Consider the following 576,716-nt stretch of genomic DNA (forward strand, 5'->3'; position numbering starts at 1 on the left):
CAGGTGTGGTGGTTCACACTTGTGATCCCAACACTTTGGGAGACTGGGGTGGGAGGATTGCTTGAGTCAAGGAGTTTAAGACCAGCCTGGACAACATAGGGAGACTCTGCCTCTACAAAAAAATTAAAAAATTAGCCTTGCATGATAGTGTGCACCTGTAGTCCCACCTACTCAGGAGGTCGAGGTGGGAGGATACTTGAGCCCGGGATGTTGAGGCTACAGTGAGCCTTGATCACGCCACTACACTCCAGCCTGGGTGACAGAGCGAGAACTGTCTAAAAAAAAAAAAAATTATTTCCTTTTCCTGTGACTTCATAGTTTTATTTGTACCTGTCTCTGCCACTCTCACCTGTGACATGGTCAGGTCCGATTAGGTGATTGTTTTACGGAGCCCGCGGGAGGGGAGGGAAGGCTAGGCTGGTAGGATCCAGAATGCCTACCCTCACTTCAAGCAGAACAGCTCCACTTCTTTCTGCTCTAAATTTGGGGGCGTGGCCTCAGTTTTTCTTTAAATCTGAGTTTTGGGAACTCTGTGGTCTCCCAAGTTCCTTCCACTGGAGGATTCTGGGATCAGAGCTCCCAGAGGCAGTGGGATTCGGGGTAACCAAGGACTGACCAGCCTCCCCGGTTATCCCCTGGTATACAGAGGGGATTTGGAAATGCTTGCTGAGTTGAACTGACTAGGTTCTGTTGTGTCAGAAATTATGCAGTCCCCAGGAATGGCAGAACCAACCTGGAGGGGCTGACAGCTGAAGCTTTCCAAAATATGAAAGCGCCGGTCCTCTCCCGCCTCCTCCGGGGTGGGGCTGGGGCTGTGCCCGCAGACAGAGCAGCAGGAAGCCACACACGGGAGGACAGGGCAGCAAGAGGCTTGTGGACCTCGGCGTCTGGCAAACTAGGGTTTGAATCCTGGCTCTTCCACCTACAAATGCAGAGAATGTAGGCAAGTTCTTGTTGCCCCGTGCCTCGGCTTCCTGATCTGTAAAAAGCAAATTGTAACGGCGTGAGCAGTCAGGGAGATGAGACATATAGAGAACTTAGCACGGGGCGTGGCTCCTGGTAAGGACTCAGTACACGTCAGCTGTTGTTGGGCTTGTTCTTGCCACCGTGTGGTTGGAGTCCCAGTGACTGAAGTTGCAGGAAGGAGCAGTGAGCCCTCCCCAATCACTGCCACTGCTTTAGTTCTCACATACACACTTCCTGAAGGGTTTGTCCCTGGAATGTGGGCCTCGGGGATTTCTGTGGGCAGAGGAGGTTTCCGAGGTCGGATGGGTCTGGGAAAGGCTGGGCTCGGCAGAGCTAAGCAGGTTTCTTTACTACACGGTTTCTCAGAAACCTGATGCGACTTCCAGAAGAGACACAACTATGCAGTTCTTCCCAGACACCCCTAGCCACAGAACCTGCTTGTTCCAGAAGCATCTTGTCAAACCAGATGCTGCTTTGAGGAAGGCTGGTGCTGTGGGTTAGGGGCAGGTCTCAGGTTGGCGGTGAAGGCCCCTTGTGATGTGGTTCCTGCCCACCTTCTCACCACAGTGGCCACGTCCTTCACGAAGTGCCCCCAAACTCCAGCCACCGCAGGCTGTATGGCTGCCCTGGAACGTGCTAGCTGCTGCCTCAGCTGTGGACTTTCTCTGTGCTGCTCTACCGTCTCCTTCCCCTCTTGCCTAGTGAAGCCCTATTCATCCTTTACATCTCATCTCAAACCTGGCCTCCTCTGCAAAGCCTGTTTCAACCTCTGTGGGCAGAGTTACATACTGCCTATGTTCCCATCCCACCTTGTTCACCTATTCAAACCCTTACCACTACAATATCTCATGTATGCACCTCCTTCATCATTAAATAATGAATTTCTCAATGGCAGGGGCCTTATCTCATCTCTAGTCTGGCCTGTAGGCCTGGGGGTTGCCCAGAATAAGTGCCTGATAAACAGGAGTTGTTACTTGGACATGTGTAGTAGTATTCAGGGACATTGTCTAGCTTAGTAGTTAAAGGCATAGTCATTGGCATCAGAAAAACCTGGGTTTGAATCCCAGCCTTATTCCTTATTGATTGCATGAAGGAAATGACACAGAGCAAGGGCTCAGCAAATGGGGGTTTGTTGAATAAATAGTCCCTCAGGCTCTGGGTAGACAAAAGAACACTTTCGCCTGTGTCTTCAGCCAGTTCCCATCTGTAAAATGGAGTGATAATAGTGTCATAAGGTTGTTGTGACCTATTTTTTTTTTTTCTTTTGAGATGGAGTTTGGTTCTTGTTGCCCAGGCTGGAGTGCAATGGCACAATTTCGGCTCACCATAACCTCCCCGTCCCAGGTTCAAGCGATTCTCCTGCCTCAGCCTCCCGAGTAGCTGGGATTACAGGCATGTGCCACCACACCCGGTTAATTTTTGTATTTTTAGTAGAGACAGAGTTTCTCCATGTTGGTCAGGCTGGCCTTGAACTCCCGACCTCAGGTGATCCACCTGCCTCGGCCTCCCAAAGTGCTGGGATTACAGGTATGAGCCACTGCGCCTGGCCAGTTGTTGTGACAATTAAACAATTAATTTGTGTAGAGTGCTTAGCCCAGGGCAGTGAGCTCTCAGTAAATGCTGGATAGTATTATTATCATTGTTGTTACTGAAGATCCAGGTGAGAGCTTTGGCACCCAACTGCCCCCTCACTCCGACAACAACCCTGGCGGTATAGAGTGTCCTGCCCTTGACCTGATGGGCCCGTGCTTTCCCCCGGACATTACCTCCATGCCCCCAGCACCTCCTCCCTTTACCTGCCTTCTCCTTTTCCCAGGTCAGAGTCTGCTGCTCCCAGCGTGGTGCTCCTCTCCGTCAGCTCAGTTCAGCAGCCCTGACACAGCTGATTGGGAATTTGTTTTATTTCTGAGCCTGCCTCCCCTCTCTCCCCTACAAAAAAGCAATTAAACTTGTGTTTACCAGAGTGGGTGGCTGTAATCTGCTGTTTGCCCATCTTATCCTGTCGAGCTGCCCCACGTCCTGCCTGCTTTGCTTAGGCTGGGGTGGGAGATTTGCATAATCAGTAATAATAGAACTCAGAAAAGTGGTGGGGTTGGGGGGAGTTGGTTTTATGCCAGCAAATTGTGAAAACGGCTCTGGGGACCCAGACTGACCTAGGAGGGCTGATGGGCTGTTTGTAGGGGGTGGGGGGCGACTTCCTTAACTTAGAGGTGCTCCTACAGAGTCTTAGCTTCCTGTTACTATTGGACGTGGCAGGTCTCCAACTCTGACCCAGCCGAATCCATCCCTGGAGGCCTGGCCAGTCTCAGAGAGGCTGGAGGTACCTGCTGATCATGCTCCTCTCTGCATGCAGCCTTCAGTGGCTCCCCAGAGCCCCAGCTGCCACGTTTCCCGTCTTATCCTGTCCTCTCTCCTCTGTTCCTATACGGGGCCAGTATGGCAGAATTGAACACATGCTTGGGATTTCAACTCCTAGCTATGCTATGGCCCCTGTTTAGGTTTCCCCAAAGTGGATCTTGAGAAAGGACTTGGGTACAGGTAGTTAATCTGGGAGGGGATTCCAGGAAGCACAGTGAGGGAGTAGGGAGAGTGAACCAGGGAAGAGAGAAAAGTTTTTAAAATGTGCTAGTGAGTGGATCACAGCTGTGGGCAACTGGGCTCAAGCCCTTTGTTGTCTCTCTGAGACCCTGAGTGGAACACAACTTAGAGTTGTCCCCCTGAGGGCTGAGGAAGCTGGTGGACTTATGCGCTGGATAGATGGCTCATTAATGGCCTCCCTGTGGTCCATACCCTTGTGGAGGCTTCTCCCACATTTACTCTGGGTGGGGCCATGTAACTTGCTTTAGCCATTGGAACGTCAGCAAACATGACACCAGCAGAAGATTGATGAACACTTAGAATTAGGGCTGGCCCTCTGGGACTGCTGCTGCTACCACATAAGAAGCCTGGGCTGTTCTGCCAGAGACACCATACAGAGGGGACTGAGGCACCCCAGCTCACAGCTGCCCCTGCACAATAGAAATGGGAATGAAGTCATATGGGACCATCCAGTCCAGGAAAGGCACCAGATTACACCTGCATTAGTGGCTCCAGGTAAGATAAGCAGGAAAACCTCCCAGCTGAGCACAGTCCAGTTGCAGAGTCATCAGCAAATATATGATTGCTATGCTGAGCCGTGAAGTTTGGTGTTTATTATGCAGCAATAGATAACTGATACACTCACCAATTCCTATCCTTTACTGTTGTGGGTTGTTCTGGGGGTGTTAACTTCCAGGTGCTTCTGGCTGGTCCTGCTGCACTTGGATTTGTATGTCCAGAGAAACCCTTCAATCAGAGAGATATCCTATTTTGAGGCAGGACGTCATCTCAGGGTATGAGAACTGTTTATCAGAGCCTTAGGCGACTTCCGGGTGGGCTGAGTTTTTGGGACAGAGCACCAATAGCACCTGCTACAGTTACCTGGCTCTGAGAATAATCAGAGAAGGCTTCACCATGGAAGATACTCCTTCTAACAACTAAGCTTCAGGAAGACAGACACCTGGATTGCCACCATTTAAACAGTGCCTAGGTGTGCCGTAAATAGTCATTGGATATAAGAATGGATGAAGTATAAATTGACTTGAAGCTAAAGGATTTGTAGGAATTAACCAGGTGGACAGGGGCAGCCAGAGATCCCTGGGCAGAAAGATCAGCACCAGACCCCTGTGCCCATGCCCATGTGACTGGAGTCCAGAGGGGAAGGAGAGTGCAGTGGAAGGCGAGACTTGGGACAGGTAGGACCTTAGAGACCCCCAATACGGCTCCCCAGAGCAAATGGAGAGCCAAGGAAGGGTTGAGTTAGAGGAGGAGGCTTTGTCTGGTTTGCTTTAGGAAAGACCGCTCTGGCTGCTTTGTAGAGAAAGGTCTGGAGGAGCAGAGGCAGAAGGCAGAAGGCAGGGGAGAAAGGCATCTCACAGACCAACAACTTGGATTGGTATGGAGATGGACAAGCATAGGTGGATCCAAGAGATACTGAGGAGGTGAAGCCAGCAGGCCTTGATCAAGGAGCCCAATAAGGGCTCACTCTGACCTTCCAACCCCATCTTTGCTCCTGTCTCCTTCCTGATTCATCCACCGGTAGCATCTTCACTGGGAAGCCTTCCCCCCAGGCCACACTGGGGGCTCCTCCTCTGCGTCTCCAGGATGCCTTTTTCTTCAATTATGGCACATCACACAAGGAGGTCAGCTTTTAATAGTGCTGGGCTCATGGCAGCCACACCATAAGTATCGTCCTCCCTTCCTTCCTTCCTCCCTTCCCCCCACTTCCTGTCTTCCCTCTCCATTTCCTTCTTTCCTTTTGCATTCCCTAAACCTGGTATCAGGTCCCCTGCAATATGAAACCACCCTACATAGCAAAGAGGTGGTGTGGGGAAGGAGCAAAGAACGTGGCATTTGGGTTCAAAGGGATCTCAGTTCAAACCCAGCTCAGCCACTTAGCAATTATTAGTGTGACTTGCTGTCTTGCTGAACTCCACTTTACTTACCTGTGAAATGGTGCTCATGCCTTACAGGATTGGCATAAGGAAAGGCAGGATTGTAAGTATGCAGCACATGTGTCCTCAGCAAAGGAGGCTGTCTTTGTGCTTAACCCCAGATCCGAGGGCTGAGACCCACTTGATGGGACAGGGAGGAAGGGCTGCTTCTGTCTCTCTTTTCTCCTCGTAAAATGCACAGCCTGGCTTTCTGAGGTTATTAAATGAGGAGCTGGAGTGATTAGACTGTTCTCCGAGGCCTGGCTTACGTCCCATTTTCATTTGTGAAGCCAGTTAGGAGGAGGCAATCTTTTTATTTTTTTCTTTTAAATTAAATTGGCAAAGTTCTGCAGGAATCTTTGAAATGTTCAGAGTGGTGGCTTTTTAAAATAAAAGGAAAGATAAAGGAAGCCATCCCAGTCCTTGGGTCACACAGGGATTGTGTGGCCCCAAACATTGTTTGAAATGACAACCGTCAGCAGATATCCAGGGACACGCTTTGTTGTAGAGAGAGAATCCTAGGGTTTGTTATAAGGGGTTTTGCCCCACTGAGCCCTCTCAGGAGAGCACTTCCAAGGAGCTCAGTGCATTTTATAGCCATTAGAGTTTCACTTGTCAAATCAGAGATGTAATAAAACCGGTCTCCGATAGTTCACAGAGAACGCGTGTGAGGACGTTTTGATAAAGTTAAAAGTGTTCTACAAATGTAAGGTATTATTAGCAGTGGCCGCCATGCCCTGAGAGGGGAGGTGATTTTCCCAAGGTCACAGAGAAAGTGAGTAGAGGAGCCAGAAAAATAAGTGGAACCTCTTCTTTATCCCAAGGGTCGAGACCTTGTCTCGTTTTACTCAAGTTGTCTCCATAGCACCGATAACAGGACCCAGCAAATAGCAAGTACACCATGAATACGGTTCTTCGAACAAATGAATGAATGAGTGAATGATGCTCTAAAAGTCCTGGGAGGCTGAAGGACCCTCATAACTCATCTGTACAGGGTCTTCTCATCCCATAACGGGCCTGGACTGGCCTTTGTCTTGCTTTTTCAGCTCTCCGGGTATCTGTGCCCTTGGCCGTGTGATTTTGCATTGCCTCCCACTAGTAGGCAGAGAACATTTCTCACCCTCTGACTGTGAACCTGGCCATGTGACTGGCTTTGGCCAATAAAACAAAGTGAGGCAGTGAGCCTAATTCTGAGCATAGGACTGGAGACGCCTTGCATGGTTCTGCTGGCCCTCTGCCGTAGTTGCTGGAGAATGTGCCCGAGCTAGCCAGCTGGAAGCAGAATGAGAAACAATGGAGCACAGCTGCCCTGGTCCAGCTGCCCAAGAGGAGTCCAGCCTCGGAGCAGAGCTCCCCAGCCAACCTGCAGATGAGGGAGCTCAATAAATGCTTTCCGAAGGCTGGGCGCGGTAGCTCACACCTGTAATACCAGCAGTTTGGGAGGTCAAAGCGGGCAGATTGCTTGAGCCCAGGAATTTGAGATCAATTTTGGCAACATGATGAAACCCTGTCTTTACAAAAAATACAAAAATTAGTAGGGCACGGTGGTGCACGCCTGTAGTCCCACTACTTGGGATGCTGAGGTGAGAGGATTGCTTGAGCCCAGGACGTCAAGGCTGTAGTAAGCCACGTTAGTGCCGTTGCACTGCAGCCCAAGTAACAAAGCAAGACCCTGTCTCAAAAAACAAAACAAGGCCGGGCGCGGTGGCTCAAGCCTGTAATCCCAGCACTTTGGGAGGCCGAGGCGGGTGGATCACAAGGTCAGGAGATCGAGACCATCCTGGCTAACATGGTGAAACCCCGTCTCTACTAAAAATACAAAAAAAACTAGCCGGGCGTGGTGGCGGGCGCCTGTAGTCCCAGCTACTCGGCAGCTGAGGCGGGAGAATGGCGTGAACCCGGGAGGTAGAGCTTGCAGTGAGCCGAGATCGCGCCACTGCACTCCAGCCTGGGCGACAGAGCGAGACTCCGTCTCAAAAAAAAAAAACAAAAACAAAAACAAAACAAAACAAAACAAAACAAAAACGCTTTTTGTTGTATATCACTGAGGTTTGGGGTAATAGAGGCCATAGTTCACTGTACATCACCCAATCCTCCAAGGCTTCCCTAGCCTGGTTCAGTCTTTACCTCTACTTGGAAGCTTTCCCTGACTTCTTTAACCTGCTTACATGCATTAATGCATTAGTTCATTCATCCATTCACTAAATGCCTGCTCAATATTGAGCCCAATGTTAGAAGTTACAGAAAATACTGTACTTACAGAGCACATCCCTCTCTGTCACTTTGTTAAGCACATTGCTTCCATGACATCATTAGGCTTACTGCAGTCCCCTGAGGATCTCCAGCTGAGCGAGGGACGTGCATGCCAACCAATGCCGTGGCTGCCATTGTGCTTGTTAATGTTTCTAATCTATTAGCCACCATTTACAGGATATTTACTGCAACAAGCACTTTGTATACATCGCTTCCTGCAAACTTCACAGTCATTCTCGGGGAATATTTTATACTCATGTTACAGCTGAAGACCCTGAAACTCAGAGAAGTTAATTTATGTGGCCAAGGCCAGACAGTAAGACAGTGGAGGAGCAGGGATCCACCCTCAAGTCTGCCAGGTGCCTGAACCTGTGCTTTTGCTTCCAAGAAGGATGTGGTAGTGTGGTATGCCCAGGGGTGGGGTTGTGGGTGTCAGTGTGGGTGTGATGGGCTCTGTCTCACTGGTCCTGAAAGGTGCTTGGTTCAGAGCCTGGCAGGGAAGGGAGGGCCCTGAGGTGGGAACTCTGCAAATGTGAAGTCCTGGAAGTGTGAGATGAAGTGCCCGGCAGGGGCTGGGGACTGGAGCAGGGGGTAGTCCCAGGCACCAATGGGAAGAGCCACCTGCGTCAAAGTTACCTGAGGAGCTTCTTATACAGGTGGGTTTCTGGGCCCTCCGCTAGGGCCATAGAGTCAGGATCACTTGGGGCAGACACTAGGTACCTTTGTTTATTTATTTTATTTTTGAGACAAGTTCTTGCTCTGTCGTCCAGGGTGGAGTGCAGTGGTACGATCATGACTCACTGCAGACTCCACCTCCCGGGCTCAAGTGATCCTCCCACTTCAGCCTCCCAAGTAGCTAGAACTACAAGTACAACACCACACCTGGCTATGTTGTTTTTTCTTTTTTTTGGTAGAGACAGGGTCTTGCTGTGTTTCCCAGCTGGTCTCAAACTCCTGAGCTCAAGCGATCCTCCCACCTCAGCCTCCTGATGTGCTAGGATTACAGGCGTGAGCTACCATGCCTGGCCTCTAGTGCTTACTAAGACTTCTGGGTAAATCTCATGCTCCTTAAAAGCAAATCCTCTCATGAGGCTGGAAGCCTTCCCACCCTTCTGTGTAAGCCCTGCAGCCCCTCCCTCTCCCTCACATCTGCCCTCTCATGGCTCCTGGTCAGTGTTCCCAGTGCGGCCCAGTTGCTCACTGATTGTGTCCTTTGAGTATCTTTTCTGTAGTCAGACTGTGGGTCCTTGAGAGCAGCTTGGGAGAGTCGTGCTTTTTCTTTCTTTCTTTCTTTTTTTTTTTTTTTTTTGCAGTCCCATGGTACTTGTACCCAGGGTGAGTGGCCAGCCAGATTTGTCAATTGATTGCAGTACTCATGGAGTTAGAAAAGTCCTGGAAGATCCTGCTGAGAGGCTCAAGAGTCTGCATAAGCACCATCATCATCATAAGATAATATTGTAATGGAGCACATCACTCTCTGTCACTTCGTTAAGCACATTGCATCCATGACATCATCTCATCCTGCCAGCAACACTACGAGGTGAATTTCCCTGTCTATAAAATGGGGATGATGAATGAGGCTCCACGAAGGTGAGTCACCTGTCAAGTCTCAGACAGAGCCAGGAAACCCAAGACCTAGGAGGTGAGATGTTCCGAGAAGCCTTCGAGGCCAGGTGCAAGCAACCCCGAAATAGCCCTGGCAGGGTCAGTGGATGGCAGAGGGGACCCTTAGGGCCAGAGGCCTGGGTTGAGATTCTACCCCTGCCATGAAGCAACCACGGGATCTTGAGAAGCCCTTCCCTAATCCCTGCTTTGGTTCTTGAACTTGGGGTAAGGAAATTGATGATCTTGTCTTCCATGTTAATGGAAACTGCAAGGTCATGCCCTTGCCAAGTGCAGGAGTGATGCTCGCTGTCCCCGGGAGCACCAGCAGCCAGAAAAGAGGGGATCTACATTCTCATTCCCTCTGCTGGGCTGAGATAGTACTCTCCCGGTCCTCCCATGTTCCTGGTTTGATCAGCTCCATGCTTGGGGTCACTCACTCTCCCTGGAACACCAACAGCCAGAAAAGAGGGGAGTCTATATTTTCAGTCCCTCTGATGGACTGGGGTGGTACTCCCCTGATCCTCCCATGTCCCTGGTTTAACCAGCTCTGTGCTTGGGAAGAAAGTCAGGTGGGACAGCTCCTGCTGTATCCCCTATGCCACGAGTACCCAGCCAGGGCGTCCATCTGGTGCACCTACTTGGCGGAGTGACTGGCTCAGCACTGGCGGCCACAGTACAGACCCTTATGGAATGTTTGATTGCATGGAGGTACCACAGTGAAAACCATTTGAAAAAGACTGGGAGCTAAGGCTTATGGGGGATGGGCACTCACCTTTGTGATGTCTGTAACCTCTGGGTCACACAGACCAGATAGGAGTCATCCTGGGCTTTCGTTTTAAAACCCGAGGCCAGGGCAGGTTGTATCATCGATTAGTTGACATTGTCAACTTCTCTTTTTGCTGAGCTCCTTTGCAAGCATTGACCCAGCTTATCTCTCAGAGTAATCACCTTTGCTTCTGGGCTGCTCCTGGGGAGCCAGGCTGCAGGTTCCCTGCCTTCCCCGGCTTGATTCCCAGGCCGAGGCTGGAATGCAAGATGCCCGGTTCTCCCTCCCGTCATAAGAGGTAGTGGGGGCTTATTACAATGACAGCCTCCCCAGACTCCATAGCCTCCCTTTTGGTTTTATCTTTCCCCTTAGAATGATGTGTTTGCTAATATGTAACATAACTTAGTTGTTTTGTTTATTGCCTACCTCTGTTACTAGAGTGTCAGTTTCATAGACTTGGGGACTTCCGTCTGTTTTGCTCCTGGCCGCATCTCAAGTCCAGAGCAGTGCCTGGCATGCAGCAGGTGCTCACGAAATGTTCACTGAATTAATCGATGAATCAATGTAGTCCTGAAAAAAAAAAGTGTGGGTGCTAGTGCCCGGCAGCCTAAAACACGCTGAGCCAATGACATGGGCTCGCAAAGCTGGAGAACTGGGAGGAAGTTGACTGTGTGTGAGGTCAAACTACTCTCCAGTGTGGATGCAAAGCTGGCGGTGATACAGCTGTCATTTCTAACAGGTGCCATCAGCACCTTGAGAATAATGTCCACTTTGCCGAGGACAACCTTTGTTCTTAAAGCCCATATGAAATCTCACCTTGTCCCCACCTCCAGCCTGTGCACTGCGCGGGGGTCTGCTGCTGCCTGCTGCATTGAGAGGCTTGGAGAGGAAGAACCAGCTCACACCCTGATTTCCTTCTCATCAGTCCCTGTTTCCTTGGCAGCCAATTAGCCCTCTTTTCCCCAGCTCTGTCTGAGCCTCTTCATCTGGCAGCTTCCAGGGTGATTAGGGACTGCCTGATGGAGTGGGACAAGGACACTGAGGCTGCTGCATTAATAGCTTCAGGGCTGGGCTCTGGGCTCTTATCCAAAGAGGAACCAAGTGGAAAGGTGGTGACACAGTGCCGCTGAGACCCTCCAAAGTGCCCATTCCCCTGCTCCACGGTCTCGCACAGATGACACAGGGAAGTTTTCAGAGAAGGAAGCTTCCCTGGAAACCCATTCCTCATTGAAATGTCCATCACAGAACCAGCTAGCCGTGTTTCTCAAAGAGAGGCCCACAGATGCCTGGTCTCAGGACCACCCAGAGTGTGTGCAAATATGCAGATTCCTGGACTTCCTCACTTGACCTACTGGATCAGAATTCAGAGGGTGGGTATCTTAGTCCATTCTGGCTGTGATAACAAAAATACCATAAACTGGGTGGCTTAAAAACAGCAGAGCTTTATTGCTCACAGTTCTGGAGGCTGGGAAGTCCAAGATCAAGATGCTGGTGTCTGGTGAGAGCTTGCTCTTTGGTTCATAGATCATGTCTTTTTGGAGCTTCTTCACATGGTGGGAAGAATGGGCTAACTAGCTCTCTGGGGTCTCTCTTATAAGAATATTAATCCCATTCATCCTGGTCACCTCCCAAAGGCTCTACCTTCTAATACTATCACATTGGGGATTAGGTTTTAATGTATTAATTTCTGGGAGACACAAACACTTTGGCAGTGGAAGCAGAGGACCCAGAATCGGCACTGTAATGTCTCCCTGGGTCAGGAGTCCCCCAAACCAACCCCAGGTTTGACAATTAATTAAGAGGACTCACAGGTCTCAGCATAGTTGTACTCACAGGTAATACTTATTACAGAGAAACGATAGAGAGCAAAATCAGCAAAAGGAAAAGGCAACAGGGTGAAGTCCAGAGGAAACCAGGTGCGAGCTTTCAGGGTCCTCTCCCCGTGGAGTCACACAGGACTCACTTAATTCCTCCAGCAATGAGCTATGACAACATGGGTGAGGTGCTGTCTACCAGGGTAATGCATTAGACTCAGTGCCCAGGATGTCTCCTGGGGGCTGGTTATACAGACACTTTCTGCCTGGCACGTACCCAGATTCCAGACTTTCAGAAGGAAAGAGGAGCTCAGCCTAAGCCACATTGTCTGTACACACCATTTACACATTGTGAGACACTCTTATCAGGGTGCTGAGAGCCCTCCTGAAACCCGAGTTCCCAGGTGCCAGACACGGGCCCACTTTGCAAGCAGGCCTTTGAAGGACAGCAGTCTCAGGCCAGCTCTGCTCACTCTCCTCTGCACCGCTCTGCTCACTCTCCTCTGCACCACCTGCTTCCTTTCAAGGTGATTCTTACGTACTTTATAGTTCGAGACTTACTCACTGGTCTGGTGGATGAAGCTGGCTCAGTCAACTCAACCTCTGGTTACTGTATGACTCATGATAAGTGACTAGATCACTCTGGACCTGACTTAACAATTTGCACCAGTGAAAGCATGCTCCCCTCCAAGGAGGTTAAGTCAAGTCTCAGGTAACCTCTTCCTTTACTAATGGAAAAGGAGGAGGAAGCCCCTCTTTGAAGGAGTCCTGCCATGCACAGGGCAGAAGTTGTCCTTGGCAGGGATGTAATGAAGGAAAAGAAGGGAAGTAGCCAGGAGAAACAGCTCCTCAGATTTATGAAAACTGGTGCTGTGGACCCCAAATTGCCCCGTTAGTGCTTGCTTCTAGGGGTCTCTGCATCAGGGCCCAGACTTCCCTCAGCACAGCTTGTTCACCAGGGGTGGAGTGTTGGGACACTGAGCTGAGCCAAGCCCAGACTCTGCCCTCAAGGGAACGCTGGCCAGAGATGAGGAATCCCACCAGGTAGGAAATCTCTGCTCTGCCATCCATGAAACATGAAACCTGTGACCTTGGGCAAATCATGTCTCCTGATTGAGGCTCAGTGGCCTCATTTTAAAAATGGGGCTCTATTGCCTAAGGTTTAGAGAAAGATTGTAAAGATGAAAAACGCTAATGAACAATTTTGAAAGAGCTTTGCAAATATTACAGACATGTTATAAAATGATGTATCTCTGTTGGTTCCTCCTTCCAAGAATGGTGCAGATTGTGGATATTGCCTCTTTCCCACTATGGAACCCCTGGAAGTCTTCTATGAGCAAATTCCCTCCCACCTGACCTGAGATCTGGGCAGATATCTTAGTCTTTTTGTGTTGCTATACAGGAATACTTGAGGCTGGGTATTTTAAAGAAAAGAGGCTTATTTGGCTCATGGTTCTGCAGGGTATACAGAAGCATCTGCTTCTGGTGAGTGTCTCAGGCTGCTTCCACTCCTGGCAGAAGGTGAAGGGGAGTGGTGTGTGCAGAGATCACCTGGCAGGACAGGAAGCAAGACAGAAGGGAGGGAGGAGCCAGGCTCTTTGTAACAAACAGCTCTCATGGGAAGTAACAGAGTGAGAACTTACACACCCCTGACCCGGAAGGAGATTCATGAGGGATCTGCCCCCATGACCCAAACACTGGCCATTAGGCCCCACCTCCAACACTGGAAATCACGTTTCACTACGAGGTTTGGAAGGGATAAATATCAAAACCATAGCAGCAGAAGAAAGAAGACATGATGGAGATTTAGGGCCGGCTCTGTCACTAATTCCCCTGCTGACCTGGCAAGTTCCTCTCTCCCTCTGGGTCTCAGTTTTCTCTGTTTATAAAATGGAAACAGCAATTACTCCTGCCTATCATTTTACCACCACTTCAGATTCTTTATTTTTCCATCTTGTTCCAGAACCACCACTAAGATACATCTGTGCTGAAGGCCTTGGATTGGCATTTCTCTGAAGAACATTCCAGAAAAGAGTGGAAAGCATTGCTTTAGGTGGGCCCCTCTTGGAGACTCAGGAGACATGCTAGTATAGTAAAGGCTCTGAGAAGTCCTGCCACAAGGAAATTTTCTCACATTTGTTTGCTCATGGATGTCCTTTGGGCAGAACACCCGTCAGCATCCTACAGTCTCTGCTCGGCCATCCATGATGAACGGTCTGCCTACAGGACGGTCTGTGGCTTTCTTTTGGTGGCTGTCGAGCTAGGAGGACCCAGATAAGATGAGTCCCAGTTATATTCACCAAATACAGATCCACGGACGTCCCCAGGTTGATGGCTGCGTCTTTGCCCCAGCCTCAGTCCATTAGAAAGTGATCTTTGCGGCTGGAACGACTGACATTAGCTGCAGTTCCTCCAGCTGTTCTTTCATTCCTGGATGCCTGAAAATCCCTGAAAGTGCTGCTTGAGCCAAAATTCAGAAGACATGATAAACCAGGTTAATTTTAGGGCCCATGACAATAAGCAGGCATCCTCTCAGTGGGTTGGTTGGAAAAATGAGTTAATTTTGTCCAAGCTGCAAACATCTGGGGGACTTTGGTGCTGAGGGTGAGCATATCTGTTGGGGGATGGGGGAAATAGGTCCTGCATAGAACTGCACCAGGGGGTTTGTGGAGACCCGAGGAAGGACAGCTGCGTACTCAGCACTGCAATTAATGGTGCTAAAATGGTCCGATGGTGGATCCCAGTAAGGGAGCTTGGCAGGTGGGCTTGGTATTCTTTAGAAAACCCCACGTCAGCAGCTTTGCTGGTGGGAGTCGGGGGTGACTGGGGACCTTGGTGCCTTATCCTGAGGCTGGGCAAGGCAGTCCAGGGCGGTGGAGGGTGGGACAGAGGGGAAAGTGTTTTTCAGAGTGATCCCAGCAAGGGCGAGGACAAGAATGGGGCTTTTAGGCAGACCATATAGGTCATTGGGGGGAACCTCGGCTGTGCTCTGAACAGGCTGTGTGATGTTGGGGAGTTCCTTTGGCCTCTCTGAGCCTCAGTTTCCTCAACTGCAAATGGAGGTAATAATCTCTCTCTCTCTCTTTGTAAATAATGAATGGGATAACTTGGGCTAAGTGCCTAGAAATATCTGGCACATAATATGTGCTCTGTGGATACCAATTCTCCCTCATTTCTTTGGATAAGTTCAGAGACTGGCAGAGAGGTGGTTTTTTGTTTTGTTTTGTTTTGTTTTAAACTTTTAATTGAAGTGTAACATACACGTAGAAAAGTGAATAAAGCTGTTTTGTTTGTTTTTTAATTTACAATTTATTTCAACTCTTCTGGGGCTGGGAATGTTACAAAACCTTAAACCAATAAAATGTCCTGTTTTTATTCTTTTTTGTGTGTGTCGCATTTTTTAAAAAGTTATTTTGAAATAATGTAAGACTCACAAGTTGCAAAAATCATAGAGAGTTCCCGTGAACACTTTACCCAGCTTTTCCCAATGGCATCTTAGCCTCAGAACATTGTCAAAACCAGGAAATTGATGCTGGTACTTTAGTATTCACTAAGCAAAAACGTCTGCGAGTCTTAAGTGAGCTCAGCGGATTTTCACAACCTGAACACAACCCCATAATCAGTCACCAGAATGAGAAGGAACATCGCCAGCACCCCAGAATGCTCTCGTAATCCCTCCAGGCTCCTCTGCTCCCAGGGTGACCATGGTGGGCTCTGTGTGCCTGGAACCATGGCAGCATGAGTTTCTTTCTGATTGGCTTCTTCTGCCTTCCCTCCAGCCGGAGCACTGCATCCACATTGTTGTGTGTAGTTGCAGCTTGTTCAGCTTGTTCATTGATGCTGCTGATGGGCAGAGAGTTTTATAGGGGCACAGGGCACAGCTGCCCTGGTCCCCAGCTGCCCTACTTTTGGGGAGTCAGAGGAACTGGCCTTAGAGTCTCTAAGTCTCAGGGGCACTACTATGGATGGAGTTGTGTCTCTCAAAATACATATGTTGATGTCCTAACTCTATTTTTTAAAAATATTTCTTTAAAATAAAGATGGGGTCTCACTATGTTGCCCAGGTTGGTCTCAAACTTATGGCCTCAAGCAATCCACCCGCTTCAGCCTCCCAAAGTGGAGGGATTGCGGGTGGGAGCCACTGCACCTTGCCTGACATCCTAACTTTCAGGACCTCAGAATGTGACCATATTTGTTTCAGGAAGGTGTGGAGGGGGCAGGGTCAGGAGGATCAAGGGTCATGTTGACTGGGGGCCACTGGCCACAGGGGACACAGGAGAGAAGAATGCAGGAGACAGTGGCTTCCTTTGGCCTGAATGCGTCAGGGCATGGAGAGAAATCCCAGCAAGAGTTCTGGGTGTGGGATTTAAAACTGGGAGTCATTTGCATTTGGAGGTAACTGGAGTCCTGTGGGTAGGTGAGATTGCTCAGGCTGCACCTCCTAACCCCAAATTTGTATGTTGGAATCCTAACACCCAGGACCTCAGAATGTGACTATTTGGAGAAAGGGTCTTTCAGAGGTAATTCAGTAAAATGAGGTCACCAGGGTGAGCCTTACACCAACGTGCCTGGTGTTCTCATGAGAGAGCGGATTAAGACTCAGGCACTTGCAGAGGGAAGGCCACGGGAGGACACTGGATGAAGACAGCAGCCATAAGCCAAGGACAGGGGCCTCTGAAGGAACACACCCTGCCAAATCCCTGGTCTTGGACTTCCAGCCTCCAGAACTCTGAGAAATTACACACTGTTTTCTACACCCCACAGTGTATGGTACTTTGTTATAGAAGCCCTAGCAAACTAGTATGTGTCTACTCCTTGGTTGCCATCTCTGTATTTGGTAACCCCTAAGTCACCAGGGTGGTACCCACAGATGATGGGGACACAGGGACTGCCTCTCCCGAGAACATCGCCTTCCTTCTGCCCTCAGGCTTTGTACAAACTGAGCGCAGTGAGGTTTTAAGTGGTTGTTTTAGTGGAAGTTTCAGCTCAGCACAGAGGCTGAAGGAGAGGGAGCTGCTCGACGTTCCCTGGTCCCCACCGGGCGGGGCAGAGGAGGGAGGGTCCCCTGGAGTGGGTCTCTGGTTTCCTCCCCTCCCTGTCATGCTCCATCCTTTGTCCTTTCTTTACACCTACTCCCTCCCGGACTGGGCCGTCACTATCAGGCCCCATCATTCTCCTCTGAGCCAAAGTTCTCCAGCACCCAGAAGAAAGATTCATTGCTGACTTTCCATGTGGCCCTGCTGGGTAGCCGCACCTCTCTGGGTTTCCCCTTCCTCCTGCAAGATTGGAGCTGGGAGTGGAAATCTGCTGAGCCATGGAAGAGAATATGGAGGGTCTCTGGGGCCACGGGAATGACCATCCGTGAGGTAGCTCTGTGAGTGTGGCATGTGCAGAATGGGACAGAAAAGCTCTGCAGAAGGACTCCCTTGTGTCTCTCACCCCCGGGCAGCAGCAAGCAGAAGGTGAAGGGGGCCTCAACGGTGGGGTTGAAGCCCAGAGGCTTCAAGGAGGAGGTAACGTGGTAGCACAGTGGGTCCCAGGTCTGCTGAGCTTGTGTGCATGCTTTGTGAGGTATGGAGGGGGTGGTAAGGGGAACCTGAATGGAGGTGGGAGGAAGCCTAGAAGAGACAGACAGCATAGGGGTGGGGAGAGAGGAAATGTGACTGAAATAGGTCATTTGCTGGGATGTTAATTAGAAATAAGGCTGGTGTTGATAGACGGGAAGGTGGCATGTGTGATCAGGGAGTGGGACTTTGTCCCCTCCTCTGCACATGATCACAATAGCTTGCTTTTCATCTCTTTCACATATGGCATCTCCTGATATACGAATCAGCTGCTGCTGTGTAACAAATCATCTGAAAACTCAGTGTCATTCAACAACAAGAGCTTATATCTCATGCATGGTGCCCTCGGCTTCAGCTGACCCTGGTTGGGCTTGGCTCCATGCTGAAGGTTGGGCCCTGGACTGCTGCCAGTGTCCCTCTTCCTCTTTGGGCTTGGCTCCTGAAAGCATGTTCCCATTGACAGCAGATACACAGGTGAGGAAGCCCAGGCTCCCACTGGGCCCACGCACATTGCATTGGCTACAGCAAGTCACATGTCCATGTCCGGCATCACTGGAGTGAGGAAAGGAGGTACACACAATGGTGGAGATAATTACCCTTGGCTTACAGGATGGCGAGGAGAAAGTGAATGTTTCCTGGCCAGTAAACTCATCTATTCACCCAGTGAGCTTTTTCACAAAAGGATTTATTTTCCCTGAAAAAACAAAAACCACCAGTTGGCATGATTGCATTCCACAGTCTCCTTGGAGCATCACCTCAGGACCCCAGCCTATACCTTGAATGTCCGCTAATGACCCTGTAGCTGCCATCCACCAACAGCCTCGCCATGGTCTCCCTAACTCTCTCACTGTGCCCCCTGCTGGCAGAGAAGAACATTGGCAAGACCTGGCCTCTGGACCTGGACCACAGACCTCGTCCACACCGGCAAATTATCAGAAGACAGAGCTTAAAAAAAAAAAAAAGAAAAAGCCACCTAAGTTCCAATGCTGATTCTGCCGCTTCATGACTGGGAGCAAGTTCCTTAACCTCTTTAAGCCTCAGGTTCAACGTGCATAAAATGGGCCCAATCCTAGTACTTTTTCCTTGGAATTTTTGTGAGGTTGAGAATATGAAAATAAAACCCTTAGCCCATTGTAAGAGCTAAGTAACTGTTTGCTGTTATTATGCCAGGCGCTTTTCCAGAGATGAGGATATAGCAGTTATACCCTTGCAGAAGCACCCCCATACCCGTAAGCCCGGGGAAGGATATATGCGGTGATGCTAGCATTCAACCAACAAGCTGACTGGCTCCCAGGGGCTGCCAAAACCACCCTCATCCTCTTAGGCCAGAGCACGGACCCCAGAGCACCTTGGCTGGCTTAGCCACATGTCAAAGAAACCTTTCCATGGATGATGGCCACTCATCCGAAGGCAGAACCTCGAACGTCCTGTCCACGCCTGGAGCTGCCCCTTTCTGTGAGCATGGGCCATCTGGTCTCAGCTTAGGAGGAGAAAAGCTGCCCATAGGCTGCCTGGCACCCACCTGGGCACTGTGGGCAACGTGGCCAGCATGCTGAAGTGGGCAGTGAGTCCACATGCCCGGCCCGTCGCAGCTCAAACCTGCTGGCGCACTGCAGTAAAACCGCCTTCAACTTAATATATGCTAATTAGATTTTAATGGGATTCAGATTTCCAACAGTAGTGCAGTGTTAGCCAGGGTAAGTTATAATCATATCTAATTGGTAATTCTAACATAACAAATTTCTTGGATAAATTATTCTTAGTTAATAGTCCCCCAGGAACAACCTCAACACGCGGGCGCCCACACGCATACACACACACACACACACACACACACACACAAAATCACACACATATATATTTTAGGGGAAAAGAACAAGGTGGAAGCAGGTTCATAGCAAGGCAAAGTTATTATTTAAAACCTGGGCACTTCGGAAGCTAAACCAGAGCCCCAGACTAAAGCCCTTAAAGCTGTTAGAACCCAGAGCAGGGTGCAGAACGCTGGAGCCTGGTCATGGCCGTGCGTGTGGCATGGTCAGGGCTGTGTCTTGGAGGGTGGGCTGCATTCTCTGGTAGAAGGTTCCCCTCTCCAGGAGGTGGCAGCAGGAGGGGCCACCAGGCTCGGAACTCAACCCCTACTTGGGACACGTCCCTCTCCCTGGGGGAGGCCTGCTGTGGTTACTGTAGCCCCTCCCTCCCTGCCTGGGTTGCCCTGGAATTCTTCCCTTTCATAAAGAGGGACCCACTGGCTACATTACTATTTTCTTTACTGGGCAGACAGCAGAGCGTAATTCCAGAAAAAGGGGTGGGGGTCAGCCAGCCTGGCATCCTGCCCTTGTTTTGCCACTAAGTCTGGGCAACCCGGGGTATAACCCAGGTACAATCCCAGGCAAGATTCTCAGGGCCTCTGTTTTCCCAGCTGTAATGTGGGTTGAGACTCACCAGGCCTTTCTGCTTTAGGTGGAAAGAAGAGGCCTCCTCTCTGGTGTTGGGGTGAAGGTGTGGACCCTACATAGTAGACAGATGGTTGGGGAATATACAAGCGGGCCTGCCCTGGGCATCCATGGAGAAGGTTCTCTCCTTTTTCTGTCGAGTCGCTCTCTGTCCTCCTAAAGCTGCCATTGGCCATAGGAGAGTATGGCTCTCTGCCTGCCCTCCTTCCCTGCTGGCAGGAGCTTAAGGCTTGACTCCCTTAAGGGGGTCAAGGTGGTGAGGTGGCTGTGTGCAGAGAGCATTATTAGTTGAAGGCAGGAAAGTGGGAGATGTGCTTAAAAAGGATGGGATTCTCACCTGTTCTCCCCACTTACCAGTTGTGTAATTCTAGGCATGTCCTTTATTCCCCTTGGGGTCACTTATTGTTTCATTTATTGCGTACAGTAACAGCTTCCTACATGGTTGTTGGGTGGACCCAGGGAAACAACCTTGCGAAGAATCTGAGTTAGTACATGTGAGTTTCTCTCTCCTTTGTTCTTTTCCTTTTCCTCCATTCCCTTCCCTTTATAATGGGATGATTTGGGGGCACAGAATGACTCTGGGGGAAGAGCAGCCAGCCCCACGAGGTCCTTTTTATCTAGTATTAAAGATGGAGATTACTGTTAACACCTGGTGCCAAGTGCGTAATAATGACGGGGAACAATTGTTGAGCACATAGTATATGCAGACACATTTCTAAGTATTTTATATGCACTCTCTCATCAGCTCTCGTAACAGCCTTAATGGGCATGGTGGGCATGATTGTGAGCCTCATTATTTACATAGATGGGTCACGTGAGCACAGAGAGTTTATGTAAGTGGCCTGAAGTCACACAGCCAGTCGACTGCTAACCAAGGATTTGAACCCAGGGGGGTTTGGCTCTAGAGTTCAGCTCTTTAAACACTGCATGGTGCTGCCTCTTGAACTGACCAGCTCAAGATCATCAGAATATTTAGAACCATCTGCCTTCTGGGAGTTTCTAGGGAGAAAGGAGGAAAGGGAACCAACATTTACTGAGTCCCTGGCCTACACCTGACCCTGTGCTGGACTTCTCACCTCTGGAGGCAAAATTACTTGGTGCATTAAGCCTAGGTGCAGATCCCAGCTCCAGGACTTACTTTCTGTGTGATCAGGGGCAGGTTACAAAACCTTTCTGAGCCTCTGTTTCTTTATTTGTAAAATAGAGATAATGCCTCCTCTATTGAAAGGTTATTATAAACATCAAACAAGACAATTCATGCAAAGTGCTTAGCACAGTGCCTGACACATAAAGAATATCTGGTAAATGATGAATTCCTAAATTTATAAACATTGTTACTTATATAAATTCTTACATGTGTGTAAATATCCCCATTTCATAGTGGGAAAACTGAGTTCCAAAAGGTTAAGCAACATGCCCAAGATCCCACAATGGGAATGTGGCAAAGTTGCAGTTTGACCCCCAAAATCTTTCAAAGTCCTGGGTCTCACTGTTTCTGGGTAGATTTGAGAGCTGTCCTCTGCGGCTCTGCAGCTGCACTGCCACGGAGCTCCAGCAGACGCCTCCTGCCCGCTCACCACCTTTCAGCCCTGACTGCCTCTTCATTAAATGAAGACCATTCCCGGATGGGTGAAGTCAGCTGCCCGCGCTGGGAGAGGAAGCTCAAAGAGCATCCCCAGGGCTTGGCTTGGGGTCACCTCCAGGGTCAGGAGTGGATCCGTTGGGGCTTTGAGCACTGGGCTCGCTGGATGGTCTCTGTCTTCATTTCTCTTCCTGCACAGCAGTTCTGTTCAGGCTGCTGTAACAAAATACCATACATTGAGTGACAGCAGAAATCTATTTCTCATGGTTTTGGAGGCTGGAAAGTCCAAAGTCAAGGCAATGGCAGATTGAATGTCTGGTGAGGGTCCACTTCCTAGAGGTCTTTTCAATGTAACCTCACATGGTAGAAGCAGCAAAGAACCTCTCTGGGACCTCTTTCATAAGAGCACTAATCCCATTCGTGAAAGCTCTGCCTCCATGATCTAACCATCTCCCAAGGGTCCCGCCTCCTAATCCCATCACCTCAAGGATTAGAATTTCAACAGGAATTTCAGACCATGGTGCCAGTCTTTGGGCAGTGTCAGCCGCATCCCTCTACCCCCAGATCTTTCTCTGTCTTACCTCGGGATTTCAAAGGGGGCAATGGGTGCCCTGGAAGACTAAAAGGCTCAGTCTAGCAGATTCTATCCCTGCCCCACCTCCATCCTCAAAGCCCACCAAGGGTCTCCTGCAATTTACCATGCCATGGCTTTCTACTAGGGACTTTCTCTGGTTGTTTGGTTGCAGGTAGTGGATTTAATGCTCCAGCAATTGGTGACAGTGATTCCAGCTTCTTTGCTCCTTAGTGGGGCCAATCTGAGATGCATGCAAATGCAGAATCTCAGGGTCCCTTGGGATAAAGCCCCAATTGCCCAGGTCAGGCACACCCTGTATGAGCTTTCTTCCTTTCCTTACCCCATTTGCCTGTGTCACTGTGCTTCCTGGATCCCCTCCCAAATGAACCATTTGCACTCAAGTCCCTATCTCAGGGTCTACCTTAGGAGGAACCCTAATTAAGACCCTCAGCCACTTCGAGCACCAGGTCATGTGTGTTTGGTGTGGCGGAAAAGAGTATGAGTTCTTTGTCCAGGCAGATGGGAGGCTCTGATCACAGCACTGTGCCTGTAAGCTGTGTGGTCTTAAGCAAATGACTCCCCTTTGGGAGCCCTCACTTGCTCACCTATAGGGTGGGGAGCATCTGTTCTTATAGGCAGTTAGGCGAAGTGCCTGGCCAATGGTTGGTCCTTAATGAATATGAATTCTTGTTGTTCTCAAGGCAGATGATCCTAAATTGTCATACCTCTTGAGCTCCTGGCCTGCTGGACAGTGACATAGAATGTACCTTCTTCCCCTCGAGCTTAGTTTGTCCACAATCCAACTAATCACCACCATCCCCTGTGTTCTCATTCCTGGTTCTTTTTTTTTTTTTTTTTTTTGAGACAGAGTCTGGCTCTGTCACCCAGGCTGGAGTGCAGTGGCACGATCTCGGCTCACTGCAACCTCCGCCTCTCTGGTTCAAGCGATTCTCCTGTCTCAGCCTCCTGAGTAGATGGGACTACAGGAGCCCACCACCATGCCTGCATGCCTGCTAATTTTTATATTTTTAGTAGAGACAGGGTTTTACCATGTTGGCCAGGCTGGTCTTGAAATCCTGACCTCAAGTGATCCACCCACCTTGGCCTCCCAAAGTGTTGGGATTACAGGCGTGGGCCACTGGCCTGGTTCTGTTCCTGGTTCTTTATCCCATCACTCCAACTATGCAGGCCCAGGGCCTCGGGCTTCTTATCACCCCCACTACCACACAACTTCCATTCGCAGAGGGCTGGGAGCTTCCCTCTGAAGCTGCCTTCCTCCAGCCCCATTATCTGGCAGCCCTGCTCTCTGGAATCCGTCCTGACACATATGGGCCATCTATGCCTGGGAGAGTCACTTAGCCTCTCTGAGCTTTACCCCCTCGTTTGAAGAGTGGGGAGCAGGGTGGTTCTGCAGGATAAAGCACCCAGCACAGCGTGTGGCAGACAGGTCAGGGCAGGTGCACCCTAGGGCCCTCCTTGTCTGGCCATGACTGACCTTGATAGCATCTCTCACCCTAACTACCCAAGTAAGCTTCTAACTGGGCTCCCTGGGCCAGGAGCAGACTTCTCCAACTTGACTGGGCACACAGATGGCCTGGGCCCTTTTGAAAAAGCAGATTGTGTTTCAGCAGGTCCAGGGTGGGGCCTAAGATCCTGCATTTCTATCAAGCTCCCAGGGGATGCGACCGCTGCTGGTCCTGTGACTGTGCACTGAGTAGGGAGGATCTGGAACTCTCTTGTTCCACTTTGCTTCCAAGCATCTTCTGTGACTCTGAGGCTTTCACCCGCTGCTCCCTATTGCATGATATCGATGACAATAGCTGACACCTACTAAACACTTACCATGTGCCAGGCACTGTTCTAAGGATGTTCCACATCTTCATGTATTTAATTCTCCGAAGTGAATGCCATGGACCTCGGCATCCCCGTTTTACAGAAGAGGAAGTAGAGGCATGGAGAAGTTAGTAAAGTGCCGAAGCCATGGAAATAGTGAGTGACTGAGCTGACAGTGATTTCAGACACAGGCTGGGTCCCCATGCTTGATGGCTCTGCCATGCGCCTCTTAAAGCAGAAGCCCAATCCCCTAAGCCTAGGCTTTAAAGGATTTAAGGAAGGGCTTTTCCTGTGGTTAGGAAAGGATGGTCCCTGGAGGAGGTCAAATTTGGGGAGTTGGAGGGGAGAAGCAGTTTAGAGAAAGATTCCTCGAAGACCTTTTGTCTGTAGCTCTGGGAACTCCAGGCCCAATGGAGTAAGAGGCAGGAAGGTATGGGGGCCTGGGTTAGGGACTACAAGGGCCCCTCATGAGCTGGCAGCTGCTGGGACAGGATGGGAGGAAAGAGGGGGAAGAGCAGGGGCGACGCAGAGGAAGCGGCTGTGGAAGCTCGCCCCCAAGGTCAGGTGCAGCTGGCGGCCAGGGTTCTACTGTGCCTGCTGACATTTAGGCCTGCCGCCCCATTTGAAAAAATGCATGCATTTTGCACATCTATTTCCTTCCACCCATCACTCAGGACTGTCATTCCCTGGAGGAGGCCAAGGGCGTAATCACTGACGCAACAGCTTAAATGCTTTTTGGAAAACTTCCTCGCTCTGGCCTGGTCCGCAGCTCCACCTCCCCGGCTGGGGTCCAGGGCCAGTCTCTCTTTACTGTCTCTCTGTGTCTCAGCTTCCAGGCTTGCTCTGCCAGTCCTCTCTCTCTCTCCTTTTCTCTCCTCTTCTCTCTGTTTCTCTCTGACTCTGTCTTTCTCTGCCTCTGTCTCTGTAGGTCTCTCTCTGTGTGTTTCTCTTTCTCTGTCCCTCTCTCTCTGCATGTCCTCTGTACGCTGTCCCCCTCTGTCTCTGTGTCTCTGTACTCTGTCTCTCTCTGTCTTTGTATGTCCTCTGTCTCTCTCTGTCACTCTGTCTCTAGGTGCCTGTCTCTGTGTGCCTCTCTGTGTGTGTCTCTGTCTCTGTGCCTATCTCTTTATGTCCTCTGTACTCTGTCCCCCTCTGTCTCTTTGTGCCTCTGCCTCTGTGTCTCTGTGTGTCCCTGTGTGTCTCTATGTGTCTCTGTGTGTGTGTGTGTCTCTGTCTCTGTCCCTCTCTCTTTATGTCCTCTGTCCCCCTCTGTCTCTGTCTATCTCTGCCTCATTTCTGTTCACTTCCTACTTCTCCAATTCTCTCTTTGCCTCATTCATTGCTGATCTTTTCTCTCTCATTGCCTCTTTCTGCTCTCTTTCAGCACCCCTCCCCCAAGTGACTCCCTTTCTCTGCCCCTTCCATCCTGTCTCCACATCCTTGGAGGAGCCTCCCATCTCGGTGGATCTCTGAGCCTCCCGCTGCTAGCTGCCCACTCTTCTCCTCTCTCCCTCTGCTCCCTGGCCTCTCCCCGCCTCCCCTTTCTCAGCTCCCCTCCCACTCCCTTTCCCTGTCTTTCCAGGCTCCTCCTTCCCCTCCTCTCCTCTGATTTTCCTTCTCCCTGCCTCTTGCTTTCATTTTCACAGGCACTGCAGTGCTTCTGGGGGGAGTCAGCCCCTGACCCTGGCCCACTCTGATCCCTGCCTCTGCCCCAGAAATGTGCAAGTCCACGTTTAGGGGTCTTTCTGGGGCTGCTGGCTCCCGTCAGCAGGAGTAGAGCCCAGGGAGCCTTGTTTTTGTTTTCTCAGCTCTGTGTACACTTGTGCATTTAATAAAACCTACAGCTTTTCTGAGGTCAGGACAGTACATCTAAAAACCCTGCGTCACTGTCTTGTGAGGGCAGCCAGTGCCTCTTGGATGGGATCCACAGTTCACTGCCCTGCGTCTCCCTGCAGGCAAGGTAACCATGGCCCAAGATGAAGCTGGCTGCTGGGTCATAGTCACCTGTCAGGGATGGGGCCTCCAGATCCTCTCCTGCTTGGCCAAGAGCCCTGGCCAGGGTATAAGCAAGAGGGATAAAGGTCTCCAGTCTGCGGAGGTGACAAGGCCAGTGGAGCATGTGACTTCCCTTGGGTTGGGGGCTGTTGGGCCCCAGAGGCACAGTTCCCCAGTGCTACGGAGAAGACGGCGACCTCAGACTCTGGTTCTCTCACAGGCTCCTGGCCAAACGGACCACCATAGAGTCAGCGCCAGCCCTCCTCCCTGGAAGTGGCAGCCTTCCTCCTGGAAGGGGCAGCAATAGGCTGAGGGGCATGGCTTCCCCGCCTTCCTGTGTCCAGAGTGATGGGGAGGACCCCAGATGTTCACATTTGAAGAGCCCAGGCCAGAGAAAGGATAGGCCTGTCTTAGAACCACCACACACAAGAATGCTAAGTAGCAGCTGCGGGCACTTCTTGCTGATGAGCCCAACTCTGAGGGCTGATTGCCCAGGAGGTGGGGGCTGATTCCTGGGATAATGTAGTAGGTGTTGGTGACAGTGGCCCCCTTGAGACCCAGCAGGTGTCTCTGCATCTACCTGGCCAGCTGGGCACACCTGCAGCCAGCAGGGATCAGTGGGCACCTTGGGCCATCCCAAGGGTGACCAGCCCAGGGGGCCTCTGCACAGTCAGAGTATCCCTGGGGGAATCTGCAGATGGTGGGTGGTGACCAGGACTCATGATTGGGAAAAGCCATGAGCTGAGGTGGAGTTTCCAAGGGATCGGGAACTTGGTGCTCTGGCCAGGCCCAGCAACCATGTGTTTGGCCAGTCTACCTTTTCAAAGATGAGGTCTGCTCAGGTGACAGTGCAAACCTAACCAGAACTTGGGGCCCTACTCTGTTGGTGGCAGAGTTGACTTTGATGCTCCTTCTTGTCCTTCAAGGCCTAGCTGCAATGTCAGCACTTCCTGGAAGCCTCCCCTGATGTCCTCGGGCAGAAGAGTCTTTCACCCTTTCTGTGCCCATATTGCATCCTCTTCATACTTTTATTCTGATATTTATCACATGGAATTGCAGTGCTTTCTCCCCCAGGTCGGTCATTCCTGGTGGATGGGAGCTCTTTAAGGGCAAGGCCTGGCCTGCTTGTCTTCGTGCTTCTCCTGCCTGGCATAGAGCCTAACTCGGGTGATGCTAAGGGTTTGTCCAATGACTGAATGAGCATGTGGATGAATAAATGAGCATCCATCTCCCCTTTCGGGCTGGGCTCTGTTTTGCCCATCGCCCTCCCCCTACTTCTCAATTTCAGGTTGAATAAGCCACCATCGCAGCCTGCTCAGGGCTCAAAGTCCTCAAATTCAAAGCCCAAAGCAGGCAGCCGCCCCACCCCTGTAGCCCTAAGCCTCCCAGCTGGCTCTCTTCGGGCGTGTCCCCTGCCACTTTGCGCGGTTCATCCACTTGCTGCTGAGATATTAATGCACCTCAGGGGTCAGTGGAGCCCAACGCCCATGCTGTGAATGGAGCAAGGCAATTCCAATTTCATGCCTACATGGGCTTCCTTCTGTTAAGACAAAGAGCAGGAACACATCTTTCTTTTTTTTAAAATTTCCTCCAGAAAACAGGCAAAGGTATTGTGCAGCAGAGGCTTATGTAGAATTGCTAGCAGTCAGTGAGGGGGAAGGTGGTTCCCATGAGACAAAGCAGGGCTTTGGGGAAGAAGGAAGTAGAAGGAGGAGGCAGGGGGTACTCTGTGGTTGTTGCCTGCTGATCAGGCCTGGGTGTTTATACACTGATGAGAGCTGAGAGCTTTCAGCAACTGAAATCATCTACTTCTGTCTTGCTATCAGCTTGCAAAATGTAGGCATACAAATATTTATTGAATAAAATCATTTGTTATATTTTTGTTATAATGTGTTTATATATGTGTGGGTATATGTGTCTGTATGTGTATTTTTTTTTCTTTTTTTCTTTTTTTTTTTTTTTGAGGCAGGGTCTCACTCTGTTACCCAGGCTGGAGTGCAGTAGTGTGGTCATGATTCACTGTAGCCTCAACTTCCTGGGCTCAAGGAATCCTCCTACCTCAGTCTCCCAAGTAGGTGGGACTACAAGCGCATGCCGCCATGCCTGGCTAATTTTTGTATTCTTTTTGTAGAAACAGGGTCCCACCATGTTGCCCAGGCTGGTCTTGAATTCCTGAGCTCAAGCAATCTGCCTGCCTTGGCCTCCCAAAGTGCTAGGATTACAAGCATGACCCACCGTGCCCTGTCATGTTATTTTTAAAAGAGAAATTGCTGCTAGGAGGCACTTGGGCTTCCTAGCTTAAATAAGAGTATACAATATGGTGCATGGGGAACCAAAATTCCTGAACATCTATTTTAGAATATAGGATCATTGCAGATTGCAAAAAATGGCTCTAATTTTGCCTCCTTCCTTGTATTTGCACACTACGAATGTATGAACTTTTCAGCTCCTCCCATTAAAATGTGAAATCTATTTCTCTACCCGTGGAATCTGAGCCTGCTTTATGATTGCATAAGCCAACAAAAATGTAGCAGAAGTGCCGGTGTGCAGGTTCCCTTAGACCACCAGAGGCCTGTGTGCTTTGGCTCTCTCTCTCTCGCTCCTCTGCTTCACTGGGTTATCTTGCTGGGGGATGAGAGACTCCATGGAGCAAAACTGAGTTGTCCCAGCCAAGGCCACTCTAGGCCGGCTGGCCACCAGCTGACCTCTAGTTGACTGAGGATGCAAGAATGAGCCTAGCTGGATCCGCCAAACCTGGCCCACATCAGCAGCCATCACCTAAAGAGACATAATAAACAGCTGTTATTTTAAGCCACTACATGTTGGGGATGTTTGTTACACAGCATTATTGTGGCAATAGATAACTGACCCAAGAGTCATAAGACAGTGTTCCTATTTCATCTGCAGCTTTCATCACATTACCTGACTCCCAGTGATGAGTAAATATATGTTGAGTGAATGAATGTGCTTTCGGAATCACTGACCTAACTACTTATCTTTTCCCAACATGTACACTAAATCGTCCTAATGCTAAGCCTTTGCTCATGCTGTTCTCCTGTCTAGAATATTCTCCTCTGTTTTCTGCCTGGTGAATTTCTATGTTTCCTTCAAAGTTCTGTTCTCTCTGGCCTCCTCTGACTCATCCATCTCACACTGATGCTTCAGCGTCCTGGGCAGGTCCTGGTGCCAAGCGTACATCACAGTTTGACTTCCATTGTTTAGCTGGGTAAATGCTTTCCCATCCCGGGACTGTGAGCTCCTTCCTTGTGTCTAGCACAGTGCTTGGCTCATAGTAGGTCCTTGGGAGGTACTGATTCATTCATTCATCATTCATTCACTCACTCAATAATTAGTTATTGAGCCACGTGCCAGGTTCTGGTCTAAGTGTGAGGATACAGCAGTGCACAATATAGACATGATCCCTGTGCTCATGGGACTGACGTTCTGGCTCAAGGTAGGGGAAGACGCCAATAAATAAACAAGTAAGTAGAAAAAGCATAGAGTAATAATGCATGCCTTGCAGAGAATTAAATCGAGGGTGGCACCATGGAGAGGGGTGTGGTGGTCAGGTAGGTCTCTCTGAGGCAGTGGGAGTCAAGCTGCCATCCAAATGGCATGGAGAAGCTAGCCCTACAAAGGAGAAGATAATTCCAGGTGGAATTAACAAGTAGAGGAAAGGTCCTCAAGCAGGAGTGGACTTGAAGGATTCAATGAATGAAAAGCTGAGTGTGAATGAAGCAACAGGAGAAAGGGAGTGGGGATGAGACATGTTAGAGGGTCAGGCAGAGCAGGGCACATCCTGGTCAACCTGTAAAGGGCTCAGATTTGTTTTCTGTGCAATGGGAAGCCAGGGTTCTGAGAAGGAGGGCGCTGTGGCATGACAGATTTAAAAGGATTCCGCTGGCTGCTATGGGGGGGACTGGACTGGGGGTGGGGGAGGAAATCTGAAGATGGATTTCTTCAGATTGGAGGCTGATGCAGTTTTCCCGACAAAAGGAAGCTTTGTCTAGGTTGGCAGTGGGGAAAGAGAAAAGGGGGTAAATTCCGGATGAGTTTTGAGAGGAAAGCCAACAATCTATTGGGTTGGATGTGGAAGAATGAGAGAAAGAGATGAATGAAAGATAACAGTAAAATGTTTGACCCAAGCAACTGGGTTGATGGTACTATTTCTAGAGAAGAGGAATGCTAGGGAAGGAGCATGTTTTGGTAGGGAAAAGCAAAAATTGGATTTTGGCCACATGAAGTTGGAAATGCATATTTAATGTCCAATGAGGTAGGGGAACCACATTATGAAGTTGGACATCTGAGTCTGGAATTCCTAGGAAAAGTTAGGGAGTCAGAAATTTGAAAGTCAACGTGAAAATTGATTGAAATGGTCATCCAGGACCTGACTTGACCAGGGCCAGATGGGCTGTGAAGACCACAGGGAGATAGAGCCAATGCTTAGTTCTCAGCTTGGTGTGTCTGGCACCTGGAGTTTTTGTAAGGATGGCCCTGATTCCTTATGACATCTGCACTGTCTGAGAGAGGCACAGATGACTCAGTGATGTCTCTGCTGGTTGGAAAGGGAGGAGAAGCACAGGGCTTCTCCTGTGCTTCATGTGGCAGAAGTGATGAGAGCTATTCCTGGTGATGGAGCCTCCTCCCAGTCCTCCCTCCTCTGGCCACTCTGCCCTAGGCAGAATTCATTCATTTCCATGGGATGAAATAAATGATGAATAATTTCCATTCATTTCATTTCATGGAAATGAATCATTAAATGGGTCCCAGCTTCTCTGTGGCAGATGCAATGCTCTGGGATCACCATTCTATTTCCTTCTCCAGGGTACACAGGAAAACTGCATTTCCCAGCTTCCTTTGCAATCAGATTGGGCCATGTGACTACTCCTGGCCAATGGAGTATGGACAGGGGTGATTTATGTTCTATTAGGCCTGGGCCTTAATCACATCCTGTGTGATCATACTAGTTGCCCAACTCCTGCTGTAACAAATTGCCACAAACCTAAGTTTAAAAGAATACGGCAAATTTATTCTCTTACAGTTTTGGAGTCAGAAATCTGACATGAGTCTCATGGGGCTAAATGTGTTGGCAGGGCCAGTTCGTTCTGGAAACTCAAAGGGTAGAATCTGTTTGCTTGCCCTGTTTGGCTTCTAGAGCCTGCCTGAATTCCTTGGCTTGTGGCCTCTTCCTTGCGTGACTCCTATATCTTGCTTCTGCCATCACATCTCCTTCTACTGCCTTTTACCTTCTTGCCTCTCTCTTATAAGGACGTTGTGATTACATTGAGCCCACCTGGATAATCCAGGCTGATATTTGCATCTCAAGATGCTTAACTTGATCACATCGGCAAAATCCCTTTTGCCATGGAAGGTAACATATTCACAGGTTCTAGGGATTAGGATATGGACATCTTTGGTGAGAGGGCATTATTCTGCCCACCACAGTGACACTCCAGCCTTCTCTTATCCTCCCCTGGGGATTTTGGAGGCTGTATGTTCCAGGTGATGTAGCTACAAGATGCAACAGGGCTGCTCAACCTGCTTGGGCTTCTCATGAGCCCAAAATAAATCTTTATTATTGTGTTAGGCTGTTCTTGCGTTGCTATAAAGAAATTCCTGATACTGGATAATTTATAAAGAAAAGAGGCTTAATTGTCTCATGGTTCTGCAGTCTGTATAGGAAGCATGGTGCCAGCATCTGCTCAGCTTCTGGGGAGGCCTCAGGGAGGTTTTGCTTGTGGCAAGAAGGAAAACAGGAGCAGTCATGTCACATGACAAAAGCAGGAACAAGAGGGGGAGTCAGTTGGGAGTGGGGAGGTGCTACACACTTTTAAACAACCGGATCTCACGAGAACTCACTCACTCATCACCAAGGGGATGGCACTAAGCCATTCATGAGGGATCTTCCCACATGATCCTAACACTGCCCACCAGACCACACTTCCAACACTGGGGATTGCATTTCACCATGAGATTTGATGGGGACACAGGTCCAAACCACATCAATTGTGTTAAGGCAGTAAGACTCTGGGCTCAATATGTTACTGCAGCAGGGCCTATCCTAAACAGACTGCTCACAATCTTCCATGGGCTCTTCTTGGTGAATGCCAAGTCTTGACCATGGCTCAGAGGGGCCAGCCCCACCCCTCTCCAAAGATTCTTGGCCCTTCTCTCTGAGTTAATAGCTGAATGTCCTGATGAGTTTGTAGTGGTTGAGTAGAAAGTTCTGAGAAACCTCTACCACTGACATACATGTGACCTTGACTGATGTCAGCCTTGGCCATGTGACTTGCTTTGGCTAAAGGAGTGTTCATGGGCATGACACAGGCAGAGACCTTAAACGTGCTTGAATGGTTTGAGTTTCTTCTTGAGCTTTGGTGATGTACCATAAGAGGATCAAATGTCAGGTAGTCACTTCCCCTTTAGTGTGGGCCCCAGACAAACACCCATGACACCAACCAACCCATGGAGGAGGCCCGAACCCAACCCACAGCTTGGAATCCAGCCCAGTTGACCTGCTGTCTGAAGCAGAACTGCCCAGCTGAGCCCAGATTAGATCAGCTGAACCACTTCAACCTGAACATGAACATAATTACAAATGCTTCTTGTTGCATGCCATTGAGGTTTGGGTTGGTTTGTTATGCAGCATTATTGTGGCAACAGCTGACTATTACACTTAGCCCGGAGGAATTTGGATTTCTCAAGTCTCTGGCCACATTCCATACCTGGATGCTAGGACTTGAGTGAGATAGTGAGCCCCATGTCCCCTGTTCATCTGGGAAGAGCATGCCTTCCATCTCCCTTGCCCTTCCCTTCTCAGTGCCTGTCCCAGTACTGAATGCCAGGAGGAGGGGCCCGGTTGCTGCTACTGAGCAGATAAAGAATGCAGAGCCACAAACCGAGGTGGGGAAAATTGTTCTGTTTGTTTTAATTAAACCGACTGAAGAAGCCAAGACACAGACGGAAAGAGAGACTAAGAACAAGACTGGAAATAGTTTAGAAAAGAAATGAAAACCGGTCGCGGAGATGTCAGTGCCCAATGGAGTGGCCTGGGTGGGTGCCTTCACGTCAGCTCCAGAATCACTGTCAGGGCGAGCACCAAGGTGAGCCGGGCGCCAGTGGGGCCAATGGAACCTGTGCCGGGAGGCAGGAAAAGGGTCAGAGCCTGCAGACCCAACCCTGTTCCAGAACAGTAGAACCTCCAGGTCCCCAGCAAAGATGCTGGATTTCAGCATCAGGACAAACTGGGTTTGAAGACCAGCTCTGCCACCTGGCTACCTAACTGTCCATGATCCCCTTCCCTACCCCTAGGCTTGCTGGGCTGTGGTCAGACTTCCTAGAAGCCATGAAGATGGTGCAGTGAGGACCAACAGTGGGAGCCTCCATTGTGAACTGTGAGATTGGCTCCATGTAGGGAGGGGGTGTGGCAGGCCTGGGAGCAGTGTCTGGGCCCCTTGGGGTGGTGCTCAGGCTAGAGCAGGTTGGGGGGTGGGGGCAGCCCAGGGAGGACAGTATAAAGGGCCTGCACTGAGACATCCGTCGATGCTCCCAACCACCCTATGGAGTGGTTCAGAGTCTCAGAACGCAGCCCCACGGTCGACGTTGGACACACCCTTCTGAGGTCAGAGCAGCCGGGCTCTGAGCTAAGAGAGCTAGAGATGCCATGGACAGTGAGACCGAGCTCTGAGCTAAGAGGGCCAGACATGCCATGGATGGTGAGATGGGGCACAGTTGGCCCCAGAAATCTCAGCTGGCTGCTTTGGCAGGCTGAGTCCCCCTTGATTGCCTCAATCCCTACCTCTGCCCACTTTGGACTCTGACTCTGCCCTACTAGAGGGCAATGATGTGCCTGAGGGGTCAGGGAGTGGCAAGGGTATGCACATGGGAAGTGTGGGGAACCAGAGCTTTCTGGTGCCTCAAAAGCCACTCTCTTTCAAGCAAAAAATCCTGAGGGTGGAGACTTACCATTGGAGTCCTCCGTTCCTCTTGGGATATTTGGATTTTCTGTTGGAAAGAAACAGAAAGAGAACCAAAGAGTGGATGGCATTCAGAGCTCAGGGAAGGAGTGGCCCTTTACCCAGCACCTGCTGTGAGGTATCACATGCAGTGTCTCAGTGCAGCCACACAACCTCCAGGGGAGCTGGATAGTATCAGCCCCCTTTTGCAGATGGAGGAAGTGAGAGAGGTTAAGCAGTTTGCCTAAGGTTCTTTCTGAGTCCGAAGCTTATTTATAGTTGTAACCACCGAACGACCCTGCCTCCCAGTGGGGCCCCCTCCCAGGGCAAATTTAGGGGATTTGGGCCCCTGTTGCTTCCTCCTCCTGGGGATACCTCCCAGCTAGGACTCGTCCCTGTGGTTGTTCTCCCAGTCCCCAGCTGAGTGCTCCATACCAAACACGATGAGCCGGGTGTGCGTGTCGGTGGAGCCCAGTGGGTTCTGGGCAGTGCAGCGATACATAGAGCCGTTGAGCTCAGCAGGAACCCGCTCCAGCACCAGCTCCTTCCCGTCGAACTCAGCGCTGCCATCCAGGAGGCGGCTCCCAACCCGCGTCCAGGTGAACATGGGCTCCGGGAAGACTTCGTTCTGTTGGCCAGAGCAGGGGAGAGTTGGGTCACAGGAGGGCCCATTCTGCCAGAGCAGCAAGGGGTCATGGGCATGCCCGGCCAGGGCTGGCACAGCATTCTCATCTGATGGGTTGGGAATGGCTGCCCTGAACTCCAGGAGGAGAGGGAGTCTGGGACTGAAGAGAATGTCTCGTTGAAGAGCTAGGTTCACTCTGAGTTCTAGATGGAGGAGTGAAACATGTATGTACCTCTTTGCCATTCCCCATGGGAACCGATTCTCCCAATTACACATTGGGAAACTGAAACCCACTGGATGTGGCTGGGGATCAAGGGAAGGGTGTTAGAGAGGACCGCCAGGAATGCTGGTGCTGGATCGATACATCTACCTCCCCCTCACCACCCTCCCAGATGCTCAGAGAGAGGCTGACCTGAAACCCATGGACCAGAATCCTCACTGTGTCCCCGACCCGGGCTCTGCTGGGCGTCATCACAATTTTGGGTCCTTTCGGGGCAACTGTAAAGAGAGAAAGGCCAGGTCAGAGAGAGTAAGGAAAGGAGGGACAGGGTACATGGAAGAGAAAGTTCTAGTCTAGTGATCAACATCCTTGGGATCAGCTGCTTCTGTTAGAAGCTCAGTGTGCTCATTCATTCATTCATTCACACCTGCATTCATTCAGACATATTCCCTAAGCCCATGCAATGAATCAGATGCTCTCTAGGACCTGGGGAGTCAAGGGTCTATAAAGGACACAATTCCTGCCCTTGGGTGGTTCACACACCAGTAGGGGAGAAAGACAAACAACCGAGAAGTACAAGCCAGTACCATGAGGGACAAGATCAGAAAGGCCCAGTGGACGGTGGGATCAGGGAGGGAAACTTACCTGGGGCAGGTGCTACTAGGCTGCTGATGGGGAGCAGCCTGTGCCAGCAGCCAGACTTGAGGTACTCCCAACTCCCACCCATGCTACCCCCTTGGGAGGTGCATTTCTGGTGTCATCAGCCCCATTGTCCAGTTGAGTTAACTGGGCCTCAGAGAGTCATGAAGTGATTTGAAAAAGGTCACACCTTGATGAGAGCCAAGATCAAGGTGCGGGTCTCCTCCTGATTCAGTGCTGTTTCTAACAGGTTAATCTTCCCAGTGGGATTTTTCTAGAACCTCTGGGTAGGGATGGACACAGTGTGGGAAGACGACCTCCTTCCTTGTGCCTAGCCTCACTGCCTCTCTTCCTCACTTCCTTGTATCAGCTCTTATTCAGTCCCTTTATATCACTGAACTTGAAAGCCAAGATGCCCAAGGGCAGGGCTATCCTCTGAACAATGCCTGAGAATATCAGGGATGGAGGAGACACTTGGGATCATTGGATCTGTTCCCTTCATTTCAGCTGAGAAACAGAGCTCAATGGATAATGTAGAGGCTTATCCAAGGTCACTCACAGAACCAGTTACCCATGTTTCCTGACCTTCTCGCCAGCACTCTTTTCCCCAGATTCATTCATTCACTCACTCACTCAACAATAATTAGGGAGCCAGCCATTTGGAGCAGAGCAGAGGATATGGTGGTGAACAAGACCCAGTGCCTGCTGACTCGGAGCTCCCACTTCAGTAGGGGTGAGAGTTCGTAAGCAAACAAGCACATATGCAAAACAGGATGAGAGTGACCGTGCTCCATGCAGATCACTAGACCCAGGGGAGGGGGCTCAGAGTTGGTGGGTGACATCCTCAGATAGTGGTCAGGGTGCCTCTTCCAAGGAGGTGACATTTAAGCTGAGCTGTGAACCCCGTGAGGCATATTCCAGGCACAGGGAACAGCCAGGGCATGGGACAGAGGCAGGTCAGGGAGGGAAGGGGGTTGGGAGACAGATCCCATAGAGCTTCCAGGGCCGGAGGAAGGGGTGAGGGTTTTGTTTGGTACTCTATGCTTTGTGCTACTCTGTGTAAACATCTTCTAAGGGTGGAAAAGGTTTGTCCTGAGGCCCTGGGGCTGCCCTGGGATCACCCCCACCTTTCCTTGCTGGTCCCCAAACCTCTCTTTCTGACTCAAAGCTCTCAGAACAGAAATCAGAGCAGTTGGCAGATGTGGGTGGTCTCCCAGGCACTGCCAACTTCATTCTCTGAGAATGAAATCAAAGGATTATTAATTAAACCATGAGCAAGACATCTGAAATGCCACATGGGTCTAGAGAAGGATCCATGGGAAGAGCAGGGCTTGCACCACGGGGTGGGGGAATCGCTGGGAAGGGAAGGGCTGGTTCTGCAGCTGCATCTGTCAATCAGTCAGGTGGAAGGGCCACTGGCCTGGGAGACCTGCGAGCTGAGTTCTAATCTGTTCTGTGTGCCCTTGGATGAGTGGCTCCCCCTCGCTTTCCCAAGTGCCCCATGGGAACAATGATACCCCTTGCCTAACACGTGGGGCCATTAGGAACATCAGGCGGTGGCAGGTTTGATGGCTAACATTTGTTTAGCGTGTCCTAAGAGCCAGGACCTATGAAGTGCCATATGCATAATCTCATTTAGCCTTCCAGCCTTTGAGATTGTCGCCGTAAGGAAATGAAGGCTCAGGGAGCCCAAGTAAGTTTCTGGGTTTTAAAATGAACTCTCAAGTGCTGTAGACGTCAATTTGCAGATGAGAAACCAGGTCTAGGGCAGTCTGACCCTGGGTAATCTTGGCGGCTCTAAGTGCTGCTAGGGTGGCATTGTTGGCTGCAGCCAGGAGAGGGCGCAGAAGGGCATCCCGGTCCTGGAGAAGGCTGGAGCCGTGGAGGACCCGGCAGACAGCTTTCCCTTCTAGGTTAGATTCCTCACTGCCCTGCTTTCTAAAGGGCCTGCCTTACTCCTTCAGGCCTGGGCCTGGGCCTGCTGGTTCTAAGGGAAGAGGGAACCAACCTTTCTCAGGTATCAAGCATGCGCTAGACTCCATTTTAGGATGGTCACACCATTCTGGTACTTATGAGGCAAGTTACCACAAAACCCATTGTGCAGGTCATAGAACTGGCCCTCCAGGGGGGCAGTGACTTATCCAAGGTCACACTATAGGAAGTATCAGTTACAAGACGTGATGGCACATACAGCTTCAGAGGGAGGCTCAGAGCCCAGGGGCAGAGGTGAGGCAGAGATGGGTGCCTTCTTGCACCCAGGGCACCCCGGCTCCTGGGCTCCTGTGTGCATCTGATCCTGAGGGGCACAGAGGGTGGGAAGAGGAGGGATCTGGTCCTCCCTCGCTGCTTTCAAGCTCTATCCTGGCAGCTGCCACCAGACAAGTGCCTTTGTAGCAGATGGTCCCTGACTCCCTCCTTCACTGCTGCGTTAAGATGTTGCTTCCGGAAGCCAAGCCAGCTGCTGTCAGCCTCCCCACTCCTTCCAACCTCAGGCTCCTGACACTCAGAGCCTGGCCCATTAGCAGCTCCAGACAGTCGAAACCTGGCCCCACTTGCCTGCTTCTGACCACAGTGGCTGAGAGTGCCCGAAAGTAATGCTCTTAGTCTCTGGACTTTTCTGCCTGTCAACCCCTGGACATAGAGAAAGAGTAGGATTCCAGAGACCCAGGATTGATGCCTAGCCCTCTACTTTCTGGCTGCATGACTTGGATGAGTCATTTCAACTTGTTGGGCCTCAGTTTTCTAACCCGCAAATGGGGAGAATAGGCTACCACCCTGCTTGAGGAAACACTCTGAAAATGACAATGGAGGAGGGAGATAAGACTGCAGTGTGAAATGTAAAGTGATATTTATCTGCTCAGGGAATGAAAAAGATCCTGGACATATAAGTTGCCTTCCTTACCTCTCCTGAGCATCCTGATGCAAGGATAGTACTATGGAATCTCAAGGAAAAGCTCCTCTAGCTTTCCCTCAGGAATTCTGGGTGTTTTCTAAGACAATCACTCACCCATTCACCCAATCATCCATCCATCCATCCATCCATCCATCCATCCATCCATCCATCCATCCAAATATCCATCCATCCAAACATCCATCTATTCATCCATCCCTCCAAACATCTATCCAAACATCCATTCATCCATCCATCCAAACATTCATCCATCTAAACACTCATCCATCCATCCATCCACCCATCAAACATCCATCCATCCATCCATCCAAACATCCATCCATTCATCCATCCCTCCAAACATCCATCCAAATATCCATCCATCCATCAAAACATCCATCCATCCATCCATCCTTCCATCCATCCAGGCATTCATTTTATTCATTCATCTACTCAAACATCCACCAATCCATCCACACACCTACCTATAAACCTACCAATTTGCTTACCCATCCATTTATTCATTTGCTCTATCCATCTAATTCTTTACCGTACACCTAATTTGTGGTGGTCACTATCCAGGATCACTGTTGGGGACACCATGATGAATAATAACAGTAGCTTATATTTCCTGAATATTTGCTCTGCCTGTCACTATAAGCACTTTGTATGCACTGCCTTACTTAATCTTCTCAACAACCTAGAAAAGCATTAATTAATTAATTGTTAAACAGTTGTTTATTAAGAACTATGTTAGGGGTTGTTCTGAGCCCTGTACTCTGTGAACTAGGCAGATAAAGACTCTGCCCATGTGCCATTTAAATTCTAGTGGGTGACGGGAATGCCCAGAGTTTGACTGGGATGGTGGTTACACCGGCATTCACATTTATTAAAATTTGTTAAATTGTGCACTGAAGGACCTGAATTTCCCAATAGGTAAATTTTATCAGAGTTAAGAAATATATGAAGAATGAATTATTTAAGCCAGTTCACCTGACTGCCATTACATCTAAAACCAAATCTCAATTCCTAGCTTGTGGGCGATTCAGACAATAAGCAAATATAGAATATACTTGCAGGTGGAAATGAGTTATGTAAGAAAACAAAGCAAGAGAAGGGGTTGAAGGAACCAGGAGGAAGAGGCTGCTTTAGATAGAGTGTTCAAGGAAGGATCCTTTAAGTAGAGGCCTCGAGCAGAGGCCTCCTTCCAGTCAATTTCCATTCTTCGTAGGTCAACACTGTTCCCGTTTCTATCAATGGAGATTTCTTTTTTGTTCTTGAATTTCATATAAATGGACTCACACAGTGAGTACTCTGTCATCTGACTTTTGATCAACAGTTTTTTTTTTTTTTTTTTTAGATAGAGTCTCACTCTATTGCCTAGGCTGGAGTGCAGTGGCATGATCTTGGCTCACTGCAACCTCTGCCTCCCAGGTTCAAGGCATTCTCCTGCCTTAGCCTCCAAGTAGTTGGGCCTACAGGCATGAGCTACCATATCCAGCTAATTTTTGTATTTTCAGTAGAGCCAAGGTTTCACCATGTTGGCCAGGCTCATCTCAAACTCCTGGCTTGAAGTGATCCACCTGCCTCAGCCTCCCAAAGTTCTGAGATTGCAGGTGTGAACCACCATGCCCAGGCTGATCAACATGTTTTTGAGCTCCATCCATGCTAATGCAGGTATCATGAGTTCATTCATTTGTATTTATAAAAAGTATTTTGTTATATGAAGATACTACAAGTTTGTGTATTCATTTTTCTAATTATGGACATTTAGATTATTTATAGTTCTGTCATTGTTGCTGTTGTCATGAATAAAGCTTCTGTGGACATATGTTTTCATTTCTCTCAGGTAAATACCTAGGAGTGAAATTGTTGGGTCATAAGAGCAGAAATATTTTTATCTTTGTAAGAAACTGCCAGGTTTTCAAAGTAGTAGTACCATTTTATACTCCAACCAGCAAAGCATGAGAATTCTGATTGTTCTGCATTCTTGTCAACATCTGGTATTGTCAGTTTTTTAAATTTTAGCCAGTCTAATGGATGTGAAATGGTATCTCATTGAGGTTAGAAACTTCATTTCTTTAGTAACTAATAATGTAGTATACGTTTTTACATGTTTATTAGCCATTTGTATATTTTCTTTTTTAAAAAATTGGGTTGTCTTACATTATAGATTTGTCATAGTTCTTTATATATTCTGGTTACAAATGCTCTGTCAGATATACGTATTGAGAGTATTTTCTCTTATTCTATAGTTTGCCTTTCATTTTTCTCAAGCATGTCTTTGTAAGAGCAGAAGATTTAATTTTTGATTAAATCTAATTTACCAATTTTCAATTTATCATTTAGTTTTTATTTAGTTTTTTTGTGACCACTTTAAGAAATCCTTGCTACACCAATATCACAAAGTCTATGTTTTGTTTTAGAGGCTTCATGATGCTGACTTTTATGGTTAAATCTATGATTCATTTCAAATTAATTTTTGTGTGTGTGCGAGGTAGGGGTCCAGGTTCAATTTTTCCTTATGCCTATTCATTTGTTTCAGGGTCATTTGTTAAGAGAACTTCTCTTTCCTGATTGAATGGCCTTGGGGGTCTTTGGCAAAAATCAATGAACTCTATGTATGTGGGTCTATTTCTGGACTCTATCCTGTTTTATCAAACTGTTTGTCTACCACAGGAAGGTTTTGGGTGGGTGTCATGATCTGATTTATATTTTAAGTAGATCAATCAGGGTGGGAAATAGGATAGTGCAAAAGTAGAAGCAGAGCGACTTGTAGTTTGAAGGCTACTCTAATAACTCAGGCTTGAACTGATGCTGCTTGGGTTGGGTATTCGGAGAGGACACCGTGAGGAGTGGCAGATTTGGGATATATTCTGAAGTCGAGCTGCCAGGACTTAATGACGGTTTGCATGTGGGATAGAGGAAAGACTGGAAAAGGTGGGTGGCTGCAAGGTTTCTGGTTTGATCAATGGGAAGAACATGGTTGCCATTTAGTGAGATGGGTGCCAGGACGCTCAGGCATCTCTGGTCTAGATCACAATAAAGGTACAAATCTGGTGAGACAAGAACTCAGAAGAGGCACAAACAGCTCGAAGGGTTGGGGGAGGGTCAGAGAAGTCTTCCTGGAGGGGTGGCATTTGAGCTGGGGAGGGCATCCCTGCGAGGGAAGAGCAGGAGTGAAGGTTCATTGCAGGGAGACACGCCCCACCCTTGTTGGCCTGATCTTCAAAATCCTTGTTGAATGATTGGATTTTGTGCTCTGAGGTCATCTCATCCATCCCACTGTCTCACCCAGAGTGCAGGGTGCCCTGATGGTGCAAGGTGCATACACTCATGACCCTTTGGCTCATGGCACTCTCTACTGGTCACACCCCCTGGCTCAGTGACACCTCACCACAACCCTGACAGGTGGGCTATAGAGCACAGTGGTTAAGAACGTGGGTTCTGGGGCCAGACAACCTTGACTGGCTGACCTAAGAAAGGTTACTCTAAGCCTGAGTCCCTCACCTGTCAGATGGGAATAATATTATAGCATTTCTCAGCGGCCTCACAGGTTCACTGCAGGCTTAAAGGAGACCTGATGAGGAAAGCATCTTGCAGAGAGCCTGGCTCTGAGCAGGTGCTCAAAATATTTGTGCAGTTACTATTCTCCCCCTTCATCAGGTCAGAAAACTGAGACTCAGAGACATTAAGAAGTCTGAGTTCTCACTCAGCAGTCAAGGGAGACTAGGAAGTCAGCCCAGGTGTCTCTTTACTCACCCACCCAATTAGGGCCCTTCATCTTGGTGGCCCTGCTGAGTCCCCCATGCCCCAAATCCCCCAGTGTGCACAGACCTGCCTGTCCAGGCCCACTGTTTATGAGTGAGCCCTTCTTTCCCGTGTTCTGATGATGGCGAGCGGGGGTGCCCACAGAGGCCACTCCACTTAAGGGAGGGCCTGGGATCCAGGACAGAGCAGGCAAGTGCTTTAATGTGGTTTGGGGTGCTGTTGGTAAGGGTCACACAGGCCAGCAGGGGCACACCCCCTCCCATCACTAGGAGATGTCAGCTACAAGCTCATTTTTCACCGGCTGACTTGAAGTCTGTATCTGGCCTTTCGTCTTTCTCGTCCTTATTCTTGGTGGGGTGGGGCAAGGATGCCACCCCGCTGGAAGCCAGAGCTTCCACAAGAGGGGCAGGAGGGGTCTTTCATAAAAGAAGCAACCAGGTGAAGAGTGGAGGCTGCTCTGTTGGGGGAGGAAGAGGCCATGGAAGGATGGAGCATCCAGAGAGGGGGGTGAAGGGCTGGCAAGGTGGGAGGACCAAGAGAGGGGTTGGAGCAGACCCTGGATTGAGAAGACCTCAGCACCTAGCACAGGACCTGGCCTTAAGTGATGCTTGTAATATCTTCGTTTTTTCTTTTCTTTTTTTTTTTTTTTTTTTTTGAGACGAAGTGATTCTCCTGTCTCAGCCTCCTGAGTAGCTGGGATTATAGGTAAGCACCACCATGCCTGGCTAATTTTTGTATTTTTTTTTTTTTTAGTAGAGATGGGGTTTCACCATGTTAGTCAGTCTAGTCTTGAACTCCTGACCTCGTGATCCATCCGCCTCAGTCTCCCAAAGTGTTAGGATTACAGGCGTGAGCCACTGTGCCTGGCCCAGTGCCTAGGTCAAAAATGGAACTGGCCCCAGTGATATCTTTATGGAATGATGAACAAAGAGTACCCAGGAGGTGGGCACCTGTGACAGAGGGATGCCGTGAGGAGGCAGGGTGAGAGGCTTAGAGCAGCCTCTGGAGCCTTTGAATTCTCCCCCACTCACCTTGGGTATCTTAAACTCCCTGAGCCTCAGCTTCCTCCTCTGTGATATGGGATAATAATGGTGCCTACCTCACTGGGTTAATATAAGAGAAGCCACAGTCTATGGCATATAGTAGCTGCTCAGTAGATGTTAGCCTTTATTGTTAGTTTCTGTATGGGCAGGTGGCCTGTGAAAATCAAAGGGCTGCTGGGTGCGGTGGCTCGCGCCTGTAATCCCAGCACTTCGGGAGGCCGAGGCAGGTGGATTACCTGAGGTTGGGAGTTTGAGACCAGCCTGGCAAATATGGCGAAACCCCATCTCTATTAAAAATACAAAAAAAAAAATTATCTGGATGTGGTGGTGGGCACCTGTAATCCCAGCTACTTGAGAGACCGAGGCGGGAGAATCACTTGAACCTGGGAGGCTGAGGTTGCAGTGAGCCAAGATCACCCACTGCACTCCAGCCTGGGTGCGACAGAGCTAGACTCTGTCGAAAAAATAAAAATAAATAAATAAATAAAAATAAAAAAGAGAGAGAGAGAAAAAAAATCAAAGGGCCATTGTAATGGGTCTTCAGGGAACCAGTCCCATAACCAGCCAAGACAACCAGTCCTGGAATTGTTGAGTTCAGTGGTTGGCATGGTAGTGAGTGAAGAAGGCACCAATAAACCTGGCTTGAAATTTCAACGCTGCTATATACAAAGTTAACGACTTGGCAAGGGACTCTACCAACTTGAGCCTCAGTTTTGCTCATCTGCAAAATGGGACTACATGGCCAACTTGTGCTTATGAGGATTGGATGAGAATCCTTGCAGATGTTCCTAGCACATAGTACATACTGTCTGTACAAGAAATCCTTTTCTTTGGTATTCGATACTGAGGAGATGTTGGGTTTTCTGGTGGTCCAGCTAAAACAGAAGCCCTCTGGAACACCTGACACAAGCTGCAGTCCCAGTGCTCGTCAGTCACCACTCTCAGTCCTTGGTCATGAGTGGCCTGGGTTAGTGGCTGTGGACTGCGCCAGGCAGCCTCTGAACACTACAGGAGTTTTGGAGTACAAGCCCAGGCATCTCGGGCTTAGGGAGGAGCTGCTGGGGGCTGCGGATCAAGGTTCAAAGGACATAGGTGAAAGGACAAGTACAGGTCATCATGCCCATCCCCTGCCCTCACCCACCCAGTCCATACAAACAACCAGAGTCTTGTCTATTTCCAGCAGTGAAGATTCCACATCTCCCCCTTCCCTGCCCTGAGTCAGCGGGGAGGAGAAGTATAAGGGGAAGGGAGTGAGTTCTTTGTGCTTTGGGGATCCCTGGGTTGGTGCTCTGTGGGGAGAGGAGCAGATCATGGACAGGGATTGGGCTCTTGGGCTGAGCTAGCTCTGGGCACCCAGTGTCCTCTTTGCCTGCCTCCCACATACCCACAGATGACAGGGTTTTCATTGTACTTAAAAGTGTAAGCCAGAGCGATACCTTCCATGTCCTATGTGTTCCTGACCCCAACCTGCCAAAGCTTCCTATGATTTTCAGAATTCCAAAACCTGATCCAGCAAGCCTGCAACCTCCCAGGTTCACAACCCTTATGCAGCAACTGTCCTCTGAGCTCACTGGGCTCATGTGCAACCCAGAAAATCTCCCTGTCACCTCCCTTGTTCCCACCTGTGATATAGAAAACTTCCCTGAGCAGGCCGTGACCTCGAGGTTCCTCTCCTTGACCCGACAAATGTCCCCTGATCTCTTGTGCTCCTGAGGCTGACTGGAAAAATCTTGGCCTCCCCTGGTCTTCACACTGACCTTCTATGCTTCTGACTTGACTCAGCAACCCTTCCTGAAGAAACCCGACTCTTGTGTATACTTTATCTACCCAGCAAACTTCCTGGTTCCATTTTTGACCTAGAAAACCTCCCCTGTTTTTAACACCAATCCAGCAGATTTTTCTGACTTTCCATCTTTTTTATCCGGGCTGTGCAAACTCCCTGACCTCTTATGTTGCTGACCCAGCCCAGCAACTCCCTTGCTCTTCCCCAACTTCTCGTGTTCCTGACGCAACCCAGCAAATCTCCTCAGTCTCTTGTTTCTGATCCTTCCAGAAGACCTCCCAGACCGCTCAAGTTCCTGACCTAATCCTAATTGAAAAGTGCTTTAAATGGTTTGTAATTTATATCAAATTAAACTGGCTTTGAAGCAATTCCTCTGACCTCCCCTGATCTCCTGTGTCCCCGACCCTGTCTAGCAAACTCCTCTGACCTCTCATGTTCTTGGCTCAACCCAGCAAACTACCTTGGCCTGTGGGTACCTCCCCACACATGACCAAGGATCTTCTCCAATCCAGCTCAGCAAACCCCGCTAAGAACCCTAACTCTACCCTTTGCGCTCCAGTTTGCTCCATTTCCAGTTTGCTCCATCTCCTCCCCCTCTCCATAGGTGTCCACAGCCCGGGAACCCTATTCTCAGGCTCTCACCACACCCAGGTCTGCAAGGGCTCTACAGAAGGGCCCCCACCAAGCCTTACCCAGCGTGACCTCTGCCTGCATGGGCATCGACAGTGCTGGGTGCTTGACCTCGCAGCTGAAGAGGGCCTCGTTGTCAATCTGTGGGTTGAGGGTCCAGGTGAGCAGGGCGCGTACTTCCACAGTGCCGTCGCTGCTCGGGGTGCGGCTGTGGCGCAAGAAGTAGGTGGGCTCGGCGCTGTGGACCCAGCGGGGGAACTCACGGCTCACGACCGTCTCTGGTATGTTCTCTGTGGTTGGCTGGAGGAGGATGTTGGGATCTGGGGTCAGGCCATGGGAGGGGCGCTCCGTGTAGGGTCGCCCACCCCGGTTCTCGGCATCCAGGAGGGACAGTGACTTCTGCATCTTGGTGTCATCCAGGTCACGGTGCAGAAGGCTGCGGAAGGGCCTGCTGTCCTGGAGGGGGCCGGAGCTCGCAGCTGGTGGCTCTGATAGGGGTACTGCGTCGATTGGTTCCCCATCTCGTTTGAAATAAACCTGCCATTGCAAGGAGGGTGTGGAAAAAGATTTGTGCTACTAACTTCAACCTCCCAGTGGGCTCTCCGATGAACTGGGCACAGGATGCCAGTTCTTCCAGAGCATAGCAGTCTAGACAGTCACCCACACCCCACTCCTTTCCCTCCAATACTACCAAGAACTATGAGCCAGTGTGGTATAATGGGAACACATGCAGGCCCTTGGGGCAGAGGCTTAGCCCAATCGCATCATTTACCACCTGGTGAGGTTTTTTGAGCCTCAGTTTCCTCACTTGTCAAGAGAAGAACAAGACACCTGCTTCATGGGGCTGTTGGATGTGTCAGTGGAACCACGTGGGAAATGGGGACCTTGGCCTACACCATGGCGGCCACCTGGGGTCCAAGGGCACCACTCGGGGAGGGCATGGGGATGAGGGAAAAATGGAAGGCACCAGAGATTGAGAAGTTGGGAGAGGACGAGGAAAGAAAGAGTCTGTGTGCGTGTGTATTTTGGAGATGGAAGGCAGAAAACAGGTGCATGTGTGGGAGGAAGCTAGGTGTGGGGAGGAGGTGAGAGCAAACATCTCCTCGCTTTCTCTGCTAATGGGAGCTCAAGTTTTGCGAGGCGGCATTTAATTTAATTTGCTGTCTTTTTATTTTGGTACATGTACCCAGAGGCCTGTGGGGATTAGGTGTATTTTTAATAAATCAGATAAATATATTGATAGGGGGCCAGGAGAGGGAAAAGTAGGATGCAGCTCTCTGGGACACAGGTAGGGGAGCGAAAGGAAAGTGTGCAGGGGGAGGGGCTGCAGGGGGGTGAAGGAGGTGGGAGGGGATGGGGGGTATGAAATGTGGGATTTTTGTCAGAGTTTGTAACGTCAATGAAGAGTCTCTTATGCACATGATAGCCTGCGTTGGGTTTTTTTTTTCCCCCATTTATTTTCTTCTTTTCCTTTTTCTTTTTGAAAAGTGCTTTAAATGCAGGTTTGTAATTTATATCAAAAGAATTTCTTTAAAGTTCTGATGTCTCAGGCAAACATAAGATGCCTGGGATTTGGGGAGATGAGGTTCTTTTGCATGTTTATATCTGAATATTTTATTGCCATGTCGCAAATGTCAGGGCAGGCAGACAGGATGGGTAGGAGGGGGGTCTTCCTACAGCCCCTGGACTGTGAAAAGCCTTTCTTTGTGCCTTTCAGGAAAGGACTTTCTGTTTGTGAGAAAAAAACAGCTTTCCTGATTTTAGGGAGACTGGACCTCTTTAGGGCCTCCAAAGGAGAAAATCTGGGGTCACGTCCTGCTTTCAGCAACTGGCTTTGAAGCTACCTTTTTTGTTCCACTTCCTAGGGACTGAGGCTTGTCTCTGTTCCCCTGCCCACCACCCCACCTGTGTCTCTATACCCCTGCCCACTGCCCCACCTGTATCTCTACTCCTCTGCCCACAATCCTACCTGTGTCCCTGTGCCCCTGCCCACTGCCCCACCTGTGTCCCTGTGCCCCTGCCCACTGCCCCACCTGTGCCTCTGTGCCCCTGCCCACCGCCCCACCTGTGTCTCTGCATCCCTGTGCCCCTGCCTGCTGCCTCACCTGTGTCTCTGTGCACCTGCTTACTGCCCTGTCCTGGGCCTCTACATACCCATTTACCACCCTGCCCCAGTTCCCAAGGCAGGGCTGGCCTAGATTCCCAAGGCCACACCATTGGACCACGCCTGGGAGACAGTTGGGTCTGGAATGAGGGGAACCATTTGGCTCCCGTCTTGAACTGTAACCCTACATACCCATTGCTCTAGCTCCACACCTTGCTAAATCCTAGTACTGTATGAAACTCATAGGATCAAGACACAAAGTATTACAAAATGTCAAAACCGAAAGGGTACGTAGCTTGAAGGTTCTCCAAACAGGCTTCATGGAACCCTACGGGTTCTAAAGTGGTGCTTCAGGTGTCAATGAGAGTGACTTGGCCTCTCTTCACTTTTAAATGTCATACATATGAGGTTTCCCTGTATACCATTTAGACCAAAAGGGTCCTTGTGCTTCTAAAAATGCTGAAAAACGAATATTGTCCAGCCCCCTCAACTTCGTTGCAGAAACAGAGGCAGAGGTGGGGAGGGGGGGATTTCCTGCTCACCGTTGTTCGGTGAGTACAGCATGGCCGGGACCCCAGCTCTCCAGACGCTGCACCTCCTACCCTAACCCCTTCAAGAGGTCATGAAAAATCTCATGAACTGCACTGACAAATATCTAAGAAACTACGCTGGGTCTAATAAGTTGGTCAAAAAGGAATTTCCTCTCTCTTCCCTCCCTTCCTTCTCTCCTTTCCTTCTCTCCCTTCCATCCTCTCCCTCCTTCTTTCAGATGGGATTCCTGATGATCACATGGGCTTCTGGGAAGGCCAGTGAACCTGGAGCTAGAGACACGGACCTGAGACCCAGCTCTGTCGGGAGTGCCATGGTGACTTGGGACAAGCCCCTTTCCCTCTCGGGGGGCCCCCTTTCATTTGTCTCCTTTGGACTCAATAACTGAGGTTGACATGCTGGATCCTGGGCTCCCCAGAAGGCCACTCCTGCTGTGAAGTTCTAGGACACTGCCTCCAGGAGGAGTGGGGGTTCTCAGCATGGGGAGATGGGGAGCAACAGGGGCACATGGATGCCTGGGCCGATCCGATGGGTAAACAGGATCGGACAAAGGCAGGTGGGGACAGAGTCAGCCCTGGCCAACCACTCCCTCTCCAGGCACAGTGGAGACACCTACAGCTGGACCAGCCCCGAAGTAGGGTGGTTCGGCAGATGGGAAGGAGCTGGGCGCTCCAGGGGTACTCACCATGGGTGCTGGTTTTCCTCCAGACACGATGCAGACTAGCGTGAAGTTCTGGGCTTGGTAGCGGCTGAAGGGGGCTGGTGTGTCAGCGGCCACCACTTCAATGGAGGTGGGAGGAGCTGCCCCAAAAGGAAGCACAGGAAGACAAAGACTCAACTGGGAGATTCAGGAAGAGTTCACTGACCACCTAAGATGGCCCAGGTCCACGTTGGATGCCAGGGGTGGGGGAGGGCAGGTGTTATCGAACTCCAGGGGGTGCCATTGGCATCCATTACAGTGAGGAAGATGTCCTTGCTGGGAATATAGACAAGAGCCCTGTCCTCCTGGAGCTTGCAGCTTAGTGCAGAAGACAGGAATCAAGAGATGGCACAGATCAAAGTGTGAAGTGCATCCGATCCCCAGAGGAATCATGGTGTGTTGAGGGGACTCTGCCTGAGCCTGGGAGTTCCAGGCAGACGCTGCTGAAGCAGCCACATTGCTGCTGTGATCTGAGGTCACAAGAGTGGGTGGGAGATAGCATGGCAGGTAGAAGGAGCTTTGAGTTTTAACACCTTGAGTTTTAACAAACCCTGAGATTCCCAGCCTCTAAAGTAGCTGGGACCACAGGTGTGTGCCACCATGCCTGGCTTATTTTTGTGCCAGGGCCTGGCAGTAGGTTGGCCAGGAGAGAGCGGGGCAGGCCAGGGGGAATGTGGTGCCCAGCGGGGCTGGGCATATGGGCAGGGCACAGAGCATGTGGCATGCTGTCAGGGGGATTATGACTTGAACTGGCATGCTGGAACAGGTTGTGACATTTTCGGGATTTCTGTGAACCAGCAGTTAACCGTTTGTAACTTGTCACAGTGAGTATTTTCACATCACAAAAAACAGCAACTGCTACACTTTGGGGCTTTTTCCCTCCTTCTTCTGCCCTAGCCCCCAGAGGGCTGATTTATCTTTAAAGCATGGGTTACAGGTTTTTCTTCTTTATTCTGAGAGCAATGGGGAGCCACTGAAAGTTTTCAGTGAGAGCAGTGACATCGTCTGGCTTGCATTTGGAAGAGACTGAAAACAGAGCGGGAATTTCAGCTGGGGAAGATGGTACCATACACTCGGATGGGGGCATCTGGACAGGTATTTGTGGCCAGGAGTCTTTCCTTCCTTCCTTTCTGGAAGTTGGCTTGTTTTTGTTGGCCACCCCTCCCACCCACTGAACCTCTCCTCTCTCCTCACCCACTGCCCCTGGCTGGTTTGTCAAAACCCTTGCTCCCAGACACTACGGGGCATCGCAAGGGGTAGGGGCTGGGCCATCAGGCACACTTGGGTCCGAATCCCAGCTCAGTCACTACCACTTCCACGTGCTTAGGCAGGTCACCAAAACTGTGAGCCTCAGTCCTCCAGTTTGCTAAATGGGAATAACATTAATACTTAGCAGACATTTTTGCAGGACAAAACCAGCTAATGCATATGAAAGGTTTAGCATATGGTAGGAATTTGCTATTATTGTGATTTCTGATATTATTTCCCTAACCACTTCATAATCAGCAGGACAGGAGCCAGAATCTTAGAGCCTCGCTTGGGAAAATCTGTCAATTCTGACTTACCCAGCCTTGGGCCATGCACAGGGAGGGAAGCAGAGAAAATAAAGAGGTGTGGGCCTTTCCTTCCTGCAGGGGGTTTTCACTCCAGTTAAGTTTAATTAAATTCGACAAACATTTCCTGACACCTACTAGGTGCCGGGAATGATGCCAGGTGCTGCCAGGAGGTGCCCAATGATGAAACAGGTAAAGCATTGAAAGTTCACAGTCAGGTGGGGGCGACAGACACACGGGCAACTCTATTTCAAGGCCTAGTGAAATGAAATCAGGTGTGAGTCATTCATTCATTCAGGGAGCCAACTCATGCTGTCGGCAAAAGAAGCAGAGCACACAGAAGACAATGGGAGAACAATAGATGGAGAATTGTAATTAAGCGTAAGATCGCATAAAACAGATGGTAAGCGGGATAGGAATTCCGAGAAGGGAAAAATACACCAGAACACGTCAATTACCTAGAAATTGCAGATTCTGCAGTCTAACTTTTCCAACACTTGACCGAAAACCTGGATCCCACACAAGAACCCACAATGGCTAACACTTAGGAATCGGGACCTGTTCTGAGTTCTTAACGTGTGTGCATTATTTCCGTCTTCACCATCAGTCTACGAGCTGGGTTTATTTATTCCCATTTTACAGATGGGGAAACTTAAGAGGTGAAGCAACTTGCTCAGGCTCATAGTGCCAGTATGAGGAAGAGCCAGGATTTGAACTCAGACCGTCTGACTCCAGAGCCCAGCCTCTGACATGAAGCTGAGCCACCTCAACCTTTGGGAAGAAAAAGCGAGCTTGTATCTATTGGTGCCTTTAGATGTAAGTACACATTTGAACCACCAGGAACATTCACCTACCTTCCATGGACGCCTTGTAATCCAATTCCATCAGGAACGGATGCTGTGGGTGGCTCCAGTTACTCAGTTACCCTAAAGATCAGTGACCTCTACAGTTAGAGCTTAGCATAAAACTCTGGCGTGGCTGGTGATGGCAGGTGAGTAGGTATCAGGATACCCTCCAAGAATCCTAGAGGCTCAGAACCAGGCAGGTGGCTCCTTTAAAATCACTCATTCATTCTTTCTTACCTTCACTGAGCAAACAGAGATCAGACACCTAGAACCTTCCTGAGAGGAGAGTATTGCTTTCCTTCCTTCCTTCCTTCCTTCCTTCCTTCCTTCCTTCCTTCCTTCCTTTCTTTCTTTCTCTTTCTTTCTTCTCTCTTTCTTTCCTTCTTTCTTCCCTCCTTCCCTCCCTCTCTTTTGTTTCTTTCTTTCTCTTTCTTTCTTTCTCTCTCTTCCTTTCTGTCTTTTCTTTCTTTCTCTTTCTTTTCTTTCCCCTTCCTTCTTTCCTTCCTTTCTTTCTCTTTCTTTCTTTCTTTCTTTCTTTCTTTCTTTCTTTCTTTCTTTTCTTTCTTTCTTTCTTTCTCTCTCTTTCCTTCTTTCTTTCTTTCTCTTTCTTCTTCCCTCCCTCCCTCTCTCTCTCTCTTCTTTTTCTCTCTCCTTCCTTCCTTCCTTCCTTCTTTCTTCTTGGCAGGGTCTCACTCTGTTATCCAGGCTGGAGTGAAGTGGCACAATCATGGCTCACAGCAGCCTTGACCTCCTGGGCTCAAGTGATCAATTGTTCTGCCTCAGCCTCTCAAGTAGCTGGGACCCCAGGTGTGTGCCACCACTCTTGTTTTTTTGTTTTGTTTGTTTGTTTTTAGCTTTTTTTTTTTTAATGTTTTGTAGAGCTAGGGTCTTGTTATGTTGTCCAAGCTGGTCTTGAATTCCTGGCCTCAAGTGATCCTCCCAATTTAGCCTCCCAAAGTGTTAGGATTACAGGTGTGAGCCACTGTGCCTGGCTTCTGAGAGGTTTGCTTTGAAGAGTAAATGTGATGGCACGTGTAAGTTACCTGCAATGCAGGGTAGCAATTTTAATTATTTGTAAGACTATAAATAAGGGAGGTAGTATAGGACAATGGCTAAGGAGGTGGGCTCTAGATCAGACTAGCCAAATTTCAAAGATCAGCTGTACCACTTACTGGCTGTGTGACCTTGGGCAAGTTACTTAACCTCTCTGAGCCTGGTTTCCTGATCTGAAAAACAGAATTATAATGTATTTGTGAAGATTCAGTAATGTAGTGCCTGCAAAGTGTTTTGAAAGTGCACCCAATTACATCTTAGTTGTGCTTATTGTCAATGTGATTTACTAGCATTATTATTTGAGCCTCCTTGCTAAGGACTGGGAGAATAAAACATGGTCGTACCTTTGGGGCATTCACGGTTTAGTGAGGAGATCAGAAAATGCCCTAGATTCGGGCTGTCCCATGGAGCAGCCACTCACACATGCAGCAGGGGAGCAACTGAAATGTGGTTTGTTCAAGTTCACATGTGCTGTAAGTGTAAAACTGAAGTCTTCGTTTTTTAAGAAGAGTGTAAGATATATTGTAAGTGTAACATGTTGACATGATAATATTTTGGATATATTGGGTTTAATAAATATATTACTAGAATTAATTTCACCTTTTCCTTTTTAAACTTATCTTAATGTGGTTATTAGAAAACTTACAGTGACATATGTAGTTTACATTTTGCTTCTCTTGAACAACTCTGGTCTAGACTTTCCATTTTATAAGTAAGCAAACTGAAATCAGAGAGAGACACAGGTTTGGCTACAATCATACCCTGTCAGTGGCAGAGCCTGGAATGACCCCTAGCCTTCCAAATCCTGGCTAGGGTTCTTTGCACAGCATGGTGCTTACATTCCCCACCCCCCCAAGCATTCACACACACACACAGGAGATCTGTACCTGAGTCACGCGCACCACCCACACAGACCCTGATTGGAGCTGTGTTCCCATCCCTCGTTATATTTCTGAGCAGGTGTTAGCAATATGTATAGTTAATCAAGCTCATAAGACAATAACAGATTTCAGTTGTATGGACGATGACATAGCAGAGCTGTTAATATCAGCGTGGACACCTCAGGCTTCCCACACCCTCCCCATCAATATACTCCCCAGCCAGTGAGTCCTAGGAAAATGTCACTCTGCATCTCGCCTCCTGTCTCCTGGTGGATGGTTCTAAGTGCCGGCAGTCAGGGAGCCATCTCCATCCAGGAGTCCCTGGCTCCTGACAGATGCTTCACCCTGCACGTCACTATTAGCATCTCCCTCTTCTTTTCTCTTTCCCTTCTCTTGACCAAGTACGGCATTCCTACCCACATAGCCCAATAAAAGCCAGTTTCAGAGCCTCAGCGTTTACAGCTTTCCTTCACTTAGGCTTCCCCTATTACATTCCTATTCCCACCCTACTCCCCCTCTCCGCCTCCTCCTCCATCTCATTCCCATCCCCATCCCCACCTCATCCCCCATCTGCATTCCCATCCCCATCCCCACCTCATTCCCCATCTCCCTTCCCATCCCCATCACCATTCCTACCCTCATCCTCATCCCCATCCCTTTCCCCATTTCATCTACATCCCCATCCCCATCTCCATCTTCATCTCCTTCCTTATCTTTATCCCCTTTCCACCCTCATCCTCACTCCATCTTCATCTCCAACTCCATCTCCTTCCTCATCTTTATCACCATTCCAAATCCATCTTCATCTCCATTCCCATATCTGCCCCCATCCCCAACCTCATTCCCATCTCCATCTCCTCCCCCATCTTTGTCCCTATCCCCATCTTAATCTCCTGCCCCATCTCAGTCTCAATCTCCTTCTCTATTCGTATCTTTACCCTATGCCCATCTCCATCTGTGTCTCTATCTCCATCCTATCCCCATCCACATCCCCTTCCCCATCCTCATCTCCATTCCCATTTCTATCCCCACCTCCGCTCCATCTCCATTCTCATCTCTGTCTCTATCCTCACATTCAGCTCCATTTCCATCCCTCCCCATCCTCAATCGCCATCCCCTATTCTCTCCTCATTTCTGTCTCCATCTCATGACCAACTTCAACTCCATCTTCTCCCCCATCTCTATCCCCACCTCCATTCCTATCACCACTTCTATTCCTGTCCCCACACTTATCTCTACCACATCTCTATCCCCATCTCCAACTCAATTCTCCTTTCTGTTTCCATCCCATCCCCAACCCCAATGCCGTCTCCATCCTCATCGCCATTCCCATCCCTGTTACAGTCTCTGGCCAACCAAGATCAAAAGCCAGCAGCTTTTAATGTGCCCTATGCCTGGGATAGATCCCATGCCCCAGGACGTGTTCAATCAAAGGTGGAAGATCAGCTGTGAACACAGATATCAACTCTACATGACTTCCTGGACAAGAATAATCCCAAGTAGAAAGTCAGGTAACAGAATGAGCAGTGTAAGGTGAGGCCACCTGCCTGTGTTTTACTGTATTCACACGAGATCCAGGCGGCAAAGACTCATCAATGAAGACCCCTGGCTCACCAATCTCCCTCTCACTCTTCTGTTATCACCTTTAGACAGCGATGTCCAGTGCTCCCACCATCAGTGCCTCATTTTTGTGGCCTTTGAGGCTGTGTTTTCTGAAATGCCTGTGACAGTGCAATGCTCTCTGGGGCGTGTGGGGGGGGGGTGGGAGAGTAAACACACCCATCACACTCATCAGCATCATTCATCTGAAATGACCCTTCTAAGGCGAAGAGACACCACGCAGGCATATTTTGCTTGGGGAAGAATAATCAGTAGTCGTAGTTGTAGTAGTAATAGTAAGAATCTAGGCCAGGTGTAGGGGCTCATGCCCATAATCCCAGGACTTTGGGAGGCCAAGGCAAGCGGATCACCTGTGGTCGGGAGTTCAAGACCAGCCTGGCCAATATGGATAAACCGTGTCTCTACTAAAAATACGCAATTAGCCGGGTGTGGTGGTGCATGCTTGTAATCCCAGCTACTCAGGGGGCTGAGGCAGGAGAATCACTTGAACCTGGAAGGCGGAGGTTGCGGTGAGCTGAGATTGCACCATTGCACTGCAGCCTAGGCAACAAGAGCGAAACTCCATCCACAAAAAAAAAAAAATCTTGACATGAGCAGAGCTTCATAATTTACAAACCACTTCCAGACACATTATTCCATTTGCGTAACACCAGACCTGGGTGGTAGGAAAGGCCGACCCTATTCTATAAGTCCACTATGATGATCAACCAAGGGCACCACCATAAAACTCCCTGGAATCCACTGATCCCTGCCCCCACCCCCAACCAAACCAGTTGACTTTCTAGTTTATTTTTTCACTTTGCCTTAAGAGGAGAGAATTGCTGCTAGAAGGTTCCATGAATAATTTTTTCTATCCTCGGGAAAGAGAAAGTGGCTTCCCATCTGACACAGCTGCATGTCACAGCCAACCTCCATCACTCCTGTTCCATGGCCACCAAGGGAGGCAGGAGTTGAAGTTATTTTAGACTCAACAGTTAACATCGACACAGGGAGGTAATGGTCGGATGATGGGTTTTATGAAATTAACTCTGAAATATTGCCTGTCTTTATCTTGAAAGCAGAACTTTATTTCGGTCATCATAACTCACTTTGGAGACAATGCGGCAGCTCCTCTTGGCTCTGTAAATCATCCTGTGGCCTTTGAAATTTGGGAACACAAACCTGATCTGATATAAATCCCAGAATTATTGGAGAGGGAAATCCGCCCCACGCCTGTGTCAAACTGTGAGTACTAGAGTTAAATTCTCTTCCATGAGGTTCACTCCCACTTCTCTCAGGGTGCTGACTCTAATGCAGTCAGACCAAGGTTCTAGCCCAGGCTCTGCTCCCAACATCCCGTAGAACTTTGGGCAAATCAGTTGATGCCTCTGGTCGTCAATCTTCCCATCCATCAAATGAGTTCAATAAGACATACCCTGCCAGCCTCTTAGCTTCCAGGGTTTTTGAGAGGAGAAGCAAATGGAAAAATAAACATAAACCTTCTGTAAGGATAGCAAAGTGCTGAGCAAACAGGAAAGCTTTAATTATATTACCTCTCCAATGGCCCAAGCCCCTCTCTTTGCTGAGAACAATGTATAGGGGAATTTCTTTCCCTCCCAGGAGTAACCATTGTCTTGAGGAAGGGAAAATCTCTCCAGCTCCTCGGGTACCACTCTGCGAAGGTGCTTAGCACACTCTGGCTCCCAGTGTCATTCATCACGGGGTGGTAATCAATTAGGTTTGGGGGAGGGATTGGGGAGGGGAGAGACAAGTTCAAAATTATATTGTTTGCAAAAAAATCCATTCTTTCCTCTCAGCATGCCTGCTCTATTGACTGCCTTCCTTTTCAATCAGCTCTTAGTCATTACACCATATTTCACAAAAGAAGAAAATCACCTTCTTAATATAAAAGTGTCCGTGAATATAAATGTCCCTCCATGTTCCCTATTTTAATTTCTTTCTTTTTTTTTCTTTTGGTTCCACACATCTTAGTTTCTTCCCCATCATCTCCACTAGTCTCTTTCTCTGCTCCTTCAAGAACCCGCTCAAAAGAGCACCTCCTCTGGGAAGCCCTCCCTGCTTCAGCAATGCTGAGTTGCCTGTGGTTCCCTCTTCACTTTACTCATCTCCTCTGTGCCCTGCACACACTGGTCCTTCTGCTGCTTAACTCCACCTCATCCTTTAAGGCTGGCCTCAGATGGTGCCTCCTCCAGGCAGCCTTCCTGGGTTTTTCCAGACAGGGTTAGAGCCTGTCCTCTGGGTGCCTGGAGCACCCTGTGCTTGTCATACTCCTTGCTGCTTGTTATTCTGTTCTGGGTCAATGTCTGTCTCCCCACTAGAGTGCGTGTTCCCTGGAAGTTGGAGCTTTGTCTTTCTTCCACCTAGCCTCAGAACTAGTGTCGCCCAGCCACGCAATAGGGGTTCAATTTCAATGTCTGTCTGTTTTCTTCATTTCTCCCGGCACAGGAAAGCACATAGACCGTCTGTGGAAGAAAATTCCAGAAGACCCTGCAGTGCTGTGGACCTTGCTCCCTTCTTCAACCTTACACCTTGACCAATACCCTCCCATCACCATGCTCCAAACACACCGAGATATTTTTCTCTTTGGATCTATGAACACGCTTAGCTCTTTCCAGCCACAGGGACTTTGCATCTGCAGCTTCCCCTGCCTGAAGTCCTTCACTCAGCTTTTTAGCCTGGCTGAGCCCTTTCAGGACTTTCAAGAAGCCTCAGCTCAAATGTCACCCCTCAATCTAAGCTAAGTTCTCTTTTGTTTTGGGCCCCAGCAGTTTGTATATTTTCTTCATAGAGCACCTCACAGTGTATAATTATTTCACATCTTGGTTCACACACTTCTCTTTTCCTCCAACACCCTCACTAGAATGTAAGCACCATGAGGGCAGGGAAGTCTTCTTACCTATTGCTGCACCCAAGAGCCTGGCACACCAGGATTTGCTCAATAAATATTTTCCAAGTGACTGAGTGAATAGATTGGGGGGAAGGGCCCAGGCATCCTCCCCTCCAATCCCTGCCCAAGTTGGAAAGGCTGAAATCTCCAGCCCCACCCTAAGCCCTTCTCTCCCAGCAGAGACCCAAAGAGACAGATCCCACTAGTGGGAGGGAGTCCCCAGCAAGAAAAAGAGAGGGAAAAAAAGTGCAACTCTGTGGTTTATGGGAAAATTAAATATTGAACTGAGGAGTAACAGCAGCCAAGGAACAACAACAACAACAAAAAGCCCCTGAATGGAACCGCCATCAGTGACAGGAGAGATAAACGTGGCGTCTGTGCTCATATGGGCTGCAATAGACCCTTTTATGTGGCAGCTGCAGAGCTGAATCTAACCTCACCCCCTAACTTGAAAGCAGCCATGGGAGCTCCTGTGCTTGGCGCAGTGGTGAGGGGTGGGGGGCCCAGGGTCTAGGTCACTGCCAGAATCTGAGATGGGAACCATTCTGGGTGGAGCGGGTTCATGAAGGATCCCAGTAGCTGCGGGCATCATCCACCCACACCGCCTCCCCTCTGCAGGGAGGTGCCTGGAAGCACCCGCTCACCTGTCTTGCCCCTCCCCTGCCAGCTGTTGTGCTTTCGCAGTGGTAGAAGATAAAATTAACAGCCTCAGCTGGAGGCTCTGGCTGGCTGCTCTGGGTGAACAAGGGGGGTGCTGCAGACGAGGAAGGCAGCCTTCTAGGCAGTGAATCAGTGAAGCTGGACAGAGCAGACCCAACTGAGGCTACTGCTGGTGGAGAAATAAAATGCCACACACCTGTAAAGAAAGGGGTGTTGGGCAGCCCAGGCCACAGGTTTTGTGTTGGATCTAGATTTGTATTCTAGCACTATTTTCAAGACTAGTCCTTTAACCTGGTGGTTCTCCAAGTGTGTTCCCTGGACCACCAGCATCCGAATCATCTGGGAACTTATTAGAAATGCAAATCCTTGATCCCCATTCCAGACCTGCTCAACCTGCGACGGGGTGGGGTCCAGCAGTCCCCACCCTGAGCTTTAACAAGTTCTGAGATTCTAATGCAAGTTCAAGTATGTGGACCACTGCTTTAATCTATGTAAGCTTCAGTTAGTGCATCTCTAAGTGAGGGTCACAAATGAGGGTCTAAATGAGGGTCACTGCACTTGATGATGCAATTATGTGAACTAAGGGCTTGGTTCATAGTAGGTGCTCAGTAAATAGGAGTGAAGATGGTTACTGATAGAAAAAGAAAGGCTTGGGGGAACTGGAGAACCTTAGCCAGGCTACCCCAGGCCTCAGCAGAGGGGCACAGGGGAGAGCCCTCTGGAGCCTCCCTGGCCCTATACACTGATTGGGTCAAAGGACTTCAAATCTCCAAAGCTCCACTCCCCACAACCGGTGCAACTGTCTACTCATGCCTTGATTGGCTACTTGTCAATGTCTCCAGTTTTCTGATTGGCTCTCTAGGCCTCTAGGCCCATGCAGACCCTCTCTGAACCTGGAGTTTTGCTGGCTGGAAGCAACCTGCCCCGCAGCCTGTGGGTGGCCACTGCCTGCGACTGCCCCCGCTCTGTAGTTTTTGTGGCAATAGAGAGAATGTGTTTAAGCCCCATGACAGGTGCCGTGTCTGCAGAGATGAAATCTATGGGGTGTAACATGAATCTGTTTTAAATAGCAGCAAAGCTAGCCAATTTGGGGAATGTTTTCAATATATCCGAGAGGTGAGTATTACACACATGGGCAATTTCACCAGGTACCATACTTGCAACTTTATGAGAGAAGCCTCTGGAAGCCCACGGAAGCTGGGGGAGGCAGGTAGGGAGGCACATTCAAGAACTGGCCAGTGGCAGAGCACCAGCTCCTTATGAGCTGTTGTTCGTCCTCCCAGCAGAGAGCAGTAGGCTGGGCTTGGAGGCTGTGGGTAGACCCCTCTTCATCTTCCCCCAGTGTCCAAAACCTCTGTCCCTTCCAGGAAAACTGTGTCCCTTCAAACACCAGCCTTGGCTTTCTGAGGCTTAGAACAGAGCTTAACCCTGGCCTTGAAGGCCTAGGGCCTGGGAAACCTGGCTCCGAGGTCACAGCCCTTCTGCTTAGAAGCGGTGTGTCCTCGAGTCCATTGATGGCTTCCTGCCCACCCTACCCACCACCCCCCGCCCCCATAGAATGAAGATGGCATGGGTGGCTGTCTCATGCGAGGGTGCTTGTGGGGAATGAAGTACTGTCACTTAGCGAGCAGAAAAGCAATTCTAGTTGTTACGGCTTTTTTAGTTTATTATTGTGTCTGGGGAAAAGGTGTCAACCAAGAGTCAGGGGGCTGAAGATTCTGTCTCAGCTTTGCTGTGGACTTTCTCCATGACTTGGCCATCATTTTCCCCTTCCTGGGTCTCGGTTTCCTCATCCAGACAGTTAGAGGTGTAGAACATGGTGTCAAAGGGCCCACCTGTCCTCTAAATTTCGTAGCAGTAAGTGCTCTGAGCCACTCCCAGCCTCTGGACCACCCGCAGTACCACTGGGCCACTCCTGCTGATCTCCCTGCCCCTACCTCCCACCGCACTCACGGCCTGGCTCCGAGCCTTCCTTCAAGCAGGAGATTTCCCGGGGGGCAGTGTGGCCGCCGTCTTTCCTGTCCTTTCAGCATTTTAGGATTGATTTTGTGAGTCAGAGAGCAAGTAAATCATTCTTGCCGCTTGCTCCTCATAAAGCAATTTCCAGGGGAGATGAGGAGTTGTAGAGAAGGGCGTTTTTTGGGAGGGGGATGCATTTTTTTCTCCGTGACATTGTACTCTGCAAATTTCCAAACCTACCAAAAAGTTCAAGTAATTGTACAATGAACATTCATGCACCCATCACTCAGGTTCTGCAATAAACATTGAACTCCATTTGCTTGATTGAATATCTCTTGGATTACATCTTTGTAAAGAGCAGGGTGAGGCAGATCGAGCCCTCATTCACAATGGAACTCAACTTCTGACCAGAGTGGCAGGACTTGAGAGTGAGGGTGTCTCAGAGACCCAGCGCCTGAGGCCTCTTCCTCTGGCCTTGCCATGACCCAGGTGTTGGGACCTGGAATGCACTTTTGTTCCCTAGGAAATACTCTCTCCACACTCACTCCTGCTCCCCACACACAGGCTGCTGCAGGGAGCGTCCCCTGGCCCATCTGGCTCTTCAGGCATCCTGGCTATGGGCTCCCCATATCTGATGGATGGATGGCACTGGATTCAGGGTCTCTCCTTCCCTCTCTGCCTGTAGCCAAGTCAAGTGGACAGTGGGTGAGCAGGGCCCCTGGCAGCCTGGAGGAGAGATGGCCCTTTCCTCACCAATTCCTGCTTCCTCAGGACTGGGCACAGCAGTAGACCTTCCATGGGCTCAGGGACAGGGCTGACGATTGTATCATGGTTCTGACACCTACCAGCTGGGTGACCTTGGCAAGCCACTTATTCCTGCTGCACCTCAGTTTCCTCATGTGATTTGTTATTTTTTAAATTTAGTTTAGGATTTTTAATTTTTTTTGGTAGAGATGGGGTCTCCCTATATTGTCCAAGCTGGTCTTGAACTTCTGGGCTCAAGAGATCATCCCATATCAGCCTTCCAAAGTGCTAGGATTATAGGAATGAGCCACAGTGCGCTTGGCTACAGTTTCCTCATCAGTGAAATGGGGTCATCATAAGATCTACTTTCTAGGGTTCTTGTGAGCACTATATAAATTATGTAGACCCACACCTGATACCTACCAAGTGATGAATAAAATGTCAGCTGTGGTTAGTGCTGTTGTGGTGAGGGCAGTTGTGGTGATTGCTGTTGTGGTGATTGTTGTGGTGAGTGCTGTTGTATTGAGTGCGGTTGTGATTGTTGTTGTGATTGCTGTTGTGAGTGCTGCTGTGGTGAATGCTGTTGTGATGATTGTTGTGATTGCTGTTGTGGTGAGTGCTGCTGTGGTGATTGTTGTTGTGGTGAGTGCTGTTGTGATGATTGTTGTGGTGATTGTTTTTGTGGTGATTGTTGTGGTGATTGCTGTTGTGATGATTGTTATGGTGATTGCTGTTGTGGTGATTGTTGTGGTGAGTGCTGTTGTATTGAGTGCTGTTGTGATTGTTGTTGTGGTGAGTGCTGTTGTGGTGAGTGTTGTGGTGAGTGTTGTTGTGGTGATTGCTGTTGTGGTGATCGCTGTTGTGGTGAGTGTTGTGGTGATTGTTGTTGTGGTGAGTGCTGTTGTGATTGCTGTTGTGGTGATTGCTGTGGTGATTGCTGTGGTGGTGATTGCTGTTGTGGTGATTGTTGTGGTGATTGTTGTTGTGGCAACTGCTGTTGTGGTGAGTGCTGTTGTGGTGATTGTTGTGGTGATTGCTGCTGTGGTGATTGTTGTTGTGGTGAGTGCTGTTGTGGTGATTGCTGTTGTGATTGTTGTTGTGAGTGCTGTTGTGGTGATTGTTGTGGTGAGTGCTATTGTGGTGATTGTTGTTGTGGTGAGTGTTGTGGTGAGTGCTATTGTGGTGATTGTTGTGGTGATTGTTTTTGTGGTGAGTGTTGTTGTGGTGATTGTTGTTGTGGTGAGTGCTGTTGTGATTGCTGTTGTGGTGATTGTTATGATTGTTGTGGTGAGTGCTGTTGTGGTGATTGTTGTGGTGAGTGCTGTTGTGGTGAGTGTTATTGTGGTGATTGTTGTGGTGATTGTTTTTGTGGTGAGTGTTGTTGTGGTGATTGTTGTTGTGGTGAGTGTTGTGGTGGTGATTGCTGTTGTGGTGATTGTTGTGAGTGTTGTTGTGGTGATTTTTGTGGTGATTGCTGCTGTGGTGATTGTTGTTGTGGTGAGTGCTATTGTGGTGACTATTGTGATTGTTTTTGTGGTGAGTGTTGTTGTGGTGATTGTTGTTGTAGTGAGTGCTGTTGTGGTGATTGTTGTGGTGAGTGCTGTTGTGGTGATTGTTGTGGTGAGTGCTGTTGTGGTGATTGCTGTTGTGGTGATTGCTGTTGTGATGCGTGCTGTTGTGATGATATGTTACTCCCTGCTCCTTCTCATGCCTTGGGTTACTGCCATGCAGGGATCCCCCCTCTTGCCATGCTTTTCTGCCCCTGATTGTTGCCTACAGAGCTCCTTCTGCCTGCAGCACCTCCTGTCCTATCTCTCCATCCGCCTGCTAGACCCAGCTCCATGCCACCTCCTCCATGAAGCCTTCCTGATGCCCTCCTCTGGAGGAGACTCCCTCCTGGGAACTTCCTCATCTCTTAGCTTGCACCTTAGTCCTCCCCCATCATCCCTGTTTTTCTTCTGCTGGAATTCTGGAAACCTGTGCCCTTTTCTCTCTCACCTATCATTCATGGACTCCTTGAGGGCCAACTGGACCTTATGTCCCAGAGCAGAGAGGTCAAGCTCTGGCTTCAGAGAGAGAGGCTTAGACGCTCCATTTGGTCACTCCCTAAGCCATGCGGTCTTGGGCAAGTTGCTTCTTCTCTCTGAGCCTCAGTTTCCTCTTCTGTAAAATGGGAATAACAAGAATGACCACCTCAGTAGCTGTTGTGAGAATTAAACCAAAGAAAGCTCTTAAAGAACTTAGTAGGATGCCTGGCACTCAGGGAGCACTCAATCAGCGCTAGTTTTTGTTATGAAAATTATTGTGATTATGGCTCCTAGGGAGTGAGTGAAGTCTTCCGCCTCAGAGTTGGTGGTTTTCAAGCCCAGATTGCCTGACTTGGGAGCTTCTCTACAGCACATGAGCTTCTCATATGCAGATGGAGAAACTGAGTCCAGGGATTCACTGCAAGTTGGCAGCAGAGTCAGGGCTGCTGAGTTTCAGGCCAAGCCAAATTGCAGTGTGATCTTGGCCTCAGTCTCCCCTTCTGTACCTGAGGCAGTGGGATCACCTCTCTCTCCCTAAGAGTGCCTGTGGGCAGCATTCCTACAGGGGCAGCTATGGCCTCCTCACGCTATGATCCCTGCTCTCCCAGCTCCTGATACAGCTCTGTTAACACCTGTAACTTCCACTTCCTGCCTGCCCCTTAAATCACTGGGCCCGAGGCACTGCAGTTTCAACAGCCACATATCACTAGTAATTAAGGGGCCTTTCCCAGGGAGGGGAAGTTTACCTTCTGCTGGAGCCACTAAATCCAGCTCCCAGGGGTGGAGAGGAGAAAGCATTGTACTGACCTCACACTTGTCAAGGTTTAATGATGCACCTGCAGGCCTGCTCTGGCGGGGCCTGGGAGGCTGATGCCGATCTGACTCTGGAACAAGAGGGGAGCCCTGGTATGTGAGACACAGAAGATCCAAGGAGTTGGTGAGGGCACCAGGGGGCTTCAGACACCTGCCTAGATAATTCCAGAAGCAGAAGAATCTCTTCAGTTGGCTCAGGAGGGCTCAATGAGCCATCTCATGAGAGGCTATAGAGAAGCTCCCAAGCCAGGCAATCCGGGTTTGAAAACAAATTCTGTCACTCACTGTGTGACCTTGGGCAAGTTACTTAACCTCTCTGGGTCTCAATTTCTTCATTTATTAAAATAAAAATAATAGAAGTATACATCTCCTAAGGATTGTGAGGATTAAATGAATTTATATATTTAAGTGCCTGGAGCAACTTTTGGTACCTTGTAACTGAGAACTTCATTGCTATTAGATTGTATCCTTGCTGCCCCATATCAAAATGAATTTATAATTTGTATAGCTACCTGAAGGGAGGTGGGACTCTCTCAGTGCTCCCCCCACAGCAGGTGCATAGTAGGTGCTCACAAATATTGCTTGAATCAAAGGATTTTTAAGTGTGAAAAATGAATGAGCAAGTGGTCTGTTTCTGCCCTAGGCTCCAAGTTCCCTTGGAGAGGGGCTGATGACAAGTGGCTAGCTCTATTCCCCAGGGACAAGATGCACCAAAAACTGCTTGACTAGGTTGTCTGCTTCATCCAGTCACAATAATGGGTCAGAGGTTTCAAAGGCCTCGCTTCCCTCCCCAGCTCAGGGCCTCAGGTCCCCATGGAAGGAGAGCGGCAATCAGAGAATATTCAGATTCAAACTCTAGCCTTCCTTTTATTAGCAGACTCAGTTTTCTTCTCTGTAAAATGGGGATACAGATCCCCACCCCACTGACTTCCAGGACTTTCGGGAGGCCCTTGATCCAGAGATCCATATGGCTACCACATTGTCCCACACTCAGAGATGTGGCTGTCCCTCTGTTTTCCTGGCAGCTTCATGGAGTGGGAAAGTCAAGGGCTCTGGTCCCAGAAGACCTGAGCTCCCATCTCAGTGCCACTCACTGCTGTGGGACAGTGGGCATGTCTCCTGACCTCTGTAGGCACTCATACTGAGGCACCACAGGCTCTGCCCTGCAGGCTGTAGGGGGATTAGAGGGACAGCTGATGGAACGAGTTGGGCCTGTTCCTCGGTGAGGGTGGGCTATGGTCAAGGGCATTTCTTTGCAGAACTGTGTTCAGAGAGGGAGGAAGGGAGGGTTCTAGAAGCCTGTCCAGGAAGCAGTCAGCAGGCTTGGACCTTTGGGGCTGAGGCTGGGAAGTGACCGTCCTTGCTAGATGACCCAGTTAGCTTCAAAATGCTCCTCCGAGCCCCAAACCCATCTGTCTGTCCCCTCTCTAAACTGGCACTCAGCCGGTGACCTCAGCTGGCTGGGAGGCCCGTGGCAGGCAGGCGAGCAGCATGGGTGTCCTTCCTCCAGCTCCCTGACCAGGTCCAGGCACTCAAGACGACAGTGGCCGGTCTCTGAACATGCTCACGTCCAGCTCAAGGGCCCCTGACCACTCCCACCTCAGTCCTGTGGGCCGCATCCCCCACTCCAGCCAGCTTGTGGTAGCTCAGCCCAGCCAGCTGTCTCAGGCCCCCTACTTCTCACTCTGCTGCCCCCCTCAGAAGCTCCGGCTGGCAGGGAGGAAGCCTGTAGAGGTCCGCACGCCCTAGCCTCTCCACCCCAGCGGCCCATTTTCTGCAGTTGCTGGCTGCTAAGTGAGATCACATGGTTGCATTGGAACCTTCTCAGAGGACCATCTCCATCCAGTGCCAGGTCCACCGTGTCTCCACATCTGTTCCCATCTTTCCAATTGGTCCCCATGTCCTGTGGCTTCTGCTTGGAAAGGCTACTCTTATGTCCGGCCACTACATTTATTGTCCTGAGTTGGCTCCTATTGTCTCTGTTCTAACTTCCTGCCCTGCCCTAACAATGATGCCAGCATCTGGGCCAAGCACTTTCTGTACGCCTGAAGGTGCCATTTTATTTATTCCTTGACACAGCCTGTGGGGTAAAAAGCATGATTACCCCCAGTTTCCAAAGGAGGAAACTGAGGCTTGGAAAGAAAAAGTCACAGCAAGATGGTGGAGGAGGTGTGATTGGACTCCGGGCTGCTGGCTGCATCCTCTTTCCTGACCACCTTTGCCAGCATCCAGGGTGGGAGGCCAGAGATGTCACTGCCTGGCTTTGAGAGCTCCCACAGGGCCATTGTCACTTCTCACAGTTCTGACCCTACCCTCAGCCCCACTGACACTTATAGGGTGAGGGCTGGAGCCACACGGATAGGAAATAAGAACAGCTTTCCTCCCCCAGAACACTCACTGTGAGCTAGTGACACAGCCCTTTACTTGTCTGTTACATTTCAAGTCCCAACAGGTGCTACTGTAACCCCTATTCAGCAAAAAGGGACACCGAGGTCTAGGGAGATAAAATAAACTTCCAAAGGCCACATTCCAGTGAGAGGTAGGGGAGCATAGTGGCTGGGTCCCTGGGTGCGGAAGGCAGCCTGCCTGGGTTTGAATTCTAGTTCTGTGTCCTTGGGCACATTTTATAACCCCTTAGTTTTCACGCTTGTAAAATGGATAAAGTAATAACAGAATTGACCTTAGAAAACTGTTATAAATGATATAGCAGGTGTTAAGCAGAACAGTGCTTGGTATATAGTAAATGTTCAATAAACATTAACCATAGCCTGGCATGGTGGCTCACGCCTGTAATCCCAGCATCTTGGGAGGCCGAAGTAGGTGGACCATCTGAGGTCAGGAGTTCAAGATCAGCCTGGCCAACATGGAGAAACACTGTCTCTACTAAAAATACAAAAATTAGCTGGGCGTGGTAGTGCGCGCCTATAATCCTGGCTGCTCCGATGAGGCACAAGGATGACTTGAACTCAGGAGGTGGAGGTTGCAGTAAGCTAAGACAACACCACTGCACTCCAGCCTGGGTGACGGAGTGAGACTGTCTCAAATAAATAAATAAACAAACAAGCAAACATTAACCACTTTTATTACTATCAGTTGCAGAACCTGGTAGAAAAGTCATGTCTGAATCCAAAGCACACACCCTTAGCCATTCCTCAACTCTCTAAGGAAGTAAACTACATTTATGGTCAAGCTGATTTACTAGAGAGATCATTCTCAAATGGGGGATTATCTGGCCTCCACCTTGTCTAGTTTGGAGGGGCTGGGCGTCTGCATGTCACTCACCCAGAGTGATAAGAAGGGGTGCAGGCAGGGGGAGAGGTCTTGGGGATGGGCTTGTCTAGCCTTTTGCCTGGGGGTAAGAGTAGCCCAGGCCTGGTCCTCAGACCCCGCGGGTTTCTGGGGTAAGAGGTGGAAGCTCGTGTTCATACCTTCTCCCTCTCAGTGCTCTGGGAATTCTCTGCAGCTCTGGCCTGGATCCCAGCCAGCCCATGCCTCCCTCCACAGCCTCCTTGCTTCCCCTGTGGAGCAGCAGCCTGCCTCCCTGGAGTCTGTGGCCACAGTAATCGCCTGGGGCCAGTTAATGTAATTAGCCCAAGTCTGGCAGGTGGTTCATCCACTCAGGCTCTAAGACAGAGGAAGGAGCTGATCATTTTCCACCCAGCACACATCCTGGGAAAGGAGGTAGCTGAGGCTCTGAATCTTGCCTTTCTGGGGATTTCCCAGGGATCTCAGACTGGCAGCCTCCCTCCATTGACCTACCCTGCCCCTTGGACCACCATACACACCATTGTGTGGTGGCTCTGCTTGGAAGAAGCCTCACTTCCTCTACAGCTGTCCTGTGCACAGACAGCCTTCTTGAAAGGGAATTCTGCAAACCGAACTCTGCTTTCCCATTGCTGTCCCCCAGAGAAGCACAGTGGTGTTACTTCTGTTTTGCTCAGGCCTACAGGAGATCAGCAGGCCTCTGAGAGGTGTGAGGTCTGCGCTCAGCCCTCAGATCTCCCTAGCTCACTTGGAGGTATAGAGGATTCTTCTTCCCAAGTCAAAAGAGGTTCTTCCAACCTGGCCAACAGAGTAAGACCCTGTGTCTACAAAAATTTTTAAAAATTAGCCAGGTATGGTGGCACACGCCTATAGTCCCAGCTACTAGGGAGGCTAAGGCAGGAGGATTGCTTGAGCCTAGGAAGTTGAGGCTGCAGTGAGTCATGGTTGCACCACTGCACTCCAGCCTGGGTGACAGAGTGAAAAAAAAAAAAAAAGAGAGAAGTTCTTGACACTCTGATTATTGGTCCTGGAAATTTGCTGCTTTTTCCAGAGGGGAGTGCCAGGCTGGGATTCCAGAGAATCACGTTCAAGAATCTGGTCTTAGAAAGCAAGAATCCAGCTCTCCAGAAATCCAAGGTTCTGGCCAGGCCTCCTGGAAGTAGACTCAGACTTCATCACCCCCAGGACCTTCTGTACTCTCTTTTCCTCTGGGAACCCTCAGCAGTCCCAGGGTAAGTTTCTTTTAAGGGGAAACTTCAAGAAACTAAACAGGAGAATTTCCTGTGAAACTCATTGCCTAAAGTCACATAGCTGGAGAGTAAGAGCCAGGCTGGAGGTGGCAGATGGTTAGAAAAGCACCAGACATACACAGAGATAGACATATAGAGCAGTGAAACAGAATGGAGTGTCTAGAAATAAACTTGCACTTTTACAGTCAATTGATTTTCGACAAGGATGCCAAGATAGTTCAATGGGGATAGAATAGTGTGTTCAACAAATGGGGCTGGGACAACCAGACATCCACATGCAAATGATGAAGTTGGACCCCTCCCTCACACCATACATAAAAATAAACTTGAAATGCATTATAAACCTAAATGTAAGAGCTAAAACTATACAAACTCCTAGAAGAAAAATACAGGAGTAAGTTGTGACATTGAGTAGGGCAAAGTCTCCTTAAATATGACACAGAAAGCACAAGTGACAAAAGGAAAAATAGATAAACTGGATTTCATTGACATTAAAACATTTTGTCCTTCACAGGACACCATGAAGAAAGTGAAAAGACAATCTACACAATGGGAGAAGAATGTGCAAATGATATACCTGATAAGGGACTTACATGTAGGTCAGATAGAGAACTCTTACAATTCAATCATAAAAAGACAAATAAGGCCATTGAAAATTGCCAAAGGCTCTGAATAGATATTTCTCCAAAGAAGATGTCCAAATGGCCAAGAAGCACAGGAAAGGATGTACAGTGTCATTGGCCCTGAGGGAAATGCCAATCGAAGCCACAAAGAGATATCACTCCACATCCACTAGGATGGCTATATTTAAAAAGACAGATAGTAACAAGTGTTGACAGAGATGTGGAGAAGATGGGACTCATATGCAGCTGGTGGGAATATAACACAGTGCAGCCACTGTGGAAAGCTGTCTGGAAAGTTCCTCAGAAGTTTAAATGCAGAGTCATCGTTTGACTCAGCAGTTCAACTCCGAGGATACACACCCAAGAGAACTGAAACTATATGTTCACACAAACACTTGTACATGAATGTTTATAGCAGCGTTGTTCATAATAGCCAAAACGGGGAAACAACCCAGATTTCCATCCACTGATGAATGTGTAAACAAAACATGATCTATCCGTACAATGGAACATTATTCAGCATTGAAAAGGAATGAAGTACTGGTACCTGCTACAATATGGATGAACCTCGAAGACATTATGTAAAGCAAAAGAAACTAGCCACAAAAGACCACATATTGTATAATCTCAGCATATTAAATACCCAGAACCAGCAAATCTATAGAGACAGAAAGGGTGTTTGTGGCTGAGGAGAGGATGGACAATGTTGGGTGGTGTGTAACTGCTGATGTGTACAGGGTTTCTTTAGAGAACAATTAAAATGTTTTAAAATTAATTGTGGTGGTAGAGGCACAACTCTGTGAATATGCTAAAACCACTGTCTTGTACACTTTAAATGAGTGAATTGTATGTTATATGAATTGTATCTCATATAAAGTGGTATGAATAAAACCACTTTTTTAGAAAAAACAAAGGGCCGGGCGTGGTGGCTTATGCCTGTAATCCCAGACTTTGGGAGGCTGAGGCGGGAGGATCACTTGAGGTCAGGAGTTCAAAACCAGCCTGGCCAACATGGAGAAACCTTGTCTCGACTAAAACTAGAAAAATTAGCCAGGCATGGTGGTGTATATCTGTAATCCCAGCTACTTGGGAGGCTAAGGCAGGAGAATCTCTTGAGCCCGGAAGTCAGAGGCTGCAATGAGCTGAGATCGTGCCACTGCACTCCAGCCTGGGGGACAGAGCAAGACTCTGTTTCAAAACAAAACAATACAAAACAAAACAAAACAGAACAGACAAAACACAAGGAAAAACGCACCAGGCACACTTAATAAAAATCAGTAGAACATACTGAAAAAAGACAAACCAACCAGAAACATCATGTAAAGTTCATTAACATCTGTTCTTTGGGGTGGAAGCTGTGTTTCCTGGCTCCAGACTTGCAAAGCATATAGTGTGGTTTGGTGCCACTCTGGCCTCAGGTTCCAAAAGTCTACTTCATCTGCCAACCTCACTTGGAAGCTTCCATAAGAGAGACAGGGATCCCGAAGTAGAGCATTTTATTAATGTGTATCCACACTTTATGAGTCTGGGCTTCCCATTCATTGGTAAACTTCTAGAGGAGCAGAGAAGTTAACATGCAGGATGGCTATATACCCCTGCCCTGCCACGCGCTGGCTGGGTGATGTAGGGAAGTGACATCACCTCTCAGTTTCTTCACCTGCTAAAGAGAAAGTGATAGTACTCACCTTGCAGAGCTTCTGTGAGTGTTCAGTGAGTTAACACAACAAGAGTTTAGCACAGCACCTGCATATTAGTCAGTGTCCAACGAAGGGTGACCCACGGGGTTGGGAGCAGAGAGTATCAGCTTCAGATTCAGACAGGGAATCCTGGTGTGCTACATCCCGACTCAGTTACTGCTGTGGGTTGAATTATGTCCCTGAAGATGATGTGTTGAAGTTCTGACCCGCAGAACTTATTTGGAAATAATGTAACCTTATTTGGAAATAGGGTCCTTGCAACTGTGCTAAAGGTAAGATGAAGTCACACTGGATTAGGGTGAGTCCTAATTCAATGACTGATGTCCTTATAAGGAGAAAATCTGTTGAGGTGGGCACAGTGGCTCATTGCCTGTAGCACTTTAGGAAGCCAAGCTGGGTGGATTGCTCGAACTCAGGCATTTGAGGCCACCCTGGGCAACAGAGCAAGACTCTGTCTCACACAAAAAAAGAGAGAGAGAAGAAGGAGAATGAGGGGGAGGAGAAGAAGGAGGAGGAGGAAGAGGAGGAGGAGGAGGAGAAGAAGAAGAAGGAGGAGGAGGAAGAGGAGAGGAGAAAAAGAAGAAGAAGAACAAGAAGAAGAAGAAGAGGAGGAGGAGGAGGAGAAGGGAGGGGAGGGGGAGAGGGAGGAGGAGGAAAGAAGAAAGAAGGATTAGGAGAAGGAGAAGAAGCAGAAGCAGGAGCAGGAGCAGAAGCAGGAGCAGAAGCAGAAGCAGAAGCAACAGCAGAAACAAATCTTAACACAGGAACAGGAACACAGAGCCAGAGAAAGAAGGCCATATGATGAGAGAGGCAGAGATCAGCATCTATAAGCCAGGGAACTCCAAGGATCACCAGCAACACCAGAGGCAAGGGGAGGGACAAGGACGGATTTTTCCCTTGCATGGGGAGCATGGCCCTACTGACACCTTGATTTTAGGCTTCTGGGACTAGCACTGTGAGACAACACATTGCTGTGGTTTTAAGCTAAGCAGTTTTCAGTCATTTGCTATGGGCAGCCCCAAAAACTAGTTTTCTCCTCTGTACCACAAAGGTATTTCCCTTAGAGAATATGAGTCCATGAGTCCCTTAGAGAATGTGAAGCAAGGACCTTGTCTTGTTGTCAGTGTATCCACATCACCTAGAATTGTGCTTGGCACCTGGGGGATGCTCAGTAAGTCATTGAATCACTGGCATGAATGAATGAAGCCCCTATAGTTCACCTCTTTTGAATGTTACCTTCTCAGAGGTGCCACACTGACCTAGAACAGCCCCATCCCTGATGGGTTGTTCCTGACATTGTTTTACCACCCACTGACATCCTATTTGTCTCCCCATCTCTTCACTTGCTCATCTTCTGCCTCCCCTACTGCACTGTCTGTGAGGGCCAGTTTTTTTTGTTTGTTTGTTTGTTTGTTTTTTTGCCCTTCTTGTTCATTGCAAACTCCAGTGCACACAACAATGCCTGCAATGTACTAGGTGCTCAATAAATATATGTTAAATGAATGAACACACAAATGAACAAATGAAAATTAGAATGTCCATGCATGTGAGCATCCAAGTCACCTTATAACATATTTGAACAAAAAAGACGTTCTGATATCCTCTGTTACCAGAAAGGAAATTCAATACTAGACTGTCCATGTCAAAAGTAGACACTAATTGGGATTTGGACCCAGGTCTGCTGGAATCCAACTTCAGTGCTCCTTTCAAAGGGTCTGAGAAGTAGGGGAGGTGCTGGAGAGTAGTGGATGAGAGAACCAAAAATGGGGATGGGGACAGGAATGCAGGCAAGGACACAGACATTCTGTCTTCCTCCTAGACTCCTACTATCCCGAAAGGCAAACAGCCCCACCCATCCATCGGAATTCGTTGTTGTTGTTTGGTTTTATTGGTTTGGTTTGGTTTCATTTTTTGAGACAAGGTCTCACTGTTGCCCAGGCTAGAGCGCAGTGGCATGATCTCAGCTCACTACAGCCTTTACCTCCCAGGCTCAAGAAATCCTCCCACCTCAGCCTCCTGAGTAGCCAGGACTACAGGTACGTGCCACCACAGCCCAGCTAATTTTTTGTAGAAATGGGATTTCCCCATGTTGCCCAGGCTGGGCTAGAACTCCTGGGCTCAAGAGATCCACCCACCTCAGCCTCCCCAAGGTGCTGGGATTACAGATGTGAGCCGCCATGCTAGGACCATCGGAGTTTTTGAGCAACCTAGTTAGGGCTCAGTCTTAAAGAAGTCCCCACCCTCTGCACTCTGTCCCCACTCCAGTGCTTGTTTGAGGTTTGTGTGACTCATGGTCAAAGGGAGGGAAATTTCCTTTGGGAGTTAAGGCTGCTGTGTAAGTACCTCCTTTGGGCTCAGGCAGACCTGGTGGGATGCCCCACTCCTGCCCATCCTGCTCTGTCACTCACGTAGACGTGCCCCTTAAACTCTCGGAGCCTCTGCTCCATCATCCCTAAAATAGAGATGACCAGGGTCACATCCAAGGGCTTTTGCGAGGGATTAACTCTAGGTTGAAGCCTGAGCTCAATGCTGGCATGCAGAGGGTGGTTTTGCTTTTTAGCTTTGGGTTGAAAGGGCCCCACTTGGTGGCAGAGAAACCCTGCCCCTTGGCATTCCAGAGGAGCCAGAAGTGCAGAGTCTTTTAACTTTGGTGAGGATGGGGGTGGGGTGCCTGGCTCTCACAACATTTAATTGATTGTAACAGCGCACCCTCAACACGCTCCCTCCTCCTAACCTGCACCCCCAGAAGAACCTTCAAAATCCTTCCATGACTGTGTATAATGCGTTCCTGGGGCCCAGCACGCAACTTTCAAATTGGCTTACAATTTATCTGCAGCTCGGATAAAAACATTTTAATGACTGTGTGCAGCATATACCCTTGGTGTCACCCACGGGGCTCCCAAATGTCTTTCCCCACCACATAGTGGGATGTTATAGGCGTGAAATTACAGCTGCACTCACGTTTTCATCTGCACCCGGAGGCCTCTGGAAATGGCCGCGTTAGAATGTGCTGAATGTGGACGTGTGGATGGCAGACTGGGGTGCTGGGCTGTCTGGCGGAACTGCTCTGTGCTTTGAGGCAGGTGGGCCCTGGGCCGTCCCCAGCTCCTCAGCTCTCCTTCTCCCCACTGTCCTGAGAGCTTCCCATCGACCTCCAAATCAGGGAGAGGCTGTCTTGCCTCAATTTGGCTGTAGCGGCCCTTGGGGTCCCATGTGGCACAAAAGAGACCCCAGCGTTCGATGACCTCCGTTCGCTTAAAGGAAGGTTCTTTGTGTGTGAACACAATCCCACAGATGAACCAAAGCAATGAGTTGGTTTTAAGTTTTGAAACCTGCCCTGAAACATATTTGAAGGAGACGTTCACAGAGATTGGTCTAATTGTGCCTGGTTTGTATCTGACCCAACTACTATTTGTCGTAAGAGATACTATTTCTTGATCATCCAGAATGTGCCAAGCCTCAGGCCCAGAACATTCTGTTCTATAGATTATCTCATTTAACCCTCCAACCTCGGCCAAGTCCCATGCCCCTCTGAGCCAGGTCTGTGCAATGGGCTCGCTGTGGTGCCTGCCTCCAAGGCCCACGTGGTCGATGGGTTACAGGAGATGTTGTATGAGAAACACTCAGCCATGCCCCCTCCCCCAGTCCTCCTCTCACCATTCAGGACCTTGGTGAGCTACAGAAGCCACGCTGCTCTGGCACAAAGATCACCCCCACCCTACAAGGCCTGGAGCAAATACCTTCTCTTCCCTGGGCCTCAGTCTCCTCATCTGTGAGTTAGGGATGATAGTAAACCCCATGCTCCGATCTGCAGTGAGGATTGGGTGATGTCCTCAATGTGAAAGCCCCTCTGAAAGTGCTCAAATCGGGCAAGTGTGAGGCATTGCTGTCATCATGACAGTTGGGAAATATCCTGACTCCTTCCATAGGTGAGTGGTGCCAGGACACGCAGACCTTTGGGGAAGAAGCCCAGAGAAGGTGAGTAAGCAGAGACCCCTGTCCCTGCCGCTCCCAGAGACACTCCCTGGCTTCCAGGCCACCGCGGTGCATGAAGCTGTGTTCCCAGAACAGTCATTCCTCAGACTAGTGCAGGGCTTTTCGGAGCTGTGAATGGGGGGCTTCTCTCTGCTGGGGCCAAAACCAGGGGCAAGAGGCAGGCAGCTACAGCTGTGCCCAGGAATGGGCAAACCAGAGACAGTGATAATAAAAACAACAGAGTCCAAGTAACTGAGCTCTTCAATGATATTCTTGATGGGCTAGGTGTTCTGCAAACTTCATCTACTTTAAGCCTCGCAGCCACCCTAGGAGGGAAGCATCCCCATTCCTATTTTACAGATGGGGAAATTGAGGCCCACAGAGGAAAATGGGCCTGAGTTCACAGAGCACAACTGAGATTGGGACCTAAACCAATATGTCCTTAACTTGTATGCTAAGAAATCGGGGCTGGGGGGGATCCTCCTGTGTTTGGGGTGAGGTGAGAAGTGGGAGGAGGGAGGAAAAATACATTTGCATATGGGTAAGAGTATAGGCATAGTTGTAGATATGTATAATATCGAATAACCATCAATATATAGATACACACAGAACTAGTATTTTGGGAAATACTTAGAGATTTAGATCAGTGGTCCTCAAAGTATAGCCCCTGGACTAACAGCAGCAGCATCCCCTGGGAACTTGTGAGAAATGCATATTCTTAGGCCCCACCCCAGCCCAGCTGAGTCAGAAGCTGTGGCGGTGGGAACCAGCCATCTGTATTTAACAAGCTCTCCAGCCAGTTCTGCTGCATGCTCAAGTTTGAGAAGTGCTGGTTTAGGTCATGAGACTTGGACTTAGAAAGCTGTTAGAACCCAACAAGTCACTTCTCTCCGCTAAGCCTCGGTCTCCTCATAGAATGGGGATCATAAAGTCCTTCAGTTCACAGGGCTGTCATGAGGATACTAAAAGGTAACACACGTGAAGCCAGAGGCTCACACGTTGTCAGGCACATGCACGTGTCCAGGGAGGGACGGGAGACGTGTCAGCTACCATATCAGTTCCCATGAGCATAGCGAGCCAAGGTGGATCTGCTCCACTGGGGCACAGCTGGGCTGGGAAGACCAACGGCAAGCACAGTGAACTCTGAGCAGTGGCCAGCAGAGGATGGGCTGTGATGGGCGGGTGCAATGCCAGGGAAAATCCTGCCAGGAAAGCCCTGAATTTCCAGGGGTCACCCTTACCCTGCATCTGAAAGTGCCAGGGTGGAAGGTAGGGGTTGCATCACTAGCTTTGCCCCTGCCCGGCCCCTCCTGGAAGACTCAGCTGCCTGCAGAGTCCATGGAGCCCCATCAGACCGCTCGGTAAGTGGAACTACAGCGGCTGCTCCCTCCTTCCCAACGCTCTGGTCTCTGGTGACTGCTGCCTCCCACAGGGAGTGTTCCTGATTCCCAGGCAGTGACACAGAAGGAGAGGAAAAGTCTCAGGCACTGAGCCTGCCAGGAGCACACTCCCTTGCTTAGCAGAGACCATCAGGCCAGTTGTGCAACCTGAGTCAGTACCACAAGATCGCTCTGTGCCTCAGTTTCCTCACCTAGTGGATGGAATAAGAGACTCACAAGTGTCAGAGCTGGGAGGGAGTGTAGGATTATCTGTCAACCCTCTGATGATACATGATATGCTTTGGCTGTGTCCCAACTCAAATCTCATCTTGTATTGTAGCTCCCACCACTCCCCTGTGTTGTAGGAGGGACCCAGTGGGAGATAACTGAATCATAGGGGTCGGTCTTTCCTGTGCTATTTCTCATGATAGTGAATAAGTCTCACAAGATCTCATGGTTACATAAATTTCCCTGCACAAGCTCTCTTCTCTTGTCTGCTGCCGTGTGAGACGTGCCTTTCACCTTCCACCATGATTGTGAGACCTCCCCAGCCATGTGGAACTGTGAGTTCATTAAACCTCTTTCTTTTGCAAATTGCCCAGTCTTGGATATGTCTTTATCAGCAACGTGAAAATGGACTAATACAGTACAGATGGGAGAAAGCAAGGCCACAGAGGGAGAATAACCTGCTCAGAGTTCTTTGGTGAAGTAATGGGAAGTGTGGGCCTCATGGAGGGATGGATTTTGAGGACTCTGGCCTTGCTTGAAGGCACCTTAGAGTGAGGCCTTAGCACAGCATCTTCACTGCCTCCAGCAGTGTGACAGAGCTGGCCCTGGAGTCAAGACGCCTGAGTCCCAGTGCAACACTGAGCTGCCTGATATCATAGGAGGATTTTGTGAACTTGGCTGTGTGACTTTAGGCAAGTTGCTTGCTTACTCTGTGATCCATTTCTGCATCTGCAAAATGGAGTTAATGTGAGCATGTACCCTCGGGTTGGTTGTGAGGACTAAATGATGTAATACATGTAAAGCCCTCAGCCCAATAGCTGCAGAGGGGCCTTCCCTGAGTCCCCTCCCTATGCTAGCAGCCACCCACCTGCAGTCACTCTTTATCCCTTTACTCTGCTTTATTTTCTTCCAGCATGTTGCACGCTCTTTTCAATTCATCTATGAGTGTGTTTTATGCTTGTCTCCTGCAAAATCTCTATAGATAAGTATTTGTCCTATAAAAAGTTTGGGTCCATTCCCTGCTATCTCATAGGTAGGTGCTGGATACATTGTGATGCATAAATGGTTGATTAAGTACATGTCTCCCATCAGACTGGGAGTTCCTTGGTGGTGCAAACTGAGTTATGTCCCTCCTAGGTTCCCTGGTGTGGCCAACCCAGAGCCAGGCACCCAAACGCTGCTAGTTCCTCTATCAGAGAAGCTGACTGGTGCATGAGTAACTGCGAGAGAGGGGCTTTTCCTGGCAACGCCACCTCCTGCATTGTGGCTCCATTGGGAAGCCAGAACCACCACTGGCACACTGCAGGAATCAATGTCCCTCTGGAGGTCTGGCCTTTGGGGGTTTTCAATTTCCCCAGAAGCAGCGGCTTTCAGCGGGGCCTTTATGCTTTCATTGATTGCCTGTGTACCACAGCTTTGTTTCCCTGATAAATATTATTTGATAAGAAAACTGGAGAACACAGAGTCTAGAGTCAAGGCCAAGTCCCCAGCATCCTTGCAATAGAGCCAGAATCCAAAGGTGTGTATCTGACAAGAACATTAGAGCCGGTGGGGGCTTCTGAGAATGCGCAGAGCAGCATTCTTGCTTTACACATGGGGAAACTGAGTCTGGGACTGGGATAGACTTACCCAAGGACCCAGCCAGCTGGAGATAGACACCAGTATTGTTACCTCCATTTTACAGGTGCATAAATGGAGACAAGAGGAGACGGTGAGAACCCTGGAGCTCTGAATCCCAGCCCTGAGCGCTTCCTAATTCGTCTCCAGATCCTATGCCATCTCCATTAAGGCCTCAGGAAGTGCAGGGGGATCTTTTGACTGAGGGGCAGAATGGTTCCCTCTGCAGCAGCTGTGCATCTTGGCTGAGGTGCTGTCCTTCACTCCCTGGGGAGGGTCCTGTTGGGGTACCTGTGCTGCAAGAAGGGGACCTCCTGAGGGGAGGCCCATGGGGGGCAAGACCTCACGGGTCACACCTTGGCTCAGCCTGCTCTGGTTGACCCTCCACGACAAGGGCAGGAGAGGGAAGACACCAGCACAACGGAACTTCTGGTAGATGGCCCCCAGGATGGCTGCTGTGTGCACGCACACACACACTCAAAGACACTCATCCTCCTCACTGAGACGCTGGGTCCAGTGGCCTTGCACTCACCCATGACGTTGAGGAAGATGTTGCCCGATGCCAGGACCACCTTCTCCCTGGTGGCGCGGTCATAGATGCCCACATGGCACTCATAGGGACCGTTGTCTGAGATCCGGACCTCGGGCAGCCTAGGGGAGGCAGAAGACAGGGTGAGGGCCCATCATTGCAGGGCAGGGTAAGGCAGCGCTCAAGGAAACTCATCCTGATGCCCACTGGTGCAGCCTCCACTAACAAACACATGCCTGTGTGCTGGGCTGGGAGGAGGGGAGCATTTATGGAACACCGACTGTATGCAGGCCCTGTACTCAGCCTTTCAGACAGTGAAGGTGTGGACTGTGTTCAGCCAAAGTCCAATCTGTGCTCAGTGGGTCCTGGAGCAGTTGTTTAGCCTGTCGGCTTCCATGGGCCTGGGATGCTGCCCACTTCCAGGGAGCCGTGAGGATGGCATAGGTGAATAGATGTGGGCATTTAGTGTATCACTGCATGAGTATGGGCTCAAAACTGTCACTGGAGGCATCAGCTCCCTCTTTCCTCATGAAGGCCTCCACACAGGGTCCATATTTCCATTTCATAAGCAAGGAAACTGAGGCTCGGGACGGAAGTCAATTGCCCCCAACCCTGTATACAGATAAGAACCAGTATGGAAATCTGAATTTCTCTCTCCACACTGCCATGCTGCCACTTCATGCCCAGTCCTGAGATCATGGAAGAGAAAGACAATAAAATTCAGGTCCACAAGGAGCCCCCATCCCAGCGGATAAGGAGGTAGGGAAGCTGATCTGGGTTCCACACTCACATGGAAAAGCATGAGCTTATCTGAGCTCAGATTGGGGAGCAGCCAATCCCACCCCTGAGGTGATGGGAGGGTGTCTCAGAGGAGGTGATCCCTGAGGATGGGAGAGACCACCTAAACCTGCTTTCAGACTTTTCTCCTAGAAGTCCAGAGGGTAGACATTCTAGGCTTTGCTGCCCTTTCCATTATCTGTTGCAATTACTCAACTCTGTCCTTGCAGCACAAAAGCAGCTACAGACGGTGCGTAAACAAATTGGTGCAACTGTGCTCCAATAAAACTTTACTTATGATCATTTTAATTTGGATTTCATATAATTTTCATTTGCCATACAATATCCTTCTTCTTTTTTTTTCTGCAACCATTTCAAAGTATGAAAAGCATTCTCAGTTCACAAGTTGTGAAAAAATAGGCAATGGGCTAGATTTGGCCCGCAGGCTGTAGTTGGACGGCTCCTGTTCTAGATCTTTCTATAGCATCTACAGGGTCAGACCATGTGAAAATGAGTTGGTATGTTCTCTCTCCCCATGGAAAACGCCAGCATGGAGGCTCTTTCCTCCCTTCTATATTGAAAAGAGCCTTGACATGGAGTCAAAGAGAACCAGGTTCCAATTCTGCTCCTACTGTTTGTAAATCATGGGACCTTGGATAAGTCAGTCCATCTCCCCTCTCCATTTTCTTTCCTAAACAGTGGAGGTGCTACTTCCTGTGACTGCAGTGAAGATTAAATGCAATGATGTCACTGCAGGACTTCTGTAAGCAGGAACGTTGCACCCAAATGGACAGAGGGACCATTCCGTATTGTTCCTCAGTCCTTCGAAGCTCTGTGAGGAGGGGGAATTCCTGGCAAGTGGAATCTGGACACTTGGATGGGAAGGAGCCTTGGCCTGAAGTTGCAGAGGCTATGTCATTGCTGCATTGGGGAAATATGTCTGTCTTCATGCGAGTTCCAGCCTATTCTGGCTACAACTTAGCGGGACTGGGGTATCTGTTTAAGTCTTAAAAGTTCCCAAGTCATAGCAGGAAACCACGGGAAGGGATCCATACCCACGGCCCTACCCCACTAACCTGCCTGACAAGGACCCCACTGTGGACAGGAAAGAGCAGTAGTTGGTTAGCGCTCAGGCTCTTGGGCGTGTGACCCTGCTCTGCCACCCCTGAGAAGGGAGGTTCTTTCAATCCAGTTCTTCATCCTCCCTTCTGCCTCCTGGACACACTTCCCATTTTGCTCTTCCACCTGTTTCTGCAGAGCAACGTAACCTCAGCCTCACTCTTTTCTTCTGTCCTTTTAGCTACCTGCTTCATCTTTGTCTTCTGGCTCCTTTTCCCCTGTGACTCACTGTCCCCCAACACCTGGGCTGCCAGCCTCTTTTTCCATCACTGTCGTCTTACTGAGCTGAGCCAGCCCATCCCTCCCACTACCCAGCACACATTAGCATAAACAAACACCTTCATTTACATAGAACACACAGAGGTTGACATCTGGTCTACCGACTGTCAAGGAAGGACTTAAAGAATGGGGACTTTGTTGAGAAGACGCTGTCTCCCTCCACTCCCTGATCTCAGAAGAAAGAGCACAGTGACATGGGAACAGCAGGGGACCAGTCTCCCCTCCGGGAATGATTTTCTTTGTTTGTAACTCAGCTAGACTGAAAAAATAGCCTCTTTACCGGGCACCATTACTGAGTGACAGTCACCTGGAGTGACATACTTTAGATAAAAAAAAAAAGGGGGGGGGACTCAGAGAAAGATGGCATGACTTACCCAAGGCCCCATGGCTTACAAACAGTAGGAGCAGAATTTGCACTTGGTGACACTCATAGCTGTTGGTTATAGAGACAACCTGCTTAAATGACTTTTGTAGGTGACAGAAGTGCAGGTGGCAGGTTCAGGTGACAGCTCTGCAAAGAAACAGGCTCGGGAGACATGTGTAGCTGGCAGCTCCCCAGATGAGGTAATAAGATAATAATAACATGGTTGACACCCAGGCAGATACGTGCAAGTAACCGCCACCTAGGTGATGGCTGCAGAAGATGTGTTTATAGTGTCATGTTTAGGCAACTGCCACCCTGATGACATGCTCAGGTGATAGTAACGTAAGCAATATGCTTGGGTGACACATGTAGGTGACACCTCACAGGTGGTATAGAAGACAGCTCAGGGTACACCTGGATTGCTGCTTTATGAAAAAGGCAGCTTCTCACTGAGGACTATGTGTACAGCACCAGATGCTCCTTCTCCCATCGACTGAAGGAGCAAGCCCAGGTTCCCTAGTTCCTCCAATGTCCAGACCTGTCCTCCACCATTAGCCCAAGGCACATTCTTGGGCACCCTCCTTGACATCTCCCATTTCCACACCCTCCAAATACAGACAGTGACCAAGTCCTGGGTGTTCTACTGTTAATAGGTCCTGAACCATTCACTTCCCTCCATCTCCACAGTCAGCATCTCTTCTCACCTGGAATATGGAGGCAGAGGGTTTACTGGGCTTTCTGTCCCTGGTAATCTCCCTCCTGATCCATTCTCCAGATAGAATCCAGATCTTTTCCAATGCAAATGAGATGAATGGTACTCCTCTACCTAAGTCCCATCAAAGGCTCTCTCTGCTTTTATGACAAAGACATTATACGAAAAAGATACTTGCACACGCATGCTTATAGCAGCACAATTTGCAATTGCAAAAATATGGAACCAGCTCAAATCCCCATTAATCAATGAGTGGATAAAAAACTGTGGTATATATCTATACTATGGAATACTATTCAGCCATAAAAAGGAACAAAATCATGGCATTCACAGCAACCTGGATGGAATTAGAGACCCCTATTCTAAGGGAAGTACCACAAGAATGGAAAACCAAACATTGTATGTTCTCACTCATAAATGGGAGCTAAGCTAGGAGGATGCAAAGGCCTAAGAATGATACAATAAACTTTGGGGATTTGGGGGAAAAGGTGGAAGGTGGGTGAGGGATACGAGACTACAAATTGGGTAAAGGGCGTACTGCTCGGGTGATGAGTGCACCCAGATCTCACAAACCACCAGTAAAGAACTTACTCATGTAAACAAACACCACTTGTTCCCCCAAAACCTATGGAAATAAAATAAAATAAAATGGAGAATATAAAAAATCTTCTAAATAGAAATAAAACTGTATATTTAAAAATACGAGACAGCAATATCAATTCAATAAAAACATTTTAAAAGGTAGTAACATTTGCCAAAACCTATCAAATGCACAACACCAAAAGTGAACCCTAACGTGAGCTATGGATTTGGGGTGATAATGGCATATCCATGTAGGTTTGTTGATGGTAACAAATGTGCCACTGAAATGGAGGAAGTCAGTGGTGGCAGAGGTTGTCCATGTGTGGGACAGGGGCAGGTGGGAACTTTCTGTACTTTCTGCTCAGTTTTGCTGTGAACATAAAGCTGCTCTAAAAAATAAAGCTATCAATAAAAATGGCAAAAAGAGAGATAAGAATCGTCATCTTTGCCAATAGGGCCCAGCACACTTTGTTCCTTCTACATCTCCAACCATGCCTCCCACCTTCCCTTATCCACACCCCTGCCCCTTCCTCCAGCCATGTCTCACACTTTCCCTTCTCCCACACCCCTGCTCCTTTCTCCAGCTACAGTGGTATTCTTTCCATTCCTCCCATGAGCCAAATTATTTTCTAAAAAGATAAAATTTGTATTTTGGATAAGTTTAGAATTACAGAAGATTTGCAAAGATAACAGAGATCGCTGTATACCCCTCATCTGGTTTCCCCTGTTACCACCTGACATGGCCAGGATCCCTCCCCCAACCCCCAACCTCCAACCAAGGCAGATTCTAGTTCTCATTGGCAGATCCAACAGCTGCCAGGTCACAGCTTTGATTTGGACCAATCCACCTCTTCTCAGCACCTCATCTAAAATTTTGCCTTTTCTGTTGTCTTTCTAAAGTGGATTAAGTGGCCCAGAGACTCCCTTTCCCCAGAATTGAGTGGCATTGATCTGCATGATGAATAGCAGGCTTTCCACAGATAGCAGGGACCCGAGGGGGGTGAGGGTGAGGAGGCCTGCCCTCATCAGCAATGGGCTGCAATCAATAAACTATTAATAACTGCAAAGGTTTCTGGAGAGATCAGTGTAATGCAGTTTAGTAGCTGGAGTTTACCAACACTGATGGCGTCTCTGAAGGGTGAGTAATTGTGTTTTTGAAAAGTCAGGCACAGAGAGAGAGCCGATGCTGCATGCCCCCTGGCCTGCATGCCTTCACTAGGTAAGGCCGTGCAAGGGCTGGGCACTGCAGCTTCTGCTGAATCTGGGGCCAGGGCTGTAGGCCATCCACATTCAACAGAAGTATGCCATGCCCTAAGCTAAGGCTTGGATTGGGAATGGGTACGGGGATGCTGGAGATTTTGGTCCCTGCCTCCATGCTTTTGCCTATAATGTTAAGCTCTATAGGATCTACATTCAGATGCCACCTCCACCAGGCAGGCTACCTTGACTGCCCAGCCCTCCGAAGACATAATTCATCTCCACCACTCCAGGGCTGCATCTGTCTCTGGGAGCACACACCTGTCCATGTCATGCTGTAGTATAACTTGTTTGTTTTCCCTCCCAAGCAAGGAGGGAAGGTCACTTGGTAGGTGCTCAAGGAGTATCGCCTATATGAATGACGTCAGTGGAAACAGGCTGCACCAGGAGTCAAGAGCCCTGGGCTCTAGTCTTGGTTCTGCACCTGACTAGCATGTGATGTTGGATGAGGTCCTTTGGTTTCTTTGAGCTTCGGTTTCTCCATCTGATACATGGGTGCTATGACACCTGCCTTGTGGGATTACAGCCACTGGGGAGGTGCCAATATGTGTAAAGAGTTACGGTAGGAGGCACTGCACTGAGCATTTTTACCCTCTCTAACTGAATTTTTGCTACATAGAGTGAGTAGGTGGCATGATTTGAATTCAAGCCAGATGGAGGCTGGAGCCCATGAGTGCTCTCCCCCACTGCCTCCAGATCTTCCTTTATCAGCAAATTGATTTGAGCTTACTGGTCTCCGAATTTGCCTCCATCGCTCTTGAGTGTTTTTCTATTCTGAGGCTTGCCACCTCTCTAGGTAATGAGAGCCATATGTTTCCTCCCTGCTGGGAGAAACAGGATGGCCTTTTATTTTCCTAAATTTCCTGCTCCAAGCTTCTGGCGGGGCCCTTAATGCTGATGACTGAGGTTTGCTGAGCAAGTCCTGTGCACATTCTCCACGCCCTACACGAGTTTACAGCCTCTGCTTAGCCTTCTTTTCCTGGCTTCGTCTTTCCACTGGGAAGAGTCCTAGATTTTCATAGAACGAAGACACTGGAGGGGAGGGTGGAGCTGTGAGGACACAGGAAATGAGTTTGATTTGCTTTTCCTGTGCTATTGAAGAACCAAGTGATCCAATATTTGACTTTTGCTGAGAACTGAAGCCTGAATGAATGAACACATACCAGTGCACTTACAACAGGGCCTGGCATGCTGGGGGTGCTTGTCATATTCTTCTCCTTACACTGTGAATTGATGAAAATTTTAAAACAAATTGTCAAGCACCCACCATGTACTACGCACTGCTTGTGGTGTTGAGTATATACCGGGGAACAAGACAGACAAAACGATACAGGCGGTCCCCGACTCACAATGGTTCAACTTATGATTTTTCGACTTTACGACAGCGTGAAAGCCATACGCACTCAGTAGAAACCAGCCGTACGACCGTTCCACTGTTCAATTTCAGTATGGTATTTAAAACGTTCCATGAGATACTCAAGTCTTCATTATAAAATGGGCTTTGTGTTGGATTACTTTGCCCAAGTGTAGGCCAATGAAAGTGTTTTCAGCACATTTAAGCTAGGTGAGGCACTAAGCCATGATGTTCTGTAGATCAGGTGTTTTAAGTGCATTTTTGACCTAAGATATTTTGAACTTATGATGGACTTATTGGGACGTAATCCCATCGTAAGTCCAGGAACGTCTGTACTTTTAAATGACAACACTGTAAAGATGCCTTTTCTCTGGAATCTGCCTCCTGTCTACATCTGTCTCCTTCTTAAAGGGAGGAGGCTGGATGTTAATTAACCTGTCCCAGGATCAAGGTCATTAAAACAAACATCAATCTCATCCTGTCGAGTCTCAGGGGTTTTGCCATGTGTTAGGTGAGTTTACCCTGATGCTAAAGGTCTCCTGGGATCCTTGCCTTTGTTTGTTTCAATTTTATTAATTGCTTTATTGAGGTGTAATTGACAAACCATAAATTGTACCTACTCAACATTTCCACAGTTGATAAGTTTTGACATATTGAAACCATTGCTACAATCAAGATAATGAACATACTCATCTCTCCTAAAAGGCTCCTTGTGCCCTTTTATAATCTATGCCCCTCATCCTCAGGCAGCCATTGATCCTCTTTCTGTCACTATAAATCATGATTCCTAGGATTTTATATAAATGAATCACAAAGTGTGTATGATGTTTTGCTTGTTTTCTTCCACTCCTCGTCATTATTTTGAGATTCATTCATGTTGTTGCCTTTACCAATTGTTGCTTCCTTTTCCCTACTGGTCAGCATCGCATTTCATGACTACACACAATTTGCTTACCCATCCTTCTGTTGATGGACACCTAGATGGCTCTCTCTTCATTAAAACGGAGCCTCGAAGGCCTGGCAGCTACCTGGATCATCTTTGTTAGCCCAGGGAGAGGTTCTGTGTGTGCAAGTGAGGACGTAGCACGGTTGGTCCTACAACTTTATAAGACACTGCCCAACTGTATTCTAAAGTGACTGCATGGCGGCTTCTTGGTTTTTCTTGGTTTTTGCCCACACTGCTCAGTGCCTTCTTCTAGAAGCAGCTCACTCCATGTTGTCCCTCGTGCCCCTCTGCCAACCTATTCCTACTTTCTAAGTGTTGCTGTCAATTTGCAGTGAGCTTCAAATAACAAGTCCTGTTGGAACTGTGTGTGGAACATGGATAAAAAGGATTGGAGAAGAAGAATGGGGAGCTACAGGATTTCTCTATGAGAAAAGGGTGCATGACATTTGCCTGGGTGCCCCGATCCTCTTTTCTTTTAGTCTTCCTCCAAATTAGAGGATGTCGTGGCACAGGTGGCTCATCGATGTTTCCTTGCCTCCACCCCACTGTCTCTGCTTGGCCCAGAACCTCTCCATTTTTGTCTTCATTCTTGCCACCATCTCCCTGCCTGAGGCCCCCACCCTGCTGTCAGAGTGACCTTATGACGGTGAAGATCTGGCCTGTCCTTTCCAAACATAAAACCTTCCTGCAGCTTCCATCGACTGGAGGAGCAAGCCCAAATTCAGTCTGACTGCAAACTCAGATATGGCCCAGACCCAGAAAGGAGGAAGGGAGGGACAGATGGAGGGAGGAACGTGGTGTGTGGCTTTGCATCTCTTGCCAAAATTCAGCAACCGAAGAAGAAGACTCTTCAGGACCAAACTTTCTTAATCTACCCAATTTAAAAAGCATTTTGTAATTCAGACGTCTTCATTTATATACCCAGTATCTCATTCTGGGCTAACAGAAAAGATTCAGGTAGTGATGGGTCCTTTGAGGCTGTGCTTTAATGAAGAGATGAGAGAAGCTTTTCATTTGTATAACCATTGTTTGCATGGAAACCAAGCTTCTAAAGGACTGGGGACAGAGTCATTCCTGCAAGTAGGTTAAACACACCCCCTGCAATCTTATGAGCCAAGTGGCTGCCTGGGCTCTGCCCTCCCTCATTCCTGCTGGAAAGATCCCAAGTGTGAAGTAATGAAGTTTTACTGTTTCTGTGCCTGCCACGCATCCCTGATGGGCTGCTTCTTTCCTGAGACCTGGGCCTTGTTTCTCACTCCTTCCAACACCTGCTCACTCTCCAAGTTCAGGGTCATGCCCTGTGATACGGGGGCAACATTTGCAGAATGCTTGCTCCACCTGGATAGAGCCGTGAGGCAGAGCTAATAAAACTGGCCATAAAGTGGCCACTTTGGGTACTAGAGGGATGTTTGCTAATAAGACACATGGAAAGGGTTTGCTGCTCCCTGGAAATAAAAGGGGGGTGCGGGCGGGGAAGAGGTCTCTGCCCTTCCCCCCACCTCCTCACACCTGTGTAATCTGCACAACTGGCTGGGAGCTGTGGGTGGCTCAGGTCAGTTAGCTTGGCCCGGTGGCCCAGGTGTGCACCTGCTCAGCCAGCCCTGGCTGCTGCCTATCCCCGGCTGCCCTCACAGCGTCTTGCTTTTCCATCACAGTCCCTGGGTGAGGAAACATACCTCCCAGGACTGGGGAATAGATTGGCTACTGGGGGTAGCATTTGTGGTAGCTGGCAGACCTGGGAAGACAGATGGAGACAGGCAGGAAAGGGCCTCCCTAGACCTTGTGGTGGGGTGGGATCCCCTACAGGAGACCCCAGGGGGATGCTGGGATGTACAAAAATCCCCTGAGGATCTAGCTCCAATGCAGATTCCGGTGAGCCTACAGTTGGAGTCTCAGTGAATCAAAAATAGCTGGTGCACTTTTCACCAAGCAATGCTGGGGAGTTGCGGTCTAATTTTTCCCCCAGCCACATAGGAAAGAGGCATGGTAGAATTGTTCCGGGGCCCTGAGAATTTCTAACCAGCCCCCAGGTGCTGCTGCTGCTGGTCAGAGAAGCCCGCTCGAAGACTCAGGGCCTCAGTCCTTCTCCCTCCCCATCAGTCCATCCATCTGTTTACCCTTGCCCTGCCCCGCCACAGACACACTGGGTGTTCTCCTTCCATTGGCTTCACCAAACCCCAAATACCAGAGCCCAGTGGTTGGATGTTTTTGACAGAGTGCAGCTGCCTAATGAATATCGTTGAATGGAAATTACTTGAGGACAGGGGTTCTTTCAAACACCAGGGACTGCCAGAAAGCTGGCCATACACAGACATGGCCCCTGCACTAACCAAATGCTGAGCCTCGCTCTGCTCTCCCAACCCCTGCTCTGTACCTGCTTCCCATCCTCCAGCTTCTGAAAGAGATGACGACGCACTTCTCTGTCTTTCCCTGCCTGGTGGAGGTGGGTCTACACTCGAGCTCAGCCCAGAAAGTGGGACCTAGACTCCAGACCTAGCTCAAGAGCACATTGTCTCATCCTCCCTGGTGTGAACTTGACTAAGGACACCTTAACAATGGCATCAATATATTCCTGGGGACCTGCCTGTGAAGGCGAAGTTTCAACTCCAAGGATACCGATGACAGAACAACTCGAAATCCAGAAATGACCCCCTCCCCTCCTTTTGGCCAAGCCCTGGGTTTTCTCCTCCATCAGACCCTTTCCAGGGACACAGTAGGGACACACTTCCTCCGGGAGGTGTGGGGCCACTGGACAGCACCAAGCAGAGAAGCAGGGGGACACAGGAGACCTTCACTTGAGCTAAGGGACCTGTCTTGTGAGCACAGAATGTACGTGAAGCTCTGTTCCTTTAATAGCTCTCCCAGAAAAGCCTGGTCTTAACCAGGGTGACCAGCTGGTCCTGGGTTGTCCAGTCAAGAAAACTAAAGACAGTGATTTACGCAAGGCCAGGCAGCAATCAGCAACAGATCTGGGAAGGAGAGGCCAGTCCACCGGGGCCAAAGGTTCTGGGAAATGGGGGCTCATGACCGCCCCCTGCAGGCGGTTGGAGGCTTGGCGATCCGGCGATCTTGTTACAAAGCTGATGCATCCAGAGGCTCAGTGATCCGCAGCCGTGGCTGCTGTGAGCCAAAAGTCTGAATGAGTCAAGGCATCTCAATGAAACAGAAATACCTGGTGCTCTTTTCACCACACAACGCGGGAGAACTTGGGTCCAACTTCTCCCTCAGCCAAATAGGGAAAAGACGTGGCAGAATCATTCCATGGGGCTGGGAGCCCACTGCCTGGGGTCTCCGGCCTCCTTCCAGCCATTCCTCTGGCTGGGGAGCCAGTCAGGAGCCCGGCCATTCTCAATGTGGTGGGCTTCCCTGAGAACACTCAGCACAGATGGGAGGCCTCCCAGGTTGTATAACCTGGGAGTGGGGAGTGGGGGAGTGGGACCCGGAGGGAGAGGAAGGGATGGGGCAGCACTGGGCAGGGGGACTGGAGCCTCCGGAAAAGCCCCACTATCTAAGAGCTGAGTCCCTCGACACTGAGAATTTTATGACCTTCCTCCTTGTGTGTTTTCGCCCTTTCCAAGGCTGCCTGAACTATTTTTCTTCAGGGCCTTTAAAAAGCCATTGGTATGATTTTCCCCGCCCCCCCAACCTGAAAACTGTTTCTGTCATACAATTGCTCAGTGGGTACAAAATATCTGTGGCATCTGTTGGAATGCAGGGCTGGCTAGGAGGGGTACCAGAGAAAGGAGGCACAGAGGGGAGAATTTCCAGAACACTCCAGCCAATGCCCTTTCCACCCTGCCCCCAGCTCCCTCCCTAAGCCCTCCCCTCACCCTCTCCAGGGAGCCTGGGGCCCGCCTCAGGCTCCTTGGCCATTTCCTCCTGCTGACCATGAAGGGTGAGGACGAGGGGACAACTCTCGACTCACACTGGGCCACGTTTGAGCCACATCTTTCTCGGTTCTATCTGCACACTGCAAGGGGACCTTTGGGGCTGGACGGGTGGGGCTCACCACACTCCACTCTGCCTCCCAGGACTGTGTGACCTCAAGCAGGTCATCAGCCCTCAGCTTCAGCTCCTGCACCTCAAGTCCTTTGTCCTGAGGCCCTGGGTGGTGAAGCTGGGACAGGACGAGGTCACCATGGAAAGCTCCTTTACTCCTGACCAGAGGAGTGCCCCAGACTTGCCAGTCATGATTTACCAGTGGGCAAACTGGCAGGGACCTATTTCCAATGTGAGAAAGCGCCTCTGAGAAATCAGGTTTTATTTTCCAATGATGAATTCCCCAAGAAAAACCAGAGAGAGCTTAGCTTGGCATCCCAGATCACCCAAGCCCAGGAAGTCAGTGACGGGCCCTTGGGTGGTGACAGATTTGGGGTCGCTGGCCCTGACCGCTCTTTCCCGCCCTGGCTAGCCACTGCTGTTCACCTTGGGCCCTGAACCTGCTTCCCTGTTCCCAACCTCCATCTTTCGCTGGCTGACCCCTTCCCCTGACTTCCTGGCCCATTGCTTCCTGCTCCCCTTCACCCATTCCGACACCTCCCGCTCTTCTCCACCGGCTTCCTCTCCAGGTCTCTTTTCCAGACGCTGGCTGCTGCCATGGAAACCACTTCCTCCTCCAGGTCCTGATTGATCCACTTAGCCCCTCACCAGTCAGCCTGTTGGACTCAGGCTCCGGGTTCAGGGGTGGGCAGGGGCGGGAGGGCCCAGGGTTCTGACTGCTTTTCCCAGCTTCACGTGATGCCATCTCAGGACCGACAGGCAGGGGGCATGGAGCACGTGCTCTTCAGAAGAAGACTCCGTGTGGTGGGGAACCAGGAGCCAGGTGGTCGGTCAAAGGGAAATGAGACCAAAGAAGCTGGGCAGTGAGCTAACTCGGAAGGCTGGGCTCGTGGCTGAGCTCACCGCCTCCTTCCTCTCCCTCGTGATTGCTTTATTTAACAGGAATCTCTATCTCTGCCTCTGCCTCTCTACTTGGCGGTGGGTGAGAGCTGGCATCAGGAAGGCCCCAAGCCTGTTGGAACCAAGCCTGCCTCCAGCAGAAGAGGGAAGACGGGCGTGGATGGTGGCTGCCTCTGGGTTTCCCGGTTTTCCTCAACCTGTTGTTGCTATGATCTTTTTCCGTAAACACAGCTGTGCCCCTACTGTGTGCAAGGTCAGGGTCAGGTCCCTGACCTGATGCAGGTCTCGTTCATCTGTGAACCGGTGAGAGGTTCACTGAGCACCTCCTGTGTGCGAGACCCTGTGCGAGGCACTGAAAACTGATCTCATTCAACTCTCAGGGAAAGCCCTTTGCAATAAGAACAATAATAGCTGATGCCTCTCTAGACTTTCCCATGGGCCAGAACCGCCCAGCTTTAACATGCTGTAGTTGAGTGATCTGGGACAAGTTATTTAATGCCTCAGTTTCCCCATCTGTAAAACTCAATTTTACAACAATCCCATGAAGTAGGTGTTATTATTGTCACCCCGACCTCACAGATGAGGAAACTGAGTCACAGGGATGTTGTTTATAACTTGTTGGCTGAGGTTACTCAAGCAGAGAATGTCAAAGCTGGGCCCTGAACCCTGCAGCCAGGCTCCAGAGCTGACACCTGCCAGGATCTAAATGTTTGTGTCCTCCTCAAATTCAGATATCGAAACCTAATTACCAATGGAATTGTATTAGAAGGAGGGGCCTTTGAGAGGTGATTAGGGTGGGATGAGCTCCCCCACAAAAGAGTTCCCAGAGAGCGGCCTGGTCTCTTCCACCATGGGAGGACACAGCCACTTTCTGGCTCATGGGGTGAGAAGGCTCCATGTGCCAAGTAGCAGGCCCCCCGCCAACCGGGAATCTGCCTTGACCTTGGGCTTCCTGGTCTCCAGAGCTGTGAGAAATGAATGTTTGTTGTTCATAAACCACCTGGTTTATGGTATTTTGTTATAGCTTTCCAAACGGATGAAGACAGTACCCTTAACTCACATGCTGGTTGCTGTTTGAGGTGCGTGTAGCACACAGAGAGCCCCAGGCTTCTGCAAGGTCACACCATCAGTCAGTGGCAGAACAGAAACACACTCTTTCAGGCTGTAGAGAGAGTCATAAAGGGCAGGCAGAGTGAGTGGGGACTCTGGGGTCATCGAGGCATTAGACTGTGGCTCTAGAGAAACATGGGGGCCTGGCTCTGCTTCTGGTGACCAAGGGCAGACCCTTTTGTCTGCAGGGACCATGTTTTCCCTGGAAGCAAACTCCAGCAAGGACGTATCACATGGGTCTCTCCAATATGGGGCCACAGCCCCCAACGCCAAACTCTTCCACCACAGTTTGACAAAATGATCAGAAAACAGGTTCAAAGAGATGGTCCTTGACCCCTAGAAAAGCAGGTAGCTTGCCAGAACACTGCAATTCAGACAGAAAGCTCTGAGCTGACTTGGCGTACCCGCGTGGATGTCAATCAGCCCAGTTTCCTGCAGGGAGAGAGGGTCCAGGTGAAATATCCTCAAAGCCTGAGATAGACACAGCAGTCAACCGGTATTGTATCATTTAGTACCTACAACCATCCATTGAGATCAGAATGATGAACCTCGTTGAACAGATTAGGAAACTGAGGCCCAGGGAGGCCAAGCAATTTGTCTGAGGTCACGCAGCTAATTCCTGGAGGAACTGGGCAGGAACTCAAGTCCAAGGGTCCATCAACAAGATAAAATATTTGAGAGTGGCTGGAGATCTCTCTCTCTCTCTGTGTCTTTTGGGATGGCCCAGGGGCAGCTTCAGAGCAGGACTGATGACTCCAGTTGGGCAAAGCAAACCTGAACATTCCCTGCGAAGCTGCAGTTAGGCCTGGGGCCCCCACAGGAGGCCTTTCCCAACCAGGTCAGCTGATGGATGACCCGAGGCCGAACCTGACTCCCGCCGCTTCATCAAAGTGGAGCTAAAAACAGCTTTGCTTTGGCAGTGGAAAATTGAAACTCCGAGCTTCCTCTTAAGGCTCTTAAACAGGTCAGCCCACCAAAAGCCCAATCCTTCAATCTGGGTTCTCTTAAAAAGTAGGGCAGGCCAATTATGTTTGACTGTCCTGCGCTACGTGGTGCTGAAGGCGGGGAAGGTCAGGCCAGGGTGCCCAGGGCTGCCAGCAGATGGGAGACAGAGGAGCCAGCCAGCTTCTCCCATCAGCCTCTTTGTTAAAACAAAATTAAAATGCCTGGACTCCTGCTGGCACCAAGATCCCATCCAAGGTAATAGGTATTTATCTTAGCGTGTTTGGCTCTGGGCTCGGTGCCATGGGGAGATGGAAACTAGAAGATACCTTGATTCCTGTTCTGTCTCTCACACTTAGCACAGTACCCAGCACTGAGAAGGCAATAGCTGTCCAGTCATTCATGCATCCAACATATTGTTACTGAGTACCTACTATGTACCGGGGTCTATCCTAGGTGCTAGGGGTACAGCTGTGAACAATAGAAATGAAAACCACTGTCCTCATAGAACTTGTATTTTAGTTGAGGGACACAGACGGTGAACAAAGTAACATTTGAAAAATATAGCAGGTCGGCGATTACAGGTGTATTTAGAAAAATAGAGATAGGACAGGGATAGGGAGTGCTGGGAGTGGAGGGGGCGCTTATATTTAAAATTTGAAATTGCTGGGAGCTCAGGGAGGCTTCACTGATGAGCAAAGTCCTGACACAGGGGAGCCACGTGACATCTGGGGTAGAATAGATGAAACAAACGCACAATCGCTGAGCTTATATTAAGTACCACAAACTCTCCTAGGCATATTTACGCTCGTCATCTCCTAGTGAATTCCTTGGAACAACTTAATGAGACGAACAACAGTACATAAATTTTTAATGAAGTAGCAGAAGCTCAGTGCCAAAGTCAAAGACAAAGTTTCGTCTTCACAGGGTTACAACCTGTGTAAAGACGTTGAACAATTCAGCAGCTATGCTTCTTTTCATAGTAATAGTTACTATGATAGTTTGCTGGACACATGGTTGCCCAAAATAGAAACTACACTTCCCAGCTACCATTGCAGCAAGTGGCCACGTGACTAAGTTCTGGCCAGTGGGATGTAAGTAGATGTGTTACATGCAAATTCCTAAAGGGTTCTTATGGGTGGGTGGGGAGTGTCCTTCTTCTCTTCCTGCTCCCTCCTGGCTGGAATGTGGATGTAATGGCTGGAGCTGGTGCAGCCTTCTTAAACTTTGAGTTGACCTTCAGAGTGGAAACCATGCACAGTGGAGCATCAAGAGGGAAGGAGCTTGAGTCCCTGACACCATGGAGCACCCTCTGTCCTTTAGACAGGCTACCTGGGACTCTTAGGAGAAAGAAAAATAAAGTCTTATCTAGTTTAAGACACACTCACTTTGGGTTTTTGTTGCATGGAGCCAAAACTAGTTCTCACTGATATCATTTCAGACAATAAAAAGTGGTGTGGACGGTCGGGGAAGGAAGGGGTCATTCCCTGGTTTAAATCCAGCCATTATTTAGGGTGGCTGTTTACTACAATTTGGGAATAACTGGTATAAAAACCACATTTTCAGCATTTTAAAGCAAAGCCAAACATATAGATTTGTATGTAAAATCTCCTGGTTTTCAATAATTTGTCATTGATTTAATTAAAAGCATAGTTTTAATTAAAAATTTTCAATGTTGGTCAAATAGAACATGTTTACAGGCTAGTTCTGGGGTGTGAGTCCCTGGTTTGTAAGCAAGGTCTGGTGAGGAAAGGGCCCCACAGGAGAGAGTGCGCAAGTCAGCGAGTGTTAGAGCTGGGGCTGTCGGGACCTCAGGGTTGATCCTGCCGTGGAAGACGTGGGGTGGCATCCACCTGAATGGGCGAGTGCCCAGTGGATTCAAATTCATGGAGTGAGCCCCTTGGATTCTCACCAAGGTCTAAGCAGAAACAGTCCCATTTTGCCAAACACACACACACACACACGCACATGCATGCACTCTATCAGTGGAGACAAGGCCTGCAGAAGTGAGCAGTGGCTTGGCAAGCTGGTACATTTTAATGGACACATCACAATCAACAAAAACCCTCACTATCTGTCTCTTCTGCCAATTGCCAACAACGTAAGGAGAGGTGGGTTTTGGTGGTAGTGAGGGCAAGGTGAGAATAAGAAAAGAAGTAACTGTCCACCCACCTGCGAGTTTGGGAGGGAGGGCCAGGGGTTCTTCCTCATTCCCACAGCTGCATCATTTAGCAGTTACACTGGTTCAGGAAATGCCAATGGTTGGCCCACAATCCTGGTTTGGGAAGAGCCATCTATAGTCAACATGACTACCTGCTGGCTTCTAGGAAGGTCTTTCATTTTGCAGGTAACCTTTCCCATGCATTCTTCAGCCCCCACTGCTAGGGCCTGCATGAATAGCGTAGATGACAAAGATGGTGGGGCAGGGACTCTAGAGCCTAGTTGCCCAGCTTTGAATCCTGACTCGCTGCCTGACCGGGAGTAAGTTTCTCTACCACTCTGTGTCTCCATCTTCTCACCTTACAATTTGGGGTAATGAAAGTACTTTTCTCATGGGTTGTTGAGAGGATTAAATGAGATAATACACAGAAGGCAATTAGGACGGTGCCTGCCCCGAATTTAGCATGTGTGTGTTTGCATTGTCATCATGCCATGCATTGGCGTTGGTATTCATGCTTTCTTCCAATCACTCAGTTCTCTTCTGCTGTACCCAGGGGTTTCCTGGGTACGAATGTGGGTTCATGCTCATAGAGTGAGTGGGAGAAAAGAACAGCACCAGGAGGTCCCAGGAACGTGGAGACATCAGGTGCACCAGAGAGAAGGTGCATAGATGCTCCTCTTGACAAACACTTAGGACCAAGCCTCAAGAATCCACATTTTCAAATGATTCCTGGAAGAGCAAAGTTTTGTCTTGGCTCTCAGGTGTGGCTCCCATGGAGAGGAGTGTGGCTTAGTAGCCAGGAGCACAGGTGGTGGCATCTGACGGACCTGGGGTCAAATCTCAGCTCTGCCACTTGAAAACACCATGACCTTGGGTGGGTTGCTTAACCTTTCTGTGCAATGTCTCCTAATCTGTAAAATTCAGTACTGTGATGCCTGTCTCACAGGACTGTGGTAAGGAGTGAGGTGATAGTATGGGAAAACATGGAATGTTCTTTTTTAGCCATAGATCTGGAGTAGAGGAACCACCACTGGTCCTGGAAAAATTAACATGAACAACACTAATTACCATTTACTGAGAAAGCTCTGGTTCTAAGCACTTGATCCATGCTATCTCTAGCCCTGCCCAAAGCCTAGAGGGGCAGGCACAGGTCAGTGAGAAACCTGGGGCACAGTCAAATTATGTGGGTCCCCCAAGGTCACACAAACAGGGAGTGTTAGAGAGAGATGTCGATCAATTCTGCAAAATAAAACAAAGGGTGGACTCTGTCCTTGAGGTTAGCTCCATGAGCCCCTCTGCCTGCTTGCAGCCCCAGCATTGAGAACGTTGCCAGACATGGATTGGTGTTCAATGTTTATTTGTTGAGTAATAATAGATAACACACAACACTTAGTGTGTACCAAGCACTTTACACATATTAGCTCATTAAGCCCCTTGAAACCCTATGCTGCCTATGAGGTAATGTGACTATATTATGTACTATATTCTCATCTTCATTTTACAGTTGAGGAAACTGAGGCACAGAGAGGTCTAGTAAGATGCCCGAAGTTACACAAAAAGAATGGAGATCTCACTATCAATCCAAGAGGCAAAATCAAATCAGGGTCTTATCCGGGAGGAATTGGCATCCCAGAGACAGACTACAGCTGGGACCTAGGGACACGGGTTGCATTAGGGACTTGCTATGAAATGGAGGGGCAGGGGCTTGCACATAAGACAGTAGGAGAATTGTTCACACCGGAGTTCAAGGTTGGAGAGAGGATGATACGAAGGAGAGTCCATGCAGAGCCCTGAGAAGGCATAGGACCCTCTGAGTCCACAAGCAAGGGTCAGGAAGGGGCAGGGTAGCTGTGGTTTCTGGAAGGCCCTGAGGACCGCTCCCTTAACAGCAGGGAGACTTCCATTCTCCAATAATCAGTTCAGAAACTCATTCCCTCTGGCCTGGGCAGTAGTCAGATTCATGCTGGGAAGGAGGGGACAGGATGACAGCTCTGCTCTGACAAGGCCCAAGGTCTCTGGGGCACCTGACCGCCACCGCTCTGCATCATCGTCTGGCAGAGCCCAGGCCCTGTGAATGGCATGGGCCAAGGACCTCAGTTGGCCTCTATGATGCCTCCGCTTGGGGTTGGCTCTGGGTCTCGGTTTCCCATCAGGGTCTTTGCCTTCCAGAAAGTGAGCTTGAGAGGCAAGCGGGAATACCTGCACTGGAGCATGGCTGGGGCATTGCGTTTCCAACCTAATGAACACCAAATGACTTTTCTATGTCAGGTATATGCTGGAGGCTTCTACACAGCGTCTCATTAAACCTTCAGCACATCTGTCCAACCATCCATCCATCCATCCACTCACTTCTCATCTCTCCAGCTATCCATCCACTCACCTACCATCTGCCTATCTAGCCATCTATCCGTCAACACCTATCCACCACCCATCCATCCATTCACTCACTTCTCATCTTTCCAGCTATTCGTTCACCCACTTACCATCCACCCATCTAGCTGTCTATCCATCCACACCTATCCACCATCCACCCATCCACTGTCTACCCATCCATCATCTATCCATCCTCCATCCCTCTACCCATCCACCCATCCATCCTACCATCTACCAATCCATCATCCACCTACCATCCGTCCATCCACCATCTACCCATACACCCATTCATCCATCCATCCATTCATCCACCCACCTATCCAACAATTCTACATTGAGTGTCTAGCATGTACCACTCAATGGCACATGGGGTAATGACTAGGAAGATAGCAGTGAACAAGATGAGCATGATTCCTGCCCTCATGGAGCTGACTTTCTAGTGTTACAAGCAGGGATGGAACTAACCACTTAAATATGTGTTTAATTAATAGTGTGAGGAGTTCCCAGAGGCATCTGGGGTGTTGATAGACCTGAGAACAGAAAGATCTGACTAAGCTGTACCAGAAAGTCAGGAAAAGTTGACCTAGGAAGGGACATGAAAGCAGAGGTCAGGAGGAGGAGCAAAACCATCAGCTTGCTATTGCATCATCTGCATGTGGCCAAATGAGTCCTGCCCTGGAGAGCATGGATGGGCCATGGAAATGCTCTCCGCTGCTGAGATCCTCTCCTATCCCCACCCCATGGCCACACTTTCCTCCCCTCACTTTAGCCACAGATCTCTGGACACACTGCCTGGCCCTTGCCCCTGCTCTCCCCTCTGCCTGGGATACTGTCCTCTTGTCATCCCCTACTCACGCACCAATCATGATCTCTGATGAACTTCCCAAACCCCTTTCCCTCCTACGCCTCCATCAGCTGGGCCAGGAAGATACCTGTGGCCTCCTGGGGCCCCCAGCAAGTGTCCCCATCATGGTACCTGCCACTGAGTATGGGCATCATCTGCCCATCCAGCTCTTCCCCTCCCCCTCCCCCCAACCTGGCTTGAGCCCCTCCCACCGCTCAAGAAATAAATGTGTCTCATGGCAGCTTGAACTCCCAGCTGGCCATTGGTGCAAGTTCTCTGAGAGCTCGGGTAGCACAGTGGTGAAGACGAAGGCTTTGGCACGAGACCTCCCTGGCTGTGTCCCAGCTCCACTGCAAGTCACTCTGTGTGGTCTCAGGCAAGTCACTTGCCTTCTCTGATCCCTGGCTCCCTCACCTGCAAAGCAAGGATCATGAGAGGGCACTCCTTGCAGGCTTATTATGAGGTTTAAATGAGTTCCTGTAGAGGCCGTAGCAAGGGGCCTGGCCCACAATACCAGTCAAACCCACTCAATTAATGTAGCACCATTATTATTATTAATTAGGCATGAATCATCTTTATCTATAAGAGACCCACTAACCTCAGGGGAGTGAGTCAAATCTCTTAAGCTGGAATCATGGTAAGAAAGGGGTAGCTAGGCTGGGTTGGAGAATGAGTTCTGAGACAGACTAGATATTTTCTTTGTTAAAAAAAAAATCAGTGGGCTGTGCTTATGAGGAAGGCAGATGCATGAGAATAGGTTTATCAAGGTGGTTTCAGTTCCACTGTAATTTAAAATAAATAAGTCAATTTAATGTTTATAGAGTGAGTTATGCCTTATTAGGGACACGGTGAGCTGAGAAACTTGGCCAAGGTGAAATTTGAGAAATTGGCCCCGGTCGTGAGAGTAATTACAGCAATGCTTCAGTGTGCAGTCTTGCCCAATGATATTTTCATTCTGTCTAATTTATTAGTTTATTAGCTTTATGGTGGATACACAAAGTTATATCACAACACGGGCCTAATTTGATCAGAGCCAAATTTTCATGTCTTCCCAAGACGGCCGTAATAAAGGAAAAGACCCCTGCTTCAAAACTGTTTCCAAGTTTTCCAGAAAGATTCAGGGCAGAGTTCCAGGGCTCCGGGTCCCAGCACCGCAAATCTGAAAGGTGAGAGAGCACACTGGCCCAGAGTGCAGGCCAGTTCTAAATACTGGCTCCTCTCCTTTCTAAGTAGGTGGCCTCAGGCAAGCACTTGGCATGTCTAGGCCTCGGTTTTCTCATCTGAAAAATGGGAGCAATATTAATCCTTATCTAGGTGGTGATGGAGAGCCCTGTGTAGCCAGAGGCAGAATTGCTCACTGCTGTCTCCCTGGAGCCCAGCACCATGTCTGGCTCAGAGCAGGTATTCAGAAAACGTTCACTGAATGAATGTGGCAGAGGCTAAAGTCCACATTGGGTGCTTAGCACATAGTCATCACCAGCCCCCATCCTGCATACCTGGTGCCAGTTCTAAGAGCTTTATTAACTCATATAAGCCTCACGAGCACTCTGCAAGGTAGCTACAATTATCATCATCTCCATTTTAGAGATGGGGAAACCATCTCTACAGGCACGGAGAGATGAGTGACTTGCCTAGGGTTCCACAGCCAGGAAGTGGCAGAACCGGGATTCAGAGGCTAGGAGCCTGGCTCCAGTTGGCTGACCCAACTCTGAAGTGTTCCTTATGTTTTAGCTTTATTATCCATAGCAGAGACCCAGTTCCATGAGTGGTTCCCTGGGAGGGACCCACCTGAGGCGGGGCAAGGGCAAGTTCTCTCATTTGAAGCCCGAGACTTCCCTGAGCTTCTTCCCCTCCCTCACCTTCCACCCAGAGGTCCTCCCTGTCCCTCTGCTGGGGCTCTGTCCTCACTGGTCCTGCATGGTACCTGCGGGTCTGCTCAGTCCAACAAATGTTCGGGGCCAGGATCAGCCCTGGACGGTGGGGGCACAGGGATGAGTAACACGGGGCTCTTGCCCTTCAGGAGCTCAGGCCACGTTCCTGAGTGCCAGACCCTGAAGAGGGAACTGGAGACACAGAAAGAAAGAAGAGGGTCCATGCTGCAACAAGGTCGCTGTCCAACAGAGGAGGCAAACTTGGACATGGTGAATGATTGTCACAGTGATAACCACAGCTGTAGTAAGTAATGCACCCTCCTGCCTCAAAGATGCCCACGTTCAAATCCCTGGAACCCGTCGATGTTTCCTTAGTGGCAGAAGGGGCTTTGTAGGTGTGATTAAGGATTTTGAGATGGGGAAGATTATCTTGGATTATCCACATGGATCTAATATAATTACACATGTCCTTATTGGAGGGAGACAGGAGGGTCGGAGTTGGAGGGGATGTGATGATGGCAGTGGAGGCCGGAGCGATGCCGTTGCTGCCACAAAGAGGCCACAAGCCAAGGTATGCGGGTGGGCTCCAGAAGCTGCAAAGGTAAGGAAGTAGACTGTCCCTGGAGCCTCTAGAAGGAGCTTAGCCCGATCAACACTTGGATTTTAGCCCAGTGAGACTCATTTCGAATTTGTGACATCCAGAACTGTAAGATACTAAATTTGTGTTATTTTAAACCACCAAGTTGGTGGCGATTTGCGACAGAAGCAATAAAAAGCTAACACAACAGTTAACACTGACCGAGTTCCTACTGGGATAAAACCTAACTGAGCACAACCTGTCTCAGTGAATCTCCTGACAATTACCGCTGCTCCAGCAAGTAGATGCTATTTTTGTTTTCATTTTGCAGATTCATTTAATTCATTCATTCAACAGATATGTATTGACTGCCTCAGGCAACCTTCCAGGTGCTCAAGATGTCAGGAGACAAGAGGAAACTTGATTTCTAGTGCGAGACGGAGACAAGAGATGGGCAAACAAATGGGGATGCCCTGCCCACCCCTAGGCAGAGAAACAAGCTACAGAGAAGCAGAAGGTGAACCTGGTGATGGGATGACATTTTGGAGAAGATGGTCAGGGAAGGCCTCTCTGGGGAGGTGACACCTGAGCAGAGACCCAGAGAGACCAGAGGAGGGAGCTGATATTGTTTGGCTGTGTCCTCACACAGATTTCATCTTGAATTGTGGTTCCCGTAATTCCCATGTGTTGTGGAAGGGGACTGGTGGGAGACAATTGAATCATGGAGGCAATTTTTCCCATACTGTTCTCATGGCAGAGAATAAGTCTCACAAGATCTGATGGTTTTACAAGGGGAAACCTCTTTCACTTGGTTCTCATTCTCTCTTGTCTGCCGCCATGTAAGGCATGCCTTTCATCTTCCACCATGATTGTGAGGCCTCCCTGATCATGTGGAACTGTGAGTCCATTAAATTTTTTTTTCTTTATAAATTACCCAGTCTCGGGGACATCTTTATTAGCAGCGTGAGAACAGACTAATACAGGAGCCAGGTGGTCCCTGGGCTTCCTCCTGGAACAATCCAGGTGAAGAAATGGATGACAGAGAGGTGAAGACACTTGTTCACGTGGATTCAAAGACCAGCTCCGCCACTCCAGAGGCTGCAGTCTTCCCTGACACAGAATGACAGTGGAGCTGTCCAGAATGACCAAAGTGCAGAGATGAAGCAGAGGGAGGGCCCGCTGAACTTGGCCAGGGCAGATGTGTTGGGGGAGGTTCCTGGGGACAGGGATTAGTCTTATGGATGGGGAGGGGTTTGCCAGGCAGAGGTGGTGGGTGCTGCTCCTGCAAAGTCTGGATGGGGAGAGGCATGGTGAACACTTTCAGAAATAGGGAGTCATCCTTGCAGCTGGGTCAAGAGGGGGGATACACAGGATGTGGGGCACCTGGAGTGCTCATATCCTGCTGGCGGGGATGGGAATGTGTACACGTGCTTTGAAACTGGTAGGTGGTGTTGTGGGATGCATTGCGCTCCCCCTTCCCGAAAGATCTGTTGAATCCTAACCCCTGAGACCTGTGGATGTAACCTGATTTGGAAATAGGGTCTTTGCAGATGTAATCAAGTTAAGATAAAGTCAGGCTGGGGTTGGGTGGGCCCTAATCCAGTGACTGTGTCTTTCTAAGAAGGAAATCTGGACAGAGAGACAGACACACAGCGGGAGAATGCCGTGTGATCATGGAGGTGGAGTCTGGGGTGATGTGTCTACAAGCCAACGAATGCCAAGGACTGCTGGCAACCACCAGAAGTGAGGAGAGGCAGGCATGACTTTTCCCTGGAGCGTTCAGAGGCAGTGTGGCCGTGCCAACACCTTGATTTCAGACTTCTAGCCTTGAGACCTGTGAGAGAATACAGTTCTGTTGTTTTAAGTCTCCCAGTCTGTGGCATTTTGTTACAGCAGCCTTGGCAAACAAGCACAGGCAGCATCTCTGAAAGACGAACATTTGCCTTCCCTGCACCCCACATGTCTTCTCCCAGGGATACATCCAAGAAAAAGGAATGCTTATGTTCAAAGCAGTTTTACTTGTCGTGGCTCAAAAACTGGAAGCAACAGCTCCAATGCCCCTCCACAGGAGAATAGTTAAATAAACTAATAAAGTCCATGCGGAGTGGAGTACTACACAGCAATGAAAAAGAACAAACCACTGCTACGAGCAACCACATAGAGAAATCTCCCCGACATTCTAATAGTCTAAGTTAGACTTAAGGAAAAACTAGTCTAAGTTCATACAAAAGTCAGAATAGCACCTCCCTCTTGGTGGATCAGGAAACTTCGTGAGGTGCTGAGAATGTTTATCTTGACCTGGGCAGCTGTGTGTGCATGGATACCAACTCCTTTATAAAGCCCTTAACTGTGTGTGTGTTATACTTTAACGTAAAATGAAAAGAAATTGGTAGGCATTCCACAGTGGAGAGCCTTGAAGGCCTCACCAAGGCATCTGTTGGTTCTGTCAGCCTTCATGAGGCTGGGGATGGTGGGCTGTTGAGCAGAGGAGGAGGCACATGCAGCCACAGGCAGGACTGGGGACCTTTAGTGGTGTGTAAAGGGAGCTTATGACAAGTCCAGAGCCCCCTTGGCCCATCAGCAGCTAGAGCAGCTGGCAGGGCCTCCATGCACACCCCAGGGCCTCGTCGGCTGGCATCACAGCCTGGGTAGGTGGTGGAGAAACAGAGCGGGAGAGCTAATGGTGTGGAGACTCAGTTCAGACTCTCTCCCTCCCCTGCCAGCCTCTCTTAATCAGTTCACTCTGCCGGCCCTGCTCCGTTTCCAGCAGCTCCAGCCCTCCCAGGGCACCCTGGTATTTCCTCCATCAGACCGCAGTTCCTCCCTGCTGACTGCTGCCTCCCGCACTGGCAGAGGGCAGAAGCAAAAGGAGGCCAGCCCTCAGCAGCGGCTAGAGGCGGTGGAGAGAAGGGTCACCCAGGGTGCGGAGGACTGAGCTCCCTGTCATGGAAAGTGCGATGCAGGGGCTCAGAGAGGCCAACTGATCTGCCTGAGGTCCCACACTGTGAAAGGGGCAGATGTGGGGATGCCCTGAAATGAACTTACAGGCCAACAGGGAAAGGAGGGGGTGTGGTCTACTGGGGAAGGCTTGGTACCCTAACCTGACTGCCTGGGTTCAAATCCTGGCTCGGCCCCTTGCCAGGTGTCTAACCTGGGGGAGGGCATTGAACCTTTTGGTGCCTCAGGTTTCCCATCTGTGAAATGGGGCTGACAGTGCCATCCCCTCCATGGCTGAGTTCTCACAGGTAAGTGCACTTGGATTGGCACACAGTTAGCCCTAGACCCGAGAGTGTATTATTATTAGCAAACGGTGGCATCATTGCCCCTAGGGTGGCTACAGAGATGAACTACGCCTTTATATTTCATTTCATTTCCCTAAGGGCAATGGCAGTGACATTTCCAATTGGAAGCCCTTTGAGGGCATCAGGCCCACAGACAAACTCCCTGTAGCTACCTCCTCCTCTTTCTCAGTGGCTCTGCTCGGGGGAAGCTGGGGGTGGAGAGTATGGGGGTATGCAGTGAGGGGCTCTCACCCAGCTGGTAGAGCTCTGAGGCAGAGCTGCAGTCCCTCCTTGGAGGTAGCAATATGAATATGGGGACCTGGTGCCACCAGGTGCCAAGTGGCCCCCACTTCCCAGCAGCTCCAGGCTGCACCTGTGAGTGCCCTGGCCTGGGCTTGCCAAGCCCTGCTGCCCTGATCTAGCCTGATGCCCACCTTAAAATCCAGGGTCTCTTCTGCAGGCTGCATGGGTCCTGGGCATGGACTCAGGCTCTGCCAGGTCCACAGGTCTCACAGGTCAGCAAGGCCATCTCCCTGCCTTCCCACCGCACTCAGGTCAAGCCAGAAAAGGGGGCTCCTTCTCCATATCTGAGTCTCCTGGGGGAGGTAGGAAGTGGAGGAAGCCCGGGCATGGAACACACATGCCCTTGGCTCCCACAGCCCATCCCGGGGCTCTGCACACTGTACTATAACTGCCTCCTTACATGTCTGTCTGGGCGTCAGTTTTTTAATTTTTAAAAATGGGACATGGGGCATGAGCTGCCTCAAGGGGTGTTGTGGAGCTGAAAGAGAGAATCCATGTAAAATATTTAAACTGTACATGTGCTCTGCAAGCAGAAATTCTTCTTGTGTGTGTGGAGGGGTCTGGTTTTTTTTTTATGACCCAATAATCCCACTGCACTTGGCCTCTGGTGCATCAGAGGTGCTCACCATGTGTTTGCTGAATGAAGAAATGAATAGGATGTCCAGTGATGTCTCCAGGCCAGAAGGTGGATAGGGCAGGGGCTGCACTTAGGAAGGCTGGCCAGGGAGAGGAGCCATGTCCCAAGAAGCAGAGGGAGAGGCCAGATCCCTCGTTAATTCTTCTGTTCCCTCCTCACCTGTTTGTGCTGAGCTCTGCGGGACCTTGGGTGAGCGTCTGGCAGTGAGGAGGGAGATGTGGACATGACCTCTCCCTCCAGGAGCCACAGACTAGTAGGAGGAAGGGAACCTTCGCCAAATCGTGGAAGAGAGAGGCTCATGAGGTCACCCAAGGGAGCAGGGTGTTCCTTTAGGGGCCGTTGAGAGGGTCATCTATGATGCGACAACCTTCTCTCCTTAAGATCACGATTGCATTCTATAATGTGACATTTGTTCCATTCAGGAGAATGAATGTGTAAGTTCTGAAGCACAGCACGAGCAAGGGCCTGGGGTCGAGCCCTCCTTTACTTCATGCACTGTGCTTGAGATGCTGGCTTAGGCACCCTGAAGATGAGAACCGCTACAGCCCTCACCGCAGCTTGGGGGTCAGAGTTGTGATTCCTTTTACCAATGAAGAAGCTGAAGCTCTGAGTCCTGCCCAGTGTCACCACTGATAGCTCCTGGCAGAGGCTGACCACAGCTGCCTGTCTGCCTGCACGTGGCCAAGGGTGATGGGGATTGTGCATCTCCTTTTCCCAAGCCTGCTGAAGCACTCATAGGGCAGTGGTGGACAGCCTGTGCCCTGTTGCTGAGTTTTCACCCAGAAGGCAGGTTTGAGTCCCGGCTCAGCTGCTTGCCTGCTGTGTGAGCTTGGGCAAGTCACTTAACCTCTCTGAGCTCCATCTTTTCATCTACAAATAGAGATCATAACAGGACCCGCTTTGTTGTAATATTGTGAGGATAGATGAGTCGATGCAAGTGAAGTGCTTAGAACAGGGCAGGGCACATGTTAAGAACTTGATAAACATTACTGTGAGCACTGTTATTATTAGTCCTCAGATCTCAGGGCTCTTGTTATATCATCACTCTCATGGGGGAAGGAGAGGTCCAGGGAAGTTAAATGAAAGTGTTCAAAAGCCCCTGGCAGGGTTGGGGAGGAGGAGGGAGAGTTATGACTGGACTTAGTCCCACGGTCCCCACAAAATACTCAACATGCCCAGGAACATTAACCAAGCAGGGGGAAAAAAACAAGACATGGCCAAACAAATGCCCTGTCAAGGAAGGAAATATGTCATCAATTAACTGAGCCTCCCCAAACCTCTCCAAATAATAACTGGGAGTGTCAGCATAGCTCACAAAGAAATGCCATTGAGAGGGCAGGCCACTCCCCTGAGAATCCAAATGCCAATACGCAGAACCAATCGGCTGATTGGGTTCCTGGCAGGTTGCAGGTTCCCAGCCCCAGTCCTGGCTGTGCCTGGAGCCCGGTCACCCTGGGGCCTGGCCTATTGCCTGTTTCCCTCAATCGTGCACCAAGGAAGGGGCTGATAAGTGAAGCTGAGGGGGCTTCCTGTCATCCAGCACCCCCTCACATTTGTGCATTGGACAAAAAGGAAACTGAGGCTCAGATACATTGTGTGACTGGCCAACTCACCCTATTGCTCTGTCACAGGATCAGGACTATAACTCAGGCCTCTCTGCCCAATGCCGGCTGATGGCCCAACAGCCAGGCCCTCTGACCAGGAATTCGCTTATCGTATAAGAAATCTGCACTGGCCCCTGGCTAGGGAGGGGCTGCCTGGTGCCATTCTGAGGAGGGGCAGGGGGACCAAGTTTTCATCCTCAGGGTGCTTGATATGAGAGGGAAAAAGGAAATTGTATATTCAGATAAATAAATGAATCTTACTGGGTAGCAATCAATGCAAAACAAGCAAACAAATCGGATCAATGGGTTAAGAATGATGGGGCATGGGGGTGGAAACTTCTGGGTGGAGGTGAGGCAGTCAGGGAAAGCATCTCTGCAGAGGTGACATTTTATCTGACACGGCAAAAAAAAGCATGAGTAAATGTCCTGAGGTAAGAACAAGCTTGGCGAGAAGGCCAAGGTGTCCGGAAGCTGATGTTTAGGAAGCTGGAGAGGGAGAGGGTAGGAGATGAGGCTGGCCAGGTGGATGGAGCCAAGCATACAGGGTCTCCTAGGTCTGATGGGAGACTGGGTTCTATCCCAAGTGAGTGGGAAGCCCATGGAGGGCTTCAAGCAGCAGGTGTCATGATCTGATTTCACTTTAGAAAGCTCACTCTGGCTGCTGGGTGGGTGTAGAAAAACCCAGGTGGCAAGAAGCCATGATGCACAGAGAAAGGACCTAAGTTGTGAGCTGGAAAGAAAACGATAGCTGTTAGGTGGACACGAGGAAGGCTGGCCCCTGGCTTAGCTCCATCGCTATTGGGATATGTGACCTCAAGCAAGTCACTCAATGTCTCTGATCCTCTCCTTCCTTTTTGTAAAATGAGGAAGGCTTCCCTGCCCTGCAGTTTTGTGCAATGCTGCTTCATTATCTCAGTTGAAGTCTGTTATTTGCAAACACAGGTGATGGTACCTATTTTGTACAAATGGCCCAATGGCCCACCAACTTTTATCTCTGTCATTTCTATCAATGGCAAGTTTTAGAAGACTTCTTTTCCTTAGTCAATCCCACCTAACCATCACTCCCTGAAACACGATGATCTTCCAAGGCAAAGATTCTCCCAGAACCGGGAATTTTATTAGACTGCAATAATATTAAAGAGGGTTTGAAGCACCCGGAGCAAATTCTAATGTGAAGAAATACCACAGCAACAAATACTTTATTGTGAACTGTTTACTAAATTAGGTCTTTCCCGGACATTTTTAGCCTTCAATTTTTTTAAATACCAGCAATAAAGCACTTGCATAATTAGTAATAAAGCTGACAGCCTGGTTACTGATTTTTTACTTAGAAGGAAAAGGATAATGTGTGTGTGTGTGTGTGTGTGTGTGTGTGTGTGTGTAGATAATTTCCAACAGCTCTGGTTTCCTGACTGCAGACATAGAAATGATTTGCCATATCAGCAATTCTGCCCAGCAGGCTGCAGGTCAGGAGAAAGCTGCATTGAGCACTATGGAATGGAAACAGTTCTCCTTTAGGAGTCAGAAGTTGACTTTTGATTCTGCGGCTGGCTTGCTGTGTGACCTTACGGAAGTCATCCACAGTCTCTGGGCCTTGGTTTCTCAGGTGGAGAATGAGAGGGTTGGCCTGGGTGATGTCTGAAGACTGCCAGCAGATCTGTCCTGAGTCTGGAGGGGATGGTGGCTTTAAGTGGCATCTGTGTGTTGGTGGCTCCCATATTTGTATCTGTGGTCACAACTTCTCCCCCGCCCTGTGTTTCCACCAACCTACTTGCAGTCTGTGCTCAGGCGTCTAACAGATATGTCTAACCTGATCCAAACAGAACTCGTGAGTTCTGTCCTACACCCTCAGCCTGAGCTAGTCTTCATCAGTCTCCTCTTCTCAGGAAGGAGCCCCTCTCCTCCCAAATGCAATGGCTATGGCCCTAGGGGCCACCTTTAACTTCTCTCTCACTTTCTGGTGTCCCCTTTCCAGCCCATCAGCGAGTGCTGCCAGGTCTGCTTCCTAATTCATCCCCATCCCTTCTCTCCGCCTCTGCCTGTCCAGCTCCGTCACACCCCACCCCGATCTCCCTGCTTCATTATTTAGCAGCTTAAAACTCAAACCGAGGTCAATTTCAGTGACTCTTCGTCACTCAGAATACAATTCAAATTCTCTCTAATGGCCAAGGATGTTCTATAACAGTGGTCCTCAAACTCACCTGCAGATTGGATGATCTGATACGTGGATGCCTGTGTCCCTCACCCTTGCTGAGGTTCTGATTTCAAGGGCTAGGGGTTTGGCCTGGGCACTGGGAGATTTCTGGCTCCCCTGAGTGGGCCATAGAGCAGGAGCATCAGCCTTATCTAGGAGGACATTGGAAATGCAGACTCTGGGGCCCTGTCCCAGCCCCACTGAGAATCTGCATTTTAATAGTCAAGTTCCACAAGACTGCTCCATGAGGCCTGGCCTCATCTTCTGCATTCTTTGCACGGCTCACCAACTCTGTCAGTCCCTCTGGACATTTTTATGTTCTTTGTTGACATATTGAGCTTGCTCCTGTCTCAGGTCCTTGCTTTCCTTCTGCCAGAATGCACATTCCTTGGCCTTTGAGTGGCTGCGTCATCTCGCTCGCCATCCAGGAAGTAGAGAAAGAGCCCCCCCGATATCTGACCTCTTCCTTGCAGAGCCCCACCGCCTCCTCACCTCTCTCTGTGTTGCTAGCATAGCACTGGGAATGTCACCTCCGTGGGGACAGGGAACTTACCTGTCCTGCTCATCTCTGTCACTCGATGTCTACAGTTAACAAACAAACACTTCTAAAATGACAAATGAATAACTAAGGCAAGCCCTTACTTGAGGTGCTTGAAACATGTCAAGGTGCATTCGACATCGGAACTAACTCCCCACCACTCCACCCGGGGTGCTTCCTGGCACTGGGCTGCAATTCCTGACGGTTGACTCTGGGTGAAGATGCTGTCTCTGGAAGGCCCCTGATCCAGGCAAGCCATTACCCAGAGGTAGGAGCAGGTGACCCCATTGCCCCCACCCCATTCCATCAGCATAGGACTCAGCCTCCTCAGCTGGGGAGGCTGCCGGGGGAGGATAATTCTGCCTTGAGGGGGAGCTCTCTCAGCTCTTGGGCAAGTTGCTTCTCTTCTCTGGGCTGCATCTGAGCCCCCTAAATAGGATCTGAGATCTGCACTGCACAGGATGGTTGCTAGGGTTTAATCAAACAATGGATGGGGAAGAGTTTTGCTGAAGCCATAATTCCATATTTGGATAACACGTCAGCACATTAATTTAACAAGTCTTTCCGGAGACCCTGTGCTCAGCACTGAGAACCTAGAGATGAAGAAGGGAGGGTCCCTAGCCCTGAGAGACAAGACCCATCCTTGGTGACTGGGGGCCCCAGGCAAGAGCCCCCCCACTCCAACCCCCGCGCCCCTGAAGTTGCAATACCCTAGTGCATCACCAGAGGGCAGCAGACAGCTTTGCAAGTGCTTCCCTCCCTGGGGAGCTAGGCTGGGGATAGAAGGGTGTGTTCTGGGAGTTCCAGTGGCCTCCTTGTGGGTCTGAGCTCAAACAGAGAGTGGGGGAAGGTGGGTAGAGGACTCAGTGGCAGCTGTGAATGCAACAGGAGTCATCTCAGTTCCCTGCCTCAAATCTCATTACTAACCCAAGACCCAACCAAGGAGAAATACCCCTGACCCTCCTTCTAAATTAGAAATGGGAGCCTCCTTGAAGCTCCAGGGGCCTCTGGGGCATGAAGATCTGGAGTCTGTGTGCAGGGGAGATTTGGGGACCACAGAGGGACTCCTAGCCAAGAGATGCAAGAATGCATGGGAAGAGAGGGAATGAAAGCACCGTGCATGCCTCTGTGCACAGGATGGCAGGAATAGGGCACCCCAATAGAAAGTGGGCTATTGGAAAGGGGAGAGAGAAAGGAAAGAAGAATATAACTCTAAAAATGAAAATCAAAGACTGAAAGTCAAGGAACGAGAGGAGAAGAGTGTCCACCTTCAGTGACAGGAGGTGGAGCAAGTTAGGGAGGTGGTGCCAGTCCTCTGTGGAGCTTGCACCTGTGCAGGAGGGAGGAGCCATGGAGAGGAATCAGCCCAGCCCTGCCCTGCCTGGGCTGCTCATGGCCTTTGTGGGGACAGCAGATGTGCGAGTGGACAGGTGGGAGCCAGCAGGAGAAGGCTAAAGTGGAAAGTATGGGGCACTCCCTGGGTGCAGCAGGCAGGATCGATTCTGCCGCTGGGGAGAGGGTCAGGGAGGGCTGCTGTGTCAAGCGGAGCATTGGAGCTGGGCCTGGAGCACCACTGGGCTTTGAAAAGGCAGAGGCGGCCAGGCAGCCCCTGGAGAAGGAGAGAAGAAGTGGGAACCTGAGGGGTCAATGCCGGGATGGGGGAGGCAGGGAGAAGGTGGCAGGGGCAGGGGAAGATGGGGAGCAGGGGAGTGTGCCCAGCTCAATGGGGACTGAGGCAGAGCATCTGAAGCACATTAGGTTAAACAGATTTCTTCACTAGTCAATGGAATTGATGCTACCAGCCAAGACAGCAGAGAAGATGCAGGGCACTGATTTCCCAGGTCCCTCTCCCAGAGCCAAGAGTGGGCATCACTTGCTCTCCCTGGCTGTGGCATCCAGGGTCCTGGGACTGCCAGGCTGTGGCTCTTTTTAAGGTGATGACTGATGCTGGCAACTTCCCACTTGGAGGGTCCAAGCATCCCGGGTAGATCCTCTGTACACATACATGTGTGTAGGGGTGGAGAGATAAGGTCATGTGCCAGTCTCCCTTACTAAGTGACCTGGCGCGGGGTGGGCATCAATTACTGTTTGTTGGGGCTGGGCACAGTGGCTCATGCCTGTAATCCCAGCGCTTTGGAGGCCAGGGCAGGTGCATCACTTGAGGTCAGGAGTTCAAGATCAGCTTGACCAACATGGTGAAACCCCGTCTCTGCTAAAAATACAAAAAATTAGCCAGGGGTGGTGGTGGGTGCCTATAATCCCAGCTATTTGGGAGGCTGAGGCAGGAGAATCTCTTAAACCTGGGAGGCAGAGATTGCAGTGAGCCAAGATCACGCCAGTGCACTCCAGCCTGGGCGACAGAGCAAGACTCTGATTAAAAAAAAAAAAAAAAATTACTGTTTGTTGGATGACCTGCTCTCCATGCTCCATGGCCCAGGGGCCCAATGAGTGGACTTGGCTCCAGTGGTCCATGGAGTGCCACAGCTTGGGCGTTACCCAGGCTTCCCCCTGCACAAGCTGTGTGACCCTGGACAAGTGACCATACCTCTCTGTTCTTCCATGTCAGCATCTGAATAACAGAATTCAACGAGTCTGAGATCTGCGCTCCACAGATTGAACCAGATGACAGGTTGGGAAAGAGTTTTGCTGACTGTTTGTTTGAAATGATAATTCCACATTGGAATACAACCCATCAGCCCATTGATTCGACAGATCTTTACGGTGGCCCTGGGCATCTATCCCAGGAGCTGGACTGAGCATGGAGGACCCAGAGATGAAGCAGGGAGGGTCCCAGTCAGAGAGATCAGAACCAAGGAGGAAGGCTGGGAGCAGATTCCTGCAGTCTGGGCAGAGCATTGCTCTGGGACCTGACAAAGGGGGGTGCCTTTCCTAATTAGAGCTCTGGAGGTGGAAGGCCTGGGATTGGGTCCAGTGGAACTTCTAGCTGGAAAGCATGGGCACGCTGTAACTCTGAGGAGAGTGCCATGGCCAAGGAGCTATAGAAAGCATCTTGCTCCTGGCCTTCCCTTTGGCCTGCAAGCGAGGCCTCACTTCCTGAGGAGTTTAGCCCAGGGCTTGGCCAATGAGTGCACCGCACATGCCAGCTGTTATTGCTCTGCTAATGACTGGCAGCCCAGGCATGGGGGCAGCCCAAGTTCCGGGGTTGGCTGGTGCCTGTGAGGTCACTCAGGCCTCAGGGAATAGACTCTGAGGTCACTGACTGGCCTGGCTATTTCATCATCTTCAATTAAAAGTGGTCTGGCTGTAGGGGCGTTAGAATAACCGCCTGTTGGCGGATGGGGACCACCAGCAATTAGAATTATCTATGCCTTGATGCCCGCCATTGAATTCTTTGACCCCAGTGTGCACATCGGAGCAGGAGGATGAGATTGTGTGAAGTGGGCTTTCCAAATTGCACTGCCCATATCTTAACCTGGAAGACTTTTTAGCAAATGAATTCCAGATTCCCCGGGTCTTGCTCTGGGCTTGAATCAAATTCTGTCTTGGTGGAGCCCAGGAATTGGTATTTTAAAGCAGCTTCCAAGGTGATCCTGATGCAGGTGGTCAGTGAGCTGGCCTGTGGTGTAGACACCACCAGTGGGTGACTTGTTGCTCCGTTGACATGTAATTTTATATGTATTTATTATTTTGGAGAAGAAGTCTCACTATGTTGCCCAGTCTGGTTTTGAACTCCTGAGCTCAAGTGATCCTCCCATCTCAGCCTCCCAAAGTGCTGAGATTACAGGCATGAGCCACTGGCCAGCTGATGTGTAATTTCAGGCTGCTGAAGGCTGCTGAGCACACCCCTAGTGGCTGGGAGGAGACCCGCAACCCTGTCTTCTAAAATCATCCCTGGTTTGGAGATGGGGACCAGGTTCCCACTTGGGGTTGAAAACCACGGGGTTTCAAGTCTAATACCAAGAGGCATAATCTGTTAAGAACAATAAAATAAACAATGCCAGTCTCTCTCATTCACACTCCTGGATGAACTCTGGGTGGGAGAGAGAGGAATGGGTTTCCAGCAGGCCACTCTTTCTCATTCACACTCCTGGATGAATTCTGGGTGGGAGTGAGAGGAATGGGTTTCCAGCAGGTCAGGAATTGAGGATATTCTTGGAGAGTTAGTTTCATAAGGGCAGGGCCTGTGTTTGTTGTTGCTCAGTGCCTGGCACAAGCCCAGCATGCAGTACGTAGGCAACATGTGTTTGCTGAGTGGTCAAATGAGTCAATAAATGGATGACCACTTCATGTGGCAAGCAGCACCTGTTAGGTATGTTTTAGAGAGAAAAGACGTTTGGTTCGTGAAAATATACAGAGGGAGAAGGGAGCTGGAGAACTCAGACTTTGAAACCGACGACGGTCAGATGGCACGTTTCTTTGTATCAACTGTAAAAAAAGAGTTTGGTCTCCACACGAATAGATTGTAGACGGATCATTTAACTTTTCAAAGGGAAACAAACCCCTCTGCTCTTTGAACCAGACAGTTAATGTGCCTATTTAAAAATCAATCCCTTATTTGTTTTCGTTTGAACGGATTCCAGGCGGCTTCTGCTCAGAAACTGTTGTCTGCCCGTGCAGTGGTCTTGCCACTCCTTGTGCCGTTTCCTCTTGCCGTATCTTTGCACACACGGGACCCTCCAACCAGATCATCAGCTCCCAGCTCCTCTTTGTCTAAAACCCACTGACGCCTCTAGAACCACTTCAAATGCCAGCATCACCCTGATTTCCCCAGTCTCTGCATCTCTGATTCATCATTGGGTTATATCTGAATCTTCTCTATGACAGCTATCACTTTATTACTTGAATTGTTCGCTATTTATCTCTGTGTTTTATCTCCCCTTTCTCTTTTTTCATTCCACAAATATTTATTGTTCCTTTCTAAATGCCAAGTAGGTCCTGGGGTTACTGAGATGAAGAAGATGTAGCCGAGCCTTGGAGGAGCTTATAGGCCAACAGGCATCAACGGAGGGGAACAGGCTTTAAGTTCCAAAGAGGCAGGGGCTGATTTTAGCCACTTTTGTGCACCGTAGCTCTGTGCCTCAAACCAGCGAACGCTCACTGTGCACTGTTGAGTGTGTGTGTGAACCGATGCACCTCAGAGTAATAAAGCAAGTGGCATTTCTTCCAGCGCCCTGCATTCTCAGCCTCTTTGTTCCATTTACTCCAGCTCTCCCGCGTCTCCCTCCTGATAAACATGCATCAAAAGGTGCAGCCCAGCACTGGCTTTCTCTACACGGCCTCCAGCCCCCTGCCCCCCACCCTGCCCGGCCGTTCCCCACCGCCTGTGGCTTTGGGGGATGACGCTTGTTCCTGAAGCCTCAGGATGCTTCCGGAAATGGAAGACACGGCATGTGTGTGGGCGGAGTGGTTGAAGCCTCATGATTCACCCGGACCTCCACGGAGGTCACAGCTTCACTCTGGGATGGCCATATTCCATGGGGAGGAGGTTCAGGACACACTACCTCAAATATGGCACCTTGGTATATTGAATATTTTATACCTGGAGGTCAGATTCCAGGCTCCACTGTGGACAGCTTTGTCTTCCTTCCCTGGCACCTCCAACCAAGCCTCTCTACCCAGGAACTAAGGTGAGCTTGACAAACCACATATCACAGCATGCCACAACCTTCAGTGGCTTCCAGTGCGTGGAGAATGAACGTGAGCTGACCTCCCCGTTCCCTGTGCTCTGGCAGCAATGGCCCTCTGGCAGCTTCCAGATCACACCAAGCTCTTTCTCACCCCAGGACCTTTGCACTTGCCATGTCATCTACCTGGAGTGCCCTCCCAAGCCCCAACCTTGCCTGGCTGGCTTCTTATACTACATATCTCTGCTCGGATGTCTCTAGATTCCTGGAGATACATTCCAGGTATCTCCTATGAGAAGCTGTGCAATGCCCTCACCCCATTATTGTCACTGCTCTCTATCACATTGCAGTCGGCCTTCCGTATCCATGGGTTCAGAATCTGCGGATCCAACCAACCGTGGACCAAAAACATTCAGAGAGAAAAATAATAATGCAACGATATAAATAATACAAATAAAAATATAGTATAACAGTGATTTACCTAGCATTTACATGATAGTAAGTATTATAAGTAATCTAGAGATGCTTTAAAGGATCTAGGCAGATGTGCGTAGGTGATGTGCAAATACTGTGCCATTTTATATGTGGGACTTGAGAATCCTAGGATTGTGCTATCTGCTTGGGCATGTCCTGGAACCAATCCCCCCACGGATCCCGGGGGACAGTTGTACTTTATTCCCTTCACCACACTCATCACACATTGTAACTATTTTTCCTTGTTATTTTAAAGGCATTTTTGTAGTGTGCCTCTCCTCACCCACTAGATCAGAAACCTTCCGAGAGCAGGTCTGATTATGTCTTGTTCACCACTCTATCTCCATCATCATCCCTAATATACAGCAACTACTCAATTCCTTTGTGATGAATGAATGATGTGAGTGTTAGGGGAAGGAATAGGGGACTGGATGTTCCTTTCCCAAGGTGGCTCGTTCATCTGCCAGCAGCAGCAAGTGTTGCAATGAAAGCACTCCACCACCATGTTCACCACGAACTCATTCACTACCCCGTGGTAGATATTTACAAATCATCTACCACGTGCCCAGGGTTAGGGTGCTGTACTGGGGGTTGGGGAGAGGATGGTGGTGAAAACATCAGACCTAGTCCCTGTCCTCACGGGGCTTCCAGTCTAGTGGGGGGCGGGAGTGGTACAGACTCTGAAGACACAGCACCAGGCTGTGAGCTTGAGCAGTCAGGGTTGACTTCCTAGAGGAAGCAACATTTAAGCTGAACTTGAAAGGACAAGTAGGACCTTGTTGGCAAAGAGAGTTGGCCAAGGTGTTGGAGGGACCTGCAATGGCAGATCAGGGGCAGGAGTACACTGAGCCCCTCGAGTCTAGATTTCCTGCACCAGTGAATTAAGGCCAGTGAAATCTGTCCGGTGCTCCTCATCGCTTCCTGAGCAGATCGAGTGGGACAAGGGCCTCAGGGTGCTTCCGGAAATGGAAGACACAGTATTTGTGTGGACAGAGTGGTTGAAGCCTCGCTATGATTCACCCGGACCTCCAAGGAGGTCACAGCTGGCCTCTTTGATGGCCGCATTCCATGGGGAGGGGGTTCAGGACACGCCACCTCAAATATGGCACCTTGGTATATTGAATATTTTAAGCAGATGGAATTTGAGAAATGGCAGGCGCAGGAAGGACTCTGACCTTTCCCTGAAGCAGGTCACAAGACCTTCACGTGAGAGGTTCCCTCTCTGTAGCTGGAGGAAGGAAGCATCTTCACTCCCGAGGGATCTGAACAAACCACCCTGCTGAGTGTCCCCAGCTTACTGCCCTTAGCTCAGACCCTTCTATCTGAGGTAGGACTCCCCATCCTTCATCCAACGCAGCAAAAAACACTCAGCTCAAACCACTTCTGTGGGTCTTCATTTCCTTATAAAATCTCCCGTGTCACCTAAAACGTATACGAACTAGACCTGTATCCTTTTGTCTTGTGAATTCGTCTTTTGCTACAGGGGCCCCAGCCAAGAACCTAGAAGGGTGGAATGAAGAGTAGACCTTGAAACAAGGATTTGGGAGCAAGGGGTTTATGTGAGAAGGGATCCCAGGAAGCTGGTAGAATGAGCTAGAAGGGAAGGAAGCCAACACGGGTGCATTCTCAAGGTTATTCTAGGGGGCACTGAGAAACTCCGGGAGAGATTAGACAGCATTCTTCTCAGAGTGTCTCAATGTCCCTCCTTCTTATCCCATTTTCTGATTTTACCCATTAGGAAACACCCCCAAGGGGCCAAGGAGCATACCCAGAACTGCCCACTCATTTTGCACATTTCATTATGCACCTGCTGTGTGCCAGGCCCTGGGCTGAGAGCTGGGCATGCGAGATGAAGGAGGAGCAGGTACTTTGTCCTCCTGAGCATGCATCTGAACCGTCCCCCTAGAGGGACGAGGAGGCTGGGTATGCATCCAATAAACAGTCATTGGTCAAGGCTGCTCCCGGGTGGTGTCAACTCCCCAGCACTTCTCACCTGCCTCACGTGCAGGCTGAGTAGGCTCCAGTGACCTGAGAAAGCCCTGGGTAAGCATCAAGGATGCTGGCACTGCCAGGAAGAGCGAGGGGTAAGAGGATGTGGGTATGGCGGAATAACCGTTGGCCGCATCTGCCTCCTCCCTTTCACAGAGGGCTCCTTCCTGCCCTCAGGTCTCCACCCAAGTGCCACCTTCCTCGGAGGCCCTGCCTGACCCCCATCTAAATGGCACCCAGCATCTCATTCCTTCTTGGCACTGCACCCCACCTGCCCCTTCATTGCATGCCCACAGTTTAGAATCACTTCTTTGCAGAATGTGGAATGATGTATTCATCTACATTTTGCCGTGTCTCCCCCACTAGATTGCAAAGCCGTGCTCTTCTCATTCCCCCTGTATCCCTGGGCACCTTCCACCAAGCCAGGGTCCTAGTAGGTGCTCAACTAAATAGCCTTGGAGGGAATACATTCTTGTCAATTCCAACCTGGGAGTTCTGGGCTCTGGGGCTAAGACCTAGAAAGGCATTTGATAGATGGGCCTCTGGGATGCTCAGAGAGGCAATGATCTGTCCAAGGTCATACAACTGGGGATACACACCTGCACCCCTGGGGGCAGAAGTCCTGATGATCCACCCGACTTCCATCCCTCCAGGGCCCCCTCAGTGGGACAAAAAGCACCAGGAGCCCCTGGGGCTCCTCTAGGCTACCCGGGAAACTGCTCTCAGCCAATTCTTGGTAATCTTCTCAGCTCATTCTCTCCCCACTTTCCCCAGCAGAAGAGGAACCGACTCAGACAGCTGCGGAGCTGGGACTCTCTCTTGTTGAGATGCATTAATTTGTAAATATCTTCATTTATATGTAAATGCGGAGTCCCGCACCCGCCCCCAGCCCTGACGGGGCTCTGCAGCCTAGAAAGGCAGTGGCCCCCAGCAAGGCTGGCTGGGAGGGTCCGACAATCCTCCGTGATCCTCTTAGGCTCCAGAGGGTCTGCTCCTTCCTTCCCTCGCCCTTGGTAATCAACAAACAGGACGGCTCAGCTCCCTGGGGTGCTCTCTGCTTGGGAGACCACCCCTGTCACCAAGGTTCAGGGAGAAGGTGGGGGAGACTGGTTCCCATGTAGGAAAGGAAAGAGCACTGGCTCCTAAGATCAGGCTTAAGTCAGTGCCACTGTGTGACCTCAGGCAAGTCTCATTCCCTCTCTGGGCCTCGGCTTCCACAACTGAAAAACAAGGGATCTGGTCAAGTGCATGTCATTCCAGAGGGAGACTGTTGGGCCTTGCTGAACTTTGACCTCTTCCGCAGTAAGAACAGGGCTAGAGAAAATGATTAATAATAGTAACACCTGTCTGCATTCATGGGGTTGTTTGTGCAGATCAGAACAGAAAGGGTGCATAAAAGGAGGCTTTATGAGATTTGTAAAAAGGTGAGTTTTTTTATTTGTCTGTTTGTTTTATGATGGGAGAAGGAGAGATTGTTCTAGGCAATGGCAGCAAACATGTACCACTTAGAGACCGGACACCAGCACTTCACCTGAATGCACCCGTTAGCTCCTCACAAGCTGCAGCTAGCCTCTTAGTGCTGTCATGTTCCTTTGGAGGTCAGGAAACTCAATTGTGGGGTTACCAGCCCCAGATTTAACTAATGCCAGGAGGTGGAAGAGGCAGGATTTGAACTCAGGCTGTAGGACGTAAATTTCACTGAAATTCCACAGCAATTGTACAAAGCCAGTCATGTCAAGCCTGCTTCACAGGCAAAGAACCGGAAGCAGAGAGAGAGAGGTTAAGGCTCTCGTCCCCAGTCATTCAGTAGGCAGAGACTGAGCTGGGATTTGCATCTGGGTCTTCTGGTAGCAGGGCTTGCCCTTGAGGCTCCAGGGAGAAGGAGAGGGTGGGGCTCAAGAATATTCTAGATGGTCCCTGGATTTCTTTCTTAGCTAGAAATCAGAACCAAGGAGTCCTAGAGGCCATGCTGGTGGCAGTAGGTGGCTTGGTGAGGAAGGAATTCTCAGAGACACAGTGACCGGCAGGGGTGGGCTGGGTGGCATTAGGTTTCTGGGAATCGTGGAGATTATTTGGGAGTTCACTTACTACAAAACCATCTGTGGTTTCCAGAATACCTATTTTCTCCAAAATGAGTTTTTATCTCCTTTTTCATCTTGATCATAACTGGTTTGTTTTAGGTGTGCTTTAGTATTTTAAGGAACCATAATTTCTTTTTGGAAGCAGGTTCAGGAGAAATCACAACTAGATGGATGAAGGAGTTTGTGTGACTGTTCACACACCTCTTCACACACCTTCACGTCCACATTGTCAGCATGGTCCTGGCACAGAGCTCGGAGAGGAGGAGGACCAGCCAGGCTGCCTGGGGAGCACACTCACCTTCCCATTTTCACAAAAGCAGGCAGAGGAGGATGCCTGGGCCAGGTTCTCGGTGCAGGGCTGGACTCACCCTTTACAATCTTCTCGTCCCATTTTCTAATTTTACCCAATAGAAAATAGGCCTGAAGGGCCGAGGAGCGTAACCTGAGCTGTCCACTCATTTTGCAAATTTCATTATGCACCCAATGTGTGCCGGGCCCTGGGCTGAGAGTTGGGGATGCAAAGTGAAGGAGGAGCATGTCCCTTGTCCTCCTGGAGCTCATGGTCACAGAGAGACCCACAGCCCATGCTGGAGAGTAGGGCCTCCCTTTCCTCCAGGCTCAGAGTCTAAAGACAGCACAGTACCAGACACTAGCTGGGAAATCCACATAGCACGGTGCCACAGTGCACGTCATGTTGGCTTGCTGGCTGCAGTCCCCCTCAGGGTGCCCAATGCAGCACTATCCCCCTCCAGCTTTGGAGCAGACCACTACTTTCAGGCTGGGCACCTGGCAAAGCATTTGGTGGTGTGGCGTGGAAGAGTGTGTATGTGCAAAGCTGTGCACTCTTCCTGAATGCAGTGAGATTCCCTCTGAAGAGGGGTGGGGACTGGGGCAGTTGCAGCCAACCAGCTTTGGGGGATCGGTTCAGCTGAGGTGAGGGGTCCCATGGGTGGAATTGCTTGAGTGGGGTTCTGAAGGCTGATGAGGAGTTTACCAGATGACCAAAGGGAGAAAGGCCCTTTGAGAAGAGGGACCAGCATGTGTTAAGTGTCAAAGGAATAAAACAGGACTAGGCTCTTGTGGGGAGTTTGTGGGAAGGAGGTGGAGCCACACACATAGAAAATAGCAGGCTGTAGGAGATGGAGTCGGCTTGATTCTGCCGCCCCACCTTCTGGAAAAGAGGGATGGAGTAGGAAAATCAAGCATCTCTGACTTGAGCACTGCTTCTCCCCACTCTGCTACTTTTGACCTGGGAGTCCACTTGCTTGGGGTCATTCTCTCTTAAGCTTTGGCCCTTATGGCCTTGGAACCCACAAGAAACAGTAGAACATGTTGTATGAGCTTCCAAGCCAGGCAGAACTGCCTCACCGCCCAGCGGTCTCATTGCTGCCTGTGTGACTTTAGGCCCATTGCTCACCCTCTTTGGGCCTCAGTATCTCAACTGGAAATAAATGGAGTTTGGAAAACCACCTTCCAGGACTGTTGGAGGAGCTGGCAGAGGAGCTGGCCTGGCCCTCTCCTGCCTCTTCCCTCCAGGGGATGTCCCTCCAGGGAATGAGTCCCACTTCCACAAGGGGAGCCCCCGGTTCTGCCTTCCAAGCCCAAGAGCACCAAGCGATTGATGTGAAAGGGCTGGAGAACTGCCCTCTGCTCCACTCTGCATCCCTCCTCCCTTCCCCCGCTGTCCCCCCGCCACCACAGGCCCTCACCTCACAGTGGACTGGTACACCAGGTCCTCTCGCTTGCGGTAGTTCTCCATGTGTGAGTAGTTGGTGGAGAACATGGCGTCAAAGGTGAAGATCTTCTGCTTGATGGTGCCGCCATCCGTCACCTGCCACAGAGCACAGAGATAGCCACCTGTGAGTGCTCAGCCAGCCCTGGTCACCCCTTTCTCCAGGACACTGAGAAGATGCAGGCAGGAAGCTCAGAAGAAGGACAGCCCCCATCCTGAGAATAAGGTAATCACCGAGGGCTTCCTGGAAGCAGTGATGTTTAAGTTGTCTCCTGAAGGAAGAGTAGGAGCCAGCCTGGCAACAGGTGGGAGTTTTCCAGGCAAAGGAAACAGCAAAGGCCCTGCGGCAGAAAAGAGCAGTGTGTGCTCAGGGGAAGCTTGCTGCCTTCGCAGCACCTGGAGCAGAAAGGAAGTGGGATGAGAAGAGGCTGTGAAGAAAAATGTGGGCCAGATCATGAAGAGTCTCCACCGCAAAGGAGCTCAGCTTCTCCTGAAGGCAGTGGTCCCCGGGGCCAGGCTTAGATTTGATTTACAAGCTCCACTGGCTACAGATTGAGGACGAATCGAAAGGGGCAAGACTAGAGGCAGGGAGCCCGGGAGGAGGCCAGGAATCCAACATCTTGGCATGGGTGATGCAGAAGGGGACAGCGTGGGGCAGTTGCCCTCCTCTTGGGCTGGGCCAGGAGGGAGGACATGAAGTCCCCATTTCACCTAAAAATGCGGAAGTGGGAGAAGGCAGAGAGGTGGTGATGAAGCCAGCGCTGGAAGCCCAAGGCTGCCGGGCTCTCCCGCTGTTCACGGCTGATGGAAAGCGAACCCAAGCATCCCGTGCCCTCAGCTGCCGCCCACCCGCCTCCCCACATCTGCGCTGCCTCCAGCTAATGAAAGTGTTACTCCACAAAGCAGCAAGGTATGTGTTGTCACTGTTTCAATTATTTATCTGTTTACTCGGCTGCAGTTTTCCGCTTGTCTCAGCAACTCTATTATAGACTGGGAGCTTGCAGCCTCTCGCAGCTCAGCTGGGCTCCACGCTAACAGCCTGCAATGAGGAGGCCTCATGCCTGGGCCTCGAGAAGTGGAATTAGCTCCCTGCGGCTCTGCGTGGTGGAGGCAGCGGGGAGGGGGGCTGGGAGAGGGGTGGCTAGGGACGGGTGTCTCCAAGGGGCTGGGCTGGGGGCATGCTGAAAGCAGCTTCCCAGGCAAAAAGATGAGGATTGGAGTGTGAATCTGTCCCCCTGTCCCCTGCCTGGGAGTACTGGCCCTGGACACAGCTGGGCTCCTCTCAGCACATAGGTACCCAAGCTGACTTGGACCACATCTCTCTGGCCTAGGTGGTGTTGCTACTGGTTTAGGAGAGACTCCATGCATCTGGCCAGCATTGGTTGAGCACCAGCTGTGTGCAGACACAGGCTACATCTGTACCGGTCACTTTCCGTAGACTGCAAGCTTTGCAAAGAGTAAGGTGGCCTCTGTGAGGACTGGGGATGGTTAGAACCATGAGAAGGCTTTCTCAGGCTCTGGAACCCTGAGAGGAAGTGGCAGTGAGATTTCCCAGGGCCACGGCTTCTCCTTACCCCTCCATAATCCCACACCCCTCCTGTCTCTGTCGGGACTTAGTGACATGCACAAGTGTCACTTTCTTCCCTTCTGAGGGCGTGGCGCTTTCTGACCATGTGCAGAGGGGAGACAGAGGACCACTTCCTCTCACCGGCCGCTTCTGCACCACAGGCCCAGCTTCTGAACTGGAACCATGAGAGTGGAGGAAGATGAGGAGGAAGGGGACAGGAGGATTCTCCTCTCCTCTTGGGATCCATGTTTGCACTCACCCCAAGAAAGATGCCCACCCCTAACCAACCACAGCTTGACTCTGCGTCCACTGTCATCACCTAGAAAAATGTCCCTGAGCTGACTGTGTCTGGCTCCGCATGGGGTGGAGAAGAGAGTTGGCTGCACTTGGGATTAGAGCTTCCATCTCCCCACCTCCCGATGTCCCAGCCTGGGGTGGGGGCCAAGACCCTCCAGGTGCTCCTCGTTCTCCATGCACCCCCTTCCCATCCCCGCCTCTCCCGTTTGACTTCTATAGAGCCACCAAAGTACCTTTAAAGCAGGGTCTTTTCACTTGGGGGGGGTGATTTTGCTCACCAGGGGACATATGGCAAGCTCAGGAGACATTTTTGGTTGTCACGACTGGGGAGGAGAGGTGCGGTTTGGTACTCTTGTGTAGCCGGTAGAGGCTAGGAAGCTGCTGATGATCTCACAATATCCAGGACCGCCCCCTGCCCACCTCCCGAGAATTATCTGGCCCCCAAATGTCAACAGTGCCCAGGTGGAGAAACCCAGCTTTAAGCCCATTGCATTGTGTGGCCGTACCAGGTCCCTGGGAACTGAGCTGAATAGACAAGAATGTTCCCATGTTGCAGGTAAAGAAACTGAGGCTTGGAGAGGCAAAATGAGTCAGCTGAGGCCCCACACTAGGTTCCTGACAAGTGTCTGGCTTCCAGACCAGAGTTCACATCCCATCGCACCAGGCTGGAAGAGGCTGAGAGTGAACTGAATGCCTCTCAACGTTCCTTTCCACCTCTGGTGGCCGGGCTCATTAGGAGAAAGGATGTCAGAATCTCAGTGGAGGTGTGAGGATTTTTCCTCCCAAAGTCATACAGCGGAAGGCATCCTGCCCGTTTAACTGGCAGCCCGTCTTCTGGCCTTGCCTCTCTTCAGGTACTGCTTTTTTATCTCCTCCTAAAATGCGGCAGCCCTTATCGTCCCAATCTCAAATTTCACTCCATTTTTTTTTATTACACAAAAGAGAAAAAAATCTGTCAGTAAAACTGTCTCCTCAAATTTATTCGCCGAGACTGAGGGTTTTATTACTAGGAAAATACACCCTCACCCCACATGTCCACACACACACCCCCCCCCCCCCCCCAGATAAAGCGCTGAAGAATTATCCGAGTCGTAAATCGCTGTTTCAGGCCAAGGGACAGGGGAGTTTCAAGGACGAGCCTAGTTTTCCTTTGGTTTTATTTACATCTGTTTCTCTGGGGCTGTGTCTGGCGCCTCACTGTCAGCCGGAGGAGTAAATAACTGCTTCTGTGAAACCTGCTTCAGGCAGCTGGAGACAAGTGCTTATCTCCGCTGCAGCATGAGGGATCTGGAGGGCAGGCCCCACTGTCCCAGCTCTCTGTGGTACACACTCCCTCCTCCCTCAGCCTCCCGGAAGGTAAAGGAAATGGGAGACTCAGATACGCTCAGGTCCCAGGCCAGCGGGCGAGCAGCTATTTGCAAGGATGTTATTCTGTGGTTCTTGGTGGTTAGAGGGCCCAAGAAAGAGGCCAGGTGGGAGTGGGGGATTAGTACATGCTGTGGACAGAAGGTGTGGTGGGTGTGCTGGAAGATACCTCGCCTTTAATTCTAGAAACATTTCTCCACACCTGAGACATACAAGGGCAGTTGCAGCCTCACGGCAGAGAAGGAAATACATTTCAGACACGGTCGCAGTCCATTATGACCTTATTCACAAGAGGTACACAGTCCACAATTAGCTGAGGTTCCAGAGTCAGTAAGATAATGGCTGCAGCAGCAACAGGTTAATTACCAAGTGTTATCCAGTGATGTTTTGATGCTTCTGAAGGAGCCAAGAATCCCCTTGGAGGGAGGGGTGATCATGGAAAGCTTCCTGGAGGAAGTAGGCTTTTTTCGGGGAGTGCTCGGTCCTAGGCTGACTCTTTCTGCCTATGGGAGGCTTTGGAGCATGAAGCAAGGCTGATTTCCTCCATCCCCAGTTGACTGTTTGATTTTGGTTCCTAATTTTGTGCTCTTGAAGAAGTCATTTCACCTCCCCTACTCTTAGTGTCCTCATCTGTGAAATGGGGATAAGGCAACACTCCTCCCTGTGAGGATTACATGAACCTAGTAGAGTTCCTGGTGGGTGGGAAGTGCTCACTCATGGGGTATTTTCACGAGCACTCACGCTTTTCTGGACCATCTCTTTTTCTGTGTCCCTCCCCACCCTCCAGACCTCTTTCTGTCCATGGGGCTGGAGAGCAAACTGTCTCTTGCTAAAATGCCAGAGGATGTGAAATTCAGTAAATGAAAGAAGGGAGCCCACACCCAGATAGGGAGGCAGGTGGGAGGTGCCAGAAGGCTGGCTTGTGTCTATAAGGAGTGGGGTGCAGAGAGCAGGGACCGAGAATTTGCTAGTAGTCATCATAGCAGCTTCAAAACAGAGTGCAGGGATGCCCTGAGTGAGTACCTGGAGGCAGGCAGGTCTCATGGGCTCTGAGAGGCTCCCATGGTGCCAGTGGGCAGGGACCACCAGGTCAGGGCAGACCAACAACCGCAGAGCTGACAGGGCAGGCAAGGTAGGCCAAGCCCTGAGGATGTGTGGGTTTGCCTGGCCCCAGAGCGAGAGGCACTTCTGAAATGAATCATTTCATTCACTCCATATTCAACAGACTTTTGTTGAACAAACAAACAGGTCCTTGAATATGAGCTACTCCTAGAACATAAACTCTATGAGGATGGGTGTTTTTGTTTCTGTTTTTGTTTTGGTTTGAGATGGAGTCTTGCTCTGTCACCCAGGCTGGAGTATAGTGGCACGATCTTGGCTCACTGCAAGCTCCGTCTCCCAGGTTCATGCCATTCTCCTGCCTTAGACTCCCAAGTAATTGGGACTACAGGCACCTGCCATCACACCCGGCTAATTTTTTTTGTATTTTTAGTAGAGACGGGGTTTCACCGTGTTAGCCAGGATAGTCATGATCTCCTGACCTCGTGATCCACCCACCTCGGCCTCCCAAAGTGCTGGTATTATAGGCGTGAGCCACTGTGCCTGGCCGAATATGGGGTCTTTATCTGTCCTGTTCATTGCTTTGTTTCCAGAGTTTAGCAAATGGCACTTGCTCAATAAATATCTGCTGAAGGAATCAATGAGTGAATGAATGAGTTGAGACCTTGCCATGTGCCAGGCACTGGGAATACCATGAAGAAAAGGGAAAAGGCCCTTGCTGCTCTGCGATAGACTGGCCCCAGGACAGCCTGCTGTGCCTGGACCCTGATCTGTCTGGGACTCCCTGGTAAGAGTAGTCTGGCCCAGGTGGGACAGTGGCCTCAGACCACCCCCGATGTGAGGCTCCAAAAGGAACCAGCAGGGTTTCTCTTTCTTAAAGCTCCCAGCATTAATTGTATTCTGTGCAGGAAAGCATCCTAACCCTGCAAAGGGTACACCTGGACCAGACAGAAGAAGCTGTGCATGTAGTTATGCAAAAGAATCTGCATCCTAATCAGTGCCTACACAGGCTGAGTGTCCCCCAGCCCTCCTTTCCATTGTTCCTTGGAATCTTAGGACTGTAAGCTCCAGGAGCCATGTGTCCCAGAACCTAGCACAGTGCCCGGCATATGAAGGGTTGCTGAATAAGTGAACTATACCAAGAGACGTGTGTCATCATCCGCATTTGCAGACAGAGGAACCACAGCCAAGAAAAAGGCAAGTGAACTGCCCAAGGTCACACAGGTGTTATACTTGTAATAGTAAACAGCAGAGCTGACCGGTCAGCATGGGTCAGTCCAAAAGAAGAGAGCAGAAGACCTACTGTGAGGCTGGGGATATGAAAAATGTGCAGAGGCTTTTGGGGTCACATGGCTCTGGATTCAGATCTCAGCTATGCCACTCAGTTGATTGCTGGGTGATGTCGGAGGGTTCTGTGTGCCTCTGTTTCCTCATCTGCAAAATGGGAAGGATTATGCCTCCCTGTAAGGCACGTGTGTGAGATTTCAGCGCATAAGAGTGAACACACAGAGAGCCCGGGGGATTGCTTGGCATGTGGTAGTAGTAACGTGATGGAAATAATAATAGCTGGCATGCATTTGCGCCTACGCTGTGCCAGATATTGCTTGCAAACATCAACTCATGTCATCATAACAGAAAGTATTCCATCATATTAGCTATTATGTATTTTTTCTTAAGTCCAAAGTAGGGAGGTTGGTCAGGGTAGGTGGACTGCAATGATGGCAGCAGACTGTAACATAGGTTCTTAAGAACAGGTGTCTCTGTTCTCACCCATCCTGAGAGCATCTCAGCCAGGAATTCCCCAAATGACCAGCTATACTGTGTAGAAGTTTCTGAGAGGCAGAGAGCTAGGTTCTAAGCCCCAAAGGTTGTCTCTGCACTGTTCCTCTCTCTGGGACTCAGTTTCCCTAAATGTTCCATGAGGAAACTGAGGACTCTTCGCTACCCTGAATGCCCACAGTGTTCTGATTCTAGAAGAGTCAGCCTACAGACCACAGTTTCTCATGCTCCAGAGCTGCCAGACCCCACCTCTGGGCCCCGGCTGCTCCCTGACCCCAACCAGCAAATCTGGCTGCAGCCAGGCTAGGTTGCTTTACAAGTAGAGTCATCAAAACGTTGCCGGTGGACTTAGTCCAACCAACAGTGTGAAAGTCTGCCGACCGGCCTGGCTCTTTAATTTGAAAAACAAATAAGTCTCCAACTTCGGCAGCCTCACTCATGTCCCTGGGTGCCGTCATCCGAAAAAGAAAAAAAAAGAGAGGGGGAAAATATCGCCTCCCCCCACCTTCCCAACCTCCTTCTCTATGTGTTCCACAAAACCAATTACAGGTTGGAAATAGCTGTAATAAACTTGATATCCCACTTATGGGCCAATCCCGCCATGGCTGGAAAGTGTAATAGTGGCAGAGAGTGAAAACTGCTGGTGTATTTTGCTGGAGCTGTTTAAATTGCCTGCCTACATTATCCCAACTCCTCTCCAGCCGGGAAGGAATTTGCTCTCCTGGAAATGGAGCAGCTGAGGTCTCCGTGTCCAGGCAGCGTGAGAGTGTTTGCAAGGAGGGTTTTAATGAACTGTTTAGATAGAGAGGAGCGGATGGCGCCTGGGATCTTGTGTCAGCCCAGCACAGCTTCCAATCCCAGCCTGGGCAAGAGGTGCTCCCTGGCTGTAAACAGCCTGAGGCGATACCTGCCTTTCATGGTAGTATGGGGAAAAGGGCCTTAAGTTAGATAATGCAAGAGATGAATGAGGGCTAGAAAGAGACTCAGTTCTACTGTGGGTGCTTCCCTCCCTGGCTCTGGGTTCTCAGAAAAGTCACTGATTTTGAGACACTGATTGTCTCAAAGCCTCAGTTTCCTCATCTGTAAAGTGAGGGATGTTAATCAAACTCACGCCCCAGAGTTGTAAGAAATACTAAAAGAAACAAACATATGTAAAAGCATCTTGTAAAATGCAAAGGCAAGTGGACATTGCTGTTAGTGTGAATTTATTGCTCAGCTTCTGGACTGTGGGAGGTGATGAGCAAATCTAGAAACTTCTGCCATGCAACTATCACGTGGGAGTCCCTTGCTCATCTCACTTGATCCCAGGAGCCTAGCACGGGAGCTGGCACGTAGCACATGCTCAATGTGCATTTGTGGAATGAACCAGAGTCAGTGAAGGAAGGAACGGACTCCCTGTTCACTTAAGCAGATCTGCCGCCATCCCAGCCACTCAGAAAGTATGCCTAGAAAACTCCCTGCAAGACTGGGCACGAAGATGGCACTAGACCAAGTCAACCTCAGGTTAGAGCTTGAGTCCACTGGTGCCTTTGTGAGTTTTTCTATTGCTTGAGGTCCTTTCAGGAGCTGTGCTTGGTGCTGGGAGTATGGCTGTAAACAAAGCAGATGAGGACAGTGAGAAAACTTACTCATCCCTCCTAAATTTCTGAAACATGTGCTTTCCAACTCCTCCAGGGAAGCCTGAAGCCTAGGATGGGACTTCATTTTGTTCAATGTTGCATCCCCGATTATAGAACAGGGTCTGGTACTTAGAAGACCCTTGTTCAACATTTTTTTAATAGAAATGAAATTCTTTTTTTTTTTTTTATGCAAAACTCATGGCCAGAGAAGGGATGCCCTTTGCGCTGATTCCCAGTTAGGAGGTGGTGAAGTGGAGAGCTTTGAACCTGGGTCTGATTCCGAAGTCCAGACAGGAATTGGCTCAGGTAGTAGAGTTGGATTTAGTTTTGGGCAGGGGGACAAGAAAGGGAGTAGGTATTCTAGGGAGAGGACGACCAGGGCAGGGGTGTTGAGGGAAGAGGTGAGGAGAATGAAGGCGGAGAGGAAGCCGGGGAGAATGATGCAGCCGCCTGGCCGCCTGCTGTGTAGGGGGAGGGGCACAGGGTTCTTGCCTTTCTTGTTGCCATAACGACCCTGGACCACTCTTCCCCTAAACCTCCCTGCCCACCTGTTCTCCACTCTGAAATGGCTCTTGCAGTTCCTAGGCCTGGGAGCTGGGCCAGAGAAGCAGCCTCGTAGAGGGTAGGGCAGGCTGTGTCCTCCCCAAGGGGGTCTGGGGGAAGAGGATGCCAGATTCCCAAGGACAAGAAGAGGCAGAAAATCCTCAAGTCAGGTGCCACCCACCTCTCTGGGCAGCCCCTGCTCTCCCTTGTGGGCCCCGGTTTCTGGCAGGGCTGGGCTCAAGGTAATTGGCTTCCCCTGGTGTGTGTGGGAGATCCGGTTTTGACAGAGACAGCTGGTGTCATAAATTGCCTGTCTCATCTGGTTACCGTGCGATGGCAGATAGCAGCTCAGAGATGGGCCTGGGGGCTGGGGGGAGAGTGGCAGGGAGGAGAGCGGCTGCAGCTTCTTTGTGGGCCCCACACCCCACATGTGGGCAGATGCTCCTGCAAGTGTGAGGAGGTGTGTGCCACTGCTGTGAGCTGGGGCTCCAGCCCCCGTGGGTGAGCCTGCTGTGAACGAGGAAGCGTGCGTTCAATGGGGTATGGGCGTGCAGAAGTGCGTCAGTAGAGATGACTGTACAAATAGGTGTGTTTCCAGGCTGCACACGAGGCTGCACGTATGTGTGCAAGGCAAAGTAATAATGAGAATGTTCATGTGTAGTTCTAGATGTCTGCACAGGGAAGACCAGGAGGTCTTACAGGGAGTGTAAGAGAGTGTGTGCAGGCATTTTCAGGGCTGTGTGTCTGTTTGTGGACTCAGGTGTCGTGCGTGCACAATGCCTGCACCCACGCTGTAAGTGCAGTTATATACCCTGCTCCTTACTCCGGGAAAGGGTGTGTGTTTGTGTGTATGTGTAAGGGGATGAGTTTCTGGCAAATGTCAGGTCGTATCTACCAGGGCGGGGGATGTCATGCCAACTCTGCTCCCTTGCCATGTCCCATGCCCAGACAGGCTCCCACCAGTCAAACACAAAGCCCATAGTCATGACCCAACCACCTGAGCCCCCCAAACTCTATCAGACACATGCATGGGAGCTCTGAGACCTCCTTCTCCACCTCTTGTGCAGCACCCTGCTCCCCCTTCATGCTTTAGGAACTAGCAGACAGGAAGCAGGGGAAATAGAAAGGGCCTCAGATAGATGCCAGACACTCAAACTTCAGTGCACAGTGGGATCACCTGGGCCAAAGTGGGAGTGGGATTTGAATATGTCAGTTTCCTCGGAGGCCCATCCTGGAGGTTCAAATTCAGTGAGTCCTGAGTGCAGTCTTATTCTGCATTTTCAGCAAGCTTCATCGGGTCATTTGGAGACAGGGGTCAGAAACCACAGCCAGAGACACTGTCCTGAGCCCCCAGGACCACTCCTCACCAGGGCCTCTTTACAGCATTCCCAGGGGGCCATCAACTGCTGGACCCTTGGTGCCCTAGGAGGTCATTCAGAGTAGAAGCGCCCTTGACTGTCCCATTTAGGGCTCTCACCTTACAGAAGGCAAAGCCAAAGCCCAAAGAGGGGAGGGGCATGCCCGGGCTCACAGAGGGAGGCGGCAGCAGGGCTGGGAGCCAGGTGCTGGGCTCTGAAGCACATCCTCTTCCCACCACACCCCCAAATCCAGATGCTTGGAATCCAGACCCTAAAAGCCCAGGTTCACCACTGAGTGCTGAACAGCTGCAGCACCTGAGACATTCAGGTTCCTCCTTCAGACCAGGTGATCACGTCCAGCTCCTTGCTGCCTCCTCCCTGCCTCCCGACAAGTATGCTCTTGGAAAATCCCAGCGTTAGAGATAGAGTTCAGGGTCACATGGCTCACCCCTAAAGAGAGGGGCTCGGGGGCTCTTTCCCAGCTTAACAAATACCCTCCCCTCTTGTATTCTGGAAGGAGTGGGCTGAGGAGGAAGGAGGAGGGACTTATTCAGCCACCTGTGTCTCCATGACAGCCACTCTTTTTTTTTTTTTTAGATGGAGTCTCACTCCATTGCCGAGGCTGGAGTGCAGTGGCACCGTGTCAGTTCACTGCAACCTCCATCTCCTGAGTTCAAGCAATTCTCCTGCCTCAGCCTCCCGAGTAGCTGGGATTACAGGTGCCCACCACCACGCCTGGCTAGTTTTAATTTTTTTTTTTAGTAGAGACGGGGGTTTCACTATGTTGGCCAGGCTGGCTTTGAACTCCTGACCTTAGGAGATCCACCCACCTTGGCCTCCCAAAATGTTGGGATTACAGGCGTGAGCCACTGCACCCAGCCAAAAGCCACTCTTCACTATGCACCCTCAGTGTGCATTCCTGTAACCCGAGTGACCTCAGCTTCTCATTCATTCACTCACCTGTTCATTCATTCATTCACTTACCAGTTCATTCATTCATTCATTCACTCACCTGTTTGTTCATTCATTCATTCACTCGGTCACCTGTTCATTCATTCATTCATTCATTCATTCGTTCGTTCATTCATTTGTTCATTCATAAACACCTCCTGCGGGCCAGGCCTGTGGACAGAGGGGTCATCAGGGAGTCCACAGAATGGGTGAGGTGGAGGTTGGGGTCGGGAGAGAAACATTAGCAGCAGGTGCTTGGGACATGGAGTGGAAACGGCGCTGGCGTGGGGGCCGGGGAGCTCTGCCAGGGAGGGTCCAGGGCAGGCCCTGCCCAGAAGGGGACCCTGAGCCCTGCTTTGGAGGATGAAGCAGAGTCTTTGGGGCAGACAGGAGGAGAGCATGGGGGCCCCCAGGCATCAACAAGAAGGCAAGGCTTGGCCAGAGAGTGAGGGGAATTCAGGACAAGTTCTGGGGGTGCTGTGTGGAAGGGCCCAGTGTGGGAGGGTCATGGCTCACACGTGTGGAGTCTGGGTTTGGTAGTGGTTAGGTTCCGGAGTCAGACCTCTGAGTTCAAGTCAATTTGAGGTCTCCTATCTCCCTGTCTCAGTCTCCTTACCTGTAAAACGAGGATAGCAGTAGCACCACCTTCTAGGGTGGAGGATGAATCAGGTTCTTCCCTATAAAGTGCTTAGGAGGTGTCTTTCACTTGGGAGGCCAAGGCAGGTGGATCACCTGAGGTCAGGAGTTCGAGACTAGCCTGGCCAACATGGCGAAACCCCATCTCTACTAAAAAAAAAAATACACAAAATTAGCTGGGCATGGTGGTGGGCACTTGTAATACCAGCTACTCAGGAGGCTGAGGCAGGAGAATTGCTTGAACGACCCTGGGAGGTGGAGGTTGCAGTGACCCGAGATTGTGCCACTGCACTCCAACCTGGGTGACAGAGGGAGACTCTGTCAAAAAAAAAAAAAAAAAAAGGAGGTGTCATTTGCATATTACACATGCTGTAACTGAGTGCTGTTAGCTGTAAAATGCTAATAATAATGCATATTATTATTGCTATTATTTTATTGGAGGGAAATGGGGAACAATTGAAGGCTTCAAACAGGAGAGTGACCAGCTCCACTGGTATCAGAGAAATCCCCCTGGCTGCAGTGTGAATAGTAGAACTGGTGGCAATTGGGAAGAGGCATTGGGTTAGAGAGAAGAGACCACTTTTCCAGCCCTTCTTTCAGGGCTGCAAACTTGATTTTTGGATCCCACCAGTCAACAGCGCAGGTGCTAAGGGCAGGAGCTTGGCAGAGTCCTATCTGATCCCAGTATCTGTATACCTGTGTGCGAGGCTCTGGCCCACATCCCCTGCCTGTGACACCCCTTACAATCTCTCCCCGGTCCCCCGCCTGTGACACCTCCTACAATCTCTCCCCCCGTCATGCTCAGCACTCAGTCCCCGTGTTACCTCCCTGCGCTGCTGGTCAGTGGGCACACCTGTGTAGACAGGTTGTGTTCAGCAAGGGCTCATCACGGGACAGATGCCCAGCTTATACCAGTCTGGCTGACCAATGCAGTCAGAAGGGGCTGCCAGTCCTCGGGGAGGGACCTGACTGTGCCAATCTGCCCGGCCCACCCCACTCAGCAGGCGCTGTGCACAATTGGGCCTGTGTCAGCATGATTGGCCGCCGGCAGACCCGTGGCAGATCAGCGGCCTGCGCCAGCCTGCCCACCTGCTAAACAAGGGGCGGGTGCACCGGCAAACATTGCTAGGTTGGCATATCCTGTCTGCTGTAATTAACACATGGCATCAGGGCAGCCCAGCCCAGTGAAGCCTGTCTGTCCATCTGCCGGCTGTTCCTGGGAATCAGCACTTTACCACGAGCCCCAGCAGCCAGTTGGAGAGAAAGAGCACTGAGCTAGGAGCCAGGAGACCTGGGTCCATCTCTGCTCAGCCACTCACTTGTAGTGGATGCTGGGAAGCTTGCATTTCCTCTCTGGGCCTTGGCTCCCCCATCCGTTAAATGGGATGGGGATGGTTGATCTCTATGTTCTCTTCCTGCTGTTCTATGGGGGTGGCATTGGCAATAGGCAAATTCTGGGTGGCAGAATTCTGCACTTGAGGGGTTACGCTAGAGCTTAGGTGGGCCCTACTCATTGCTTCCTTCATTCCACAAAGAGTTACTGTGTCCCTACTATGTGCCAGGGATATTGCCATGAATAAGACAATGTCCCTCTTCTCCTCGAATCCACATTCTACTGTCAGGAGACAGATACCTTAAATTAAGGAAGATGGAAGAGATGTATCAGTTAGAGAGAACTGCCATGCAGACATTAACATAGGGTGATGGCTAGAAGAGATGGATGACCAGGGAAGGGCAGCCTCAGAAGGTCACATGTAAGCTGACGTCCAAATGAGTAGGCGGGGCCCCGCTTGCTTAGAAGAATCAAGTTACTTCCTGCCAGTTCTCCATGGGCTCCTCTTTATTCACTGCTTCTTGTTTGATCCCAGGGACCCCCGTCTGGATAGTGCTGTCTGCATTTTATAGATGAGGCTCAGAGATAAGCCCTAGCTTAGTTCTACAGCCTCATGTTTTCTTCCCCCAACATTTGATTATGAACATTTCCCAACATGCAGGAAAGTGTGAAAAACTTTAAGGCAAACACCCATATACCTATTACCTGGCTTCCACAATTAAAATGTGAACACGGGTTGGGCGCGGTGGCTCGTGCCTGTAATCTCAGCACTTTCGGAGGCTGAGGCAGGCAGATTGCTTGAGTGAAGGAGTTTGAGATCAGCCTGACCAACATGGTGAAACCCTGTCTCTACTGAAAATACAAACATTAGTCAGGTGTGGTGGGGGCGCCCGTAATCCCAGCTATGCAGGAGGCTGAGGCACGAGAACTGCTTGCACCTGGGAGACAGAGGTTACAGTGAGCTGAGATCATGCCACTGCACTCCAGCCTGGGCGACAGAGCGAGACTCTGTCTCAAAATAAAATAAAATAAATAAATAAATAAATAAATGCAACCATGTTTGCTTTATCGTATCTTCCCCTACCCTCCATTCATCCCTCTCGATGCAGACACACAGCCTCATTTATTTGATGATTTCCAAAGTGAGCTGCAGACACCCGTACAGTTTACACCTAAACCCTCTATTTAGAGTTCAATATTTATTTACAATTCCTTTCCTTTTGAGGTCAAATTTACATATAATGAATTGCACACATCTCAAGAGTACCTCTCAGTGTTCTTTTTGAGTGTTGGCAAATGCATGCACCAGTGTAAGCTGAGCCCGTCTCAGGATGCAGAATACTACTGTCACTCCAGAAAATTCTCTCCGCTCCTTCCCAGCCAAACCTCACCCAAGAGATGATCATTATTCTGATCTGTTTCTCACATTTTATCCTGTTCTAGAATTTCGTATCAACGAATTATACGGTACGTAGTTTCCAATGAAGGCTCTTTTCTCCCAGCATCATGTTTTTGAGCTCCGACCCTGCTGTGTGTGTACCATGGTTTATTCCTTTTAATCACTGAGTAGTATGCCATATCAAGGAGACACCACGTTTGTTTAGCTGTTCTCTTGTTAAAAGGCACCTGGACAGTTTCCAGTTGGGCTCTGCTATGCTTCAAGCTGCTAAGAACATTCTTACACAAGTTTCCTTTTTTTAAAAAAAAAGATCACATGTTTTCATTTCTCTTGCTACTACTTTGTTTGACAAAGCGTCAGTTAATCCAACAAGGCTTCCCTGAGCACCTACTATGTGTCAGCCCCTGTGCTAGACATAGAGGTGAGTGAGTCTCAGCTAGGGCAGGGGAGTTTGGCCTCCAAAGGCCCCACGCAGGCACAGAGCATCAGAGTGGACAGGAGGGCCTGCCAGGACCAAGTGCTCTGTGCCTGGCACTGTATTTCATCCTTGCAACAGCCCCACGGGATTCATGTTGTGGCCCCAATCTTCAAAGGAGGCAACCGAGGCCAGTGTGATGGAGTGATCTGCCCAAGACAAGAGGCAGGAGCTGGGCCTCAAATTTGGGGTGACTCCAGCCTTTGTCCTGCACGATGCAGGGGTGACATCTTTTCTTGGTTCTGCACAATGCAGAAGCAACAGCCCAGGGAGGCCAGGCGATCTATTCAAGGCCACCGGGCAGTAGGGTGACAAGAACATGGGTCCCTGGGTCTCTCAGTCCCGGCTCTTTCCCCAACACCATCTTGGAGACTTCAAAAAAGGTCTACACATTTGTTGAACCAGCATTTATTTACAGAAATCGGACTGGGAGAGCTGAGTTATATAAAAGTCCTGATAATTTGTATGTATGAGTGTCGTTTTGTGTGACCCATCCAACTTGTCCCTTGCACCTGCTAATCCAGGACCTCCAAGTGATGGCCCCAGGAGCCAAGTTGTGAGCCCCTGGCAGGCTGTGGGAAGGCTGGGACCAGTGTTGAGACAGGAAGTCTATGCAGGTCCAAGTCATCTAATTAAAAACAGAAACCCCAGTGTAGATGAAATTAACACAATCTGCAGGATAGATTTGGCCCCAGACAATGGCTTGTGCCCCCAGCTCTCAGCAAATGAAGAAGGTGATGATAATGAGAGGAAGGAATGTGTTGGATGAAAGATGGCACATATTCTTTGAGATTCCTGCATTGAGAGATGGTGGGTTGGCGGGGGGCTGGGGTGGTCTATGATCTCTCCCTTTGAAACTAGATATGTTTGGAGACTGCTTTGACCAGTGAAATTGGTGGACATCACAGACGTGTGCCAATTTCCAAGCCCAAGCCTTAGGGGCTGGAAGCTTCCATTCAGGGCTCTGGGAACAAGCACATCTTGAGCTGCTGCTTAAGACATCTGATTGTGGCGTTAGAGAGATCACCTGGAGAAGGAGGGGGACCTTGCTAAGCCAGCCTTCCAGCCATGCCTACAGGTGGGTAAAGCTGCCTTGACCCCTGCAGACCAGATCAGCTACCCACTGAATACTACCAAGTAATCCCAGTGGACAACAGGGGAAGCATTAGAATTGCTCAGCCAGAGCAGTGGTCAACTTCTTGCCAAGGAGGAGCCCTGTTTAGCACCCACCTGTGCAACAGGAAGTGTGAATGGAACTTCCATCTGACTGTTACAAGGCTCTATTTGACTGAAGCCATTTGGGTTGGGGGAAGAATGTTGTGTCAGGTAGGGTCCAGCAGGAAACAGATGTTCCATGAAAAGATCATAAATAAGGAGACCTTAATTCCAAGATGATTTACAAAGATATGGGCAGAGTTGAGGAATTCCAATGAGGCATGAGGCAGCACTGGGGCAGGGACCAGTGGGGACTGAAGTACTCTTAGGAGAAAAGGGAAGGGGGCAAAGGAGTGGGGGGTCTCCCTGAATCCAAGAGAGCAGCAGCTGAAGAAGAATTCCACCCAAGAGCTTGAGTGGAGGGACCCAGGGTTCCCACCGGGAGGAGCTGGGGAATATTTGACCACATTTCCATCTGGCTTCCTGTCTCCTGCAGGTGTCTCCCATTGGCCAAACCCAACTGGAAGTTAGCAGACATGGAAACCACCCGCACAGGTCATCCTCGGGCACAGAGAAGGATGGGGAAGGTAGGAGCAGGTCTAGATGGAGGGTCTAGGGAAGATGTGCAATGGAAGGACAGATGACACAGACTTTAGTCCAAGAATCTAAGGGGTTGGGGTTGAGCAGACACCAAGCATGGGAGGTTTCCGTGAGCCCTTGTTCTCATTTTGCTGTCCCATAGTTGGGTGAAGTGAGATCCCTTTCCCCACTGCTCCCCCATCAGACAGTTCCAGGTGAGCATGGGAAGAACAGCATTGTCAGAGAGAAGATCCCATTAAACTGCCATGTGTCTTCTTATGGCTGCCACATGTCTGATCACCAAGACACTCCTGGTGGGAGAGGGAGCTGGGCCCACCTCTGCTTCTCATCACAGCCAGGCTCCATGAATGGGACGGGAGGTTGAGACGGGAAGGCCAGTTCTCCATCCCCTTGGCTTGGGGAGTAGATCCAAGCTGGTCTTTCTGGAGGTTTGGTTAGGGGAATGGAGACGCCAAGCCCCAGCTTAGATCCCTGGGTCAGGACTGCGTCTCAGATCTACTCCCAGTGTGGTTTCCCAGGGAAGAGCATGAGCGCAGCTTCTAACTCTGCCCAGAGCCTGCAAGAGCTGCACGAAGACCTGTGCCTACAAGGGCTCTGCAGTTGGTTTAAGACTCTATTGCTGAAATTTGAAATTTGTAATCAGTTTTTAAAAAGAGGTCCCTGTTTTCATTCTGCATTGGGCCATACAATTTGGGTAGGTAGCCACTATTTTTTTTTTTTAAAGACAGAATTTCACTCTATAACCCAGGCTGGAGTGCAGTGGTGCGATTTTGGCTTACTGCAACCTCTGACTCCCAGGCTTAAGTGATTCTCTTGCCTTAGCCTCCCCAGTAGCTGGGATTACAGGTGCATGCCACCACATCCAGCTAATTTTTATATTTTTAGTAGAGACGGGGTTTCACTGTGTTGGCCAGACTGGTCTTGAACTCCTGACCTCAAGTGATCCACCCACCTCGGCCTACCAAAGTGCTGGGATTACAAGTGTGAGTCACCATGCCCAGTCATTAGGTGGCCAATTCTAATTCTAAGCATGGAAGAGATCTCTAAGCCTTTCCTTGGCCTGACTCCTTTGTCTAGATCAGTGGACAGCAAACTTTTTCTTTAAGAGGCCAGATAGTGAATATTTTAGGATTTGCAGGTTACATAGCGTCTGTCACAATTAATCAACTCTGCTCTTATAGTATGAAAACAGCCCCAGACAATCCAGAAATGAATGGACATGACTGTATTCCAGTAAAACTTTATTTACAAAAACAGATGGTGGACCAGATTTGGCCAATGGGCCAGAGTCAGGCAACCCCTGGACTAGATTATAAGCCCCTCTTTTCCTCATCTACCTGTCTGATTCTGGCTCATTCTTTGTGACTCAGGTCAACAACTTTTCCTAATCTCTCCAGGAGGAATTCAGTTTCTCCTCTTCTGCCCAACCTGACCGAAACCTGCACACATTTACTTATTGAGCCCAAGCTAAGAGGCTAGCTTTGTGATAGGCACAAGGGCTGGAGTGTTGAGCAAGAAGGTGTGGTTATAACCTTCATAGGCCTTTGTCGTAGATGCCTGATAGTAGCTGGCTATAAACTGCGGAAGGATAGGGGCTGGAACCATTTTGCCCCACACTGTATCTCCAGTCCTAGTATAATGGGGTAAAAAAACAAGTTAGCCAGTACCCAAACACACTGCCATACATTACAATTCTTTCCTTCTAATTGGACCGTGTGAGCCCCTGACTCATCTTTGACTTGGTAGGTGTCTTTACCAGAGAGGCTGGGTGATTTTCCATGAAACATAGAGCAGCAGACTAGTGGCGAAGCTGGAATTCAAACTCCCAGGCCAGGTGCATTTCAGCCACACCCAGGAGTTAGACTTAGGCAGTGGGGTCCTAATAGAGTCTGAGAGGTAGCATGGGCAGCTCCTATCTCAGGTCCCAGTGAGAGCTGTGAGCATGTTTTCCCTCCCACCTCATCTGCAGGAGGCCTGGTTTATTTCCTTTGGGAGAGAGGAAGTTTAAGAGTCTAGTGTTGGTTTCCATTATAAGGAAACTGTCCAATAAAAAAATCACCCAGTATATTTAAAAAAAAAAAACTTTGCCTGGCTTTAAACAAATACTTGATGTTATTACAACAACAACAAAAAATCCCATTTGCTTTTCATTATAGATCTGGTTGTGTTGTGTTTCGTTATCCCCAAACAGCGAGGACTTTATGGGCAGAGTGGTTAAAAAAAAAGTAAAGAAAAACAAAAAGAAAGAAAGAAAAGGAAAGAACAAAAGGAAAGAAAAGAAAAAGGCTGGGTGTGGTGGCTAATGCCTGTAATCCCAGCACTTTGGGAGGCTGAGGTGGGTGGATCACTTGAGGTCAAGAGTTCAAGACCAGCCTGGCCAACATGGTGAAATCCTGTCTCTGCTAAAAATGCAAAAATTAGCCAGGCATGGTGGCATGTGCCTGTAATCCCAGCTACTGGGGAGGCTGAGGCATGAGAACTGCTTGAACCTGGGAGGTGGAGGTTGCAGTGAGGTGAGATCATGCCACTGCACTACAGCCTGGGCAACAGAGCAAGACTCCATCTCAAAAAAAAAAAAAAAAAAAAAAAAGAAGAAGAAGAAGAAGAAAGAAAAAGGCAGGATTTGGAGTCAGACAATCTTGCGTCTAAATTTCAGCTCTACCACTGATTCACTGAGCGACTTAACCCATTCATTTAACTTCTGGAGGCCTCAGCCTGCTTGTCAGTAAAATGGGAATATGATGCCTCCTTCCCAAGGTTGTGGCAAGAATGAAGTGATAATGTAGTCAGTAGTTATCACTCTGTGCCATGCCCCTTTATAAGAGACAGGGACCCTGCTCTCAGAGAGTATACATTGTACTAAGAGACCAAATTAAAAAATCTAAAGAGAAAGATGGTTTTGGGTGGTGATTATTGCTACGAAGCCAAAAATGCACAGGGGATGAGGGGCAAGAAAATGATCTAGGGATTATGTTAAGAGCCAGAGAAGGCTTCTCTAAAGCCTGAATGATAAGAATGGGCCAGCCTTGGCCAAGCAGAGGTCAGAGCAACTGCAAAGGCCCTGGGATGGAATAAAGCTTGTTTTGTTGAGGGAAGAGAAAGGTGGTTGGTATGGCAGAAGTGGAGTAAGCAAGGTAGAGAGCCCTGGGCTCTCAGTTAAGAGAGCTATCTGGGATCAGATCATATAAGGTCTTAAAGGCTGGTGCAAGGAGGGTAAATATTCATCTCACTGCAATGGGAAGATATTGCAAGGTCTTGAGCAGGGGAGTAAACTGACCTGATTCATGTGTTTAAAAGATCCATCTGACTTCTAGTGAAGAAGGGATTGGAGGGCCCAGTGGGGGCAAGGAGACCTGGTCAATAACGGAGAAAGACACCAGCTCCCACCTGAGTATAAAGTGAACAGAGGCTGGACCCCTTGTCCATTCCTTTTGTGGTTTTATTGTCTCCTCCCACATGTCTCTGTCATCTGAGGGGTCTGAATGCATGTTAAAGGCCAAATGGGGAAAATTCTGGGGGAGGGGCCTTTAAAGTTAAGTGCATCTTTGAATTAAAATGCCTCTTTTGTCCAGTGGGCGAGACTGTGTCCACTGCCCCAGGGCAGCCAGGCCCCTGGCAAGAGCTGAGGGGACACACTCAACCTACTAAGAGATCCAGTTTCTTCCAAGCCACTCATTCCAAAGCTGGAAAATGGAAGAAGGGGCTGTCACAGTCACATGGGTGATGGATCTGCAGCATCAACATAATGATGTGGAGAGCAGCGATGGCAACAGTGGAGGTGCGACCGTTTCCTCAGAACTCACCTAAGGCCATGTGGTAAGTGCCATGTGTGCACCTGCTCACTGGATCCTCGCAACTGCCTTAGGAAGTAGAGCTCTTATTCCCACCACACAGATGAGGAAACCAAAGCCTGGAGGGGTGAAGTGCCTGGCCCAAGGTCATGTAGCCAGGAGGTGGCAGAGTGGGTTATATGGCCTGGCTGTGTCCCCCCCACCCCCGCCCCAGCCCCAATCTCATCTTGAATTGTAGCTCTCATAATTCTCACGTGTTGTGGGAGGGACCTGGTGAGAGGTAATTGAATCATGGGGGCGGTTTCCCCCATACTGTTCTAGTGTTAGTGAGTAAGTCTCACGAGAGATGATGGTTTTATAAGGGGAAACCCCTTTCACTTGGTTCTCATTCTCTCTTGTCTGCTGCCGTGGAAGACGTGCCTTTCACCTTCTGCCATGATTGTGAGGCCATGATTATGAGGCTTCCCCAACCACGTGGAACTGTGAGTCCATTAAACCTCTTTTTCTTTATAAATTACCCAGTCTCAGGTATGTCTTTATTGGCAGCATGAAAATGATCTAATACAGTGGGCTTGGAACTCAGGCTATGACCATTGCCACACTGCCCTGACTCTCAATGACACCCTGTTTGTCCATCACTAACCACACCCCATCCCTAGCCTCTCAAGGTGCTGTCCTCTATGCCAGCTACTCATCCATGGTCTTAGGACTTCCTATACAGAATCTCCTTGACACCCTTCCACAGCCCTGAGGGGTTTGGCTTTGGCTGAGGCCGCACAGCTGAGAAGTGGCACAGGTGGGTTTGAGTCCAAGACTGAGTCTGGCCCATCCACCCTGTTGCCCCTTCTAGAGACAGGACCAGCCGCTGATGCTCCTGGTTGATCTTTCCTGCCCACCTGGGGTGCCTAGGGGAGGGAGAGCAAGAGGAATCATGGAAACAGCCCTTGTACCTTGGGTAGGCTATCAGATGGAGGAGGAAAGATTTTCAGATTTTCAGACATAGATTTTTCTGTGCAGGGTGATCACTAGGCCAAGTTTGCTTGCGATTGAGAGGGTTACCAGGATGCAGGACTTTCAGACTTAAAATCTGGATAGGTTTAGACAAACCACACTGAGTGGAGGCCTGGGATGTGGGGCTTCCTGTGTTAAAACTGGGAAACATCCAGGCAAGTCGAAATGAGCTGATCACCTTAATTCTACATCACCCACGAAGCAGAGACAGCATTAACGGGTTGAAGTTATGGGATGACAGATACCATCAGTGTCAATAGAGTACTTTGTAACTGTCAGAGGCACTCAGAGATGGAATGGTGTGTCTACGGTGGGTGGTGAGCTCCCCATCACCAGAGGCATGTAAGCAGCAGTGAGACAATGCTTCATAGAGAACCATGAACACCCATCCTCTGCCCATAGCCCTGTGAGCAGCTGTCTCTCTGTGCTTGCCTGAGCTATTAGGACACCTTCTCATAACATTTTAGCTTCTCTTGGGCCTGCTGTCCAAAGTCAATGCCATCCCTGCTTTCTTCCATGCCTCAGTGGCCCACTAAGTGAAGCCTGAAAATTACTTGCACGGTCAGGTAAATATTACAGCAGTCAAAGGTGCGGCATCAGTGGGGAGAATGATGTGTAATTTGCAGAAATGCTACCAGTGCATCAAATCACACATTCAGCTGGCTCGTAGGGAGGAGAGTGAGTGACAGCCTCAATGGCACCAGTTTGGGTAGTTTTCTTTTTTTTTTTTTTTTTTTGAATCTCTGATGGACACTGATGTGAAGGAGGCTGAAGAACCCCCCCTCCACTGGTGGGATCTGCACGAAGGGCAGGAAGCCCATTGTCACGGAGCCCGGTCGTTTTCAAGGCAGCTGACATGGTCACCTCCATGGCCTTGGTCAGAAATCTGGTCTCTAGTTAACGGTAGGCTCTGAGTACACAAGAAGAGTCCTGCTGCAGGTGCTCTGCACAGGGAAGGAAGCCGCATGTATTGGACACCTCTCACCCAGGTGCCAGCTTGGTGCTCATGTGCCCTCTCCCTGAGTTCTGACACCAAGGGCTCCCTCTTGCATGAGGCTGCCCTGGAGAGGCATGAAGCAGGACCAGATGCCGAGTGTTGGCAGAACCTTGCAGGGCATAAGTCACCCAGGGCCGCCCCCATCCGCTGCCCATTCTCCCTCCCCAGAATATCTGGGGCTTGGGAAGGAAACCATTATAAGGGACGGAGCCAAGAGAGTGGGAAGAAAATCTCAGAATTGTTCTCTTCCTTGTGTAAACTGAGGTCTTCAAAGGAGCTGTTTCCCTGCACTTTGGAGAGTGAGTGGACGGGAGGCAGGGTTGGGGTCTCTTCATTTTGCTTCCCTGCAAGACTGGTAGTTCAACCACAAGAAATGCTGTGAATGCAGAGTGGGGAGCAAAACAGCTAGTGTAAAGTCAGCCAGTGTAAGTGCAAAGATGTCACCTGGCTTTGCCTCGGGGCCTGGGGTCCTTGAGGAAGGGAGATAGCATGAGGGTGAAGGGCTGTGGTTGGTGCAGAGTCCTTAGCAGGTTATCTCCAGAAGACACATGGCAGGAACTGAGAGAAGTATAAGGATGCTTCTAACATGCTGGAAAAGCCTCTGGGTTTATGTCTGAGGGACACTGAGGCCCAGAGAGGGAAAGAGACTTGCCTAAAGTCACACAGTAAATTCCATTTCCTAACTCAGTGGCTGCCCTTGCCTTCCTGGAAGACTCTGCTCTTTCTCAATGGACTCTGCAGGGAAAGAAAGGTCCGAGATCACCATTAGAGAGCAAGGAGGGGCTCACCTTGCTGCTGGAGGGAGGAGGGAGATGCGCTTCAGACTGGGGGTATCTAGCACCCACCCGCCAGGAGCCACTGGTCTGGTGCACATGTATACTTATTGCTCTTGAGGAATCATCAGACTGATGGTGGAGACACAGCTCTGACTCTTATTTAGCTCCCAGACAGAGCTCTGCAGCAGGAGGTGCAGACTCTGGACTTTAGGGAATTTCTGGGCCAAGAAGAGACCTTCTGTTCAGTCCCACTTGTTGGCTGAGGGGAGCCCACAGTATGCTTTTCCTTGTAAACGTATCATTCATTCAAAGATGTTTGTCCTACTCCTCCTCCTCCTCCAAGAAGTCCTCCCCAAGCAGTTGCATCCATCACAATGACACAGGATCAAGGCTCTCTGAATCCTTCTGCATCCACTAAGAAAGAACAGTCACCCTAAAGCCTCAGGCAAGTGCCCAAATGGCCCCTCGGGGCATCACACTTGTCCCAGGCCTGCCCCAGTTGGATCACCCCAAGTCTCATAAGCATCAGCAGCCTCCCTCACTTGCAGATGCTGTGGGGTCCTATCAGAGGCTGCAGCCACCCCAATCCCCAGTGAGCCTCTGTCTGCAAAGCTGCTGCAGCCTCACTTCCTCCTTCAACAGCAGCTCCTCTCACGCCCCATGTGACATGGTTGTTTACAGCTCACTTGCTCCTGGACTAAAAGGTTTGGATGAGGAGCTAAGGACATCAAGAACCAGCTCAGGAACAACATTGCTCTGGATTGTTATAGGCACAGGATTTACTATACAACATACCTGGGAGCTGTCATGAGAGTGAGGTGGGCCTGTCCGATACGTGTTTCAACTTGTAGAATCTGCTGAGGACAGGATGAGGGGATTCCTGCTTTTGGTGTCACATGTGGGACGTAAGACTGCCTTCCATCCGGATAAGCCTGTGGGACAGCTCTCAGCCCTTGCCCCAAACCTGGAGCCCTTCAGGAGGGAGACCAACTACATGTGTGATTCCTTCCACCCTTCCATCTCTTTCTGGATCTGCAGAGGAATGAATTGGCTTTTTGTTTTGCAAGTTCTGACAAATAATTTCCCCCACTCCCAAGGCACATTGGTGATCACCTTAGGGCTGGAGGACAGACGAGACAAACCACGGCTGCAGGTTCCACCGCGCACCTGAGTTGGGGTTGGGTGTCTTTCCAGACATATCACAGGTAAGCTTGGTGACCTGTCTTTGGGACCCATCTTGGCTTCAGCTTCATTTCCTGGGACCCAGGAGTCCCTGACACCCCCAGCCACAGCCCAAAGGCACTTACAGCAACTGGGAATCTTTTACCAAACACCAAAGGAGAAAACCTCTGAACTGACAGCGCAGGCTACCTTGGGTAAGAAACTGTTGAGGGGCCGGGCGCGGTGGCTCACGCCTGTAATCCCAGCACTTTGGGAGGCCGAGACGGATGGATCACGAGGTCAGGAGATCAAGACCAGCCTGGCTAACCCGGTGAAACCCCGTCTCTACTAAAAAATACAAAAAACTAGCCGGGCGAGGTGGCGGGCACCTGTAGTCCCAGCTACTCGGGAGGCTGAGGCAGGCGAATGGCGTAAACCTGGGAGGCGGAGCTTGCAGTGAGCTAAGATCTGGCCACTGCACTCCAGGCTGGGCGACAGAGCAAGACTCCATCTCAAAAAAAAAAAAAAAAAAAAAAAAAAAAAAAAGATCAGTCGAAGTAGATTAAAACAAAGAGGTTGGGTAATATTGCTCCGTGTGGTTGAAAACAGGATTTGTAGAGAGGCCAAGTCATCCATTCCTGCATTCTGCATGCATTGATTAAGCATCTGTTATGTGCCAGGCACAGTTCTGGGCACTGGGGACACAGCAGCAGCAAATAAAACAGACAAAGATCCCTGCCTTAGTGGTGCTCTCATTCTAGACAGAGTAGGGATTGGCAAACATTTTCTGTAAAGAGCCGGACAGTAACTATTTTAAGCTTTACTGGCCAAATGTTCTAGGTTGCCACTCCTCAGCCTGTTATTGTAGACAATACCTGAGCGAATGAGCATGGCTGTGTTCAAACAGAATCTTATTTACGAAACAGGTGGTGGGCCAGAGTTGGCCTGCAGGCTGCAGTTCCATCTCTCCTAGAGGCCTGTTCTGGAAGACAGAGGCTGCAGAATGAGCTCCTCCAACTCTCATGGTGGACCCAGGCGTGGTCCAAGGAATGCAGCCTCCACCTGGGGCCCATGATCTGAGAGCTCAGTGTCTGGGAAAGTCCCAGGTCCAGCCGCAGGGCTACCCTCTCCTCCCCTTTCCTCCATCCTCCCCTTTTTCCAAGCTTCTCAAAGGGGCCTGAGACCTTTCTCTAAACCTCTTTCCACTCTCCCTCTGAGCCTAGAAATGTCCTTTTCCATAGTGGCTACTGTGGAGAATCTAGAATATTCCTAGAGAGTAGACCTAAGTGGGAGGCCAGGGCAGGGTAGAGAAGAGTCTCCACCAACGGCCAAGGAACTGGAAAATGAGCTCCCCACATCCTGTTTTCCCGAGCACCCTGATCCTCACCTTCTAATCCTCGTCCAGCTGAGAGCTGCTTCTGCTTCCTTATCTGTGGCCAAAACTCACCACCTCCAAAATGCCCACCCAGATTGACTCTCCTGAATAAGTTCTTCCTGTATCTCCCCAAATCAGCTGGTCCTCAGTGCACAATGACATTTATTTTCTGCTTATATCCGTGTCCTGCCTCACCCATTAGACAATCCATTCCCATTAGAGTGAGGTCAGTGCTTACCCTGTCCTACTGGGAGCACTCTGAGCCTGAGTTACATACATACAGCTTTCCACAGCCAGGGGCCATGGGCTCTCCAAGGGCAGAGACCTAGTCTCCTCCATCATGCTGGCCTCTCCTGGAGGTCAAGTGTCGTCTCCCTTATTAGTCCTGGAAGTTTGTGAAAGCAGAGAGTGTTGACCCCATTAGCTGGGTCTCCCTTTCAGTTTGATTGGGAGCTCACAGCGGTGGAATCCAGGGTCATGAGACTGACAGGTGGTCCCTCTTGTCTCCCAGGAGGACACAGGTGCACACTGTGGCTGTGAAGGCCCCTGTGTCACATAGTGAATTGCAAAATGGTTCCAATTTTCACCCCTTCTTGGGTCCACACTCAGGGTTTCTCACTAAAAAGGCAGCACCTGTTTCTCTGCTTCTTGGACCTGGGCTGGCCATGTGATATGCGCTGGCCAACAGGGAGGCCACAGTGCATGAGTGACAGTGCATGGCCTCTGGAGGCCCAGCAAATTTCCACTTATGTCCTTGGGCCACTCCCATGAGTACATGCTGGGCCAGCCCACTGGAGGATGGGAGACACATGGGACAGAGTTGGTCACTCCTGTTGTCCCAGCAGGGACAGCCTGGGTCAGCCAATGGTCAGGTACCCTCAGACATAGGAGTGTACACAGCTACCTGGCTCATCCACCCAAATGTGAGCAAAACAGTGCCTATCGTTGTACACCACTGAGGCTCTATGTCCATGTATTACACAGCATTTGCATGGTAATAGATCACAGATACACATATGGTCAAGAATGTGGGCTCTTGAATCCAACTGCCTGTGATCAGCTCCTGGCTCTGCCATATACTGGCTGTGTGGCCTGGAATAAGTTACCTAGCCTCTCTGACCCTCAGTCTCCTCTCCCATAAAGTGAGAATAATAACGGAAGCCACCTCCTAGGGTGTTGTGAAGATTAAACGAGATAGTTCATGTAAGGTACTCAACGCAGAGCCTGAAGTATAGAAAGTGATCCATCAGTATTATTCACAATAATATTGCTATTCCAGAGCCTGCAGGGTAAACTTCTGGGGCATTCCCACTTCATCTGCACAGTCTGATAGAAAAGAACCCCTTGCCCCTGTCTCCTGGCTTCATCATGCCTGCATTAAATCCCTAAAAGCCTCTCCCTCAGTGGGCACCTCCAAGCTCTTAATCTCTATGACTCAGGAGGCAAACCTGCTGGAGAAAATGCCAATGGAAGGCCCAGGTGCTGGGACAGAGCCCATTGGCTGCACTTCGCCCGCTCCTCAGGCTGCGAGCTTAAGGAAAGAGCAGGCTTGCCTAGGAAACGCATGCTTTCTGTTTTGAGATCCCGGCTGTGTGGCTCTGGTGCCAAAAATTGGCATGAAGAGCAGAGAATTCAGCCAGCAGCACCACATGGGGGAAGGCAAGCATGTGGACATCAGGCAGGGAGGACGTTGTCCCTTCTAGTGGCCTGATGGGCGCAGGCGTTGGCCTGGAAACCGAACTGGTGTAGGGGCAGGTGGGCAGTGCGATAGGATGGAGACTGAGCACTCCAAGAAAGGGGCTCCCCAAGGGTGCAGGGATGCTGGTGTGTGTGTGTGTGTGTGTGCACGCGCAGGTGTACCCAGGTGGATGGGTTTGAGATGGATTTATGCACAGGGGTGAATGAAGAGGCAGCTGCATGAACACAATTTTCCAAGAATGAAAGCTTGCAGGAGGAACGCCCAGAGGACACTCAGAGGTAAGAATCTTTGCCTGACATTAATACTAGTCCAACAACCACCATCCCGTATCCTTGAAGCCAGATGTGTCCCAGAGCTCAGGCTGAACCCTACTTCTGAAAGGTGATATGGGGCATGTACAATATATCACACAACACAACTGCGGTCCAAAGAATCACTATGTAATCACCCACATTAATATTTCTGCAGTGATGCATTTGGATGGTGATACTAAGGGAGAAGAACAAATACCATAAATATCCTCCCATCGAACTGGGCTGGGTTTTGCCACCAAGTCAGTTCAAGTCAGTTCAGATCAGGTTCAGTTTTCTCATCCAATGAATTGGAAAAAATAAAATAAAATAAATCTTTCATTTATCAGAGTTTTTTGGATTTCTGGGTTGCAGGGAAGGGGTTGCAGGCTTGTGAAAAGAGCCAGAATTGTGACATCATGCTCATAACCACTGTAATAGCTGCCATTTGTGGGGTGGTGCCATGTGGTGGCCCTGAGCCTAAGCTGGTTGGAATATTCACCATGGCCCTGCCAAGCAGGCCCTGTCTTCTTCACTTGGTAGAGAAGGGAAAGGTAGGGTTGTCAAGGTTACGGGAGCCATCTAAGTCACCACACTGATAAGAGGAGACAGAGCATAGAGGAGGTAAATTGTCCTCAGAGAATCATCTGGAACAAAGTGCCTAGAAGGACAGAGGCTTAGGTCAAACTCAATGATTCCTTCAGCTACGTTTGCACCAAGAGGTCTGGGGGCGGACATAGCTCCTGTATGTTCTGTAGGTATGTTAAGGAAATAACAAGGCCTTAACAACTCTAACCCCTTTGCTTAGGAGCTGTCTGCCCTCATGTCCTCCTGCAATGAGATCCTAGCATAATAATCCCTGCTCTGGGCTCCCTCTGTCCATGTGTTCTTTCCCCATTTCACCACTGGAAAAACTAAGGCTCAGTGTGCTATGACTTGTCTCAAGGCACAGGCTATCTTGGTGAGACCAGAATCATGGTGTTCAAATGTCATTAATAATGACAACAAACATGAGTTGGGGACTTACTCTATGCCAGGAGTTGTTCTATATGCCTCCGATGTATTATCTCATTTAATTTAAGGGGTGGGGGCTAGGCAGGAAGCAAGCATGCTAAAAGTGGTTCATAACTGTGTGGTTTCTTGCTGCTGGTCTTAACGGGATTCTTGTGAAATGACAAATGATGAGAGAGGGGAAAATAGGACCATCCCCTCCGACGGAAGGAGGGGACTGCAGGCTCCTGGGAATTTAAGATAATGAGCAAGGAAAACAATCACTTTATTTAAATGAGTTGAAGAACTATTTGGCTTCTCTCTGTAAGAGGAAGCAGTTAAGGGGTTTTATTTTATTTTTGGCCCTAATAATATTACAATCTCCAGGCTGGTTATTATCTGTCACTTTCCAGGGAAGATTGAAAAGAAAATAGTTTTATCCCAGGCAATTGTAAACTGTTCCTTTTGATGAGTTGTTGCTTCCACTTAGATATTAAATGCACCAGCATCAGGTGACCTGGCCCGGCTGGGTGGCTTTGTTTAACCGGTTACAGAAGAGAAGGAAGATGAGAAAATTTTCTTGTTTTTAGACAGGAGTTTTCAAAATGCAATATGTGTGAGAGTCACAGGGGATGAGCATGCAGTGAAAGATGAAAATTTCTGGGTTTTGCAGGAAGAGTGTCTGACTCTGCAGGGCCCCAGCGGGGCGGGGAATCTGCACTCTTCGCAAGCGCTCTGGGTGATGCTGCCATATCTTCTGAGAAGGTTGCTCTAGGTTCTCCCTAAACCTGCTTGGCTGGAGAAGTGTTTGGTTCTGAGAGACCTCTCCAAAATTAAGATCCGGAAGCTGCCAGCAAAAAGGACCCCAGAGATAATCGAATAGATTCACATAGCAAATAAAATCTGGAGTCCCAAGATCCGACAGCGAGTGAGAGGCAGACATGAACCTGAAACTCAGACGTGCATTTGCCCGGTCCAAAACCGGACCCATCACACTGCAATGGTGCTGGGCGGGTGCCTAGTAGAGGTGGGGGTGGGACTGGAAGACCCCCACACTCTTTCTTCTCTTTGCTCAGACTCACCTCACTGTCATTTCACAAACAGTGATGCAAGTAGGTTGAGAAAGCCAAACGGCTCCCAGGCAGAAAGAGTCCTTCCCGAAACTGGCTGTGAGTGACATGCTACATCCAAATCCCCAGTGCTATTACAAACTAGAAGAACTCAGTGTGATGTGGTTAACTCTCTGAGCTGTTGTTCTTTTATTTCCCCAAGCGGCCCTCCGTATTTTTCACCGTCGACCTCCTCTTCTCTGCATGACCTTCCACTTCCACCACCCGAAATTCTTGATTTTGTCTTGAAGGTGCCAATCGCCCCATCCTGCAGATGTCCTAGAATGCTTCCTTTTATGCCATCCTACAGATACACAAGGGAGGGAGGGAAAAGAAAGGGCTGGGAGCTACCCTGGGATGGGGAGGGGGAGGTGGTCGATGCATTCCATTCCCACAGCATTCAGTGTGCAGTTGCAGTTGCCAACCACCCCTGGAAATGCAGACTTTCCTCACCAGCCCCTTGGGAAACATGCCAGGTTGCAGGCAGCCCTGTGAGGCCGGGTCTTTAGTAAAGCTTGCCTCTGGATGGCTGCAGATGGAAAGGAATTAGTTCTTAGCACCCAGGAAGAATCTCTCTCAATTTATTATTTACTTATCAAGGCAACGAGGATCCAAGCAGACATGGACTCATGCAGGGCTTGTGCCAGCCTGCAACCTCCAGCTCTCTCCAGGAATCAGATCTCTCTCATCCCAATTCTGGAACAGCGCTGCTACAGATGCAATAAACAATTATGGTGCATCTACTATGTGCCGGGCACTCACACCAGATTAATCTCATTACATCTCCGTAATGACACCAATGTTAGAATTATTATCCCCATTTTTTCAGTGAGGAAACTGAGGCTTAGAGAGATTATAGACTTTACCTAAATCCCACAAATTATAGAAGACAGGGCCAGGATTCCGAGCCGGACCCTCTGAGCTTGCAGCAGATGCCACGGTGTTCATCCCATCCCTCCTCACATGTCTACTTGCTGCCATCCACTGCACCCTCTGCCTCAGGTGCTTTATCTGGCTGCCAGAATCTCCAGAGTTCATACCCCCAGAAGCAGCCCCTCAACAAGGAGAGACGGGGAGTGGGTGGATAAATGCTCCAGCTTCCCCATCCCTTTGTGGGCTGGGGCTTAACCCAGAGGTGTAGTCTACACTGCTATTCAAAGTACAGTCCCCGATTTGGCAGCATCAGTAGCACCTGGGAGTTTGTTATATGCAAATTATTAGCCCCGCCCCAGACCTGCTGAATCAGAATCTCTGGAGGTGGGGCTCTGGAAGCTTTTAGAAACCTCTTCAGGTGATTCTTACACACATTGGAGATTTAGCAACTCCATTCTACTCCACCTCCCAGAGCTCCCTGGTGAAGCTGAGCCTCATGCCCCACCTGCCCAATAGTACAACTTCACTGGCTTTCTTCCCTTTGCTGGTTCACGTCCACATGCCCCTGACAATACTTCCTGACATCACCTCCAAAATAAATGATTTGTACTCAAATCCTTGCCTGAGGGGTGCAGGGGGTCGGGGGGGCTTCAGGGGAAACCCTGCCTAGGACAGACCCAAGTCCCTCCACTTCCTCTGCCATCTTCAAGGCTAAGGCGGGGAAACATTCTGGATGCTGACGGTGAGGGTGAGTTCTGAGAGGTACCAGGTCCTTCTGTTCTGGCCCAGAAGGCCAAGACCTAAGACCCCTGACTGGCTTTTCTTCTCTTTCTCCTCTTCCATCTTCTTGCATGACATTTCTGGAAAACATTTTGTAGGCCAGCCAGTGTGTTAAGGGCTTCCCATGCATCCTCTCATTTAGTTGCTGTGAGCATCCTCCTGAAGCAGGTGCAGCCAGAGCTGCTTGGCCTGGCTGAAGTGGGAGGAGAAACAGTGAGCTGTGTTGGCCTGGGATCCCCAGCTGGGTGCTCCAGCAGTCCCAGGCTCCATTTGAATCAGAATACAAGAGATAGGACCTCAAGGCAAAGCAATGCCCCCGCATCTTTTCACGTAGGCTCCATCTGCTTCTCCCTCACTCTGCATACCTCCCCTTAGGTAGGTGGCCCCCATCACCTCCACGTGGACAAGGCCCCCACTAGCCAAGAACAGGATGGATTCCTATGGCAACTGTACAAAAGTTCCAAATGAAGTAGGAGGTGGGACTTGACTCCAGAGGCAGGGCTTGGATGCTGGACCAAACTGAGGACTAGCTAAAACAGGGACTGGATGGAAGGAACTTTCCATAAGACATGCCCATCAATGTACCATGTCAGTTTACCATTGCCATGCCAACACTCAGAAGTTACTGCCTCCTTCCACAGCAACGACCTGATGACCCAGAAGTCACTACCCTTTTTCTAGAAATGGCCACAGAATTCACACCTTAATTTGCATGTAATGAGAAGTGGGTCTAAATAGGAGTGTGCAACTGCCTCTGAGTTATGATTCTGGGTGCACTGCCTGTGGGGTAGCCCTGCTCTGCAAGGAGCAATCCCTCAGCTGCTGCTGGGCACTGCTGCTTCAATACAAGTCGCTGTCTAACACGATCGGCTTACCTCTGAATTATTCCTGGTGAAGCCAAGAACCTTCCAGGGCTAAGGTCCAATTTTGGGGGTCCCCCACCCTGCAGCACAAGGATAAGGCAAAGCTCTCCTGCCACCATCTCCGGGCCTCTTGCTTCTTGGCTGGCCTTGGCCTCTGGACCGGCCCGCCCCTTCCCTCAACAGACATTGGGCTTTCACTCTTCTCAGACCATGCTCAATGTCCCTCCTGTCTGCCCCTCTCCACATCTTCACTCATCCTCTGTGTGCTTCTCCCGCAGTGAGGAGGAAAGGAAGCCAACATTTGTTAAGAATCTTCCAAGTGCCAAGCACCATGCTAGTCTTGACTGAAATCTACCGCCTCTCCAAACTGATGAGGTGGTCTTTCTTGTACCCATTCAAGAAGGGAGAAAGCTGAGACTCAGAGAGATGAGGGGACATGACTAATGCCACACATCCAGCAAGTTATAGAGCTGGAGTTTTAACCCAGGTTTGTCTGTCACCACACACACATCTCCAGAACACCACTGTGCCCCTACTGTCCAAGAACTCATGCTCCTTACTATGGTGAGCCCTTCACTTGAGTTCCCAAGCCCACCTTTGCCTACACATGCTGGGGCCTCATTTCTTCATTGACTTTCCATCACTGCACCTACAAGCTCTCTCCACCCACTGGCTCCTTCTCTGCAGCCTACACACGTGTGTACAACTCCTCATCCTATGTGTGCACACACACACACACACTCACACATGCTTTCTCCTTGTGCCTCATCCATCACACTTTTGTCTCTCTCTTCTTTGTATAAAATGTAAGGAGAAAAGTCTCCGTGAAGAGGCAAGAGTGAAGACTAGAATGCAAGAGGTTCTGGGGAGGTAAAGAATGGAGGAAAGGCGTTTATAGGTGGACTTCCTTCCAACAGGAGCTTCATGGGGGCCAAACCCAGTGGCCTTTTTCAGACCTCTTCTTTATCCTCTGCAGTTAAAATGAATGACCTTGATTTGTTCCATGATTCTGGGACAGGGTGGAGTACTAGCCTGTACTGAGCACCTACTGTCCACTATGAGTTCATGGTGACTTTCTTTCTAGTCCTGACCATTGTGAGATGGGTATGGATCTCCTCATTTTACAGATGGAAAAATTGAGACTTAGAGTGGCCCCATTCAGCACTAGAAAAATGTCCAAAGGGAGAATCAAGATGCAAACCCAAGCTGGCCTGGCCCCAAAGTTCCAGCTAAGATTCCTCTCATAAACTGGCATCAGCCATGTGGCCCAACCTCAAGGGGATGTGGCAGGCACCCAACCTAAGAGTAATCTTTCTCCTTTTACTCTTTTATTTATTTACCTAAAGGCCCAGTGGCCAAATCCACTTACTTTCTTTCAATGCATGTTCATGTTTTGCCTGCTTTCAAAAGGGCCCCAGCAGAGGCCAAGGGGAGAGGGAGGGAAAAAGGGGCTGCACCTGGCCTCTTGCCTGGTTCTGTCCACCATGAAACTCAGATGAGCACCAAAACCTGGTTACTCTTTCAGATCCAGTTGCAGAAAGCATGTCTGGAAACTGGATTTGGGGGAAGAGGAGAGATGAGCACTTTTGCACACTTACTAGTTGCTAAGCCTTGTATCAGAAACTCAGCTTTGCTGTGCATTCTGTTCTCACAAGATCACATGGAAGGAAGTATCTTCCCATTTTATGGATGGGGAAACTGAGTCTCAATAAAGTGAAGCAAAAGCTCACGGTTACACAGCTGGAAAATGCAAGGACCAGACTTTGAATGCAAGTCTAAGCTCTTCACTGTATCATGCCTCCACCCTATGGAAGGATTCTCTCCTTAAACATTCTAACATAGGGGAAGAGGAAATTTCACACACGAGGAAGCTGAAGCTTAGACATGCCCAAGCTCAAACAGTGTACTTATGACAAAAATCAAGACTAAAACCCAGGTTTCCTGACTCCCAATCCAGTCCTCCTTCTACCATCCTGCCTGGCTTTGCTAAAAGCACCAACTGCCAAGGTCAAGGTTGCTGGAGCCCCAAAGGCTACAGGGTCCACCTTACCATTGGTGGTTACTGAGTCCCTTCTCTTGCCTCTGGGACTTTCTGCTCCTTAATCAGTCTAGACAGAGAAGAGAAGAGAAGAGAAGTAGGCAGGGTGGTAGAGAGAAGTCCCTTTAATCTCCAAACACCCCCTAGAAGAGATCTTGGAGAGAGCAACAAAACCCAATGCAAAGAAGGGGACCCCTTTCCCTCTCCCATCTCTTCTGTCTTTGCTCGTGTGTCCTTGGTGGTTCACCTTAAGCAGGCAAAAAACTTGGGGAGCGTCAGGGAGCGCGATTGTCCTAAAGGAACTGAAGAAGCCAACAGAGGCTGCTACTTCCTGCCCAGTGGTGCCTGGGTTTACAGAGGCTGCTACCTCCTGCACAGTGGTGCCTGGGTTTCTCAGGAGGGTCTGACAGGATGATTTACAAATGGTATAAATATAACTCAGCAGCCAGCAGCCCTGCCTCAGCTTAACGAAGAGCATCACTCACTTTTAAGCGAGTGGGGACTGCAGCAGGGGCCCCTCACCCTCACCCACAGGGCCCTCAGAAGACTTCAGCTGAAGGGTTCATGAGGAGGAGGGAGAAGTTTCCTATGTCCTCTACCCTTTGTCCAGTACTGGACAGAGAGAAGAGGCCTTAAGGAAAAGGATGCCTTCGTCTTGACTATTCTTCCAGCCCCTTTTTTGTAGATGTCTGTGCTCTGGGCTCAATCCCTCCAGGTTGTAGTGTCTGAACCTGATGCACAGTAGGCATGCGGTAAAAATTCACTGTACCCAAGCCTTTCTGTGGCTGTAGCTCGGTGCCTCTGCCACACAGTGGGTAGCTGCTAAGTGTTTGTAGGCCAGAATTGAGCTCAGTGCATTAGGCATCCTAGAAACTCTAATCAGCAGCTCCAGTTTCCACTCCAGCCATGACTTGACCTATGGTCTCTCTGAGCCTCTGTAGCCTCCACTGTAACGTGGGGAAAATGCCTATCCAGTAGTCTATAGTTTTGGATGGGGAAAAAATTAGATGACAGGTGGAAATATGTTTTATATATATAAAGCATAATGTATTGCCATTACAAGGGACTTTCATATGCATTCTCTTCACTATTAATATCAAGAAGTCCTTCCATAGGTCTGACTTCCATTCTGCCTGCTGTAGTTTAGTAAAATAAAGATCTGTGTATTCCAGGAGACATAGGCTAGTGCAGTCAACACTGGAATGAAACTCCTGGTCAAAAGGAATGTGGAGATGAAAATAAAGCATGTGTTTTCTTTAAAAAATAATTTCCCTCACTTTCAACGGCTGTTCAGAAAAAAAGAGTATAATTTGCTTGACTGCCCTGGCCCACCAGCTTATCACGGAGGCCCTAGCAACTCTGAGAGGGAAGGATTATGCAAATAGAAAATCAGCTTTCAAGAAAGTGGGCTAATCCAATATTACCAAGAGGGCTGGGTTTGAGAGGAAAAGAGGAGGAAACTGAGATGGGTGAGCTACGTAGAGAGTCAGACAGTTCCCGGAATGATGTGGAGCAAAGAAGTTGGCTAGAGAGGGTCCGCCTGCCAGCAACTGGGCCAGGGTTTTAGTAAAGGAGTCCTGGTCTCCATGTCCCTGGTACTAAAAGATGGAGGAAGAGGGGATTAGGCTAGTGGATGGAAAAGTCTTTATTAAATTATTTGCAGCTGGAATGTCTCCTCCCCTGTCTCAGAAATATGGCCAGATGCTGAGAGGCAAATGTGGTACCAGGGGGTAACAGCAGCAGCTCAAAGCCTTCCCAGTGAACCTCCACAAACCAGCAGGCTCCGATCCACAGGGCAGGGCAGATCGTGGATTCAGAAGGTCAGACCAAGGCCTTTCCCTCCCTCGTGGGAAACAGCCAGGAGAAGCCCACAGGGCACTGCCAGGGTGTTTTCTGAGTGAGGCTGCCCCTTGCTGAAACACGGGAGCTATCAGCACCACGGACAGCTCTCCGAGCTAGCCCTGGGAGCCGGCTCCCTGGGTAACCTGAAACCAAACGTTGGGGAACCAGCTGGACGCTTTCTTTGGGAAACTGGAAGCCTATTGTACCCTAAGCCCTTGTGGCTCCAGCAGTGAAAGTAGACAATTAAACAGGCAGTTAGAATTCACTTTAATAAATGCTGTAATTTAGGAATCACAGGGAACCATTGCAGTGCAGTGGTGTCTCAGTGCAGAAGCATCTCACCCAGACTTGGCAGTTGAGAAAAGATTTCCAGGCTAAAGCGGAATTAGGAATTACCCTAGTCAGAGGGCAGGGTATGTTCCAGGAAAGGAAACAGCAGGCAAAGGCCCAGAGGTCAGGGAGGGCATGCCTTATTTGATGAATAGAAAGAAGCCCCATTGCATGGCTAGACCATCAGGTGGGAGGGTTGGGGCTGATGAAGGACAGGGTGCAGGGTGGGCAGGGGCCAGATCCTGTAATGCCTTTTAGGATGTGGAACAGAGCTGTACTCCATCCTGAGGCCAATGGCAAGCTGCTGTAGGGCTTTATGCCATGAAATGACACCATCAGATGTGCATCTTGAAAGTTCCCTCTAGCTACAGTGTGGAGAATGGACTGGGGCTGCACAAGCCTGCACCCCTGGGCAAGTGGGGAGGTGACAGTCATTCAGACTAAGATGATGGTAGACTGGAACAGCATGCAGGACCTCAGGAGGGAGGGGAGGAGCAGGCACATTGGAGAGAGATTTAGGAAGTGGAATTGACAAGACTTGGAGCAAGATGACCTGGGTATGGGGAAACAGTAGGGAGGGGGGTTGAGGATGACTCTCCATGTGTGTGAGCAGGTGTAAGATGCAGAGAGGAAGAGAGGAACACAGGGTATAATTGAGAGGGAGTTGTAGGGAAAGAAAGAGGGAATGATTTAGAACAGAGACAAACAGAGCCAAAGAAATGAGAGTGAGGAATGTGGGAGAAAGGGAGGGTCATGAGAAGTGAGGGAACGAGGAAGTTAGGGGCATGATGGCAGAATCAGGAGAAGGGATTTGAGTCTTTATTTTGTCATCTGCGTGTCCTATGAGGATGTGTCCATGTCTGTCCCAATCACAGCATTGCAACAGGCAGAGGACATATGACTTTTGCACAAGACCATGAGCAATATTGGGTTTCACAAAAACCATCCTGCTTGGATGAGAGAAAGCCCCCACAAGCCCAGCAGGGGCATCAAGGTGGGTGAGTACTGAGCAGGTACCCAGGGGAGTGCAGAGTGGAGTTGGGCTTTAGATTGCCATGCTCTTGAGGCAGGCTTAGACCCTCCTCCAAGCCTCAGTTTCTCACTCTATAATTCAGGTGCTGGGACACTTCTTCATGAATGTCCCTACAGAGGAAGTGGCTGGAGACTGGAAGGTCAGATCTGGGCAGGGCCAAACCTGTCACTTTCGTTGGGGTCAGTGTATTTCACCTTGTGGTTTCAGAGCACCTATCCCTTGACAAAGCCTGAAGGCAGATGGGCTGTGTGAACTAAGTCCTTCATTCTCCAGATAGTCCCAGCCCACAGTGCTGAGGGCCCAGTGTAAGAAGGACAAGGTCACTGACTCAAAATAAGTGCTGGCTGGCTGACTGGCTGGCTGGCTGGATGGATGGATGGATGAATGGATGGATGGATGGATGGACGGGTGGATGAATGGAAGAATGGGCAAACAACTGAATGATCACCACACTCTTATAGGCTCTAGGCATTGACAAAGTTTCTGGAAGATTCTAGAAGTGGGACAGAGCCACCAGACACTTGACTTGGGCAGCCTATGTCCAGGAGTGGCACAGGTAACAGCCCATTTAGTGGTTGATGAGAAATTTCAAGTCCATCAGCCACAACCTGAGAAGGCCACCTGACAGATAGATACCCCTTTGGGAGCAATGACTTTCAATGGCACCTACTAGACTAGAAAGGATGAAGACAGTTGATAAAAGGGACTGGGGCCCAGGGACCAGTTCAGGCAGGAGGTCAAGATCCAGTGAATGAGTGGGTAGAACTAAATAAGGTTAGGGTTAGGGTTAGGACTATGTTTTTGAATCTAACTCTAGGGTTAGGGTTAAAGATGTCTAGATCCAATGAATGTGTGGATGGAGCTAGGTAAGGTTAGGGTTAGGGTTAGGGTTAGGTTTTTGAGCCATTCACTGTATTCAGACAGAGGTCTAGATCCAGTGAATGGCTCAAAAAGCGGGAAATGGGGGCCTCTGGACTTCAAGGAAAGACAAACTCTCCACTTCACATCTGCCTGAGCCCTCCCCACCTCATCTCTCACTTCTCAGCCTGGAGTTAAGAGCGGAAGCACTGGAATCATCTGCCTGGGCCTAGTTCAGGCTCCAGCACTTACTACAAGCAGGAACTGGGTAGAAGCACCTAAGTCTCAGCTTCTACATCTACAAAATGGTGATAATAATAGAGCCCGTGTCCCAGGGCGGTTTGAAAGATTAGAGATCATGTCTAAAATGCTTAGTGCAGTTCCCGAGACAACGAAGGTGTCCAATCAGCACTGAGGATTAGTCCTTCAGCCTCGCTTTTGCTGCTGCAGAATCTCCCGCCTGAGAAGCCCCTGCTTTCTTTCCACGTTCCCCTGACTTGATCCACCTTTCAAAGCCCAGCTTAAAATCTGCTGTTTCAGAAAGGCTTCTTTGAGTAACCTCACTCCATTATCTCATTTCTCTCCTTTGGCTTCTCTTTGGAGCCTTCTAGGAAGCAGGCACCCAGTGACTGTGCAGGGTTGTTCCTGGCAGAGGAAGCAGAGAAGGGGTGTCCCAGAGGCTTCATTGCCTCCTCTTCCAGATAAAATGCTAGTAATAAAGTCATGTTGAACTGGCCTGGCCCTTTAATTGGTGCTTTGGCAAAGGACAGATTCCCTGCCAAGCATTAAAAGGTTTTAAAATTCTCTTTATTGAGCTACTTCTGAAAGCCATGCTGTATTCCAGGGACTGGCAGGATCCAACCTGGGGGTTCCCTGGGCAGGACCAAAGAGCAACGAAGGGGTCCATGCAGCTTCTGCGAGGCTGACAGGCTGTGGCCAGAATCCTGGGACCTGGCCCAGTCCTCATTGGTGTGCATTGGTTCCCCTGCTCCCAGTGAAACAACAGAAGCTCATTTAAGGACATTAGGGTGCCAGGAAACAGTGCAGCCCATCAGATGACTCAGGAAAGTTTGGGTTTACTGAGGACCTCCTGGCCCTCTGGGCAAGGTGCCAAGGATGCATAGTGTATCTTACAGCAGAGAAACACGAGGCTGGGTAGACCCTGCACATTGGATGGAGATGCTGGGAAAGGCAGCCTGCTTGGGGAAAGAGGGACACATTCATTCATTATGGTAGAGTGAGTTCTTAAGCTTGTCCCAATTCCAGAAGAGCTTTCACAAGGTGACACAGGGACAGCACCCAGGGTGCTGCTTGTGAGGAGGAAGGCGAGGAGAGGAGGCTCAGCATTTCTTCCAATTAATTACTTTCAGGGTTGAGGATCTTCCAGGTCTCAAGCTCTAAGTTAAAGGTTTGTTGCCTACACTGTCTCATTCAGCCCTCATAACAACCTGGCGAGGCTGGCATCATTAGCTTTCTTTTCTAAAAGGGAAATCTAAAGTTCAGAGAGGTTAAGTAGCTAACTCAAGATGTAACAGTGAGGAAATAGCAGAGGTGGAATTGAACCCATGATCTTTGTACCCCTAGCCCCTGTATATTGTTTCTCAGGAACAAGGAGAAGGAAAAAGAGCAGCAGACAGATTTGGGTGGGCAAGACCGAGTCCTCTCTGATTCCCTTCCTCCTCTTCCACTCAAATCTTAACCTATGTGACCGGGAGAGAAACTCTACCCCAGGCTTCCCCAGCTGTTTGTACTCTTGGACTTGCTGGGGCAGAAAAAATCCAGAAATCACTTGACTTCATAGAGAGGCATATAGACCTGGGCCCTGGCCCTGGCCCCTGCTTAGATGTCAACCGCCTCTGTGACTGGAGCAAGGCCACGGCCACCTCTGAGGCACTCACTCTTTCTGCCTGGTAAAATGCAGAAGGCAAACTTGAGCATCTCTAAAAGCCATTACTACATTCCAAGGTTTTATGACCATGTCTTTAAAAAAGCCTTGGTCAGGCCAGTCGCAGTGGCTCAAGCCTGTAATCCCAGCACTTTGGGAGGCCGAGGTGGGCAGATCACGAGATCAGGAGATCGAGACCATCCTGGATAACACGGTGAAACTCTGTCTCTACTAAAAATACAAAAAATTAGCCAGGCAAGGTGGCAGGCGCCTGTAGTCCCAGCTACTAGGGAGGCTGAGGCAGGAGAATGGCATGAACCCAGAAGGTGGAGCTTGCAGTAAGCCGAGATTGTGCCACTGCACTCCAGCCTGGGGGACAGAGCGAGACTCCATCTCAGAAAAAAAAAAAAAAAGCCTTGGTCAGCGAGTGTTCCAGCCTATTGACCTTATGAAATCAGAGAAAAACCATTTGGCAAATATGACTTCATCCTATAAAGAAAGATTAAGGTGTTTTAATTATAAGGAATATTAAAATAAGAACTATTGTGTAGCAGGGGCCTACTGCTTAGGCATAGTACCAAGTGTTGTATGAATGTTACATGTGTCCATTTCTCTGCATCCTCATTGCCACTTCTCACACGCAGGCCACCATCATCTCTCATCAGGAAGACTAGGAGAGCCTCTTAGCCCTTCATCAGGAAGATTGGGAGAGCCTCCATATACACACTTCTGTCCTTAGCAGAAACAGTGCTGTATGATCCCCAAATCTTGTTTCATTATCCTCTTCCTGAGCATCCAGTAAAACTACACTTTCTCAGCCTCCCTCACAGTTGCATCCATATGGTTGGATGCAATGAGTGGAAATGACCTAAGCCACCTCCAGACTGGCCCATAAGAGCAATCCACATGACTCTCTTGGTTTTGTGCCCCCTTTGGATGGTAACTGTGCATATTGAGAGGGTGGATCTACAAGACAAAATGAGCCTGGATCCCTGAGTCACTTCATGGAAGAGAGTAGCTCTGGAGACTTGCCAGACTCACATCCAACTTTCTGTGAACAAGAAATAAACCTTTGTTGCATCAAACCATTGAGAATTAAGGTTATTTTGTTAGTGGGGCACAATGTAGGCTCTCCTGACTAGCACACTCCCCTACAGTCCAGTGTCTGCACAACAGCCAGAGAATTTTTTTTGAAACCTAAATTAGATCATGTCATTCTCCACCTAAGACTCTCCACTAAGTCCTATTATGCTAAGAATAAAATCTACAAAGCCCAGTGTGAGATAGCCCTATAACCTCCCTGACTTACGTTTCCCTTTCCCTTGGCTCTGTATGTTCCAAGCACACAGCCTAATCCCTTGACAGTGTGATCACGCTCATCCCATCCACAGATACCCTCTCTGCCTGGTATGCTCTTCCCTCAGATCTTTGCTTGGCTTACTCCTTGTCATATAGAGCTCAGCTTCAATGTCACTTTCCCAGAGGCTTCTTTTCTGGCCTGCTGATCTAAGAACCCCCAGTTACTCTCTATCACATCACCTGAAATTATCTACACCACACTTATCACTATCTGATGTTTTCTTGCTAATTAATTAATTAATGGTCTGTATCCTTATGTCACTAAAGCAGAGATCTTGTTTGTCTTATTCACCATTATATCCTGGTGCCTAGAATAGTTCCTGGCACGTAGACACTTTATAAATGCTTGTAGACTGGGAACATTAACTTTATGGCTCTTTGAGGTTGGAGTTACTATCCCCATTGAGCACAAGAGGAAACTGAGGTCCAGAGAGGTTCAAACCAGTAAATGGCAGAGCTGAGATTTCAAACTGGCTTTAACTACATGGCAATCCTCTTTCTAGTTTATAATTTTCGCCATATAATATCTGAAGGTATTTTAATTACATGTCTCTTTATGAGACAGCACAAAGAAGAGAGGAAGAGACAGCAATGGGCGATGGGTGGGTGGCCAGGTGCGTGTTAGATACACCGCACAGTGAACAGATGGCTGAGTGAAAACATGGAGGCTGCTTCACCAGATGCAGAAGGTGAGGGAGAGGGAAAGGTGGTGTGGGCAGGGGCAGCGGTATGTGCAAAAGCACATACTCTGTTTTTAGTAATTTCTCTTTATTCAGCCCTTGGCTTCAGGGGTTCCCAGTCTGATGAGGGAGATGCAGTCATTTGCTCCTGAAGGAACTCCCAAACTGATGCTGAAGACACAGCCCTGACATCTGAGAGCATCATAAGAACATTTACAAAGCAATACACATGCGAATTCCCTGGGGTCTCTGCAAAGCCTGTACAAATTGAACTAAGAGAGAGCAGGAGAGGGAGGGAGGGAGGGAGGGTAGTGGGGAGGCAGGAGGGAAGGGAGGAAAAAGAGAGAGACAGAGACACAGAGACCATGTTGGGCACTGGGGCCCCATCTGCCTCCTCCGTGTCCACACCTCTCTCCCCAGGGAAAGGAGGGGAGCAGCCTGCCTCATAGCAGAGCCAGCAGCAGAGTCAGATCCTGCCAATGCCTCCCCTGGCAACAGGAAATGAGGCTGAGGACACACAAAGGGAAGGTGGTCCGGAGCCAGGGCCTAGGGTGCAGTTTCTGACTGTTGCCTGCACCCGCGCCAGTGGGTTTCCCATCCACAACTGTGGGTCAGTAGGGGAAAGGGAGGCAAAACCTAGCATCTAGAATCAGAGCAACTGTTGGCAGGTGTTATTTGAAAAACTGAAACTTCTCTTGCTACATGGCTCTGGGCCATTCCTCTGGCCCCAGCCAGAGAGATTTATAGGCACAGCGGGGTGAGAGACACCACGGGGGCAAAACTGGGTTTGGGCTTCATTCAGGGCGGCCATCTAACTGTGCCGGCTGAGCTCTCCAAGCCCAGAGAGGACGCCCCCAATGCCCACACTGCTTTTACACGTACAGCTGCCCTGCCCACACCACCTTTCCCTCTCCCTCACCTTCTGCATCTGGTGAAGCAGCCTCCATGTTCTCACTCAACCATCTGTTCACTGTGCGGTATGTCTAGCAGGCACCAGGCCACCCACCCATCGCCCATGATCCACCCCCAACTGCTGATCCCCTAACTCGGGCTGCCATTGCTATCACCTGGATGGCTGCAGCTGCCCTCAACCTGGAGCCCCTGCCCTGTCCTTACACCTCCCACCCTCCCCTAATCCTAGTTCAAGGACCTCACAGCTAGCGAGCAGATGAGACCATGCTGCTCCTCTGCTTAAGAAGGGTGGCCCCCCTTGTTCTCCGGGTAAGGTTCAAGCATCTCACCAAGGTGAATACCTGATCTGGGTCCTGCCCGCCTCTCTGGCTGCTATCCATTCCTTTCCTCCTCCCTGTCTGGCCTCCAACTGCATGATCCAGTTTAATGTGGGTGAGTGTGCCACTCTTTCTCTCATTTTAGAAGGCCTGCACAGGCTCCCAGCGAGGTTCTGCTCATTCTTCAAACCTTAGCGTATACTTTTCTTCCCCTGCGAAGCTAACCTTGACCACTCGAGTCTGGCTTGGGGGGGGTCCATTCTATGTACCCCTCCATCACTTATCAAGCAGTTCAGGCCTACTCCCTCTGCATCCCAACAGGATGTAAGCTCCTTGGGCGCAGAGAGAACTTGCCTAACTCGTTAAACACTGTATTTAGTCTCAGCAGTTAGCACAGGGCCTGACACCCCTGTAGGGGCCTGGTAACTATTTGCTAAGTAAAGGAATGGCATGGGAATGTTGGAGGAATGAAGGATTTTCACCCAGAGTACCTTGCACTGGAGAACTCGCCGTGTGGAATTGTCAGATATTATCTTATCAATATCTGCCTCCTAAGCACCACGGCAGGCACGAAGTGAACACATTGAATGAATCTCTCAAGGCCCCAAGAAGGAGACTGTCTGTCTGCTTGGGTAGCATTTTCCCAGCTCCTACCCTCTGACCTTCTAGAAAGCCACAACAGCGAGCCGCCCTGTTCTAATGGAAAATCCCAGCATCGCTTTTCTACAAAGGCAATCTATCAATCACGCCACAGAATTTCACCAGCTCACAGAAATCAACCTCCAACAGGTTGCCCAAAGCCCCCGCTATGCTGTGCAAAGTTTTGAGATGTACAGAGGGGTTAATTCTGGCAGCTCGAAATGAGTTGCAGTGTCTCCCTTCAGAGTCCAGTTAGCTAGCATTGGCCAGGCTTCCGCTATGTACACAGCCTCTTGTGGGGAGTGCTGAAGAAACAAAAGGGAAGGAGAGGCAGAGGCTCAGCTTAGGGGAACATTTATAATCCCCCAAACCTGGTTGCATCTCCTTTGGTGGTGTTAAGTGCACATTTCTCTCCAGCACTAGAGGAAAAATCCTCATTGCAGTGTAGACGCTTCTATCCTTGCCGGTGTAGATTCTTTAATCCCTGGGCTTTTTTACTGGATTGCTCACACCTATAGCTAATGGCTTTATTTGCCTGGGCAGACTGTGTGTCGGGGTGGCTGGAGTTTGGAGGAGGAATTAACATTTTGAAGAAGGTACTAAATGAGAGTGTAGACGAAGAAGTCAAATCACCAGAGTTTGAATCCCACTTCAAATCCTGTAGGATCTTGAGCAAATGATTGCCTTTCTGTGCCTCTGTCTCCTCGTCTATAAAATGGGGACAATGACAGTACCCACCCATAGGGTTGCCATGGGGATTAAAGAAGCCGATACATGTGAAGTGCTTAGACAGCGTTTGGTCTGTAGTCAGTGCTCAATAAACAGTAGCTTGTTATTGGCATTGATATGATCTGCCAGCCCTTGCCAGAATGATGTCATTTTCTCCCCGCAATATCCCATCCAGGAGTGTTACTTCCCTCGTTTTGCAGATAAGGGAATAGAGGCTTTGACAGGCCAGCGACCTGCCACCTCTGAGGATGGGCTGCTTCCTGGCCCGTGGTTCCTGCTGGGCATTCCCCTGCCACGTTCATCTCTGATGCTTTGAGTGTAAGAGCCCCAGAAGCTCACACTCAAAGGATGGCGCCCTCATTCCCTGCCATCACCCAGGGCAACAAAGACAGGTGGTGGATGAGGCTGGCGGCAGGTCCCAGGGCAATGAGGGAGTTGATGTCCCATGGGAGGAAGGGGATGTACCTGCTCCTTCAGCCCCAGCACAGGTCAGGCACCCAGTTTGCCTCCAGAAGCCTGACAGAGCTGGCCCCATCCTGCGGTCATCAAGGCTGGCAGCCTCTGTGAAGTGGAAGAATCGCATCCCCTGACCATCTCAAGGGAAGAAGAAAATGGGTAGACCAACACTCTGGAGTTAGAAGGACTGGGTTCAAATTCCAGCTCTGCTGAGATCGTGCCACTGCACTCCAGCCTGGGTGACAGAACAAGACTCCGTCTCAAAAAAAAAAAAAAAAAATTCCAGCTCTGCAACTTTTGGGAATTCACATCACGTCTCTGTGCCTCAGTTTCCTTGTCTATACAATGGAGCTACTCGTAGTTCCGCCTTCCAGTGATGCCTGGAGAGCTCTTAGCTTAGTGCCTGGCTCGGCATGAATAATCAAGAAAGATTTGCTCTCTCTTCTCCCTGAGTCCGAAGCAGCTTCCAAACTCAGACATGTTGAGCTTCACAGAATCTGCCAAGAGCTTGGGGCAGGATGCAGAGCCTGAAGACTTCCTGGGATCCTGGGAGGCTCCCAAGCCTGTCATTGGTGTGGACAGGGCAGCTCTTTGGTGCCACCAGGGTATGCTAGACAGGTTGCCACAAACCACACTGCAATTGTGTGAATTAATAAAAGACGTCTCAAGCATGGAGTTTGGAGATTACAGCACATACCGAGCTAGTTCCCTCTGCCTTCTCAGTCAGGCACCCTGTGTAGGGTGTAACTCCAGGGACTCCACAGCAAGACACCAGCTGCCATCTTTGCAGGAAGCCAGAGGGGACACGACCACAGAAATAATTGCAGAGTACGAGCCTGGAGGCTGGAGTCCTAAGTTCCACACGGATAATTAAGCTGACTTGTGTTAGGTGAAGGGAGATTACAAGATACACGCTCATAGGGGTGTCAGATGCTGGGAAGAGTCAGTGCAGTGATGAGACGGAGTAATTAGCTCAAAAACCAAGAGCAAATCTATAGGCAGGAGAGTGTGGGACCTAAGGCAGCAAGAGGCATGCCAGGCAGTGAGGGGGGCCTGCTGGGCACTGAGATGCCATCAGCCTTTTAGTGACGTTCACCCAGGAAACAGGAGGGCCTCATTCACAGACTCGGGGAGAGCCTGGGAGGGCAGCATGCTGCTGTGTCATCTCATGCCGCCCAGAGCCGGGATGCTGCTCAACAGAAACAAACTATAACTGGGACTTTCACTCCTGTTTAATACCAGCAAGTCCCAGATGCAGGAACAAAAAGAAGGGCAGAGAGCTGGACCGTTCAAGGTCAGGTTGCAGGGTAAGGGCATCTATCTTCACCTCCAGGCCAGAAATGACTGCTGCATTCCCAAGCTTTGGTTTCCCCTTCCGGGTCAAGGTTAATTACCCCTGCCCCTTGAAGGGGAGAGTCATCAGTCAGGAGGCAGCCCAACCGGAGGGTTAATGTGTTTGAATTCTGATCTGTGTAAGTGGTTTGGGACCTCCTGGGATTCATTCCCTCACAAGGCCCCTGCTGTCAATATTCCAGCTGAGGAGTGTACTCTGACCACCCCACCCCGCCAAGCAGCAGCAACAGCAGCAGAGGAAGCAGATCCTAGCTCAGTGCCTGGCACATAGTAGGCACTCCACACATGCTTGCTCGTTGCTTAATGCAATAGATCTGAAAATACAGGGAAGAAGGAAACAAAAATATCAGCTGGGGAGACTGGATGCCTAGACAATTCAGAGAAAGCTCCACATGCTTATTAAAGAGAAAAAAAATGAATTCATCTAATTTGTAGGATGCGAGATAAAGCCACAAAAAATCAATTGCATTCTTACATCCCAGAGACCCACAGAAAATCCAATGAAAAAGATCCCATTTATAATAATAAAAAATAAATACTTGAGAGTTATTTTAATTTGGTACACAAGCTATTTGTTTAAAGAAATTATAAAAACCCAATGGAGGCTCAATATTAGGAAAAACATCAACATAATTCATTACATTAGTAAATTAAAGGAGAAAAACCATATGATTATTTCAATAGATTTTTAAGAAGCATTTAATTAATTTTTCTTTATAAAAATTCTAGGTGAAATTGGAATAGAAGTAACCTTTCTATTCATAACACAACAGAATATTTATCAGAAACCAGCAGGAAGTATCATATGCAATGTTAAAATTATAAATGCATTCCTATGAAAACTAGGAATAAAACAGGGAAACCTTTTTTTACAAGCATTCTGGAAATTTTAGACAATGGAATAAGGCAAGAAATTATAATAAGTTCAATAAGTATAACCCCACCAATATTTATAAAGCATCAGGCACTGTCCTAAGCTCATTACATGAGATGAGGAAACTAGAGCACAGAGAGGTTAAGTAACTTGATCAAAGTCACACAGCTTCTAAGTGGCAATGCTGGAATTTGAATCCAAGTGACCTGGTTCCAGGATATACATTTTTATACCTTAAAAATGCTGTCTCTCAGGCATTGAAAGAGAAGAGAAATATTATTATTATTTGCAGATAATATTTTCACATAAAAATGCAAAAGATCAAAATAAAAAAAAATCTATTAGCACTGATAAGTGTCATTAAGATGTCTGCATGGAAGATCAATGTACAATTACCAGTTTCCTTTATTCCACTAGGGCAGTGGCCTCTGTGGCAGCATCCAGCACCAGGCCTGAGACACAGTGGGCTCTCAATAACTGTTTGCTGAAAGATGAAGCAACAGGCTCTCCATATGGCACAGTTTGGAAAGGCCACATAGGTCGGCAATGCAGCTGGACTTCTTCAAGGGATCCATTGTTCCGGTATTGAGTCCACTCCTGGGTGACTGGGTTGCCTTTCCTTCACGTGCTTTCGGACACAGAGAAAGGACCATCCAGCATCACCTGCAACAACTCCTTAAACCGTGATTCCTGTCCTGCCCATCTCAGCCTAATAGCTGGGTGGGATCAAGGCCCATGGTCCATGCTGGAAAGGGAGAAGGAGGTGAATTCCAAAGTCAGCTCTCTTTTCATCTGGCAGACTAGGGCTCCGTCCCTCTTTCCTACCACAGCCCAGAGTGGTAGCTTAAGAAACTTCCCGACTGGGGGCAATGCATGGAGCGCTGCCCTTGAATCTGTCCTGTAGTCTGTGTGCACAGAGAACTAGAGCACCATCCTGAGAACTGACGTTTGCAAAGCGCTTCCAGAATGCTGCTTTGGCAAAAGTGTCATTTATCGTCCAAATCAGGCACTTTTGAAGCTGAACAAGGGTTGCTCTTAACAGTCACCCTCAGATAACAAGCGCCATCTGGACTGTTCCAGGCACACTTCGCTGCATGGTTGCTGTCACGGCCCTCCCACGAGGTCAGTGCTGTTATCGCCATCCCATTTTACAGACACAGATAAGGAGAGTGGGAGAGGTGACAGAGGAAGAGGTGGAGGCAGGAGATGGTCTTGGATCTTTCTGTCTCTAGAGGCACCTTGGCAAAGCAGCGTCTTCACTGCTGATCCATATGCTCACTCCTCAGGGTTCATGCTGCTCATCTTTGAAATCCCAGCAGCACCCAACACAGGGGCTGCACATCGGGGATCTGGAGGTGTGGGCTGACTCCTGTTTACAGAACCCAAATGAGATGGTGTGGTGGGAGGTAGTGGAGTGGGCGAGGCCAGAAAGGGGCAGCGCCAGACCGGGTGGTGCCTCCTGGGTTTCATTGTTGAGTATCAGGCAAAGCTGAGGAACGATAAGACTGTTCTGATTTCAAAAGTTTACTCTGGCTGCTTGGTGAACACTGGATTTGGCGGCTGAGGGGACAAGAGTGGAAGCAGGGAGTGTGATCAGGAGGGTGCTGACTTGGATAGAGGGTTCAGCTGGTGTGGAGGCCCAGGAATGGGGAAAAGGTAGTGGGTTCAGGGCTTGTCTTTTAGAATGGATCCGATGGAAGAGGTGCCGGAAGTGGGCAGGGACAAGGAACGGGAGGTGACAGGAGAGACTCCCTAGATTTTTCACGTCGGAAATTGGTGGATGGTGATGCCATTTGCTGAGGTGGAGAAGACTAAGGGAGGGGTAGGTTTAGGGGAGAAATGCAGAGCTTTGCTTTGGCCATGTTAACTCTGAGATGCTCATCAGACACCTCTAGGGAGGGGTCCAGAGCTTCCTAAAATCGTATGATGATGCTTTGACGTTTAAAATTTCTTGACTGTTTCCCTTGGATATAGCTCAAGCTCCATTGCAGGGCACCCCAGACTTGGCATAGATCCCTGATTGCTCTCAGCCTCCTCCTCCTGCCTCCCCTCTTCCTGCCCCTTCACTGAGTGCCTGATGGGAGTCAGATGGGCACCCCCCAGGCCTTTGCACCTGCTCTCGCCTCTACTTGCCATGCCCGCTGTCCTCTCCTCACTCCTGAATAGCTCCAGACCAGGGTGCAGGTCACATGACACCTGTCCCCTCCAGCAGAGTGTGAGCCAGGGATGGCATGTCTATGCTGCAGCCAAGGCCCTGCCAAGGTTTTCTGAAAGGTGCTAGTTCTCCACCTGGAAGGATGAAGGGATGAATAAATAAACTGGAGACTTCTCTGAATTAGAACCTGCGATTTCAGACAGGCTTCATTTTTCTGTCTCCAAAGAACGGGCCTTGCATGACTTGATATTCATAGAATAAACAGGATTGAAGGGGAATGTTTAAAGCATGTAAGGAAATAAACAGCCTTCTTACACCCTCAATTATTTTAGAAGCACCTGCTCCCATATAATTAATGTGCCAATTGAAATGACTATTATAGCCATTACAGCAGGTCCCTCAAGAACCACTACTTGACAATACTTGTTTAGACTCATTTGAGTTACTCCACCACTTTCCAAAAATAATAAAATAATAATAATACAACTTCGTTTCTTGAAGAATGGTATCCAATTCAGAAGCCATCCCTCTTATTAATGGGATTCCTGAGGTCTGTGTGCCATGCCTGGAAGCAGCCTTGGCCATGGACAGTTTTGCTGGACATTTTCCACCATTCACCAAAAGAGAGTCCAGCTTGGGAGGGGCACACAGGGAGGCAGCGTGGGGGAGAAGGGTCCCTTCCTTACACCTGTCTGCTCCGCTGTGCTGAGAATAGGTGAACCGTGCTGCCTGTGTCATCTTGGAGTAGGTGAACCGTGCTGCCTGTGTCATCTCGGAGTAGGTGAACCGTGCTGCCTGTGTCATCTCTGCGGGGTGGAAACTGTTTTCCCTCAAGTCCTCATTTGGTGTTGACAGCCTCTGTGTGGATCTGTGCCGCTGCACTTCTGCAGACAGGTGGCTCCGGCAGGGTGATGATGAGGACAGCCAGAAGCAACCAGGTCCAGAGGCTCCTCTGCCCCACAGGCCATCTCCATCTCTCCCCAACAGAGGAGGCCACAGAGCTTCCCAAAGGGGGATCCAGGCCACCCTATCAGCTTGGAGTGAAAAGGTTGGGCTGCTCTAAGGGGAGTCAGACAAACCCCTTGCACCTTACCATCTGCAAGACTTGGGGCCAGTTAGTTAACTTCTCTGAGCCTCAACGTCCCCAACCTTAAGCTGGACAATTGTACCAGCATCTTGTGATTCCTGTGTGGACTCAGTGAGGTGATTTCTGTAACGTACCTAGCGCAGCACCTGACCTGTGCTACGGTGGTGGCATTCATGATGATATGAGGGAGAGATGGGAGGAAGGCTTGTCTTACCTGCCACAGGCTCCCCAAGCCACAGGGATACAGTGCATTTGAGGATCCAGTCCTCATGCTGCCCATCACTCGGGGGGAAATCCCTCCCACCCCTAACAGGGTATTTACGGCCTTCAATGGGACCTAACAGGAAGAGCTGAGCTTTGGAGTCAGAGAGTTGGGGTTTGAAGTTTGACTCAACCACTGTCTAGCAGCATGACTTTGAGCAAGTTGCTTAACCTCACCTAACCTCAGTCTCCCTGACTCTAGTCCTTCCACTTCCTTCTCTCAAGGCTCTCTGAGGTCTCTGATATCCCCAGAATCTTCACTTATGGGTGCACACTGGTAGAGGAGCCTCCAGGGGCAGGCAGAGTCCAGACAATGCAGGGTCCTGTACGGCAACACTACGAATATTGGTCCGTATCCTAAGAACCATGGAGAGGCTTCACTGATTGTTTAAAGCGGGGTGGCATGGACAGAGATGCTTTGTATAAGGCCATAAGTTGTGGAGTGGACTTCTGGACCTTACAAAATTCCTTTGCATCCTCCCCCTCCTCTCAGCTCCCAGGTGTCCCCTGGCCTCACCTTTGAATGTTCACTCAAGGGTGGGGCACTTTCTCTGGACATTTACAGCCACATGTGTCTGCTTCCCAGAACACTCACATAACCCCACTCCTGGGGAATCTGGAACTTTCTGATGCCTGGTTTCCGCAGAATTCCCAAACTCAATCCTAACTATGCAGGTTGGCTGGATGCTCTGCTCCTACCCCTTGTCATGATGTCGTGGCTGTGCAGCTGAGCTTGAGGCAGAACAGAATTCAGAGCTGAACCAAATAGGGTCAATAGTTCTGGGTGCACTGGGCCCAGGATTACTTCCTATTGCAGTTTTGACAGGTGGCCATGCCATTTGCTTAGGCATCTCCAGGGTTAGGAAGTCCACCAGTCCTTAAGACAGCCCATCCATGGTTGAAAAGCTCCAGTTGTGGGAAAAGTATTTACCTCATTAACTACAAGTTTACCTCTGTGACCCTCAGGGCCACATAAGATATCCATCCACCCACCCATCCATCCACCCACCCCGTCCATCCATCCATCCATCCATCCATCCATCCATTCATCCACCCACTCACCCATCAATTCATCCATCCATCCATTCATCCATCCATCTATCCATGCATCCATCCACCCATCCATCTATCCATCCATCCATCCATCCATCCATCCGTTCATTCACCCACTCACCCAGCAATTCATCCATCCATCCATCCATCCATCCATCCATCCATCCATCCTCTAAGCTATGTGCTCAGCATCATGCTAGATACTCAGGAGAGAAAGACAAACAGACACCTGGTCCCTGTCAGCAAAGGGTTTGCATTCTGGGAGAGAGACATGCAACTATTACAGTTCATCTCCCATTATGAGCTCTCAGCTAGCAGACACCTGTCTTTCTCTGTCAGGGCAGTGACCACAATTTGAAAGAGGCATTCATTTGACTATCTTTCATGTAATACCTGTTTTCCTCCCACCTAACTACAAGCTCCATAAAAAACAGGGCTACATTGTTTTACTTATTTGTTTTGGGTTCCTTTGTTTTTGTTTTTGAGACAGAGACAGGATCTCATTCTGTCCTCCAGGCTGGAGTGCAGCGGTGCAATCATAGTTCACGGCAGCTTTGACCTCCTGAGCTCGATCTATCTCCCACCTCAGCCTCTTGAGTAGCTGGGACTACCGGTGTGAGCACCACCATACCTGGCTAATTTTTTTGTGTTTTCATAGAGATGGGGTTTTGTCATGTTGCCCAGGGCGTTCTTGAACTTCTGGGGTCAAGCGATCTATCCTTCTCAGCCTCCCAAAGTGCTGGGATTACAGGCATGAGCCACAGCCTGTGTGTGCCCAGCCCATTGTTCTTATTCTGTGCTCTATTCCCAAGGCTTGGCACTAGTTGGTACTCAAGAAATATCTGCTGCAAAAATGAACACGAGTCCAGTGTGTTGAGTCATATGGTCACGTGCTTAGTATTTTGAGAGTGTTATGAGAAGCTAACTCAGTCTGGGTCATGGCAGTTGAATGAGGAAGACTGAAAGGGGAAAAAAGGATGGGGAAAGGCCTCTGGTGGCAGGAAGCGGGGCGGGGGGCAACATTGAAGCTGGGTCTTGGAGGGCAAATGGGAGTTGACCAGATGGAGGGGAGAAGGGCATTGCAGGCAGAGGCAGCACATATGCACCAGCTCGGAGGTGGGAAAGAGCGTTGGCACATTCTGAGAACTGCAAATCAGCCATATGATTCGAGTGGTGGGCCCATTTGGGAACGTGGTAGGAAGCAAGGCTGAAGAAATCAGTCAACAGAGATTGAATCAAGAAGGACTTTGTATCCTGGGCCAATGACCTTGAACTTGGTCCTTCAGGTGATGAGAAGTTCTTGTGAAATGTGGGGCAGGGAGGGGCGGTCATGGTAAGATCAGATATGTGTTTTAGAAAAGCACACGACTGTGCCTGTCTGCAATGGGAAGACTGCCTGCCCTGTGGGAGCTCACACCCAACAAGGAAAAGGTGGGGCGAGGAGGGAGAGAAAGGATTTAGGAGGGAGGGTGAGCCTGAGCTGGTTTTCTGGGAAACATCCCTCATTTCAGTCATGTTCTTTTTTTTCACTGGTGTGCTGGAGCGGAAGTTCACCTTTAATCCTTTTCTGACAAGTTAAGTCAGCCCCTTGTCATTTAAACCCAACAGGGCATAGGAAAGCCAGGAGAATCTGCTGGAAATTACACTTTGGGCTTAATATAGCTTCTGGATTCCATGTGCTCGGAGGCCCCAAAGTAGCTCAGGCCAGGACTCTCACCCCCTGAGAAAGCATTGTCCAAGCCTCACCTGGGGGTTGCCCTGACCTGGGAGGCACCCACCTCTTCCATTAGCCCAGAGTCTTATGGGGAAAGGATAGCGGAGTGAGGAGGTGACTGCAGGGTGGGAGAGAGGCTGCACATTCCTTAGAGACTATCTCACTGCACGCTTTTATTTTACCTGTGAAGATCCTGGAGCTCAGAGAGGGGTTGTGGTTTCTTCAACGTCACACAGCAGGATGCTGTGCCCCAGGCCCTTGCTCTTTTCTCTTCTTGGTAAGTGAGGACACACTCTCCAGAGTAAGCTGAGCCACCAGTGTGTTATTCTTAGATATGCTATGTCTTTCTCAGCCATCCAATGTGGGAGCCCATCACTGGTGGACTCTGCATGTGGTCCGATAAAACATGTTATTTGGTTGTCCACTTCAACTGTTGGCACCTCCTCTCAACAGTTCGGAAGCCAAGAGCTCTTATCAACCCCACGTGGAGCAGTGAAATGGTCTCAGTGCCATTATCAGAAACCTGATCTTAATCCCCAAGAGAAGATGGATTTGTTTGGTCAAAATCCCCTCCCCCATCAAGCCAGGGAGAGCAGTGATGCGTGGCCAAAGCCAGCTTTCCCCCACCACCCTGCTTCTTACCTCCTCTTCCCGTCCAAGGGCATCTGTGCACAAATCCAGGATGACTGAGCTGTGGTGTCTGGACAGATCTCAATCACCCGGCAGCTCTTCTTGCCTGAGGCTGACTACAGCACCTCTCACCCCCCATCTCCCACTGTAGTCCTTGGAAGCTCATGGATCACTCATGGGCCATCTGACACAACCTCGTAGCTACAGGGTCTGGTAGAGCCATCCTAAATATGGACCTTGATGACCCAAGAGTGGAGATAATGAGATGCCCTACACATTTCACACTCAGCGAACACCTGCACACCTGCTGTTGCAGTACCTGGGTTTTTCAATTGAGGCATGGGGGTGTCACAGAGTCCTTTGAAAATATTCATCCCCTTTCTCCTACAAAAACACACACAACATATTAAGCATACTTTCTGGGGTTTTAAGCACCCCCAGAAGCCCATCCACATATTTCCTAGGGATCCTGAGGCCCCCACATTGAATCCCTGGCCCAGGGATCATTCATAAATGAATGGCTAGAACGGGGTCTTTCTTTCAAATACCAAATACATTGTTTAATTACACTGGAGTCCCCTAAACTCTCTGGGAAGCCACTTTCACATTTTCGAGGAGGAGCGCAAGGCTGCTACCAGTTCCAGATTGAAAGGCTAAAGACAAGGGACTTGTAATTTTATGAATGACACATCAGAGAAGCAGAAAAATGAAACTCTGCAAGAGATGCAAAGATGGATAACTAAGCTACCAGGTGTTGTCTCTCTAATCGAAATATGTACAAAATGCTGAGAGAACACAGCAGGTGATGTCTTAAATCTGCTTTGGTGAGAGGGGTCAGAAGGCTTCACAGAGAAGAGAATGAGTAAGATTTGTCCAGGCAGAAAAGACAGGATGAAGTAATATATGTGAAGCCTATTTCCCCTGCGCCACAGGGGACGGAAGCAGCTCATCTGTGGGGCTTTTCATCTGTTTTGCACAAATCTTTGTGAGATCCTTAGGGAAAGTGCCATCAAGCCCACTGGCCAGATGATGAAACAGAACTTAACAACTTAATGATGGGCAACTGGACGGGAAGCGCTCCCCTCGAGGGAAGTAGGGCCACCTGTCCTTTATACCTTCAGCCCTGTGTACCATGCCTAGGAAGTTGTGGGAATAGTTGTCGTCCAAGGCCACTGAGTTAATTAAATGGTAGAGCAGGATCTTTCTTTCAAATACCAAATGCTTTGTTTAATTACACTAGAATCCCCTAAACTCTCTGGGCAGCCACTTTCACATTCTCGAGGAGGAGAGCAAGGCTGCCACCAGTTCCAGGTTGAAAGGCTAAGGATGGTAGGAAAAGACAATGGGCTTGTAATTTTATGAATGACCTGCGAATAGGAGTGGATTCAATAGGAGGAACTGTGTCTTTATGTTACTTGCAAAGGTTTGTTCAGAAGTTCAAGGTCAAATCTCTTTACTAGACAAAATCTCAAGGCCATGTTACTGCTGATCTCAACGCACCCCTCAACCCACTCTAGCTAGGCTTTAGCCCCCAATACCTCCAAAGAACTGCCCTTGCCCAGGCCCCCATTGGGCTCCATATGCTACCAAGTTCATGGTCATTTCTCTGCTCTCAAGTCACTCATTGGAGTGTGAGACACAGCTAGCTGACAGTTGACTATTCTACTTCTTAAGCCACTTTCTTCTCTTGGAATCCAGGACACCCCACTCTCCTCACTGTCTTCACATCTTGCTGGCTGTTCCTTCTCCTTCTCAGCCTCTCTGTTGGTCTCCTTTTCTGTCTCTAAATATTGGAGTGCCCAAGGATCTAGCACTGGGCACCATCTATTCTCTGACAGTGCCAAGTATAAGTCTCCAGGCTTCATCTCTCCCCAAAATTCCAGGTTTGTGGCCTCAACAGCAGCTGCAGCAGCTCCATCTCGATGTCTTGGAGGCACTCCCAGCTTAACATGGCCAACAGAGAGTGCCTGACGCCTGTCCCTGTGTATTAGTCTGTTCTTACACTGCTAATAAAGACAAACCTGGGACTGAGTAATTTATAAAGGAGAGTTTAATGAACTCACAGTTCCACATGGCTGAGGAGTCCTCACAGTCATGGTGGAAGGCGAATGAGGATCAAAGTCACATCTTACATGGTGGCAGGCAAGAGGAGCTTGTGTAGGGGAACTCCTATTTATAAAACCATCAGATCTCATGAGGCTTATTCACTACCGGGAGAACAGTATGGGGGAAGCTGCCCCCATGATTCAATTATCTCCACCTGGCCACACCCTTGATGCATGGGAATTATTACAATTCAAGGTGAGATTTGGGTGGGGACATAGCCAAACCATATCACCCTGCAACCTGCTTCTCCTGTCCTGTCCTCCCTGTCCCATTAAATAGCACTGCTCCTGCAAACCCAGCTGAAACCCCAAAGCAGGGAGTCATCCTGAATCCCCCCTTCTCTCATCCCTTCCACATGTTAGCAAGCCCTTTAGCTTCTACCTGCAAATCATAAGCAGAACACTTTTCCCTCCCATCATCTCCACTACCACCATCCTGGTACTCAATCAAACCACTGTTGCCTCTTGCCTGAACTGTTCTAACCTCCAAGTGATCCCTCTGCTGCCAGTCTCTCACCTCCTCTGCAATCCATTCTCCACCCAGAAGTGACCTTTTTAATGAAGTAAACCAGATCCTGTAACTTCTTTGCTTAAAATCCTCAACGCTTCCTGGTGCCCTTAGAATAACTCCAGATTCTGCTCCTTAGAACACAGGGCCCGGTATGAACGGTCCCAGGCCATTTTTCCAACATCACCCTCTATTCACTTTGTTCCAGTCACATGCACTTTCTGTTATTTGAACATACAAAGCTTTTTCCCACAGAACTGTCTTGCATTTGCTTCCCCCCTGCCTGGATTGTTCTGCCTTCTTCCCTTGGCATGGTAGGTTTCCTGTTGCCTTTGCGATCTCAGCTTAAATGTCTTTTCCTAACTACGCAATCCCTTTCTATCCCACCACTCGATTTTAATTATATGCACTGCGCTTTTCATTAGCTGGTATCTTTCTTATTTGTTTATCTTTTTAACTCCTCCCCCATGGTAAACTGTGTGAGCACAGGATCTTGTCTTCTTCCTTGGTGAAATCCCAGTGCCTAGAACCATCCTGGTTTCATAAATATGTGTTGAATTAATGTTGAATGAGTGCATGGAACAGCTCCCTCTATCAGAGTTTCACAAACACCATGACATGCTCCCTGGCTGGGTTGAGTGCATCACTGTCATCTGGGGAGCTCGTTAAAAGTACAAATGCCCTGAGGCTCCAGTCCTGGAAATTCGGATTCAATAACTGTAGAATGAGTCTCAGGCAACAGTATATTTTTAGTGGCCTCTGAAAAGTCTAATGAGCTGTCAGAGTGAGGGACCCCTGCCGGTTTCCAATAGAACTTCCAATAAATACCAAGAATCAGGGCAGCAATGATTGTGATTCACACTCTGGCCTCTAGAGGGAGCTGAAGGTTTCTCCCATCACTCCATCCCCAGGAGGAAGAGCGCAATATGATGAGTCTGGATGGTTACAACTTAACAGCTGTGGTTAGGGGTGGAGTTTTCCTTGGGGATGCATTAAAGGATTGTGATAAGGTTTGGCTGTGCCCCTACCCAAATCTCATCTTGAATTGTGGTTCCCATAATCCCCATGTGTCGAGAAAGGGACTCGGTGGGAGGCAATTGGATCATGGGGATGGTTTTCCCCATGCTGTTCTCATGATAGTGAGTTCTCACGAGATATGATGGTTTTATAAACACCTGGCATTTCCCCTGCTGGCATTTCTCCTCCCTGCCACCATGTGAAGAAGGACGGCTTTGCTTCCCCTTCCACCATGATTGTAAGTTGCCTGAGGCCTCCCTGGCCCTGCAGAATTGTGAGTTAATTAAACCTCTTTCCTTTGTAAATTACCCAGTATTAGGCAGTTCTTTATAGCAGCATGAGAATGGATGAATACAGATTACAATGGAATTAGATCTGGGAACTTTTTCTTATTTCCTCTTTATGTGTTATTGCATTTGTTCTAAAATCAGCTGTCCTTTGGTGGGCCCTCTCTGGCTGACTTATCTTCCTTCCTATGTGACTGGTATAAGATTGAGCACTGGATACACCTCATCAGGGAGAACCTGGCTCTTTGGAAGGCCGGGGGTTGGGGAAGGAGGGCCTAGACAAGACAGGTTGGGTTGGTTCAACCCTGGCTTTTGTCTTCCTCACTCACATCCTCTTCCAGATCTTATATCTGTAAGATGTGAATTCAAGATCAGAATGTGGGGTCAGAGAAGTAACAAGGAGCAGCCAGGTTGAGTGGCTGCCAAGCAAGAAGGTCCAAAGGGGTTGTCTAGTCCCATCCTCTGGGACCTTGGTGCTGGTCTCTCTTGGTCACCCCAGAGTGTACCTACCTTCTCGCCCTTATGATATAGTTGGACTGTATTGTCTCCTTAGGATCATCATTTTCAGTTTTGCTTCAAATAATGAAACATTGTCAAGGGTTGGGACTGAGAGAGAGCCAATGATAGTAAAGCCATTCTGAAATAACTCCCTGCTTCAGGGAGAGCTAAAATCCTTTGAAATGGCTGAACTGTGTTAAGCCACTGGGTTTCCAAGAATTGAAACCCAGTGAGTTCAATAGCATAACCATTTAAAATGTTGTCTCTGCCCATATCCCTTGGGAATGCAGGTGGTAGGATGGAATTCAAGGAATCTAACCCTGGTGATCTTCCCCAAAATTACCTTCCCCTCTCATTCTATAATTTCCCTTTCTAGATCTCGTAAGCTATCAAGAGACATGAAATGACAATAGCTATCATTGAATAGGTGCCACAGTGAGCTAAACACCAGGCTCTTTTGGTTGCAGACATTATCTCATTTAAGCTTACAAAATACATGTTTTCATGCCCAATTTCAGGTGAAGTTTTTAAAAGGCTGAAACGTTAGGTCACCACCCAAGGTCAAACACTAGAACTCACACACAGGTATTCTGATGCCCAAGTCCTCTCTTCCTACCTCAGCCTTCCCAGCCTCTAGTCTCAATTCTTTTTCAAATGGTCCCAAGCGACCACAAGTCCTCATTGTAGAGGCATCCAGCAGAACCCAGAGGCGACGATCACCCTGGCCAGGTTGCATCATCTGCACCACAAAACACACACCCAGGTACACATCTTCCCACATGGTGAAAATGGTGAGATAAGGGGGTACTGAAAGCAGGGATGTTATCATTGTTTGTAGATCTCCTTCTCTCTCTATCTGGCTCTCTTTTCTGTGGCCTTGTAACCTGGGCCCAGAGCAACTCCCGGGAACAAATTGTAAAAGAAGGAGAGAAAACAAAGGAGGGATGATAAAAACTGCTGTAAAAGGTTAAACTCCCATGGCTCTCTGTGGCTGTTTAATGGAGTTCCACGATATAAACAGACCTTCAGCTTTGCCTGCTGGGCAGGTGGCCTCCAACTAAATGAGTTTAGACAGTGTTTCCTAATAAGAAATGTTCCTTTTTCCTTCATACTTAACAAAGCCCCCTGAGTATCCAAAGACCCACACTCCTCACCCCCTGACCAACAGATACTATCAACATTACACAAATGCCCACATGAGACAGAAGTGGGCTACATAGCATGGTCTGTCAACAGGTGCACATTATAGCTCTATGATTTGTTAATTTAGCAAATGTTCACTGAGGTGACTCTGCTCTAGGTGCCAAGAATACAGCAGGAAAAAAGACATAGTCTTCGCTCTTCAGACGATCACGGTCCAGGGGCAGGTATTTTGACATGATAAGGTAAGCACTAAAGATCCACAAAGAGGATTCATGGAGGAGGGTGTGCCTACAGCTTTCTGGAGAGGTCAGGGAAGGCAACATGACCTGAGACACAGTCTCTTCGAATGGCCTCAGTTTCTTCATCTGGAAAATAGAATTAATCATAGTACCTACCTTGCAGTGAAAACATGAAAATGAAATGTCATCATGTATGTAAAGCACTTGATCTAGTGCTCACACATTGTAAAGGCTCAATGTCCACCACTCAAATTAGTATAAGCAGCATTAATAAATGAGTCCCCAGTTAGAGATGTAAATAGGAATTATTAAGTAAAGAACATTATTTGTCATTCATTTTCTCGAACCAAGAGCTGACTTAAGTGCTAGGGTAGATTAGTTATTAGGTGACAGCCTCCTACTGGTGAACTATGGAATTGCACCCCTACTCTATTAACAAAAAAAGAAAAAAAAAACAAGCTCTCTGGAGCTTATCTACATGAGCTGTGAAGATGAAGCCTGGACACTCAAATCTGGGAGATGAACCCATGTGACAGTGGAGAAAGCAGAGGGAGATGGAGAAAAGCATCCTCAAGTTGAACAGGGCTTTAATAGACAACTATGATACCCAGCACCTCAGAGGACTGATGACTCTCTTGACATCTGTATGTTTTCAAAGAAGTGATTTGAGCATGATGACCATCTCCCTCTTTTCACCCTCCCTCACCACACAGACACACACACACACACACACACACACACACACACACAATCTAATGATGTCAGGTTACCAAATGAGATTCATCTTACTAAAATTCATTTCAGGGCAAGTTTGCCTGGAAAACGGATTCAATGAGCATTCACTGCTATTCTCTTGTCAGGTGAGCACAGTGTATTCCAGAAGCTGCAGAAGAAAATCTCAGAGCTCTGGAGTAGGCTGTCCAGTGGAACTTCCTGCAGTGATGGAAATGTGCTATACTTCATTTGTCCAATATGGAGACCACCAGTTATAGGTGGCTAGTGAGCACTTGAAATGTGGCTAGTCTGACTGAGGAAATGAATTTTAAAATTCATTTGATTTAATTTAAAGGTTAACATCCACGTGTGACTGGTGGCTACCATATTGGACAATCCGGACCCAGGGGCTATGATTACAAATACTTTCTTGAGTTTATTCTCATAGTTTTGGCATCTTGTTCTACAAATGGGCTGAGCTCCTCCCCACTTGGCCAGACCATGGGGGTAAAGTGCCCAAGGGTCAGGCTCTTGCCACTTCCTCCCAATTTCCTTCCCCTCCCTTGAGGGGTCCACAAGCAAGACCATCCCAAATACCCAGCCAGAGGTCTTGTTAGCTCCAAGGTTAGGTGATCCCTATGGCTTCAGACAATTCATCAGCTGCCCTGATTTACCCAAAGAATCCAACGCATTCATGATGTTTTCTAACAGCTCAGGATGATCCCTTTGCTAAGATAATGTATTTAGGACCAGAGGGGAGGCTGCTGGGCTTGACACTTGTTTTGGGCCATTTTGTGCCTACTGTGCTGAGCAGGCAGTGGCGGCCTCATCACAATGCCCTGCTTCTTCCTTCTAACGGGGTAGGAGACACAGTCCTGACTGGGCCTGTGTAATCTATTCATTTCCTTCCAAGCCGGGCTCTGTAAGCTCATTCACGGAGGATGGAGAAAGGAAGCTGGGACGGGAAGCAAACACACGTACAGAAAACAAACAGCACTGGGCAGCTCCCTGCTTGGAGGAGGGGAGCAGACTGTGGGGAGAGGGAGATGGGGAAGGAAGCCGCAGTGGGGAGTTCATCTGGCAGGCGAGGAAGAGGTCAGAGGAGGGTCTGGCTGGAGAAGGAGACTGAAGCTCCTGTTGCTCCTCCTCCCATTCCCTCTGGAAGCCCTGCCCTGACCTTGACTCCTGGAGCCCCCATCTTGGTAGGCTCTTATGTCTCTCCCTTCAGCTGCCTCTTTGGGAAGAGACACAATCACTAGGGAAAGCTAGAGTAGCAGTAGGCAAAAACTGGCCACAGAGTCCTCCCCTGGAATTTCCGTCGGTCCTCTGCCCCCATCCTTCCCATCATAGGCAGGGCACGTGGGCTCCCTGGGACCTGAGGACAGTAACCAGTCAGCTGAGCCACCACCTCCATCCAGCTACAGAATTACAAGGGCCCAGGCATTTGGCTCCAGTGGGTGATTTGCATGTGATTTGCATACATCTGCATACCCATGCTCCAGAGGCCCTCAGTCAAAGGATGTGAAATGAAATAAAATAAATTAATTAGTGCAGCCTACCATGGCCCGATATGCAGGGCCTGACACTGGTAAGAGATGCCACTGATTCTTAAAACAATCAGTGGCATCAAGGTTAGGCAGTAAGAGTTGGGGAGAGAGGAGAGTCTCCCTACTAGGGGATGGAGAAGAAAATGGAGAGTCTGTCCAGCCCAGGACACGGATCCTCCTGCCCCAGTCCTGCTCACCATCTTCAAGAGCATCAAGTCAAGCCACGGGGAAACCTGCTTCTGGCTTCTACGCCTGGGCCCAGCCTGGCACTAGCATTGCCCATAACTCCAGCAGGAGTCTCTTCAGGGAGATTTTCGCCACTGTGACTATGGTAACATTCGATTTCAAACCGGAGGGAGGGCAGTTGCTTCAAGAGCTTGGAAGGCAATGAGGTGCCCACTGCTATTTTCCCATCTCCAAGCTTCCTTCCATTTCGCTCCATTAACTGTTCCCACTGGGTCTCCATATTTCTATCTGTCTTTCACCACCCCTCCCTCTGATCCCATCTATTGGATGGCTGAGGGAGAGATGTGGTCCCATCGTCAGCAGTGAGCTGGAGTTAATTTATCCCTGTCCTTCTGCCAGGTGCTAATGAGATGCTCGCAGCCTGTGTCAGCCAAGCAGTTCCCATATCCTGTAAATACGCCTCTTAGTGATTCAGTTCATGGCACTATTTAACATATGCCTTGACTTTCTCTAGGCCCACTGATCTATCTAGGATGGTGCCCTTCCCTAAGGCTGGTACCTTTTAGGGTGCTGGATGTCAGGTTCACACCTGTGAGGCCCAGGCTACCTGGAGAGCTTGGGTGGAGGGCACTAGAATTAACTCTAAGCAGGAGAGACTGCAATGCTGAAATAGAGAACCATGATTTTTTATTAGAAGGAGTGCAGATCACAGCCAACAAAATAGCAACAACAAGCAAACCATGAATCAGAGACCAAAAATGCAAAGCAGAGCAGCCAAGACAGGCTGGTTCAAAGCTCACCTAGACCAAGAGCAAGGAGGAGACTGAAGAGAGCTGTTCTGAGTCAAGACCATGAACAGCACGCATGCCCCAGGGATTCCTCTAACACTGAGTTTCTGTGCTCTGTGTGTAGATGTGGTGACAGCTCCAAGGAGCAGAGGAGCCAGCTCTAGATCTCGAATCACAGTTTGGTGCCCACCCCCTACCTTCCTTGCCCTCTCTTCCACACTCCATCACTCCCTCTAGAACAACTCCACCTGACTGTGCTACCCATCAGTTTCATTTGAAGAAAGGATAACAAAGATTAGGAAAGCATGGCTTCTGATCAGGGGTTTGCAAACTGTAGCCCATGAACCAAGTCACCCTATATTTAGCCTGTTTTGTACAGCCGGCGAGCTGAGAACCATTTTTACCTTTTTTTAAAATCACTGAAAAAAAAATAAAAAGAAGAAGAAATTATGACACATGAACCTAATACAAAATTCAGACTTTGGTGCCCATGAGTAAAGTTTCATTGACACATAGCCGTGCCCTTTCATTTACACACTGTCTGTGGCTGTTTGGTGCCAAACCAACAGAGTTGAGTAACTGTGACCAAGACTGAATGTCTGGCAGACAGGAGAATATTTACAATCTCAGTCTTCACCAAAATATGTTGCCAACCCTGTTTAGGTGATGGAAGAGGAGCTCTTCCCCGGGATGGTGGTGCTTCTATCTGTGCACACTCGAGCATGGCATTGCAAGAAAAGCATCAGTGCCCACAGGATCTTCTGAGCCCAGCCCCAATTCCTTTGTGGCAAAGGGATAGAAGACTGGGATGCCCCATCCAGACACAAGAAGAGTTCACTCAGTGGTTGAAAAGGTCACCTGTGCTCAAGACTCCAAGCTATTCTTCCTGGTGCCAACCTCTGGACCCTGGGCAGGTGGGTACCTGCTCATCTGTAATCAATTCCCTTCTCAGATGGTGCCAGACACCAGGATTAGTCCTATATGTAGTCAGATTAGGTGGCAGACTATCTCTGTGATTTGATTTTGCAAAAGGCAGGAAGCCTTCCTGTTTTTCTCTCTCCCTTGCCAAAAACATTATCCAAAGCCTCATGCTCAAAATTCCACCATCAGACATCACTCCGTGATTACACTGCACCCAGGGCCCAGGGTGTTCTCAGTAACTTCTACTTTGCCTAATGGAGTTTCCCGAGAGTAGGGGCATAATAGGAGCACAAAGGAGGTGGAAACCAGATCAATCCTGAGGGTAGAAGGGAGGGCTAGTCCCCGTGGAGGGTGTCAGCAGAGGACAGGGACCCAGCAGAGGCCCAGGACAGCTCAGGACTGGGTCAGGGCTGAGGACATAGCCACGCCAACGAGGGTGTCCAGAGGGCTCTGAGGACCCTCCCAATCAGTCCTGGCTATGGGCATGGAGGGGGCAGTGGTGGTGACTTACCCGGTACCACACGATCTCCCGCATGCGCCCATCTGTCTTGAAGTTACACTTCAAGGTCACGGCATCTCCAGCCACCACAGGCGGGAGAGGCTCAATGTTGACTGTCAGGTAGCCTACAGAAGAGAGGAGAAAGGGATGGTAAGGGCACGAGCTGATCAGGGGGGCTGGGCTGATGAGGGCAGGGCCAGGGAGAGAGCAGACAGAAGAGGGAACCTTGGGGTCTGTAGTTGCACAACTTTGAGGGATGCTGTTCACACTGTGGTCTCTGTGAATGGTGACTGCAGGCCTGAATGGAGCCGATCACCCTCTTCTTCCCTCTCTTTAACATCTCCCGTTCGGCTGCCTCCCTGGCTCCAGTGGATCCCTCCAAACCAAAAACACTTCTGCTTGGGACACATTTTCCCCTGAAGGTAGGACCTGCTGGTACCTCCAAGAAAAGCCTCAATGTATTTCTATAAGACACCCCAGAGAAGGCTTCTGTGCTCCAACATCGCCCCTCCGCCCCTTTTTAGAGTCGTGGCATTCATGATTCATCTCTTCGGTCCTCCAGGAAATGAATGCTGAAATGTATTTACTTGGCATTTCCAAACCTATTTGAATACAGTTCGCTCAGCCACCCTTTAAGCCCCATCACCATCCTACGCAGCCAGGATCTGGGAAACACACACTGGGACATGGTGTTCTAAGTGCCCATACTCCTCCATTTCCAACCTCATAAACAAATGACTCCTGGTAAAAAGAGAGCCCTGGGAAACAACCACTGGCTTCCTTAACACCCACCATTGGCTTTCCCATCACACATACTTTGCCACCCAAAGGGAGGGGAGGGTCTAAGCGTTGGCCATGGCAGTGGTGATATGTTGGAGAAGTCCATTATAGGCCCACCATCTGGGGAAGAGTCTCAACTCACTGCAGACACCAAGTGATGTTTCCCCGACTATCACCAGGGAATGCCTGGAGCAGACGCTGGGACACTTGCCTTGGTAGCCACACCTTGGGGACACTGCTCTCTCCACACCAAAGTCCAGTCTGGTGAGGCCTCTAACCCACTCCTCTGCCTCCACCAGCCCCATCCCAGAGGCCTGGACCCTCACTGCTGCTCCAAGGGGAACCTCATTCCTGGGCTGATCATCCGGGCTCATTTGATCGGCTTCCTGCTGGCTGATGTCCAGTCATCGATCTAATGGATCAATCCAGTCCAATAGTCTTAATAAGAAAACTAGCCAGGATGGGTTTGAAGATTTCAATTGTGCAGGCAAGCTGAGCAGATGGAGCCCACGGGCCTGACCCCTGCCTAGAACTCAATGGTTACAACACTCCAGGAAAAGACAAAACAAAACAAAACAAGAATCGACCTGCAGAGGATCAATTTGGAAGTTGGAGTCAGAGCGGATCTGCATGGTCCGAGGCTTCAGGACCCAGCCTCCAGGGTGAGGGGCAAGGCACAGGGCTCACTCCAGGGTGGCCTCTAACTTAGGCCAGAGGTCAAGCTCCTGGATAGCCCTGGAGCCCACTTGGTCCGAGAAAGTCACGACCAGAGCCAACCGGTCCAACTTCCAAGACCAGAAGGACCAACTGGGATCCTTCTTTCCTCTTTTATTCAACCCCTGTTCACTCCCACCTACCCTGTGCAGGCCCGGGGCCAGGATCCAGGAAGCAGAGACCCAGGCATTGCCCGGCCCTCCAGGAACAAGTGGTAAGGGTGAACCAGAGATGTCCAACACAGTCACCACTCAGGTGACCAGTCAGCCTCTAGGTAGGCAGACGGGGGGCTGTGGGTGGGCACAGAGGGAATCTGATCCAGCCCGGATGATCCCAGCCATGGGGCATGACAAACAAGGAGGCCACCTTCAGGAGGACAACTTTCCCCTCGGAAAGGGAGACCTCAGGGCAAGCCAAGCCCATGTGTAGCATTGTGACAATGGCTCAGATGTCCACACCTGCTTCATTCCAGGCACTGGGCTAAGCACTTGATTTGATATACATCTACTCTCTTAATCACCACGACACTCCTAGGAGAGAGGAACTATTATGATTCCCACTTTCTGCAAGCAAACCAAGAGGTGAAGTCCCCTGCCAGATCACACAGCTGCAAGTTACAGAGCTGGAATTCAAACCCAAACCTTCGGGCTCCATGACAACCACCACGCTATTACAGCCTCTCGGAAGAGGTGAGAGAAAGTGGCAAACACTGTACATCTGCAGCCTGCATACTTTTTTTCTTCCAGCCCTAAAGATGGAGGATGGACATTGTGGCAGGAACTGTGATAAGAGTTGAGGATCTCACCCCATGGCCACAATTCTGAGCCACGTGGCTCAATCTTCCAGTGAGACCTCCCTGCCCTGGGCTCTCTCTCACCTTTTCTGATATAGTTATGAGTTGAGCATCATCAGTCCAGATGGCTGATGAGACCAAGGCTCAAGAAGGTCCTCCTCCTACTGGAAAGAGGAGGGAAGGACATATTCTCAGATGCATAAATCTTTGAGCAGCCTGAGGTGGGTGCAGATGGTGTGTGCCTGTGAGGCAGGCAGGGTGAGATGGAGGGTCACCCTTTGTTGGCAAGCCATGAGGGAATTACAAGTGTAAGTGTGGCAGTGGTGGGGAGGGCAAGTAGGGGAGCGGTTGCAGCTCTGGTGATTGTGTGGTAGTGTTAGGAGCCCTGGCAGGTGCAGCAGATGTCTGGGGCAGTAGGATTCACAGGGGCATGCCAGGGTGAGATCAGAGGCACAGGCACTCAGTCTTAGAGGTGAATCAGGTGTGTGCAGGAGTGGGGTGGCTCTGACAGGTTAAGACAAGACAGCTTTTCCCAGAATGTGCAGAGAATAGGGAGTTTCTCACCAGTGTTTCAAGAAACATGATTTCTCTCTCTCTCTCTCTCTCTCTCTCTCTCTGTGTGTGTGTGTGTGTGTGTGTGTGTGTGTGTGTGTGTGTGAGATACAGAGTCTCACTCTGTCATGCAGACTGGAGTTAAGTGGTGTGATCTCGGCTCACTGCAGCCTCCACTTACTGGGTTTAGGCAATTCTCCTGCCTCAGCCTCCTGAGTAGCTGGGATTACAGGTGCTTGCCACCATACCCAGCTAATTTTTGTATTTTTAGTAGAGATGGGGTTTCACCATGTTGGCCAGGGTGATCTCAAACTCCTGACATCAAGTGATCCACCTGTCTCAGCCTCCCGAAGTGTTAGAATTACAGGCATGAGCCACCATGTCTGGCAGGAAAACATGATTTCCATCATCCATGAATTTTGAGAGGTATTGGGTTAACTATAATTAAACCCCTTCTTCCCTTCAGGACTTCTCTGAACTTTCTCTCCTTCCTTTTTCCTGTCTTTCCTTTATGCATGAAAAATATATTAATTGAGAATCTGTTCCATACCAGGCACTGTTGTAGGCACTGGGGACATATCAGTAACAATAGACACGTCCCTTCCCTCATGGAGCTGCCAGTTTAGCAGCAAATAAATGATGGAAAATATGTTCAGTGGTGATAAACATAATGAGGAAAAACAAAGCAGAGTGAAGTGATGGAGGGTAATGGGGGAGGGGCTTCTTTAGCCAGAGGGGCCCTGGGAGGCCCTTCTGAGGAGGCTGGAATAAAGGAAGGTGTGAGCCATGGGGGTATTGAGGAGAGAGCATTCCAGACAGAAGATATGTCAAGCACAAAGGCCCTGAAGCTGGATTGTGTGCTCACAGTGCCTTGTAACCCTCCAAGTTTGGGCCAGAGTGGGAAATTTTTCTTAATATTTTACACCCTGGAGCCCATCTTCTTCTACAGAGCATCTTGTAGAACCTGAGCCAGGAATGGGAGGGAAGAGAGTGAGGCAAGCAAGGGGCCTGCAGTGCAAAATTAAAGGACACACTCTCATTGCACCATCCTGAGAGTGAGTGGGTGGCCCTTTGAATGTTACCCCCTGTGCACCTGGCTAGCCTCACCCTAGTCTCAGCCCTGCTGGTGTCCTTGAAAACAAACATCGGGAAACACCGCTGTAAACCGAGGCAGGAGTGACTGTGCCTTCCATTCCAGGGATGCCCCTACTTGGAGTCATGGTAGCAGCTGGTGGGGAAAAATGCTCGTAGCTGGGCACTCCCCTTCTCAGACTCGCAGGAAGCTGAGGGAGTGGGATTTCCAGGCTGCAGAGACAGGTTTCGCTCTAAGGATTAAAATCGTGTCACTTCTAGTTTTCCCAGCACTTTCACTCCCATTTTTTTCAGCAGCTCAGGCAGCAGCCAGTGCCTTGTACGATGCTGCGACCACGAGTATGTCACACTGGAGTGCAATTGTCTGTTTGCACATCTGCCTCTCCTTCTGGAATGTGAATTCCATTAATATCAGTAGAGTATTAAAATATGAATACAGTAAGTGATGCGTTTTGAGCGTTCATGGGTGCAGGCAGTTTGGATCCTCATACCCTCCTGTAAATATGCCTCTGTCACAGACAGGAATGAGCTACTGTTCAGAGCTGTGGAGTACCTCGTTCCATGCCACATGGACAGAGCAGCCAAGCTGAGATCTGAACCCAGAGCCATCTGGCTCCAAAGCCAGTTTCTTTCTACCACTTCTTGCTACTGCCTGGAGCAGAATCACACTACTTGATTGGGTCTCTTGGGAATTCTGCGAGGTATCCCCCAATTTGCAGCTCCATCGGTTGCCACTGAGTCTCCACCAGCTGCCTGGCTCTCAGACAGGGCAGGGAAGTCAGTGCAGGAGCTGGGCCAGGTGAGTGGGGAAAGGACTGACCCAGAATTACGCACTGAATGATAGGAACCATAAACAGAGAGACCTGGGGTTGGGTCCAGGCTCACGTGACAGATGGTGGGCAGAGGGGAGACCCTACTGCCTCAGGGATTGAGGTCACAACCTGACAATGAGCTGTGGCCTGCTCATTATCCAAGGCCACGACAAACATCAGGCGATGCGTGGAGTCTAAGTCTCAGGTCTGGAGGTAGGCTCTCTGGCTGGGGTGAGGAGGGAGAAGGCGGAAAGCAAGGTGATTTTCCAACAGATGTGCCAGGCAAGGCTATGACAGCACTAATCAACACCTGGATCACAGGTGAGAAAACACCTCTGAGACACAGACACACACAGGAGAGGAGATGGCAAGGGTTCATAGAGCAAGGGAGCTGTTTCCAAGAGAAAAACACAGGAAAAGTTCTCCTCTAGGTCCAATGAATATTCCCCCAGCCCTGATTTCACAAAATTCCATCATCTTCCAAATACCCTGCACTGGTTCTTTTCCTGAAAATCTCCTCCCCATCCTTCCTGGCTCTTCCCCACCCACGTACCTCCCCAGAATGTGAAGTCGGTTGATAACGTTCAAGTTTCTCACTCTAGCATTCAGTAGCGACCTGGGCAAGTTATGGGACCACCATGGGACTCAGTTTCCCCACATGTAATGTGGTTACAGGAATAATCACAGGGTCCAAAGCGGTAAAGCATGGTTGAGGACTTCATTCGACACAAGCTCTGCCCAAACAGGACACCCTGGATCCGAGTGAGGTGGCATCACGCTTCCCGCCAACCCCCTTCCCTGGCCTGCCTCACTCCAGCATTCCACTGTCCAGTCTAGGAAAGACAGCTCCAAGGTAGAGGCTGAAAGAGCAGAGACTGGCATCTGGAAGCTGACTGGAGAGAAGAGAAGATTCAGAGATGACCTGCTTAGCCAGACATTTCATCCAGGCTGGGGTCAAAGTCAGGAGACTGACAAAGTGAGAGCTTCCCCCAAGGCAGAGGACATAAAACTAGAGAGCAGGCTCAAGAAGGCCCCTGCTGGGGACTCTCCAGGAGGGGCCTCTGAATGGAAGCACTTCGGGGTTCATCCCTCCTATGGAGCCCCTGGGAATGAGGAGGCACAGCTGAGCAGGCATAGGTGGGGGAAGGTAGGAGCACAGCAGTGAAGAGCAGGGGAGTGGTGAGTTCTGGTCTCAGCTACACTGCCACCCAGCGCTGGGACCTCAGACAAGTTTTCCATCTTTCTGGGCCTCAGTTTCCTCATCTGTAAAATGAGAAGGGAGCTTGATTTTGGGGGCCTTCCTGCTCCAACTAACCCCATATCAGATGCTAACTGAGCCTGAACCTGGGAGGCCAGAAGCAGAGGCCACCCTGCCACCTTCCTTTTGGGTACCACTCAACACCATTCCTTGGAGAAGCAAACCCACCAATTACTCAGCCACCAGCTGCAGATGGAGCTGTGTCTTTCAGGGCATTAAATTTGCCACCAATCAGCCTCGATGCGTGAGCCCCCCTAAGCGCGGTATCGAGAAGTGGATCAGGAGTGGAGACAGATCCATCTTAACTAAGCAGTTCATTATCCTGAATGGCGCCATCACTCTCTCCTCTATCTCTGACAGTGTTTACACCACTCCTGTTAAGATACATTTAGCAAAATCACAGACAATATTTAGGAACCTGGCACCCTTCTAACGAGGTGATGACAAATAGCTCCTCCACCCGGGAACTCGCCTGGCAACATCCCAGCGTCACTCCCCGCCCTTTCCCAGCTCCAAGGGGATGTGTCCAGAGGGATGGCTCAGGTCTGGCCCCAGGGGTGGACAGGGTCAGCAGGGGCTTCCATGAAAGGGATATGGGTCTGTCTCTGAAAAGAGACGTAAATTATGTTAGAGTCACCACATGTCCCGATCTGCCCAGGACCGAGGGGGTCTCCTGGGACGAGAGACTTTCAGCACCTAAAACTGACAATGCTCTGTCAAATTGAGATGAATTTTCACCCTTGTTATAACTTCACCGTGGCCCATGGATGGCCCTGGCTGATTCACTTAAACCTCTGTGCCTACTTGGATAATAGGGGTAACTGTGCCTCCCTTGACTTGGTGTAAGGCTGAGTGAGAGTGAATGGTAACCCCTTCCTCAGAGCATGGCTGCTCTTGGGTTCTCAGAAGATGATGGTGGTGACAAAGTATGCCACATGGGCTTCCTGCACCCATTCATGCTCCCTGATCATTTCTCTAAAATGCACGCCCCTGGCCTTCTTTAGGGTCTCCAGGAGCTTCCCATTACTCCATAGGAAAAGATGCACATCTCCCCAGCAGGGAGATCTGGCCATGCCTAGCTGTCAGGTTCCTCCGGCCCCTCTCGCTCATCATCCTGGCTCTGCTGCCTCTGCTCTCCTTTACACACAGCCTCCTCTAACCTCTGGGCCTGAACGCCGTCTGTCCCTCTGCCCTAAGCCCTCTCCCTCACTTGGATAACTTGGATATCTCCTGGTCATCCTTCAAGGATTCACAAAAAATGTTACCTCCTCAAGAAAACAACTCCTCAAACTTCCATAGTCCTCAAAGCACTCCTGCCTCTCCCACTCCTACTGCTTGGGACACTGAAAATTACCTGTAATGACATATTCAGGGTATGCTCACCTCAACACAGGTTATGAACTGTTTCTCTTTGCTATGGTCCCCAGGTGCCTAAAACAGTGCCTGGATCAAAGATGGTGTGAAGAAAGAAACAAATGGATTCTACTCATTTCCTTGACTGTTTTATAATTCCCAGGAGGGCCCTCACAGAAACATCTCTTTCTAATGGGCTTTTCCCTAAGCAGCCTGGGCCGAAGATTCCCCTGACCTCAGGTGTGTTCTGAACCTGCCTCTCTGACCACATCTGCTTGGATTGGTGTTGCTGCCAGCTTGGAGTATCCAATGGCCTCCCATGAAGCCAAGCGTCAGAACTGCATCCAACAGAGGAAATCAGCACTGGGTGGTGAGTGGCCACCCCTTCGGGTTCTCTCGCTCAGGATGGTAGGATATGAGACATTAACCATGAGTCAGCAGACAGCACTGTGGTAGGGGAGAGACTGTACAGCAGACAAATCCACAGGTAGTGGCACTTAACTGAACCACCATAATAACAGGGCCCTCGAGCAAGAAACTTGGTGCCCATCTCAGCGGGTGAGTGTCAGAACCAGCAAACTCAGGGCTTCAAGAGGAGCTGTTGCAGCATCCTGAACAACATTCTGCTTCTCCTGGTGACAGTGAGCTGAGCTGGTGTCCTATCTTCCTGGCTTCTCCCATTTCCTTACCACCAAGGGAGCTAACAAAGGAGCTTGCAGCAGATGAGGGTGTGGTTCTTCGTGCTATCTCACAAACCCAGATGCATGGACTCAGATTAACCAGGAAACTTCACATATAGAAATGCAAACATCCTCCATGCCCATGCCCACGCCCATGCCCAAGTCCTGGGTAGGCAACCCTGCTGTAAGGCAGTCCATCACTGCCTGATGTACTTCTTGGTTGTCTCCAGGCACCTCAAGGAAACAGGCTCCACACTGATGTGATGTTTTCCCCTATTTCCCAATCAGGGAGTGCAGAGCACACCAGTCTACTTCTTGGAACCTCTTTTTCTCATGCTCACATCAAAGCAGCCAGCAAGGCCTGTAAGCTCTATAAAATATATGCAAACTCCAACTAGCTCACCCCTCTGCTGCTACCTCCTTGCACCTGGCCATCATTTGTTGTGTCACCTACTGCTCCAACTCCTCACTGGCCCACCTATTCTGCCTTCACCTGGCCCTGTGTCCTCCCCACCTCTCTGATTTCAGCTCCCCTCACTCTGAACTCACTCAGTTTCTCTACTCACAATGAATGCTGCTGGCCCCTGAACTTCCTAAGAATATCCTCACCTCAGGGCCTTTGCACTTGCTGCTCCCACCTTCCAGAACAATCTTTCCCTAGATACCCACATGACTCAACCCCTCAATCTTTCTCTGCTCAAATGTCAAAACCTTTTTGGAGAAGACTCTTGCAACTATCCCATGTAAATAGCACCCCTGTCACTCTCTGACTTATTACCCTGCTTTACTCCTTCTTAGACGTTTATCACTACCTACATATACTTACTTGTTTATTGTCTGCTGACATCCCTGACCTCCAACTAGACTATACACCTCATGAGACTGTGTGTGTGTTTCAATATTTTTTTCTCTGTTATTCAGAGTGGATAATTTCTATTAATCTACTTCCAAGTTCGCTGATTCTTTCCTCTGTCATCTCTATTCTGCTACTGAGTCTAGTCAGTGAGTTTTTTATTTTGGTTATTGTATTTTTCAGCTCTAGTTTTTCAATTGGTGCTTCTTTATATCTTCTATGTCTTTGCTGAGGCCTTCTATTTTATTATTTGTTTCAAGACTGTTTTGATAACTTGTTCAAGTATTTTCCTAATAGCTGCCTCAAAATCTCTGTCAGATACTTCAACCATCTGTGCCATCTCATCATTGTAGTCTACTAATTGTCTTTCTCCATGTGAGTTGAGATTTTCACGGGTGTTTTTTGTGTGTGTGTATCAAGGCATTTTCATTTGTATTTTGCACACTTTAAGTATTACCTAGTAAGACTGTAGGTTTTATTTATCTTCATTCTTTATGTGGCATTTTGATTCTGGTGTTTTTCCCCAATCCATCTGCTAGTATTTATTTTTCAGATTTTTCAAATAGATGTCCATATATTCTACCTAGGTTTTATATTTGAATTAGTGAAAGATGAAGTGAAGCTTGTCTTTACTTCATCTTACCAGAGCTGGAAGTTCTTGATTTCATGTTGTTTAATTACCACTTTGATATGATTTGGCTCTGTGGTCCCCACCCAAATCTCATGTCGAATCGTAATACCCAGTGTTGGAAGAGGGGCCTGGTGGGAGGTGACTGGACAATGGAGGCAGTGAGTTCTCAAGAGCTCTGGTTGTTTAAAAGTGTGTAGCAGCTCCCCACCTTTCTCCTGCTCCAGCCATGTAAGATGTGCCTGCTTCCCCTTCACCTTCTGCTATGATTGTAAGCTTCCCAAGGCCTCCCCAGCTATGCTTCCTGTACAGCCTGCAGAACTTTGAGTCAATTAAACCTCTTTTCTTTATAAATTACCCAGTCTCAGGTAGTTATTTATAGCAATGCAAGAATGGACTGATACTACTATATCCCTAGAGTCTAGAACAGTGCCTGGCACTTAGTAGGAGCCCAATAAATAATTGTTGAAGGAATGAAAAAATGAGCATGTGACCAGTGCTTGGCAGTTTTCAAAGGATTTCTGTAATTACTATCTCATTGATTACCATTGCAGCCCTGTAGGATAGTGTACCCATTCTACAGGGGAGGAGACAGAGGCTCAGAGATGCAGAGTGACTTCCTCACCATCACAGAGAACCAGACTTGGCAGGCAGGCCCTTTGACTCTGAGTCCAGTACTCTTCCTACCATCTCATGGCAACCCACTCCCCCTTGCTTCTAAATGAAGAAGCTGAAAACAGGAGTGGGTAGTGGGTAGTGGGACTAGGGGCTAGGAAGTACACAAGAAGTCTTGCTGGGGTGTAGCAGGGTCAAGTACCCTGCTATAGTAACAGGACACAATGCATCCACAAGGGGGCAGCAGGAAGACTGATGGTTGAGGCTATTTTCAAGTTCAAAGCCAGCAAAGGCTGCTAGGAGGGCCAGGAAGATGTGTTTGACTGGGAACATTTCTGGAACTCTAAGAGACTTGTGGCTGGGCTGGCCAATTTGTTCCACCACATCTCTGACACGCAGGCCTCTGAACCCACCTCTGGAATAGTTTTTTGGCCCAGAAGTGTCTGCCGTGTGTCACCCAAACCATTACTTATTGAGAGCAAGTAACTAGTGAAGACTGAAAAGCAACATGGGTCATCCATCCTTTTCTCAGGGGGCAGCGGGTGTGTCTGCCACTGGACTAGGAGCTCCTGAGAGCAGGGACAGTTTCTCAGCCCACTCTGCATCTGATCTGGAAGTGCAGCAGTGGTGACAAGAATTCAAGGACCCTTATCTCCTAAGAGAACCATTGTGGACCACACCACGACTCGATCTGGGGCAGACGGGTGGTCAGGTGGTTGGCAGCAGCTCCACCAGCTGGATTTTAGGTCTTGCTGGGATGGACCATGATGGTCAGGGCCATATAAATTCCTCGCACCACTCTCCCCCTGCTGTGGGTCTGGAATTTATCTCCATGTGATAACAGGAGCTCCATGCACTACCACTCATGAAGAAAAGAGGTCACCCCTGTCTTATGAAGACAAATACCCTATCTCGGCACTAAGGACATTCTCCCTGGGTTCCAGTGCTGCGTAATTACTATTGTAATAAATATTATTACAACAAACCAATTACTGCAACCATATCTTCTAGGCAGGTACAGAGAGTTCTGTGAAATACACTCTTCTATGCTGGACTAATGAGCACTCCCAATCATCTACCTCCTTGTTGGCAGAAACAAGGGTGAGAGGTGGGGCCACTCCATAAAGAGGGGAAAAGCTAACAGGTCATCAGTCTCTAAGACGGATCAATTCTGCTTCTCCAATAACTCTCACAACTGTCTTTTCCACTCTATTCTGCACCAATCTGGCCTTAGTTTGGCCCCCCCACATCTCCCGGTGGAGCTCTGCAATAGCCAGCTCACTGATCTCTAGCCCCCAAACTTATTCCTCTAAGGTACCCAGCCCCCTAAAGTCTCAATGATATCTCTAAAATGCAAATATGATTATGCCACCTGTCTGGTTAATGCCATTCAATTTCCCTGCCCCATTGCCTTCCAATTCAGGATAAAGTTCAGACTCTGTCATGGCCAACCGAGTCCCTTATGAGCTTGCCTCTCTCGGCCCCTCCAACTCAATCAGTCTCACATTGTGCCTTTGCCCACCTTGCAGCACCCCCCGTCAGCCCTTCCAAATCCCTCCAATTCTTTTTCCCTGTGCTGTTTCCTCTTCCTGGAACACCCTTCTCCTCTGAGCTCATTCACGTAGGGAAATTTGTATCCTTCCAGGTTCAATGTGACAGTCACCCCCTCCTTGATTGATATGAATCTGATACACCCTCTCCTGAGCTCATAGACCTTTGTAAACATCTCAGTCACAGCCCAAACACATTCCATCATAATATAACATGTGGTTCTTCGTGTGTCTGTCTCAGACATCAGACTAGTGCTCCTTAAGCCCAGGGACCTGGTATGCACCTCCGTATAATGCTTGGCACATGATGAGTGCTCAGTGAGTGTGCTGCACAAATGAAGTAACAAATGAACCAAGACACGAACACTATACCTTCTGGGGCTTTGTGAGCTATGGAGCCCTGGAACAATGTGGATTTTGCTGCAGCCCACGGTGCTTATGTCCTGGTCTGCATCTAAATTCTTCTTTGTCTCCCTGTTGCCTCTGAGATGAAGTCCAAACCCCTGACCCCTACATAAGACCACTCATGAGCCTTCCTCCTTCTCTGCTCATCTCTTGCCCTTCTATCTTTTGCACCCTGAGCCACAGCCATCCTGAGTTACTTAGAGCTCCCAAGTATGTCAGGCTGCTTTGGGCCACTGGGTCTTTGTACCTGCCATTCCTTCAGCCTGGAAGACCGTCACTTTGCCCCCATCACTTCGCTATGTCCTTCAGGTCTTAGCTTAGATGTCATTTACCCCAAAGACCACTCCTGATGTACACTCCAGTTTCACCTACCCCATGCCCAGCATTCTCAAATCTGGGTTAGGTGGCCCTCTCACAACATCTACCATAGCCCTAACTCATTGCATGAGGACACTTCTTTTTGCCAGTCTGTTTCCCACAGTAGACTGGGAGCCTCTGACGGGCCAAATGCATGTCTCTGTTACTACATTTTTGGTGCGTTGCATGCCACTGGCCACACTACTGGCATTGAAGACGCATTGAATGAATGAATGAATGAATGAATCCAGGAATGAATCCAGGAATGAATCCATGAATCCATGAATGAACTAACAAGTTCTACACGTGATATGGTTTGGCTTTGTGTCACCACCCAAATCTCATCCTGAATTGTAATCCCCACATGTCAGGGGAGGGATCTGGTGGGAGGTGTTTGGATCATGGGGCATGCTGTTCTTGTGAGTGAGTGAGTTCTCACGAGATCTGATGGTTTAAAAGTGTGGTACTGGCTGGGCACAGTGGCTCACACCTGTAATATTAGCACTTTGGGAGGCTGAGGTGGGCGGATCACGAGGTCAAGAGATCAAGACCATCCTGGCCAACATAATGAAACCCCATTTCTACTAAAAATACAAAAATTAGCTTGGTGTGGTGGTGGGCGCCTATAGTCTCAGCTACTTGGGAGGCTGAGGCAGGAGAATTGCTTGAACCCGGGGGGCGGAGGTTGCAGTGAGCCAAGATCACGCCACTGCACTCCAGCCTGGCCTGCCTGCTGACAGAGTGAGACTCCATCTCAAAAAAAAAAAAAAAAAGTGTGCTACTTTCTCCCTCACTTTCTCTCTCTCCTGCCTCCATGTAAGACGTACCTTACTTCCCCTTCACCTTCCTCTATGACTATAAATTTCCCAAGGCCTCCCCAACCATGCAGAACTGTGAGTCAATTAAGCCTCTTTTCTTTATAAATTACCCAGTTTCATGTAGTTCTTTAAAGCGGTGTGAAAACGGACTAATACAATAGGTATATTCAACTGGCCTAGCCTGGACCATGGACTCTAATTTTGTTGTGGCTGGATACTTTTTGCCTTATTGAGCTAGGGATTTCCCATCCTAAATTTGGGCCATGAAAGAACATCAGAGGAGGAGCATCCCACTCAAGATTCCTGGTTCTCACCTCCCCTAACAGGTCAGCTCAACTCTGGGCCACCAGGGACTTCAAATGATTTGCAGCCTTTGCATGGAACAATCCCCAGTGCTTTCTGGCATCCATCCCCTGCCCCGACCTCCCGGGCTCTTTTGAAATATTCCCCCTCTCTAATCTCCAGCAAACTAATCAAATTCCCCTCTGTCAGAGGCAATAGATGTTCAAAAACTTGTAGGATTAATGTATTATTCATGATGTATGCATTATTTATCATTCGTTTGTTTATTTATTATTAATTTGTGTTTCATTATTGATAATGATATGCTTATACTATTAATAAGACTTGGGAAGGCTGTTCTACGACCCTTTGTAGACACCTGATGCTCCTCCAATTCCCTGCAAAGCTAATGTTGGTCATTTTTCTTCCCATTTTATGGATGGGTGACAATGAGGCCAGAGAAGGGCAGGACTTGCTCAGTCAGTCCTCATGCCTCTGAAGTGTTGGGCAGGGAAGGTGATGAGACTAGGGAAATGCTTCCTTAGGCAGCAGATACCGGGTTGATGACAGGGATTCCTGTGGGATGCAATGCTGGGCTTGCCAATTCCGCGTCCACCTGGGACCTCACATTCTTGTGTTTGTCCCAGACTCCTTCACCCGAGTTCACATTGGGGTCTGAAGCTTCTGTCTTGTACATGGTCCTTGCTCTGTGCTGTGTGTGTGCTCCCCAGACCCAGGCAGATGGCCGTGTGCTCCCCACACTCCATTTCCTTTCCCTCCTGGCTACTCAGTCGGTACTTGCAGTTTGGCAGGGCCATGTGACTATATCCTGGCCAGGGGAATATGACCTTCCTGCTTGGCCCCTAGAAACCTGCCATGCTGCCTGCACACCCTCTCTCTCCACTCATCACCAGGGTGGGGAGGGCTCTGAGGACTTGGCAGAGGGTGAATCATAAGATGAAAGGATGAAAGAAACCTGGGTACTTGAATGACTGTGTGGAGCCAAGTCCTCCTATGGTCCCCAGTGGACCTGATATGAATAACAAATAAAATACCACTGTGTTAAGCCACTGAAATTTGGTTTGTTACAGCAATTAGTCTACTATTACATTCCACTAATGCATTGCACACAGTGGGAATTCGATAATGTTCTTGGTGGAAAAATAGTGAATGAATGAATAAGATGAATGAAAAAGCAACAAAATCAATCAGTGGGTCTGGCCATACCATTGCTGAATTGGAGTCCCATAGCAGGTTTCCCATGGCAGAACATCAGAGGGAGGGGACTTAAGGATATGGAATTGAAACCCTTTTGTTACACAGATGGATAAATCAAGGCCCAGGGAAGAGAAAGGCCCAGGCAAAGGCCACAGAGCCAATTAACAGGCAACTCAAGACCAGGACCCCTGTCTCCTAAAGCACAGTCCTGTGACCTTTCTACCACACCAGTGTCTTTTCTCTGACCATCTTTCATCTGACAGCCTGCGGTCACCCTCTGGAACTTTCTCCATGTCCTTTGTGGTAGGTGAAGGGAATTACCATTTTCTTAACCCTGGGGCAATCCTGTATCCAAGAACAGCTAAAACTGCTGAGAGAGAGGAGGGCTGAGACCGATGTGACACAGGATGCTTGTGAGGTGCTCTGACAGCCCATGGCTGTCTTTGCAGTGCCCTCTCCAGGGCCAGGGGCATGTTGAGCAGAGGGGCCAGGACCCCCTGGGTTGGGCTGGTGGTGCAGTCAGCAATGGGGAAACCATAGGCTGGGGAAGGAAGAAAAGAAAGCAACCCGGACCTTGAAGCAGAAGACCCCAGGCTAGCCCTCATTCTGCTATGGACACAAAGGGCAAGTCCCTACTCCTCTCTGGGCCTCAGTCATCTCATCTGAAAAATGGGCTCGTGGCGCTTACTTCTCAGGACAATGGCGATGCCAAGATGAGAACAGCAGGGAAGGTGTTCTGAAATGTTCTATTGGAGAAGTTGGTCTCCTTGCTTGTAGGAAAATTGTCAGGACCACTAGTGCTGAGAGATTATGACCTTGGGCTTGGGAATCAGACAGACCTGGGGACAGCTTCTGACTCTATCACAAGCCAGCCTTGCAACCCTGCATAAGTCACGCCACTGTTCTGAGCTTCAGTTTCCATTTCTGCAAAATGGGATAATTCTCTTTACTTCTTAAGGCTGGCAAGGGGAGATGCAGAGAGATGCCCAGGCAAGGAGCGTAGTACTGTGCCCGGCACCCGGGGGCTGTGCTGCCACAGATGACCTGGGTTTCACTGCCCCGCCATGCTCCGGCTCCCTGCAACTCTCCCACTTCTCTGTGCCCCACATCGGCTGCTCCCAGCAAGTCTGCCTTGTGGAACATTGCTGGGAAGCTGTGGGGCAGATGGCCCAACCTGTTGGCTGCTCCAGGTGGGCCTCAGGAGCGTGGAGGCTGGGCAGTCACCAGTGGCTGCTGTTTTGCTTTCTGCACTAAGACTTAAAGCAAAGCTGGCAGAGGATCTGGCAGCCCTGCATCCTCCAACATCACTCAGAAACATGAGGAGAGACGCGTGAGCAACAGGGAGGCATCTCTGACTCAGAATAAAATTTAAAATATGGATGATGGGTTATTAAGGAATATTTTAAAAGAAAAATAGTTATTACTGAAGGAATACAGTCTATGCTAGGTTATAAAACTGGTCTTAATAAGTAAAAAGAGGCAACTTAATGAAAAAAATTACAATTTAAAATAGGCCTACATTAAATAATAATGCCTCATAAACACAGAAGTCCTTTAGCACATAAGAATTAATTGCTGGGCTCAGAAGCTAAAAGCAGAATAAAGGAATCCTTAAATATTTTGTCTCTTATTTTTCTCTCCCAAAAAGGCAACTCGTGTTAAACTGGATTACCTCGCTTTGGCACGGAAGGGCCTGGAAATTTGCAAAGGGAATTCGCTCAGTAACAAAGCTGTTTCCTTGAACCTATTGTCTTAAGACATGTTCTGAATGCAGTGTGGCTTTGCTCTCTGGATTTGCATCAGTTTTAAATGAACTCAGGTGACAGGGTTTTCCCACTGAAGAACAAGGGAATGGGCTCTTCTTGCAGGATCAAAGCTCTTGAGTTTAGACTCTTCAAGCTGGACAGCTTAGTTATCAGGGCAACAGCCCGACTGGCCCAGGGAGATTTCACATCTCCACTCTAGCAGCCGTTAGAAATGGTCCAAGGAAGGCCAGGCACAGTGGCTCATGCCTATAATCCCAGCACTTTGGGAGGCCAAGGAGGGCGGATCACTTGAGGTCAGGAGTTCGAGACCAGCCTGGCCAATACGGGGAAACCCCATGTCTACTGAAAACACAAAAATTAGCTGGGTGTGGTGGTGCACACTTGTAAACCTAGCTAGCTAGTTGGGAGGCTGAGGTGGGAGGATCACTTGAACATACGAGGCGGAGGCTGCAGTCAGCCGAGATCACGCCACTGCACTCCAGCCTGAGTGACAGAGCGAGACTCTGTCTACAAAAGAAAAAATAATATAAAATAAAGAGACGGTTCAAGAAAGCAGAGTGGTTCTCAACCAGGGGTGATTTTTGACCCCCAGGGGACAGTTGGCAATGTCCGAAGACATTTTTTGCTGTCACAACTGGAGGGGGGCTGTGCCACTGGCATCTGGTGTGCAGGAACCAGGGATGCTGCTAAACACCCTTCAGTGCAGGGACAGCACCACAACCAAAAGTCATCTGGCTCCAGGCACCAAAAGTGCTGAGGCTGAGACATCCTGCAATAAAGGGAGGAAAACAAACTTCAGGGGGGTATGCACGTGGGCTCAGGAGTTCCCTAGCACAGCAGAGATAGTCTCCAACATCAGGACCGGCCGTCAAAAGCTGGAAGTATAGATCACTGAAAAAATTCTCCCCAAACATTACCCCGCACTAGCTATGCCCAACACCTGACATTCAGCCAAACTTCTTTGCCACTAAAATAGATCCACTCACTCCGCAGGAGCATCTTTCCTGCTCTCTGGAACATATTTTGGTTTTGCAATGCAAAAATCCTATGAGAAAGTCCCTTTACAGTCACCCTGTTAGGATGCATTTATTCTGCAAAGCAAAGGAGCCCTGGCTTGCAAAGGAGAATGTCTGGGGGATCCCCCTTCCCAGGGGAGCACCCAACTTCTCTCTCCTCTCTAATCTCATTCTGCCGCTTGACAGGAGAAGCAATCTGGACTTCATATTAATACTTTATTAAATGTATACATCCTACATCCCGCTAGATAAACATCAGCCTATTACAGTTGCATGGTTATAGAGTGCCTGGATGTCACCCGAAGGCTATTTGGACCCGATCTGCACACCATCTAACTTCTTCCTGCTGAAGGCCCAGGTGCAGACTGTAGACGTCTTATTGAATGGAGGGGTTGGGTGAGGTGCAAGTGGGCCGGGGTGAGGTGAACAGGAGATCATTTATTCCCATTCTTCAGGGCTGCAGGCTGCCAGATTCCACATGAAGACAGAAATGCCTGGGGCCTCAAGACAAGGGATGCATGGACAGTGTCTGGGGCAGGTTTGTCTCCAGGGACAAGAAATGGCAGGACCAGGACAGGGCACATTCCACCAACTGTCCAGTGCCATTTAGAAAGGAAGGTGGGCCTGGCCGGGTGCGGTGGCTCATGCCTGTAATCTCAGCACTTTGGGAGGCCAAGGCGGACAAATCACAAGGTTAGGAGTTCAAGACCAGTCTGCCCAACATAGCGAAACTCTGCCCCTACTAAAAAAAAAAAAAAAAAAAAAAAAATTAGCCAGGCATGGTGGCGGGCTCCTGTATTCCCAGCTAGTCAGGAAGCTGAGGCAGGGGAATCATGTGAACTTGGCAGGCGGAGGTTGCAGTGAGCTGAGATCCCCCCATTGTACTCCAGCCTGGGTGACAGAGTGAGACTCCGTCAAAAAAAAAAGAAAAAAGAAAAGAAAAGAGAAAAGAAAGACAAAGAAAAGAAAAGAAAAGAAAAGAAAAGAAAAGAAAAGAAAAGAAAAGAAAAGAAAAGAAAAGAAAAGAAAAGAAGGTTGGCCCACTGTATGCAGGTACTGGGTAGGCCTTGGGCCCAGGTCACCTGATAGGAAAGGCATTGAGACAGGCCAAGAAAGCAGCCAGTAATCTTGTTCTGCTACTTCCTAACTATGCTCTTGGACACAGGAAGCTTCGGTCTTTTTATCTATTAAGCAGGAATCATAATGCCTATCTCCCAAGGTTGGAGATAATAGTTGTATAGTGCTAATCTAGCACTCAAAATGTGGTTGATGCTACCACTATTGTAATGATTTTATTCCTTTTTGTAGGTATAATTTACAATTAAATGCACAAATGCTCAAGCGAACAACTCGATGCATTTTTACTTATGTGCACACTCATGTAGACACCACTCAACCATTCCCAGAACCCCGAAAGTTCCCACCTTCTCCTTCCTCTCCAGTCACTACCATTACCCCCACGATAACTTCTATCCTGGCTTCTCCATATAGATTAGCTTTGCTTTTTCTTGAGCCCACATACCTGGAATCCTGCAGTATGTGCCCCTTTGCATCTGGCTACAGGTTCTCAACATGATGCTTTTGACATTCCTCTATGTTTTGCATTTATCAGGAGTTTGTGCTTTAGAAAATGTGTCCTGGTTAGTATCTCATTGTGTGAAATATTGCAGTCCACTTATTCCTTCCACCTACTATTGAAGGCCATTCAGTTTGGGCCTATTATGAGAAAAGTCTGTTATTGGTATTAAGATATTTTTACTAGACTGAAGGAGAACTGCCCAAACCCCACAACCTTGGGGCAGCATTTTCCTTCCCAGGGGAACTGAACTCTGCTCTTGGCCAGCTCTGGGCAAGAAGACCCTCCAGTGGGTTATGAAGAAGGTGAAGGGTGCTTTCAGCATGCCCACCAGGCCTCTGGGCCCCTTCCCTTCATCCCAGGGGCCCTCAGGCCTCTGTGCTATTGCTTCCCCCAATCCAAACTTTTTCCAATAAATCTTCCCTCAGGAAAACTCCCCTGTTGGCCAATTATTTGCATTTGATGTGGTTGTTAAATCCCTATCTCTCTCCGAGGGGCACGTCAAAACAAATCCCTGCCACTCCCAAAAACAATGACTCTGACTTTTGAACCTGTTTTTTTTTTTTTTTTTTTTACCCCCCAAGTATATATGCTCTTCTGTATCTGATCTTCCCACAAACATGTGGGGAGGACAATACCCCTATTTACTGGTAGGAAAACTGAAGCACATTGATTCATGCACTGGCTGGACAAATATTTAGGAAACACCTGCTAGTTTCTGAGCCAGGCACCAGACAAGAACATGGACTGGTCTGGGGGGAGAGGCGTCAATAGGGAATGCCAGCCCCTGCCAGATTCTTCCTGCCTTTGCATCCTTTAGCACTGAGCTCCCTCGCATTTTACCAAACCCAGTACTTGCTTTCTGCGTCATTAGTTTCAGCTCCCCAGTGTGTCTGTTGTTTTAAATCCTTCATCATGCAAAACACTCTTAGGAATGCAAAAGTGCTTAATAAATGCTCTTTGAAGGAGTGCAACAGAGACTGGTATTGTAGTCCTGACTTTGCAACCCTGGATTTCATGGTCCATATTAGAGAGTCTTCCACATACCCAGATGCCTTTCCTGCAAGGAGAGCTAAACCATGCCTCACACGCGTGTGGGCAGAATTCTAAAAACGCTCCCCTTCCCTGAGGTTCTGCATCCTAATCACCAGAACCTATGAATATGATGGGTTATCACTCCATGATCATGTAATATTACATGACATGCTTGACCTTAAGATAAGGAGACTATCCCAGTGGGCCTCATCTCATCACATGAGCCCTTAAAAGTGGGAAGTTTTCTCCCTCTTGTGATGGGAGAGGAGGTCAAAGAGATTCAAAGTCCAAGATGGATTCAACATGCCCTCATGGTCTTTGAAGAAAAATGCAAGCAGTCTATAGGAGAAGAAAGTGACAGCCAACAAGGAAGCAGAGACCTCAGTCCTACACCCACAAGGAATTGAATTCTGCAACAACCTAAATGGGTTTGGAAGTAGATTCTTGTTCCTAAGCCTCCAGATAAGAGCCCAGTCAGCTAATGCCTTGATTTTGACCTTGTGAGCCCCAGAGTAGAGACCTGAGTGTAGCCCACTCAGATTTCTAAACTACAGAACTGTGAGAAAATAGACAGGTGGTGTTGTAAACTGCGAAGTTTGTAGTAAGTTGTTACTACAGCAATAGCAGACCAATACAACATGTTTATCTAAGACAGTAACAATCCTCTGAAGCATCAAGCAGATCATGCTGCTCCTCTGTGCCAAGCCCTCGGGTAGCTCCCATCATACCGAACAGTCAGAGCCAAAGTCCTCTCCATGGCCCAAAGGCCAGTGCGATAAGGCACCCAGCTCTCACTCCAACCTCACTTCTACCACTTTCTTGGGCCCACTCTCTTCCAGCTACATTGGCCTCTTTGCTCATTACTAAACACCCCAAGCTCACTCTCACCCCAAGGTCTTTACACTTACTGTTCCATCTTCCTAGAACATCATTCTTTTTTTTGTTTGTTTGTTTTTAGAGACAGGGTCTTGCTCTTTAACCCAGGCCAGAGTGCAGTGATGTGATCATGGCTTGCCACAGCCTTGAACTCCTGGGCTCAAACAATCCTCCCACCTCGGCCTCCCCAGTAGCTGGGACTACAGGCATGCACCACCACACCCAACTAATTTTTTATTGCTTGTAGAGATGAGGGTGTCACTATGTTGCCCAGGTTAGTCATGAACTACTGGGTTCAAGCAATACTCCCGCCTTAGCCTCCCAAACTGCTGGGATTGCAGGCATGAGCCACAGCACCCAGCCCCTAGAACACATTTGAGCCAGCTGTGCACATGGCTTGCTCATTCACTTTGCTCTGGTCTCTGTTCAATGTCATAACCCACAGAAGGCTTGACCACCCAGTCTCAAATGCTCTAAAATTCCTAGCTAATCTCTCTTTCTGTCCTGAAAATTGATTTATTTGTTACAGTGCTATATCTTTGCCCGATACCATATTTAAAATTTATCTACCCCTTGACTAGAATGTCAGCCCCATGAGGGGATGGATTTTGTCTGTTTTGTTCACTGTAGTGTGTCCAGCAGAAAAAACAGTATCCAGGATATGCTGATATTTTATAAGGCCTATGATGAGATAGGCATAGTGTTAAGTGCTTTCTACTGCTTCTTGAAAATGATACATCAATCCGACCATTCTGTAACATAGCATTAAAACAGATCATCATACAGGGCGAGTGTTTAAAAGAACCCTGTGGGTAGAATTTTGAACCTTTCTCATGAATCCCTGACAGTTATCATTCACGATTTCTCCTAAGTTTGATTTCAATCTACATTTTGATTAGAATTCCTCATATAGATCACCTTGAGTCCCACCTTGAGTCAGTCCTCCCCTCAGTTCAAGACAGACTCCAGGGTTTCAGCTGAGCTTAAAATCAAATGCTTGGGCAGTGTCTCTTGGCTACAAGACATGGCATTTTATTTGATTTCCAAAGCTGATTTTGCGATTACCCTCCTTCACAATGGGTTGTTTGAGTCACGCTCCGTGGGCCTCACTCGATCACAGTCCCTTTTCCATCCTTCTCCTTGTCAGCAAGATAAGAGGGAGTCAAGGAAACACCAGATGACAAACGTGTCCTGTAAAACGGGATGATTTTTCCCGCTGGAAAGGCAGCTTCCTACTCCCACCTGGCTCTGGAAGAAGAGGCACAGACTCGCTCTTATCAACATTTTAATCTTTAATGACATCTCTCTCTGGTGATTTCAAGAATCATATATGTTTATTGTAGAAAATAAAAAATAACCAAGGTAATTATAAAAAAACAAAAATCCTCTCCCATAAACCACTACACAGAGAAAGCCATGGTTAATATTGCAGAATTCTCTCTCTCTTCTCACTCTCTCTTTCTTTTTCTCTCTCTCTTTCCCCCTCTTTTTCTCTTTCTTCTCTCCCCCATTCCTCTCTCTGCCCATCAACTTTTTAGCAGGACTCCGTGGCCTTCACATCTTTTGATGTGTAAATGGAATCCCTCTCTGTCCTACACAATAATGATCTAAAACTTTTTCAGGAGTTTTTGGAAATCCTCTCAGAGGCTGTGTCCCCAACCTGTTTTTTTTAAATAAAAAATGAAAAGGGAGTTTTGAACACCCGAACTGTAAGGAAGATTTGTACCTATGGAGTAGTTTTTCTCTGCAGGTCATAAACTCCCAAGCCCAACGGGAAGGCAGGATGTAGCCCTGAAAGGTCAACTCAGTCATCCCCCTGCCTCTGGGCTAAAACTGGGTCACGAATTGAATGTGATCCATTCTCAGGATTTTTCTGTAGTTCCTGCTCCTGCCCAACTTAAATCTCTCTTTCCAGGACTGAGAGAAGCCAGTTCTCATGCTCCAAGGGAGATCAGACATGCACTGCTTTGTGTGTTTGTAAACTGGATGGACCTCCTACTTGACCCAGCCTTTCCTAGGCCCTCTCCCCTTCCTCTCCCCTCCACTTCTGAGCACACATTCAGAGATATCAAACCAACAGATCCAAGCCATGGTAACCCAAGAGGTGAATTGGTGGCCAAATAAAACCAAGCAATGAACGCCACACTCAAAGAAGTAAGATTTTTGTATCATCTATTTTCTGGCAGTGTTCCTGTCCTGGCTCACTTTAGATTCCTTTGGATTCCTGAGAATGATAATTAACAGCAGCAACAATGACTATTGCAGCTGCTGATCACTGAAGTTGAGAGCACAGGCTCTGAAACCTGAGTCCCTGGGTTCAAATCCCAGCTCTGCCATTTAACCAGCATGTGACTTTGGGCAAATGACTGCACCATTCTAAGGCTCAGTTTCTTTATCTGTAAAATGGAGACAGAACAGTACCAATTTTATGGGATCAGAGGAGCTTATGAGTTCATATTCTCAGAGGAGTGCCTGGGACCCGGTAAGCCCTCCATGCCATAGGGCTTTTAGGATTGTGGTGTTACCATCGTGTGTGGAATACCCACCACAACCCTCAGAAACAGAGGTTGGTCACACCTTACAGATAAAGGAAACGAGGCTTAGAACAGCTCTCGGCAAGCGATGGCCCCGGATCAAATCTTGGCCAGCCTGTTTCTGTAGGCCCCACCAGCTAAGAATGATTTGTATATTTATAAATAGTTACATTTTAAATGATATACAAATACCCACATAACAGCTTCGATTTTGCCCTGTGGCCTACAAAGCCTAAAATGTTTACCATCGAGCTCTTTACAGGAAAAATTTGCTGACCCCAGGCTAATACTGGGGTCAAAAATTTGCTGACCCCAGAAAGAACTAATACTGGAGGCAGAATTCTGACCACCCTTGCCCCTACTCGACTTGTTCCTCTTCACAGCAGACTCTGCTGCTCCCATCCTGGTGAATGAAGCTTCTTCAGATTCAAGGATACACAAACACTCATTGATTTATTCATTCAGTCATTCATTAACAATTAGTTCAGGCGTGGTGGCTCACGCCTGTAATTCCAGCACTTTGGGAAGCCAAGATGGGCAGATTACTTGAGGTCAAGAGTTCAAGGCCAGCCTGGCCAACATGGTGAAACTCCATCTCTACTAAAAATACAAAAAGTAGCCACGTGTGGCGGCATGCACCTGTAGTCTCAGCTAATCAGGAGGCTGAGGCACAAGAATTGCTTGAACCTGGATGGCCGTTGTTACAGAAAGCCAAGATCACACCGCTGCATTCCAGCCTGGGTGACAGAGGGAGACTTGGTCTCAAACAAACAAACAAACAAAAAAAACCAAAAAAAAAACCAATTAATTATCAAGGGCCAGAGATGGAGCCAGCCATGTTCATAGACTTGAGGAGGCAAAAGCCTGCTTGTTGCAGCATCCCTGGAGCTTTTTCCCACCTAGCCTTGCAATAAGTGGGCTCAGCAGGAAAGTCCATGAGGTTTCAGTAAAAGTAGATTGATAAGAAAACATCTCAGTTACTGAGTTCTCATGTCTAGAGAAGGCCCACTCGACCACCCAGAGGCTCAGGGGTTTGCAAATCCCACTGTTACCCAGCTAGTCTGACGCAGCCTGGCCACTCCCAACTTCCTTAGAAGTCTGTGGAGTGTCATGAATGGTGTCCCTCACCCAGAGCCAAGACTGGAGTGGGTCTAATGGACCAGGCCCATGTCACCTTTCCCTGGGATAACAGGTTTAGGGGATACATAGTCTGTGCCTTCTCTGGGTGCCTTTTTTTGGTGTTTGTCCATTCCCACAGCTTAAGAGTAGTCTAGCAGGCTCTGACCAAAAAATAGATATACTGATTGATATGGTTTGGCTTTGTGTCCCCAACCAAATCTCATCTCAACCTGTAATCCCCAAGGGAAGGACCTGGTGAGAGGTGATGGGATTATGGGGATGGTTTCCCCCATACTGTTCTCATGATAGTGAGTGACTTCTCATGAGATCTGATGGTTTCATAAAGGGCTCTTCCCCTTTGGCTCTCTCTCTCTCTTTCTCCTGCCACCCTGTGAAGAAGATGCTTGCTTCTCCTTGGCCTTCTGCCATGATTATAAGTTTTTTGAGGCCTCCCCAGCCATGAGGAACTGTGAGTCAATTAAACTTCTTCCCTTTATAAGTTACGTAGTCTCAAGTATTTGTTTATAGCAGAGTGAAAATGAAGCAACACACTGATTTAGGCATAAAAGAAGGGCCCCCAAAAGTAATGAAGGTGGTAACCCAAAGAAAGACAAAGAAGACGCCTAGGAGTTTGGCTCCCAGAGTTTGCCTTGTGTCGTCTTGCCGTGCCAGTCCCAGCCAGCCCTGGGAATGTGAGATTGTGTTGCTCATCGACTTTGAATACATGGAGGACTGTAACAGGCTTATGAAAATATGGGTGTTTACAGCCTTATTCTCATCAGGGGAAAATTGACATTAGGAAAGTACATGATAAAAATCTTATGTACTTTCCAGAATGTAAATAGAGTTAAAAGTGAGACTGTCAGGAGGCAGTAGGGTGCATGGAAGCAGAAATGAGCTGGGAAGGCTGGGAATGGAATTTTCCAAGTGCTTGGTGCTCTCCTGAACAAAATTGGCCACGCTTGGGGCAACTAGAGGGAGAAGAGGGTCAGGAACGGAGGGAGGACTGAAGTCATAGATTTGATATCTAGCTTATTTTCAGGTGGGTTTAATCAAGATTAGAGGACAGAAATAAATGATTCCACTTATAGGGCACAAGAAGGAATGCCTGGGCCTGTGGAACCTCCTCAGTGTTGATTTTGTGGATGTTCTATCAGTATAGCTCAGACTTGGCTGTAAAGGTCAAAATCTTGGGCATGGGATGGGAGAGGGATGCCAGTAAAGGACAGGCCCCCCGACATACAACCCGATAAGAAGGCAAAGGAAGCAAAGTCCAGAGATACCTGTTCCTTGCTATTTCCCTGAGAAGGGAGAACAGCTGGGTCCCAGCTCCCGGATATCCTGAGGCCACGCCTGCTGTCCCTCACTAGCTTGAAGGAGGAATCAGGACCAGGAGGCTGAGTCGACATGGGTGCTGTCCACCCAGCCAGGCTGAAGATTCCTCTGGGGAATTTCTGGGCGATAGAAATTCCAGCCATCATTGTGTCCCTCTGTGGCGAGGCTTTCCTTCAGCAAAAACTTTGAAATGTGTTTGCTGCTGAATTAGCCCTTGGAGCCACAGTTCTTCTCCTGCCATTTCTCAGCTCCACAATCTTCACTGACTCCCCAGTGCTGGCACAATCAAGTCTGCACTTCTTAGCCTGGCCATTCTGAGTGTCAGCCTGGCTGCCCTTAAAGCGTGACCACCAGGGAGCACCATCCTTCCCTGAGCACACACTCAGTCCCTGACTCAGTCTCCCGGGGCTGCTCACCCATGCTGAGACAGCTCAGGGGTGTTCCTTCCTCCAGTTCCCAGCTCAAGCTCCTTCCTCTTCCCAGAATGCCTTCTTTATCCTTCCAGGATCAGCTCAGTGGGCCTCTCGAGAGCCTCCCTAATTTCACTTCCCCTTGGTGAGAAAGGGACACTATCTTTGCTTCCGTAAATGCTTATCTCCCTAGTGTGGCCCCTGTCTCATGTAAACACCATTATCTGTTTACACCCGTCCCTAGCACAGAACAGGATAGGGCAGCAGAAGAGCAATCGTGCACCCCTCCTCATTACCCCTCCTCATGGGGCTGGGATAAAGTCAATGAGATAAATCACGTGAAAGTCAAAGCAGGGTCAGCTCAGTGACAGAGGCTGATCCAAGGGCAATGAGGATCCTGGCCACTCACGTTAGGAAGGCTTAGCCAAAAGGTAGCATTGTAGAGTAAACTATATCCCTCTAAAAGGTATATTGAAATCCTAAGCCCTACGCCTGTAACTGCGACCTCATTTGGAATAGGGTCTTTGCAGACATAATCAAGTTAAGATGAAGAAGGGCCCGAATCAAATATAATGTTCTTATAAGAAGAGGGGAATTTGGACACAGAAGCAGACACAGAGGGAGTAGGCCACATGATGGCAGAGGCAGAGACTGGAGGGATGGATGCAGGCACAAGCCCAGGAACACCGAACGCCGTGTTGCAGCAGCCACCAGCAGCTAGGAAGATGCCAGGATGGATTCTCCCTTGTAGGAATCAGAGGGAGTGTGGCCCACCCACACCTCGATCTTGGACTTCTAGCCTTCAGAAGTGTGAAACAATAACTTCTGCTGTTTTAAGCCACTTTGCTACAGCAGTCCTAGAAAACTAATTCAGGTAGGAAGCAAAGGGGGGCGTTGTCTACCTACTGAGCCGCAGGCATTTCCCTAGATAATTTCACGTACATAACCTTCCTTAACCTCTCTTTGCGGGAGGCAGATAGGCTTGTTTCTTATTTTATAACCGAGGTGACCAAGACGCAGAGAACAGAAGTGACGATCATGCAGTTGGGAAGAGGCAAGAGGCCGGATGCGAACCAAGAACCAAGGCAAGCCTTCCCAGTGTCTCACAATGGGCAGAATCTCAAGGGTCTTCTAGCCAGCAGGAGAAGCAGCAGAACCCATGAGTTGGGAAGGAGCAGGGGCTTGGGGTCTTTGTCTGGATCCCCAGAGCCCCCTAGGACCCACTCCTACCCATCCCTCTTGTTATCCCGCTCACACAATGCAATTGCCTAGGGATGGATTCCCACAGGGGGTGGGAGTAGCTTCCCTAGTGTGAGCCCCCAGGCGAGAGCACCTTATCTGACAAAGCGGGGAGGGGCTCTGGGCTCCAGATAAAACTTTGCCCATTTGTTAACATGTGTTCCCAGCTGAGATTACCAGGCGTGGAGCAGACAATGGAAGCGATTAAATAAAGTCGGAGCTTTGCAGCGGAGGTGAGAGATAGGGAGGGAGGGAGACCTGGGAAGGGGGAGGAGCTGCCACCCGCTCCCTCTGGGCTCTATTACCGCAGCCACCGAGGAGAGGCACAGGCACAATTTCCCGTCACGCACATGCAGATGGCCAAAGAGGAGGCAGTGGAGTCACCAGGGCTGGGACGCTGAGAACTGTAGAGTCTCAGATGCCTGGATTGACAGGGCCTCTGCAAGGGCATTTCAAGAGTCGGTGCCCAGGATCCGAGGGGCGCCTGGGTGTCCACGTATCCAAGAGCAGTCGAATAACTGTCACCCATGTTGTAATGGGGACATCTGTGGAGTTTACTCTCAGCCAGACACATCTTTTGTCTTGCTGAATCTCCACCATGAGAGGTGGGTTCTAGCACTATCTTCATTTTACAGATGATGCGATAGAGGCTTGAAGAGGTCGAATCACTGAAACACATCCCCTGGGTGGTGAGTGGCAGGGACAGTGTTTGAACTCGGGGGACTTCACTGATGGGTGCAGGGGCCCCAACCCACTCTTTATTCACCAGAGCCACCCTCCCTTCTGTTTAATGTACTGGGGGACCTTGCAAAATTGAATATTTTTTAAAAGTTTGCTTTATAAGGACATGGGTCTGATTCATTCACCCCATTTACGGGCACCAAAGCACCCCAGCCTCAGTCCAAGGCCCACTGGGGAAGAGGGACCAGTGAAATGGACAGGGCAGAAAGACAGAGAGTCCCAGCCAGCCACCCTCATCTGTCTCATGGAACCTGCCACCATCAAGAAGTCCTGCTTTTGGGGGCATCTGGGCAGAGGGGGCAGGGGAGAGGAATTCCCATTGTCCTTTGATTTGAATTATTTGTAAATAACAAAGCCTATTGGTCCCCTGATCTTATTCGATCCTCAAAACACCCCAGCAGTAAAGTGGGGCCAGGGGGGCAGTGACGGAAGTGGTGTCACCCTGCCATCAAGTGACCCCACCCAGTTCCACCTGGGGCCCAGTGTGGGGCACTCGCTGCAATACTCTGCTCTCTCTCTCTCTCTTTCTTTCTTTTTCTCTCTCTCTCTCTCCCCCCCATACATTTTATACTGCTGGCCTCCTCCTTAATTTTAGAATTTTTCCCCAGCCAGTTTTGTTACAGCATGAAGAAAGCGCCTGGCAGGCCTTGCCTAACATCACAGACTCATCTGGAGACCGTCTGTATTTTTTAAGGTCTGACTATGTGGTTTCTCTACGTTTTACAGTGAGGAAAATAAAAACGGGGGAGATGAATGACGACGATCCCTTGGCATCCTGGGAGCCTGGCTCCTGGGCTCACTCAGTTCTTACAATGAGAGCTGCTCCCCTCTCTGCATGGGCAGGGGCCACCCTACAGGCCCATGTGGGTCTCAGCAGCTATAAATGGCATCTCAGGAAGAGAGGCAGGCAGGACCCAGAGCTGCCACTTACGACTGGGCCTCGTCCTACTCCCTGGAGCTGGCTCTGGGCACTGTCCCCCAAGTTCTGATCTCTAGTGGGCTCTTACTCTGGTATGGCCACTCAGAAAATGGCATAGTTCAGTCAACCCGGTGTTCACTTCGAGACAGATTCTATCGTGTACATCCTTGTTATAAATTTTCAAAGGATTGCAAAATATCAGATACACTTGAAAACTGAAATTTTATTTAAAATATCTTTCTGCAAAGAGCCAGAGAAATGTCTACAAGTGATTAAGAAACTGCTGTGTGCCAAGCATTTTAAGAATGTTGAATTTTTAAATCGCCATCCCCTCTACACAGATGAAGAAAACAAGCCTTGGAGAGGTTATGACACCTTTCCAAGAATCCACTGGATTCTTATAGAAGGCAGTGGCCACATCAGTACAGCTAAGACGCAGTCACTGTGACAAGAGCTGACACTGGCTGAAGACATACTCTTGTTCCAGGCATTGTTCTAAGCCCTTGGCTTTCTCCATAGCCCCAATATGAGGGAGTCTTGGTTATTTCCCCAGTTGATAGATGAGGAAACTTAGGCTCAGATGGATAAAGTCACATACCCAAGGTCACCCAGCTGTTGAGTGGCAGAGCCAAGGTTTGAACCCACAGGCTGCCTCCAGAGCCTGGATTCAAGTCCCTCTCTGGAGTGTTCCAAGGTCTGCCTTTGTCCTTCACACCCAGTGGCCTCTCTGTAGGTACCAGGCATGTTTCTGCTGCCTGGGAATCACTGAGGATTTGTCAGCACCAGGCAAACGCAGTTATTAGAACATCCAGCAGGGTGAACAGCTTAGTTGAAAACAGCATTTGTGGGATGATAATTATGGACCAAGATTTCCAAGGACCAGAAAAGTTAAGTAACTTATCAAAGGTCACACAGCTTACTGTGGGCTGATGGAGACCTAGAATGTGAGGTCAGCCTCCCTCTTGGACTCTTGTACCTTGTGTATCCAAGGGACCCCTCCAGGATCCAGACATCCCACAGGCTTGCCATCTGGGGGCCACAGCACCTCTCTGCACCAGGCCTCTCTGCTCTCCAGGCACTGACAAGGCTGGGTTGCCTGCCCATGACCTTGGGAAGGGACAGGAGTGGTTTTAGCAATCCAAACACACTCCTTCCTCGCATCGAGACACCTGAGCACTGAGTGATTTGTATGCTCTGAGCACGTCACCTCCTTTCAGGAGACAGAGAGGCTGCCTGAAAAGTCATTTTTCAGCATTTGACACAAAGTCTCTTTCGCTCTCTAGCGAAGCCAGATAACCATCAGCAGCCGGGCCGATTAGAAAAAATATATACTTGGTACCGGGAAGCCGGGAAAAGAGAGGAAGCCAGCTCGTCCGTCTTCCTTCGCTCATCTGGACAGGGGCACGGGGCAGCTCCCCCACTCGTCTCTGTGGCTTGTGTAGAAGGATGTCTTCCTGGAGATATCAGCTTCCGGGGAAAACAGCATCTTCCGGAGGTGGCAGCAGAGGCCTGGGCTTGAGAGGCTCAAGATCATGTGTTCAAGTCCCAGCTCTGCCACTGCCTAGGGGTGTGACCTTGGGCAAGTCACTTCCCTCCTTGGAGGCTCAGTTTCTTCATCTATCAAACAGATATAATAAGAGTACCACCTCATGGGGCCATTATGTGGCTCCGATGAGATAAAACAGACCACTTCCAACGAGATCTGGCAACCAGACAGCCCTCAATAAAGGTTAGCCTTGACATGGATCATTTTCAGGGGGTATGTTCCAGACCCTATGGAGCCCCCTGCTAAGCTTTGGCAGTGAGGACAGACCCTGGACTCTCTTGCTGACATCTAAGTATGTTGGTTGTTGAGCTCTTGGCTGCACACTGCACATTTGGATTCAGCAGACACTCCCTGTAGGGACTTAGGAAGTATCCAAGGCATGGCCTTTTCTCCCTGCCATGAGGTCAGATGGAGTCCAGCGGGTCAATACAGAATCCAGCTCAGTGAGCATTTAATAATAACCCAAATTACTCCTCCCTTCCCTGTAACCCCAAATCCATTCGCCCTGCTGGCATCTTTCTAGGGGATTATAAGGTGGCATCCTCCCTGGCCTCCCTGCCTCCAGCCTCTGGATATCTGACAGAGATCTGACCTGTTTAAACCCTTCAAATCCTCCTCCACCCTCGTGTCAATCTCAAGAAAAGGGATACCCAAGGATAAAGCCCCAGCCTCTTCATGTGGACCTCTCTATCAACATTTTCCCTTACCATGTCTCTCTGGACTCACCCCCAAGCATCATCAAGATGCTTACAGTTCCGGAAGGCTGAGCTCTCACTCTTGCCCAAGGGCTCTGCACCTGCCATTTGTGCTGGCTGCCACCTCCTCCAGAAAGCCTTCTCTGCCTCTCTCCCATACCACAGTCTGGGCCAGGCTTCTCTCTGGGCTCCACTACTGCCATGCACTACCCTGGGGACCAGTGTCTGTTAATGAATCTGGGTCCCCACCAGACTGTCTTTCATTTCATTCTCGTCTGTGTTTCCTGCTTTGAACACATAATTGGGTTCAAAAACTCTTGTGGAATGAGTGAACCCACAGTGCAGCTGTTGTGTGCCGCTCCCTGTGTTAGGTGCAGGGAATGCAGGAGAAAAGAGCAAAGTCCAGGCCCTGAGGAGGTCCAAGGAGAATGTCAGGTGCATAGAGAATGGAATTCATTCCAGAGAGACACAAACAACAGGGCTGGGCAGCTCAGAGCAAGGGAACACATTCACACAGAGACGGGGAATCTGGGAAGGTGTTAGAGGAAGGTGGTCCCTGTGCTAGGCTCAGAAGGTTCCAGAAAGTGGAGAAGAAGAAAGAGGAAGAAGGGGTTCCTCTGCCCCTCCAAGCCTGTTCTGATCCTCATTCCAACTTCATTTCAACTGACCTCCCTCCATGCCTGCTCCAGCCATTATAATCCATCCATGGTGCCCAGAACACCCCAAGTTCCCTGTGCTGTTCTGAGGCTGGCATGACATTCCATCCCCTGGAGACCGCTGGGCTGTGTAGAGTGAGTGAAGACTGTCATCAAAGATGCTTTTGGGTGCAAATCCAGCTTTGCTGCTTTCTAGCTCTGTGGCCTTAAGTAAGTTTCTTAGCTTTCTGGATGCTCTGTGAAGTGGGGGTGTGATATGGTTTGGCTGTGTCCCTACCCAAATTTCACCTTGAATTGTAATAATCCCCATGTGTCAAGGGCAGAGCTAGGTGGAGATAATTGAATCCTGGGGGCCATTCCCCTCATACTGTTCTTGTGGTAGTGAATAAGTCTCAAGAGATCTGATGGTTTTATAGATGGGACTTCCCCTGCACAAGGCCTTTTGCCTGCCGCCATGTAAGACATGACTTTGGTACTCACTCATCTTTCACCATGATTGTGAGGCCTGCTCAGCCACGTGAAACTGTGAACTCGTTAAACCTCCTTTCTTTATAAATTGCCCAGTCTTGGGTGTGTCTTTATTAGAAGTGTGAGAACAGAGGGTGACATTATCACTCCCTCAAAAGAGTGGGTCTCCTGGGTTGACTAGCGTCCCCCACAACATCCCTGTCCTCCTGGAACATCAGAATGTGAATTTATTTGGAAATAGGTCTTTGCAGATGTAATTAGTTAAGAGGCAGTCATACTGGATGAGGGTGAGCCCTAAAGCCAATATGACTGGGGTCTTAATAAGAAGAGAAGGGACAGAGACACACAGGAAGATGATGGCTGTGTGACCACAGAGGCAGAGCTTGGAGCAAGGCATCTACAAACCAAAGAGCACCAAGATTTCTGGCAACCACCAGAAGCTGGAAGAGGCAGAAAGGATCCTCCTCTGGAGCCTTCAGAGGCAGTATGGCCCTGCCGACACCGTGATCTCAGATTTCCAGTCCCCAAACTTCAAGGGAATAAATTTCTGTTGTTCTAAGCTACCCAGTCTATGATCATGTGTCACAGCACCCTAGGAAGCTAAGATGATAAGGGTCAAAAGTATAGTGTTTGTGAAATGGTCAGCACGGAGCCTGCACACGGTACATGCATGAAACATGTTCGTTCTCCTCCCTTTTTAACTCAATAGGAGCTGCTCCTTTCTCTTCCCTTCACCAAAAGCAGAGACCTGCTGTCTTGCAGAAGTGGGAATTCCAGTGGCTTCCCCTGCTGACCTGTTTGCTCCAGCGTCTCTCACATGCAGTCACATCCTAAATTCCTATTATCCTAAATTCACTCATTCACTCATTCACTCTCTGGAGACTTAGGAAACAGCCCACATGATGATTTCTTCATAAAACCACAGAATCTCCAGGTCAAAGGGCATACTGGGGCTGACTAGTCCAACCCTTTTCTGATTCCTGAATGTCCTCAACTGTGGCACCATCCAGCACACACACAGACACACACTCAGGGGGAAACTCCCCTTCAGTTTGTTCCATTGTAGGCTAAACCATATTCGTATGTTACCTTAGCACATAATAGACAGACACCCACCCCATCCAGCCCTGCCCCATCCAAAGCCTCTGTGATGGTCAATATTGAGTGTCAACTTGATTGGATTGAAGGATGCCGAGTATTAATCCTGGGTGTGTCTGTGAGGGTGTTGCCAAAGGAGATTCACATTTGAGTCAGGGGGCTGGGGAAGGCAGACCCATCCTGAATCTGGTGGGCACCATCTAATCAGCTGCCAGCAAATATAAAGCAGGCAGAAAAATGTGAAAAGGTTAGACTGGCCTAGCCGCCCATCTACATCTTTCTCCTGTGCTGGATCTTTCCTGCCCTCGAGCATAGGACTCCAAGTTCTTCAGTTTTGGTACTCGGACTGGCACTCCTGGATCTTCAGCCTGCAGATGGCCAATTGTGGGACCTTGTGACCATGCCAGTTAATACTTAATAAATCCCTATATATATATGGAATATATATATATACACACCTTGTGTATATATATATTCAATTTATATATATATATATATATATATATTCCATTAATTCTGTCCCTCTAGAGAACCCTGGCTAATACAGAATCCCATGGTTCTCATCTCCCTTGGACTAGATTCCAGATTCTGAATTTGGCCTGCAGGGCCCTGTAAGCACGGGCCCCTGACCACAGCTCCAGCCACACTGGCTCTCCCACTGCTGCTTTTCTCCATGGGGGCCTCTATGCTGCTCTTCCCTCTGTCCTACTGCCCCTGGCCCCCCAAGTCTGGGCTTGTTCTTCCTTCTCTCAGCTCTCGGTGTCCAATGCCCTTCCCCAAAAGCCCCTGGACACAGCCCTCACCCCTTCCCTGCGGGCCATTTCTCTTTCCCCTTGTCTCAGCCCCATGAACTTGGCGTGCTTCTCTCTCTGCTTGGGGGGTGCTACCTGCTGCCCGTTTGGAGTGGAGGCCTGTGAGGACCAGGATTCCAGGGTTGCCTTATTCAACCCAGATCCTCAGCGCCAGGGCTATGCTTCCCATTTAGTAGATATTCAGTTAATATGTGTCGAATAAATGAATTGAATCAGCCCACTGCATTTTACGTTTTTCAAAGGATATTCATGTTTATTTTCTTGCTTAATTCTCACAGAGACTTCAGGAGGCAGATTATCCCAATTTTCTGGCAGAAGGAAACCAAAATTAAACTCAGAGTATGGAAGCAACTGGCTATTGTCCACTCAGATAATTCATGCAGGGGAACGATGCCAACCCAGGCCTTCTGATCACCCCTCTGCACTACTCTCCAGCCCTCAGCACACAGACTCAAATCCTAGCTCAGCCATAGGGTCCCAGTGCAGATGCTGAACCCTGTGGTCCTCAGTGTGCCCAGCTGCATACCTGGCAATGGCCTTGCCCGCTCTGGATCCCAGGGAAGTCACAGAACACCACCAGTAGGGATGACAATGTGAGCACCCACATGGCGCTAACTGTGCCTTAGGCACCTTCAAAGTACGTTGCAGATGTATAAATTGATCGAGTACTTCCATTAATTCTATGAAGCAGGTCTTGTTCCCAACTTGCAGATGACAAAACTGAGGCACAGAGAGAGATTCACTAATGTGCCTTAAAAGAACCAGGATGCAGACTCCAGAGACCCGGCCCAGAGCTGTGTTCATGCCCCGGTCTGCTGACCACAGGCAGGAAGGTGCTAGACAAGACTGATCTTGTTGCATCCCTATGGTACTACAAAGTGGGAGCACGATCCCCATTTCACAGAGGCAGGAAACAGAGGCTTCTAGAGGTTTAGCTCAGGATGCTTATGTGGTAAACGCAGAGCCAAGAGTCCACCCAGGCTTGCGTGGCTCCAAAGCCAGTGCCGGGGAAGGCTGGGCTCTTCTGCCATCTGAAGCCTGGTGGGGGAGACAGGTGTGCATGACTGAGTGTGGCAGCCCTCCCCAGCCCAGGAGGGCTGGAGGAAGAAAGGTGCTCACCAGGCTCTCAGGAGGGCAGATGTCACATGTTTGGGGCATGCAGGGCCAGCGCCTTCCACAAAGATCTGCCCTCGCCCCACCCATTCTGGACCCCGGCTCTGAGACCTGCTGAGGCAGCCGGAACCAACTACTTCCCTAAGAGCAATGCCCAGGTTGCAAACAGAGCTGAGCCTCAGAACACAGGGGGCAGGGACCGGATGAAGCCCCAAACAGATGCCAGGTTCAAAAGAAAATCGCAGGGAAACAGTGACAAACGGGGAATTCAGCACAAAAGCATCCAAAATGACAGCAGAAAAACAGAGCCAGATGGGCCCGGCTTCCCCAACCCGCAAGCCTGCCACAGATCCACACAGCTCAAGCTGTGTGCTTCCGCGCCAGGGGATACACACCCCGTGTATCCCCTGCCCAGCAGCCCGTATGGATCCCATTCCCTTTGCCTGGAACGCCCTGTCTGTTTCAACCCCGCCTTCCTCCAGAGTCTTCAGCAAACCCTCGCATGATCTCCTGCTCCAGGAGTCCTTCTCTGGTCCCCCTGAGATGTCCCTCATCCCTCTAAAGCCATTCCTTTAGATGTGTAATTCACATGCAGGCTTATCCTTTGATCTCATCCTTATGGGCACAGGTCTGCACAGATTGGAAGGCAATTCTTTCCTATCCACTGCCTCAGGGGATCCCCATAGTAACCTGGTGAGATGGGTACTATTATTCCCATTGGATACTTGAGGCTCAGAGAGGGCAAGTGACTGGCCTGAGGTCACACAGCGAAGTCCAGCACTTTGGATAGCCTATCAGAGGGCCTGGCACCAAGTGGGTGCTTTACGAGGAATGGGTGAGGGGGCTACTGACATTGATGCAGTTCTTAATGATTTTTCTGGAGTTGTCCCTTCTGGGTCCCTGGAGCCTCTCAGGGTCCCCCCACACTCTACCATCTCCCTGTAGGGAAGAGAAGAAGGAAGAGTGGGGCATAGAGTCTGCCATGGTCCGTTCCAGTGATGTGTCAGCTCCAGCAGGCCTGGCCCTGATGCCTCCCAGCTCCTCCACCCGATTCCGGCCTTTTCCAGAGGACTTGGCTGCTGCCTTCCCAGGGTAACCCACCTCTCCCCTCAATCAGAGGCCAAGATCACCCAGTGATTAGGCCCAGCCGAGAAACCACTGTGCCCTGGAGAGATGGCATGATAGCTGGCCATGTTTTACAAGCTCACAAATCCCCGATAACAGCTGGCCAGTGGCTGGCTCCTGTGAGATAAGGAAGTGGCCAGCCTCCTGCCCGGGGCTTTCGCTGAGCGCCCTGCAGGCAAAGAAAGAGGGACCAGAGATGACGTCTGAGGAGGAACCACTCACCCCCACTGTCCCCAGCACTGCCCAGCAGAGTTTACAAAGACCCACAAGACAGGCTTATCGGTCCCACGCTGCAGATGAATAGAGGTGAAGAATCCCTTCTCTGTGACTTTCTCAGCTCCAGATGACCCGGCGGGGATTCTGGCAAATATTTGTGAACACTTAGTGTGTGCCAGGAATCTTGTGCACACATCACACACACATTGGCATGCTTGCCTCCAGACTACCTCGGGCTAGGTGTTCCGTTCCCATTCCACAGATGGAATCGGAGGGGCGGAGGGACAGATATGGTTGGGAAACAGACCACGAGATAGACAGCTGTGTGCAGGAGACTGGGGTACTCTTAAGACAGCTTCTGCAGAAAAGTGTGGATGAGGTAAAGAGGGAGCTGGTTGTGGATCCACTGGGAGCTCTGAAGCTGAGACCAGCTTTCCTTGAATTGAGGCAAGAGGCAGGCCTTTGTGTCCTCACCCAGCAGGCACAGATGGGGGCCGCCTCTGGAGAGCGTCACCTTGGGTCTGGCGGTGGACTTCAAGGGCAATTCCCAGACATGGATCCGCTGTGAGCAGGGCCTCTGTCCAGGAAGGGGACTGAGGGTGGCCCACCATGGTAGGAGTCCCCAACCCCAGGCCATGGACTGGTACTGGCCCCCACTTCTCACCCCTGCAGCAGCAGAGGGTCTGCCATATACTTCCCTAGCACCACAAGCCTGGAGTGGCATCGGTTGGGCCAACCAAAGGGCTAAGGGTAAAGGTTCCAGGGCAGAGGAGCCAAGTTCAAATCCGGTACCAGTCCATGGCCTGTTAGGAACCGGGCCACACATCAGGAAGAGAGTGGCAGGCAAGCTTCATCTATGTTTACAGCCACTCCCCAATGCTCACATGACCACTGAACTCCACCTCCTGTCAGATCCGCAGTGGCATTCTATTCTCATAGGAGCTCCGACCTATGGTGAGCTACGCATGTGACAGATCTAGGTTGTGAGCTCCTTCTGAGAATCTAATGCCTGATGATCTGTCACTGTCTCCCATCAACTCCAGAGGGGGCCATCTAGTTGCAGGAAATCAAGCTCAGGGCTCCCACTGATTCTCCATCATGGTGAGTTGTATAATTATTTCATTATATATTACAATGTAATAATAATAGAAATAAAGTGCACAAGAAATGCAATGTACTTTAATTATCCTGAAACCATCACTCTTGTCCTGGTCTGTGGAAAAATTCGTCTTCCACAAAACTGGTTCCTGGTGCCAAAAAGGTTGGAGATGGCTGCACCATGGTGCCCAGCACAGTGTCCAGCTCACATGATTACTAATTGAGCTTGGAGGTGATGACACTAAGCCATCTCTCTGAATAAACTCATGATCCCAGTTTAGTTTTCTGCTCCTTTCAGCGAGCAAGAGAGAGATCTACACAGCAAGGAGGGGATGTTTGCTCCAAAGTCGGGCGACATTGGCTTCTAGGTCTGGATCTGCTGGCACCCCGCTATGAGGCCTTGTGCCTGTGGCCACTGTCCATCTCTGGGCCTGAGCTTCCTGTTAAGTCTGGGGAAGGGCCTCCCTGGCCTTTCTCTGGGCTCTGACTCTGGGATTATCTGTTCTGTTCCTCACCCAGGGTGAGCCCAGGGGCAGTGCCAGCTCATCTCTGACTCTCGCAGGGATCCACACTCCTCACCCCTGCAGCAGCAGAGGGTTTGCGGGGGCCACACTTTCCTAACACCACAAGTCAGGAGTGGCATCGGTTGGGCCAACCAAAGGGCAGTGGCTAAGGGTAAAAGCTCAAGGGGCAGAGGAGCCAAGTTCAAATCCAGCTCTGACACTTCTGGCTATGGGTCCTTGATCAACTGACTTTGCTTCTCTGTGCCTCAATTTCCATGTGTATATGGGGACCATAATAATGTCACCTTCCTCTTGGGAGCTAGAGGAGCTAACACACGTAAAGGGCTCTGCACAGTTCTGGGTACACAGGGAGCCTCAAACACCAGCTGTCACCAGCACCAGGTTACCCAGTGAAGGAGTCTACACGCCCGGGTCTGTCCCCATCCCTTCCCTCTCGCTGACAACCTTCAAGAAAGTCCGAGTTCCAAAATGTCACCATTATTAATTTACCTCCTCTTCTTTCTCTTCCTCTCCATATATTTAGATTTTACTTTGTGAGGATGTGGTGAGAGTTCCCAGACTCAGCTAGCACCTCAGCCTTCCCTGCGGTGATCTAATCAAAGGCCATATTTTACTGGCATGCACTAACCCAAAGGCCATATTTCATGGGGGCGATCTAATCAGCAAACTGTATTTCCAAGGAGGAGATCTAAATTCCTGGTTATATTTCATGGCTTGAGATCTAATCACGGGGCAATACTTCACAGCGGGGGATCTAATCCCAGGGGGATATTTCATGGCTGGGAGATCGGAGCAGTTCAACGTGACTTTTCCTCTTCTTCTTTTTCGAAAATTTATTTCTGTTTCAGAAAAAGTGAAAATATCCTAGCAAGCCACAACTTTGCTACCAGTTAGGTCACTGCTAAGAAAAGGTAGAGTCTTTGCTGAATAGTGGCTTATCCAGCCTCCCCTGTCGTCACGAGGACCTCTTGAGGCATACGTGGATTCACAGGGTTCCTCCAAAATCTAGGGGGGACCTCCAGATTCAATGTTCAAGCAGGGCTATAATTTTTTTCATGTATTAACTTGTTCATTCATTCATTCATTCACTCATCCATTTGTTCATTCATTTTACAAACATTCTGAGTGTCTGCTTAGTGCCAAGAACTGTGCTCAGAATCAGTGGTCCAGAGAGGAACATAACTGCCTGTTATAGACTCAATGTTTATGTCTCCCCTGCCCCCCCCAAAAAAATTCATATGTTGAAGCCCTAATCCCTAATGTGACAGCATTTGGAGGCAGGGGTTTTGGGAGGTAATTAGGTTTAGATGGGTCTTGTGGGTGGCGCCTGATATGGTTTTGCTGTGTCCCCACCCAAATCTCATCTTGAATTGTAGCTCCCATAATTCCCATGTGTTCTGGAGGGGGACCCAGGGGGAGGTAATTGGATCACAGGAGTGGTTTCCCCCACACTGTTCTCGTAGTAGTGATTAAGTCTCATGAGATCTGATGGTTTTATAAGGGGAACCCCTTTTGCTTGACTCTCTGATTCTCTCTTGCTGCTGTCATGTAAGAAGTACCTTTCACCTTCCACCATGGTTATGAGGCCTCCCCAGCCACATAGAACTGCAAATCTATTACACCTCTTTTACTTTATAAATTACCCAGTCTTGGGTATGTCTTCATCAGCAGCGTGAAAATGGACTAATACAGGCCCTTATGATGGGATTAGTGTCTTTGTAACAAGAGGAAAAGAGAGAGACCAGAGTGCGCTTGCTCTCTCTCGCTGTCTCTCTCTCTCTCCCCCCCTACCATATTCAGACACAGTGAGTAGGCAGCCATCTGCAAGCCAAGAAGAGAGCCCTCCCCAATAACCAAATTTTCTGCCATCTGATCTTGGACTTCCTCGTCCCCAGAACTGTGAGAAAAAAAAAATCTATAGTTGAAGCCATGTAGTTTACAGTATTTTGTTACAGCAGCCCGAGCTTGCCTTTATGGTACCACTCTCCTAGGAGAGGTTAAAACAATGGTCACAGGAGGGATGATGGTTACAAAAATACATGTGTTGAAGAAAGACAGAGGATGCTATGAGAGCATAGATCCCAGACACAGCCAGGAAGGCCTCCATCAGTGAGCTAGGAAATGGGAACCTGAACAATGAGCAGGAGTTACCCCAGGGAAGTTAAGAGTGGGCAGGGAGATCATGAGAGGAGGAAAGAGAATTTCAGGGGGCAGGAAAGGCATATGCAAAGCTACTGAAGTTGGACTGAACCTCCTCTGCAAAATAAGATAACAACAGCTCCTTCTTTACAGGATTTTGAACACTTTTCTTAAAAAAGGGAAGCCAACAAAGAATTGGGGGAAGATCAGATGAGTGTTTTTTAAACAATCTGCTAGCTGCTACTCGGAGAGCGGACTCTAAAGGACAAGAAAGGAGGTAAACGATGCAGACAGATGCCACTGTAGACATTCAGGGGAGAGACACTGGGCACTCCGGCCAGGGAGACAGACTGGGTCACTCCAAGTGATATTCTGGAGGGATCCTTCTAAGCCTTGGTGACTGACTAGCCATGGAGGGTGAGGGAGAAGGAGGTATGAGGAGTGACTTCCAGGTGCCTGGCTTTGAGACAGATGGTATCCATCTTATTCTTCAATTGCTTTAGAGGAGGGAGGAAGAGCAGGAGACGGAGAGTTTGAGATTCAACAATCCATTTCCCAATCATCTAGCTGTTGGGGGCAAGATTTACAATTTCCCTCTCCCTTTGTGCTCAGCCCCCTAAGAGCTTTGCCCTCCCCAAGCCAATTTTGAGCAAATCAGTCTCCCAGGTGGAAAGCAGAAAACTACGAGATGTTCCAACACAGTGAGTGTTTGGGGACAGGGAATACAGGCTTCTGGGGAGCTTCGAAGTTCTCATTTAAATAGCCCAGCTCATCACTCACCTCACTGCCACTCACACTTTTGCTGCCATCCCCCTAATAATCCTTCAAAATGCATAACGCTTTGGCATTTTGCTAGTCACTTTCCACCACTTTATTTCACCAGATTCTCACCCAGCCCCTGGGAGACAAGTACCAGGGCACCTATTTTATAGAAACTGAGGCTCATAGAGGGGCAACGACTTGCGCAGCTGCAGAGATACAGCGAAATGGCAACAACAGTAGCAACAAACGCATGACCAGCGCTCCTTCTGTGCTGGGTACTCTCAGAGGCACTGTCAACATTTTGATTTATTCATCCTCACAGCAACCCTATGATACAGGTGCTATTATTATCATCCCTGTTTTTCCAAGATGGGGAAACTGAGGCATGGAGAGGTTAAGTTGCTTGCCTAAGGTCAGAGGGTAAGAGGCAGAGCTGCGATTCTGAGCCAGGAGGTCTCACTCCAAAATCTATCTTTAACACCAGGCCCTCACAATTAGGAAGGAGAAATTCAACTCAGATCTGCCCAGTGTCCATGTAACAATACTCCAGCTGTCTATAGGCTGCACAACCTGCAGCTTAAATGCCCAAACAATGCCTGAGTGACGCCATTAGGAATTACAAATTCATGTGGATCCTGCTGCCTGGCGGAACTCTGGGAGGGAATATGTTTTGTCCCAACTATTTCTCCTCAACCATTGACTTTCCATACTTGGAAACCACTTTGAAGATCAGTCAGAAGGATATTTCCTAGAAGGTAATAGAAACAAGCAGCCAGCTTCCAAACCCACATCCCAGAGACTAAGAGAAGGACAGGCTGTTCATGTATCTGACATTCCATTAGTCGCTAGATGGGTCTGTGGATCCCACTCATTGTCCCACTATGCAGGGATCCTTTGCACCGTTTCTGCCAGGCTGAGCCAGAGTGTTGGACCTACATTAAGAGAGGAGCTCTAACTCCATCTCTACAACTTGGGCAGCTTACCTCACCTGTCCGAATGACTCTCTCCATCTGCCACGCATGAATAATTATGACTTACAACAACCAACATCCATCAAGACCAAATACTATTGTGCCAAATACTACTCGAAGCTGTCCCTTGTATTAAGTTATCAGATTCTTCCAACAACTCTATGATACAGGTACTCCTATGACCCCATTTTCCAGGGGAGAAAACAGTTAAGTTATAGATGCCCAAGGTCACACAGCTCAGAAGTGTCTGGACTGGGATTTGAACTCATAGTCTTACTATTGTCTCATCTCACCTCTCAGAGAGATGGTGAGGATTTGACACGCCAAGTACAAAGACAGGGCACACATTCCATATAAGGGATAACTGGTGGTCAATGAGTCACAAGAGGAGCTGGTGGAGGGAGGGTGCACGTTATCAACCACCCATTCCTACTTCAGGAAACACACAGGTAAAGAGGCAGGACACCCACAAAAGCTTGGGTTGTTTTGTTGGTATAGGTTCCTGATATCCGCAATCTTCTTATCCCTGGGGCAGCTTGGTGTGCCCTCCCCAAAGGGCAAGAAACCTGTCGGCATGACAGGCTGTCACCAGGCTGCAGCCTGTGTGTGGTGGGAGTCCAGACAAGCGTCTCATTTGAATCTCATTCGAGGAAAATGATTAAAGGTTCAGAGGGATTAATTTACGAGGAAAGATTAAAGGAACTAAATCTGTGTAGCTTGGCTTAACCATGACCGAGATTGGGGACCTCAGGGACGTCTCCAAATATTTGAAGAGAGTGGAGGCCCTGGGGAGGGGGAGAAGGGAGGGTGGTTTGGCCCAGCAGAAAGAAAGGAGGATGCGGGGAACCAGAAAGGATGACAAAGAGGAAACTGGAATATCTTTCATCATCTTTGAAATCGTGGTGAACATAAGCGCTCACTCTGTGAGAAGCCTAAAACTAGAAGGCTTGATGGAGATTATGTCATTGAATGGGCTATGTTTGATATCTGCCTTTTCGATGGGAAACTGAGGCACAGAGAGGGGAAGTTACTTGCCTGAAGTCACATGGCTGATGAATATCAAAATGTGAACCCAGACTACAGAAATTATTATCTTGACATTATCTTGAGCTACCTTGTGAATGCTTGAACTGATGTTCAGCAAATACCCACTCCCTTCTCCCCTTCTCTGTGGGCAGAACATACTTCTTCATCCCATCAATGTGGGGTTTGATCATGTGATTTGCTTTAGCCAATGGGATGTTAAGTTGAGCAATGGCTTGGAATAGGCTTGCCCAGTGGGACCCTCCCTTTTGCCTTTCTGCCCCCTTCACAAGAAGAGCTTCCCCCACCCGCACCTCCCCCCCGACCACCTGAGGGAGCTGCTGCTTCCTCAGCTGGGACCTCAGAATGAACACACAGTTCAACCCACCATCTGGAGCCAAGCCCAGCTGGACCAGCAGCTTAAATGGCCCAGATGAGCCCAACTCATGCAAGCTGACCTCCACCCACCATAAATCTATGGTAGGAGATTAAATGGTTACATTTAAGCCACCGAGTTTGGGGCTGGCTGTTACACGGCAATGGCTCTTATGTATCTCACATCAAATGCTGCTCAAGGCTGTCCATGACCTGGGCTTGTGCCAGCTTTCCACGCTCACCTCTGACCTCCTCCTCATTGGTACCAGATGCACAAGGTTCTCATTGTTCCTAGAATATTCTTTCAGCTGCCATATATCCTATCTACTTGCATTCGTTGTTATCAGCTACCCTGAGGTTTAATTTACATAAAATAAAATTCACCCATTCACAGACATGGTCCTGTTCTCATGCAGTTTACAACTTAATGGAAAGGAAGAGCCCCCAAATCTCAGAGCTAGATGGTGCCTCAAAATTCGTGGAATGAACCTGTTTTATTTTATTATATTCTATAAAACTGACATTCTTCAGCCAACCAGCAGGTCCAGAGATGCAGGGCAAGGTAAGATCGTGTCTCCGCCAGGGGAATTACCTGGCTGCCTGTCTCAGGGGCTTCCGAGGCTGCTTTTAGAACAGCACACGGGGTTCAGGTCACTCTATTAGAAAAAGGATATTACAGAGGCGAGGGCAGCCGGGCCCAGGAGGGGGCGGGGTGGCTTCCTGTAATGCCTGGGCAGCCAGTTTGCAGCGGGTGAAGGAGGGTGATGTCGCGTCTGCTGGATAAGGAGAGTAATGATGCTGTGTCACCAGGCCTCGTGTGATTCATCAGGGGAACGAGAGATGAGAGCAGTGGGGCCTGGAGCATGGGTCAAGTGGACAGACACAGACGTGGAATCTACAGGCAATTTCACCAGGTGGAGAGGCCTCAGACCCCATTAGGCACCTTGGCTCTGTTCCCATCCCTGTACGGATGACCCCCCTCAAGGGGTGGGAACGGCTCAGAGGGCAGCTTGCTAGAGCAGTGAAAGGACAGAACGCAGCAGTTTCATGTTTCATTCATGCATTCATTCATCCATGCATGCATTCATTCATTCAACAGTGGTGACAGAGACAGAATCTCTGCTCTCACAATGAGTCACTTAATGACAGCTCCGGTCGCTGCCAGGAGGCAGAAGACCAGTGCTGGGACAGCCGGTAAAAGGGGCTATGACATATGCCACAGGTTCAGGAAAAGAAGAAACAAATTACCCTCAAAAGACACTTTCTGGGGCCTGGGTGTGGTGGCTCATGCCTGTAATCCCAGCACTTTGGGAGGCTGAGGTGGGCAGATCACCAGAGGTTAGGAGTTCAAGACCAGCCTGACTAACATGGCAAAATCCTGTCTCTACTGAAAATACAAAAAAATTAACTGGACATGGTGGCATGCACCTGTAATCCCAGCTACTGGGGAGGCTGATGTGGAAGCATTGCTTTAACCCGGGAGGTGGAGGTTGTAGTGAGCCAAGATCGTGCCACTGCACTCCAGCCTGAGCAACAGAGTGAGAACTTCTTAAAAAAAAAAAAAAAACACAACACTTTCTGGAAATGGTCGCAAGACTTTCCACTTCGTGGTGGAGGGAGAGGAAGGAAAGCTTGGTCTGCCGGATACTCAGGCATTGTCCCGATAAATAAGGGTTTCAGATCCCATTTAAAGGCTAACAAACGGGGGTGCCTGGCATAGGGCAGACACCCAGAGATCTGAATCTGAGTCCAGCTCTGCAAATTCCTAGCTGGACAACTCCAGGCAAGTTGCTTCACTTCTCTGAACTGCTTTCCTCATTTATAGCAGAGCTCACCAGTCACAAAATGAACACAGCCCGCCGTCCTTCTCCGTGTCTTATCTAATGATGGCAGTGGTGTCAAGATGGGAACATGTGCTTACTAAAGACCCTCACACTGACCCAAATGCTGCCTGGGCCGAGGGACCCTGGCTTTGGGTGGCCCAAAGATGCTGCCAAGCCAGATGTGCTTCTGGGAGTTGGGAGAAGAGTCACTATCTTCAGAAGGCCTCCCCTGTTCCCATCTCCTGCAAATCCTTGGAGGACGAATTCAAGAAAGACAGAGCTGACATTTTGCCCAGCCAAGATAGGATGGGCACCTTTCCAAGGCATGGCTAGGCAGAGTGGGCATCCATGTCAGGAGCAGGAAGGGGAAGGAAGAGCTGGGACCTGACCACAGGTCACTGGCTGGTGCCCTGCTCCCTGCCAGATGCATGCATTATCTCATTTAATCCCCAGCACAATCTAAAGGTCCTTATTATTATCATCACACACAGGGTTTGGGCTGCTCAAGCTGGAAAATTCTGGGCCAAAACAGCGTTTGGGTCAGTGCGCATGGTCCTCTAACTAAACGCACCCTGTCACATCAATGTCGCAGACAAGAAGCTGAGCAGGGCAGTGGCTTATGTCTATTTGGAGTTCGCAGAGCAATGCACTCACATCTACGTGTAGGATGGGGCTTTGGAGATATGAGGCAAGTGTTAAGTGATGCCAGAACACATCCGTTGCACCACCGAGGATCCACCACCACCTGCAGGCGTCAGGCCCTGAGCTGGGGACTAGGAGGAGGGGAGCAGTGAGGAGGAGGGCTCACTTCCTTCGCTGGTGGGAAGCCTGGATGCAGAAGAAGGGAGCGCTCAGCCCTGCCTGATGCAGGGATCTCAGACGGTGGCCCAGTTCCCTCCTGTACAGAGGAGAAGACTGAGGCCCAGGGGGAAATAGATCTGCTTAGGTTCCACAGGGCAGGCACTTAAACCAGTGTCCCCAACTCCAATGTCTTTCTTCCTGAGTTCAAATCCCTGATCCGCCTCTTAGCATAATACCATGTGATATCAAACGAGTTATCTAACTTCATGTTGCCTCAGTTTCTGCATCTGTGAACTGGGAATAATACTGCGGAACTCATTAGGGTTGTGTATGTCTTAAATGAGTTAATATATGTAAAATGCATAGAATAGTGCCAGGTGCATATTAAATTCTGTATAAGCAAGTATTAGCTACAGTGTGACATCCACAGCTTCCAACAAAGAGCCTAGAAGGCTCTGGTGCAGACAGAAACTGAAATGCTGAACCCGCAGTAGGAAGGGAAATCATCAGCCCCCTTATTCTCTCATCCTTCTGTATGTGCGCCTTCCAAACCACTTTTTTGCTCAAACCTTGGACCAGTCTACACTTTATTTTATTCAGGGAAGCTATTGATCTACCTTAACTGTATGACTGTGGGGCATGCTTGCCTGTATGTCCAGGCCTCAGTCTCTGCAATGGTAGAAGAACGGCAATACCTCTCCATTGGGGGCTGAGGGCTCAGCAACCCAAAGTGGTAGGCACAAAGATGGTTATAGCTGCCATGTATGTACCAGACACGTCTCATTCATTCATTCAGGATTTATTGAGCACCCTGCGTGCTGGGCACTGTTCTAGCTGCTAAGGACACAAAGAAGAATGAGACAAAGTCCCTACAACCGCATATACATCTACACCTGGCTACATGCAGCGTATATTCTATTATACCCTACGTTTACATGAGTCATGCAGTGGAATATAAGGAAGCGGGAAGTGCTATGGAGAAAATTAAGGATGGGTAAAGAACAGTGGATAAAGGGAGTAGAGGGACTATTTCAATCCAAAGCCAGGAAGAACCTCACTAGGATGGTGACGTTAGAGGGAGACCCAAGGAGAGGGGAGAGCGAGTCACTCGCATACTAGGAAAGAGGATGCCGAGCCGGGGGGCCGAAGCGAAGGCCCTGAGCCTGGAATGCACTTGGCAGTTTCTTTTCCTTTTGCTTGGAGGGTTTCGAAGAAAGCCAAGGTGGTCAGGACAGTCAAAGCGAAGGGCGCTACTCATTCATACACATTATTATTACTTTTGTTATTCATAGACATTGCTTATTATTACTTCATTTCAATCTGTGATCGGGACCTAAAGGATGGGATCTGAGTTTCCACAGCCCTTGGGTGTAGTCTCTGCCATCTCCCAGAGTCCCTCACCCCCAAGCCAACCCCTCTTCACCAGTTCCTGCTTCCCTAGCTCAAGCATCTGCCACCCTGACCCCAGCCAGAGGGCTGCCCGCTCCATCAGGCCCAGTAGGCACCATGCCCAGGGCCCAAAAACTGTTTTCATTTTGATTCCTTTTAAAATCAGGGGGAAAAATGAGTAAAATGGTAATGAATATAGAATTACGAATCCAGCCTGGATTGGATTCATCTTTATTCCAACGTGGTCATAAAATAAACATGTTACCATTTTTATATGGAGGCAGGGGCCCACGGAGGTAACAGTGCTGGGCCCATGAAAGCCACAATGGGGTCAGGCCGGGCCGGGACAGTGGTCCCTCTCTTCGGGATGGGGGTGGGAGTCTGCTCCATGCTTTGGGCAGCTCTCAGGCGGAGTCTCCGTCCCTCCAGGACCGCAGCCTGGGAAGGCTGGAGCTCAAACGAGCACCTGTTGAGTTGCCGTGAGCTGCTTGGATGTTGCCTCTGCCACCTGCCAGCCTCCCTGATGGACAGAGTCCCCACTCGGCTTGGACAGGAACTGGGTGACCAATGGTTGGTGGCTCCGTAGTCCTGCCCCACAGCTGGCTTCTCTGAGCCCTGCACAGTGGCATCTCCAGGACACCTGCTGCCTCCATCTCTTGGTGAGTCCCCCACCCTTCCTCTTAAATCTAGGGAAGTGGTGATTTAATATTAATATTTATTCATGTACTCAATTCTTTCCCTGTTAAATAATTTCTCAGCTGTCGGAGGCTTCTGAAGGCTAATTTAAAACAGGTGTCACGGTTATCTAACTTACGCCCTTAGATTCTCAAAGAGAGGAAGGGCGGAGAATAAGCATCCCTGCGCTTGCTCCCTGAGCTGCTGCCTGCTTGGGGGTCTGGAAAACAGGCACAGACCGTCCTCCAGAAGGCCAGACCCTGAGGTGGGGTAGGGGGAAGGAGAAGGGGAAGGGGGGATGACATCACTTGCTGGCTGGAGAAGCCAACACCAGGGCTTAACTCTTAAAAGGAAGGAGTAGCTGGCAGGAAGGGGCATTGGGGAGAAAGAGGGAGGGACAAGATTTGTAACTGAACAATCTATGCTCATAGAATAATAATAATAGAATAATAGCTAATACTCATTTATATAGAATTTAATATGCACCTGGCACTGTTCTATGCATTTTACATATATTAACTCATTTAAGGCTTACACAACCCTAATGAGTTCTGCAGTATTATCCCCACTTCACAGATGCAGAAACTGAGGCAACATGAAGTTAGATAACTCGTTTGATATCACATGGTATTATGGTAAGAGGTGGATCAGGGATATGAACTCAGGAAGAAAGACATTGGGCTGAAACCCGAGTCTCCCTTTCGGTGGCCAAGGGACCTCTCTATGGCTTCCCTTCCTCTTCTGTAAATGGAGAACATACAGCTTAATTGTAAAGAATAATTAAGGGGATAATGAGAAGATCTGATTGGGCAAGTCCTGGCTGTATGCATTTTGGGGCTGGCCTGGGGCAGGTCAACAGGACACAATGGAGGGAATGACCCCGTTATCACAGTGTCTGACACTCCCTTTCTCTCTTTTCCAGCCTGCTCCCTCTTTCTGTTTCTCTCTCCCGGCTTCCCCGCCTTCCTTTCTTCTTTTTCCTGACAACCTCACACTTCAAGGTTATATCTGTTACAGCTGATTGAAATCTATGTGATGGCTTAAGCACTGGCCAATGAGAGCTGGAAAAAAAGAAAGAAACTTGCCCCATTGTGCCCAGTTTTGCATCCCACCCCTGCCCCCTCAGATAAACTCACCAATCTCAGCGCCTCTTCATCCACCCCCTAGGAGATCCAAATTCATGGTCTTCTCCACCCACTGAGAAGCTTGTTTGCTATAGGATATATTTGGAAGACAATGGGCAACTGAATATGACTTTTTAACATACACATGCCACCTCCTCGATCCAGTCACCCAAACACACCCACTCCTCCTTGCACAGGGTCGTTGCTCTAAATGGGGAATTCCTTGCTCAAGTGCAGAGAGAGGGTAAGACATTTGCTCATTCCCCAGGCACTATGCAAACCCATGCAAATTAATGAAGTGCAGACCACATCAGTAAGTGTGTTTGTGAATAAGCGATGAGGAGACAGGACAAGGCAATAATCAACTGCAGAAAAAAAAAATCGTCAGAGAGAATCTGAGACTGGATAACGGCCTGTGTTTATGTTTTATGTGCACATGAATATAGATAGGTTTATGTATATGTACCAAGAACCATGTACACACACACACACACACACACACCTCACTGATCCCATCCCCACACATGACCACGGTCCTTGCCAGCCATCTCTGGGCACATGCTCAGGACTCTGTGTGGACTTTTCTGGGCAAAAGAAAAACCTTGGACCCTGGACCACGTGCCCTGTTGTCTGAGCCCTTCAGAAAGTGCCCATTATTGGATTATTACTGACTCTGGATTCTCCAGGCCACCAGAGTCTTTGCAATCTTTAGTGTATGGAAGGATCTGTCCCTAAAGTTCACTTCTAAGTCAACTTCTTGGACCAAGCAATATATCTTCCCAGATAAACAGTGTCAGTGGATGCAATAAAGAAAGTCATGGTTAAAAGCACAGACTGGGAGGAAGGCAAACTTCAGCCTGGAATCAAACCACCCTGTGTCCTTGTCTCTTAAAGTGGGGAATAAAAATATCCACCAACCTCAAAGACATCCAGGAAAATTATAGGAAGTGCTGTATGTCAAGTGCCCAGCAAATAGGAACTCAGTAAACAGTGGGCGTGGCTACTGATAGCATTGCTAAAGTTCACAGCTGGCCTGTTGTCCTTGAAGTCCCAGGGTAGCCCCTAAACCCTCTTAATCCCCAAGGAAGCTGACAATGTTTTATTTGTATCTGTGGTTACCAATGACTTGTAACATTGTTTCCTTGGGGAATTGCTTTGTATTCTAAATTCTCTGTGGACACCCTGGAACTCCTCCCACCTCACCAAGGAAGAGGAAGAAAGTCCTCCATGGTGGAAAGCAGAAGGTCATAGGGGCAGGGGCACAGATACTCTTAAATACCAGTTATGTGAAAACTGCACATCAGTGTGAAAAGGCTTACTCCTTGGAAAACTGGTCCCAAGAATTATCTGCTATGTGCCAAGAGATACCCTACTTATTAGATTTTATCCTTAAATCTTGACAACAGTTCTGGGCTTGACTGACTCCTTTTGCAGATGGAACCCCTAAGGTTCAAGGAGGAAAAGTCTTGCTCTCAAGATCACTTGGCTAGAGGCTGGGGGAGACCAGACTGGAATTCAAGTCTGTTTGGCCCCAGAATCTGTTCTGTTTCCTTAACTTTGCCACAATGCCTTCAGATGTCTGAAAAATGAAGCCAGGTGTCTGGACATTTGCAAATCAGATATCTTTAAGCTAGGATGCCCCTCAGTGTCCCCTCCTGCAGTTATCTGCCTAAAAGCAGCTCACCCATGTGACATTGCCTTGAAAATCCTTCTTGTTTTCACCCTATAGGCACAGCCCATAGCCCGGGGAGCAGGAGGCCTGTTTCCTAACCAGGCTCATTGCGTGTGTCCGTAATTAAGGCCCTTGACGTCTCTGAACCTCACTCTGCAGGTTCAGACATCCAGGCCAGGCACCGGGCCTTCCCTCCTTCACTAGGCAGGGGGCACAATGAGCTCACACTCAGCGGTGTGCCCAGGGACTGGCAGAGAGCCAGCATCCTACAAATCCACAGGTCTGCTGGGCATGATCTAGTGCCAGGAGCAGGGAACAGGCACTGCCCTCTCCTCCAAGAGAGCTGGAAGAATTAATATTAGTACAATCATTTTAATCAGTGCGTGATTAACAGGCGCATGCATAATTCACCCGGCTTTTCCCTCTGCCTTGCTCTGGGCTTTTGGAGGTGGAGAGAGCATGGCTCTGGCTCATTAGCTCTCCCTCCACCCTGTCCTGCCACCCCTGTGCTAGGGGAGGTGACCTCCTGGTGAGAGAGTCCTCATAGGAAGGAGGGTTTGGAACAGCCTCTGCCCAAGGGACCCCTTCTAAGGGACCGGACAGAGGAAGGGAGCCCCCGCTACCCCAGGTTCTTCCCAGGTCACTTCCCGCCAGGAGCAAGGGACAAGGAGGTTCCAGACTGACCCCTCCTGCCTTTAACCTTGGATGTCTGCACCCCTCTCCCCGCAACATCCCTCAAGGAGCTGCCCTTGTTATTCCATGGCAACTTCCTCCGAGTCCTTCAAATGACTCTTTCTCGTTCCCTCCCTGCTGTCTGCAGGTGCTAACTGCAGTTCACTCCCTGCTGGATAAGATAGGATGGCCTAGTATTTGTCCTAAAATCACCTCCTTCCACCTTAGCTTCTGCCAAATGTCAGAGCTAGAGGGGCCTGTTTACATCACACAATCCAGTCCCTCCAGATTATAATGGGGAAATAGAGCCCAGAAAGGGGAAGGGACTTGTCCAAGGCAACACAGCACATCTGTGACAGAGGCAGAAACAGAGTTCTGATTTTTGGACTCCCAAGCCCAAGAATTTTACTCAAACTCCAGGTAAGGGTCACACGGGCATTTGAATATGTTTGTTTCAGGGTGGAGGCGGGTGGGGAAGGGGCTGGGGGGTCTGAAACCTGGCTTGGCCACCTACTAAGTGCTTGACTTCAGGCAAGTTACCCGTCATCTGCAAGACGGCAGTGAACCGTCCCACCTCAGGGACTATAGTGATGAAATCAGTCCATAAAGCAGCCAGCCCAGGGCCCCAGAGACCGCCAGTGCTCACCGCTACCATTTGGCTCAGAATGGGCTTCCCAGAAGCAGATCCGAGGCAAGGATTGTGGTGCAGGTAGTGAAAGGACACAAAGATAGATGTGTACCCGCCCCCCACCCGCTACACCCTTGTTCTGCTCTCTAATCTTTGCACGTACCAGAGGTTTTGTAAGTTCTGTAAGTACATGTTTCTCTTTCTGAGGCCAGGTCACAAGGAATGTTTAAGTAAGATAGCCAGGTCACAAGGTGTGTTTAAGCAAGATAGCCATAAACTGGTCGTGCAACCTGATGCAATATAATTAACTGCCTTTGTGTAAAACTGCTCTTCTGCCTCAAGGGTTGTACTGAAATATCAGAAATGGCGGGAACCAATCATAGTTTGCCAAATCGCTTTGTTCAAACTCCAGCCAATCATACCTCTAATTTGTATAATGATTCTATGCCTACTTTCCTTAGACTATATAACATTGTTCGGAGCTCAGTAGGGGAGCTCTCCTGCCCGTCTCGTTTCACGAGCAAGTGAGAGCTCCAGGTTCGAACCTGTAATAAAGATCCTTGCTGCTTAGCTTTGACTCTGGACTCTGGTGGTCTTCTTCGGGGAATAAACGGTCTGGGCATAACAAATGGGGGCTCGTCCGGGATTTCCCCCAAGCCCACCAGACCCCCAAGTCAACGGATCTTAATCTGTAGGTAAGCCGGCTTTGTCACTGTCTCTGTCTTTGTCTCTGTCTGTCTCCCTGAAATTTCGCGAAATCCGTAATCTGTAATCTGTATTGGTCTGTTCTGTAAGTGGCACGGTCTTGGCGGACGCGCTAGAAGACAGCCACTCGGGACTGGTGGGAGACGTTCCCCAGTGCCCATCTGGGGGCCTCCATCCTTGGTTGCCCCGTCTGACTCAGGTCGGAAGTCCGACACGCGCTCGCGAATGCTCATCGTTATTACTGTCTGTCCGTTATTGTTAAGTGTTAAGTGTAAGCCCAAAACGAAACATAAAACCTTTTCTTCCCCCTCCAGGACCGGACCTGTCGGATACTCCCCTCTGCTTCACACTCATTTTCGTCCCCCCTTCTCTTTGTAGGAGCAGTCCAAAGATGGGCAACAACCAGAGCACGCCGCTCTCACTCCTTGTTACCAATTTTAAGGATGTGAAGGCTCGGGGGCGTAACTTAAGCGTAGAACTAAAGAAGGGAAAGCTAGTTACTTTCTGCCGTTCGGAGTGGCCCTCTTTCGGCGTAGGGTGGCCCTCTGAAGGAACTTTCTGTCTCTCTATTATTACTAAGGTAAAAACTAAGATTTTCCTGCCAGGGCAGTCAGGACATCCTGATCAAATTCCTTATATTCTAGTGTGGCAGGATCTTGTGGAAAACCCACCACCCTGGATAACTCCATTCATCCTTGAGCCCTGCAAAGTCCTAGTAACGCGACCTACAAGACAAAAGACTCCCTCTGCTCCCTCGGCCCCTGTGCTGCCGGACAGCCAGGACCCCCTAACGTTAGAACCCACATTTCCCCCACCATATCAGCACCTTATCCCGCAGGACCCAGTCCCCCAGGGTGGTGCTTCCGTAGAGGGAAACCGAGAAGCGGAAGCAGCCGAGAGTGAAAGTAACCTGGGGGGGCCGGCCGGCCGAACACGAGGCCGCGTACAGCGGGACCAAGCTTCCCGACTCCCTGACTCCACTGTAGCCCTGCCTCTCAGAGAAATAGGATCGCTCGATGATACCGGGCTCTCCCGTCTCATGTATTGGCCTTTTTCCACCAGTGATTTATACAATTGGAAGTCCCAAAATGCTCGGTTCTCAGATAATCCCAAAGATCTAACCTCGTTGTTAGACAGTGTCATGTTTACTCACCAGCCGACCTGGGATGACTGTCAACAGCTCCTCCGAATCCTGTTCACAACGGAGGAGCGGGAAAGAATCCAAGTTGAGGCCAGAAAACTGGTTCCAGGAGATGACGGCCAGCCAACTGCAAACCCTGACCTCATTAATGCGGCTTTCCCTTTGACCCGGCCCAGATGGGACTACAACACGGCAGAAGGTAGGGGACGACTGCTCATTTATCGCCAGACTCTAATGGCGGGTCTCCGGGCTGCAGCTCGCAAGCCCACCAATTTGGCTAAAGTATATTCTGTGTTACAAGGTAAGACAGAAAGCCCCGCTGTGTATTTAGAGAGATTAATGGAAGCCTTCAGACAGTTTACCCCTATGGACCCGGAAGCACCGGAAAATCAGGCAGCGGTAGTAATGTCCTTTGTAAACCAGGCAACACCAGATATTAAAAGAAAACTCCAGAAATTAGAAGGTTTAGAGGGAAAGCAGATTCAGGACCTCCTTCAGATGGCCCAGCGAGTTTATAATAATAGGGATACTCCAGAAGAAAAACAGTTCAAGGCAACCAAAGAAATGACCAAAGTCTTAGTAGCAGCTTTCCCCCAGGCAGGAAATGGCCAAAACAGAAAGCAGAAAAAGCAAGGCCCTAGGCAAGGATTAGAAAAAGATCAGTGTGCTTATTGCAAGGAACATGGCCACTGGATTAAAGACTGCCCAAAGAAACGGAGACCAGCTAACCCTACCTCCGTACTCGTTACCCAGGACTCTGACTAGGGAGGACGGGGTTCGGACCCCCTCCCCGAACCCAGGGTAACTTTGCAAGTGGAGGGGTCCCCAGTTCGCTTCTTGGTCGATACTGGGGCGGAACGCTCAGTCCTAACCAAACCAATTGGAAAAATGTCTAAGAAAACATCCTGGGTGCACAGGGCCACAGGCATCAAAAAATACCCCTGGACAACCCAGAGGACTGTAGACTTAGGAACGGGAAAAGTCTCCCATTCCTTCCTAGTCATCCCAGAGAGCCCCTGCCCTCTACTAGGGAGGGACTTGCTGACAAAGATGGGGGCCCAAATCCACTTTGAGCCAGAAGGGCCCAAGATAACTGATTCCCAAAACAGGCCAATATCTATCCTGACTGTCACCTTAGAAGATGAGTACCGACTCCATCAAGAGCAAAAGCCCCCCGATCAGGGAATTGACTCTTGGCTCCAGCGTTTCCCTGAAGCGTGGGCAGAAACTGGGGGCTTGGGGCTAGCTAAACATCGACCTGCCATATTTGTGGAAGTTAAGCCAGGGACGGACCCCGTTCGGGTTCGGCAATATCCTATGCCCCTGGAGGCAAGAGAAGGAATTACGCCCCATATCCGCCGACTCCTAGACCAGGGAGTCCTACGGGCTTGCCACTCATCCTGGAATACTCCACTGTTACCTGTTCGTAAACCCAACAGTACGGACTACAGGCCAGTACAGGATTTAAGAGAAGTTAATAAAAGGGTCATGGACATACATCCCACTGTGCCCAATCCATACACCCTTCTGAGTGCCTTACATCCCAAAAAACAGTGGTATACCGTTCTTGATCTAAAAGACGCTTTCTTCAGCCTTCCTCTGGCTCCCAAAAGTCAAGAACTCTTTGCATTTCAATGGACGGATCCTGAGAGGGGCATCAACGGTCAGCTAACATGGACCAGACTGCCACAAGGGTTCAAGAACTCGCCAACTCTGTTCGATGAAGCCCTTCATGAAGATCTGGGTGAGTACCGGCGGCAACACCCTGAAATAACTCTTTTGCAATATGTTGATGATCTCTTAATAGCGGCCAGGTCCCCGGAAACTTGTGTTCGAGGGACTGAGGACCTCCTGAAGACTCTGGGGGAGCTAGGCTACCGAGCCTCAGCAACAAAGGCTCAGATCTGCAAGTCGGAGGTAACTTATCTGGGGTACCTATTAAAAGGGGGGCAACGCTGGCTAACCAAAGCCCGAAAGGAAACAGTCCTACGCATCCCTAGACCCCAGTCAACACGGCAAGTGAGAGAATTCCTGGGGTCGGCAGGGTTCTGTAGGTTATGGATACCCGGATTTGCTGAGTTAGCCAAGCCCCTATACCAGGCAACAAAGGAACGGCAGCCCTTCAATTGGACGGAAGAGGCTGAGCTGGCCTTTCAGCAAATCAAAACTGCCTTGTTATCAGCCCCCGCGCTGGGGCTCCCTGATGTCTCCAAACCCTTCCACTTATACGTGGATGAAAGTAAGGGTGTTGCAAAAGCCGTGTTAACACAGTACCTAGGCCCCTGGCAGAGGCCAGTTGCCTATTTGTCAAAAAAATTAGATTCAGTGGCTGCTGGCTGGCCACCCTGCCTCCGGATAATCGCGGCGACCGCCCTAATGGTCCGAGACGCTGATAAACTTATCATGGGGCAAGAGTTGCGCGTTATAACCCCGCATGCCATTGAAGGCGTCCTCCGGCAGCCGCCGGACCGATGGATGAGTAACGCCCGGCTCACCCACTATCAAGGACTGCTGTTAAACCCCCTCAGAATAACTTTTCTGCCCCCAACCTCTTTAAACCCTGCTTCACTGCTGCCAAATCCAGACTTGGACGCCCCGTCCCATGAGTGCACTGAGATACTGGCTCAGGTGCATGGGGTGCGGGAGGACCTGCAAGATCGTCCGCTCCCCGACACAGAACTCACCTGGTTCACTGATGGCAGCAGCTATGTCCACCAAGGCCAGCGGTATGCAGGAGCGGCTGTAACGTCAGAGACTGAGGTAATCTGGGCGGAACCCTTGCCTCCAGGGACATCGGCCCAAAGAGCCGAACTGATAGCCCTTACACAGGCCCTCACCCTAGGGGCAGAGAAAAAACTAACAGTATACACAGATAGCCGCTATGCTTTCGCTACTGCGCACATACATGGGGCCATCTACAGAGAAAGGGGACTATTAACAGCCGAAGGCAAAGAAATAAAAAACAAGCAAGAGATCCTAGCTCTATTAACTGCTTTGTGGAAACCAAAGAAATTGGCTATTGTACATTGCCCTGGGCATCAGAAACCAACTACGCCAATTGCTCGAGGCAACTTCTTAGCCGACCAAACCGCAAGGAGCATAGCAAAAGCTCCCAGTCAGCTCCTCGCGCTCCAGCTCCCCGATCCTGGCCCGCGAAATTTGCCATGTTTTCCCGACTATACCGAACAGGATCGCGAATGGATGAACACGCTTCCCCTAAAACAGGTTAAAAATGGGTGGTGGACTGATATAAATGACCAAACCATCCTACCAGAAAAATTAGGACGGCAGGTGTTGGAACACATCCACCGGACAACCCACCTGGGTGCCCGGCGAATGATGGACTTAATCAGGCACGCCAAGTTTAGAATCAGGCGCATAGCTGAACTGGCCAGCGATGTCACAACAAATTGCAAAGCCTGCCAACTAAACAACGCTTGCCCCCAAACCCAGACCGCCACAGGAATTAGGTGTAGAGGAACTAGGCCTGGTATCTATTGGGAAATAGACTTTACTGAGATAAAGCCTGGAAAATATGGGTATCAGTACTTACTTGTCTTTGTAGATACTTTTTCAGGATGGACAGAAGCGTTCCCAACTAAGAGAGAAACTGCTCAGGTTGTAGCAAAGAAAATTTTGGAAGAAATCCTCCCCAGGTATGGCTTTCCCGTCCAAATAGGGTCAGACAATGGACCAGCCTTCGTTGCTAAGGTAAGTCAGGATTTGGCTTCCATTCTGGGGGCAAATTGGAAATTACATTGTGCTTATAGGCCCCAAAGCTCAGGACAGGTAGAAAGGATGAATCGGACTCTGAAGGAGACCTTAACTAAATTGACCATGGAGACTGGCGCTAATTGGGTAGTACTTCTCCCCTACGCTCTGTTCCGGGCCCGAAATACCCCTTACAGACTAGGCCTCACACCATATGAAATCATGTATGGCAGACCCCCACCCCTGGTCCCCAGTCTAAAAGATGACTTACTCAAACCTGAAACTGAAAATGTCTCTGAGCTCCTGTTCTCCTTACAAGCCTTACAGAAAATTCACCAGGAAATTTGGCCCAGACTACGAGAACTGTACGAGGCAGGACCTCCGCCGACGCCTCATCCGTTCCAGCCGGGAGACTGGGTCCTAGTCAAGCGCCACCGGCAAGAAACTCTTCAACCCAGGTGGAAAGGACCACTGCAAGTACTCCTGACTACTCCCACCGCTCTCAAAGTAGAAGGCATCGCTTCGTGGATCCACTACACACACGTCAAACCAGTGGACCCAACATCCGACCTTCTCAAGCCGTCTGGAGCACCGGTTACATGGACTGTAGACAAAGCTAAGAACAATCCCTTAAAGCTAACCCTGCGCCGTCATCCCCATAGCCGTAACCATGTCTAGCTTACCTATGCTTTTATGCCTTATGCATCTGACTCTCCTCACTGCTGCGCCGTCTAATCCCTATGTCTGGAGGTTCTGGCTCTATGAAAACAAAACTCACCCCGGGGAAACCCCCCAAGCGGGTAAACTGCTAGCTAGCACAGACTGCCCCCCCTCAGGGTGTAATACTATAGTTTACCTCAATTTCACTAGGTTCCAGATTGCCCAACCAGCAACACCCATGATCTGTTTTGAATACGATCAAACTGAATATAATTGTAAAAATTATTGGTGGCACCAGAGTGCAGGTTGCCCATATAGCTACTGTAAGACGCACTCTGTCCGATACTGGAGAGAACGACAAGGGTGGTATTTTTACAAAACTGAGTCTCCCGTCACTTACACTTGGATAATTAGAGACCCATGGGACTCTCGGTGGACAACCCCACAACATGGGGGAGTATATTACTCATCAACTAGTACCTGGCCCAGTAGCCATTTATATCTGTGGAGAAGTCTAGTCCAGATTCAACCCTTAATCCACACACAAATCCACAGGCAAGAAACCAAGTTATCACAAGACTTGCAGCCCTTCTCCTGGCTAACTCTATTACGGGAAGGGCTAGCATTCGCCAACCTCACTGGTTTAGGCGACCTGTCCTCTTGCTTTATGTGTGCAACCCTAGGAAGACCACCATTAACGGCTGTTCCTCTATCCTCCCCTCCCACAAACTATACAGGTTTTAACTCATCGATAGTCACGATACCCGATGTAGCCCTGTACCGTGACCCATACCAAGAGAAATACCCCTATTGTTATTCGGCATTTAGCAACAGCCTCTGCAACCAATCGGCTACATACCCTAATAGTCCCATATATGCTCCCCCTGGTGTGTTCTTCTGGTGTAATATGACTCTGTTAAAAACTCTGTCCAAAAGCATCTCTGACGGACAGTTGTGTATCCCTGTTACCCTAGTTCCCCGACTGACACTGCTAACCCCGGCAGAGTTCATAGGCTGGGCAGGGACCGCCCCAACTAAAACTGCGCGACATAGACGAGCAGTTTTTCTACCACTAATTGCCGGAATATCCTTAACCACCTCTGTCGTCGCAGCGGGGTTAGCAGGAGGGGCCCTACAACACTCCATGATAGAAAACGACAAGCTGTTACAACAATTCTCTGTTGCTATGGAAGACTCCGCCTATTCCCTAGCCTCCCTTCAGCGGCAGCTCACCTCCCTAGCACAGGTCACCCTTCAAAACCGCAGAGCCTTAGACTTACTCACGGCTGAGAAAGGAGGTACCTGTATGTTCCTCAAAGAAGAATGCTGTTTCTATATAAATGAGTCAGGGTTAGTTGAGGAAAGAGTCCAACGCCTACACGAACTAAGCTTAGAAATGAAAAAGCAACAATTCACTACAGCCGCTAACAATTGGTGGAGCTCTTCAATGTTTTCCCTTCTGGCACCCCTTTTAGGCCCCCTAATGTCTTTACTACTTCTATTCACTATAGGCCCCTGTGTGGTAAATAAAATTTTACAATTTGTCAGAGAAAGGTTTGATACCATCCAACTAATGGTCCTCCGTAGCCATCACCAGCCTCTCCTGCACCCAGAAAGTGAGGCTATATTATAAGACTCTGGAAATCCAAGATTGGACATCCAGTTACTTATGAGAAGGGAGAAATGAAAGGACACAAAGATAGATGTGTACCCGCCCCCCACCCGCTACACCCTTGTTCTGCTCTCTAATCTTTGCACGTACCAGAGGTTTTGTAAGTTCTGTAAGTACATGTTTCTCTTTCTGAGGCCAGGTCACAAGGAATGTTTAAGTAAGATAGCCAGGTCACAAGGTGTGTTTAAGCAAGATAGCCATAAACTGGTCGTGCAACCTGATGCAATATAATTAACTGCCTTTGTGTAAAACTGCTCTTCTGCCTCAAGGGTTGTACTGAAATATCAGAAATGGCGGGAACCAATCATAGTTTGCCAAATCGCTTTGTTCAAACTCCAGCCAATCATACCTCTAATTTGTATAATGATTCTATGCCTACTTTCCTTAGACTATATAACATTGTTCGGAGCTCAGTAGGGGAGCTCTCCTGCCCGTCTCGTTTCACGAGCAAGTGAGAGCTCCAGGTTCGAACCTGTAATAAAGATCCTTGCTGCTTAGCTTTGACTCTGGACTCTGGTGGTCTTCTTCGGGGAATAAACGGTCTGGGCATAACAGTAGTTTATTTGCAGACAACATCAAGAACCACTGTCAGGGCACAGGAGAAGGCAGGTAGAGTGTGTCGTCAGGAGCTACCCCGGTGGGCAATGGGGCTCAAGCCCTGGGAAAACCCTGGGAGCCAGTTTCGAACAGACGTGAACCTCGGTGTTATCCTTCCCTCGGGGGAGAGGGTGATGGGAATCAGGTGGGCAAAACAGGCCCTGCCAATCAAAGAGAACCCTAGGCAAAGAAATTAGAGAGCTGGCAGGGGGAAGTCGGGTGGTACGCTTGAAGTGACAAGAGCGAGCGAGGGGATATGGGTGGGTTCCGACAACATCTGCTCCTGGAGTAGGCAGCTTTTTGTCTAACCAGGGACATGGGAGAGACTCCTGGGCCTTCCCGTCATCCTCTTCCTTGAGCCTTCAGATCCATGCAGTTCCCTCACTTCAAAGCTTCATTTCATCAGCAGCGGGAAGAATGGTAATGAAGCATGAAGGCTTGAGACTAGATAAAAGAAGAACTGCCCATCTGCGAAGACGCTTAAACACGGGCTGCTCGGATTCAGGGAACACATGGAATTCCTTCCTGCAGTGTCTCGGGGGTGGGGTGCAAGCTCCCTGGAGACAGGAGGAAACTAGAGCTGTTTAGATGCAAGATCCCAGCATGGCTGTTGGAAAGCAGTACAGGCCCCTGGCAGGCCCAGCCATCTGGGTGTTTCTGACTGCGGTGTGATTCCCTGCAAGCAGCAGAACAAATGAGGCTGAGCTTCCCTGAACATTCATGTATGGAAAGCATGATTTTAAAATCCAAATAGGCCAGGTGCTGTGGCTCATGCCTCTGATCCTAGCACTTTGGGAGGCCAAGGAGGGCAGATCACCCGAGGTCAAGAGTTCAAGACCAACCTGGCCAACATGGTGAAACTCTTTCTCTACTAAAAATACAAAAATTATCTGGGTGTGGTGGCACGCACCTGTAGTCCCAGCTACTCAGGAGACTGAGGCAGGAGAATCGCTTGAACCTGGGAGACAGAAGTTGCAATGAGCCAAGATTGCACCACTGCACTCCAGCCTGGGTGATAGAGTGAGACTCTGTCTCCAAATAAATAAATACATAAATACATAAACACATAAAACAAAACAAAATAAAATAAAATTCAAATAAACCCACATCTGGTATTTCCTTATAACAGGATACTACATAGCAAAAAGGGGATGAACAAGTGGTCCGTGTAACCACACAGCTAAATCTCCAAAGCATCATGCCAGATGAATGAAGCCAGACCCAAAAGACACAAACTATATGCTTCCAGTCATAGGAAATTCTAGAAAAGGCCAAACTGCAGGGACAGGAAGCAGGTAGGTGGTTGCCGGGGCCTAAGGGCAGGATGAAGGAGATTCCAAAATGTCTGTGATGGAACTTTTAGGAGTGATTGGCTTGTTCTGTATCCTGACTGTGGTGGTGTTTACACAACTGCATGCATTTGTCAAAATGCAACTAATCGGACAGTTCTAATTGGACTTTTTTGATGGTAAATTATACCTCAATTAAAGCCGATTTTTGTTGTTATTGTTGTTGTTGTTGTTGTTGTTGTTTGAGATGGAGTCTCAGTCCGTCGCCCAGGCTGGAGTGCATTGGTGTGATCTCAGCTCACTGCAAGCTCCACCTGCCGGGTTCACACCATTCTCCTGCCTCAGCCTCCCGAGTAGCTGGGACTACATGTGCCCGCCACCACGCCCGGCTAATTTTTTGTATTTTTAGTAGAGATGGGGTTTCACCGTGTTCGCCAGAATGGTCTTGATCTCCTGACCTAGTGACCCACCCACCTCGGCCTCCCAAAGTGCTGGGATTACAGGTGTGAGCCACCGTACCTGGCCTAAAGCTGTTTTGTAAAATGTGAAAAATTGTGTATTAATAATCTTTCCCAAAGTAGGATAGTAAGATGACTTATGGATTGAGTCACACACACACACCAGAGGGGATGCTTGACTAGTGCAGGGAGCACACACGTTAGAATTCAGACTTCTGTTCAAAGCCCAGCTGTGTCCCATTGCAGGTGATGTGGTGTGGGCAAGTCACTTCACATCTATGAGCCTAATTTTGATTGAGGGTGCAGTTGTGTTACGGACTGAATTGTGTCTTCCCAAGTTCATATGTTGAAGCCCTAACCCCTAATGTGACTGCATTTGCAGATAGGGGTTTTAGAAAGTAATTAAGGTTAAATGAGGTCCTAAGGGTGGGGTACTAATCTGATAGGATTGTAGGGCTTTATAAGATGAGGATAAGATTCTCTCTCTCTCTCTCTCTCTCTCTCTCTCACTCTCTGTGCAAGTGCAACAAGGAAAGGCCATGTGAAGACCCAGTGAGAGGGCGGCCATCTACAAGTCAGGAGGAGAGCCCTCCCCAGAACCCGACCCTGCTGGCAGCCTGATCTGACTTCCAGCCTCCAGAACTGTGAGACAATCAAATTCTGTTGTTTAAGCCACACAGTCTATGATATGTGTTATGGCAGCCAGAGCAGACTAAGACTGTTATGGCAGCCAGAGCGGACTAAGACAAAAGGGATATTAATTCTGTTCTATTAGTGTGAGGGTAACAAGAAGTGATATGTACATAAGTGCCTTGCTCCAGGAATAACAGACGCTTACCAAACTTTAATTAATAGAGTATTAGGTAGATGCTTCTAGCTCAGGTAATAGGAAACATCAACAGGAAACTCAATTTAATTTAAATAATGTTGAAAATTATTCTCTCACATAAGAAGTCCTGAGCTAGGGGGATTCTAGGGCTGATTAATTCATCAGCCCAGGCCCTCATCAAGGTCCCAAGTCTATCTTTCTTCCCTGCCCTCCTCAGCCTGTGAGCATAGTTCCCCTCATGGCTGCAAGGTGGCTGCTGTGGTTCCAGCCCTCAACTGCAGACACAATCCTGTCCAGGGAAGGAGAAAAGGAACTATTTCTTCCCAGGTACCTCTTCAACCTTTCCCAGAAGCTTCTTTATAGATTTCCTCTAATTGGCCAGAACTGTATCAGCTGCTCATGGCTTAACCAATCACTATCAGAGGGAACAGGTCAACCAAGATTGGCTGAGCCTTAGACCAATCGTCACTCACTTCTTGGCTCTAGAGTTGGTGCCACCCGCCTGAAGCCCATATCCACATGGCAGAAAGGGAATTATTCAACAAAATTAAAGTCTTGCTAGAAAAGAATGGTTGCTAGGTAGTTGGCCAAGGGAGTTTGTGCCAGAAATAAGAATGAAGGCTTTTGCTTATTGAGTGCTTGTGATAAACATTGTGCATTATCTCACTGATTCTGCATGACATCTCCAGCAAGATTCTTAATTTACAGCAGAGGAAACTGAGGCGTGGAGAGGAAAAGTCACTTGACAAGTCTCATGGCTAGTGAGCAGCAGAGCCGGAATGAAAACGTTCTGATGCTGGGGACTGAGTTTTGAGCTGCTCTGCTACACCTCTTCCTCAGCATGAACATTTCCTTACCTATTATTATTTAGCCCTTGCCAGGAATCGTGGACCGTCACACGCTTCCTTAACCTCTCTGTGCTTTACTTCCTCCATCTGTAAGATGGGGAAAATAACAGTACCTATTGCCATAGGATTCTTGTGAGGATTATATTAGTTAAACAAGCAAAATATATAGCATACAATCAAGCAAGTAGAAGACGTTTAATACATATTAGCCATTCTTACCTATTGAATCAGACTCTCTGGAAGTGGGACCCGGCACTCTGTATATTAATGTATTATCCAAATGGAGTCTTTGAGGTCTGTAGCCAGCCAGCATGGGTTCAGAGTTGGCCATTTGGGAGCCACCGATCTATCTACCACTCTGGATTCTAGAATCCCTACTCAGAAATGGTCACTGGCTTCATAAGACCCCATTCCTCAGCTAGATGTCTGGTCCCCAAGGATCTCTCTTTCTACCCTCACTTCCTCCCCTGTCCCTGCCATTGCATCCTTTAATCCTGGTACAGGATCCCCCAAATGCAGCATCCCCCAAATGTAGCATCCAGGTTAAGTGACGCCTTTGCCCACGCGGCTCCCTGTAACTGGAATGCCTTCCCTACCTTCTCCACAATGACGGCACTCACAGCTACCACTTCCCGGGTGCCTGTTGTGGGCTGGGGCTTGTGACAGATCCTGGGCTTAAACACAGATGCACTCAGTCCCGAGGTCTGTGGCCTTCATGGCCACCTGCCGTACCACTGCTCTGTTGAACTTCTCCCGGTTCCATCTCCTGCAGAGTAAGAGATCCCCTCCCCCACCAAAAAACCCTGCTCCACTCCTCTCTTATGGTCCACACATTTTCCAGCTTGTCTGCCACCCCCACCAACAGGCAGCTCATCTCTGTGGGCCAAGCACCACAAGGTGGACCAGGAGCCCCACGGACAGTCCTTCCCCGCATCTCCAGGACTCCATGATTTGAAAACCCTGCTCTCCCTATGAAAAAGTGGCTCACATTCAGCATCAATTAGCTCATCTTTCATTTCTGTTAATCAGGCACATCTGAGTGCCAGTGAGCACTCCCTACCCTGGGCTGGGGGATCCAGCCATGAGCAAAGACACTCGCTAACTCAACCACCTGTGTCACCATCCTCATGTGGGGCAGAAGCAGCCAGGGTATGTGATTCCCTTGGAGTCTTATGAGAAAGTGGACTTAGCCCTAGAACCCTTGGACTGCCCTTGTGAATTGGGAAGAGCAGAGGACCCCAGCACCACGGCTGGCATCCCAGTCGGCGTGGGCAAGAGAGGGGTTAGAGGAAAGGTGGAAGGAAGAAATACGGCCTGGGCTTCATCTTCAACCACTCCCAGGCATGAGTGGAATTCCCCAAGCATAGGGGCCCTACTTCCCAGTTCCCTGCTATTCCTCCATCCTCAGGACCTGACACTGGACCCCACTCGCCAAAGCTGCTTCGCAGATGGGCCTCCATGGCGGATCCAACTGGTGGGGATCTGATCCGGGGAGTCTCTGCCTGGGCCATCAGGGCTCATGTGAGTTCTGAGCCTTCCTCTGAGGGAGGATGGTGAGAATTGCTGAGTAAACAGCAATTCCCCCAAAGTCACCATCACTCATTAAATATTAACACTGTCCATTTGCCAACTGGGTGCTCCTAGGTGAGCATAGCCACGCAGGTGAGCAGCCGCAGGTGAGTGCCGTGCCCTTGTCTGCAAACCCAGACACACTCTCTGAGCCCCCCACTCCCAGTTTCAAAGCCTCCACACACACGGTTCTCCGGGGCCCCTCAGGGCTGTCCGCCTGCACCAGCACCTGGCCCCCTCCAGCCCCAGAATCCCATGTTTCCTGCAAATGACATATATGCAAGGGCCATAGGCAGGGTTCAAATCCCAGCTTTGTCACTTACAAGCTGGGTGAACTTGGACAAGCTACTGAGTCTCCCCAGCTGTAAATGAGCAATAGCATCTTTACCACTGTGTACAATTGAGCATTTCATGAGATAATATGTGTAAAGTGCCTGGCATGCAGCAGGTTAATTCTGATAGGGAGCAATTCCTTTCCTCTTCCATCCCCTGGCCCTTGCAACATGAGGTGTAATTAAGGAGAAGGCTGAGTGAAAGAAGGAGAGAGGGACAGGAGACAAAGTGACATGGTCTCCTGGTGCATCTAGCGGTGGTAACATCATGGGATTCAGTGGTCCAGCTCTGGGGCAATGCCCCTGTCCTCAGGTCCCCTCGTCTAAGTGACGATGACCCAGGGTGCAAGGTGTTGGTTCTGCGCTGCTGAGAAACTCAGGCATGGAGCTGAGTGATGCTTTGATATTACAGTGATTCTTATTTATGCAACAATGTGTGTGTTCAGTGTGCTGCTAAGTCCTTAAGCTGCCCAGTACCAGCCATAAAAGCCTCCATATATCACCCTGAATTCCCTTCCTGGGTAGTTTAAAAGAATGAGAGGTGACTTAATGGCAGTGTTTAAGGGTTATTATATATAAGTTAACGGCCAGATGCTCTTTCTTGGTGAGCGGAGTGACGAGGAGGGGGCTCTGGCAGCAACAGAGGCCCTCCTTGCAGTTCAGAGGGTTTAACATGTCTTCACCCCACCCCCATCCCAAAGGCAGCAGGGTGGCCCTGCTGGACTCCCAAGGTCCTGTCCAGCCCCTGGGGGACATTTTGGACCATGATGCTAAGCTGGTTGTTCTTGTTCCATGAATGTGATTGTTTCAAGGACAGCAGGTGTTCCTGCGGTAGATGTGATCAAGGTGTTTGTGGCCCACGCGGAGCAGGGAGAAGAATGACGAATGAGCAGAAGGAGATGGCCCTGGGATCCATGGAGAGGAGCCAGACAGTTCGGAGTGGCACCCAGGGCGCCGGGAACCTGAGAGTGCCCTGGCCACACAACCGCACTTGCTTTGGGGAATAGAGAGTGTTCAGTGGGGACCCATCTGTCCTCTGTTCGGCAGGAGTGAGGACGGAGGTGAGGCCCCACATAGGCTCCCTCACCCCGGCAGATCACGAGGGTGGAGGTATGAAATGAGATTCCAGCAGCAGAAGGAAAAGGTGGAAGGGGCCTTTTCTCTGGAGTGGGCTCACCATAAACCCCATGCCTTCTCAGCCTAATCCACTCACCCTGGGAAAGGAGGGAACTTGGCAAGGCAGGTGGGTGGTGGAGGGCACTGAGCCTTTCCACAGGGATCACTTTCACTGGGGTCACCACCATCCAAGACCCTTTTCTAACCAGCACGGGGGTGCATGCAGAGAATTGAGGCTCGCCAGGTTCTAAGCTCAGCTCCTCCACCTAGTCCCTAATTTGACTTTAGGGAAACAATTTCACCTTTTCAATTCTCGGTTTCCTTCTCTGTACAATGAGGTCATCATATCCACTTTGCAGATTTGTAGTTAGCGTTAGATGAGGTAAAGGGCCAGGCACTGAGCCACCTCCATCCAACATGGGCCCTTTGACCAATCCCCACTTCTTGGGTATGTCTCTGATCATCCAACACTCTTGCTTCAGATACCCCCTCCTCAAGTCCTCTGCGATCTGTGCCAGCAGAGCCCTTGCTCCCTGCAAGCTCAGCCTCAGCCAGTGATGTGTAGTGTGAACATCATCTGCTCACCCCTGTGTCCATTCCCTCTGCAAGCACTTCCAGCCTCACAGTCAAACTCCAACGAACATTGTGTGTTCTGCCTGTTTCAGGTAAGGACAGTTCCTGTTTCCACAACACAGTCTCCACGCTGCCTCCCGCTTTCAAACCAGAAACGCTTGAGTGGACAGAGATGCCTTGTGATCCAATGAAAGTGATCTCTCCTTTCCTGCCTCCCTGCTCTGGGACATCCTGGGCCCTCCCCCTGCAATGCCCTCCCCTTCGCCCCTACTTCCCACCTGCAAAAATCCTCTTCCACTTACAAGGCTCAGATATGAGTCTCTCGTCCCCATTTAGGCTTTGAAGGACAGCAGGGGCATGGCCCATGCATTCCAGCTTGTGGTCCTGACCATGAGTCCCTGAGAGCAGATGCCTAGACAGACCCCACTCTGCATCCCCCTTCCCCTCAGGCCCTCGGTGCCGTGGATGCTTGATAAACATGACCTCTTATTCATAAAGAAAATCACAATGGTTGCAGCATACTGAACCCTGGTGACAGGCCAGACACGGAGCTACACGTTCTAGAGACATCATCTCACTTCATCCTCACAGCAGCTCTGCCAGCTAGCTATTATTGGTGTCATTTATAGAAGCGAGACTCTGCGTCTCAGATAGAGTGACTTGCCCAAGGTCACCCTGCAGCTGTGCAGATTGCCAGGACTTCAGGCCAGGTCAAAGTGACTCCAAAGCCCATCACACCCTTTCCTCTGGACCAAACTGTCTCTGAAGACAAATTAGGGGAAACCAGGCAAAGATAAACACTCGGTTTTCTGGAGCAAAGCTGATTTTAGATATTCAAATTTGGAGACTTGAGGACACTATACTGCATAGGGTAGGGAGAAAATATAGAAGGTAAAGTATTTTTTTAAAGCAAGCTCAGAAAAAAAAATATGTGGGACTCTGTTATTGGCTTGTGAGGAATGCTTGTTTGCTGGTGCTGTAAAGAAATAACACTTGAACACACACTTAATTTCTTCAGCAAGGCCATTTTTACTTTCTGCAGAAAGGGTACACTTGCTAGCAGTTTTGCCACGAGAGTATACTGAACAAAGGAGACAGGGTCATTTATAAACTGACTGCTGTGTCCGGTTTCTATTGGCTGGAATGGGACCTCATATTTTGTATTTGTCCTGATTGGCTAGCAACTTAGAACTTTTTAAAAGAGGCAAAGGAGGCCGGGCGCGGTGGCTCAAGCCTGTAATCCCAGCACTTTGGGAGGCTGAGACGGACGGATCATGAGGTCAGGAGATCGAGACCATCCTGGCTAAGCTGGTGAAACCCCGTCTCTACTAAAAAGTACAAAAAACTAGCCGGGTGAGGTGGCGGACGCCTGTAGTCCCAGCTACTCGGGAGGCTGAGGCAGGAGAATGGCGTAAACCCAGAAGGTGGAGGTTGCAGTGAGCTGAGATCCGGCCACTGCACTCCAGCCTGGGTGACAGAGCAAGACTCCATCTCAAAAAAAAAAAAAAAAGAAAGAAAGAAAAAAGAGGCAAAGGCAGAAGAGAACAAAGGAAGGAGGAAGTAACTTGTGGGATGTTGAGAAAGATAAAAACATTTTTAAATAAGGAAGAGGAACAGGCTATGACCTGATGCTTGCTTGGACCAGTATAAGCATGCCAGGGCAAATATTTAGGCTAAATTGTGGGAGCTAAGAACATAAAGTGCATTAATTTCTTTATTACAGCTAGCAGATGTTTAAGAATGTTAGCACAGGTCTTTGAACAAATTTGGCTTCTAAGAGAAGTTACTATTTATTCTTAATTAAAGCAATACAAATGGCTCATCAATATATGAAAAGATGCTCAACCTCCTTTGCAATCAGTTAAAATTGCACTGAGATACCATCTTTCGCTGATCAGATGGGCAGCATTTCCTAAGGCGCGTGTTTGTTGACACCATGTTTGGCAAACCTGTGGGAGAATAGGGAGTGGCTCTCCAACATTGCTGGGGGGAGCATCCTCCATGGAGGGCAATCCTCCATGGAGGGCAATTTATCAATATCCAATTGAAAGAAAGGAGAGAAAAGGATAAAAGGAAACATGGACAGAGGGAAGGAAAGACAGGAAAAGGAAGCACAGCAAAGGAGGTAGGGAGAAGAATAAAAGGAAGGAAAGAAGGGGGTCAAAAGAAACGAAGAGAGGGAGGGAGGATAGAAGGAAAGGGGAGAGGGAAGGAGCAAGGGAGGGAAAAACTTGTGCCCTGGAGTCAGTCAAACCCAGGCTCAAATCTCAACTCTGCTACGTATTAATCCTAAACCCTTGGGCAAGTTACTTATCTTGCCTATGCCTCAGTTTCCTCATCTGTACAAGGGAGCAATCATAATACATGCCATGTAGAGTGCTATACAGATGGAGCTAGTATGTTGTTCTATCATTATTGTCTTCATCATTATCCTCCATCTGTCAGCCACTGGGCAGTCTCCCATTGGTGGATTCTCTACGTTTTTTCACGTTCATTGCAGTCCAGTGATTCACCAAATCAGTAACTAAATTGCATTTCATATAAATGATGGCTATCACATTATTTCCCTTTTCATATACATCCTTTTTCAGGAATTGGAAAACACCCGTTATTGTTAAATCCTGAGCTCTGACTTTTGGTTTGGAAGTTATGAGCACTTAACTAAATCCAGCCAACGCCCCTAGGTTGTCAAGACATTGTGAAGTCAAAGAAGACATCGGTGGGCACTTCCGTTCCTTCCCTTTTCCCACCCTAAAGAGGCACTGGGCAGGAGCTTGGGGGACCTTTTCCCACCCGCCAATGCTGGCTGCACCAAAGGGTTTGCAGGGAAGCTGGAAAAATGCAGGTCTCTGACACAAACAGAGTGGATGAAAAGGACTGTATAGGTTTGTCTCAGGAGACTTGTCTCCTGCTGGGGAAACCGAGACTGATGTACCTGAAATGTATCATGCAAGGCTCTTGTCCAGAGCCTTGGAGATCTGCTCCAACCCTGTGCAAATGTGTCATGGTTTGCGTAAAGAAACCGTGTCCCCGCAAGTGCCAAGGAAATTGGGATTTAGATGCAGATCCACTCATCCTCCCATCCTGCACTAACTCCTCCCTCCACCCTCTCACCTCTTTCTCTTTTATTCCTTCTGCAACTCATCCTCTGTCCACCACCGCATCTGCCGTACCTCCTCCTATGACATTAACCCCACCACCAATAACAACCACTATTCTGATGAGTAGTCGCCACGGGCCTGGCACTTTGCTTTTTTTTTTCTTTTTTTGTCCAACAACTCTAGAAGGTAAATATCACGATCCTCCCTTTATAGTTTAGGAAACAGGCTCACAGAAGTGAAGCAGACTTGTCCAGGGTCTTAACCCTAGAACGTGACACCCAGCCTCTGCCACTGTGCCCCCAAGCCCCGTGGAAACCTCCTCCATTCAGAAGAATCACCCTAGAATGACTGGGGATTAATTTACCCTCCCCATGTCCAAATCCTGCATGGCCAACTCCAACTCACCTTCCATCTAGCACCCCCAGGGTGACACCATCACAGTTCACAGAACATGATCCTGGTCCTCCAAGTCCAAAGACTCCTTTGGGTTTCAACCCTCCTGCCTTCTGGACCTCACTTACCATCATTGTCCCCAGGAGAGTGGCTCTTTCTTTTTGGCCAGGTTTAGAGGGGAATACGACCTCATATCTCAGCTTGCTAAATCCTCTAATGAAGGGAATGAAGCTAACATTTACTGAGTACTTATCATATGTCCCTAATATGCAGACGCTCCTCAGCTTACAGTGGGGTTACATCCCAATTAACCAATCTTAAGTTGAAAATATCCTAAGTCAAAAATGTATTTAGTACACCTAACCTACAGAGCATCAAAGCTTAGCCCAGCTGACCTGAAACGTGCTCAGTACACTTACATTGGCCTATATTGGGCAAAACCATTTTGCAGCACAGTGAGCTGCAGGGTATCAGTGTATCAGCATCCTGATGGCACGGCTGACCGGGGGCTGCAGCTCCCTGATGCTGTCCAGCACTGCTAGGGAGTTTCCTACAGCATCAAAATTCGAAATTCAAAGGATGGTTTGAACCATCAAAGGATAGTTTCTACCAAATGGCTATTGCTTTCACACCATTAATGTAAAGTAGAAAAATGGCAAATTGGGCCAGGCACGGTGGCTCACACCTCTAATCCCAGACTTGGGGAGGCAGAGGCAGGCAGATCTCTGGAGCTCAGGAGCTTGAGACCAGCCTGGGCAACATGGCAAGACCTTGTCTCTAAAAAAAAACCAAAAATACAGGCACACGTGGTGGCATGTGTCTGTAGTCCCAGCTACTCAGGAGGCTGAGGTGGGAGGATCGCCCTAGGCTGGGAAGTTGAGGTTGCAGTGAGTTGTGATCATGCCACTGCACTCCAGCCTGGGTGATAGAGTGACACCCTGTCTCAAAAAAAAGATGAAAAAAGAAAGAAAGAAAAACAGGAAATCAAATCACTGTAAATTGGGGACCACCTGTAAATTAAGAAGCTTGCTCTATAGCAAGGGTACGATTTGTCCTAATTGGCAAATGTCCTCATTTGCAGATGAGAAAACAGACTCAGAGAGGTTAAGTGCCCTGCCCAAGGTCACACAGCCCTCCAAGGGGATCTGGAATTCCAGCCGAGGTCGGCTTCATCTGCTTGATTTCAAGCCTCAGTGCCTTTGCTCCACCGCTCTGCCTCTTGCGGTAAACGCTTCATCAATATTTGGCCTCCTCCCACCGCCACGCGAGACTGTATCAGTGTAAGTTGGGAGCGCATCTGTCTGGCATCTGTTTTCCTTTCAAACAAGTGTTTGTTTAACCCCGTTTCGTAGCTTTTCTTGCCGTTGAAAACTCTGGCAGGCCTCTCAGCCAGGGGATTCCTGAGGGTTCAGGCTCCTTTTTTCTCCTGTCACTGGCGGGGCACTTGGAACGGGAGCTTGCAGTGTGAGCAGCTGCTTCGGCCTCTGCCTGATAAGCCCAGGAAAGTGGGCTGGGGGGAAGGTAAATAAGGCTCTTGGTGGCCTGGGTAGAGTTCTGGGACTCAAGCTGGCATCTGCTGGCTTGGAATAGAGGGCACGGTGTTGGAATCAGGCAGGCATGGGCTGGTGACCTGTCTCCAATGGTCATTCACTGCACAATCCCCGCGAGCCACCTCTGCTTGCTCGTCTGTGGCATGGGGATGGTAATGGTGCCTAGAGAAGCACCTGCTCTATACAGGAGGCATTGTATAAATGCTGGTTTTCCCTTCTCGTTCATGCCAGTGGAGGTTGGGAGGGCCCCGTAGGCACTCTGGAGAAAGAAGGCTGGCCGAACTGAAACAGGAGAGGGCCGAGTCACAGGGTTTCCTTGCCTTACCTGGACCCCTGAGATTCAGGAGCTTGCTGATCTCAAGTGGAGGCCAAGGAGGCCAAACTCTAGCCCAAGAGAGTCTCTGGCCAGGTCCCAGCAGGAACAGAGTCCTAAAGCTCTACAGTTGGTCCCTGCACCCATAATGACTTTCCAGTGTCTTCCAGGACGCAGGGGTACATGGATCACAGTCACCTCCCATCTTGAGCAGGTCAAGTCAGCTTCCAGGAACAGCCACCACCACCCCCCTCCATACCCTCTGTGGTCCTAACCATCAGAGCCCACATTGGTCCAGCGCTCTACAGTTCAGGAAGGCTGGTCAGCAATAGGATCTGCTAACTCTGCAATGATTCTGGGTGGCTGCGGGTGCAGGGACTGTGATTCCTGGATAGAACAGGGAAGCTGAAGTTCAGAACGGGGAAGCCGCTGGTTTAGTTCTCCCATCAGTGGGTTATAATGACTATGACAGGAGCAGCCATCGCCACACCGAATGAGCACACTCTTGAGTGCCCAGTCCTTCCCCAGACCCTGTGAGGAGGGACTATATGATCCTCATGTTACCAGAAAGGAAAGTATGACTTAAACAGGAAATCACACAAGTTCACCCAGCTGGAAAGTGCAGAGCCAGCTGTGCCTTAAGTCAGACACCTGGGCTTGTCACCAGGAAGCCACACCCAGGAGAGCTCACTGCCTGCCATTGTAGGAAATCGAATTATAATAACATCTGCCTTTTGTTGAACACCTACTGCATGTGAGCATAATGCTGAGTGCTTGAAGTGCTTTACGTCACGTATTCTCTGAGCACATCTGATAAGGTAGGTGTAACCTATTTTATGGATAAGTATAGTAAGGCTCAGAAGGACCCCGAGGCTGGTTAAGTCCCAAAGCTAGGCTCTAACTCCAGCAGAGTGAGACTAGTGAGGCTTCTCTATCTGGTTATAACTCTTCTTAAAACTTGTTTGGTGAGAAGTGACTGTTTTTCCTTCCTTCTCTCCCCCTAGCCTGGCCCTGCCCAAATGTCACCACTCTGCCCATCCTAGGGGATCCAGAAATGCTTCTGAATTTGTCCTCTGAGGACCTGGACCACGTCAAGATTTGGATGTTTGGTGGGATGGTGTATTAGTCTGTTCTCATGCTGCTAATAAAGACATACCCAAGGCCGGGTGTGGTGGCTCACGCCTGTAATCCTAACACTTTGGGAGGCCAAGGTGGATGGATCACAAGGTCAGGAGTTCAAGACCAGCCTGGCCAACATGACGAAATTCCGTCTCTACTAAAAATACAAAAAATTAGTCTGGCGTGGTGCTGGGCACCTGTAATCCCAGCTACTCAGGAGGCTGAGGCAGAGAATCGCTTGAATCTGGGAGGCGGAGGTTGCAGTGAGCCGAGATCGCACCACTGCATTCCAGCCTGGGTGACAGAGTGAGACTCCATCTCAAAAAAAAAAACAAAAAAAAAACAACAAAAAAAAGACACACCCCAGACTAGGTGATTTATAAAGGAAAGAGGTTTAATGGGTTTACAGTTCCACACGGCTGGGGAGGCCTCACAACCATGGCAAAAGGCACATCTTACATGGCGGCAGGCAAGAGAGAGAATGAGAACCAAGCAAAAGAGATTTCTCCTTATAAAACCATCAGATCTCATGAGACTTACTCACTACCATGAGAACAGTATGGGGGAACCACCAGTCCCTTCCACAACACGTGGGAATTATGGGAGCTACAATTCAAGATGAGATTTGGGTGGGGACACAGTCAAACCACATCGGGAGGTGAATCTGAGAGAAGGCAGAGGGAGCCATGAAGGTGCCATTGATTCTAACATTTCTTCAGTCCCCTGTTCGGAGTCCTCCATGGCACCCTATTGCCTACTTTCTCTAGAATCCAAACTGCACCCTGACTTGGAGCATCTTCAGCAGACAAGTCCTTTGAGTACATCTGTCTCAGGTCTCGGACCTATGCTGGACACCAGGCTGAGCCCTGAAGGATGAGGGGGAGGGAACTGTCCTCAGCACCTCCTACCTCTGGGGGTAACGCCCACCTCCAGACTCTCCCACATACCCTACATTCTTTTCTCCTCCAGATTCTCTGCCTGGGTAGGCCTCCCTTCACCTCAAGATGCTATGTGTCTTTCAGGACCCTCTCATCCTTCTCTGAAAAACCTTTCCTAACTGCATAAACTTCCTGATTTCTCAATGCCCATCACCCATATTCCAGAACTTAGCCTGAAGAACATGGCTCAGAGAGGGGAAGTGACCTGTCCAGCATCACACAGTTAAGTGGCAGAATGGGGATTCGAACACAAGCCCAGGGTCCTCCGAAGGCAGAGAGATTGAGAGAGAGAGAGAGAAGAGAAGAGACTGAAAGCCACAGGAGCTCCAAAGTCAAGGGCGGAGGGATGCCAGGAATGACCCCTGGGCAAGGACAGCAAGGATGGCTCCTGGAGGCACTGTTCCCTGACGCTGCCGTGGTCGGGAGTGGGCAGCAGACACCTGGGCCTGGGTGAGTGGGCAGCGGCGACTCAGATGTCCTGTCAGGAAGATATTAACAAGCCGTCCATCCAATTAGGAGCCAGTAATTAAAATTCCTCTTCGTTCCTACCGCACAGTATTAAACCACAAACACTTCATTATATGCCTCTTACCTCGCTGATTTGCATAAATGGGAAGAAACACTTAACAGCAGCAACACTAATTAATGCCGAGGGTGCACTGTGGTTTAGTGGTCTGTTGGCAGCTTCTGCTCCGGCTGAGGGTGAGTCCTGTGCAGGAAGTGAACACCATCAGGGCTGCCATGGCAGGGGGTCCTAAAGCCAGGGACAGGATGACAGGGCAGGCATGTGAGATGCTGAAGGACTTCAGACACAGTCCCTGCCCTCAGGGAGCTCCCAGTCTGATGGGGTGGGGGGGGCCCTAAACTTGCCCTTAGGGAAAGATCCCAGTTTGATGGGGGGAGATATGACCTTCATAGTGTCCCCTGGGACCCTGTACTAGGATATTCCTAGTGTAATGGAGGAGATGCAGGTTCTAACTGCAGGTTCTAACGAGGGTCTGGCTGACGGGAGGTGTGCAGCCTCTGCCCTCAGGAAGCTGTCAGTCTAGTGGTAGAGACAGAGTTCCTGCTCTGAGCAAATGCTTACTCTGATGGAGGAGACCCTATGGGAGCCCTGAGTCAGATGGAGGAAACACCCCTCCCCTCCAAGACTCATCCAGCACAGAGGAAATCTGATGGAGTGGAAACATCATGGTGTTGGAGTGGCGAACCAAATATGTGACCCTGGGAAAGTTACTTAACCTCTCTTAATTGCAATTTCCTCATCTGCAAAATAGGCACTTAGCATCCCATTAGTGGCTGCAGCCGGGAGGAAGATGGGCTGGACTTTGCAGGTTGCAGTCTTGCTTAACGTGTGTACCAGACCGGGCTGGGAGGCAGGAAGTCACAGCGGACACGTTGGGAACAGGACGATGGTGACCACAGACATGAATGAATCCCCTGCCTGGGGAGTCCCCAGGTTGTGGGCTGCAGCATGGAGGCAGGGGAGAAAACCCCTCACTTATGGACAGGCACACGCACAGGGCCATGGTGCGGCTATGACCGAGACCTTGAGCGGATAAGGGGGAGCAGTAAATCTGAGCTCCTGGAGCTGCCCCCAGAGCGGCTCACAGGGTGAGTGAGGTCCTGGAGTGCCCACCAGGCAGGTGAGTCACCAAAGCCAGGAGACAGACAGCAAGGCAGAGTCAGCCCTCCAAAGAATGAGCTAGAAGCCCCACTGCCCCCTGAAATTCTGCAAGGCAACAGGGAGTCTGAGGCCCTGGACTGAGCAGCACAGCAACAGTGAGGGGTGCAGAAAGTTATTTTGAATCTGAATGTCTTTCTTTCTTTCTTTTATTATTTTTTTTTTCTGAGGTGGAGTCTCACTCTGTCGCCCAGGCTGGAATGCAGTGGTGCAATCTCGGCTCACTGCAAACTCTGCCTTCCGGGTTCAGGCAATTCTCCTGCCTCAGCCTTCCAAGTAGCTGGAACTACAGGAGCCTACCACCATGCCTGGCTAACGTTTACATTTTTAGTAGAGACAGGATTTCACCACGTTGGCCAGGCTGGCCTGGGACTCCTGAACTCAGGTGACCCACCCACCTCAGCCTCCCAAAGCACTGGGAGAGTCTGCATGTCTTTTTGACAGGACCTGCTGAGTCCAGATTTCAGTCCCACTGTCCACTCTCACTCCTAGCCTCACACCCGCACCCTGCCCGGTCACCTGCGGTGGATGCCAGGCTTCCTGGGCTACAAACACTCAGAGACGAAAACCTCAGAGCTGGCTGTTAGGGGCAGCTCAATTTGTTTGGAATCTTCCCTAAACGTTCTCTGGTTTCTCAACATTTGAGCTAAATTAAGGGGAGAGATCCAGAATGCCGCAGACCTCCCTCCGTATCCTCAGTACGGGGGATCAATGGGAATCCTCTTGGGGCTCAGCAAGAGTGACCTTGGTTGGGGCTAGGGATGGGGGCAGTGGCCTTGTTGTTGCTTTCTGGGAGAAACAGCACTCAGGCTTAGAGCCAGGTGACTGCATTTGAATCCCAGCCCTGTTACCCACTTGCTGTGCTTCCTTAAGCCTCTCTGATTTTCTCCATCTGCAGAGAGGAGAGGAGGAGGAGACACAGAGTGGGCATGAGGTGTGAAGCTGTGGGCTCAGGGCTTGGCCAGTGAGGAGTGCCCGGTGGGCACAGGGCTTAGCCAGTGAGGAGAGGCCAGTCCAGCCTGGTTTCCTTCCTTCCCTAATGACCACCTCCTTAATAGTGGACAATTCCACGCCAGCCCAGACACTCCAACCCCTGGAAGTGCCAGCCCCAGTCCTGGATGCCCACCCACTCAATCAGATTGATCCTCTAGGGCTAGACAAGGCCAGGTGAAGCCCAGGCCCTCTCCGCAGGGCAGAAGCCGGCCTGTCGCGTGTGAGAGGTGCCCCGGCCCACTTACCGGGATTAGCTCCCAGCTGGGTAACTATTTACACAGGCTGCCAGGCTGGTGGCACATCATAATTATATATTATACGTATTAATACTTCACCTTTCGCCAGCACTACATCTGGGCCCGTCAAAACATGTACAACATTAACCAATTAGGCTCTCAGCCTCCTGACCGGCCACACTTCTTAGCTTCCCGTTCTTGATCCGGCGGGGACGGGAGCATGGCGCACCCCAGGTCAGCGCCCAGGCCTCCTGGGAGGCCCAGCCTGTGTCTGGTCTTCAGCAGAGAGGGGTGCTGGCTTGCCCTCTTCTAGCCCTTCCCGGCTCCCCTCAACACTGCACCAGGGGTTCATCACCAGTCCCCAAGCCTGGCTCCGTCTTTCTTGATTTCAGGCTTGCCAAAATGGTCTCTATGTCCTATGACTTGGTTGGGGGGCTGAGTCCCTCTGTTGGGCACCCCAGCTTTTTGGGCACCCTGGGCCCTGCGTGCCGTGTGTTCTTCCCCTTCGCAAGCTCAGCGGAATTACCCCTGGAAGGAGCCTGGGTGGGGCCCCTTTTTCTGTCTGTTCTCAAGCCAGTTGGTTGACTGCCTCAGAGGTGCTGAGCTCATGGTAGGCAGGGGCTGGATGGTTATTCCTATAGCAACCCTACAAAGTAGGTATCCTTATCCCCATTTTACAGATGCAGGAGCAAAGGCTCAGCAAGGAAGTCACATGGCACCGGCAGAGCCAGGGCCAAAACTCAGAGGACTCATGGGACAGCTTGCATGCAGGGGTAAGGCTCTCTCTATGTCCCATCCCATGCCAGGTGCCAGGTGTAACAGGACAGCCTTGCCTTCAAGGGGTCACGGCTGGGGAGGTGGGTGCAAATGACAAAGGCAAGTGACAAAATCCAAGTGCATGCACAGTGCCCTGGGACCCAGGAAGCAGAGGCTCCCTGGAGATCCTTGTAACTGGCTAGAATCTACAAGAATCCTGGAAGGCTGCCTGGAGGAAGTGTGAATGTAGTAGCCCTAGTCTCTTGACTATATCAGCCTCAGCTGGGACCTGCAGGAGGCATGAGTGAGCCCCCCATCTGCCCAGCCCCTGCACCCCTCCTGCACCTCACAGTCTGTCCTCCCTGGATTCATGCTTCCTCCAGACAGTCCTCCAGGATTTTTCCATATTCCAGCCAGTCACAAGGGTCTCCAAGGAACCCCTCCTCTAGGGAAGCGAAAGGAAAGTGAAGGGAGGAAGAGAAAGGAAGGGAGGGAAAGAGGGAAAGGGAGGGGAGGAGAAAGGAGAGGACAAATTTGGTTACACAAAGCAACTCCATTTTCTCTGAGCCTAAATAGCTTAGCTCCTGTGTTTCCTGCCTGGAATGCACCCCACCCCCACCCCTCCCCACATCCTTCAAGTGAGTTCTAACCCAGAAGCCACTGCTCTCCCAGGGCAGGGCCTCCTCCCCGAGCCCTGCCCTGGGCCTCCTTGCCTGGGATGAGGATCATTCTCAGCATCAGATCCATTACAGCTGGGGACATGTGGGCTTCTCTCAGGGCAGGGCCCAGCACAGGGTCAGGGGTGACAGAGGTGACCCCTGCCTCCATGAGCCAAGAAGACTGAATGGCTGCCCATTGATGTCTCCTTTCCTTTACTGAGTCTGAAGACCTGAGGAGGTGAAGCTTTGAATGGGGAAGTTTTGATATAGGAAAGAGGGCTGAAAAAAAGATGTAAAATGGGAGATGGGACTTGTAGGCCTTGAAAGAGATGACAAAAGAGAGAAAAGCACCCAAATCAAATCCCATCCAAGTTCCCTATAAGGAGAGCCCAGGAGGAGAGGCAAATGCAGACAGTATCAGGCCGGCGAAGCAAATGAGCGAATCAGCCCAGGTGAAGGCGATAGGGAAGGGTGGGGACTGGGGTGAAGTGAGGAATGTATGCTCTACCTAAAGGTAAGAAAATTAAAACACACAGACAGTGGGCCCACCATGGCTCCTGGGATGCCAGTCAGTGGCCTGTGGATCACACGGATGCAGATAAGGTGGCGAGACCTAGGAATGAATCGGATCCTACAATTAAATCACTGTGTGATGCGGGCAAGGCCCTTCCCTGCTCCAGGCCTCAGTGTCTCCATCTTTTAAAGGAACACATGGGCTCAGGGCTGCATGAGGGGTTCCGGTTCACAGCAGCTGATGAAGTGAGATGTAGCCGGACAGTTCTGAGTCAGTGGTGACGGATTCGCAGACGCTGCATGGGGAATTGGGGACAGCATGCATTTGGGACTCAGACCAACGGAACTCAAGTCCTGGTCCTTCCGTGTCCCCAGTCCCCCACCCCACCACCTCTGCCATCCCTAGCTGGACCACCATGGAAGATCGCTTAACTCTCCTGACCCTCAGTTGCCTCATTTGTGAAGTAGAGATCATCACACTGACTCCATAGGATGGTGAGGATGAAAGGAGAAAATTCACACTCGGCACCTGGTTCCCAGTCAGTCATCCACCCCGTGGCTTTTACAAGCAGTGACTGTGCCTTGCTTTTCCTGCCTTGTTATTGAACCAAGTCACTGGGGCTTGGCTGCACTTAGGGTCCAGCCCTAGACCTGGGGCCTTTTGAGTTTCCTGGGGCTACATTGCGGATGTCTGAGCAGCTCTGAGCCCCACTCCATCCCTCTGGCTGGGGCCTCCTCTGTGGAGTGAAGACAAGGTTGTTGGCGTTGGCCTTCCGAAGCCCATTAGGGCCGTGTGCGGACGCTAATGGGATGGACATCTCCAAGAGAACAAATCCATCTATAACTCTTCCACAGTTTACAATGAAGCTGAAGCGACGCCCGGGAATGTCTCCATCACTCTCTTGGCCTCCCTACCACTCACTGCCTGTTCTAAGTCAGCCGAGCTGCTGGGAGCAAACCTTCTCCTTTCGGCACCCTGTGGTGGCTGCTGCTGGGCAGAACCTGAGTGCCCTTGGGGGCTCGAACACCGAACCCCCAAACCTGGGGCTGTCACCATTGCTGGCCGGCACACTGCAAGCAATCAACATCAGCCCTCATGCTCTTCCATCATAGCTGTTGGCAGAAGCTGTAGGAGGCTTGTTACCTGCATTATCTCTTCTATTCTTACCTGTACCCTCTAAGATAGCCTTGGATATTCCTATTCCAAGGAAACAGAGGTTCAGAGAGGCTAAGCTGTGCAGACTCTCACAGCTACTAATTGGCAGAGCTAAGGCCAGAGCATGGAACTCCATGTGAAGAAGCAGCATCTTGTTATTTAGGGCTCTGGGCACCAGGAATTGGGGAGCTATCCTTGACTGGCTTTACAGCAATGCATGATGAGGAGGGCAGAACTTCACAACCCCTCCGTGGCCAGAGGCCAAGCTCCATCGTGATGGAGCTTCAAGTCTAAAATCTAAATAAGAGAAATCATGATTATGATAATCAACACCAGTTGCTGGGTCCCAGCCAACCTGCAAAGGTTCGGATGCCTGGTCTCACTTTGCAGATGAGGGAGTTAAGGTTCAGAGAGGTCAAGTGACTCGCCTGGGCTTACACAGCATCCAAAGGCCAAACCAAATTGTGAGCTCAAGACTGTTTGGAACTGAGTCTATGGTCTCTGTTTTCTAAAGATCTGTGGCTCAAATATCACCTTCTCAAGGGATCTGCTCTGACCTCACACGTGTAGCTAACATCGAATCCTGGGACAAGTATCTCCAGGGCAGGGCACGATGACTGCACACAGTGGAACTCAGTTAAAACCTTTAAACCACCTCCAGACTCAGGCATGAGCTTCTGGAGTCCCTGGATGTCACCCTTTCTCATTTGACATCTGCCTAGCTCCAGGAGGGCAGGAGCACTGTGGATGAATGTGCAGTCAGTCCTCGAAAGGAATCTGTGAGATGGTTGAGTCCATTCATTCATCTACTAGGCATATAATGGGCACCTCTAATGTGCTAGGCCCAGTTCTAGCCACTGAGGATACAACAACAGAGGAAGAAAGGTCCCTGTCCTCACGGAGTCCACTCCTAGGCAGTAATTAAGTGTGAAAAAGAACAATAAAGCAGGCTAAGAGGATGCAGAGTGATGAGTAGGGTGACCACATGCTCCAAATCCCTGGGGCAGCCTGCTTGAAACCCGGTGTTCAGAGGATAATCGTTAGTGACACCTTTCACCTTAAAATTGTCCCATTTGGAAGCTGAATTATAAGGTCACCCACATGATGAGAAGCACTACTAGGCTCTCTTTAATTACTAGGGGGTGGGGCAGAAACTTGTTAGTTTTCACCAATATCCATGAACTTCTCTGTATTTCCAAGACCTGCCCCCCACCACCTCCTGCAGTTAAGGAAGACATGTGAGTCAGTTGTGGTCCATGGAAGCAGGGAATAAGTGTTACCCAAGCCTGGCCCCAGATATCCTGTGAAATCCTCTACCATGGTGTGAATTATTCACTCCTCTCCCTCACCTGTTACATGTGGCATACACTGTCCGTCCCCATCAGTGTTGGGTTTGGCCATGTGACCTGCTCTGACCACTAGAATGTGGATGTCAGTGGTATGTGCCACTCTGGACCTGGTCCCTGAAACTCATCAGAGCCTCCATGTGATCTTTCTCTTCACTCTTCAACCGACTGAATACAGAGGATCCAGTGGGGAACGGAGGGATGGCAGAGGCACAAAATGAAAGAGGCTGGGCCCCCAGAACCATTGCCTGGATGTGGGTGCTCAGGGGAACCTCTAACCAGGTATAAATGTATTCGATTTTGCATAAGCAAAAAATATACTTTTACTGTGCTGTGTCAAGAAGAGGTTGGAATCGTTTGTTACAGCAGCTGGTGTTAATTACCCTGACTGTGACGAGTGGCTCATGAAGGACTCTCTGACAAGGGAAGATTTGACCAGAGACCTAAACGAAGTGATGAAAGATCCCTACACACAGAGGACACAGCCTGGGTAGAGGCCCTGGGACACTCAGGTATTCAGTGATTCATCGGGGCTGAGCCACAGCCATCCAGAGACCTTGCTCAGGTCGCATACCCTGCCTAAGCCTTTGTTGTCTCTGGTGTCAACTGGGAAAGGCACCACCCCTGCTTTTTTTCCTGATGGCACTAAGGTGAGAGGCTGATGTGGTAATGGACACGAGAGGGATTTGGGGCTAGGGCTGTCCCATCAGTGCAGAGGCCATCTTGCCCCGGCCAGCAGAATGATCCAGAGTGCACTGGCATTTGTGAACCCACTCAGCAAGACCCATTGCCCCAGAGAAAGTGCTGGTGTCCCTGATGGGGTATCTTGATGGCAGGAGTGACAGAGGACCCTACACTGACTTCAGGGCTCTCGGCTCCCTGGGAGGTGCTGAGAAAGTGATTGAGTCTCCTCTGGAATTCAAGGATGAGGAAGGGGTCAAATGTATGTGGACTAGCTGGCCCTGATCTAGGTACTGAGGTACTGGTCTCGCCTAGCCCCTCAAGCACATCTCCAAGGAGGCCAGCATTCCTGTCCCTGGCCACACTGACTCAAACACCTAGAGCTAACCCAGAATCTGGGACAAGTATCTCCAGGGCAGGGTACAATGACTGCAAGCAGCAGGAACTCAGTTAAAACCTAGAAACTGGGCCAGGCGCAGTGGCTCATGCCTGTAATCCCAGCACTTTGGGAGGCCAAAGGCAGGCAGATCACGAGGTCAAGGGATCAAGACTATCCTGGCTAACCCGGATGAAACCCCGTCTCAACTAAAAATACAAAAAATTACCCAGGCGTGGTGGCAGGCGCCTGTAGTCCCAGCTACTCGGGAGGCTGAGGCAGGAGAATGGCGTGAACCCAGGAGGTGGAGCTTGCAGTGAACTGAGATCTGGCCACTGCACTCCAGCCTGGGCGACAGAGTGAGATTCCGTCTCAAAAAAAAAGAAAAAAAAAAAAACCTAGAAACCACCTTAAGCATCCCGAGACACTCCGCCGTGCCAAGCACCATGTTCCGTGTTATAAGTGGACTGTCTTCAATCCTCCCAGCCTCCGTAAGGCAGGTGTTATCCTCATTTTCCAGAGGCCCAGGCCTTAGAGCAGGTGGCAGCAGAGGATTCCACCCCAGCTCAACCTGGTTCCAAAACCTAAATTCTCTTTCGCTCTGTCACCCAGACTGGAGTGAGGTGGCATGATCATAGCTCACTGCAGCCTTGAGTTCCTGGGCTGAAGCAATCCTCCCACCTCAGCCTTCTGAGTAGCTGGGATTACAGGCATGAGCCACTGCACCTGGCTAATTTTTTGTTTTGCAGAGACAGGGCCTCCCTCTGTTACCCAGGATGGCCTCAAACTCCTAGGCTCAAGCAATCCTCCTGCCTCGGCCTCCCAAAGTGCTGGGATTATAGGCATAAGCCACCACTCCCCGGCCCCAAAGCCTACATTCTTGCTACTGAATAAATGAAAAATGTAATTATTATTATAATAATTAGCATACAGTGAAACGCTTGGTATTCTGCTCAGAGTTCCACATCATCCCAGAGGCTCCCCGGAACCACCTTTTATAGTAGACATTAATGATTCCCATTTTACAGATGCAGAAATGATGGCGGAGGAAATGACTCCCCAAGGTCACAAAGCTGAAAAAGGATGGAGCCAGGGTCTGGAGATGGATCAGTGAAGCCAGGCTGATCCTGCCCCGAAGGAAGCCTCAGAAAGACACTCAGGATTTCCACAATCTGCCCATGTTACGAAGACCTATTGGGCCAAGCTGTCAGGCTGGCCTGCCACCGAGAGCTCATGCATGAGCGGCTCAGCCATTTAGCTGAGCGGTACTGGGGAGGCAGGTCTTGCTGGCTGGGCACCCAGCCAGGACTGAGGAGTCAGGATATATCACCCCTTATTATTAGCACCATTAGTTCTGTGATTCGCCAGCATTCACGGTATTGACACTAATGATTAGCACAGCCATGAGTCTGAGCCTCTGAACCGTGCCGGGATGGCCACCCCCTCCTCCCTCTGTGTGTGTCATCCCCACTGTGCATGGTTCACTTAAATCTGTCCCTTGCCCTGAAGCCTTGGAGACTGTCCCTGCCCCCATGGTCTCCCCTGCACACCGAGCGCTCCTCTTGTCTCTCCACGTATCATTACCCACCATGGCCACACGCACCCTCTGCAGGCTGCTGGCCCATGTCCCAGCGCTGGCCAGCAAGGGCTGTGCCAGGCTGGACAGAGGGGCTCAGGCACACATGTCAGTGACACGCCAGCCCTGGCTGTTGTCCAGGCAAGGTGGGCCACAGGAGTACTACGGAGCACGCAGACCTCTGAACCCTGCCGTATGCACTTAGCCTGGCAGAGTCTCCAGGATGCCGCCAGACACACTCTGGTGGGCACGCCTTGCTGACACCGTAAGAACTCATGCACACGTAGCTCAAGCACTGGGTTTATGCTCTGGCTTTTTTAATGAGTATGAGACACTAACTTGTTTGTGCAGGGGCAGGCGGGCTACTCTGTACTTGACTACAAACAATCTCACTCATTCAGTGATAAAATGTTTATTCTTTGAATGATACAGGCTTGTTTTTTCCACTTCTTATTTTTATTTCCCTGTGTCTTCTGAGCAATGAAATAAGCGACGATATGAGATCTCTGAGGGCAAGTTCTACGCTTACTCACTGCGGTATACATCCTGTCACTCCACAAACATCTACTGTGCATCTTCCCGGTGCCAGGCCTTGCACTAGGCACTGGGGATGCAGCAAGAAACAAAAGAAACCTGGCTGCTGCCATGATGCAATTTACAGCCTAGTGTTGTGGTCCAGAGTCTGGACGCTGAAGCTGGACTGCCCGAGTTCAAATCCCAGCTTTACCACTAGCCAGCTGTGTGGCCTTGGGCAAGTTACTTAGCTTCCCTGGGCTTCATTGTTGTATTAATCAGTTTTCACGCTGCTAATAAAGACATACTTGAGACTAGGTAATTTATAAAGGAAAGTGATTTAATGGACTCACAGTTCCACATGGCTGGGAGGCCTCACAATCATGGCAAAAGATGAAGGAAGAGCAAAGAGGTGTCTTATATGGCAGCAGGCAAGAGAGAACTTCTGCAGGAAAACACCGCCTTACAAAGCCATCAGATCTCATGAGACTTACTCATTATCACGAGAACAGCACGGGAAAGACCCGCCCCCCGATTCAATTACCTCCCACCAGGTCCCTCCCACAACACATGGGAATTGTGGGAGCTACAAGTAAAGACGAGATTTGGGTGGGGACACAGCCAAACCATATCAAGTGTCCTTGGTAAAAATAGAGATAATAATAGTACCTTTCACAAAGTTGTTGCAAATCTAGATAAGTTATGCGTATGCAAACCTAGAACCATCCTGGTATGTAGGAGGTACACCGTGTTTCATCATCATAGTCACAACAAAAATTATATTCTAGTGGGGAAACAGATGATGGGCAAAAAAAACAACAAAATTATTAATGCTAGCAAGCAGTGCCCTGACAGATGGCTCAGATGTATTCATATAAAGGGAAAATAGGGGAAGGAGGTGACGTTTCAATGGGGGTGGTGTCAAGGAAGGTATTTCTTTGTATTTAAATTCAGCCCTGCAGGACAGGAAGGTTGTAGCCTTAGGAACATCCGAGCAAGGGTGATCTAGGAGGAAGCTCCAAGTTCAAAGGCCCATAGGCTGGACAAGCACACCTGGGAGAAAGCATGCGGACCAGAGTGGCGGGAGTGGCATGAGCACAGCAGAGAATCAAACAGGGTGAGGTGGGGGAGGAGGCACCGCCAGAGGAAGCAGAGTAAGGCGTGGAATTTGACTTCAAGCATGATGGCCGACCTTGGAGGGGTTCAAGCCCAGAAGCGATTGCATCTCATTTACGTTTTAATAAGATCTCTCTGGACACCTGGAGAGCTGGAGGATGAGGGTGGCAGCTGCAAGACCAGCAGGGAGGCTGTGGCAGGCGTGGATGCGTGGTGGCCTAGGCTGGGGTGGCAGTGGTGTCAGAGGGAAGCATCATCCAGATGGAGGATGTGTTGGGGGAAGAGCCGCCAGAACTCGTTCCTGGACCAGGCGTAGAGAGCAAGGGCAGAGGAGGAATCAGGCTGACTTCATGTTTTTACTTTTGGTGTTTGCTACAAGGCACGTATTTTATTTCTTACCCTGCCGTTAACCAGCTGTGTGACCTCGAATACGTCCCTTAACCCTTCTGAGCCCTGCTTTCCTCATCTACATATCAGGGGTGCTATGAGGATCAATTAAGATAAGACAGGAAGACAGAGATGGGAGAGTGTCATGAAGAGAGAAATGTGGAAGAAAGGCTGGGGACAGGGGCACGTCAGACCTGATTCTGGTCTCACCTGGGACCCTCGGTGGCTCCACAACCTTGGCCAGAAACCAATTCCAGTTTGCTCACATATCAAACAAGGCTGAATGCTCAGTTCCTCTCCTACTACCCTGATCAAAAGGAGACACTTCTCCCCTAAGGGAATGGAGGTGTGGGTAGCATGTGGTTGGGCTGGTGTGGGGAGCAGCCTGACTCTTCACTGTCCCAATCCCTCTCTGCATTGGAGCAGTGTTCCCGGGAGGACCCAGGAGAAGGGGCACTGGCTCAGCTCCAGCCTCTCCTGAGAGTGGAATGACTCAGTCAAGGTAGCCCGCTGAGCCAACGATATGGCCCAGAGTAGACTCACGTTGCCTCACCTCCATACCGCACTCCTCCCATCCCCCTCTTGGTCCAAAGCAGAGGAAGGGACCATCCCCAAACTGATGGACGCTCACCCCCACTAGGCCCAGTGCTTTGAACTCGGTGTTCTGGCACAAATATAGCAAGAGATCTGTCCTTTGCAGTTTGCAAGAAATTCGGAAACCGATGGAGAGTGGGGAGAACCTGGCATTGATTACATATTCCTTCTCTGTCTGTTTCCCTACAGTATGGCACTCAATCCTCATAATACCCTCCTTTTTCTCTCCTTTAGATGGATATGTAAACAGGATCAGAGAGGGTGAGGGATTTGCCCAAAGGTCACACAGCAGAGCCAGGGTCAGTGCCAAGCCCACTCTTCATTCACTGCCCCAGCAGAAGCCATGTATTTCTCCCCTAAAAGCTGGGCTCCTGTCCCTTTCTGCCCGGGAGGGTTTGAGCTGGAGCCCAGAAACACTTCTTGGAAGGCGGAATAAAGGAGCAACAAAGTGCCTCCTGGTTCTGGGCTCCATCCCCTGGCAGAGCGTCGACCTCTGCAGGGGAGCCCAAGGGCATCATTTGGACTTCCCTAACCTCCATGCTCAGCCGGCAGGTGCCCCACGCATTCCTTATGAACCTGCCACATTTGCCGTCCCGAGAAGCCGACATGAGGGATGGCATTTTATTAGTCCCTCCCCACCCTTCTGTTTGGACTTCAAAACATCTACATAAATTACAGTCCCCGTATTTATTGCGTCTGTGTTGTGGCAAGAGGATGTGTGTGCTTCGTGTCCTCGGCAGAAAGAAGGTCACCCCCAGGACTCTCTGCCTGCCCGTCCCTCTGTCCCAGGGCCCAGTGCCAGTTGGGGCGGCGGGGATCAGGCTGCCTCACGGGAACCAGGAGGGGCTGGGGGCACCCGGGCACTGGGGAGAGAGTGAGGTGGATTTTACTGCAGAGTTTTCACATGGCTGGTTTTGCCATTAACTTTGAATGCCTTTGTGGGCCTATAAAGTTCCCCATGGTGGTTTATAGGGAGTGTGAATTGAGGAAATTGGTGGCAAGAATAGGGTAATGGGCGGCTTTCAGATACCCACACAAGGGTCAGGGAACAAAGGCGGGGAGGAGCCATCTCGCCACAAAAATGACTCCGGGGATAACTTTTCTAAAAAATATCCCATAACTTCCTCTCTGTTTCCCTCCACTGTTCCATGTTCCCATGCACAGAAAAGGCTGACAGGGTCAGCACCATGCCACGAGCAGCAGTCATCACTGAGTCATGCTATTTTCTTTTTTGTGCCTTTCTAAATGCTCCAAATTATCTCCAGCTTTCGGGTATTACTTTTGGAATAATAACTTTAAAAAGTTATCTTTTAGAGTCAGATAATTCAAAACAGCGGGGAGGAAGGCTTTTTGAGGCACCCGGGACTCACCCATCATAATCACTCATCAGGGAAGCTCCTCTTCTGCTCTCTCATTTTGTTCTCACCACAGTCGTCCACTTGTGACAAATGGGGAAACTGAGGCACGGAGCAGTTAAACGTCTCACTCAAGGTCAAGAACAAGGGCCCCAACAGGAATCCCACTCTGCCCTTCTGGTCTGGCTCTCACCCCTGTCTGTCCGAGTGGCCCTGCTGACACAAGGGGGAGGTCCTGGCTGCCCGTTCTCAGACTGGCGACGTGCTCTGGCTTTGAAGATGTCCTGGGCAGCTTTTCTTGGTGGTCTAAGGGGCTCTATTTACTGGAGGCTTCTCTGGTTAGGCCAGGTCACCTAGTACTACCTAGTGGTATCTTCAGGGGACTGGGGGAACTGGACCTAGGTGCTTCCAGAAGGTTCCAGACCTAGGCTAAGCTAGGTCAGAATTGGGTAGAGGAATAAATGGAAGGAAAGGTGGGCCAGATTTCTTCAGGGTCTGGGGCAGAACCCAATCAGCTGCTTCAGTCACAGGCAGCTTGGGCAGGGAGGTGACTGCAGGCAGCCCCACCTCTGGGCGGGACCTGGGAACGGAGTGCCAGGGGAACATGGGGCCCTTGGCTCCTAGCCCGCGGCAGCAGGGCATGGAGGTCTGTGAGCCGCCTGTGGACCCAGTCCTTCCCACTCGACTGAGGCTTACCAAGGAGCTGCTCTGTCCTGGGAAGGGGCTGTGGGCCAGGCCTAGGGAGGGAGAAGATGGGAGGAGCAGAGGCTCCTGCTGGCCTGTCCTCCTTCCTCTGCATGCCTCCTCCCCGAGAGGACCACGTGGAAACATCAAGGAACAGAAAACGAACAGAGTAGACACTGACATTCCCCTAAGATGGAAATGTGACAAGGTCTAGGGACACGGACCTCAGGGGGCTCCCACTCTGATCCAGGGACACAGTCTTCTGTCATCATGAAGCCTTAATCTGACAGGGGAGACACAGCCCCAGCCCTGGGGAGGTCCCAAATCTGATGAAAGAGCCATAGCTCCAGCCCCGGTGAGGTCCAAGTCTGATGGGGGAGTCACAGCTCCTGCCCTGAGGAGAGAATCCAAGTCTCATGGGCACCACCTACCCCCCTACCACCTAACAGCTCCCACCTACACAGAAAGACAAGACCTCACCCAGAGAAGGGACTTTAGAACCCTTCAGAGAGACATAGAAGGGAAGGCACAGGCCTACCAGGTCACCTGTGTGCAGATGACTTTCTCAAAGACACGAAATCCAGGGGTTGCACAGACGGCATTCAGGAAGCCTCCCTGGGAAGGTGATTCCTCTGGCCTTTGAAAGTCCAGCCATGCTCTGCCAGGCTCTGAGGACACATTCGCCAGCAAGACTTCATCCACCCCCACCAGGTATCCGTGGTGTGGGGAGCTGGACACTGACAAGGAAAGTGGGGATTGGAAACCCATGCCATGGGCGTGGGCCGGTGCAGGAGTTTGCACTTTATGACCGGGCACTGGGGAGCCATGGAGAGTTCTAGGCAGGAGGGAAAGTGTTCAGATTTGTGATTTGAGCAGCTCAGCGGGACTGTCTAGAGGAAGCGTGGAGGCAGGAGAGCAGCAGTCAGGCTGTTGTGTCATCCAGCCTAGAGATGAGGGACGTGGCCTGAAAGGGGACAATCGAGCAGATGGGGGATGGCACACAGAAGTCCTGAAGCATCACATCCTGAGCCCAGGCCTGACAGAAGGGCCCAGTGAGATTAAACCACGGCTGCACTCCAAGCAGCTGCCTGGCTGAGCTCAAGGACGCAGGCCCAGGGTCCTCCTCTACAGATGCCCACTCATCTGCGGGAGCCTTGGAAGCTGAACCGCAGACATCTGCTGTTACTAGGCCTGTGTGGCGCCAAGGTCAGGCTCGTGAGTCCTGTCCCTGAGAGAAGAAGGCCTGGGGCAGGCCCTGGGCATCCTGGGGTCCCCCAGATTGCAGAGGCCAGACCCTTTGGGTAGGGACTTGGGGACCATGTGACCACAGCCTCTGGTTGCCCCATCCAAACACTCAGGTCATGATTGGACCCTTCAGCTGCCAGGCAATAGCCACCGGAGGCTGCCCAGGCCACAGGCCGCCTCTGCCTGCTGCGTCTCCCATCTGGATGGGCATTTGTCCCACTCGCTAGTGCTTTAAACCAGGCAGTACAGGGGTCAGGCAGAGGCCTGAACTGACCCATCTGGGGGAAGCGCTAAGCAGCCCCCCAATTTGCATATATGCAAACAAGGCTCCACTGTGGACAGAGCAATTAGCATTGCCTAATGCTTGGCCGGGCCACCAGGATTGGCTGTGGGGCTCGGGATTTTATCTGTTGGGCTCAGAGCCCGGCTCCTTCTCAGCTGAGGCCTGGTTGGGTGGACGCTGAAGTCCCAGATTGAGCCCAGGCCATCTGGGAAGGGGCAGGGAGGGCCCGAGGGCCTAGGAAGACTTCCTGGGTCTTGTTTCCTAATCTTTGTTTGGGGCAGGGGGAGAAGAACCATCAGGTGATCAGATAAGCGTGGAACATCTGACCATCCCAGCTCCAGTAATGTGGCAAAGGAGGAAAAAACCAGGGTTTTCAGTCAGAGATGCCTGAGTTCTAATCCCGGTTGGACCAGTTAATTGACTACCCTGGGCCTCAGTCTTCTCATCTGAAAAATGGAGATGAGCCTCCTACATAGGCTGTTGTGAGGATTAAGGCCTTTATAGGTAAAGTGCTAGTCATAGAGTAGTTATTCATTAAATGGAGTCCCCTTGTCCTGACAAGGCTTGCAAGAGAAAGAGAAGCGCATACTTGGTTCTTACCTTCTCTCCTCACCCTGTTGGTTTTGTTTTTGCTTATTTTTCATCTGAACTGTGCTATATATATATATATATATATATATATATATATATATATATATATAAAATGTTTTTTTGAGACAATATCGCTCTGTTGCCCAGGCTGGAATGCAGTGGCACAATCTTGGCTCACTTCAGCTTAGGCCTCCGGGGCTCAAGTAACCCTCCCACCTCAGCTTCCCAAGTAGCTGGAATCACAGGCGTGCACCACCATGCCCAGCTGATTTTTGTATTTTTTGTAGAAATGGGGGTCTTGCTATGGTGCCCAGGCTGGTCTCAAAGTATTGGCCTCAAGCAATCTGCTCGCCTTGGCCTCCCAAAGTGCTGGTATTACAGGTAGGACCCACCATGCCCAGCCATGAACTGTGCTTTAAATTGTATAAAGTGCATGTCCATCTAATAACTTGTGAAACAGCTGGAGAAGTTGTCCAGGAATGTATTATGGTCCTCGTTTTTACAAATAAGGAAATGGAGGCCCAGAGAGGTGAAGTGACATGCCTAAAGTCATCCAGCAAGTTGAGAGTAGAGCAGGGAGTTAGCTCTTCAGGCTCCTCACCCTCAGTCACATGCTTCTTCCTGCCCCAGCAGCTGCTGGTGATCCACAGCATCCTCCCTGTCCTCTCCCCGAGCCCCCTGCCCTATATCCCCGTGTTCCAGCAAGTTCTCTGCCTGCTGAGAACATGATGACAGCCAACCCTGTTCAACCAGAAAGTGGGAAGTTCCTTCTTGTGTCTGACTGCAATTTCTCTTGCTTTAAAGTCACCTGTCTCTTTTTCATCATTGGCCAGTGGGGAAAACTTTGGTTCACCATTCACCTCATTAAATAATAATGATAATAGTCATTATAATAAATAGAAACAAGACAGAGCAAGGTCTCAGAGCTTTAAACTCTCTCTCTCCTCCTTCCCGTCTTCCTTCTGACTAGATGAGACCTTGAGCTTAAGATTCTTCCTTCTCAAAGCCAGTTCCCATCAGCCTGGATACCCAGCCTTCAGTTCCACTTGTCCCAGCGTCCTCTCCTGCTGGGTGACCCCCGAGGCGGTCCTTCACTCTGGTTGCAATGTCCCCAGGTGGACGCTGAGCCCTCATTGTGCCACGTTTGCTGGGTTCCTGTGTGCAGACACAGGTCAAAGGCCATGGGGAGCAGAGGGCGAAGGGGTGTACAAGATTCACACCTGTGCTACCTCCTCCCCCAGAGAGCTGGGCAGCAAAGAGACGTGGTCCCAGGCCTCAAGTAATAAGTAGGAAGAAGGGGCAGCCTGCAGAGGATGGTCATCCTGGGTGTAAATGCCACGACAGAGGAGGGAGTCCCCTGCAAGCCAAGCACCGGGCATAGTCAGGGAAGACTTCCGAGAAGAGGTGACCGCTGAGCTGAGTCCAGAAGGATGTCTTGGCATGAGCCAGGTGAAGAGGAACAGGAAGGCAACCAGGCAGAGGGCGTGGCAGGAGCAGACACGTGACTGTGAAGCATGGTCTGGCTGGGAACTGGAGCCACAATATGGGAGTGCCCGCTTCCACGGAGCATGCCTGTGCGGCCGGTTCCAATGCTTTCCAGACCCTCACCCATATGATCCCCACAGCTGCCCCCACACTAGGCACATTGAGGCTTGGCTTGGGCTCCCCGAGATGCAGACTCTGATAAAATAATTCAAGTGCAGGTAGTTTATTCGGGAGGTGACCCAGGAAACATCAGTGAGGGAGCAGGAAGGCAGGGCAGGATGCTGGGTGCATTAAGCCAGCTTTCCTGCGGGCAACTGGAGCTCCACCCTGCTGGGGAACTAGGAGAGACAGGGTAGAAGATACACCTCCAAGTATCAACACCAATAGCACGGAAGTTGCGTGATTCCAGCACTCTGGGATGCCGAGTAGGGAGAATCGCTTGAGTGCATGAGTTTGAGACCAGCCTGGGCAACATAATGGGACCTCTGCCTCTACAAAGAAAATTGAAAATCAGCCAGGCACAGTGGTGCACACCTGTAGGCTCAGCTACTCAGGAGGCTGAGGCAAGAGGATTGTTTGAGCTGGGGAGATTGAAGCTGCAGTGAGCCGTGATCGCACCACTGCACTTCAGCCTGAGCGACACAGCGAGACCTTGTCTAAATAAAAAAAATTTTTTTTTAAAAAAAGGAAGTTGGGATATTCATTATCAAACTCGCTGTCCGTCCTCGGTTGAGATCCGCTTCCAGGAGCCCTAGCTCTCTGCACTTCTGGCCTGCCCTGTGCACTAGCCAGGGATGCTGCCTCAGGCAATGAGTTTCATTCATAGTAAGCAGACTTTGGTGGGTGGAGAGAAATACAGAGAGAGTATGGCCAGGCACTGACAGCGTCTGCCACAGTATTAACCCCATCTCACAGATGAGGAAATTGAAGCCTAGGGCATCCAGATAATGAGGCCCAGGTCATACATCCAACACATTGTGGGGCTGGCTTTCAAACCCGAAGACCTGTCCCAGAGCCTTTGACCATAACCATTGAACCACATTGCCTGACCATGGTCCATTCCTGACCCAAGGACAGCACTGCACGGGGTGGTGAAAAATGAAGACAGAGGGGAAGGCCCTGGGCTCTGGAATGGGAGCAAGAAGCTCTGGGAGACCGAAGACACTGGGAGGAGGGGGGGTGAGATGGATCTCCCAGGGAGCCTCCACGATGTTCTAGCAGGGGGAGGTGCTCAGGAACCTGACTAGCCCCATCATCGTGCGACCCGGACAGTGCCTCCCAGAACCCTGAGCTCTGAGTCAGACGCCCGGGCTCCCGTCCCTCTGGTTCAGTGACCACATTTTCCCAGCCCAAACGAGAATTTCTCATTAGATACAGCACTCCCAGTGGGAAGTGAAGAGTGAATTTATTCATGCAAAAAGTGTTACCAAGATTTAAACATTAGAGTGCATTTGGTTATATATACCACAAATTATCTTTATTGAAAAGAATAAAAAGTAGTTGCCATTGGGACCATCCTAGAGAATCCAGAAAATATGGACTCTGCACCCAAGAGGGACCAGAGCTCCTGCACCAGCAGCACTGAATTCAGTGGGTAAGCATGTGGGTTTTAAAGTCAAAGCCAGGACAAAGCACACTGGCTGGCACTCAGCAGGTGCTTACTAAGTGCTTAAAGACAAAATAACAGATCTGAATCCTAACTCTCCCACAGACTCTCTTTGCAGCTCTCTCTGGGCCTCAGTTTCCTCATCTGTAAAAAGAGGACAATAATGTCCATTGACAAGACATTTTGCTAATTCAGGGAAGAGCCTTAGTGGGCATCCTGGCTCATAGTAAGTGCTCAGTTAATGGTGGTGGTGAGGGAACAGATGCCAAGCTGGCATCTTGCACTTCTTCACCTAAAAGGAGCCTCTGCTGTGAGAGCACTTGGCCCATGTGTGGGGCAGGTCACTGAGGGGTGGGGGCTGGAGGATCAGTACCCCAGTTTCCTCGCCCCTTGCCTGGTGATTCAGAGTATGTCCCACACTGCCTCTCGGCGGCTCCCCCACTGAGACAGCCAAAGTGAAAACTGCATCAGTTGCCTCTCTTTTCCCAGCCTGCATCCCCTCCTCCCCTGCTTCTACCTCTTGGGGTCATTCCCAAAATAAACCCCTGCATCCAAATCCGTCTCTCTGGCTCTGCTTTGAAGGGAACCCCAAAAGCGAGCAGTAACAGTAGCAGTAGTAGGAATACGGGCTCCCCTGTGCTAGACCCCTAAGGAGCGAGTGACCAAGCAACACCCCGCTGATCCCTGCTTACTTCTCAGGCCGTCGTAAGGATGGATTGAGATAAACAGCTGGACAAAGCTGTGGGAATGAAGAAAGTGAGGCCACATGTCCTGCGAGGGATTATTATATTTCCTCGGTGAGATAAGGATCTTAAAGCTCACTGGCTCTGTAGCCCGTGCATGAGGCTCCAGAACAGACCGTCTCTGGCTCTGTTAATCCCAGCTCAGTCCGCCTGTCACTTATGAACCCATTATCTTCAGCCCAATCCTGGGGCAGCTGCATGTGTCACGTGCCCCCGGTGCTGGAGACATGGTGGGCCAAAAGCAGGGAGAGAAAGGAGGTGGCCCTGGCTTCTATCTCCAGGTCACACCTGCTGGAAACGGAATCCCAGCTCTGCCACTCCCTCGCTGTGTGGCCTTGAGCCAGCTACGTAACCTCTCTGTGCCTCAGTTTTCTCCATTTATAAAATGGAGAAAATAAGAGAATCTAACTCATGGAGTTTTTAATGCAGATTAAACACATTAATATTTATAAAGCTCTTAGAAGACTGCTCAGCGTACAATAAGCACTACATAAATATTTGTTAAATAAATACCTATCTTGCTTACCTCAAAAGGTTGTAGTAGGATCACCAGATGATAAACACATGAAAATCCTTCATACGTGGTAGAAATCCATGCAAATATATTAGAGTTACGAACTTTCTCTATGTCTCCATCACCACAAAGTGGCTTTCCTCAGTGGGCTTTGTCATGTAGTATACAAAGAAGGGACTCTGGAGTTTCCCACACCCAGCTACGAAATATGGCACTGCCTCTCACCACCCATGGGATCTTGGGCAAGTGACTGCATGTCTCAGAGCCTCAGTTTCCCCATCTGTGAAAAAAGAATAACAATGGCTCTTATCTCTTAGAGTGGGGTGAGCATTAGAGAAGACAGGTGATACAGGGGGATCAGGTGGATCAGGTGGATGTGTGTCCCCGCCTAAATCTCCTATTGAAATGCAATCCCCAGTGTTGGAGGTGGGGTCTGGTGGAAGGTGACTGGATCATGGGAGCAGATTTCTCATGAAAGATTTAGCACCATCCCCACTTGGTACTGTCTTTGCATAGCGAGGGAGTTCGTGTGTGATCTGGTCATTGAAAAGTGTGCAGCACCTCCCCGCCTTGCTCTCTTGCTCCTGCTCTGGCCATGCAATGCACCTGCTCCAGAGCCAGACTCCGTCTCAAAAAAAAAAAAAAAAAAAAAAAAAAAGAAGCTTCTAGAGGCCTCCCTAGAAGCAGATGCCAGTGCTATGCTTCCTGTACAGCCTGCAGAACCATGAGCCAATTAAACCTCTTTTCTTATAAATTTCCCAGTCTCAGGTGTTTCTTTATAGCAATGTAAGAACTGTCTAATACAACAGGTCAGTGAAGCATTTTGGACAGAGCCTGCCCCAGGAAGCACCCAGTCAAGGTAACTTTCTCTCCCCAGCCTCCTGAAGGAAGCCATTTCACTTTTGGGGTTTGGAGTCCTCGTCTGTAGCAGGAGCTCAATACCCCAGCTCACTAAGCTGACAGGAGGACGGCGTGGGCTGGTGTGTGTGGAAGCTCGAAGCCCAGGGCCTGGAGCGAGCATACGCTCAGTAGCAGCCCTTTTCCTCCAGAAAAATCTGTTGCTCAATCTAAATCACAGAGAATCCTCTAATCTCCCAGGCATGGCTGTGGAACCCTATGTAGGATTTCTCTGCCTCACTATAACTGACTGAGGCCCAGGTCTGAGCAGGTTGAGTGGGGGAGGAGCCAGCCACAGTGGAATCTCACTGCCCATGGACTCTGGGGCAGAGGACCTGGGCTTGGGTGCCTGGGATTTTTCAGGACCTGTGAGGTCAACCCTGAAGGTGTGGGCTGGACAGGTCTTTGTGGTGGGTGCGGTGGGGAGCAGTGGGGGGGGGCACTGAGGAGGCCAGGCCAGTGCCCATGTGCATCCACAGCCCAGGAAAAGCCCAGAGATGTTTGTCCAAAGGCTCTGCCCTGCTTTGGCCTAATGTGTTTGCCTAAACGCTTATGTCTCAGATAAGAGGCCTGGGAGATGAGCGGATAGTGCCTGCGAGTAATTAGCCCTCCCCCGGGGAGATAAGCTGGCATCAAAGCTGAACCCAGAGAAGAACCAGAGGAGGAAAGGTCTGGTTATAGGATTTCTGCTTCAGAAGCTTCTGAGGCTATGTCCACAAGGAATCAGAACATCTCGGGCAATTCAAATAGGGTTTGAGATGACAGGCTCTCTGCACCCCTTACAGATGGGGAAAGTTCAGAGAGGGTGAGAGCAGAATCAGACCTGTAAACAGCACAGACGCCAGCTCCCCAGGTAATGGGAAGGCCACAGAAGAGGCTTAAGAGGGGTCACAGCAGATGGTTTTCCTTTTATTCATTCATTCATTCACTCACTCACTCACGATTCTACTAAGGGTAACTGGTGAGCCACTCTCCTAGGTGCTAAAACACACATTACCTTCCTCTAGTTTGTAGCTACCCGAAGGTATAGAACCTCCCCATGCTGCTCACTGCTGTCTCCAAAGCCTGGCTTTATCAAAACTTGATAAAGATCTCTTAAATAAGGGATTTAGCTGCAAAGTAAATATTCTTATGATTCTCATTTTATGCTTAGAAGGCTGAGGAGTGAAGTGACTGACCCATGTGGTCATCATGAATGTATTCATCCACAAGTAAATATTCACAAGCCTCTACGATGTGCCTGCAGTGATCAAGCCAACAAAACCCCCCACCGGAGGCTTCCAGCCCCATAACGGGGATCTGCTGTGGTCCAATAGTGAAGGATTTGACCTGAGGACTCGTCATTACAAACCGAGGCAGAGGTCACGGAGGGAAAGGTGGTTATTTTGTATTCTGAGCTCTGTGCCGTGGGGCAGCCAGTTGGTAGGGGAAGATCTGGAGGTGGTGGTGGTGCAAGGGGGCTGACAGTGTAGTCAGGTGGAGGAGGCTGTAGATTACCTGTAAGCGGCAGCATGGAGCACCTGTCCATTTACAAAGCACATGTGCTCAGATGATCCCACTGGACAATGCCATGAAGGGTAAATTATAGCCCCATTTGTCAGACGGAGAAGCAGGGGTGCTCAGAGAGGTGAAACGACTTGTCCAGGGCCACACAGCAGCTGTGTAGTGAAGCCGGAGTGCAGACCCAGTCACTCTGCAAACCCACTATCTTCGCCAAATTGGAATCAGGGAAGCCGTGACACGGGGGTTAGACCAGAAAGGCTGTGCTGCTCAGCAGAGGCGAGACGGAACCAGAGCCCTGGCTCCCATGCTCTGGGGACCTCAGGAAGGTTGGGGCTGGGGCCAGAGGCCTGGCTTCACCCCCAGCCTCAGTGCATGGGTGTCTTGAAGCCAAATTCAGCTTTCCCTCCCCCTCCCACTTCCTTTATGGAGATGCTAATTTTAGCTAGCCACAAAGTCAGCCTGAGCTTTTAAAACCGGACTGATTTATGCTTTTCCTTAATTGCTCCAAAAAAGTGCTTTGCATCTAGAGGGAGAGAGAATGAATATAACTCTATTTAGGTTAAAAATTTAAAGCCAAATTCTCACTGGTCTGGCAAGAAGAAAGGAACACACTCAACCCTGTCTCTGTCCCCTCCCTCCCCCACTGCCTCCGCCTGCTCAGAGCCCCTGTTTCTGCCCCACAGGCCAGACCTCGCCCAGTGGAAGAAAACAGGGAGATGCTAGGAGGCTTGCCAGACGCGTAAGGGATGGCAGGACACCTTTTAAGGGCATCATGGGGAAGTCTGCAGACCTTGTTGAACCCAGCAGCGGTCCCCCACCCCCTTGCCCACCAACGGACCCATGAGCACAGGATGGATTGCGTGAGGCCCCTGGAAGTGTGGGTATCAACTCCTAGTCTTTGCCGGGGAGAAGACAAGGGGCTTCTCTACCTCCTTCCCTGACAGCCCAAGAGGTGGCCAGGACCCAGAATGCAATCATGGGGCAAATCTCTGCAGTCATTTTGCAGTGTGGGAATTAGCTCATACCTCAGTCATCTTGGCCATCCCTCTGCCTCAGGCTGGGGTTGCCGAAGCTCAGCCCAGATTCCAATACTGACCTTTCCAAAGGTCTTCTGTAAGGCTTCTATTCAACAAACACTGAAAAGCTGCCTTTTGCCATGCACCATGCTCAGTGATGGGAATCTGACAGTCAATGAGTCAGGCAGGGCCCTATGCCCACAGGGCTGACCATAAATCCAGAGGAAATCTATGGGTCAAATCTATGGGTCATAGATATGACCTCGTCATAGGTCGGTGTGGTTTGGTTTACTATCATTCCATCCATCCATCCATCCATCCATCCATCCATCCATCCATTCGTCCAAATATTGGATAAACATATTCTGTGTCCAGCACAGTGTTAGGTGCTGGGGTTACAGAAATTAATAAGCCAGGATCAATAAGACAGACAGAAACACTGTCTTCATGGATTTCACACAGAGGGTAAAGCAGGCAAGTAAATGAGGTACTTATTGAAGTAGAGACAGCAGCTGGCTACCAAAAATTCATGTCTCTCCTACTCAGCATTATACGGAGTTGTCTCTGGAAGGCAAACCACCCCTCAACCCCCACCCCTACCACCTTGATACATTTCCCAGTCTCTTCCGCATGCAAGTGTTGCCAGTGACATTTGTACATGAACCACAAGGAGAAGGCATGTGCCACTTCCAGCCTGATAAGAAGTAGAAGACAGTCCTTAACCTTTCCTCTTCCACTGTCTGGAAAGGACTATGTGCCCCAGAAGATGGCAGAGCCACAAGACAGAAGGGAGCGTGGATCCCTGAGTCACCACATGGAGGAAAACCACCCACCTACAGAGATACCTTCAGTAAACGGTCATGTGAGCTAAAAATAAACTTCTATCGAACTTGTGCCAGTGAAATGTGGGGGTTTGTTACAGAAACAAGTTCTACCATGGCTAATATAGTTAAATTTTATAACGCACCTTTCTGTAAGTGAACAAAGAGATAAAATAATGTCATTTGATTCTTAATAACAATTCCACATGGCAATTAATTGTCACAAACATCAGAGATGTGAAGTAACTTGCCCAGCATCACACAGCTTGTAGGCAATGTGGCAGGATTTGAATCCGACTCCCACATCCTTCATCCATTCACTTTATGTGACAATGTGCTCCTAGCTGGAGGTATAGATGAGAAAATCAGTCTGGGATGGAAGAGTGATGTCTTCATCAACCTCTGGGTTCAGAAGCTTAGGGTTGGGGGTTTATCTCTGAGCTACCAGTGTGATTTCTGCCTCTGAGACACATGAAGAAAAAAACAAAAATCTGTCTCGGGTCTCCCCCTCCCCAAGCAGGGACAGGAAGCCCCAGGCTGGGCCCCTTTCCTCTAGCAGTGGCCATCTTTCTGGAGGGGTTTTTCTCAATCCACAGGGAGCTCCATTCTTTCCTCCCCGGATAGAGGAAATGAGGATGTCGAGACACTAGGCTCCCTCAGGCCTGGCTCTGCCCTCAGCAGCCTAGGCAGACCTCGAAGACTTCTCCATTAGCCAGTCCAAGGTTGCCAGAGCTGAGGGGCACTCAGGCCCCCCATCCAGGCTGTGAGAGTCATATTCTCCAGGGCTGGCTCAGCCATCAGACCAGGGGGCCAACAGGGACAGCCGGACATGGACAGATCCTGAGGTGGGTGAGTGGCAGGAGGGCCCACTGCACACCTGCAGGAGGACTGCTGCTCTCCATGAGTGGTCTGGAGTCATCTTTTTCCTCAGGTAACTTTTTTTTTTCTCCACAAATGTCCTGATATTCAGACAGGGAGGTGTACCGTGTAATGAAGAGTTCTGAGCTCCTGAGAGCCAACTGATCTGGATTTGAATCCAGGCTCTGACACTCACTAGCTGTGTAACCTTGGGTGAGTTACTAACCCTTTTTGAGTTCCTCAGTTTACCTATCCTGAAAATGGGGCTAATAATGTTTATGTCACAGGGGCTACTGAGACTCAGATTACATGATACAGTGGGCAACTGATGGTTTAAGAAGTGAGAGACACAGAATCAGAGAGTGTTCTAGCTAGAAGAGCCCTCAGAGGTCTGGTAAGGAAAACGAGGCCCAGAGAGCCAGCCCCTTGCTCTGGGTGGAACAGAGCAGGTGCTCATGGTTCATCCCGACTGCTCCGTTTCTGTCTTTTCTCTGCCTCCCAGTCTTCTTCCCATAGGAACTTCTCATCCTGGTGTGAAGAAGTGAACTAAAGCAAGGGAGAAAGAGAAAAAAAGGGTGTCTCACTTCTAAGCCCCCTGTCACACTCAAAGGCCAGATCTCATAGGGTTTCCCATGGCTTTTGTGGGGTGGGGTTGGGGGGTGGTGTCCAGTGCTTAGAGCAGAAAGGACACTGGGCTTTTGCCGCTCAGAGGTAGGGCCAAGTCCTGGTGCTGCCTGTACTCAGCAAGTCTTTTTACCTCCTGCACCTCTTCCCCTCTGTCTTAGCCTGTTTTGTGCTGCTTTAACAAAATATCACAACATGGGTAATTTATAATGAACAGAAATGTATTGGCCCATGGTTCTGGAGGCTGGAAAGATGGAGAGGCCGGCATCTGACGAGGGCCCTCTTGCTGTGTCATCCCATGTTGGAAGGCGGAAGGGCAAGAGGGGCCAGACTCACCCAGTGATAACAGCACCAATCTGACCCATGAGTGTGGAGCCCTCATGACCTAATCACCTCTTAACCATCCCACCTTTCAATACTGCTACAATGGCAATTAAATTTCAACATGAGTTTTGGAGGGGACAGACATTCAAATCACAACATCCTTTGTGCAAGGGGACAAGACACCTACTGCGAGGGGTCACTGGGTCGATACGAGACTGCACCTGCTGAGGCTGCTTTCCACGATGGCTCCCTCCTCACCAGTCCTGGGGTGCTGACCTGTACGCCTCCACCCACCATCCCCCTTCTCAGCTTCTGAGTTATTGGTGGTATAGCCAGGCCAGTAACCCCAGATGGGCCAGTGCCAGAGTCAGAGACTCATCGAGGTGGGGTGGTTGAACCAATGTCTAACTCAGAGCCCTTATTCACAGGGAGGAGCTAGAGGGGGCGCACGGGAGGACTGCATCCATGACAGACACCCTTCAGAAGACTGGATTGGTCCCCCTCTGCTGATCCAGAACTCCTTTCCCGCCTCTCACTTCCTCTCCCGCCTCTCATTTCCCTGCCCCCTGCCTTTTCCCAACCTGAGTAAAATTTGCCATCCTGGTGCCCTCCCAGATGGTCCAAGCCCCGGTTAGTCTCTCTCCCCTTTTCCTGACCCAGGAACCTTGAGTGAGGAATTCTCCTGCCTCTCTCCCTGTAACGCTATACTGCTAATAAGATTAAAACATATCTCCCTCTTACAGCATCGATTCATAGCACTGATTTACTGTTGCTTCTCAGCTGCTACAAAATGGATGCACGGACCGCCACCTTAATCTCTATCCATCTCCCCATTGCCGGGGAATAACTGCTAATTAATACCTTTCTACCTCCCAAAGCCTGCCAGCTTTGAGAGCCATCAATACTCTGTGGGCTCCAGGCCACCCAGCCCACTCACCCAAGCACTGGAGGCTCCAGCCCTGTCCAGAGGCATCCTGGGGTTCAAGCTGAAATAAAAGGAGGTGAGGGGTGGGCTTTTTCCCTCCATCATCCTCCCATGTGACACAGAGACACACACAGTGAACGAGCAGGAGGCAGTGGCTAACTCAGCAGTGATGGAGTCAGACAGACCTTAGTTCAAATCCCAGCTCCTCCACAAACCAACTATGGGGGTTTCATTTCTTGTCTCAGTCTCCTCATCTGCAAAATGGAGAGTGCAGTGGGACTCGCCATGTGGAGTTCTGCAAGAATTAAATCAGAACAGGTCTAGAATTGCTTCTTGGGGTCTGGAATGCTCTTTCCTCGGGTCTCCCCAGGGCCAAAGGGGACACTGTCATGGGCCAGCTGAGCCTGCATCACTGGTGTCAGAGAATTGCCAGTGACAGATTCCCAGTAATGGGGTCAGAGTCCAGAGAAGGCCCTTGCCGGGGAAGGAATCAGCTACAAACCTACACGCTGGCCAGGAGATGCCAACACCAGGGCTAAGCCAGACTTTTCTTGCTATTTTCTTCCCTATTCATCTCGTAAGGCACCTCCTCCCAGAAGCCTTCCTTGATCACCCAATCTAGAGAAGCTGCTCTGCTCCTGGGTCCCTCACTATCCCACAGCCCTGCTTTACTCCCCTCACAGAGGTTCACAGCCAGAGGTAGGTTATTAATCCATATGTTTATTCTTGTCTCATCCACCAGAATGTCAGCCCACGCGGCCAAAGCTCTTGCCTCCCGTTCAAAACCACCTCCCAGGCACACAGTAGGAGATCAATAAATATTTGATAAAGCAGTAGTAAGTTATCCATTAGTATTAGCTAACAACAACAATAATAATAATATCCAAGAGTATCACTAATCTCTTCCCTTAAATGAAGACCTGATTAAATACCCTCTCTCCTTTAGTGAGGGAGCTCACAGTGAATTAAATAGCTATAGATGTCAGATGCTTTGGGCAAAGATGTATATCTTCACTCCCATTTGTTTTTAAGAGACAGAGTCTCACTCTGTCACTCAGGCTGGAGTGCAGTGGCATGATTATGGCTCACTGCAACCTTGACTTCCCTGGTTCAAGTGATCCTCCCACTTCAGCCTCCTGAGTAGCTGGGACTACACGAGTGTGCCACCATGCCCGGCTAATTCTATTCTTTGTTTGTTTGGTAGAGACAAGATTTCACCATGTTTCCCGGGCTGGTCTTGAACTCCTGGGTTCAAGTAATCTGCCCACCTCAGCACCCCAAAGTGCTGGGATTATGGGCAAGAGCCACAGTGCCCAACCAACCCCTATTTTGCAGATGAAAAACTGAGACTCCGAGCGGTCATGTGCCCTGTCCAAGATGACCCATCTAGCTGGTGGCTCAACTCCCATTCAGACCTAAGTAGGTCCCACACTAAGTTCTGCACTTGGCCTCTGATACCATTACAGCACCGTCTGGGCAGGGGAAGGGGAGGGCTGTTTCTCCACCAGAAATATCTAGATGCCAGGACTCTTTCCTCATGACTTCCACATTGAAACTGACAGCTTATAGGGCACCTCCTCCAAGAAGCCTTCCTTGACCACCCAATCTAGAGAAGCTTCTCTGCCCCCAGGGTCCCTCACTATCCCACAGCCCTGCTGTACTCACCTCACATAGGTCCACAGCCAGAGGTAGGTTATGTATCTGTATGTTTATTTCTGTCTCATCCACCAGAATGTCAGCCCGTGAGGCCAAAACTCTTGCCTGGCCTGGCCAACTCCCCTTTTGCAGATAAGAAACTGAGGCTCAGAGTGGTCACGTGTCCTGTTCAAGACGGCCCATCTAGCCAGTGGCTTGGCTGATAGCAAGGCATTCCATGTGGTCGCTGGTAGACGGAACATGAGCAGCCTGGGAAGGGACAACAGCCTGGGCTTGTATCTGCATGGGGTACATGGGGAGGGTCAGAAATGCAGGGTGAGGGGCATCTAATGGGACGTGTGAACACCAGGCGGGATTATCGTTCCAAATTCCCGTCTGTCCCCACCTGCAGGATTCCCCTTCATCTCGTCAACACCTGACACCCTGGCTGTTTCTGGAGGGAGGGGTGGGGGATGGGTGGCAGCTGTCAGCTCTGGAGGGGATGCGGGGAGGAAGCCTCAGGCCTGGGCCCGGCAGCTGTGCCTGCGGAAGCCAGCACCAGCTCTTTTAATAAAACATAATGAAGCGTGGGATCATAAAATATTTTGTTTAATTCAGGGGTCCCATGAGGGTGGGGCAGACCAATTGGGCTGGCAGAGGCGAGAGGTTTAGAGGGGGTGTCCTGTAGCTGGGCTTGGGGTGGGGAAGCCACAAGTAGGGGGGCACTGCCGCAGTCAGGATCCCCAACAGCAACTGCCAGCCTCGGGTCCAGGGTCAGAGTCAAGGTGGGCTTTCTCACGGGCTTCCCTCCCAGCTTGGGAAGAGGCAGAAGTCAGAGGCATTTATCCCAGATCTGGCCCCCTCAAGCTGATGACCTGGGACAACCCAAAGGCCTCTCTCAGCCTCAGTTTCCCCACACATGGAGGAAAGGAGGGTGCAACCAAGCAGAAAATCTCCAGAACATCCCCCAGCCCAGATGGCCTGCACTTCCTCCTCATCATCCAGCCCACTCATTTTCAAATTCCTTTCTTGGCTATTTTATTTTCATTCAAAGTAAAGCTGGAGCTGAAGCCCTGTCTGTGAAAGCACCAAAGCAAAGCTCTCAGCTTGATTGGGGCACGAGAACCCCCTCAATCATCATCTTGAGCCACATTCTCGCCTCCCAAAGTGGTCCCCTGGGCCACCTCTATAGGAAGTTGGGGTTCCAAGGAGCACAGTTTGAAAACCAAAAGCTGACTGCTAAGTCCTGCCTATGGCCTCCCATCCTTCAAGGCCCTGCTCTGCTCTTAGGACCTCACTGAAATCCTCCCTGATAGCAAGCCTTCCTCGGTCCTACCAACTGGGTTATCCTGGCTTTCTCCTTTCTCCTGAACGTTTCCTGGAGTTGGTGATTACTGTTTTTGACTTGTTTGCAGCCCCAAGGCTTGCACAGGGTCTGGAACATAGATGTTCAATCAATAGCGCCCCTCCCCAATCCTGAACCACCACACTTCACCATTACTCTTCCAGGTCTTATTCTTCATAGCAGTTACTACTTCCTTATGTTATCTGTTCGTGTATGTGTTAGCTGGCTGGTTGTATACGCTAGAAGGTAAGCTCCTGGAGGGCAGGTTTTATCTTTGGCCTATTCACCACTGTATCGCCAGTGCCCAGCACACTATCTGGAACATAGCAGGAGTCCAATAAACATGAGTTGAATGAATAAATGAATGAATCAATAGATGCGCTAAAGGAGAAAGGACGTGAACTCTCCCTTCCTTCCCTGAGCAGGTATGGCTCTGCCAGCATTAATCAGCTCGTTCAGAGTTCTTGATGCTTCTGGTGTGAATTCCAACGAGGTAACCATATCCTTTCTCCAGACCCCAGAGCATCCTCACAGGCCTTCATCAATTACCTAAACACATACTGATGCCTGCTCTGCACCAGGACCTGTGCCAGGCGCAGGGGACATGAAAAGGAGTCACAACTGGTCTCTGTACCCCATGGTGTTGTGAACATAGTAGGTACACAGAAAATATGTGTTGAATGAAGTGATGTCCCAGATGAGACCTGAATCATGAAGAAGATATAGTCCAAAGAAGAAGGTGGGTTCCTGCAGAGTCCGAACCACATGTGCAAAGGCCCTGGGACAGCTAGGAGTGCTGAGAGCCTGTGTGCAGGGGGACAGGGCCTCCTGTCCAGTTTTATGTTCTCTCTAGCGAGTCCCTCAGATGGCAACCATCCTCCTCTTCTTCCCAGAGCACTGTACAATAGGTTCTTTCTGAGGCCACACTTTCTGGGGAAGGAGAGGGAGGGGACGCTGGCACAACTCTTCTCCTCAAGTGCCCTTGCCCTGGCCCCATCGCCATGGATGACATCTCCCTGGTCACTTGCACGCCCACCAAGCACCACACTCATCTGCTCAGACCCACATGCCGCACTAAATATAACCATCGCATATGCCTCTTCTGTCTCCTTTCTGAGGGAAATAGCATTGTTTAAGTAAAGCCCTTTAAATTTTAAAGAGTTGGGTTGTGTGCTCTCTGTGGGAAGCTTTTAGCAGCATGCTGGAAAGAAATAATAATAATAACGAGGCCAGAGACAAGACAACAGAGCCGAGCTGCCACCCAGTGACTGCCGAGGCAGGGAAGGGCAACCCTGTGACCTTCCACAGTGGCCCAGCCACGGGGTCCGGGGCCACCTCCAGCTGCGGCTGGAGCCCCTGAGACAGGAAGAGCCACATAGGGTCAGGATGGGAAGTCCAAGCAGCCTCAGAATCACAGAAGGTCAAGTTGGAAGGGATTTCTGCAGAGAAGCAAGAAGGCAGAGAGCACAGGAAGCAGGCCAAATGGGTTCAAAACTCAGCATGGCCACTCACAAGCTGTGCAACCCCAGAGCCGGTGGCTTAACCTCTCTGCACTACAGTTCTTTCTCCTGTAAAATGCGGATACTAGCGGCATGCACCTTCTGGGGGGTTGAGAAGATTTCAGGAGTGAGGCAATACAAGCAGGAGCTTGTCACAGTGCTTGGTGCACAGCAAGTGCTCAATAAGCATTTGCTACTGTTATCACTTTGCAGGTGAGGACGAGGAGGTCCAGGAAGAAGAGAGCCTGGACCTGGCCACACCCCTATTTTGACTTCACTCTTTCTCTGGATCCACATAGCCGAGAGGCACTGCTTTATAACCAGTGTGGCTGTCGCAGATGCAGGACCTGGGTTAGAAGGAGGCAGCATCTTGTCAAAAGACCAACCTCTGCTTCTTGCTCTGAAGCCCTGTCCCCTGCAGCGCTTTTCCTGTCTGCATGAGGCAAACAGCACCAGTGGCATTTTCAGTGGGAAAGAGGAGCTTCGTGCTTCCTGGGGGGGAAGGGGGGGCAGCAGAGTCCGGGCCTCTGTGAGTGCCAGTGGGCCAGGGAGCCCACAGCTAGGGAATCTGTCTAATTGGGGGACTGATTTACCTCTAGCAAATGCACTTCATCTGTGCCCTGTGTCCCCTCCAGCCTCACTTCTTACCTGCAATACACATCCTTCACCCCTGCCTCCCAAGTCCCCCATGTGCCCCAGGCCTCTTCCAGACCATAAGCCTTTATCTTTGCTGCTGCTTCCCGCTCAGATCCCTCCACTCCCTTCTTCACTTGGCAAACTCCTATGCATCCTTCAAGACCCAATCATGCATCGCCCCTTCTAGTGATCTGTGACTCTCCTCAACACCTCAAGCAGATTAAGCATTCCCTTTTCTGCACTCCCCCTATGATTTGGTAGCTATTTCAACCTTAGAATTTCCAATATTATGCCGTGATTTATTTGTTTGCCTGCCTATCAGCCCCAAGAGACTAAGAATTCCTTGAGGACAGGTACTGGGTCTTATTTGTCTCTGCAGCCCCAGCCCTAGTAGAAGGCCCGAGAAAGAGCAGATGCTTAGTGCAGGGCTGCTGACTGGAGCCGGAATAAGGCTTTGTCCTATGCTTCCAGGAAATGGAGCATCCCTTGTCACTGGCACAGCTATTCTTTGCCAGAGTTCTCTAGAGGCAGATGCTTCATCCCAGAGGCAGGAAGCTGGGGAGGCATCAAAATAGTCTTCAAAAAATATTTTGAGCATAAGTGGGGTGCTCCCTCTAAATCCTATTGCCCAGTGAAGAATCTTAGAATGGGATCATCCAGACTCACCCTTTCATTTTACGGACCCAGGAGAGTAGGATGAGCCACACAGCAAGTTAATGGAGAAGTTAAAATCAGATCCTAGGGTCCAGAACTGCGAGGCTAGTGCCCTTCCTACCAAACTGGTATTTTCCAAAGCAGCTGACAGGCTGATGCTAAGATGGTATGAAAGAAGTTTCTTAAAATTTCAAATACTCACATATTTATTTTAATATGAATTAATGAAAAATCTGGCTGGGTACGGTGGCCCACGCCTGTAATCCTGGCACTTTGGGGGCCGAGGCGGGCAGATTTCCTGAGCTCAGGAGTTTGAAACCAGCCTAGGCAACATGGTGAAACCCCATCTCTACTAAAAATACAGAAAAAATTAGCTGGGCATGGTGGCGTGCACCTGTAGTCCCAGCCACTTGGGAGGCTGAGTTATGAGAATTGCTTGAACCCAGGAGGTGGAGGCTGCAGTGAGCCAAGATGCCACGGCACTCCAGACTAGATGCCGTGGCACTCCAGACTAGATGGAGCAAGACTCCATCTCAAAAAAAAAAAAAAAAAAAAATCTAAGGTCAATACTACAAACCCATACATTGTTCCCTGGAACCAGACAAGCCAAAAAAAGAGTCCACTGAAATTTGATTTTAAGAAAATGATGGTGTAAAAATTAGTACAGATGGGGTGGCTGGGCATGTTGGCTCACACCTATAATCCCAGCACTTTGAGAGGCCGAGGCAGGTGGGTCACTTGAGGTCAGGAGTTCGAGAACAGCCTGGCCAATATGGCAAAACCCCGTCTCTATAAAAAATACAAAAATTAGCCGAGTGTGGTGGCATGCACCTGTAATCCCAGCTACTCGTGAGGCTGAGGCATGAGAATCGCTTGAACCCTGGTGGCACAGGTTGCAGTGAGCCAAGATTGTGCCATTGCACTCCAGCCTAGGTGACAGAGTGAGACTCTGTCTCAAAAAAATAAATTTTTTTTTTTAAAAAAGCACAGATGAGACAGACATGACAAAAGTTGTGAAGAGGGTGACTGAGGTTTCTTTGGCAATCTCTGCAGTGTGTCCAGGCTCAGATCAGGGACTGGTTTGGAGCTCACCAGCCACAAGGCTGGTCACTCATGGGTGACCAAAGCTATCCTGGTGACCTGGGACCTGGCTCAAGGAGACAGAAGTGGTGCACCTGCCTGTGATGGAGGACTGGCCTACAGAACATGTCCCCATATTCAACTGGAAAATGAGTCCTCATCAAAGTCAATTTGGACCGTCAGGTACATGGAACAGGGGCTGGGTAAGGGAATATCACCTCAGTCAACTTGGACATTGAGACCCAATGGGGGTGTGGGTGAAATTTTCTCCCTGAGGCATATTTGTCCCCCTTAGGCAACTCATCCCCTCCTAAAGGATCACACACCACCGAGCACATAGGAAGGGCTGAGATGGATCTGCATCGGGGCAGGGCCAATAGCAGGGCTGGTGGAGGATGGCAGAGCCGACAGATGGCATGTCGGCGAGGGCAGGGGCACTCTGTCTTGCCCAGAGCACTTTAGAGAATGAGCCAGGGAAGAAATTGCCACTGGTATTTGTCACGGCAATTTCAGCAAAGCACGAAATGGGTAAGTGTCTCATGAATTTCAACGGACAAAATTAGTCCTCATCAAAGTCAATTTCAACAGTCAGGTAGATGAGAAAAGGGACTGGACAAAGGAAAATAGAGGATCGTGAGAAAAGCCACCTCAGGCAACTTAGAAGCTGGGAGCTAAGAGGACTGCCGGTGGAAGTTTCCCTGAGGAATATTTATCTCCGCGTAGAAGCCAGCTACTCCCTGAGCTCCAGCTACTCCTTTAGATCCCTCTAAAAGGGGCAATGGCACTTCCAGCTTTCAGGTGAAGGATAAAGATCCAGTGGTCCAAAGTGCTAAGTTACTTAAGAGTATCCTCCTTTCCCCCTCCCGCAAGGGTGAGAGCAGCCTCTGGCAGGAGTAGCGGAGGCTTGGAGAGTGCCTGCCTTCCATTTAGAAGAAGACAGCTTTCAGCCTCTTCATAACTGATGTGGACCAGGCTGCACATGATGGGAGCCAGTGGGGACGGTGGAAAGATGACCTAAATGGATCTAAGGAGAAAGAACGTCTCCATGGGAAATAGGGTGGAAAATAGACTGGGGAATGACGAATCGGAGAGCCCTGGGGTGAAGTAATCAATCAGCAAGATGGACTAGGGCACAGGGGAGCTGTGGAAATGTCGAAGAGACCAGAGTAGGAAGGACACACTGCAAAGGTCAATACCAGCCGGTGGAGAGCGCTAGTGCTTCCGCTTTGCAAGCTGCAATGTGCCTCCAAAGTTGTCTGCCCCTTCAAATCCACGTGCCGCTGAAAAGCCAAATTCTACCGTGTACCCTAAAACCCCATTCTCATACGCTACTTCCTAGCTCAGGAAAAATCTACCATGGAACCCGGGACTGGACACAAGAGTAAGCACCATATTGCTGCTATTGTTGTAAATGTAAATAGCTACCGATCATTAGTTATATATATGTTGTCTCATTGCATCATCGCCACAACCCCGTCAGGTACAATGAGCATCATAGAGCGTTTTATAAATGGGGAAACTGAGACTTAGTGGGATTGTGCTGGATCTCTGCTGCTTGGACCCCAGCTTGTTCTCTTCCCTTTCTACCAGCTCTGCACATTGGAGGCTGGTCTGTATGGGCTTCCAATAGGGTTGATCAATGGATGGCACCATCAAGGGACCCAAAGGCAGGAAGAGGGTAAAGTTAGGGTATTTCTCCCTCCAGCTTCCTGCCAGGCCCCCAAGAGTTGGCTGTAATCCTCTACACAGAGCCACCTGACTGTCTGGCAGTCCTCTTGGCACAGCCCAGCCTGCTTTCTGGTTACATCTCTCCTCCAGGCAACAGGTAGAAAGTGCCCGATTCTTCTAGCTCCAAGGTGCTGCACCATCCCCTGCAGTTTTCCAGAAATCCTATGCAAATAGTCCCTTGAACAAGCCCTCCTCAGACGTTCCGGGCTGAGCCTGCCATTTCCTGCCGGAACCTGATTGATAAGGAGTGAAGTAACTTGTTCCCCGGGTCACAGAACATAGAAATGGTGGTGCCTCCAGAAGCCCGTGTGGTTCCGTCTGAACCAAGGTTTCTAACTGCAGACGTTCACGTCGGCCACCTTCACAGACTGGCCGTATCTGCAGCCACCTGCTTCACTATGTACTTAACATTTTTAACTTGACTCATTTTTTACTTAAAGCCATTTTTTTTTAAAGAGGGAGAATTTAAATCACTGTCCCAAATGGCAAATTGGTATCAATTGCCTTAAACAGAGAGTGACTGAAAAATAATTACAATGAAAACAAAACACTGTTATTAAAAGCCTTGCCCCCTCTGGCTTGCTGGAGGCTGGTTGCCCCAGACCCATTATCTTTTTGTTGGAAAGAAATCAGCCTGTGACAGAGGGGAGTTAAAGCATGAGAGCATCAGACAATCTGAGAAAAGCAAAGGGAAAGCCACCCCCTAGCTACGATTCCTTGTGACTTTCTTCCTGTCAGTGGGCATGCCACACCCAAAGAGGAACATTGTCCTAGACCAGCACTGTCCAGTAGAGCTTCTGGAAGTGCACAACCCCAATACTGTCATCACTAGCCACCAATCACTGTTGAGCACTTAAAATGTGACTCATGTGATTGAGGAACTGAATTTTGTTGAATTCAGCTAAATGGAAGCTGAGAAAACTTGCTTAGTTTTAATTTAAACGTCAGTAGTCACACATGGCCACGTATTGAAACAGTGTAGCCCTAGACTGTAAGCCCCAGTGGGGCAAGAACTTGCCTATTCACTCTCCTCTGGATTTCTAGAACCCAACACAGTGCCTGACCCCCAGGAAACATCCAATGAATATCTGCTGCACGAATGAACAAGAGCCAGAGAAGGAAGGAAGGAGGGAAGGGAAGACGGGAGGAAGGGAGGAAGGAAAGAAGGGAATAGGTAAGTTCTTGCCCTCTTAGGGCTTACAGTCTAGAGCTGCACTGTTCCAATCAATACATAGCCATGTGTGACTACTGACATTTAAATGAAAACTGAGCAAAGTGTCTTGGCTTCTATTAACTGAATTCAACAAAGTTCAGTTCCTCAATCACACAAAGAAAGAAGGAAGGAAAGAAGAAAGAAAGGAAGGAAGGAAGAAAGGGAGAAAGGAAGGGAGGGAAGGAAGGAAGGAAGGAAGGAAGGAAGGAAGGAAGGAAGGAAGGAAGGAAGGAAGGAAGCAAGCCAGACTGGCCTGGGAATGGCTAACTCTTCCCCATGAGGTAACCCCTATGCTTTCCGTGGGGTAACTTGTCCTTCTTCCCCCCACCTTCCCAAAAGCTCCCCAGCCAGGCAACAGGCCCTAGGAATTGGCCTTCTGATGCCTCTTCCCTTCCAAGCCCAGATCAGACCCACTTCTCTGCTGCAGACATGAACAAAGAAGTCTTTGTGAGGTGACTGCCTTTGCCGCCCCCCACCTCACGCCTTCCGCCCCTGCCTGGGACATTAGGTGCTGGGCGACAATGAGCAACTCATCACCTGCTTCTGTGGAACCAGACACCCGGCCTTCCTTCGGCTCTTGGCTGTTGTATGGCCTGAACACCCACTGGACAAAACCAGAGCACTCGGGCGGTGAGCTCCAGCTCAGGATGCCACAGCTACCCACCCTCTGGCCGCCCCAGCCTCTGCCAGTGTATCGGAGGCTTGTGCTGCCCCTCCCCCAGCCCAGCCCAGCCCAGAATGATGCCAAGGCAGCCAGTGATGGACGCCTTCCTCTGGGGCGGTGTTAGGGATAAAAGGAGGAAGAGATGGTGCTGGGGAGATAAAGGAAGCACCAATGACTGCTGACAAACAAGCCCATCAGAGGAGCGCTGAGTGCCTCTGCAGAAAGAGAAACAAAAGGGCAAAGGGAACAGCTTGGCAAAGGAACAAAAAAAAAAAAACCCAAAGGCTCAGCTGCTTCTCTCCCTGGCGACTCCCAAGCTGTCCTGTGATGTAGGAGGCTGGGGGTTGCTCCCTACTGAAGCGCTGCCAAGGTCCCCACCCAATTTCAGGGGACCCAGAGGCTTCCCCGTGCCAGGCTGTTCAGGTGGTGGGTCCACCTGGCCAAGCCCTGGGACAGATCCCTGACATTGAAGGAGAAGACCTGCCCCCTACATCATGCTCAGTGCATGCAACAAAGGAGGACTCATTCCTCTCTCTGGCCTCAGTTTTCTCATCTCTAAAATGGGGAGAGAGGAGATAGTGCAGATAATTTCCCAGCGCCCTTCTGGCTCAGATGCTCTGTAATTCCAAACCCAAAGATTCTTCCAGTGATCCACATGGGGAAACCTGCCACGCATCCTCTCCTCCTGGGCATCGAGGGTTATAAACACTTCTTCCCCTTCAAACTTGGAGGGTGCTCCTACCACGTGGTCGGGAGCCAAACATCATCAAGGGAGCAACCACTTTTCAAACACCTACTGTGTGCTAGCCACTGTGCCTATGGTCTCCTGGTATTATCCATTCACGCTTCCCAGCAGCCCCCACCCCATGAGGACACCGTGAAGAGTTACAAGTGCAGTTGAAGAAACCAAGGATAAAAGCAATGAAGAGGTTACTTGAGTCCACATATTGAACAAGTGGTGGAGGTGGAATCTGAAGGCCGGTTAGACCACAAAGCCCATGCCCACTGGAGATCTAGAAGCTTCTCCCCAGGACCACGCTGTCCTCCCTTGGGCCTCTTGGATCAGGCCCAAGTTACACACTCGGGCTGGGGCAGCCTCATTCCAGGCTGCGCAATCTTGGTAGGGCCTGGGCAGGGCCCTGGCTTTCGCTTCTTGCCGAGTCAGAATGTGCTGGGAGAAGTGGGCCATCTCCAAATGATGGCATTTCTTTCTGGAGTCCATTGTCTCTTTGGGCAGCTCAGAGCAACCATTTATAACCCAGTGGAGGTTCGAAAGAGCTTCCAGCTTCAGGTGGCCCAGAAAAGCCAAATTAATCTTCCTAGAGCCGTGCTCTGGGAATGCCACTCCACTCTTTTCAACCGTTCCCCTCAGCCCATGGGCTCAAATCCAGACCGCTTCCCTAGCAGGCAGGTCTCTGCCAGCTCCTCCAACCTCCTCCCCAGCTTCTCAGCCAGGACCTGCGCTTAAGCAAGGCCACGTGCCTCATGGCTCCAACCCTCACCTGCCCAGATGGCATTCCCCCTTCTCCCCCCAGCCTTTTGCATGTGCTGTTTCTTCTGCCCGGAACCCTCTCCTGACCTGTCAAGATTGTTTCAATCCTTCAGAGCCTTCCTGCGCCACTGCCTTTAATCCCCAAAGACATAAGCTTGGTTCAAGCCCTGTATTGGCTATTTGATTATACGTGATTTTTTATCGTTCCCAGTGAACGTGGGATTGCCCACAACCTGAAACTTCCCGAGATGCCTCTGTCAGTCCAGAATTAGGCCTGGGGCAGCTGCTTAATTAATGGAAGTGACTGGATCATGGACTTCTCGGCCAAAGCAGCTCGAGCAGAGGGAGAAGAAACAGTGACCCCACTCTCATCTCGGAGTCTCCACGGCCTGCTGGTCCCATCAGGAGGAAGGGAAAGAAAGGTTTCATGCCAAAAGCTTTCATGTGCTATTACTCTCTCTCACTTACCCTCTATTTTTAAAAGACAGGGAAACTATGACTCAGACAGTGAGTGTCTTGCCCAAGGATACTTTGTTAGGAAGTGGTCGACAACATGAGCCCAGTGCAGATGGAAACCAAAGCACATTAACCCCAGGTGGCTCCCCCACAGAGACAGGGATTAGGAAGGATGGGCATACCTAGGGGTGTGCTGGCAAATGTGTAACAACCAATTCTGGGGTGAGGGAGGCCCCAGTGTATAGTTTGCTGATTTTCATTGTGTGAATACTCCAGTAATGGTCCATTTCAAGCTACCAATGGGAAAAATTCAGAGTTGGGAAGAGATGTGCAAATCGGTGCCTGGGTGTGAATCTGGCTCTGCCCCTCACTCAGGCAAGTCACACAATCTTTCCAAGCCTCTTTACCTCATCTGTAAAGGTGGAGAATATTATCTTCCAAATGGCCATTTCTGGGATAGTTGAGTATGATGTTATGCGTGAACATGTCTGGCACAGGGTTTGGCACATAGTAGCTGCTCAGTGAATGCTCGCTCCTCCCTCCCTCCTTCCCTCCCTCCCTCCCTTCCTTCTTTCCTTCTTTCCTTCCTCTCTTCCCCCCTCCCTCCCTCCCTCCCTTCTCATCTTTCTTCCTTCCTTCCCTTCCTCCTTCCTTCTTTCTTTACCTTCCCAAATCCCCCTACCATTGACCATCTAGGACAGTCCCCTCTCCAGGGAGAACATAGAAGGCACACGAAGCCCCCTTGGTCTTCCCACCACCTTGCAATGTTGGCCCCTCCTCCAGATGCCAGCTGTGATGCCACAGTGGTCCATGGAATGGAGAAGGACAATGGACACATTCTCACACCAGAAAGTACTTCCAGAGGCAACTGAGTAGGGCCAGGAAACAAGCCTGGGTCTGGTGTTTGAACCAAACCTCAGGCTCAGAGGAGACAGCATTCATTCATTCAACAAACACATCTTCAGGATCTATGTGCTCAGAGCCAGGCCGGGTGCCAGGGCCGGGGGTGCAGGGATGCTCACCCCCAAGAGTTCTGTTCAGGAGGGAGACTACCCTCAACCATCTCCAGCCCCAGAGGGGGGCTGCTTTCAAAGTGTTGCCCAAAGTGCTGCTGCCAACATGCTTAGGGCACACCTGAGTCTGTGTGTGTGTGTGGTGGGGGGGCTGTGGAGGGAGGATGTGGGTGAGCAGAGACTTGGAGAAAGCCTTATAGGGAGCCAGGGGCTGTGCTAGCTGAGGGCAGATGTCTGCTCTCTGAGCCAAGAAAGGGCGGAAGTTGGGGAGGAGGCAAAGGATGGAGAAGCTAAGGCCAGAAATCTCTGAGCAGGACAAGACTGTAGGGACAGGGGAGACAGTGAGTTCTGGTCTCAAACTGTGTGACCATGGGCATGTCAGTGTCCTCACCTGTGGACTGGGGATATAACACCCACTTGGACAGCAGTGGAGGATGGAGGAAGTCATATCAGCAAACTGGCTACAGCAGCACGCAGCTCACAGTGCACACTTCAAGTCAAAGCTTACTGGCCTGTAAGCACATGGGAAACTGACCTGTCTCATGCCACACCCCTGCGGACTGAATGAAGCCCAGCAATGGGTTAAGGATGGGAGGAAGGCTGAGCTTGCAGCCACAGAATCTGGGTTCCAGTCCAGCCACTGCCTACTGCCATCCTTTCATCTTCCCGGGCCTCATTTTCCCTCATCTGTTCAACGGGTACAAGACCAGCTGTCTCCATGTCTGATGTGAGATCTAAATGGAATAATGGGTGTGGAAGCGTTTTGTCCATTTTCTAGTACTGCCAGCAGGTAGAGAGTTAAGATGTCTAGTCAGGGCCTCTGCTACTTTGATTATCTGAGAAACTTCAGAAAGAAAGAATGTAGTTCCAGGATGAGAACATCTTTGCTGCCAGGAAGTCCATCTGCAAGTCCAGCCTCAATTCCACATGCTATAAGCCTTTTCACACAATTTTCCATAGAAATAAAAAGCCACATGCTCAGCCCTCTTCAAAACCAGGATGCACATGTCGAAAGGCCAGAGGTAACCTAATCACCCAAACAAACAACCTGACTGATCACCTGCTATGTGGAGAAGACTCAACAGTGAGCAGAACCAGATGGGGTCCCTGCCTGCGTGGAGCAGGGTCTAGTGGGTCAGGGGATTGGAAGTTCACAATAAGACTGGCTCCATCTGTACATTTTACTAGCAGGGAACAGCTTGTGTCTCAGACTGCACTCAATGGGCCTCAAGACTCCAGGGAAAGACAGAGGACAGGCGGTGGGATTGGTCATCCCCCAGCCAGAGGGCCATGAACCATCCTCTGTGCATTACCAAGAGTGCACTGACTGGCAACTCCAAGGCTGGCACCGGTCATCACACCTAGGGAGGTTATCACATGCGATCCTTTCCTTGCAAGCAGCAGAAATTGACACTGGACACTCAAGCCAAAAAAAAGTAACCAATGAGAACACTGTGGAAAAGTCGAGGACCACAAGGACTGGGGCTGCTTCAGCGGGTACTCATCGTTACCATGGTTTACAATAGTAACAAGCATCAGAGCCCACGGGACTAACCAAGAGCTCGGCTTGTAATGCCTGATTCCACCCTCTCAGCACCCTGGGAGGTAGGTCCCATCATTATCAGTCTCAGGAAACCAACAAAGGATGGTTTCCGGAGGGTCCCAATGGCAAGGGGGACATTCTAGTGATTCTCAGTCTTTGTGACAGTCTGCTCAATATTCAGATTCCAGGGCCCACCTTGGGGATGCCTTACCCAGTAGTCTCACTCACCAAGATGTCATGCAATTTGTGTGTTTGGGGGGTGGGGGAGGGTGGGGGTGATTTCCCAAAGCAAATCTAGTACGTGGCCAGGAGATGTAACAAAGACTGGTGGACAAGACAAACACCAAGTTCCTTTCCTGGGAGGGGACTGAAATCTGAGTCTCAGAAAGAGCCCACCCCCAATCCACCCCCTGCCCACGACCTGTCTCTCCTGCTATTTTGGGCTGCAGAGGTGGCTGAACAGGGCCTACACCTCCAGCCCCATACACACTACCTTTATTTGCTCTGTCCATGGAATCTTGGCCAGGGGTCTCAGTGAACATGGGCCCCCTCCACTCCTGGAGCTCACTGAAAGCATAAAGGTGGGTTCCAGGATCTCACCACCCCAATCTTCCTTGGAATTTCATCCTAAAGAAGGACACCTCCTAGGAAGTGATGTCATGTGTTTTACCACTACTGACATTTATCATTCGAAATGAACAGCTTTGCACCCTCCTACAAGTAGTAAGGGCTGCTGTACTCCCTTTCTAGTGATGAAAAAGCAGCTGTCTCTGGATTGCTTCAGACCTGGTTTTGAAACTCCCAGTTCCTCCACATACAAAAGATCCTGAACCTCCTTTTATTTAAAAAAGAAAAAAGAAGAAGAAAAGAAAAAAGAGGGGAAGGGAACAGGAGTGGATGGGGGAGGAAAGGAGGTGGAGAGGGAGGATGGACAAAACAGACTGTCATTCATCTCTTCGGAAACATGCCCAGCCTCTCGCTGTCCTGGGATGAGGATCACACTCATAGGCCTTGCTCTTTTCAGATGTGCCCTGCCCACAGCAGATGCCTATTCATTCTCTTGGTGATGGCAATAGCTTTCAGGAACACTCCCTCTCCCATCTGTGCAGATGAACACCCTGGATGATTCTATTTCAGTGTGGGTTTGGGAAGGAGTCAGGCATCCAGACAGGAGACTGGACACATCCATGTGGCTGGGGCTCAGGAAATTATCACCAGGAGATAGCGGAGCATGGAGGGAGGAAGCACAGGTCAGGGAGTCAGACAGCCCTGTATCTGAATTCCTGCTTGCCATTTAACGACTCGGTAGCCTTGGCAAAGTTACCTAGCCTCTCTGAGCCTCAGTTTCCTCATCTACAAAATGGGCCTTATTTTACTTCTCAGGGTGCTTGTAAGGATTCTATGAGACAAGAATGATAAACCACATGGCATGATGCCTGGCTCGGTTAGGGCCAGAGAGAGATAATAGCCCCTTCCTCCCTCTAAATGAAGCATCAATTTACCACTGACCTTAAACACCACAGGGGCAGGGGACTCCTCTACCAAGCTCAGAGCCGCTTTCCCAATGCTCAGCACCGTGTCTGGCACATGATATACAATAAGCATTTGTTGGATGCATGAATACATGAATTCCTGGTGGCCTGGGGCTGTAGCAGAGGTGGGCAAGGTGGTAAGCCAGGCTGTCAACTGCCCAGGTTAAATACCTCTGCAGATTCCAGGAAACCCAGTTAAAAGAACTAACCAGCCTCCTTTTTGTTGGTCTCTGCCTTTGAAGTCACACACTGCTATAAACCAGGCACCTAAGCAAGTCCCCTAAACTCCTCCACCTCCTTCCCCTACTCCCTTCTCTGCCCGTCTTGGGAGAGTGTAGCGAAGTTCAAGTATGTGTGTGACTGACGTTCTGAAATATCAGAGTAGCCAGGCAAATCTGAGGCATCACTCAGATGACGTGGGTCCTTCTCTGTTCACATGCCCTGCCCAAGGGAGTCTTTGTGGCCAGAGAGGGGAGATGTGGAGGACAGAGGAGCCCGGGGCAGAACTAGGAGGGAGAGGGAAGGAGCCTGCGCTTCTGTCGTTAACAAGTCTGAAACCTCTGAACCTCAGTTTCCTAGTCTGTGAAAAGAAGGTCTTAAATCCATCTTGCAGCATGAATGAGGACTGCGAAGCAGCAGCCAGCATCCTGCTTGACACATCGCAGCTGATCCATATAATCGGGGCTACTGAAAAAACAAAACCCCAGCTACGATATTAGCTGCGGAGGAAGGGAGCAGTCTAAGGCTGTGAAAGACTTGTGTGGAAGAAGCGCTCCATGTGGGCCTCATCTCAGCATCCACTAGGGCAGCTCTGCTTTCGGACCTATCATCTTGCTCAAGGTATGGGGAATTTAGGAGGGTGGTAATGTTTCCTCCAAACGGGTTCTCCTACTTTAAAGAAAAAGAAAAATACAGAAGTTTCAACACCACCGAAGTGAGTGATCTCCGAGGTCGCTCCAGCTCTAATATTCTCTGCACTTAAAACACGAAAATGAAAAACTCCCATTTGCAGGGTGGTTGGGGGGTGGAAGAGGGGTGGAGTTTATGACTAGGGGCGGGGCCCCGCTGGAGGGGCATGGGCGGGGCAGCCTGCAAGGGATTAGGAGCCTTAATTCCCCCGGTTGGGGCTGGAGAAGAAACCCTACCGCGCCAGAGCCCCCGCCCGGTGGGAAGGGGGCGTGTGAAGGGAGGATAAATATATAAAGTCGTCACACCCGCTCGCGCGCGCACAGCCCCCGCAGTCTCGGCGCTGCGGCTGCGGCGGCCCAGCGGAGACAGCCCTTCCATCCCACCCACCTGCTGACACGCGGCTGCGGAGACAGAGAACCAGAGAACCGGCCGGGCCACCCACCTCCGCCCGCGCAATCCCGGAGACCCCCGGCTGGGGCCGTGGGCTACCCCTAACTGGGGCCGCCCCCACCCTGCTGTCAGCGGAGCGTTTCCCAGGGCTGAACAGCGGCTGAGGAGCACTCCTCCACCCCCAGCCCGGCGCCACTATACAGGCTCCAGTGCAGGACTTCCCAGAAGTGCCCAGGCACAGTTCACGGGGGCTGGAGGAGCTGAAAACGCCCCAGAACACTACCGGGAGCCCCGAGAAATGTGGGATTCTCCTCCGGAGGGTCTGATTCTGGGAAGTGGGGAGCCAGGGCAAGGACTTCCGGCCCAGCCAGTGCGAGGGGCAGCGGCCTCCTTCCTCCTGCCAGACCCGACTCTCTAGCGTCGGGCACCCTTGCTCTGCCACGCGAATGGGGCAGAACCGGCGAGGGCGCTCTGGCCGTGTCCCTCCCCGAGCAGTGACCGCCAGTACGTTCGTAAAGGCCGGCCCGGGTTGCTCCTTTCCCCGCCCTCCGAGGCAGGTGGCCCTGCAAAGCCGCTGCCAGGTGCACCTCTCTCAGCCACCTCCAGGAAGGGCGCCCTCCTCCGGCACGGCCCGCCTCTTGCGTCTCTCACGGACTCTTCTCGCACCCCGCCCCCCATTCTGGGCACAGACTTGGAAGGAGGAAGGAGGGACCCCACCCTCCTGTGCTCTCCTCTGCGGAGAAGAGAGGGCTCCCGGCGGCCTCGGACCTCCCTCTGCACCCCAGAGGCTCAAAGTTTCCCATTCGCGATCCGGGTCTGCGCTCTTCCTTCATCCTGCGCAGCTGAGCTCGGAGGCCTCGCTGGCTCCCCCGGCCCAGATGCGCTCACCCTCAGCCACGCCAACCCCCGCCTCCCGCAGCCCGCAGAGGCGGGCAAAGGGATCGGAGGCGCCAGGATGCCGGGTCAGCTCTCCGCAGCCCGGCAGCCAGAAGAACGCTGCTCCCGGGTTCCAGGGAGAGCTCGCAGGGTGGGGTCCTGACGGAGCCAGGGTTTCCCACCAAGCCCTTCCCATCAGTCCTCTCCACCACCCTGCCTTGTCTCTCTGTTATGCGCATTCCCAGGAAAAGGGGTGCTTACCTTCGGTCCCCAACCTTCAACCCCCGCTCCCTGCAATGTCCAGGTGAGGGCTCCAGTGCCTTTCAACAAACCCAGTGCCCTCTCGGCGGCGGTGGAACCGGGACCTCCCCCATATAACCTTTCCCTCTAGAGGCATCCGAAGCCGGGAGCCCTCAACCCAAAGTTGAGGGGGTAGATTTTGATCCACTTTGGAAAGTCTCTTGTTCCAAGGATAGGGGAACAAAGTACAGGGTTTGCATTCCTTCTGGGTTACACCAACCCCTCCCCCCTCGCTGTCAGGACTACCTTCCAGGCTCAAATTCTGCAGCTTCTCCTATCAGCAGACCCAGCACTCCCCAAGGACTTCGGGGTAGAAGGAGTTGGGGTAATTTTTAAGGGGGCACCCCTTCCTAGCAGGCACTCTCGGAGCCTAGGCAGGCACCTCCTGCTGGGACAAGGCTATGGCATAGGACAGAGGTGATGCCCACCTCTATCACCCAGTGGGGCTCGGGGTCGAGACCTTATTGATCATAAAGACGACTTTTTGGCACCTCGCGTCCCCCTCCCCCTCCGAGGCGGAGCCAGGCTCTGACTCCAGCCAGGCTGAGGTTGGCACCAGGCTTGGAGGAGGATCCCCGACGCGGACCCTCTAGTCTCGGTGCCCGCGGCTCTTCGCTGGTCCCGCCTCCCTCCCGCCTGGCTTTTAGCCTCGCGTTGGCTCTCCGCTCACTGCGCGAAAAGGTTTCGGCTCTGTCACCATTTAAGACCCACTACGCGGCTGCGCTGGACGGGAGGCCGGCCGCGAACCGCGGACCCTGGGGCTGCCGAGCCACCTCTCGCTGGCTCCAGAGAACCCGCTCAGCTTCAACCTCCTTCCAGCTGGCTTAGTCTAACCCGGGAGCAAGTCCACACGGGACACACACACACACACACACACACACACACACACACACTGAGCTGCTCACAACTCCCCAGTCCCGGACGCGTCCATACCTCCTTGCACACAAGAACCACACGCTCCATGGCACGCATACACACACTCCCAGGCCCACAAAGCACACGACCCCCAGGCACCTCCACCCCCACCCATCCCAGATAAGCACACTCCTGCCCAAGTCCCGTCTCCTGTGCACACAGAAATAGTAATCCGCTGTCGTACACCCCTAGAGACCTGCACACTCGGGACACGCGTGAAACGCCAAACCTCACATACCCACCCCCTAACACCTCACACCCACAATGACACAAGCTCACACACTTCACATCCTCACCGGGAAGCTGGCACATGTTCACACCCCCCCAACATTCTCTCACACTCTCACACATACACCTTCTCCATGTAACTGCCACAGACACTCTAACACCCCTCCAGACACTCGCTCACTCACACACAGATCCCACACCGTCACACACACAGGCGCACACACACTTGCATCTCTAAATACACTCCCGCACCTTCTCCCCACATAGCTCCTTCCCGGACACCCTCACCCAGAGACACAACAAAGACACACGATTGTATACACACACACACACCCTGGCACAAACCCATGAGCGCTCTCCCCAGAGGCGTCCTCCCTCCCTCATCAAGCCAACCAGCTCCACAGACCCCAGGCAGGACCGGTGCTCGTAGCCCAAGCCTCTCGGAGCGACCCCAGCCCGCGCTCTCCCCCGGTGCCCCATCCCCGCGCGCGTTCCCCGCCCGGCACCCGCCAGGCGCCCGCGCACTCACCGCAAGCCAGGTCCAGGATCGCGGCGAGCAGCAGGCAGACGCAGCGGCGGAGGCTCGGGGCGGCTCGCATGGTGCCCGGGAGCTGGCTGCGGTGGCGGGGCGGCGGCGGTGGCGGCGGCGGTGGCGGGTCCCCTCGCCATGGGCTCAGACGCGCTCCGGCCTCCGGCAGCTGGCCGAGGCTGTGGCGGGCAGAGCGGAGCGCCGCGGGGGCGCCCCCATGCCGCCGCGGCCGGGCCGCCCAGGCGCCCGGCTCGACTCAGCTCCGGCTCTGCGAGGCGTAGCAACCCTCGAGCTCTGGGCGTCTTCGGGGCGCGCCGCGGTTCTCGGCTCCCCGGCTGCGCGCGGTGCCCACCGCGGCCCGGAGTCGGATCGGCTGCAGCGCCGGAGTTTGGAGCTGAATCGCGCTCTCTCTGCCTAGCGCTCGCCTCTCCCGGCGGCAAGAGCACCCCGCTCCCCGCGCCCTCCCTCCGTCCCTCCCCCTCTCCCCGCCCCCCGCCCTCCTCGCCCTCCCCTCGCCGCGCTCTCCGCGTATTATACAGACTTTTCTTTAATCCTTTCTGGGCTGTTCGGCTCTCGTCCGCTAAGCCGATTTATTGCAGGGAGAAGGAGAGCTCACCCCTTCCTAACCTCCCCTCTCCCCTCACTCAAAACTGGCTTGCTGCCTCCAGCTTCTTAACCCTTACCCAGGTGACCCAGCACCCCGCCCTGGAAGCTATGCTCCGTCGGATCCCCCTTCCCCTAGCACCCCCGCATCCCCGGGATTACCAGCGCCCTCCCCACTACCCAGTCTGATGAAAGGAGGCAGCCTCCCTCCCGAGAGGGAAAGATGCCATCCTGGGAGCAGGGCAGGCAGGGTGTGGCTCTGGAGTTCTGGCCTTGCCAAAGATGAATGCCCTCATTGGGCAAGATTAAGGGGTTTCCGTGTTCTGAAACTTCCCCAATTACGGCTGCTCCTTCCCCCAGGGACCCACGGAAATGGGGTGTGTTCTGTCTTTTTTCCACATGCTGGGATCCAGCCAGGAATGGGTGAGGAACTGGTTGTTTCCTCCTGGCACAGACCAAGTTTCCACCTTTTTGCCAGACCTGACACCATTTTTCCCCACGTCTGAGAAGAACGGGTTTGGGACTTGTATGTTACCATTACTCTCCCACCAACACACACACACACACGCACACACCATTGAGCCTCAGCCCTGGCGGTGGACCTTGAGGCCTTCTGTGAGGATGAAGCCTGGCGGTGAACCTTGAGGCCTCCTGTGAGGATGAAGCCTGGCGGTGGACCTTGAGGCCTCCTGTGAGGATGAAGGGGAGGGGTCCTCTAGCCCTTGGGGTGGGCTGGGGATGTGGTTAGATGAGGAAGTTCAGGAGATAGAATTTCACCATTGGTAGGGACCCAAGAGATTGGCAAGGGCCAGAAAAACCAGGGGCAAAAGTGGCTCAGAACTCAGGTGGGGCCCTTTACCCAGGCCTTCTGTGGAGAATCTCCAGCTTCCCTAGCTCTGGCAGGTTTCTGAGTCAGGCTGTTGCATTGTTTACCTACATGGGCAATGGGTACATAGCCAGTTCCATCTCCAGCAGCCCTCTGAGAGCAGTGTGGGGAGTAGGGTGGGCAATGGGTGGTTGCTGGGCTGCCTCTCGGTGAGCTTTGTGCAGAGATGTCCATGAAAGCAAACTGCTCCCTCCGCCTGCCCTCTGGAACCTCACCCCATGGCCTCCCAAGGCAGCCCTGTGGCTCAGCTTGCTCACCCGCCCCAGAAGCAGCGATTTGCATTTATGAAGATCTGAAAGCATACGTTCACCTGACAGGCTTTAGAATGATCCTCTCAGTAAAATAATAACAATGATCATAATAAACCCTTATAAATAGGTGTTTGATTACAGTTTGTCCCTACGTGGGAATTTTATTTTATTTATTTTTTATTTTTTTATTTTTTGTGAATCAGACTAATTGGTTGCCAGGTTGATTGGACTGCATATGGCTTGAACACTTGGAGTCTTAGGTACTTTCTTCTCCCTTGGGCTGCTGTTCTTTGCTCCCTGTCACGCGCATCCACCCAGATCTCCCCTTCTCCAGGCTGCTGAGGGTCAGCTTGAGGTCACCTCTCCCCCTCGCCTTCTTCTCAGGCTGCAGGGCGCAGTCCCTAACTGCTTCCTCCCCGGCCCTCCCCTCCCCGCTCTGACCCAAGAAAAAGTCAACAAACCCAAAAGTCTATCCCACGTTCTAAGCCCTCTGTGGAAGGGGCTCCCTGGCTGGGGAACAGCATCAAGCTGGAGGGTCCCTTGTGCTTGCCTGAGTTATGCAGGGAAATGCCAAGCATCGCTGTGTGGGCATTCCTACTCCCCGGCCCCAGCTGCAAATCAGCGTGCAGCCAGGCAGGTGGACAACATCAGTTCCTCAGGTAAACCCTGAACGGGTGAGGCTTCCTGGATGCATCCCTGCAGCCCAGCCCTTGGAAATGAGGGCCGGGGAGTAGGTGGGATTCCCGGGTCCCTTAGTGATGTTTCTTCCCAGCCATGGTTCACACCAGCTAGAAAAGAGAGCCAACAGAAGGAGCTAGAAAATGACATCTGAGGATATGCTAGTGAGGAGAAAAGCAGGCCTAACGGCCAAGGGAGGGTTGCTTCCTAGGACCAAGGATTGGGGCTGGTGTGTTGGAGATCTCCTTCAGCCCCAGGACTTCTGAATCACCCCAACTCTCTTTAACATCACCCTGTATTATAATTATTATTATGCCTAGCCAGTGCCTGGCACATGGTGGATCCTCAACAAATACCAGTTGGATGGATGCATGAATGAATGAATGAATGAATGAATGAGGGTAGGTCATTCCGTCTTATCCACTCTGTTCCTCAGCTCCTTGCACAAGCCTGGCACTTGGTAGGCATCCTGTGGCAGTGAACCTCCTCGGAGCGCCAGGATCACGTGTTCTGACTGGGCCCATCAGAGAGGAGGTGTCTGCTCAGGTGCACGGTTGGTTTTGCCCAAAGGGGCCTGGCGGTGGTGTGCTTGTCTATAGCCATATGGTAACAAGAGTAGCAATACGGCTGCCTTCACAAGTCTCTCCGGGGAAGCCCACTCCTCCAGCTCCCGTTTCATGAGATACAGCTTTGAAGCCTTTCTTTTGTCCCAGAGAAAGACATCTCTGGAGCACTGAGAAGCACAGTTTGCAGAGGGCACAGGGTCTGGTGACTTAGCCAAAGGAAAAGGTCACCCGGGACAGCCCTGGGGCTTTTAATTTGCTTAAGGTCCCTTGGCTCCTGTCTCCTAATAGATTGGCAGGGCCTCCACTTTGCAGTCCTGGCACTCAGACCCATGAGTCACGGCAGGACAGGCCTCTTCCTCTGACACTGAGCCTGAGTCCTTGCCTGTTTGCCCCCAGCCTCCCTCTGTCCATAGTGCTGAGCTAGGCTCTCCCAACAGAGGGTGCTACAGCACAAAGCAAATTTCTCCTCTGAGGACCCCAGGGAATAGCCCCAGAGGTCAAAGGGCCCCTCTGTGACCTCTAGTCCCCGCCCTCCCTGCCGGGAAAGGAAAGGGATGCAGCACATGACTGCCTCCCCAAACCTGGCTCCCAAGGGCGTGGGCTCTGCTGGTTTGCAGCAGGACACCCAGTGAGGTTCAATAATAAGAGTCTTAAGTACTTATGAAAGTGACTCTTTGTGCAGTGTGCTAGGAAAGTATTTAATGTATGTAAATTCATTGACACTGCGCAATAATGCATGAGGTAGGTCCCATCATTAGTCCTGTCTTACAGATAGCAAAGCTGAGGCTCAGAGAAGTTAAGCAACTTTCTCAATACAATACAGCTAAGGAATAGGACCAGATTCGAACCCAGAAAGAACTCCAGAACCAGAGTTCTCAAACGCCTTACCTAGACACAGTACACCACACACACACAGGCACACACACACAAGTGTACACACACACAGAGGAACACACACAAATGTACACAGACACGCACGAGTGTACACACATACAGGCACACACATAAGTGTCCACACACAAACACAGACACACATAAGTGTACACACACAAACACAGACACACACAAGCATACACACATACATACAGGCACACACACATACCCACAAATGCCCACACACAGGCACACACACACAAATGTCCATACACACAGGCACACGTGTGTACACACACACACACGTGTCCACACACATAGAGGAACACACACAAATGCCCACACACACACACAGGCGCACACACACACACACACGTCCACACACACACACAAATGTCCACACATACCCAGGCACACACACAGACATATGTCCACACCCAAGTGTGCACACACACGTGTCCACACACATACAGGAACACACACACGCGTGTCCACACACACATAGAGGAACACACACACATACAGAAACACACACACACATGTCCACACACACATACACAGGCACACATCTTGGAAGCCAGTATTTGGATATAAAAACTCATGAATCCAGTGTGTTCCACCTCTCTTATCTCATTTAATCCTCCTAGAAGTCCTCTGTGCCAACTTCGTTTATGTCTGGTTTACAGATAAGGAAACTGAGTCTCAGAGAAGTGAAAAGAATTACCCAAGGTGGCCAGGGTAGAGGATACTGTATTCTGGGGACAAGGATCTAGTGTGGGCTTCCCCAGGCAGGCCCTGCTCCAGAGGTCCACATTTCTCTCCCTCTCTATCCTCCTCTCTCCCTCTCTCATCAACCCACTGAGTCCTGCAGGCCTCCGGCTTTCCCATCCTGCACTCTGCCTCTCTGTGCTGGAATTAAACCTCCACCACCCTCCATCACAGTCAGGACAGAGCTTTTTATTGTTTGTTTAAATTAAATGCAACTGAAAGTGACACCTTAACACCAGTGACCCAAATTGATATGGAGTCAGCCACTTGGAATGAAGTCCAATGCTCCGTCCTTAATGAACCTCAGCCCCACCTGGGCTCTCAAGTTCCATCACATATTCCCGGTGGAAGATGTCAGCAGGTGTGCGTGGGAACCTCGAGCTGTGGGCTGGAGAAGGGGCCTCAGCATTATGGGACAGAGAAAAGGACTAGACCCAGGAGGACCATTGTTCCCCAAAATGGGTCCCACTGACCATTTGTTTTGCAGGTTTGTAATAAACATTTCTTGCAAAAGGGTTTCATGGCTAAATATATTCGAGAAATGCTACAAACTCAGCTGTTCTCCACTCAGAAGTTTATAGTTCACGTGAGCCTATGAAAGGTTAGGAGAAGTCCTGCAGTTTTTTTGTGTTTGGGTTGTCCGTGTTCGTTTTCCAGTTTTATTTGGTTGAAGTCCACACTTGTTTGGCCTCAGAACCCTCTTTCCATTAATACCTATTAACATCGTGTGAGCAAGAGCTCTGTGAATCACAGGGTGGAAAATGCCGCTCTGGCCCTGAACAAGCCTCCTGATCTCTTCCTCGATGTCATAGCAGTAGAAATAGTAATAATAATAACAACAACCATTGCCAATTGATGCCATTTATTGAGTGCTTACTATGTGCCAAGTGCTATACTTTGCTTGTACTATTCGTTGAATTCTTTCCAGAATCTTGTGGGTAGTTTCTGTGTTTAGACTATGGAATAAACAAGAATACTGAGACACATAGAAATGCAAGCCCTGGCCTTAGGGCATAGAGTCAATAAGAGGTGAAGCTGTCATTTGAATCCAGATGATCTCTTCTAACTGTTCCCTGCTGCCAGACCCAGCCTCCCCAGTTCATCCTCCTTGCTACCGTTAGAGAGACCTTTCTCCTACACGGTTCTGACCATGTCTGTACCTCAACTCCTCTGCTCTCTATTTTCACAGCACTCTGTATTGTCGAAGGCCCAAGCTCTTTAGTATGCCCCCTTGGCTGCATCCTAAGCCCCCTCTGGTTTTGTCCCTCCTTCCCCTGCTCTCCCTCACCTCATGCTCTGGATCATTCTCTGTCCCTCCAACACTATGGGGCTTTTGTTGCCTCTCTACCTTTGCTGGTCCTGTTCTACCTGCCTGATAGCCATCTCCCCTTCTCCAACCAACAATTCCCACTCATCCATTAAGGCCAAGGTTGATAGCCACGTCTGTTGGGAAGCCTTTCTTTCCCCTCCCTCAGGGTCAGGCGTAACTCGCCTTTCTGATCACAGGACCAGCACCTATAACATTGCTTTATGGATGTCCGGGAATGTGACCAACATAAGCGTAGGAACCACAGCTGATTCATCTCTGTATTGACTGTGTCTGACAGGTGGTAGGTGCTCAAGAAAGTGACTGTTGGATAAATGCAAGGAAGGAAGTTGGTTATGAGAATTACTGGGTCGGTGGATGAATGGATGGGTGGATGGATGTGAGAATGATTGTATGGATGGATATGGGAATCCTTGGATGAATGGATGGATGGATGGGTGAGTGGGCAGATGAGTAATGGTAGGTGGGTGGGTGGGTTGACAGATGGATTAGAGAAAGGATTGTTGGGTGGATAAGGACATGGATGGAAGCATGGATAGATGAACCAAGGTTAGAAAGCATCAGCAAGATTTTTACTTTTTCCTGTATCACTGCATTTGCTAACTGTGAGAGACCTAGACCAACAGATATTAGTCATAGTTAGAAGGTGCCAACAGATGTAGTCAAGTGCACCAGCTTAAAGCATGGGCTCCAGAGTTGGGCTGCCTAGGCTCAAATCCCAGCTTCAGCACTCAAAAAAAAATGATGGTTGGAAGAGAGGAAGGAAGGAAGGAAGGAAGGAAGGAAGGAAGGAAGGAAGGAAGGAAGGAAGGAAGGAAGGAAGGAAGGAAAGGAAGTAGGGAGGGAGGGAGTTAGGAAGGAGGGAAGGAAGAAAAGAAGAAGGAAGGGAGGAAGAGGGGGAAGAGGGAGGAAGGGAAGAGAGGGAGAAGAGGGAGGGAGGGAGGAAGGAAGGAAGGAAGGGAGGAAGGAGGGAAGGAAAGAAGGAAGGAAGGGAGGAAGAGAAGGAAGAGGGAGGGAGGGAAGAGAGGGAGAAAAAGGAGGGAGGGAGGAAGGAAGAAACGAAGGAAGGAAAGAAGGAAGGGAGGAAGGAGGGAAGGAAAGAAGGAAGGAAGGGAGGGAGAGAGGGGAGGGGGAGGGAGGGAAGAGAGGGAGAAGAAGGAGGGAGGAAGGAAGGAAAGAAGGAAGGAAGGAAGGAAGGATGGAAGGAGGGAGGGAAGGAAGGGAGGGAGGGAGGAAGGAAGGAGGGAGGGAGAGAAGGGAGGAAGGAAGGGAGGAAGGGAGGGAGGGAGGAAGGAAGGAACGGAAGGAGAGAACTTCTGTAAGAACTTGTGAAAATTATTTAACCTTCCTGTGTTTCCATTTCCCCATCTGTAAAATGGGAATGCGGATAAGAGTACCAACCTATCAAGCTGTGCTGATTTATTAAGACAATGCTTCAAATGACATAAGCACCCAATAAACATTAGCTGTAACAACTTTTACCGAAAGCTGAGGCAGCCATATGATGCTGTAATCATCCCACACTGTGGCTCCTTCTTTTTGTCCTTAGCTTCCTACATTCTTAAGTGGAGAGGGGTGGATAAAGACTCCCAGGGTCAAGATCTCAAGAGAGTCAGATGTTGGCCATGACTCCAAATCAAAGGAAAAAGCCAATGAGAACAGAACCTGTGATTCGTTTTTCCTCTGTGGCATTTTCCAGCGTTAGTCAGTCTATTCCTGGCTCTGGACTCTCGTCTCCACATTGTCCAGCCGCCACTGGGATCTTCTGAGGTCACCCTTGGAGCCGCCCCTTTCCTCCTTTCCTTGACAAGCTGCAATATCACACATTGACAACAGGTGGCGCCATCGAATACATGATTTGTTCCATTTTCACAACCTTTCAAGTTCAAGGGCCTATCTATATTCTGTAAAATGAACCAGCTTCCTGTTTTATGAATTCTTTAGGCTTTATTATATTTGCAGTGACTAAGGCTATTACAAAACACAAATACTTAAGCTCCCTAATTAGCCACAATTGTGCAATGGGTCCATAATACTATAGATGAGACCCAAAGCAAGACTGTCGGCTCCCTACACTCTTGGAGGGGCATTTTGTCCCTCCTGCATAACGCAGCAATGCTCTCTTCAGCCAGTTCACCCATGTGTCTTGCCTCCCCAGGTAGTAGTCCATGCTTTGGGAAGTCTGGGCCCATTTCACTTTGTTCCTTATTTTATTATCTTCCACACCACCCCTCTCGAGCCTGGGTCACGTGGTTCTGGAGGAACTCGGAGCAAAGAAGGAAGGTCCAGCTAACCAGGCTCGTCACTCAGTTGGGGAATGAAGAGGCATTTGTTACAAAAGTCCTCTGATTAATTACAAACGCCATCCAGTGAAGCCTGACAATTTCCTTAGCCTATTTTCCCTCTTGAGTTTCTAGGCCCTGAAACATTGGAGAAAATCCCCATTTGATTTATAGGACAGGGAAGTGATTTCATTTCTCTGGGCTTCACAGTTTTCATTTGTAAGAGGCAAAGGCTGGGCTGGCTTTCCGAGGCCCCTAACAACCTATGGCTTTTCAGGGCACAAGTCCACCTCCGCTTTCCTTCTCTTCATCTCTTCCTTCCTCTGCCACTATGGAAGCGATTACTCTGCACCTGGCACTGAGCTAGGACTTGGGAGACTGGCTTTCTGCAGGAGGTGAGACCTAAAGCTCTGAAGGATGCCCAAGTTAGCCAGGGAAAGAAAAGCTTCGGGGGCAGAGCTGCATGTGCGATGCCTTACAAAAGCATGCAGGAGACATTGCCTTCCGGGAGACAGCAAGTAGTCCAAGGAACCAGTGGGTGTAGGGGGAGGAGGCTGTGAGGTTAGGCAGGGTTATTGTAGACCACACAGGGCGGTGAATGCTGAAGGATAGCAAAGGAGCAATGAAAGCTGCATTGAACAAATGAACGAGATGCACATGCCAGTTTGAGATTTGGTGACTCTTGACATCAGTTCTTCCCGTATTGAGCAGTTCCTTCTCAGTCCCAGAAGATGCTTCATCATCCTTGAAGCCTTCACATCTCCACCAAGGTGCTCTTTTTCTTCCTCCTTTCCCTCTCCACTACTGATTGAAGACGGAAGCAATCCCATACCCCAGCCGGTCACCTAACGCTATCTCCCCTCCCTGGCTTCCTTGTGTTGACTTCCACCCACGCTCAGCCTCCTGTCCTGCTCTCCATTGACCCTGGCAAGAGGATGATCCTCCAAAGAGGCAGTTGGTGAATCAGACTGGAATATTTCCCTGGAATGAAAGGCTATTGGGAGGCACACAGGGAGAATCACTAACCTTTCAAAGCTATCTTTTCCTGAAAGGAGTGCTAATGGACTGCTAGCCCTGGGAGCACAGAGGCATTGTTTACACTTTTAATGTCTTCAAGGGAAGGTGCCTAGGTACTGGGGGCATGGCAGCTGAGAGGCATGGGCTCAGGGGCCCCCAATCCTTAACAGCATTACACCAGGTTCCCTAAACAAGTGGTTCTAATGGATCACTGCTGCCGCTGAGGGCTTTGAAGAACACACGTGTTTATTGGACTGCTCCTCTGGCCCAGGCACTGAGCTGGGTACCAGGGACACAGAAGCAAAAAGACACGGTTTGTGCCCTGAGGAGCACACAGTTGGCAAGTGTTGGTACAGAATCAAGACCACCTGAGCGCCAACATCTCAGGGCAGACAGCCTGTCTCTGCTCACCAGATCTCGTTGCCAGCAGAGCTGTACCCAGTGCCCGGTCCACTTACTTTCTCTTTCCCAGATGCCTCTCTCAGGCTCCTGCCCTCCTGCTGTGTCCCCAGTCATCACCTCACTCAGGCCTCCACATAAAGGAAGGACAGTTGCGCCTCCCCAGATCTGACATCTGCTCCATTCCTTAGACCTCAACTACTGTAGAAAGCACCACCCTCAACTATCCACATCCAGGTCACCCGGGTACACCCAGGGTTACAAGCTGATCAGGACACCTCCCTTAAAAACCTTCACTGGCTCCCCAGGGCCTGCACACTAGCCAGCATTCCTGGAATTGTTTACAAGGGTCTTCAGCTCCATCCTGGGCTCCCTTCTGCAGCTTTGTTCACATGTTCAGTTCTCAGAGTTCATGAAGCTCTCTCTCTTGATTGCAGACCTTTCTACATACTACCCCCTCTGCCTGAGACAGCCAACCAAGCTCCCCTCTCTCTCCCATCTCCCCTACCCTGTCCCATGCACCCCACACACATCCTTTAAGCTGGCTAAATTCTGCTCCTGCTCCAGAGCTCAGCTCTCTTTGTCACTAGTTCAGGAAGCCTACATTGGTACATTGGATGCCTTCTCTTGGCTTTTTCAGCCTCTGTGCTTGCACCAGGGGATTAAGACTATAGTGGTCAGATGGGCAAAGTACAGGGCAGGTGTATTAGTCCATTTTGTGTTGCTATAAGGGAACACCTGAGACTGGTAATTTATAAAGAAAGGTTTATTTGGCTCGTGGTTCTGCGGACTGTACAAGCATGGCACTGGCATATGCTCAGCTTCTGGTGAGGCCTCAGGAAGCTCTTACTCATGGTGGAAGGTAGAGGGGAGCAGGAGTGTCACATGGCAAGAGAGGGAACAAGAGAAAGAGGAGGAGGTGTCAGGCTTTTCTTAACAATCAGATCTCACAGTAACCTAGAGAGGTAGACCTCACTCACCACTGAAGTATCAGGGAGGGCACCAAACATCTCCCATTAGGCCCCATTTCCAACCCTGAAGATCAATTCCAACATGAGATTTGGAAGTGAAAAATATCCAAAATACATCAGGGAGGAAGAAAGGAGAAGGGAGGAAGGGAGAGAGGAAAGGAAGAAAGAAAGCAAGAAAGCAAGCAAGAAAGCAAGAAAACAAGAAGGGAGGGAGGAAGGAAAGAAAGAGGGGAAGGAAAGAAAGAAGAAAGGAAGGAAAGAAAGAGGGAGACAAGGAGGGAGGAAGGAAGAAAGGAAGGGGGGAAGGAAGGGAGGAAAGAACGGAGGAAGGAAGGAAGAAGAAAAGGAAAGAAGGATGGATGGAGGGAGGGAGAGAAGGAAGGAAGGAAGAAAGAAAGAAGGGAGGGAGGAAAGAAAGAAGAGAGGAAGGAAAGAAAGAAGAAAGGAAGGAAAAAGAGGGAGAAAAGGAGGGAGGAAGGAAGAAAGGAAGGGAGGAAAGAACGGAGGAAGGAAGGAAGGAGGGAGAAAGGAAGGGAGAGAGGGACTGGGGAGGGAGAGAGAAAGGGAAAGAATGAGGGAAGGAAAGAAGGAAGGGAGGAAGGAAGGAGGGAGGGAGGGAAGAAAGGAAGGAAGGAAGAAAGGAGGGAGGGAGGAAAGAAGAGAGGAAGGAAAGAAAGAAGAAAGGAAGGAAAGAAAGAGGGAGAGAAGGAGGGAGGGAGGAAGGAAGGGAGGCAGGAAGAGAGGAAAGAAGGGAGGAAGGAAGGAAGGAAGGAAGGAAGGAAGGAAAAGAAAGAAAGAAGAAAGGAAAGAAAGAAAGAAGAAAGGAAGGAAAGAAAGAAGAAAAGAAGGAAAGAAAGAGGGAGAGGAGGAAGGAAGGAAGAAAGGAAGGGAGAAAGGAAGGAAGGTAGAAAGGAAAGAGAGAAGGAGGGAGGAAGAAAGAAAGGAAATAAAGAGGGAAGAAAGGAAGGAAAGAAAGAGGGAGAGAAGGAGAGAGGGAGCGAGGGAGGGAGGGAAAAGAGGGCAGGCAGGAGCAGAAGTCTCGATGTACAGCAAGGCTCAGCACTAGAAATCACAACAAAGTCAAAGAACCATTGAAAGGTTGCCATGGCCAGAAAAGAAGCTCAGCTTCTTGTGAGAATGGCACGTTTCTTACCTACAACTGCCTTGACCAGACAGCAGCAAAGTTGCTGGTCCTCACTCCACGAGGTCTTAACTAACCAACGCCTCCTGGGGCCTTCCTTTAAAGGAAGAAATAGTGCTTGGTGGCACATTGGGTTTTGGAGGGCAGAAGGCTGGAGCCCACATACCTGCAGGGAGCTCCCAGGGAGTGGGGTTCAGGGGTCTGTAAACAGATGGAAGCTGAGGGGCCCATGCACTCCTCTAGCTGGTACCATCCTCCCTGGCAGGACAAGCTCTCCATCCCAGGGAGGCCAAGGGAGTCCCAGGTGCCCAGGGACCCACAGTCTTCCTGGCTTCTACTTCCACGTCCGGCGCTTACTCACCCACATAATTAAATTCCACCTCCCTCCAGCTGCCCCCTTGCAATGTCAGGAGGGACACACGCCTCTCCTTCAGAGCCGCTCCTCGCCGCTGTTCCATAAGCCCCGTATTTCACACCCCGAGTGGCTGCATTTCAGCGGTGGGTGAAGTGGTTTTATTTTTATCGTGCACGCAGGCATATAAATATGTACGAGCAGCTCAGAAGCACTTTAGGGTCTCTCTGGAAGAAAGGCTCGGTATGAGTGTGAGGGAGCATGGTAATTAGTTCATCCGGGGCATGGGCTCTGCTGGGTATGAAAGCACCTCTCCTGGCCTGACAGCTTCCCTGGCCCCATCTCCTGAGAATGATGTCTACCCTGATACACTCCTGAGAACAGGGTGAGGCCTTGGCAAACTTTCCATAACAAAGCTTAAAAACAAAATGAAAGCCAACAAAAGCACCCTGATCTGGGTTCCCATCTTAATTCAGCCACTTCCTGGCTCTGTGACCTTGAATGAGGTCCTTGAATGAGGTCCTTGCCCTCGCTGGACCTTGGTATCTCTGTCTACAAAGTGGAGTTAATTGTGCCTTCCCTGGAAGACTCCCAGTTTTGTTTTTTTTTTTCCCTTAAGGAACAAGTATGACGAAGAATTTGTATATTACTCTGAGAACAGTAACATACAACTGCAAGAGGCCTATCGTTATTCCTCCCCAGTCATTCATTTGGAGCAGGTGAGAGACAGAACAAGGCGGCATCTAGTAATGCAAACAATGGCTGTTCCAGGCATTGCAGGTTTCCTCACCTGTTTTAGAAAGGAGGACAGGAAATAGCATTCATTGACCTCCAGCTCCAGGGCTGGGGGCTTTACATAGATAATCGCATTTGAACATGACAGTAAGGCAGTGCGAGGAGGCATGTTATTCCTGTTTACTGATGAGGAAAACTGAATTTCAGGAAGGGTGAGGACTTAGTGCCAGGTCACAAGGCTATGGAGTGGTCTAGCCCAGGTTTGACCACAGGTGAGGGTGACGCTCTTCTCTAGGTGGCCTGTAGAGTTGCTGTCTCAGCTGCCTGCTTTGCACGAGGGATGGTCTGTGAATTCCAGTCAGGGGTTGCGCCGTCCTGTGCTGAGTCCCCCAAAGCAGCCCCACAGTGACGCTGGCTGAAGAGCAAACATATGGTCTGGAAGCAAGCTCATTACGCCGACACCCCCTCTGCAAGCTGCATCCCAGCAACCCAGGTCCAGCTTTCATCAAGATTGGGCTGGAACAGAGAAAGGATGGCTTTCATCTGCCAGGTCCCCAGAGTCAGAGAGAGATAGAGAGAGGGCGGGGCGGGGGGAGGGGAGAGGAACCAAGGGCTTTGGCAGGGATGTGCCTGGGAAGAAGATGGATTTTAGAGCAATTCCAGCTCTCTGATGGCCAAGGATGGGGGTTAGAGGATGCTGAGCTCCAGTCTCTCAGTTATTTAACCCACACCCCAGGCTGTGGAAGACCAAGAAGAGATCCTCCTGCAAGGCTTAGTTATCCCAGGAGGTCAGCTGGATGGCCCAGAGCCGAGCCCCAGGGCTCAGAACTGGCAGACTTTCTATCCACAAAGGGCTGTCCCAGCCCCCAGGCCCTGTGTCAGGAGGCCCCAACTATATCTTGAAGGTCCAGTGGAGGTGCAGCCCGTAAGAGCAGGTGCCAAGTTGAAGGGCCCGGTGACCAGGATGGACTGGACAAGGAGATTGCCTGGGGCTTGCTGACATCAGCATGCCAGAAGTGAGAACCCCAAATAACATGGCTGATGTGGGTTGGCTGTGTCCCCACTCAAGTCTCATCTTGAATCGTAGCTCCCACAGTTTCCACATGTCGTGAGAGGGACCCGGTGGGAGGTAATTGAATCATGGGAACAGGTCTTTTCCATGCTGTTTTCATGACAGTGAATAAGTCTCATGAGATCTGATGGTTTTATAAAGGGGAGTTTCCCCGCACACGCTCTCTCTTTGCCTGCTGCCACGTAAGATGTGCCTTTTGCCTTCTGCCACAATTGTAAGGCCTCCTCAGCCACATGGAACTGTGAGTCCATTAGACCTCTTTTTCTTGATAAATTACCCAGTCTTCATCAGCAGCATGAGAACAGACTGATACAATTGCAAAGGCAAAGGCAGAGGCAGAGCCTGTGATGCTGGTGGTGGTCTGCGGCTCTGGCAGTGGGGACGTAAGGAAACTCCATACCAACCAGGCACAGCTTCCCTATACGAAAAGCATCTTTGTTTCTAAATGACAAATTAAATGAGGCCATCAGAGGGTAGCCCCTCTGGGACAGAGCAGGGCTCGGAATCCACAGAAACAAGTTGGCCGTTGTTGGATGGTGGAAACACGGTTTTCCAATTTGGTTGTTCTCTGTTTATTTCCTTTCTACTTTATTTCTTTTTTAGAAAAGCTGGACATAGCAGCTGAAGTCAGCTGTGATCAGCGTTGTAAGAGGAAAGAAGGTGCATCCACACTCAGGCCACTGATAAACAGGGAGGGTTGCTGAGTCTGGCAGGAGAAGAAGTAAAAGCTGAGGGCCGTTAGGGAGGAGGTAGGGCTCAGAGGCCAAGGTCAGATCCCTTAAGGCCATTCCTACCTGATGAGGTGCTCTTACCCAGAAGGCCTTCTCTGTACCTCTCTCTCTCTTTTTCTCTTACATGTTTCATTGTGGTAAAATACACAAACCACAAAATTCACTGTCTTAACAATGTTTAAGAGGACAGCTCAGTAGTGTTAAGTAGATTCCATTGTTGGGAAACAGCTCTCCAGAACCATATTATCTTGCAAAACGGAAACTCCATGCACATTAAATAACTCCCGACTCCCGCTCTCCCGCCCCCTGGCAACTATCTTTCCACTTCCTGTTTTAGATACCTCATGCAAGTAGTACGACATAGTATTTGTCTTTATGTGACTGCCTTATTCACTTTGCATAATGTCCTCAAGTTTCATCCACGTTGTCACATGCGTCGGAATTTCCTTCTTTTTGAAGGCTGAATAATATTCTGTTGTATGGATAGACTACATTTTGCTTATCCACTCCTCAGCAGATGGACCCTTGCGTTGCTTGCGTTGCTTGGTTTTTGTGTATAATCTTGCTATACACATGGGGGTACAAATATCCCTTTGAAATCTTGTTTTCTGTTGGAATATATCCCCAGACATGAAACTGCTGGATCAGACAGTTGCTCCTCTTTAAGAAGGGAGACCTGCCCTGCACCCCTGGCTGCTTCTGAAGCCGTCTCTGAGCCTGGTCAGAGAGACTGAAGTGCACACAGGAGCCTGAGAGGCAGAGAATTCCAGACTCCCCTCCCTGGCCACAGCGGATCAGGGAGGATTTCACAGCTGTCTGCCTTCAAGGGTCCTGCATCTGGCAGGCTTCACTATAGACACAGAGCAGAGCCACAGCTATCCAGTGGGGAAGAACAATGTCTAGAAGCTTGGAGAATGGTCCTTAAGAACAGATTGAACTATAGGAAAGAGGGACTCAAGTGCCCTGGGCAATAGCTAATGACTGCCACCAGGGAGCTAGAGACATTACTGGGGTAACTGAACACTCACAACCATGGTAGACAGATGTTTGCTGACCGAATGAATGATGGCAGTTCCAACATCCTAAAATGAAAATTCCACCAGGCTCTTGTTCACATGATAGAAGCTCGGTAAATGAATGCATGAATTAGCATAAAATTGTACTGAGTTGCTTTTCTCTGTAAAGAAAGAATATCCAGAGAAGAGGAAAGGTCAAGGACATTCAGCAGACTCTCCCTAGACCCGACTTGGCATAAAGAAAATATCTTAGCAGGCAGGGTAAGGGAAGGGAGAGGCAGAAGGTATGGTCCTGCCCAGAAGGGGCAGTGGGGACAGAGGAGAACAGGTTCACCCCAAGTGCATTATAAGAAGATGAAGTGTGAAGGAGTATCACAAGTTACCAGTAAACCTGGAAAGGGCCTCACGTCTACTTGACATCTCCTCTGGGCCAGAGGCTTTCTTTTTTTTTTTTTTTAATTTTATTATTATACTTTAAGTTCTAGGGTACATGAGCATAACGTGCAGGTTTGTTACATATGTATACCTATGCCATGTTGGTGTGCTGCACCCATCAACTCGTCAGCACCCATCAACTCGTCATTTACATCAGGTATAACTCCCAATGCAATCCTTCCCCCCCTCCCCCCTCCCCATGATAGGCCCCAGTGTGTGATGTTCCCCTTCCCGAGTCCAAGTGATCTCATTGTTCAGTTCCCACCTATAAGTGAGAACATGAGGTGTTTGGTTTTCTGTTCTTGTGATAGTTTGCTAAGAATGATAGTTTCCAGCTGCATCCATGTCCCTACAAAGGACACAAACTCATCCTTTTTTATGGCTGCATAGTATTCCATGGTGTATGAGGCTTTCTTATAAGGTGTTTCATTCAATGACTCTGAGAGTCAGAATTGTTCCCACTGAACAGATTCAGACACAGGGATTCATATACTCATTTGCTCTGCAAATGGTAGAGCAGAGATATGGACCCAGGCCTGACACCAACTTCCAAGTTCTTCCCTCTTCACCAAAGAGGCAGCCAGAGAGGCTTCCTGGAGGAGGAGACGAATTGAAATGAGGATGCATTTTTTGTCTTGCAGAGGGGAGAAAGGCTTTCCAGGTGGAGGAAAAACATCCCTGCCAAAGCCCAGAGATACAAAAGAGCAAGGAGTGCTCAGGAATGTAGCAAATATTCCACTTTGACCAGAGCATGGTGTGGATGGAAGGGAATGTTAAGAAATGGTTGGCTGGCTGCAGTCTGGAAGCTGAGCCCAAGCGTCCCTGATGCTTCTGAGTAGTGGGAAGCCACTGAGGGCTTCCAGGGCGGGAGGGACACGTTCAGGGCTATGCTTTCCCTGGCAGCTATGTCCTGAGTGGGTTGGAGGAGGTGAGTCATGGGCAGGGCAGGCAGCGGGGAGGCTACTGAAATCCCTGCAGGAAAGGGGAAATTCATTTGTCCTACCGTGTGCTGAACCTAAGGCATATAGCTGTGACCTATTAGGCACCTCCATCTTCATAGAACTAATTAAACCAAAATGACTACAAGTTGTAATCTGGACCAGGAAATAGGTAAACAAGATGACGAGAATGGTAATAATGGAAGCATAGTGCAGTCAGGGAAGGCTTCTCTGAAGAGGTGACAACTAAGCTAGATAAGAAGGATAAGGAGCCAGCACTGCAAAGAGCCAGGGGAAGAGCCCAGGCAGACAGAACAGAGCAAAGCCTTGTGGGCAGGAAGAGCTTCCATGTTTCAGGAACTGGCAGACCACGCCTGTGGCAAGGGAGGGCCTAGGACCTTTTTTAGGAGATGAGCTGGGAGAGGTGGCAGGGCCAAAGCCTGCAGGGTGGGAGTTGGGATTTTACTCCAGAACAATAGGAAGCTAGGAGAAGGCTTTAAGGAGAAGAATTATGTGATCCGATTTGTGTTTCTGAAGGCCTCTCTGACTGCGTGAAAAATGGGAAGGAGGGGGACTGGGTGGAGATGAGGACACCAGTCAAGGGACCACAGCAAGGGACAAGGAGAGAGAGGAACGTGGCCTGGGCCGGGCAGCAGCCAGAGAGATGGCCCAGAGGAAGCCAGTGGAAGCTCATGGACTCTGATTCCAGAAAGGAGGGGCCACGAGTGAGAGGCATCATTTGGAGAAACATTCTGTGTTTCAAAGGCAGGTGACAGCCGGGATAAAACACAGCAAAGTTTGACCCTGGCAGCAAATCCAATTTTCACACATCTCCTTCTGGATGGAATTTGCCTTCCCTCAGAGGGGGAGGTCAGGAGCAAAACACTGCAATGCCACCAGAGGCTTTTCTGAGTAGGCAAGGCTCTCCTCAGGGGGATTATTCGGGGCTCAGGGCTGCAGTATTCTGTCTGGGTGCTCAGAGGGGGATAGAGGGGAGAGGAAGCTCCTCTTTATCCAGCCCCTGCTCCAAGGGACCCTCATTCTGATACACTGGACAAACATTTGTGGAGCTCCTGTGTCATGCCAGGCATTTTTCTAGGTGCTGGAGACACAGCAGTGAAGGAAAAGACAAAGCCCATTCTCCTCATCCCTTCTCACAGGCAGCCCCCAGTCTAGGTCTGAAACGCAACTTCCGATGTGGCCCTGATGAGGCTTCCTGCTATTCACGGGTCTATGCAATCCCCTCTGCTTGAGTGCAGGCTGGACAGACTGACTCCCTTCTAATGAATAGAATAGGGAAAGTGATGGGAGGTCCCTTCTGGGATTAGGTTACAAAAGACTGTGGCTTTGGCCTGCCTGCACTCTCTCCAGGCCCCTCCCCTGCTGGCTCTGATAGCACAAGCCGCCATGTTGTATGCTGCCCTGTGCAGAGGCCCATGTGGCAAGGAAAGGAGGGAAGACAACAGCTTCCCAGGCCAAGGCCCAACAAGACGTGGGGAACTGATCTTGCCAACCGTGGGTGGAGGGAGCTTGGTGGCAGATCTGTTCTCAGTCAAGCCCTGACGTGAGCACAGCCTGGGCTGATATTTCAATCAGACTGCAGGACATCCCTGGCCAGAGGACCCAGCTAAGCCACAGCTGGGTTCCTGATCCTCAATTCTTTAGCAATGTTGTTTTACGTGACTGCATTTTGGGGTATGTGTTATGCAGTAGTTGATGACTAGTACACAAGTAAATACTTATTAAACACTTAATATCAGCTGGGTGTGGGGAAGGATGCATGTAGTCCCAACTACTCAAGAGACTGAGGTGGGAGGCTCTCTTGAACCCAGGAGTTTGCAGGTGTAGTGCACTATGATTGCTCCTTTGAGTAGCCACTGCATGCTAGCCTGGGCAACATAATGAGACCCCATTTTATAAAAGATAAATAAAGAAAAATTTTTAAAATCACCTAATGTGGGCTTTGCATACATATATATTATGACGTAAGAACCACTAATATCCCCATTTCATAGATATGGAAACTGAGGCTCACAGGGGCCACGTAACTTACACAAGGTCACACAGCTAAGAAGTGGCAGAGAAAGGATTCGAACAGAAGCAGTTATCTGCAGAGTCTGTGCTGTCAAACACTATACTGACGAGGGAGGCACAACCTCTTCCCAGAAGAAGGCCTGATCTGATGCAGGAAGCACACTCCCCACGTTGAGAGCATTGCTGTTTAGTTGGGAAGATGGCTGTCTCAAGTTTGCAACCATTTTTAAGTTAGCCAATGCATCCCCATACCCTCTAGCAGAATCCATCCAAAGGACTTTCCTGGACGGTCTTACCTCATTCTGTCTTGAGCTGGGCTTCCCAGTCTTTCATTGCATTTCTTTCTTGAAGCCTGAGCTTTTAAACTGTTCCCTGATAGAGACACATTTACTCCTTGGACCAAACCCTGGACCCTACCCCCACCTCCCCAACAAGTCCTGGGCACCCACCATGTGTCAGGCTTTTATTGTACCCTTTATTTATGTCATCCCATTTTACAGATGGAGAAGGTGAGGCCCAGAGACATGAACTGCCTAAAGTCTCATGGCCTGTGGCCAAGATCTGTCTGACCTACTAGGCTGTGCTGCCTTCCTGGTCCTGACCCCACTCTGCTTTGCAATTGCCTAGGATGTTACAACCCTCAAACTGCAGATCTCTTCCCAGGCCCCCATCCCTTGTGGGATCTTGTGACTAGCATGCCCTCCATCGTGTGCCCCTGGGGGATGCATGGGGGTCTCTCTAATGCTGCCCCCTAAGGACCTCTCTGTTAATTCCTTAAGCACATCCCAAGGTGCCATATTCAAGGTGCTATATTCGCATAATAGGCACCTAATATATCTTTGTTGAATGAAAGAAGGACACTTCTTTAAGGGGGAGGCAGAGCAGCCCTTTTTACCTTATCTGTCCAGCACCCATTCCCACTTCCTAACATGGCTCTGATTTCCTTTGGAAGGATTAACCCTTCCATAAGGTGTCAGTGCAGTGGTGACACCCTCCTGTTACCAAGGGGCTGGCAGGTGATCCAGACCCCCTCCCTGGAATTTTAGCAGAAGAACTGACAAAGATTCTTTGCTTGTTCAAACTTTAGTAGGGTTCCAGAACTTCCTCTGAGGTCCATTCATGCACTTCCTTGTGGAATCCAGTTTTAGCAAGAATCCTGCTAAGTCAGTTTAACCAGAATCCCCCATCCGCCATATCTGATAGGGTGCCCCATCCTCCACATCCCCCAGGTGTTGTTTCTCATCCCTTGGTATTGTCTGGGAAACTAGTTCTAGGACCAAAAATTGAGAATGCTCAAGTCTTATATAAAATGATGTAGTATATACATATAACATATGTACATCTTCCTGCTTACTTCAAATCATTTCTAGATTATTTATAATACCCAATATAAGTGCTATGTAAATAGTTGTTATACTGTGTTGTTTTTATTAATTTTTTGTTGTTGTTGTATTGTTAGTTTTTATGTATTTATTCTTTGCAAATATTTTTGACCATAGCTGGTTGAACCTGCAGATGAGGAACTGGCAGATACAAAGGGCAGACTATACCCCAACCTGCTCCTTGGCTAAAAATTCACACTTTCCCAGGGTGTATTCAGAAATGAGCCTGGTTCTACGCTGGTCTGTTTTCCTCTATTACAACAGTCCTGAATCAAATCTGTTTTTACAGACTCAACTACTGTCCAGCTCTGAGGTTTTTTTTTCTTTTTTTTTTTTCTTTTTGGCAGAACAAAGAGCTTGGAGAAGGCAGATGCCACAGCAGTAACCGCCTCTGCTCTAGTTCAGCTGTTGACGGGAGGGCTTTGGTTTCCTGGTCTCCAGACTGGCCTGGACAATGCTTCCCAACCCTGCCTGCAGCCAAACAGTCCTCCTGCCCTCAGGAACTGCCTATCCCATCTCAGCCTCTTTCTTAATTAGGACATTGAATCCGATTCACAAGCCAGAGGCTCTTGTGACCTAGATCCAGTGAGCTGAGGTTGTGTGCAGACACTGGCTCAAGGTAGGGATGCCTGAAACCTTCTCTGCCCTGGCCTGACTTCCTGGGACGAGTCCGGCAGGATGGAGAAGCTGGGAGTTCAACGCCTTTCCTCCTTTTCTGGACCTCACCACCGTGCCCAGTCCCCTTGAAAATCACAACTTTCTGCCAATATCTTTCCTGACCTTTTCCCCCGCAAAGAAGCCTGTGTCCTAATTAGCTAAGTAATAACATGGCAAGACTATGATTCCTCATTAGCACGGGAGAGATTCCCTGCTACATGACTGATATGCATCTGCAAGAAAATGAACTCCAGTGCAAGGACTCCCTAATCAAGATTAATGAAGAGGTAGGGAGGGGGAACATGGGACCCAGAGCTCGAAGGTCTCCAGGGGCCAAGGGGTCTGTACCAGGAAGGGGTGTTGGGGAATGGAGGTGGGGAGATGAAACGTAGCAGGGATATTCTCAGAGGTCAAGACTCTGTTCTATCCTCCTTAGACAAAATGGTTCCCTAAGTGAATACAGCATAGATACCTATTGTGTGCCAAGAGAAAGGATACTGAAATGATTAAATCACAGTCTTGTCTAACTAGGTAGATAAGTACAGTAGAAGGTGATGAGTGAATGAGTGCAGGGAATAGCAAGTATCTATTGAGCACCTGCTATAAGCTTGGCGTCATCCTAAGTGCTTAATATGCATTAATGTCTTTAATCCTTACAACACAACTATTAGTGGCCCCAATTTACAGATAAGGAAACTGAGGTATAAAGAAGTCCAGCATGAGACCAAGGTCACAAATTGTATTAGTCCGTTTTCACACTGCTAAGAAATACCCAAGACTGGGTAATTTATAAAGGAAAGAGGTTTAATTGACTCACAGTTCTGCATGGCTGGGGAGGCCTCAGGAAACTTACAATCATGGCAGAAGGGGAAGCAAACATGTCCTTCTTCTCATGGCAGCAGGAGAGAGAAGTGAAAGCAGGGGAAATACCCGACACTTATAAAACCATCAGATCTTTGAGACTCACTCACTATCATGAGAACAGCCTGGGGGAACAGCCTCCATGATCTAATCACGTCCCACAAGGTCCCTCCCACAACACATGGGGATAACAATTCAGATTACAATTCAAGATGAGGTTTGGGTGGGGACACAGAGCCAGACCATATCACAGAGCTAATAAGATATGGAATAAGGATGCAAATCCCAGCACTACAACTCTGGAACCCCAGCTCCTACGCACCATCCCACAGCACCTCAGTGAGCACACTATGGTGGTGGTGGTAGTCGGTGGGGAGTCAGTATGGAGTTTGATGGAAACCCAAGAGGTGGCCCTCAGTGCTATCCAGGCAGTAGGCAAGGTTTCAGGGAGAAAGAACCTTTGAGCTGTGTCTTGATAGATAAATGGAATCTCACCCAGAAGAGAGTTTATTGATTGGTTCGTTGACTGATTGATTCATTCATCCCACATATAAGTACCAGACCCCACAGGAGACACGGGAAACATGAAGCTGGACAAAAACAGACATGGAATGCCCAGAGTAGGCGGAGAGGCTAACATTGAACAAACAACCACACAACCAATTTATCTACACCAGGGCCAGGACTAGGGTCCTGCTGTGCTTCTGAGAATGAAGGTCTCCTTAAAATTGTGTACCCTTGATGTCTCACTCTCATCTCCACTATGGCCTACCCAGGCCCTGCCATCTGGGACTGTAGAGTGGTAAGGCCTCATTCACACAGCCAAAATCTGCAGCTGGAGTCCAAATGAAATCTTTGCATTTGTCAAACAAGGGCATTTTACTGTCTAGACTCCAAGTCCCCAGGTCCTTCCTGCCACTGGTCAAGGCAAGACCGTTGAAACACGCCTAGTTTTTTTTTCCTTCCACATATTGCAAAAGTTCTAACTTATCCTTAACTCACCTCAACAACAAAAAAGAGTCATTCCTCCAGAATGGAGAGGATTCTCCATGAACCTTCTTAAAGAAGCTTTGCCTTTTTGTTTTTCTCTTCCTGAAGGTGTTAATATCTACTGAGCTCAACAGAACAGATTAAATGCAATGCTTTGCTCCTGTGGTCTTGCCACCCTCCAGTGCTCTGACAACCTGGAAGTAGAGGACTGAGGCCAGGAGGCCTCCTGGAGCATGAGAAAGACTGATCTGATGTGCCTCAGACACTGCCTTTTCTCCTAAGTTGCATTAGTAGGATGCAGCACCCATGGGGTAATTGGCTGAAGCAACTCCCATTACTGTAATAGGGCTACATCTGTTGTCAATTTCCCCTCTCTGCATTTTCCCAGTGCACCAACCCCCCCAGGGGTTTGCTTAGCGACCTACCTCACACTCTCCCAATCACCACTTCCCACTTCTCAGCCCCTTTTTAATGGAGCAGCTTGTAAAAGTCTAAGCGGGAGAGCCACAGTCTCAGATGACCCAATGAGGCCAAGAACAATGAGGAGGGAAGTCTGGTGGGCTGCTTTTACAATGGTTCCCAATGATCCCCATCTCCTGCATGTGTGTTATCTCTTCCTGCTGAGTGTGGGCTGGACCTAGTGACTCGCTTCTAATGAATAGAATAGGGAAAAAGTGATGGGATGTCACTTCTGAGATAAGGTTACAAAAGGCTGTGACTTCAGCTTTACTAGCACTCTCTGTGGCCCGTCCCTTGCTAGCTTTGATGAAGCAAGTCTCCACGTTGTGAGCTGCCCTGTGGAAAAGCCCATGTAGCAAGGAACCAAGGAAGCCTCTCCTGACCCCAGACAACAGCTCATAAGGAACTGAGGCCATCAGCCCAAAAGGCCATGAGCAACTGAATCTGGCCAGTGATAATGGAATGAGCTTAGAAAGAGACCCATCCCCAGCTGAGCCTTCAGATGACTGCAGCCCCTGGGGAGAAACCCAGAGCCAGAAGACCTAGCCAAGTGGCACCTGGATTCCTGACCCACAGAAACTGTGAGATAATAAACGTGTTGTGTTTTAAGCATCTAAGTTGTACGGTCATTTGTTATGCAGCAGTAGATAACTAATACAGGAAGAGAGCAGGAAACAGAAGATATTCCATAGGCACACAGACCTAAAAGAAACTTGGGCACCTATTGTATACATGGGCACATTCCAGAATAAGATCAATCTCTGACATAGCTGATTCGTGGTTGAGGTGGGTCTAGAACTAAGGCCTTCTGGCTGCCTGTCCAGGACTCTTTCTTCTAGAACATAATGTGTCAAAAGTTGCCATTTTATTTCTTTTAGATTCTAAGTATGGATTTACGAAATGCTTGCATCTCTCAATGAGAATGTGTTCAATGTATTTATATGTGTTTTGTTTGTATCAGGACCTGTACTATGGTGGATGGCCCTGGGGCACAAGGCTGGTAGTGGTAGAGATGAGATATTTCTCTACTACAGAAACTTTCAAAATACTTGCATAGATCATGGGTGGTGGAGGCAGGGCATTGTTGGACCATGAATTAATTCATATTTAGAACTTTTCTTCCATTCTTCCAGGTAAATGGCTTGTTTTCATGAGCTTTTGTTTTGACATCAAAGACCTATTGATTACTAACCTACTCAGTGAATTATTACCGGTGACCAAAATGTGGTATTCATAAACTCAGGGATCTATCTTTCTTTTAAGAGGTCTGGCTGCCTCACACGTGTGACGGTATCACAGAGCTCCTATTGTGCAGTGCTCATGCAGAGAGTGTCAAGTCCCCCAATTCATGGTGGGGAGGGGATGTCCTGTTATCAGCAAATAAGCAGGATGGTCACGAGTAAGCTGTGGTTTTCAGCTGCTGTTCCTCTAGCTCTGTAATTAGCAATGCCTGATAGTTCGACGTCACTATCAATTTAGTTCAATTTAGTTGGTTGGGATGGTTTGGTTAATTTTACAGTGTTCAGGTAACCCTATTAGATTTTAAAATGTGTATGTGTTGAAGTTAACAATGAATCATCCATGCATCCTTGGCTAAAGCAAATGTGTGCAATTGCATGGATGTTAATGCTTTGCTGTTATCACCAATTTTATTTTTTCAAGTGTAAAGTGGGCACACGTTGGACCCTTTTGTCCCACTGATGTAATCCGTGTAGAGAAACATCTGAGAGTGTCTGTTACAGCCTCGCCATCCTGCTTAGGGCCTCATCCTTCCCTTCAGATGTGGTCCGGCTATATCCCTTCCATGTACAGAGCCAGCAGGATTTCCCTGCCTCCCCCTCTATCTTCAGCTGCCACTCATTCCCTGAACCCCCCTGTCACGGGCTGAATTGTCCCCTCAGCCCCCGCATTTATGTGTTGAAGTCCTAACCCCCAGTATCTAGGAATGTGACAGCATTTGGAGATAGGATCTTTAAAGGGGTAATAAAGTTAAAATGAGATCATTCAAGTGGGCCCTTATCTAGTATGATTGGTCTTCTTATAAGATGAGGAAATTTGGACACAAACACACAACAGCAAAGATGATGTGAAGATTCAGAGAGAAGACGGCTATCTGCAAGCCAAGGAGAGAGGCCTCTGAAGAAGCCAACCCTGTCAACATCTTGATCTTGAACTTCTGATCTCCAGAATCATGAGAAAATAAATTTCTGTTGTTTAAGGCCCCCCGGTCTGTGGTCCTTTGTCACGGCAGCCCTGGCCAGCTCAAGCACTCCTGCTCATGGATTGTGGACGCAGTGTACTGCTCAGCATCAGGAGAATGGAAGAGGGCCACACTGGAGCACAGAGACTCAGATGTAGGCTTTGGAGCTAGGATCCTTCTGTTTGAATCCCAGCTCTGCCACTTTCTAGTTTATTCAAGTTACTTGACCTTGAGCAAGTTATTTGGTCTCTCCATGTCTCTATTTCCCATCTATCAAATGAAGGTATTACTAACATCTGCCTCATAGGATTGTCAAATAGATTAATAAGCAATGTGCAAGTTCTAACTTTATTATTCACTCAGTAAATGTCTGTTGAATGCCTACTATTGCCAGGCATTGTGCAAAGTCCTAGAGTATTATGGTGAAAAACACATAGATTATAGACCACGCTTTTGATTTCTTTTTTGTTTCTTTTTTTGCTTTTTGTCTTTTTCTTCTCTCTAAAAGGAATCTCTTATTTATGTTTCTCTGCCATCACTCTCTCTAGCTTATTTGCCCTTTGGGACTTGCTCGGAGATTGTCTTCTCCAGGCTGAGATAGATGTCCGTTCACTAGCTCCCACAGCATCCTGCTTCTACTTCTGACTTAGCCTTACCGCCTTGAAGGTGCCCAAAATGTCTGTCTCCCACTCATCCATGGCAAGGGCTTTGCTGTCCTCACCATGGGGCCCCCAGGCCTGGTCCAGTCCTGGGGGAATAGCAAGGTTCAATAAATCATTTTTCCATTGTCTTGGAAGAATTGTTTCCTATCCCTGTCTTTCCTTTTCAGCTCATCCAGACCCATGGTCTGTTCTGTCCATCTGTCCTCATCATCATTATCTGAGGTTTTTGAAGAAGCCCTGGTGAAGATACAACTGCATTTCAGAGCCTCAGCTGGTGGTCCCAGTTCTCAGGTTGATCCAACCTGAGTCATTTGAATTAGACATTGACATTCAAAGGCTACTTTTTTTTTCCATCTAGCTAAGAGGGAAGAATAGAACTATTCTGATTGCATGAAGTTGTACAGATAGAATGGGATTTCAGGAGCCATCCAGTTTTACCTCGCTGCCCATGGGAGAAGTCTTCCAAAGCATTCCTACCAAGTAGTCAACTGGCCTCTGCCCACTGATTGCCCACTGCTCATGACCCCCAATGCATTGTTGATGGCTCCCAATGTTCACTCCTTGCTCCTCGTCCTGTTCTCCAAAAATGTAGTGGAGAATTCCAGGAGGCAGTGTCAGGGGGCCTAGCTTGAACCTAATTCTCCACCCATATTAGTAGATATCATTCACTTAATGTCTGTGCTATATCAGGTACATTTAATCTTTGCAGTATCTGTAGAGTGTCTTATTATCCCCATTTTACAGATGGGAAAACTGAGTCCCAAAATAGACCCAGTATGGTGAAATTACTTGCCCAAATCACATCACTAATATGAGATAAAACTAGGGTTAACCCATGTCTGGTTGATTCCCAAGTGTGGACTCCAAGTGGTCTCCCATTTTTGTCCCTCAACCTCCAGAGATGGACGGGGGAGGTTGATTCTACATATGGCTGGTGGCTGGAGGGATATGCACTTTCCATGCCATGGACTGGCAGCAGAGCAAGAAATCAGGCACCTGCTCCAACTTGGGATCCTCTGCTTTATGGTGTTTATGGGACAGACCCTTGCTCCTGCTGGCCTCAAACTCCCAGGACAAGACCCCATCCTCTCTCCACCCCCTACCCCAACAAGTCCCCTGGGCTAGTATCTTAGCATGTTGCCATGGGCAGCTGCTGAGCTCAAAAACCATACTCACTGTTCCTGGCAGGGTCTAGGGGTGGGGTCACCCTATCTGAGGCCCGCTGAGACAAATTCACTGTGATCATTCCACTTCCACTGGGGAGAAATTTCGGAGCCTCTGGGAAAAGAGGTGCCGGGGCAACTGACAGTAAGTCCAGGGACACTTGGAGGTAACTGGGCCAGTCGGGGATGGGGACAGATGACGGGCAGAGAGGATATCCTCCAAGGGGGAAGGGGAAGCCAGATGGCAAGGGGGAGCCGCAAGGCTTCCCAGGCCCCCCATAACTGGAGAAAGGAGAACAGTGTGAAATCTGAAGTCAGGAAGCCTGGGTTTTGACCCAAACTCAGCCTCTGACCCTGTGTGATCGTGGGCAAGCCATTTCATGTCTCTGAGACTCAGTTTCCCCACCTGTAAAAGAAAGGTCCTAATGCATACCTTTTAGGGTCATGTGTAGACCAAATACAATTGTTTATGTAAACCTCTGAACCCCATGCTTGGCTCAACACAGGAGTTATTGTCTCCGTAGTCCTGATCATGTGCATCCAAAATCCTTCCCTCGTAGTAGTAACTCAAACAGCCCATATTCATGCAGCCCCTTTTGCAATTTACAAAGCATGTTCCTGGCCATTGTTTCATTTCCTTTGTCTGAGACCTGCTGGGTTGGCAGAGCTTGGTTGTAGCTGGGTGTCAGGACCGTGGGCAATAACGGGAAATTCTGAAGCTGCACCCAAGACACATCCATTACTATCACTGGCTTTAGTGCACAGAGAGGTATGGTAGGGGTGCTGGCTGGATCCGGGGAACAGTGCAGAGATGAAGAGCTGGGAAAGTAGGACAGTGTGTAAGCCAGAGGGGCTGATGTGGCTGCACCTGACTTCAGAGGTGACCACTACAGTGCTACCTGCCCTGGACCACCCCGTGCCCCTGCCCCTGGGGTCCTCCCCATCCCCAAGCACCACAGCCCTTATTATTCAAATCACTTCCCTGAGTCTTCATCGACCCCAAACCCAGCCCCTGACAGTCTCTCCTCCTTTTATAGTTCAAGGCTAAGTTCAGCCTGGCGGGCAGGAGCCTCTGACCTTTATGAGGGCCCAGTGTGTGTGAGGCCAACTCTGAAGGGGCCCAGGAAAGCAGCGAGCCGGGAGGAGGCCAGGGTGCAGGAGGTGCGGGATCCAGCGCCTTTGTCTGGACCTGGGCTGCCTGGTGCCACGCTGACTGCAGCTATTAAAACGTCGATCGCTCCCCAACTGCCCACCGCCTCCTTCCAGCCCCCGGAGAAGGCAGGGGGACTCATGGTTTTGTCTTTCCTGGGCGTATCGATGTCTCCTTTGGGGAGCCCGTTCAATGACAGTTACAGAAAGCCACATGGAGCAGAGAGGCCAGAATTAAAATGGCCACACGGAGGGACCCCTGCAGACCCCCAATTTCCAGAGGCTTTCAGATCTGAAGGCAGAAAACGCTGCATCTGTTCTTTGGCAAACGTCGATGGTTTTATTCCTCATCCTCCCGCCCCCTCGCACTCCTGCCCTTCTCCTCCTCTTTATTCCTACTCAGCGCGACTCTGCAAAGAGCTCCTCTCATCTGCTCTGCACAGAAGCCTGGGGATGAGAAGGCTGACAGGTGTCTCGTTACCACTCGCCTGGCACGGGGTTGTTCTAAGGAAGATGCTGACCCGTTGTTCTGCGGCTGCCTCTGCTGACAAAGGAGCGGGAGGAGAGCTGGGGGTCTGAGTGGCGGGAAGAAGCTCCACTACGCCACATTGCAAGTCGGCCCCAAACCAGCAGACCTAGGTGGGGCGCCTTCTCCTCCGTGTCACCAAGGGCATGCAACACAACTTCCCAGTCCTTCACTGAGAAATAAGGCCACCAATTCCTCCCTCCCAGGGTGGGCAGGAAGGTACTTGTGGCCTGTCCTCCTGGCTCAACGTCACCCTTGTCCCCCAGGCCCAAGCATATGTATTTTCCCCTCTTCCTGGTCCTTTTTCTTTTCATTCTGAATCCTCAACCCTACCTCTCACTTCCTCTTCTTCCCTCTCTGATTCTAGAAGAGAAGGTTTGCACAGCGGGGTCAAGGCTCTGGACTTGGGATGCCAGAGTCCCCATCCCTTCCAGGAGGGGTGACCTTAGGCCAATGACTTACCTTCTTCAAGTCCCAGTTCCTTGACTGTAAGACCAGAGAATCATGGAGTCACTACACAGAGGCTGAGAGGGTCAGATGAGCGAATACCCACGCAGCACTTAGAAGAGGGCCAGGTGCACTCTAGATACTCTATGAGTGTCTGCGATTGCTGTTATTTTACCCCACTATGTGTATGTGCGCGTGCATGTGTGTGTGTGTGTCAGATTCAAGATGAATCCAGAAATAGACCCTAAGGAGTGGAGGGGCATCCCGGAAAGAAGAGGCAGAATTGCCGTCTTCCAACCACTCCCCTCCTGCCCTGCCCTCCTCTTCCTTCCTCCTCTCCTCCATCAGGGAGTTCCTTGCTACTCTACAGCCTTCCTGTTTCTGAAAATTCCCTTTGCTGGCAGATTTTGGGGCCTCGCTCTCCTCTCTGGCCATACCCAACTTGGGTCTGCTGCACCCACCTTCTCCTGTTTGACACACACAGGGTGAAAGGGGCTCCATGAACCCCTGCCCCAGTCCTGCTGCCTGAAGAGCACCTGGAGAGTACTCATGTGGGCCTGTGGGAGACAATTCTCATATGCCTTTCCCCTCCATAACATCAATTGGAAAACCGTGTGTGTGTGTGTGTGTGTGCGCGAGTGTGCGCGTGTGTGTGTGTGAAATGTGCATATGTGTGTGCAGCTCACATGATCACCAGGCTCACATGTTTGCATGTGTGTGACTTGTCCACGTGTGTGACAGCATGCATGTGTCAAAGTATGTGCTCCCGTGTGCACAGGTATCCCTTGCCTATGTGGGTAAAGCTGCATGTGTGCCTGTCTGGCGTGTTTGTATGTGTATGATTCCACCTGCATGGGTACACATGGGTATGTGAGGGCGGTTGTGCCCACAGCTGCTTCTGTGGCTTGTGAGTAACGAGACAGGCCCCTTGTTACCGTGTAGTCTTATTAAATATGCGGCATGTTAATAGCACCAATGAAATCAGTTATAAAAAGCTCTGTATTAAAAATAATAAGAAATGGCCCTCTTGTTCCACAACTTCTTAGCTGCGTTTGGCCGCGCAAACTGGCAGGTTATTAAAGTGGGATCAAGCAAGCATTTTTAATACGCCTTCTGTGGCAGCTGTTTGATGGATGTGCCATTATCAGCCCACTGGTCCCCGCTGCCTCAGTCTCCCCAGCTCACTTGCTCCCTCTGAGACAGGGGAGAGGGGAGTGGGAGGAAGTTTATGGGAAACATGCCTGGCGGGGGCAGAGGCTTTGTCCCACTGGCCTGACCTCTGAAGATGGCTTTGCTGTAGTAGCACACCATCTGTTGTCTCTGCAGGCCACCTGGACCCAGGGCTGGAGGAGGAGCGGGGCAGGCTGCCACCCCAGAAGGCATATCTGCATCCCAGAGCAGGGCCTCCTTTGGGAGCATCTCCAGATTCTTCTGTGGTCTGGGGTAGCCACTGCTCTTCTATCCTTCACTGTCTTCTTGGCCCGGGAGAGGGCAGCCCATGGCAACCCTGGGCCGGGATAATGAGAACAACATTCAGTGCCCTGTACCAGCGCTTCTTAAACGACCACACACATGAACCACTTGGGGATCTTGTCAATGTGCAGGTGCTGATTCAGGAGGCCTGGAGTGGGCCTGTGAGTCTGCATTTCTAACAAGGTCTCTGGGGATGTTGGTGCTGCTGGGACATGTGCTGCTCTCTGAGGAGCAGGACCCCATGTCCCTCTCCAGGAAGAACAAACAAATGACACCTGTGGTGGCCAAAGCTTTTAAGCTCACCAAGGGCAGGGCCCAGCACGCCGCTTGGACTGGGAGCTCCCTGGGAGTAGAGGCTCACACCTCCTGTTTCCCACGGACAACCCATGGTGCCCAAGCCAAGGCTCTGCACCCAGGGCTGCCTCAATTTTGAAAAGGGCAGGAGAGAAAGCTGACAGTTATTGAGCCCCTGCTCTGTGTCAGGCACTATGCTATGACCTTCAATACTGCAGTCTCAAAGCAACTCCCATCCCCATTCTAGCGATGAAGAAACAGAGGCTCCGTGAGCATGACTGTTTGCCCAAGGACATGGGCTGCTACTAGATATCAGAGGCAGCCTTGACCCCATGCCTGTCGGTTCCCTAAACCCTGCCTTTCCCACCAAAGCAGAGCAAGAAGCAGCCCCCTCCCCACAGTGTCCTCTCACCACTCCCCTCGCACTGCCTCCCTGGGGCTGGCTGGGACCGAAGACGCTGATGCAGGGAAAGGTGTGTTTATTTCATTACATTTCTGGAGCATCCTCTCCTGGTTGACCCAAACCCTTTGCCAACATTAATTGCAACAACAAACATGTCTCTCCACCTCTCCAAGATGCCCGGAGCACATGACACTGAAGCTTCATTTGGAAATGAAGCTTCAAGGCATTTCAAGGCACAAGTTGCCTGAGAGAGCTCTGTTTAAAGGCCAGCCAGGCAACTGGAGTCCAGGAAGCAGACATCCATCCCCAGCATCCTCCTTGCTCCAGATATCAATGGAAAGAAATGAACAACAGTAGTAGCAGCAGCACTTGTCGCTAATATTTGCTGAGTGCTTGCTAACAGTGAGACACAATAGATGCATTATCTCTTTTATAATTCTCAAAATAACTCTCACAAACTCTTTTTATTCCTACCTTCAGATAAAAGGCCGGGGGATCAGAGAGGTTAGGTGGTTTGCTTGAGGATGCACAGCTAATATGACCCTGAGCTGGACTTTGAGCCCCAGCATACTGGCTTCAGGGCCCACACATTTCAGTATTCTATCATGCTGCATGGAAATATTAATACCTGCGGGTGACAGAGGCCTATGGAAAATCCTTGCTTATATTGAGAGCCACAGGATCACAGAATAGTGGGGCTAGAAAGGGGTTCTGCAGCACCTGGTCCCATTCTCTCATTTTAGAGGGGAAGTCTGAGGCCCAGGAAGGAGAGGCACTTGACCAAGGTCACAGAGCAAGTTTTGGGAGAGCTGGGACTCAAACCCAGGTGCTCTCTCATCTAGTCTGACTGCAACCTTGAGAGGTCTCGCCACAATCCTCCAGGTGTGGCTACCTGCTCTGCTTTCACCCAGGAAAGCCCAGCAGCAGCATGCTGCTTGCTGAACACACTTGAGCATTCAGTGACCTCGAGCCGTGACATTACTGTGGTTCAGACTATGTCTGCACCACTCTGGGTTTGGGCGGGCGCCTATGCCAATGCCAGATCCAGGCCCCCAATCTTCCCTAAGAAGCTCGTTCAAGGTGGCTAGTACACTGCTGAAGCGTGAGAAGTCAGCTTTTAAAAGGAGGATTGCAAGCCCTCCCCAGTATTCCTGTAATATCCTCGGGTGTGTACTTCAAAAGATACTCTTGCTGGCTTCTCATCCATTAATGGCGAGAGTGTAAATCGATGCTACTTCTTTGGAGGGCGATTTGACAATAATATCAAAATTTGAAATGCACAACCCCTTTAACCCATCTATTCCGTAGCTAGGAACATACCCTATAGACTCATTCTTGTATTTACATGCAAGATACACTCACACGCACAAATATTTGGCATTATTTACAGTAGCAAAAGAGCAAAAACAATCTTGGTGGCCATGAGCAAGAGACTGGTTCCATTGAGTACAGTTTATTCATATAATAAAAAGCCCCCTGATTTAAGTGGCAAACTATGAGCACAGTTCTGGAGCCCAAAGGTCTGGGTTTGAATCCTTGCTCTACCACTACCAGCTACATGCTCCTGGGCAAGTCACTAATCTCTGTGGACTTGTTTCTCTCCCTGTAAAATGAGGATGATGCCAGGATCTGCTTCAGAGGTTGCTGGGAAGGTTTAATGAGTTATCACGTTGATCATTTGGAAATAAGAATAGAATACGGGCTCAAACATGGAGATCCTTTGTTTGTTTGTTTGTTTGTTGTTGTTGTTGTTGTTAATATGGAGTCTTGTTCTTCTTGCTCAGGCTAGAGTGCAATGGCACGATTTCAGCTCACTGCAACTTCCGCCTCCTGGGTTCAAGTGATTCTCCTGCCTCAGCCTCCTGAGTAGCTGGGATTATAGGAATCCGTTACCATGCCCAGCTAATTTTTGTATTTTTTTTTTTTTAGCAGAGACGAGGTTTCACCGTGTTGGCCAGGCTGGTCTCAAACTCCTGACCTCAGGTGATCCACCCGCCCTCGCCTCCCAAAGTGCTGGGATTACAGGCATGAGCCACTGTGCTGGGCTGGAAACTCTTACTGGGAATGTGAAACTGTTGAAAAGAATGAGGTAGCTGGATAATGCTGACTTAGAAATGTCTCTAATATATTTTAAGCGAACAAGGTAAGATCCAGAATGGTGTAAGATTCTTTCTGTATAAATTTTAAAAGTTGATATAAGTTATGTTTCTCTATAATTCTAAGTATTCTGACCATGTGTGTATATCAGGGTTTTTAAAAATATGTAAATGTCAAAAGAGTGTCATGGCTATGAGAATTAAGGGCCTCTTTTCTGCTTTCTTCTTTATATTTTTGTGTATTAAAACATTTAACACATGTATAACATACCCTGTTTTTTGGCATACGGGGTCTCATTCTGTCATCCAGGCTGGAGTGCCGTGGCATGATCATGGCTCACTGAAACCTCAAACTCCTGAGCTCAAGCGATCCTCCTGCTTCAGCCTTCTGAGTAGCTGGGACTGCAGGCACACACCACCACACCTGGCTAACAGTGTAAACTTTTATTATTATTATTATTATTATTATTATTTGAGATGGAGTCTCATTCTGTCGCCCAGGCTGGAGTGCAATGGCGTGATCTCAGCTCACTGCAACCTCCACCTCCCAGGTTCAAGTCATTCTCCTGTCTCAGTCTCCCGAGTAGCTGGGATTACAGGCACATGTCACCATGCCTGACTAATTTTTTTGTATTTTTAGTAGAGACAGGGTTTCACCATGTTGGCCGGGCTGGTCTCGAACTCCTGACCTCAGGTGATCCACCCACCTCGGCCTCCCAAAGTGCTGGGATTACAGGCATGAGCCACCGTGCCTGACCTTAAACTTATTTTAAATTGTGGCACAAAGTATATTACATAAAATATAGCATCTTAACCATTTCTGAGTGTATATTTCAGTAGTGTTAAGTATATTCGCATAGTTGTACAATCTCCAGAACTTTTTCATCTTGCAAAACTCAAACTCCGTACCCAATAAACAACTCCCCATTCCCTCCTCCCTGCAGCCCCTGGTAACCACCTTTCTACTTTCTGTCTCTGTGAATCTGACTTCTCTAGGTACCTCATATAAGTGGAATCATGTGATGTTTGTCTTTTTGGAGATTGGTTTATTTTACTTGGCATACTGTCCTCAAGCCTCATCCATGCTGCAGCATCCTTGTCAGAATTCCTTTCCTCTTGAAGGTTGGATGTTCCATTGGATGGATGTCCCACATTTTGTTCATCCATGCATCTGTCACTGAACGTCTGGGTGCTTCTTCCTCTTGGCTATTGTGTATGATGTTGCTACGAACATGAGTATGCACACACCTCTTCAAGATCCTGCTTTTGATTTTTTAAAAATGTATCTCCAGAAGTGGAATTGCTCCCACGGAGTATACGCTTTTTGAATGCCTGTTTTATAGCTTGTCTGAGGGTGATGGAGCCCACCCCGTTCCCTACAGGGAAACAGACACCAGCTCCAGCCTTGGCATGGGAAATGATTTTCTCTGGGGCCTCCCTGGAGCAGACAGCTCTTCTCACATTCCCTCAGAGCAGAGTAGTTGTCCAAGACATTTTAAAACGTTCAGGAACATTTGAAAGACGCTTCTCTTTGGTTTTTGGTTGTGCTTTGGGGCTAACATCGGCCTGGAAGGTTGTCTAATGTTTGGAACTTCTGATGTTTTGGCTGACTCACGGCCAATGAAATAAAGCTATATTGGTGATTTCAAGGCAGCAGCTGCCTCCTCCTTCTCCACTCACCATGATGCTTGGGGTGAACAGAGTTTTCCAGCCCAGGTTCACACTGGTGTAAACACTCAGCCTCTGTGAAATTGACTTGTCCACTGCTCTCTCTCTCTCTCTTTCAAAGAAGGAAAGAAAGAAAGACGTTGAATTACTTGTTGATTCCTAAAAAAGTCTTCTCTTCCCTTTTCTCCTGGACTTTCCATGAACAGGTAGTGCCCACCTGAATGCCAGCTGAGCAGAGGTGTCAAATAAGATGCGATACAGTCAGGCCAGAAATAGACTTTCTCATCGTGTCTACTCTGCATGAAGGAGAAGGGTTTACTGCACAATCCTAAGAGTAGCAAGAATCCATGAGGGATCTTCACCAGGAAGGCTGGGAGGTCTTTAAACCGGGGTAGGCAGACTTCAGGTGTGGAGATGCAGCCAGGCGCTGGGATTTGGGGAGTAGTGTAATAGCTCAGCCTCCGCCCACCTTTCACATCGCCTGGGGCTGTTTAAGAGCCCCCTCCTACTCCTGCAGAGGATTTTGCCCTTGGGTTCTCAAAGATACTGTTCCGTCTCAGACAGGCGTCTGGGAGGAAGGGAGGGGAGACAGAGTGCGGCTGTACTGAAAAGCATCTGCTGGTCTCTGGGTTTAACAGAGTGCAAGTGGCAGAGAAGGTGACAGTCAAAGTTGGCTTCTTTCTAATGAGCAGCTATCACTCTGAGAAGACCGAACGCCTGGCAACATTTTTCCCTAGGACTTAGTTTGCTCCTTTCGGTGGCTTCTGTATCAGTTATCGATTGCTGCTATAAGGCTGCCTAACAAATATCCACAAAACCTCAGCAGCGCACAACGATAAGCATTTATTCAGCTTGCGAGCCTGTGAGGTTCAGCTTGTCTGGGAAAGGCCTGCTTGTGTGTCTGTTCTCATCTGCAGGTCAGCCGAGTGGCTCTACTGATCACAGTCTGGGGATTGGCTGGGTGCCGGCTACTGTCTCGGATGGTCTCAGCAGCTCAGCTCTGCTCCACACATCTCACTCTCTGGCAGGTCAGCCCAGGCACGTTCCCACAGTGAAGACCAAGAAGCCAAAGACAGAGCAGAAACACACAAGGCCTCTCGAGGCGTAGACTCCAGACTGGTCTCTGTTACTTCCGTCACATTCTATGGGTGACAGTCAGCCCAGACTCAAGGGGTGGGAAACAGACTGGGCCTCTTTAGAGAGGAGAACTGCAAAGCGACAGGCATGGGATTTAGACACAGGGAAGGGTGATGCATAAATGTAATCCGTGCAATTCATACCACAGCTTCTAAGAGGACAGCAAACACCAGGAGTTGGCCAGAGCAAATGATGATAGTGACGACTTGAGGATGACGATCACAGCAGCATCCATCAACTGTTTACTTTGTGCCAGGCAACAACATGTTTGCAGACTGGACCAGAGATCATCATAACGTGGTGTGTGCATGACAGGTGCTGGAGTGGCGGATGCAAAGGGTGGGCTGTGGGGCACAGAGCCAGGGATCTGGCCTAGAATCAGACTCCCCCTGAGCTGGCAACATCTCGGCTGCGGCTGCAAGGATGAGTAGGAGGGAGACAGAGGAAGACAGAGGAAGACAGAAGGGGGGTAGAGTGGATTAGGCAAAAGAATCTGCATGGTGACAGCCTGGGGAGAGAGGATGAGAAGGAGACGGAGACTGAGAGAGAGAAACTGTGTCAAAGCAGGAGGCTGGAAAGTCTAAGACCAGGTCGAGAACACTGTTCATGCACGTTTGGGAATTTAAATTTCATCCTGAGAGCACTGAGGAATCACTGGAGGTTTTAAGCATTGGAGGGACACGATCCCATCATTGCATTTGTGTTTTTAAAAGATCGTCCAGGCCGCTGCTGTTGCTGTGTTGAGAACAGATTGGAAGCAGAAGGGAAGCGGGAGCAGAGAGGCCGATAAGGAAGCAGGTGTAGTTGTCCTGCAGAGACAGTGTGCTGCAGGTGGCCATTGAGGTGGAGATGGAGAGAAGAGGATGGAATTGATGTTTAGGAGACAGAAGTGGTGAGGGACTGGTGAGCTTGGTGATGGACTGGATATGAGGAAGGAAGGAGAGGGAGATATCAGGATGATTACAGTGAGCGCTGATTGAGCACACACTGTGTGCCAAGTGCTGTTCTAAGCATTTTACGTATCGCATCTCACCGACTCCTAACCACAACCCCGGGATACAGAAGTAATTCATCCCATCTCCTAGGTTAGGCAACCGAGGCTCAGAGAGAGGAAGTGACTTGCTCATGGTCACACAACCATTGGTGGTGGAACCAAGCTGTCAACCCAGGAGGCTGACTGCACAGCCCAGGACCTGAGTCCTTAATCAGTTGTATCTTCCCTTTCTGGCTTTTGGAAGGATGGAGGTGCCATTTATTGAGACAGAAAACCCCAGAAGAGGGAGTAGATTAGGGCCAAAGGTGAGTTTTTGGAGGGTATGTTGGTTTTGAAGCACCTTCTAAGAGTCAAATGTTCAGGTATGGGAAAAGCCTAGAAAAGACATTTGCCTTTGACTAATGAACCCAGGAAGGCATCATCCAGAAAGAGGTGATACCAAAACCCATGGCCATGAAACATAATAAGGAAGGAGATGTGACAAGCAGAGAGCATTCCGTATGGACACAGGCTGCAGGGCAGATTTTTTTTTTTTTTTTTTTTTTTTTGAGACGGAGTCTCGCTCTGTCGCCCAGGCTGGAGTGCAGTGGCCGGATCTCAGCTCACTGCAAGCTCCGCCTCCCGGGTTCCCCAGGGCAGATATTTTTAACAGGAGTGCAAATTGGAATCACTTGGGGATGGAGGAAGGCTTAAAACAAGTACAGCTCTGGGCCAGGTGCGGTGGCTTAAGCCTGTAATCCCAGCACTTTGGTAGGCTGATGTAGGCACATTGCTTGAGCTCAGGAGTAAGACCAGCCTGGGAAACATGGTGACACCCCATCTCTGCCAAAAAATACAAAAAATTAGCCAAGCACAGTGGTGTGTGCCTGTAGTCCCAGCTACTCGGAAGAGTGAGGTGAGAGGATTGTTTGAGCCTGGGAGGCAGAGGTTGCAGTAAGCTGAAATTATGCCACTGCACTCTAGCCTGGGTAACAGAGCTAGACCCCATCTCAAAAAAAAAAAAAAAGTACAGTTTTGACCTTCAAATCAGAGGCTAGGAGTGGAGCCCAGCCTTCTGTACTCTTGAAAGTTCTCCTAAGCTTTGAAGGCCTCCTCAAGACCCTCCACCCTGGCCAGTCTTCTGCAAAACCAACCTCTTATTTAGCCTAGTCTATCTGCCCCTCTCCCAGTTGTCTTTCAGCCATGAGATCAAATTCCAGAGACTGAAAATCCTGGAGTCTGTCCTATAATGGAGGCTGTGTACCCTAAAGCCTGTCCCCAAAGAAATACACAAGCCAACCCCTCCCTGCAAAGGGAGGGCACATGGCAATGTGATTCTGGAGAGCAAGCAGCCAGCCTTTGAAAGCAACTGAAGGCTTTGATGGCCCCACGGTGACACTTGTCTCTGGAAGGTGTCATGCACTTCAAAAGCAGCACATCTCTCCTGCTCTCTGAAAAGAAACTTGTTCTAGAAAATGTCTGGATATTCACAGCTAGTCAGGGGAGAGACAAAGGGATGGCTTGAGAGCTTCAGTTCTATGGTCAGATGGACTTGGGTTTGAATTCTCAGTCTGTCACCATGACTTGTGTGAGCTCTGGTAAGTTATGATTTGATTTCCCCATCTGTAAAATGGCTACAATAATGAACTTCCCTCATTCGCATGGAAAGACTGAATTTGATGCTGCAGGTTAAGTGCTTAGGCTAGTGCCTGGCCCGTAGAGAAAGCTTAATAGCAATATTATTACTATTACTTCTTTTTCTTCTTTCTTTTTCTTTTATTGAGACAGGATCTCACTCTGTTTCCCAGGCTGGAGTGCAGTGGCGCAGTCACAGCTCACTGCAGCCTTGACCTCCTGGGCTCAAGAGATTCTCCCGTCTCAGCATCCTGAGTAGCTGGGACTATAGGCAGATGTCGCCACACCCGACTAATTTTTTTTTTTTTTTTTTTTTTGTAGAAACAGGATTTCGCCATGTTGCCCAGGCTGTTCTCAAACTCCTGGGCTCAAGCAATCTTCCCACCTCAGCCTCTCAAAGTGTCGGGATTATAGGCATGAGCCACCACACCCAGTCTATGACTGTTACTTCTAATAATCATTATTTTTTTTAATCTACAGTGTGGGAGTTAAGGGCATGAAATCTAGAATTGGAATCTCCTGGACTTTTATGCTAGTTGTACCTGTCCTAGCCTGGCTTCTCTAGAAAGCAGGGCCTGCAGCCACAATCTGCTCCTTGCCTAACACTGGCCATATTTCTGTCTTCTGAACCCTGACTTGGAAACATCTCAGGGTCTTTTTCCTTGCTCTTCCCTCTGCCACGTATGCTCCTCCCATCCCTGAAAGAGTTTGGCAGAGGTTGAATCATGCAGGGCCTTAGAAGTTAGAGAAGGAGTTTAGAGTCTCTCTCAATTTCAACAGGAAGCTGTGTTCATCAGCTATCTCCACATAATGCTGCCCAACAAGCCACTCAGTGGCTTAAAGTGACAATCACTTGTCCTCCCTCATCTTCAGCTTGGATCGGGGTTGTCTACTTTTGCTGAAGCTTGGCTGGGAGTGGTTTGAACTCTAGATGAGGTCCAGGTATACGCCACATGTACCCATCCTCTTCCTGGGGCCAGCGAACTGCCCCAGGAATGTCCTTCTTGAGGCAATGGCAGAAGCAGAAGATAGTAATAGGTGATGACTCTTAAGGCCGATCAGAACTGACCCACTGTCCCTTCCATTCCCATGCCATTGGCTAAAGTAAGTCGATGGCTAAACCCAGTATCACTGGGATGAGGAAACAGACTCTGCCTCTACTGGAAGGGGGTACAGAGGCATATAGCTATGGGTGTGGAAGGATTAAGAGCAACAGTGCAGCCCACTGGAGAAGTCATTGCAGGGCTTTCAGCAATTCAGCAGAGATTCTCAGCAGGGGGCAATTTGGCAATGTCTGGAGAGATGTTTGGCTGTTAAGACTGGGGGCAGGTGCTGCTGGAATCAAGTGTGTAGAGGCCAGGGACGCTGCTAAACATCTTACAATGCACAGAACAGCCCTCCACACAAAGCATTATCTGATCGAAAATGCCAGAGAAACCAATAGAGAGACCTTTAAACATATGCATCATAGTTGTGTTTCTGGCTGCTGTGCTGAAAGTGGCCCATAAGGGGGTGGAGGGAAGAGAGAAGCAGGCCATTATTTCTTTACCTCCTCCTTGTTCTCCTTCCTCCTCCTCAACTTCCTTCCTCCTCTGATGATGATGATCACACCTAAAGTAGTGTGATACCCACAGCTCTTTAGGATGGGCCCTGTCTGGGGATCCCAGGATAGAGACAATGTGATCAACCCTCCCAATACAAACACAAGATAAAAACTAATAGGATAAGACAAGCTTCTTTCCCTTCCCAGTTCCCACATGATGCCTTAAGTACAGGGTCTGTCTGTACCACTGTTCTGCAGTGATATGCAGTTAGGGTTGCTGATGGGCTCACCATTTGAAATAGAACAAACCTGTTGGGTGAGTTGGAAGCAAATTTTGGGAGAAAGTGCCAGAAACACTTGGGGAAGAGCCACTCATGAAGCCAAATCCAGAGGTCCAGGGCCATTGTAAGAGATGCAGCTGTGATCTGAACCAAGAGGAAGCTGGAGCAGAAGCTGGCCAGGGGCTCATGGGAAGGCCAGAGGGGACTGCCCCAGGCAGGGGCTGGGTGCCTGCTAGAGATAGGGTGGGCCTGGGAGTTTGGGAAGAGGGACAGGCTCTGTCAGGTCCCTGAGGTGCTGTTTTGGACCATAAGAACTCACTCCTGGTTAAGTCACTAAAACCTAGGGTTAGGATGAGGACCAGGGGCCACCACAGAAGCCTCCGCTCTCCAGCTGGGAAGTTGCTTCTTCTCCAGAGACCCAAGAACACAAAAGAACACAATCATTTTTGTTTCTTCCCTGTCATTCAACTTAGGGGACGCAAGTCCTCAAGGTGCTGTTCTGTAAGCACAATGACCACAAATATGGACAGTATGCAGTTGGTCAAATTCCAACCCATTGTCCATGTGACCTTAAACAAGTCACATAACCTCTCTGGACCTCATTATCCTCAGCAGAATAATGGAAATTCTGATACTGAACTCGAAGGATTCCAGGGAGGAACAAATGAGCCTGGTGCCTGGAGAGCCCTCCATGAATAGTGGGTGCTCAACTCATTGCCTTTTCTTCTCCTCTGCTCTGGCTTTGCCCTCTCTCTCTTTGTCCTCATCTTGCTTTTCCTATTCCCACCTCTCTCTATTCTCCAAGTCTGTTGGAGCCTTGTGGACATTGCTTGTCTGAAACCCATGCAAACTGGTGGCTCCCAAACGTACCTCCTAAAAATGCAAATGTCAAGCCCCATCCCAGACCACTGAGCGGGAATCTGTTACAGTGGGTCTCCGGAGTGTGCTCTGTAGACAAGCTCTAGTTCAGGCGTCGGCATTAGAGAACCATCAGGGGAGACCCCAGAATCATCCATGCTGGTGACACCTCATCCCTGTCTTCCCCCAGCATCTCCCCTGAGGCAGTTCCAACACCCACCTTCAACATCACTTGCCATCTCCCACTCCTCCCGTCAGTCTTTCTGGGACAGGCAAGGAGCCTCCGGGAGAGCTGGCAGCCCTGCCTAGGAAAAAGACAAAGGAAAAGGAAACTGCCACCTACTGCTTCCAGCAGCCTGAGTCACTGCTGGGGGTGGCTCATCTGTCTCACTTGGGAGTAGGAACCCCTCCCTTATCAGAGTAGATCCTGAGATCGAGCCCATGCTTCTGTCCAAAGAAGAACATGATTTGAAGGAAGAGAAACTTCCCACTGTCACCGTCCCTTAGTCCATCTCCCTGGGTGGTTTTTGCTCACAGATGCTGTTGTAGGTTGCCCCAGACCTTCATGCCTAGGGCCAATCCTACTCCTAGCCAGGGGCATTGTAAGGGGCCCTGGACCAGCTCGGATGTCTCTTCACCAAGGAAGGCTTGCCCTGATCTTCGACCCAGGTAAGGGATCTACTACCTCACCCTGTTATCAAGCCGTTGTCCAGTTCTCCATATTGACAATTGGTTCTGCCAAGTTCTCACTCCTAATCACCTGCACAACATTTAGGTTCCCCCAGAACTTGCTCTTGCCTTTCCTCCCTCTCTATGCATCAAGTGGCCAACTCTCAGCCAGTGCAAAGGCATCTGTTGACTAAACAAACTCCATGAATTAAGCTCTGCTTGATGAGCTTGTGGTGACCCACAAGACTGGGACCACAAAGGGTTTGACCACCACCTACATGGACATCAGAAATCTGTGTGAAGCTCCACATTCCCACTTCTCTGAGCTGATAATGCCAAGTAGGCACATGTAGAATGTTCTCTAGCCTGGTTTCCTCCTTCCAAGAAGATGGATGGGGTTCCATGTATGACCTGAGGGACTCTGGGAGACATCTGAGAAGCTGGCTCTGGCATCATCAGCACATGGTCTTCCTAGATATATTACTTTCTATCTTGATCCTTTTAAAATTATCACAAACTCACTGGCTAAATCAACACAAATTGCTTTTCTCACAGTTCTAGAAGCCAAACGTTTGACGTGGGGCTTACGTGCTAACACCACAGTGTTCACAGGGCTGGTTTTTGCTGGAGGCTCCAGAGCAGAGCCTGTTTCCTGACTTTCCTATCTCCTAGAATCCACTTGTATTCTTTGATTCAGGACCCCATTTCCATTTTCGAAGCCATCAGCATGGCATCTTCTCTCTCTGCTTCTGCCTCTCTTGTTGCATGGCCTTCTTCTCACACTGAATTCTCTATTATCTTGTGTTCTCTTCTTGGGCCCATTGTGACTACACAGAGCCCACTGGAATAATCCAGGATAATGTCCCCATCCCAAGATCCTTCATGATTCTGCAGAGTCCCCTTTGCCATAAAAGTGACATTTGCAGGTTCCGGGAGTTAGGACAAGGACATTGGGGGAGCCATATTCAGCCTACCACAGCAAGTGCCATTTATTAAGCAGAAACCATATGCCAGCTCTGGTGTGAAGTACTCCTATCCACATTAACTCCTTGCATTTCTCCTAAATAACCCTATAAAGAAGGCCATATTCTTTCCTCCAGTTTACACAGAGAGGTTAGGTAACTAATGGAAGGAAGTGGTGAAGCTGGGATTTGAACCCGGCTGGCTCTTGGTGACACCAAAACTGTGCTCTTAAAACTAAATGAATCTACATCTCTTTAGTGCTCCTCTCCTTCCAAGCTGCAGACTTGCAGATTTGGGCATTTCAAGTTGTCTCCTAACTACCCTGCTTCCTTTCCAGAGTGGCAGGATATGGAGCTACCCTTCCACCCACCAGGAAAGAAGTCACCAAAGGAGACCCGGCAATTTTCTCACCCAGATCCTGCTCCTCTTGAGGAGCCCACTTGGCTCTCCAAGCCATGCCTCTGCTCCCAGGTCAGCCTTCTCTCATGTGGAGACAAGGCAAACCCTGGGGGAGGTTTCTCAAAGGGGTAGTTGGGAGAGGAAATGTCAGGAGAAGAGACCAGAGCTCTAGAGCACCGAGCCCCAGGGTGGAGAGACTGACCTCAACTGAGTCTGTCTTATCTCGGGCTGTGCTCACCTCACTCTCCCTTGCATCCTGGGCTTGCGAGCTATTTCCGTCTCTGGATCAGATACGAGACCATGATTTATTGATTGTAATAAACATTGCTTAACACCGGCTTTGGTCACACAGCTCACTCACCATTTAAATAAATCCCAGCCCTGGGGGCTAATGGAGCCCTCTGTAATAGGGAGTGCCAGGTTAGAAGGAAGCCAGATGCTGGGCAAGGGGAGGAGGGGAAACGAGCCACATGGGTGAATAGATGAGCTCATTTGCAGCCAGAGAATTAAAGATGATCTGTTCCCCCCAACCCATGCTCCCTTATTGCCCTGTCAGTTACTCTTTAAGAGGATCTTGCTGAGATGCTTCTTGTGGGCAAAGGCTGCCAGAGCCCAGCACAAGCCACAGTGTTCTCCTGAGTCCCTTTCTGGCATCTCATGGGCACTTTTTTTCATTTGGGAGAACCACAGTCTTTGTGTTATTTCATTTCCTGCTCTGGGGAAATGCAGCTGTCTCTGGGATGAAGCATCAGCTCCTTTTTACACTAAAAGAAAATTTCCAAGCAGGCGAGACAGCCCTTCTCCACCCATTGGACTTTGGGGGGCTACACTCTGAGGGAAAACTGGAGACGTGTCTCTGTAAGGAGGGATTTCCCTCTGTGCTGATGATAAGATAGGAAGCAGAACATGGGCTGCAAGGATGGGGTAACTTTTTTATGTGCTCAGCTCCAAGCGAAGTGCTCAGGAAACAATGGTTGATGATATTAGAGTGACGGTAACAGTGCTGGCAGCCAAGGTCATGGAGGGAGTGGTGAGGATGATAAATGGGATGAATGGAAGACTCTGAGAGTCGACACTTGATTTTGTTCACTGCTGTGTCCCCAGTGGCTAGAAGAGTACCTGGCACATAATAGAGGCTCCATACATATTTGCCAGATGAAGGAAGAAATGAAAGATGGTGCTGATGCAGGTGATATGAGTGGTATGGAGAAGACATCTATGAAATGATGTCACAAGGTCAGGGGGATGGAGGTACCCATTGTTGGGATGATGTCAGGGAAGAGTGCAGTGTGATGGTGATATTGGGAGTAGCCACATGGCTGGCTACTCAGATAGCAGAGAATATATGCTCTGGGGTTCCTCGGGGGATGGGAAACCATCCCAGCTACTGCTGGGCCAGGCCTCATGGAGAATGGGAGCTTTGCTCAGTGTTGGTGCCTGGCACTCGCTGGGTGCCCAGTGAGAGATCAAAAGGTCACAGTCATGGGGCAAGGCTTGGACCATCCCCCCAGGCACCATTCCCATAGCTCAGGTCTTTCCTTTCTGCTGCTCCTCTTTTCTCAGCTCCTGGTCTCTGCTCTTAAGACATCTATTCACCTCTGGCTTCAGCTTCCAGCCTTCTCACCACACTTTTTGGCCACATCTGCCCTTCCCCATTCCCTAAGTCTCTCTCTCTCTCTCTCTTTCATGCACACACACACACACACACACACACACACACACACACACACACGCACCACACACATTTGTGGGCAGGGGCACTAAGAACTTCATGGTTCAAGAAGGAGGATTGGAGAGCTTTAGTTATTTACCACCCCAAAGGAGAAGATAGGGAGGCATTCCTAGTGACTGCTCTGGAGTCAGACAGATCTGATTCAAATCCTAACGTCAGGCAAGTTGTGTAACCTCCCCAAGTCTGTTTTCGCATCTATGAAATGAGGCATGATAATAACAGCACCAGCCTTAAAGGACAGCTGTGAGTTAGGGAGGTTGTGTGGTGGAGTGCTCAGTGCCGTGCCTGGTGTGCAGAATGTGCTCAATACCAATGATTTATTGTTGCTAGGTTGGGGTTGAGCCTCCACCCCAGGCCAACTCACAGGCTTCCCATTAGCCTACAGGCATATGCTTTTGGTTTAGGCCTTGATCCCAGATCCAGTCAGCCATGACCAAGCGTGGGATCACTTCCTGAGCTATAAATAATGAATAGAGTTGGATAGAACAGGAATCCAAGGTGCTAGGAAGTGCTAGAGCAAAATTAGAGCCAAGAATGGGTAACGCACCCGTGGGGGCCACTGAGAGAGCAATGAGAGATCTGATCATGCTCGGAAAGTAGAGTGGGCTTGGCGCTGTCCATGGTTCTAAGAAACAGCAGTGAACAAGAGTGACAGAGACCCCCATTCACAACATTGATCATCTAAATGAGGTGGGGACAGTCTATGTGAAGAAAGACCATGTGCAAATCAACAAATAATGGAATCCCCAAGGTGAAATGGGTGAAGGGAGTTTTGGAACAAACCAAAGTAGGGTAAGTAGCCAAAGAGGGACAGGACCCTGTCTATCTCGGTGGGTCATCTCATGCCTCTGTTGGGGCAGGTACCGTCATTACTGCCCCTACTTTACACATGAAGAAACTGAGGCTCAGAAAGGCTAAATAATTTCTCGCTGACTCTTGAAACAGATTTCAAAGACAGGTGGGTGTACCCCAGAGTTCAGACCATTAACGCTCACCATCCTACGTGGCCTTAGGTTGGGCTTTTCCAAAAGGACACCCTAAGACAAGGATTTGAGTGCATAGAGTTTATTTTGAAGTGACTTCCAGACACGCCTGTAGGAGAATGAGGGAGTGAGACAGGAAAGAGAAGAGAAGGAAGCCAACTAAGAGTGCTATGGAGCAGGTTTCTGCAGGGGGCAACCAGGGTTCCAGCCTGCTGGGAAGCAGTAGGTGAGAGCACAGAACAGGCCTGTGAGTTATTCGATGAATGAACGACTGGGGTGTGTATGTACCATTTCCCTACTTTGGTGGTTCGGGGCTGCTTTGTTTGGAAGCTGCTCCCACCTCCGGCCTGCCCTTTGGCATGTGAACTGGAAACTGACCACCAGAGAAAGCCCTCCAGTATGCTGGCTGATGGAAGCCGTAGAGTCACCATACACAGGAAAGATGAGTGCCAGGAAGAGACTTAAAAGGGCACCAACAGCATCAACCATCCCAACTGAATTATATGATGTCCAGGTACGTGAGAGTAACAATTCCAGAGAAAGGAAGATCAATAAGGATCAGAATGCCAAGGACCTCAGGTGCCAACCCAGGGAATCTTTTTTTTTTCTTTTCTTTTCTTTTCTTTTTTTTTTTGAAGTGGAGTCTCACTCTGTCACCCAGGTTGGAGTGCAGTGGTGCGATCCTGGCTCACTGCAACCTCTGCCTTCCGGATTCAAGTGATTCTCCTGCCTCAGCCTCCTGAGTAGCTGGGACTACAGGCACGCCCCACCACGCCCAGCTATTTTTTGTATTTCATCATACTGGCCAGGCTGGTCTCAAACTCATGACTTTGTGATCCACCTGCCTCGGCCTCCCAAAGTGCTCGGATTAAAGGCATAAGCCACTCCGCCCGGCCGGGAATTTCCATTTCATCTTATGCATCACTTGGCACAGACATAAACAGATAAAGAGGAGAGAGTGCCACTAACATATAAATGCCTACAATGAACAAAAAGCTTTAAATTCATTAAATCAATCAAAGCTTGCATGTTCTCTGTAAGAAAAAAAGGCCTCTTTTTAGCTGAACAAACTAAGGCTCAGCTTTGGACTTTTTCCAGCATCCACAGCTCACCATTATAGGGCCTGGGTTAGAACCTTTGACTAGCTGAGCTCCTGAACTTTCTACCACACAAGGCCTTAATTTGAAGGAAAATGAGTCTCGGGGGGTCTGGGAGCGGAGCCAGTGCCTCGCTGACTTCGCTCCCACATTCTCTTTCCAGTGTGAATGTCAGCTACCTAAATAACTTCAGTTATTTGGCTAAATTAATCCTCCGAGGAACTGCATAAATAGAACTGGGAAGGCATACACACACATACACAGAGACGTATATATATTTAACACGTACGAGTGATGCGTTGCCGCGTGCCGATAAACAGCCTGATGACAGGCAAAGGAAAGACATAAATACAAAAAATTATAACCCAGGGCTGGGTGCTGGGGTGCAATCCAATGGCTTCCAGCACCCAGTGCCAACAACATGGGAGTGTGAGTTCCCATGGGGATTGTTGTAAGGACTGAATAGACAATGTGTATAGGTTGGTTAGCCCAAGGCTAGCTATAGTGGGGTTGGTAATCATAACTACTGTGAATTCCTTCCAGGGATGGGATGCAAAGGGTGTCAGGGAGCTCTGGCTCAAAGGATCTGTGGAGCCCATGTGGACAGAAAAGGCCAGAAAAGGCCAGAAAAGTCCAAGCTGCCCCAGGCACATACCCCTGCAGTCGAGTGTACATCCACGCAGCCAAACCGGTGAGCCCAGCCCCCACCATTCCTTGTGCCGTGGAACTAAGAGCAGGCCATGCCACCTCCCAAAGCCCCAATTTCCTCATCTGTTAATTGGCAATAATAATATTAATATTAGGTTGGTGCAAAACTAATGGCAGTTTTGGCCATGATTTTTATGGCAACACTGTGATTTCTTTTGCACCAACCTAATACTTTTGTAACGATTAAATGAAATAAAATGCACACAGCACTTGTCAAATAGATTGATGGAGTTGGTGAATGAATGGCGAAAGTGTAGCCCTATTGGGGTTGCTAGGAGGCAGGTCATACAACAACAAACCCTAAGAGGCCTGAGAGTTCGCTTTCCACCCTTCCTTTCACTTCGTCCATTGAGAGTAAATGCGTCAATGGTCATGGTCCCCTCCCTCAAGCAGAAATTCACAGCAGTTATGATTACCAGCCCCACTACAGCTAGCTTTGGGCTAACCAACCTATACACATTGTCTCATTCAGTCCTTACAATCCCCTGAGGATGTGGCAATTTTTACCCCCCCTTTCAAGGCGACCCTTTCTTAGGACCCAACAGGTGAAGTGACTTGCCCAGGGCCACACCTCGTGTTATAGGTTCGATCCCATCCCCTTAAAATTCACGTGTTCAAGTCCTAACCCCCCAGTGCCTCAGAAATGTGAGCTTATTTGGAAATAGGGTCTTTACGGAGATAATCAAGTTAAAAGGAGGTCATCAAAGTAAAGCCTAATCAGACATGACCCTCATAAAATGGAGAAACGTAAACATGGAGAAGACACACACTCAGGGCAAACACCACATAAAGAAAATGAGAGCTGGAAAGGACCTCAGAATGCACCCCTCTGCCTGTTGTGCAATGGGGCTGTGGTCATTGCATCCCTGGACAAGTTGTCTGTGCTTTACTTTCCTCATCTGTGCAGCAGGATCTGGCCTGTGTGGTGTTTGTCTGTGACTTGACCCCAGAGCTGTGGCTAGATCCCAGCTCCAGCCTGCTCCTTGGCTTCTTGGATCATCACCATTTGCAGAAAGTAGAGTTGGTCAGGATTGGTCTGACGCCAGTTCTGCCTGTTCCCCATAATCTTCCAGTTTGCCTGGGCACGTACAGTGCAGCCCCGGCTTGGCCCGTGTGGAATGTCTAGTGCTTTGTTTCCACCATGTCTTTATCCTCTTCCATCTGACTAATATGGCTGATGGAGGGTAGCAGCCTTCGGAGGCAAGGAGGCTCTACCGTCCGGTAAACTTTTTGGTTTACTCCAAAATGTGGAAGGGGCTTGACAACTACCAGGTACCTGTCTCCTGAAGCCTGGCTGGAAGCTCAAATAAATGTCCCTTTCCTTGCCTCAAAGTACAGACTCGCTGAGTCCCAGAGGCAGCCTGGTGGGTGGAAAGAAAGAGCAGGGACTCTGTAGACAGAGAGGTCAGATTCAAATTCTGGCTCCTTCTCGTAACAGATGTCTGACCTGACTCAGAACTTTCCCCTTCCCTTGGTCTCAGTTTCCTCATCTGCAGAAGAGAGAGAGAAAAAAAAATCCCATCCCAAAGGGCTATTGTGGGGTTTTTTTAAACAAGGGAAGCTAAGGATGGTGTTTGGCTTCGTGTCCGGCACACGCTCAACTCTCGGTAAACGCTGGCTTTCCCCATCCTAGCCCCCGGCACGTGCACCCTTGTCTTCACTAAATCCCCTCAGACCTCAGCCCCCTCTGGCTCATACTAGGAAGATCACGGTTACCATGGCAACCCGCAGGCAGCGGGGGCTCCCTGTCCCTGCTCACCCAGCCCCATCCCTCTCTGCCCCTGCGCCTAGCTCAACCCAGCCCAGCCCAGCCCGGGCAGCTGCCAAGGCGGTCAATTTTGTCAGACAGCCGGTTCTTCCTCCTGGAGCTGATCCCTAACCACTTGGAGGTTTAAAGAGGTTCAGGACTCAGTGGGCATAAGGGTCTTTTCTCAGCTGGCTCATGTCCTCCTGCATGAGTGGAAGCTCGGTCCTGCTGCACCCCTGACTCTGGCTCCTGCCTGGATCTGCTTTGCTCTCTAATTAGAAAGGCTGGTGGGGGTCGCGGTGGTATTCGGTTCCCCATCCTTCCACGCCCCGCCTCCTCCAAGCATTTGCTGAGCACATCCTCACTCCACCTCCCTTTGGCTGGGCCTCAGTGAAAGGTTGGGTATGAGTGAAAGGACATCTCAGCACACCGAATTGAAATCAGAGCATCCAGCTCTGTGTAATCCTGGCTCTGCACTTAGCAGCTGTCTTACCGGCCAAAGCTGCTATAACAGGGTCCTACAGATGGGAAGCTTAAGCAGTCAGAAATGTATTGACTCAGTGTTGGAGGCTTGAAGTCTGAGATTGAGATGTCTGCAGGGTTGGGTCTTTCTGAGTGCTACAGGAAGAATCTGTTCTACGTCTCTCACTGGGTGATTTGCCAGCACTCTTTGGCATGGCTTGACTCATAAAGGCACTACCCTGCCTGCCTTTGCCTTTATGTGGTGTTTGCCCTGAGTGTGTGTCTTCTCCATGTTTACCCACCTCTTATCAGCATTTAAATTTGCCTGTTGTCTTTGCAGATGATGCTGCTAAATCTGCCTCCAACCCACCCCTGCCCTCTTTCCTCTTCTTTGTTTTGGTCCTGCATCTAGAAGGTCACACTGAGATAGGCAAGCAAGTGATGTGGATAGGAAGGATTCCACTTACTCTCAAGCCTCCAACAGCTGAACTGCGATGTCTGAGCTGAAGATACAGGGTTGCCGTCTTGAGACTCCATCAAAGGAAAACTGTGTGAGAGTTGGCGCTGCTCAAGAATGGACTTGCTCTGCGGGTAGTGAGTTCCCTGTCTTCAGAGGCATCTCAGCAAGGCTGGAAGAGGTGTGCCCTGCTAGTCCTTTCTATGTCTGTGCCCAACCAATAGGATGACTTGCCATTCTCTGATGATCATGATTTTTCTTTCCAAATATAATCAGGTCTGCGGTCAGAGGCAGGGAGAAACAACAGAGCAGTGGAGTCCCCACCAGTGATGATTTGCAGTTCCTACCCTAACCCCTCGTGCCTCCTATACCCAGTCTGATGGGAGGAGGTGGCCCGTGTTCCCACTCACAGAAGCCCCTGACTACCTTGTGTTGACCATCAGTTGCAAGTCCTAGAAAGGTCAATAATGGACCTGTTAATGGGGCCAACTTGGAGCAAAGACCTTTGCACAAAAATCACACCTTTTATTATGAAAACAATCTAATAATTCACACTTGAGTTGCTTTTGTTCTAATAACACTTCTATTCACACTACAGGAAGACCATACACGTATAAGGGTTTTTAAAAGTGAGTATGAGGAATTTTATGCCCCAAAGAGGAAGGTCACGTCGAGGGTGATGCTCATCCTGGAGACCTGAGGATAAGGATGAGCGTCAGAGGAGGCACGTTCCAGGGTGAGTGCAGGCCCCAGCAGGGTCTGAGCTGGTCAGGAAATTTCTAGGGGAGCTGATTCCAGAGCGGAGTCCTGACTGATGTGTAGGGTGCGCTCTGGTCAGCAGCACGGAGATGCTGATGATGACAAGAGTTCAGTTGGACCAGTTTCTTGGATCCTCCTTTCCCATATCTTAAATGCAAGGATTTTCATCTCCCTGTGGCCCCTCCCTCCTAATCCTGGCCTAGGGAATGCTCCCTCCTCTTTTGTGCCCACCCACTATGGTTTGCTCACAGGTTCACAGGGCTGTGCTGAAAGTGAATTAACTCTTGTTAATAGCCCTGTACTCTAGGAGACTGTAACTCCTCTAGGGCAGATACCTCTACCCTGTGGGAATTCCTGACTGTGAGGCCAGCCCTGCCCTGGCAAAGCTAATTACTAAACTGATGCTTGGGATGGTGGTAATGCAGGGTCTCGGGAGGTGATGGGTGAGAAGGCACACCTTGGGGCTGACTCCAGAATCTCACCTCTGCCCCTGCTGGCTCCATTCTCTTAGGCAAGTTATGAATGCTCTGAGCCATACTTTCCTCACCTGTAAAATGGGATAATAAATAGTACTTACCATGTGTGGTTACGAATACTATTTACAGAGAGCTTTTAATAAGTACTGTGCACAAATTATATGATTTTTCTTTTATTCCTCGTGCTAAGATAAAGATGGGTATTAGTATCACCCCCATTTTGTCCTTGAAGTAACGAGGTGTAGTGAGCGTTACTACCTGAGCAAGGTCACAGAGCTGGGTGGGAGGGGCTGGGGTTCACACTCAGGCACTTGGAGTCTGTGTTCCTAAGCCCCTTGACCCTGGCATCTGTGGGGTCAAGAAGATAACACAAGATCACACACTGGGATCAATTGCCAGAGTGCCTGGTCTTAGCGCTCTTTCTCTTCCCCTTTGTCTTCATCTTTGACTTCTCAGAATTCTTTTCCTCCAGATTATTAGTAGTACCATTATAATTAAAAAAGATGCCCTCTGATCTGATGGGGAAGGAGATAACGTCCACCCCTTTCATCCACGGCTGAATTATCTCAGGATCCAAACATCTGCTATAGTGACAGTACTCAGTAAATGCTAGTCCATTTGTATTGAATGAATGAATGAATGAACGAACTAATGAATGAGGGAATGACTTAATGGTCCTCACAGTAGAGTCTAGGAAAGGTTTGCAGTGGGAAAGGGAGCCCAGGGCACCCTCAGAGCCTCCTGCCCTCTTGGTTGGGCCTGGAGGAGCAAGCCCCTTAGAGATGCCCAAGCTCTCTCTAAGTCCCACTTTCCCCACTCAGAAAATGGGATCACAGTTAGCACCCACCTCATATGGCTACCATAATAGTATTTACTGAGTGCCTTCCATACATATTGTGCACAAGAGTGACCTCTTTATTAGTGGACAAAATAGAAACACCAGGATTTCCCTGCAGGAATCTTCTCACTGGGCAACACCCAAAATCCAAGGCCTCTGCGTGGGGCATCACTGCCAACTGGCTCGGAGGCAGAAACACCACTCTCAGGTCTAAATGTTCTCGTCCTCAAAGAGCGGAACAAATCCCACAGGGGTATTGATTGAAACCATTACGGATTCGCGGAGACAACACGCCGGCCGGGAATAGGAGCCAGCTGCTGCCGTCTATTTCCATAAGGTAATAATAAGACGCGCCTTTGCTTTATGAAGTAGAATTTGTTACGGTCGATGAGCCGTAAAAATTGCCGGGTGGGGAAAAAAAAAGAATGGAAAAAAAAACTATAAATAAATTTGTAATTTTAACAGGGATTACCATGTAATTGAGAGGGGAAGACAACTAATGGCAGAGGCAAAGGCCAGCTCAGCCCCCAGGTCTTGGCTCCAAGGCAGGACTGAGACGCTGAAGCGGAATGGGTCATGGAAGCTCTGGAAGGAAAAGTTAGCAGGCACCAAGCCTTGAGAACAGACCCAAGGAGAATGGGGAGAAAAATCTTTTGGCAATGATTTACTGAATGCCTATTACATAGGCCTGACGTGAGTGGGGAAACACAATGCAGATGCCCCGACTGGCCATGAATGGGCGCCATGATGGGTTCTAAACAAGAGAATGACATGTTCTGCTTTCTGCTTGATAAAGCCCCGCTCTGGCTGTCATATGCAAAATGGGCTGAAAGGGGCAAGAGTGGGGCCTAGAAGATGAGTCAGGCGGCTACAGCCATGAGACTCAGGTCTGAACGAGTGTTGGTCTGAACTAACACAGAAAAAGAGGACACACAGAGAGAAGGGAGGTGTGAAGGATGCAGAGGATGCAGGACCTAGCATGAATCAATGGATGGGAGAACAAAGAGGAGGAGTACGATGGCTGGGGTCTCTGGTTTTAGCGACCTGGGTGGGTGACAGTACTCTCACTGAGAGGGTGGAATGTTTTGTTCAATAGTTGCCATATTACATTTCAGAGGCCTACAAGACATCCCAACAGAGATGTCCAGTAGGCAGTTAGGCAGGAGAGAGATCTGAGCTGTGGTGAAGGTTGCAAAGTTGCCAAGAGAAAAATGGTCCTTGTAACTGGTAGGAGATGGGGGAGAGCTGAGGAAGAGTGGAAAGAGAACAAAGACAGGGGGCCCAAGACCAAATGTAGAGAATAGTGATGTTTAAGGAGTGGGCAGAGAAAAGGCTGACGGCGAGGAATAGAGAGAGTAGAAAAGACAAAGAGTGTGAGTACCAACAGAGCTAAGCTCACTCCAAGGACCGGGTGTGGTGGCTCCCGCCTGTAATCTTAGCACTTTGGGAAGCTGAGGTGGGCAGACCACTTGAGACCAAGAGTTTGAGACCAGCCTGGCCAACACGATAAAACCCAACCCTGTCTTTACCAACAATACAAAAAATTAGCTGGGTGTGGTGGCAGGCACCTGTAATTCCAGCTACTTGGGAGGCTGAGACACAAGAATTGCTTGAACCTAGGAGGCAGAGGTTGCAGTGGGCACTTCATTCTAGGCAATAGAGTGATACTCTGTCTAAAAAAAAAAAAACAAAAACAAAAAACTAACTAACTAAGCTCACTCCAGCTTGGGTCTCTTACGACCAGAGGTGAACATTGGAGGACACTTGCCATGGTTGCCATCAGTGCACAGCCATGGGACTATCCATCTTGATTGGAAAAGTAATTGATATTTTGAAAACCTGACCTCCAACCCTAAACCCTAGCCCCATCACCTTTAGGAAATGTCAGAGGGAGTGGGATTTGAAGATTTTAATCAAGGCTCTTTCACTTAGAGGCTCAAGATCTTCTAAAGGGATGGGTAACTCACCATTTGTGTGCCTCATTTGGTCTTCTATAAAATGGGGGAATAAAACACTGCCCTTCAAGACTGTTGCCATGACTAAATGAGATGGATTAAAGGAACTTGCCTGGTGTGTTGCAGATGCTTAATCGATTTCAGTTTGGTTTCCTCCAACACATCAAGGTACCTGACCCAGAATAATCTCATCTTTAAAAGCAGCCCAGAGATAAATCATCATTAACATGGGCAGAGGGTAGATGGTACCAGGGAGAAAGTGGGATACTGGGATGTAGCTCTGAGTAGTCATGGAAACTTCCTAGAAGAGATGAGCTTCTAGCAGTTTCCACAAATGATGGTGAGTGGCTCAAACGGCTCAGAGGAGGTGTAAGTTTCAAGGTGAGCCTGAGGTCTCCAGAAGGCAGATGAAGGAGTCGAGAGGAGGATACTGGGCCAGCCCAGGGGGATGCTCAGAGCACATGATGCTGAGCTGAAAGACAGCCACATCCCCAAGTGGCTTGGGCAGCTGTGCACAGCATCCACCACACAAGATCTCAAGTTTGTCTGGGAGTGACATGGAGAATTCCTGTCTCCAGGGAACCCACTCTGGTGGGGAGTTGCATTTTCCTTCCTTGTTTACACTTTGGAGTTATAAAATTTCACTTTTTCCCTCTCTCCTAAACCCCATGATGCTTATAAACAAACATCCCTGATATACAAACATAAATGGAAATCATAAGTTCCCGAGCCTCGGAGTCCAAACAAAGAGGAGGAAAGAGAGCGGGGGTGGGGAGGAGGCAGATTCGATGAAATCTAGACCATGCCAGCTCCGTACTGTGGTCATGATCAATATGTTCTCCAAAGTGCCTTTTAAATTACTGTCGGAGGCAATGTGCCATATTTATGTATATACATGCTTAGAGGTGACACAAGGGAGAAATGCAATTTCTATTATGAAATCATAATGTGCATTTATCTTCAGGAATAACACATTGAAATGTTGGAGTGAGAAAAGTTGAAAAGCAATCTGTCTATAAATAAAGACCGCAGACATCCTGACATTTTACGATGCGGGGAATTTCAGTGAGAACTTCTTTGGACATATCACCCAAGGGATTGTGTTTAAACTCCAAGTTCTTGGAAGACAGCATTTGGAAGTCCACAAGCCTACATGCTGGAATCTAAAGCAAAGGAAATAGATTTTGCTTCCTTGACAGAGAGGAGTATGGAGTTGGGCTGGGGTTAGGGAGTATATGTCAATTCGGGATAAATTTGGTTTTTACTTTGGTGGTAGTATTTTGGGGGGTTTCTCAGAATAAGAATAATGTCGATTTCTGCGGCCAGGTTGCTGTAGGTACACATGTTCTTCCTTTTTACAGTGAACAAACAAGTGGTATGAAAATCCAGGCAAATTCAGAGGAACTCTTTGGTCTCTCAGTGATTACCATCCCTTGACATCTTGCGTCACACTGGCCCGTGGGCAGGTAGATTGCATCCTTAGCCAGGGGCTGGAGTCCAGAGGTCACTGTTGTCTTGACCTTCTAGATGCAAGACCAAAACAAAGAAGAGGAAAGAGGGCGTGGGTGGGTTGGAGGTAGATTTGGCAGCATCATCTGCAAAGACAACAGGCAAATTTAAATGCTGAGAAGAGGTGGGTTATGGTGGTTGATGGGGACGTTAGGGAAAGGAGTAGGGATGGGAGAGAGATCTTGTCATCCATGTCTGTGACCCAGAATAAGGCAGGATAGGAGGGCACCTTGCACTGGTTCTCCCATCACTCATTCATTTGTTGATTCATTCATTTGCTTATTAACTCATTCACTCTGCAGCCATTTCAGAGTACCTTCTAAGTGCAGCACAGTGCTGGGGACATGAGACAAGTATGACACTCTCCCTGCCCTCAGGGACCTCACAGTACTCTAGACAGACGTGTAATTGGCAATTACCAGGAAGAGAGAGATGTTAAAGGTGCTATGGGGCCAGCAAAGGAAGGGGGGCATGTCTAACTCAGCCTAGGGAATCAGGCGAGGCTTCCTGGAGAACTGTCTGAGAGAATGAGCAGAAAACAACCAGGTGGGAAAATAGCAGAGATTCCAGGCAGAGGAAATGGAGATTCCAGGCATGCAGGCAGGAAGGCTCTGAAATACAAATGGGTTTATGGCTAAATGTGAGGGATCTCCAGGCCTGGAGAAATTAGTCAATGTTTACCCTCAGGGGGGATGGGTGGGGGCAATGCACCAACCTCTTAATCAACCAAATAACCACATACTACATCCGTGCACCCACACGAGCTTCATCCCCGCATGTCAGGTAAGTCCTCGCATGTATACAGGCACCCTGTCATTTACAGGGCATCAGGATTTGAGCCCAGGCCTGTCCAACTCCAGTTCACAGAGTGACCCCCGCTGAAATGTGCCCAGATCTGTGCCAAGCTTGAGAGGGGCACAGAATAATCAGAGAATCAGTCAGAACAGGTCCTGTATGAGTTCGTCCAGTGTCTTAAAAAGAGTATGGACTGGAGTCAGACCCAGGTGCGAAACCAGCCCTGCCACCCACAGCCGGGTGAGCTGGGGCAACTCTTAGAGCCTGCGTTTCCCGCCTTTACAGGGAGGCTGGTGAAATGATTCCCTCTCCAGGGTGCTGTCATGGGGGTGAATGAGATCATATTTGTAAGACATCAAGCAGGTGTCTGGCACAGAGAAAGGGCTCAATCAGGGTAGCTATTATTACCATAATGATTAGGGGTAGTATGATTTTTATTACTACTATTACTAGAGCTGCTGAGGGGGTGGGGGGTGCTGGCAGGACTGGGCTGGAAGTCAGAGGCCCCGCTCTGCTCTTGACCTCAGTTGCTCCATCTGCAGAGTCTGGGGCCGCATTTGCTGGGCTCTGAGCCTCTGGTTCTGTCATCGATCTGCCTCTGCCCTCCTCAGACCCCTTGAGGAGCTCAGGGACCCAGCTGGTGGCAATGCCACCCAGGTCTCAGGAGCTTTCTGGTCAGCCTCGCTAACCCCTTGTTCTCTCCACAATGGAGCGACACTGAAGCCGATTATCTCTGCACCTCCAAGTGCTGGGATGGATGTACATTCTACATCCGTGCACCCACATGAGCATCCCTGCATATCACATAGGTCCTCGCATGTATACAGGCACCCTGGGAGGAGAGGACCCAGACCCCTAGGCCAGTCCATGAAGCCCTCAGGGCTTCTGCACCTAACCCTCTCCAGGCAGGTCACACTTGAGCCCTCAACCTCAGCCTAGTCATCAAAGCTTAACTGGAGCATGGCCTTTGTCATATCCCAGGACCTGCAGGCACCGGCACTTCATCTTACAGATGAGGAAACTGAGGCCCATAAAGGGAAAGTGATTTGCCCAACACTACCCGATGACTCGAGGCAGCAGAATCCTCCCGTGAGTTCAGACAGAACATGCTGTTCAGCCAGAGCCCTGCTCCTCTGTGGGCTCAGGAAAGTCGCTGCGCCTCTCTGGGTCTGTCTTTACCTGGGAATGGGAGGGGATGGTGGTGGCTCCTGGTTGGATGACATGAGACCATTTGAGAGGGACACTGGTGCAGCATCAGGCATGCAGTAACCACTCAATAAACAGCACCTACTCACACTATGGTTACTCATGTTGTTATTTTTATCCCAGTTCCTTAAAGAAATCAGCCCACTGTGAAAATTCTGCATTTGTGGAAGATCCTGCATTTTCAGGGTTGGAGAGAAGAAGTTAAGATTGGAAGTGAAGCTGGGGACAGAAAGAAGGCTGGAATAATACCACCAATAACACCACCACCACCACCACCAATAATGCCACCACCATTGCCACCAATTACGCCACTACCACCAACAATAACATCACCACCGCCACCAATAACACCATCACCACTACCAATAACACCATCACCACCACCAATAACACCATCACCACTACCAATAACACCACCACCATCGCCACCAATTACACCACTACCACCAACAATAACACCATCACCACTACCAGTAAGACCACCACCACCAATAACACCATCACCACCACCAATAACACCACTACCACTTTCCCAATAACACTACTACCACCACCACCACCAATAACATAACCACCACCACCAATAACACCACTATCACTGCCCCCATAACACCACCACCACCAATAACATGACCACCGCCACCAATAACACCTCTACCACTACCAATAACACCACTACCACCACCACCAGTAACACCATCACCACTACCAATAACACCACCACCACCACCAATAACACCACCAACAACAACACCACCACCACCAATAACACCACTACCAATAACACCATCACCACTACCAATAACACCACCACTATCACCACCACTATCACCACCAGTAACACCACCACCAACAATGATAACACCACTAGCAATAACACCACTACCACCACCACCAATAACACCACCACCACTACCAATAACACCACCACCACTACCAACCACCACCAATAACACCACCACCATCACCACCAATAATACCACTACCACCACCAATAACACCATCACCACTACCAATAACACCACCAACACCACCAATAACACCACCAGCATCACCATCAATAACACTGCCATCACCAATAACACCATCACCACTACCAGTAACACCACCACCAATAACACCACCACCATCACCACCAATAACACCACTACCACCACCAATACACCATCGCCACTGCCAATAACACCACTACCACCAATAACACCATTACCACTACCAATAACACCACCACCATCACCACCAGTAACACTACCAACAATAACACCTCCACCAATAACACCACTACCACCACCAATAACACCACCACCAGTAACAGCATCACCACCATCAATAACACCACCACCAATAACACCACCACCATCACCACCAATAACACCACTACCACCACCAATAACAGCACCACCACCACCAATAACACCACCACCACCAATAACAGCACCACCATCACCAATAACACCACCACCACCAATAACACCATCATCACCACAATAACACCACCATCACCAATAACACCATTACCACTACCAATAACACCACGACCATCACCAATAACACCACTACCACTACCGCAATAACACCACCACCATCACCACCAATAACACCACGACCACCACCAATAACACCACCATCACCACCAATGACACCATCATCACTACCAATAACACCACTACCACCAATAGCACCATTACCACTACCAATAACACCACCACCACACCAATAACACCACCACCACCAATAATACCACCACCAATAACACCATCACCACTACCAATAACACTGCTACCACCACCTATAACACCATCACTACTACCCCAATACCACCACCACCAACAACAATAACACCACCACCACCACCAATCATGCCACCACCAATGACACCATCACCACTACCACCACCACCACCAATACCATCACCACTACCCCAATAACACCACCAACAACAATAACATCACCACCACCACCAATAATACCGCTACCACTACCAATAACACCACCACCATCACCACCAATAACACAACTGCCACCACCAATAACAACACCACCAATAACACCATCACCACTACCAGTGATGCTACCACCACCACCAATAACACCACTACCACTACCCCAATAACACCACCACCACACCAATAACACCACCACCAATAACACCATCACCACTACCTCAATAACACCACTAACAACAATAACATCACCACCACCACCAAAAACACCACTACCACTACCAATAATACCACCACCATCACCACCAGTAATACCAACAACAACAACAATAACACCACCACCAATAACACCATCACCACTACCACCACCACCAATAACACCATCACCACTACCACCACCACCAATAACACCATCACCACTACCACCACCACCACCAATAACACCATTACCACTACCAGTGATGCTACCACCACCACCAATAACACCACTACCACTACCCCAATAACACCACCATCACCACCAATAACACCACCACCAATAGCACCACTACCACCACTACCAATAACACAATCACCACCACCAATAACACCATCACCACTACCAATAACAACGCCACCACCACCAATAACACCACCACCACCACCGATAACACCATCACCACTACCAATAACACCATCACCATCACCACTACCACACCAATAACACCACCACCACCACCACCAATAAAACCACTACCATCACCACCAATAACATCACTACCACCACCACCAATAACACCACCACCACCAACACCACCACCAATACGACCACCACTAACACCACTACCACCATCACCACCAATAACATCACCACCACTACCAATAACACCACCACCACCACCAATAACACCACTACCACCAATAACACCACTACCACCATCACCACCAATAACATCACCACCACTACCAATAACACCACCACCACCACCAATAACACCACTACCACTAACACCACTACCACCATCACCACCAATAACATCACCACCACTACCAATAACACCACCACCACCACCAATAACACCACTACCACTACTATCAATAACACCACCACCAATAACACCTGCCACCACTACCAATAATACCACCACCACCAATAACAGCTGCCATCACCACCAGTAACACCACCACCACCACCAGTAACAACTGCCACCACTGCCAGTAACACCACCACCACCACCAGTAACACCACCACCACTACCAGAAAAGACAGTAGCAAACACTTGTATTACACTCTTATGCTTATTTACAATGTGCCAAGAACTGCTGCCAATGCTTTATATTTATGAACTCATTTGGGCCTCCCAGCAGCCCTGTGAGTAAGTTCTGTGATTCCATGTTACACGTGATAAGACAAAAGCAGAGCTGGCACGGTCTCCACCTCGGAAGCCCCTGTGTCAGGGGCTCATTTCCTGGAGAGGCTCATGCATGCAAACATGCCTTCCTAAGTGCCTGTACTGGGTAGAGAAGAAGATAGCAAGGTGTGGTCCCTTGGCCCTGTCCTGCTGGAGCGGGGACAGATGTGTAAAAAGCTCGGTGGATGTGCTGCGGCAGGGATGGTTCCATGCTGAACCCTCCCTGGAGATGGGGTAGGGCTCTGTGAAGGGGTGTGTGGGAGGCAGGAGTCCCTCTTCACTTAAAGGGAGCTTCCTAGGACTTTGGGCTGGAGACCAAAGGAAGGCTTCCCCAAGCAGCTAAGGATGGGGCAGAGTCCAAGTCCTCCACAGGGCCCCAGAGAGAGCAAGGAGAGGCAGGGGCAGTGTTGTCTTAAATGGGGGAAAGGCAGAGACAGCCTCTGAGAGCAGGAGGGACAATAGTCTCCCATACCTGGGGAGAGAGAGCAAAGGAGATTGTTAGCACTGAGGAAAGATGGAGAAGCCAGAGCCTGGGAGACAAAAGCCGAGGGGGCGGCAGAGGGAGAAGGAGAGGCACTGAGGGAAGAGATAAGCCTGGGAATGGAAAGATTGAAGAAGGGAAGGAAGGCGGTGAGTTGTCAGGGTTGGGAGACTCGCTGCTGAGCAAGGCTGCCTTGCTCAAGGGCTGAAGATTGCAAAGGTGGTTTATGCCAGCGCTAAGTTGGCGACATCTGTCCCCACCCAAAAACATCCTCCTGTCCCCTGGGCCTGGAAGCCTCACTGCATCCTGATTCTAAGTGTCCCACCCTGGGTCTCCATAGGTCCCATTTACAGACCCCCTAGCTCACACCAGACCCTCAGGCCCTGTCCATCTCTTAGCTCATTTCCTCCTCCCCAGGTGAGGTAAGAGTGAACATCCCCAATGTACAGATGACAAACAGAGACTCTAGGATGTGCAGGCCCCCACCTAAGATCCCATAGCCACGCCTACCTCCCAAGCCTTGGCAATTCCTTAGCATGGGGGCCTGGTTGCCCCTATCTCTCCTCAGGCTCACAAGAGCAGCAATGTGGGGTCACAGAGCAGGCAGCAGGCCTGAACTCTGGATGAGAGTTCCTGCTGTCCTTGACCTCAGTTTCTACATCTATACAATAGGATTCCTAACCTGGAAACCTGGAGACTGTTAAGAGGTGCCTTCAAGGGGGTGGGCATGAATGTAGGTCTCACAGAAGCTACTTCAGTGCTGTCATCACCATCACCATCACCACCAGCACTATCACCATCACCATCACCATTACCATCACCATCATCTTCACTATCACCAGCATCACCACCAGCAGCACCATCACCATCACCACCAGTTCTAGCAGAAGCGCCATCACCACCAACATCATCAGTATCACCAGCAACATCATCACCAGTACATGCACCAGCAGCATCATCATCAACGCCACAGCATCACCATTACCATCATCATCACCATTACCATCACCGCCATCGTCACTATCACCAGCATCACCACCACAAGCACCATCATCATCACCACCAGTATCAGCAGCAGTGCCATCACCACCACCATCGTCACTATCACCAGCATCACCATCACCAGCACATGCACCAGTAGTATCACCATCAACACCACACCATCACCACCAGTACCATCACCATCACCAGCATCACCATCACCATCACCATCATCAGTATCACCATTACCATCACCACCACCATCAGTACCATCACCACCACCAGCACCATCACCATCACCACCCAGCACCATCACCATCACTATCACCACCAGTACCATCACCATCACCATCACCAGCATCACCATCACCAGCACCATCACCATCACCACTAGCACCATCACCATCATCATTATCACCACCACCAGCAGCAGCACAATAACCACCAGCAACAGAACCATCACCACCATCACCATCACCACCAGCACCATCACCAGCGTCACCACCACCAGCACCATCACCATCACCAGCAGCACCAGCAGCACCACCAGCACCATCACCAGTATCACCATCAGCAGCACCATCACCATCACTATCACCAACTTCCCCACCACCAGCATCATCACCACCACCATCAGCACCATCACTATCACCAACATCACCACCACACCACCAGCACCATCATCACCAGCATCATCACCACCATCACCATTACCACCAGCACCAGCATCACCACTAGCACCATCACCAGCACCAGCATCACTACCACCAGCAGCATCACCACCACCAGCACCATCACCATCACCAGCATCATCACCATCATTGTCACCAGCATCACCACCACCAGCACCATCACCCTCACTATCACCAGCATCACTATCACCAGCACCAGCATCATCACCACTAGCACCATCACCATCACCAGCATCACTATCACCATCACTATCACCATCAGCACCATCACCAACATCACCACCACCACCAGCACCATCACCATCACTATCACCAGCATCACCACCATCACCACCACCACACCACCAGCACCATCACCATCACCAGCATTATCACCACCATCACCAGCATCACCACCACCATCACCACCACCACACCACCAGCACCATCACCATCACCAGCATCATCACCACCATCACCAGCATCACCACCAGCACCATCACCAGCATCATCATCACCAGCACCATCACTATCACTAGCATCACCATCACCAGCACCATCACCATCGCCACCAGCCCAGCAGCATCACAATTACCATCACCATCACCACCACCATCACTATCACCAGCATCAACATCATTATCAGCAGCACCAGGATCACCATTACCATCACCATCACCATCTCCAACACCACCAGCAGCAGCAGCAGCTGCAGCTCCCATCCACTCCCAGCCATTTTCCACTCCCATCCACCCCCAGCCATTGTCCTGGCTTGGGCCACCAGGCTCCCTGAGCTTGGTGCCTTTCAGTTGGTGCCTGCTGGGGCTAAAGCCCCTGCTTCCCTTTGCAGTCATAGGAACTTGGGCTCCTTTTCCTTGTTTCCTAGAGGCCATTACTGTGTTTATCACATAGATTTTTCTTCTTTTCTCTCCTTGTTTTATGAGGATTACTTTACAACTAGAGCGTTTGCTTTTTGCAGCACCAGACATGGCACCAGCCGGGCCTGGTGTTTATGAGGGCTTTCGGGAAGGTTTATGAGGCTGCAGTTTGGGCCCTTCCTTCTGGATCCCACCAGTCCAGGACTCGGGGAGGTGGGGGCAGATGAAACTGGAAAAGCTGTTTGTTTGTGGGTTTCCTCTTCCTCTCCTTGAGATCTTAGGCTGTTCCTGGGGTGGGGGAATCCCTCATAACCTGTCTGGGAAGAGATCAAGAGAGATGTGGGTTCCCAACTCATGTGGTCTCATGCATTTCCCTTCTCCCCCTGGGACTCAGTTTCTGCATGTGTAAAATAGGGAGTGTTTGAAGTAATTAGTGTGCAGGGTTGTTGTGAGGAGACATGCTCAGCACAGTCAGCAGACAGAGTAGGTAGGAAACCCTCCACTCTTTCTCTCACCCTAGGAAAGGCAGGTGGGCCACCAACCTCACTTTGCACTTAGAACTTTCTGGGATTCTGTAGCAATAATAACCAACATCTTCTCAATGTCTACATCAGAACCAGGTACTATGCTAAGCCGGAAAGCCCTTCATTGTACTTACTCTGCATAATAACCTCAGGAAGTGGGTGCTGTCATCATCTCCATTTTACAGTTGATAAAACTGAGGCTGAAAGGTTCTATCGCTTATCTAAGGCCACCCAGTTAGTAAGAGGTGGGGAAGAGATTAGCATCTGGATAGTTTGACTCCAGAAACTACATTATTGGATTTGAACCCTGATCTAGGAACTGTGACAGGAGACAGGAAGAAGAGTCAGGGAGCCCAGTTGAAGAGGGCAGGTTCATCCCAGTTTAGAGCAGGGAGCTCCTGGTTCCCAGAAAGACAGCCAGTTTCTACCCTCAAGAGCACCCTTCCAGACAGAAGAGGGACTGATGCCCAAGGCCCTGGAAATTTAGATCTAGGGCCAGACCTTATAGGATAACTGCCTTGGGGAGGACACCCCAGCCATGCTTATGAATGTCTGTTCTGTCTTTTGACCGAAGACAACCTACCAGAATGGGGCTTGTGCAAAGGCAGGCACACTTCTGTTCAGACACTAGGAAGAATTTCCAAATAAGCCAAGCAGCAGAAGAAACACAAAATAAAGATGCTTCAAAATGTCCTCCTCTTGGAATTTTCTAAGGGAAGGGCTGATTTCCAGGGTGCCCACGTGGAGGCAGGGGTCTGAAACAGATGCCCCCAGAGCGCTTTCTGCCTGGGTCATGGACAGAAGCCCCCACGGTTAAGCAAGTGTGAGACAGCCACATGCCAGGCCTCTAGGCCCTCCTTTGCTGCGTGGCCTCTGCCTTCCCCACCCTTACCATGGCCCCTGGCTCCCTCCTAGCCTCCTGGGTCCTGGAACAGCTATTTAACCGGCTGTGAGGCAGCGCTGATCGCACACGGTCTTGTCTGCCAGCAGGACGGCTCCGGGAGCGGGATGTAGCAATGCGGCTTGTGGATCCTGCTAAGAGATATTTAATAAATATGCAAATCGCTGCCTCTACCTCCTCAGGCAGGTAAGGAGCGGGGAGAGGCTGGAGTTAAGTATTAAATCTCTGCACAATGTGGAGTGCTCAGCACACAGGCAGGGACTGGAGTTGAACTTCCTGGGAAGCTTCCATCTGGCATCCCAGAGCTCCTGCTCTAGGATGGAAGAGAGTGGGAGAGGAAGGAGGACTTAAAAGTAGGATCTGGAAAAAAGGAGTACAAAGGAGCTGTTTTACTTAGAAGTCTGAGCATAACATTGGAAGGTGAAAAGACACTTTGTGTCTTTATGCAACCATTACCACATCAGCCAGCCACTCTATCACACCACGTGGATCTACCCATCCAGATCTTCACCACCCACCCGTACATACTTAACTCAACATCCAACCCATCGACCTACCCACTCAACCTTGCACCCACCCATCTGCTCATCTTTGCCTGCTCACTCTCCCACATCCAAACACACAGCCATCAAACCCTTGTTCCATCCATTCATCTCTCTATCTTCCAACTCATCTATAAATCCATCTATCTGTCTGTCCACTTAACTACTAAATCACCACTCAACCAAATGCTTATCCAATCATCTGTCTGCCTTCTTACTTTTCATCAACTGTTTATCCATCCATCCATCCATCCATCCATCCATCCATCCATCCATCCATTCATCCATCCATGTTTTATTTCCTCTACACAAAACCCTGTTCTACGCACTGAAAATGCAAAAACAATTGGGCAAGACCCTTTCCTTTGAGGAGTCTTCAGCATATTCAAGGGGATCAAGTGTACAAGGTGGAAAGTGCTCCTGTTACCCATAGCTTAAGGGAAGATCTCACCTAAGATGTTCTTCCTCCTGGGAAAATCAAGAAACTATTCCTGGACAAGATAGCATTTCAATTGCAATGACATAGATTGGTTAGTCTCCTGTTCCCAGTCCCAAATTAGCTCAGTTTATAGCACATATATTTCTGGAGCTCTGGGATAGAGAGATAGATGAGCCGGTCATGATCTCTGCCCCCAAGATGTTATGGTCTAGTCGGGGAGAGAGATGTAGAAAGAGTAAGTAATGCAATCACAGAGGACTGCAAGGCCCTGGGGCAGCCAGTGGAGGGTGTGGTTAACCTTGGTGTCTGCAGATGGTGACCAGGAAGGTGCCAGTTAAGCCTTAGCCCATGTGGCACAGACACACCTCACCTGGCATTTAGGGCATGGCCTGCAGATGTCTACCTTTACATTCTGGAACCCAGGCCTGGCCAAATCTCAGGCTGAGCAGAAACTGCTGAGCTGCAAAGGAGCAGTCTTCTGCCCCTCTCGGCATGACCTGCCATGCTTTTGCCTGTGCATTAACTTTGCAAGTCAGCAAATGGCCCACTGAGGGTCTTAGAGGAAGGAGCACTGGTTTTAGAGTCTGGCAGACTTTCCTTCCAATTCAGGCTCTGCTCTTTACTAAGAGTGAGACTTGCAAATCTCCATCTCCTCCTCTTCCAAATGTGGGGAATGATGGCTTCATCAAGAGAGGTGAGGCTGTGTGATGAAATGGCCCACGTGGGGAAGGCACTTAGTGAGTACTCTCGGGCATGCGGCAGGCTCCCGGCAGGCCAGTGCTAGCGGGTGGCTGGGTTCCTGGAGGCCTGGAACTGGGCTGTGTGCAGTTCTGTACACAGGTCTGCACCATCCTTCCCTCTCCTCTGCCTGCCTCCACTTGGGCCAGTAGGCCACTCCTGGGGGAGTCTCAGGGGACCTTGTGCATTCACTCTTGGAGTCATTAATTCACATGCGAATTGCCAGAACAGTTCTCTCTGCCAGTGACCAGCAGGGCATCTACTTCCAACCTCTCTCACCAATTATATAAAGCACTGAAATTTTCTTAAAGTACTCTCCCTCCCTGAAGTCTTCATCTCCTTCCTCCCCCCTACTTTGCAAGCTGAAATGGAATTATATATATTTTTTGCCATCATCTGCTGTAGACTGTGGCTCCCACAGAACCATGGGTAATTTCAGATGCAAATGTCCTATGCAAATCCAGCTGCTGGTTAAAATTAGTAGGAAGCCCAAGGCAGACGCAGTTGCAGGCTGTAACTGGAATCTCCACCGAGCCTTGATTGAAGCAAGTGACGCTGAAGGCTTTCAACATGGAGGTACAAGCCTAGTCCCAGGTCCCAAGGTTCTGTTGCTCTGTGCATGGGGTTTTGTAAAGCAAGTGTGGGTCACTTAACTGGCAGGCTTGGAGTGGTTTTTCAGGCTTTTATTCCAACCCAGTGGTTCTCAACCAGGGGTGATTTTGTCCCCCAGGGGACATTTGGCGATATCTGAAGACATTTTGGGTGTCAGAATTTGGTGGGTGCAACTCGCATCTGGTAGGTGGAGACCAGGGAAACTGCTAAACATCCTACAATATACAGGACAGCCCCCACCACAAAGACTTAGTGGGCCCAAAATGTAGATAGTGCAGAGGCCGAGAAACCTTCAAACCTATGCTAACCCACGCCCTGGAAGCTTGCTGGGATCCACGAGAGGAAGGGAAGGTGGAATCTTCGTTCGTTAATCAGTCATTATATTCACCTTGAAAAGAGAGTTGGATTAGTCCAAGTCCAACACAACATTCAACTCACCATCCATTAACATCCTGGTCTCACACAGCCTCACTCTTGTTTTGCTTTGTTTGATTTTTCTCCTTCTCCGTGATGCTATTGTCTGGCCCCTCCTGACTGCCCCCTCCGCAGCTCCACTCTAAAATCTCTAATATATGTCCTCAGATATGGATGGTTCCTATAAAATATATGGTGTTGTTCATCGTGCGAATGTGTTTTAATTTACATAAATTGTATTGGGCTATAGATCTCATTCTGTTGCTTAATTTTTTCACTTAACACCAGGTTTTTCAGATCTACCTGAGTTGCTGTGCATAAAGCTCATTCGATGCTTCTGACTGCTGCAGAATTTCCTGAGAGATGCCCGCTGTTCCAGGGGTGGACACTAGATTGCCTCCAATGTCCCACCGTGTGAGTGACCCACTGGGACCACGTGAGGGCTTCCTTGGAGTCCCCCCAGGAGTGGGATGGTGGGGTCAGAAGGCGTGCAGTGCTTCATTGCCCTGAATACTGACGGGTTTCTTCCAGGACAGTGGTACTCAGCACATGGTGTTATCCAAATTTCTCTTTTTTTTTCCAGCCTGATTGGTATGACATTGTTGTTTCAATTTGGGAAAGGAAGATGGGATTTTAAAAAGCATTTTCTAGGACCTAAGAATGAGAAGTCATCTTAAGGGTGAGCTAGTCCTGGGGACCTAAGGCTCCACTTACTTACAGGTGAAGCAGCTGAAGGCCAGAGAGCTCTAGGTGCACAAACTTAGGAAGCCATTCATTCCTCAAATGGTAAATATTTACCCGGGGTCTTCTCTGAGTCAGGGCCCCTGCATTCAGGACAGGGTGGTAAACAATAGAGATAGATTTCCATCCCTGGAGGAGCTTGTGCATGAGGGGGAGAGGTCAAACCATTGCAGAAACAATTCATTCAATTCCACTGTGATTAGTGCTACAGAGATGCACAAGATGCTGTGCTGGAGTGGGGAGGATGGGGTGTGGTGGGGGATGTCTGAGAGAATTTCCCCAAGGAAGGGACATTTAGGCTGTGACCTAAGGGATGACAAGAATTCCCCGGGTGACAGGGGAGCAAGTTGTCAGGCTTCTCAGCGCCTTGGTCTCCTATGTATTGATGAGATAACATACATGGGCCGTGTAGCTAATAAATGTGAGATAAACACAGTGGCTGGGTACTGTGTTGGGAGCTGAGAGATGAAGCTGATGAGCTCAGGAGCCCAGCCCTGGACAAGTGATGAGCTCACAAACAGGGGTTCCATTGCTGGAAGCCACGTGCAAAGGTGAGGACCGCTAGGGAGCTGAGAAGCTGCAGAGATGGGTGGGGTGGAATTGGGAAGGGGATGATGGGGATAGATGGGACTGTGCAGGTTAAGTGGAAGTGAAGTGAGGCCAGATGCCTCTTTCTGAGGGACCCAAGGCAGCCAGAGAATTCAGACTAGATGCAGGGACCAAGCCTGGAAAGCAACACAGTAAGCACTGAAAGTAGGCTCCTCTGCAAGACCGCTTGGCACAAGTCCGGAGGTGGGTCATAGGTACCAGGTTTGGTGGCTGCAGAGTTGAGAGTGAGGAGGATTTCTGCGTCTGAGCTTCCTGTGCTTATGTGGGTCCTCCTTCCCCTACTTCACCGGGGACTTCCCTGTGAAACAAGGGCTGGAGCTTCCTCCCCAGCCTAGGAGCTCTCAGTACCTAGGAGGTCAGGGGCTCCGTCCTCCACCACCCCATCAGGCCAGGAGGTCCTAATGTTTGGGTTCTCCCTGCAGCCCTGTGCTCATCAACCTGGGAGTTCCCTTTAGGTGGCACCTTCCTCACCTGGGTTTGCAAAGAGCTGGGCATCTGCTGCTGTGCCAGGAGGGCATCTGCACCCCAGTGATTCTGCTGAGTATCTGGTGGGTGGCGTCCTTATCCAGGCAGCTTTGTAGCAGCTCTGAAGGGGCTGGCAGAGGTTACCGTTCCGTACCCTCCTCTTTACCCTGCCTGCCCCAACTTACAAACGTGCCTGTGTTCTAGAACTACATTGAACACAGAACCTCAACAATTCACCATCTCAATCTTTTTCCTAGACACGAAGATGCCCTCTGAGGCCTTGGGGTGCATGAAACATCCTTTTCCGCCCCCTGTTTTGAGAGGGAATCCCTGATGAGCCAGGCGCGGTGGCTCACGCCTGTAATCCCAGCGCTTTGGGAGGCTGAGGCAGGTGGATCATGAGGTCAGGAGATTGAGACCATCCTGGCTAACACAGTGAAACCCCGTTTCTAATGAAAATACAAAAAAAAAAAAAAATTAGCAGGGCGTGGTGGCAGGCACCTGTAGTCCCAGCTACTCAGGAGGCTGAGGCAGGAGAATGGCGTGAACCCGGGAGGCGGAGGTTGCAGTGAGCTGAGATTGCACCACTGCACTCCAGCCCGGGTGACAGAGCAAGACTCTGTCTAAAAAAAAAAAACAAAAAGAGGGAACCCCTGACGGACCAGCCTCTGAGACAGCAGACCTTTTGGAGAGCCCAGGAACAGCAGCCCTGAGGGGCTTCATCCCCACTTCCCTGACCTGATCCGATTTTCTCTTTCAGGCTTAGACGAACAGGGTGGGACTCCCTGCCTCTAGGACCCATAGGCATCTCCATCCCCTCCCACCCCTGCGGGGGCCCCTGCCTCGGCCTGCACAGGGTACTATCTTCCCAGCTCTGGTCTGCACTCTATCTGCATACTTATCAGTCCGGGAGCCTGAGGCCATTAGACTTCAAAGACTGTATAAAATGTGTTTAGTGATTGTGTGTGTGTTTTTTTAATATCGGCAAACTGTATTTTCAGGGAGAGAGGGCCAGAGCCACAGAAAGAAAAACAAAGAAGAAAGAAAGCAAGAAAAAAGACACCCAGGAAAAAGATTGCAGTTGTGAGGGAGGGGGGACTTACTGCTGAGAGTGGGAGCCAGGGGGCTGGTTTTGAAGCAAGCCTGGGTACATTCAGTGCACCAGAGGGTGGAGGTGTCTGGGCCCCTCTCTCTTCCCAGATGAAAGGGCAGGGAAGGATGGAAATTCCAAGCTTGCAGCAGAGACTGCCCTTGGAGCCAAAATTCACCTCCAATTTCTTAAGGGCCCTGGGTTAAGATCACAGGCCATGAAGTCCAATAGCCAAGAGCCCTGGTGGCTAGCTGTTTAAAATGTGACTAGTAATGGTGCCCAACCTCAGGTTGTTGGGGGAATTTACTGGGATGACAGCTGGGAAGAGTTTGGTGAGTGATTGGCTATTTTTGGAGAATGCAAGCTGAGCAAGGGTTTCCTGGTGTCACCTTGATTCCCCAGGATAGGGAGGGATAGCCTAATCAGAGGCATCAGGCCCTGACTTATCTCCAAGATGGGCTTGTAGTGAGGGGTTCAGACACCGGGCTTGGGGTCTTTGGCTCGGCTCAGCTCAGCCCCGGAAGACCATTCAACTCAATACCAACTTGACTAGAGCCAACCCTAGGAGGCTAGATGCCCCGCTGCAGGCTATGCGCTAGGAAAAGGAAGTGAAACTTTACGAGGACAGATTGTACAGGGGGAGGCTTACCATGTACCACCTCACTGCACCCTCATCATTATCCCGAGAGGCAGGCAGGCCTTGTGGTTCCTGTTTTTCTTTCTTTTTTTTTTTTTTTTTGAGACGGAGTCTTGCTCTGTGCCCCAGGCTGGAGTGCAGTGGCGCGATCTCGGCTCACTGCAAGCTCCGCCCCCCCGGGTTCACGCCATTCTCCTGCCTCAGCCTCCCGAGTAGCTGGGACTACAGGCGCCTGCCACCTCACCCGGCTAATTTTCTTGTATTTTTAGTAGAGACGGGGTTTCACCGTGTTAGCCAGGATGGTCTCGATCTCCTGACCTCGTGATCCGCCCGTCTCGGCCTCCCAAAGTGCTAGGATTACAGGCTTGAGCCACCGCGCCCGGCCTGGTTCCTGTTTTTCTAGATGAGGTGACCCAGGCTCAAGAGATGGTTCCCAAGATACAATGGGAGCTCCAACCACCCGCCCCTCCATCTTTCCTACCAGCCCCCTTCTCTGCCTTCTCCAAGTCCTGCCCCTCCTTCAAGTGTATTCCAGCTTCGAGTTGTTCAAACCTCCAAAGGCAGCAGGGGCGGGTGTTCAGGCTGAGAAATGTGGGAATGCTGAAAGAGCCCAACAAAAACCAGGTAGGGCTCCACCATCACCCGAAGCTGGGGCCTGCAGTGTCTGTGAGTGATGGTTGAAGACCCGCTGCAGAGGCTTTATCTCTGATAAGGCTCATTCTGAGCTCCTCCATGACCAGGGAAAAGGGAATTACCTTTTTGGTGTCCTGAAAAGGTAAAGAAAAATCTGCTTGGCCTCTCTCTTTTAGGTGTGAGGTTTGATTCTGTGTAAAAGACAGCAGGAGCTCCATGGCCAACTGACACTTACCTTTTTGTGGGGGATGAAGGTAATGTGAACTATAAGCCAAACGTGATCCAAAGCTACCTGCCCCTGCCCACAGCTGTTTACAGGTATTTACAGGACCAGGCCAGGCACGAGTGGAGGGGACACTGCACCAATCAGTGGCCAGGCTTCCACGTGGACTGGAGCTGGAGAGAGGGGACCTGTGGCTCAGAGACCAGAGGCCTGGTTAAAGAAATGTTATTAATCCCATAGACAATGAACAACCATCAAAGGTCTTTGCACACTTATGTGGCGTTTTTAAAAAGTAGAATGTAGGAACTTTTACTAGAATGACTGGATAAGGTTGCCAGATTGAGCAAATAAAAGTTCAGGATGAATAATTTTTTAGTACATGTTCTGTAGCATGTGATATTTGTGCGTGCAATATTTGCAACATGCTTATAAAATTATTTACCGTTTAATCTGAAATTCAAATCTAATTGGGCATCCTGTTTGTTTGTTTATCTGACAATTCTAACTAGAAAGGAAAAAAGAAGACAGAGAATGGGGAATTAGAAAGTTTATGTTTTTTGGCTGGGCAAGGGGGCTCACGCCTATAATCCCAGCACTTTGGGAGGCCAAGGTGGACGGATCTCTTGAGACCAGTAGTTCGAGACCAGCCTGGCCAACATGGCGAAACCCCGTCTCTATTAAAAATACAAAACTTAGCTGGCCATGGTGGTGCACGCCTATAATCCCAGCTACTTGGGTGGCTGAAGCATGAGAATCGCTTGAACCCTGGAGCCAGAGGTTGCAGTGAGCCAAGATCATGCCACTGCACTCCAGCTTGGGAACAAGACTGTCTCAAAAAAAGGCAGAGCAAAACTCTGTCTCAAAAAAAAAGTATATAAAAACAAAACAAAAAAGTTTTGTTTTGGGTTTTTTTTTGTTTGGTATTTTATTCAGTATTTTATTAATTTAATTCACTTTTTTGGAATTTACATTAAACATGATATTGCCTCTTGAATTATTGTTATAACTATATCCAGCCATCCCATCCCTCCATCTTTCCTACCAGCCCCCTTCTCTGCTTTCTCCAAGTCCTGGTCCTCCTTCAAGTGTATTCCAGTCCAGGGTTGTCCAAACCTCCCAAGGCAGCAGGGGTGGCCTTCAGGCTAAGGAACACACATATGCTCTCTCTCTCCCTATTTCTCTCTCTTTCTGTCTCTCTTAGTCTCTCTCTCTCTCTCACACACACATATAAATCATGGATTCTTATATCTGGTCATTCAACAAATATGTGTCAAGTATCTATTATGTACCAAGAACTGGAAATAGTCTAGAAATGTCTTCAAGAGAATATCTGGAAAAAGCCTTGTCTTTGTCTGTATTTCTGTTGTGCAGCTCCATCTCTCTCTATTTACCTTTGCAAAATATGCACTTATTTATGCATTTATTATATGTGCGTGTATACTTGCATAGGTATCCAAATATGTACATTATGCATCATGGAGCTCGTTAGGGATGGGTGGCATGGGGTGCCCAGTTCCAAATGGCTGGCCCTGGTGTTCTAAACCAGCCATTGCACCAGCACTTCTCTGTTACCTGCAGATCATCACATGCATTCACATATATGACCTCACTCAATTTTCAGAGACCCTGAACTAAACAGTGAGACAGACTCAAAGGAGCTATGTCACTTGCTTAAGGTCACACTTCTAGGAGATAGAAGAGCCTGAATATGAACCGGGTTCTGGGTCCGGAACATAATGGGCACCCAACAAATGCCTGGCAACTGACCAGCATATCAGGACTTACAGACGCCTGAGGTCATTGTCTTTCTGCTGTGTTGCATAAACCCAGGCGGCTGTCTCTGTCTTTCTTCCTTGATGTCCTCCCTTGACTGCCTCCATCACCATGTTTTATCAAGATATAGTTTGAATTTTTAAAACGAGCAGAACTTCTCCTTGGATGATGCCGACTGGCATTGCTCCTTCATCTAGGGCTGTAGTTTTGCTACAGTGGGTGTCTGAAGTAGGATTTGGATGTGCAGCTGCTAACAGAGGCTGGATCTGCTATGCGAAGCCTAATGCTTCTGGGGCCCAGAGCAAGATAAATAAATCCAGGGAAGTTGATCATCCAGGCGAGGGGCTTCTAGTTCCCAGTTCTGGGGAGAGACAGAGAGGGATGATCCATTTGAAGAGGAGAGTGGAAGACATCCCTGAACAGCCAATTAAACCACTTTTAATGGTTTCGAAGAATATATGTTCAAGTTCCAAACCAATCTCAAGACTTAGTGAAGCGGAGATAACTGGGGCTTTGGCCGTGCAAGATAAACTAGCAAAATCTGAAATGCAGGCAATCCTGTTTTACATTAAGGCAAGTGAAAATCAACATGAATTCAGGTCCTTCTCTCATTGCTGTTTGATGCATGGTTACCCACGAGAAAATGCTCCAGCATTCAGGAGACAGCCTGGTGCAGAGAAGATACCGAATGAACGAATGAATGAATGAGTGAATGAATGAACGGTTTGCTCTGAGGCTCTGATCATTACAACCGGAGGACCGAGCATAAGCTGCTTAGGGGATCCAATAAGGAAAGTGGATATTCAGGATTAAAGAGGGACATGTGGACAGTCCTTCGATTTATTCATCGATTTGTAAAATGCAATATTAAGCAATTAATTTCACAAGTGCTTATTTAACTTGTGTAAACTGGGATTATGCCAGAAGGGAAAGTTTTTGCATATCAGGAAGATATCTGTCCCAAGGTACAGGTTACCAGGCACAGAAAAGTGTCACTTTTACTTCAGAAACAACCAAGCATGGGACCCATCTGTGGGTGGAGTCACTTCCCTCAGGAGGACCTGGTGGTCAAGGCAGGTGCACCTGCCACACCTTTTTCCTGTGTCTGCAGCTCTAATGATTTCCTGTCTTCCCTATGTTCATTCTGTGTGGTTTCATGGCTCAGACCCAGGTGTCAAGAGTTCAGCTGCCTTGGTTCAAATTCTGACTCTATCACTTCCTTGGACAGACTATTTAACCTTTCTGAGCATTTGCCTTCTCATCTACAACATGGACACAAGCATAGTAACCACCTCCTAGGGTTAATGGAAGAATTAAACAAGGCAAGGCATATAAAGTGATACTCGCCACCTTGGCTGTATATTAGAGTTACCTGGAGAGCATGAAAAAACAAAAATGCCAGGGTCCCGTTTTCACCCTAAACCAATTAAAACAAAACATTTGGGTAACAGGACTCAGGCGTCAGGATCTTTTCGATTTCCTGATGCAGCTGCATTTGCAGCTGAGGTTGTGTACCACCCTTGTAAAGTTCTTAGCAGAGTGTCTGGCATCTAGTAAGCACTTAATAAGCATGAGTTATTGTTATCATTCAGTACCTGTTTATTGAAACCCCTACTAGGCACTAGGTCCTGGGCCTGGGAGATTTCACACTATAAAAGACAAACATGGGTTCTGCCTTTCTAGAATTTACAGCCCCAATCAAATGATGCCTAATTGAGCCAGTGCATGGACTGCCGGGTACGACCACAAACACTCCGGTTCTCTCCCCGGTGAGAGGTAATCCTCCCCTACCCCAGTCACATTTGGCCACATTCCATTAAGACAATTCAGTGCCCCCAAAGCTAACTGGTCTTGTCTCAGAGTTGTTACCCCAGCTTCTCCTGGATTCCCTTAGAGTGTCATTAAGAATTTGGAAAAGCTTGCTGTTAATTCCCAGATGCAATGGCCACCTTGGTTATGGAAAAATGTGACCACCTCTCACAAGGCTCTGGCATGAAAGAACCTGGCCCATTAGTGACTGTTGCAAAAGATGGGTCAATTGAGGCGGCATCAAGCTTCTTAGCCTAGGCACTGGGCAGCTGGTACCAGCGATAGGTGCCAATAGAGGAGTCCAGTTTCCTCCTCCACCCTGCTTTCTGGCTCTGTCATTTCGGTCAAATTACTTGCTATTTCTGAGCCCCGTGTTACTAATACAAGAAGGACAATACCTACAGCTCTGAGTAACTATGAGGATTCAGTGATGCAGAGACAGCAGCTCAGAACTTGGTACACAAAGGGGCTCCATGAACACCCCATCCTGCCAATCCCAGGGCCCAGCTTCCTTTCCCCACTGCCTGTGTGAGCCCGTACTACAATTCCACATTGCTTTGGGTGGCTGGTTTGGTACCCAGGGAGGTGCTAATTGGAAGGTCTTTGATGTGTTCACGAAGGAGGGTTCAGCAGGGCCTCTCCTTGGCAGCGTTTGTAGGTGGCTGGTTTGAGCCACTCTCAGATCTCCCAGGTGTAGCCCGGCTGCTTCTCTCTTGGGACACTCAGAGTCACCACCAGTTAGCACTGGACTTACCGAAGTTGGGCTGTATTTGTGGGGCCTGTGCTCCTACTTAGGAGTAGTCAGTGCATTTGTTAGGGGCCCAGGCTGTAGAGCTGGACAGACCTATTTTCCTGTATTGTTGTTACCACTATCAGTGGCGAAGTCCAAGGCAAATCTGCGTACTTCTCTGGGCTTCCTTTCTGTGTCCTTGAGATGTTCCCACTCACCCCGCCGTGACTGGAGAGTTTTGAAGAGGGCTATGCTACTCTCCAGTCACGGCGACTTTCTTTCCTTTCTCCAACCACATCAAGCTACTTTCTACTTCGGGCCCTTTGCACTAGTGGTTCCCTTGCCTGGAACTCCCTTTCCTGGGTTCCCTTTCATATTTCAAATTTTAGCTGCAAAGCCATCTCCTCAGATAGCCCCCGACCACCTGGCTAAAAGAGTCTCCCCTCTCTAGTTGTCCCGAATCCCACCAGCCTGTTCACTTTCTTCCCAGCCCTATGGCAATCCGAGTTTGTCTTGTTGATTAATTTTTTATTACCTTATTATCTGTGTCCCCAGTGGAGGATCCTTGAAGGCAGAAACTGTCTTTAAGTTCACCACTGTACTCCCACGGCGCCTATCACATAATTAGAGCAGAGTAAATATTTCGTGAAAGAATGAGAGAATGAATCATGATATTGACAATAGTAAAAATAACAATAGTAACAATGGTAACAACAGTAACAATAGTAAAAATAACAATATTGATTGAGCTCTTATGGCAGACACTGTTCTAGGCACTTTACATGAATAAACTTATTTATTTCTCTTATTACCCTGTTTTACAGAAGAGACTGGGACAAAGGAGGGTGAAGTTGTATGTCCAGGGTTACACAGTCAGCCACACGAGGTGAAGCCAGGATTCAAACTTAGGCTGTTTGGCTCCAGAGCCAGCAAGGCTAAATGAGTGAATGAATGAGTGAGTTAGAGATAAGGCACCTCGCACAATGGCCAGCACGCCATAAGTGTTTGGTATATGATGGTGATGGTTAGTATTTCAATATCACACTTCTTCCTCCTACTTGCAAAACTATTTTGCATGTCCCCAGGGGTTCCAGCACCCCTCCACGCCCTTCCATCCCTGTCATCCTGTCTATGGTGTCCATGTCTCTGTGATCAAACTGCAAAATATACATACATATATTCAAAAGTACAGTTCTACATCTTAAGTAGCTGGAGACCTAAATATTTAAAGGAGCCGTGTGAATTATTGACTCTGCTCTGCAGTGGGGTCTTCTCTTTGGTCACTCCCTGGCCTCACAGTTGTCATCCGGCTCCAGCTCCCCATTTTCCCCGAGTCCAGGCATCTGCCTCCCTCGCCTTCCCTTTGGAGAGGCTGGGCCCTTGCAATGGGACATCTGGGAAAGAGATGGGGATGCAGGGGGGCCGGGCTCCCTCCTCATGGTTGCATTTGTGTAGCCAAGGCTTTCCTCTACCCAGAGCTGGGAGGGGCTGTTGGAGGTCTGAGATCTGTCTGTCTTCCTTGGGGGAGTTAATTCAGTTAATTTCAACTACAGAAACATTTAATGATCACTGACTGCACGCAACCACCCCTCCCCCAATTTCATCACATCATCATCATTATCAGAAACTACCATTTATTAAGGACTTGCTGTGTACATGAATTAAATACCAGAACTTCCACTTGGTTGACTCCTTGACTAATCCTCTCTGTGCCTCACTTTTCTCCTCTGTAAATTGGGTATAACACTAGCACTCCTTTATAAGATTGTTGTAAAGGATGCAATGAGTGAATATAAAAAGGTTATCCTCATCACCCTTTTAAGAATTGCAGTCCTGGGCTTTCATCTTCCTTACCCTGCCCTCCTTTGGTTTCTTTTCTCATAGCACTCATTACCTTCTCACAAACTATAAACTTTATTCATGCTTTTTAGATAGACAGAGGGATGGATAGATAGATAGATAGATAGATAGATAGATAGATAGATAGATAATAGATAGATGGATAGATGAGATAGATAGATAATAGATGGATAGATAGACAAGAGATAGTCCATCTTTCTCCTGCTGGAATATAAGCTCCATGAGGCTAGAGATCTGCCTTTTATTCATAGGTATATCCCAGGTACCTAGGAAAGTACCTGGCCTGTAGTAGGTACTCATTCAACATTTATTTAATAAATGAATGCATGAAAGAAAATAATACGCCCTCAATAGTTCAGTAGACACTGAATGCCTGTTAGCCACCATTATTAACCCCCAACCCCCTCCTCGTGCTTGTAAGGCAGGCCCTGTTATTACCTCCATCTCAAGGCTCAGGGAGATGCAGACAGTTCCTGTCCTCAAGCAGCTTATGACCAAGAGGATAAACAATAGGTCTCTGCTCACCCTTGGGAGGGATGCCCTGGGGAGGGGACAGCCTTGGGAACCAGATTTCCTAAGGGCCACCTGGATGGCAGACCCACCAATGCAGGGTTGTATTTCAGCCCCAGGCCTGCTCAGTCACCTGTGTGTGAGAATTCTCCATTTTACAGATGGACACACTGAGGCTCAGAGGCTTTTCAGTGGCTCCCTGTCCAGTCTAAAGGATTTGATCTGAACCTCTTGACATTTCTGGCTTTGCTGCTCATTTACTTACCTCTTTTCCTGCCCTCTGACCCCACACCCCTCACTCTTAAGCTCCAACCCCACAGATTATCTTCAGGTCTGTGAGAGGGGCTCACCTGCACTTCCCTCTGCCCAGATGCCTGGTTAACTCCACCCATCCTTCCTCTCTAAGATGTCCCCCAAGGCCTCCAGCCCCATGGGTAATGTTCCCTTTCTGGCCCTGCCCCAGGCTCCTTAACATCCCAGCTCCCTGGCCCCTGCACCCCACACACTTTACCACGTTGGCTCAATGTTCTCTTGTCCCCAGAATCCCTTAGGCTCCATGCAGGCAGAGAGGCTGCTCTCTGGCTCATTGTCCCATCCCCAGAGCCTGCTTCAGTGCCCTGTGCATAGTGGACACTTTCCAAGGTGCGGGTAAATGAACGGGTTCAGACCCCAGGCCTCTCAGCTTAGGACATTATGCTAGAATTTAGGCTTCGGCTGACTCTGAAGCAAACACTTCTGAGTTCAGCTTTTACAGAAGGCTTCATGGCTGAGGAATATTCTAGGCAGGACCTGAGGAGTGCATGTAACATTGACAGGCTGAGCCAATGAGGAAAAGCATAGTGAGTGGGAGGAACCGAATGAGCGAAGGCTAAGAGGTTTACGAAAAGGTAGGGTTGGATTAGGGAATGTGAGTAGCTCAGTGTGACGGAGCACGGAGGCTTTCTGGAAAAAACTGTAGATGTATCCGTCGGGGGACTGGAGAGGTAGGTTGGGATCAGAATGGAGAAGGTTCTGAAAGCCGACTAAGGAACTTGCTTGTCATCTTGTAGGAAATGAGGAAGACTTGCTGTTTAATCAGAACAGTGCTTTAGAAGTGTCACTCCAGCCAGAGTGGGAGAGAGATAAGGAAAGTGGTTGGATATTCTTATGCTCTGCTGACACAGGATATGCTGACCTTGGGCAGCGGCAGCAAACATAAGGCAGAGAGGTCAGATGCAAAGGGGGTGTTGGGGATTGGATTTGGCGGCTGACTGCTGATGGGGTGGAAAAGGCAAGAGACAGACCTCCTTGCTGCCCTCTGGAGCCCGGCGCCCAGGCTCCCGGAGTAAGGATTACAGAAGGGACAGTCGTCTCGGAAATCACAGAGGTCACCTCCAGCCCGACCTCAACACAGGCTGCCGCCAGGTGATGATTCATCACAAATAAAAAAGGGAGGAAGGAGACACCAGCAGCGAGGACCCCGACAAGGGAAAGAGTTCCAAATAAATGGGTCCTTTGATCATTGGACCAATTTCCACAAAGGCTTGTTAGCTCCAAGAAGATCAAATGGGGAAGATAATGAGCAATTTTCAGGTAGTAGGTGCAGCATGCGAGGTGACAACCCAATTTAGGCAGATTCTTAATCAAGTCAGAATCCCTGACTTGACGCTATTTGCGGAGTCTATTACTCCATTATGCTGAGTGCTTTGCTGTCTACGGTCCCCAGATTTCCAGTCGTTAGAGGTATTTATCTCCATGCGATTTAATTAAAGTCTAGTGTTTAATGACACAATGTGCGCTAATTATTTCTTGTTGGTTGTTGAGGGTGTTTTTTTTCCCCCCTCCTCGCTTTTGCAGCAAAGCAAAAATCTCATTATGTCATCTGGAAAAGGCAAGGGGGAAGACAGGGCTGTGTTGGGCCGGGTGGACCTGGTGACAGATCGGACATCCAGGCTTCTGGGCAAAGCGAGGAGACCCTCTGTCTCCTGGATCCTTGATGCCGGGCAATAGAGGATGCCCCTCTCTGTAACCCTACGGTATGAAAAGGGCTTGGCACAGTGCTGGGCACCCAAGAAATGCTCATTAGATGTTGGTCTGCATTTTGATGACTATGATTGTTACGCTTCACATGGCTATCAGCTGGTCTACCCACATACAAGAAGGGTGGAGCCACGCCAAAGCACAGCACTTCACGGGCAAAATCCTGGCTCTATTGCTGGAGTCCTTGGTGGTTTTATTCTGAGCTCTTGTCAATGCAGGGCACATACTAAGAAAATAATGCCAGATTGGAGTGCAGTCGAGTCCCACTCTGGAGCACCAAGCCTAGGACAAATGATGACCTTTGAGGGGGTGGTCCATCCACTCACAGTGTCCAGGGAATAAGGGGAGCCTGGGCTTTGAGGTCAGAGAGCCCAGAATGTCAGCCTTGCCACATTGGGGGTGTCATTCCCTCACTCTAAGCCTCAGTTTTCTCATCTGTACAGTGAGATCCAGTGAGGATTAGAAGCAATAAGACCCTGAAGCCACCAAGCTTATGCCTGGCACATATTCCTGCCTCCACGAAAAGCAGCTTGTGTTATGATCGCGTCTCTGCTCTCAGAAGTACTTGGTGGAGGGCAGGGCCCAGCAGTTTGTGGCAGTCGGTGTCTGGGAGTCAAGGGGGCTGTCTAGGGTATGGGCAAGAGTCACTACGGAGGGAGGTGGTGTATCAGACCCCAGCCCATTCGGCCGGGGGTGGGCATAGTTCAGCACCCACAGAAGGAACAAAAACACCTCCAAAGGACAGCTAAGGCCAAAGCTCACCAAGGGGCCAGTGAGCCTTAGGCAGATTGTGTTCAGACTTGACCACGTCCTTTCCATGTCCTTGAGATGTCCCTGAGTGGTCCCAGGTATCCTGGGCAGCAAAGAACTATGGAATGGCTGGCAATTCCTGCGGCTGACAGTGGGGCTCATCTCTGGACACCACCAGGCAGATGAAGTGGGGCAGCCCCCTCAGATGACCCAGAGACAAGAGGCAGCTTTCAGGGAGCTGGGGCAGGCAGAAGCAGGGACTGGGGAGTGGTGAGTCTGGGAACCAGGGCTGCTGGGACATGCCATGTGGGCAGTGTAAGACAGAGATCAAGAGCACATGCTTTGGAGTCTACCTGGGCTCGAGGCCTGGTCCTTCTATGTCCTGAAGCAGGTCACTTCGCCAACCCAACTCCCATTTGCACACCTATGAAATAGGACAAGACTAAGACCTAACTTCATCAGGTTGCAAGGAGGATTCAATGGAATCATGCATGCCCATACACATGGCATGCTTACATACACATGGCATGCTTAACACACCATAGTTATTTTTATTGCTTGGGGATCAGGGCACTCTGGATACTAAGACTTCATCCACGGAAGCCCTGAACTGGGACTCCAAGAAAAGAATTCTATGGGTCCCCTGCAGGTTCTGGAATGCCACGGGGACTCCACATTTCTTTCACTCAACATCCTTCCTGCTGCCTTTCTCAGTTCCCTTGGTGAGGCCAGATGCTTTCCCATCTCAAAGCGAGGCCCCCTTCTGACAGCCTTCCTTCCACTCTGAAAGGAGTGTGCTGCATGAGAGGGAACCAGGAGTCTCCGGGGGCCTGCCCTCCTACTGTCCCCTGTCCCTGTGGAGGAAACACATCCCTAGGTGTATCTTTCTTCTTTTTTTTTTTTTCTTTTTTTGAGATGGAGTTTCACTCTTGTTGTCCAAGCTGTAGTGCAATGGTGTGATCTCAGCTCACTGCAACCTCTGCCTCCCGGGTTCAAGTGATTCTCCTGCCTCAGACTCCCGAGTAGCTGGGATTACAGGCACCCACTACCACGCCTGGCTAATATTTGTATTTCTAGTAGAGACAGTGTTTCACCATGTTGGCCAGGCTGGTCTCGAACTCCTGACCTTGTGATCTGCCCACCTCGGCCTCCCAAAGTGCCGGGATTACAGGCATGAGGCACCGCACCCAGCCCCTAGGTGTATCCTTCTACAGATTGGCTTTGGCCTGTGTCATGACCCTGCTATCCTCAGCACACCAGGCAAGCCACGTCTGTAAAGGAAGCCTACGACCTCTAAGGAGACCTGGGGGGACCGTGGTGCTTTGTTCCAGATGGAGGCAAACAGGACCCTCAGATTCTCTCTTTCATGTGGTCTAGATGCTGAGGGTCACATAGAAGGTGGGTCGGGTCATCCTAGGTATTTCTGGACTATCGCTGAGCATTTGTTTCTGTTTTTCATGAACCTAGTACATTCTGGAACCTAGCATGTTTGTATGGCTATACTAGCTCTCTGTCCTTTCCATCCTCCCAGTGACTCTCCTTCCCCTCACCAAAGGCAACATGGACAGATTCATCCTTGAAAATGAATCTTAGAAAGCCAGATTGATACAGCCCCTGCGGAGCACCAGCCACTAAGACCAGCTCCTGAACACCAAGAAACTCCTGCCTAGCAGGAGACGGACGTGAGAGTAGGTCACATGGTATCATGCGGCAGGTGCTAAAATCAAAGCAGGCACAGAGGAGAGAGACAGGGGACTGGGGGTCCCTGGGCAGTCAAGGAAGGTTCCATGGGAAGGTGATGTTGGAGCTGGGTCCATGAGAGAAAGGGAGCATCCCAGGAGGGCAGTCCTGTGTGTAAAGGCACTGAGAGGTGAGAGAGAGAGAGATAGGTCCCAGGGCTGCAAAGAACGTGGGGATTGAGGGACACAGAAACCAGAAGGGAAGATGAGGGTGGATGAAAACATCTTTGCTGAGAAGCAGGCACCTCAGCCCGCAGGCAGACGTGCTGGTGTTGCCTTCTCTTGAGCCACACAAAGCCTGGGTGCTAGAAACTTCATGAACACTCAGTCGGATCTTGGGAAACCTGAACCCCTGGGCTGACCACAGGTGAATGCCTTCTGCTGACCCTGCCTGATGCAAACTCACTCTCCTCCCTGCCCCAGCACTGGGGCCTGGTCTTCAGGTCAAACATGAGGAAAGCAAAATGATGGAGACAAGGTACTTGCCAAGTGCGCCCAGGGATTCTAGAAGCAGGGCTCACCTTTCCTGCGGCAGGAGAGAGACTTGGAAAATCACCAAGCAACGGCTAGAGAAAGTGGAAAACAGAGAGGTCTTTGGATCCAAGGGGCTCTGGGACTCAAAAGCAGCGGCTTGAAAGGTTTTATGGGAGTTTCTTCAAGGAAACAGATATCTTCACTGACACTTGCCAAGGCATTTTCTCCGGTAACAAGCTTCTTTATTCAGCCAAACAAAGAAACCCTCGCATACAGAGGAGTGAGGAGAGCTGTCAGATGCTGTTCTGGGGAGAAATGAAAGAGCTTTCATAGAAGCTAAAGCACATAAAAGCTGAAGGTCAAGGCAGAGGCCTCCTTCCTGCTGTTCTGCAGCGCGTGGGACATTCACGATGGCCTCCCCACCCTATGTTCCCGCTCTCGGGGCCGCAGCATACTCTGGCCCTCAGAAGAGGAATTTGACTAGGCTCTCCTGGAGCCTCAGAGTCTACTCAGCCATCCTCGTGGTCTCTGCAATTCAGGCTTCTCTCTCTGAGTGGTGAGATGGGAACATTCCTCTCCCAAATGCAAGTCTTCCCAGGCTGGGGTGGGAAGGCAAGGAAACAACACGAGCTCCTGTGAGAACCCATCATGGGCTCAGCCAACCTGAAGGGTGGTCCCGAGACCCGAGAGACCTTGATCCTTCTTACTGCTATTCACATCCCAGGTTCTCAGGCTCTGCCTCCTTCCTGCCCATCCTCTTGGTACAGGATCAGCCGGGAGATCTGTGCTGCTGGTTTGGAGCCGTTTGCATCTTTGCTTGGCTGCAAGAGGGACCCACGCTGTCATCATAACAAGAAAAGTAACAACCACCAACGTCTGTGGAGGGTTTCATTATTTACAAACTCTTTGCATCCCTCGTTCCCTCTGTTCCTAACAACAAACTGGGGACTAGCATGGAGGGGTTTTCTCCCTCCATTTTACAGATGAGGGAATGGAGCCTCGGGTGATTCAATGACACGCCTGTGGTAAGAGGTCCAGCCACAGCTCCAACCCAGCTTTGACCTGTTCCGAATCTCTGATGGTTTCTAGCCCCATGAACACAAGACAGTGGTTTCATTGTCAGATTCTAACACCAGGGAGAAGATCCACCAGCCAGCCTGAGCTGACCACACAGGAGTGAGCACACTAAAAGGGCCCACCCTTTGGCTGTTCCCCTGTGTATCTCAGTCTGACCATGGAACAGCTTTTTGTGAGTGTGACATCTGTGTCCTCTGATGCTTTTCATCACAGCTTTAACAAATACCGATCGAACACAGTGATTTTAAAACGTGCTTTAAAAGGCTCCCCCCACCACTCCCCAAGCTGGGCATGAGCTCTTGAGTCAGAGAGACCTAAGTATAAACTATGATCACTCCTCTTGCTAATTGTGTGGACTTGGGAGAGTCTCTTCACTTCTCTGAGCCTCAGATTCCCACTGCAAAATGGAGATAATAAAGCTGGCTACTACAGAGAGATGGTGAAATGCTACATACGTGGTAGCTATTGTTAAGAGAGTGATGGTGATGATGACAATGATGAGGGTTTTGGTTAACTATGGCTTCATATCAGACAACTGCAGAATCTCCATGGCCTACAATGACAGCATTTTTCATGGTGGCTGTGGATTGCTGACCGAGGCTGGGCTCAGCCAAAGTTGTGCTGCTCCATGTGAGCCCCCATTCTTTTCCCAGGTTGGACAGAAGGAGAGAGCACAGGCTGAAAGGCACAAGTGCATCTCAAGACGGCTTGAGCCACATCTGCTGGTTTCCAGTTGGCCAAAGCAAGACACATGACTGAACCCCAGCTCAAGAGATGGAGATGTGCAGTCATGCCACAGTGGGAGGGCATTGCAAAGAAGCATGCCCAAGAGTGTGGAGGTATAATCCTATCATACATGCCAAGAAGTCAAGAGGCAGACCCGTAATCCTGTCTTCCACAATTAGCAACTCAGGTGGACTCATTTTTATGTTTTACCCACTCATATAAGTGCACAATTAGGATGGTGATGAAGTGGAACCAGCTTCTTCTTTGTCACAGTGATTTCTCCTGGTAGATTGTGTGTCTTCTAAAACCTAGTCAAATGGGATTTCTTATCTGCCCATATAACTCGCGTATTGTTAGGCAAGTATGCATGTGTGGGCATCTGTGCACACCTTGTGAATATGAATGCATTGTGTATGCATGTGTGGAGGCTATCTGAAGATCACATAGCCAGGATAAGAAGGCCACTTGGGGCCGGGTGCGGTGGCTCATGCCTGTAATCCCAGCACTTTGGGAGGACGGGGCAGGTGGACCACCTGAGGTCAGGAGTTCAAGACCAGGCTGGCCAACATGGTGAAACCCCATCTCTACTAAAAATAGACACACACAAAAATTAGCCGGGTGTGGTGGTGGGCACCTGTAATCCCAACTACTTGGGAAGTTGAGGCAGGAGAATTGCTTGAACCAGGGGGAAGGAGGTTGCAGTGAGCCGAGATTGCGCCATTGCACTCCAGCCTAGGCAACAAGAGCAAAACTCCATCAAAGAAAGAAAGAAAGAAAGAAAGAAAGAAAGAAAGAAAGAAAGAAAGAAAGAAAGAAAGAAAGAAAGAAAGAAAGAAAGAAAGAAAGAAAAGAAAAGAAAAGAAAAGAAAAAAGAAGGCCACTTGGAACTAAGCCATGTTATGCTAGAAGAGGAATGGAAATTCACAAAATCTGCTGGTGGGTGTATGAACTAGTTTCCATCACTTTAGAAAGCAGCTTGGAATTATCTAATAAAGATGTCCATATCCTGTGATTCAAAAGAAACTGTTAGACATATGATCTAAGTACCTGTATCAGAACATTCATAGCACCACTGGGTATCAAAACACAAATTTTGACACATCCTGACTGTCCATCAACAATAGGATGGACATGCAAATTGTAATATATTCATACAGTGGAAGGAATATCATACAACTAGGAAAATAAATGAAATATAACTACAAGCTACAATATGAACCTTATCATGTAAATTTAAAGAAGCAAGGCACGAAAGAGTACTACAGTATGATTCCATTTACATAAGGCTCACAGACAGGCAGAACTAAACTATAATATTTAGGTGTGGATAAACAAGTAAAAAATCTATAAAGAAAAGCCAGGAAATTATTATCATACATGTCAACACAGTGGTCACAGTGGGTTGAGGGGCACAAATAACAACAAAGAAAGGACACACGGGGTCTTTGGAAGGTGACAAAATTCCATCTCCTGGCCTGGAAGGACTTACATGGGACTCACTTTAGAGTTGTTTATGAAACTGTGCTTTTGTATTTTATGCATTTTTCTGCATGCTGTATTTCACAATAAAAATGTGCTTTCTTGAGGACAGCTAGAGGAAGTAGGGGTGTTTAGTCCAGAGAAGGGAAAACATGGGGTGAATGTAAAAGCTTTCTTACAATATTTGAAAAGCTGGGATATGGAAAAGACATCACCATTTTTCTACATAGTCCCAGGCAGGGGAAAAATTCAGAACCAAAGAACAGATGTTTCAGAGTGAAAGATTTTGGTTCAACACAAGGAAGAATTTCCAATAACCAGAAGTGTTCAAAGATGAAGTGCCCTTTGTGGGGGAGGAGATAAGCTCCTTTTTATTTAATGAAAGGACTCAAAAGCGCACTGATGGAAACCTTGGCAAGGATCTTGGAGGATGAGTCAATGTCAGAGAGGCCTGGAGCAGGGAAGGTTGAGGTGGGCCAACCCCAAGAAGTGAGGTCAGCATGGATGAGTGGGGCTTTTGGAGCCAGCCAGACCTGAGTTTGACATTCTGATTCTACCACTAATTAGTTAAGTGACCTTGGGCAAGCTACCTGACCCTTCTGAGTTTCCATTTACCCAACAGAAAATGATGCTGCATTTAAATGATCTAGTACAGACCCTGGCACTTAATAAGCCATCGATCAATGATGGTCATTATTATTAATAAAAAGTTGGTTCTTCCAAACTTGAGATTCTAAGATTCTCTGCGTCCATAAGTGTACCTGTCAAACTAGTCAGGTTTTGTTGCAATAAAGCTGCATATCAACTCCAAATCACAATGGCTAACAACCACGCACCTACTCTGTGCTCATGGGTCTGTGGACCAGCTGCAACTTGGCATGATGGGGCTCCAGGCTCCAGTCTCCAGCTGTGGGTTAGGTTTAGGTCTATTCCACATTTCTCTCATCCCAGAACCAGGAAATCTGAGGCATGCCCTGTTCATGACTGAAGACAGAAATTTTACAAAGGACAAGTAGAAACACACACTGCATACTGCAAGTCACCCAAGCAAGTCACAGCACCACACTGATAGAGTTTGGATATTTGTCCCTGCCCAAATGTCATGTTGAATTGTAATCCCCACTGCTGGAGGTGGGGCCTGGAGGGAGGTGTTTCAGTCATGGGGTGGATCTTTCATGACTTGGTGCTGTTTTCATGATGGTGAGTTCTCGTGAGATCTGGTCATTTAAAAGTGTATGGCACCTCCACCCCAGCTCCCTCTCACTTGCTTCTGCTTTTGCCGTGTGACATGCCTGTTCCCTCTTTACCTTCTGCCATGATTGGAAGCTTCCTGAAGTCTCCCTAGAAACAGATGCTGCTATGCTTCCTGTACAGCCTGCAGAACCATGAGCCAGTTAAATCTTTTTTCTTAGAAATTACCCAGTCTCAAGTATTTCTTTACAGCAGTGCAAGAACAACCTAATACACACTCCCAAAGTCAACGGTGCAGAAAGCTGTGCAGCGCCTTCTCTACTGCACATTATACGGCAAAGAGGAACGCAGGTCAGTGAAAACTTACGAACGATAATGCTATCTATTGTATGCTGTCTGCAGAATGTTTAAAAGGGACTTTTCCCAATCTGAAAGAGCATATTAAAAAAAATATTGAGGAACCATGAGGCTATAAAATATAAGGTTCAAAAAACTCAGCCTAACAGTTAACAGTGAAAATGTAATTTTCCCATTTTATTGGCTTATATAATAAAAATCATTGCATAGCTGATTAGTTTTAATGTTCCATGGTATGTCATTGAGGAGGTAAATTCAGAGCTCTGGGGGTTTTCTTCTTAATTCTACTTCTCACCTGTTTTCCAAAAGACCCTTGAGACTTACCCATCCCCTAGTTGGAACCTGTTTTTGCCTCAGACCCCCACCCCATTTTATTTTATTTTTTATTTCAATAGGTTTTTGGGGAACAGGTGGTGTTTCATTACATGACTAAGTTCTTTAGTGGTGATTTCTGAAATGTTGATGCCTCCATCACTCAAGCAGTGTACACTATACCCAAAGAATAGTCTTTTATCCCTCACCTGCCTCCCACCTTTTCCCCCAAGTTCCCAAAGTCCATTGTATCATCCTTTTTGTTTTCTCTGTCACCCAGGCTGGAGTGCAGTGGCAAGATCTTGGCTCATGTCAACCTCCGCCTCCTGGGTTCAAACCTCAGCCTCCTGAGTAGCTGGGATTACAGGCATGTGCCACCACACCTGGCTAATTTTTGTATTTTTAGTAGAGACGGGGTTTCACCATGTTGGCCAAGGTCTGGAACTCCTGACCTTGTGATCCACCCTCCTCAGCCTCCCAAAGTGCTGGGATTGTAGGCGTGAGCCACCACGCTCAGCCCACTGTAGCATTCTTATGCCTTTGTGTCCAAATAGCTTAGCTCCCAATTTTATTTTATTTTATTTTTCCACTCTAGGATTCCTGGTAAGTAGGAATTTCTGTCTCAGGACCAGCATTGCCTAATTGGCAAGCAGAAGTGTTTAAGGGGAAGGCTATGGGAGTCTGGGCTTAGGTGGGGCAAGAAACCAGGTGCAACCAAGCAGAGTACAGCCCTAGTCTCTTCTGAAGAATTTTTAGCGGCTATACCAGGTCCTGGCCTGGTGGTAATCCCCTCCCTCTTGTTAGCATGTCCTCTATGGCTGGCAGCTCCAGCACTCAGAACGGTGGTTGGGAATGCATCTCTCTTGCTGTTCTGTGCCATTTCTGAATCACTTCCAGATGTGCCTGGAGAAAAGCAGATTGCTTAGTATGATTCCCTGGAAGGAACCATACTAAGGAGTGGGCCATTTCTTCTACTGGGGGCTGGGTCTTTGGGGATAAGGAGGAAGCCCTGGAGGTGGAGCAGGGAAGAGAGAAGACAGAGCCATGCAGCCTGGCACAGATCAAAGGATGCCCCATGGGAGGGATGTGGGGCCCATGGAATGGAACTGATGGGGAGTGGATCTGTTCCTGAGTCTGCCACTAACTTTCTGTGGGAGTGAAAGAAAGTCATTTTGTCTTTCTGTGCTTTATCCCCAAATAGAATTGAATTTGAGAACCCACTGGTTCCTTCCAGAAAGGCACGTAGTGTAGCGCGGAAGGAGGGAGACTCAAGGCACAGCACGCAGGCTTTGGGTACTGTCTCTGATGCTGATCCCTGTGTGACCCTGGGCAAGTTGTTTAACTGCTCTGAACCTCAATTTCCTGAACAGAAAAATTATCACACCAGCCCTTGGGGTTGTCACGTGGAGGAAATAAGTCGACGTGTCGAGCATTTTCAGCAGTCCTTGGCACAGAGCAAACTCTGCCTCGGCGTTCGCTACTGTTATTATTATTCCAGCTTAAGATGCTCAAGCACTTTGCTTCTTTTTTCAGCGTGATTTATGTTTTTAGGCGGTGAGGGCTATTAGGGTGACTACGTGAGTGTATAATATATGGACCAGGGGAAGCAGTGAAGGCACAGTCTATGCAGAGCTGCCGAGCGATGTGGCACCTGGAAGGGGTCCAGAGATGAGCTGAGGGCATGATTCAAGGCCTGAAGTGTAACACCTCCCAGCAAGAAAGGCCAGGAGTGGATTATTTATGAGAGCAGAGGTGGAGAGGTAACAGAAAAGAATTCCCAGATGCCAGCTCACCCCAAACAGCGAGAAACTTTAGGGGTGAGATTCCAGCTGAGCTTCCAGATGATGAAGAGAGAGGCAGAGAGCCAGCCAGATCTTTACCCCCCTGGCAGGAGGGTATGCAGCGTGATCCAGCCCCTGAGACTCAAGCCCCAGGTATGAGTTTTTATCTCACAAAGTTCACGTCACCCCTTGTACCACCCTAAATAAGATATGAAGGTAATACTCAGGTTCTTGGAGACCTCAGAGCTGGGGAAAATGGAGAGAGGCCTTAGGGAGGTTCCAGGGACATTCAGAACACCATAATGTGTCTGTATGACCTTGAAAACATGAGCCTCAGTTTCCCACCTCATCGTAAGGGGCTGAGATGAGACCATAGTTAATGACAATTGCCACTTTTTGGACCAATCTGGATAATGTTCCAGGCTCTGTCTCCCAAAATCACAGTGCTCTGATATCTGATGACCTAAAAAGTAATTGAAAAAGTCAAGTTCAGCTGACAGATCACCTTCTGTCTCCATGATCCTGGACATTCTGTCTGACTTTTATTTCCTGAGCTGAGCAGTGACTTGTAACCCCTGGAGCAACGTCATGGCCAGCAAAACAAAGCAATGCCAGGACCAGTCCAGCAGATGGTTCAAGGCTGAGGGATCCCTCTTCCACCTTGGAGGTTTGGGGAGTTTCCATCTGACCAGGAAATCTGTGTTTAGGAGCTGTGGTTCTGAACAACTGTGCAAGTCCTTGACCTGGGGCTCACCTTCTTAGAGCTGGCCCCAAAGCGGGGACCCGTGTTAGTCAGGGTGGGATGAGTCATGTTGCAGTGACAATGATCCCCGACTTTAGTGGCTTACATCAACAAACATTTCTTTCTCCAGCCGTGGCTTACATCAACAAACATTTCTTTCTCCGGCTGTGTGGCCATCACAATACGGGTCTCAGCTGCCTCATCGTCTTGCAGGACCCAGGCTGATGGACCTGTCAAGTCTACATGTACTTCCACAGTCACTGCAGCAAAGAGCAGGGAATTCTATAGGATCTTGCACCAGCCATGAAGAGCTGCAGCCCAAAGGCGACATGCATCACTTCCCCCAAAAACTCGACGGTCCAGCAACTATAAGGGGGCCAGGAAATGCAAACCCACCTGATGTCCCTAAGGTGAGAGCGGGAATGTTTGATGAGCTGCAATGTTGACCACCATGCTCCCCTTCTGAGCCCCACAGGACTGTGTCTTCGACATCTACCAGCACAGGCTTGGGCTTTGCTCTCTGCCAGGGCTTCATCCTCCCTCTCCCTACCTTGAGCAACATCCAGTATGTATGTGTGTGTGTGTGTGTATCAGAGAGAGAGACACACACAGAGAGAGAGGGAGATGGAGAGAGAGAGGGAGGGAGAGGGAGACAGAGAAGGAAGAAGAGAGAGAGAGATGGAGAGAGAGAAAAAGAGGGAGGAAGAGAGGGAGTGAGAGAAAGAGAGGAGAGGGAGAGGGAGATAGAGGGAGAAGGAGTGACAGAGGGAGAGGGAGAAAGAGAGGGAGAGGGAAAAGGACAAAGACAGGGATGGAGAGGGAGAGAGAGAGGGAGAGGGATAAACAGAGGGAGAGGGGGGAGAGAGAGAAGGAGGGAAAGAGAGAGAGGAAAAAGAGGGGGAGAGGGAGAGAGAAAGAGAGAGAATGCAATCCTCAGCTCCTCCGTCAAGAAACAGATGAGCCCCTGACATCCTCAAGCTATTACCAAGGTAATTCAGTCTCTGTAGTCCTTCTCATTACACACAAACTCTTGTTATTATTATTGTTTATCATTTGTATGACACGGCAAGTCTGTGCCGTTCTCACTCGTGCTGCAGAGTGGCCCTGCTCAGCTCTAGGTGGCCTCACTCACTTCTTTCATTCTCACCTCCTGCCCTCGGGCCTCCTTCCCGCTGCCCCACATCTGCGTCACTCCCACCAGTGGGTCTCCCTGCCTGCCCTCTGCACCCAACGTCAGGGTAGCTCCTTGGGCCACCTCTTCTCTCTGTAACACTCTGCACATCAGCAGCCCAGATAGGAAAGAGGAAGCAGCAACTCAGGTGTGAGTGCCTGCTGTTTGCATGGCCCCGTGTCGGATTATGTACCCATGTGGTCACCCTCCTGTGAAGCAGGCAAGTGGAAACTTTCATGCACACAGCACGGTGAGGAAACTGAGGGAAGAGAGTGATTTACACAACTTCCCATGGAGTGCACGGATGGAAGTGAAAGCCCAGAAATAAAGCAGCCCCTCTGTGGGCATAGCTGATCTGTGTCTAGGACCTGAGTGCTGAGTGGGGCTCCTGGAACAAGCCCTGAGCTTGAAGACAGGCTCTGAGTTTGTGGAGGGACACTGCCCAGCTCCATTCGTGTGAACCCGAGAGGGACTTTGCCTTCTCGAGCCTCTGCTTCCTTTGCTGCATGAACTAGGTAATGGGGCTTGCTATTTCTGTCTGCCGGGATAAATGAGATAGTAAAGCTAATATTGAAAGTAACCACGAATACCTCAAGGGAAGCAATAGTCGTGGTACCTCTTTGCAACTTCACTAGTTCAACATACTTTTGTCTCAATGGGTCCAGCTGTCCCTAAAAACCCAGCAACTCAATCTGTGGAAGGTCATGAGCAAATAGATGGATGACCTCCTCCCCAGGCTGCCCCAGGACCCACAGAAGGGCAGCGTCTGCATGCCCACTCATTCAGCCAGCGAGTCGCATGCCCACTCTCTCTGCACCAGTGCTGCTTTGAACACTGGGGACGTGGCTGCCCTCCTGGAGCTTGTGGCCTAGTTAGGGGAGATGGACAATCAGCAAGAGTGCAAATAATCACAACAATTTCAAGTACCTATGCGGGCAATGAACAGCAACAGGCGGCTGCAGTGGTGCGTGGCTGCCTGCTTCACTGACCTGTACCACTGTGCGCTCATTACCAGGCGCTCTGCCAAGCCCACACTGAAACCCTGGTGGACCACCATCAGGGTTTCACAAGAAACTCACCTCCCCAAGAAAGGACCCTCTGATCCCACCTGCCAAAAGTGACCCGCCTGCCTTGAATTTCACCTCTCTTCCAGAGATTGAAGTTGCTTTTTGTTTGTTTGTTTGTTCTTTGTTTTTTGAGACAGGGTTGCACTCTGTCATCCAGGCTGGAGTGCAGTGGCGTGATCTCGGCTCACTGCAACCTCCACTTCTGGGGTTCAAGCGATTCTCCTGCCTCAGCCTCCCAGGTGGCTGGGATTACAGTTACATGCCACCACACCCAGCTAATTTTTTTTGTATTTTTAGTAGAGATGGGGTTTCACCATATTGGCCAGGTTGGTCTCGAACTCCTGACCTCAAGTGATCTGCCCACCTCTGCCTCCCAAAGTGCTGGGATTACAGGCATGAGCCACCATGCCTGGCCTTGGAGTTGCCTTTCAAGAATGCTCTTAATAGCTCTAGTAAGCAGGTATCATCTCCATTTTACACACCTGATCTGGACCACACCAGTCTCCCTCCAAAGCCTGTGCTCTTTCCACTGTGCCACGTGTCCCTGGTCCCTCTCTTCCTCGTGCTTCAGCTATTTGTGGGTACGCCCTATCTCCCTCTCATTCTGGGACTTCCATTCTCATTCGAGAAGATTTTCTCTGCATGTCTACTAGACTGTGTGTTCTACAGGGCGGGGTCAGTGGCCGTCTTAGCCACCACTGCATCTCCCTCACTGAGAACAGTGCCTGGCATACAGTGAGTGCTCAGTAAATATTGATGGGTGGGTGAGTGAGTGCCTGGTGTTGCCCCAGGGTCCTGGCGTATAGAAGCCCACAGTAACTATGTGGAAGGAAGTGAGGGAAGAAGAAAAATCCCCCACTCAAGAAGCCCAAGGCCGATCCCAGCAAGAAGGCAGCAGGCAATAACCCAACTTCCTTTCCCTAAATTCCTCCAGGGAAGCAGTTCTTCCCCGAGGCATCCCAGAGGATGGCTCTTGCTGGGAGCTGTCCCTGTGGTCACCTTCTCTCTGCCTGCCTGGAAACTGAAGCTCCCTCCCCAGGGTCTGAACTGTCCCTGGTCATTAATTAAGACAGTTTGGAACTTCTTAAGGGCCCAGAAAGTTCATGCCAGTGAGAAGATCAGTTGACAGGTAGCCCAGGACAAGATGGAGAGTCCCAGGGATGTCCTCACCTAGGTTCTCTGCATCATCCTGCATTAGCCTCAGTTTCTCCAGCTGGGTACCAGGCCTGGGTTTGTCTAATCCTGCCCTTTTGGAAGAGCTGCTGTATGACTCTCCAGAGATACAATCAGTTTTGTGGACTGAATGTGTGTGTCCCCCCTCCTGAATTCTTATGTTGAAGCCCTAACCCACATATGATGGCATTTGAAGGTGGGGCCTTTTCAGAGGTAATTAGGGTGAGATGAGTTCATGAGGAATCCCCAGAATGGGACCAGTGGCCTTATAAGAAGAGGTCAAAGAATGTGCTCTCCTCTGTCCTTTTATCTGCCACGTGAGGACACAGTGAGAAGACAGCCTTATGAAGGCCAAGAAAGGGGCCCTCACCAGGAACGGAATCAGTTGGCAATTTGGTCTTGGACTTCCAGCCTCCAGAACTGTGAGAAATAAATGTCTATTGCGTGAGACACCCAACCTACGATATTTTGTTATAGCAGCCGAACTGACCAAGACCAGGAGGAGATGGACAGAGGCAGAGCCCACCGTGTCAATGCCTGCCATCATTTATCAGCTGCCTGGTGTGTACCAGACCCCGGGTTCTACCAACAAGCAGACCTGGTCCCTGCCTTTAAAGAAGGCACAGTCTATGCAGAAAACAGACACGTGGTCAATTATTATAAAACTTTGTCCATGTAATCATGGACTAAGAAGGTGCTAGGGGAGTACTCAGGAGGCCAGCAGGGCCCTCCTCAGGCCAGGGGAAATCAGGGAGGTCTTCTCTGAGGAGGTGACTTTGGAGCTGGAACTTGATGGTTGAGTTGCTTGGAGAGCCTGTCCTGATCTTTAATATTAACCACTACTTCCTAAACTGGACTGTCTCCCAATGTGCAAAACCACCCCTTCTTCCACTGATGGACATTGTTTTCCCTGTGAATAATCCTTCCAGGATAATCCCCCTTCTTGGGACCCTCCCCAGATGGCCAGGTCATGTCTATGCCTCTAGAAGGCCACTGTGAAGTCTTTGGGGGCATTGGAAATTCTCCCCTGCCTGGATGTCAGGCACTGGCTAAAGACCAGTGGAGACAATTGATTGTGTACTATGGATCGGAAAACATGTTTTCCCTGAAAAAAGCTCTACTGTTAGCTAGCCTGCTACAAAGAGATTTTAGCAAGTCTTGCCTGAGGACGGAGACAAGTGATGTCTGCAGCTGTCTGCACTTCCAGTTCTGAAGGATGGGCCTGTGCGAGATGGGTCTGGATATCATCCCAATCTTCAGCACCATCAACGTCACCACTGTCACCGTTGTCATCACAAACTCTCTCCTCCCGTCATCACCTGCTGCATCACCACTACCACCGCCTGCATCACCATCACCTTTCTTCTACGGCCACAATCACCACTGTTACCACGATTCTGCATCGCTGCCAGCACCTTCCTTATTTCTTTGAGTATCATGACCACAGCCACTGTGACAACTGATTCCATCATCACCATCACCAAAACTTCTGCACCACAACTCATTACCAGCCTCCCATCACCACTCTATACCCCTAAATTAACAATCTATGCCAACCTTACAGAAAACCTTCCAGGCCTCTTTATTTTTACTGTCTGCCTGGTCTCTGGGGCCAGGGAACCCTGGATGACTTCTGTGCAGATCCTCTGTCTTACCTGGGACATGCAGATCCAACCATGGGCCTGGGAGGAGCAGGACTTGGCAAGGTGGGGATGACCATGGAGCATTAGTAGTAGGTACTAATATCAGGTAACAGGTGCTTCGCCACCCAGGATGCCACCCACAACCTTCAGGCACTTCTCAGTAAATGGAGGGGTGGGTTTCTAGGGCTTGTCAGCCTCAGGCGGTCCTTCCTTTGTCCCTTATCACTCCTGCACTGATTCCTTTGTCTGTTCTCTATGTCCTCTCTCCTCTCTCCAGACCACCAGCCTCTCAAGGCAGGTCTGTGGATTTTTCATCTGCTCGCTCAGCTGAAAGCTCAGAGCCTCGGACTTAGCAGTCATTGGGGAATGGCTGTTGACCTGGGATGTTAAAACAGGAAAGAACGTTGCTCCTCAGACCCCTGCAGGTCTGGCTGGACCTCAGTGCTTCCTTCCAGGAGAAACATCTTGCTGGGCAGAAGCTCCCACTTGGCGAGGTCCGTGCAGTGGCTTGCTCTGCCATGCCTGGCAGCAGGTGGGCCTGTATCAGCAACAGAAATGAAGCTTACCAGCCTGCCTGCCACCCGCATGATCCTTGCACGCATTCCTTGTTCAATGAGATGTTGTTTTCAAATGCTTCCCAGGGAATTGGTGTGGGTTTCTTTCTTTCTCTTTTTATTTTCCTCCTCTCTGTCTGGCTTGGGGGCAGAGATGCAGCTGCTACGACAGCAGGCTGGAGATTGAGATCAGGGATTATGGGCAGCCCAGCTACTGAGCTCCCTGCTCCCTGGGCTCACCCAGCTCAGCCGATGATATGGCCAAGTGTTAACGGCCACTATCCTGTCACCGGAGGCCAGGAGAGCAGGGCTAGACCCTCTCCTCTGAGAACCCAGGGAGCACTGCTGCTGTCTACAGTGATTCCCTCAAACTCCAAGATCCCCTTGCTCTCAGCCCTCCTCTGCATCTACCAAGACTGTGCCCCAGCCATTCTCAACCCTGGAGGCAGCATCCCACCAGGAAGCCTCCCCAGGATTAGCTCTTTTTTCTACCACCTGCCAATACAACCTATGACCTCCTAAGTTCTGCAGGGGGCAATTGATATGTCTTGTGTGTGGTTATTTCAATCAACACTTCCTGAGCACCTACTGAGTGTCAGAGCCTAGAGATGTGACAGAAAACAAGAGAGGCTTGCTTTGTCACTGACGTGGTTTGGCTGTGTCCCCACCCAAATCTCATCTTGAATTGTAGCTCCCATAATTCCTGCACGTTGTGGGAGGGACCCGGTGAGAGGTAATTGAATCATGGGGGTGGGTTTTCTCTGTGCCGTTCTCGTGATCATGAATAAGTCTCATGAGATCTGATGGTTTGATAAAGGACAATTCCCCTGCTCATGCTGTCTTGCCTGTTGCCATGTAAGACGTGCCTTTCTTCACCTCCATCACGTTTGCGAGGCCTCCCCAGCCTTGTGGAACTGTGAGTCTGTTAGACATCTTTCCTTTATAAACTACCCAGTCTTGGGTATGTCTTTAATAGTAGCATGAGAACAGACTAATACAGTCACTGTCCTCAAGTAACTTCTAACTGGAGAGAAAGAGGTGAAAGAAGTACACAAAGAATAAAGAACTGCAAAGGATGCTCATTGTTATAAAGAAAACAAAAAAGGATGGGAAGAGAGAGACTAATGAGGGGAGGGAAGGAACCTCTTTTCTAGGGATGGATCAAGGAGGATGTCCTTAAGGCAGTGCCACTGGATCCGAAACCTGAAGGATAAAGAGAAGCCCATCATGGAAACACTGGGGGTAGAGGATCATTTGAGGCAATGGCCCGAGGCTCATGGTGGAGTGTGAGGAGGATGAGGAGTCCTGGGGGATGAGGTTGCAGGGGGTGGCAGGGTCTGATGGTGCTCAGGGAGGACTGTGGGTTTTGCTTCTGTACAATAGATGACTTGCAAGTGCCTTAGGCAGACGTCTAAAACAACGTCGCTTTATCCCCAGTGTGCACACCTGGTGCCCTCAGAGAATATCTGTCAAATAAATGAGGTGAGGTTCTGCTGGTTATGTATACCTTTCCCTTTACTCCATGTTGGATTTTCTATCCCATTAGCATGTGGATTTTGATGCTCAGCTAGGTGCCAGGCCTGTCCCTTCATTGGCACCCCAGTGAAATCTGGTCCCTCTAAGTACCTGGAGTGTGCATTGTTCCGTGCACTATGGGGTCCTCGGCCAGTCACTCTCTTCTTGCCCTCTGTTTCTCCACTCTGAAAATCAATAATGGTCCCTTCTACTTTTCCCAGTCCTGGAGGCTGACAGCTCACATCTGCAAAATCAGGCAGGCACAGAAACTCTTCCATACAAACTGCGGTTATGGTCACCATTGCACATAAAATCTGATTGAAATAAGAATGGGCAGCACATACGGGGCTCTAGAAAGAGGAATGCCTGCCTTCAAATCCCACTATACTTCCTAGCTGTGTGGTGACCGTCAAGCCACTCCACCTCTCTGAGCCTGTTTTATTTCCTGTGAAATAGATGGTTTGAGTGCCTTCACAGAGTTTCTTGCTTTGGCAAATGCTCTATTCATAACAACCGTCATTCTAATTGTTCCTGTTCCCATGTAATCCTCATGGCAATATTGCAAGGAAGATATTGTGATCTCCACTTCACAGATGTGGAAACTGAGGCCAGAAGATAAAGCCACCTGCCCCAGGTAACTCAGAGACTGAGACAGGATCACTGGTCTAGGTTTCCTGACTCTGGGTCTAGCACCGTTCCCCGTGCAGCCCTGGCTCCCTCCACCGTGGGAGACCGTTCTCTCTGGGGGGACCCTTGCTGCAGCTTCCCAAATGCCACTTATACTGGAGAGTTCCTTGAGGGGATCTACTCTGTCTGGATTCTCAGTGGGGGGCATCTTTTCTTTGATTGTTTACCAGCTGAGTTCCAAATACAATAAAGAGAGCAGGCAGGGCCCAGGCAAGGGCTGGAGAAGCTGTCTGCTGACAATACCAACGCATTTTTACCAAATTACCAACTCCCAGCATCTCCCATTAACGAGCAATTCCTTGCAAGGCAGACACGCTAACAAGACGCTTCTGAACTCCCATCTGCATTTTCTGCTGCCAATGAGGAAGGCATGAAAGGGAATGTTTGGGGGAGCCACATTCTGAATTATTGAGTGGGGGAGGAGGAAAGCTGGAAAAGGCTTCTTCGTCCTTTGTGGATCTTTAATGAACCTTTTAACATACTTAAAAAAATAAACGAAGAGAAAAAATTTTTAAAAGCTCTTCTTAAAAGTTTTGGCAGGTTTGATTAGTGGTTTTGAAAGCCCTAAGCAGCCACTTAATTGGTGAACCCCCTTGACAGTTGGCAAGTGGAGGCAGGAATGCAGTTGGCCATGCTGGCCTTTTTCTCTTCTGCGTACCTTTTCCAAGATGGCTCACAGGCCCCAGACTCGCTGACCCCCCCATCTGCTGTCCATGGTGCCCTACAGATGCAGCTGTGCCAAGCAGGCAGATGGATGCAAAGAACTTTACAAGTATGATAGGGTCCTGCCATATGCTGGAAGCAAGATCCAGAAGGAGGGTCAGAGCGGGTGCAATGGGATGAGTTTGAGCAGGGCTAGGGTGACAAGGAGAACTTACATACACAATGAAATCCTCTCTGGATTGGGCTGGTTGCCTCACCTTCGATTCACACCCTGGTTCCCGGGAGGAACCCATGGTGTTGCTATAAAAATGTGGGCTTGGGGACCAGGCAAGTCTGGATTTGAATCCTGAATGTGCCCCCTTTCAGTTGTGTGACATTTACAAGTGAAGAACTTCTCTGAGCCTCAGCTTCCACATCCATAAATTGGGGACAATTGTACCTACCTCATAGGATTGTAAGAAGCAAATAGTTAGGCCGGGCATGGTGGCTCACACCTGTAACCCCAGCACTTTGGGAGGCCGAGGCAGGTGGATCACCTGAGGTCGGGAGTTTGAAACCAGCCTGACCAACATGGAGAAACCCCGTCTCTACTAAAAATACAAAACTTAGCCAGGCATGGTGGCACATGCCTGTAATCCCAGCTACTCGGGAGGTTGAGGCAGGAGAATCACTTGAACCCAGAAGGTGGAGGCTCTGGTGAGCCAAGATTGCAACATTGCACTCCAGCCTGGGCAACAAGAGTGAAACTCCATCTCAAAAAAAGAAGAAGAAGAAGGAGAAGAAGAAGAAGAAGAAGAAGAAGAAGAAGAAGAAGAAGAAGAAGAAGAAGAAGAAGAAGAAGAAGAAGAAGAAGCAGCAGCAGCAGAAGCAGCAGCAGCAAATAGTTGTAAGAAGTAAATGTGTGCCTGGCACGTAGGAAGCACCCCCCCAAAAAAAAGAATTAATTTCCTCCATCCTCAACTTCTACACTATGACCCTATTCTTCTTGGGTATCAGGAGCTACATAAAAAGTCAACCATATAAGTAAGGAATGGGAAAGCCATAGTTAGGATATGTGAAAAACACAAGTGTTTTAGAAAACAGAAAGTATATTGTGGGTCTTTAATGAAATATGGGGATGCAAACAACAATGGGATGCTTTTGGTCATATTAATAGAGGCAGAGTAGGTAGCATGTGGGAGGTGATCATTTTGCTGTACTACAGAATTCCCACCCCTGGAAAACTGGCATCACATTTTGGACAATATATTGACCAACAGGATTGGGTCTAGAGTGAGCATTCAGAAAGAGGAGAGGGACTCCAAACCATACCATATGGAGAGCAGCTGAATAAACTAGTCCTGTGTAATCTAGGGAGGGACTAGATGGGTAGAGGTGAGAGATTTCTGGTAGTCTTCAAATGCCTGACATGTGGTCCCCTGGAAAACATAAAGTGTTTCTGAGAAGATGGAAACCCCCAGAAGTTTAATTTTGATTAAATATACATATAAGGAGAATTTTTTTATTATGCTTTAAGTTCTAGGGTACATGTGCACAACGTGGACTTTTGTTACATAGGTATACATGTGCCATGTTGGTTTGCTGCACCCATTAACTCGTCATTTACATTAGGTATTTCTCCTAATGCTATCCCTCCCCCAGTTCCCCTACCCCATGACAGGCCCCGGTGTGTGATATTCCCTGCCCTGTGTCCAAATGTTCTCATTGTTCAATTCCCACCTATGAGTGAGAACATGCCGTGTTTAGTTTTCTGTCCTTGAGATAGTTTGCTTAGGATAATTGTTTCCAGTTTCATCCATGTCCCTGCAAAGGACATGAACTCAACATAAGGAGAATATTTTTAAAAGTCAAAGCCAATTGTGAAAATTCATGCAACAATGCATACTGGGCACTGGCCTTAGTCCTGGAAATTTAAAAAAAGGTGAAGGAAAAAAGTCCTTGCCCTCAAGGAACCCACATTCTAGTGGACAAAGCTGCCCGGGGGGAGCGAGTCCCCAGAAGTACTGCCAGCCTTTCAGGGAGGCTGTGGTGGCAAGATTGGACTGAGTGACTTAACATCTGTGATTCCCTGAATTTCAGTTGACTGTTGCCAAGATCTTGTGCTGGAGTCAACTGTCTGGCTGATAAATGCTTTGCCTTGGTCTGGGGTTGACTGAAACTTTGGCCAGCTCTGAATTTGGGAGCTGCCAACGGAGTAGTGGTCAAGGGTGGGGGTGTAGTGGTGCCATCTAAAGCATAAATATACATAAATATCCATCTAGATATTGCCTGCCCAGAATGCATCCCCTTTAGGTCCCATAAGATCACCCTGGCTTCCTGGGATGGCTAAGTCCCTCCCTCTCAGCCCAGGGGTCTTTAGTGGGATCTTCCCATTTATTGCTCCAGGAATGGGCATGTGTTCCAGCCCTGTCCAATCAGAACCACTCCTTCTTCTGGCCACTTCGATTGGTTCAGAGATGAGCATGTGACTCGAGCTGGGCCAATGGGAGCCCACAGGAGTCAGTGCTGATCTTCAGTGGGGATTGCTGGACGACAGTAAGACTCTTTCCCACTTAGAGGATGGGATGACAGCCTGGGGGTGCTGGCAGCCATCTTGCCACCCTGAAGGAAGAGCCTGGGAATAGAGAACACAGAGGAACACAGAGCCAAGCAATGGAGAGAGAAAGATCAATATTTTTATATTGAGGACTGATTATATTTTATATAAGTAAAATATGTATATTTTTATCTGGACAATGTTTTTAGAGTGACCTGGATCCAGCCAGACCTGAAGCACCACCCAAACTTACACATTCTCGGTGGTGATTTGAGGCAGTTTGAATTAATTTTTTTTTTTGTCACTTGCTCCCAAAAGGGTTCTCTCTGATGGAGGGGGCTCTGTTAAGTGTAAGATTGCTCCCTCTCCTGTGAAATCTCAAATCTCAGGTGATCCGGTGGAAGGAAACCATTTTAAAAGGAACAAGAGGGCATCCATTAACATCTCAAGGAGTTCCCCAAAGAGGATTGTGTGAAACTCGTGAAGATATTCCTGCTCCTTAAGACATTTGAAACTGGGCAGGGAATTCCCCAACCATGCTGCCATGATTCTAGAAGAAGGTGGCAGATTAGCATGTCTGTTATCACCCCGGTTTGTGGTGATTTTAGGGAGTGATTTTTGCACCCCACCCCCAACCTCAGGCTTTCCCACCAGGCAGCATGAGTCAGGTTGCAAAGGCCCTGTGGGAGGGAACGCCGCTGTGTCCTCTGATTATCATCATCATTATTATTACTACGTTAAAAAAAACACCTTTGGAGATTATTAAAATCTCTCAAGCAAGGACACGTGGGTCTACAGACCAGGCGCCTGATGGTACCCTTGTGTAAGCCCCTGACGGGGCAGTGGAGTTGAATAATAATGCTAATTTGTCACTAATGAGCTTCCCTCTTCAGCGGGCAGGTGAGAAAGGGGATGGTGCCAGGGGGACTCCTGGAGGCTCGAAGGCTGCCATGCTGGTTCCCAGAGCCGAGAAGGTGACCCAGCCCCTGCCCCAGACGCTGCAGAGATGAGGCACAGCTCAGGTTCTGACTTGGCTAGGTGAGGTGGTGAAAAAACCAGGGAGCCTCAACCAGGACGGAAATTGTCCTGACCCCACCTCTGGCATCTAACCACTGCAGACCCTGTTGGCTGAAGGCGGTGGGCAGGGGTGGAGGTGGGGCAGGGGGGGCTTGTCTGAAAGGGGATGGGGCCAAGCCCGGCCTACACAGCCACCCTGTGAGTGCCCTAGCACCCCTGGACAGCAACGGCAGCCTCTAGGAAGCTACCTGGCCATCAGAGGCAGGGGAGGCCGGGTCTGACTGAAGTGGAGCCATGGGGCTGATTCATAGGAGGGAGGGGGAGGGGACCTGCTCCTGTGGCACTGGGGAGTGTGGGGTGGGGGTCCTCAGGAGGGAAGGAGGATGAGGCAGTAGGGGTTCCATCTCATTGAGCTGTGGCCTGCCTGTGAGCTGGGGGATCTCCAAGTGGATTTAACCAGAACTCTTCTTTTCTTTTCTTTTCTCTTTTCTTTTCTTTTCTCTTTTCTTTTCTTTTCTCTTCTCTTCTCTTTCTTTCTTTTCTTTCTTTCTTTTTCTTTCTTTCTCTTTCTTTCTTCTTTCACTTTCTCTCACTCTCTTTTTTTTTTTTTTTTTTTTGAGACAGGGTCTCACTTTGTTGCCCAGGCTGGAGTGCAGTGGTGCAATCTTGGCTCACTCCAGCCTTGATCTTCCCAGGTTCAGGCAATCCTCCCACCTCAGCCTCCTGGGCTGGGCATGGTAGTGCATGCCAGTAGCCTTGGGAGTACTACAGATGCGCCACTATGCTCAGCTAATTTTTCTATTTTTTTGTAGAGATAGGGTTTCACCATGTTGCCCAGGCTGGTCTCGAACTTCTGGGCTCAAGTGATCCACCTGCCTTGGCCTCCCAAAGTGCTGGAATTACAGGCCTGAGCCACTGTGCCTAGCCAACCAGTGACAAACTGTGCACTGAGAAGCCAGGGACCTCTGTGGGTGATCGTGGAGGTGAGAGAGGAGGTGAGTGGGGCCCGCTCTTACCTGGTGTAATATCAGAGACCCAGGTAAGGTTTTATCCAAAGGAAAGAGTCCACAGGCTTCCTGTCCTCCGTGGTTTTTAAAAAATGGTTTGAAAATGCCTGACATGGTCCATGTTCCCCTGCTGCAGTTATTTAACTGAGGCTCAGAGAAAAGAGCAACATTTTTGAGCCAGTATATTTTCAGCTCCCAACAGGACATAGGAGCATCTGTCACAGCTTGGCATCTTGCAGGGCCTGAGGCTGGGAAAAGCCTTTGCGGGGAGAAGCTGGAGTCCATGGGAATGTGGAAATGGGAGGCCCTGGGGACCCGCAGGGAGACAGCTGAGCCCTGAGGGCCCCCTAGAGATCCAAATGAAAGTGGGAAGATCAGATCCATTTCTATGGGTTCTGGCCAATGGCAAGTCCCAGGCAGAGAGTTCTACGGCAGAACCCCACATCCCTGGGGTTGTGGGTTGCAGGAAAGCATGTTGGCTCAGGAATCTCAGTCTGGAAACTCTGGTGGAACTCAACATGCTGACAGGGGAGCGGGGCGGCCTCCCGGGGGTAATTAGTGGGACTGTTGTGTTACCGATGCACCTACAGACGGCCAGGTCTTGCTCTCCAGAGCCTGTCATCACTCTCTGGCAGGTTCGACCTGTCCTGGCTCTGTGCTCACTGCATGGCTGAGGTCCACCCATCAGACAACTGCCAGCACATCTGGGACAGTTGCAATGGGCCAAGGATAGCACCTCCACTGTGCAGAGTTATTCCACCCTCCCTATGAGCCTGGGTGCTGAGAAAGGACATTGTGGTTTAGAGAGGGTAGAGGACTCTCCATGGAGGACAGGAAGCCCATGACAGAGCCAGGTTTATAAGCAGATTTCTCAGCTCCCCCTCTGAGTGTTCAAATCCTCTCCCAATGCTGCCCTCCTCATCACGGCCCGTGAGCATGTCTCACATGAGACATCTTCCAGCGGTGCCCCTTGAGTCTGGGAGAGCACCCTGGAATGTTTGTGCTGCCACCCTGCTGTCCTGGGCACTCACTGCCGACCAGCCTTTCCCAGAGATGTTCCACTGGATATTCATGGGAAGGATGGCTTGCTAGTCTATAAGTCCAGGAAACCTTGAATTAAAACAAAGTAAACATGTTTTTCTTTTTTCTTTTTTCCTTTCTATCTTTCTCTTTTCTTCCTTCTTTCCTTCTCTCTCTCTCCTTCCTTCTCTTTCTTTTCTTTCCTTCTTTCTCTCTTTCTTTCTCTTTCCTTCCTTTTTTCTCCCTCTTTTTTTTCTTCCTTCTCTTTCTTTTCTCTCTTTCCTTCCTTTCTTCGTTCTTTCCTCTCAGATCCTTCACTATGATCGTGTCTTGTGAACTCCCAAGAAACAGATAGGGGTTGCAGCATTTCCCATTCTCAGTGAGTCATTTTATCTGTGAGGCTGGACTCAGCTATGCTGCAGTAACAATAATCTCCAAAATGTTCCTGGCTTATAACAACCAAGGTGTGTTTCTTGCTTACACTCTGTGTCCCCTACAGGGTGACAGGCGAGTTTGCTCCTCATAGCCACTCACAACTCCTTCCCAACAGGTGCTTCCCAGCAGGCGAAAAGGGATTCCTGAAACTCTCCCACGAGATGCCCTGGTCAGAAAGTGATGCACGAGACTGTCACCTTGCAGACATTGGCCAGAACTGGTCACGTGGCTTTGCTTGGGGACAAAGGGGTCAGCCAGAGCACTGCTACCATGGGCCCTGGAAGCACACAGCTAGGAAATGTGGGGGAGCACCATGCCCAGGGGCTTGCTGGTCTGCAGAGCAGGCACTGACATTCCCCAGGCCTTGTGGCTCTGCGGAGCCCAACCGGGGAAGGAGGCTCCAGGCCGCGGCAGTGGGAGACCACTTGGATTTCTGGAGTTCTTTTCCCCACTCCTTCTGCCAGCATCCCAAGAGTAGCAGTTGCCCGTGTCCTTCTTTCCTCTGTTCCCCCCTCAGCCTCCCTTGCCCTTGTCACTTCCCATTAGACCTGGCTAAGCCCACTCAAGGGCCCCCTTCTGAGAAGGAATCTCACCACAAGAGTCTCAGTGATTGCCTGACAACCAAGGAGACTGTAATTACCAGGAACACACGATGGGATCCGAACCTCTCACTCGCCTACAATGAACAGTCCCCACACACTCCTGCCTGAGGGGTCAATTTAGCCCACCCAAGTCAGAGGGGAGTTGCAGAGAGGCTCAGAGTTAGAAGATGAAGCCCATGGTCAATGTCACCCTCTGCCTACAGTTCAGTTCAGCCCAGCCCCACTGAAGCCCATGCTTAGTGGAGCCCACAGAGACCAGGCTGGTGAGGGGCAGTGGTGCCCAGTGGTGAGGGTCATGGGCACTGGATCCAACAAACTAGCATGTGGCCTTCCTTGAGCATAATGGGGAGCCTCTCTGATCCCCAGTCTCTTCATCTAAACACAGAGATTTTAGCAAGATTGAATCAGGTAGTACTGGACACATAGATCATGACTGGATCATACTGAATGTTGTTGTGGAATGGTTGCTGTTGTCATCACCAGAAGGAAAGAAGGACAGGTGTATAATGAGGGCCTCAAAGGCCTGGGTCCAGCCCTGGCTCTGCCTCTAACCTACCATGTGCCACTGGCACTCCGCCTCTCTTGGCCTTGGCTTTACCCAGTGTAAAGCAAGAACATTTCCAATATCTTTAAGAGGGTCTACAAGGCCCTGCCAAAATCTGCACTTGCGAGTTTTTCAGCCTCACCTTGCACCCTCTCCCTGGCCTTCTCTCGATTCCAATAAGGACAGAATTTTTCTTCCAATAGCTCAGATCTTACATCAGTCAGCTACAGTCCCCGTCCCCCGCCCAAGTGCTTTGTAACAAGTCTTCTCAAAGTCAGTGGCTGACAAGGACAAGCATTTGTCCTCATGCTCATGTGTCTGCAGGTTGACTGAGGTTTGTTTGATATAGGCTACAGAATGGTCTCACTTCTGCTTCATGTTTTTTCCCCTGGAGTCTAACGAGGTTCTGCTCGTGGCAGATGACCAGAATGCAATAAACCAAGCCAAACCAAGCCCTGTTAATTTCCTGTCTGACCAAAGCAAGTCACGTGGCTGAGCCCAACATCAGTGGGGCAGGGACGTACATACCACCCACGTGGAACGGAGAGGGAAATGAACACTGGCTGAACAATAATCCACACTGCCATAGGGCACAGGCATCTATACTTCCCTCCACCCCAGTCTCAGGGCCTTTGCACATGCTGTTCCCCCAGCCTGGAGCATTCCATCTGCACCATTCTGATGGCAGCTTGGACAGCACCCTCCCCAGGGAAGCTGCCTCTGCCCAGACAGTCTGGAGTCACCTCCTCCTCATCCTCCTGCAGCATTTTGTGGGCCTTTGTTCTCGAAGCGCTCAGGGCTGCCCTGGATGGGTGTCCATCAGTGCAAGCTTCCATGCCTAGCCCCTTCTCTGTTTCCTCCTGTATCTCATGGTCTGGAAGGCCGAAATCCCTGTCCCTCAGATTTCTCTGCGGCTTGGATTCAGGATAAAACCAAGTTTCCACCAATCCGATCTACTTCCACGGTACTGGGGAGGCAAACATGAGGTGGACTTCTGACCCTCTCTGCTGGTTAGAATAGCTGTGATTTTCCTGCAGCCAATTTCCAGGTTTATTCCCCAGCATCCTGGGTGTCATAAAGGAGTGATGGTGGGGACAGCTTCTTGAGCCTTAATCACTAAATCACAGCGTTAGGGTCCCTCCATCACCTCCTCCTATATGGGAGCTGTGGATCAGGATAGCGGCTCAAATCCAGATAGCAGAGCATTGGCGTAATCTCAGCGGTCCCAGCTGCTTCATGGTCCAGGCCTGACTTGTTCTGACGTCCATTCCTGGAAGCTTAGCCTTGAATCCTGCCTTTTCAGACCTTCTTGTGGTTTAACAAACACATAATCCCCTTCCTCCTGAAAATACAGCACTGTGCCCCGACAGATACCACGTTTTAATTACTTGTTCAAATGCCATAGTCCTGACAAGACTGCAAACATCTGCCGGCAGGGACCAAATGAGTTGTGTTCACCGTGGCGTCTGTCACAGTTCCCAGCACACAGCCAGGGCACGGTAAACATGACTTTGAATGATCAAATGCATGAGTCCACATACTGCCTCCTGCAGATTCTTACCATGATCACCAAATGATAGACAGATATTGAAATGGTAACCCAAGGAGAAGCCCCAGCCTGTTCTGCATCCCCAAAATGCCCAAAAGAAAGACCTCACAAACATTGTCCCCCAATGCTGTCATCCAGGAAGGTGTCATGAGGTTGTGTCTCTTTCAGTAGACAGGAAACAGATCCTATAGTTGGGAAGTCAGGGGGGCGTAACAGTCGAGGAACAGGTTGTAACATCAGGCAGACTTAGATTGAATTCTCGTTCTGCCGCTTACGAGCCGTGCAGCTTTGAGCAAGTGAATTAACCTCTCTGAGACTCAGTTTTTTTCATCTGCACAATGGGGAAAATAATATCTATCTTGCAGGTAATTGAGTACTATGTATACATTGGGGGCTTAATAATTGGTTGCTTTTCTTTCCAAAGCCTGAAGCCTGACAGGGAGCAACTGCTTGCCTAGGGCTTCCCATTTTGACTTATCAGAGGCCTTGGGATTCTCCAGGGGCTTCCTAGGTTAAGGCATCTCATTGCCCCCACACATGAGCCTTTCATGGAACCGGCCACAAACCATCCCTTGCTGGGAATACTCTGGTGGGCCCCTTGGACTTCATGCTGTTTCAAGACACACCTATAACTTAGCAGATAACAAGAGCTGTTTAAATCCAGGTGGCAGAGTCATTGTAACATATATGCTCTTGCAACAGGGACAAGTTATGTTCACAAGTGAGGATTCCCTACCACCCTCAACTTCCCCTAATGGAAGTGTTGTGTTTGCCAGCTAGGAGACCCTCCCACCCCTCCACCTCCGTAACAGCCAGCCCGGTGTGCACAGCCCGCGTAGGAGACTGGATTAAGAGACAAGGAGCAAATGGAGAAAGATAGGGCCAGGATGACTTACACATTGTTCTACGTAAGAAAGAGCTGGGGCAGAGTGGAGGAAGGAGAAAGAGTTTCGATGCTTGGGTTTAGAGAGAGAGCGTTAGCCGTGGGTAATAGAGTCAGAGATGATGGAAAACTGGCAACTGCCCTGCCCCCTGCCCCCTGCCCCAACCTTTCCAGCTCAGAATGTTTCCTCCACCAACCCAGGCAGATGCTGGACTTGAGAGCTTCTGTGATTTCTTGGGTTTAACAACACAAAGGTCACGGTAAACAAGGGTGTATTAAGTCATCATGACCCAGGAGGCTGAGGGGAAGGACAGAAAGACCTGGGTAAGTATTTTGATGAAGGGAGAAGCTCAGGGAAGATTTGGAATGCAGGCCTCACAGGAGAACAGGCAGTTCTGGGTGAAGTATGGGGACCCCTGGGAAGGCTGGCACTGCTGGAGATAAGCTTCTTAGGAACCTTGAATCTGCTAGCAGCAAGCCCCACTCCTCCCCACATCCTTGGCAGAAAGGAGAAAGTTGGTTTTTTTTGGTTTTTTTGTTTTTTTGAGATGGAGTCTCACTCTGTCACCCAGACTGGAGTGCAGTGTTGGAATCTCTGCTCACTGCAAGATCTGCGTACTGGGTTCAAGCGAATCTCCTGCCTCAGCCTCCTGACTACAGGGACTACAGGCATGCTGGGACTACAGGCGTACTGGGACTACAGGCGTGCGCCGCCATGCCTGACTAAATTTTGTATTGTTAGTAGAGATGGGGTTTCACTGTTTCCCAGGCTGGTCTCAAACTCCTGACCTCAAGAGATCCACCCGCCTTGGCCTCCCAAAGTGCTGGGATTACAGGCATGAGCCACCTTGACTGGCTGAATAAAGTTCCTTATATACCTTTGAGGGCCTCTCAGCAGCCCCTACTGAGGTTTGGAATCTCCCCAGCCCTGCCCCTTAGCAGAGGCGAAGGGCACTTCAGGATGGTAAAATGGAGCAATGATAGAGCAGGACACTTGGAGTCAAGAGACCAGGGTTCAAGTCCTGATTCTGCCACTTCCAGCTGTGAGTGTTGGGCAGATTCTCTAGCCTCCCTTGGGCTCGGTTTCTTCAACTGTGAAATGGGCACAGCAGTACTTACATCGTGGGGTTGCTCTAGATACAAAACCATCGGGCATTTGAAAAGGCTCAGCACAAGGGCTCAAACATGGGAAGCGTTCAGTCCTTGATGCTTACTATTTTCAGTGCCATCAATACCCTTTCTGTCCTGTCCAGTGTCCCCAAGCCATGCCCACTTAATAACCCTGTTCCCCACCCCCCTTCCAGGCTGCAAACCCTTCTTCTGACACTTGCTGTTTCCATGACATCCCTGGTTTGGGGAGCTAATTTGAATGAAGAGGATTGATTAATACCAAATTATTACTTTTCTTTTGTGTCCCTTTTGTCATTTAGAAATGGAAACAAAAGATATTCTCGAGCTCAAGTCAAACATTTACCAAATTAATTCTCCTAAGAAATTGTTTGAGATTTCAAGGGTTGGTGGTTCCCCCCCTCCCTAACTCTACTACATCATAAAGTAATTGCCTGATTAAGGGATGCGCAGCTTGGAGAGTGACACATTTTTTAAAATTAGAACACGCCTGCCAACGGACACAGTTATGCAACTGGTTTTCTCTTTTCCAAACAACTTGATTCTCAAGGAGAAACGACAGAAGGGACAAGGGCACGGGAAAGAACCAAGGCACAGGAAGCAGGCAAGTGCGCCGGGTAGAGCGTTTCTTTGGCGGCCCAGTTCTACTCCTTTTCCCCGGGACCCCTCACCTGACACCTCTCTGGGGTCTGCAGCCGCCTCCCACCGACCTTCATTGATGTAAACCCACTGTCAGGAAAATCAACAATTTTTGTTGTTGTTGTTGTTGTTGCTGTTGTTGTTGTTGTTGAGACAGAGTCTCGCTCTGTCACCCAGGCTGGAGTGCAGTGGCACGATCTCGGCTCACTGCAACTTCCGCCTCCCGGGTTCGAGAGAGTCTTTTGCCTCAGGCTCCCCAGTAGCTGGGATTACAGGCGCCCACTGCCACATCTGGTTAATTTTTGTATTTTTAGTAGAGATGGGGTTTTGCCATGTTGGCCAGGCTGGTCTTGAACTCCTGACCTCAAGTGATCCGCCCACCTCATATTCCCAAATTGCTAGGATTACAGGCATCAGACACCGTGCCTGGCCCAATGGTGGGGATCCTTGTGAAGGCATCAATTCAAACACAGACTAGACCCCTGGTGGGCACCATGCCCCATGCTAGGCAGCAGGCACTAAGAGGTCCCTATGATTTGGGCCCTGCCCTCCAGGCTGGCAGAGGAGATAACACCATAAGCAAAACACTGCAACACTGTGTATAAATGGACTTGGGATACTGGAGGGGACAGAAAACCTTACTTCCCGCCACTGTGCCCAGACTGACACCCCAGCCACACTGGCCTGTTTTGCAACCACCTCATGCCACTCCAAATTCAGCCCCTAAACTCAGTTCCTACTTCTTAATGCTTTTCCCCAAGACCTTGGCACAGCTTCCTTCTTCACACCAAATACCTTCTTTTCCAAGAGCCTTCTCTGACCCCCGCAAGCTGAAGTAGTAGCTTCCCCAGGCCAGTCACTCTCCCCAGCTTCCCTCTGTTGCTCTGTGTACAGCACTAGTTGCAACCTGACAGTTCCTTTTATGTGTGTCTGTTTCTATGTAAGCGTCACAGGCCAGGCCTCTCTGTCTTGTTCTCCTCCCTCTTTCCATTGCCTCAAACAGAGCCTGCCATGTTACTGCTTGCAGGTGAAGGAATGGAGGAAGGAATGAAGGACGGGAGGTAGGGAGGGAGGAAGGAAGGAAGGAAGGAAGGGAGGGAAGGAGGGAGGGAGGGAAGGAGGGAGGGAGAGAGAAGGAAGGAAGGAAGGAAGGAAGGAAGGAAGGAAGGAAGGAAGGAAGGAAGGAAGGAAGGAAGGAAGGAAGGAAGGAAGGAAGGCAACTGTTTAACTACTGTTCCACCAAAGGAACTCATTCTCTTCTCAGGATCATATCTTTAAACAGCTCCTGACCCGGGTTGGCTGGGGGAAGGGAGGAAGAGAAAGCCAGACTGGATATCTGGAGACTCAAGTTCTAATCCTGAGCCTGAGGGTGCTCAAGTGACTGCCCCTCTTTGGGCTTCACTTTCACATCTGAAACATGAAGGATATGGTTCAATGATCTAAGGGAGCCTCCCCCATCTCGGTCCACGTGGGGGTCTATGCAATAAATCCGAAGAAGCCAGTCACAAACAACCACATAGTATATGATTCCGTTTATGTGAAATGTCTAGAATAGGCGATTCTATGGAGACAGAAAGTAGATTAGTGGTTGCCAGGGCCTGGGGGGGTGGAGGGATCGCGGAGAGGGAGTGATAGCTAAATGGCATTCTTTTTGGAGTGATAAAATGTTCTAAAATTGATTGTGGTAATGGTTTCACAACTTTGTGGATATATTCAAAACCATTGGGTTGTAAAAAAATTAAAAATAAAAAAATCAATTAAAAACTAAGTATGATTTAAAGAACTGAAAAATGGGTGGTTAGGGCTGTGATCCTGGAAACTACACTACAGGAAGCCACCCATGTCATCTATGTGAGCCCCTTCAGGTCCCTTGGAGGCAAGAGGGGAGTCAGGGTCACGGGTGAGGCTCCTGGACACGCTGCTTCCACAGAATTTGGCACGGGACCAGGCAGAAGTATCTGTCCGACTCCTGACTTTCTTGAGAAAGCCACCATCTCTCCCTGGTGCTTCATTTTTAAGACTAATTTGCAATTCCCTTTGGTGGAGAATGTGCCTCCTGTCTTGGCCAAGTGGCTTCTCACCCAGCTTCTCAGCAGCAGGGAAAGGCCTGTTTCAGCACCACCTGGCTTGCATCCACAAGCTGATGACGACTGTCCCCTACACAGCACTCTCCACAGGACAAGCTCTGTCCTGGGTGCTTGGCAGGTACTTCACCCACCCTATAACCATGGGACGTAAAACTTCATTTTACAGATGAGCCACAGCAAATGTAATTTGCCCCAGTTCACATGGTGAGGAAGTGGCAGAGCCAGGATTAGAACCCTCAGTCTGGGCCCAGGGCTGTGCTCTTAACCTGACACCTTGAGGCCCCTGTGAGCCTGGGAATAAATGACAGCCAATGAGCTGGAGGGGCAGACCCTCCACCAGACCACCACCCCACAGCTGGAGTACAAGTGAGGAGTAGGGGGCTATGGATTCTTCCTCAGTCTTTGAACCATGGGGTAACAGCAACAGCTCCAGGGCAGGAGACCAGAACCCTGGGTCCTGCCATGGAGCAGCTCCATGGTCTCCCTTGGAATGACCATGACCATTGCCACAGCAGACATGGCTCTTACCAGGCACCAACAATGAGGCAGGAGCTGAGCTAGGCACACACGTCATCCCACGTGATTCTTCCAGCCATCTGAGAGGGAAACTCTATCATTTCCACATTACAGGTGAAAATCCTGAGGTTTGGAGCTGGGGAGGACACACTCTCAGATTCAAATCCTGGCCCATCTCACACCCAAACCCATTCTCCCTACACTGTGCTCACCAGCAGCACCACCTGCTCACTCACGGGCAGGGGGCACTTAGCAGGTAACTTATGTGTGTGAACTTGTCTTCTTGGCTTTAAAATGAAGACGATAATGCCTTCCCAGCAGGGCCATTATGAAGGTTAAACAGAAATAATACACCATGATATAATATAACATGATAAAACAAGATAAATTTCATATAATATGATATAAATTTTATATAACATAACATAAATAATACAACTACCTCCACTACAGCATAATAGAATAAAACAGAATATACTACCCATGCCAGCATGCAAACTTCCTGACACCAGAGCCATGCCAACACCACTAAAGCAGGAACTAGCAAATGGGAGGCATCCGAACAAGATTTATTGAATGGATCGCAGCATAAGCCTGCAGAAAGGAGAGGGCACAGGGCAGGTGCTAAGACATGGCCAGCATTGCTATTGTTACTGTTTTTGTTCACTGTTGTTAAAAGTAAACCTGCCAGCCTGGGCAACATGGCAAAACCCTGTCTCTACAAAAAATTAGCTGGGCGTGGTGGCATGTGCCTGAAGTCCCAGTTATTCAGGAGGCTGAGGTGGGAGGATCGCTTGAGCCCAGGTGATTGAGGCTGCAGTGTGCCATAATCATGCTACTGCACTCCAGCCTGGGCAACAGTGAGACCCTGTCTCAAAAAAAAAAAAAAAAAAAAAAAAGGGAAACCTACCCTTAACAGCAACAGCAAGTTCAGTGTCCACAGCCTAGACTTGGGAGAAGGCAGATAAGAGTAGGTACAGGTAACAAAATTCTTGACATTGGCATAATTCTGACACAAAGACATAACTATAGGCATAGGTGACAGATATCTGTCAGCTCCATCAGGAATCTCATTGGATTCCCTGAAAACCTTTCACCACGTACTCAGAGCTCAGTCAATTCAGTTTAGTCATTCTGACAGTGAGATACTCAGCCCAGTGTGTAAAGTTCAATAGACAATTTACCCAAGATCACCTGGCTGGTGACATCACTGAGGGTGGAAAACCGGTCAGTGAGAGCCATCTATTTTTATTTTTATTTTTATTTTTTATTTTATTTTATTTTTGAGATGGACTCTCGCTCTGTCACCTTGGCTGGAGCGCAGGGGTGAGATCTCGGCTCACTGCAACCTCCACCTCTAGGGTTCAAGTGATTCTTCTGCTTCAACCTCCTGAGTAGCTGGGACTACAGGCATGCACCACCATACCTGGATAATTTTTGTATTTTTTGATAGAGATGGAATTTCCCCATGTTGACCTAGCTGGTCTCAAACTCGTGGCCTCAAGTGACCCACCTGCCTTGGCCTCCCAAAATTCTGGGATTACAGGCATGAGCCACCATGCCCAGTTGATTTAGAGCCACTTAAATCAACAAGTGTATTTTGATGTCCCGAATGTGCCTGGTTTCATGCCAGACATATGGGATGGGGTCCACTAGGAACAGGTGGATGCAGCTCCTGCCGTTGGAGCTCACCCTCTGTGGAAAATGCCTGGATCAACTTACTTTGCAGAGGAGACAAGTCTTCCCACAGCAGCTGGGAACCCCCCTGAGAAGAGAGATGCCAACTTCTCCTCTCTCTGTATTCCCCACTCTAGGGTCTCTTACCCGAAGGATACCGACATGCTAGCTCTGTAGGAGGGCAAAGATGAGCTCTCTAGTCACCGAACTGCCACGAAATTCAGTGTATCAAGTGTATCAGTATAATTCAGTGTATCAGAGTATCAAGCGAAGCATGGCCCTGCCTCTGGCCCCAGCATCCCAGGTTTAACCAGTTTGGCCAGAAGACTCATCAGAGTTGAGCATCCAGTTTTCCACCTTCAGGACTGAACACCCAACCTGCATATGTTGAGACACACAGGTGCGTACATCCCTGCTCATTGTCCAAGGGATACAGAGAAGAATATGCAAATCCTGGAAGCCCAAGCAGATATTGTGCATCCCCGGAATGTGGCTGAAGCTGTCCAGCTGGGATCTGAGGCAGTCACCACGTCTTTGGAGTTTGGATATGATTTGGATGTGTCCTCACCCAAATCTCTTCTTGAATTCTAGTTCCCATAATCCCGTGTCATGGGAGGGACCTGGTGGGAGGTAATTTAATCACTGGGGCAGTTACCCTCATGCTGTTCTCATGATAGCGAGTGAGTTTTCACAAGATCTGATGGTTTTATAAGGGGCTTTTCTCCCTTCTGCTTGGCACTTCTCTTCCTGCCGCCATATGAAGAAGTATGTGTTTCCTTCCCCTTCCACCATGATTGCAAGTTTCCTGAGGCCTCCCTAGCCATGCTGAACTGAGTCAATTAAACCTCTTTCTTTTATAAATTACCCAGTCTCAGGTATGTCTTCATTAGCAGCATGAGAACAGACTAAAACAGGGGACCTGCTGGCATGAGAGCAGGCAACCTACACAGCTGAGACCACCAGCAGCCTGGTGGGAAGGGGGAGCGAAGGCTTGTTTATCAGGGGAGGGAGTGCGGGAAGTGGAGGACGGGAGCAGAAGTGGGCTTAGCTTGGCTGGAAAACTCGATTTTGTGGAAATCTGGGTCTGAAATGAAATGAGCCTTTGGGGATGGAATTTAATATTGTCTCGAAGCTTTTGTCTTCATTTAGGGCGATGGGACTGCATTTATCGTGGCTTCTCCCTTCGTCCCGGTTACATTTATTTTGGATTTATTCACTTACGAGTCTTGCAACAAGAAGTTGAAATGAGTAAATGTACTTTTTTTCCTGAGCTACATTAATTTTGGAGTGAGATTTATTCTGTTCGCTGCTCCTCTTATGGTTACTGATGAGCTGCAGAGCTCTGCTAGGGGCTGAACCAGGTAGGTAAGGCTCGGGCTCATAGAGACAGAGGTGAGGTGGGGCTTCCCAGTGAGCCTGGGATGCAGGAGTGTTTCAACTGAGCTGGGTCCTCAGCCCCTTACCAGCATTTTTCCAATAGGATCATGGCGGGGTGAAGGAATGAAGTGTTTCATTTGAAGGAGTGTAGTAGGACGGAAGAGTGAAGCTGTCTATTCAACAGGTATTTTCCTCCAATGCCTATCAGCTGACCTGGCACATAGAAGGTGTTGTGAATTGAACTGTGTTCCCCCCAAAAAGGTGTGTTGAAGTCTTAACCCCTAGTACCTGTGAAAGTGACCTTCATTGGAAACGGGGTCTTTGCGAACATAATGAAGTTTAAAATGAGGTCACTAGGGTAGACTCTAATCCAATATGACTGGAATCTTTATAAGAAGAGGGATATCTGGACAGACACACATAGGGAGAGGGCTGTATGATGACAGAGGCAGAGATTGGAGCCAAGGGACACCAAGGAACTCCAGGGACTGGTGGTCACCACTAGAAGCTAGGAAGAGGCAAGGAAGGACTCTACCTAGAGTTTCAGATCTAACACAGCCTTGGACACTTTGATCTTGGACTCTGGCCTCCAGAACTGTGAGAAAATACTCTCTGTTGTTTTAAGCCACCCAGGTCGTGGCACTTTCTTATGGCAGCCCCAGGAAAACAGTAAGTATATGTATTCTTTGAATAAACAAATGAATGAATGGATGTCTTCATTGCCAAACTACGCTAGGTGCTTGATATGGAGAAGGTATTGTTCTTCTTTCCCAAACTTCATCTTATGGGTACTAGGACCCCGTTTCCCATAGATGTGGCCCTTTAAGGTCCTGGGGGCAACCTAAAATAAATCAAAGATATATCTGGTTTGCAGTATTCTCATGAGACCCATGATCCACAGAGACAGGCAAGGAGACTGCCCAAACTTCTCTCATAGCATGTGTTTCTGACCAAGATGTTTGCAATTTCTAAGAAGCCCTTCTCAGTTTATCTTTACCAATCTTCTCTTTGTCAGATGCTATAAAGGACTTCTCAAGGCCAGACGTGCTGGCTCACGCCTGTAATCTCAGCATTTTGGGAGGCCGAGACAGGCAGGTTACTTGAGGTCAGGAGTTCAAGACGAGCCTAGCCAACATGGTGAAACCCCATCTCTATCAAAAATTAGTTGGGTGTGGTGGTGTGCACCTGTAGTCCCAGTGACTCAGGAGGCTGAGGTGGGAGAACCTGGGAGGCACAGGTTGCAGTGAGCTGAGATCGTGTCACTGCACTCCAGCGTGGGAGACAGAGTGAGACCCTGTCTCAACGACGACTACAACAACAAAAGAACTGCTCGAGACCACATAATTTATAAAAGAAAGAGGTTTAGTTGACTCACAATTCTGTAGGACTGGGGAGGCCTCAGGAGACTTACAGTCATGGTGGAAGCGGAAGCAGTAATGTCTTACATGGCAGGCGAGAGAGAGTGCATGAAGGAGGAACTGTCAAACACTTATAAAACCATTAGATCTTGTGAGAACTCCCTTGTTATCATGAAAACAGCATGAGGGAAACCGCCCTCCCTGGACATGTGGGGATTACAGGTCCCTCCCTCAACACATGGGGATTACAGTTCAAAATGAGATCTGAGTAGGGACACAGAGCCAGACCATATGATCAGACTTCACCCTCCTCCCTGCACCACCTATTTGTTCTCTGTCCCCATAAAGTCCAGCATACTCTCTAGGGGAAGGAGACTAGTATTCAAATATCAAGAAATAGTGGAACAGAGGACGATGATATAGTCTGGAGCAGCTACAACTCCAGACCACTGATGCTTAGGGGACCAGAGCCCAGAATCTTCCCCAACATTGCTTAAAGTTTTCCTGCACTTGACTCAGTTGATGCACCTCCCCCAGCCTGCACGTCCGCCTGCCCCTAGTCCTGGGTCTCTTGCCCAGCTTCCTGCTGGAGCAGCCCCCGGGTTGGCTCATGTCATTTCCATGGTTGTAAAGCCCTGGGCATCCAGCCCAGGCAGCTCACAGTGACCTTGCCCCCACGGCTGCTCCTGCCACCTGCACCTCGGTCACCAGGCCCAGTGCCCAGGTGACGCAAGAGTGTTTGTGAATGTACAATGAGGATGTATGAGGGAAAAAGTGAATGACTGAAATGCGGGATTCATGAACAAATGAGTGAGTGAGGATGTCAGCCGGTGAGTGAGTGAGTGAATGAACTGGGGAGTGGGGTGGTGGTTGGGTCAAGAGGTGGTCTCTCCCTGAAACAGCAGTGGCAGCCTTGTCCAGATTGATCAATGTCATCTCAGGCCATCCAGGAAGTTGGGGAGCTGGGGGATTTGAATGGACGCCTGACTTAATAGCCAATCTGCCAGATAATTGCCCATTTCCTTCACAGCTAGGCTGGGTGGGGGTGTAAGACACAGGGTGGGAGCGGGTGCTGGCCTCACCAGGCCCGCTTATTCCCATTGTTGCAGGAGCTTCAATAAGTTAACACTAGTCTTTCCCACATGACAACAAGCAAAAGTAAATGTGATATTGATGCCATTTTCTCTCTTTTCCCCTGGAGGCTGGGCTCCTGAGGTCCCTCTGTGCTCAGGGAGCCCTGCTTAGATGCTGACATAATGGCACATCCTAACATGCACTCTAGTGCCCAATGGGCACCTGCTTTGGCAAAACAGCCCCACTGGATTTTTTTTCCCTAATGAAATTGACCAGTAACATAAGTGAACTGAGCAAACTGAATTGAGGATATTACTTCTGGGTTAAGTAGCTGCAAATTCTTCTTCTGAAAAAAGGACAGGGCATTTCTGTTTATAGCAACAAGCTAGGGTTTTACAATCTGATGCCAATCCAGACACTCCACTGTCCTCCTGCCTCCTCCCTTAAAGGCTTCCTGCTACCAGGTCGTAGTGCGGAGTGCCACCCCTGCTATTCCCCACCCTGGCACTATTGCCCACACTGGCCCCACCACCTGGAATCCCTTCATTTCTTCCACAGACCTGGACCCCACACACCCACCCGCTTTGTGAATGTGTAATGGTTAGCATGCTTTCTTTCCTCCACCTGCAGTGTTCCTGTCGTCATTAAATTAATAATAATAGGCCGGGCGCGGTGGCTCAAGCCTATAATCCCAGCACTTTGGGATGCCGAGACGGGTGGATCATGAGGTCAGGAGATCAAGACCATCCTGGCTAACACGGTGAAACCCCGTCTCTACTAAAAAAAAATACAAAAAATTAGCCGGGCGAGGTGGCAGGCGCCTGTAGTCCCAGCTACTCGGGAGGCTGAGGCAGGAGAATGGCGTAAACCAGAGAGGCGGAGCTTGCAGTGAGCTGAGATCCGGCCACTGCACTCGAGCCTGGGCGACAGAGCGAGACTCCGTCTCAAAAAAAAAAAAAAAAAAAAAAAAAAAAAAAAAAAAAAAAAAAATTAATAATAATAAAAGACTGAGTTAATTTACTGAACAGTAACTCTACGCTTGTCACTGTTCTAGCCTAGTGTGATACACTAGCCACATTACATGTGATACACTTATGTCATCACATTTAATTCTCTCAACAAACCCATGAGGTAGATGTCCATTTTACAGATGAGGAAACTGAGGCTCCAAAATGGTAAGTTGTTTGCTCAATGTTACAGAGCTAGCAAAAAGTCAAACCAGGATTTAAAGCATGCAACAATGCAGGACCCAAGCAACTCATCACAGTGGTCCTGCATGACGTTGCCTTAAATGTCACTGCCCCGGGGAACCTGCTTCATTTTCCTTCCCTGTGCTCTGGGAAGGGTGGCCTGTCTCTTCCCCTGAGTTCCCAGGTACCTTGCATATACATCTGTAATGTGCCCCAGACCATGGAAATTAATGGAATCTATGGCAGTTAATGGCTAACTAGGCTGTGCACCCCTCAAGGGCAAGGATTGTGTCCAATTTATTGCTGTACCCCAAGGTCTGACACTGGGGCTCAGGCTTCATGGCGGAGGTGAATTCCCTCACAGTCCCTGGCCCTGGGCTGGTACACAGCAGACAAGGAAATCTCAGTTGGAGCCGGAGTCATAGCCAGTCCTTGTCAGAGCTCATCGGCTTGCTTGTCACAGAAAAGCCAACTCAACCAGCTTAGGAAACACAGGCCAAGTTCATAGGCTCAAATAATGGAGCCATCCAGCATAGCTGGACTTGGGGCTCAAACAGTATCTCTCAGGTCTCTTTCCTTCCTTTGTACAGGTGACAGATAGGCAGGCTCTTGCCAAGAAAGCTCGGGGCTTGCCTCCTCCTGGTTTCAAATCCATGAAAAGAACAGTTTCCATCAAAATCCCAGGCCTGCCTCTCATGGGCTCAGGCTGGGTCCATGTGCCTGAAACTGAACCAACATGAGAGACAGGGGAGAGAGTGCGCATGGATTGGTTCAATCTAGATCATAAGTCTACCGAGGGCAGGGTCAGCCCCACCCAGACCACAGGGCCTCAGAGGGAGGAGAAATGGCTCCCCTGGATGCTGGGCAGGGAAGAGGGTGGCTTTGCTGATGTTGAATTGAGTCTTCATCTCAAGCCTGGGCTGTCCTTTTGTGCCCTCCATCCTGTGACATCATCTCTCAAAGGGAACACACAGGGCACCCTCCAGAGTAGAGCTCCGAGTTACAGTGTCTCAAATGCCGTGGCTCTGCCCTGCAGGTGTCCAGGACAGGTGGGCTGGACCTACCCAGGTTGTGCGAAAATCAAGTTTAAGTTTTGATCTGCCCTCACCTGCTTGCAGTCTGCAGCATCAACAGAACTTCCGCAGAGACAGGCCTGGACCAAAGCAGGGAGGCCTGCCCAGGAAATGCACCCTTCACATCTCAGCTGTCTCCTGCCACTCCCAGGAAGCTTCCCCCAAGAACTACGTATAAGAGCATAAATATTAATAGAACATGCATGTGTTCAGGCCCTTCGGAACAGTATAATGTAATGACTTGGGACACAAACTTCAAAACTGGCTTCAAATCCCAGCTCAGCCACTTACAAGTTTGCTTAACTTCTCTGCTTCCATTTCCTCTGTAAAATGGGAGTAAGATAACACTTACCCCAGGATGTTGTAAGGATCAAATCAGTAAAAATATGTAATATGTTTAGAATGATGTTGGACATCCAGTAAGAGCTATGTACATGTTAGCTAATATTGTTACTATTATTATTCTGCGTGTAGTAGCACTGGGCTTGGCCTAGAGGTACAGCTCCTTTTCACATGTTCATTGATTAGACTGAAGGGACGAACCAGGGAGAAAGTGTCAAGTAATACACTGGCTTACAGGTTGAACTGCACAGCTATAAGGGAGGGGGCATCTGGCCTGGCTCAGTTCATGTAAAAATTATCTCACATTTTCTCACATGAGCTAATGGTATAAGATGATCATTTTAAAAGCTAATAAAATCCTAGGCTATGTTAATAAAAGGAAAATGTCAAGACCAAAGTATAATACTTTTTCTCTATTGCATTCTAATCGGATCATACATTGGATATTTTTTCAAACTTGGATTTTACATTTTAAGGAAGATGAAGGCAAAGGGAAAAATAAGGGAAAGCAGGACTCTAAAGTACCCCACATCACATGTCAAGGACTGGAGGTATTTCCCTTGATGAAGAGAGGACATGACCTTTACCATCACGTTATAGTTGAAGAACTTTCTAAAAGTTAAAGATGTCTGATCTCTGAGTCCCCAGCAGGTACAATTTAATGTAATGGATAATGCTGACTGGACAGTGGGTTTGTTGTCACATGCCAGAAAGTTCCAGGCACTGCAGCTGGACAGTAATGAAACAGATTACCTTAGGAGATGGTGAAGGCTTGGTTAAGGGAGGTGTGAGTGTGAGGCCAGATGGTCATCTGACCAGAACACCAAAGAACAGGAACACAATGGGCTTCATCTCATGTGCCAATCTAGTAAATTGATGGTGGGCATGTTGAGTATTAAAGAAAGGTTGAATTTTGTGATCAAGATTTCCATCATTGATTAGTAATGCCTGCAGTGGGCACAGAAGGGGTATTGAGTGAAAGGTAAGGTGCCTCTTAGATTTCTTAATCCTGCTGTGGAAGTGGCATTGAGTAGAAGGTTAGACCCTATATTCTACAAGGTCTCAGAAATCCTGTGGTTTTGTGATTGCATTTTATTGCACCACTTAAAAGCAAGTCGAGTCCAAATTAACATTTTTGGTAGCAGATTAGACAACTGAAACTCAGAGAAGTTACCTTTGCTCCAGGATCTTAGAGGGCCAAGCCAGCAATACTGAATGAGAGTCCCCTGCCTAGCCAATCCCAGATCCTAGATGCATTCCAGACTCTGAAACTTCAAGCAACAAGTGGAACTTGACACTATCCCAAAATTTTGAGGGTGCCTAGTCTGTAGCACCTGGCTTTAGAGTTGGCAGGCCCGAGTTTATCTCCTGATGGTACGGTTTTTTGTTGTGTGACACTGGAGAAGACACTTCACCACTCTGAGCTCTGTTTTCTCAATGGAGAAGTAGGAAGTAGTATGAGCAAAATAATGTCTACCTTAAAAGTTTATTGGGACTTCAGGCTGAGATGGAGTAACAGGAATCAGATTTACCCTCTTGGATGAAACAACAAAAAACAGACAAAATATTTAAAACAATGGTTTTCTAGACACTGGGCATCAGAGTGAAGGAGCTTGACCCCTAAGAGACAAGAAATACATGAAGTAGGCCCCTCAGCTTCCCCAGCTTACTACCTTGAGAGAGTTTCCAGACTTTGGGTTAGGCAAAAATTTCTTGCATATATCATCAATAACATGATCCATTGAAGAATGAGTTGATAAATTAGACTTCATCAAAATGAAAATCTCCTGATCTTTGAAATCATGTTCAGATAATGAAATGATAAGACAAAGACGAAGAAAAAATATCCACACATCAAGTACCTGCTAAAGGACTGATACCTGGGATATACGTAGAACTCTCAAGACTCAAGAAAACAAACAACTGAATTTTAAATGGATAAAAGACGAACAGACATTTCACCAAAGAAGATACACAGATGGCAAATCAGCAGAGAGAAAGACGCTCAACATGATTAGTCATCAGGGAAATGTCAATTAAAACCATCAAGAGATGCTAACATACTTATTATGTTGCTAAAAGTAAAAGACTGACCGTGTCAAGCCTTGGAGAAGACACGGAGCAACTGGAAATCTCATACATTGCTAGTGGAAATGCAAACTGGTACCAGCACTTCAGAAGACAGTTTGATGGTTTCCTTTCTCTCTCTCTCTCTCTTTTTTTTTTTTTTTTTTTTTTTTTTTTTTTTTTTAGAGACAGAATCTTGTTCTGTCACCCAGGCTGTAGTGGCGTGGTGCAATCATAGCTCACTATAACCTTGAGCTCCTGGGCTCAACTGATCCTCCTGCCTCAGCCTCCTCAGTAGGCAGAACCTCAGGTGTGCACCACCACACCACCATGCCCAGCTACTTTTTAAAATTTTTTGTAGAGATAGGGTCTCACGATATGGCCCAGGCTGGTCTTGACTTCTCAAAGTACTGTGATTACAGGCATGAGCCACCACTCTCGGCATTTCCTTAAATTAAACATGTGCCTACCATACGATCCAGCCATTCCTAGGTATTTACTCAAAAGAAAAGAAAGCGTGTATCCACAAAAAGTCTTTTACACAAACGTTCATAGCAGTTTTATTCATACTCATCAAAAACTGGAAAAGATCCAATGTCTATCAATGGATGAATGGATATACAAAGTGTAGCACAGCCACAAGCTGGAATATTAGCCATCAATAAAAAGAAGGAACCACTGATACACAACACAACATGTGGAATCTCAAAATAATTATGATGGGAGAAATAAGCTGTGCAAAAACAGTCAATACTGAATGATTCCATTTATACAGAACTCTAAAAAATGCAAACAAATCTATAGTGACAGCAAGCAGATCAGTGACTGCCTGGGAATGGGATGGATGGTGGGGAGGGGAAAAAGAGAAGGTTACAAAAAGGCACAAGAAAACTTTTGGGGAGTGGTGTATATATTCTCTATCTTGATTGTGGTGATGGTTTTACAGGGGTGTGTGTGTATGTATGTATATATTTATATCAAAATATATCAAACCTATTACTTTAAAAATGTGCAGTTTCCAATGTGCAAATTATGCTTCAGGGATGCTACTACAAAAAAAAGGGAGAAAATTCAAAGTTTAATGAGGTGATTAAATGATGTGATACACAGTGGCTGACACTTTCATCTCCGTGGTGTTTGTGGGATTTCACTACAAAGGGTGGGAAAGGGGTAGAGGGTCTCCCGCCTTTGATTGGCTTCATCCAAACCATCAAACACTGACCAGAGCTGTCCCATCTGGGAGACCCTGAAATTTGCCAGCAAAAGTTCAGAGAAAGGCGGGAAGGAGGAGCTCATTAGAGCAGCAGCGATCGAAAGTCCGGGCTTGGCCAAATCTGACTCTTGCAGCAAAGTCCCCAGGATAACGCCACCTGCTCTCCTTCCCCAGGGGGGGAGCTGCTGGTCCTGGGGTCTCCCTCTGCTCGATGTCCTCTGAGTCACCTGAAAGAGTCACTTGCCTGGAAAGTCTGCGGGCGACTCCTGTGTCCTTTCTCCTGCATCCAGAGGGGTGCCCCACTGACTGCCAGTTGCAGGCTGGTCCAAGGGGCATCTCCAGGTGCTCCACAGAATGTGTGGGCATCTCTGAGCCCAGCGAGGTTTGAGGAGAAAGTTGAAGGATGAGAGCAAGAGTTTCAGAGCTGGAGAGCAAATCTTGACCCCAGCACTGATTCTCCTAGGAAAATCACACAACCTCTCTGAGCCTCAGTGCCTCGTGGGTGAAACAAGGTAAGATGAACTCTTCAGAGGGTTCTTTTGAGGATTTACATAGTATGTCTGGGAGAGCAGGATAGGTCTGCATTCAAGAAGGGGTGCAGAGGGAAGGCCCAAAAATGTCCCTCCCCCAAAAGATATCCATGTCAAATCCCAGAAACCTGTGGATATGACCTTATTTGGAAAAAGTGTCTTGCAGATGAGATTCAAGTTAAGGGATCTTGAAATGAGGAGATAATTCGGGAGTCTCCAGGTGGGCCCTAAATCCAATGACAAGGGGTCTTAGAAGACAGAGAGAGATTTGAGATGGACACAAGAGGAGAAGGTGACATGAAGATGGAGGCAGAGATTGGACTAATGCCGCCTGATATGGTTTGGCTGTGTCCCCACCCAAATCTCATCTTGAACGGTAGCTCCCACAATTCCCATGTGTGGTAGGAGAGACCCAGTGGAAGATAATTGAATCATGAGGGTGGTTTCCATCATACTGTTCTCATCATAGTGAGTAAGTCTCATGAGATATGATGGTTTTATACACGGAAATCCCTTTCTCTTGGCTCACATTCTGTCTTGCCTGCCACCGTGTGAGATGTGCCTTTTGCCTTCTGCCATGATTGTGAGGCCTCCCCAGCCACGTGGAACTGTGAGTCTATAAAATCTCTTTTTCTTTATAAATTACCCAGTCTCAGATATGTCTTTATCAGCAGCCTGAGGACGGACTAATACACAGCCTCATGCCAGGAAACACCAGCAACCACCAGGAAGTGGAAGACCCCAGGCACACGATGTCCGCTGGGGTCTCCAGGGGAGCACAGCCCAGCCAACACCGTGACTTCAGGTTTCCAGCCTCCAGAATTGTGAGCAAACATGCTTCTGCTGCTGTCACCACCCAGTTTGTGGCAGTTTGTTATGGCAGCCACAGGAAACCAACACAGGTGCTTTGGGACAAAACAAATCTGACTTTAATTTCCTGCCAGGCCATGATAGCCAGGCTCCCCCGATAGTCAGCCCAGAGTTTCCCAACCACGGCATTGTTTACATTTTGGGCCAGATCATTCTTTGTGGAGGGATTTCCTTGTAGGATGTACAGCTGCTTTCCTGAACACTACCCGCTGGATGCCAGTAGCACCCCCTCCCCAAGTCGCGACAACCAAAAATGCCTCTAAACATTGCCAAATGTCCTCTGAGGAGACCAAATCGCCCCCAGTTGAGATGTTAGAACCATGGCTTAGGCCAGCCCATCTGCCTCCGTTTCATCAGCTGCAGAAAGACAGCAGGGGACGGACAGCAGCGGAAGTAATGCTAGCATTCACCTTGCAGGACTTCCATCTCAACAACAATTTATTGAGCATTGATGTGCCAGGCATGTACTAGGCCCTGGGGCCACGGCAGTGAACTAAACAGATGTGATGTCTGCTTCATGGAGTTTACAGTCTACTGGGTTGGTCATGCTGAGGGTAAATTGAAACAATACATTTAAATAACCAGATACAGGCCTGACCCATCCTATGTATTCAACAACGGCTGTTTTTCAAGTTATTATTCATTTCAGTATCATTTTTAGCATAACCCTAATTAACATCATAAGCATTTAACACAATGCCTGGCACAGAGTAGGGTCCAAATAAGATAGACATGGTAGTGATACAATAGCATGATGTGTGGATGGTGTTTAGCCCAGTGCTGGGCCCACAGCAGATGATCCGCACATGGTAGCTTCTTTCCTCTCCTCTGGAGGTATAGAGGAAGTTAGCAGTTTTTGGACTACAGCCCAGGTCTCCTGCCTTGTAATCTGGAATAATCAGTTCTGTTATATCATTATTTGAGCTCCCACCCAACCCTCTGTGCCAGCCAGACCTTCGCAGCGATAATGATGCAAACAAATAGCACAAAATCTCGGTGGCTTACAACCATGAGCATTTATTCTCATGCTCATGGGGCTGCAGGCTGGCTGTGGTTTGGCTGATCTAGGCTGGACCTGGTTGGGCTGCTCCACTGTAGGCTGTAGATTGGGTTCCAGTCTGATCCCTGTGTGTTAATTCTTGAGTCTAGTCTGATGAGGCAGTGGCCACCTTGGGTATCTTCTTCTCCTGTTAGGTCACAAGACCACAAGAAATCAAGCCAACTGACACATGCCTATTTAAGGCCTCTGCTTGGGTTATGTTCACTGACTTTCCATTGTCCAGAGCAAGCCACATGGCTAAGCTCCCCATCCATGGAAAGGAGTGATAGGTACCACGCTGAGAGGAGAAGGGAAGCATGTCTGCTGATTGGTAATCTCAATGTCCCTGCTCCCTCCAGGCAAGACCCGCATCCAAACACCTGAGGCTTAGGGGAAATAAAACTGTAGGCTGGAAAGGAGGGGCCGGCTCCAACAGGCATGGCCAGGGCTGTGGATCCCAAAGGAAAAGAGAGAGGGAAGGGGTGAGGACAGAAACTGATGGGAGACGCCTTGGAAGCATTTCCTTTTTCATAGGGAGGGAGTCATAAAGACAAAGGAACTGGAAGTGGCACTCGGTTCCCAAGTCCTGGACTCTACAGGTAACCTCCCCAGGGGCTGGCTGTTCCCTTTCTCTGCTGCAGCTCCAGCCTGAGACCACAGAGACTCATTCCACCAGCATCTATTATCAATATCTAATTAAATCTAATTGGGGGGATGGGAAGGGAGAGAGAAAGAACATGCAGTCAACATAACAAATAGGGTCTAGCTATGATTGATCACCCCATGACCACAAGCTGGGCATGACTCCCAGGCCAGGAGCTAAAACCCAGGGAATCATTCCTTTGCCGGAATTAACCCATACGGGTCTTGGGAATCATTGGAGCAGGCTCTGCATCATCACTGTGTAGTGTGACACAAGGGCCATAGACCTCCCTTCCCCTTAAATATCACAGCACCCGACTCTGCTGAAAGGACACAGTCACTGGAGCCCTCCCTTGGGCTCAGCGTCGCCCTCTGTAGGTAGACTGTGGAATTGCAACAACACATACCACCCTATCCTTTCTTTTGAAGAACTCCTTATAATTTGCAGTTTTTCATATCTACTACCCCAGATTCCTCACTAGTCAAACTCACCAGGTATGTATTGCATGCATATTATGTACCAGACACCTTGATGAGCATTGAGATACCACAGTGAACCCAAAAGACCCAGACCCTGCCTACCCTATGAGATCCCACTGTCTACTGGGGGATACAGACATTTAAAAAGCCAATGATTATAGTCTGCAATCAATGCTATGTCAGGGTACACAGCTACCACAGGAACACAAAGACAGAACATCGGTTATTAGAGAGGGCTTCCTGGACGAGGTGACATCTAATGACACCTCAGTAATGACTGGGTGTCAGCCAGATGAAGTAATTGGAGGAAGGATCAGAAGAGGAGAGGGAGTCCATAGGTATGGCAGGCAGAGAGTATGATTGCAGAGTCATCGAGACCTCATATTTCAAGTGCCCAGCCCAGGGTGCAACACGCCATAGGAATTGAGGTGTCAGCTGTCTTTACCCTTATGTTTATACCTGACTCATCCAAACTCCCAGCTGCCCTTTGAGTTGGATGGGGCCAGGACTTGTACCCTCATTCATCCATGTGGGGAAATGACAGATCAGAGGAAGTGGGACCTGCCCAGAGCCATAGAGTGAGCTAGTGAGGGTCTGGCCTCACCCAGGGAGGCTGTGCCAGGTGCAAGCAGGAATATTGATCACAGAGGTCAGAAGGCTTGGGTAATCATGATGGCTCATCCATTAAACATCTGCCTCTCCTTGACAGGCTGCTTCCTGTCTCTGGCCCTGGAGTCTCCAATTGGAACACGGATGGAAGCAGAACTGAAGGAGCAGGGTCCCTTCCAGCCCTGACGCCCCGAGATGCTAAGACGCCTTGTGAATGAGGATGATTCTGAGGCTGCTGTGAAGAACCGAGCCTGACCCTGACACTCTCCCACCCACCCTGGTTGGGTGGTGGGGATCTCCTCCACCTCTCTCCACTTCCTCTGATGCAGCAGGAAAGAGGGGCAGGTCAAGGTCTCTGAAAGGCAGAGTCATGCCATCTTGGCCAGGTTATCAGCCTGGCATATTGGAAGTTCAACAAACCATGGTGCCCATTCTAGCATTGACCACTATTACTGGGTGGCCCAATATAATCTCTGAACCTTTCCAAGCCTCAGTTTCCCCATCTTATATGAGGAAAGTCACTGCCACTTTTCTCCCTCCCAAGGTACTTTTGAAGACTGGCAAATGTATGAGATGGCTGAAGGGCCAGCACCTCCCTAACCAACCTGGGATAATCTAGCCTGCCTGGGCTAAGTCTGCCCTCTTCCTTCTGCCACCGCAGGCCTGGGTTCTGTCCCTTTGACTGCTCAGGGGACACCTCTGCCAGTGACTTCATGAACAGAAAAGTCAAGACAGAGCCCTCAGCTCCAGGGGGCTGGGGGTCGCGGCAATGGAAAGTAGAGAGAGGGCATCTCACTCAAAGTCTACACTAGAAAGAGGTGGAGACAACAGCTACCCTTGGTTTGGAGAGGCCATGGAGAATCTGATGGACTGTTCCTCTGCTGTTCCCCATGACCAGGGTCCTTGAGTGTCCCTGAGTCACCCCAATATCTGACGCATCTGGTTGAAAAGATTCAGCTTGCCTTCCAGATGTGACCATCGGCCACTGGACATCTGGCTATCTGAACACTCCTGGCAGCACGGAGGGATAAAACAGTTCATTTTCCCTAGCACTTTTTCATCCAGATGTGTGGCAGTCTATACAGAGCACACATCTGGAGAACCAGAAACAGCCTCTCCTGTTGAAGCCAATGAATAAACATGCAGAACCTAGACTGTGCGGAACAGAAGCAGCCATCTGCCTCACACTGATAAACCATGAACCACTCACCGTCTCCCCTCTCCCAGCCCCTCGCCCGTTCTTCGCTGTCTCATCCCTGTCTCTGCCATCTCCTCTGTGCCAAGGGTGGTCAAGAAATGTCAGGGGGAAAACAAGAAAAGGAAAAATAAAAGCTGAGGGTTTTTTGATGCCTGCTAACGTAACTTCACGTGTTATACCTTCTTTTCATTCGTGGACTCAGTCTATGAGTTGAATCGTTTTTACAAGAGTTTACATTTTTTAGTTAGCCAAGGGGCAGACACTGCGTTACGCTCTCTACACGCTTTATCTCATTTAATCTGCAAGGCTGCATGATTAAGTTGGGACTATTAAGAGAGCTCTTTACAGGGGAGGAAATTGAGGCACAGAGAGGTTAAGCTATTTGCCCAAGGTCACACAGCTAGGGAGGCCTGGACAAAAAAGGTCTTCTAAGACAAGATTGACTTCAGGGTCTGTGTGCTATTGCCCCACAGCATGGAATTCCTGCCAAATGGGCCAGGGGAGTGGTTATTTATTCAAGCAAGTGGTTTCAGTGATCTCATAATAGCATGCTAGACCACCACTCCATCCTAAAAGCAAGTCCCACGGGGCCAAGATTAAGGTAAGGCCAATTAGGTGGGGTCATGTAAGATCAGATCTTGTCTTTATTTAAAATTTTAATATTTTGTTCATCATGGATTTTTTTCACACTAAATCAATATTTTTAAATATTGCATTAAAATATTATTTACCTTAATTACTGAGCTTTGGAAGCCTCCCTTAAGTTTTGCCCCTGAGGAGACTCCCCTTGCTCTATCCCTGACCCTGGGTTAAAGAGCCTCTATTTGGTGTCCAACCTGGGTCAAGGTCAAGGTGGGTAATGAGGAGTGTAAGTACCCAGCCCCTGTCTTTAGGGAATTTACAAGGTCTTAGGGAAATAAAACCTCTGTAAACTCAGTACCTAGGGGAGTAGAAAGGCAAGCACTGGCTTGTGGGAAGCACACGTAGTAGCTTTAAGAGCAGACGTGCTCATGTCAGAGTGCCTGGGCCTGAATCCTGCCCCTACAACTTACTAGCTGAGGAAGCTTGGGTAAGTTACCTAACTTCCCTGGGCCTCAGTTTCCTCATCTTTAAAATGGTACTAACGACAGTTCCTAGTTCCCAGAGTGGGCATGCCATGATCCAGGCAAAACACTTATAACTTGCCCCAGGACACCTTCACCAAGTGTTAGCAACTGTTATTAACAAGGTCATGATTATTATATAAAAACCATGAGCACTTGGAGTATTTGGAGACAGAAGAGCTGGAGAGGGCTGGGGCAGTCTGCTGATGCTGCACCAGGAGGCAAGACTTAAGGTACGGCCTGACTGGAGCAGGTGGGAAGAGAGGGAGTGGAATTCTGTGGAGGGAATATTGTAGCCTCCTTGTGAAACTGATACTTTAAAAATGTATTTCTAATTGTGGCAAAGTATCGATAGCAAAAAATTTACCACTCTAAGCCCTTTTTAGTTCAGGGGCATTAAGTACATTCCCATGGTTCTGCTGCTATCACCACCATCCACCTCCAGAATGTTTGCATCTTGCCAAACTGAAATCTATCCCCATTAAACAAAAACTGCCCATTCTCCTCTCCCTTCAGCCCCTGGCAGCCACCACTCTACTTTCTGTCTCTATGAATTTGACTGTCATATAAGTGAAATCATACAGTATTTTTCTTTTTATGACTGGCTCATTTCACTTAGCATAATGTCTTCAAATGTCATCCATGTTGTAGCATGTGTTAGGACAAAGTCTGATAATTGTTTAAGTCTTGAGAACTACCTTAAAATGGAGAGATGAATGGATGGATGGATGGTTGGATGAATGGATAATGGGTGGGTGGATGGATGGATGGATGGATGAATGAATGGATGGTTGGATGAATGGATAATGGGTGGATGGATGGATGGATGGATGGATGGATGAATGGATGGTTGGATGAATGGATAGTGGGTGGATGGATGGATGGATGGATGAATGGATGGATGGATAAAAGGATGGAGGGATGGATGGATGGTTGGATGAATGGATGGACGGGGGGTGGGTGGGTGGAGAGATATACAAATAAATGGTTAAACAGGTGGAGTGATGAATGTCCATGCCAGTATTCCAGTGAGTTGATTGAAAAATGAGATAGTAAGTTAGGATACAGTCAAACCCTGCAGTGGCTCACAGCCTAGGTAAGGCACCATGAGGACAAATACTCCCTAGACACTATCCTAGAGTCCACACTAGACACAAATGCAAATTCCCATGGGGCACCTGGGAAAGGCATGACAACGCCAGCTGAAGATATCACAGAACCTCCCCTCAGGCCCCGCCTTCCCTGCAACATTGCAGCCAGGTGGTGAGAGCCACTCTGGAGTTTCCCAGGTGGAGGAGAGAAGACTCCAGCACCAGGACAGAGGATACAGCATGTGCAGAGGCCCCTGAGGCAGAAAAGAATGGGACAGAGAGGCAAATCTTGTTTAAACAAGTGCCTTTGGGCCTCTGGAATAGGGAGGACCTGCATTCCATTCCAGGAATTTCTACTTATTAACTGTGTGATACCAGGCAAGTGGCTTCACCTTCTGAGCCTCTGTTTCCTGAACTGTGAAATGGGGGTAATGACAGCATCTACCTCCAAGAGCTATTCTGAGGATCCAATAGGACTGCGCAGGTCAAGCATGAAGTCTGGAGTAAGCTCTCAAGAAATATGTCAACTCTTAACTTCCTCCCAGCCCTGAGCCCCTTCCCTCCCAGGGTGCTCAGGCCAGGCTGGGGCCAGCCTGGGAGGGGCCTCACTGCATCGCAGAGAGAACCAAATCCCCTGGCAGCTGTGCATGTGGCTCCAGAGTACCTGCTTTCACCTCCCTCTGGAGCCCCACCTCCACTGCTGATTGGCTGAGGTTTCTCCTCCCCCTCCTCCCTTATTATTCTCTAATGTGCACCTGCCATCACTTTATTCATGAAGATTTGCATTGATTTTGCCATAAACCGTTATGAATTTAGCTTGTGGAAAAAATAACATTGATTCTGCTGCCTTGTAATTTCTCTCTGAGCTGCAGGGCCCACCACTAATGGTTTTCCGAAAGATTTACACTGGGAAGCAGAGGACGTGGCTCCAGCCACCCACTCCGTGCCACCACCTTTGCTCTCAGGATTTTCTTTGGCCATTTTGGCCCTTTAGTTGGACATGGGCAGGTTTGGTAGCTGCAGACCAGAGGCCGTGCAAGCTGCCACCTGGCTCACTGCAGGGGAAAGAAAGGGAGAAGATGGAAGGGGTGGGAAGGAGGGAAGTTGGAGGCGAGAGGAAGAGGAGGCTTGTTGGGGAAAGAAAGGAAGGAAAGAAACATTCACCAAGCATCTTCCAAGCACCAGGCACCTTGAACTTACCTTTCCTCATGTGAACCTCACAATAATAACACTGGTGTCATTAGCTCTATTTACAAGAAAACGGAAGCTCAGAAGGTTGAACATGTCAAGCTCCGCACAGTATACAAGGAGTAGAGTCAGTGCTACAGCCCAGCTGTCGCAGGAGCCTTGGTGGCCACAATGCTCTGTTCTCCCCCGGGCACATGGTGAATGACTCCCTTGTAGTTTAGTGGTGCCTTTGACAACTTCTGGCCACTGGGATGTGGGCAGAGGTGATGTGTGTCACTTCCAGGCCTGGCCCTTAGAAACATCTTCCATCCCTCTCTTCCCTGCTTGAAGACTTGACTGATGTTAATTAACTAGTTAGAAGATAAAGAGCCACTGTCGCGTCAGGTTGATATGAGTGAGGAATAAACAACTGCATGAAGCCACTTAGTGTTAGAGTTTGCAGCTCACATTAATCACCCTAACACAATACCTGACATTCATTGAGCATTTACTACATGCCAGACACCATACTAGGCATTTTGTATTATTTCCTTGTCTAAGCCTTACAACAACCCCATGAGATAGGTGCTACTATCACAGGTTGGGGCCTGTGGAAGTCAATTACCTGCTCAAGGTCACATGGGTAGTAGGTGACACGATCAGGACTCATACCCAGGCAGTGGTGCTCACGCCTGGGTGCTCCTTTCTCTTCACCAGAACATCCTTCATGGCCCTGGAAGGAGGCAGAGTGAGTAGCGGTCAGGAAAGGGGTGGCAATTCTGCAGATACCACTAGCTTGGTTCATAGTCCCTCACTTTTGCATACTTTTCTTTTCTTTTTTTTTTTTTTTTTTTTTTTTTTTGAGAGTTTTGCTCTTGTTGCCCAGGCTGGAAGACTGGAGCACAATGGTGCGATCTCAGCTCACAGCAATCTCCATCTCCCAGGTTCAAACAATTCTCCTGCCTCAATCTCCCAAGTAGCTGGGATTACATGCATATGCCACCATGCCTGACTAATTTTGTGTTTTTCATAGAGATAGTTTCACTATGTTGGTTAGGCTGGTCTCAAACTTCTGACCTCAGGTGATCCACCCACCTCGGCCTCCCAAAGTGCTGGGATTACAGGCGTGAGCCACTGTGCCCAGCCCATACTCTTTATTTTCACAAGCATCATTTCTTTTCATCACATGTGGTCCTGGAAGTTATGCAAAAAGGAATGGATGACAGGTAGAAACCTGTGGTGATCCTGTAATGGGGGCCATTGCTACCTAACGCATCCACTGTAAAGCTGTGTGTTCTGTAGCTGGCCACTGTCTCTCTCCCTCCATTTCCCTATATGCAAAACGAGAGACGGCAGTGAGCCAGAGGAGCTCTGAGGCCCAGCTCTAGCCTGCCAGGGCAGGAATGTGCATTTCCGAGAGTGAGTGGGCTTGACTAGAAGTGCCTGGATACATTGTCAGCCTCATGTCAGAAAGCAGCAGGCTTTTGTCTAGGGCAGTCACCTTCTCCCAGAGAAATGCACAATTTCTTTGGCAATATAATTCCCTCAAGAATTGTGTAGAGTTTCATTCAATTTACTTCTTCTCAGTTCCATATACAAATAACAACAACCAAGATATCTTCCAGATACAGTTTTTATGTTTGAAAACGTTTGTTGGCCGGGCGCGGTGGCTCAAGCCTGTAATCCCAGCACTTTGGGAGGCTGAGACGGGCGGATCACGAGGTCAGGAGATCGAGACCATCCTGGTGAACACAGTGAAACCCTGTCTCTACTAAAAAAACACAAAAAAAACTAGCCGGGCGAGGTGGCGGGCACCTGTAATCCCAGCTACTTAGGAGGCTGAGGCAGGAGAATGGCGTAAACCCGGGAGGCGGAGCTTGCAGTAAGCTCAGATCCGGCCACTGCACTCCAGCCTGGGCGACAGAGCGAGACTCCGTCTCAAAAAAAAAAAAAAAAAAGAAAAAGAAAACGTTTGTCTTTAATTTCCTAGTATCTCCGTCCTGCCTAGCCCCCAACCTGAAGGCGGCCTCCTGGGGCCATGTGGGACAGTGGGCTCGGGTGGGAAGAGATCACCCTAATGGGACCTTTGCAGCCATATTTTATCCGATGGTCTGGCTTGAGGTGCCCAAGAAAAGCCTGAGCTTCAGTCTTCTTCTCTCCTGCCCCTGTTCAGGCTTCCTCTTCCGAATCCCTTTCTAATGAGCCTGACATCATCCCTCCTGTGGGACTTTGCTAAGCACGAAAGAATAAGTCAATACATACTTCATTCTGGGATTTCCAACAGACACCTGAGAGGGACACACACTACTGGTACATGATCTGCTTCCGAGGTTTTGCAGGCAACACCAGATGTTTTTGCCTGATCATAACAAGGGCCGTCTTCCTATCCTGTGTTATCTCCATCTTCACCACCTGCTCCTTGACCACTGAACCACAGCCTTATGGTTTAAGTCTCGTTATGGCTGCACCCACTCTGGAACGAGTCAGTTTGAGTCAAAATACAGACAGCTGCTGTAACAAAATCCCAAACAGGGGTGCTTTAAATAAGACACAAGTTTCTCCCTTGTCTAACAACTGATCTAGGGCTGATAAGGTAGCTTCCAATGTCAGAGCCAAGGCCTCCAAATTTATCCCCTGCTGTTGAAAACATACGGCTTCCATCTCACGGTCCAGCATTCTCACCAGCAGGCAGAGGAGCGAGGGGAAGTGGAAGATATTCCGTTTTATTTTAAGGGCATGGCCTGGAAGTTGCTCCTGAAACTTCCTCTGAAATCATATTGGTCAGCACATAATCACACGGCCATATCTGGCAACACAGGAGTATGGGAAATGTAGTCTTTATCAGGGGACCATGTGCCCAGCTGAAATCCAGCATTTCTATTACTAAAAGAAAAAGAAAGAAAGAAACATGAGAGACAATCTTCTACACCAAAGTCAGCATTCCATAGGTAGGAGAGTGGAAGTGCAGAGAAGTTAAATAAGTCACCAAAGTTTGCACAGTTAGCAAAAGTGACAGAACCGGACCCCAAACCTGGCAGTCTGAGTTCAGAGTCCATGCACACAGCTATAACAACGGGCTGCCTCCTCGACACAGGTGATGTTCCTAAAATCATGCTCAAAGATTAAAAAAAAAAGATAGGCTGTAGCTACCACTGCCCAAACAGGTAAGTTTCAAAAAGACAGTGCTGCTGGTAGTGATTTCAGGAACATGGTGGGAGGGTTTAGCAAGTAACATCCTGGGTCTTTGGGTCTTTTGAGAAAATAGTATCCAGCTGTTCCACAGCATCCATTTGACTTAATTAGGGCTCTGGGGAGCCCAGGAATCTGCCCTGATTTGGGTGAAGTTTGGCAAGCAAATGTTTGGAATTTTTGCAAGGTGCCTGGAACATGGTCACCTGCAGCCAAGTGGTAACCAGGTGAGGTAAATACAACGTTTGACTTCTGAGCCAGATCAACCTGGATTCAAATTCAAGCTCCCAGCCTTGTGAGTTCGGGCAAATCACTGCACTTTTAGGATCCTCAGCTTTCTCATCTGTAAAACTGAGTTGAAATACCTGCCTCACAGGATTGTTCATTCATTCAGCAAATATATATTAAGCACCTGCAATGTACTGAGGATGAATAAAGCAATAAACAGAGCAAGTCCAACTCCCACTCTCATGGAGCTTATGTTATAGTGAGGAGACAGGAAGCAGACAAGAAAGACAAGTAAAATGCATCATATGTTAGGCGGTAGGAAGTGTTATGGAGAAAAAATGAAGCAAGGGAAAGAGATCAAAACTGTGGTGGGATGCGATTTTAGATCAGGCAGAGGGGGGTAGAGCTCATGTGATCAAACATATGACAGCTTCCATGGGGGTCCCACGATGTATCTTTCTGCTTTGGCTTCTTGTAGCCCTGACTCACTGTAGGCATGCCCCCCTAATGCCAGGAAGGGAGGAGGGACAGGGAGAGGACCACTGGCTGTGTACATGCTTAGCACCTGTGTGGTGCTTTCAGTGTAGTGCATGTTGGTTTGTGTACCTGTATGAAGTGGGTGGGTGGACAAGACCTTTCCTCTTCCATTTCCTGGTTCACCTGGCTCTATATGTCTAGTTGCACATAGATGTCTAGTTATTGCCACTTGTATGCTTAGGTGCATATGCATATACGTGCATATATCTACATGTGGGTCACTGAGTGCATACATGTCTGGGTGTACATCTATATTCAGGGGCATATATGCACATGGTGCCTCTAAGGCGTGCCTTTGTGTGTGTGCTCATGTTTGTGTTGCTGTGTGTGCATCTATGCCTCTGACTCCATAGGAATGCAAGAATGTGCATATGTGTACACACTTTCAGGTGTTTAGCCCTTCCCTCCTGGAATGCAGGACCCTTGCCAGCTCATTGGTGACACAAAAGGCCCTCTGTCCCCTTTGGGAGGCAGGAGGCTGAGTGGACAACTGAAGTAGATGGATCTTCTAGAGGCCAGGTGCAGTGGCTCACGCCTGCAATCCCAGCAATTTTGGAGGCCAAAGCAGGTGGATCACTTGAGCCCAGGAGTTTGAGACCACCCTAGGCAATATGGCGCAACCCTGTCTCTACTAAAAATACAAAAAAAAAAAAAAAAAAAAAGCCTGGCGTGGTGGCACACGCCTGTAATCTCAGTTAATTGGAAGGCTGAGGCACCAGAATCACTTGAACCCAGGAGGCAGAGATTTCAGTGAGCCAAGACTGTGCCACTGCACTCCAGCCTGGTGACAGAGTGAGACCCTGTCTCAAAGGTAAACAATAAATAAATAAATAAATTTTAAAAATGGAAATTCTGGGAGATTTGATTTTTTTCCTACATGGTGAAGCATCTTCAAAGACTGGGGTCATGGCTGGCTCACAGAGCAGTGTCTCCATGCTGAGGAGGAGGCGAGGAGGATGGAGAAGACAGGAGATAGTACAGGTGCAGGGAGAAAGAGAGGATGGAGAGAAGGATGAGAAACAGGTAGAAAGAAAAGTAACCAATTGAATAAAAATGGGCTGAGGAACACGGAACACATCCCTGAACAGATTAGTTGAAAAATTGCAAAATTCCACAAAATTAGATAACAGGTGCTGCACAGAACATCCAACGCTCATTCATTCATTTTTCAACGAGAAAATGTTCATATCTCTGCCTGACACTGCCCAGTCCAACAGTTTTCATTCTGCCTCCTTTGCAATGTTGGTGACATGCCCACAAAATGCTAGGAGACCCCCAGGGACGAGCTGGTTGGTGATGCTTTCACCTTCTTCTTACAGCTCAGTATAAGACAAGGACCCCTGGCCTTTAATATAAAAATGTAATTGATTCAAGCCTCTTATCAGACATTCTGTGGCAAGCCTGATGCCCTCCTCCTCAAGTTTTCTGAGCTCTCTTAGGGGAGCAGGTGCATGTGGTCACCTCCGGCACCGAGTTCTTCTCCCCATCAGACTCTGTCATCCTCTGCAGCTGCACTGGTCCAGCTACAGAACCCTGTCCCATTTTCCTGATTTTCTCCAAAACCGTTACAGGAGGCATTGCACGTAGCAGGCTCAACTCCACACGTGGAGTGCTGGTGGGAAGGTTACCGCACCGCAAGGCGAGGTTACCGTGAAGCATTCAGCATTGTTCATATTAAAACTTCTTCACAGTCACTGTTCCCATGGGCCACGCTGTCCACTCCACTATCTTTCTCTTGCTTCCCCTTGTCTGGAAGGTGAGTGGACTGGATGGCTTCTGTGGACTTTCGATGGGGCTCAAATTTCAGAGCTCAGAAAGTCCACAAAAGCCATGCAGGTAGAAAGAAAAGATTGAATTTAAATGGGCAGAGGAACACCTTCCCAAACTGATTAGCTGGCCGGGCGTGGTGGCTCAAGCCTGTAATCCCAGCACTTTGGGAGGCTGAGACGGGCGGATCACAAGGTCAGATCGAGACCATCCTAGCTAACACGGTGAAACCCTGTCTCTACTAAAAAATACAAAAAACTAGCCGGTCGAGGTGGCGGGCGCCCGTAGTCCCAGCTACTTGGGAGGCTGAGGCAGGAGAATGGCGTGAACCCGGGAGGCGGAGCTTGCAGTGAGCCGAGATCTGGCCACTGCACTCCAGCCTGGGTGACAGAGCAAGACTCCGTCTCAAAAAAAAAAAAAAAAAAAAAAAAAAGAAAACAAAAAATTCCACCAGGGCTGACAGAGCTTCTGCACCCCAGGAGGGAATGGCTAAGCACCCGAAAGTGATCTGCCACCTGTGGCTCCAAGAAAGAGCCCTGCCCAGAGACTGACACCAGCTAATTATGGTTTTGTCACACCCCATCCTTATTCAACTACGTGTTCCCCCTTATCCTCAATTTCCACTCCTGTTAACTTCCCTTCAGTAGGCAACCCGTCTGACGTGTTTTATGTGTTCTCTTTGCACGTCCTTTTATGAAATGCACATTGCTGTTTTGTCTGTGCATTTTCAGGATACTAAATGGCATTTCTGTTCTGGCACTGGATTTTTGCAGTTGATCCACATGGCTGTGGGTGCATCTGGTGTGGTGCTGCTGACTGCTCTCAGCCTCGTGACGGACACGCTCTCCCTCTATTATCCAGATACTCCGTGGAAAGTAACATTTTCAACATCTGCCTTGTGGCAGACACTGCCCAACAGAGGCTCAATCTTGAATTATCAGACTTAATCCTTACAGCAACCCCTGCCTTAGGCTCTCTTATTATCCTCATTTGATGGAGGAGGCAACTAAGGCAAAGAGAGATTAAGCAACTTTCACAAATAACTGAGCTAGGAAGGGACAGAGCAGGAATTCAAATCTAGACCTGTTTGATCCCAATGTCCTCTCTTTTAATTACTCTGGGAAACAGCCCCCTCTGGGCCCCTTCCAAATCCAAAATTCTGGAGCTAGTTGTACTTAGGAATAAGAATCACGATGATAATAACAGCTATTACCTGTTACATACCTACTGTATGCTGGGGTCTTTACATCATATGCAGCTGCCATGCACTGCTGCACAGGTAGCACACTGCACAACTTCCGGGAGTATCATCTACTTAGAGTACAAAGTAAATAACATCCCTTGGAGATGGAGGGTAAGGTGACAACAATCCAATAAGGCTGGAATTGTTATGACTACTTTACAGACAAAAAAAAAAAAATGAATTTCGGCCCGGCACAGTGATCAAACTTGTAATCCCAGTACTTTGGGAGGTTGAGGTGGGAGGATCACTTGAGCCCAGGAGGTAGAGGCTGCAGTGAGCGATGATGGACCCACCGCACTCCAGCCCGAGCAGCAGAGCGAGACTCCATCTCAAAAAAAAAAAAAAATCAGTCTCTGAGAAGTTATGAGATCTGACCCAGAGCACAGTCCGTGAACAGCAGAGTGCAGCTCTGACACCGGCTGGCTGCAGAGTCGGTAATTCCCTGAGACCTTTAGACTCTTGCCCCGCCTCCTGCTGGGTAGTGAGCTGTCCATGCCACATGGTCACTTCAGAGGAGTCCAGCTCTCAAGCTGAATCGACCTCCGGTGTTCCTGAGGGCTGCTGCCTAAGGGCAGATGTTGACAGATAAGGTATGTCTCCAGGGTGTGGGCACTGAGCATGGCATGCCTGCCACCCAGACACTCCAGACACTGTTGGTTCTGGGTGTGCCTTCTCACACTCACCCATCCTCTCCACCACTACCAGCCTGTGCCCGGCAGCTCATGCTCCCTCAACCCCGCTGCTCACGGGCTCGGTCCCTATCCACCCGCCAGGTGGTTGCCAAACTTATCATGGCAGAAGGCCGTGAGAGGGGCAGTAATTCAAGAGAAGGAGCCCTTGAGAGATCTCTAGGTTTTGTTCACAGCATTAAGACAGCTTCAGAGAAAAGCCTTTATTGCAGACAGAAGAATATTATTTCAGAGCTATTCCCCCGGCCCATTACAGCAAAATAATAGAGCTTTAGTTTCTATATATTTGTCATGCTTAGCGCACATGTATTTCAAGTGTATTTGACAGCATATAAAATTGAGGTGAAATATTGCAAAATTGGCCAATTCTTGTACATTTTAAATGTATTTCCTTTATTTGTTACACTTATTTTACATATCTACACAATCCATCTTTGGAACCAGAGAGGTAATAAGTGATGAATCGATAACTGAGGTTTTCCATGGCAAAAAGGCTCACGTTGGATGTGAAATTTCCTTCTTGCCTGGCATGTCCCGGCTCTAGCTACAGAGAGAAATGGCTGCTTTCCTTGGTCTTCCTGGCCAGTTGCATCTCCCAGGAGCAGGAAGCCAGCAGTTGAAAATTACAGGCAAAAGCCTTTTCCTTCCCACCTTGGGTGCCAGCTTTTTCTTTCTCTAATGGTACGAGAAAGTTTTATTGGTCTGCGTTGGAACTCTAATTAGTTGAATTAATCTTCTTAGGTTGGAGTTCTTATCCTGAGGTTCAAAGTGGACTTTAGGGGTTTTTCTAAAATTATTTGCATAATTTTGAGGTCAAAGACATTTTTCCGTGGCTGCAAAAGAAGGTAACCACATCTATTTAGGAGTCTGGGTGGGGCTCTGTCTTACTGAAGTAAAGGGTCTCCTTGACTTCCTGGCCCCCACCTCCACCCACTCTTGTAGGGAGAGTTTTGTGGTGGATGGAGCCCAGGGCTATCACTCCACCTATACAACTTCTTACCTGAACTTGGCTACTCAGTAGCCCTTCCCACGGGTGGCCACAAAGCAAAGGGCTTGGGATGTTTATTCACACCTGATTGAGTGCAGCAGGGGCAGGAGGGAGTGGCCATTCCTTGGGGCCCAGGCTACAAGGCGGTGTCAGAAGCTTAGTACCAAGGCTCCCAGAGGTACACATCCCATCACCATGGTGTTCGTCCATGAAGACCCTCATGGTTCAGCATCTTAAATGCAGGTCTGTGATGGGCAAGGTTCTGATCCTCATATTCCATCCTGAGGTGACCCTTCATCCTTTACATGTTGGAAGGCAGTGTGGGACCCATCAATAGGACAGCAGTTCGAGCCTGCAGAAAGCTAGTCACATCTATCTCTAGGTTTCAGCCTGGGTATAGTTCCTTTTCAGACCTGGGGCAGAATTTACTCTGCCTGGTTCCTTTCTCCATGTTTGGCTGCACCCAACACCCAGAATGGTGCATTGACTGACTACTTGTGTGTCCTCCCCTCTACAGTTCTGGGACTATGTTTTACTCATCTCTATACTGTCTGTAGCTGGATTAACACATACAAGGCCTTAAGAAGACTGATGGGCTGGGCATCGTGGCTCACACTTTGGGAGGCCAAGGCGGGTAGATCACAAGGTCAGGAGATTGAGACCATCCTGGTTAACACAGTGAAACCCTCTCTCTACTAAAAATACAAAAAATTAGCCGGGCATGGTGGAAGGCGCCTATAGTCCCAGCTACTCAGGAGGCTGAGGCAGGAGAATGGCGTGAACCTGGGAGGCAGAGCTGGCAGTGAGCTGAGATCGCACCACTGCACTGCAGCCTGGGCAACAGAGCGAGACTCCATCTCAAAAAAAAAAAAAAAAGTGAAGACTGACGAATGGAGGCCTGGATGGATGGATGGATGGATGGATGGATGGATGGATGGATGGATGGATGGATGCTTGGATGCCTTGGATGGATGATTTTGGATGGATGCATGGGTGGATGGATGGATGCATGCATGCATGAAATAAATCCCTTATATGCAGTTTCATACAGGCTTCAGCATGTAGAAACTGGGTCTGTAAGATAGTTCTCTCTTTTACGTCACCCTCCCCTTCAAGGTGGCATCCATAAAAACCTCATTAATGTCTCAAACAATGAGGAGACCAAATCAACCACATCCTCTCCTCCATTTAGAATGAATGCCCCTCAGGGGCATAAGAGGGACTAATGCATCTCTCCCCATGACTCTACCACAGCTGCTGACCATCAGGAAGCCCATTAAGAAAGAAGGAGAGTTATTGATTTCAGATGAAAGATGCCCAGGATCCCAGAGCAGGCACTTGCTGGGCCCAGCAGAGAAGAGGTGGAGGCAAGAGCCTCCTCCTCACTGTGGCCAGCTAGAATCCAGATGGGCCCTGGAAGCCTGGGTTGAAGTGGATCCACAGGTCATCTGAGCTAGGATGATCATCCTATGCAACCTCTTTGTTTTACAAATGACAAAACAGGGCCAGACAGAGCGAGCGACTTACCCAAAGCTCTGCTGTTGTATATGAACTGCAAAAATGGCCCCAGTTCTCCATCTATCCTTGCATCCACACCCATTGCAATGAGACTTTGCAGCTCTACCCATCAAGAGTAGGAACCTACAACTTTAGCGCTTGAATCTGGGCTTGGCCATGAAGCTTGTTTGATCAATAGTCATGCCTATATGCTAGTTTCCAACCTGTATCTCAAGAGTTATAGGGGTTTTGTTCTCTGCTTTGCCTTTCTACCTCTGATGAGAACATTCCTGGGTGAGACTGCTGGAGGAACTGATTGAGAGCTCAATCAGTTCAGTCGTCCTAGTCATGTTCCATACCTGAGAGAACCTAGCCAAGATTACCAAAGCTACTTCGTTGACCTGCAGCCAATGGACATAAGTGTGGGCCCTGCCTGATACCGGCCCTTCCCACCTGCAGCCTTCTCTCCTTCCTGAACCCAGCTTCAATCAGAAAGGCCTCAACTGGTGGTTCCTGGCCTTCAGATTTCCCATCTTTTCATTTCCTTTCTTTTTTTTTTCTTTTTGTACATACAGTGTACTAAAAATTTAAAACAGAGTTTGTCCCAACATTTAAATATTGGATGCTCACATAGAATCTTTCTTTTGAAAAATCAGATCTTGGCCAGGCACAGGGGCTCATGCCTATAATCCCAGCACTTTGGAAGGCTGAGGCAGGTGGATCGCTTGAACCCAAGAGTTCAAGACCAGCCTGGCCAACATGGTGAAACCGTCTCTACGAAAAATACAAAAGTTAGCCAGGTATGGTGGTTTGTGCCTGTAGTCCCAGCTGTTGGGAAGGCTGGGGTGGGAGGATCCCTCGAACCTGGGAGTTCAAGGCTACAGTGAGCTGAGATCATGCCACAGAACTCAAGCCTGGGTGACAGAGTTTAATCCTGTCTCAAAAAATAAAATAAAATAAAATAAAACAAAAATAAAATAAAATAAAACAAAAATAAAAATGAGAAATCAGATCTTGTCTGCCACCTTCCTGCACATCTGGGCCTGGGGAGCAGTTGCCCCACTAGACTAAGATATGCACCATCCCCGCATTCTGACCCTGTCCTCGTCACTAACTCCCGTTCCCCATGAGGAGTCCGAGCACAGTCACCATGGATCTTCTGCTCTTGGCTTTGTGGTTTTAGAGAAAGCTCCCTGTATGTGTCTCTGTCAAAAGTTGGCAAACAAAAGATAGACCTTGAGGGCCTATGAATTCAAAGAAAATAAAGACAGCATGTTTCTTTACGGAAGTGATGGATATTTCCACGTATTTAAAATGCAGACAACAGTTGATTCCTCCCATTAATACCGGCCTCTGGAGGCATCTGGGCTTTTCACCCTGGCTCTAGGCCAAACTCCTTCAGACCGTGGTCCTGCCCATCATCCTGGCTTCTCTTTACCCCATGTCCATGTGCTCCAAATCCCACGCCCAGGTGACCACTCACTTTGCCTCCTTGCCCTCGCACCCCTGCCCAAGCGGTGCCTCCCTAATCAGTGGTTGGCATTCGCTTCAGACTTGTATCTTCCTCTCAAACCCTGCCTCTTCCCAGAAATCCCGCCTCACCCCAATCATGACTGCTTTTATTTTCCTTTGCACCCCACACTGCTCAGCCCCATAATGACCCCCCATATCAGCAGCTATCACAGACTGCCTCAGAGTATAACCCCCAGCACAGCTCTGCCTTCCCCTCAAAGGCGGGACATGTAATGCACCCTCCCTGCCAATTACCAGCCCTGCCACAGACTTATTACCAAAAGTAGCTTTGGACTGAAATCGAATGTTCATGATTTGCATAGTTTTGCATGCCATTTGCATAGCACTTATTTCCTGTCCAAAAATACTGACATTCACCCACAGTTTTGCTCCTGACTCTCTAGAGCTCCCAACATTGTCCTCTGTAGCCCTGTCATCTCACCTGCCCACCTCATCTGGGGCTGACCACACCAGGAGAAACACCTGGCTGGCCCAGGTCTGGTGGGGATGGGCCCCTCTCCCTCTCTTCCTCCCACAATGCTGCTGGGATCTTGCCCTTGGAAATCCCAACTTGGATTCTAGGATTGATGTTGGCTGTGCCCAATGCCCAGCACATTGTCTGGGCAGGCCAGGAGTTTAGGAAGAGCCTGAATGAAAGAATGAAAGAAAGAGTGAATAAATACACGCATGCCTGAGTAAATGGGTGATTGAGTTAGTGATATCCAGTGAGTGGGTGGGAGAGAAATGACAGCATGGCAAAAGGAGAGAGAGGGAGCCTGGAAGGAAGAGCATGCTCAGGGAAGTGGGGTCTGCAGATGCAGTTTGCACAGCAGTTAGAGCTCTACATTAGGAGTGAGACAGGTCTGGGTCTGAATCCTAAATACCTCAAACCAGGTGTGTGACCTCGAGCAAGCCCTTTCATCACTGTGTGTCTCAGCTTCTCAAAGGAAGCCATGGACCCCACCACATCCCAGCACCCAGTGCAGTGCCTGATTCACAGAAGGTGCTCACGAAACATGTTGGATAGGTGAATGAATGAATGAATCAGTGAATGACAACCTCATGGAATTGCTGAGCAGATTAGCAAGATGTTGCATATGTGTCCCCAGCCTTTCGCTGACCACAACTAGAAACACAAATATGTGTCATTCAACAGTTTACCAGGAGCCAGTTTTGTGCCCGGCCCTGAGCCAGATGCTGGAGAACCAGAGCTGGGACTCAAAATCCTGCCCAGGGGTGCGTAATGGTCAGGCTGGGAGAACAAGGCTGACTCTCGCAAGAAATAAGAGACATGCAGGGGGCTGGAGCCCGCCGGGTGCAACGCCAGAGAGTCAGGTTTCTTGAAGGAACTGAGCTCGCCAAGGCCCTGGGTCTGTGAGGTTATTTGAAGGGGAAGGATGACAAGGAGAGGGGAGGAGAGCAAGAACAAAGGAGTGAAGGTGGAAATACACGTAAAGGTTGGACAGAAAGCAGAGGAAAGCGGGGCTGGGGAAGAAAGATGCCAGTAACAGGTGCACATTGCCGTGGGCCACCTCCACAACCTCTGGCTCCAAACTATGCCACCACAAGAGTTGTTCGCTGAACAGAGGCCCATTTCCCCAGCCTCAGGGCAGATCTGCATGTACTGAGGGTGCCAGAGTCTCCAGTGGTATCTCTGAATGGTCCCGTCAGCATTGCACAGAGGAAAACACCACCTAGCTCAACAGCAACCAATGGGAGCCCAGACAGGGGATGCCCACACTAGATGGGGCAGGAACCAAGTCAGCAAGGCTCCCCTGAGGAAGGTGAGCTGTGCTGAATTTGGAAAGATGATTCCAGCTAGCTGGAGAGAAACGGTGTTTCAGGCAGAGCGAGAACCACCTGCAGGGGCTCAGAGGCAAGATGGACTGCAGCAGGCTTGGAGGCAAGGGGCCTGGGAGCTGGAAGGGACCTGAGACCCCTTTTGAAGCCACAAGCACAAATTAGACTGAACTCCAGAGAGGGTAAGTGACTTTTTCAATGTCACACAGCGTTTCAACAGCAGAACGTTGGTCTCTGGTTCCTGATTAATGGCCCAGAGCACTGGAAGCAGAGAGTATCAAAGAAACCAATGAGGGTGGGATAACAGAATACAGACCACAGGTTCCTCTCAGACCTAAGCCCATCTTATTTTTAAACATATGACCAAAAGTGACCCCAAGAAGAAATTGCTGGGAAAAAAAATCACTATTTGAATTATTCCCTTTTAATTTTAACCTCTTTGGAGAAATATGCATTTGTTTGCCAGGGAGCCTAGAGGCAGTGAAATCTCACGATGAAAATCCCAACTCCAGACTGGCCTAGGCCAGGGAGACTTTTTTTTGCTCAATCAACTCCTAAGTCTAGGACAGGATGGACTTCAGGCACAGCCTGATCCAGGGGCTCAGACTGTGTCTGCAAAGCTGGATTTCTCTCTCTTCCCTCTTTAGCTGGATTTCTCTTCTGTTGGCTTCCTTCTTGGAAAGGTAATCTCATCTCCCTCACATTTGAGCTTGGATCCCACAAGCTCTGGGAAAGTCTCAGAAGGCAGAGGTCTTCACATTCAGGGGCTTCACCACTCAGAGCCTTAGTTTTGTAATCTGCTGCCTCACTGCTATCCCTGCCCAGTCTTTCTATCTTGAAGACTCATGACATGTATCATGATGTCATTTTAGTTTCTTATTTTAAGTTTAATTTTTTTTTTTTTTTTTTTTTTTGAGACAGAGTCTTCTCTGTTGCCCAGGCTGGAGGCCAGTGGTGCGATCTTGGCTCACTGCAACCTCCGCCTACTGGGTTCAAGTGATTCTTGTACCTCTGCCTCCTGAGCAGCTGGAATTACAGGCACTCGCGACCACACCCAGCAAATTTTTGTACTTTTAGTAGAGATGGGGTTTTGCCATGTTGGCCAGTCTGGTCTCAAACTCCTGGTCTAAGTGATCCACCCACCTCAGCCTCCCAAAACGCTGGAATTACAGGCATGAGCCACCACGCCCAGCCTCATGACATCATTTTCGAAGGGGCTTGGGAAAGCTTATAATCTTGGCTCCACCAGGACCACACTAAACAGCTGTGGTCTTTGCCAAGTCACTGCCTTTCCCTGGGCCTCTGTTTCCTCACTTGTACAATGAGGAAGTTAGAGTAGATTGGTGGTTTTCAAACTTTTTTTGTTGTTGTTAGAGTCTCGCTCTGTCACCCAGGCTGGAGTGGTGCAGTGGCGCGATCTTGGCTCACTGCAACCTCCACCTGCCAGGTTCAAGCAATTCTCAGCCTCAGCTTCCCAGGCAGCTAGGATTACAGGTGTCCGCCACCACGCCCAGCTAATTTTTTGTATTTTTAGTAGAGACGGGGTTTCACCATCTTGGCCAGGCTGGTCTTGAACTCCTAACCTTGTGATCTATTTGCCTTGGCCTCCTAAAGTGCTGGGATTACAGGCGTGAGCCACCACACCCGGCTGTGGTTTTCAAACATTTTTAAGCAACAGAGCACATCCTCTCAGTGAAGTATTACAGAGAAGGCCAGTGCAAGGCAAAGCAAAGCAGAGTAACTCTGGTTGCTGTGGGGGTGATGGGGGCAGAGTTCGGGAGCTCAGTTCTTCTCCTCCACACCCTCACCAGTCTGCAAAACACTGGACTGGTCCCCTAGAATGCCCTCAGAGCTGAGGACACATGGCATTAAGGAAAGAGCATGGGCCTTAGAGACAGATGGACCCAGGGGCCAGGGTTTGAATTCCAATCCCATCAATCTATTGGTCAGCTCTTGCTGCCTCAAAACTCAGCGACTTCCAACAGCAATTACTTCTTCCCACTCATGCCCCTGCAGGTCTGTGGGGGGGTGGCTGATCCTAGCTGATCTCCATGGGCAACTGTGTTCCACCTGTCTCTCACCCTCCCCTTGGGGACCTGAAGGCAAAACTGGGCACGTTCTCATAGCTAAGGTTGCAGCACAAGAAACCCCATGGAAACACACACAGGGTGGAAGGTCAAAGCCTCAGAACTGCACCCATTGGCACCTTCACCAATGTGCCAGCCACTGAAACAAGTTTCATGGCCAAACTCACTGTCAGGAGTGGAGAAGAACATTCCACTCACAGTGAGGCCAAGGCTAGGGTGGGGTGAGGAGTCGAGGTCCACACATCAATTTGCTGCAGCCACATTTTCAGTGGGAAGCTTTAGACAAGAGAACTAAACTGTGCCTTGGTGTCCTCATCCAGGAAGTGGGAGTGATCATAGCCACCTGCCGAGGTTGTCGTGAGAATGAAATGGCATTCAGAGATGATATCTCCTGCTTCTCTACCAACTTCACCTATGAGATGCTACCCAGATAATCCCCAACTCAGACGTAGCATCTGAGCAGCTGGTTGAACACATACCTACATTCCCATGACAGGGGAAGCCTGGGGTCTGAGTGTGCATGTGTGTGCACGTGTGCAAGGGCAGATGTGGGAAGCACTCTCTTTGACAGGCAGATGCCACACATACTGCGTTAGGCTGCCTCTAGGAGGCTGAAATCTCTTTCAGGGCCCAGCTCCCAGATTCTGCCCGCTGCAAAAATCGTGTTATAATTACAAGTTCATTAAAGCAGAGGAGATCAAAGCCACTTTAGACAGATTAATGATACAGCGAGTGCCAGAAATTTCACTATTTCATATATTAACCACATTGTCGTTTTTATTCTACGTTTTTTCCCCTCTTTTGTGTCAACCGAAAAGCCTTTCATATCTTTTCTCTGCCCCCATCAATGCATGAGGAATTTGAAGTCCTAACAGCTGTGAGGAGCTGTCTGTGGAGAAGGAGCCCATTCAAAGGATATCAGAAAAACCAATGAGCCTTTTAGCTTCTGATTAGAATGAAGCTGCCACCGCCTAACCCTCCCCTACCTTAAAAAAAAAAAAATCAGTCATTAAAATCAGGCCAAAGCAATGGGAGGAATTGAAAGCTGGATTTCCCACCTTTCTACAAGGAATTTTTGCATTCAGGTTCGCCACCTGGCTGGGCATGAGAGCCGAGCCATCAAAGCTTAGCCTGGAGGTAAAGTGTGATTCCGAAAACCCAGGCAGGAAAGTAAATAAAGAGAGCATGCCCTCACCAGGTGTTTACTGAACGTCCACTCTGTGCCAGGCTTTGGGTTAGTGCATCGGTACGATGGAGAACAAGGCAGAGGCTGTCTCTGCCACCATGGTGCTTACAGTCTAGCTGGTGACAAGAGAATTAAACTGTGTCTCATGTCCTGGCTGGCTGAGGGACATTGCTAAGGCATTCCCTTTGTCTGGGTACTAGAGTTCTTACTGTTATTGTTCAACACATACTGATCAAGCCGGGGATGTTTCCCAATTCCAAGCTAGGGGTTGAGGTCGAGGCACACAAGGGTCTTCTTGATTGGGAGCTTAAGGACACATTGAGGAGACAGAGGAAAACAGCAAAAGAATGCCCTGGAGTACGTGATTAATTGGCAGTGAACAAGTGTATCGTTAAGGTGATGTGTAGTAGAACCACCACCACCCTCCAATCTCAGTGGCTTAAAGTAAAAGTCTGTTTCTCTCCTGCCTAAAAGTCCATCTGTGCATGAGGAAGGAATTTTTCTGGGACGCAGGCTGACGGAAGCACCTTCATCTTCACTGTACGGTTCCCAAAGTCACATCCAACTGATAGACAGAGGAAAACAGGAAGTATGGAAGCCGCATAGGACGTGCTTGTATGCCAGGACCGGAAGTGGTGCACATCACCTTTGCTCACAATCCATTGGCTAGAACTCAGGACCTGCCAAGCTGCAAAGGGGGCTGGAAAAGGTAGCCTCTGGCTGGGTGGCCACTTTGCAACAACTACACTACCTAGGAAGGGAAGCAGAGTCTTGGTTGAATAGTCAACCTTTCTGCCAACATGAGTAATCACAACAAAGCATGATGGATGCTTAAGAGGAGAAGCTCCGGGTCCTGTGGGTGCACACAGCAGGGGACCTGTTTTGAGGATGTGCTCTTGTGTAAGAAACCACCCTCACAACTTAGTGGATTAAAATATAAATTTATGATGATCTCCCACAGCTCTACAGGTTAACTGGGCTCAGCTGGGCAGTATTCACTGTGGGAGTCCCACGACTGCTGAGAGTTCAAGATGTTTCTTCACTCGCATGTGTAACACCGCAGCTGGGATGGCCAGATCAGCTGATGATAGCCAGGTGTCTCTCTCTCTGTTTCTCCCAACCTGGCCAAATTGACCTTCCTAGCATGGCGGACTTGGGGCAGTGAGACTTGGTACATGGCAGCTGGCTTCCCCTGAGTAAGCGTTCTCAGAAACCCAGGCGGAAGTTGTAAAGCTTCTTATGACCTGGCCATGGAGGTCCCAGAGCATCACTGCCACAGCATTCCATTGGTTGAGCAAGTGACTAGGGCCAGCCCATATTCAAAGGGTGAGGAATCGGCTCCACCTCTAAATGGGAGAAGCAGTGTGAGAGCAGCTCTCTGTGGGGGCCAGAGAGCATAGGGCCAACCTCATCTTGGTGATCATGGAAGGCTTCCTGGAGAGAGTGGCATGAAGCCATCTGTGTAAGGTGGGGAAGATCATGGTCAAGCTCCTCAAAGATGTGGGTGAGCTCAATGGGAAAGAGAAGCATGGAGAAATCCATTTGTGGGTGGTGCCTGAGAGCAGAGGGCACTGAGGGAGAACTGAGACTGAAGAGACTGGCAGGGAGCCTGTGGAGGCTTTGCAAACCACAGCAAGGAGACTAGATCTCACCTGAAGGCAGTGGAAAGAATGGAAGAGTTTGAGGCTAGGAGCTTATCTGGACACATCGGCACCATAGAAAGGTCCCTTTAGCTCCTGAGCAGGGAACTGATGGGAAAGAAGCCAGTCTGGAGGCAAGAACAGTTTTAGAGCAGTTGCAGGAGTTGCATCCTTCAGGGTGTCTGCTGCTTCCTTATCTCATTAGCTTCTCTTAGGAGGGAATACGTAGGACCGAAGAGATCAGCCATTCACATTTTACAGATGAGGAGGCTGAGATCTGGAAAGGGAAGGAGATTCACCTGGTGTCACCCTGAGCCGGTTCTACAGAAGCAGCCACCAAATATTTCCTTATACAGGCAACCGCATCTATGATCCTCATGATAGGTATCCTTTTCTATAAGGCCAACATCAGAACTCTGCCCTCTTGACTCCCAGGCAAGGGACTCTCCCCTTGAAGTTACCTGTAAGATGACAAAACCCAGCCTGGAGTGAGACTGAGGAGGCAACAATGGTAAACAGGCAAGGAAGCAAGCTTGGGGCCGGCATGGTTCAGTCTGGCAGGAAAGGTGCAGACTGTGGGTCCAGAAAACAGGTATTTGAGTTAAGCGCTGCTACTGGCTGGCTGAGGGACATTCTGTAAGGCATCCCCTTTGTCTGGGTACCAGAGTCCTTACTGTTATTGTTCCACAGATACTGATCAAACCTGGGATGTTTCTCAATTCCAAGCTGGGGGTGAAGTCAAGGCACACAAGTGTCTTATTGGCTGGGAGCTTATGGACACATTGGGGAGACCGAGGAAAACAATAAAAGAATGCCCCAGAGTAGGTGATTAATTGTCAAATGAGTATGGACAAGATATAGGAATTTAGAAGGAGAGACTTCCGGGGATGAGGGTAGTCATGGAGAGCTTCCAGGAAGAGGTGAGGTTTGATTGAGGCCTAAGAAGGATGGGTAGTATCTGAACAGAAAAGGAAGGAGGAGAGGGCACAAATGGGGAGGATGGAGTGAGCATTCATTCCCCAAATGCTTATTGTGAGCTCACATATTAGCAGCATTGCGCTGACCTGTGTGTACAGAAAGAACGTGGGTCACACAGGACTCAAGAATGTTTAAGGCATGGGCATAGGGTGATGAGGAAAGAGGTCTGGCTAGATCAGAGATTTCTGATCCAGTATGAAGTGATGAAACCTGAGGACTACATTCCCAAGCCCTTGAGTTGCCACACCAAGGAGTCTCATTCTTGTTCAGCAGTCAGTGGAAGCCATGGTAGAACACTGAGGAAGGAGTGGCATCTGGAAAAAGTATTGCCGATAATGTCACTTATTCTACAGGTAATGTTAGACAAACCACCACCAGCAGGCCCAACGCCTCACAGGAACATAACCTCTGCCTATTTAACATAATTGTGAGAAGTTGGTAACATCACAAGCCTTCCTTCATAAATATCTGTGCCAGACTCTGCTCCAGGCACCAGGGAAATAAAGGCACTAGAGAGCAATTCAAAAATTCGAAAATTGCTGTGCCCGATACAAAAGAAAGACACGTGTTTAGGATTACTGGGTCTTGGTCTCATCCCTGACCCTCACTGGATCTTGGGCCATGGACAAATGGCTTAGCCACCCTTAGCCTCAATTCTTTGATCTATCAAATGAGAGAGGGAAACTCTGTGTTCTCAAAAGCCTCTTCTAGCTCTTTGTGTTCTGTGAGTCTTCCTCAGATAATAGGAAGATTTCTATTGTGTTGGTGCAAAAGTAATTGCATTTTTTGCCATTAAAAATAATTGTGCAATTATTTCTTTGCACAATTATTATTTCTTTGCACAAGAATAAATGATGCAATTATTTCTGTGCACTAACCTAATAGAAAACGAATCTGACTGCAGTATCCAGCCTATGCTGAAAGAATGACATGTAACAACAGACAAGGAGACCAGGCAGAAGATCATCTCATGGTTGTCTTTTTGTGCATTTTGCCGTTTTCCACTCACATCATACCCCATCCTCCATCACCTGAGAAATGGGGTCCGGAGGAGTTGATGCCCTTGGTTTGATCTGTCACCTTAATTCATTCACCTCTCTAGGACTATTCCTACAAGCTGAGTCTGAAAGAGCTTTTCACACTTGAGAAAATGTTTGTGACGAGAGAAGTCAGAGGATCTACACAAGAGTGTGAAGACATTTGTGAAGTACAATTTCCTTCCTCTTGAATGAGAGTGGCTAGAACAAGTCAGCACCCTGGTTAGCACCTGATCCATTCCTTACTGTGGGCTTAGCCAGTTTGGTACTCCTGGGATCATCAGCTGAATGATGGGAAAAGGAGCTCCTTCTCTCAGGGAGCTCCCAGTCTGAAAGGAAAACTCAGATCCTGCTTTGAGGGGTGTATTAGTCCATTCTTACACTGCCACAAAGAACTACCTGAGACTGGGTAATTTACAAAGAAAAGAGGTTTAATTGACTCACAATTCCTCAGATTGTACACGAAGCATGGTTGGGGAGGCCTCAGGAAACTTACAGTCATGACAGAAGGGTGAAGGGCAAGCCAGTACCCTCTTCAGACGGCAAAGCAGGAGAGAGAGAGAGCGAAGGGGGAAGTGCTCCACGCTTTCAAACAACCAGATCTCATGAGAACTCTATCACAAGAACAGCAAGAGGGAAATCGGCCCTCCTGATTCAATCATCTCCCAGCATGCCCCTCCCCGAACACTGGGGGGGATTACAATTGAATATGAGATTTGGGTGGGGACACAGAGCCAAAGCACATCACGGTGTTGTTAGAAGAGAAGAGAATACACTAAGAGTCTGTCTGATCCTGTGAGTAGAAAACATGCTTGCAAAAGTCACGACACATATAGAGTTGAGGGTGAAGGCAGGGGTGGAGAGTGTAGAAAAAAGAAACTAACAGTTATGTAACCCCATGCCAGACGCCAAATAGATAACAGACAGGCCCCTCCCAGTCACTGTAGGAGGTCGATCCTAATATGCCTGTTTTATAAGTAAGGGCATGGAAGATTGGAGTAGGGAGGCAGCTCCCCTAAATCTTACACCTTGTTAAGTGCAAGAGTCAGGACTTGAACCCAGGTCCAGCTGAATCCAGGCTGCAGGCTTCTTCTGACCATTCCACAAACTCCAGAGAGTCCAGGCGTCATCCCAGAGTAGGACGCACAGCAGGGTCTCAGTAAATATTTCCCAAATTATTGAAGGAAAGAATAGAAGAATGGGGAGTGAACTAGGTCAGTGCTTAAGCAACTGGGAGGCGATGCATCTTGAGCTATATTCAGATGCTGAACTACAGAGGAAGATCAGGTCATCCTGACTCCTCTCTTCCCCAAGGGAGCTGACCACCTCACCAGGGTCATGGGGTGAGTTGGCTGAGGGGTTTGCGTTGTAGCAGGTGAGCTTAGGTGCTCCTCCCATCTTGCCTGACTTGAGGGAATGGAGTGGCTCAAATTGGGATGAAGGAAGGAGCACACTCTCTCCCCTTCTGGCTCAATTTGCTCAGCAACAGCATAATGAAGCCATCAATGGCATCTCTGACAGGCCTGGACACGCCCCAGCACACGATGGCAAATTCAAGCCTGGAATCATGTTCTGAGTTTTGTCTGGCATTAAGAAAATGACAGAAAGGATCCTTGAAGAAGAAAGATAGAATGGGAGTGGGAGCTCTTACGTTAGACCTAAGGGGATCTTCTCTACAAAAGGAATTGTCCAGCCCCAGGATAGGTGGGAAAACCTCACTTGGGAGCAGATTCCTGTGAAAAGGGCAGGGAATTCTCAAGGGGCCTTTCTCATGCAAACCCATTAGGCAATAGAGGAAGGGTCCAAAGGAGCTCACCCAACCCTCCAATGTCAGAGCTGGGAGGGCCTTGAGACAGAAAATCTCTTAGATCAACATCCCCCTTTACAGATCCTGAGGTCCAGGGAAGGGTGGGAAGACAGCAAGTTTACACATCGAGGAGGGACCAAGCAGTCACCGGAGCTCCCTATCTCGCCTCCTGTCCCAGGCCAGTCGCCAGACAAAAGTTTCCTCTGTGGCTCCTTGCTCTGATCTTTTTCCCTTTAGCTATAGGATTTTTCCCACAGATGAATATCATTTTCCTCTATCATATTTCATGGAACCACTTTGAATCTGTCTACTTTTGGCCCTGGGACCCTCCAACGAAGACATAGTAAAGAAGATTTTCATAAAGGAATTCCGCGGCACGCAAAAGCAATTAGATTGTAAGTGGGTAACGACTTGAAGGCAATGGACTTTGGTTCCTGGGAAGTGATCTCTTCCTAAGCTGTCAGACACTTTGAATCTGGAGCCCTCTGGTCTGGGTTCAAATCCTGACTCTGCCATTTTCTAGTATGACAACTTTGGGCAAGTTATTCTCTGTGACTCAGTTTCCCCATTGTGAAATGGGGATAATATCACTACATCCTAAGAAGTGAAATAAAGTAAGTGAATAGTTACAGACCATTTCGAACAGAGACTGCCACATAGCAAGTGCTCAATACATATTAGTTACTGTTTTTGGCATGGTGGGGCAGGGGCATGGGAGGGTGGCTTGGCAGAGATCTGATGCTGGCTAGGACTGGAAAGCTCTCCAGAGACAGGCTGGTCTATGACTCTGGAAATGCGAGCTCTAAGTCCAGTTCAGTCATGTAGGTTTTGCTGTGTGGCCTTGAGTAAGTAACCCGTCTTCAATCTCCAAGTCTCAGCCTCCCCATCTGGGAAATGAAGTAATAGTACCAAGAAATGGCCACCTTGTACTCCCAACGCTAAGATTATAAGAGTCAAAGGTTGTCACTCCCGGCACAGCGAGGGGAAACTGGCTCAACAGGCCTACTTTATCATCCTCACCCTAACACGATAGCATTGGTAAATTCCATCCTTCCCATCTAGCCTGTTCTCATCTGACCCATTCTGGGAGATTTTCTCATGGATCTTGGAGCCAGGATAGCCAGGCTGGGCCATTAGAGCCAGCTGTCAGGACAGAAAGCTTGTCTGTGGGCACCTGGGCTGGCCACTACCTGTCACCCTCCCCACAGGTTCCATCAGCCATCCTCAGGTACCAGCCTCCCTGGCTCGTGAGCCAAGAGACAGCGGGCGGCCTGTCAGAGAAGCTGGACAGATGCTCCCCTAGTGAGGGTATGGGAAGCCCCAAGCTGGCTGCTTGCTTCCCTGAGCTGGAGTGCATCTGACAGTCTGAGAGGCAAGGAGAAGGGGCTGCTCCCCTTCTCGGCTGGCCTGGCATGAGACCAAGGGACAGGCTGTCTGTGTGAGACTGGGATGTGCCACAGCACTGCCTCAGTTAAGGGACTTGGGGGAGCAAGGAGGACCTCTTGGGAGACCTTCAGAACAATCCTCAATTGTTCCTTCCCTCTGTGCTTAGCCACACCCAGCTGCAGATGCAGGCAGCAGGCACCGGTCAGGGCCGGGTGTGGCCCCACTGGGCTCCTCCTCAGCTTCCCGGCTTTGAGTGAGTCATGCCCCTCCTGGGCCTCACTTTCCTCATCTGTAAAATGAGGATCCTACTAAGACACACCTGTAGGGTTCAGGGAACGTCTAAAAGAAGAAACAGGAGAATAGCTAACACGGACCTAGTATCTCAACTTCACAGGCTCTGATCCAAACACTTTACTTGTGTGCTTTATTCACTGTTCATCATAATCCTTTGGAGTAGACACAGAGAGGTTAAGCGACTTGCCCAAGGAAACACAGCCGGTCAGAGGCAGAGCCAGTTCAACCCTGAGCATCTGGCTCCAGACTCTACTCTTAACGCCTGCTAGTTGGAGAGCGTTTCCAGCACAGGCTAGATAGCTTGATCAGTATTAATTTCCCTGCTCTTCCCCTCACTGAGGCCAAGGCTGGGCAACTCTGGGAGAGGCTATGGTCTCCGCTGCTCCAGGAGAGAGAAGCAGAGATGCTTCTGGGCAGCTGCCTCACACACTGGGCTTCACTGGTACCAAAAAAAATGCCAGCAGCAGCCGGGCACGGTGGCTCACACCTATAATCCCAGCACTTTGGGAGGCTGAAGTGGGTGGATCACGAGGTCAGGAGTTCAAAAACAGCAGGGCCAATATGGTGAAACCCCATCTCTACTACAAATACAAAAATTGGCCGGGCATGGTGGTGTGCACCTGTAGACCCAGCTACTCAAGAGGCTGAGGCAGAAGAATTGTCTGAACCCAGGAGGCAGAGGTTGCAGTGACCCGAGATCATGTCACTGTACTCCAGCCCGGGCGACAGGGCAAGACTCTGTCTCAAAAAAGGAAAAAAAAAAAAAAAGAAGAAGAAGAAGAAGAAGAAAAAAAAGAAAAAAAAAATGCTGGCAGCAACCCGAAGTTCCCCCTGCTGCCCAGGTCTTTTCTGGACTTACCTGCACGGATTCCCACCACCTCTCTCTCTTCCCAAAAGTCCTTAAACAGAGTGAAGCCCCATAACCTGGGGGAAACATTTCTTCAAGCACATCAGGATGCAGAAACTTCATTCCCTGATCACTCCGTATCACCCCGGGGGCACAGGGGTCGGGGGGCGTCTTCTAGACCTGGACCCTCCTCAGCCACATCACCAGCCAGGAGCTGGCTTAGGACACCCAGGCCTGCACTCTGAACCCAGCATCCTGAAGGTTCACCTCTGAGTCTGGCCCACAGGTTTCATTCAGTCCAGGTAGAGTGGCAGGAGGTCCAGACACCAGCTAGCAATAGGATGCTTAGAAGACAAAAGCCTTATCCTCAGTGCAACCCTGGCTCCCAGAGGAAATGGCAAGATGGGGCAGGAATGCTTGCAATTAATTAGATTAAAACCCAAAAGCAGGAATTTTCTTTTAACTGTCTGGCACGTGTCACCATGGGGGAGGGGACAAATGCCTCTGTGGAGGGAAATAGGGTTTGCAGCCACACAAGGCTCTGGCTTGGTGACTAGGCCCTTCCCGTAGGGACAAAAAGGCTTTGTGCAGGCCCCAGTCCCATGGCTCTAAGGAAACCCAAGGCCAATCAGCACAGGTGACATCCCTGGCTGATGGCCCTTTTCTTTCCTAAATGTCAATCTCCATTGCCCCGGGTCAGATTTTCTTGTTCCTGTCTCTACCTTCTAACTTCCCCTCCTCCTCCAGCCCATTTTATTTATTTATTTGTTTGTTTGTTTGTTTGTTTGTTTATTCTTTTATTTGGAGACAGAGTCTCGCTCTGTTGCCCAGGCTGGAGTGAAGTGGCACGATCTCAACTCACTGCAACCTCTGACTCCCAGGTTCAAGCAATTCTCCTGCCTCAGCCCCTCTAGTAGCTGGGATTGCAGGCACATGCCACCACACCCAGCTAATTTTTGTATTTTTAGTAGGGACAGGGTTTCAAAATGTTGGCCAGGCTGGTCTCCAACTTCTGACCTCAGGTGATCCACCCGCCTTGGCCTCCCAAAGTGCTGGGATTACAGGCGTGAGCCACCACGTCCGCCCCAACCCATCTTTCTATGAGTCTGCTGTTCTTTCTTTCTCCTCTTCTCCGTGCAGGGCTTTCTCTGTTTGCCCTTCCCTGCCCCTGCCTGACCCCTGCCCTGCCCTTCTGTGCCTGCCTCTGTGCACCAAGAGGCAGACCTCTCAGGTGCATCTCCAGGGCTCCCTGACCCCAGCTTCAGTTGACCCAGGGAGTACTGGTGGGAGGCCGGAGAAGAAAGTATCACCAGACCTGACCCCCTCTCCTTCGCTTGGGGCCCCTCAGGCACTGGCCAATCCCCTCTCCCCGAAGCTGCAGCTCCTATCCAGTGGCCCTGCCGTCACCCACTGGGTTCTGGAAGCGGCTCCCTCACCTTGGGCTTTGGGTTTGCTGGGGAAGGGGCCTTGGCTCCTCACAGTCACATCTCCCTGGGTGCCTTCTGTCGCTGGCTTCCCCTCACCCTGCCCACATCTCTATAAAAGACCCCTTCGGCCGGGCACGGTGGCTCAAGCCTGTAATCCCAGCACGTTGGGAGGCCGAGACGGGTGGATCACGAGGTCAGGAGATCGAGACCATCCTGGCTAACACGGTGAAACCCCGTCTCTACTAAAAAATACAAAAATCTAGCCGGGCGAGGTGGCGGGCACCTGTAGTCCCAGCTACTCGGGAGGCTGAGGCAGGAGAATGGCGTAAACCCAGGAGGCGGAGCTTGCAGTGAGCTGAGATCCGGCCACTGCACTCCAGCCTGGGCGACAGAGCGAGACTCCGCCTCAAAAAAAAAAAAAAAAAAAAAAAGACCCCTTCATTAACTCTCTTCAGTTACACCTGACCGCGTGCCCAGTGTTTCCCCAGAGACCCTAACCGATGCCCCCCGCATCTCCGTCTCCTCGGTATGCCTGCCCCACCGGCACCTGCTTCTCGACCCCATCTCCACCCCCTCTGTCTTTCTGCCTCATTCTTTCCTGCTCCATCTTCCTAATTCCATTCCCCTCCATTTTGGTCTCATTTGTTTGTCTCATTTTCTGGGTTCCCTCTTCTCTTGTTTCTTCTCTTTCTCTTCCCATCCCGACTACATAAAATCCCTCATTTCAGAGACGGGATCCACCATTCTCCCAAGAAAGCACAGAGGAGCGCTGGCCGAGAGGATCTGAGGGCCCCTGAAGAAAGTGCCCACCGGAACTAGTCCCTCAACCTCCCATGCCTGCTACCTGAATTCCACCTTTAAGTCTCTCCATGAGAGTCAGAGCATTGTCAGGGAGGAGAATAAACACCCGGGGTTAGGAAGTGAGTCTGCCCTGCCCCTAAACCCCAAGCTTCGTCATCAGCACCCCCCATCCATGCCTCACAAACATCTCAGACTCCACAAGCCCCAAACAGGATCTTATCTTCCCCTCCCTCTCCTCCTCTCTGCCAGCCCCCATTCCTCCGTAGGAGCTACACCTGATCCTTCTTCCTGCAGCTCCCATCTCAAAACTGGTGGCGTGGCTTGGGAATTCAGTGTCTAAAGTAAATCTCCAATATGTATATTCGTCTCCAGCTCCCACCCTCGAGTCCAAGCCCCTCTCCCCTACAACCTGGATAATGTGACAAACCTTCTAACTGGCCTGTCAGCTGCACTCCTGGCTCCTTACCCCACATTCTCCAACCAATCATCAGAGTGATCTTTTTAAAGCGTAAATCAAATCACGTCATGTTCCTGCCTAGAACTCTGCACAAACCTTCTACCACTTACACTAAAAGCCAAACCCGGGCCCCCATCCACAGTCCCCAAGGAGCCATCTGCTCGCCTCTCCCTCTGTCGACCTGGTCCACACAGTGTCCCCACCCACAGGGTCAGATCTGCCCAGACCTGTGGGCTCCTAGATGCAAAGAGTGGTGCTCTAGACCCTTCTGATGCCCCCACTCAGTGCCTGCTGCTGATGGCAACATGCTGTCCCTGAGAAGGGGAAAGGCTGCATGGCAAGACATGGCTGCCAGCCCCACATTGCCTGTGGAAGCAGCAGCTCCTCCAGGAATCCTCCTCGATCTGCCCAGTTCTCAGTGCTTCCTATCTAAGCTCCTACCCAAGGCTGGTCTATCCACCATGTCAACATAAGCAATACCTGCCCAAGTTTGTTCTTTGTTGTTTTTTTAAATCTAAATCTGTGCTCATCTATGAGCTAAGTACGTGTCTAAGTCTCATACATAAGGTTGGACCAAAGTCTCCTGAGTGCAGAGGTAAGGTGTTGGATATAGGTGAGCCTCTGAGTACTGCAGACCTGCCCTGCTTCCCGCTGTCCCTCCTCCCCTCCACTTACCCCTCCCACTGCGGGCACCTCTGATTAGCCTTTGCCTGTCCCTGAGCCTCCTCTCTGTAGCCCCCACCTTCAGATACAGGGGAGATCAGGGAAAATGAGCATCAGCGGCTCCTTGACAAGGAAAGAATAGAAAGGTACCAGGAACTGGCTCCCCATGACCCAAGGGTAGATGGGGGCTCATAGCCAGTGTCAGCGGGCCACAGATTTTCTCTTAAAGGGACAGCCATGAGCTCTTGTATGGAAAAAACAAACTCCTGCCCATTTCTGGGCCCCAGAGCCTGGGAAAGGCTAACTTTGGAATCTATCCTGGAGGGAGACGTTTGGATTTGCACAGTTCTGTTTCCATCTTCAGACCCTGTCACCTGCTGGCTCTGTAACTTGGTCAGCGGGATAATGACAATCACTGATATTTCTTATGTACCTGGGGTGGGCACAGTGCCCAGTGCTGAAGGTATATTCACTCATTTAATTGACACAAAAAGCATAGGAGGCAGGTGCTATCATAACCCCATTTTACAGATGAGGAAACAGAGGCACAGAGATTAAGTGATCCATCCAATTTCACAGACTTAGTAAGTGGGAGAACCGAGGGCAGTACAGCTCATAGCCTCGTCCTCACCCTCATCTCACTAGTCAAGGGACCGTGTGGCCCAAGGCAGGGTGGGCTTTGCGGGGTGCAGCCTGTGTAGGCACAAGGGGCTTGGTTTACTCTTCTGCCGTTGCCATCCTGAAATTCTCAATAATTTTTTAACAAGAGACCCCACATGTTTATTATGGCCAAGGTTCTGCTAATTACACAGCCAGTCATGCCTCCAGATGTCAAGGTGACTTTGCAGGGTGATGGTGAGTGCAGGGGCCAGCAAAGTGTGCCCTGCTTCCAGCAGTGTGGCTGGGCCCACCATAGCTGTGACTCAAGGGAACCGAGATCCTACACGCACAGCTCCCCCACGAGGTAGACAGTCTGCCTGACTGTGACGCCGATCACCCAGCATCACAGTAAAGCTCCGACCCAGGCAGGCCGACAGACCCACACATGGGTGAGCATACACCCACAGCGTTCACATCATCACTGAATGCTTTGCATTTTGTCACTCAACTCCCCTAGCCCAATGTCAGATGAGTGTCTGTAATCACCACCCCTAGCAGTGGCATGGCACCTCTCCTCATGACCTGCCCAGCAGCTCAAAGGATAGGAGATGAAACTGAGGCCCAGAAAAGCATAAACTTGCTCAAGGTCACACAATCAGAAAAAAAAAAAAAAATGGGTAGCTGGCCAGGCTCGGTGGCTCACGCCTGTAATGCTAACATTTTGAGAGGCTGAGGGGAGAGGATTGCTTGAGCCCAGGAGGTCAAGGCTGCAGTGAGGCCTGGGTGACAGAGTAAGACTCTGACTCATAAAAAAAGAAAAGAAAAGAGAGAGAAGAGGAGAGAAGAGGAGAGGAGAGGAGGAAAAGAAAAGAAGAGAAAAAAAGAAAAGAAAAGAGTGGATAAGCTGAGTCTTGGCCAGGCATGGTGGCTCATGCCTGTAATCCCAGCACTTTGGGAGGCCGAGGCAGGGGATCACGAGGTCAAGAGATCGAGACCATCCCGGCCAAAATAGTGAAACCCCGTCTCCACTGAAAATACAAAAATTAGCTGAGCATGGTGGCACACGCCTGTAGTCCAAGCTACTCAGGAGGCTGAGGCAGGAGAATTGCTTGAATCCAGGAGGCTGAGGTTGCAATGAGCTGAGATTGCTCCACTGCACTCCAGCCTGGTGACAGAGCGAGATTCTATCTAAAAAAAAAAACGAGTGGATAAGCTGAGTCTCAAATCCACAGCTCCTGCCTCCAGTCACACCTCTTTCCATCCCACACCCCTACCAGTCTGCCACTTTTGGTCCAAACTCACCCTTTGATCTGCATCTTTAGTTCCTGCTCATAAAGGCAGACGCAGGCGATGTGGCCCGGCTGCCCTCAGAATTTCCACCAAGTCTTCAGCCCCCTAAGGTGCTGAGTCAACGCCAGGCTCTTTTTCTGTCTTATTATGAGTGTGCGACAGCGGAGGGGCGAGCGAGAGAGGAGGAGGTGCTGAGCAGAGGACACCAGCCATCACTTACCTATCTATTTATCTGCCTGCCTGGCAACCTGCCTGTCTACCTTTGCTTCCGTCTTCTATTTATTTATCTGTCGATCTTTCTTTCTTTCTTTTCATCCATCACTTGTCTCTATGTGTCAGAGCTGCCCATGCCTTCGCTCTCTCGCCAACCTTGCAGTGGGAATCCAAAGGCATTCACCCTCAGCAACCTCGTCCTCCAACACCCCAACTCTTTCCTTCCTGCTCCCGGCTGGGAAAACCCACCAGTGTCTGGAAACTCATGCCTACTCCTGCAGGCTGGCCAAAGGAAGGCTTCCAAGAATTGACCTCACAGTAAAATGGTTACTATCACCAATAGCAAATAAATAAAACAGCTAATAATAAAATTAATATCAATAGCAACGATAATTGGGCACCACACCCATGCAGGCTCTGCGCTCCTCCCCTTTACTCACTCGGCACTTATCTTCTGAGCGCCTGTCACATGCTAAGCTCTGTGTTGGACCCTTGATGTCACGAAGTCAAAAGGCCACCATGGTCCCTGAGGAAATGTTTCCACTCTGGGCCGCACATACAAACGGGATCATCTCCCATCCTCGAAACGATCCCTCGGAGAAGCCAGGTGACTCCCCCAGGGTCACACAGACAGTGAGGGGGCACAGCTGCGTCAGATGCCAGCCGGGTGCTTCCCAAGCTGGTCTGTCTCCTTCCCGCATCACTGATGAATGCCTTGGCCTGGAGAGGCCCCTGCAGCGCCTGGGAGCATGACAGGGAGGGAGGGACAGGGGTGGGGTGCACGCCCGAGCTACTGGCGGATCAGCATCCGACTCTCCAGGGCCACCCGCTCCATCAGCTATTAATCCCTCCACTCAGCCATATAATTCTATAGTGTCATGTCGCCCAAGCGCTGTGATGGGCATGCGATTACCACAAACAACATGCTCAGGAGAGAGGGAGGGAGGAGGGGACAGGGGGACGCGCACCTCCAGGCATCTCTCCTAGAGCCAGCATCACACTGAGCTCTGGGCCTGGGTGGGACAGTTTCAGGGTGAGGGCAGGGAGACACTGAACCCTCACCCCATCCTGGTGCAGGACTGGGACAACCCCCCCCCTCCAAAAAAGCATGGGAAATCTGTGCTGAAACATGCTCTGAAAAGGAGTCAATTTGGTGTAGAGCACGGATGGGCAAACTTTTGGTAAAGAGCTAGGCAGGAAATACTTTGGGCTTTGCAGCTCTTCTACTCGGCCACTGTAGCCACAGACAATATGTTAACAAATGAGCATAGCCCTGGCCCAATGATTCTTTACAAAAACACGCCCTGCAGGATGCAGTCCGCTGACTCTGGGGCTAGATTCTACGCCAACACCACCACCACCAATAATACTAATAATTAATAATAATAATGAGAGCTAATGTTTACTGAGTCCTTACTACACACCAGGTCAGTCTTCATAATAACCTCATGAAGCTCAGACTACTTTTCTCCCACATTTACATTTGGGGAAACTGAGGCACAGAGCTGTTAAGTAAGTGGTCCAAGGTATCTTAGTCAGTAAGTGGCAGAGCCAGTCAGGAAGTTCTACTTGGTATCCATCCATTCAGTTGTTCAGACTGAAAAGCTTAGCATCATCTTTGACCCTGTTCTTCTCACCCCTCTACTTCTAACCCATCAGCAAATTCTATTGGATCCACCTTCAAAATACATCCACAAATCTGATGGCTACTCACCTGCTCCCCCACAGTCATCTTGGTCTATGCCCTCATCATTTCTCACCTGGTTACTGCAACACCCTCCTCTGTTGACTCCCCGAAGTGGGTTCTCCACGCAGCAGCCTGAGGCACCTTTTACAAAGGTAGGTCGGATCCTGTCAATCCTTGGCTCAACACTCTGCAGCACTTCCCTATCTCACTGAGAGCAAAAGCTGAGTCCAGCCTGGGACACATGGCAAAACCCCATCTCTACAGAAAAATACAAAAATTAGCCTGGCTCTGTGGTGCATGCCTGTAGTCCCAGCTATTCAGGTCAAGACAGGAGGATCCACTGAGCCTAGGAGGTCCAGGCTGCAGTGAACTGTGATCATGACACTGCATTCCAGCCTGGGTGACAGGACAAGACCCTGCCGCAAAAAAAAAAAAAAAAAAAAAAAAAAAAAAAAAAAAAAGGACCAGGCACAGTGACTCATGCCTGTAACCCTAGCACTTCAGGACGCCGAGGTGGGAAGATTGCTTGAGGTCAGGCATTTGAGACTAGCCTGGGCAACATGGCAAAATCCCGTCTTTACTAAAAATACAAACATTAGCCTGGTGCAGTGGTGCATGCCTATAGCCCCAGCTACTCAGAAGGCTGAGATGGGCAGAATGACTGAGCCTAGGAGGTTCAGGCTTCATTGAGCCATGATTGGGCCACTGTTGTCTAGCCTGGGTAACAGATCAAGACCCTGTTTCAAAAAAAAAAAAAAGAAAGAAAGAAAGAAAAGAAAGTAAAGAAAAAACTGAGTCCTTCCCATGGTTGAATTAGAAGTAGCCTCTGCCCCCATCCCTCCCACCTCTCTGACCTCCTTTCCTATGTCTCCCCCTCCTTCCCTCCACTCCAACCACTATGGCCTCCTTGCTGTTCCTGGAACACACCAGCACCTCCCTGCCCCAGGGCCTTTGTATCCTCTCCTTGACATGCTCCTCCCCAGACACCCACATGGCCACCTCCCTCACCACCCTCTTTAATTCTGCAACTTGTCCCCCTTCCCTCATCCCTGCTCCCCCTTACCCTGCTGTATGTTTCTTTTATATCACATATTACCTCTACCACAGCATATAATACAGCTATTTATTTTGCTTTTGCTTAGTTGCCCATCTTTCCCCACTAGAATGTATCCTCGCAAGGGCAAGGCATCTCCTGCTCTATCATTCATACCTCTCTGCCGGCAGTGCTGGTCCACGCACTAAAGGAGCTCAAGGGTGTTTACTGAATGAATGCATGAATCCCACCCAAGCCTTATTCAGCCAGTGCCTGCTGTTTCCTAGAGCACTAAATAGAGATAGAGACCTGAAAGGCCCACATGTCCAGGCTATGATGCATTTGCAGAGAATGTCCCCCACTAAACTATAGATGCCAGCACTGGAATAGGAGTGTCCACATCAGCTGGATCTAGATAAGCTTGAAATAAGAGCAAGTTGCTTGTGTCTTTTTATTTGAGCACACAGTCAGGCCAGTCCTCAAGAAATGGGCCATTGGCCTCCATGGGACCCCTCACTCTTCTCCTAGAACAAACAAATCAAGAAGAGACTCCTAGCTCCCTTGGAACCAAATGAGGCCAAGGAAATCCAAGTGACATATGGGGACTGGCCCAAAGGGACTCTCTTTAAGGCTGTCTGGCCAATGAGGAGGGCAGGTGGTGAAGGCTGGTTAGAGCCAAGCTGGCCAGCTGTACCTGCCTGATGGGACCAGATGGTAAGTCGGGAAAAAGAATGTGATTCCCTGAACAGGCACAATGTTGGTCTAAGGATGATGTGAATCCCAGCATCAGGCACTTTTGGAACTGCAAGCTCATTCCCCCACTTTATTCTCATCCCCTAGACACAGCTCTGGCCATCACCCTCTGATCCAGGTGCTGTTAATGTCCCATTGGCTTGCCTTGGACAAACCACCTCAATTTCAACTTCTTTAATCTTCCCAACTCTAAAGTGTTATTGAGGGCCCCATCCAGCAAGGACAATCTGTGGTTCTGGGATTCCATATCTAATCCCTCTCCAACAACCTGGAGTGGATTTTAACTCAAGCTGGAAAAAAAGGGGGAGGGGGGAGAAAGTTCCCTATAACCTGCCCTGGCAATAGAGGCAGGGAACTGATTTTGAACTGCAGTTCTATCCCTTGTTAATTGCACAAGTTTGCCCTCTTGGCTTCAGTTTCCACATCTGCAAAACGGGGATAATAATTCCCTCATCATAAAGCTGTCAGAATTAAGTGGCAGGGTATGTGTCAATTGCTGAGAGCAACTTGTAGGTGGGGAGCTATTATCAATACAGAGATAGCGGGACTATTATTATTATTATTATTATTATTATTATTATTATTATTTTACCAGGCTGGTCTCAAACTCCTGGCCTCAAGCAATCCTCCCATCTTGGCCTCCCAAAGCACTGGGATTACAGGTGTGAGCCACCATGCCACGCCATAGAGGGACTCCCAATACAAGATGTCAGTGACTCTGAGGCCTAAAAGGAAGTGGCCGTGACCTTTGGTTTTAATCTGGGGAAAGCATGACATTGCACTTACCCTCGTAGTTCTAAAAAGAGACCCATTCCACTGCAAGGGAAAACAAGATGTAATTTCATCTGGAAGCTGAAAAAGACAGCCAGGTAGAGGAAGGCAATGTGTCAGCAATGCTTTGGACTGTGGCATCCTAGTCAGCTGGAACTACATTTCCCAGAATTCCCTTCTCTGTGTAGTTCCAGAAATGGCCCCTGAGGGTGTTGGGTCAGGCCAAATTCATTGCCACGAATGCATTAAACAGAGATTCTGGATCCAGTGTGTTGGCTCAAGCAGCTGAGACTGGCCCTAACTATTTGCTTGGTTGATTGACTAAAACCTGGATGCAGAGGTGGCTTACACTAAGTGAAGTTCTAATGCCAGTATCTCCTTGATAGGTTGTAAAGGAAGGTATCCAAAGGCTTGGGGGTGTTGGAATGCTGAAGTGGATTTATCATGCAAGACCTGTGCGCCCATTCCCCAACAGGTGCACGTTGCCATGCAAGCTGTTCTGCCACATGGGCTGTACGACCAGCAGACAAAGTCTGTCGCTGAGAGGGATGCTGTATGGAGACTTTGGCAGGCCCCTAATGGGTGACTCACAGCACAGGCCCTTATTATTTGGGGGGAAAGTATGACAGTCTCTGAAAATAATTATTCTCCTTCTGAGAAACAGCTTCTGGATGGCTACTGGGCATTAATAAAGATTGAAAGCTTGACTATGAGCCACAAGTTGTGATGTCTTCTGAACTGCCTGTCACGCACTGGATTTTGTCTAACCAACCAAACTATAAAATCAGGCACACATGACAGCAATTTTATCATAAAATAGAAGTGGTATATACAATATCAGTTCGAACAGGCCATGAAGACGCAAGTTGGTTGTATGAGCAAACACTCCATATGCCCTGTCTACTCTTCAGACTGCATCCTTCCTCTCCTTCAACCCACACCAATAACCCATGTGGAATGCCATGAGATAAGTGGACTGTGAAAGGTCACAGCTGATTCTGGCTGACACATATTTCTGCACAATGTGCTGGTGCTACCCAGAAGGGCAACTGCAACAGGACAGCCTGCACTTTGGGACAGTGGTGACGGACAATCCTCCAGGGGCATAACTGAGCAGTGAACCTGATTGTTTATTTAGCCTGTGGGGAGAGACGGCCACAGCCTGTGGATTCATAGGCTGTGGCTCGTGGTCTGGCTGAATAGTCAGGCCCTTGGGCCATAATTGGAAATAATAATAATTACAAAATAATTACAAAATAATAATTATTACAAAATAATTTTCTATAATTGGAAAATTGGTGAAAGAGGTCTTGAGAAGTATACAGCTAGAACTTTCTAAATTGGTAGACAGGGTGACAGTATGTGTGTCCCATGTAAATATTCACAGAAGAGTGACCTCAGTATAGGAGGATCTTAGTAATTGAGTGGACAAGATGATCCATTTAGTTCCCAAGACCCAGCCCTCATCATTACCCAAAGGACTCATGATCAAAATGGCCATAAAGAAGGGGATGGAAACTATGCAGGGACTCAGCAACTTGGACTTTCACTCTTCCAGGCTGACCAGGCTGCAGTCACTGCCAATGCCCAAGTACCAACAGCAGAGCCCAACACTGAACTCCCAATGTGGCCCTAGAGTACAGCCCCATGCTTCATTCTCATTCACTTACCTAGATCCTTGCCCAGACATGGATCTACCTTCCCTGACCACAGGGCCTCTGCCAAAACCAGCATCTGGGGCCTTGCAGAATGCCTCGTTCACCACCAGCATGCCACACAGCTTTGCTTCTGACTCAGGAAATCTTCAGAGCAAAGGATGGGCACCAGGGGGCCCACATTCAGGTCATCTACTAGTCTTACCATGTTCCTCATCATTCTGAAGCAGCTGGCCTGGTAGAATCATGGAATGGCCCTTTGAAGACTCAATTAAGGCACCAGCCTTGTGGCAACACCTTGCAGTGCTGGGGAAATACCCTCCAAGATGCAGTCTATGCTCTTAAACCAGCAACCAAGGTATGGTGCTATTCATCCCACAACCAAAATCGCCAGGTCTGGGACTTGAGGGGTGGAAATAGGAGTGTCTCTTCTCACCATTATCCTATGTAATCCACTAGTTAAATGTTTGCTTCCTGTCCCCATGTTAGTCCAGAGGTCTCAGTTCCCAAAGGAGGAATGCCTTCACCAGGGAACATAACACTGCTCCCATTAAACTGGAGTTAGGAGTGCTATCTGAAAACTTTGGGATCCCCATGCCAGAGAATCAATGGGTATAGAAAGGGGTCTCTATACCAGCTGGAGTAATTAATCCTGAATATCAAGGAGAAATACAGATTATTACTGTACAATGGGAATAAGTAAGAAGATGCCCTGAATGGAAGATATCCCAATGGTCACCTGTTAGTATATGCATGCCCTGTGATAACATCAATGAAAACTATAACCACTCATAAGACGCAGGACAGCTAACAGCCTAGATTCTTAAATAGGGAAGGTTTGAGTCACCCTATCATGCAAGAACCCATAATAGGCCAAGGTTATTGCTGAGAGCAAATGGGATAAGAAATGGGCAGCAGAAGAAGGAAATTATAAATGCCAACTACAACCACATGACCAGTTGAAGAAGAGGGCAGTAATAGACAGTGAGTATTTCTTCCTTATTCTGATATGACAATTTTGTGCATATGTTAATTACTTCTTCTCCTTTCTCATTCCCCTATCATCTAACATAGAATTTGTTAACAGTAGCTAACCTTATCATTCAGAATTTAAATAAGAGGTCTAAAAAGGAATTTGACTCAGCTAGGAAAGGAATGAACCTCACCCAAAGAGGAGGGACAAAAGGGACTTTGTGTCATCTTTTGAAAAGAAGGTAAGTGTGGCATGTTTTCAGTTTTACAAGGGACAGTTGCATTATGTTAGGAGGAAGCATGCTTTTGCATGCTTAATTTGGAAGTTAAATCTGGTAAAAAGAAGCGTGTGGGTGTGCCAGGTTGACAGGGGGTAGCCTACGGTGGTTTTGTACAGGGTCAGCTTAACTAAGCTGGAAATACATGTCTTAGAATACCTTTAAATTTATGCTTCTGAGTTAGGTTGGCAGCAGAGAAATTTGCTTGGAATTTGGAAGGCAAAGTGAAGTGAAGCAGCAGCCATGTTTGCATTCAGAAGTCAGGGGAGGATCAGACACGGTTGTAATTCTCGCACATGGTTGCCGATCTCCTGGCTCACCTTGTCGGGGTGGGGCAGCAGCTGGGCCCACAGCAACCCCAGTTCCTGCCACATCTCAGCCAGCATCTCTGGGTCCTGGGCTGGGTGCCATGCAGCTCCATGGTGAAGCATGCTGGCTTCTTCTGCAGGTCACCTGCACCATGGGAGTTGCAAGCTGGCGGGTGGTGAGAGACACACACAAGTTCCAGCTCATCACTGTGAGTTCTAGCTTATTCTTTGCAGGAGTCATTGTTTTCCCCACTTCACAAGCATCCTTTTCTTTTTCCCAGCTGCCTGCTGGCTGATTTCAGGATCAACACCAGATGCACAAGCAACAACCTTACACACGCTGTTTCACTCGTTCCCATGGTTGCAGGAGGCCAAATCCCTGAAACAAATTCTTTATTCTTTATCATTCCTATTAGTTCTGCTTTCAGGACCAAACCTACTTGATATGGTGTCTTAGGTCAGCTTTTCTACAAGAGGAGCCTGAGATGGGAATTCCCATGTAAGCGACCGATTGAAGCAGCACTCTCAGGAAACTTAGGACTGAGTCAAATACGATGGGCGCAGGGGAAGAAGCAAAATAAAGAGGTGGGGCCTCTGAGGTCTAGCCTCATCCTAATCCCACAGGAGCTCTGCAGCATGGCGTCAAAGACTTGTCCCACCTTGAGTGAAGGGCATCAGCAGCGTAAACCCTGGATCAATCAGCTACTACTTCCTGGGGCTACCCTGTAAGGAGGGTGTACTCTTCCAAATATTTCCTGGTGAAATGACATCTGGGGGCCGAGGGCAATTCTCAGGAGAAGGGGACACCTGTGAGCTGTTAGCTGCCAACATGCCCAGCAGCTGGGGGATGGGTGCATTGGCCTGGTAAAGGGGATCTGGAAGCATCATCAATAGCATCTACTACACAGTCATGTTAGAAGACCTGGGTTCTGATCCCAGCTCCACCACGTAACGGCCTCAAGCAAGTTTCCCGAATTCCCTAAACTTCAGGTATCTCATCTGTAACATCAGAGCTACAACAGTGCATAACATATGTAAATGGTCTTGGAACAGGGCTGAGCACATTGCAAACATTTGATGAATTAAAAGTATTCAAATTCATCTAATTCATTACTATTAATTAAATTCTTAAGAGTAAATATTAATAATAACAATAGCTTTAAAAGTACGAGTCAGAGATCTGGGTTCTGGTCCTGGATTTACAACTTACTGGCTGAAGTTTCCTCAGCTATAAAATGGAAATAACTGGGTGATAACGCCTGTGTTCTCTACCCTGGAAGGAATGTCAGGGTCTTTGATTGGCAGAACAATGGCCTCCCAAAGACATCCACATTCTACTTCCTAGAGCCTGTAACTATGTTACCTAGCATGGTAAAAGGGACTTTGCAGACCTTGAAATGAGGAGTGCCTTGGATTTTCTGATTGGGCCCAATGTAATTACTAGAGGCCTTATAAGAAGGAGGCAGGAGGCTCCGAGTCAGTAGTAGATGATGTGATGATGAAAGTGGTAGACTGGAGTGATGAGAGGAAGGGGTTAAAAGCTAAAGACTGCAGATGCTTCTGGGAGTTGGAAATGGCAAGGAAACAAATTCTCCCTCAGAGCCTTCAGAAGGAACCAGCCCTGCCAACACCTTGACTTTAGTTCAGTGAAACTGCTCTCAGGCCTCTGACCTCCAGATCGTAGGAGAGTGAACGTGTGTTGTTTTAAGCAGCAGTAGGAACCGAATACAAGGTTTGGTGAGATGGTGTCTGTGAGTGGTGAACACTGGGACCCGTTCACCACTGTAGCCATGGCCCCAGGGCCCCAGGGTCAGGTCCTGAGAACTAAGACAACAGGCTGGCAAGATCTTAGGAGATTTTATTGGCATGTGCTATCTCAAGGGAGTTGGGTAATGCCCAAACCAAGCCTGAATCAGAAAGAGAGATTTTCATAAAGATTGTCTAAGCTCCAAAATTATAGAAATTTTCTAAGTTCCTTCCCCACCATTTCCATCTCCCTCTCAGCATACTACTGAAACCACCCACACCCGTGTAACAGATTCGGCAGGCAGAAAGAGGGGACACATCAACCTTTTTCCCGAGATATCTCCCTACATTACTTAATATTTCAAATCATCCAAAACAGACTCTTCCATGCCCTGGATCAAACCATGGAGGTCCTGGTTCTATATTAAATATTCCCAAGTGATGGAGGGGACAGGGCAAATGGCAAGGAAATGGGTTTTGCCCACTCAAGCCTTTTCTTCTACAAGGCTGTGCCTGAGTACTTCCTTTGGAGGCATGCTTGATTATTAGAGGAAATGTAGCTTCATTGGCTCTAACAGAACCAAGAACAATCATGTTAGGCCAGGTGTAGTGGTTCACACCTGTAATCCCAGCACTTTGGAAGGTCGAGGCGGGTGGATCACTTAAGGTCAGGAGTTCAAGACCAGCCTGGCCAACATGGTAAGACCCTGTCTCTACTAAAAATACAAAAATTAGGCAGGCGTGGTGGCACACGCCTGTAATCCCAACTACTCGGGAGGCTGAGGCACGAGAATCGCTTGAACCCGTGATGCGGAGGTTGCAGCAAGCTGAGATCGTACTATGGCACTCTAGCCTAGGCAACAGAGCAAGACTCCACCTCAAAAAAGAAAGAAAGAAAAAAAAGAGTCATTCTATTGTCTGGTCAGGTCATACCTAAGATGTTGCCTAGCAAGGACTGGGAGAGGAAGAAAAGTCCGAATGTTACCTGTTTGCTTAAGGGTTACTGCTAATGTTAGATCTCATTCTGATTAAACAAGGATGCTGCACTCACACTGGTCTGGTGCTTAGTCTACATATTGCTCAGGTTTCCTCTATACTAAGGATACGTAACAAACAGTCCCAAGGTCTCAATGGCTCATACCACAAAATATGCATTTCATACTCACAGGTTTCTAGGTCAAATACAGTTCAGCTGATTTTGGCTGGATTAAATTGGGCCAGGCTGAACTCTAAGCCTTCAAAGGGACCAGGTGTGTTCCATGTGTCTTGATTCTACGAAGCCTCAAGGCTCAGGCTCTCCTGTGGGGAATGGAGCATCAAGAATGCTGGTGGGAATTGCCATGGCTCTGAAGAGCTTGTCTTGGAACTAGCACACAATTACTTCCACCCACATTACATTGGCCAAAGCAAGTCCCATGGCCAAGTCCAAAGTCAGTGGGAAAGTACATACTATGCATGGCAAGAAGCCATGGCAAGGGAGACATGGAAAGAACTGAGGGAAAATAATATAATCTAACACAGTCCAGGGTCTCTGACGTATTCAATCTATCACCCATTCCCCTGTTCATCCTTCTAGACCAAAACTGTCCTAGAAATAAAAACTTGTTGGTACTGTCCTCCCCAGCACTGTAGGGTCCCAACCACATTTCTACAAGCAGGAGGCTGCTAACTGTGGAGACATCATTCCTGGATAGAAGAAAATCCAAAGGGAGTTCTCATTGAAAGAATTCTTAAACATTACCTCACCCTAACAATTCATTGTACAGATGGGAAAACTGAGACCCAGACATGTGGAAAGAGTAGTCCAATATCACAAAGACATTCAGCTTAAAGGCTGTAAAGCCAGCTTACCAAGGTTCTGTTTCTGGCGCCATCATTTATTCACTGTATAACCTTGGATAAATGACCACAATCTCTCTGTGTCTGTTTTCTCATTTATAAAAATGAGATAATCACAGTTCCTATATTACAGAGTTACTATGAGTATTGATGTTAAAGTGCTTAGAATAGTCACTGATATATAGTAGGTAACCACCAACGTTATAATAATTCCACAAATAGTTATTATTGAAATGGTTCTGGCTGGGCGTGGTGGCTCACACCTGTAATCCCAGCACTTTGGGAGGCCGAGGCAGGCGGATCACGAGGTCAGGAGATCGAGACCATCCTGGCTAACACGGTGAAACCCCATCTCCACTAAAAACACAAAAAATTAGCCAGGCATGGTGGCAGGCACCTGTACTCCCAGCTACTAGGGAGGTTGAGGCAGGAGAAAGGTGTGAACCCAGGAGGCAGAGCTTGCAGTGAGCTGAGATTGTGCCACTGCACTCCAGCCTGAGCAACAGAGCAAGACTCCATCTCAAAAAAAAAAAAAAATAATAAGAAAGAAAAAAAAAGAAGAAAGAAAGAAACGATTCCACAGATACCACTCTGTCTTAGGTACAGAGGAAACAGTTCCTGGTCCAAAGAGCTCTCATTTCGTAGGCGAGACAGACAGAAATAAACAAATTCACCACCTGCCATGCTCTTCGGCAGAGGAGGGGGAAAGTGTGAGTCTAATTTTGCCCTAACTGGGGAGAACAAAGACCAGGAAGACTTCCCAAAGAAGATACAATCTGAAGTCAGTTTCAAATAGTGGGCAGAAGGTTTTCCAGATGGACAAGGGGTTGGAGGAGATTCCTGAAGGAGAAAGAACATGCAAAGGACCTGATGTATGGAAAGATGCCTGAGAGTGTGTTTGGAACATGCAGCCAACTCCAGCTGTGAGGTGGGGTGAGGGACCTTTTAGAGAATCACAGGAGAGGATGGCAGGGGTTGGACTGGGGAACTCAGGATGACAGGTGAAAAACTTGAATTCTTCCTACTGGCGGGTGATCTCAAACTTTCCCTCATAAGGAGAACTAAAGGCAGATAAAAGGAAATATTATCTATAGGGTCATAGACAATGGCATTTCTTTATATACTTTGAAGCCTCCAATTTATCTTAATTCCTATAAATTTGTGTTTTCTTCAATATTATAGTCGTGTTCATTTACTCGTTCAACAAATATTTATTAAGTACCTCCTAGATGGCACTTAGAACACAAGTAAATAACACCAAGATTCTTGCCCTTGTGGCTTTTATTTTAGTGTGATAGGGAAAATGGTGGTGAAGATAGAATGACAATAAGTAATGATGACAGGTAGATAGATAGATAGATAGATAGATAGATAGATAGATAGATAGATAGATAATTAGTTCATTTTCATACTGCTGTGAAGAAATACCCAAGACTGGATAATTTATAAAGAAAAAGAGGTTTAATGGACTCACAGTTCCACATGGCATGGGAAACAGAAGACAAAAAAGGAGCAAAGGCACATCTTACATGGTGGCAGGCAAGAGAGCGTGGGCACGGGAACTGCCCTTTATTTTATTTTATTTTATTTCATTTATTTATTTATTTTTGAGATGGAATTCCTTTCTTGTTGGCCCAGGCTGGAGTGCAATGGTGCAATCCTGGCTCACTGCAACCTCTACCTCCCAGGTTCAAGCGATTCTTCTGCCTCAGCCTCCCGAGTAGCTGGGATTACAGGCATGCACCACCACGCCCAGCTAATTTTGTATTTTTAGTAGAGACAGGGTTTCTCCATGTTGGTCAGATTGGTCTCAAACGCCCAACCTCAGGTGATCAGCCCGCCTTGGCCTCCTAAAGTGCTGGGATTACAGGTGTGAGCCACCGTGCCTGGCCCAAAACTGCCCTTTATAAAACCATCAGATCTCATGAGACTTATTCACTATCACAAGAAGAGCATGGGAAAGACCCGCTTCTATGATGCAATTGCCTCCCACAGGGTCCGTCCCATGACACATGGGTATTATGGGAGCTACAATTCAAGATAAGATTTGGGTGGGGACACAGCCAAACCATATCAGATAGATAACTATTTGGGTATGTCAAAAAGGTGATAAGTGCTTTGGCAAATAGGAAAATTAGAGCAGTATGAGGTAGGCTGTCATTAAATGAATTAATTAAATAATGAATGAATGAAGATGGATGGATGGATGGATGAATAAATGACTGGATGGGTAGAAGAAAAAAAGAAGGGAGGGACAGAAGAAGAAATGAAAGAAGGGAGGGAGGGAAGAAGGCAGGAAGGCAGGCAGAAAGGAAGGCAGAGAGGCAGATAGGAAGCTGGTTAGAAGACGGGGAACCACTGAAAGGTTAAAGTGACAGAATGACAATAGTCCTATCTGACAATCCCCTGCCTGATACGAGGCTTCTATTATCGAGGCTTCCATTATCGAGGCTTCCATTATGTTCGGCACACTCAGGATCATGGGAAGGTGAGGCTGGCAAAGGAGGATTCCTAGATCCTACCTGGTCCCCAAGCAGGTCATCAGCTTGTTACCCACACTTCAAAGGCTGCTGCACTTCCAAATGCGCAGTTGATATAAATACCTTCTGGGTGCATAGCAGTTAATGAATAACTTGGTTAAATTGCTGCAGAGGGAGGAAGCTCAGAAACTGGAGGTGGGGACGGAAGGCTGGGGAATGCTGCCCTTATTAACGACTGAAATGCAATCTCTGAAAGGAAGGGAATGATACTTTGGGAAATGAGTTTATGATAATCATTCCTTCTGCTGGCAGAGCACCCTGATGGCTCCTCCCGGAGACACAGCCGCCTTGAAGCCAGTGGCAGGGGTTCAGATGGCCACTTCACCTCTCTGGGCCTCACCTTTCTCATCACTAAAGTGGGAAAGCAATTTTCCAGCCCTTCTCATAGGATCAAATAAATCAATGAGTGGGGAAACTTTGGAATCTGTTTTAGAAAGGGCAGTGGGGAGGGATTTTCTTTTTAATTACAAATAAAACTAAATTTGTTCGATATTCCCCATCTTATTTTATTTTAATTACTTAATTTATTTAGAGACAAGATCCCACTCTGTTGCCCAAGCTGAAGTACAGTGGTGCATTTATAGCTCACTGCAGCCTCAGCCTCCCAAGCTCAAGTGATTCTCCCACCTGAGCCTCCCAGGTAGCAGGGACTACAGGCACGCGCCACCATGCCACGCCTTCCATTTGGTAAAGCACGTGGCAGCGCAGTGGTTAAGAATGGAATCACACATAGCTGGGTTCAAATCCTGACTCTGCTTCTTTCAAACTATGATTTGGCACAATTTGTTTTATCTCTCTGGGTCTCAGTTTTCTCATCTCTACAGTGGGGTCACCACAGCTTCCTCAGCGGGCTACTGGGACAACTGAAAGAGACCCTGCAGGTTGGTACCTGCACACAATAAGCACTTTCTGAAAGTCATTCTAATGACGTGTGGTCACAGCCCTGTGCCCTCCTGTTGAGAGCCCTCGGATCGAGAAGGAGGTTATCTATCCTGGCAGCAGGTGCAGGTGTGCAGGAAGGGGTCTGGAGAGCACAAAAGCTTGGAGTAGACACCTCAGCCCCACTCCCTGACACAACCTTGCTCTCCCCCAGATCATTTCTGGGCAAGACAGAAGAGCAGACAAAAGGCAGGAACAGGAAAGAAAGAGAGCGGTGGCTTTGATCCTGGAGGGGAGATGCAGCCGCTCCCTCTCAAAGCCAGAGGAGCCAGTGATGGAGCTAATGGGGAAGGCTCATCAGCTCGGGTCTCTCCCGACCAGAGAGAGTGCCCCAGGCTCAGAAATGACATTTCCTGAGTGCATCCAGACCCTCCGCTCCCTGCACACAAGCCCGTCACGGCGCATGATGTTTAAACACAGCACTGCAGGCCCCAGCTACGCACTCCCAGCCCAGAGCCCAGAGACCCATGACATTCCACGGCCGGTGAAACAGCTGGTTTGTGAAACTGGTGTTGGCACTGCTGCTTCACCTCTGGGCTGTTTTCTCCAGGGCTTCTGTCTGAGAACCTGCCCGCACATGGACGCCCCTCTCTGAGCTGAGCCTTGCTTCTGTTGTTGTTGTTGCTATTCTCACTGTTGTGTGTGTGTGTGTGTGTGTGTGTGTGTGTGTGTGTGTGTGTGTAAATGCAATTGGGATGCAAGGTTCAGGACACTGAGAGACAGAAACAAAGACAGGAAAGATTTGTTCTCTTTTCATTCCCTCTGCCAAACTCAAATACAACTATATTACCTGCATGGCTTCTCCCCTCCACCTGGTATTCTAGGAATACTCTGAATAGTAATAATAAATGGTTTACATTGACCTTGAGCCTGCTATGTGCTGGGCAGGGTTTCAAGTGCCTTGCCTACATCAACTCATTTAATCCTCGGAAAACCTGGTGGGTTCCAGGGCTCAGAGCTGGTCGGGGACTGGATCAAGTGCACGTTCCCAGTGTAGGGAGCTGGTCTGATCTTGTATATTGCCCTCCTTGGGGAAGACATGATGGGGCCAGAATGACATTAAATTCCAGCTCCTTTAACTCACTGGAAACTCACCATGACAAGCTTCACCACATTCTCCAATGGATCCATATTTTTCGAACCCCAAGGTGATTTCTAAACAAGAACAAACTTTTACCAGGGAAGTTGCAAACCTCTGGGCTCTCATCCCCCGCTGCAGAGACATCATCCATCTTCCTGGAAGTGACACTCGTTGCTTCTACGCAACTTGGTTAAAAGCAGAGTCAATCATCGCAGGCTATGAATCTTTTCTGCTCCTCTAGAGAAGGAAAAAAATCATTGCATGTTAGTGTTCGGGGGTCTTAGGCCCATAATGTAGTTTCTGAGGTCTTGTAACAGGGGCCCAGCCCTTCGATGCTCCCAGCTGAGGCCTCTCAGAGTGGGATCTGGGAGTGGCGGATGGGTGGGAAAGAAGCTGAAGAGTGGGAGGTGGGGGACACAGGGAAGCCAGTCCGACACCATCGTGGGAGGCCACAGCACCAGGCTGGGTGTCAGGAGGCCACTGGCTCTTTGTGACCTTAGGCCCATCTGAGCCTCCTCTGAGTCTCGGGTTTTCCTCTTTGAAAAATGGCAGTAACATGTGATTGGTCCTGTCCTGCACAGCTCACAGGGCTGTTGAAAGGATCGCGTGAGATGGAGTTATAGAAATAGCTGAAAGACCTTAACATCCCATTCACCTACAGAGGATAGTAATGGTGATAACGGTGATGCTGGTGGCCTGGCACTCTGATCGCTTCACAAGAGCCTGGAAGTGTTGGTTGTATCCTTGTGTTGTGTGACCCCAGACAACTTGCCAAACCTCCCTGGGCTTTGATGTTCTCTCCTGTCAAATAGGGATAGTGAAGGACACAGGCAGATAAGAGGTGTGGAAAGACTCTAAACACTGTTGACAGGATCCTGCTCTTGTCAATATTCATTTGATGAGAAGAGCTCTTTTGACAATTACAGAAGGAGAGCCACACCCAGGACAGTAAACCTCCCAGGCCAGCAGAAATTGGCAAATTCAAATCTTCCCAATATTCATCTTCATAACAACAATAACAAAAGCCTTGACTTCTAAAGAGAGCAAGTTCAAGTATTTATTGTTTTTTGGCACCTACTAAATGCCCAGCCAAAGAGACAAAGAAGAACTAACAGATGTAAACTGTTTATGTGCCAAGCACAGTACCAAATGCTTTCTGATACAGTTTGGTTGCATCCCTGCCCAAATCTCATCTTGAATTGTGGCTCCCATAATCCCCATGTATCGTGGGAGAGACCTGGTGGGAGGTCACTGAATCGTGGGGGTGGGTCTCTCCTGTGCTGTTCTCATGATAGTGAATAAGTCTCATGAGATCTGATGATTTTATTAAGGGCAGTTCCCCTGCACAAGCTCTCTTGCCTGCTGCCATGTGAGATGTGCCTTTGCTCCTCCTTCACCTTCCACCATGATTGTGAGGCCTCACCAGCCATGTGGAACTGTGAGTCCATTAAACCTCTTTTTCTTTATAAGTTATCCAGTCTCAGGTATGTCCTTATAGTAGCATGAGAATGGACTAATACACTTTCCATGCCTTAACTCTTTTAATCATCACAGAAAAATAATGGATTCAATATTATTTTTACTGTTATCCCTGTTCTATAGAAATAATTTGATGTTTAGTAGAATACCGTCACTTGCCCAAAGTCACACAGCTAAGAATTGTCCACACCTGGTTTTGAACCCCTCTAACATACTCAAAGGTGAGGCTTTCAACCACCATGGGACACTGTCTCCAGACTTAACCCTCACACCAACCCTTTGGGATTGGAATTGCTACTACCCATTACCTAGATGAGAAAACCGAGGCTCAGAGCGAAGAAGGGGCTTGACCAAGGTCACATGTGGGTAAGTGGTGGGTTGAAGCCAGGTCTGTTTTTGGGAATTCACCTTTGGGTACCAAGACTCCACATAGAATGGCAGGCACAGGATTCACCAATAGGATGAGGTGCATGCAGGGAGGAGGGGGCAGAGTCTACCACTCAGAGTTCTAGAGGGAGGGCAGAGGCAGAGGGAAGTCACGGGCTCTCCTCTATCACCCTGGGCAGGCTGGGTGGCAGGCAGGGGAATTACGGCCATGGAGGGGGATCTGGCCAGGCACTTCAGCCCCAGCTGAAAGTCAGACCAGGAGCAACGAGAACAGATCAGCCTTGCCACTTTACAGCAAGGAAGAGCCTCCCAGAGTCAGGAGACTGAAAGCCACAAAGTGTGGCCATCCCATGCCCCAGGAAAGACTTGCAAGGCCATCCTGCCTAGATGCAGCCATCCATTCCTTCAAAAAGTATTTATGAAGCATCTGCTCTGTGCCAGACAGTATGCCAGGTGCTGGGTATGCAGCAATGAGCAAGTCCAAGTCTGTGCTCGCAGGAAGCTTGGAGTCTGGTGTTTGGAGAGAGACAGCACACCAGATACATCAACTTTGCGGTGAGGCAGACAGTGATACGTGGAGGAGACAGTGATACAAGCAAGAGTGGGGGCTCTTCCTTGCTGTAAAGTGGCAAGGCTGATCTGTTCTCGTTGCTCCTGGTCTAACTTTCAGCTGGGGCTGAAGTGCCTGGCCGGATCCCCCTCCATGGCCGTAATTCCCCTCCCTGCCACCCAGCCTGCCCAGGGTGATAGAGGAGAGCCCGTGACTTCCCTCTGCCTCTGCCCTCCCTCCAGTACTCTGAGTGGTAGACTCTGCCCCCTCCTCCCCTCCTCAGTCAGGACTGAGGAGCTTATGTGTTAGCTGTCTGTTTTCTCTTGCTACTAGAATGTGAACTTCACGAGGGCCAGGACCTCCCAGGTTTTGCTGGCTTCTCTATCTGCGGGGCCGGGTGGGTCACAGAGCATAGAGAAGCCTCTCCATTGGCAGCCATATGGTTGCTGTCACCCTTCTGCTCTTCCTGGAGTCCTAGGCTGGGATCTGTCAGATCCCCTGGGCCTGGAATGAGGCCTCCCAGCCAGTCCCCGAGACGGGGAACAGAAATAGTAACAGCTCTCATTTAATAAGCACTTGCATTGTGTCTGGATGTTGTTCTAAGTGCCTTAAATGCATCTCTCTCGTGGAAGGCACCATCTTTATTATCTCCATTTTACAGTGGAGGAAACCGAGGCTTAGGGAGGCAAAATCACTTGCCTGAGAGCCTACCCACATAGCCACCATGCCCCACCGGGAAACTTGGCCCAGCCTGCTGTCCAGATGCAGAAATGAAGGCGGGAATCAGAGCTGGAGCAGGAAGCAGTGCCCGGGAGAGGACAGGAAGAGAGGACTTTTCTGAGCAGCACATCCCAGGCGTGACCGGGAAGTGGAGAATCCTCCCCACCACCCAGGAACAAACAAACACACTAGGGGCTGGGCCAGGAGACAGGGAGGAAGGGAGGGTCCTTCATCCCAAAGGGGAGCAAGGAAAGAAAACCATTTCACCATGGCCTGTTCTACTCATCAGCCTTGTTCAGACCAAAAGGATGCTTTCCCCAAATTGGGGTGGATTTTGAACTGGGTTTAAAGGCAGCTCATCCCAACTGCTCCATGGGTCATGCAGCTCAGTCACGTTCACTGATGGTTAGCTCAGTGATAATTAGTAACTGGGGAAGGGGGCTAAGACCGAGGTCAATTCTGTCCTTTCTGAGTGTGTCCAGACCTTATCTCTAGCAAATCCCAAATTTCTTAAAAATATGTTTTAAATGAAAATCCATCTCCAAGGGGTACATGTGGAGCAGAGAGATGGATCTTGGCACCAATGGCCTCGTGCTCACCTACTCCCATCAACACCACCCCTCCAGGGTGTCATCATGGGGGCTCAGCGCTGCCAGGGCTCCAGACATGGCTGGATCTGCTTTGGGAATTGCCTTCCAAGTCATTGCTGAGTCCCACAAGGAAGTCCATCTAATTATTTGCTAGTCTTACCTTACATTTGTCCACTCGGCTTCTAATTCATAATATCCATCTTTGGGATGATGGGATCAGGAGAAAATAGTATCCTTTTGCAGCAGGAAAGATTCAGGTTAGACCCCAAAGTGCACTTCCCAGTCAAAACGGCTGGGCCAGTGCCAGCCCCTCAGTGACACTGTGCCACCCATTTCTCAAGCTCCTTTCTTGTTCTTCAACTCCTCTGGAGCTTGGATCTGTATCTCACCACTCAGCTGCAGATTTATTACTCCCTGGGAAGGATTCATCGCATCCCGGAGGTTGGAGCCACTGTTTTAGTTTAATGCATGTGGGGTTTGCACCTCTGCTCTTGAGAGCAGGCAGTTCCAGGTTTGTCTTCTGCCTCCAGTCCCAGAGGCTGGCATGATGCCCACATAGAGCAGGTGCTCAACAAGCGCTCTGGTTTGCTGGAGACTTTCAGGATAGTAGGGGCCTGTTAGTCCACTGAGGGTGGCAGCGATGGAGGTAAGAGCCACACAGCAGGACTTTTGCACCTTTATCCCTCTTCATCCTCCTGGCAGCCCTGCATGGTAGGCATAAGCAGCTCTGTTTCACAAAAGACGAAACTGGGACACAAAGAACTCATCTGAGCCTTCATAATCTTAGATCTCACAACAGTGGTCCAAGAGGGGGGACTCTCCTTTCTGGAATCACTTGTGAGGAAAACTCCAGATTCAGCCTCTAAGAACAGGCTCCACTGCCTGGCTTCAGTCCTGTCTGGTGGCAGGGGCTGGACCAGATGAAAAATAAAAATACAAATAGCTGACATCTTTCAAGCACAGATCATGCACTGAGTACTGTTCTGAATATTCCAACACTAACGCTTTCAACCCCTCAAGGACGGCAGGCATCACCTCCATCCTACAGTCAAGGAAAGAGAAGCGTGGAGTTAAAGACTGCTGGTTCATACAGCAAGTGAACAGTGGAGCAAGGGAGGGTTGCAGCACAGCAGTCTTAGGTGAGAACACTTGCTCCTTTCTGCCTGCCCTCCAGCTCTCTGCAGGACGTGCTTTACGCGGAGGCCCAGAGAAGCCAAACAGGCAATCTGATGTCACACAGCAAGGTTGTGGTCCTGCTGGTTCAGAGCCCAGGTCTCTGGCTTTACCTGCTGTGGGAGCAAGAGGAAAACAGGTAGGATGTGTCCATGCCATGCACTGTGCTTGGCACTTTCTTTACACATCGCATTTGATCCTGACAACAGTCCTATACGGTAGACATGCACCTGCGGTCCCAGCTACTTGGGAAACTGAGGTGGGAGGATCCCTTGAGCCTGGGAGGTTGAGGCTGCTGTGAGCCAAGACTGCTCCACTACACTCCAGTCTGGCCAACAGAGCAAGACCCCATCTCAAAAAAAAAAAAGAAAGAAAGAAAGGAGCTTCTGCAAATGGGATGGCACAGCCTTCACTTAGAGGCTGGTGCTGGACCAGCCATTTTGACTGGGAAGTGCACTTTGGGGTCTAATATATATCCGTATAATCCCTGTGATATAGAAGAGAAAACAGAAAGGTTGAGACACCTGTTCTCAGCAGCTCAGCAACCTGGTTTTCCAACCCTGAACTCAGGCTCCCGCCAGCACTGCAGCTGGCCCTGTCTCCCCATCCCAGGGCACTCTCCCTTCTTCCCTCACTCCTCCTAAATTCTTCAAACTAATTTATGGACGGCAGGCAGAGCGAGTTCCAAGTCTGAGATAATGAAGGTGCGGTATTAGGAGAAGGCAGGAGAAGAAAGAGAGGGGGCGGGGCTGTAAATACTAATTGTTGTATCAGGAGGTTGCTTTTTATTTCCTTGCTGAAGGGAAGGCTATGTTTAATTAACTCTGCCTGTGTGCTGGGGACGGGGCCTGATTGAAAATGAGTTACCGGGCCTCTGTGACAAGGCGGAGGGCACAAACTCTGAGGCAGAGAGGCCCAAAGGCTCCGAGCTATCTGTTCCCAAAAACCCTGCCAAGGCCCCCTCGCACCCCTCCTGCAGCCTGCAGGTGTCCAGGCCTCTGCTTGAACCCCTCTCCCCTCCAGGGGCGCCCTTTCCTGTTTCCTCTGGCCAGCACGAACCTGTCCACTCACCTGCCCTAGGGCTAGCATTATGTGGGGACAAGAAACTGGAGGCCACGCTAGTTTCACTTAAGTCCAGGGGATCTGATTATCAAGCTAAGGGTTGCCCATGAACCCCAGAAGCTGGAAGAATGGCTGAGCCTCTAGAACTCAGAAATCGTAAGGACTCAGAGGCAAACCAGGTACATTCTCTCTTTTTCCCCCCACCTCTGGCCTCTGCCCTCCTCTCCTTCTCTCCTTGGCGCTAGCTCCTCTCTGACCCTCCAGTCTGAGGCCACCACAGCTCCCACTCTCTGGTTACGTGGGTTTAAATTCTTGGGTCTGATCGCAGTCTCATCGGTCAGACATGTACCCGGGTCCCGTAAGCCAGGGCTAGCACGGTCATGTGACTGTCCCTTGAGAGTCAAGTATGGGGCTGGTTCCCTGGGGTAGAAGCGAGAGGACAGGATGGCATTGATGAGCAGAAAAGGAAGGACAGGGGTGGTCTCAGGATTCAAGGCTCACCTTAAAGCTCTCCCTTTCAGAAGTGTCCCGCTGCTGGACTCCCCTTTTGGAGTTAGTTATGCTTCCACTGTGTTTTCACTACCCCTTTTACCATGTACCAGCTGTGTGACCTTGGATAAGTTACTCGCCCTCTCTGTGCCTCAGTTTCCTCATCTGTAAAATGATGGAAATAACAGTACTCAACCCATGAGGCTGTTGTAAGAATCTCTTAAGGCAAAGAGGCAAAGCATTTGGCACATCCCCTGGAAGTACAGTAAGCACCTAGATACGTGAACTCTAATTATTGTTGTGAGTACTGTTTCATCTTTAATAGCATTTTGGATGTCATTTGGAATCACTTTCTTATGTGTGTGTCTCACCTACTACCCTGAGTGCTCCTCCCTGGAGACACTCAGCCATATTCCTCTAGCCATTTGCCTCCGAACCTGAACCTGCCCTAGCACCTGGCATGAGGTCATTCTCAGTCAATGCCTGATAGGCGAATGATACTGACAACTTCTGTTTACTGAGCACCTACTATGTGCCAAGGCAGGAAGACCAGAGATGGAGTGCCCCTGGGGAACAGGGAACTTGATACACATTTGCTGAACAAATCCAGAAGCAGGTGCTTTACAAACCTTTATTTAATTCCCACCACTGCCTTGAGAAATAAGAACTTGTGTCCATTTTAGAGAAGGGGAGATTCACTGTCCTTGGTGAGTCTCAGGGGGCCTAGAGTCACCAGCCGTCGAGGGGGACCCAGGATTGTTGACTCTTCTCATTGAACTCCTGGCTGTGCTGGCTTCACAATGAGGCTGGAAACAGGGTTTAAGGTCTGAAAGCCCCGGCCTGTGTGGGAGATGGGTGGTCAGAGGGTCTCCACCCACCCGAGACAGTCCAGGAAGGGGTTATGGGTGGGGACACCCAGTCCAGGCAGATGGCAAAATCACTGTAGCCTCCAGAGATTCAATTCAGGTACCGGCTCCAGGAGCAGGTGTGCCTGTGTGCGCACATACCTGGGGATGCCTCTGTGTTTGAATGTGTGCAGAACATTTCCGTGCATGTTCTCTTTGTGGCTCCCTGAAAGTGCCAGTATATGTGACGTGCTTGCCTTTTCTTGTCAAATTATTCAAGGCATGCGAATCTAGAAGCCTCCTCATCCCTTAGTTCCAAACTGAAATTCAGGATCCTAATCCCAGCATTGCTGTGACCTTGCTGTGTGACCCAGGGTAGGTGCCTTCCCCTCTCTGAGTCTGTGTGATAACAGTGGAGTTGTGTGAAAATATTTTTTAAAGTCTTTCAGCTCAGGATAGTGGAGAGACCTCAGGTCTGAACCAAGTGCCTTGTTTTGTCCTTCCACGCAGAAAAGGCCTGCCCCCCACCTCTGTGGAGAGAAGACGGAGCAGGCAGGGGCCTGCGTTATTTTTATCCCAGATTGGGAGCCTCTTGCCAATCGCTAGGCCTCCTGACCCCACACTTACTCCTCTGAAGGGCGCGCCAACTGCTTAATCAGACCGCCCTCAGCACAACTGATTAATAGAGGTTCCTGCTTTTAAAAAAAGAAAGAAAGAAAGGAAATGCTTCTGTAAATCAGCTGTTTATTTAACTTTCCCTGGCATTTAATGATTGCGAAGCTTGGGAGAGAAGGAGAGATGGAAAATTAATTTGAGTCTCGCCAGAAAAGCCAGTCAGGGAAATAATGAACTTCCCAAGTCTTACGGGGAACAGAGACAGAGGAGATGCCAGGAGGAGACAGAGCCCCCGAGCCTCCACGCTGTGGGCTGGAGCTGGGCTCTGCTGAGTGGCAGACAGGCAGCCCATCCTGCCTGAGCTGCCGTCAGATAGTGAGGGCGAGAGACAGGCAGGGTTTTCAGCCTCTTTCAATATGCAAAGTCTCGTCAATTCCCCCCCACCCCGATCTTGTTAAAATGGAGGGAAGCAGAAGTACAGCAAGGAAGAGCCAAGAAATTGCAGATAATAACAACTGTTGGATGTTTTTGTGTTTGTGTGCTCAGATATCCAGCAGAACTCCTCCCCATCCACCCACCTCCCCACAAGATGGTGGCATCGGGATGGAGAGGAGATGGGCCTAAGAGATGTCCAACTCCAGAGTGAAAAAGTAGCACCTCGAAGGTAATCTACCTTGAGTTCCTTCTTCTACAAATATGGAAACAAAGACCCAGGGGAGGCAGGAGTGTGCCCAAGACTACATATTGGGTATGGAACAGAGCCGGAGCTCAAGCCCACACCTCGGTTCCTGGTCTGGCTATCTCTCCACCAGAGGCTGTGTAGAAGATAATTCCATTGTCTGTAAATGACATAGGGGATGGGGGTGATTCCAGCAAAAGTCCCATGGCTGATTCTCATTGGAACATCTTGGATCACATTCCATTCTGGAACCAATCATGTAGCCAGAAGAATGGACTCTACTGATAGGCCAGATGTGGGTCAGGTGACTCAGCCTTCCTGCCAAGGCTAAGGTCAGGTGACTGACCTCAGCACCCCTGCTGAAACCACATGCCTCAACCACACGATAGGCTGACAGTCCTGCCTGGGCCTTGCACTCTCCCACCTCTGAGTCTGTGTCTACATTGTCCTCTCTTCCTGGGTATTCTGAGATACTGCAAAGCCCAGTTGAAATACCACCTCCTACAGGAAGCCTTCTGTGACCACCTGGTCCCAAGTGTCATCTCTCTTCTAAACTCATGTTGGTCCTTCTAAGATGCCACCAACCACTTTGGGTGTGTGTTTTAGTCAGCTAGGCATGTGTCTTGTCCCACTCATAGACTCCTGGAGGGCGGGGACTTTGTCTTATTTATCTCCCTTGCCCAGGGCTCAGCACTGGCACACAGTAAGAGGGATGGATGATGGAAGGATGGATGGATGGATGGATGGATGGATGGATGGATGGATGGATAGATGGATGAACAAATGAATGAATCAGAGCTCATATATATGATTCAGAAATCAGAAACAACCACCTCTACACAGGTATCCATAGTCCTCTTTGATAATAAAATGACAACTGGTCCTGCCAAGATGTTCTTCCTGATACCCGACTTAAACATTTCCTGCTTTTTTTTGGCGGAGCTCTTTAGAGACAGTCCTCCCCACTCTCCCCATAAAAGTCTTCCTTTCCAGCTCTGCTCTGACTTCTTCCCTCGCAAGCCAAATCCCTCACTTCAGGACTCAGCACACACAGGCTGTTGGAATGTCTTCTTCCAGGGGTAGCGGGATCCAGCCAGCAACAGCTTCACTGGGTGGGTGCGTTCTCAGGAGAGGCCTGGAGGCTGATGCCCAGAAAATGCCACCGCCTCTCCCTGGCTCCTCCTGGCAAGCCTATCTCTGCACCCCTCCCTTCCCTTTCAGCAGTCTGTCAGAGGCTGATGGCTGATGAACGGGAAGCTGTCACCCTCTTCCTCCACCCAACATTGCCACCACATCCTCAGCTCTGGCCCTTCCTGGCTCTGGGTAGTGGTGAAGCTATTCCTAACAAGTTGGCACTCAGCCTGGCTTTTGCCACTCAAGGGAAGGCAGCTCCTTGCATGCTGTGCCAGGATGCTGACAAAGGAAAAGAACTATCTCCCTGCATGGGGGCAGCAGGGAGGGGCTACCCCCCAAGCCTGGCACACAGAGTGTCCTCATCTGGACCCCAGCACTAAGCTGTCCCTCCATATCTCAGGCTCCCCCAAGATCAGAAGCACCCAATGCCTCTGTCCTCCTGAGTTCTTCCCAGGAAACCAGGAAATGTAGGAGCCGGGGAGGTTCTTAAGGATCATCCTGTACAAATGTCTTATTTATAAGTTGGAAGGCCAAGACTGGGGTGAAGAAGGAATGTTCTCAAGGGGGCAGATTTGCTCCAAATGCAGAGGGAAACTGTCAGGACCATCTGGAGATGGCGTCAGAAATCCTGTTGGTGCAGGCGCCCTGACCCCACTCTGAATATCGTCAGCTCCCCAATGACATTGCCAGCTCCAAAATGGCATAAATGTGCTTGTCTCTGTCCGCATTGTAATGCTGATGCTTGACATTGTGCCTGGCATATAGTAGGTGCTCAATAAATGTTTTCTGAATGGATGGTTAGAACAAACTTCATTTATTAAGCAATAGCCAATATGGATTTAATCCCAAGTAAATTCTTGGTCCCCTTTGCTCTTTTTGAGCAGCTGCAGAACCCCTGGGACAGCCTCTGGCGCCCTCTAGAGATCTGGAGAACTTATGTTAGAAACACTGGTCTTGCCCACATGTATCATTCATTCATCTGTTCATTCCGGCCACAGATCTTTACTGAGCACCTGCTGAGTGCCAGGTACTGTTCTCAGTGCTGGGGATACAGCAGCAAACAAAAATGTGTTGTAGAAATTATCAGGTATGACACTAGATTCTCACAATAAGCAAACAAACAAAGAAATCTATCAGGTAAGGGAGAGCAATGCTTTGAAGAATAGGGAGTGATGAGGGTGCTAGTTTAGTTAGGGTGGTCAGGGAAGGCTCTTCTGCTGAGGTGACACTTCAAGATATTTGAAGGAAGCAAGGGAATGAGCCATGCAGATATTGGGGGACACCATTCCAGAGGGAGGGCTGCAAGGGCCTGTATGTTCCAGGAAGTTAGAGAAGGTTCATGCAGCTAAGGTGGAATCAGCAAGCAGGGAAGTAGCAAGACACAGTCAAAGAGCTGGAGAGGGGCCAGATAGACCCTACAGAGGCTAGAGGAGCCCACGATGGACTCTGCATGTTATCCTGAGTACAGCACAATCATTCAAGCTCTACTTTGTACCAGGCAATGTCCCTTACTGCTATTTTGTGGCTCTGTGACAGCTGCCCTCTGTCAAGATCTCCAGGGCTGAATGGACCAATGGGTTATGAGAGAGAAGAGTGTGTGTGGCCATAGCTCAGCCACAAGCTCACCATGTGGTTGTGCCCCCTATGTTTAACCTGACCTCATAAATGCAAGGAGGACAGAAAGAAGTGGGGTGTCACCAACATGCATCAAGCACCCATCATGTGCCAGGCACCTCCCACATCATCTTACCTGGCCCGCTGAGCGTGGCTGCCCTCCATTTAGAGAGGGTCCGGATGGTGCAGGTACCCCTCATCGGGAAGAGTTTCATCGCTACCCGGAGCCAGGAGGGGACAGGGTGAAGGAAGTGGTGGTGATGTTGGGTGGGGGGAGGAGATGACAACTTCCTGTCCATCAGCCTCCAACAGGCTGGTGGAAAGACAGGGAGGGGTGCAGAGACGGGCTTGCCAAGAGGAGCCAGGGGAGAGGCGGTGGCATTTCCTAGGCATCAGCCTCCAGGCCGCTCCTGGGAACATACTCACTCAGTGGGGCTGGATCCCTCCTCTTCCGGAAGAAGCCATTCCAGCAGCCTGTGTGTGCTAAGTCCCAGGGAAATGAAGGACTTGGCTCCAGGAAGGAGGAAGTCAGAGTGTATCCCAAAAGGTCACCTGGCTGCCAGGATTCAAGCCTGAGTCTACCTGGAGCCAAAGCCGAGGATGCTCCATAAAGCAATGGGCATCCTCCAGTGGCCTCCCCAGTTCCCTCCCCCCTACTGAATGGAAGAAAGGCTCTGCTCTCCCAGTTGGCACTGAGCAGGCTACTCTCACCTGCAAGAGAATTACTTTAAACTCAGGAAATGCAAACCAGTTTTGACATCCATCAAAACAAAAGTTCCCTTCCCCCAGAAATAAAGGACATAATCTCTTAGGCCGCATTGAGGCGCTTGCATTTTGAAATAGGAACTCGGTGAAGGCATGGCTCTGGAACGGCAGACTCCAAGCACATTGGCAGTGGATGAGCGATGGAAATATTTCGGGCAGGGGCTCTTCCTAGCAGCCATCATTCACACCATACAGGCTGCCGCCTACTCCATTTGTACATAAGGCTGGGTTTGCGCATATGTGGGTTCCTGCAAACGGTTTTTAAAAAGCTCTCATCCCAGGGAAAGTCTATTCATAGACTCTTAGAGCTGGAGGATCCTTAGAGAGCATCCTAGTCCAATCCTTCTGTTTTCCAGTGGGGGAACCGAGGAAGCTCCACATCGAAGGTCAAACAACTACATTCAGGAGCAGAGCCAGGATCAGAAACGTTTGGCTGACTCTCGGCCAAGATCCCTCCCCACAATGTCACATTGTTTAATTCACCCCCAGAGTCAGACAGACTGGGCGTGAGGCTCAGCTCTGCCACTCCTTTGCTGCGTGGCCTTCGCTAAACACTTGAACCTCTCTGGCCATAGACTTCATAATGATGGTGCCTGCATCGTGTGCTTAAGTGAGATGTGCGCTTGGCCCTGAGCAAGTGCTCGAGACTACAGTATCCATCACCCTCATGTCTCAGGATCTCATTTCCACTTCTTGACCTCCCGTGACTCAGAATCACCCCCTGCTCCCAGCAAACACAAGCCTCTCATGGAACAAAAGAGCAGCACAGGACAGGAAGCAAGGCTGGGGCTTCCCTTTCCCTTCTACCCCATGGCTCCACTGTGCTGGACCAACCCAGAACATCCTACGGTGGAGGACAGGAGGAGTGGGGAAAAGGAGAAGGAACTGGGTGGATTGTTCCCCAAGCCCTGCAATGCAGACCTCTCAGGGGAAGGCAGAGGACCAGGCAGCAATACAGGGTCAGATAGAAAAGCAGGACAAACGTTCATCTCAAAGGCAGGCACAGCCTCAGCACCTGCTGCCATGGTGATGAGAGGCAGGGGATGGGGTTTTGGGAAGCGGATATCGAAGGGATAATGGAGAGAGGAGACACTCAGGGGGAGACACTCAGGGTTCAAGGACTCCACTCACTCCAGCCAGCTTTGAGATCTTCAGTGGTGTCTTGTGGGTTGTCAGCCAGGAAACCTTGCCCCATGGGTGGACATAGGACAGAGGGTGCCATCTGCTGGCCCTTGGGACTCATGGCCTCCATCCCCAGAGGATTAGCACAGACCCAAAGCCTGCCAGAGCCTGGCAAGTCTTGGGAGAACAAACTCCTTTGCTTTGCAGATGAGAAAAGGGTGCCCCAGAGCAGGGAGGAGGACCCTCTCCTATCTCCACCCCTCAAGTACATGCACTGGTGAGGACGGACCCAGGACTCTAAGTTCCCTCTCTCTGGCTCCTTCGGTCTTTTCTCCATGGCGCCTGTGGGCAATCTTGATTAGACACAGACATCATCGCTGGATGATGAACATTTGGGGCCCAGTCTGGGGGACCCTTATCTTGTCAAGGGGCCTGCAGGATGAGCAGTTGAAATGGATTCTGTGGTTCATTGTTCTTTGGAGGAAAAATCTTTCTTGAGATGGAGATTGGGAGCTGTCCCTGGTGCTGACTCCTACAATGTCCTGTCTAGGTGGCTGTCTGGATTAGATCTACTTGTATAACATTCATGGCAGTCCGTTAATGCCAGAACTACTTCTCCTGACATTTGAAATCTTCTGGGTCAACTCCAATTAAGTGAAGATGATGGCAAATAACACTGGGGCCAGATGCGATGGCTCATCTCTGTAATCCCAGCAATTTGGGAGGCTGAGGTGGGAGGATCACTTGAGGCCAGGAGTTTGAGACCAGCCTAGGCAACATGGCAAGACCCCATCTCTACAAAAATTCAAAGAAAAAAAAACATAAAATCAACCAGGAATGGTGGTGTGCACTTGTAGTCCTAGCTATTCAGGAGTCTGAGGTGGGAGAATTTCTTGAGTCCAGGAGTTTGAGGCTGCAGTGAACTATGTAATGGACCACTGCACTCCAGCCTGAGTGACAGAGCAAGACCCTGTCTCTAAAAAATATTAATAAAAATAAACATTTTAACAAAACTCTCTACCAATCATTACCATCCAAGGCAAACATTTATTGAGCAGTTACTATGAATCAGGCATAACTCCAAGGGCTGGATATGTCATGATTTATTATGCTGACAATAGTTTTATGATATAGATACAATTGTTAAATTCTCCTTGTTTCAGGTTAGGAAACTGAGGTACAGTGAGGCTGAATAACTTACTCCAAGTCATGCAGCTAGTAAGTGGTAAAGCCGAGGTACACACTAGGTGGTCTGTATCCACAGTGCACTTACTTACTTGATGCCATCACACTTCTTCCATCCCCTTGCAATCACGTAATGCAACTGAAGGACAAATGTAAATGATTTTGTATTATCTGCTGCTTTGCATGATTAGGGACATGGCTCCCTTCCATAAGTGCAAAAACCAGGAGCTGGCTGGTGAAGACAAGGGCTCATGTCCTTCCTCTAGAGAAGGTTTTACTGGGGTCAGAGGGAAGCCCAGAAACGGGGAGAAATTCCCCAGGTACTTAGTAACCACATCCGATTGTCAGGTTGGGTCTGAAGGCAAGAGATCAGGACCCTGGTCTGACAAAAGATGCAGCCAACAGGAAGTGGGGCCAGGAACAGCAGAGCCAGGAGAAGCAGACCTGGGTCCCAGAGCGGTCAGGGCAGGACTGACCTAGAGGAGACTTCGAGAGCCTCTGGGTTAAGCTCTGTGATGTACTACCCAGGTAGTCCTTCAGGAATGAAAGACTGGAGAGACTGGGTGCCCAGCTACTGGGAGGGCTACCAATTCACAGATCCTAATTCCCAGCCCCCTTCGGGGATTGCCTCAGTTGGAGAAAGTCACCACACCCAAGTCTTGCTCACTCCCCAGGGAGGCCCACACCCCGCCCTCACCCCCGACTTGGGCAGACTCTGAAGAGCCCTTCAAACTCTGGCTAGCCAAGTGCCATTGGCCAAGACCATTTTGGGACTCTGTCCCAACTCAAATTCTCCCTCTGCCCACTTCTGTTTCCATTTTCTCCCTGCCATGGGTGGCGTTTCCAAAAGGCTTTCTAACAAACATCCCGCACACTGAGCTCCATCTCACAGTCTACTTCCCATAGTTCCTAGCTCACAAGTCTTAAATGCCCAAATTTACTTAGTGGAGATGCCCAACCAGCCTACCCACTGGCCAAGTATGTACTGGCACTTTAGGTGAGCTATATATTGGCAAGTTGATTTTCCATGTAAGAAAAAGAGCACAGAGAAGGTTTTGCAACAACATTACTGAAGAGGAAAAATGCCTCCTCCTGCACCCAGACCATCCAAGTAGAATACCACATTGGGAAAGGAAACGAAGGGGTGGGCAAGAGGTGGAAGACAGTGCCAGCATGAGTGGGGGATCTGGACCAAATCCTCCCACGTTCGTGAAGGAGACCCGTGGAAGCGACAGAAAGGTATCAAGCGGGTCACACATGTAGAAGAAAATAGAATTAAAGTTGGCATTTGTACAACGTGCCCAACCCTAGTTGACAGTGGAAATCCTGCCTGCATCCCACTTACTTCTACATCCTGCTCACCGTGCCATCATGAGGCTAGTGCACCCCCTTTGCACTGTGTTTCTAGTGCACATATTTTGCATATAAAGGTGTGGAGATCCAGTCGCCCACCTGGACGGGGATAGACCTGAGTAGATCTAGAAACCGGGATTTCATACCAAGTTTCCCAGCTGCAGAATCCAACTTCTCCCACACCAGGCTGAAGGAGTGGAGAGGCCAAGATAAGAAAGGAAAAAGCAAACAGGAGAGCAACGAAAGCAATTCAGATGGCGGTAGAGACAACAGCCAGCACTAACTCCAGGAGCTGCTCAGCCATCTCTGTGGCCAGCATGGCCAGAGGGTGGCAGCGGGGACGGAGACATGGGTATCTTTATTTCCCAAAACCAAAGCTCTATGAGGAATTTCAAAATTCTCTCTGCTGCCCTAGCTGAGACTCACCACTGACAAATGGAGAACAAATGAGACCGTTTAGCCAGTAATTAAGCAACAATGGCCTGCTCAGAGGTCTCCACCAGGCAGCAACCAGCCCAAGAAAGGAGCTAAAGGTTCCAGACAGGATCCGGGGGAGGAAGAGCCATTTATCAGATTATTGCAGAGTAAGAGCGACTCATTAACCCCATGCCAGGCTCTGGACCTTCCTTTCACTGCGCAGACAGAGGGAGGCCCTGGCATCTCTGGGTTCTCATATGGGGAAGCCCAGCCTCCTCACTCAGCCTCCTTCTTGGATCTGACTCAAGGCGCAAGACATCCCAGAAACCAGAGCATCTCCCAGCCACCAGCCCTTACCCAGGGGCTCAGAGCAGAGATTTAAGTGAGGTCAGTGCTGTCTACCTTCAAGTTCACATCCATGGCTAGCGACACCCTCCAAATGGCCCTGTGATGTCCTGGTGTGGCCTGAAATCAATTCAACAAAGAGATACTAACATCCCTAATGGTGGTAATAATAATAACAATAATAGTAGCAACTGCCACTCATTAAATGCTTACTATGTGATTTTTTACTCTGCTGAGCTGTTCACGTGAAAACATTGCAAACGCGTTCTACTATTATCCTATATTGCAGCAGAGGAAACACAGATGAGGCTCAGAGCAGTTGAGTAACATTCTCCAAGGTCACCCCACTCTTCTGAGATTGTACCAGGTCTCAAACTTGAATCTGACTCCAAAGTTCATGTCTCAACCACCATGACACCCAGGGTCTGCTCTGAAGACACTCAAGAAAGTCCCTAACATGAAGCTTCCTACAAGGAAAAGGTTGTTTCTAGCTAAATGAATCAGTACAAACCTCCTGGAAGAGGGTATTCCAACAAGGCCTTGAAGGATGAGTTCGATTCATAGGCAAAGGTGAGAGGCGATCGAATGGGTGAGACCAGGGGCGGGTGGGTGCAGGTTCTGAACTGCTTCATGTCAAGATTTACCCTAGAGGTTCTTTGAGATGTTAACTGGAGTTGCAAATGAAAAAAGAAAAGTCCTAGAGTTAAATTTACTTGGAGAAAGTAAGAATTGAACAACATTAAATCCGTTTGCTTATTGCGGGACTTTCTCAAGGAGTGGCCATTTCCTTATCCTGAGACTTTTGGGCGAGGAACTCCTGTCTGGGGGCCAGCTTCCAGAGGCTGGGTTGGTAGAACACACATCAACACACTGTTTTAGGAAATGACCAAGCCCTCCCCATTCTTCTGTGCCCTGGGGAGCCCTGGTTGGAAGAGTACGCAGGGTTCTTGTAAACATGTGCATTTGTAGGAGCATAAGCCATCAGCTCTGAGGATGATGTGTGTTGAGAAACGGAAGCAGAACGGGGAATCCTGGCAGAGCAAAGCTGCACCGTGGAAGGTGTGACCTCCAGAGGCAGAAGGAGGGTCCAGGGTCAGGGTCAGGAGGAGAGCAGGGTGAGGGTCAGATCTGTAAACCCAGAAAATCTGAGACAGATTTCAGTTGATTTAGAAAGCTTATTTTGCCAAGGTTGAGGACACACACCTGTGACACAGCCTCAGGAAGTCCTGACTACATGTGCCTAAGGTGGCAGGGGCACAGCTTGGTTTTATACATTTTAGGGAGGCATGCGACATCAATCAATATGTGTAAGAAGTACATTGGTTCCGTCCAGAAAGGCAGGGACAAGCAAGGAGGGGGCTTCCAGGTCACAGGTAAGTGAGAGAAAAATTGTTGCATTCTTTTGAGTTTCTGATTAGCCTCTCCAAAGGAGGCAATCAGATATGCATCTATCTCAGTGAGCAGAGGGGTGACTTTGAATAGAATGGGAGACAGGTTTGCTCTGAGCAGTTTCCAGCTTGATTTCCTTTTAGTTTCGTGATTTTGGGGGCCCAAGATATTTTCCTTTCACAGATGGGAAGCCTGTTTGGAAAGCCCTTCCACTGGAAAGAGGGCAGAACTGGAGCTCCCAGAGACGGTCTTCGCCCTACCGCAGGGATCCACGCAGCAGCTTGAAGTGTGACAGGGGCAGATGGCCTTCCCAGAGCTGGGCAGAGAGAATCTGCAGGAGAAAGCATGTGGGACAGGAGACGCCTCCCTCAGAAAGGAGAAACAGTGGCCTGGAGGCGAAAAGCTCAGGCTCTGACCACTGGAGTGCCAGCTCTGCCCTTCAGTGCTCTAGCTACTCTGGGCATGTTCCTTAACTTTCCTGTGCCTCGGTTTTCTCACCTGTAAAATGGGACCATTCTATAAATTCAATGAGATCTTTGTCAACTACTCAGCCCAGTGTCTAGAATGTGACAAGCCCTCCACAAAAGGGAGTTATTGAGGGAACTTTCATAGCCCACAAGGTCTGAGTGTAACTTCTGCCCACGTAAGGAGCCCTTTGGTAAACAAATGGCAGAGGCTCAGGAGGGACAAGCCACCTCCAAGTCTGAGAATGAGAACGGGACAGGACATGGTGTTTCATGTGAACTCAGGGAGGCAGGAAGAGGCAGCCTAGATGCCGTGGGAGATGCAGGGTCTATGACAAAGGAGGACAGGAGGCAGGGACCATAGCTGACACTCCCCAGGACACCCAGGACCTTGCACATAACAATCCCCACAGCTTGCAATATTTTTTGCACATCTAGACTATGGGCCAGGAATTGTGGTAAGTCCCTTGCAATCAACTCATTAATTCCTGACAACAGCGATGTGAAGTGAAGACTGTTTACACGTCTGTTTGTCAGATGAGGAAAATGAAGTATGAAGAGGGTAACCAAGTTCTCTGGGGTGTCACAGCTGCTGTGCCTCACTGAGCCTTGTAGACAGTGGGAGCTCAAGCATGGCTGTGTCCTCCATGAAGCTGAGGATCAGAGCCCCATCACGAGTGGGCACTGATGGATGCAGTAAGAAGAATTTGGGTGTGGGCTACAGAAGCAGACCTAGATGCTGAGAGGGGGACTGAGCCATCCCCAAGGACTAAGACTCAGAGTAGCCAGTTGTAGTCATGGAAACCAAAGCTCTTGAGCACCCAGCACTCACTACGTGCTAAGTGCTGCACGGAGTGCTTCCAATGAACTAATTTAACCCTTACAGCAACTTTGTGAGGTGGTCCTCTTATCACCTCCATTTTCCAGATGAAGAGACTGAGGCACGGAGCAGATATGTCCCTTGCTCAAGGTGGAACCAGTTCCAGAGCCAGCTCCTCCCCACTCGCTGTGCTGCCCAGATGTGGGAGGCAGTGTCAACATGAGCAGATGAAGTAGAGGCAGTCTGAGAGCTGCCAAGGGTTTACAGTCATGACCTGAACGCACTGCAGAGAAATTCTTTCTGAAATTTTGTTGCTTAAGTTTGGGCAAGGCTGGGACACTGGGGACAAGGGCTTGGGGGAGCACTGTCAGGTCACTTGGGGACCACAGCTTGGGGGTGTCCAGATGGGACAGTAAGGTGAGGACTTGGTGACCATTGGGTCCTGCCTAGGACTTGTCCTGGGGCTGTTCTGTCATCAGTTGACCTTGGCTGGCTGGACTAAGGTGTCTCTAAGGAGGACTCTGAGTGGGACAGGCTGCCTGCTGGGGCTCTACCCTGTGCCCACCATGACCAGAATGCCAAGTCTGAGCTCAGGTGGTCTCAGCAGGGGAGGTAAGAATGACCTGATGGTGGAGCATGGGGTGGCTCTGTGCCAGGGTCACAGGTCACGAGGGAACAGCGTACCTAAGAGAGAACAAGCCAGGCAAAAGGTCATGGCAAAGAGTCCCTCTCAGGAATGCCTCCGTGGGGCTCTGTCATGACTCACAGAGACTTATTCACTCTCATGAGAACAGCATCGGAAAGACCCACCCCCTGATTCAATTATCTCCACCAGGTCCCTCCCACAACACATGGGAATTATGGGAGCTACAAGATGAGATTTGGCTGGGGACACAGAGCCAAACCGTATCACTCTGTGTGAATACCTTACAAGGGTGCACAGAGAGTAATGGGGCCCCCCAAAAATGGCTGGGTGAGAAAGGGGGGCTGTAGGGGAGGGAAGAAAGAAAAAAGATAGGGGAGAGAAGGAAGGAAAGAGGAAAGAAAGGAAGATGGCAGGGAAGACGGGAAGCATCTCAAGACCAGAAAGTTGTATTTTTCTTTATGCCCCTCTCCTCCCCAGGTCTAGCTTTCAGCCTTGCACCTAATATGCCAACTGATCATTATTAGTTGAATCTGAGTGAGCCACGGTCAACTTAAAATAGCAGTAAATGGAATCCCATAGCAAACTTCAGCAGAAGGCCTCCTAATAATGCTATCCCCGTCTTCTCAAGCTATGAGTAATAGAGTTGTTGTTTTAAATACAGTCTATCCTGGCACTGCCCATAATTCAAAGTCATGTACATTTGTATGTTTGTCTGCTACACAAATAATCACATTAGGGCCTGCAGGAGGAAAAAAAAACCTCTGTGCTGTCTTCAGAAGAAAAAGCAGAATTAGAAGAAATTGCAGCAATATTTGCAGTTGATCAGCGACAGTTCTGCCTGTGCAGAGGAGCAGGTGGAAAACCGATGCACCGTCCCGTGCTGGGGACTGCGGGAGTCTGGAGTGGCTAGGAAAAGGCAGCAGGGGGTGGAGAGATGGCTTCTCCCCAGACTCAGACAATGGCAATGAGACAGCAAGGCTGGTTCCCCTCTCTGGCCTCAGTTTCCCCACAGGGGGGATTAGGACCAGATGAGAGAAGCAATGCAGTGCTGTGATTTTGATCATTGGCTCTGGGGTCAGATAAGCCTGAATTCAATCCCAGTTTTGATGCTTAGTAGCCTGTGACCTTGGGCAAGTAACTTGGCCTCTCTGAACTTCAGTTTCTTTCTGGACAAATAGGGATTGTGGCAGTACCATCCCATGGGGTTGCAGTGAGGAATTAGGTCACGTAAAACACTACAGTCAGAGCCCAAACTACAGTAAATACTAAAAAAAAGGACACATCTCATATAATCTGCCATATATCATATGCAATATGTAATATAATAGGATATACAAACATACAACTTAAATATTTCCCTAAAATCCAGCTGAACACGCCAACAATTAGGCGAACATCCACAAACACCAGTAATAGCACAAAAAACATGTCATCAAGTCATAAATGATGACAGTTAAATATGACAGGTAGATAGTAACTATTTATAAGGCACTGTTTATCACTCAATCATCTTAAAAACAAACTTAGAATTTTCACAAGGTGGAAGAGTCAACATCAGCCCTCTACCCTGATTCAGCAAATAAATCATTTACAAGCTTTCATTCATTTCTGGGTGTTGGTCTAATTAATCAAAGAATGTGCAGTGTCTTTGAGCATCCATTTACTTCATCAGAGATTTCACTGTGTAAAAAATTTTAGAGAAGAAAAACAGCTGAATGGTACGCAAGAACTCAGATAAGCACAAGAGAAAGGCTAATAAAACTTAAGAGGCAGGATTAACAGAGCATACAAGTGAAGGAAAGCCCTGTGTTGGGTTTCCTGAGGTGTGGAACGTATCTGTGGATAGCAGATTTTCTGTGATTTCAGTATGATTTGTGAGCCTAGAAAATCTGAGACAGGTCTCAGTTAATTTAGAAAGTTTATTTTGCTACAAAAATTAGCTGGGTGTGGTGGTGCGCGCCTGTAGTCCCAGCTACTCAAGAGGCTGAGGCAGGAGAATCACTTGAACCCGGGAGGCGGAGGTTGCAGTGAGCCGAGATCATGCCACTGCACTCCAGCCTGGTGACAGAGCAAGACTCTGTCTCAAAAAAAAAAAAAAAGAAAAAGAAAAAGAAAGAAAAAATAAGAAGAAGAAGAAGAAGAAAGTTTATTTTGCCAAGGTTGAGGACACAGCCACGACACAGTCTCAGGAAGTCCTGACATGTGCTCAAGGTGGTCAGGGCACAGCTTGGTTTTATACATTTAGGGAGACATGAGATATCAATCAATATATGTAAGAAGTACATTGGTTCAGTCTGGAAGGGTGGGACAACTTGAAGCAAAGGCAGGAAGACTGGAAGTGGCGAGGGAGCTTCCAGGTTACAGATAGGTGATACACAAATGATAACACTCCTTTGGGTTTCTTTTGTTTTTCTTTTTTTTTGAGATGGAGGTTTTGCTCTGTTGCCCAGGCTGGAAAGCAATGGTGCGATCTTGGCTCACTGTAACCTCCGCCTCTTGGATTCAAGTGATTCTCCTGCCTCAGCCTCCCGAGTAGCTGGGATTACAGGCACCTACCACCATGCCTGACTAATTTTTGTATTTTTAGTAGAGACGGGGTTTCACCATGTTGCCCAGGCTGGTCTCGAACTCTTGAACTCATGATCCGCCTGCCTCAGGCTCCCAAAGTGCTAGGATTACAGGCGTGAGCCACCATGCTGCTCGGCTGTGAGCCACCATGCTGCCCTGCTGCCTGACTCTTTTGAGTTTCTGATTAGCCTCTCCAAAGGAGGTAAATCAGATATGCACCTGTCTCAGTGACAAGAGGAGTGATTTTGAAAAGAATGGGAGGTAGGTTTGCCCTAAGCAGTTCCCAGCTTGAGCTTTCCTTAGTGATTTTGGGTGCCCAAGATATTCTCGTTTCACAGATTTCAGGTGTTAGGAGAAATGGCATTGGTGGCATTGGTAGCCCCCAAATCACACAGGGTCAGAGTGAATCCCTGTTGAATTCTATTCCAGTCCCTCTGATTACACCAATGAGTCATCTCCCTTGGTGCTACTCTTTAACAATGTTTATTTTTTTAACATTTTCCCTTTTTAACAAAGAGCCTCATATTCATGGTCTTTGCTGCAGGATCTAGCCAGAATTTAATTAACACTGAATTGGTTTCACGGTATTTATTTATATTGATGGCATATGATTCTGATTTTCTATTGTACAGCAGTGATCAGAAGTTCTCTTCATTACTAAATTTATTAATGTGTTCAAAAATAGAGTGGAGAAAACAATGGTACACGTGATATGCAGACACAACAGAAGTGATGACATGATATCTGAGTAAGGCAACACTGAGAAGGGGGTCAAAGAATGTTTGAAGTTGAGAAACTGTTTACACCTTTGTGAGCAGGAAGAGGAGGAAATCTTGAACTGAGAAAGGAATGGTAGCAAGTGAGAAGAGGAAGACCACTTAGGACTCATAAAAGCTGGATGTAAATTACAAACAAGAGGCAATAAATGGGGACATCTATCTCCTGTGAGTGACCACGGTGGGCACTGCAGTGAACTTGGATGCTGTGTGAATTCTCACCCTTCCCTCCTCTCCCTCCATATAGATGTACTTTTTATGGTCCCAGGCATTCAGCCTTGTCAACGGTCATCAGAGGGACTGAATTTTAGCAGAATCCACATATCCTTTTGGCTGATCCTGGGCCTGGTTGCCCCTCCCTCATTCCCCTCTAGCCCATGTTTGGTCTGTTAAGCAGGGGAGAGCCCAACCCTGGAGGCTGAGTTGCAGACTCCCACATGGACTGGCTTCTGGCGGGATTTAACCAGTAGGAGAAGCTGTTGGAAAACTGAAACGGCAAGAGGAAGAGAAGCTAGAGTAATTCTCTCCCTTACTTTCTGCTAAGCAGTTCTCCAGTGGCCGCCACTCCTCCACAATTCTAGCCCCACTGGATGGGGACGGGTGGCTGTGGTTCCAGCTTCCCATTGGCTGCCTGGGCTCCTGTACCACCACCTGCTCTCTTCTCCCAGCAGCCTAGGGTTCATAGCAGCTTCCCTTCCAATGTTTTATTTTCCAGCTCTTCCATCACCTGTAGATGCTGATTTACTTAGTAAGCCCTTATCTATCCCTGCTATTTTAAATACTTACTTAGAGCAGCTTCTGTCTTCCTGGTTGGGTCCTGACTGATACACCTCCCAAAACCTTTGCTTATTCAGAAACAACCTTATGTTGCTCTATGAAGAACCCTCTCATTCGACTCATTAAATGTTGGATCTGAGAATAGCTGGTTTATTCTATTTACAACGAGATAGATCAGGGGTCAAAAAACATTTCCTGTAAAGAGCCAGATAGTAACTATTTTAGAATTTGTGGACCACATAAGTCTTTGTAGCAGTCTTTGTTGTGTTTTTTAATTAAGTCCTCTATAAATGTAGAAAGTATCCTTAGCTGTGGGTAGCACTAAAGCAAGCTGTGGGCCGGATCTGGCCCGTGAATAGTAGTTTGCTGACTGCTGCAACAGTAGAGAAATACACACCCTGCCTTCCCACTCTCCAGCCACATGACTGAGTGTGGCCCAGTCCCCTCTCCAGGGTCAGGGCTGGTCATGTGACCTGGGTCTGGCCGATCAGAGTCTCCTATTTTCCTGGCCCTATATTGCCTCTAAATATAAAATAAGTGCTTTGGGAAGGGCATCCCCACAGGGAAATAGCATTTGAAATAAATTCACCCACTTTATGCCAGGCATTGTACTAGGCACTTTCATGCCCCATCTCTTTTAATCCTCATAGTGGGGCTTAGAGACATGAATGAATAAGTCCCCCAAGGTAAGTGGCAGGGCCAGGTTTTGGAAGCAGATGATTTTGGCTTCAAATCTGTTTATGCACTAGGCCATCCTAAAATAAAGCCTTGGGGCTCAAGACAGAAGAGAATAGAATTACAAGTCTTCCTTGACACATTGTCGGGAGCCCCAGGCTAAGAATAAATGTGTCTGGCCTCCCATCTATAATCATTTCTTCTATTTACCAAGTACTTTATGGTTTCCAAGGCACTTTCACACACGTAATTTCATTCCATCCTCACAACAACCTGGTGAGGTAGGCAGAGCAAGAATCCTATTTCCCAGTTTACGGATGAAAAGCCTGAGGATCAGAGAGGTGAAGTGACTTGCCCAAGGCCACACAGCTCAGAGGTGGCAGAATTGAGATCAGAACTTGTGAGATATTAAACAGGGCCTGTTTTTTTGTTTTTTTCTAAGCCATAGAATTGCAGAGCTTGGAATGCCTGGCTATCACACCCTCTCACCCATGTAAGAAGCCCTACCTCTTCCTCACTACCCCTGCAAATCCTCCTGTCCTTCAAGTCCAAGTTCAAAGCTTCTCTCTTTCAGAAACGCTCTCCTGACTGCAGCCTATGGTCTTCACTTTCTCCTCTGAACTCCTGAAGCAATTACTCTCTGTACCACTCATTTAGCAATTAATCACCGACAACCTTGCAGCAACCCTTCTATTGCTGCCTCCAACTACTGCTCAAATCCATTGTTGTTTTTTAACTCTGCTTTCCCCAGGTAGATGGGAGATGCCCCATTGGCAGGGGTAAGTCTCCTGCTCCTCCTTGCAGCCTTGCACATAGTAGGTGCTCAATAATGCTTTATTCATTCGATTTAACTGAGTTCCAGTTTTCCAGATTCTCATTTTAGTGAGTCTGAATGAGTTGCCCAGGGTCACTTGCCAGCTATGTGACCTGGACAGGTTATTCATCCTTTCTGACCCTCTGCATTCTCATCTGTAAAGTGCAGGCTGTCACAGTACCTTTCTCATGGGGTATTTGTGTGAACTGGATATAGATTGATGTTTTTGTGCATTCCACTGGGACTACCAATCACTGAACCCCACCTCCACCCCACCACACCCTCAGAAGTGGGCATGTGATGGGTGTCTGGCCAATCACAAAATCCCATCACCCTGGAAGCACTGATTGGCCCACAGACGGGCTTATGCTCCAGAGGAGAGCCAATCACGGGCCTTCCCTGGAATGACTATACAGACTTTGGGTGAGGGGTGGTCTCTATTCCACTGGGGTAATTAAGTCAGGAGAATGGAAATCTGGGGGCAGCCACACAGAAAAAGTCTATCTCCCATAGGAGGGAAAGCAGTTACACAGGAAAGTTGAATGAAGAAAACTGAAGGCAGGATTCAAGCCCCTGAACCTGGCTGTTCAGGGATCCACCCCTGGATATAATAATTCTATGAGCCAATAAATAACATTTTATTTGAACCAGTTTGAGTGGAATTTCTCTACTTGCAAATGAAAAGGTTGCCACTGATGCAGAGACATTGCAAGTAAAATCACCTAGAATAATGCCTGACAAATAGAAGATGCCCAATAAATGGTGGTTATTGATGTTTATCATCATTAGCAGCCAAGGCCAGAAAACTAAATACTTTTCCTTAGGAAGCTGTGTAGCTTGGTGGCTAGACGGACCTGGGCTCAGATCTTGCTTCCATACCCTAGCCATTTTGTGTCTATGCGTGAGTAAACTAACCTCTCAGAGCCACTGTTTCTTGGTTTGTAAATGGTCTTAGTTGTGCCAGCCTCACCAACTTATGGGGACAAGTATGTTTGCTGTTTGTCGTGCCTGGTATGTGAGCTAGCACTCCACTGAGATTCCTGGCCAGGGTTGCAGTCAGAAGAACTACACTGTGTATTCAGCCCAGCTCCCTCCCCCTCCACAGGGAAAGGGAATACGCAGAGTGGGGAATTGCTTGCCCAGGATCTCACAGCTAGGGACAGGGCTTGAGTTCAAACCACGTCTGCAGGGTTATGCTTTAGGGCTCTTGCTACCCTTTTTTAAAATCATGCTACAGTGCACTTTCCTTCTCCTTATGACATCAAGCATCTTACAGCCTCTCTTTTGAGGGAGGATGAAAAAGAACCCAGAACAAGTTTCCATCCCATCTCACCACACGCATGCAACTCCATAACCTCAGGCAAATCACATTCTCGCTTTGGGCCTCACTTTATCCATCTGTAAAATGGGGACAATCATGATAATGTGGATGACACAAGGGTGGCATGAGGTATGAGAGTTGTCATTTGTGACCTGTTTTCTTCTGGGGGGAAAGGAAGGCAGAGATGCTGAGTCAAGTGGCCACTGATCTGAGACTCTTAGAAATCCAGCCTCGCATTCCCAGCCTCGCGAACAGTTGTTCCAGTGCAGTTTCCAGGTGGTGAAACGTCTTCAAGGTCTGTGATTTTCCTGTCAGTCTTCCAGAGAACGAGGTTATTTCTCTAGCAGGACATTCCTGGGAAGAAAAGGTGCTGTGGACTCTCCCTCTGGCTCAGCTCTGCCTTGTGTTAGGTGCCAGCCAGCCAGAGGCACTGCTGATGGCTCTCTCCCTCTTACCCTGCCCCACATGCTCTCTCTCTTTCTCAGAAGTCTCATTCCCCTGGAGCTCAGTGACAATGCTTGACACCTCCTCACCAACTTTTGAGGAGAGAATGAAGAGGGGATGGAGCTGAATGGAACAAGGGGCCATTCACTTAGAGAGGGTTCTGCCAGGATCTGGAGGTATAGGCTCTTGTATGTTCACTCCTCTTAGCTGAGTTGTTCTGGCTTGGGTTCTCTCATGAGGTTGCAGTCATGATACTGGCTGGGACTGCACTCATCTGAAGGTTTGACTGGGATGGAGGATCCAATTCCAAGATGGAGTACTCACATGCCCAACATGTGGAAGGCTCATGCTATGCCTGGGCTTTGAGGCTGCACCAATGGACCAGGAGGGTGATTTTTCTTGCAGTGCTTGCAGGTGGGTGACCACCCCAATGTGGACTCATTCATCTCCTCCTCCCTCCCCTGCTGACCCCATTATCCACTCAGTCAACCATTCACTTATACATTTGCCCACTCAGCACTCACTCAGTCACTCAGTGTACCGGAGCCCTCTTGGGCACCCAATTCCTGTCCTCTTGGCCACCTCTTGCTCCAGCCACCACCGTGATGACAGTTCTACTCAGGCTTCAGTCAGCTTCGTGTAGGTGTGACCTGATGTTTTCTCACCTCAGGCCTAATCATACCCTCTCGTTTCCTGCCTGGAGACTTCCTCACTTCATAATGTAGGATGCCCACAGGGACCCTCTCTTGGCATACACAAATGTGTAACCACAAGTGCAGAGGGGCCAATGCCTATGAGGCAGCCCTAAGACAATGGAAGATGGAATCCAGTGGGTTAATGCTTCCCCTGTCTTCCCCTGGACAGATAGTCTTGAGACATATTTTACAGGCTTCACAGAGGTCTGTTGGAATCAAACAACTAGTGACCCATAGCAGGGGCCAATTCAATAACAAAACATATTATCATCCAAAAACTCAATGGCTAAAAGCAACAATAAACACTAAAAATCTTAGTTTCTGTGGGTCAGAAATGTGGAAATAGCTTAGTTGCGTTGTTCTGGCATGGGATCTCTCATGAGGTTGCAGTCACAATATTGGCTGGGTCTGCACTCAACTGAAGGCTTGACGGAAGCTAAAGCATCCAGTTCCAAGAGAGTGCACTCTTGTGCCCAACATGTGGGAGGTTCATGCTGGCTTTTGGCAGGATGCCTCAGTTCCTCACCAAATAGACCTCCCCAAAGGGGGACCTGTCATGACCTCGTGACATGACACCTGGCTTCCCGCAGAGAAGGTGATCCAAGAGAGCACAAGAGAAGCTTCAATGCCTCCTATGACCCAGCCTTGGAAACCACAGGTTATCATTTCTCCAATACTGTATAGTCACAAAGGTCAGCCCTCTTCAGTGTTGGGGGATTATGACACGCGGGTATTAATACCAGGATGCACAGCTCACTGGGGCCATCCTGGAGGCTGGTGAACCTCATGGTAGCTGTGTTCCTCCCTTTTTCACCCCCACTTCATTTCTGCCTTGGAGTCACAAATGGATGATCTTCATTTAAGTCTTTGTTCCAGACTCTGCTTTTGAGTCTAAGACATTCTATCTATCCAGGCTAAGACATTCTATCAATCAACTCACACATTCAACAATTATTGAGCACAGACTGTGTGCAAGCCACTATTAGCACTTTCCACAGTCCCTAGACAGTAGAACTTGGCACCACTACCCCAACTGGAGATGGAAGAAGGTAAGCCCTGGGGCACTGCTGACAGGTGAGCGAACTGGGAGTAGAGACAGCCTGGGGCTTGGAGCCAGGAGGAGAAAACTTTCTTTGAAGGAGCTGGGAGACTGAAAATGTTGGTGCACTCCTCTGAACTTCCATTTCCTTATTGGCAAGTATGGGATCCTAAAAATAAAGTAATTTTATTCATCAGGGCGCCTTCTGAAACTCAGAGGTCAGGACCTATTAGAGAAGTTCCAGGCACCTTTTGTTTATTTAGTTTCCTTATTTGCCACGAAGCTCTCAGGGAAGGTGTAATTCATCTTGGAAATCCAGCTCAGGGAGTGTTCATAAACTAGATGCAAGCTGAGTCCTCCAGGGCCTCAAAAAGCAGCCTCCCAAATTGCGAGGGTCTTAAAGAGAAAAGGGGGCAGTGGGAGCCCGGGACATAGCACATTTCAGTCTCTGCAGCACAGAGGTCCACTCACGGTAGATGGACATAAGGGTTGGATGATATTGATGGTAACAGTGTTGGGTATGTCCTTTGAGGCTGAAACTAACTTAAGCAAAACAAATAATATTGGCTTGTATAACTAAAGAATCCAGATGTCCACATCAGGTATGGCTGGATCCAGGGGCCACAAAGATGTCTCCATTACTCCATCTCTTGTCATCCCTTGACTTTATGTTTCCTCATATTGGCCTCATTGTCAAGCAACCCATAGTGAAAGGAGGGCTTCCAGAAGATCCAGGCTACAACTTCCCAGGTGCAAGTCCAATGGAAAAGAACGCTGCCTGTCTCTCAGAAAAGAGTCCCAACAAAAGCCTCATTTCATCTTACTAACTCTGGTTAGGTCACACAAAAAACCAAGGGAATCCAATGAACTTAGTCACCAGATCATGTGGCCACCCCTAGAGCCAGAGATTAATTCCACCTGAAGTGGATTAGGAAAGCAGAGGGAGTGGATTCCATCCAAGAGGAAATGAACGGAGCAGTAAGAAAGCAGCAGTTATCTGCTAACTGGCCTTGGCCTCCCCCTTGCACAATGCTAGTCTTTCATCTCTCTTCTTAACTATTGCCCTCTTTCTTCTCCAAACACATTGGCAGAGCCTTCTAAACACTATTAGAGTTTAGTATCATAGAAGTACAGGCCATCAGAGTTAGAAGAGGCCTTCAAATTCAACCATCCATAAATTGCAAATATACAGCATGTTCCCTGTCACTCTTCTCTCCCACCCCCTGGGTAGACATCACCAATAGATCATAATTCTCTTTCCTGCAGGGCAGAGATACAAATCCAGAATCATTTTCCCAACAGCACTCCAAGAAGCCACTACTAATTGATCACAGTGGACTCCTAAGATGAAATCTATGTCTATTCTTTTATCTAGACCAACATTTCATAGATGGGAAAACAGGCCTAAAGAGATTGTTATGCTCAACCTCATGCTGTTAGTGGATTGTTTTGCTTTCTCTTTCCAATTGGAAATATATGAGATTGTATGATCTTTCTGTTGCTAAGACCTCTTCTTAATAAGACTCTATGGTTCTCATTTTCCTTTCTCCTTTCCCCGTGGACCAGCTCCCTCTTTAGTACAGACAGACCAGCCAACAACTGGAGCAGCAATAATGGTAATAAGAGCTATGCTGAGGTTTCTCTTTTTGTTGGACTTCAGCAACAGAAATTTCTTTCTCACATTTCAAGAGACTAGAAAGTCCAGGATCAAAGTTTGGTTGCTGGTGTGGGCTCCCTTGCTGGCTTGCAGACAGCTGCCTTCTTGCTGTGTCTTCACATGGCAGAGAGAGCCTCTTGTCTTTTGGCTGACTTACTGGTAGTCTCTTTCAAGAGTTAACTTTTAATGGAATATTTATATACGTTATGGACTCTCCTTCATAGTGCCTATGTGTGAAAGGATTACATTTGTGAAGTGCTTAGAATGTTTAGAATGCTGTCTGGCATAGAGTAAGTGTTCAATAAAATGGTAGCTATTAGGTTAGGTTTTTAGAAGCAGAACCTTGAATGGGAATTTGTGTGTAAGGGACTATTTTTCAAAGAACGCTCTCAAGAGAAATCTGTAAGGAGGTAAGGGAAATAGGAAGAGAACAGCAAGAAATTAACCAAAGACGCAGTTCAGACAAAGTCTAGCCTTAGCCTGATCCTGATCCCACAGGGAGTTCAGGAACATAATTGCATTGTAGAGTGTGTCCCACCTGAAGACAAGGGAGTTGGGTTCCTGTATCCCCTACACAAGGATACTCACCCTTCCCCGTGCAGTCATGTCCAATGGCCACCTCTGGGGGCAAGGTCATCACCTCCCTGATAACCCCAAGCTAGTAGCTCTAGTCACCCAAGGGCCACCTGCTAGAGGTAGTTGTGCCTTTAGCAGCAACACCTCCAGCAACTAGGGGCTGGGCACACATAACCAGTAAAAGGGAACCAGAGAATCTGGGCAGATGCCAACAGTATCTCCAAAAATGATTACCAATCACATGAGGGAGATACTATTGTTATCTGCACTTGAAAGAGGAGGGAAAAAAGCACAAAGAGGTTAAGTCATTTGTCCAAGGTGTACAGCTAAGAAGTCGTGGAGACAGAATTCAAAAGTCCTGGCCAAGCAACTAAAGTGTTGGTAGATGGATAGATGATGACTAAATAAAATGTGGAACATACATACAATGGAATATTGTTCAGCCTTAAAAACGAAAATTCTGACAGAGGCTACAACATGGATGAAACTTGAAGACATTGTGCTGAGTTAAATAAGCCAGTCACAAAAAGATAAATATTGTTTGATTCCACTTATATGAGGTACCTATTGTATTCAATTCATAGAGACAGCGAATGGAATGGTGGTTGCCGGGGGCTGGGGGGAGGGGGAGGAAAATGTGAAGTTGTTCAATGGTTACAGAATTTCAGTTTTGCAAAATGAGGAGTTCTGGAGAGTGGTTGCACAGCAATGTGAATATACTAAACACTACTGAACTGTACACCTAAAATGGTTAAGATTGTAAATTTTATGTAATATGTATTTTACCAAAATTTTTATCAACTTATTTAAATTTTTAATTTTAGATTCAGGGGATACATGTGCAAGTTTGTTGCATGGGTATATTACATGATGCTGAGGTTTGGGCTTCTAATATCCCATCACCCAAGTAGCAAACATAGTACCTAATAGGTTGTTTTTCAATGTTTACCCCCTCATGCCCTCTCCCCCTTTTTGGAATCCAAGTATCTATTGTTTCCATCTATGTGTCCATGTGTACTCCAACTTACGTAGCTCCAACTTGTAAGTAAGAACATGCCATATTTGGTTTTATGTTTCTGTGCTAATTCACTTAGGATAATGTCCTCCAGCTGCATCCATATTGCTGCAAAGGACATGATTTTATCTTTCTTATGGTCACATAGTGTTCCACGGTATATATGTACCACATTTTCTTTATCCGATCCACCTTTGATAGGCACCTGGGTTGATTCCATGTCTTTGCTATTGTGAATAGTGCTGTGATAAACATATGAGCACAGGTATATTTTTAGTAGAATTATTTATTTTCCCTTGGGTATATACCCAGTAATGAAATTGCTGGGTTGAATGGTAATTCGATTTTTTGTTCTTTGAGAAATCTCCAAAGTGCTTTCCAAAAGAACTGAACTAATTTCCACTTGCACCAATAGTGTATACACTATATTCTCTTTTCTCCACAATTTCACCAACATCTGGTATTTTTTTGACTTCTTAATAGTAGCCATTCTGACTGATGTGAGATGGTATCTTATTGTGGTTTTGATTTGCATTTTTCTGATGATTAGTGATGTTGAGCATTTTTTCATATGTTTATTGGCTGCTTGTATGTCTTCTTTTGAGAAGTGTCTGTTAATGTCCTTTGTCTACTTTTTAATTGAGTTACTTCTTTTTCTTGCTGATTTCAGTTCCTATAGATTCGGGATACTAAACCTTTGTTGGGTGCATAGTTTGCAAATATTTTCTCCCATTGTTTAGGTTGTTTGTTTACTCTATTGATAGTTTTTTGTTTTTTGTTTTTGCTGTGCTCTTTAGTTTAAGTCCCATTTGTCTGTGTTTAATTTTGTCACATTTGTTTTTGGGGTCTTTATCATAAGTTCTTTGTCTAGGCCAATGTCTAGAAGAGCATTTCCTAGGTTTTCTTCTAGGATTTTTATAGTTTGGGGTCTTATATTAAGTCTTTAATTCATCTCGAGTTTTGTATATGATGAGCAATAAGGATCCAGTTTCATTCTTCAGTATATGGTTAGCCAGTTTTCCCAACACCATCTATTAAATAGGGTACTTTTTCCTCTTTTCTTCATTGTTTGTTTTTGTTGACTTTGTCAAATATCAGTTGGTTGTAGATGTGCGACTTTATTTCAGAGGTCTCCATTCTGTTCCAGACAATGCCTATTTTTTTTTTTTTTTTTTTTTTTTTACCAGTACAATGCTGTTTTGGTTACTGTAACCTTGCAGTATAGTTTGATGTCGGGTAATGTAATGTCTCCAGCTTTATTCTTTTTGCTTAGGATCGTCTTAGCTATTTGGTTTCTTTTTTTAGTTCCAAATGAATTCTAGAACATTTTTTCTGTGAAAAATGATGTTGGCAGTTTGGTAAGAATAGCATTGAATCTGTATTGCTTTGGGCAATGTGAACATCCTAATGATATTAATTCTTCCAATCCATGAGCATGGAATGTTTTTCCATCTGTTTGTTCCATCTATGATTTCTTTCAGCAGTGTTTTATAGTTCTCTTCATAGAGATCTTTCACCTCCTTGGTTAGATGTATTCTTAAGTATTTTATTTTTTGTGTGGCTGTTGCTAAGTGGGATTGCACTCTTGATTTGTTTCTCAGCTTGAACGGTATTGGTGTATAGAAACGCTACTGGTTTTTGTACACTGATTTTGTATCCTAAGACTTTGCTAAAGTCGTTTATCAGTTCTAGGAGTCTTTTGGCAGAATCTTTAGTATTCTGTAGATATAGAATCATATCACCAGAGAAAAGGAAGAATTTGACTTCCTCTCTTCCTATTTGGATGCCTTTTATTTCTTTCTCTTGACCGATTGCTCTGGCTAAGACTTCCATAACTATGTTGAATGGGAGTAGTTGAGAATGGACGTACTTCTCTTGTTTCATTTCTTAAGAATAATGCTTCCAGCTTTTACCCATTCAGTATGATGTTGGCCATGACTTTGTCCTAGATGGCTCCTATTATTTTGAGGAATGTTCCTTTGATGCCTCGTTTGATGAGGAATGTTGGAGTTTATCGAATGCTTTTTCTTTGTCTACTGAGATGATCATATGGTTTTTGTTTTTAAATATGTGTATGTGGTGAATCACATTTATTGATTTGCATATACTGAACCGTCCTTGCATCCAGGAATGAAGCCCACTTGATCATGGTGAATTAATTTTTTGATGTGCTGCTGGATTCAGTTTGCTACTATTTTGTTGAGGATTTTTGTGTCCATGTTCATCAGGGATATTGGCTTGTAGTTTCCTCTTTTTTGTTGTGTCTTTGTCAGATTTTGGTATCAGGACAATATTGGTTTCACAGAATGAGTTAGGGAGAAATCACGCCTCTTCAATTTTTTGAAATAGTTTCGGTAGGATTGGTACCAGCTCCTCTTTGTATGCCTAGTTGAATTCAGCTGTGAATCCATCCAGTCCAGGACTTTTTTGGTTGGTCGGGTTTTTTTTGTTTGTTTGTTTTGTTTTAACTACTAATTCAGTTTCATTACTCATGGTTGGTCTGTTCAGGATTTGTTTCTTCCTGACTTAATCTTGGGAGGTTGTGTGTTTTTAGGAATTTATCCATTTCCTCTAGATTTTCTAGTTTGTGCGCATAGAGATGTTCATTGTAGTCTCCAAAGATCTTTTGCATTTCTGTAGGATCAGTTGTGATGTCACCTTTGTGATTTATGATTGTGCTTATTTGGGTCTTCTCCCTTGTTCTCTGCTAATCTAGCTAGCAGTCTATCAAACTTGTTTATCCTTTCAAAGAACCAATTTTTTGTTTTGTTGATCTTTTGTACATTTTTGGGTGGCCTCAATTTCATTTAGTTCTGTTCTGAGTTTAGTTATTACTTTTCTTCTGCTAGCTTTAGGTTTATTCTTGTTTTTCTAGCTCCTTTCAGTGTGAGATTAGGTTGTTAATCTGGAATCTTTCTGTCTTCTTGATGTAGGCATTTAATGCTATAAACTTTCCTCTTAACACTGTTTTTGACATCCCAAGAGGTTTTGGTATGTTGTGTCTCTATTTTCATTTGTTTCAAAGAATTTTTTTTTTAATTTCTGCCTTAATTTAGTTTTTTTACCCAAAAGTCATTCAGGAGCAAGTTGTTCAGTTTCCTCGTATTTGTGTGGTTTTGAGACTTCCTCTTGGTATTGATTTCTACTTTTATTCCATTGTGGTCTAAGAGGGTGTCTAGTATGGTTTCATTTTTTTTTTTTTAATTTATTGAGACTTGCTTTATGACTGAGTATGTGGTCAATCTTAGAGTATGTTCTGTGTACATATAAGAAAAATGTATACTCTGTGGTTATTGGGTGGAATATTCTGTAGATGTCTACTAAGTCCAATTGACCTAGTGTCAAATTTAAGTCCAAAATGTCTTTGTTAGCTTTCTGCCTCAACAATTGTCTAATGCTGTCAGTGGGATGTTGAAGTCCTCCACCATTATTGTGTGGCTATCAGAGTCTTTTCTTAGGTCCAGAAGTAATTGTTTCACAAATCTGGGTGCTCCAGTGTTGGGTGTGTATATAGCTAGGATAGTTAAGCTTCTTGTTGAATTGAACACTTTATCATTATGTACTGCTTTTCTTTGTCCTTTTCTACTGATGTTGGTTTAAAGTCTATTTTATGTGATACAAGAATAGTGACTCATGTTCTTTTTTGTTTTCTCTTGCATTACTACAAATATTTTAAATTTAATAATCTTTTTTTTAAAAAAGAAGTAAGAAACAAGAAAAAAAGAAAGAAGAAAGAAAAGAAAGAAGGAAGGAAGGAAGGAAGGAAGGAAGGAAGGAAGGAAGGAAGGAAGGAAGCAAGCAATCCTGGCCACAATTCCCATCTGCTAGCAGACCTGCGAGTAGACAGCCCCAAACCAGAAGTCAGGAAGCTCAGGTTCTAGTCCCAGCACCACCACTAACAGTCTACATGATCGGGCAAGGCTTGTGTCATCTAACTTCTCTAGGCCTCAGTTTACCCATCTATACAATGGAGAAGAATATTCCAACCAGGCAGCCAACAGGAGTCCAGAATAGTGAGGCCCTTGACCCAGGGAAGGAGCAGGCCTAGAAAGCATTGTTCCCAGGAATCATGCTTTAATCCTGTGCAGATCACCTCCTTACTCCCTACTGGGAGAGGAACAGCAAGCAGTCAAGCACTGTGCTGATTATAAAATTAAAAGACCCCCTCACAAATTGGTTTCCACTCAAGTCATGGCCCTGGACTGGAGGCCCTGGGGCTCAGGCCAATAATCCCTGACTTAGTGGTGAAAATAACTGGATGGGGAGTTCCTCACGGCCGTCTGAGGATTCTCATTTCTAGCGCAGCAACTCAGTGCATCCTGGAGGGCAGATTCACCAAAGCAGGAAAGGACCTACATTTGTTGGCTCCTACTCTGGGACCAGCTTCAGCACGTGGTGGGAAATGGAAGCCAGTAGGATACATTTCTTTCCTGGGAAAACTAAGTCTATTTCTGTCTCATTCCGTCAATTTCTGGTACCTTCTGGGATGCCCCGGAAAACTCTTCTCTGAGGTTCGAGGGACAATTTGCGAGAGATTTCAGTGATCCTGGCTGGTTCAACGCCAAGACAAAAATGCACAAAACAGTTGAAGAACATACAACAGGACTTTGGGGAGTGCAGGTAACATCTATGGAGCAAAGGCCAAGTGCTTCACCCACATTGTCCTCATTCATCCTGACATAATCCTGCAGGAGGAAATACGATTACCCTTATTTTATATAGAGGGGAAAGAGAGTCCAGCAACTTGCCCCAAATTGCTCAGCCAGTGAATAGCAGGGCTGAGAGTTGAACTGAGTTCTGTCCTTCCCCAAAGCCTGTGATCATGACCTGGGGATTCTCTACATTGGGGAGGCAGAGTGTGAAGGTGACCTGGAGGCCCTAATATCAGGAGCCTCCAGTTCCATGGAGGAGATGTTGGGTCCCCAGAGGATATGTCAGGAGGGCAGCAAGTGCTCCTGGGCCCCCATCAGGAGGCATGACAGCCACCACGGAGGAGCTGAGAGGGAGGTGGCAGGCCACAAGCTTGAAAGTATAGTCAGCAGGGGCCTGGATGAGGGGTTCCAAAGACGCTGAGCCTGACAGACCAGCCTCCAGCCTCTCCCACACCTGGCTCTGCTGCCCGCCTGCTGGGTGGGGAAAGAGGGAGGTACTGACAGCCACCCACCTCTCCCCAGGCGGGCTGTCTGCTGGCTGGAGTTGGGGGCTGGGAGCAGCTTAGTATTTACTGGGAATTAACTATGCAATGCCATCATCCTGGCCCTGACACCTTCTTCCCACTCACCAGCAGCCAGGTCAGCAAGCACTTCCTGAGCTCCTGCTGTGTGCCAGGTGTTCACACACACACACACACACACGCATGCGCGCGCACACACACACTTGTTCACATGCGCGCGCGCGCCCACACACACACACACACATGCTTTATCCTCAACACCCCCTTCGGGGTGTCAGCCCCTGCCTTGCTGTGGGCAGGGGGGCACTTATTGTTTCACCTGCCCACCATCTCCTCCTTTGGGGAACAGCACCATGCTCTTCTTTATGATGGGTCTGTGGTGGGGTGAGGCCAAAGCCCCTCCCCACCACAGGAGTGGGCACATGACCCACGTCTGGCCAGTCTATTTTATCTCCCTGGCCACAGTGATGGCACAGAGGCAGGCCTAGAAGGACGGATAGCTGAGAGAGGTTAAGGCACCTGCCCCAGGCGACACAGGAATGACAGAGCTGAAATCAGAATGACGTCTGCCACAGACTCCAAAGCACGTTTCTCCACTTTCCCACCAGACTTCATCATCAGAAACTGGTCAAGGTGACAGACAACTTCAGTGCCTTATGTATTTCTACTGGTCTACTTACGGCCAAATGGACACCCCAAAAGAGTTTTCACTTGGATGAAGGATCTCTAACAGGCACTGGCTACCAACGGAATCTACATCTAGGCAGAGGCCATAGGCAGCAACGGCGCAGTTCTTCATTGGGATAGCTGGGACATTTCCTGGGCACCTGTAACCATGTCCCTCTGCCCCCCTTTTCCAGTCACACCTCCAGTTTACAAAGCCCCATGCTGCCCACAGCCTCCCACAGCACCCCTGGCCTCACAAGAACTATCAGAGCTATGCTCACCCGGATGTAGCCAGAGACAGCTCCTTGTCCAGGAGCTAGGTGGAGAGGTGAGGCATGGCATGTAAGGGCTGGAAGGGACACTGGAAAATGACTAACTGACTTAGCCAGTTTTTGTTTTGTTTTGTTTTGTTTTTTTGAGACAGAGTCTTGCTCTGTCACCAGGCTAGAGTGCAACGGCACAATCTCGGCTCACTGCAACTTCCGCCTCCCAGGTTTAAGCGATTCTCCTGCCTCAGCCTCCTGAGTAGCTGGGACTACAGGTGCGCGCCGCCACGCCCAGCTGATTTTTGTATTTTCAGTAGAGACGGGGTTTCACTGTGTTGGCCAAGATGGTCTCGATCTCTTGACCTCGTGATCCACCCGCCTTGGCCTCCCAAAGTGCTGGGATTATAGACGTGAGCCACCGTGCCCCGCTGACCTAGCCATTTTATACACAGGCAGCAGAGACCCGAGGGAGACTTGTCCAAGGTCATATAGTGTTTTAGTCCAGACTCTTTTATTGCAAAATGGCAGAAACTCAACTCAAACTAAGTTAAACAAACAAAAGCAGAAATAACTGGCTCACATAGCTGAGATGCCCAGGAGAACACTGTCAGGCTCCGCTGGATCCAGGGGTTCACATGAGTCATCTGCTCTGATCTCTCTGCCTCTCAGCTCTGCTCTTCTCTGTGCTGACCGTACTCTCAGGCCAGGTTCTCTCAACCTGGAAGTCTCCAGCAGCTGCAGGCTCAATCCCCCTAGCTCAGCAGCCTTCACAGAAAGAGCACAGCTTGTTGCCAATAACCGCAGCCACAGTCCTAGGGTGGACGCTAATCGAATTGACTTAAGTTGTGTGTCCTCTTTGGTCAATCTCTGTAGCCAGAGAGGATGGGGTGTGCTGGTTGTTCAGGCCTGGGTCACATGCCCACTCCTGGGACCAGGGAAGGGGGATTAGTCCCATCTACCTCGGGTGGACTGTGAGTCGGCGTGGGAGGGCTGCTGAAGGGAAGCCAGGGTGCTGCCCCTTAAGAAGGAGATGCAGATCATGAGCAGTCAAAGCAACCAACATCCACTCCACCAAGCGAGGCTGAACACAGCAGGGCTAGAACCAGGTACCTGACTCTCAAACCCTAGCCCCGGGGTTCTCAATGTTGGCTGTGTGCTGGGATCGCCTGTAGTGCTTTAAAAAGTAAAAGTACTAGTTGGGCATGTTGGCTCACACCTGTAATCTCAACACTTTGAGAGGCCGAGGTGGGAGAATTGCCTGATGCCAGGAGCTCGAGACCAGCCTGGGCAACATAGCAAGGCCCCTATCTCTACAAAAACTGTAAAAAAATTAAGCCAAGAATGGATCGCTTGAGCTGAGAAGGTCAAGGCTGCAGTGAGCTGTGATTGTGCCACTGCACTCCAGCTTGGGCAACAGGGCAAGACTCTGTCTCTTAAAAAAAAAAAAAAAAAAAAAAAAAAAGCAAGAGTACTAATGTCTATGTTCCACCACAGAGACTCCAATTTAATAAGGCTTCGGTGCAGTCTAGGCATCAAGACTTTTTAAATTTCCCAGGAGATTGTAATATGCACCATGTCTGAGAAACTCTGCCCTGTATCACCTGCCACTACACAGAGAAGGGAGGGGAGTGGAGAGGAAGGGAGGGGATGAGGAGAACAGGGGAGGGGAGGAGAGGGGAGGGTTGAGGGAGGCAGGGGACGTGCACTAAAGAAGCTTTTTTCACCTTTGATGAATGTGTTCATTGCTCCCCCATTGAGCCCAGTCTGTGCCAACCAAGCCCCTTTAGGCACCAATGTCATACTTCCATGGCCCTAAGGTCCCTGTTCCCCTCTCCCATACAACTCCTGGGCCTCAGTCTCCCTTCTCTCTCAGGAACCTCTAGCCACATCTTTATAAACAAAGTATTAGCTTCTTGAAGCTGCTTAATGTATCACCACAAACTGGGTGACTTAACACAAATTCATTCTCTCACAGTTCTGGAGTCCAGAGCCTGAAATTAACATACCTTGGCCAAATTCCAGGTGCCAGCAGGGCCACACCCTCTCCAGAGACTGCAGAAGGGGAACGCATTCCCTGCCCCTTGGAACTTCGGTCAGTGTTCAGTGGCCAGTGTTCCTCGGCTTACGGCTGTGTCACTCCAACCTCTGCCTCCATGTCACAGCGCCTTTCGCTCTGTGTGTGTTAAATCCCCTCCGCCTCCCTCCTACAAGGATGCTGGTGATAGCATTTAGGGCTCACCCAGATAGTCCAGGGTAGTCCCCCCATCTTGAGATCCTTAACTTAATCGCATCCACTAAGACCCTTTTTCCAAATAAGGTCACATTTGCAGTTTCCAGGGATTACAACCTGATATCCTTGGGGACACCATTTAGGATGTGTGGCTCCATTTTCCACCTGTGGAAGCTGAGGCCTAGATGATTTGCACACTCTGCCTGATGTGACAGCCAACGTCATCCTCTCCACCCAGCCTCGCTGGGGAAGAAGAGGCTGAAAAAGCATCAGAGAAAAGAGATTTCCACTACGAGAAAAGAGGACACCACATACGACATACTGTCCTTTGAGAGATGTCCCAGACAAGCAAACTACTAAGAGGCTGAGCTGCCAGCACTGATCCCAGCCTGGCTGGCAAACAGCTGGCACCAGAATTGTGCCCTGGAGCCCAAGGGTGGCTGATGGCAAGCTGCCACAGAAACTCTATTTATAGCACCTCTTGTCCCAGGTGCTCCTGGAGCTGGCCCAGATTAACCCGGAGAGCCCAGAGAGGACAGCAGAGATCAGAGGAAGAGCGCCTCCGCAGATGGATAAACTGAGGCAGGAAAACCTCCATGACATCTCCAGAGTTGAAGGGTGCAGGACACTGAGAAGTGGGTGGGGACTTTTTCTTGGTTCCAGTCCCAGCTATGCTGACGGCTGGCTGTGTGGCCTTGGGCAAGTCACTGCATCTGTGACTCAGTTTCCCAAATGTAAAATGGAGCTCCTGCCGTCACCCAGAAAGGCTGTTGTTAAAGGAGACGGCAGGTGAGCATGCTCCTGGCTCAGGATATGTGAGTATGGATTTAGGGGGTTGGGGGGTTGCTGAAGTGGAGGCTGAAGCCCCCTGGGCTTGTGGGAGGATGTCAGGACAGACGCCTCTGGAAGGCAGGGGCTGGGCAATCAGGAAGATTTAAAAGGCAGCCAACCTTGACTCCCTGGCCTGGAGGCTGTCAAGGAACATTAGTTGACCTCCCTTTTCCTGCTCCCCAGCAGAGACCACTCAAGAGCAGAGGGGTTGTGACAGGCGGCCGGGGTCACCCGCACAGAGCCAGCAGGCAGATGCAGCAGACAGCAGTGATGGCTCCCCAACCTGCTTGTGCTACACACCAGGTGGGTCCTCATGAATTTCTTTGCCCCCCAGAGCTGTTGCGGGCTGATTTTATTTCAGACCCACTGGTACACTGTGTGCACCAAAAGAGTCTAATAGTGACACCTTTGGAAACCCCCACGTTTGTGTATAAGTGCAACCTGCCTCCCTTGTCTGCCTGGGAGGTCCTGAGGTCTGAGGTGTGTCCTCTCCCTATCAGATTGTGGGTTCCCAGAGAATAGATCCTTCCCCACTCACTGATTTGTTCACTCAGCATTCATTGAAAACTTACTGAATGCGTGGCTCTGTGCCAAGCACTGGGCAGAATCAAAGATGGAAACAAAATGTGTCTCTGCCTTTGGGGGCATCCAGGCTGGCCATCCCCGGGGCTAATAATAGTAACAACAACAACAGCAGTGGCAGCAGCAATAAATAGCCCTGTGATTGCACCTCCTTTCCATTCTGCTGGGTGCCATGAGAGCTCTTCACATCTGAGCAGAGCGCTGTTATAGCAGAGCTCCTCAATTTATAGATAGGGAAACAAGGGCATATTGGGGTCAATGATTTGCCCACCCCTCAGCCTGTAAGTGGCAGACCTGAGATTTGGACCCAGAGCTGATGCTCCAGGGAGCAAGTGTGTGCCCTGCTGTGGAACTGCAAGTATGACATGTGGGTGCACATAGGCAGGGGTTGAGAGATGGGGCAAGGCTGGAGGCGGGAGGAATCTGATCCCAGAGGGAGGGCTTTGCCAAGCTGAGATCTCCAACTTCAAGTCCAACAGGTGATGGGGAGCGATGGAAGGGGTGGAAGCAAGGCAGGGGTGTGGTCAGATTTAGAGAGACTGCTTCGACAGCATCAAGGAGGATGAGTGAGGAGAGGTTTATGGGGTCCTAGTGCACAAAGGGACAGGGCTGAGCAGAGCCCCTGAGATGGTTGGGAGAAGCAGACGGATATTAGAGGTGCTCAAAGGACAGGCAGGCAACCTCAGAATGAGTTCTCTACCCACTCCCTCGCTTCTGCTGGGAGAGACAGATCCCACTGGGCGGGGGCCAGTCCTCCAACCTCTGCTCTTGAGTGTTCCAGAGGATGCAGCCCTCACGGCCAGGCGCGGGAGCCCCTCCCTCATCCACATGCCCACCTCCAATGCACGATTCATCTCCCTGACCTACATTCCCTGCTTGCTCGTCCTCGCAGACAAAGCCTGGGTGGGCAGTGTTGCGCTCCCCTCTGGTCCAGGGGCTTGGGGAATGGGGAGACTGGAAACAGATGTGTGAGGTAGGGGGAGGAGGAGAACACAGGTGGGAAGGGTGGAGGGGGGAAGAAAAGGCGGGAGAGAGGGGAAGGCACAGGGGCAGGTCCCTCAGCCTCTGTCGAAGAGCAGCTGGCTGTGTAGGGATTTCTGGTGCAGGGGAACAGACCTGGCTCTGGGGGACTGGATGCCACCTCTCACTCCACCACAGCTGTTGCATGACCTTGAACAAGTCACTCCAACCAAACTGCAGTTTCCTCATTGGGAAAATGGCAATAAGGCTGGAGCCAGCCTGATTCCAAGACCACGACGTCCTTCCACAGCCCCAGGTGCCCTCACCTTTCTCCCAAGACCTGGCTCTCCAAGGAGGAACTGCCTCTTGAGGTGCAGTGAGAACAAATCTCGCCTCTCCCAGCACCCAGCAGGCAGGAACAGGCATGCACTGCTGTCAAGATTAATGGACCAAAAGAAGGCAATTAATTAATGCAAATGGCTCCCAGCTTAACAGGACCCTCATCTTCCAGGTAAAGGAGCCCGGCCCACTTCTTTCTGCCCAGAAGGCTCTGAAAAGCCCAGTTCCTCCCAAGAAGCAGTGTTCCTCTGCCACGTGCCCCTCCTGAAGAGCTCAAAGTACCCATCCCAAGTGTGCCACAGTCTTGGGAGTCAGAGAGAAGAAAGGGCATCAAATTCCAATCCCGGACATGGTGCTCCGCGCTGGGTGGGAACTGCCCCTCGAATCTTTTCAGAGATGCCTGAAGACGATATGTCTCAGCCACATTCAGGTCTCTCTCCTCTCAGAACTCGTACCTATCAAACACTTGCTGGTCCCAGACATACTGCGCTGACCCTGAAACACACTGTTCCCTCTGCCTGGAATGCCCTCTCCCCAGCCCCTTCTGTCTCAGGGGTGACCATCCACCCCCTGGCCACAACTCAATGTCACCTTCTCCCTGAGCTTTTCCTGATCTCGTTGTATGGAACTGACCTCACTGTGCTTTGCAGCCCACAGCTCCCACAACAACCCCTCCAAGACGCTGACAGTGGTGATGGCATCATGTCACCTGTGCCATCATCCTCATTAGAACTCATAACCTAGTGTGCTTCAGCATCCTTATCTGTGAAATGGGGCTATGGACAGTACCTGTCTCATTGCATTGTTTTGAGGGTTAAATTACTTACTATATGATATGGTTTAGCTGTGTCCCCACTGAAATCTCAACTTGAATGGTATCTCCCAGAATTTCCATGTGTTGTGGGAGGGACGAGGGACCAAGGGGGAAGTAACTGAATCATGCGGGCCGGTCTTTCCCATGCTATTCTCATGAGAGTGAAAAAGTCTCATAAGATCTGATGGGTTTATCAGGAGTTTCTGCTTTTGCTTCTTCCTCATTTTCTCTTGCTGCCACCATGTAAGAAGTGCTTTTTGTTTTTTTTGTTTGTTTGCTTTGTTTTTTTTTGGAGACGGAGTCTCGCTCTGTTGTCCAGGCTGGAATGAGTGAAGTGGCACAATCTCTGCTCACTGCAAGCTCTGCCCCCCGGGTTCATGTCATTCTCCTGCCTCAGCCTCCTGAGTAGCTGGGGCTACAGGCGCCCACCACCATGCCCAGCTAATTTTTTGTATTTTTAGTAGAGATGGGGTTTCACCGTGTTCACCAGGATGGTCTCGATCTCCTGACCTCATGATCCACCTGCCTCGGCCTCCCAAAGTGCTGGGATTACAGGTGTGAGCCACCGTGCCCAGGCTTTCATCTCCCACCATAAGTCTAAGGCTTCCCAGCCATATGGAACTGTAAGTCCAATGAAACCTTTTTCTCTTCCCAGTCTACAGTATGTTTTTTTTTTGTTTTTTTGTTTTTTTGTTTTTTTTTTGAGACAGAGTTTTCACTCCCTCGCCCAGGCTGGAGTGCAATGGCACCATCTCAGCTCACTGAAACCTCTGCCTCCCTGGTTCAAGTGATTCTCCTGCCTCAGCCACCAGAGTAGCTGAGATTACAGGCATGCGCCACCACACCCAGCTAATTTTCATATTTTTAGTACAGACGGGGTTTCTCCATGTTGGCTACGCTGGTCTCGAACTCCTGACCTCAGGTGATCTGCCCACCTCAGCCTCCCAAAGTGCTGGCCAGTGGGCCTGGCCTCGGGTATGTCTTTATCAGCAGTGTGAAAACGGACTAATACACTGTACAAAGAGAGTACACAAAGTGCTCGACATATTTAGCTACTATTATTATTATTATTATCACTACTACTATTATTATCTTTGAAGCTCCAACGTGGTTCTTAGCACAGAGGAGGTGCTTATTATAAATGGCTAATGAATAAGGAGAGAATCAAGATCCACACTTTTCAGTTGAGGAATGTGAGACTCAGCGGTGGAGGGAGCAGAGGGAGGTGGTGTCTGTGGTCGCTCAGCCAGCCTCCAGCAGGGAAGGATCTGACGCCACAGTCCAGACTATTCCTGCAGTTCCTCGAGGCCCTGTTACTGAGGCCAAGACAGGAGAAGGACCTTACCTTTCCCAAGGTCATGCACTGGTCAGCCGGCTGTGGAACCGAGATCGGAGAGCTGGCCCCTGGCCACTGGGCAGATAGCAGCCTGCAGTCAAGCACAAGTGGCTTTCTGGAGGTTATTTCATTGACCCCTGCTTCTCCCCCCAACCAGGCTTGGCCATTCCCCGACTGCCAGGAGCAGCGACAGGTGATGGAGCAGGAGGTGATAAACACATCCCCTGACTTCCGTGAACGCCCATCCAATTTGCCATTCCCAGGCTTATGCCAAGAGTGTTTGTGTTAATAAACCAAATGGGCTTTTCAGAGTCCACCCAGAGTGACTGATGGCAGAGGCAGCGTGCAATCCTGGCGGCTCCTTGGCCTCCTTCCTACTGAGCGGGGCGCCAGCTGGAATGGGGAGGGGGCACAGGACAGCACAGGCTTCAACTTCAAGTCGCTTTAAGTCGCAGACTTCCAGAGTCATCCGGGCCCAGGGACACTCTCCCAATACCGTCAATGTGCAGGTGAGGAAACTGAGGCGGGGGTAGAACAGGCAGAGGCACTGCTGGGACTAGAACCTGAGATTCCCAGGTCCCAGGTACGTGTGGGTCAGGACTGGGTTCTGGGGTGGGTGGTGGTGTTCTGACAAGCCAAAGACCACTTGATGGAGAAATGAGGCAGAAGGAGCGGTCAGAGCAAGGAATGGAAACTCGGAGCTCAGATATTTGTCAGGGGAGGGGTTTGGGAGGGGGTGGAGAGGGAGACCCACCCCAAACCCAGCCCCAGAAGAAGAACTATTAAGCCCGCTTTAGGAGGGATTTAATTGTTCTCCAAATATGACCTTTCTGAGAGCAATATGACCCCCTGCTGGGACGGACTGTCCACCCGAGGGTCCCTCGTCCCCTCTTCCAGCCCCCTCATCTCTCTCAGAGCCCATACCCCATTCCCTGGGCCTGGGGGCTCTTTTCTGGAATTCGTCCCTCATCTCCAGAGCCTGCTGACATGGGCTCCAGTGCCAGCCCAGGGGATACCCCTGCCCACATCCTGACATCCCCCAGCCATGCGGGCCACACCCTCTTCATGGCCCTGTTCCTGCCCCACGTAGGGTCCTGCCCAGGCTTCCTCTGAGCACGTGCCAGTCCACAGTGAGCCATGCACAGTGTGGGTGAAGGTATGGGAGGCTGGAGAATCAAGAGCCTCTCCAAGTCCCTATTTCTAACATCAGAGGGTCAAAAGGCAGTGACTCTGAGCTGCCCTGTGCAGCGCCTCTGGAGGAGGTGACTGGAGGAGGCCCAGCCTGGATAATCCACAGGCCCGGGGTCACCTACGGAGAGGCCGGCAGGGACACTCGGGTGCAAACTGGGAAGTCCTGCGAAGCCTGTGTCCCTCCCAGCTGGGAAGGTTGGACTCACGAACTTTCAGGTTTACACACCCCTCCGAGTGACCCCAAGTGGCTGCTGTCACATCCTCCAGGTGAGCCTCACCCTGCGGAAGCTTTGACCCCAGAAGTCCCCCAGCGGAGCCCTGTTGGCTGCAGGGTGGGAAGGAGGGATCAGGGAAGGTCCGCCCCACCGACCCCCCGCTCGCCCACCCCGACTCCTGCTTCAGTCAGGTCCACTCTGCTTTGATCTGTTTTCTGTAAAGCATTTCTGGGTGAGATTTTGTTTGAACAAAGCTTCCCTCCACTACAAACATTTTGCAAACCTCTGATCCAGCCCAGCCCCTCGTGTTAGACAGTGGAGGTCTGCAGTCAGGCGGCCGTGGGCTAAATCCTATTTATAACTCTCCCTAGCTGGGGTCCCTTTCCCTGTCTAAGCCACGGTCTCTGTACAATGGAGAACTTCCCAGGTTTGCTCCACAAATTCAATTTTAGGAAACCTGGTGCACAGTAGGTTTTCAGTGACAGTAAGAAAACTCCTTTTCTTTACACATGAGGAGCCCGAGGATGTACGGGGATGTCACTCATCTGATGGTCACCCGGGGGTCAGTGGCAGTGCCCCTGGGACTGGACACCGGTAAGCTAGCTCCCCACTGCATGGGCTGCCTACCTCTCCCCATCTCCAGACCCCTCCAGGGGCTGCAGCCCACCCAGCCCTGCTATGTGCGCAAGCCTCGGCCCCTCAGACAGCCTCACGGTCCTGACAAAGTGTGAGCACTAACCAGGCCCGACAGGCTTTAAAGAACAGAATGGGGCGGGAGGAGGACGGCAGGCAGGAGATGGCCAATAAGCCCACACATCGTTCATAGAGCCCATCTCGGCTGTTACGGCTGCTATTTAGCATTTAGATAACGCTCTATATTTCCGCAGGGTTGGCTGTCTGGGCTTTTAGTAACCAGCTGGGGGTTCAGACGCTGGTTCCAAGCAAAGAGGAAAAATTGGGTGGAAGCTGCCTGTCTGCTGAACCTTGCCCCATCTATCCATCCACTCATTCACCCATCCATCCATCCATCCACCCACCCACCCACCCACCCACCAATCCACCCATCCACTCATCTACCCATCCACCCATCCCTCCATTCTTCCATCCAACCACCCATCCCTCCATCCCTCCATCCCTCCATCCTTCCATCCAACCACTCAACACATAATAGCAAAGTCCCTAGAATATTCCATGTCATGCACTGAGGACATGGTGTTTAGACCCAACCCCTGCCCTCAAGGTGAGTACAGTCTAGAGAGGAAACTGACATATTTACAGTCAGTGTGATAAGTCTAAGTCTAAGAAGCATGGGTGGCTGAGGGACACAAGGATGAGACACCCACGCAATCCAGACAGGGAGGAAAATGGGTGACAGCTGAGCAAAGGCTGAAAGATAATGAAGAGTTGGTGGTAAGTTAAGTGGAAAGACAGAGCATCCCAGGCACAGAGAACAGCTTGTGCCAAGGCCTGGAGAGAGCTGGGCATTTTGGGGGAACTGCCAGGAGCTCAGCAGAGCTGGACCCTCAAGTGTGATGGGAGAAGGGGGTAAGAGATGAGATGCAAAGGAGGTGACCAGGGGTCTCCACCTGAGGGGCTTCCTGGACCTTGGCAAATAGTTGGACTTCGTCCTGAAGGCCAGAGGCAGATTTTATGTGATTTAAAAGGACTCATTGCCACCTACAGCAACATCTTCCCTGCCACACCCCCTCATTAGGGATAAACTGCATCTCACCTCCCAGCCTCGAGTAGCTTGGGCTCCCTTTGCTTGGTACTAAGCGCTGAAAGCTTGGCTCAGGGCTGCAGCATTTGCTGTGTCCAGGAAGGCTTCCATCTTCCCCTCCATTAACACACATGTACCCACACCTGAGGCCCCTCCATCAGCACTGTGGAGTAGTCAGTGGGCAGAGCTATCACCAAGAGGTGACTACATTAGACTCTTCCCTGAGGTTGCTAAAACAGACATGGAGGGCAGTTTCCCCAGCAGTAAGAATGGATTCCATCGTAATATCCAGACCCTCTCACTACCTGCAGGGCTTCTGCACACTCTCCTTCCACCTGCCCATTACTAACAGGAGTAGTTCCCATGAAATTTGTTGAAGGCACAACAATGAATGACCTGCATTTGACAGACATCCACTGAGGATCGGGCTACAGGCCTAATCCATGGCCAAGGTTCAGGGGCAGTCTGACCAGGGTTAGGATCAGCCATAAGAGATGACATCTATTAGAACAGAGGCTCCCTGAGGGCCAAGAGATTGTCTGTCTGGGTCCCCACTGTAATCCCCAGGACATACAGCAATGCCTCCTGCTCAATAGAGACTGAATGAATGAATGAATGTTAACCAAGCTTCATGGAATAGCCAGGGCCCTGGTTCAGGGACAGTCTGTGTCCAGCAGTAAGTCAGTCCGAGAAGCATGTTGGAGCCTTTCTGCAGTGAGCACCAGGGCCAAGGAACTAAACAAAAATCAGAGGACCCCCTTGGTAATCAAGCTACCATCTTGATTTCCCCAGTCATGGGTACTGCTCCAGCCCCCAAACTCACTGACACCTCCAGCCCCTAGAGAACTAGTATACCATAAGACAACACTTATCCTTCATAGATGTCTGGCTCATGCAACATTCCCCCCACCCCACCCCATCACACATAAGAGCTGGTGACATCAGGTGTCTCTGGACCTCAAGCCCCAGCTGATCTGGTTGTGCTGTGTTGTAAGTACCTCCCCATCATTGTAAGAACAAGGCCAAAATCCTTGCTGTGGCATTCAATGCCCTGCCTACCTCTGCAGCCCCTGCCCTACCACCTCAACCCCAGCTCAGGCTCTGTACTCCAGCAACAGTGAACCTCCTGCCATTTCCTACTTCCACACCATAGCAGGCATGGTTCCCACTCCATCCCATACCCTTTTCCTCCTTAAAAATATGGCAAATCATTACTCCTTCAAAACGCATGTCCTTAAAGTGTTGACCAGTTCATTCTGATGTTCCTCACTGTCACAAAGTATGGTAATGACCAATTCTGTGTTTCTCTTTCCTACCTTTAAAAAATCTTCATATCCCCAAAACCCAGCCCCAGGCTTGACACTCATTACCACCACCACCACCATCACTACCACCGCCATCATCATCACTACCACCATTGCCACCATCCCATCATCACCCCTCCATCATTCCCACAACCACCTCCACCACCATCACTGCCATTACTGTCGTCACAGCTGACATTCACTGGGCATTCACTGTGTGTCAGGCCCAGGGTGAAGGCATCCCCAGAAAGATCCCAATAAGGAGGACGGTCCTTTATCATTATCCCATTGTACGGATGAAGAGATCAAGGCTCCTAGACATTCGGTAACTTGTTCAAGAATTCAAATTCAAGCTGTTTCTTCCTTATCGAAACCAAGGCAAGAGCCTGGAGCCCAGGTAACCCAAACAATTCCTTAAAATATTGGTTCTGTTTGACTTTGGACTGTCTTGAAGAGGTCAACCACTCAGAGAGCCATTAATATCTGTGGACTCCAGACACTGTCCCAGGCACCACATCTTAGAATGTGAACCTTTGGGGCAGAGCTCCTGAAATGCCATCTGACACCCCTGACCCCTAACCCCTGCTCCACCCCTGGGCTCAGATATAGCACCAGACAGCTGACCTGCAGAGCCACTGATGAGGAGCCCATATCTACTCCTTACGGCCACGCCAGGTGCCACTCGCCTCTGGAAGGATGGATCCCAGCAGCAGCCAATTCCTGGGGCAGTTTGGTAGATCCTACAGGAAAAGAAAACCTCCCAGCCAGCCAGCTGACACTCTCTGCTTCTCTCAACATCTCTCCCTTACCCCCTAGGCTGGAGAGAGATAAGGAGATTCCAGGTGATGTCATCCTTCTGCCCAGCGTCCCAACCTTCCCTGGTATTGTCCCCTCCATGTGCACAAGCCTGCCGAGGCCTTTGCAAGATGTCCTGCCCACCCATGACCCCTACCCACGGTCCAGTCCAAGCATCAGAAAGGGCCTTTATCCCAGTATCCTGCCAGTCCACTGAGATGGGCGGGCCGGCTCCGGGGACAGCTCCCTTACCTCACTATAGGACCCATAATCCCTTCATTTCACACAGCACTTGACAGTCTATCACTCACCTTCACACCCATTTTCTCAAGAATCTTGGGGGTCCTGCTTCATCCCAGAATCAGAGCCTATTACAGAAGCGTCTGATGATCATGCTTAGGATCTTCACTGACACTCAGCATTGCACAGCAGTGATGAGAAGCACAATAAAAATAGAAGCGATCGGCCTGGCGAGGTGGCTCACACCTGTAATCCCAGCACTTTGGGAGGCCAAGGCGGGCGGATCACGAGGTCAGGAGATCGAGATCATCCTGGCTAACACGGTGAAACCTCATCTCTACTAAAAGTAAAAAAAAAAAAAAAAAAGTAGCCAGGCGTGGAGCAGGCACCTGTAGTCCCAGCTACTTGGGAAGTTGAGACAGGAAAATGGCGTGAACCCAGGAGGCTGAGCTTTCAGTGAGCTGAGATCACGCCACTGCACTCCAGCCTGGGCGACAGAGTGAGACTCCATCTCGAAAAAAAAAAAAAAAAGAAAAAGAAAAGAAAAAAAAAATTGAAGTGATCTTCATTAAGCTCTTGCTTTGGGCCAGACATGTTCCAACTGCCTTGCAGGTATTCGATCATTTCATTTGCACATGAGCCTATAAACTAGAAACTCTCATCATCTCCATTTTACAGGTGAGAAAACTGAGAGTGGCTAAGCCACCTGCTATAGGCCTCACAACTAGAAGGTGGCAGTGCCAGGATTACGTTTATATACCAGGAGGGGAAATGCCTTCTGCGGGTTTCATGTGTCCCGATAACACTCCCGCTAGCTTGCTATGCACCCAGCCCCTCCCCGATGTTTCCCCTTCCTCCCCTCCCCCAGTCTCTGATTGGTGAGTCTGGAGGGAGCACCCCAGATGCGTGAGATGCTCGCCCTCCTCCTCTGCCTGCAGAGGGCACTTGCCTGGCCCCAGTAAAGGGGTTAGGACTGGCATTGCCCGCTCTGCCAGGGTCTGGGCTGTAGGAGGTCTGCTGAAGACCAAGCCACCCACGCCAGACAGCTTCATCAGCAATCAGAATGACGTTTGGCCTCCCTCCCTCTGACACACGCATCTGTCTCTCAATTGGTTCTAAACCTGGGTGCGGAACAAGTTGTTTGCTGCCTGCTCAGTAGTTACAAACACATATATAAATAAATAGATTTTTTTTCGCCCCTATTGGAATTCACTGCCTTCTAAATATATCCCATTCTAAATATAAACTTTGCCATTCTCTTACACTCACCTCACATTTCATTTAATAGCAGAAATAGCAGTATTAATAATAAGGCAGATCGCGGCTGTTTGGTGTCTGCAGTGCGCCAGGGGCCACGGTGGTCTTCTCACACTTCATTTCACAACTCCCATACAAGGACTCCCTCTTGGCCCCGGTTTGGCAAATGAGAACATTTCAGCTCCAACAAGGCTTTCCCAAGGACACACAGCTGACAAGCGATGGATCAGAATTTGTAGAGGTTCAACGGTACCCCCCAAAATTCACGTCACCTGGAACCTTGGAACCTTTCCTTATTTGGAAATAGGATCTGTGTGGATCACCAGTGAAGTGGAGGTCATACCGGATGAGGGCAGCCTCTAAATCCAGTGATGGTGCCTTTTTTTTTTTTTTTTTTTTTTTTCTGAGACGGCATCTTGCTCTGTTGCCCAGGCTGGAGTACAGTGGCGCGATCTGGGCTCACTGTGATCTCCGTCTCCCGGGTTCAAGAGATTCTCTTGCCCAACTAGCTGGGATTATAGCACACATGCTACCAAGCCCAGCTAACCTTTGTATTTTTAGTAGAGATGGGGTTTCACCATGTTGGCCAGGCTGGTCTTGAACTCCTGACCTCAGGTGATCCACCCACCTAGGTCTCCCAAGGTGCTGGGATTACGGATGTGAGCCACCGCGTCCGGCCTTGTTTTTTTGTTTTTGTTTGTTTTTGTTTTTAATCGAGACGCAGTCTCACTCTGTCCCCCAGGCTGGAGTGCAGTGGTGCAATCTCAGCTCATTGCAACCTCTGCCTCCTGGGTTCAAGTGATTCTCCTGCCTCAGCCTCCTGAGTAGCTGGGATTACAGGTGTGTGCCACCACGCCTGGCTAATTATGGTATTTCTAATAGAGGCAAGGTTTCACCATGTTGGCCAGGCTGGTGTCAAACTCCTGACCTTGTGATCTGCCTGCCTCAGCCTCCCAAAGTGCTAGGATTACAGGTGTGAATCACCACACCCGACCTGACTGTTGTTCTTAAAAGGACAGGAAGACTTGTGGAGACACAGAGACACAGAGGAGGCCAAGTCATGACACAGACAGAGACTGGCGCGATGCAGTGACAAGCCAGGGGACACCAAGCATTTCCAACATTCCCCAGAAGCTGGACGAGAGTAGGAAGGATTCTGTCCTGGAGCCTTCAGAGGGAACATGGCCCTTCCCATACCTTAATTTCAGACTTCCAGCCCCCAGCACTAAGAGAGAATCCATTTCTATTGTTTTAAGCCACCCAGTTTGTGGTATTTTGTTATGGAGGCCCCAGGAAACAAATACAGAATCTAAGAGTGACTATTCTGATGTCTCCTCCGGGCAGTCTTCCCTTCCCACAGTTAGGGTCACACAGGATCTCTTTATGCAGTCAAATAAGTATTTCCTGACAGTCAGTAGGTGCCAGGAGACTGAGGACACAGAGAATATATGGCCCCTCATTCACACATCAGACACTGACAATGTAGCTCTCTCCCATCCTGGGTGCTCATCTTCTGGTGCGGAATAGGCGGGAAGCGGCTGGATGGATTTTGACAGGTCTTGATTTGGAGTCTCGGCCACTCTCTGGCTGCGTGGCCAAAGGCAGGTCACAGCTCACCTCTCTGAACCTCCATTTTCTCATCCATAAAATGGGGGCATTTATACCAATCTGCCTTCTTCGCATTCGGTAAGGGACGTGGAAACACTTTAGCCTCCATGTCTGGCTGCAGAACAGGGTGAGTGTGTGCGCATCTGAGCATAAGTGTGCAACGCTACGCTTCCGAAAGGGTAGATAAAGTCCTAGTGGCAAGTAGGGCTTGGTTGCTCTTATTCTTTGCACCTTTCTGTGTGCAGAAATATTTCTTAGGAAATCCAGAAGAGGAAGAGAGAGGGCACAGTCACGGAGGGTGTCAGGGCTGTGACGTTCAGCCCTGGGTACATTCGTATTCTCCCCAGATACCAGGGCCTTTGGGAGCCCAGAGCCATCCTGAAAGGGTATCTTGAATCTCAAACAGGCAGAGCCACAAAGGAAAGGAAAGGCCCATGGGAAGAAGGCGCATTTGGATCTGTCCCCAAATCCTGCCACCATCAGCTGGCAGATTTGTTTCTCCTGCCTTGGCGGCCAGCATCAGCCATGCCAGGGACTGTTCGGTAGCCCTGAGATCTGTCACAAGCCACGTGTGATCACGACCATCAGCTTCCAGTCAAGTAGAGGGGAAAAAAGACCCACAAGATCAAACAAGACGCCTTTGAAAACTGCTCTGTTTTCAAACAGGAAGCCTTGGAGTGCAAGCACCAGAGCATGAGCTGGGTGGCTGACGAGGTGGAAGCATTTTCCTTGCAGATTCTGGGAGGATGGAGAGAATGGGGTCCCCAGAGTGCAAGGGGAGGGCATGTCCAGCCCGGAGAGGGGACTTGGCAGCTCCTGGTACCACTAAGCCAGGTCTGAGCAGGGCACCCCTCTTCAGAGCCTCTGAACCACTGCTGGGCAGCCCAGCCTCCAGGGCCAGGCCAGGGCAGTTCATGGAGGTCACGCTGTCCCGCCTACAGGGCTGGTAACTGCGCCCTCGTGGGAGTGTGACGTCACTCGCTGAATCAGAGTCCAGAAGAAAGATGGATGTGGTTGACTAAGCCCCTCAGGGACTCATGAAAACTCACCCCCAAGTAGGCCTGGCAAAAATCATGCGGGTGATTTAATTCAATCCAATTCAACCACTATTTATTAAGTGAACAGACAGAAAAACATGGAAGCTAAGAAAAGGGACTGTGGAGCCAGGTGGACTGGGTTTGAATCCTAGCTGTGATGCTCGGACAAGCCACTTAGCCTCTCTGAGCCTCAGTTTCCTCATCTGTAAAATAAGAAGGGTAATAGCACTTACTTCACAGGATGGCATGAGCATGAAATTAGTTAACAACTGTAAAGCACTTGGCTGGGCATGGTGGCTCACACCTATAATCCCAGCACTTTGGGAGGCCAAGGTGGGTGGACCACCTGAGGTCAGGAGTTCTAGACCACCCTGGCCAACCTGGCGAAACCCTGCCTCTACTAAAAAATACAAAATTAGCCGGATGTGGTGGCACGCACCTGTAGTCCCAGCTACTTGGGAGGCTGAGGCAGGAGAATCACTTGAACCCAGGAGGCAGAGGTTGTAGTGAGCTGAGATCGCACACTACACTCCAGCCTCTGTGACAAAGTGAGATTCCACCTCAAAAAAAGAAAAAAAAAAAAAAAAAAACCGTAAAGTACTTAAAAGTCTTTTCAGGTATATAGTAAGTGCTAAATAAGTGCTCTATAAGGGCTTGATAAACAAGGGAGTGTGGGGCAGTGGTATGAACACAGGCCCTGGACATCCTACCATGCACCCACACACAGACACCTGGGGCTGGAGAGAGGAAATGCCTGATCAGTGGGGGCACAGCTCAAAAGCTATCAAGGCAGGATTTTAACCCGAAAAGCCCAATTCCAGAGACCCTCCTCCCTTAATCACTAAGTGGCAGAGATTCCTCCTGTTCAGTTCAGTATTTCCCCCGGGAAGCTGAGCCCACAGCCTGGCGCATGGAAGACACTCGGTAAATGCCAAAGGACTGAGAGCCTGGCAATTGCATCAACAGCTCTTCTTTTGCTCTTTATGTGACCTTGGGCGTGTGACAGTCTGTCTTAAGTGTCAGTTTCTTTGTATGTAAAAATATGTGTCCGAATATCCAATTCACAGGGCTGTTGGTGGGAACCAAATGAAAGCTTGGATGCAAACACGCCTGGTGGGGTGTCTGACAGTCCAGGTTAAATAAATCTCATCTTGATTTTATTTCATTTCCTGGATTCTGTGTTCAGTTCCACCCAAGGACCCACAGAGAACACAACAGAAGGAGAAAATGTATTCTTGTCCTGAAGGGCTTTACACAAGACAGAGAAGAAGTAGGAAGCTGTTCATTTAGAGGACAAGCTACAATTAGGTGTTGAAGCAGAAATCCCCTGGGAGTTCAGAGAGCACCTTGTGGACTGCAGCAGTCTGGAGGGCCTCTGGGAGGAGGTGTTTGAAAGAGCCATCCACCTCATTATCTGCCACACGAAGGGCGTCGTGGATCACGTTCCCATTAGGCAAGACTGGACCGGCGATGTGGGTGAGGACATGAAAACGCTGCCTCAGGGTTTGAAACCCACTGCCTCTGAGAGAGGGAAAGAAGCGCTCATCACTTCTTTCGGATCAAAGGATTGGGGATGGCAGCGGAACCAACTGGAGTGCTGGCAGCGGGCAAGGCTGAGTGAGTGATGTTCAAAACCGCACGCTTTGGGTCCAGACATTGATATCCTTCCAGAAAGTGCCCTGCATGGATGTGAGGGAGAACAAAAGGATGGAGGAGAGAGAAAATGCTCAGCTGGGAGAGTCAACCCAAGGCCCAAATGAGCCAATTCCAAGATATTCCAGCAGAAAGGAAATCTGAGCATCACCAAGTCACACATTTCAGGCCTGGGCAGTTTGGCAAAGTCATTCCATCCCGGCAAACCCTCCGTAATACCTGTGTGTCCGGCACCCTCACTGAATCAGGAAAGGATGCTGATACTCAGAGTTTCTGAGCACTGCTCAAGTTCGTGGCGATGGACAAATGCCCAGAATCTAGTTTCCTCCTCAAGCTGCACCTCATGTGCAATTAACTCCACCCTCAGCCCCATAAGTGAACACGTGCTGGGCTGACCAACCCAAACACTGCTACCCACCCGGACACAGTAATTCATTCTGGTATAAGCTCACAAATTTAAGTGATGAGATACAAGGTCTGGGACTCCATTAGAACTATTGAGAGGGTGGTATCTTTTCTGCTGGCCTTAAACCTAGGACCCTCCGGACCTCTACTTGTTCTAGAGTTGCCGGCAGCTATGTTGCTATCCCATGGGCCTGAAGAACGAAGCCAGCAGAGAAGCAAGCAGAAGAGACAGCTGGAGAGAGAAGAGGTCCTGATGATATCTGTAATAGTCAGAGAAATGCTAGTTGCTGTAACAAATAAACCCTCAAATCCTGAATAATAAAAATTTATTTCTTGGCCATGGTGGCTCATGCCTGTAATCCCAGCACTTTGGGAGGTTGAGATGGGAGGACTGCTTGAGCCCAGGAGTTCAAGATCAGCCTGGGCAACATGGCAAGATCTCATCTCTATAAAAATTGTTTTTAATTAAACAATTAGCTGGGCATGGTGACACACACCTGTGGTCCCAGCTGCTTGGGAGGCTATACTGGGAGGACTGACTGAGCCCAGGAGGTTGAGGATACAGTGAGCCATGATCGCACCACTGTACTCCAGCCTGGGCAACAGAGTGAGACCACCTCAAAAAAATATATTTCCTGCTCACATAAGAGTCTTACATGGATCTCTTTGGTAAATCAGGATCCAGGATCCTTCTACCTTGTGCTACACCTGCCCCTTGTGCCTTGGAGTTCTCTAAATTCCACCCTTGGGGGAAGTTGGAATGGAGGAGGCATACCTGTTCTTTAAGCTCCTTGGTCTGGAAGTGAGTCACATGCCACCTCTACCCTTCTCTATTGGTGAGAACTGGTCATGGTCACACCTAAATACAAGGCATGCTGGGAAATGTAGTTTCTGGCTGGCAGGGCAGCAGCTTCTAAGCAACAGCCTACACCATGACAGAAGGAGCCTGAGCTCTGGGTGACCAGCCAGCCACCTCCACACCTTAGAATGCTTCCCTCCGGCAGCTCCTGGAGCCTGGTTCACCCCCTGATCTTCTTCACTTACATAAGTTATTACATTTTCTATTCCTACTTAAGCCAGTTTAGGCTGAATTTTCTGTTATTAGTGCCCAGAGAGTCCTAACCAACAGATTCCTGTGGCCCATTTGTGCAGATCAGACTAAAACCCAGTTCTTGCTTTCCCCAGTCCAGTGCCTGTCCTAAGATACCCTGCAACCTCCTCCAGCAAAGCTCCATGGCCTAGGCCACGCCCCAGGGAATCAACTAACAATGCAGTCATCCCAAGGAAGAAGGGGATTGGTCAAGACCTCGTGCAGAAGCCAGTGATTCAGCTAAAAGTCCATTGCCAGTAAGAGCGTTAGTCTGAAACATGTTAGATGCTTTTTTTTTTTGTCATTAAACAAAGGGTAAGTTATATGACTCGGGGCAAGCTATTAAGTTGAACCACATGAAATACCCAATATACAACCATTTTCTGACCTACAAAACTGGTAACCTCATATGGTTCAACCTGACCCTTCAACTTTTTGTGAAATAGAGGTCATGATCCTCATGGTAAGGATTAAGCTGATAACCAAAATGACATTACAACCCACAGATGGGCTGCCCAGAGCAACAGGATGAAGTGAGTGCCTTGCTGAGGGCACAGAAATCAGCTACTGGGGAGGGGGAACTGAGAATGAAAGTAAGGATCTGCCAGTTGTTGGAAACTTGAGATCTGCCCTTGTCTCCCAAATACAGAATTGGGACTTGAAGGTGGGATCTCAGTCTTCCTCCCTGTGTAATGGGAATAACATCTGCATGGTGCCTTTCCTGAGCCAGGCTTACTTTTCCGGCCCATCTCTGGCCCCCTGGAGGAAGACAGAGAGACCAGGAGGCTGTGTCCCCGCTGCTGGGCCCCACAGCCAGCAGGAGGAAGGGAGGGCGGGGGAGGGCCCTCATTGCTGAAGCAGGCCTCGTCCCAGAGGCTGGATTTGGCAGGATTGTTCCAGCAAATGGCTCAATTCCCCCTGGTTTTTGTAGTACAAACAATCCCAGACAAGTCTCAGAGGGAGGGGGAAAAAGAGTAATTTGTGTGGTGTGAAAAAAACGTGAAGCATTGAGCGTGGCCTCGCAAAGGCATTTGCATTTCTCAACAAGAAACCGCCACTGCTGCGGAGAGCGGCTGTCACTTAGTTATCTTGTTAACTCCCTCCTGCCCCAGGCGGGCCAGACAGCGGACGCTTAGCTCCCAGGATGCCTGGGGTGCAGAAGGAGAGGCAGGTAGTTGGCCGCCCTGAAGACTGGAGTTCAAGTCCAGCTTTGCCACTAAGAATGGAGGTGCACTTGTGTCACCTCTTCAGTTACCCCTCATCTCTGTAAAATGGGGGGTTGGATTAGATGACTACTAAGAGACTTCTAGAAGTAACAGTCCATGGTTATACCTAAGAGTCCAGACACCTGCACTTATTCTAATCGTGAACCTGGCATTGACTCACCAGGTGGGCTGAACATAACCATTACTCCTCAGAGCTCAACACTGGAAGGCATCTGTGGTATGAACTGGTTCAGCCTCTGATTCCCCCTAAAGCCCGCCCTAGCATTCCTGAAAGATGACCATCTGGCTTCTGTTAGAATACCTCCAAAGATGGGGAGCTCACTTCCCTGGACCAGGAGGAAGACATCCATTCTATTGCCAGCTCACTCCACAAGTTACAAAATCTTTCCATAGATATGAGTTCAAATCCACTTTCATGAAACCTCTGCCCAAAGGGAGGCCCGGGAAAGCCCGGTGGACAATTAGAATCCGACAGGTGTATGTGCCCATCCCAGCTAGGTGAGCTGCAGTGCCTTCATCACTCTGTGTCTTGGTTTCTACATCTGTGAAATGGAGACAATAATTCTGCTCACCTCCCAGGGTTGTTGTGAAGAAGCTTTGAGCTGGTTACTCAGCATGGTGCCGGCTATATGGCAGTTGCTCAAGGATGTCAGCTATGTTAGTAGTGATCGTACATTGGGGATCTCTACCAGTGTCCCCACCCTGACACTCAGAACACATGATATTTATAAGTGGGGAGAGGGAACAGAGAATGAAAGTAAAGATTTGCCACCTGTTGGAAACCCGAGATCTGCCCTTGTCTCCCAAATAGAGAATTGGGACCTGAAGGTGGGACCTCAGTCTCCCCACCTGTGTAATGGGAATAGCATTTCTGCATGGTGCCTTTCCTAAGCCAGGCTTGCTTTTCTGGCCCATCTCTGGCCTCCTGGAGGAAGAAGACAAAAAAGCCACTTATTCACTTAATCATGCAGCTATAATCTGCAGCCAGGGAGGAGGGCTAGTGGATACAGACAACTCCCCAAGAGTCCCTTAACTGTAACTCAGCTGCTTCCGTCCTCCCCAGAAAGCCCATGAGTGCAAGTGAAGGCTGAGCACAATCGTCTGGGGACAGCCTGGCTTCTAACTTTTTTTAAAGCAAATCATTTATGCACACTGGCACTTGTGGTGGACTGGACATCAGTCATCACCCTTCATGCCCTCCCCCTATAAAATTATACCTCCACACCCTTTGTCATGTACCCTCGAAGAACCACCCATTAGAAAAAGCAGAGTGAATCTCTTCCTTCCCCATGGATATTGGGTGTGGCCGTGTGATATGATCTGGCTGAGGGCTTGTGGATGGGAGCAACAGTGTGCCAGTTCCAGGACGAAGCCTGCATTGTGTGCCACATTCCCGCTCATTCCCTTGTACCCTGGTAATCCAGCCTGAGAAGAGCATGCCCTAACAGCCGCTGGCCCTCAGCCCACGTCCCAGAAGGAGCACAGGGGAAGCAGACCTGAGCCCAGCCTGCAGCCTGGAGCTCAGCCTACCTGACCTGCAGGCAGAAACAGAGCCATGGGACAGGCCCATCTCAGACTCATGAACCCTAGTCCTGTGAGCTTGAGAAGAAATGTTTATCATGGGAGTCCAACTGAGTCTGGGGCAGATTTATTATGCAGCCCTATTGTGGCAAGAGCTGGTGCCTTATTATCCATCGATAGCAGGTGACTTATAGCACCCCACCTTTTGAGACACCCACTGAGTCCCACAACCACTGCTGAACACTCAGGCTTCATTTCCAGTCCTTCAGAAGAACAAACAGTTGCTTGTAGGGTGTTCTCAGTCTGATGGGAGAGAACATAGTCTCCTTGAAAATATCCAAGTCCATCCAGCAAACTTAAACTTGCAAGGCAGCCTGGCTTCCTGTCATCTCCCAGTTCTGGTGCACCTCGACCCCAGCCCCTGGACTTCAACTTTCACACTGATATCATCAGAAGGATGAGAGAACTTGTGGAAATTGATTGGTTGGTTTGGAGGATCCACAATACAGTCCCTCTTGAGTGCTCAGGTAGTCTCAATTTCCAGTGAATGTTCACATCCAGTAGGTGGGAGTCCAGCTCCAAGATGGCCCCAGTGGTCCCAACCTCCTGGTGTTCTTATCTTATATGGCCCCTCCCACATTGTGCTAGCGTTGTTCTCTGTCACCAAAGGACAAGGGGTGGCACAATATTTCTAAGACAGTGATGATATGATACCATATTTGTTCTACGACTGAAGGAACAAGTGATGGCATGATACCCTTAAGGTTGCAAAAGACATTGCCATCCTTACAAAGATCCCTGCAGGCTTTTTTGCAGAAATTAGCAAGCAGACCCCAAAATTTATATGGAAATGCTAAAGAGGTAGAACAGCAAAAACAATTCTGAAAGAGAACAGAATGAAAGGATTTATACTACCTGATTTCAAAACTTACTATAAAGCCACAGAAGTCAAGAGAGTGTGGTATTGCCACAAAGATAGGCACACAGACCAACAGAATGGAATTAAGAGTCTAGAAATAAATCCTTACATTTATGGTTAATTGATTTTCAACAAAGGTCCTAAGACGTTCCAGTGGAGAAACAATTATCTTTTCAACAACTGATGCTAGGATAATTGGATATTCATATGTTAAAAATATCAATTGATACCTTTACCTTAAGCCATACACAAAAATCAACTCAAAACAGATCCTAGGCCTAAAAGTTAGAACTAAAACTCTAAATATTTCAGAAGAAAACATAGGGAAAAAAATTTATTACCTTGGGTTGGACAAAGAGTTCTTATGTATGACAGCAATAGCATGATCAATGTAAAGAAAAATTGATAAATTGGACTTCATCAAAATTACCACTTTCACACTTTAGAATATACCATTAAAAGAATAAAAAGAAAACCCACAGACTAAGAGAAAATATTTACAAATCATATATCTGATTGTGGGCTAGTATCCAGACTATATGAAGAACTTTGGTTGGGTGCTGTGCCTCACGCCTATAATCCCAGCACCTTGGGAGTTCAAGGCAGATGGATCACTGAGGTCACGAGTTCAAGACCAGCCTGACCAACATGGTGAAATCCCATCTCTACTATAAATACAAAAATTAGCCTGGCATGGTGGTGCATGCCTGTAATCCCAGCTACTCGGGAGGCTGAGGCACGAGAATCACTTTAACCCGGGAGACGGAGGTTGCAGTGAGCTGAGATCATGCCATTGCACTCCAGCCTAGGCAAAAGAGCAAAACTCTGTCTCAAAAAAAAAAAAAAAACCTTGATAACTTAGTAATAAGACAAAAATCCAATAGGCAAAAGATTTCAATACATATTTCATTAAAGATGATATACAAACAGCTAACAAGCACATGAGAAAATGCTCAACATAATTAATCATCAGGGAAATGCAAATAAAAACCACAATGAGATACCACTACACATCTGCTGGAACGCCTTTAATCAAAAAGACAGATAATACCAAGTGTTGAGGATACAGAGGAAGCGGAACCCTTGTGCATTGCTGGTGGGAATTTAAAACGGAAAACAATGTGGCAGTTTCTTATAAAAGATAAACAATAATTTATCAAGACCCAGCAAGTCCGCTCCTAAGAATCAACCCAAGAGAGATGAAAACATGTCTACAGGAAGATTTGCATGTGAATGCTCATAGCTATGTTATTCATCACAGGCAAAAACTGGAAATACGCTAAATGCTCATCAGCAAACCAATGGGTAAACAAAATGCGGTATATCCATTCAACGAGACACTACTTGGCAATAAGAAGAAATGAGCTCTCGATCCCTGCAATAACATAGATGAACCTCAAAAACATTTTGCCAAGTGAAAGAACTCAGAAATAAAACATTGCCTATTCTATGATTCTATTTCAACGAAGTGACTAGAAAAGGCAAACCAGTATAGACAGAAAGCAGAACAGGCCAGGCACAGTGGCTCATGCCTGTGAGCCCAGCATTTTGGGAGGGCAAGGCAGGAGGATCACTTGAACCCAGGAGTGTGAGACCAGCCTGGGCGCAGAGGGAGACCCCTTCTCTACAAAGGAAAATTTAAAAGTTATTCAGGCATGGTGATGCATGCCTGTAGTCCCAGCTACTTGGGAGATAGAGGCTGGAAGATCCCTTGAGTCCAGGAGGTGGAGGCTGCAGTGTGCCAGGATCATGCCACTGCACTCCAGCCTGGGCAACAGAGCAAAACCCTGTCTCAAAATAAAAGTTAAAAATTAAAAAAAAAAAAAAAACAGAAAGCAGAAGAGTGGCTGTCTTAGGACCGAGAGTGAGAACAGGTATTTACTGTAAGTGGGCAGAAGGAAACATTTGGGGATAATGGGAATGTCCTAAAACTGGTTGTGGTTATGGCTGTACAACTCTGTAAATTTATTAAAACCACTGGCGGGGGGAAAGACATCACAGCTGCCACCTGCCTAGCTCTTGCGTTTTCTTGACCATTTATTGCCCACCGTTGTGTCACTTGCGACCCTGTGGAAAGGTCCAAGTCATGAAGAAGTGAAGCCTCCACAAAGCCAGGAGGAAATGAGGCTGCCTGAACAGCCATGTGAGTGCGCCATGTTGGAAGCAGGTCCTCTGGGCCCACACAAGCCTTTGATGACTACAAGGCCTGCTGATGTCTTGACTGAAAAAACCCTTCATGAGACTCTGAGCCGGAATCACCCAGCTGAGCTGCTCTCAGTACCCCACCCTCAGAAACCGTGTGAAAGAATATATGTTTGCTGTTTTAAGATGCTAATCTTGGGGTCATGTGTTACACAGCCATAGATAACTAGTATGCACTATCTTATGATGACCCTCATAGCCTACATTTTAAGTAGATATCTGTATCCACATTACAGAGGTACAGAGACTGAGGCCCAGGGGTTTGGTCCAAGATAATACAGCTTAGCAAGAGATAGCGCTGGGGCTTAAACCAGCCTGACCCCAGAGCTGTGGTCTTTCTACCACACTTCTCTAAGCATCCTGAACCAGGTCCCATGGGAGATCCCAAGGAAGGAGGAAAAGTCAGGATCTCTGCCCTGCACGACCTCCTGGGCTGATGGGGCAGGCAGGGGAGCAAAGCAGAGGGTCCTTTCAGCCAAGCTGAGTGACCGTCCCCCACCCACGGCTCCCTGTGGCTCCCATTCAGCACCACAGCTGCCAAACCCATTTCATTCAATTCTGCAAAGAGCTCGGAGCACCCCGAGTGGGGGTTCCTGCCTCTCCCTTGAAGCGGAGAGCAGCGAAATTGGACAGTAATGTGTTGTCGTTCAAATATTTCAGCTGGAGCCAGGGTGAATTATGATGCCGTCCCACTTTATTCAGTGTAGCATCTTTCATAAGAGCGGTGTCTCAGAAACACGTTGGAGAAGGAAATAATAAATAATTGCCCAAGGGGACAAAGCGTAAGATGAAAAGCTCCAGGCTGTTGGGGAGGGGAGAAGAAACTCCGACTTGAGGAGCTGGTGTGTCCAGGGAGCCCAAGCTGAGCCCTGGGCTCCAGCAAGCAGAGCCTTGGGCTTGAGTGCTGGGTTCTGGATGCTTCCAGGATCTCCAGGAGGCAAGGCCACAGGGACCCCACACCCCAGGACTCCACAGAGACTATCCTGCTGTCAAGGAGTCCTAGAGCTCCCTCCATCGGAGCTAGGCCCCCTGGATAAGCGACCTTTTTGCAGAGACAGGGTGCTCACTCTACTCTGAGCTGTCAGTCAAGGCACAGGTCCTCACTCTGACCCACAGAGCCCTACACAGCCTCACTCCCATTACTCCCCTGACCTTTTCTGACCCCTGAAACTGCTCTTCCTGCACCAGCCCCACTGATCTCCTTGCTGTTCTTTCAACATGCCAGGCACATGCCTGTCCCAGGACCTTCGCACTGCTGTTCCATTTGCCTGGAACAGTCTTCACTCAAACAGCCATATCATCAACTCCCTCACCTCCTTCAAGTCTTTGCTTAAACATTATTAGATTGGTGCAAAAGTTAATTGTGGTTTTTGCCATTGTTAATTGCATTATTAATTGCAAACACCACAATTACTTTTGCACCAACCTAATGCCTTCTTGGTTAAGCCTTGTGTTAGTCCACTTCGTGTTGTTATAAGGAGTATCTAACTCTGAATAACCTAGAGAGAAAAGAGGATTATTTGGCTCGCAGTCCTGTGGGCTGTACAAGCACGGCGTTAGCATGTGCTCAGGTTCCGGTGAAGCCTCAGGAATCTTTTACTCCTGGCAGAATGTGGAGAGGAAGCAGGTGTGTCACTTGGTAAGAGAGGGAGCAAAAGAGAAAGAGCAAGAGAGAAGGAAGGAGGTGCCAGGCTCTTTTAAACAACCAGCCCTTGCATGAACGAATAAAGTGAGAACTCACTCATTATCATGAGCCATTCATGAGGGATCCACCCCCATGACTCAAACACCTCCCACCAGGCCCCACTTCCAACACTGAGGATCACATATCAACATGAGATTTGGAGGGAGCAAATATCCAAACTAGATTAGGCCTACTATTATTGCTCTATTTAAAATTGCTCTTCCCTTTTCCTTACTCTTGATCATCCTTACCCTGCTCTGTCCTCCCAGCAATATGATACTTCTCACCTTCTCACATACTCTGCAATGCACGGATTCTTATGATTATAATCCTTCTCCTCCTGCTGCTGTTTCTGGATTCTTTCACTTAACAAAACGTTTTTGAGGATCATCCATGCCGTTGCATGGATCAAGAGCTCATTCCTAGGAGTTTGAGACCAGCCTGACCAACATGGTGAAACCCTGTCTCTACTAAAAATACAAAAATTAGCTGGGCATGGTGGCACATGCCTATAGTCCCAGCTACTCAGGAGGCTGAGGCAGGAAAATCACTTGAACCTGGAAGGCGGAGGCTGCAGTGAGCCAAGATCATGCCACAGAACTCCAGCCTGGACAAGAGGGAAACTCCATCTCAAAAAAAAAAAAAAAAAAAAAATTTATTCCTTCTTACCACTGAGTAACATTCCATCGAATGGATATACCACATTGTGCTTACCCATTCTTTTGTTGATGGATGTTTTGCCTGTGATGACACCTCTCACCTCTCGCATACACTATAATGTACGTGTTATTAGGATCAGAATCCATCTCCTACTGCTAGGTTGTAAGCACTGCAAAGGCAGCGCTTTTGTTCCCACATGGTGCCTGCCACACCCTCAGTGTTCTGTCAACATTTGTTGAGTGAATGCAGGCATGTACCAGCAGACCCTAGAGCATCACACTTAGAGGTAAGTACATGCATGTTCCTACCTGCAGGCCCATCTGCAGTGCCGCACACATGCACACCCTCAATGCAAACTCACAGAGGCTCTCTGATTTGAAAGACCTGCCTCAAAATGGGTAAAGTCCCAGGCCTCACCCTCCCTAGATTTTAACCCCAGCTCTACCATGGGCTGTGAGGTCACCTTGGGCAAGGCGTGTTGCCTCTCTACGCTTCCAAGTCTTCATCTACAAAAAGGAGATAATCATGATTACTGCTACCCTGTTAGGTAGAAACTAATTATTATGTCTGTTGTGCAGATAGGAAAACTGAGGCATAGAGAGGCAAAGTGAGAATGAAATAATTGCAAAACAGCTATCATCACTCAGGTGTTTGCTGAGCCTAGAAATTAAAACAGAGAGGACACAGGAGGCAGAAGAAGGCTGAAGTAAAAACCTCAAAATAGACACTAGAACTGACCTGGAATAATTTGTCCCCAATCCCTGTATGATGGAAAGTAAATCTGCTGTGACAAAGTGAACCAAGAGCCAATGTCAGCCATGCGGACTAAAAATCATCCTCAAGCATCAGCACAGGAAGGTCCTTAGAGATAATCAACCCACGTACCCACTTTCCAAACGACGAATGAGGTTCAGAGAGGGAAAGCCATTTGTGGGCAATCACACAGCTGATAAGAGTGTAAAATCTGGGGTTTCAGTAGGCTCTGGCTGACATTTCAGCTCTTGCCCTTTTTGTTGTCTGATTTCATATTGATTCATTCTCCAGGAAGCCAGCTCTTGCCCAACTCCTGAGTCACTGAGGGCGCTAGAACCTAGTCACTCTGGAGCAGGCTCTCTGGAGGCCATGAAGATCCCCGATCCTGGGTTTGTGCTGAGGCAGCAAAGCCACTCATAGGCCAGGAGAAGGGGTCTGTGGGGTATGGGGCAGGATGCTTGTGTGCAGCTCAAGTGTGTCTGTCAGATCCACAGCTGCCAGCCACGGGGGCAGGAAGCAGAGGCCAGCGGGGACCTCCAGGAACATCTGGCTTGAGGCTTTTCAGGGATATTTTTTTCTTGCTTGCTCAGAAGCAGTGATTTCTTGTTGGGAAGTGAAGAAGATGTCTCAGCAGAGTCTGAATTTAAAATAATTAAAGCTGCCATGTCTCCCAGGGCCTAATAGAAAATTTAGGACTATGTACAAGAGTGAGTTTGACATGCCAGTGGGAAGGGGAAAATGAGCGGGGAGGAGTGCTCAATTCCTATACTCAGTCTCTGTTCAACAAAACTAACCTGGGTCCAGCACCAGGCAGGACAAGGGGGACCAGGCCAGGCACTGGGGCAGGTGGGGATTCAAGGATGAGTAAGATATGGCCTCAGTATTCACAGAGCCCACAGTCTGTTTAGAAATAGGCCAATCCCATGGTATTGTCTGAACCTAGCCAGTTGCAGCTCCCTCCACCTCAGTGGTCCTCAAGTGGGCAATTTTTATCCCCCAGGGAGTATTTGGCAATGTCTGGAGACATTTTGTTTGTTGTAATGGGGAGAGTGGGCGGCCATGCTACTGGCCTGTAGAGGGTGGAGGCCAAGGATGCCCCTAAGCATCCTACAGTGCCCAGGGCGCCCCACAACAAAGAATGATCCACCTCGAAATGTCCATGGCGCTGACGATAACAACCCTGCTCCACACAAGGAGTTTTGTTTTCATTTTTATTTGTTTGAGGTGGGATCTCACTCTGTTGCCCAGGCTGGAGTGCAGTGGTGCAAGCATGGCTCACTGCAGCCCCAACCTCCGGGGCTCAAGCAATCCTCCCACCTCAGCCTTCCAAGTAGGTAGGACTATAAGTACATGCCATCACGCTGGCTAATTTTTTTTTTTTTTTTTTTTTTTTTTTTTGGTAGAGGCAGGGTTTTACCATGTTGCACAGGCTGGTCTCAAACTCCTAGGCTCATGCGATCCTCCCACTTTGGCCTCCCAAAGTGCTGGGATTACAGGCATGAGCCACCGTGCCTGACTTAAACAAGGAGTTTTTTGTTTTTTGTTTTTTTAAAAAAGAAAGAAAGAAAGAAAGAAAGAAAGAAAGAAAGAAAGAAAGAAAGAAAGAAAGAAAGAAAGAAAGAAAGAAAGAAAAACAGGGATTCTAGGATGCTTAGAAGGCCCAGGGATGTTCTTCCAGAAACCCAGGTATCCCCCTAAAATCATAAGCAAAATTGGGGGTTTATGTGTATATATGAATTTTTCCAGCCTGACAACCATTGTAAGTTTCAGTTCAGTTTTGAGGCCACATATCAGGCTGAATTGTTTGACTGTTTTGTGCTCAGCACAGGCCACGGCACAAAGTAAGTGCTTGGTACACAGTTTGGATGAATGGCAGGGGGTCCTTAAAGACTCCCAGAAAGACTCTGCCTCTTCTCCATCTAAGTTCTGAACAAATTGGGAAATAAGACAGGCCACCTGCCTCCCAGCCCCCTCACAGGAAAAAAGCTCATGTCTAGATCAACACTGTCCAATAGAAATATAATGCAAGCCACATATATATCATTTTAAATTTTCATGTAGCCACATTTTTAAAAGAAACAGGTGAAATTGATTTTAATAATATATTGTATTTAACCCAGTATCTCTAAAACATTATCATTTAAACACATAATATAAAAAATTATTGATGAGCTATTTTACATTCTTTTTGAATACTAGTTTTCAAACTCCAGAGTGTATCTTATGTTAATAGCACTCTTTTTTTTGAGACAAGGTCTAGCTCTGTTGCCCAGGCTGGAGTGCAGCGGCACAATCATGGCTCACAGCAGCCTAGACCTCCTAGGCTCATGAGATTCTCCTGCCTAGGCCTCCCAAAGTTAACAGCACATGTCAGTTTGGACTAATAGTCACAAATGGTGAACAGCTACCACATTGGATAGCAAAGGTTATAGAAGATCAGAGAGCAATGCCTGCCCCCTGTAGACAGCAAGCTTTCAGGGGGAAAAAGAGAGAAAGGGCCAGGCTATGTGAGCCAAAAGCACCAATCAGATCAACCACTCCACACCCCTGGGACAGAATGGAGAGAGGCCAAGAATTATACTAATTGAGCCACCTGTGAAGGAAACATTGGAATTGGAGACACATTCCTCCCAGACGGATGGACGGATGGATGGATGGATAGATGGATGGATGGATGGATGGATGGATGGATGAATGGATGGATGGATGGATATGGATGGGTAGGGATGGATGGGTGGATGGTGGATCATTAACACACAGATGATGTGAAATCCAAGGAAGACAAACCACACCAGCGCAGGAAGTCAATTTCTATTTTAAAAAGTTACAAATGCCAAACCCTTATGAAAGAGAATACTGTGCTTTTGGTAGCAATAAGTCCTTGTCTTGAAAAAGACCAGAATCTCATCCACTGTCACCTCATCCAGCCTCTGAGGGAGGAGGAAATAATACCTAAATAATAAATAAGTCACCATTGCAAAGCTCTTGCTGTATGGCAGATAGTTGAATACTTCATCCAATAGGAACACAGGCTATAAGCAAAGAGGGATATTTTTGTCTGATAGTTTATGTCTTTATCTCTAGTACGTGCATAAAATAGTACTGAATACATTTCTGTTGAGTTAATAAATTATTCAATTGACTCAAAAGGCTCAGGAGGATGAGGCCAGGTCACATCACCACTAAATGGTAAAACCTGAACTTGAACCCAGGTCAGTTTCTAACACCTGTCTCTCAAGCGAATGACGCAGAAAATCACATTTTCCCATCTGTTCTTCAGGGAGTATGGCACCAGCTCAGACCTGTGGATTACCCGCCTTTGAGACTATCTCAGCAAAAGTTCAAAGCCAAAGTGGTTTTCTCCATTTTTCCAGCTAATAATTTGCCATGATGCTCTCCTCAACCCCCAGAGTTGAGAGTGCCAGCGGGGAAAACAAACTCATTTAAATGAGGAAAAGCGGTGTGCTGGTGCAGGCTCGCAAAGGCTTGTAAGAATCCATTGTCAAGGGTTCAGGAATTCTGTGAGCCTGTTGTCAGATACAGCCATTATTAAAAAATCAGATTACATAAACTGAATACATTTTGTCTACATCTTCTGTCCAGCTGAAACTTGATCCTGTTGTAAGACTTCCGCAAAGCAATTCTTTTTTTATATATTTTTTTTATTTTGTTTTATTATTTATTTTGGTTTTTGAGACAGAGTCTCACTCAGTCACCCAGGCTGGAGTGCAGTGGCACAATCTCGGCTCATTTCAACTTCCGCCTCCCGGGTTCAAGCGATTCTTCTGTCTCAGCCTCCCGAGTAACTGGGATTATAGGCATGTGCCACCATGCCTGGCTAATTTTAGTATTTTTAGTAGAGACGAGGTTTCACCATGTTAGCCAGGCTGGTCTTGAACTCCTGACCTCAGGTGATCCATCTGCCTCAGCCTCTCAAAAAGCTAAGACTGCAGGTGTGAACCACCACACCTGGCCTTCTTTTACTTTTGATGCTAAGACATAGGGGACTAAGTTTTGTTGGGATTGGGTTTAAAGTAAGAGAGGAAATTGAAAATCTGTACCTGAATCTCTCACTAGAGGAAAAATATCTAATTAGTGTTAACTAATAATTTTGTAGCATCTGATATTAATTTGAATGCCATGTGTTCTTCGTACAATGTATTTTTCCCTATTAAATAAGAATGTGGACTAGATCAATTTTAGTTATATTATTAGTTTCAACATTATATAATTTATTTAAATTATGAACTGTACTATACATATAGTGCTTGGTATAATTGATAATACAATTAATGATCATAACAATAATAATTTAATAATAGCAAATACCCATGTACCCACTAGCAGTTTTCTGAATTTTGCATTAATCCCTTGCATTTTGTACAGTTTTACCATACATGTATACATCTTTAACATGTTATTTTACTTTGCCTGTTTTTGACTGTAATAAATATAATGCGTGTAATTCTTTAAAAAATTACATAAGTTGCCATTAATTAAATCACATTAAAAACAAAGATGATTAAAACTCATAATTGATCGCTTTATAATTATTTTAGTATATTTAGTACTACCTATGTTTTTGAGCTTATTTCTGCTTTCTGTACCTGCAGGATCAAGATACTCTAGGATATCCTACTGAGGTTCCCTTCCCAACTCCATGTTCAATGATGTCACTTTGGATGACTTGAGATCAGCCATGGTGGGAGTATTTACATCACAGAAACTGTCAAATGCTACAAACCAGGTCCTGTTTTTACTAATGTCCCAGAGAGACCATTATTAAACATGTGCCAACAGCGTTATCGTCACATAATCAGAGTATGGTTTTCAAACTCTCCGCTAGGCCAGTATATAACTGAGAGAAAACCATCTTCACTCAAAAAAGGACATCTTGCTTCAGAAGCCAGCACCAGCCTTGTACTTTCTGATGTTTCCCCATGGGGGATGGGAAATTCAGCACACATTCCCTTTGGGGCCTAGCTGACCTGTTCATCTCTGCAGGGGGCCTCTCTGACCACAGAGAGTCAAAAGGCTCCCCCACAGACATCTAGCTCCCTTTGGAAATATCAAAGCCCAGCCCATTGGAGTCATTGCTATGCATGTCAGAGCAGGTATCTCGTCTCTAATGAGCAGTTGGCATGATGCCCACAGTATCATCCCAGGCCCCCTGCTGAGATGAAGTTGATTTAACCATGTCTTGCTGTCTATATTGCCCACCCTTTGTCTCTGCTTTTAATACTCTGAAGAATGTATCAGTGGTTGGAGTGGAGACCATGCAAAGCAGAGAACAAAAGCAGAAGTCAGCCTCAGAAAGCACGTCTGCCCCCAGCCAGCCATCTCATATATACCTTGAGAGCCACCTCATATGTACAGGAGGGTCTTTAATCAATTTCGCATTTCCTCTTCAATGGAGTTTAGTATTTGTTGAGTACCCCCTGGGTGCCATGTATGTTGCTGGGCACTTTACAGACAATCTTATTTAACCCTTCAATTATTTCGCAAAGTAGGTATCATTAGCCCCTTTTCCATAAAAGGAAATTGAGACTTGGAGAGGTTGAGCAGCCTTCCCAAGGTCATACAGTCAATGAAAAATTGAGCCAGAATGATAACACTCATCTCTAGCTGCAGAGTCACCTATTTTCTAGTGTTCTCTGCTTGCTTGAAATAGAGTTCCTAAAATAACCCTTGAAGAGTATGATTTCAACAATCAGAGTTCAGGAGGAGGACATGAGAGACATGGTAGAGACCATCAACTAACGGAAATAGGAAATGACGGGGCTTATGAAGAGCACTGAGTAGGCTTAAGGTTCACACAGGAGGTGAAGGAATTAGTGTGGATGGAGGGATATACGGACAAATCGGGGGTGGTAAAAAGGATGGGTGGGTGGGTGAATGGGGGAATAGATGGATGGGTGAATAGGTGGGTGGGTAGATAGGTGGATAGGTGAATGAGTGGATAGATGGATAGGTGGATGGGTGAAGAGGTGGATGGGTGGGTAGGTGGATGAGTGGATAGATGGATAGGTGGATGGGTGGAGAGGTGGATGGGTGGAGAGGTGGATGCGTGGAGAGGTAGAGAGGTGGATGGGTGGAGAGGTGGATGAGTGAATAGGTGGATGGATGAATGGGTAGAGAAGTGGATAGGTGGCTTGATGAAGAGGTAGATGGGTGGGTGAGTGGACAGGTGAATTGGTGGGTGGGTGGGTGGTTGAGTGGATAGGTAAGTAGGCAGGTAGGTAGATGGATGGATGGATGGATAGATGGATGGATGGAAGGTTGGATAGGTGAATAGGTAGATGGGTGAACATGAAGTCTGGATAGATGAATGAATGGAAGAGAAAAGGTAGAAGGATGAAAAGGGAGATGGGTAGACAGGTAGACAATGAATGGTGGCAGGGAGGGAAGGGTACAGGGAAGGGTGAAGGGAGAACTGGTAGGTAGATGAATAGGTGGAAAAGTGGAAAATGAAGGGTGGATGGGTAGATGAATGAAAGTGTGAAAAGGTGATGGATGGATAGGGAGAAAAATGAAAATGTGAGCGGTGGCACATGGATGCATGGATGGGTGTTAACGTGATCATCTGGAAAGATGAACGGGTAGACATATTGATAGAGGTAGACTGAAAATGTGGGAAGGTGGACAATGATAGGTAGATATAGATGGGAGGGTGGGTGGGTAAGGATGGAAGGGTGTCTGGGTAGATAGATGGTAATGTGACTGGATGGATGAACACATGTGTGGGTCTGAGAGAAGGAAGAGACAGAGGCAGAAAAGAAATGAAGGGAAGAAAAGAGGGTAGGGCTTATCCCACCACAGAGGTACATCCTAAGGCTACTGAGGAAAGAGTCACCCTCACACCACATCCAAGAACCAACCAAAGCCAGGCTTCCTGGGGAACCCAAGGTACTAATAGCTAAGCTTTCTCCAGGGGCTCAACGCCTCCTCTGAGTCCCTGGTCAAGGACTAGGCTCTGTCCCTGGACTTCCTCCACCTCCTCCTTCCTCTTCCCACCTCCCTGCCCATCCCTCTGCCGCCCCTTCCACACAGCAGCATTCTCTTGGCAAGAGTCTTGTTGGAGTCGAGCAGTGGGACCAGCCAGTTTGACCTTCTCTGTTCTTGGACATAATTACTGTTATCCCAGATAATCACTTTGAAATAACTCTATGTCAGTACGCACCTTTGTGCTGCTTTGCCCATTTATCTGCAAGCAGCCCTGTCCTGGGGAGTGGGGATTTGGAGGGAACAGCCTGCTGGGTTATTTCTCTGTCTCTCTCTCTCTCCCGCTCCTCCTCACCTTTCCCCTCCCACCCTCCTCTCTCTCCTCCCAGGCACCACACTTGCCTTAACCCTTCCCATCACTGTTCTTGTCAATGTAGAGTTCAAAAAATAGGATAGACAGCCCCTACAGGCCAGGGACCAGACACCTCTGGATGAGTAAAGAGCCAGTGGCCCAGGCAGACTCTGAAGCCATACCGGACCACATGTGCATTCTGAGGACCCAGGAGTATGTAGGGGTGGGAGGGAGAGACAATCTAAAGCCAGCAGCAACAAGAGCTGTACATGCTGAACAGAGGAACCAGAGTCAGGCCCAAGAGCGAGTAAGACCCTTGGTGAAACTGACCTGGAGGAGGCTACTACTGGATAGTGATTGAGATTGTCATCAAGTGTCCCCCAGCGTCCCATGGTGAGCTAGCAGAATTGGTCATATCTGGAGCATTCCAAGGCACAGGGCCACAGATGGTGGATAAAATAACGAACCCAACCAGGAAGGGCACTTCCTTGGGGTCAAAGGGCTGTGCCCTTCAGCCTAAGAAGCCTCCATCCGACAGGCCTATCTCTGAGTCTGCAGAAGGAGTGAGGGTCCAGACAAGCCCTGCCCACGGAGAGGGCTCCAACCTCCCATGTCTCAGCAGTGACTCCACCACCCCTATCATTTTCCTGGGAGGCCCACCCATGGTCTTTCCCCTAGAATCAGCCTGCTTGGAAGACTGCCTTTGGGATGAGACAGACTTGCATCTGATCCTGGCTTCATCACGGAGTAGCTCTGTGACTTGGGGAAAGTGACTTAGTCTCTCTGGACCTTGACTTCCTCATCTGTAAAGTGGGGAAAATGATTACACCCACTCACAGAGTGGTTGGGAAGATTCGACGTGATAATGCACATAATTAGCACAGTGTACAAAGCATAGCAGTTGATCAGTAAATAACAATAAGAGGAACAGTCAGCTTGGGCAACCTTCCCCCTTGCCAGCCCTGGTTGCCCTCCAGACTTCTCTCTTGCCACACCAGACCTTGGGTCTGTGAGCCTCCAACTTCCCACTGGTCTCCATTTGGTTCCGCCTCTCCTAGTATCAGCAACGCCCATCGGCTCTGCCGTGGGACCCAAGCCACATATGGCAAAGGCTGGGAGTTTAAGGAGAGGTAATGGCATGTCACTAGGGTCAGGTGGGCTGGAGGTCAAGGCCAGAGAAGCCAGCTCAGGGAGGAGATCAGGCAGTGTCCAGCCCTTAAGCCCACCTGATGCATCCAAAAATGAATAGCTCCCAGCAGCTTGGCTTGGTTCCGAGGCCACATTCCAAGACTCTCAGAGCTTCTTAAGCCTTTCCCGAGCTCAGCAGTCCCTGTTTGTTGCCTCTTCGCCTGTCCATGGTGCTTGCTAACACTCTGACTTCTGCTTGCCTGGCCTGGCTCCAGCATCCAATTTGTCTGCATTGAACGTTGCCATGGCAGGTGACTGGGAGCAACTGATGTAGCCATTGCAGAGAGTATTCATGACTGGGGAGCACGGGGTTACTCAAACCTGATGGCTTTTCCATTATAAGCTCTTCCAGCGGGTGTCTTCTATCTCCTTTAATTATCTTCATTACACCTTTCCATTACAGCCTTTAAACACGTCCTCTTGCTTTGAATGCATCATCACTCCTGAGCAGCTTGGCTCAGCTGCCCAGGAGAGGTGAAAGGAGAGGTGAAGAGGCCCAAAAGGGCTAAGAACAATTCAGTGGCTGAGCTCCTCCAGAGAAACTCTGAAGGGAGATCAAGACCTCAAAGTCTAGCCTCCATGCTCTCTTCCTGCAGGAAGCCCTCCATGATTTAAACCTACCCAAATAAGATCAGTCAGAGTAGCTTCCAAGCTTTGGGTGCTCACAGCCAAACACTGCACTTGGGGCTTTAGGAGCATTCACTCATTTAAATATTAACCCTGTATCTAGTGAGAAAATAGTCTCACTAGGCACAGTAACATAGCCAATGTCACAGTTTGTCCACGGTGGGGCAGAGAATCCAACCCAAGCCTGTGTGACTCCAAATCCAGCGTACCTCCCATAGGGCCACACTCCCTGTCACACAGCATCCGTCCTTGATGCAGATGTCACTTTCTGTGTTTTTAAACAGAGTTTTCAGTGATTGAAAACTACACCAAGGCTTTCCAATATTTCTCTATTGTCTTCTTCATGAGACTGAGAGGTCCCCAAGGGCCAGGATTGTCACCTCACTAGACTGGGAGCTCCTTGAGGTAGCAGCTGTGCTTCTTCTATCAGGCTGGAAGCAGAAGCGGTGCCTCCCCTATCAGAGCAGCAGTTCCTTGAAGGCAGAAATTGGGTCTCCTCCATCAGACTAGGAGATCTCACCTTCCCTCCACCGCACTGCCTATCCCTGCAACGCCCTACCCTCCTCTGCGCTCCCCAACTGTCAGTGACTACAAAAAAGGCTGCTGGGCACCATAGCAGGACCCCCTCTCCCAGCACACAGCCCTGGCACTATCCCTTCCCTGGATCCCCTCTTGTGGCTCCTTCTCCTGGAAGCAAACAGCACATCCATCATCTCACTAACAGGTGTCTCATGCGGCCCACCCCAGACTCTCCAACAGCTGGAGCAAAATGGAGTGTGCACGCTTATATGGGCGGGGGGGGAGGGGCAGCATGGCCTCCTGCTCCGTCCATGGCGGCACAGAGCCCACAGCTGGACCAGGCCATGGCAGAGGGTGGGGAGGTCCACAAGAGAGCACACAGAGTCCACCCTGCTCCACAAATACTAATTCAAAGCCCTGGCTTGCCCTTTCCACTCCCGGGTCCAACTTACCAGCTGCGTGGCCTTGGGTAAGTCTCCTCTCCAGTCTCGGCCTGAATCTACTCTCAGCCTGGAAATCTATCCCTGCCAGACCTGCCACTTCTGCTGCCACTCTGCAACCTGGGAGTTTCTGGAAATGGAATGGCAACCGCCTCCCTTCCCACCTCACAGCCTGCCTCCAAGGGCAGATGAGGCCGTGTGTGTGGAGGCTGTTTCTGAATGGGGGTTCCTTATGGCTGCAGCCCACAGCCTAGCAGCTCATGCCAGGCTGGGATGCCTGAATCCCTGCCGCCTAGGCTGGAGGCTCCAGACCAGCTGGGGCAGGAGGTCTGGATGCCAGGATGGTGTCCAGGGGTCGTGCCATCATCTTTTACCCTGTTTTTTTTTTTTTTCTTTTGAGACGGAGTCTCATTCTTATCTCCCAGGCTGGAGTGCAATGGTGCAATCTCGACTCACTGCAACCTCCTCCTCCAAGGTTCAAGCGATTCTCCTGCCTCAGCCTCCTGAGTAGCTGGGATTACAGGAGTCTACCACCGTGCCCAGCTGTTTATATTTTCAGTAGAGATGAAGTTTCACCATGTTGGCCAAACTGGTCTTGAAATCCTGACCTCAGGTGATCTGCCAGCCTCAGCCTCCCAAAGTGCTGGGACTACAGGCGTGAGCCACTGCACCCAGCCTACCCTGGGTCTCTCTTGAGCTTTGGAGTCAGACATATTGGAATTCAAATCCCACCTCTGGAATCTATGAAAATATAAGATGTTTATAACCCTTGACCCCAGTCCCACTTCTAGAATCCATCCTCAGACATCAAAGCACCATTACCAGTGGACACCCACTCCACGGTGGCTGTAGCACTATTGTGAGAATGGAAACCTTGAAACAGCCGAGATGTGCATCGCAAGGGAAGCTGGCTGAATAACTATGCTAATGCATGCTACTGGCTACTAAAACACTATTAAAAACAATCACCGACATCTGTGTTATTGACCTGAGGTATCCAGACTGTACTGTGAAGCAAAAAATATATCGTTGAGGAAAAAAACATATTAATGTGAAAACAAAGTTGCAGAGTAGACAGAGAGCAGCACCCCACATTTTTCCCAGTGCCCCCAGATATGTGTGTATATGTTTGTATATATTTATAGGTGTGGACGGAGATTGTTTACATCTGGGAGGAGGTACTGGCAGAACAGGAAATGGAAGAAAGGTAATAAAGGTTATTAATATTTTATGTACTTTGGAATTATTTAAATTGCTTTAATGAGCATATGTTTTAAAAATAAAGAAATGGTTGGAAGGGCATGGTGGTTCACACCTGTAATCTTAGCTTTTTGAGAGGCTGAGGCAGATGGATCACCTGAGGTCAGGAGTTCAAGACCAGCCTGACCAACATGGTGAAACCCCGACTCTATTAAAAATACAAAAATTAGCCAGGCATGGTAGCAAGTGCCTGTAATCCCAGCTACTTGGGAGGCTGAGGCAGGAGAACTGATTGAACCCAGGAGGCAGAGGTTGCAATGAACCGAGATCACACCACTGCACTCCAGCCTGGGCAACAGCGTGAGACTCTGTCTCAAAAAAAATAAAATAAAATAAAGAAATGGCAATTTTTAAAACTTCTATCTCTGTCACTGATTTACAATGGGATTTGGGCATATCACTGCATGTACCTCAGTCTTTCCACCTGTAAAATGGGAATAGCAATGTCTGCCTCATAGACGCACTGTGAGGATTAAGAGATTGTGGCACCCAGTACATACGAGTGCAGAGGGGAGAACGGGAGGCTATGCCCCTGCAGCCAGAGGCCCATCTCTTTCAGGGCATTTGCTTGGACTGACATGGGGAGAATTCCGCTTTTATTCCCCTCCACAAATGCCACCCCACCCTCCCTGCCTTCCAAGCTAGCCAGAGAATGCTAAGCCAGCCTTGTCACTGCTGCCAAATGACCCTGACAAATGTCCATCCCTCTCTGATTCCCAGTCTCCCCTCTGGAGAAAGGCAGGTGTCTCCTCCCCGCCTCCTGTGTGTGCCCAGGGTACCTGGCTTCCTCCAGGCCTGGGCAGCCTCTCCAGCAGAGCCTCTAGCTGGTGGATGAGTAGAGAGGCAGAGCTCTTGGGTAAACATGGCTTCTTATGCAAAAGCTCGGAGATCTGCCCCCGAAAAGCTCACCTGAGATGTCTGAAACCAGCCAATGAATCCCGAAGCGCTTTGCAAACACAACTTGAGCAGGCTGCTGCCCCTCAGGAATGGGGGTTAAATTCTGGGCTTCTGCACTGAAAAGCAGAGAGATTTGCTACATTCTACCAGGGAAGGGAGGAGGAAGAGGGGGAAGAGGAAAGGTATTGGGGAAAAGAAGGAGGAGGAAGAGGAGGAGAGCACCCTCTTCCCTATCTTATTCCTCAAGAGACAGAAAGGAGGCACAAACCTAATTCCTAGAGACCAGCTAGGAAGGTAGACAGCTCCAGGAAGGAGCGACCCCACTGAGGGGCCAGGTTGGCACTGCCCACCCAGCAGAAGCTCTTGTGGACAGAAGCTGAGGACGAGGCACCGGGCACTGCCTGCAGATGCCACCACAGTCCTGGAAATCAGATGGCATCCCAAGCAGTAGGAAGGGAGGGAAGTCCCAGATCAACTGAACTTAAACCTGAAATGACTGAGTTTACCTGGAATTGTCTGAGATTACATTTTCTGCCCTCAGGCAGAAAGGGAACTTGGGACGGAAATTCAGTTCCATGATAGAAAAATAAAGTTACAGTTCTTTGCACACCAGAGTACGTGGCTTGAAAATTCATACTCACTCTCTAGATAGCCCTTAAATTTAAAAATAATAAAAAGAGTAGCTAGGGAACAGAGGACCCCAGACCCCACCCACGCATCTCCCGCTCTTGGATCATAGGGAGGCTCTCCAAACATCGTTGGAAAAGTTCTGCCCCAGGCCAAAGGGGGACGGGGTAGGAGAAGGGATGGCTTTAGGCTGCCTGCCCCTATAGCACTGGTGCTGTCTGTTTTCTCTGAAGTCTGAGTTGTTGCCTCAGATTAGAGCAGATTTGAGATCCCAGGTCCTGTCCCAAGAGCAGGGCTGGGTGAATGTACATCCACATAGAGCCTCATGACATACCCTGGACTTGCAGAGCAGCACTACCCACCCCTGCAGCTTCGGGCCCCCAGAGTAGGGCTTCTCAACCTCTGCATTATTGAAAGTGGGGCTGTTGGCAGGCGTCGTGGCTCATGCTTGTAATCCCAGCACTTTGGGAGGCCGAGGAGAAGGATCACTTGAGCTCAGGAGTTTGAGACCAGCCTGGGAAACCTAGCGAGACCTTGTCTTTACTAAAATTCAAAAAACAATTAGTCAGGCGTGGTGGCGCACACCTGTAGTCCCAGCTGCTTGGGGTCAGGGAGGCCAAGGCGGGAGGATTACTTGAGCCTGGGAGGTGGGGGCTGCAGTGAGCCCTGATCGTGCCACTGCATTCCAGCCTGGGTGACAGAGCAAGACTCTGCCTCAAAAAAATAAAATTAAAAAAAAAAATAGAAATAGAAAAAAAAGTGGGGCTGTCTTATGTACTGTAGGGTGTTTAGCAGCATCCCTGGCCTCTACCCACCAGATTTCAGCAGCACCTACACCCCCACCCCCAATTGTAACAACGAAAAATGGTCCCAGGCATTAACAACTGTCCCCTGAGGAGCGAAATCTACTCTCCCTCTGTTTCCCAGTCTCTTATGTGCAATCTGCTCTGAAGAGTTTTCCAGGCCTCTTGTTGTGTTTTGAAGTTTCTCCAGACCCTGGGCTGCCAATGGGGCTCCCTTGAGCTCCGCTCAAAGATTTGGTGCCAGCCACTTGAGGGGCTTTTCAGCAGGTGCTAGGCCTGGGTCTCTGCCAGCTCCTGTGCATGGGAAGGGAACCCGCACATCTGAGCCTGGCTGTCAGTCTTGGTGAGCTGCTCCACGGAACCGCAGTATCAAACCCAGCATGTGCAGGAGCAACAGAGTGGCTCTGGACTTGCACAGGACACAGATGCAAAAGCAGCGCTCTCACCCTGGAGGGCGGGGGTGATGGAAAGAGCCTCAAGATCTCCTGGGGAAGGTCTTCTCCCAACACCCTCTGACCCGGCCCCTGGGCCCGGGGTGACTGCACATCTCAGCCCCAGCCAGGAACCAGGCCCTGCTCTGTAAGCTCAGGCCCTGGGCAGCCACTCCATTAGACACAGCCTGGTGTCTCTGGGCTGGGGAAGGAGCAGGCAGCTTTCAGTTTGGGAAGAACAGCATATAGGGTGAAGACGCTGGTCCCAGCCACACTCCTGGGCACACCATCAGGATATGCTCTACAGCTCCAAGCTCCCCACTGCATTTCCCATTGCATCCAACCCAGAGCAGCCTGCAGCACCAAGACCCAGAGCTCAGTGGACCCCTCTGTGTACATCCCCAGGGCACCACCGTGGGCCAAGCTGCATGCTCGGCACTGGGGGACTAGAGGTGGCACAGACACAAGGCATGGGAATGACACGAGGTGTCGGGGACACAGGCACATGTGGTCTGATAAGAGCTAACAGGGGGCCATGGGGCATGAGGGCTCTCCAGCCCTAGCATCTCTTGAGCTACCTACATGCCCTTCAGTCTCTCAACCTCAACACATCCCAAAACACCTCCTTGCTCTGCCTCAAACCTGCCCCTGGTATGGTTTCCCCATTTCAGGTTCTGGGCCCACCCTGGGTCATACACTCTGGGCCCAACAGAGGAACACAAGTGAAGACAGGAACCCACATGTGGGTGGCTCCCTTTTCTCTCACTGTCCATCCAAGCAGGTGCCAAGTCCAATTTTCAAGCACCCCTCGTGTCTCATTCTGTCCTGCCTCCATTCCTGCCCCTCTCGTCTCTGGGCCCCTGGCCTCCAGAGAGGTTAAGAAATTGCATGTGTGCAAAATCCAGCATCATCGTGAGCTATTAGGTGCATGATATGGAGAGAGTTTTCCAACCTTTCTCAATTTTCTTATCTTCAAAATTAGCATAATAATAGTACGTACCTGATAGGGTTGTGAGGATTAAATAAGCTAACACGTGCGCTGTGTTGGAGCTGTGCCCGGACCATAATAAATGAACAATAACGAACAGCTATTTTTCATTGCCTAACGCATCCTCTATGCTGTAAAGACTGATCTTCCTAACCCACAAATCTGACCTTCAGCTCTTACTTAAAGGGTTCCCATGAGACCCTTCACAGGTTAGTAGCTCTGCTAACTACTTGTATTAGTTATCAACTGCTGTGTGACAAATTGTCCCAAAAAGTTGTGGCTTAAAACAAGAAACAGTGTCTCCTCCAGGTTCTGTGGGTTAAGACATCACAGCAGCTGGCTAGGTGATGCTGGCTCTGGCCCTCACACGGTGGTAGTCAGTGCGTCACCTGGGCTGCAGCCGTCCACACACAATTGACTGGGGCTGGAGGACCCACTCCTTAGATGGCTGATTCTCACAGCCACTGGCTGAGACCTCATTCCCTGCTGGTGGTTGTCAGAAGGCCTCTGTCTCTCGCCATAAGGGCCTCTCCACAGGGTTGCTTGACATGACAGCTGGCTTTCCCCAGAGCAACTGATCCCAAAGAAAGACAGCAAGGAGGACGCCAGAGTGCCTTTGAGGAATGAGCCTTGAGAGTGACATTCCATTCCCTCTACCAGGTCTCAACACAGACCAGCCCCAGTACAGCATAGGAGGGGATAACACAGGGCAGGACACCACTGGGAGGCTGCTCCCACACCTCCCTAAGCTGCATCTTTCCCCACTCCACAATGTTCAGGCGACACTCCTGGAACCCAGAACTACTGCAGTTCACATCATGGGCAGTGCCTTCGAGCCTTGGCACATGCTGTTCCCTCTGCCTGAGATGCTCTTCCTTTGCATCTCAACCTAGCCAAGGTCTACCCATGTTTAAAGACTCAGCTAAGAATCTCTTCTCCAGAAAAGCTTCTCTGACCCTAATAGGCCAGGTTAGGTATCTTTTCCTTGCTTATGGCTGTCACAGCAATTATTAATAAATGGCCACAATGATAATGATATAAACGAACATTTATTGAGCACTTACTATGTTGCAGGCACTACAGTATTAATAAATGTTTGACACATGTATTAGTCCATTGTCATGCTGCTGAAAACATACCTGAGACAGGGTAATTTATAAAGAAAAGGAGGTTTAATGGATTCACAGTTCCACGTGGCACGGGAGGCCTCACAACCATGGCAGAAGGTGAAAGCCAAGTCTTACATGACGGCAGGCAAGAGACAATGAGAGAACCAAGCAAAGGGGGTTTCCCCTTATAAAACCACCAGATCTCATGAGACTTATTTACTACCACAAGAACATTATGGGAGAAACCACCCCCATGATTCAATTATCTCCCACCATGTCCCTCCCACAACACATGGGAATTATGGGAGCTACAATTCAAGATGAGATTTGGGTGGGGACACAGCCAAACCATATCAACACATAATAACTCATTTTTCTCTCAAAAGCCCCATGAGGGAGGTACCACATTACAGATGGGGGAACTGAGGCTCCAAGGAAGTAGGTAGTTTTCTGAAGGTCACACACTTGGTAAGAAGTAGAGTCCAAAGTTGAACCTCAGCCCTCTGACTCTTAGGCATCAAGATGGTGTTAGGTCTCTCTCCTTGACCTTGAACTCTACAAAGGGACAGAATTTTGACTGATTTATCCCTGGCTTCCAGTGCCTAGGGCATGCCTAGCCTGCACCAAAGAAAGAAGGACAAAAGGTTAAGAGAAAGGAATAAAGAGAGGAAACAAGGGTAGAGAGGAGGAGATAAGCCAAGAGCTGGGCCTGATGGATGAGGTCCCTGCCAGAATTCTGAGCAGGCAGTCTGGGTCCAGCCTTCCAGTTCATCCTCCTCTCCAGAGAACTGTGAGATTCCCAAGACCCCAGCCTGTGCATGGAGCCCCTCCCCATGGCTGGAGAGGGAAAGGCACCCAGCCTTACCACACCCCGCTCCTGCAGACTTTTGGAGTACCAGTTCTTAATTTTTATGTCTGCTTAGCCACTTGTCCTATCAAAAGAATAATTTCATTAATACCAAGAAATGTAATTAATTTTAATTGTTCATGATAATTCATTGTTTAATACTCTATTAATAATTATAAAAAATCCTAGTGCCCAGTTACTGTCCTATAATAGGATAATTAAACACTTGTTCGGGAGACACTTCATTTTCAAGTGCCTCCACGTCACTTCGGTCTGCAGAGCAGAGCTTCCCCAGTTTAACCTTTGATGCGCTCACAGGGAGGCTCCCAAAGATTGTGACTTCATTTGATTCTTTAAATTTCTTTTGCTTTGGAGAAGGAAGCAAGGGGGTGGGAGGTGGGAGGGGCAGAAGCTGGCAAAGAGCTCTAGAGTGGGCAGAAGAGACAGGGTGCTGCTGCATCAGAGGTGGGAGAAGTCCCCGGGGAGGTGCCCTGTGCACTCGCCTAAGCCGGGCTGGTACCTTGGACAAGCAGGTTAACTAGGCAGTCAGTTCACACACATTATTGACTATTTATCATATCCGGTGCCTACCATGACTCTTGATGCAGGGACTATGTTAGTGATCAAGACAAAGTAATGTCTTTATGGAGCCTAAATTCTAGAAGGGAGAGTTAGACCATGGATGGATGGATGGATGGATGGATGGATGGATGGATGGATGGATGGATGGACAGATAGGCAGATGGATGGTGCCACGGACTGAATATTTGTGTACCTCCCAGAATTCTTATGTTGAAACTTAATCCCCAGCTTGATGGTGTGTGGAGGTGGGGCCTTTGGAAGGTCATTAGGTCATGAGGGTGGAGCCCTCATGAATGGGATTAGCGCCCTTATAAAAGAGACCCCAGGAGTTCCCTCATCCCTTTGACACAGGAGGAGGACAGACAGAAGATGCCATCCATGAATCAGAAAGTGGGCCCTCACCAGACACCAAACCAGCTGACACTTGGATCTTGAACTTCCCAGCTTCCAGAATTGTAAAAAATAAATTTTTGTTGTTTATAAGCCACCTAGCCTAGGGTACTTTCTTAGAGCACCCCAAACAGACTGAGACAGAGGGACAGATGGATAGATAGACGGATGAATAGATGGATGAGTGGATGGACAGATGGATGGATGGACAGATAGATGAGTGGATGGATGAACAGATGGATGGAAGGATGGATAGAGAGATGAACGGATGGATGGATGATAGATTCACCAACAAACAAATGAGTAAATAAATTCAAAGAATGATAGTGCTCTGAAGAAGATAAAACAGGATCCAGCAAAGCAAGACTTGGGAAGGTGCTTTTTAGACAGACTGGTCAGAAAAGGCTTTTCAAGAAGATAACATCTGCCCTGAGATGCGTGGAATGACAGAGTCAGTCTTATGAAGATCCAGTGAGACCGTATTCGAGGCAGAAGGAACAGCACATGCAATGTCCTGAGATAAGGCTGCACCTGGCATGTCTGAGAGACATAAAGAAGGCCTGAGTAGCCCAGGCAGAGGCAGCAAGGAGGAGGGAGCGGGGTGGTGAGGTGTGGGGAAGGGGAGCAGGGATGGCTCATGCAGAAACCTGTAGATTGGGGGCAGCAAACCACAGGCTGCAGTCCAAGTCTGGACCACCACTTGTTCTCGTAAACCAAGTTTTATTGGAACATGGCCATGCCCA

The 576,716-nt window shown here is 49.2% G+C and overlaps 1 protein-coding gene and 3 long non-coding RNA genes across 11 annotated transcripts; 1 reads left to right on the forward strand and 3 right to left on the reverse strand.

Moving 5' to 3' along the window:
* Positions 1-32,820: 32,820 nt before the first annotated feature.
* Positions 32,821-361,108, reverse strand: LOC105483134 (immunoglobin superfamily member 21). 4 transcript variants are annotated; one of them, XM_071099451.1, is made up of 11 exons: positions 361,024-361,108; positions 185,535-185,647; positions 120,992-121,113; positions 91,779-91,880; positions 78,433-78,551; positions 48,811-48,926; positions 45,535-46,009; positions 34,909-34,994; positions 34,307-34,499; positions 33,882-33,920; positions 32,821-33,050 (listed from the first exon to the last, which is right to left on the reverse strand). In XM_071099451.1, the coding sequence occupies exons 1-11, from the start codon at positions 361,091-361,093 to the stop codon at positions 32,980-32,982; spliced, it is 1,506 nt and encodes a 501-aa protein (XP_070955552.1). In that variant the 5' UTR covers positions 361,094-361,108; the 3' UTR covers positions 32,821-32,979. The 4 variants fall into 4 exon arrangements, with proteins under 4 accessions (XP_070955552.1, XP_070955559.1, XP_070955551.1 ...); XM_071099458.1 differs by lacking the exon at positions 361,024-361,108 and adding an exon at positions 309,865-310,304 and having other exon boundaries at positions 45,535-45,772; XM_071099450.1 differs by lacking the exon at positions 361,024-361,108 and adding an exon at positions 309,865-310,302.
* LOC139364159 (uncharacterized) lies at positions 229,461-238,333 on the reverse strand. 2 transcript variants are annotated; one of them, XR_011625453.1, is made up of 3 exons: positions 236,200-238,333; positions 235,294-235,370; positions 229,461-233,948 (listed from the first exon to the last, which is right to left on the reverse strand). It is a non-coding gene; the product is annotated as an uncharacterized lncRNA (long non-coding RNA). The 2 variants fall into 2 exon arrangements; XR_011625452.1 differs by having other exon boundaries at positions 229,461-234,898.
* Positions 361,109-491,167: 130,059 nt separating the features above from the next.
* LOC139356915 (uncharacterized) lies at positions 491,168-503,002 on the reverse strand. The gene is made up of 3 exons (XR_011609445.1): positions 502,568-503,002; positions 494,981-495,731; positions 491,168-491,331 (listed from the first exon to the last, which is right to left on the reverse strand). It is a non-coding gene; the product is annotated as an uncharacterized lncRNA (long non-coding RNA).
* Positions 503,003-527,083: 24,081 nt separating this feature from the next.
* Positions 527,084-536,807, forward strand: LOC105483135 (uncharacterized). 4 transcript variants are annotated; one of them, XR_011625459.1, is made up of 4 exons: positions 527,084-529,461; positions 531,773-532,418; positions 532,644-532,763; positions 534,313-536,807. It is a non-coding gene; the product is annotated as an uncharacterized lncRNA (long non-coding RNA). The 4 variants fall into 4 exon arrangements; XR_011625454.1 differs by lacking the exon at positions 527,084-529,461 and having other exon boundaries at positions 531,119-532,418; XR_011625460.1 differs by lacking the exon at positions 527,084-529,461 and having other exon boundaries at positions 531,119-532,418; positions 534,514-536,807.
* Positions 536,808-576,716: the final 39,909 nt, after the last annotated feature.

Source organism: Macaca nemestrina, chromosome 1 (assembly GCF_043159975.1).
Source record: "Macaca nemestrina isolate mMacNem1 chromosome 1, mMacNem.hap1, whole genome shotgun sequence".
Lineage (NCBI taxonomy): Eukaryota > Metazoa > Chordata > Mammalia > Primates > Cercopithecidae > Macaca > Macaca nemestrina.

What these genes read in the sequence shown, in the direction of transcription:
- LOC105483134 (XM_071099451.1), bottom strand. Translation starts at nt 361,093, where the DNA reads ATGGAGTCTCAAGACGGCAACCCTGTATCTTCAGCTCAGACATCGCAG. An exon ending in GAGGAAAACCAGCACCCATG is followed by an intron (nt 46,010 to 48,810) that starts GTGAGTACCCCT and finishes TTGCAATGGCAG; the next exon opens with GTTTATTTCAAACGAGATGG. An exon ending in AGGAACGGAGGACTCCAATG is followed by an intron (nt 33,051 to 33,881) that starts GTAAGTCTCCAC and finishes CTCCCGGCACAG; the next exon opens with GTTCCATTGGCCCCACTGGC.